The 460,831-nt window shown below is 42.1% G+C and overlaps 1 long non-coding RNA gene across 1 annotated transcript; it reads right to left on the bottom strand.

The window, feature by feature from the left end:
- Positions 1-180,138: 180,138 nt before the first annotated feature.
- LOC117354413 lies at positions 180,139-453,324 on the bottom strand. The gene is made up of 4 exons (XR_004538206.1): positions 453,218-453,324; positions 448,046-448,090; positions 384,903-385,127; positions 180,139-180,366 (listed from the first exon to the last, which is right to left on the bottom strand). It is a non-coding gene; the product is annotated as an uncharacterized LOC117354413 (long non-coding RNA).
- Between the last annotated feature and the right edge of the window lie 7,507 nt (positions 453,325-460,831).

Genomic DNA, 460,831 nt, shown 5'->3' with positions numbered 1-460,831 from the left:
GGAGTAGGCATCACATTTGTCGAGGGGGGGCCCTCTGCCGTTTGACAGGTCTACCTATCCCATCATTTTTTTTAATGGGGCAGATATTTTGCGTGTGTAACACCGCAAAATATCTGTGCCATGGAAAAAAAAATGAATAAAAAAGACAGGCAGGCCTGTCAAAAAACCTGCAGACCTGTCGGTAACTCAGTTACCGACAGGTCTGCAGCAGTGGGGTTTGCCAATCGTAAAACCCAATTCGAAATACCCAAGCAATTGTTAGTGAATCAATCGCTTGACTATTTTGCATGGGGTTTTACTAATTTGCATGGGAGGATCGGGATCGGATCGCTATAGGTATTAGTGAATGGGGTTGGAGGGAAATTTGGTCGCAAAGGGCTCGCAAACCGATCGGTACACGATCGGTTTGCTTAGTGAATCTAGCCCAATGTGAGCAAAATTGATTCATGACCTGAATGTGTAAATACTGGGAAGACTCCTTCTTGATCTAGTGTTAGTTTGAGAGTTGTCATGCATTAATATCTTGCATTATAGTGCGTTAAGCCCAGAACTTAATGCGTTTTAGTAAAAGAGCCCTTTAGGTGCCTAAATGTAGGTGATTAGCTTTCTTGAATATCAGCTCCTGTTCTCCCCCTCCCCAAATTGGTGAGCTTCTTTTAAACCAGGGGTGGGCAATCACAGTCCTCGAGGGCCACAACTCAGCCGGGTTTTCAATATGTACATAATGAATATGCACGAGATTAATTTGCATGGCCTGCTTCCATTGTACTGTAACTTGTGATGGCTCAATTTTATATAGAAATTTGCAAAAGGGGAGCAAATCTAAATCAGCACTGTATTTCCCAATGCCGAAATTGTTTATCGTTAATACCATGCCATTAAGTTGGAGTAAGGTGGATAACACAGCGGCTCTGGGGGATCCTTGAAAAAGCAATTTGTTGCGAAACATGTCGGATCGTAAATCCCAGGAGCATGAGTGATAAGATGAAATTCATCAGAAGATCTAGTTAATAATTGTACAAAACTTCTAAAAAAGTAAATGTATGCATAAAACTTTAAAAAACTGATAAAAAGTACAAAACATATATAGGAGTGTGAAGAGGAGAATGTAGGCCAATGAGGACATCTATACACCGATATCCCCACCGGAAAAAAATTTAAACGGTGGAAGGGGGTGTACCTGAGGCTGCATTCATAAAAATTGGTATTTATTAAAATATTTATTACGATGTGAGTGGTGATGAAAATATATAGAATATACAGGTATTAACGATAAACAATTTTGGCATTGGGGAATACAGTGCTGCTTCCATTGTATGCACATCAATCTCATGCATATTCATTGTGGAAATCTTGAAAACTCAAATGGGTTGTGGCCCTTGAGGACCGTGATTGCTTACCCATGGAGATAGATTAAAAAAGAATTAATTTTCTGATTTGATTTTATCTGATTTTGATATGTTATACTGTCTTAATCTAACTTTCTGTACAAGTGTTGTATACTTGGAAATTATTTTGAAAAATCAATCAATCAATAAAAAAAAACCACACATTAAGTGCATAGGCCCTTATTCTGTTAATGGTGCCTATACTGGCAGGTGCCTCCAGAAATGGCGCTGGCTGCATGTCAGGCCCCATTTTTTAAATCGCAGCTTATATCTAACATACATACCAGTAATGTAGATCAGGGTTTTATAGGCCTATATCATGGATACCTATGTTTGAAAAAATTGCATCTATAGTGATGCCTAAGGTCATTTCCACAACAGAGCATACCTACTTTGACCTTAGATGTTGTTAGTTGCTTTTGCAGATGTGATTACATTATCCTTTTTTGGAGACACCTAAAATTTTAATTGGTTTTAAAAGATGTGGTCAATTACTGTGACAATTAACACCAATTAAAACAAGTTAGAGGGTGGTAGGGCACCTACCACCACCAAACTTATGGTACCTGCTAGAGAATGTGGGCCATAATGTATTTTAGTAAGAAGGCTCCTAATTTCCAAGTTTGGCCAAGCTCAAACGTAAACATAAACATAAAAGTAATTTCTAGACTGCAAAACCATTAAGTTCTATGCGGTTAACAAAAGATTAAATAATAAAGCTACAAATGAATGAAAGAACTTAAAAGTTTGCGGTTAATTACACAAAAATTTGGAGAACAAATAAGTTTTTAATTGTTTCCTAAAATGTAAATAAGAAGAGGAGGATGACAATAGATGTTTGAACTCCTTATCCCAAGTGGTAGCTTGATAGGAATGTGCGCGCTCATGGGTAAAACAATATTTTTTATAATTAATTGTATGAATTGGTGTATTTTATGAAAATAGTTCTGTAACATTTGTTCTGTAACAAATGTAATACATACACTGTAGTTTATAAAATAATATAATTTTTACAAAAAAAAAATTTACAACCTGAAACGGGTGGAAATGTAAAAAGAGAATGAATTTTACGAAGGCACCTGTGTGTCGAAATATAAAACGATTTAGCCAAATACTGTGGGACTTGACCTAGAGAAACTTTATAGTAAATGCAGCCCAATTTAAAGATGATACGTGCCTCTACTGGCAACCACTGCAAATCCCGGTAGAAAAGAATCCCAGTAGAAAAAAATAAGTCTGACCGCAGTATTTTGGATAATTCTTAGTCAAGAAAGATTTTTTTTTAAAATACCTGCAAAATAGACTATATTGCAGTATTCCAACTGACTTAAGGCCAAGAATTGAACCAACATTTTGAATGCTGGAAGATCAAAAAATGCCCTCAATGTACACAATTTCCACAATGTGTTAAACTCTTTTCGTACTAGAGTCCACTTGATTCTTTATAGATAGGTTACAATCAAGGATGTGAGAAAAATATTTGATTCATTTTCAAATAATTTTGGGAAAATTTCAGCCATATTGTTGGTTTGTTACAGAAAGCAATGAATGTGTAAAATTTTATTTAACGTACAGAAATTTTTTTAACATGTTTAAATTAATTTTATGGAGCTTTAATTCTCTATATAAGTCAATTTAGTATGTGCCCTTTGTGCACATTAAATTTTCCAACTCAAGAGACAAAAACAAAGGCACATCCCTATAAAGTTAGCATTCTAGCCTTTCAGGAGGGCCTTAGGCACCTGGGTCAATCAGGCCTTATGCCTCTTCCTGGTGCATCCCACAATGCACTGGGAAGGGGCAGGCCCGCCTCATTTCAACAGGCCTTCCAGACAGATGGTGGGAAGACCCGTCCGTCCAGTCATCATTAAAGGTTAGCGAGGGGGTCCAGGGAGGGTGGGGGGTCTGCGTGTGTATATGTGGAGGGGGGGTCATCGTGATATCTACGGTGGGGGGTTTCTGGCAGGAGGAATTGGGCACCCTCCTGTCGGCGATCTTCAGGGGCAGGTGGGGGTGTTTCAGGCAGATAGATTGGGCATCCCTCCTGCCATGTTCATTTGGGGGGTGGGGGGGACTGGTGGCTGCCACCACAGCCGCTAAACTTATCATAGCAGGGAGATCCCTTGCCACAATAAGCTTAGCGGCTATGTCTACAATAACCCGATTCTCTAACCGGCGTCTGGTTTAATTGATGCTGATGATTGCCAATTAACACTTGCTAATTGATGCTAATTGGGAGGGGCCTTAAGCATCTGAGCCAATCAGGGCCTTAGGCTCCTCCCTCTGTATACCATGTGATGCACAGGGAGGGGCCTAAGATCCTGATTTGCTCAGATGTTAGCCTTAGACCCCTCCCTATGCATCACAAGGGGTGCAGAGTGAGGAGCCTAAGGTCCTGATTGGGAGAGGCCTTAGGTATCTGAGCCAATCAAAGCCTTAGACTCCTCCCTATGTATCACATGTTGCACCAGGGAGGGGAAGGCCGATTATTTTCCACAGGCGGGCCTCGGAGCTAGAAAGACCGTGCTTCCCTTCAGCACCCAATGTCTATCAAAGGTATGGGGGAGTCAGGGGAGCATCCGGTGGCAGGACTGAGTGAGTATCCCTCCTGCCTTTTTTTCTTGGATAGGAAGGGGGGAGGGGAGGGGATGGTGGGAGTCAGTGGCGCTGGAGGTCCAGGACCGGGTGGGATCATGTAGCAAGGGTATTTGGCTAGGCAGGAGGGAGTAGGCATCCCTCTTGCCATTTTTGCTGCCATTGGGGCGGGGGTCTTGATGCCTGTTCATGGAGGAGCCATTGGAGAAGGCCATCAGATCGGGGGGCTTTTTTCTTTTTTTTTCTTTTTTTAATGGTGCAGATTGTGCATGTGTAACACACACATGTGTAACACATAAACAATATCTGTGCCATTAAAAAAAGAAGAACTCCTAACAGCAGTGACAAGAGGCTGCTTCCCCTGTCTCTGCTGTTAGGGCTCTGCGCATGTGTCAATCACTAACTGAGCGATCGATCTATCAGGTTTGCATGTAAACTTGGTAGCGCATCAATCGCTCTTCTGCCATCGGCCAGAGAATTGGCTAACAGCGATCCAGTCGGTATTATTGATTATCTTTAGTGCATTCAGGCCAAAGTGTTCTGCACCATGTTCAGTACATGAATCTAAAAGGGGGCATGGCCGGGGCAGGTCATAGGTGGATCACGGGTCTTCCTGAAAGTTATGCACTTACCAATGGGTCGGCACATAACGTAGCTGGCCTAAATGGGTAGACCTAAAAGTTATGACACACACTGGTTCTAAGCGTGATTCTATAAGGTGCATATAGCTTTTACAGAATTGCACTTAGCTGGCGCTAATTGTTTAGGTGTCATAGAGAATTAGGCCCAAAGTGTGTTGAGAATCCTTGATCTATCCTGTTTCCATCAGTAGTCAATTCAAGACACAAGTACTTGGAATGGCCTCTGCTCTACCTTCTTTCTTGTTTTCACATTTGGCTGCTTCCCAGCTAATCCTGCCTTTGACATCATCACTGACATCAATATCACAGAAAGGTGAAAGCGAAAGCACAAGAATAAAATTTATTTCATAAAATACACTTCAAAAATCTCTTGCTTCCTGTAATCCAAGGGATGTGGAAAATGCAACAGTTTCAACCTGTCCCATCGTCTACTGGGCAGATAATTGTCTAGTACTGGAAATATACCAGCAGTAAAAAAAAAAAAAAAAAAAAGCAAAACAGAAGAAAATAATTTGCTTTGGAGATTTTAATGCAATAACAATTACAACAACACATCATGGTGGATTTCCCAAGTTTGTTGGCACCCTTTACCTTTATTCCTTATAAATGATGCTCAGAAGAAATTAGCCATGGTCAGTTGTGCAGAATGTATGTGAAGTGGACTTGTTAATTTATACTCAACACATGCAAACAGATATTTTTTTTTTTCAGGTAACAAGCATTAATCCTTCTGTGGCCTTGTTTTCAAATAAAATTTCCTACTCAAAGAAATCCCTAGAATATCTTCACTCATATGATCTACATGCTATCAGATGAACCAAAAAGGGGAATTTCCTGTCAGGGGGCAAATCATTAGTAAATGTATCTCCCTCTATTCTTAATAATAAAATGATAAGGACTTCAGCTAAGCCATACTCTAGCAGCCTGTATACAATACACATTCCCTTCTGGGCCCTAGTTTCCCCTTGTTATGAAAATAGGCACAGACAGAAACGTCTGTATATTAGTCTGAAATATAGTTTGGTACAGAATAGAAAAAAAAAGACAGCACTAATATGGAATTCTTATTTCAACTAGATAGTTTTATATTCCTAAATATAATTTAATGCATTTGAATGTGTATTACAAGGCTCCCTCTACAGGATGATTCAATATAAGTCAGTGCCTCCAAATTATTGAACTTTCTAGACAGTCTCATTCACAATGTGAAAGCAAAAAGCTTATTTCTCAAGAGACTCCTCTCTGTTGCTGTTATCAGTGTGGTATTTTTATGCATCACTGAACTGATTTACATTTTAAGTATCTGTTCTAGGTTAGACTACATTCATTCAGGCTGGAGTAATTAAATCAATGAGACCTGGGCACAATACGGTCTCTCTGCTGTGACAAGGTCCACAGTATAAAGAAATGATAGGGTGTCAGCTAATAGGAATTAGAAACAGTTGAATCACAAACAATGCTTTCTTTGGTGGCTGTGGATTATTTAAACAAAGGAAGCTTTAATGATGTTTTCTCAGTGGATTTTTTTTTCTGCTAGGTCTTTTTCTTCTAAATGATGTTAGAGATATTTTGAATGTCTGTCAAAGTGCCTCTAATGCTTGCCAGTGTTTGTTCTGATTGGCCATTAAATAAACAGGATATTGGAAAAATGTTGCCAAACCAATTCTTCTTTTGGTGAAGTGCTTTTAGGAAGATCTAGGAAAGAGATGAATGTCAGATCCATATGTCTGTATGGAAGGAAAGACACAGAGTGGAGGAGAAGTTTAATGGTTAGTGCAGTGGGCTTTGATCCTGGCTTAACTGGGTTCTAAGTCCCTTTGCAGCTCTTTGTGACTTTGGGCAAGTCACTTAATCCTCCATTGCTCTAGGTACAAGAAAACTTAGACTGCAAGCCTCTGGTTGATAGACAAATATCAGAGAATGGTGATTAATGGAATTTGCTTGGAGGAAGGAAAGGTGAATAGTGGAGTGCCTCAAGGATTGGTTCTGGGGCCGATTCTGTTCAATGTGTTTATGAGCGATAATGCTGAAGTGTTAAAAGGAAAGATTTGCCTTATTGCGGATGATACCATGATTTATAACAGAGTGGATTCCCCAGAGGGAGTGGAAAACATGAAAAAGGATCTGCAAAAGTTGGAAAAATGGTCTAATATCTGGCAATTAAAATTCAATGCAAAGAAGTGCAGAGTGATGCATTTGGGGAGTAGAAATCCAAGGGGGATGTATGTGTTGGGAGGCGAGAGGCTGATATTCATGGACAGGGAGAGGAACATTGGGGTGATAGAGTCTGAGGATCTGAAGGTGACAAAGCAGTGTGACAAGGTAGTGGCTGTAGCCAGAAGGATGCAGAAGAAAGGAGGTGTTGATGCCCCTGTACAGGTCATTGGTGAGGCCCCATTTAGAGTTTTGTGTTCAGTTTTAGAGGCCATAACTGGCCAAGGATATAAGAAGACTTGAAACAGTCCAGAGGAAAGTAACTAAAATGGTAAGGGGTCTGCACCAAAAGAATTACGAGAAGAAACTAGAGGAACTCAACATGTACACTCTGGAGGAGAGAAGGGATAGGGGTAATATGATAGGCATTTAAATATTTGAAAGGCATTAATATAGGACCAAATATTTTCGAGAGAAGGGAACTTGGTAAAACTAGAGGACATAAATTGAGGTTGAGGGGTGATAGGCTTAGGAGTAATGTCAGGAAATTCTGTTTTATGACAGGATGGTGGATGCCTGGATTGCCCTCCCATGGGAGGTGGTGGAGAAGAAAACTGACAGAATTTTTAAAAAAGCATGGGATGAACATAGAGGATCTCTAAGTAGAATATGAATAGGCAAATTTTCATGGTCTGAATCCCACAAAGGAGATGATTTGGATAGGCTGGAGTAAACCTCAACGACAACTCCAGTAGTTGGAACCTAAGGACAGTTCTGGGTGGACTTCTAAGGTCTGTGGCCCAGAATTAACAAGCAAGAAGGGAGAGAGGAGATGGCCAGATAGAGGAATCAGGTTCCTAGACCCGGCAATCTTTGTTTGCCACTACTGAGGAGACAAAACGTTACCACCGCGGCAGGCTCTAAAAATGCTAGCGTGGCTTTGTAAAGAAGGGTGTTAGTTCCTTGTCTGAGGTTGCAAGACAAAAATGTAAACATTATGCCAGGCCCTAAAGCAACAACACAGCTACTACTGGGAAAATAGAACAAACTGCATGCTAGTATTCTATAATAGAATCTGGGAGCCTAAATACCATTATGAAATATGTTCCTGCCCTGCATTGATGCACTTACAAGTAGGTGCCCTTTCGTAGAATTGCCCCTCATAGTACATAATGCATGGAGACATGTTTGAGGCCATGTCTGGGGGGTAGGGCCTTAGGAAGTCTGCAACTAGGCCCAAGATTCTGGGTCAAGAGGCACACAATATAATTCAGTTTAAAAATGTATATCCCACTATATTGTCAAAAGACTGTGTGGATTGCAATAAAGTTAAATAGAAGGAAGCAATCCTCCCTAATTTACCTACATAAATTCCATTAACATCTTAAGCAATACCTAATACAACAATATAGTATCTAGAAAACAAGTTAGTATTTGAATTTATTCAATTTCTTTCTTATGGAAAACAAGGTTCGCTCCAGCAGGCAATTCGCTCCAGGCTGACACTGAGCCATACGACAGGAAGTCTGCAGGCAAGCAATAATACAAGAGTGAATCAAAAATTAAAGGCAATTATTAAATTACGTGATAACAGTTACAAAGCTAGTGAAATGCAACATATGTACTTGTACATTGCCTGTTGGATAGTTTGTCCATGCACAATGTAGTCGTGTGGCAATCATGAGGTCAGAAACATGGATGTTCCATTGCAAGATTGCACCATCGAAAAACAACTTGCAGTGGTGTGCTTTCTTTGGGCAGAGGGAGTGAAACCTGTGGAAATTCTCCATTGGATATTGAATCAATGAAAGGTTTTTGAGTAGGTATAAAGGTTTAAAGCAGGAAGAACAAATGTAACTGACGAAGACCATTTGGTTGCCCAACACCATCATGCACACAAGAGCACATTGACAGGTGGATGTCTTCATTAGAGAAAATTGACGGATAATGGTGTCTCACTTGGCTGCAAATTTGGATATCAGCTATGGATCTGCATTTGCCATAATGCATGACTTGGGATACAGGAAAGCCTGTACACGATGGGTTCCCAAACAGCTTATTGATCTGCACAAGCAGCAGTGTGTGGAGGTTGAAACCCAGTTCTTGAGACAGTATGAAGAAGAACCAAGTATTCTGGAGAGAATTGTCACCAGCGACAAGACATGGGTGCATCAATGCAACCCAGAAATCAAAAGGCAAAGCATGATGAAGTAAAGGATGCGGTGCTCACCAGACTTTGGAAGCAGCTATAAAACTTCTCTGCAGGAATGCAGAAGCTAATTGAATGATGCAACAAATGTGTCATCTTGCTTGGGGACTATGTGGAAAAGTGGCACATTCAATTGCTCACAGTTAAGCCATTAAATGTATTTAACCTTTACTTTTTGATTTACCCTCATAGATAATTAATCATTGACACTGACTGCCATAAACATCCCCTGGATTTTTATTTATTTATTGTACGGTATTGTATTTATAGCCTGCTTGCTAACTAAATGGGTACCGATAAAACATTCATAATAGGGCTGAACAATTAATTTGTTAATAACGCAAATAATGTGTTAATTGTTCACGGCATTAAAAAAAATTAATGGGATTAACACAGTCAGATCCACCTTCCTTCCCAGTCATAGCATTCTTCATCTGACTGATGTAACTGCCGGTGCACTCCACTGGAAGTGAAGTCAGGCAGAAGGTGACATCGGAGAAAGGTTGGCTTAGACTCATAGAGCTACCTCTCTGCCATTGCTGCCACTGCCCCCACTTTGGAGAGCTGCCCTTGCCACCACTGCCCTCACTGGAAAGATGCCTTGCTGTCACTGCCCACCCCCCTGGAGAGCCACCCTTGCTACCGCCCTCCCAGGAGATCTCTGTTGCTGCTGCCCACTACAAGCCTCTACCTGCAGTGGCTGCAACGATCCACTATATCCCTCCCTCCCACTCACCCATCCACCTCTCATAGCCTGTTAGCAATGCTAGTGATTAAAGCATTGAGTTCAGCCAGCAAGCTAGCCTTCTTCAATCTCTCATGGTCTCTTCAGTCCCTGCTACACGGAACATTTTAATTGTAATCGATGTACAGCCCTAATTCATAATAAAAGTACAAAAAAGCATGTGACAGTCAACATTCTGGACCAACATTCTGCCATATACATCGTCATTTTCAGCTAGCACAAGCTTGAACAAACAAATATGCTTTCAAACTCTTCTTGAATTCAGAGACTGATGGTAAAAGGTGTAAACAGCCAGGCAGTTTCTTCCATGTAAAGACCCAATAATAGACAAGGCACTGCTCCAGGTATCAAAGTAATGAATTTTCGCTAATCAAGGCAACACTAATTGCCGTGATCCAGCAGATGTAAGAGAATGAGCCGGATCGTAAATCTGTAGGGTTTGTTTAAAATACATAGTAGCAGTACCAGACAAAGTCTTAAAAATAAGCACCAGTAATTTAAATCGTGTTCTACTGTGGATTGTATTGGGAGACAATGTAAAGCTTTCATTGATGCAGTGACCTACTATCAAACATTGCACTGGTTACCTGTGTGATTATGTATCATTTTTAAAACTCTAACTCTGGTGTTCAAGGTCATTTACTATGGGATCCCTTGGTATCTATCACAAACTATGGTGATTTATTGACCACTCAGAGATTTGAGATCTGAAGGTGCGATGCGATTGGCTTTGACAGACTTCTCAAAAATGCACTGAGAACATGAGGACTTCTGCCATTTCTATCATGGGAGTAAAGCTGTGGAACAAATTAACTGGACCACTAAAGGCACTATCTGATATTCAGAAGTTTAAAAAAATTCTTGAAACTACACTATTTTTAGAAGCTTTTCAATAGAAGATGTGTTGTTTAATGCTGGTTTTAGGATCAATTGTACTGTGAGGATCTATTTAATTAAGGATTCCTAAGATGTAATTATTCATTTGTAATTCAAGATGTTTGTATAAGTCTTGTTTATTTTATTCTGTGTATGATGCTTTTGTAATGCCGCCTAGGAATAGGCGGTTGATAAATAAATAAATAAATAAATGCTGTATCAGCTTTGCAGCAAGATATAAACTGTTGCAATAATCTAATTTAGGTGAAAACCAGATTTTGAACCGCATTTGAAAATCAGATTTAGGTAGCATGGTAAATTTTACTCAATACATGTAACTTAGGGGTGTCCAACCTTTTGGCTTCCCTGGGCCACATTGGCTGAAAAAAATGTTTCTGGGGCCGCACAAATGCGCAAACGCTGTAGAAAGACAGAGGAGGGAGCCGGCAAGACGGTAAACACCCGGGGGCAGCAGAGGAAAACACTTCATCACCCTCGACCTGAGCCGCACATAATACTTCACGGGGCTGCATGCGGCCCATGGGCCGCAAGTTGGACACCCCTGATGTAACTGATAGAAATAAGATTGAATAACTTTAGCCTGTAAATTCAACTGTGAATCCAGTATTACTCTAAGTGGCAACACAGAGGACAAATTATTGTCATTAGATAGGAACAGGTTCATAGGAACTTTCACAAGAACATCTACATTCTGGAATGCACTAGACAATGCAAAGTGATGATATATAGTATGTAGCCCAGTGTAATCTCTATCAGGCTGGGGATCCTAACAGTAGTTAATTTGTTGCTGTATGGAAGACCAGGGGTAATGGATTTGGTCCCTTTCTCAATGAACAGTAGAATGCTGAGGCACAAATGGTGGGACATGGCTGCCTGTCATTTGTCAGCTTTACTGATGTTGCCTTTCTTTTCACTGATAGGCCTCTGTTTAGGCCTTTAGTTGTTCCAAATGCTCAGTCTCCTTCACACCTGGTGCTATGCTCACATGGCAATGCTAAACTTCTGAGTGAGTAGCTATCTCTGCAGATCATAATATACACTCCCAGCCTTGCAAAGTCTTGCAGTCCAGACAACAACCTCCATAGCCTATTTCCTGTGGATTGTCTGTCTAGTCCTATGGTATGAGTTTTAACTTAAGTCCTCCATAAGACATCTAATTATAGTGAGATTTGTTATACATATATGGCTCACTAGCACCCTCTTATAGACTCTTGCCTTCTTTTTTCAATGTTTCAATCAATTTAAGATTATTATAAAGATCAAAGTTACAGAGCATATATAAGAAGCATGGATTAATGATACAAAGCCAACACAAATTTAGCCAAGGGAAATCTTGCTTCATCAGTCTGCTACATTTCTTTGAAGGGATGAATAAAGATAAATATATTTAGATAAAGATGAGTCAGTCAATATTGTGTATCTGGATTTTCAATGGCATTTGACAAGGTATCTCAAGAATGACTCCTATTGAAATTAGAAAGTCATGGGATAGGAGTAGGGTTACTAGATGTCCAGGAGAAGCCAGACATGTCCTCTTTTTAGAGGAATGTCCAGGCTCCCAGATGGACTTTTTAAAACCCGGCATTTGTCTGGGTTTTGGAAATCCACGATGAGCTCCAGCTGCATCCGGAGAGCCTCTGAGCATGTGTGGATGATGTCACATCCATCCATGCACGCTCCATGCCCTCCAGACATGGCTCTATTGACTATGCTTCAACCCAATGTTACACTAGAATGCTACTCCATTTCACTTCCTTGTTCAGACTGTTTGGGATGACGGTGTCCCACTGGTAAATGAACTGCTGTCCCTCATAGTAATCTTCGAGATACATAGCCCTCCCCCCCACAAGGTTACATAATCTTCATTAGAACAACCACCTTTAGTTATAAGCTTGCCTTAGTCCCACCCACCCTACACCTTGAGATTTAGTTGAACTACTGAACAAAAGAACAGCTATCCATCTAGAACTGTTCTTTAATGCAATGCCCGGGAGCCAGTGGCAGCCCTGAAGACCTCTGGGGACAGTAGCCTAGTAAGGGGAGGGGGGGCAAGGAGGGCGGTCTGCCCTGGGCATCATGTTGGTGGGGGTGCCGGCACCCCTCCTTCTCTCTGTCCTTTCCGCCTCTTCCCATTCCTCGCCTCGCCACGCACACACACCCTTCCCCCAGTACCTCTAGTTATTCACTGCCGTGAGCATGAACTTCAACATGTTCCAAGCAACCACGTCAGCTCTCCCACTGATGTCACTTCCAGGTGTCATGTATAGGAAATGATGTAAGAGGGAGAGTCGCTGGGTTCGCGAGGAGCATGTTGAAGTTGTTACTTGTGGTGGTGAACAATTAGAGGTATGGGGGGCACACACGTGGCAGGGAGGATAAGTGAAGGAGCAGAGCTGGAGATGAGGGGGAGAGGGGTGCCCCTACCCTTGCCCTGGGTGCCTCTCATCATCGCTACGCCACTGCTTGGGGAGGGCCCTGATCATCATTCTAGCTTTTTTACTGCTACACTCCATTTCTCTACCCAAGCTCATGACAGAAATGGATAGTGAATGGCCTTTCTCGATAAACAAAGAGAATGTATTTAGAAATGCCTTTCTCCATGAGGATATACACAATAAAAAGTGCAAAGTCAGGCTGGTGGGGTAGATGCCATTGACAAACACTGATTAGCGGTGTTGAGGTGTTGAAACTTCTCATGAGAGGATAGTTGGTGGCTCTTCATCAGTGGTCCTGTCTTAAAAATGAATAAAGACCACTGGTCTAGAATATAGGTTTTGAAAATAGCAAATTGGAAGGGTTTGGCAATAAAAATGTCCATTGCCCCTTTATGCCACTTTTTGGATGTTTTTCTTTCTTTTTTTTTTAATTAGCCCTATTGCAAAATTAGGAAAAAGTAGAAAGAAGGGTAATGAAAATGATAAAGGGGATGGAATGATTTTCCGGCTCTTCAGCTTGGAGAAGAATTGTGAAAAATTGCATGAGGGCTTTGCAAGACTGGGAGACATGATAGAAGTCTATAAAATATTGAGTGAAATGAGTAGATGTGAATTGCTTGTTTCCTTTTTCCAAAATTACTTGGTCTGGAGGGGGGGTCATGCAATGAAGCTACTAAGTAGTAAATTTGAATCAAACCTGAGAAAATATTTTTTTCACTCAATGAGTAATTAAATTCTGGAATTCATTGTCAGAGAATCTAGAGAAAGAAGTTAGTTTAGCAGGGTTTAAAAAGGGTTGGATGTTCTCCTAAAAGAAAAGTCCATAAGTCATTATTAAGTTGGACTTGGGGAAAATCCACTGCATATTTCTAGGAAAAGCAGCATAAAATCTGTTGTACTCTTTTGGGATCTTGCCACGTACTTGTGACCTGGATTTGCCACTATTGGAAACAGGATAGAGGGCTTCATGGATCTTCAGTCTGTCCCAGTATTGCAACTCTTATGTTCTTATATTTGCTGTTATACCCATTTTGCTTGTGGCGAGGGTTGACAACCATGATGTGATCTTTTTGGCCCATCTGCCCACAAGTGAAAATGCAACTGTGTTATCAATATACCCCACAATTCCTATCCTACTCTGTCCTTGTTAATCATATCCATCTGTTGAGTACCTGTACCACCTGTTTCTGCTCTTGTAAACTCTGTGACCTGGTTACCATAGCATAAGCACCTTCATCTTTGTTATCTGTAGGGAATGAGTGTTATGTTCCAGAAGAACAGCTAAGTACAGTAAATATGAAATGCAGCTATGTGAGAAGACATTTATCAGATGCAGTAAGTGGCAGTGAGGGCCAGATTCAGTAAGTGGCACCCAAAAATAGACACCAAAAAGATTCACAATAAACTAGTATTCTGCAAAGAATAATGTTGGACGCTGGATTTACGACTGTGACCTGGTGTAATGTTAGTGCCCAGCTTGGGTGCAGATATGTCATTATTCTATCTCATTGTGTTTAATGTCTGGGAACAGCTCTTGATGCACACTCTTCGGTTATCATATTTCACATCTTTTCTACTTTCCAATAAGACCCCTGAAGAAGGAGTGTTTCTCCGAAATACGGACCGTGTTGGGTCCGTTCTCCATGTATATGAGAGCCATCCTTTGAAAAAAACATTTCACTGACTTTTAATAAAAGTTCCTGCACCTTGTACATTTCGCTGGGCTGTTTCTTTTTGGTTTTCCGTGATCTCTTTTCACTGCAGATTTGTTGGATTTTTCTCTGTTTTGTTTTGCATAACACCTCTTGATCCGCCCATACTCTTCCCATAGCTACACCCCTTTTGAGTTGCATTCTATGAAATTTAGACACAGATGTTATAGAATAGTGTCTAGGGCAGATGCATGCGCAAATCTGAATTGATGTCAATTAACTCCAGTTATTGATTGCTGATGTCTCATTGACTAATGAATTCACATGTGCATCTGTCCTAAGTGCTAGGTTTTGGGCAACCTATATAGAGTCCATAGGCAATTATCCTTAGTAAGCCAATTTTTGAGAGAAGAGCCTCATTGTTTTTATTAATGGGACCTACAATATGTTCATGACAAGAGCACAATGTTTACTTTTGTCTTCTATTTGCAACTAAGGCCCCATCACCATCAGATGGAGAGGTGCCGGGGTGCACCAACCACCTTCCTACAAGATAGAAGAAATTTGGGGAAAGCAGTAGTGACCATGTCACGTAGGGACCTACTGTTAACTAGAGGAGATGATTAATGCTGGTCATCCTGCAGGGGATGAAGAGAGAATAGGTTCTCAGGATGTCAGGGTAGAGGAGGCGTCAATGATCACTCTGACATTACCAGGGCCATAGCAAGCTATGTGTGGGCAGTGAAGTTGCACAGGTTGCACGGGAGGCAGGAACTCCAAAATTGTGTTCTTTCCATTACCTTCCTTGCTTGAATGCAAAAGAGTAGATGGAACAGGAGCACTAGGGAGTGTGTCACACTGGGCTTGTTTCCAGCTTGGGATGGTCCTGGATATCACCATTTCCTTACTTCACTATGGCTGACACTATGGATTTGTCAACTGAATGTAACATAAGAACATAAGAATAGCCATAGTGGGTCAGACCAATTGTCCATCTAGCTCAGTATCCTGTCTTCACAGTGGCCAATCCAGGTTACAATACCTACACTCCATGGTACCAATCCAGGGCAAGCAGTGGCTTCTCCCATGTCTGTCTCAATAGCAGACTATTGACTTTTACTATAGATGGATGAGAGGGGAAGGGAAGAGAGAGAGAGGAAACACATGGATTGGGTGAAGAGAACAGATAGAAAACAAGAATTGACAAAGGGACAGAAACATGAAGGAAAGCTCAATCTGAAAGATCAGTGCCAAAGATGGGCATAGAGCAGAAAGTGAAGAAGAAAGGAGAAGAGTAAAGAAATGGCAAATGAACAGGAGGCCCTGGAAACAGAGAGGCAGAATCAGAGACTGGGACCAACATGATCAGCAGATATTCACTGTGACTGAAAATTCATCTTACATAGGAACATAAGAATAGCCATACTGGGTAAAGCAGTATATCAAGCCCCATTCCCTTTTCCCAGTGGAAAGTCTGAACTATACAGTACTGCTCTCTAATTTCTTTCTTACCAAACTTTTAGGAAGTCAATCAAACCTTATCTCTTTGACAAATTTCTCTGACTCCATTTCTACCATGATGTACTTCTAAACATTTCCAGGAAAAATTGATTAATCTTACCATGTTAATGTAATTTTGAAAGTTTTTTTTATAATATCGCTGTCTGTATACAGTCTCTTCCTCTGTAAACTGCTCTGAACTGTTTGTTGTATTGCGGTATATAAAAATAAAGTTATTATTATTATTATTAATTAGCTCTTTTCAAGAATACGTATGCTTTTACATAATCAACCACTTATACACGTGCTGTAAATGGCCCTAAATATGTTATAAATACATTTTAAACTCTTCTTGCTGACCTACAAGTACATTCGCTCTGAAGCCCCCCGATATCTCTCCTCACTCATCTCCCCCTATGCTCCCCCTCCCCCCTCCACTCCTGTACCGTTCTCTTCCACTGCCAAATCCAGACTCCGTTCCTTCTTTCTTGCGGCACAGTATGACTGGAATAGGTTGCCTGAATCAATATGTCGTGCTCCATCCCTAGCAGTGTTCAAATCCAAGCTAATGACCCACTTTTTTGAAACTGTTTTTGACTCTTAACTCCCCCTCACTGCTGTCAGATACCTATACCCACTATAACCTCCCCAACCCTGAAATGTCCTGTCTAAATTAGATTGTAAGCTCTTCTGAGCAGAGACTGTCTATTGTATGTTAAAATGTACAGCGCTGCATACGCCTTTCAGTGCTATAGAAATAATAAATAGTAGTACTGTAGTAGTAGTAATGTATGCAGCAAGACTTATACATATAACCACCCAGAGATGCTACTACGAGTATATTTTGATTGTGTTCATTTTGAACATATTCATCTATCAAATGTCCTTTTTTGTTTGGTGGTGTATAATGTATGTTAAATGTTTTGTAAAGGATCAGTGCTTGCTAACCCCCCACCTCCCCTTTTACAAAACCGTGGAAGCACTTTTTAGCTCAGGCCGGTGCATTGAATGCTCTGCACTGCTCCCAATGCTCATAGGAAGTCTATGAGTGTTGGGAGCAGCGCAGAGCATTCAGCACGCCGGCCTGCACTAAAAACTGGTTTCGCAATTTTGTAAAAAGTGGGGGTGGGGTAAGAGTTTTGTAAAACATGCATAGTTCTAAATGGGCAGATTTACATGTCTGTTTCCCCATCTAGGTGGCCTAAGTAAAGTTATTCTTCTGTTTTGTAATAAAAATGATTTGCTGCACATATTGTTCACTGATCTATTAATAACAATTCTTTATCTAATAATGCTATGAAACAGCAAATTATAATAGTATATCTGGTTTTAAGATTTTTGTAGGTTTTATATAATTTTGCTGTGTAGAAATATCTGAACAGTTTCAGCATTCCCCCCCCCAACATTTTTTAACAAAGAATTGTAACTTCATTGCTCATTAAAGTCAACTTTTAGAAATGAAAAATTACAGTGGTTGGATTTTTCTGGAATGTAGAGCGTCTCCTGTATTTGATGCCTTTTCTCTGCATAGTAATGCGTCTTTTAAAAAAGCCCCGCTGATATATGTTACAAGAAGTGTATCTCTTTCACTGAGACAGAACATTTTAATTTCCCGACACCTTTTAGTGATTGCTTCAATTTCCGAAGATTTTGATAAAATCGTGTGGTTTAAGAGTGCCAGGATTGAATACCCTTCTCCCACAGCAGTTTAATGGAATGCTGTGGTTTCACAACATTTCATTTGACATAACCTAGCTCAAAGGTCTAATAAATGCAGTGTGATAAATGTTGGAGCCATGATTGTAAAAATATACTTGTAATTGGGTTAATATGCCTTAAAATACTATCCATCAGTTATCTTTCTTTTTCCTTTTAAATAGCTTGCACCACATAGCATAGGAAAAAAGGATTTTTTTTTTCCCAAGACTTTTTTTTTTGTTGTTGCCTTTCAAACATAATCCTCAAACATTCTAGGACATCTCTATGATGCTTAAGCCTTTTAAAAGGTCTCACATGTACTCCACACTGTGAGCTGGCACATTTATAAAACTTATTCTAGTGTGTTCAAAAGATGAGACATATAAGGGCCCTTTTACTAATTTGTAATAAGTACTAACACATGCTTACTGCAGGTTATAAAACACTACTGCAGGGCATGCTCAGGTGTCCAGTAGTTATGCATATGCTTCCCACACGCTAAAAAATAGAAATTACTTTTTAGTGCTGGAGGCATGTTCTGTGCTAATTAATTAGCGCTGCTACATTGCCACATGCTAACCAATTAACATGTGGTTGGCGTATAAGCGCATACTGACCACAACACAGGTGGCGGCAAGGGCTCCCACAAATGGGGAAATTTACCTTCTCTTTTACTAAGGTGCGCTAGCCGATTTAGCGTGCGCGCTAAACGCTAACACATCCATTATAGTCTATGGACGCATTAGCATTTAGCGTGCGCCAAATCAATTAGCACGCGCTAAATCAGTTAGCGCATGCTAAATCGGCTAGCACGTTGTAGTAAAAGGACCCCTTAGTGATTGGCCTTTCGTAGAAAAAAATGGAAAATGGAGCCATTTTACCGCAGCACTAAAAGTGGCTTCAGAGTGCAGAAAGAACCCGACACTGGGAATAGTACTGGCCACTTTTTAGCACTGCTTAGTATAAGAGTCCCAAAGAATATACTTACAGTTTAGAAACATAGAAACACAGAACATGATGGCTACAGATGGTCACAAGAAAAAAGTTTTCATTTGTTTTCAGATTTTTCAGACTTTTGCTTAATATTCAGGTTTAATTTCTGGTCTATTTTAGGATTTGTTTTGATGAAAATAATTTTTAATATGCATTAGAACTTCTTAACACATGTAAATTGATTTGTATATTTGCTAATAGATAGGTTATTGTGTGTTAAACTGATTAGTGCACCCTAAGATCTGACTTTACTACACGCTAAGCCCATTTTTACTGCAGCAGTAAAGTAGGCATTTTTCCTTTTCCTTCTTTTTTTTATTTGCAGGTTGTGCACAAAGCTGCAGTAGTGCATTTACCATGGCAGCATCGCTACCACAGCTCTGTAAAAGAGGCTCTAATGTCATTATTATGTCCAGCTCTTCTATACTGCACTGCATTGTATTGTACTCAAAGACTTCATTGTTTTTTCACTGTATGTCCAGCTCTTCTTTATTGTAAACCGCCTCGAACTACCTTGGCTTTGGCGGTATATAAACAATAAATTATTATTATTACTGTTATTAGTGTACTGCAACTGCAAATAATTACTCTCTCCCCCCCCCCCCCCGCCTTTTTATACAAAACCACAAAAGCAGTTTTTAGCGCCAGTTGGCATTCTGAATGATCTGCACTACTCCCAACGCTCATACAGTTCTGGATAATGCTTACCTCAGGGGGTTTGCTTCATAGTCAGCCTACATTGCATATATGTGTTGATAAGAAATATTTGAGAAACATTTAAGACACATTTTGTTATGGTGATGTTAATTTGAATAATCATTGGTTGTATGCTCCACTTTTTTTGTGTTTATCTATGAACTAGTTTTTTAGCCCGTTACATTAACAGGTGCTAGAATAGATGTGTAGATTTAGACATTTCTTTCTTTCTTTCTTTCTCCCTGCCCCCTGTCTGCCTTTTTTTCTTTCTGTCTCTCTCCCCCTGTCTGTCTTTTCTTCTCCCTTACTTTTACCTCCCCTCCATGTTCTGGATAGGCTGTAGGCATCCTTAGAATTGGACATCTTGCGATAATGGAGTTGGTCTAGAGGAAGGATCAAAAACCCACCATACATCATTGACGCACAAACCTACAAAGCTATTTTACCTTATGTTAGGCTATGTCCATACGGAAAATGATGTAATTTTAAAACACCCTATGTCCACTAAGTCTACATTTCCAAATCTGTATGCTATGACTATACTGTAAAAACTGAAATTTATACCTCTATGTAAACCAAGTTTGTTTTTCCCACCAACGTTTGTCCTGCTTATACTGTGAATGTACTCTTATAACCTGTTCTGAGCTCCTTTGGGAGGAAGGGCTAAGTAAATGAATACATAAATAATAAATAGATAAATAAAATGGTATGTGGTTTTCATCATAAGATGTATGGAGACAGGCTTAAAGATATCAATATGTATACTTTAGAGGAAATGCAGGAGGGGAGATATTATAAAGACATTTAAATACCTACGTGGCATAAATGTGCATGAGTTGAGTCTCTTTCATTTGAAAGGAAGCTCTGGAATGAGAGGGTATAAGATGAAGTTAAGAGGTAATAGGCTCCGGAGTTATCTAAGGAAATACTTTTTTATACAGAAAGGGTGGTAGATGTGTGGAACAGTTTCCCAGAAGAAGTGGTGTGTCTGAATTCATGAAGGCATGGTTAGGCATATGGGATCTCTTAGAAAAAGGAAGACATAATGGTTACTGCGGATGGGCAAAGTAGGGGCTAGATTCACTAAACCCCCCTTACCTTTCTGATCTGTGTCCAATCCGATCCGTGGCCGGGCGACAGATTCACAACCAGTCTTCATGTAAATTGATGCAGTCAGAGGCACACTCCACACCGACCACACGGATCACTGAAGAGCGATCCCGATGCATGCGCAGACCGCACAAGCGAGGCCAAAACAAATGGGGGGGGGGAGTTAACAGCAAAGGCCCTGGTGATCCATGAACCCCCTCCCCCCCTCAAAACATGCTGCTGTTCCTGGACTGTTGCTTTCTCATTTGGAAACCTGTCTTGAATTATTCTGGAACTGCATGGAAGGTTTTTAGAATTTTTGCTTAAGACTAACACAGCATGGTTGCTTAAACTAAAGTTGTTTCCCCCTCATGTACAACCCACAAACCGCAGGATCCAGAAATATGTATTCGGACAAAACATCAGCGGAGTGGACTCGCGAGCATGTGGGTTTAACCCGCGGGTTTAAAGCGGGGCTGCACTACGGCATGTTCTGTTCTATTTTGGAGCACCTATTGCCCAGTTCAGCAGGATCAGTATAAATATATATTTTTTTACCGCTTTTCTGGTATGGAGGATGGGTGGGTGTAATGTGCCCTGTCAGTACAGAGAGGCAGGGCGGCAGAGAGGCAGAGACGTGAACGACTGGTCCTCAGAAGCTGCTTCTGTTTGGATCAGCCAGCCCAATCGGTGTCCCTTCGTTGGTTTAGTGGATCACTGCCTTCCTACTTATGCATGCATTTCCCCTCATTTGCATGTGCAAATCGGATCGGGTGTGGACAGGATTGGCCAGAAGGTTAGTGAATCGGGTCGGGGTCGTAAACTGGTCAGGACACGATCGATGGGCTTAGTGAATCTAGCCCTAGATGGGCCATTTGGCCTTTATCTGCCATCATGTTTCTATGTTTCTATATATTTTAATGCATATATGAATATCAATTGAATTGATATATGATTATATATTATGGAATACATGGGCAACAATCGATTTAGAAGTTGTTGTTTTATGCTCTTTTTACAATTGTTTTTATCACTCCTGATGCAGATTTGTAACAAAACATGATTATGCCTGGTTTTATTTTTTGCCGTTCTGTAATTTATCTTCTTATTTATTAACATTTTCTTTGTCACATATACTTTGGAACCAAGTTTTTCTCTGGTTTGTCAGATACACCTTTCCTTATTTTTTTGTGCATTTCCTCTGTTGTTTGCTTTTCCTATATGTATAACTACATGGGTATGAAAGTTGGGGAAAAGAGAGGGCCCTTTTTATTAAGCTGCGTTAGAGGGTTTTTAGCGCATGTCGGCTTGTTAAATGCTCCGATGCTCACAGAATTCCTATGAGCGTCAGAGCACTTACCTTGCTGGCCCGCGCTAAAAACCTCTAGTGCAGTCTGATAGAAGGTGGGGATAATTTTGTATGGTCAATATTTTAATTATGTTCCCTTACTAAAAAAAAAATATTTGTACTCTAAAATTTTTAGGACTCCTCTTACAAAGCAGTGTTAGCGAGTTCCGCACAGCAACCACACCGAAGCCCATAGGGATTTAAAGGGCTTTGATGCAGTTATTGTACCAGCCCGTGCAAATCGCCTTAGTAAAAGGGGGCCTTAGGGCTCCTTTTACAAAGGTGCGCTAGGGCCTTAACGTGTGGAATAGCGCGCGCAAATTTGCAGGCGGTAGATTTTCGGCTAGCACATGCTGGCGCACCTTCGTAAAAGGAGCCCTTAGTGTAGATTTTTGAGGTTCTGTAAATAAAAGTGATAAATAAGATCACAGCTTGCTCCTTTTCCTTTAAGAAAGCAAATATCTAGATCGTTCCATCTATTTTACTGCTATTTAATTATTATATTAAAGTGAACTTTCCAGATATGTTTTCAGAAGGAAAAAGCAAAATACACTGTAAACTTTAATTCACCCTTATTTCCTGACCTTTCACCTCAAACATGACTCCTTAGGTACACTACAAAAAAATACATTTCACCCTGACAGTTCATGTGTTTTCTGCTTCTTTATTATCGCTGGTTATATACCGTTAGTTATAGTTTATATAAGGAATGCACTCTGGTAAATAGCAATTACCCAAATATAAGCAGCTTTAAACCATATAAGTAGCCCTTCCCATCTCCAGATGAAGAATGATTTGAAATGAATTGATACGTTTTGACTGGTGAGTCAAAATAATTCACTTTTTTTTCTACTGTTAACCCAAGTCAATTTTTTCAACCCATATTTGATATCTTATTGTTTATTTTCGGTCAACAGACAGCAATTTTCAAGAACTGCTGTTGATATACAGCTCAGATATCGTACAGGTCACATGTCATTCAAGAAAGGTCAACGATTCATTTAAAGTTTCATCATTCTTCATATAAACAGGCAAATACCATTTCATTCACAGTGCAGGCTTTTGTGTGTGTGATAGGCCTCTGTAGTAACACAATCTATGTAATCTTATTCCCTGCCTAAGAAACAGTGAAATGACATTATTATCATTACCTTATCATATTTCATGGACACACTTCCAGTAAAAAGTAGGGGCATCTAAACAGAATTTCATTTAGAGTCAATTCCAAGGAGTTTTGTAGGCCTCAGACTCCTGCCCTGATCTTTTCTTACTAGTGGGAAAAATGAAATAGTATTTTTATACAATGACACAGAAGTTTCTGTTCAGACTTACCTAATGCAGAAAGCATCAAGAGCAGGGAGTACAGCAAATACTGCACTGATTCACTCTAGTCATAGTAAAATGCATTTTTAACAAAAAAAAAAAAAAGTTTAACTTCATGTAAAACATATGTATACTGTTACAGGTGGGGGTTGTATTTTCTTTTTATGAAAAACAAAGAAAAGTTGGATAGTGATATGTTATTTTTCCATGGAAGGTTCAGCTTAGAATGCTCATATAAGTGATTAAAACATGTACCGATCAATATTTAAACCCAATGGTAAGCAAAGTTTTTTAAAGGCTGGCCTCAGCTTTTAAAAATATACCATATATTCAGCCTAATAGATGGAAAGGCAGTGGCACTAAATATATACAGAAAATATTTATCACCAGCAGCTCTGCATATAGTGGCAAAATTCAGATTCCAAACATAGAGCAGAGTAATTTAATTTAGGACAGCCTTTTTTTTTTTTTTTTTTACTGTCCTAAATTAAAGCTATATACATAGGCCCTGATTTGTAAGTGGTGCTTTCCCATGATGTCCAAGGCGGAACTTACTTAGACCTGGTTTATATGCAGCTAAGTGTTCCAAAGGTGACCAAACTGACCACTGGATGATTCAAGGCATGACTCCCCCTTACTCCCCCAGGGGTCACGACCCCCTCCCACCATCTGAGGAGGGAAAAAATACTAGGCAAGAGAATCCTCCTCAGCTGAGCCAGTTTTGGGGATTCCTGCCGGCTCAGCTGATGAAGATTCCCCCTGCCAGGATCAGCTGAACTGGCAGAGAGATTCCTATCTCCCTCCCTCAAAGGTACTAAACCCATCCCCTTCCACAGAGAGCCCCCACACTACCCCCCCCCCCCGTGTCTTCAGTACAAAAATTATCAGGCGGGATGCCCACTCCCTCCTGCTACTAGGCCCCATCGAACCCCTACACTCTATCCCAAATTGCGGCATCCCCTGAACCTGTTCCACCCCACTTTGACACCCCCTGCTGATTTTTCTACTGAAGGCACAGGTGTGGGGGGATGTCATGAATGTGTGGGGATGTTGGAGGATGTTGTGGGGAGGGATGTAATGCGGGGGCTGTCTGTGGAGAGAGCTGAGGGATCAGTGCCTGTAAGGTAGGGTGGGAGAGAGCAGTGATATAGTAAAGGGGTGGTCTACCCTGGATGCAGTCTTCTAAGGGCATAGCACCCATTCTCCTCTCCAACCACCCACCCCCCCTAGTTCCTCTCCTACCATGCCCGCACACCTGCACCTTGTCTTCCTCCATACCTTTTTTACTTCTCTGGCAAGAGAATGCCTGCATCGGCATTCTCCCTGTAATCACTTCCAGAAGTGATGTCACTTTAGGAAGTGATGTCATAGGGTGAGCCGATACCAACATGGGCATGCTGCTCAAGCCAGAGAAGTTAAAAAGGTACAGGGAAAGGAAAGAGGGTACGCAAATGGCAGAGGGGGCAGGGAAGAGAGTGGAAGAGGGACACCACTTCCCCTGGGCACCGCTCAACCTTACTATGCCACTAGGAGAGGGGAATCTCCCTGCCAATTCAGCTGATCCTGGCAGGGGGAATCCATTTCAGCTGAGCCGGCAGGAATCCCCGAAACCGGCTCAGCTGATGTGGATTCATCTGCCACAATCAGCTGATGGCAAGCTGTTCTGACATGGTAGGACAACTGGGTGCCACATCTGAACAGCTTGCTTTTATGCATTTTTCATGTGGACATCTTTATATTTGGGAATGTCAAAAATAGATAGACGTACAAAAGGGTTAAATGTATAGATAGTTTTGGGGTTTTTTTAGAGTTAGACATGTGGCAGTTTTGAAAATGGACATTTTTATTACTGAATTTCTGGACGCCTTTCTCAAAACATCCAAACTCTGACTTAGACATCCTATCGAAAATGCCCCTCCACATTTATTTTGTGAACCACCTAGAACTTAGGATTGTGTGGTATATCATTTTTTTAAATGAATGAAACAATAAATAAATCAGAATATTCTAAAGTGTAAAAAGCAGTAAACTCACAGAAAAAAAACTCTTTGCACTTGAAAACCTTTATTCAGGTAATGAATATGAAGAGAAATCAAGAAGAAATCAGGTCACCATTTATTATTTATTTATTTAAAAATTTTCTATCCCGCTTATCAACTAAGCGGGTAACAGTCGGTACATAGACAAAAGTCACAAACATTACATATCCATCAATACATTATCAAATAAAGCACTTATTAAAACCACCATCTTATCTTCGAAACAGTAACTAGTTTCTGTTAGCTACTAGTACCCAGACTATCAAGTAAGGAAGAATCTCACAAATAGGGAGGTCTTTAACAATTTCTTGAAAGGTTTAACATCTGTACATACTCTTAGGGCTCCTTTTGCAAAGGTGCGCTAGCATTTTTAGTATACGCACTGGATTAGCACGCGCTATAGCGTGCGCTAACTGAAAAACTACCGCCTGCTCAAGAGGAGGCGGAGGCGGCTAGCGCATGGCATTTTAGTGTGCACTATTCCGCGCATTAAGGCCCTAACGCACCTTTGTAAAAGGAGCCCTTAGTGACCCTTTCATTGAGTTCCAAAGTCTTGGACCCGCCACTGATACAGCAGCTTTACTGGGGTTTATTTTACCATGGCAAGGATGGCTGTTTTCACCATAGATTCTATAACATAATTCCTTTTCTTCTTGTGCACTTTGTCCTTGCATGCCAATCAACCATGGAAATCAACTTCATGTGAACAGCAAAGTTCAAAAGAATTATTTTTTGTTATGTTTAAAAATGATGAGGAACTGATGAGGAGGACGCTCTTTGGGACTTGTTATTTTGATGATGACAGAAAACGTGCAGCAGGAATCCAGAAACATTAAACTGTATTTCTTTTGCATTGTTAATAATTTTATCATTTGTAAGGAGAAAAACTATAATATTCAGCCAGCAGCAGCCAGTATGTTTTTTTAAGAGCTGACCGTCACCAGTTAAATTATATTCTTTTTATAGATGCACATATAGGAGAGATCAAATTAACCAGTGGACCATATAGGCTACTAAAGGGCAACCCAGTCCTGTTTAAATTTCCATTTCGTGGAATCTTGCCTTTTTTATTCACTATACTAGGTTTCATCAATCTTCTACAGTCTCCATGTTGATCACTTAGGAGCAAATGTGCAAATTATACTATTAAATGCTACTGTTTGTCATCATAGGAAGGACATAAAAAAAGAGAAGTGGCTTATTTTTACTTGTCTTAAATGAATTAATGTCGAAGTAAAGTATGTTTTGCATGCTTGCAACACCGTTGTCATAAAGAAAATGAGGAAGACATGAGATTGGGAAACTGCACTATGATTTGATGTCAGAAACTAAGGGCTAGATTCACTACACGATCGGTTTGCGACTCCTTAGCGACCCCGGCCCGATTCACTAACCTCTCCTGCGATCCGCTTCCATTCCGTGCATACAAATGAGGGGAACTGCATGCAAAGTAGGTAGGAACGCGATTCACTAAATAAATTTCCCAATCCAACTGGGCTGGCGGACACCCCAAAAAGCGACTGCTGGGGACCAGTTGAAACATCTTTTCGACTCTCCAGCTCCATTAAAAGCCCTACTCTCTGCCCTGCTCTCTGCCGGCCCTGCTCTCTGCTCTGCTCTCTGCCCCGAATCTCTCCTGCCCTTCCCCACACTGCGAGTCCGTGGTTATAACCCGTGGGTTAAAACCATGGGCTCCCTGCCCAACAAAAAAGTAAAAACAGATAAAAAAAATTTTTAAAAAGGCGCGGCTCAGACATATGCACCCCTGCGTCGATGTTCCCCCCCTGCAATGCCCCCCAATGTGCAGATGCCCCACAAAAGGCAGGAGGGATGCCAACTCCCTCCTGCCATGTTAAACCTCTCTTGGCCTGGCTGGGCCCGGCCCGTCCCACCTCCCTCCCTGTGTCAAAATCTAGTCGGGCCAGCTGGCCGGGCCGGGCCGCACCGGGCACACCTACCAAAAAACAAACTGCAGGAGGGATGCCAACTCCCTCCTGCCACCCCCCACCCCCCCTGATACTGCCTCCCCATTCCAGGCCCCCTTTTCACCCCCCTCCCGTACCTTTAATGGAGCAGGAGGGTTGCTCAACCCCTCCTGCTCCAATGCCTCCCGCAACGACTCTGAGGCCTTAGGCCCCACCCCATCACATCTTGTGATGCATTGGACAGGACCTAAGGCCCTGATTGGCTCAGGCTCCTACCTTGGGAGAGGCCAGGGGCACCTGAGCCAATCAGGGACTTCCTTAGGGCTGAACCTTAGGGATTCCCTGATTGAATAATGCTTTGCCCTAAGGAAGTCCCTGATTGGCTCAGGCGCCCCAGGCCCCTCTCAAGGTAGGAGCCTGAGCCAATTAGGGCCTTAGGCTCCAACCCAAGCATCACATGATGCAATGGGCAGGGCCTAAGGCCTCAGAGTCGTTGCAGGAGGCAATGGAGAAGGAGGGGTTGAGCACCCCTCCTGCTCCGTTAAAGGTATGGGGAGGGGGGAGGGCAGGAGAGATTCAGGGTGAGAATGGGGTGGCAGGAGAGATTCAGGGCAAAAGCAAGAGAGTCGGGGCAGGCAGATTCAGGGCAAAGCTGCTTGGCAAATTTTTTGTGGGGTTCGGGGCACTTGTTGGGAGGGGGTTAATTTTTTAAAAAGCCGGCAGATGCCCTGACAGCTTGTCCAAAGCTTCCCTCTGACGCAGCTTTCTGTTTCCACTAGGGCGCATGGTGGGGTGGGGCAGGGCAGGGGGTCCAGTTTACTTGTGTGCCTAGGGGCCCTCGATGAATTAATCCTGCCCTGCTGACACCAGTGAAGTGGATGGTTCCTTCACAGCAAGCAAGTGGTTTAAAGACTTTATCAAGAAAGTAAATACTAGGGGTTCCCTAGGGGTCTGTGCTGGGACCACTACTTTTTTTTTTAATTAATCTTTATTAATTTTCAAATCAGTAAAAAGTGCAGAACACTATACATCCAGTAGCCATAACAGTAAACACTTATTTTCAGTCAATAAACCACTACTTTTTAACATATTTATCAATGATCTAGAGATGGGAATAACTAGTGAGATAATTAAATTTTCTGATGACACATAGGAGTCCTTTTACTAAGGTGCGCTAGCGTTTTTAGTGCACGCAGGAAATTACCTCTCGCTATGCTTCTAGAACTAACACTAGCTCAATGCTGACATTAAGATCTTGCGCGGGGGGTAATATAGCGCGCGCTATTCCGTGCGTTAAAGCCCTAATGCAGCTTAGTAAATGGAGCCCATAGTTGTTAAATTGCAAGAGGACTGTGAAAAATTGCAAGATGATCTTGTGAGACTGGAAGACTGGGTGTCAAAATTGCAGACGATGCTTAATGTGAGAAGTGCAAAGTGATGCATATGGGAAAGAGGACCTCGAACTATAGCTATGTGATGCTGGGTTCTATGTTAGGAGTCACTGCCCAGGAAAAGGATCTAGGTGTCATTGTTGACGACACATTGAAACCCTCAGTTCAATGTGTAGCTACGGCTAAGAAAGCAAACAGAATGTTAGGAATTAATTTAATTTAATTATTTATATTCCACATAGCCTACAATTCTATGTGGATTACAAATTATTCAGATACTCAAGCATTTTTCCCTATCTGTCCCAGTGGGCTCACATTCTATCTAATGTACCTGGGGCACTGGGGGATTAAGTGACTTGTAAACAAAAAAAAAATATATATATATAGGACCAGAGGGATTAATCTATAAATTCACAAAAATACCTCTCTTGTGCAATCTTCAATAATCTTGAAAAATAGAGACAGTGATAAGTATTCTACTATTATACTTATCTCAGACAATCTTACACTTAGAGAAATTATTTAATTTAATTTAATTTAATTTACAGCAGGAAAAATAAACCTTGCTGAGAAATTTAGAAAATATGTTTCTAAGCATTTAAACTAGAAGGTGGGGGTGGTGTATGTATGAAGGACAATTATAGAGACCACCCCCAGCAAAAGAAAAGATGTGATAGTAGTAAAGATCGCAACATAAACAATATCAGCAACTCATTTCTTAGCATTACAATGGAAAGTGAAACGAAACAAAAATCTATACGAAAAAGGAGATTACCGCTGAAAAATAGCTGGAAAGCGATGACCACAAATGCTCGCAGTCTAAGCAACACAGTTCATGATCTGCAAGGCCTGATGTTAGAGGCAGATCAAGATATTGTTGCTATCACAGAGACGTGGTTTGGTGAATTACATGGATGGGATGCAAACATACCGGGATATAATCTTCTTAGGAAGGACAGAGATGGTCAAAAAGGTGGAGGAGTAGCTCTTTATGTAAAGATCAATAACCAAGCGACCGAAATGCAAGGGACCTAAGGAGAGGAAGAAGCGATATGGATCGCTCTGAAAAGAGAAGATGGAACTTCTATCTACGTGGGTGTAGTCTACAGAAGTCTAACTCAATCGCAGCAATTTGATAAGGATCTGATTGTGGATCTCCAAAAGTTTGGTAGGAAAGAGGAGGTGCTGCTGTTGGGAGATTTCAACCTGCCAGATTCGGACTGGAATGTTCCGTCTGAGGAATTGGAAAGAAGTAGGGAGATTGTGGATGCCTTTCAAGAAGCTCTGCTCAGACAAATGGTGACGGAACCCACGAGGGAAAAAGCGATATTGGATCTGGTCCTCACAAATGGAGAGAGTATCTCTAATGTTCAAGTGGGTGCTCACCTGGGAAGTAACGATCATCAAATGGTTTGGTTTGATATAACAGCTAAAGTGGAGAGCGGCCGCACGATACTTAAAGTCCTAGATTTCAAACATACGGACTTTAATGCATTGGGAGAGTACCTGAAGAAAGAGCTGTTAAGATGGGAGGACATAAGAGAAGTGGAAAGACAGTAGTCTGCGCTGAAAGGAGCGATAAAAATGGTTACGAACCTTTATGTGAAGAAAATAAATAAAAACAAGAGAAAAAGGAAACCAATATGGTTCTTCAAACTAGTGGCGGAGAAAATAAAGGCGAAAGAGTTGGCGTTCGTGAAATATAAAAAACCCACGAAGAGGAGTGCAGAAAGGACTACAGGGTGAAACTGAAAGAAGCCAAGAGAGATACGTCTGGTGAAAGCACAAGCAGAAGAACAAATGCTAAAAATGTAAAAAAGGGAGACAAATTTTTTCAGATATATTAGTGAAAGGAGGTAGATGAAAAATGGAATTGCTAAACTAAAAGATGCTATGTGGAGAGTGATGAGGAAAAAGCAAATGTGCTAAACAAATACTTCAGTTCTGTGTTCATAGAAGAAAATCCTGGCGAAGGACCGAGATTGTCTGGCAAAGATACACGAGAAAATGGAGTAGATTCTGTGCCGTTCACGGAGTAGAGTGTTTATAAGCAACTTGAAAAACTGAAGGTGAACAAAGCGATGGGACCAGACGGGATCTATCCCAAGATACTAAGGGAGCTCAGAGAGGTTCTGGCGAATCCTATTAAAGACTTGTTCAACAAATCTCTGGAGACGGGAGTGATTCCTGGGGATTGGAGGAGAGCGGATGTGGTCCCTATTCATAAAAGTGGTCACAGGGATGAAGCAGGAAACTACGGGCCGGTGAGCCTCACTTCAGTTGTTGGAAAAATAATGGAAGTTTTGCTGAAAGAAAGGATTGTGTACTTCCTTGAATCTAATGGGTTACAGGATCCGAGGCAACATGGCTTTACAAAAGGTAAATCGTGCCAAACGAACCTGATTGAATTTTTTGATTAGGTGACCAGAGAGCTGGATCGAGGACATATGCTAGATGTAATTTACTTATATTTCAGCAAAACCTTTGATACGGTTCCTCATAGGAGGCTGTTGAGCAAATTTGAAGGGCTGAAGTTAGGACCCAAAGTGGTGAACTGGGTTAGAAACTGGCTGTCGGACAGACGCCAGAGGGTGGTGGTTAATGTAAGTCGCTCGGAGGAAGGAAAGGTGAGTAGTGGAGTCCCTCAGGGTTCGGTGCTGGGGCCGATCCAGTTCAATATGTTTGTGAGTGACATTGCTGAAGGGTTAGAAGGAAACGTGTGCCTTTTTGCAGATGATACCAAGATTTGTAACAGAGTAGACACCGAAGAGGGAGTGGAAAATATGAAAAAGGATCTGCAAAAGTTAGAGAAATGGTCTAATGCCTGGCAACTAAAATTCAATGCAAAGAAATGCAGAGTAATGCATTTGGGGATTAATAATCGGAAGGAACCGTATATGCTGGGAGGAGAAAAGCTGATATGCACGGATGGGGAGAGGGACCTTGGGGTGATAGTGTCAGAAGATCTAAAGGTGAAAAAACAGTGTGACAAGGCAGTGGCTGCTGCCAGAAGGATTCTGGGCTGTATTAAGAGAGGCGTAGCCAGTAGAAGGAAGAAGGTGTTGATGCCCCTGTACAGGTCATTGGTAAGGCCCACTTGGAGTATTGTGTTCTGTTTTGGAGACCATATCTGGTAAATGATGTAAGAAGACTTGAAGCGGTCCAGAGGAGGGCGACGAAAATGATAGGAGGCTTGTGCCAGAAGACGTATGAGGAGAGACTGGAAGTCCTGAATATGTATAACCTAGAGGAAAGGAGGGACAGGGGAGATATGTTTCAGACATTCAAATACTTGAAGGGTATTAACGCAGAACAAAATCTTTTCCAGAGAAAGGAAAATAGTAAAACCAGAGGACCTTTTTTTTTTTTTCAGAAGTGATGGAAGAACAACCAGATCATCACCAAAAGCTTTCTGGGTTTTGGCAATGATGTCTGGGGAAGGGGACAATCTTTCACAATATTTCATTGAATCTCTGATTTTAAGCAAGGTAGAAAACAATTTGAATGCAGTGTCATAGTATATGATGGAGGAATCATTGCCGAAACCTGGCCACGGATGGTCCTTTTGCAATAAAACTTCCTTCAGTGATCTGATTGTTCTTCTTTCTTTATTTATATAAATTTAATGATTACAATATCAGATGATACCAGGAAAAAAAGGATTCTTACACAAAATTTAAACAATATTTATACATACAAACAAAATTCCTTTCAGAGGACCTAATTTGAGGTTGAGGGGTGGTAGATTCAAGAGCAATGTTAGGAAATTCTACTTTACGGAAAGGGTGGTGGATGACTGGAATGTGCTCCCAAGAGAGGTGGTGGAGAGGAAAATGGTGACTGAGTTCAAAGGAGCGTGGGATGAACACAGAGGATCTAGAATCAGAAAATAATATCAAATATTGAACTAAGGCCAGTTCTGGGCAGACTTGCACGGTCTGTGTCTCTATATGGCTGTTTGGGGGAGGATGGGCTGGAGAGGGCTTCAATGGCTGGGAGGGTTTAGATGGGATGGGGTAAGTTTTAACGGAGATTTCGGCAGTTGGAACCCAAGCACAGTACCGGGTAGAGCTTTTGATTCTTGCCCAGAAATAGTTAAGAGAAAAAAATTTTAAATTTTAAATTGAATCAGATTGGGAAGACTTGATGGACCATTTGGGTCTTTATCTGCCGTCATCTACTATGTTATGTTATTTTAGGAGCGGCCTCAGATCCCCGTGCGTTGTCAGTAAATTCACTCAATAACTGCACTGGACAGGGAAAGAACCTCATCGACAAAAATGTCAAGAATTCTCATATTATTCATATAAAGAACTTAGCTCTATTAGACAGGGAGTTCTTATTCATTCATAGTTCTTATTGTCTTTGCCTGGTCCTGTCACGTCAAAGTGAAGCTAGCTGGCGTTTCACTGAGTAGCAGTGTCAGGGCAGTGGACTTCTGCATAAAAACACACAATATGCAGCGGTGTCAGAGTAAGAATAATATCAGGATACCTCTCTCTGTACTCCACTTACTCGGTGAAATAGTTAATGCTCAGGTCGGCAAAGATGGCCACCGCTCTGGACTGCTCACATTTATGTACATCTGAAGTATGATGTTCCCATTACGTGGGGCTGCTAAGTGGCTGATTTGCTGTCACCCAGTGATCTGGTGATAATATTAATGTACTGGAATGTCATTTTACTGGGCTTATACTACAAACTTTACTCAAAACTAGGAGGCTGATGAACAACACAATAGGTTGCCATTGGCTAGAACATCTGTATTTTAAATCCCATGAATTCTTTCTGTCTATTTTTAAAGAAAAGTTTTACCAACCAAACTTTATCAATAGAAGGAGCTACAGATATGATCAAAGTAGTTGGCACTGTTGCCTCTTTATTTGATTTCTTAAATAGTTCCAATACATTCATTAATTCTTGGTCAGAAGACCTTTTTGTGATTGATTTTTATCAGGCAAATAGTACACTTGTGATAGTGGGGGGTAGCGAATCTTCCAAACCCCTCAAAACTTCAAGAAGATACCTCTTAAACATTTCTCTAGGTGTTACCAACGTTAGCCTAGGTAAATTGATCAATCTTAAGTTGTTGTATCTAGACTATTTTCAAAATTTTCCATCTTCCTCCTAAGGCTAATATTGTCTTTCATTAAACTTTCTTGTAATTGTCTGGAAGTCTTTATTTCCTGTTCAAGTTTCTGAACAGAGAAATTAGAAGCAGTCACTCTTTAGTATGTTCAAGCAATTCCCCTTCAATTTGCTGAAAATTTGGGCTTGTGGTCTTCACTAGGCCGGCCATAAGATCCTATAATGAATCCAAGGTTACCTCTGAAGGTTTTTCCAGGGAAATTAAAGGTTGAGTAGTGAAATAGTGCTCACCAGACTGTTGTACACCTTGTCACTGTCCCGACTGGCTCAGTCCACCCTCTGACGTTGAAACTGTCCCAGAAGCTTCAATAGGGCTCACACTTGCATGAGCTCCTAATTCCAGACTCTCTGATATACTGCATGCCTCAGGAAAGTGAATAACCCCACCTCCGGGTTTTCCGCTCCCCTTGGAGAACTGGTAGTCTGAGGCTGTGGGGGTTTAGAGTTGTTTCTAGCCCAAGAGGAACCACTATGGTCTCGCTCGTTCCCTGGGTCCTCAGCGGGCTATTCTCCGACGCCAATTAAGCTCCTTGTATCCGCCTGAAGAGCTCATCAATATTGTCAATAACAGGGATCTCAGTGCGCCACGAGGGGCCAGCAGCACTCCGACCTATTCATTTCGGTATTAGGTAAGGAAGAAAAATTAGGGTCCACCGCAAACATGATCAATTTAGAAGAGCAACCCTCTAGAGCGGTCCCTCATCGCGACTAGCCTGACGCCATCTTGGATCCAAAAGGGCAGCGAAAATATTTCTTCACAGAACGTGTAATTAAACCCTGGAATTCGTTGCCAGAAAATGTGGTGAAATCGGTTAGCTTAGCAGGTTTAAAAAAGGTTTGGATAATTTCCTAAAAGAGAAGTCCATCGGCTATTATTGAGATGGCTTTGGGAAATCTGCTGCTTATTCCTAGGATAAGTAGCATAAAATCTATTTTACTACTTGGAATCTAGCAACTCCTGATTGGTGTAGCCTGAATTTAGTACAGGAAGAGACGGTCGGAAAATACCACGGACTAGTGAGTCCGCAATTCATAAATCGCAAATTCACGGGGGAACACTGTATTTGTATACATGACATTGTATAATTTTTCCATAGCCACTTCTGAGTGAGAGCTGTAAACAAGTTGACAATATACAAGTGTCATTATCCTCCCCCCTGCTTTTTACAAAACCATGATAGCGGTTTTTAGCACAGGCTGGCGCACTGAATGTTCTGCACTGCTCCTGACACTCATAGGCGCTATTGCGGTTTTATAAAGGGACGACGACCTACAGTTCAGTAAAACATTTTGTAAAGTATAAGCTATGCTAATACTTGTCATCTACTCTTGTGAACAAACTTATACTTGTTTTCTTTGGATTAATACTATGATGAAGCAAAACTTTTGCAGAATCTTGCCTACCCTTCATCTCTTTTCCTGACCGTAGTAAGCATCCTCACTGCTTTTAGGTGTAGATGCAGGGAGGAGACACATGGAAGAGATCTATAGAAATGTGAATACCGGAAAGATGTTTGTTGATCTTGTCATTCTGCATCTAAGCTATGTAATCGAAATAACCAGAGATATAGTAAAAACAAAAGATAAAGGAACCCTTTTACCCAACTGGAGTAAAAAAAACAACCCAAAAAAACAAACCCTAAGTGCATGCTTACACAGGTCATTTCCATTTTCAAAGATCATTTTTACCACTTAGGTAAAATGAGCATCTTTTTATATTATTTTTAATGAATGGACATATACTAATATTCCCATTAGCATGTGGCTGTTAACACGTAAGCTCCTGTTAGGTGCCATTGACTCAAGTTTGAGTCCTAATGACTTGATGAACATCATCAAGTTTTTGTGGCAGAATACAGAAGTCGATTGCCGGGCCTTTCTTCTGCGCAGCATAAATTCTATGTTGGCTCCGTCGTCACATCAAATGCGATCCTCCAACAACAACACTGCCCATCTGCTGCTGCTGACATCTGAAACCTGTCAACCTTGGGAGGCTCTACTGGTAGTGAAATTACCGATGGCATAGCTTTTAGCTTCTCAGATGCGCGCGAGCCCCAGTGGCATGACAAGCCCATATATCATGATTGGAGGTCTGTTGGTAAAGGTGCATCAATGTAGCTGCACTAACCAATTAGCATAAAGCATGCCTACTCTCTGCCCCACCACCAACCCACCCACAACACTAAAAATATCTCTCTTTTTTTGGTACATGAAAAACACACGCTAATGCCAAAATTATCACAGGACACTTAAGCATACCATGTGGTAAGGCATTTTAAGCTGCAATATACATGTATTACCGGTAGTGCTTAGTAAAAAGATCCTAATATGATTCCTATGAAAACATGAGTAATAGTAGGCACAGGACCATGAAACACTGTCTTCAGTGAATGCAAACAATAAACTTTAAGAAGATTTTGTAAAAAAGAGGCAACATTGATTTTCAAACTAGCACTGTCAGGGACTCAGCTGATAAATTTCAGAATTTTATAGCATATCTTTAAAAAAATGATGTATCCAGGCAAGCAAATTGTCTAAAGCCTCCCTTCTGGCTACAAGTCTTACAGTTGTTGAAGGGCAAAAAATAATACATATGAATACCACTGCTTTGGTTCACTGGTTTAAAACAAATGGCCCCCATTTGACCTTTAAATGGAAGGGTTTCCCTTTATGTAACTAGAGGCAGAATGCATATAGCCGGAGTGGCTACTAGGGCGATTCAACTCTGATTTGTGAGATATTTATTCCTTCCCTTTCTTTTCTGGGACAACTTTTATTGTAACTTTTGGAGGGAAGAGCACAAAAGAGAGAGAGAAAAAAGTCAAATTGATGAAAAGCAATGGAGTCTATAGCAGGCCTGGGTTAAGTTCGCTGCTGGTTGGTTGGTCACCCTGAGGGAAATGATATGTGTGCCACAAAGATGATGAATTGGGTTTGTTTAAGCTATCATTACATTGTACTTTTTTATGGACCTCAGTATTTATAACACTTAGGGTTGATTGAGTAATGTGGCTTGCCTTTGGCATCCCTGCTGGAGTGGTCAGCAGGGGTGACGGACTTTGACAGCAAACATGAAGATATTACTGCTCCAGGACTGGTCCAGGATGTCGTGGTAATTCTTCAGCAATCTGCTGCTTGCTCTAGTGTGTAATACACTGCTGAAAACTTTCCCAAGGAGAGCAGATGCCTACACTCTATGCATGCAGTCATTTGTACATAAAAATATATACTATATATACTTAAAATAAATTTTTGCTGAAGGCAAAGGATTTTTGTTTATGGATATTTTTTTTGTTTTGGAAATGCTTGACTTCTTTTAAGAAAATGTTTTCATAGCATTTGCAGATTTTTTTTTTTTTACATTTCATAATTAGTCTGCCTACTTATTTACAAATAAAAGATATTTTACAAAATGTTTTATTTGTCCCTCCTTCGTAGCTGTGGTCCTCTTCATTCCATGGAACTGTAATATACTGTACTATGTGCATTTTTAATTATCGTTAGACACTATCTTAACTTTTTCCATAATGCCAAATTAAGGGCTACTTTTACAAAGCCGCGTTAGCGGCTTTAGCGCGCGCGACTTTTAATCATGTGCTAACCCCACGCTAGCTGGAAAACTACCGCCTGCTTAAGAGGAGGCAGCAAAGGCTAGTGCGGCCGGCGGTTTAGCGCACGCTATTACGCACATTAAACCACTAATGCGGCTTCATAAAAGGAGCCCTAAAATTTGGGAGAAAAGACAACATATCTTTGCCCCAAAATTGAATCTTCTTCGTTGTATTTCACATTTTTAGAAGAGAGAAAATTCCAAAGGAAACAACAAATTTGCTTCAGTAACAACTTCTGCTAAATGTTTTTTGGGTTTACTGCCCAATTCTATTTAATAGATTTAGGAAACATTCTACAGTGTTTATTATACAGTATAAGGTTATGTATACACACACATTTGTTTTGTAATAAAACTAGCCCTCTTTCTGAAGATGCGGGAAGTACTCAGGCAAAAGTTACAAGAAACTGACTTGCTGGCTTTTTTTGTAGTTTGTGCCCCCCCCAAAAAAAAAATAAAAATAAAAATCTGATTCTAAAATCTCACTGGGATACAAAGTTCTATGTTTCTCTTAGCATGAAGAGGTGCTGTGAAATTGATGTTCATTTCTATCAATGTTTACTTTTTAAACAATGGAAAATTGTATATTATAAGATATCAACTCTTACCTCCCTCATTCTGATTATCGGCTATAAGCTGTGGGGCTCGCAGGGAATTCCCTCTAAGCTCAAATTGCATCCTCCTTGATGCATTAATCTTAGATAATTTCTTGAGGAGTTGAACAGCAAGTACCGATTATGCTTGATCCTCAGGGGGGACTATAAGTGCTGCATCTATGGATTCCCACTTGATGATGAGAGATGCAAAACAGGCATACAAAGATCGAGAAGCAGAAGCAGGTAAGGAAAAAATTAAAATACTAAAAACCACAAAGACCATACTGAGGGGAACACATTATATACTGAAACAATTTTTCTGGCCTTCTTTTTTATTATGGGAAATACTCTACCCCATTTCTTTGAAAAGAGGATCTAAAAAAAAAATTCTAATTTTATATTGCCTGATTAGATTTTGAATACTTTCTGTTTTAGTAGAAAGGGATTTTTTTGTTGTTGTTGTTTAATAGAAAAGGAATTTTTTTGTTTAATGAACTTATTTGTTTACTGTAAGACTTTTGTGTTCTCCAAAGGTAAAATATATTTATCCCCCTCCTTTACAAAGCCACACTAGCATTTTTAGCACTGGCCGCAGTGGTATGACTTCTGATGCTCAAAGGAATTCTAAGAGTGTCAGAGGTCTTACCACCGTGGCCAGTACTAAAAACACTAGCGCAGCTTTATAAAGAAGGGGGTTAATTAGTACTATTTTTGTAATTATGAGGTAGTGTACAAAAGGAATACACTAGAGTTTAAATATCAGACACATAAAATATATTATCCCAGGACAAGCAGGCAGCATATTCTCATTAAGACTTTAGAAAATTTGCGATAGCCTGAACCGCGCGTGTGCGAGTGCTTTTCCGCTCGACGTAGGGCGCGCGGTCCCTCAGTTTCTTAGTTTCCGCGGAGCTAAGAAGATGCTTTTTTCAACAACCGTTGAAATCTCTTTTTTTTCCACTGCCTTCCCGCTCTCGCGGATCTCTGAATTTAGTCATTTTTTGTTTATTTGTTTATTTCTTGTTTATTTTTTTTTATAAAGAAACTAGTAAAAATTATTACTTTTTCCCTTTCGCGGGTTCAGCCTCAGATTTTGACTTTGCTGAGGCCGTGTTTCCTTCAATGTCCAGTCCGCAAACGGGTTTTAAAAAGTGTGAATGTTGTGCTCTCCCCATCTCACTAACCGATCCACATCGCTGGTGTCTCCAGTGCTTGGGACCTGAGCACCATCCAGAGACTTGTTCCTGCTGCTTGTCGCTTCAAAAGAGAGCACTTATGAACTGTCTCATCCAGCAGTGACTCCTTTTCAGCGCCGGTATGGAGGCAGACTTGACATCAATTTTGGCATTGGCAGCACCATCTAAGTCGACATCGCAACTCTCGACATCGGGAGAGCCATATTTGGTGTCACATGCAGTGGGTAAGCTGGCTAAGAAGCCTTCCCCCACCCCTTCGGGTCCTCAGGTTACTGCAGCAGTGAGTCAAATCCTGCCGACGTCAAGGAGACCCAAAAAGTGGTCCGCTCCAGTTTTGGTGAGTGCCTCGACATCAGCTTCCTCATTGCCGGAGCGTAGAGCTGCACCAAAGGTACCGGCCCAAAAGCCAGCGGTACCGGTGCTTACTCTTAATCAGCAGATTAAAGAATTGTAGCAAGAGGAATTAAGGGAGCAATTTCAAATGCTCATGCTGACTCCCATGTCGACATCGACTCCTCCGGTGCTGGTCCGGTCTGAGCCCTCGACACCAGTTGCACCTCAAGTCAAAAAATGCTTTGTCACTCTATGGAAACTTCGTACCATTAAACAATACATCGATTTCTTTTCCTTTTGACTGATGGTTCAATTCCTGATCTTAAGTACCTTAGACTACCGCAATATTATATACTTGGGATCTCTCAAGAAAACCATTAAATGACTGAGAGTCGTCTAAAATGCTGCAGTCCATCTCATTTATGGCCTCAAGAAAGCAGACCATGTAAGCCCATATTACAAGGGTCATTTTAAAGTTTGCTTGCCTTTGCTTCAAAACCATGACAGGTTCATCCCCAACCTATCTGTCTCACCAATTTGAATTCCAAGGCATAACTAATACACGCAGTACCTACTTGTTTGCTTTTCCATCCCTAAAGAGCTGCACCTACAAGAGATACCTCGATAGAACATTATCATTCCAAGCAGGCAAATGGAACAAATGTTTAACCAACTTCATCTCAAACGCACTTTTGTACCAAACTTTTAGGAAGTTAATAAAAACTTGTCTCTTTGACAAATTTCTCTGACCCCACTTCAACCTGATGTTCTTCCAAAACACTTCCAGATAAACCTGACTAAACTTAACATGCCAATGTCGCTGTCTGTATACAGTATCTTCCCTTGTAAACCACTTAGAACTGTTTGTGGTATAGCGGTATATAAAAATAAAGTTATTATTATTATTATTCAAGTCTCCATCGGTGCTGCCACTTCTTGTTAGACAACTGACACTGAACACTCGTCGACACCAATCGTCTTCCACACAAACATCATCTGAAACAATGTCGTTGCGGTCTAATGCCATTGTATCACTCTATGGTATGGATGCACCTCAAATACTAAGTGCAATTCTGGTTGTTGTATCTCAAGAAAGATATAGGCCTGATTTTGCAAAACTGTGATAGCAGTTTCTAGCGTGGGGGATTCGTGCTGAATGGCCCGCGCTGCTCCCGACGCTTATTGAGTTCCTATGAGAGTCGGGAGCAGTGCAGACCATTCAGTGTGGCTCCCCATGCTAGAAACTGCTATTTCAGTTTTGTAAAAGAGGGGGAAAGTGGAATTAGGAAAGGTACAGAGAAAAGTGACAAAAGGAGTGGGAAGATTTTCCTATGAGCAAAGCCTATAATAGCTAGGGCTCTTCAGCTTGGAGAAGAGATGACTCAGGAGTGATATGAAAAAGGTCTATACAATTCTGAGTAGAGTGGAAAGGGTAGATGTGAATCGCTTGTTTACTGTTTCCAAAAATACTAGGATTAGGGTGCAAGCATTGAAGCTACTAAATAGTAAATTTAAAACAAACCATGTCTCTGAGAATCTTCTTTAGTGAATTGATATTCAGTTCAAATACCAGCGTGATCTGTAATAATAATAATAATAGGATCTATGATAGCTTTTAAAACCTGATGAATTAAGTGATTTGAAACTAAAAAATAATCTATTCTTGAAAATGATATATGAGCATTAGAATTAAAAATCCACCATATATCTCTTAAACCACAAGTATTCATAAGATTATCTTGACCTAAAGATTTCAATTATCTACTTGGTTGTTTATCAATAATTGGATCCACTACAACATTGAAGTCTTCAGCTACGATTAAGTTAGACATAGCAAATGAAATAATTACTTGTTGGAGTTGATTTTAAAGAATTCTGCCTGATTTGTATTAAGTACATAAATATTGAAAAGCGTCAGAGTATCATTTCCTGAAGTAATTATAATATAGAGCCACCTACCCATTGGTTCAGTTTGAAAGTCATCAAAATTAGCAGATATCGTCTTATTAGCCAGGATTACCACACCTGCCTTTTTCCCTATCGCTGGAGCAAAAAACAATGTTTGATCTAGCCACCTTCTAGTTTAGCTACTTCTATGTGCTGACAAATGAGTCTCTTGTAAAAAATATGTCAGCTTGTCTTTATCAAAAAGTTAAGTATCTTTTTCTTTTTGATGGGATGACTGAGTCCATTAACATTTAATGAGAAAAATTTTAAAGCCATTTTATTAAAATAAAAAAAATTAGGGGCGCTATTGAGCTAGAGAGCAAGATGGCTGCATAAACTCCTTTCTCCTCTACTGATTCCTAGAACATTGGTACTGAGCAAGTTTCAAACTTTATAATTTGCTAGCGAATTTGACTCTATCTTCAGCTAAGATGTCAATGAACAAATCTGCTAAATCAGAGACCCAGCCGGCACAATCTATTGGGTCAAATAGATCTAAACATGGTCCTCCATCTCCGGAGAAACCGTCGACCAGTAAGTCTGTACATGATTCTTCAGATGCAGTTTTAGATGAGCTCCGCACTCTAAAGGACTTGATAACTTGGACGTTGTGACTTAGACCATGTAAAACATGGTCTAAGTCACAAAAACCCACCTAAACTCACCAGATAAGCACTGCAAACACATAACACAAATCCCCACATACTACCAAAGTGATCACTAACCCCTCTCCCACCCCCATAAAAATTTCATTCACAACTTTAAATTTCAGCCACCTGACCGCCTGGCATAGGAAAGCCTAGTCATCCAGCACATAGGCAGCTTAAGTCGTCTTGGGGGTGGGTTAGGGACCCATAGAGAGAAGGACCCATGCCCATAAGCCCCTGTAATCACTGCATTGATACTTAAACATGTGCACTGCCCTATACACCCCCAAAACCCTTTTTGACTGGCATATAAGTGGCTCCTACAGCCATAAGGGCTATTGGGGTGGTAGATAAGTTGGTCTATGGGATTCTAGAGGTGGGTTGGGGGGCTCACCATCACCTATAAGGGAGCTGTAGTGAGGAGAAGCCATGGCACCCTTTTTGTGAAGTTCACAGTAGTGCCCTGTAAGGTACCCCACTATTTAGGTGGCATGTCTGGGTGTGCAGTCCATCACTTTGCAGACCCCTTCCACATCCAACAGGGCTTGTTCTAGGCGTTTTGGACTTGGACGGAAAGTTGGACGGAAATGTGGTATAAAGATGGACGATTTAGCGGCTTGGACGATCAGATCAGCAGGACGTATAATTAGACGATTTTCAAAAGTGAAAAAAAGTTGGACGTATCTTTCGAAAATGTGTCTTAGGCTCTTTTTAACTTTGGATGACTTGCGAGATGGACACAAATGGACTTAGACGTCCCTTTCGATTATGCCCCTCCACATGTTTAAATATATGCTCATTCAACAGATGATGACATTTTAACTTAGACCTGTAAGTGGCTCGTTATAGAATCTATGCAATCTTTATCAAGACCGTATTGCAGCATATGGCTAGCACTTGGCTATTTGTTTCCTTTATTTGATTGCTGCTAGATTGCTAATGGTGAACTTAACGTACATAATACAATTATTTGTTCTTTTTTTCTTAAATTCTTACTGAATGTAGGATTTCAGACCTACTAGTTTACACTGTTCTTCTTACATATTTTCTGCAATGATACCAGATGACCCTGATCGATTCTTAGTTTTGTTTATTTCACTCTATTTTGACATAACAATGGTTAATGCTGATTTATTTTCTGTTTAGCAGGTTCTATTTCAGAATGATTTCATTTCTTTCTTCTATGCATAATATGCTTACTAGTATGTGTCTAGTTTGATCACAATGTATATTTTAGATGGAAATGTTAAAATCTGATATGATTTTCTCCCCACTAAATTGTGCTTACTTGCTCCTTTCTCATATTGTTCTTTTTTCTTGGGAGAGGAGACTTGTGCACCTCTGTTTTTCTGGTTAGTGGCACCAATCATTTTTCTTGTTTTAATTGGCTGGACTGTTTTAGTCCTTGACACCTTTTGTTCTGGTTTGATTTGTGCTATAGGGTTTTTGTTCTTTTCAGCTTTTTCTTTTTGGGCATATTGCAGTTCCTCCTTTTCATTCTATAACATATTTGATAGCTTTCTTTTCCAGACTTCTTCCTTTGTTTTAACACAACGACTATATGACATTGGTTAAACAATTGCCAATCGCTGTTGTCTCCTGGAATGTTAATGGACTGAACAATCCTATCAAGAGAAAAAAAGTTCTTATCCATTTGAAACAAAAATCACCTGCTATAATAATGTTACAAGAGACACATCTCTCATCCACCTCTTCTTTGACAAAATCTTGTACCTGGATCACCTCGGCAATTGACTCATCTTCCTTGGGCAGAAGAGGTGGTGTATCTGTATTATTTTCCAAATTGATACAACTTAAGATCATTAATCAAGCTATTGACACCAATGATAGATGGATAATAGTACAGGTAGATATACATAATATTACACTTCTTTTGATAAATATCTACGCACCTAATAGTGATTCTCTGGAATTTTTTATAAATTTATACATACAATTCAGACCTTTGAACCTCTACCAATCATTATGGCAGAGGATTTCAATATTCCTTTTGATCTCTACATAGATAAACAATCCAATTCCAAACTATCCCCAAAAAAAATCACATATTTCCTTTCATTCACTCATTACACAATTGCAACTATTAGACTCATGGCGGCTTCAGCATCCTTCGGCCAGAGAATACACATATCACTCCATCCCACATAATAGTTTCTCACACTTAGATTATATCTTTGTATCTCAACAACTGCTAAATTCAGTCACCAATACCTATATATCTCCAATACTTATTTCTGATCACTCAATAGTATCTTGTACTCTCTTATGGAATAATAATCCTACTCCCAAGTCGCCTCTATGGAGAATGCAAATTACACTCCTTGAAGATGAAAAGATAGTTAAACACATTAAGAATTTTATCAAAGATTTTTTTGGAAAATAACAACTCTTCTGACACTGATCCCATAATAACATGGGAAGCCTTTAAAGCCTCCTTGAGAGGCGAATTCATCTCCATTGCTTCACATAAATCTAAATCTGAAAAAGCCTCAATAGCAGCTTTAGAAAATCAAATTTCTGAACAAGAACATAAATACACTGTCACAAAGGATCCTCAACAATATAATATCCTATGAGGGGCATAATCGAAAGGGACGTCTAAGTCTGTTTATGTCCATATCGCAAGTCGTCCAAAGTTAAAAAGAGCCTAAGACACATTTTTGAAAGATACATCCAACTATTTTTTACTTTCAAAAATCGTCTAATTATACGTCCTGCCGATCTGATCGTCCAAGCCACTAAATCGTCTATCTTTATACCACATTTCCGTCCAACTTTCCGTCCAAGTCCAAAACGCCTAGAACAAGCCCTGTTAGACATGGGAGGGGTCTGCAAAGTGATGGACTTCACACCCAGACATGCCACCTAAATAGTGGGGTACCTTCACAAAAAGGGTGCCATGTCTTCTCCTCCCTACAGCTCCCTTATAGGTCATGATGAGACCCCCCAAACCACCTCCAGAATCCCCTAGACCCACTTATCTACAACCCCAATAGCCCTTATGGTGATGACGCGGTGGGCGGAGCTAACTCTCACCGCCGCTGTCTCCCTCACTTCTCCGCTGCTTCCTCTTGCCCTCTGCCTTCTCCTCTGAAAAAAAAAGTTATTGAAATCTACACAGCAACTTTAGGCCCTACAATTAGCTCTGAGGAGCAAACACTTGCCAATGCTGGTGAGAGGCAGGCATAGAGACTATTAACTGACTTACCTTGTTGAAAGTTTGTTTGATAGTGCATGCAAGGGCCTGGTGAAGAGGACTTGGTGTGGACTGTTCTAGTGTTTGGACTTTTTTCTTTTGTGAATTATTTTGTTTTACTGATAATTTGTTCCTGGGTCTGCTTAGACTGTGAAAGCAGCCCAGAGAGAACTGAACTCTGTGGGACTTGCAAAGTCTTGGCTGAATGTTTAGAAGCCAGGGTTGTTTTTTCCTTTTTGCTTTCTGCTGGCAGGATAATGAGGCCTGCTTAATAAACTTACCTGAAAGCCTGAGCTTGTCACCCTTGGAAAAGGTGATCGAAGAAAATTGAACGTATCCTTTAAAAACCAGAACTGTTTGGGAGTTGGGTTTTTTTTTAACTGTTTGAGTTTTGTATTGAACCTGACTTGTGCAGTTTTGGTGTTCTCACCCTGAAGGGCCATTCTCCCTCTAGAGTGGCACGCATATGTTAGTCTAGTCACCCATCCCGGCACTTTAGCTACCCAGTGGAGTCCAGTTGGGCAACAATATGCAGGTCAAGACTATAAAGTTTCAGCTTATGCGAGTGATATATTGCTTCATTTGACGAATCCTGAACTAACTATCCTTCATTTATTACAACTGATAGATCATGTTGGAAAATTTTCTGGATACAAGATAAATTGGAGTAAATCAGAGGTTCTTCCAGTGAATGTTCACTGTATAAAGGGAATATTTGACTCATTTCCGTTCCTTTGGAAGGAAGAGGGGATAAAATACTTAGGAATAATGATTCAAAAGATTGGAGGATACAATGTTGGTAAATGAAAGATCCTTATTGTTGAAGGTCGAAGAAATGTGTGAGCAAAGGAATCCATTACATCTTCCTTGGTGGGGGAGAGTCCAAACTATCAAAATGATGAGCTTGCTTGTAATTTGTTACCAAATGAATATGTTACCAATCTATTTTCAGTTATCTTTTTATAAAAAACTAAATGGGATTCTTTCAAAATTTCTTTGGCTTGGCAAAACTCCTAGAATAGCTTTAGTATCTTTACAAAAGTCTCAATCGATGGGAGGGGTAAATTTTCCAAATTTTTACAGATATCATCAAGCTTTTATTTTGTGTCAGGGTATGTATTGGATACTTCCTGAACTCATGGAGAATCTACCAGATTGGCTGATTCTTGAAAGTCATCTTATGGCCCCACTTCATCTTAACCATGTTTTGAGTATCAAGCTTCCTAGAATTTATAAAAATAATATGATTTTTAATTCAACTTAGACAACACTAAAATTTTTAGATCATTTAACTCCAGTCCCGATACAGAAAACAAAATGTCCATCCCTATGGCTGAATTCCAATGATAGGCATTCCAATCATAGGCAATTCTAAAAACCTATGGAAACATTGGCTAAAGGCAGGCATTCAAACACTTAGGGCTCCTTTTACTAAGCTGCGGTAGCGTTTTTAGCATACGCTGCAGATTAGCACACGCTAACCCCCACACTACACAGAAAAATTAACGCCAGCTCAATGGAAGTGTTAGCATCTAGCGTGCACTAAAACCGCTGGCGCAGCATAGTAAAAGGAGCCCTAAATGATGTAATATGGAACGATAAATTGATGTCTTTACTTCAAATCCAGCAATCATTTAATATTCCAAGAACTCAATGTTATAAATGGTTGCAATTAAAACAAGCCATTCAGAAAGGCATTCTTTAGTAAGTCAGCATAGTCTGTTAGCCATATATTTCCTAGTGGATGTTCAAGGACATCAAACCTCCAAATGGTATAAATTAATATATGAATACCTCTCAAAAAAACTGAGAACAAGCTTAAGAGATATCTGGTGTATGGAAACACAACAAAACAATTCTACTACTCAATGGCCACGGATTTGGACTTGGAGGATGTGTTGCACAGCTTCAGCATCTATGAGACAAACTTTGTTTTTTCTATTAAATATAATATTTTGGACTCCAGTCAGACTTCAAAAACTGGATAACACAAAATTGAATAGATGCTGGCACTGTCATCTTGAAGTGAGGATCATCTTTTATTTTATTGATCTTTGATACTTAATTTCTGGAAATCAGTTTGGGGCAAAATTAATTTTGTTTTAGGTGTGTCTATTCCGTTGTCATATGATGTGATTCTATTTGGGACATTGTTGAAACCTAAAAGTCCAATTGACAAAAATAAAGATAGACTTATAATGACTGGGGTGGCCATACAACTAATCATCAGAAATTGGAAAAATTGGGATAGACTGAATTTTACTTTTTGGTGGGAAACAATTTGTTTATATTACCGTTATGAAAGAATGTTAGCGGAGCAATCTGGGAAAATTAGGAATTTTAAAGAAATTTGGAGTCCATTGGAGTAATTAGTTAAACACCTTAATGATTAGTATTCACCTACCAGATTTGATCTTAGTTCCATATGCATCCAGTAAGGGGGGAAGGGAGGGAGGGGAGGGATGGGTAAATTATTTAAGTAATTTGCAAGTATGTGAGTGCTGTTTATTGAATTTTTGAATGTATATGTGTTGCACTTTTTATATGCTTAATAAAATCAATAAAGATTAAAACAAAAAACAAACCAGAGAAAATATTTATTTACTCAAAGAGTAATTAAATTCTGAAATTCATTGCTGGAGAATGTGGCAAAATCAGTTAGCATAACAGGGTTTAAAAAAGGTTTATATAATTTCCTTAAAGAGAAGTGATGACTTGGGGAAATCCACTGCTTATTTCTAGGAAAAGCAGCATAAAATCTGTTTTATTCCTTTGGATCTAGCTAGGTACTTAGGGCCTGGGTTAGCCACTGTTGGAAACAGGATACTGGACTTAATGGACCTTCGGACTGTCCCAGTATGGCAATTCTTATGTTCTTACCGCAGTTTAGTAAAAGAACCCTAAGTGCGTATTGGACATCTATGAAATGTTCCATAATATGCGATGTTACTCTCATACTAGGGGACTATTAGCTCTCTTCTGGAGGCACACCTAGCCAGTCAGGTTTTCAGGATTGCCACAGTGCATATGCATGAGATAAATTTGCATATATTAGAAACATAGAAGAAACATAGAAAAATGACGGCAGATAAGGGCTATAGCCCATCAAGTCTGCCCACTCCACAGACCCACCCCCTAAGTCTGCTCTAGAACCCCCACTCCAAATGACCCATCCTTACATTCACCCTCTCAGGGATCCCACATGGGCATCCCATTTACCCTTAAAATCTGGCACGCTGTTGGCCTCGATCACCTGTATCGAAGCTTGTTCCAATGTTCAACTACTCTTTCAGTGAAGAAATACTTTCTGGTGTCACCATGAAATTTCCCGCCCCTGAGTTTAAGCAGATGCCCTCTTGTGGCTGAGGGTCCTTGGAGAAGGAAAATATCTTCTTCCACTTCGATATGCCCGGTGATATATTTGAACGTCTCAATCATGTCTCCCCTCTCTCTGCGTTCCTCGAGAGAGTAGAGCCGCAATTTGTTCAGCTTCTCTTCGTATGAGAGATCCTTGAGCCCCGAGACCATCCTGGTGGCCATCCACTGAACCGACTCTGCTCTTAGCACATCTTTACCGTAATGTGGCCTCCAGAATTGCACACAGTATTCCAGATGTGGTCTCACTATGGTTCTGTACAACGGCATGATGACCTCAGGCTTCCGGCTGACGAAACTTCTGTGGATGCAACCCAACATTTGTCTTGCCTTAGATGAAGCCTTCTCCACTGGGGACACATTTAATGAAATGTCTCTCATGCATTTTTACAAGAATAATGTGCTAGGTAAAAATAAGGAGCAGGATCTCAAATAAAGGGAGGAGGTAGCCGAAAGGAAAAAAAATTCTGGCACCCCATCTGGAGCCAGCAAAAGAGTGTTAGCCTTTTGGCGCTGCTTCTGACCACCACAGCTGCTTTTGGAGGCCCATATGAATGTCAAATCTCACGGTGGGGGGAGGGGGGGAGAAGAGGTCCGGAGGTGCTTCACAGGGGGATGGGAGGGAGAAATGGAAAACTGCTGTATAAGGGGATAGGAGGGAAGAATGGAAAGCTGCTCCCATGGGGGGAAGAGGAAAGAGGAAAAAGGAAGAATTGTTGAACATGGGTTGGAGAAGAGGAAGGGAGATGAAACAAAGAGGTAGAAATGAATGAGAGGGATAAATCCTGCATATGGTGAAGGGGAGGGAGACATGCATTGAGAATAGAGAAGGAGAAATGTTGGACATAAGGTGGAGCAAAAAACAAAACACAAACTGCAGATAATGTACAGGATGCAGGCGTTGTTTATTAAACCAATAAAAAAGCAGTGAATATACAACCTTATTACCAACCAAGGGACCCGACACGATCCGTGTTTCGGATAATACGCCTTCCTCAGGGGTCCATGGTGGTTAAGGTATGAAACGAACCGCAAAAAAAATATCAAACAAGTGCCTATGTGAACCGAATGTCAAAAAGCGTGTACTTGGTTGGTAATAAGGTTGTATATTCACTGCTTTTTTATTGGTTTAATAAACAACGCCTGCATCCTGTACATTATCTGCAGTTTGTGTTTTGTTTTTTGCTTGCTGCTTGGTTTACTGCAGACCATGTTGGATTCCTTTTTTGTGCTTTTGGACATAAGGTGGAGGGCAGGAAGAAATAGTGCATGGGGCGAGAGAAAGAAATGTTGCACATGATAATGGAGGGGAGGAAGGGAGAGATGTTGCATGCATGAGGGGGGAGGGGCGTAAAGGATGCTCCCTACATAACGCTGTGGCCCTGTGCTTTTTTTGATGTTGCTCTTATCTGTGATACACTTTGCTCTGCAAAATACCATGTGTTAACAATAAGGCACCTGAGGCAGGCCGTTTGGGCCAAAACACATGCTTGTCGAGCCATCACACAAATAAAACAGAGTTTTGAAATAAACAAGTACACTTGTATCTTTGAACATCTCCACTGTTGTTTCGTTTGTTACTGAGTTGTGGAGACGACTCTCCTGGTTCTTATTGCCATCTGTCATATTTAAACATAAGTTGTAGAGGAGTCTGTTTCGGTTTTGTAAACATAGAAACATAGAGTATGAAGGCAGAAGAGGGCCGGCGGCCCAACAAGTCTGCCTACTCAGGAACCCTCCCTGGGTTATCCATCCTTTAAGCATAACTCTGTAGCACTCCCACCTGTTTGTCCCATCGACTCTTGAAGTCGAGCACGCTACTGGCCTCGACCACCTGGCGTGGAAGGTTATTCCATCGATCAATCGTTCGGTGAAGAAGTATTTCCTGGTGTCACCATGGAATCTTCCCCCCCTTAAGTTTTAGCGGATGCCCTCTTGTCGCCATAGCGTTGTTAGCGTGCGCAGAAATTTAGCGCGCGCTAAACCCGCACTTTGTGGCTAGAACTAACGCCAGCTCAATGCTGGCATTAGCGTCTAGCGCGCGTGGCAATTTAGCACTCGCTAAGCACGCGCCAAAAACCACTATCGCAGCTTAGTAAAAGGAGCCCAAAATATTTTAATGCAAGTCAAGAATTCAAGATTAGGAAACAAAGGTAGAAGGATAAGATGTGGATGAGTGCACTAAACAAATAAAAATACTTGTTCAGTATTTGGTGAGGATCTATGTGTGCACTACACAAATCAAAATACTTTGAACAGTTTGAATATGCACACATTATCCCAGGAATATTTCACACTGCTCCTTCTACCGTTGTCAACCTCTGCTGAGATTTGAATTGACCCCCCCCCCTAACTTTCAATACTTAAATGCACTAAAGTGATTTGATCATATGTGACATATCCGTGTACTTTACCAAGCAAACTCAACACACACAGCGACATATTCTCTCTGCACAATTCATTAAGTTTCTGGGTTTGTGTCCTTAGTTTATCTAACACCTTTGCAGTTACTGAAGAAAAAGAAAACTCAATTAACGTGACTATAATTCTTTTATCTACCTGATACTTCTACACACCAGTAAATGAGCTGGGGTAAAAGATCAAATGAACCAGCTATATGTTCATGAATGTGAATTAGATTCCAGGCAGTACAAAATAATGAACTGGGTGGGGATTCAGGCACCTCTGTCTATGCCTAACGCGAAGCTGCTTCTTTTGATTGTTAAGAGAAACATGACTATAAAACCAGCAATAGCGTATCTAAAGAGTTACAGTTAGAATGGGATTATATTTTGCAAGTATAAAATATTTTTTCTTTATCAAATTTTAGAACATGTTAAAAAAAATTTTTAGTTTTGTTGCTTTTCTAAAGGCCTATTCTATAAAGTGCAGAGAGCGTGGCTTCATGGCAGCATGTATTCCATTAAGGGTATACAGGTAGGTGCGTCCTTTCCAAAATAGGTGTATGGAGATAGGCATGCACTGTCACATTGGCACACGTGCTTGTCCACAATGTGTGCCTTAGAGACACTAATGTGTCCACAATGTGTGGCATAGAGGCACTAATATAATGGCTGCCCACACAGAGCTCCCAATTTTTTAGAACTCTTGACTCCCCTTCTCCGGCAGAAAGAGGAATCATCTTAGAATAAGGAGTGTCTGGGAAAGGCTGCATTGGAGACTTAACAAATTTAATTTCCCAGGAGTAGTAAGTGCCAATAGAGAGTCAGAGCAAGAAGGAGAGAGAGAGAGATTGGATATGCAGAGGAAATACATGTTCCATGCATCCATCATCCTTTCCATAATGAGTTCTTTTTCTCCTTCATCCTATGCATTCTCATTTTAGAGCTTCCTTTCAACTGAAAAAGACTTCCCTCCAGTGCATGTATGTCACAGAGATGTTTGTCTCTGTCAAATCTTCCTTCTCCTACCTTTCTTCCAAAGTATACATCCTTTAAAGAATGGAAAAAGGATCCAAATGAAGAAAATAAGAAGCAACATAAGCACTGGCAAGTTAGATGCAAAGCAGGCAGCCAGCAACTGCACCACAGATCGGGACCATCCACACATAGATCCCGTCAATTGTCGCAGGGCCCTCCAGACAAGTTGGCTGACTTCAAGGCAGATTGACCACAACCTCCTCTGCAGCGCACACCCGATATCTCTCCGATTGATGCGCATCCTCACGAAAAGCCACCAAAAGCACACCATCAGCCACGATCCCCCGAGGATACCACGACGGCCAAGGCAACTCTGTCCCAGCACCAGAAGGATGCAACAGCCGCAGCAGGCAGGTGGGTCAACTCAACCGTTGGATACGGGCCATGTCATCGATCGCAGCCAGCCACACATAAACTCCCCCAACAACTAAGGTGTGAAGTACACCGTCACACAAAACCGGAGAGACCTCGGTGCAGTACAGTAGGTTTCAGGTGGGTCTTGGAGGGCTCACTATACAATATAAGCAGGTTATAGAGACATGTACCTGGGACTTTTATATATGATATTCACCACAGTACTCCCTAGACTACCCCTCTGCTCTTCTCTGTTGGGCTCAGTTGTCTGTGCAGCCGTCTGAGGCTGTAAGAGGGAGTAATGAAAAGTTCTCAGCCCAACTAAGAAGAGAATGATGTGGATATGGTTCAATCAATGATCTGAAACAATGTCAAAACAGAGAATTTTGTTTCTGCAAATTGTCACTTAATGAAATAAGATAACACTCTTTTCAGATACAGTGGCAAAATAATGCTCGGAATTTAGAAAGTTGGTTGGTTGGGCTGAGAAGTTTTCAGTACCCCCTTCGTAATACAAGCTAGAATGTACTGGGGGTGTTGGGAGGGGGTCATCTTTGGGTGTTGGGAGGGGGGTCAGTGACCACTGGGGGAGTAGATGGGGTTATGCCATAATCTCTCCAGTGGTTATCTGGTCAGTTTTGGCACCTTTTTGACTCTTATTCATTTTTAAAATAGGTCTAGCTCCAAATGTCTAAAAAAAATACCTGGATGTTTTGTCAAAGGTTTGAATATGCCTACATAACATCCAAGTCTTAAGCCAACCCTAAGCCCACCCAAAACACCCCCCTTTAAGATTTAGACACATGAAACAACCAGAAAGACGGCTGGAAAGTCAGTTTTGAGAATGCCCACTTGGACATTTTGACTAGTAAGACGTTTATGCTTTCTTTGGGAGTGGCCTAAGAGAGCTGGCCAGTTGGAGTTTTAGGCCACTCCCAATGCATCCCAGAATGCGCTGGGAGGCCTAAGATTCCGGTTGGCCCAGGTGCCTAAGGCCCCTCCTATGGGAGTGACCTTAAGTGTCTGGGCCAATCAGGGCCTTAGGCATCTCCCTGATTCTGGTAGGAGGGACTGGGCATCCCTCCTGCTGGGGAAAGTTTCAAGGGGTGGGTAGGTTTCCGGCAGGAGGGACTGGGCATCCTTCCTGCCAGGGGATGTCTTGGGCAGTAGTGGCAGGAGGAATTGGGCACTCCTCTTTCTGCGGACATTTGAGAGTGGGGTTGTGTGGCTTTGGGGGCTCTGGCAGCATATGTCTTGGGGGAGTGGCAGCAGGAGGAATTGGGAAATCCTTCTGCTGTGGACATTTGGGGGTAGGAGCAGCTTCAAGGGTTCCAGCAGGAGAGACTTGGTATCCCTCCTGCCGGGGGATGTCTCGGGGAGGGGGGGGAGGACGTATTTCCTGCCACGGCTGCTAAACTGATCACGGCAGGGAGATTCCCTTGCTATGATTTAATTTAATTCTTATATACCGCTAATAACCGTGAGGTTTCTAAGCGGTTTACAAAAATGATGCATTAAAAGATATAATAAATAAAAATAAATAAGATAGGTACTTGGAAATTCCCTAACTGTCAGCTCAGTGGCAACGCGATTCTCTAACTGTTGCCTGTGACATGGATGCCGGTTAGAGAATTGTTGTGGTTAGGTGGGCATAGATGTCTTTCCATGAGGACAGACGCAATTTCTGAGACTGCGCATCCTATACAGAATCCAACCCTTTGTCTCCAGTGCATCTAAGTCTTAAAATGTGCTAGAGACTTGTTTCAGATGGGATTAAGGTGGGGATAGTACTTGGTTGTTTTAGTGATAAACATTTTACAAATCTTCCAGGGCACAATTTGGACGTTTTGGACTACACCTGTTTTTAAAATAAATAAGAGCCAAAAAGTTCTAAGATATTCTTGACAATCAGTTGCACAATGTTACCTAATCAGGAAAAGGGATTTGGGGTTGGAAAGGGGAGTGGGTTTTTTTTGTTTGTTTGTTTGTTTTTTGTATTGTTTGGTGTAAAATGATTCTGTACTAGGGTGAAAACGGTTAGAAGAATTACCTAACTACTGTGTTGTTTCTTTGCTTGATTACTGGTTTTTCAATAAAAAGATTTAACATAAAAAAATTTGTAAAGTCCTACTGTTATAAAGGTGCTTGCCCCATTGAGTTTAATGCAAATGAGTGAAATGAAGGTAATAAATGCTTCAGCATGCAAAGAAGGACTTAAAGATTCTGGAGCTGGTTATGAATAAAAATAAAAATGTTTTTTTGTGCACACCCCTATTGGCTATCTTAAGATCATTACATACGTAAATACCGTATTTTCACGCATATAACGTGCACTATACACGATTTTACAAACCGAGCATAACCATGCGCGTTATATGCGTGAGCGCGTTTTACAATTTGTTTTTTTACAATGCTGGTTCCCCCCCCCCCCGATGTCTGATTCATCCCCCAGCACCCCCGCACCATTTGCGGTGGAGAAGCAGCCTACCGTGGGTTCGCGATGCCAGTGAGCCCTGCGCTGCTTCCTCTGCCGCGGTCTCTGGGCTGCTTCCTCAAGGGGCGGGACCATGGCAGAGGAAGCAGTGCAGGGCTCACTGGCATCGCGAACCCATGGTAGGCTGCTTCTCCACCGCAAACGGTGGGGGGGGGGGCTGGGGGATGAATCAGAAATCGGGGGGGGGGCGAGTGGTCCTTCAGGGTGGGGGGACCAGCGGTCCTTTAGGGTGGGGCATCAGGCTTTCAGGGTGGGGCGGGCCTTCAAGGGGGGGGACAGGACTTCAGGGGGGACAGGATTTCAGGGGGGACAGGACTTCAAGGGCAGGACGGCGAAAGGAGAGTCGGGGCGGCAAGCAGCATGCGCGGTATACGCGTGTGCGCGATATATGTCAATTTATTTACATAAATGTTGTTTTCCCGCACGCTATACCCATGTGCGCGTTTTACACGGGTGTGCGTTATATGCGTGAAAATACGGTACAATCATCACTGAACCATGTTCTCCTTACAGAAAAAGCTCAATTTCCTATACTGTTTGCTTCCTTGTGTTTTTGCAGCCCAAATGCATGATTCTGCATTTTATTAGCTGTCAAACTGTAGACTAGGAGTGTCCAGTCTTGGCTCTTGTCAGGTCAGATTTTTGGGATTTCCCACATGAATATACATGAGACCAACTTTATTTTCATACATTGGAAGCAATGCATTCAAATAAATCTCATGCAAATTCATTGGAGAAATCCTGAAAACTCAAATGGATTGCAGCCCTCAAGATCTGACATTGGACAACCCTGCTCTAGACCAGTGTTCTTCAACTGCCGGTTCTTAGACCAGATGCTGGTCCGCAGAAATTTCCTGTACCGATACAGAGTTCTTCAGCCGCCAGTCCGCAGTGCAATCGATGCAGCATTATCTTCGGGCCGGCTCCCTCTTCTTCAGTGCAGCAGTGCACAAAGCAGCGGGCAGCGGGCTCTCTGATGTCGCAACTTCAGGGGGAAGGTTTCCAGATGAGGCACGGGACACATGAGGAGCCGCTGCCTGTGCCTATGTGCACTGCAGCACTGAGGAAGAGGGAGCTTGCCCGAAGATACACCGGGGGTGGCATAAAATGGCCAGGCGGAGCAGGCCAGAAGGTAAGGCACAGCATGGAGGGAGACAACAAAGGGAGGGGGAATGATTTTAGTTTCAAGTTTAGTGATTGAATTGTGTCAATTTTGAGAATTTACATCTGCTGTCTGTATTTTGCACTGTTCAGGAAGAAGTGCATTTGTTTCTTTTTCTCTGGGCAAATATATGACCATACATGTACTGCATGTATGGTCATATATTTGCATGGGGTTATCTGTTTTCTGGTAGGAATTAATGTTGAGAAGCATACAGTGTGCTTTGAGTAGTTTAATTTTGTGGTTAACCATTATCTCCCTCTTTTACTAAGTTGCGCTAGCGTTTTTAGCACGCGCTGCCCCACGCGCTATGCGTAAAAACTAACACCAGTTCAATGGTGACGTTAGCGTCTAACACGCGCGGCAATGCAGCGCGCGCTAAAACGGCTAGTGCAGCTTAGTAAAAGGAGCCCTATATGTTATTAATAAAATTATTTTTTGCGTGTGTGTATGAAAAATGAATGGAAAAATGGTGTTACAATTAGTACTATTATGGGGGTGGGGTCTGGAGCGGAGATTGGGCAGAGATGGGCGTGGCCTTTCCCACAACTTAGCCCACTGTTCTGTTTTGTGGACTGGTGCTGGCCAACAAAATAATTATTTTACTTCTGCCAGTCCACAGGTGTCAAAAGGTTGAAGAACACTGCTCTAGACCATTCCTCAAGCTTCACTATTTATTTATATTTTTTGGTAATTGAAGGTGAGCTGTGTCTAGGTACAGTATTTATTTATTTGTTGGGATTTATTAACCACCTTTATGAAAAGATTCACCCTAGACAATGTGCTGCAGGTACAGTTTAATTCAAATAACATAGATATGATGTTAATGCTGTTCTACAACATAAGAAGACATTTTACTATCCACAGAGGACTTACAATCTAGAGGGGAAAGTCAGGTACCCTTGCTTTTTGGCATTCACAGTGCTGTACAGAGTCACATGATAGGCCCTGCTCAAAAGAGCTTACAATTTAAACAGACAGATGTCATGGATACTGTTAAGGGGAATGGTTAAGGGAAGTGATCAGGCAGAGTACGGTACATGGATTCAAACAGGGATTGGATGGATTCCTGAGGGATAAAGGGATCGTGGGATACTGAGAGAGGTGCTGGGATGTAACACAAGTATAGAAAGCTAACCAGGTAATAAGTATAGAAAGCCAACCAGGTCGTGCATGGGCAAGACCAGAGGGTGAGGACTTTGATGGGAAGATAGGACTTTAATGAGAAACCAAGGTGGAAAGGGGCCCCTTCTGGTAATTCAGACAGGTCGTGACCTGTTTGGGCCGCCGCGGGAGCGGACTGCTGGGCAGGATGGACCTATGGTCTGACCCGGCGGAGGCACTGCTTATGTTCTTATGTTAATCTGCTGGCTGGGTTGGCGGGCAGTGGAGAGTAGGGTTATGGATTGAAGACTATAATGAAAAAGTTGAGTTTCAGTCTTCTTTTAAACAAGGGAAGGGAAGGGGCTTGGCGGACAAACTCGGGTAATTTATTCCAGGCATAGGGGGCGGCTAGATGAAAGGAATGAAGTCTGAAATTGGCAGTGAAGGAGAAGGGTAAAGCTAAGAGCAACTTATCTGAGGAATGGAGTTCCTTGGGAGGTGTATAAGGAGAGAGAAGTGAGGGGAGACATTGAGGGGCAGCCTTTATTACAAAGTATGAGTCTCCTTAGGCCCCTAACAAGGACTTCTTGAAAAGCCATGTTTTTAGACTTTTGAGGAACAGTACAAATACAGTGGTTGCACAAATATTGATAGGAAGTGTGTTCCATACTTTTACAATTTACACTTCTCCCTCCTTATTTGCTGTGATAGGGGATTAACAGAACCGCAAATACAGAAAAAACGCGAATAACTTTTTCATAAGTTATTCGCTGTTTTCTATTAAAAATCATCATGAATATAGTGAAACCGCGAATAACATGGTGGGATACCTGGTCTGTTCCTGAAGGAGCGGCAAAACACGGTGAAGAAAGTGCTGGGAATCAGCAATTTTCTCTGTAAACGCTTGGAATCAACAATTTCTAATTTTGGAGGAGGAGCCAGCAATCTTAAAACCGTGAATAATCGAAACCGCGAATGCTGAAACCGCAAATATGGAGGGAGAAGTGTAGTAGTTAAATGATTTGCTATGAGGTGTCTTGTATTTTATGTCTTTCATAGTTGGGAATGACAGAATCAAGCAGTCAGAGTTTTGATGATTAGCAGATCTACCTAATAGTTCAGTAAATCTGGAGAAACTATTAGGGGCGTCACCATATAGTATTTTCAATGCCAAACAGTACATTTTGAATTCCATTCACTTTTCTATGTAGACAGTGTAGACAGGTAGACAGTGTAGCTCCATAAGCAGTGGTGTGACTTGATCAAATCTTGATTTTGTAATATATGAGTTTCTATGGACTTTCATTTTCAAAATGCAGGGCCTGGATCCCTCCATTAGGAGCTTATCCTTGGTGTGTGCTCCTGCATTACAAGACGTTTTCAACTGAAACACACACAGGAATTCAAAATGAGATCCTCATGCACTGTTGGGTGGCCCATCCAGCTTTAGGACTGACCTTTTTTAAGTGCAGAAGAGTAAGGTGGTAAAGTCAATACCTACCTCTCAGTCAAAGGTTTTATGACACTGGATTCTGGCTTAATTGAGCCTTTATTGCATCTGATGCCAAGCTACAATAATTTAAAATAATTAAAGTGATTATTCAAGAAGTCACTACATATAGAAACTATCATTGTACATACAAGAATTTGATAACAAGCAGTCCATAGTATAGCCACTGATTTCTTGTATTGACTATAGTTTATAAAAATGGACTAGTTCAAAAATTACTTGCCTGTGCTAAATGTTGAATTGTGTAATTAATTTTTTACTCTAACCTCCTCTTTCTCTAAAAGAGAGTGGTTCAATGTGAAGTCAAAGTTCATTGATGAGTGTTCTGCACTTGGTAGGATGATTGTTTATACTAGCCATTGACTTGGCCTGCATTGATCCTTGAAAATGTATCGCACAAATCATTTTGCACTAAACTGCTGAATCAATGAAGAAATCTCCTGGAAAATTTATATTAAAAGTCTCTGTTTGCCTAAATGAGTTCCTTGTGCCCCATATTGAATATTTTGCTGATGAATTGAATGAGTTCAAATTTGAACATCTCAGACCCATTAAAGAATGAATTCTTAAATCAAATTCTGCCATTTATGATTGAAATGAGATTTCCACTGCAATAGACTAGATGCTATATAAATCAATTGTGCATTTTATACTGTACCATAAACAAGATATAACTCTTTTAAATATACAACACATGCCTTAAATCTTTTGATGCATCTTTTTTTTTTTTTTAATCCAGTGTTGATTTTAGTATATTTACACCAGGTATCTAGCCTAGATTCTTAATAGAATAGTCAACGAAGGTTAAGGAAGCAATATTCTTTCAGTTTGTGCTAATAATTTTTCAAGAGTTATACATCTGTGCTAACATCTGGTCTGTTTTGGAATGCTAAAAAAATGTAGGTTAAATCTCTCGGTGAGTCTTCTTATCTATAGAGATTGAGGGGAAAATTTATTAAAGTGGATTACCATTTCGGACTCCTTTTACAAAGGTGCGTTAGGCCTTAACGCATGGAATAGTGTGCGCTAAAATGCCGCGCGTGCTAGCCGCTACCACATCCTCTTGAGCAGACGGTAGTTTTTCGGGTAGCGCGCACTAATTCGGTGCATGTGCTAAAAACACTAGCGCACCTTTGTAAAAGGAGCCGTAAGACTTTCTTTTTTTTTTTTTTTTTTACTATTAACCACAGTTATTAGTAATTATGGGGCTCATTTTCAAAAAAGAAAAATATCCAAGTGGCAGATGGCCATTTTTCTTGTCAAACCCTTCCAATCTGCTATTTTCAAAACTCATTTTTCTAATTGGATTTCTATGGTGGTTGCCTGGAGTACATCTAAGGACTCCTTTTACTAAGCTGCACTAGCGGTTTTAGCGCAAACTTAGCACGTGCTAGACGCTAACGCCTCCATTGAGCTGGCATTAGTTTTCCAGCGTAGCGCAGGGGTTACCGTGCACTAAAAACGCTACCACAACTTAGTAAAAGGAGCCCTAAATCTGAAGGGGGCATGTTATTATAGGGCAGGAGTGTCCAATGTCAGTCCTCGAGGGCCGCAATCCAGTCGGGTTTTCAGGATTTCCCCAATGAATATGCATGAGATCCATTAGCATACAATGAAAGCAGTGTATGCAAATAGACCTCATGTATATTCATTGGGGAAATCCTGAAAATCCGACTGGACTGCGGCCCTCGAGGACCAACATTGGACACCCCTGTTATAGAGGATTACATGATAATTACAATCTTCAGTACAATTTTAGAAGTTTACATACATTATTATTGCATACATTATTTTTAAGAGTTTATGATAATTCATGGAAAGAGTTTGTAACAGAGTAATATCGCGGAGGTTGTTGAAAGATTTTTGGGAAGGTAGTGGAGGCTATATTGCAGGCTATATTGAGGTATGTTTTTTTTTTTTTCAAAATCTGAGGTAATTCGATTCAATCCTAATGGTTGTTCAAATATTTTAGAAAATATCCAGGGCACAATTTGGGCATTTGGGGCTAGACCTTTTTTAACAATGAATAAGTGGCAAAAAGGTACCCAAACTCATTAGATGACCACTGGAGGGATGAAGGCATGACCTCCATTGGTCACAGAACCATCCTACCACCCAAAGATGTAAATAAAACAGTATATACCAGCCTGTATGATAGCTTCAGATATTATGGCCAGTCCTAAAAGAGCAGCAAGCAGGTTCTTGCAGTAGCCTAGTGGGTAGTATAGTTGACCATAGAGTTGGGAACTCAATCTCATATAATACTCTAAGTACTACACTTATAGTGGAATAAGTGAACCTTTCAAAATCCCCCCCCCCAAAAAAAAAAATATCACTGTATCTACATATGGGTGACACCTGCAGGGTGTACACTGGGGTCTAGTACAGGGGTAGGTAATTACAGTCTTCAACAGCCACAGGCAAGTCAGGTTTTTAGGATATCCACAATGAATATGTATGAGATGGATTTGCATGCCCTGCCTCCTTGAGATGCAAATCTATCTCATGCATATTTATTGTGGATATCCTGAAAACCTGACCTGCCCGTGGCTCTCGAGGACCGGAATTGCCTACCCCTGGTCTAGTAGATTGTGGATGGGTTTTGGAGGCTCATCACACACTATAAGGGGGCGGGGGGGGGGGGGTAATGTTGATTTGTGTGCCTGGGCCTTTTTATATGAAGTTCTAGGAGTAACAATAGACAGATGCTGCACAATGCAGGCCCGAATCAACAAGACCACCCAGAAAGCATTTCTAACCATGCGCAATTTAAGAAAAATCAGAAAATTCTTCGACAAAGAGCAATATAGGCTAGTAGTCCAATCCCTAGTACTAGGTCTATTGGATTACTGCAACATACTCTATCTGCCTTGCCCTGCAACAATGATAAAACAACTACAGACAATCCAAAACACTGCACTCAGATTAATCTACGCACTGAGAAAATTTGACCACGTCACCGCGGTCTACCTGGACTCACACTGGTTGCCAATGCAAGCACAAATTCAAATCAAACTATACTGTCTATTAGTCAAAGCAATAAATGCCACAGCCCCCAATTACCTAAACAACTGCCTGTACCAAAATGCCACCACTAGGCATAGAAGAACTAAGACCCCTTTTACCTACCCCCCACTCAAAGGCACCCAGCGCAAGATGATATTTGACAGTCTGCTGGCGACGCATGCAGCGAAACTGGACCACAGTATCTCCAGCCTGCTGATAACAACAAACAACTACAAATATTTTCACAAAGAAATCAAAACCCACCTATTCAAAAAATTTATACAGATGGCTTAACCCCAACCGGACTCCCCTCAACGCAACTCCCCCCTTCACCAGTTCCCTTCTCTTTAGCCTCAAGCATGTCAACTGCTTCCCTAATGGTATATATACTGGATCTGCACTATTTCCTATTTGTACAGCATCTTGTAGCTCTTGAAATATACAGCTCCATTATTCTTGTAACTTCTCCTGGAAATGACCAGAATTCTCTCTGTAATTATCCTGGAAATGTCCAGTTGTCTCTTTTGTAATCCGCCCAGAATTGCAAGGTTGAGGCGGAATAGAAATCAGTAATGTAATGTAAGTTCACTTCAGTTCCCCCTATGGTACCCCACTGCTCTGCTGGGATGTCTGTGTGGCCAGTGTACTGAAAATGCTCATCTCTCCTACATCTCAATGGCTTCTTTTGTGCATTTTTCTTTTAGACATGTTCTTTCTGAAGAGGGTTCAAAAAGATTCATTGAGGATAAGTACATCTGGAATTTTGTGTGTGTTTCCCAAATCGTCTAAACTTGGATTTGGAAATTATATTGAAAATGTCACTCCACATCTCATTGCATAAAATAGGACTTGTTCTAAGATAGCACAAGTTAGTGGTAACATAATATCTTAATGGTAGCCCATGTTGATAACTATGGGCTAGATTCATTAAGCAAACCAATCGTGTACCGATCGTTTTGCGACGCCTTTGCAACCCGATTTCCCTCCAAATCGATTCACTAACTTCTGCAATCCGCTTCCGATCCATGCATGCAAATTAGGGGAAACGGCATGCAAAGTAGTCAGGGATGCGATTCACTAAACAGAGAAAGGAAGACCGATTGGGCTTGCCGATCTGAAGTGAAATGACTGCTGAGGACCAGTCGCTTCACTTCTTACCGACTCTCCTGCCCTTTAAAACCACAGGCTGGCAATGCGCTTTTGCAGAATACATAACAAAAGAATTCTTCCTTTTATATATATTCTGTAAAACGAATTGCCAGCCTGTGGTTTTAACTTCCTCTCCCAGTGCCGATGCCAACCGCACTGATTCCTGCCTCCCCCGCCAATTCTCCCCCGCACTGATGCCCCGCTGAAGAACAAAAGGCAGGAGGGATGCCATCTCCAACCTGCCATCTCAAACCCATCCTGGCCAGGCCGGGCCAGGCCCACTTCCCTCCCTGTAGCTTAAGCTAGGCCGGCCAGCTGGCTTGGCCCAGCCCACCCCCTCCCCGTACCTTTAAAATCATTGGGAACAGAAGGGGTGCTCAGTTCCAACCGCTACTCTAGCCTCCTGTGCAGCAATGACGGCCTTAGGCCATGCCCCAATGCATCTTCTGATGCATGGGGAGGGGCCTAAGGCCCTGATTGGCCGCTTTGGGTGAATCTCTTCATGAAAAAGGCGGTTAATAAATCCCAATAAATAAAATATAACTTAGGTCTGAAAAGGTAAGTAATTTGAGCTAGGCTAAAGGTAGGACAAAATTTTATATATTCAAAGATTAACTCACTCCCTGAATATAAGAAGTGATTTTATAAGGGATGGACAACATTTAAACATTTAAAAAGCTGATCTTCATATTAGCTGTCTGCTAACTTAAGAACATAACATAAGAACATAAGCAGTGCCTCCGCCGGGTCAGACCATAGGTCCATCCTGCCCGGCAGTCCGCTCCCGTGGCGGCCCAAACAGGTCACGACCTGTCTGAATCACCAGAAGGGGCTCCCTTGCCACCTTGGTTTCTCATTGAAGTCCTATCTTCCCATCGAAGTCCTAACCCTCCGGTCTTGCACATGCACGACCTGGTTGAGTTTCCATACTTATTACCTGGTTAGCTTTCTATACTTGTGTTACACCCCAGCTCCTCCCTCAGTATCCCACGATCCCTTTATCCCTCAGGAATCCGTCCAATCCCTGTTTGAATCCCTGTAGCGTACTCTGCCTGATCACTTCCTCCGGTAGCGCATTCCAAGTGTCCACGACCCTTTGGGTGGAAAAAAAACTTCCTTGCATTTCCTATCTCCCTTCAGTTTCTCCGAATGCCCCCTCGTACTTGTTGTCCCCTTCAGTCTGAAGAATCTGTCCCTATCCACCCTCTCTATGCCCCTCATGATCTTGAAGGTCTCTATCATATCTCCCCTGAGCCTCCTTTTTTCCAGAGGGAAGAGCCCCAGCCTATCCAACCTCTCGGCGTATGGGCAGTGTTCCAGCCCTTTTACCAGTTTCGTTGCTCTCCTTTGGACTCTCTCAAGTACCGCCATGTCCTTCTTGAGGTGCGGCGACCAATACTGAATGCAGTATTCCAGATGTGGACGCACCATCGCTCGATACAATGGCATGATGACTTCCCGCGTCCTGGTTGTTATGCCCCTCTTTATGATGCCCAGCATCCTGTTGGCTTTTTTCGAGGCTGCTGCGCACTGTGCAGATGGCTTCAGTGATGCATCCACCAGCACACCCAAGTCTCTCTCAGGTCTGCTGTCTCCCAACAATGCCCCCCCCAATTTGTAGTTGAACAACGGGTTCTTTTTCCCTATATGCATGACATTGCATTTTTCCACGTTAAAGCGCATTTGCCATTTGTTTGCCCAGTCTTCCAGCTTGTCCAGGTCCCTTTGCAGGTCCTCACACTTCTCCCTGGACCTAACTCTGCCGCACAGTTTGGTATCGTCTACAAATTTTATAACCTCGCACTTTGCCTCCTTTTCCAGGTCATTGATAAATATGTTGAAGAGTAACGGCCCCAGCACCGATCCCTGTGGCACACCGCTTGTGACTCCCCGCCAGTCAGAATATTGGCCCTTCACTCCGACCCTCTGCAGTCTACCCGACAACCAGTGCTTGATCCATCTGTGCACATCCCCTCCCACCCCGTGGTTCCACAGCTTCCTAAGCAGCCTTTCATGTGGCACCTTGTCGAAAGCCTTTTGAAAATCGAGGTAAACGATGTCTATGGGTTCCCCATTGTCCACCCGACTGCTTATTCCCTCAAAGAAGTACAGAAGGTTTGTTAGGCACGACCTTCCCTTACAGAATCCGTGCTGGCTTGTTCTCAGTAGGCCATTCCTCTCGATGTGCTCGCAAATGCCATGCTTGATCATAGCTTCCACCATCTTCCCTATAATTGAAGTCAGGTTCACCGGCCTGTAGTTCCTGGGGTCACCCCTCGATCCCTTCTTGAAGATTGGTGTGACATTCGCCAATTTCCAGTCCTCTGGTACCTCACCAGTTTTCAAGGATAGGTTGCAAACATGCTGGATTGTGCCCGCTATTTCTTGTCTTAGTTCCTTCAGAACCCTTGGGTGGATCCCGTCTGGGCCCGGTGATTTACCGCATTTTAACCTGTCTATCTGTTTGAGGACATCCTCCTTACTTACCTCTATGTGCTCCAATTTTTCGGCCTGTTCCCCACTCATGAGCTCTTCTGAGTCCGGTATATTAGATGTGTCTTCGCTCATGAAAACCAACGAGAAGAACGTGTTCAACCTCTCAGCTACCTCTTTATCCTCCTTAATCACTCCCTTCCTATCCCCATCGTCCAACGGCCCCACCTCCTCTCTCGCTGGTCGCTTCTCCTTTACGTAACTGAAGAATGCCTTGAAGTTTTTCGCCTCCCTGGCCAGCCCCTCTTCGTATTCCCCTTTTGCTTTTCTAACCTCTCGGTGGCATTCCTTTTGGCATTTCCTGTGCGCCTGGTGATTTTCCTCCGTTGGGTCCTTTTTCCATCTCCGGAAGGATACTTTTTTGTCATTTATTGCCCTCTTTACTTCAGTTGACATCCAAACCGGGTCCTTTGATCGCTTGTTCTTGAAGCCTTTCCTGAAACTGGGGACGTACATTCTTTGTGCTTCCTGCAGGGTGTCCCTGAATAGGGTCCAGGCGCTTCCCACAGTCTCCATCCTAAAGATGTTTCTGAGCTTCCTCCCCACCATTTCCCTCATAGCAACATAGTTCCCTTTCTTGAAGTTGAGCGCAGTTGTTGCGGTCCTCCTTACTATGGGTGTCCCCCTTTCTAATGTGAATCTGATCGCGTTGTAATCACTGTTGCCTAGTGGTCCTCCCACTTCTACCCCTCTTGCAGGCCCCCCTAATCCGTTTAGGATGAGGTCAAGAGTAGCACCCCCTCGCGTCGGTTCTTTGACTAGTTGCTCCATGAAGCAGTCCCTTACAGCTTCTACAAATCCTGTTTCCCTAGTGCAGTTGGAGTGACCCATACTCCAGTCTATTCCCGGGTAGTTGAAGTCACCCATCACTGTTACGCTTCCAGTCCTGCATTCCTGTCTCAGTTCCGCTTCCAAGTCGTGTCCGACTCCTTCTGGCGTACCAGGTAGGCGATAGTACAGCCCCAGTTTTATGCCTGCACCCTTGTTTCCCGGCAATTTGACCCATAGCGATTCCAGCCCTTCTGCCTTCGTTGCCATATCCATCCCGACCGAGTGGATAGAGTCCTTTATATATAGTGCTATGCCTCCCCCCTTCTTGTGGGTCCTGTCCCTCCTGTAGAGCTTGTACCCCGGCAGCGCCACATCCCATTGATTTTCCTCTGTCCACCAGGTTTCTGCAATTCCAATTATATCTAGGTCCTCCCCCTTGGCCATGACTTCTAGTTCACCCATCTTGGCCATGAGGCTTCTTGCATTTGCGTATAAGCACCGCAGGTCCCGTAGGTCCCGTCGTTTTTCCTCCACCTCTGCATTTACCTGGGCCGCCTTTAACTTCTTCTCTGAGCATCAAGTTGAGGCGTGATTCAGGGGGTAGAAAAGCCATGCTAAGTCAGACTATAAGAACATAAGAATAGCCTTACTGGGTCAGACCAATGGTCCATCTAGCCCAAACCAAAATCCATTGAGCCCAATGGCCAGTCCAAGTTTCAGGTAACTGGCAGATCCAGAGATGAAGAATGGGTCTACAAAGTCTACCATGCTAATAGTATATTATGGACTTTTTCATCCAGGAATTTGTCCAAACCTCTTTTGAATCTCCCTGTCAGTCATTTTTGACCACATTCTCTGCAATTAATTTCACAACTTAATCATGAGCTACATGAAAAAAAAAAACCATTTTATGATTTGTTTTGAATCTGCTGGTCTTTAGTTTTCTAGACTATTCTTTTGATTTTGTGTTGCTTGAAAGATGAAACAACTGTTTCCCATTTAACCATTCTACCTCACTAATAATAATTTTATAAATGTGTTCTGTCATTCATCTTTTCTTCAAGCTGAAAAGCTAGAAACATAAAACATGACTGCAGATAAAGGTCCACTATTTCTTCCTCTCCCACACTTTCTTGAATTCAAACACAGTCTTTGTCTCAATACCAGGAGACTATGGGCTCCTTTTACTAAGCTGCGGTAGTGTTTTTAGCACGCGCTAACCCCCGCGCTATGTGGAAAAACTAACACCAGCTCAATGGAGGCATTAGCGTCTAGCGCATGCGGCATTGTAGCGCGTGCTAAAACCGCTAGCACAGCTTAGTAAAAGGAGCCCTATATATTTCATGCATCTACCACCCTTTCTGTTAAAAAGTATTTCCTTAGATTACTCCTCTAGCCAATCACCTCTTAACTTTATCCCATGCCCTTTCACTCTGGATTTTCCTTTCAATTAAAAGAGACTGACCTCATGCATATTTTTGCCATGTAGGTATTCAAATGTCTTCGTCATATCTCCCCTCTACCGCTTTTTCTCCAAAGTATACATATTGAGATCTTTGAGTCTGACTCCCCATACGCCTTATGACTTGACCACCAATCATTTTAGTAGCCTTCCTCTGGACTGACTCCATCCTGTTTATATCTTTCTGAAAAAGCGATCTCCAGAACTGTGTACAATATTCTAAATGAGGTCTCACCAGAGTCTTAAACAAGGGCATCAATACCTCCTTTTTCTTACTGGCCATTCCTTTCCCTATGCATCCAAACATCCTTCTAGCTTTCATCATCACCTTTTCAATCTGTTTGGCCACCATAAGATCATTACAGTCCAACTCCTCTTTTGTGCACAAAATCTCTTCACACCCTAAACTGTACATTCCCTGTTAGCCTTTTTTCATAAGGGAGGTATCCTATCCCCTTTATCATTTTTGTCATCTTTCTCTGAACCTTTTCAAATGTAATAAATTATTTTGGAGATGAGGTGAACAGAACTGTACACAATATTCAAGATATATATAAACATGTCAGGGACCTATATAGGAAGGTAAAGATATGATGCACAATATCAGTATCAGCATCTTTTTGATGACATATAGAGCTTTCTGGATGCCTGTCAAATTGCATAAGCTAGACCACACTACATCGGCTACTTTTTGGACATATCAGAAGGAGACAGGTATATTTGACCATTTATTGTTTTTTTGTCCTATTGTCACTCCTTCTGGAAATGGATATGGAATTTGATTAAGGAGGTCCTTCAGATACAGTCCTCATTAGTATTATCTTCAATACTCTGGCATGCTGCTGATGGGCAATAAGAACACAGAAACATAGAATTATAATGGCAGATAAAGATCAAATGGCCCATCCAGTCTGCCCTTCCACTGCATCTACTATCTCCTCCTCTTCCGAAGAGATACCACATGCCTGCCCCATGCTTTCTTGAATTCAGATACAGTCTTTGTTTCCACCACCTCTACCAGGAGATCATTCCACAAAACACTGCTTTCCGTTATACTGGCAGTTGCCATACAACCCCTATGGAATCAGGGTTCTAGTCTGAAAGATAACTTCTTGTGATCCTCATTATGTCTGTTGTATGATACAAATATGAAACTAATATTGCAAACCACTCAGGCAAATTTGGCCAATTCACTAGGCTTTTGGAAACCATAAAATGTTTTTAGAAGAGTCCAGCAAGGCTGAGTTTCATATCAGTGCTTGCTTTTACCTTTTTGCTTATTTCTCCTCAAATGTTGATTTCCTATTGAGTGGGGGTTGGAAAGGGAAGGGTTTGTGGTAGGAGGGTCTTCTCATGTATGGATATAACTTTCTTGTGGAGTATTACCCTGAGTATCATTATTGTTGTTATTGTTTTTATAACTAATAAAGCTGGAACAAAAAAAAAAGAACTATTCTTTGATATTCAGAAGAAATTAAGAAATGATTTTGGGAAAGATGTGGCAGGCGATTGGTGATTTGGAACGGTTGATATTGAGTAGATTGGATAAGACTGTGGCAGACCCAGTTAAGATGGAGAATGTGAAAAGAAACTGGGTGAAATACAATCTTGCCAAGTGACAAACAGAGGTCCTAGTATAGACTCTTGGAGGACTCCACTAGTGATTCCTTCCTATATAGATAACTGACTGTTTGGTCCTCCTTTCTTGTTTCTTATCTTTTAGTCAGTTTGCAATTAAATCCCAATGAGAGACTTTTTAAATGCCTTCTGAAAAGTCAAATGTACAGTATCTACTGGCTCACCATTTTGCTCTTGTTTGTTTACACCTTTAAAACTATTCTAATAAGGTGCACATACACTGAATATCTGAGACTAATTTATTACTCAGTAAGCTTATGGGAATCCTGGCCATTATTCTGCCAGGGCCCACAGAAGACATTCACGTGGATCCAGGCTGAATATTTGGCAGGACCTCTATAAAATTATTATTGCCCAAATCCTGATCTACCCTAATTTCCCCTTCCCCCCCCCAACCGCCAGAATATAAAACATCCATCCCAGGCTGTTTCACCTTCCCACTAGCCCAAAGATACAGCAAGGTAGGCTCAGGCCTCACCCCCACCCCTGCTGACCTCGCTTCCCACAGGCCTACCTTAATGAATCCCTGGTAGTCCAGTGATAAATGGGCAGGTTTGCTGCTGCCCATGTTGGAGGCCACTTCAAAATGGATATTTTATGTTCAGGGTGGGGGGTGGGAGTGGGAGAAGGAATTGGGACTAGGGCAGATAAAGCTACTACTCAGAAGCTAACTGGTATAATAGGCCACAACTTGTGTTTATTGCAAAAATGCCACCAGGGAAGATCTAGCTCCCTGAATTCCAGTCAAGTCAAAAGTGACAAAAAGAAAGGGTAGTTTCCATTTTGGAAAAGAAAGGGGAGGGAAACTGCACTCCCAGAAAGCCCGGTCAAGAGCCAGAACATCAAGAACCCAGATAATTAGGAAAGTTTTGGCCCCCAGCTTCAGTGATATAGTAAGGGTGAGTGGCGCCCAGGGCGGTGCCACCCCTCCTTGCCCTCTCCCTGCCACGCGCACGCCCCCTTTCTTTCCCCATACCTTTTTAACTTCTCTGGCATGAGCAGCATGCCCACATCAATGCCTGCCTAGAAAATTGGCATCTGCTGCATGTCAATCACGCATAAGCACCACTTTGAGAATCACGACTTACTGGCACCTAACAAAAATCTTAGGTGCTGGTAATTTAGGCCAGGGTTTTAAAGACCTACATTGTCAGCAGCTAAGTGTGTCAGAGAATCACATCTAGTGGTACCTGGTAATACCTTAACTAAACTCCAGCACCACCTCTAAACATACCTACGTCTGGGTTAAGCGACACTAGGCACTGCTAGCCTCCAGGGATTTAGCCACTGGTACCTGAAGGCATCTAACAGCACCTAGGTTTTTTTTTTAATTGATTTTTAATCAGCTTTTAATGGTATGATCAATTATCATGCCACTTAAAGCTGATTAAAACAATTAAGTTAGGAGCTGGCAGGCACCTAACTTTAGGCAGCCTTTATAGAATTTGGCCCTTACTTTTACATTTTATGTGAGTAAATTTTTTATTTGATTTTCATTATACTTTTTACTTTTACTTAAGTTTCAAAATATGTATTTACAAAGTACTTTTACTTAAGTACTTTGATTTAGTACTTTAAACCAGTGTTCTTCAACTGCCGGTCTGTGGACCAGTGTCAGTCTGCAGACATTTCCTTCCAGTCCGTGCAGGGCTGACGAGATCGGTGAGCAGAAATTTGCTGCCAGTCCATGCAGGGCCAGCGAGATCAGGGGGGCCTGATGAACTCCAACGTTTTGCTTCTCAGCCTCTGACAGTGGCTTCCTCCCAGCAGCTCTCAGTACTTGCCTGCAGCAGTGATTCACTTAGGCAGCCTGGGGGCTTTTGCTGAGTCGCGGCCCGCCTCTGATGATGCAACTTCCTTTTTCCTCAGAGACGGGTGTGACCCATCAAAGGGCCCAAGGCTGCCTAAGAGAATCACTGCGCTGACGCTACTGGCACTGCTGCAGGTAAGTATTGAGAGCTGCTGGGAGGGGAGCGGAGAGAAGGGGAGGAAGCCACTGTTAAAGGCTGGGAAGCTGCTGGACAATGGAAAATAAAGGGAGAGCTGCTACTTGGCCTGGCGGAAGGGAAAAGGAGAGATGATGCTGGGAGGGGAGGAGGGAAAGGGAAGAGAGTTACTGTTGGATAGGAGGAGAAGGGAAGGGAGAAGGGGTATTGCTGGACAGGGCAGGAGGAAAAAAGGAAGGAAACAGCTGGCAGGGAGATTAGAGGAGGGGAAGGAGTCAGGGTGGAATGGAGAGATCACATAAAGGAGAGGGGAGGGACAAAGGAATGAGAAAGTAGAGAGAGATTGATGCTGGCAAGGGGGTCAGCAGAGAAATAAGGAGAGAGGGATAAAGATGCTAGATCTGGTATAGGAGAGATAAAAATGAAGAGAGCAGTGAAGCTGGAATGAATCATGTGAAAAGGGATGCAGGCTGGATGGAAAGGGGAGAAGGGCATAGAAATAAGGCATATACCATATGGAAGGGGGGAGAGGGCAGACAGTGGATGGAAGAGGCAGATGCTGGATTGAAGAGATAGAGAGGGCAGAAGCTGGAAGGAAGAGAGTGAAAAAAAGATGAAAGCAGAAACCAGAGACAACAAAAGGTAGAAAAATAATTTTATTTCTATTTTGTGATTAAAATATATCACATTTGAAATATGTATCCTGCTAGAGCTGGTGTTAGACATAACTGGGGATTGCAAAGCTCAGGTAATGCTTCTTTAGCTTCCAGCTGGCTTAGGGCTCTCTGACCAGGGGGGAGTTGCCCTAGTTGCATTCCCTTAACACTATTCCTGTCATGTGTGACTGCGGTATTCTGTTAGTATGATATTTCTGTGTAGCATTCTGTAATAATTTGGCTTATTCTGTTTTCTTGATAGAAGGGGAAGAGAGATAGGAGTTTTGTTGATCCTTGCTCTGTATTATTTGTATTTATAAAATGACAATTGTACAGAATATTGTTTCTTTTTATACTTTAATAAAATGCATTCAATATAAAATCATAACTATTTGAGACTTGTGCGAATGGGATCAGATGGTTTGTGAGGACCGAGCTCGTGGGAACAGGGCTGAGATGGGGTTTTAATTTCAATATTAGTAGTTTGCCGGTCCACAAAATAATTATTTTATTTCTGCTGGTCCATAAGTGTAAAAAGGTTGAAGAACACTGCATTAAACACTGATAGGAGGAGTGTTCTGGAAGAGTGGAGTTAGGGAAGCCTACAATTCCAGCTGAAAGTTGTGCCCATATTTGGAGAGGACCCAGACTCCCTGAGAGATGGAATACTAAGAAGCAGAGAGGAGTTTACAGTTTAGAGGCCTTTATAGAGAGGAAGGTGAAGACAATGAGGGGAGGAAGGCCCCACTGCATGAGGAAAAGGAAGGAATGCCTGGTCCATGAAACTAGCCTAGAAGCCTGTGGATTGAGGTCCACCAATGGGTAGATATTCAAAACGATTTCCTGGTCATAAAATTGCTTGTCTGGGACCAAGTAATAATATTCAGCAGCATTTCTGAATATTATCTCTTAACAGTAGGGTTGGGGGTGAGCTGGTGGCAAGTATATGGAAGTTTATTTTCATAAGGCTTGAATGTGACAATTGAGCCTAATTTGGATATAGCCAGGCCTCTAACAAAGACTATTATTTTATAGGAGCCGGGAGGCTCCAGACTAACTGACCTGGTATATGACCCACTGAAAGGAATGTCTCCTTTGTTCCTTCTGTTACCATATTTGGACTATGTTTATATTTATTGTTTATTTAAAACCTTGATATACTACCTGGACTGATGAGCAGATCATGGTAGTTTACATAACAAAAATTTAATATGAAAACAGAGACAGAAACTATAATAGTTTAAAAAAGATCCATTCACAACTTACAAGGAGGCAAATGCTGCATACTGGCAGTTCAGCATCAATATATATTATTCAATGTCATTTTAACCCAGGGGTGTCCAATGTCGGTCCTCGAGGGCCGCAATCCATTCGGGTTTTCAGGATTTCCCCACTGAATATGCATTGAAAGCAGTGCAAGCACATAGATCTCATGCATATTCATTGGGGAAATCCTAAAAACCCGACTGGATTGCGGCCCTCGAGGACCGACATTGGACACCCCTGTTTTAACCTCTTTAATTTCTCATTATATTCTATCCGGGCTTCAGAAATGCCATTTGGTCACCAAAACACTTTTCATGGTTGCCAAATATATTTTATGGCTATGGCTTCTTCACCAGCCCTATTATATTCTTTTTTTCTTCATGTGTTTTATATATTGTTTTCTTTTAAAAAGCTATGCGGATCAGGATGGTGTAGACAAGTTTGGAAAGGGGGGACTTTTCTTGAAGCAGCCTAACGGCGAAACATATCGAAATGACAGGTCCCTTCCCGATGAGATAAAAGAATAAAAGAAAAAGATAAAACTAAGATAAGTTTTTAATATTAAGTTATTGATGTTGCACATAGTACTTTAATGGTTTAAAAGAAAACAATATATAAAACACATGAAGAAAAAAGAATATAACGGGGCTGGTGAAGAAGCCATAGCCATAAAATATATTTGGCAACCATGAAAAGTGTTTTGGTGACCAAATGGCATATATGAAGCCCGGATAGAATATAATGAGAAATTAAAGAGGTTAAAATGACATTGAATAATATATATTGATGCTGAATGACTTTCCAATGTCTAATTTTTGATTGTGGGATATACTACATACTGAAAGGTTCAGCATCCACTAGGTGCCTAACATCCTGACTGATCACCATAAGCAATCCTAAAAAAAAGAGTTTTTGTCAGGACTATAATACTACCCTCTTGGGTTTACATGACACCAGTCCTTATTTGGAGTTCCAGTTAAACTAATGGATTTTTTTTTCTACCAACTGTCTTTTACCCCACAAATATCCATAGTGATCCAAAAGGGTTTCCTTATTCTATGTCAACTACTTTCGGTTTGTAGTTTCTTTGATGTTTCTACCATGTATGCACTTCTCTGTGCACTATTTTCCACCGGGATTATTGTAATGCCATTTATGAAGGAATTATTAGTTTGAATCACTAATCTCTTAATTTAACATAACATAGTAACATAGTAACATAGTAGATGACGGCAGATAAAGACCCGAATGGTCCATCCAGTCTGCCCAACCTGATTCAATTTAAATTTTTTAATTTTTTCTTCTTAGCTATTTCTGGGCAAGAATCCAAAGCTTTACCCGGTACTGTGCTTGGGTTCCAACTGCCGAAATCTCTGTTAAGACTTACTCCAGCCCATCTATACCCTCCCAGCCATTGAAGCCCTCCCCAGCCCATCCTCCACCAAACGGCCATATACAGACACAACCGTTCAAGTCTGCCCAGTACTGGCCTTAGTTCAATATTTAATCTTATTTTTTGATTCTAGACTCTTTGTGTTCATCCCACGCTTCTTTGAACTCAGTCACAGTTTTACTCTCCACCACCTCTCTCGGGAGCGCATTCCAGGCATCCACCACCCTCTCCGTAAAGTAGAATTTCCTAACATTGTTCTTGAATCTACCACCCCTCAACCTCAAATTATGTCCTCTGGTTTTACCATTTTCCTTTCTCTGAAAAAGATTTTGTTCTACGTTAATACCCTTCAAGTATTTGAAAGTCTGAATCATATCTCCCCTGTCTCTCCTTTCCTCTAGGGTATACATATTCAGGGCTTCCAGTCTCTCCTCATACGTCTTCTGGCGCAAGCCTCCTATCATTTTCGTCGCCCTCCTCTGGACCGCCTCAAGTCTTCTTACATCCTTCGCCAGATACGGTCTCCAAAACTGAACACAATACTCCAAGTGGGGCCTCACCAATGACCTGTACAGGGGCATCAACACCTTCTTCCTTCTACTGACCACGCCTCTCTTTATACAGCCCAGCATCCTTCTGGCAGCAGCCACTGCCTTGTCACACTGTTTTTTCACCTTTAGATCTTCGAACACTATCACCCCAAGGTCCCTCTCCCCGTCCGTGCATATCAGCTTCTCTCCTCCCAGCATATACGGTTCCTTCCTATTATTAATCCCCAAATGCATTACTCTGCATTTCTTTGCATTGAATTTTAGTTGCCAGATATTAGACCATTCCTCTAACTTTTGCAGATCCTCTTTCATCTTTTCCACTCCCTCTTCGGTGTCTACTCTGTTACAAATCTTGGTATCATCTACAAAAAGGCACACTTTTCCTTCTATCCCTTCAGTAATGTCACTCACAAACATATTGAACAGGATTGGCCCCAGCACTGATCCCTGAGGGACTCCACTACTCACCTTTCCTTCCTTCGAACGACTTCCATTAACCACCACCCTTTGACGTCTGTCCGACAGCCAGTTTCTGACCCAGTTCACCACTTTGGGTCCTAACTTCAGCCCTTCAAGTTTGTTCAACAGCCTCCTATGAGGAACTGTATCAAAGGCTTTGCTTAAATCCATGTAAATTACATCTAGCATATGTCCTCGATCCAACTCTCTGGTCACCCAATCAAAAAATTCAATCAGGTTCGTTTGGCACAATTTACCTTTTGTAAAGCCATGTTGCCTCGGATCCTGTAACCCATTAGATTCAAGGAAGTACACAATCCTTTCTTTCAGCAACACTTCCATTATTTTTCCAACAACTGAAGTGAGGCTCACCGGCCTGTAGTTTCCTGCTTCATCCCTGTGACCACTTTTATGAATAGGGACCACATCCGCTCTCCTCCAATCCCCAGGAATCACTCCCGTCTCCAGAGATTTGTTGAACAAGTCTTTAATAGGACTCGCCAGAACCTCTCTGAGCTCCCTTAGTATCCTGGGATGGATCCCGTCTGGTCCCATCGCTTTGTCCACCTTCAGTTTTTCAAGTTGCTCATAAACACCCTCCTCCGTGAACGGCGTAGAATCAACTCCATTTTCCCGTGTAACTTTGCTAGACAATCTCGGTCCTTCTCCAGGATTTTCTTCTGTGAACACAGAACAGAAGTATTTGTTTAGCACATTCGCTTTCTCCACATCACTTTCCACATATTGGTTCCCAGCATCTTTTAGCCTAGCAATTCCTTTTTTCATCTTCCTCCTTTCACTAATATATCAGAAAAAATTTTTGTCTCCCTTTTTTACATTTTTAGCCATTTGTTCTTCCGCCTGTGCTTTCGCCAGATGTATCTCTCTCTTGGCTTCTTTCAGTTTCACCCTGTAGTCCTTTCTGCTCCCCTCGTCTTGTTTTTTTTTATATTTTACGAATGCCAACTCTTTCGCCTTTATTTTCTCAGCCACTAGGTTGGAGAACCATATCGGCTTTCTTTTTCTCTTGTTTTTATTGATTTTCTTCACATAAAGGTCCGTAGCCATTTTTATCGCTCCTTTCAGCTTAGACCACTGTCTTTCCACTTCTCTTATGTCCTCCCATCCTAACAGCTCTTTCTTCAGGTACTCTCCCATAGCATTAAAGTCCGTACGTTTGAAATCTAGGACTTTAAGTATCGTGCGGCTGCTCTCCACTTTAGCCGTTATATCAAACCAAAACGTTTGATGATAGCTACTACCCAGGTGAGCACCCACTCGAACATTAGAGATACTCTCTCCATTTGTGAGGACCAGATCCAATATCGCTTTTTCCCTTGTGGGTTCCGTCACCATTTGTCTGAGCAGAGCCTCTTGAAAGGCATCCCCAATCTCCCTACTTCTTTCTGATTCCGCAGACGGAACATTCCAGTCCGCATCCGGCAGGTTGAAATCTCCCAACAGCAGAGCCTCCTCTTTCCTTCCAAACTTTTGGATATCCACAATCAGATCCTTATCAATTTGCTGCGATTGAGTCGGAGGTCTGTAGACTACGCCCACGTAGATAGAAGTTCCATCTTCTCTTTTCAGAGCAATCCATATCGCTTCTTCCTCTCCCCAGGTCCCTTGCATTTCGGTCGCTTGGATATTGATCTTTACATAGAGAGCTACTCCTCCACCTTTATGACCATCTCTGTCCTTCCTAAAAAGATTATATCCCGGTATGTTTGCATCCCATCCATGTGATTCACTGAACCATGTCTCTGTGATAGCGACAATATCTAGATCTGCCTCTAACATCAGGGCTTGCAGATCATGAACTTTGTTGCTTAGACTGCGAGCATTTGTGGTCATCGCTTTCCAGCTATTTTTCAGCGATAATCTCCTTTTTCGTATGGATTTTTGTGTCGTTTCACTTTCCGTTGCAATACTAAGAAATGAGTTGCTGATATTGCTTATGTTGCAGCCTTTACTACTATCACATCTTTTCTTTTGCCGGGGGTGGTCTCTATAATTGTCCTTCGTACATACACCACCCCCACCTTCTAGTTTAAATGCCTAGAAAAATATTGTCTAAATTTCTCTGCAAGGTTTCTTTTTCCTGCTGTAGTAATATGTAGCCCATCAGTGCAATATAGCTTCTTGTCCTTCCATGTATTTCCCCATCCTCCTATGTACCTGAAGCCTTCTTGATGACACCAGGCTCTGAGCCATCTATTAAAGTCCTCTGTGTTTTTCACTCTTTGCTCTCCTTTTCCATATGCAGGCAGTATCTCAGAAAAAGCTAAAGTCTTTACAAAAGGTTTCACGCCCTCACCAAGCTCCCGAAAAGCTTTCTGTGCTGCAAGTGTGGAGTTGTTGGCCAGGTCATTTGTTCCCAGATGGATGACAACATCAGTGTTAAAATCCTTAGTTTCTTCCTTCATTATAGTCTGTATTTGCCTGGAACTCCTGGTAGCTGAGGATCCTGGAAGACATTTCACTATTTTGGTCTCCTCGCCCTGTGTTCCAAGGTTAATGACTCTGATGATGAAATCCCCCAACAGTAATAGTTTTCTGTTTTTGGCCTTTTTATTTGTGCTTAGGGTGTGCTTGCTCTCTTGAGTTACCTTCATTGGTTCCAGTCCCACCTCCCTTCTGTTTTCTTGAGTTACCTTCATTGGTTCCAGTCCCACCTCCCTTCTGTTTTCTTGAGTATCGCAGTGCACTAGTGGAGCGAAGGAATTCTGTAGAGGGAATATTAGTGAAGGTGGATGTTTCTGTGTTACATGGAGTGGGGGAGGTCTGGGCTGGGGGAGTGGGGGGTCTAGGCTGGGGGGAGTGGGGGGGTCTGGGATTGGGGGGGTCTGGGTGGAGTGGGGAGGGCTGGGCTGTGTTACATGTCGCAGTCTTCCTGAGCCTACTGTGACCCATTTATTCCTGGGCTGTTTTATTCTTTGAGGTAGAGGTGGTAAGTTGGTATGATTTTGTGGAGTGATGGAAGCTGCTTTAATTTGAAGAGATAGCAACATTTACATAATTCAGCAACACATTTCCTCAGTATAGCAAAGCTATTTGACTATGTGACTCTCCTCCTGATACAGAAACATTAGTTGCCTCTTGATTTTCGAATTCAATTTGATTTTAATTCTGACTTTTATGGCCTTATGTACCAGTTGTCCATCTTATCTTTCTTCCCTGACAATTTCTTATTCAACAGAATATATCCGGAGGTACAATCGTATCTAATCAAAAGTATATGGTTGAAAACGTATTGTTAATAATATGTAGCAGCAGGGATTCATTCATACCACAAAGACAAAAGGAGCTGTTGACAAAATAATAGAACTAAACGGAGAAAAATAAACCTCAATTGTGGGCAGCCGGGACTACACAAGTGCCCTAAGCCGCCCACATCATCACTGGTTTATAAAAAAAACTCCGTACAAGTATAAATAACTTTCATACATATAAATTCTGTGTTTTCAGTCTCTTTCAGTATTTTCAATGTTTTCATTGTAAACCTTCAAATATGTCCTAAGAAGGTAAATAAATCCCAAACTAGCTAAACTATGGCAGTCAGCTCAGCTGTAAGCATACAAAAACGGTTAAGCCGCGTGGCTTGTAAAACCAGAGTATCATATATCTCTAAGAAAAGGTATCACTCATCTGGAGAAGAAAAACGTCTTAGTCCCTTTTGAACGAGCCGGGTGCGTCTCGCAGTCCCAGGTCCATTTTGAGAGAAGCCAGCTTTATTTTTGTTGTTTTGCTAAGAAGCATGGAGTAACCTGAATAATATGGATCCCCTGAAGTAGCCAGTGTTAGGCGAAACAGAAAGCCTTTTCTGTTGGGACTAAGACGTTTTTCTTCTCCAGATGAGTGATACATTTTCTTAGAGATATATGATACTCTGGTTTTACAAGCCACGCGGCTTAACCGTTTTTGTATGCTTACAGCTGAGCTGACTGCCATAGTTTCGCTAGTTTGGGATTTATTTACCTTCTTAGGACATATTTGAAGGTTTACAATGAAAACATTGAAAATACTGAAAGAGATTGAAAACACAGAATTTATATGTATGAAAGTTATTTATACTTGTACGGAGTTTTTTTTATAAACCAGTGATGATGTGGGCGGCTTAGGGCACTTGTGTAGTCCCGGCTGCAGTGGCGTACCTAGGGGGGGGCGGGGGGGGCGGGCCGCCCCGGGTACCAGCCCTAAGGGGGTGTTCCCGGCCTTGCCGTTCAGTCCCCCGCCACCCCCGAAGGACCGCTCGCCCCACTGACCTTCCTGCACCACCTGTGAAGCAGCCCGCAGCAGGATCGCGAAGTCAGCGTCAGCATCCCTGCGCTGCTTCCTGCGCCGCGATCCCGCCCCTCCTCTGACGTCAGAGGAGGGGCGGGACCGTGGCGCAGGAAGCAGCGCAGGGATCGCTGATGCTGACTTCGCGATCCTGCTGCGGCTGTTCATAGGTGGTGCGGGGAGGCCAGGGGGGCGAGCGGTCCTTCGGGGTAGGTCGGGGCATCAGGCCTTCAGGGTGGGGCGGGCGGGCAGGCAAGCAGGCTTTCAAGGGGGAGGGGGTGACAGGCAGGCAGGCAGGCCTTCAAGGGGGGACAGGCCTTCGGGGGGGTGCAGGCCTTCGGGGGGGGGTGTAGGCCTTTGGGGGGGTGCAGACCTTCAAGGGGGTGCAGGCCTTCAAGGGGGGAAAGGCAGGCAGGCCTTCAAGGGGGGGACAGGCCTACAAGGGGGGGGGACAGGCCTACAAGGGGGGGGGACAGGCCTACAAGGGGGGGGGGACAGGCCTTCAAGGGGGGGTGCAGGCCTTCAAGGGGGGTGCAGGCCTTCAAGGGGGAGACAGGCCTTCAAGGGGGGGAAAGGCAGGCAGGCAGGCCTTAAAGGGGGGACAGGCCTACAAGGGGGGGACAGGCCTACAAGGGGGTGGGACAGGCCTTCAAGGGGGGGACAGGCCTTCGGGGGGGTACAGACCTTCAAGGGAGTGCAGGCCTTCGGGGGGGGGTGCAGTCCTTCAAGGGAGTGCAGGCCTTCGGGGGGGGGGGCAGTCCTTCAAGGGGGTGCAGGCCTTCAAGGGGGGGAAAGGCAGGCAGGCAGGCCTTCAAGGGGGGGACAGGCCTACAAGGGGGGAGAAGCTACAAGGGGGTGGTACAAGCCTTCAAGTGGGGGACAGGCCTTCGGGGGGGGGTGCAGACCTTCAAGGGAGTGCAGGCCTTCGAGGGGGGTGGTGCAGGCCTTCAAGGGGGTGCAGGCCTTCAAGGGGGGACAGGCCTTCAAGGGAGGAAAGGCAGGCAGGCAGGCCTTCAAGGGGGGACAGGCCTACAAGGGGGGGGGGAGAAGCTACAAGGGGGTGGGACAGGCCTTCAAGTGGGGGACAGGCCTTCGGGGGGGGGGTGCAGACCTTCAAGGGAGTACAGGCCTTCGAGGGGGGTGGTGCAGGCCTTCAAGGGGGTGCAGGCCTTCAAGGGGGGGCAGGCCTTCAAGGGGGGAAAGGCAGGCAGGCAGGCCTTCAAGGGGGGACAGGCCTACAAGGGGGGGGGAGAAGCTACAAGGGGGTGGGACAGGCCTTCAAGTGGGGGACAGGCCTTCGGGGGGGTGCAGGCCTTCGGGGGGTGCAGACCTTCAAGGGGGGGACAGGCAGGCAGGCCTTCAAGGGGGGGGACAGGCCTACAAGGGGAAGGGACAGGCCTTCAAGGGGGGTGCAGGCCTTCAAGGTGGGACAGGCAGACCTTTAAGGGGGGACAGGCCTTTGGGGGGGGGGACCATGATTTAGAAGTACACGGGGGGAAGGGGGTGTTCAAAGAGACATGCATATGCCAAACTTTGGGGGGGGAAGAAATAATGGGTCTGAAAATAGAGGAGAGGGAGAGAGATGATGGACCATGGGATTTAGGGAGGGAAGGAACAGAAAGGGAGAGAAATTGGACACAAGGGATGGTGTGGAGGAGGGATAGAGATACTGGATAGGAGGGTAATTAGGAAAAGAAACGGAGAGATGGTGGACTCTGGGATGGTGGGGAAGGAGGGAGAGATGCCGGATGAAAGGGTATTAAGAAAAGGTGGATCTGTGGAGGGAGATGAAAAAAAGGAAAGATACCAGACTTCCTGGGAAGGGAAGGGAAATGGAAAGGGAGGACAGAGTTGGCAGATGGATGGTTAGCATGCAGAAAGAAGGAGACCCTGGCAAGCAAGTTATCAGAAGAAAACCAGAGCCTTGGACCAACAAGATTTGAAATATAACCAGACAACAAAAGGTAGAAAAATTAATTTTATTTTCTGTTTTGTGATTATAACATGTCAGATTTGAAATGTGTATCCTGCCAGAGCTGGTGTTGGACTGCAAACGTGAGCTAGGATTTAACAGAAAGAGGAAAAGTCCTTTTTGTTTCTTTATTTTATTTACACCACAGCGCCAGTGTGGTTAGGAGAAGCCAAAGGGGGTGCAAAAGCTATAAAACCCACCAGGAGTTTTGAAAAAAATCACCCAACTGGGCAGGAAAATCGAATTGAAAAACCAATTCAATAGGGCTGAATCGAATCAAAATTGTTTTTTCCTGTATCTGGCAGCATTAGTTTGCGCTACTGTCTTAGACTTTAGGACCTGGGATTGGGGAGAGATGGCATCCTCAGTACTTTATAATGCAAGTGAAACGAGGATTTGGTCAGACTTTTGAAGGGTCTGCAGAAAAAAAATATTGTATAGGCCGGGGACATGAGACAGCAGGAAATGGGAACTTTTCTTCCTTCTATTTTTGTGAATGGAAAGGCTGAGGATGTCAGAGAGGTCAGTTAAAATATGTGGTTTATAAGAAAATATAATAATGTGTTTTATAAAGTTTATAGCATAGCTGGCCTACCCAGTGAGGTGTTCCTAGTGGTGATGGTGGCAGCGTGTCAATGTGTTGAGAGGAAGAGGTGGTCTGGGAAATTCTGCTGAGCAAACTCCGGGCCCATTTCCACCCCCCAGTTAGTCCACTCCACTCAACTGATTCACACACTGAGTGGGTCTTTGGGTGTTGTTTTGGGATCTCTTCCAGTGGTTTATCTCCTTCTGGTCCAAGGAAGGAAACTTTGTTATCCTTAGCATTGACCTACAGAATATGTTTGTAACAGTGCTGCTTGTGTGGCATTAGGCTATGTAGTGATCGAAAGAAAAAAACAGACCTTTGCACATTTTTGCACTATATGGTGGGTGTATGAGGAGATTCACATTTCCTGCACAGCTAAGTCCATGTGAAGTTACCTTGTGCTGTATTTGACATCTAGCAAGGTGTCTGTTTGAAAGGAAAGATCTAAACTTAAAAATGAAGTGGCCAGAAGTTATGGTAAAAGCAGATAGTGTAGCTGGTTTTAAGAAAGATTTGGACAAATTCCTGGAGGAAAAGTCCATAATCTGTTATTAAGATATGGGGGAAGTGTCTGCTTGCCCTGGATCGGTAGCATGGAATGTTGCTACTCTTTGGGTTTTGACCAGGTATTAGTGTCCTGGATTGGCTACCATGAGAATGGGCTACTGGGCATGATGGACCATTGGTCTGACCCAGTTAGGCTATTCTTATGTTATGTTCTCATCTGTAGGGGCCTTTGTTTTCACTTCTTATTTTAATGTATTTTTTTTTCTGGGAACTTATCAGTGTTTTTTATAATGGGAACAAAAATGGAAGAGAATTAATGTGTGTGGAATGGGGGGTAACTAATTTCTTCAGCTAAATAATTCAATCCACTTCAAACAGACATAGGAGAACTTGTGCACCATTCACACACCCTCCAACCAAAAACGTCAAAAGAAAAAAAACTGTTCGACAACCTCCTAGCCATTCGAGCTGCAACACTCGACCCCCAACTCTACAACCAATTGATATCAACCACAGACTGCAAAACCTTCAAAAAGAAATAAAAACCCTTCTATTCAAAAAACACATAAAACCGAACTAACACAATCAGAACTGTCCCAAGCATCACCTGCAACTACTCCATATGTACTTCTAATGTCATGACAATTTAGACATAATTTATGTTATGTTATGTTTGGAATAATGGTTACATATATGAGGTTCAATAAAAGAAAATTTTCACTGCCTGTTTCTATTCTGACCATTTATTCCATTTCATGGTTATTGCAAAAAAAAAAAAAAAAAAAAAAAATTTTTACATGGGGGGAGGGGGGGTGTCAAAAAATGATGGGCCCCGGGTGCCACATACCCTAGGTACGCCACTGCCCGGCTGCCCACAATTGAGGTTTATTTTTCTCCATTTAGTTCTATTATTTTGTCAACAGCTCCTTTTGTCTTTGTGGTATGAATTTCTTATTCATCCATATGGATATTGTGTTCACTCAATGGTCACCATTTATTATCCCCCCCCCCCCCCATAAAGCCCAGCATGAATTGACACAGCATTCAGCCATCTACTATGTGTCCCCCCTTCCTTATGGAATTCTCTACTTTTACCCATACAATCGGAATTAATTTATGCACATTTTAAAGCATGTCTTAAAACATATTTTTCAACAAGCCTTTGCAAAGCCTAGCAGGGAATTTGTGTGACTACAATGTTTGTCTCTGAACAAAGTACTATGAAGTAGTGTTGTTGTTGAGTGACTGTTGCTTCCCTGTCTGTTATTGAAGTTCTTTTCCCTCATTCAGTTAAAGTATGTAAACCACTTTGGCCTACTTGTTTGTAGAATGCTGTAGACATGGGCAGCGGAACGTTGTCCTGTTTGGGAGTGGGGGAGTCCAGGAGCTCTGCTCTGGCCCCAGCGGAATCTTGTGCACCTCTCACGAACTTCCGACTCACCCACCCGGCGCTGTAGTTTTAAATCTTCAGGCAGCCAATGCACAGAGTCAAGGAGGAGACCTACCCCTGGAAGTAGAATGAAGGGTTCTCAAAGTTTTAATTCTTGAGCAATTCTTGGGGAGGTCATGGATCCCATGGCCTCCTCTGTTCTGACGCCTAAGGCTGTAGAGCAAGTTTCCAATAAATGACAAATGATAAATAATGTTTGGATACAATGGTTATCTATAAAATGATGAGTACACTATGAGATATTGTTGCTCATCTTTAAAACTTGTACTCAATAAGTGCTATTGTACTTGCAATCAAAACTTCAACTAATAGCTGAACTTTTTCAACTAATAGCCAATCTGCCAATCAAATCGGGAAGAATTACGGAAGACTAGAAAGTAGCAAATGTTATGCCAATCTTCAAGAAAGGTTCAAGGGGAGATCCGAGAAACTACGGACTGGTGAGTTTGACCTCGGTACCAGGAAAGATGGTAGAGGCACTGACAAAGGACCACATCATTGATCACCTTGATGGACACAATCTGATGAGGACCAGCCAGCACGGCTTCAGCAAAGGAAGATCTTGCTTGACAAACTTGTTGCACTTCTTCAAGGGAGTAAACAGGCAGATAGACAAGGGTGACCCGGTTGACATTGTATATCTGGATTTTCAGAAGGTGTTCAACAAGGTTCTGCATGAACAACTACTTCAAAAAATTGCGAGCCATGGAATCAAGGGTGATATTAAAAACTGGTTGGCGGATAGGAAACAGAGAGTGGGGGTAAATGGACAATACTCGGACAGGGAAAGCGTCATGAGTGGAGTGCTGCAGGGTTCGGTGCTCGGGCCCATGCTCTTCAACATATAAATGACCTGGAAATTGGTACGACGAGTGAGGTGATTAAATTTGCGGATGATACAAAGTTATTCAGAGTAGTGAGGAGACAGAAGGATTGCAAAAACCTACAACGAGACATAAACACACTCGAGGAATGGGCTGCGAAATGGCAAATGAGATTCAACATTGATAAGTGCAAGGTGATGCATGTCGGTAAAAAAAACACATGAATACAGGATGTCCGGTGCGGTACTCGGAGAGACCCCCCCTGAAAGAGACTTGGGAGTACTTGTACACAAGTCGATGAAGCCGTCCGCGCAATGTGTGGCAGCGGCGAAAAGGGTGAACAGAATACTAGGAATGATTAAGAAGGGGATCACAAACAGATCAAAGAAGTTTATCATGCCATTGTACCGGGCCATGATGCGCCTCCACCTGGAATACTGCATCTAACACTGGTCACCGTACATGAAAAAGAACATAGTACTACTTGAAAGGGTCCAGAGAAGAGGGACAAAAATGGTTAAGGGGCTGGAGGTGTTGCCGTACAGTGAGAGGCTAGAGAAACTGGGCCTCTTCTCCCTTGAAAAGAGGAGACTGAGAGGGGACATGATCGAAACATTCAATATAATGAAGGGAATAGACCTAGTAGAAAAAGAGAGATTGTTCACCCTCTCCGAGGTGGAGAGAACGAGAGGGTACTCACTAAAGTTAAAAGGGGATAGATTCCATACAAATGTAAGGAAGTTCTTCACCCAGAGAGTGGTAGAAATCTGGAAAGCTCTTCCAGAGGCTGTTATAGGGAATGCACCCTCCAGGGATTCAAGACAATGTTAGACAAGTTCTGCTGAACCAGAACATACGCAGGTAAGGCTAGACTTAAATAGGGCCCTGGTCTTTAACCTAAGGGCCGCTGCGTGAACGGACTCTGGGCATGATGGACCACTGGTCTGACCTAGTAGTAGCAATTCTTATGTTCTTATGTACTACTGCTTTATGTCATATGAGGCTAGACACAGTATAGCTGCATTCAGAGGCACAATCACAGTGAATATTTTTGAAAGCAACTAAACAATAATATCCTGCCTCATTTCTCCCAAATCACCTGGCTGATGATGTAAGCAGATCAGTAGGTGTAAATAAGGGGGGGGAAAAGGAACAAAGGAATCAGAATGATTTTAGGCATACAAATAAAATTCAGCAGGTATCAAAGTAAAACTCCTGATTAATTACTTTAATGAGAAAAAGGAAAACTAACACCAGCACAGTGAATTATGAATGTAATGAAAAGATTTACTTAGCTTTGTTTAGTAGCAAAAATGCAGACAGCTTCTTTTACATATATGAAAAATCGGAGGAGCCCCACAACCAGGAGTGCATCCACTGATCTCTGAAATAATGATTACTTTGGTCATGGCACACCTTGGTGAGTCTCGGGCAAAGCGGAGCACTCCTGGGTGATGGACTCTCATTTATAGGTTAATTTTATACAAACAGGAGTTCATAGTTCTATCTGGTATAAATAAGAAGCTTTCAGTAATGTACCATTCTGGAAGGTCTTAATTAAAGGTAACCTGATTCTTTCTGCAAATCTCTATTTCTCTACAGCAGGAAAAAAAAGAAAGAACATGTAGAACACCATTTTCATAGAAAAAACAAACATTCTACACCCTAATCAGACAGGCTTTAGACAATATCACTCGACTGAGCATTCGTTAATAGGTATGTCAACGGTTATTCACTACCATCTGGATCACCACAACTCTGTTCTTGTAATATCTCTTGATCTTTCATCAGCATTTGACACCGTGGATCATGACCTTCTCCTTGGCCTGGTTTCGCTTGGATTTTACCAATCGCTCTTCAACAGTTTCATTTAATAATACTATTTCAGAAAACCTCACCACTAATTTTGGAATTCCCCAAGGATCTATTCTTTCACCCCTCTTGTTTAACATCTTTCTCGCTCCCTTGATGACCCTCTGCCAGTCTATAGGATTCAGTGTGTTTGCCTATGCAGACGACATCCAGCTCCTTCATCCTCTTGATCCTGAGAACCCTGCAGAAATTCAATCATCAACGCAAAACTCAGTCAAATTCACCACTGGCTTGATATGAATCGTCTGGCTCTTAATGTCAATAAAACTAACATAATGCTTTTTCCTTGCAAAGAAGGAATTAATCTTTTTGCTCCCATTACATTGGTAGGCATCACTCTCCAAACAGTTACTTCCATTAAGATACTGGGAGTCATTTTCGACCAGAAACTATCTTTTCATGAACATATTAGCAGCGTAGTCAAATCCACATTCTTCAGACTACGACAAATCCGTTCGGTATCAAAGTGGTTAGAACCCAAATCTCTTAATATATTAATCCATTCATTTGTCATTTCTAGAATTGACTACTGTAATGCAGTGGCATACCAATGGGGGGGGTTGGGGGGGGGCGGTGCTCCCCTGGTGCCAGCCCTTAGGGGGTGCTCCAGGCCTTCCCGTTCAGTCCCCCCCCACCCCCGAAGGACCGCTCGCCCCACTGACCTTCCAGCACCACCTATGAAGCAGCCCGCAGCAGGATCGCAACATCAGCGATCCCTGAGCTGCTTGGGCGCTGCTTCCTGCACCGCGGTCCTGCCCCTCCTCTGACGTCAGAGGAGGGGCGGCACAGTGGCGCAGGAAGCAGCGCCTAAGCAGCGCAGGGATTGCTGATGTCGCGATCCTGCTGTGGCTGCTTCATAGGTGGTGCGGGGAGGCCAGGAGGGCGAGCGGTCCTTCGGGGTGGGTCGGGGCATCAGACCTTCAGGGTGGGGCAGGCAGGCAGGCTTTCAAGGGGGAGGGGGGTGACAGGCAGGCAGGCAGGCATTCAAGGGGGGACAGGCCTTCAAGGGGAGGGACAGGCAGGCCTTCGGGGGGTGCAGGCATTCGGAGGGGGGTGCAGACCTTCAAGGGGGGGGAACAGGCCTTCAAGGGGTGGACAGGCAGGCAGGCCTTCAAGGGGGGGACAGGCCTACAAAGGGGGGGACAGGCTTACAAGGGGGTGGGACAGGCCTACAAGGGGGTGGGACAGGCCTTCAAGGGGGGGAACAGGCCTTCAGGGGGGTTGAAGGCCTTCGGGGGGTGCCGACCTTCAAGGGGGTGCAGGCCTTCAAGGGGGGGGCAGGCCTTCAAGGGGGGGAGGACAGGTCTTCAAGGGGGGGACAGGCCTTCGGGGGGGTGCAGACCTTCAAGGGGGTGCAGGCCTTCAAGGGGGGGACAGGCCTTCAAGGGGGGGGGACAGGCAGGCAGGCCTTAAAGGGGGGGGACAGGCCTACAAGGGGGTAGGACAGGCCTTCAAGGGGGGTGCAGGCCTTCAAGGGGGGACAGGCAGACCTTTAAGTGGGGACAGGCCTTTGGGGGGGTCCCTGGTTTAGAAGTACACAGAGGGAAGGGGGTGTTCAAAGAGACGTGCATATGCCAAACTTTGGGGGGAGGGAAGAAATAATGGGTCTGAAAATAGAGGAGAGGGAGAGAGATGATGGACCATGGGATTTAGGGAGGGAAGGAACTGAAAGGGAGAGAAATTGGACACAAGAGATGGTGTGGAGGAGGGATAGAGATACTGGATAGGAGGGTAATTGGGAAAAGAAAGGGAGAGATGGTGGACTCTGGGGTGGTGGGGAAGGAGGGAGAGATGCCGGATGAAAGGGTAGTTAAGAAAAGGTGGATCTGTGGAGGGAGATGAAAAAAAGGAAAGATACCAGACTTCCTGGGGAGGGAAGGGAAATGGAAAGGGAGGACAGAGTTGGCAGATGGATGGTTAGCATGCAGAAAGAAGAAAGAAGGAGACCCTGGCAAGCAAGTTATCGGAAGAAAACCAGAGCCTTGGACCAACAAGATTTGAAATATAACCAGACAACAAAAGGTAGAAAAATTAATTTTGTTTTCTGTTTTGTGATTATAATATGTCAGATTTGAAATGTGTATCCTGCCAGAGCTGGTGTTGGACTGCAAACGTGAGCTAGGATTTAACAGAGAGAGGAAAAGTCCTTTTTGTTTCTTTATTTTATTTACACCACAGCGCCAGTGTGGTTAGGCGAAGCCAAAGGGGGTGAAAAAGCTATAAAACCCACCAGGATTTTTGAAAAAAATCACCCAACTGGGCAGGAAAATTGAATTGAAAAACCAATTCAATAGGCTGAATCGAATCGAAATTTTTTTTCCTGAATCTGGCAGCATTAGTTTGCGCTACTGTCTTAGACTTTAGGACCTGGGATTGGGGAGAGATGGCATCCTCAGTACTTTATAATGCAAGTGAAACGAGGATTTGGTCAGACTTTTGAAGGGTCTGCAGAAAAAAAATATTGTATAGGCCGGGGACATGAGACAGCAGGAAATGGGAACTTTTCTTCCTTCTATTTTTGTGAATGGAAAGGCTGAGGATGTCAGAGAGTTCAGTTAAAATATGTGCTTTATAAGAAAATATAATAATGTGTTTTATAAAGTTTATAGCATAGCTGGCCTACCCAGTGAGGTGTTCCTAGTGGTGGTGGTGACAGCGTGTTAATGTGTTGAGAGGAAGAGGTGGTCTGGGAAATTCTGCTGAGAAAACTCCGGACCCATTTCCACCCCCCAGTTAGTCCACTCCATTCAACTGGTTCACACACTGAGTGGGTCTTTGGGTGTTGTTTTGGGATCTCTTCCAGTGGTTTATCTCCTTCTGGTCCAAGGAAGGAAACTTTGTTATCCTTAGCATTGACCTACAGAATATGTTTGTAACAGCGCTGCTTGTGTGGCATTAGGCTATGTAGTGATCGAAAGAAAAAAACAGACCTTTGCACATTTTTGCACTATATGGTGGGTGTATGAGGAGATTCACATTTCCTGCACAGCTAAGTCCATGTGAAGTTACCTTGTGCTGTATTTGACATCTAGCAAGGTCTCTGTTTGAAAGGAAAGATCTAAACTTAAAAATGAAGTGGCCAGAAGTTATGGTAAAAGCAGATAGTGTAGCTGGTTTTAAGAAAGATTTGGACAAATTCCTGGAGGAAAAGTCCATAATCTGTTATTAAGACATGGGGGAAGTGTCTGCTTGCCCTGGATCGGTAGCATGGAATGTTGCTACTCTTTGGGTTTTGACCAGGTATTAGTGTCCTGGGTTGGCTACCATGAGAATGGGCTACTGGGCATGATGGACCATTGGTCTGACCCAGTTAGGCTATTCTTATGTTATGTTCTCATCTGTAGGGGCCTTTGTTTTCACTTTTTATTTTAATGTATTTTTTTCTGGGAACTTATCAATGTTTTTTTATAATGGAAGAGAATTAATGTGTGTGGGATGAGGGGGTAACTAATTTCTTCAGCTAAATAATTCAATCCACCTCAAACAGACATAGGAGAACTCACGCACCATTCACAAACCCTCCAACCATAAACGTCAAAAGAAAAAAACTGTTCGACAACCTCCTTGCCATTCGAGCTGCAACACTCGACCCCCAACTCTACAACCAATTGACATCGACCACAGACTGAAAACCTTCAAAAAGAAATAAAAACCCTTCAATTCAAAAAATACATAAAACCGAACTAACACAATCAGAACTGTCCCAAGCATCACCTGCAACTACTCCATATGTACTTCTGATGTCATGACAATTCAGACATAATTTATGTTATGTTATGTTATGTTTGGAATATAAGAAAATTTTCACTGCCTGTTTCTATTCTGACCATTTATTCCATTTCATGGTCATTACAAAAAATATTTTTTTACATGGGAGGGGGTGTCAAAAAATGATGGGCCCCGGGTGCCACATACCCTAGGTACGCCACTGCTGTAATGCCTTGTTCACAGGAATTCCCCTGAAAGAAGTTAGATGCTTACAGCTTATTTAAACGTCTCAATTAAACTCATATGGAAAGCAAAGAAATTTGACTATGTCTCACCACTCCTTAAGAAATCTCATTGGCTCCGGGTGGCCCATCTAATAACTTACAAGATCTGCCTACTAAGTCTTAAATCAATACTTTCTAAAACTCCTGCCTTTATTGACCGAGTCTTAATACCCTATACTCCTGTCCAGTCACTTAGATCTAACGACCAGCATCTGCTTGTTGTTCCCTCACTTAAATCCATTAACACTCGGAGGCAATATATTTTTTCAGTCGTTGCTCCGCAACTGTGGAATTCCATCCCAATATACATAAGGGAGGAACATCTTATTGATAATTTTAAAGTTAAAATGCTTTCTTTTTAAAGATGCTTTTGATTGCTAGTTGTTGTTTTTTTAAAGTCATATCACGCTTTTAATTCTACCTAGATTTTTTGCTGTTGTTGTTTCCTTCCCTATTGTGTTATCCATAATCGTCTCATTTACTATCATATATTGTAGTTCTTCCCTCACTTCCCTTTCGGGTCCATTTATGTTTAGTAAATGATCTATGTTACTGGCACTGTCTCCCCGTATTTGGAGATGTATTACTTTTTTAGACTAGTTCATCATTTTGTATTAAGATTAAGCAATTCATCAAATTTTAATAAAACTTGGAAACTTGGTATGAGCTGGAAAAAAATCATTTTCTGAAGCCAAAATGTACTTAAAAAATTGGGAAATAATCCAATCTAAAGAGCACAGACAGGGTTCATAGAGATGCAATAACAGGAGAAGAAGAGAGGTACCGGGACCAGCTGACTGCCTACAGGACGTGCCTCTTGCGGCAAGAAGCATGTCCTGCAGGCAATCAGCCGGTTCCAGTGCCTCTACTTCTCTCCCCGCGTCTTCCCTTCCGGCACCCCCCACTGGCGGCTCAAAGCCTTCACGCATGCACGGACGTCAACGTGATGACATCACGCGCAGATGTGATGCCATCGCATCGACATCCGCGCACTTCTGGATGCCTCTAGCTGCGGCCATTATGTTTAGTGTGCCACAACTCGACAAAGTTTGCGAGGCACTGCGTGAGAGGCATAGTCTAGTAGTGGTTAGTACAGCAACCTGGGGAACTGAGTTCAGTTCCCACTGCAGCTCCTTGTGCCTCAGGGCAAGTCACTTAATCCTCCATCGCCACAGATACAAAATAGATACCTGCATATAATATGTAAACTACTTTGATTGTAACCAAGAAGGGCATACCTTTACTGGCATGCTATAAAACAGTGAGACTTTGAGCAATTTTTATCACAGTCGCCGACTTGGATCGTCGTTTTTAAAAGTTTATTTGAGTTGTTTTCAATGCCATTTTTAAATGGTTTTTGATTATTTTGAGTGGTCTAGAAGTTGTTTTAATTTTATTTATTGTTTTTGAAGTTGCTTGGAGCATCACAGCATGTCAGTGAAGGTCATGTGATTTAACCAATACTTAAAAGCCATAGTTTCACTGACAGTCCATATTATAATGCCCATCTAGGAATACATCTTTGGAGTCAGGAGATCCTGGCAAATCATTTTAGGAGTTCTGCTTTGGCTAAACAGCATTTTAACTCTGAGTAATTATAGTTAGCATTATTACTTGCATTTCTCAACAGAGCAAGCTGCAGTTAATTCAAAATGGCATAAGGTAGATCTGTTATAGTAAGTTTCATGTTTTTGTGGATAGCAACACCACATTATGCCAATAAAGATATAACAGATACATAAAATAATTAGGGCTGCACATTTAATGTGCTTTAATACAATTAACGTGTTAAATATTTTAACCTGAGTTAATAATTTTAACACATTAAACATCAAGCTGCTCACTCTCTCTTTATCCTCCTCTCCCCAGCATAATTTTCTTTCCTACCACTACCCATGGCTCTTCTTCAGCTTTTTTCCCTTGAGCGCGCCTGCTTCAATAGCCTTTCCACTCCTGCATTCCACATTTTCCGGCATCTCATTCCCCCTCTCTCTGGCAGCCTTTTGAACTGGCCTGTATGCAGGCTGCACCTTTCTAGCTGGAGTCCTCCTTCTCTAGCATCCTGCCTTCTCTGACCAAACTTCCTGTTTTCTGCATGTAGAATGCTAGAAAGGGAGTACTCTGGGGAGGGGGAGAGGGAATGAGATACCAGAGAAAACAGGGGGCAGGAGAGGGGTTACCAGAGCGGGCAGACAGCAGGAGTAAAAGCTGAAGGAAAGTCTGGGGCTGCGGTAAGAGAAAAATTGCTGGTTAGAGGAAGGTGGGGCATGGCACAGGTCAGGCGGGGCATGGTCAGGGAGAAGAGTCTCAGACCAAAGCATGGTGCCCAAGGAGGGAAGGGGAAGGGAAGAGAAAAGGAATAAAATAATGCCCATAGAAGGGAGGGGAAGGGAAGAGAGAAGGGATGAGATGGTCCCCATAGAGGGGAGGGGAAGGGTAGAGAGTTGGAGGAGATGATACCTATGGAGAGGAGGTGAAGGGAAGAGATAAGAGGAGAGAATAGATGGTACCTATGGAGAGAAGGGATAGGGAAGGGAGGGGAAGGACAAACATGGTACCCATGGAGAGGAGGGAAAAGAAGAAGAGACTGGAGGAGATGGTGCCCATGGATGAAGAGGAAGAGAATAATGATAATAATAATAATTTATTTCTTGTATACCGCTATACCAAAAGTTTGAAGCGGTTCACAACAAAGGGTAACATACAGCCAATATTTAAAATACAAGATAAACAACTAGTATCTAATATAAGATAAAAACAATCAGTGAAAGGATACATCAGGTAAAAATCAATAAAAGTTAAGACAATAGCTCAATTAGCAAGTAAAAAGCTGTTAAGAATCATAATAGATTTGATAGTAACATGACTAAGAGGAAAACATATCGAACAGGCGTATTTTTAGTGATTTTCTAAAGTCAAGATAGGAAGTAGCCTCAAGTATTAATCTTCCAAGCCATGTATTCAGTTTGGCGGCCTGGAATGATAAAATTCTATCAAAGAACTTCTTGTATTGGCATGATTTAAAAGAAGGATAATTAAATAGGTTTATCCTACGAGTACTTCTGTTGGAACTATTCATGGAAAACTGGGAGGCAAGATAATCAGGTAGCATCCCAAAAACTGCTTTGTAACTAATGCAGGAAAACTTGAACAGAATTCTAGACTCCATTGGCAACCAGTGAAATTTTTGATAGTAAGGGGTAATGTGTTCCCATTTCTTTAGACCAAAAATAAGGCAAACCACAATGTTCTGGATTAGTCGTAGTTTTATGAGTATTTTTTTATAAGCCCCTAAATATATAATATTACAATAATCCAAAATGCTCAAAATGGATGTTTGTACCAATAGACGAAAAGAGATGGAAATCAGATATAAGGAACAAGAAAAAAATGGAAGGAAAGTTGAATGTGAAAGATGTATATAGGGCAAGAAGTAAAGAAGCGAATAAAAGAAAAATAGTGAGTTCAGAGCACAGACCGGGAACAATATGGTTAGAAAAATAAAATCACCAGGCAACAAAGGTAGGAAAAATGATTTTATTTTCAGTTTAGTAACTGAAATATGTGAGTTATGAGAATTTACATCTGCTATATTTTGCACTTTACAGGTAGAAATGTGAAAGGGACACTTTATGTGATTAATTGTGTGATTAAAAATTTTAATCAATATGCAGTCCCCAAAATAATAAATGTTCTCCTACTCTAGTAGCATCAAGTAAACAAGTGAGGAATAAAAATTAAAGGAGACAAAAAAAGACCACAGAACATTCAAGGGCTGAATTTATAAAGGGCGCCTAACTTAGGCCCCCTTTTATGAAGCTGCGTTAGGCTTTTTTATCGCCAGCCGTGGAGGTATTAGCTCCTACGCTCATAGGAATTCTATGAGCACTCGTGCTTTTACTCCTGTGGCCGATGCAAAAAAGCCTAACGTGGCTTTGTAAAAGAGGAGATTAATTGGCAAAATACTCTTAATAAGCTCACTAAGTGCTAAAAAAATAATTTAATTGGATAATAGGCACCTATCTGATTCTACAAAAGATAGGCGTCTTATCACATGGCGCTTAGCGGCACCTAACACCTAAGTAGGCATTTCTATGGGCAGATTGTGAGTTAGGTGCCAGTAAGCGTGATTCTCCCCAAAACATAGGCACCAGAAATGTAGGTCTTTAAAACCCACACCTGCATTTCTGGTGCCTAAAGTTTTATATAGGCGTCAGTAGCTGTGATTCTACAAATGGCGCCTAAGTGCGATTGACCCACGGTCGGCGTCAGTCAATGTGTGATATAACCATAGGTCAATTAAACACTCTTTCCATATCTTTCAGTATAATGTGTATACATAATAAAGGCTCCTGTTTCATATCCATTGCATCGGGAGATATTTTCCAGGAAATCCTTCATGAATCATTTCAAATCAATTTGCTTCAAAGCACTATCCCTTCTCTGATACAGCGTAAGAGAGCCGCCCTTCAGTGACTTTTTTGACAGATAAGTGAATTCTATTTAGAATAAAGTAATCTGTTTTGGAGTTAATGCCACTATTTTGAATTGGGAAAAAAAACCTTTCCTGCAAGTTATATCTACATATTATATTGAAAGATATGATAGGAGTTTTTAATTGACATGTATATCACACAGTCTTTGACTGTTTCACAAGCATAGCTGTGGACAGGAAAGTTCTGAGATTATTCTCTTCATTTTTAATTCGTTGTTTGCTTGGTATCACTGGAGTGGGCAAACAACTATTATTTTTGAATCAATATGTTTGTGTTTCGAGGCCTACTTCTTGACTAATGTGAAGATGACTTGAGAATACCAAAATGAATATGAAGAGAAAGGTGTGTGTGTGTGTGGGGGGGGGGGGGATATGTGAGCCAGGAAGAAATAAATACAAAGAGCTGATTGAAGAAATGAGGTTTGTTTTTCTTCATTGTTTAGATTGTAAGCTCAATCGAGCAGGGACTGTGTACAGCTGGTAGCACTCCAGAAATAATTAATAGTAGCAGGAGCTTAGCTCTGGCTCTGCATTACCTTTGGTGAGTCATTGTACTATAATGCACTTTTTTTATTTTTTTTTTTTACAAGGACCATTTGTCATGAACTTTTTTGTGATTTTGTCCATTTTTGTTTAGTGTAGCTAGCAAATATAGCCTGTACCATCTACCCCAGAACTGGCTAAATGAATGTATTCTTGCTTGGATGAAAGCTACTGTATAAATGCAAATCGTTAGGTGTTTAAATCTATAGCACATAGAACTACCTCAGCAGCATTATTTAAATGAGGCACAGGCATCTCTTTAAACAAGAAATGGCTTTCTTATAATTGCTTTCAATTGACTTAAAGTTAAATTAGTTTATTTTCTAGCTAGAATTCCCAACCATTTTATACATTTATAACACTGGTGTATAATTGGATGAGGGATTTTAATTCATGTTAAGAAATATGGTTGAATTGATATTACTTCATTGATTTCAATAACACTTTGGAAGATCCAAGAACAAAGGCATATTGGTTCTTTAATTAGTAAAGGATTTATTCAATAAGTTATTGGACAAGTTAATTACAGGACTTAATTTTGCTATTGAAAGGTTTACCCTCCATCCCTCCTATATTGGGATGATGGACCATTCCGGTACTGTGAAGGTGATGACCTTGTGATAACCTGTGTGTTCATCAGTCAAATTACTGTCCCCAGTAATGATAATGCCAAAGCTCTGGAACACTGGGGCAGCTAATCTGTATTCAAATTACACTCAACGAAACAGCAAGCACAATTCGAGTAATAACTCACTAGCACTGAGAAGTGAAGGGAGACGCTCAGGCCCCTTCATGCAGATTGGACATTATCATACATTTCTTAGGTGCTGGACAGGTCTGCTTGAGAGGGTTGTTATTGAAAATATCAATCAAAAACTCTGCTGACTTAATGGTCAATTTAAATTAATTAATTGGAAAGGAAAAAAGTTAAGAAGGACAGCACTGATTGCTTAACTTAATGCAGTTGTCAGACAATAAGAACAAGGTAGCCCAAACTAAAATGCATATGTACATATATCTGCTTATAAGTATATACATAAAGGCATGAATATTATGTTTTTATCTTTTCATATGTGTGTGTGTGTGTGTGTATATATATATATATATATATATATATATATATATACTTGTGTAAATCTATCTACCTATAATATATATATATATATATATATATATTCATACATACAGTAAATAGATATAGATATATTTACATGAGTGTATGTATATACAGTATATATATATATATATAGAGAGAGAGATTTTATTAACTACTAGCTGATGCCCCGGCGTTGCACGGGTATTTAATTATAGCAATAACACTGTAAATGGATTCAAATAAAGATACTTTATAGTGGTGAATGAAATTATTTTTTTACAGCTTAATAAAAAGTACAATATTCAAATTATAATGTGAAATATTTGACAAAATGAATACAATACAACTAACGCAAAACGTGATTATAAACAACATTTTTAGTTTCACCTCCAGGAGCAAGAACATATAAATTGTTGGGTGAACCCACCCTTGAGCAAGCAACATAGAGTTGTGGGCCGATAGACCCCCAGAACATATCACCCCAGGTAGTGAGGGATCTGCATACCAAGTTTCGTTCAAATCGGTCAAGCCGTTTTTGAATTACTGTGAGAATGGCAGCTTTTTACATTTTTTCCATTGACATGAATGGGTGAAATCTGATTTTATGTTTGTAGCTCCGCCCACGTGTGCAGGTGGGCCGCGAGACCCCCAGAACATATCACCCCAGGTAGTGAGGGATCTGTATACCAAGTTTCGTTCAAATCGGTCAAGCCGGTTTTGAATTACTGTGAGAATGGCAGCTTTTTACATTTTTTCCATTGACATGAATGGGTGAAATCCGATTTTCTGTTTGTAGCTCCGCCCACGTGTGCAGGTGGGCCGCGAGACCCCCAGAACATATCACCCCAGGTAGTGAGGGATCTGCATACCAAGTTTCGTTCAAATCGGTCAAGCCGTTTTTGCGTGATCGCGGCACATACACACACATACATACACACATACATACCTCCGATTTTATATATATAGATTAGCATATCTTTTTTAACTATACTAATAGTTGGATAAAATGTGGGGATTTCCAAACTGCCTCTCTCTACCCTCCCAAATAAAAACAATACAAAAACAATAAAACAAAGATGAGATGAGTAGTTGATCAAACCCCCTCAAATAATAAAGTACAGCATGATCTTTGAAAAAAATGTTGTAAGCTTGTTACATTTATAATTGAGTAATCATAATTGCTTACTGTACATGTGTGTGTGTGTGTGAATTTCTCAAATATCTTAAGATAGGAGGCACTACTTAAGTAAAAATTAAATTATTATAAGCACCATTTATTTTAGCTTTCAAAAACAAATTTAACTCAGATCGCCTCATCCTGACAGGATATTAACCAAGCCGATAAATGAATTCATTTCTCAATCCCTTCTACCAACAAAAAGGAATTTACAGAATATGTTAAGCAGAACGTTAGTCATAGACAGCTTTTTTTAAAACATGATATGGAAGAAATTCATCTTTTTGTATTTTGTTCAAGTTTATATACATTCAGCTATTACTTCCTTTCACTGAAGTTAATCTAAAGGAATTTTTTTTTAAATGATCAAGTGAAAAGGGTGAGGATTATTATCCAAGACAACCTATAAACTGCTCAGATATGTACAATCTAGACATACTTATTTCTTCTACAAAGTATATAATATAAGGAATGAATGCGTCTTCCGGGCCCACATACTAACAATTAGAACTGTAAAACAAACTTCCTTAACCAGTCTGAAATATTTTAAAGGAATTTCTTTCATTTTGAATTCTATTTCCCAAGACTTATACAATTTTCAGACTTATGCATATTTTCTCAACCAGCCGCAGTAGTGATGCTTTAAAAATGTGTATTCTTTCATTTCAAACAATCCGAAAATAAATCTGCAGTGGTAATCTAGCATGCATTAAAAAGCACGTATATATGGTGGGGCATTAGTAAAGGTGTTTATTCACAGCTTTGAAAATGTAGGTTTATGAATTAAATGCCAAACCTCTAGAAAAGTCCTGCTAAGGAAGCAAATACAGAAAATGCTCACCATTCATACACAGAAGAAACCAAAACAAGAAGCAAACCACAAACAGGAATTTTATATAAATATACATAACATATAAATAACTAAGTATGCAAAAAAAAAAAAATCTAATGACAGAAAAATTTAAAAAAACAAATAAAATATATGCAAGCATAGCTCCATATTTTATTTTTGTATAAGCTCTATTTTATGCTTGAAATATGTTTCTTTATGAAAAATTCTAGCTATAACTACATACAGTAGTATGAAATAATGTTTATTTTTCATTCTGAAAATGACTGCAAAAAGATATTATTTCATTTTTATTATATTTTATAATGTCATAACTCCACTTCACCCAGTTGAATGCTTATGTGCTATATTAAGATCTGTTTCTAAATATTACAACGTGTTTATAATAATTTTCACATCTGTGAATTTACTGACATCAGACCAATACAACATGGCATATTGAAATAAAGCTATAATATCATACGAGAAGAGGATGATGCAGATTTGCTTAGGCAAAATAATGTTTCTAAGCAGTTATTGGCTAGTAAGAAGCGCCGGGAGTGGGAGTACAATGAGGCAACCCTATAAAGCCAAATTAAAATCTGAATAAAATAATAATAACATGTCAAAGAATGATTTGGGTATCTTGTCTCCTACCTCCATAGCTTGAGAAAAGGTTATCATGGGAGATAAAAGCTTGATATTGTACTCTAGAGCACTTTTGCCATGTGATGCTTCAATACAGGTTAGATAAAATTGCTTTATCCACATGCCTTCTTCTTGTTCTATAGGACATAGGCCGGAAGCAACTCAATGCACAAACTGTGCAATTTATACTTTGAGATAGTCACCTATTTATCTCCTTTTATATACATTATCTTATCTATTGAAGTCATTTCAGAATCATCTACATGTGTAAATAGCATCAGTTCTACATGTATAACTAGTGCAGTGGTTAAAGCTACAGCCTCAGTACCCTGAGGATGTGGATTCAAATCCACGCTGTTCATTGTGACCCTGAGCAAGTCACTTAATCCCCCCATTGCCTCTGGTACATTAGATTGTGAGCCCGCCAGGACAGACAGGGAACAATGCTTGAAGTACCTGAATAAATTCATGTATACCGTTCTGAGCTCCCTTGGGAGAACAATATAGAAAATTGAATAAATAAATAAAATACGAGCTTAGATTGCCAAGACACAGATCAAAATTAATCTGTGTATTTCCTATTTTACTAGGGGAATAGGTACCAGTATATTTTTATAAATTTTTCTGTTGGTTTTTTTAACAGCTCCAAGGCATGCATAGGTTTCATAAGTGTGCTTGTTTCAGTCAGGATTTGAAACAAGGAAATAAAGAAGTAGTTTTCCTTAATCCACCATTTTTATTTAGGCCTCAAAAGTTAAAAAAAAAAAAAAAAAAAATCCACCTGAATTGAATTAATGGGCACAACTTCTTTGTATGGTTTACAGAATCTGGGCTACTATGAGGGTCATTTTGTAACAGTTTGCCTAGGTAAAGAGGATAAAATGCATCTATTTTAGCCTATTTGATAAAGACACGTAAGTGTCTATAATGCTGGATGTGTCCTCTTTTTAGAGGACTGTCTGGGTGCCCAGATGGACTTTCCAAAACCTGCCAGTTTGTCCGGGTTTTGGAAAGTCCCGAGCTCCAGCCACATCTAGAGGGTCTCTGAGCATGTGTGGAAGATGTCACACATGCTCGGAGGGCTTCCGGAAGCGGCCCAGAGATCAGAAGTGAAGAGACAAGGCTTTGTGGGGCAGAACAGGGTGGGATAGAGGTGGAAGAAGGTGGGACTGGGAGCGGAATGGGGCAGAGCCATTCGTCCGTGATTTTACTTCACAAAATATGGTAACCTTCCTATGGTGCTTATTTATGAAGCATATGGATGTCTCAAAAGGTTGCAATGGACATCCATTCAGTGGTGTAGTAAAGGGGGGGGTCCACCCTAGGTGCCATGTTGGTAGAGGCGCCTGTACCCCTTCTCATCTCTGCCCTGCCTTTTTCCACTCCTCCCCTCACCACATGCACACCCTCCCCCCATTTCCTTCCCCATACCTCTAGTTGTTCACCACCGCGAGCAACAACTTCAACTTGCTCCTCACAATTGAGCTGCTCTCACTTCCAGGTGCCACGCCTAGGAGTGATGTCAGAGGGAGAGCCGACAGGGTTGGGAGGAGCATGTTGACGTTCTTGTTGCTCACGGCAGTGAACTAGAGGTATGGGGAAGGGAAAGGGATGCATAGCAGGGTGGATTGGTGAGGAAAAAAGGATTGACTTGAATATAAACCGGGGGGGGAGGCAATATTCAAATGCAGTGTCATACTCTGCCAGGCTCTGCTTCCAGCCTCCTCCCTTCATTCTTCCCCCTACCCTATCAGGCTCTGTACCCAGCCCCCCTTTCCTCCCTTCTAGACTGTGCACACTTTTTACCCTCCCTCCCTGCTCTACCAGGCTCTGCATCCAGCTCCTTCCATTACTCCTTCATCTGCCATGCTAGTCTCTGCATCCAGCCCCCTCCCTCCCTCTCCTGCCAGGCTCTGCATCCATCCCCCTCCCTCCCTTGCCAGTCTCTGTTCATCACTGAACCACCAGGGACTTAACAGGTAAGTGGAGAGGGTGGGAGGGAGATAAAAGTTGTTTAAAATCAGCTAGGGCAGGAAATGAAAGGGATCCCTCCTGTCCTGGCCCATTGCTGAACCACCAGAGATTTAAAAGGTACTGCAGGGGGAGGTAGCAGGAGTGAAATAAAAGTTGTTTAAAGTTGGCCGGGGAAGAAGACAGAAGGAATCCCTCCTGTCCCGGCACACAACTGGACCACCAAGGATTTAAAAGATACCGGGGGAAAGGTGATAGGAGGGAGATAAAAAATGTTAAAGTTGGCTGGGGCAGGAGACGGGAGAGATCGCTCCTGTCCCGGCCCACTGCTGGACCTCCAGGCCTTACCGCAGACCCGGCAGAGGACTGCAACAGGTTTGGGAAGGGATGGGTCAGTGTTGATCTGAATATAAACTAAGACCCCTATTTTTGGGCCAATTTTTGGCCCCAAAATCTCAGTTTATATTTGAGTACATACAGTACTATACCTAAATATACTATATAGGGCACTTGCAAGCCCAAAAGATATAGAAGTCGTGTACATTCAAGTATAGAAAGTATATTGCTGTTCTCAGAGAGTTCCCAATGTGCGGTGGCGGCGGCCAAAAAAGTAAATAGGATGCTAGGAATTATTAAAAAAGGGAAGTTAACAAGACCAAGAATGTTATAATGCCCCTGTATCGCTCCATGGTGCAACCTCATCTGGAGTATTGCGTTCAATTCTGGTTTCCTTATTTCAAGTAAGATATAGTGGTGCTAGAAAAGGTTCAAAGAAGAGTGACCAAGATGGTAAAGGGGATGGAACTCCTCTCGTATGAGGAAAGACTAAAATGGTTAGGGCTCTTCAGCTTGGAAAAGAGACAACTGAGGGGTGATATGATTGAAGTCTACAAAATCCTGAGTAGATAGAATGGGTACAAGTGGATCGATTTTTCGCACCATCAAAAATTACAAAGATTAGGGGACACTCAATAAAGTTACAGGGAAATACTTTTAAAACCAATAGGAGGAATTTTTTTTTTTCACTCAGAGAATAGTTAAGCTTTGGAACGCATTGCCAGAAGTTGTGATAAGAGTGGATAGCGTAGCTAGTTTTAAGAAAAGTTTGGACAATTTCCTGGAGGAAAAGTCCTTAGTCTGTTATTGAAAAAGACACGGGGGAAGCCACTGCTTGCCCTGGATCAGTAGCACGGAATGTTGCTACTCCTTGGATTTTTGGCCAGGTACTGGTGACCTGGATTGGCCACCATGAGAACGGGCTACTGGGCTTGATAAACCATTGGTCTGACCCAGTAAGGCTATTCTTATGTTCTTACAAAATAAGAGAGTTAAAGTGAGATTTGAATGTAAATCCCTGTGTTCATAGTCTACTCTACTGCACTAACCACCAGGTTGCCTCTAAACCAGGGATCTCAAAGTCCCTCTTTGAGGGCCGCAATCCAGCCGGGTTTTCAGGATTTCCCCAATGAATATGCATGAGATCTATGTGCATGCACTGCTTTCAATGCATATTCATTGAGGAAATCCTGAAAACCCGAATGGATTGCGGCCCTCAAGGAGGGACTTTGAGATCCCTGCTCTAAACTCTGTTAGGAAATCTGTGTGGCCATTTTCAAAGAATGCTTCCATACGGACGTCCATGTCCCTTGTTACCCCCCGTTCATAAATTGGAAATTCCAGTTTGTAAAATGGATGCTCATTCCGGATGCTTCCAGTGTGTGAATGTTACTCTCATGCATTTTTAAATAGGAAATCCTGAGATTCCTTTTGGGACTTTCTGACTTGGAAGTCACTAACTGACTTGGACTTCTTTTCGTAAATGCTCCTCTACATGTCTTTATAAAATTACCCCAGCAAAGCTATAGAAATCATGGCTAAAATAAAACTATAAACATTTGCACCTGCTCATAAATCCTCACTCTGCCTGTGCTCTCCTAAAACCTATCCCAAAACACACCTATATGTGTGCCATGCAAATAGAAACATAGAAGCATAGAAAAATGAATGCAGATTAAGACCATATGGCCAATCTAGTCTACATATAGATGCCATTTTCTATCTCCGCCTCATCTTTAGAGATCCAATGTACTTGTCCCAAGCTTTCTTGAATGCAGATATACTTTTCAACCTCCACTGGGAGACCATTCCATGCATTCATCATCCTTTCTATGAAAGAGTATTTCTGTATACAGGATTTCTGAAGTTACTTCTTAGTCTTTCACCTATGCCCCCTCATTCTAGAGATTCTTTTCAATCGAAAGAGACTTGCTTCCTGTGCATTTATGCTACATAGGTATTTAAACATTTCTCACAAGAATACTAGTAATAATAACAAAATACTAGAAGCTTAAATCCGAGCGCCATTCTGAGCTAAAGAGTGAACGGAGCAGGAGAGAACGGGAACCTCCCTGATGCAGCCACTGGTTGGTGAAACAAGAGCCTTGCTAGACTTTAACAGGTAGTTCCTTATCTACATTCCATCGTTAAGTTCGCTATAGCAGGAAGATCGATTTGCTGGATTGAACATGAAATGCTAATTGTTGACATCGATGAAGATAAGTGGATTGTGTCTATTGTTCTTTTTCCTTTGTTCTCTGTGCACAGTGGTGGGATTTTTCCCATTTGGAAAAATTACATTTTGAAAGTTTGTAGAGTTTTCTTGCCTATGATACAGAATTAGAACGGCTAAAAAACTCATTGGGTTGCCATCTACATATCATTAGTAGTTGAGGCTTTTTCTCCACTGAATTTAAATGATTTTTCAGGGGGTACCCCCACCACTTGGCTAATAACATTCTTATACTATTTTTTAATTTAAACATTTCTGTCATATATCAATTAGTCTACCTTTCCTCCATAGTATATATATTGAGATCTTTAATTCTGTCCCTATATGCTTTATGATGAAGAGCACCAACATTTTTAGTAGCCTTCCTTTGGTCTGATTCCATCATCTTTTTATTGTTTTGAAGGTACGGTCTCCAGAACTGTAAACAATACTCTAAATAAGGTCTCACCAGAGTCTTATCCAGGGGCATCATTAGTTATTTTTCTTACTGGCCATTCTTCTCCCTATGCACCCAAGCCTCCTTTTAGCTTTCGCTGTAACCTTTTCTACCAGTTTGGCCACCTTAAGATCAACATATACAGTATAATCACATCCAAGTCCCACTCCTCTTTTGTACACAAAAGCTCTTTATCCCTTCAATTGTACTGTTCCCTCAGGTTTTTGCAGCCCAACTGCTTGACCCTGCATTAAATCTTAGCTGTCAAATTTCATACCATTCTTCAGGCTTTGTAAGGTCCTCCTCATGTTATCCACACCATCAAGGATGTCTACCATAATTCAGATTTTGGTGTCGTCCACAAAGAGGCAAACCTTACCAGACAACCCTTCAGTAATATCACTTACAAAAATGTTTAAAAGAACAGGTCCAAGACCTGAATCTTGTGGAACACCAGTACATAACATAATAACATAAGCAATGCCTCTGCTGGGTCAGACCAGAGGTCCATCGCGCCCAGCAGTCCAATCACACAGCGGCCCATCAGGTCCAGGACCTATATAGTAATTCTCTATCTATACCCTTCAATCCCCTTTTCCTTCAGGAAATCATATAATCCCTTCTTGAAACCCAGTAGCGTACTTTGTCCTATCACACTCTTTGGAAGCGCATTCCAGGTGTCCACCACCCTTTGGGTGAAGAAGAACTTCCTAGCATTGGTTCCGAATCTGTCCCCTCTCAATTTTTTCGAATGCCCTCTCGTTCTTGTAGTTTTTGAGAGTTTGAAGAATCTGTCCCTCTCCACTTTCTCTATGCCCTTCATGATCTTGTACGTCTCTATCATGTCCCCTCTAAGCCTCCACTTTTCCAGAGAAAAGAGCCCCAGTTTCTCTAATCTTTCAGCATATGAAAGGGTTTCCATACCTTTTATCAGTCGTATCGCTCTCCTCTGAACTCTCTCGAGTATCTCCATATCCTTCTTAAGGTACGGTGACCAATATTGGAGGCAGTACTCCAGATGTGGGCGCACCATCGCCCGATACAATGGCAGGATAACATCCTTCCTTCTGGTTGTAATACCTTTCTTGATAAAACCTAGCATTCTGTTTGCCTTCTTTGAGGCCACTGCGCACTGTGCTGACGGCTTCATCGTTTTATCTACCAGTACCCCTAAGTCCTTCTCTAGGCTACTTTCTCCCATTACCAGCCCTCCCATTGTATAGTTGTACATCGGGTTTCTGTTTCCTACATGCAAGACTTTACATTTCTCTACATTAAAGTTCATCTGCCATTTATTCGCCCAGTCACCCAGTTTGTTCAGGTCCCTTTGTAAATTTTCACAGTCCTCTTTAGTCCTAACCCTACTAAAAAGTTTTGTGTCATCTGCGAATTATATAACCTCGCACTTCATCCCTGTTTCTAGGTCATTAATAAATACATTTAACAGCAGCAGTCTGAGTACCGACCCCTGCAGAACACCACTCCTACCCTTTGCTTCCTACCCGCCAACCAATTTTTGATCCATCTATGTATATCTCCTTCCACCCCATGGTTCTTCAGTTTCCGTAGTAGGCGTTCATGGGGTACCTTGTCGAAGGCTTTTTGGAAGTCCAAGTATATGATGTCTGTGGGGGTCCCTTCATCCATTTGTTTGTTAATTCCTTTGAAGAAATGCAGTAAGTTCGTTAGGCACGATCTTCCCTTGCAGAAGCCATGTTGGCTTGTTTTCATCAGTTTATTTCTTTCTAGATGCTCTTCGATGCTGTCTTTTATCAGCGCTTCCACCATCTTCCCCGGGACCGAAGTCAGACTTACCGGTCTGTAGTTCCCCGGGTCACCTCTCGATCCCTTTTTAAAGATGGGTGTAACATTTGCTATCTTCCAATCCTCCGGGATCACCCCTGTTTTCAGGGATAGATTACAAACCTGCTGTAGTATTTCCGTTTTTTCTTTTAGTTCTTTCAATACCCTAGGGTGGATTCCGTACGGGCTTGGAGATTTGTCAGTTTTTAATCTATCTATCTGCTTGAGTACGTCTTCGAGGCTTACCTCCATGGATGTTAATTTTTCTGCTTGATCTCCTTTGAAGATTTTTTCAGGTTCCGGCATGTTGGATGTGTCCTCTCTTGTAAATACTGACGAAAAGAACATGTTTAGTCTAACCGCCACTTCTTTTTTCCTCCTTCACCAATCCCTTCCTATCTCCATCATCCAGCGGTCCCACTTCCTCCCTTGTCGGCTGCTTCCCTTTAACATATCTGAAGAACGGTTTGAAATTTTCGTGCTTCCCTGGCTAGCCTCTCTTCATATTCTCTTTTTGCTCTTCTAACCACTCGGTGACATTTTTTTTGATGCTTCCTGTGCTCTTTCCAGTTCTCCCTGGTTTTGTCCTTTTTCCACATCCGGAATTATTTTTTCCTATCTCCATTAATCAGAATGAGCTCCATTTACCAGTACCCTCTATCACCTTCCACTTAACCAGTTCGTTTCTTTGTGGCCTATACTGAGGGAACTCAGTTTATTTATTAGATGCCTATATACGAGAGCTAAAAGTCAAATATCTGCTCGGAATAATAAACTTCTCCTTATAATGACAGGGGTTGCCATGCAGCTTATTTTTTAAAAAAATTGGAAGAACGGGGATAGGTTAAATTATACATTCTGGTGGGAATCCCTCTGTTATATTTTTTAAAATGGAACGTTTCATGGCCGTACAGCAGGGACGTTACAGGAATTTTATGGATGTTTGGGAGCCATTGGCTAAATTTTGTAAGGAATGATAACTGATTTTATTTCATTGACCTATAAACATACACATCCAGGGTGGGTGGGGGGAGGGGGAAGGGAGTTGCATTGGAATTTGATTCAGGGAATTTATAGATAGTTTCTTGAAGGTTTTATTTTATTTGAATATTAGGTGGAGGGTGGGGGAAAATATAATTGTACATTAATGTTTGAAAGTTTATTGTGTTTGTCTTGCAATATTTTATGTATATGAATTACTTGTTGCACAATTGTAGTTTGAAAATTCAATAAAGATATACAAAAAAAAAAAAGATGCCTATATGGAACAGTGTCAAAGCCTTTGCTAAAATCTTTAATACATCACATCTAGTATTCTTCTATCCAACTGTTTGGTCACCCAGTCAAAGAAATTGATCAAATTTTTCTGGCAGCCTGCCTATGATCTGTCTGACTAGGATATACCTTTATTAGTTTTGAATTTGTATACCACCTTTATGTAGTTTATAACCACACTCAAAGTAGTTTACATACAGGCACTTCAAGCATTTTTCCTATCTGTCCTGGTGGGCTCACAATCTATCTAAAATACCTGTGGCAGTGGAGGATTCAGTGATTTGCCCAGGGTCACAAGGAGCAGCATGGGGTTTTAACCCATAAATCAGAGATCAGGAATGGGTGGGAGTTGGGGTGGGAGGGAGGAAATTATAGTCTAAATTAAAGCTGCTTATGCCTATTAGCTCTGTTTTGTACTGATACTATAGCAATTTAAAAATAGCCCCTTGAAATGCTGGCCTATGTATTCTAACAGAGAACAAATAATAACAACAAAAAACAAAAAGTATCCCTAAAACTCCCTTTGTACCCACCTCCCCCTTTTATAAAACTATAGTGTGGTTTTTAGTGCTGGCCATGGCCAGGGCCGGATTTAGATGAAAAGAGGCCCTAGGCTATTCCACTTATGAGGCCCTTTCACCTCCCATTTTTAAGTTTGTAAATTACATAAGAGATAATAAAATACATCATTACTGTGATATATATCAATATGTTAAATGAAACATGTTGTTAGTGGTACTAACCTTTATAAAAAAATGTGACACGGATAATAAATAAAAAAAAGTCGAGAACACTTATTTGGACATTTATTCTCAGCACCATATATAGTACTTGTAACAATAACTAATCAAACATAACACACAACATTGCCCCTTCCTATGTCCATAGTGCCCCCAGTGCATCCTTTCTCACTTCACCCCTCCTCCGATGTCCGCCTGCCTCCCATCCCCCTTCCATTGAACACCCCCCATGCCATCCTGCCTGCCTGCCTTCCATTTAACCCCCCTCCACCCCCCCTCCGATGCCCTGTCCTGACGGATCCACGTTTTGCCTCTCTCTCCGCGGGGCTGGGCTTTGCCCAGCTGTTTCCGGACTGACGTCTTTCCCTCCCCGATCCTCCTCCCAGGGCGAGAAAAAGAAAGGGAGAAGCCGAGTCGGCGCCCCGTTGCAGCCGGAGCCGGTTCCGATCCCGAAGCATAGAATTTCTCCTTTCGGTTCAGTGTTTTAGTGTTCACTGCTTTTAGAATAGTGTAATTTTAATTTTGCTAACAATTTGAATGTAGGCCCCTCTTGACCTTGAGGCCCTAGGCTGAAGCCTAGTTAGCCTATAGGAAAATCCGGCCCTGGCCGTGGTGGTTACAGCTTCAATGCTCACTGCAGTTTAAGTTTCTAGTTGCTGCTAGCACAGTTTTGCACAGTGGAATTAGAAATATGATTGATTCTCATGCTTTTCTTTTTACACTTCTCTAGAATACTATAAAAAGTAGCCACGAAAGCTTTTTCTGACTATGATGAATGGATGGTTAGGTGTTTTTTCCCCCCTCCTGTACAACAGACTTTTTCTTTCGTTGGCTTTCATATGGTATCAGAGTTCAGTGCTTGTTGCTGGGTGCTCTATTCTCTTTTGGGGAGATTTTGTATACGGTATAACTTGTGAAACATCCCTGGGCTCCTAATAGTATGATTGGTGCTAACAAAACAGTGTGATCATTTATGCAACACTCCAATAAATATTACTTCCTCTGTGTTCTAAGAGAACTTATGGCGTCAAAAACAACTTCTGAACTGCAGTAAGTCCTGTGAAAAATACAAGAAATTGCTCTCTTGAAAATAGCTTAAGAAAAGGTATATGTATCTTTGTTGTGTTCACTGTTTAAACAGCTTGAATAGTCCACTAGCGTGTTGTCTTTGTTCAACGGTGCTCCATTTCAGGGGAAGAAAACTCCCTTCTTCAGAAACTTGGCACTAATGGAAAAATTATAGTGAAGACAGGACACCTAAATCAGTTTGCGATATTGCGAGCTCATGACGCTATAATGAGTGAGAGCAAACACCTCGGGTCAACGGCATAAAATCCATTCAATGGGGTGACGTCACAAAGAATGTCTTAACCCAACTTTATCGACTATGCAATGAAAAGCAAAAAACATTGAAGATAAAAATACAAATTGTACAAATTCAAATGGTAGCATGCCACTCAATAAAATCATTAAGACCATCAGGAATGACGGTCTGCAATTAAAAAATCCAGTATTGTTCCCAAAGTTGAAGATGTGCCATTCTGTCCCCATTAAAGTCATATGGCACTCTCTCTATAATGCACCATCAGAGGTCTGTGAAGGTGTGTCCTTTTTAATGCAATGATGTACCATAGGAGAAACAAGAGATTGGGTATTGATTCTGTTGCTATGTTCAATAAGTTTGATTCTTATTGTACGACAAGTACGACCCACATACATCAACCCACATGGGCACTTGATAACATAAACCACCCATGTGGATTTGAAGTTAGTTTTTGTTTTCAAAGTATAATATCTATTGGTATTATGTTGGTACCATGTAGTACATGTGATGGTAGTACTACACATATCGCAAGACCCACATGGACCATGCTGGCCGTTTTGATTACATATTCTTGATTGGGTGGATGCTCATGAATGGACAACATAATTTGCTATGTTCTTTAGTCAGGAATATGCAACACATGGAGGTTCTTGAAACACTGTATGTAGCTGCAAATCCACATGGGTGGTTTACGTTACATTACATTACAATAGAGATTTCTATTCCGCCATTACCTTGCGGTTCAAGGCGGATTACAAAAGATTTATAGTAGGTGTGTTACAAAAGGAGATCATTGGTCATGAATAGTGAAGGTAAATAATAGATCAGGTAGTCTCAGAGAATCAGGAAAAAGATAGGAAGAAGGAAGGTATTCGTGATGTTAAGACTTTTTAGGGATTTCTTGAAGATTATGGTTTTTATTTCTTTTCTGAACAATTTGTAGTCAGTGGTTGTTAGCAGAAGATTGGAGATTTGGTTATCTAGTTTTTCTGCTTGAGTGGCTAGGAGGCCGTCATAAAGTTTTTTCCATTTAACTTCTTTGATTGGAGGGTGTGTGAATGGGGTGTGCATTTTTCTATGTCTGGTTGAGGTAGTATGGATGAGTCGGTTGTTCAGGTAGGTTGGGCTGTCTCCGTTTATAGTTTTAAATAGTATGCAGTAGAATTTGAATAGTATTCTTTCCTGGATTGGGAGCCAGTGTAAGTTGATGAATGCTTCAGTAATGTGGTCGTGTTTCCTTAAAGAGTAGATGAGTCTTAGGGCTGTGTTTTGAATTGTTTGTAATTGTTTGGTCATTTTGGCAGGGCAGGGAAGGTAGAGGATGTTGCAATAATCTAGTATACCTAGGATTAGGGATTGTACTATAGGGGTGTTTCCTTATTTGCACCTGAAGGTTAGGCCTCAATGACATCATCAAACCTGAACCATTATTTGCAAGAAATCATTCCAGCCTGAACCTAGCAAGAAGAGAAAGAATACATCTTTGCTGTTTCTGCCTGATGCATTCTGGGTATGTACCAGAATTGTATTCTAGTCAAGGACGTCCATCTATGCCTTCATTCTCAGCCTGTGTGAATCTTGGGGGAGGAATTGCTCCTGTGTTTCTTATCTAACGAAGGCGCCTCTGTCTCCCAGATTGTACGAGACTCTATACAGAAAGGCTATTCATCTAATTTCTGTTTCTGGATTGGTCCGGAGAGGTCATCTGACTAGATCCAAGTGAAAAGGTGCTAATTATAATTTAGTCTGTGAAAGGATGTGGGTGAACTCGCATCTTATCATAGGTGTTCTCCATGCACTTCTTTTATAATAATTAAGACCTGAAAAGTTACCTCTTGTGGTTAGCTCTCTTCCAGGGAGTGAAGGAACAAGACTTTTATCCAGATCTGGTTTTCATATCACATAAAGGAAAACTTATGCTGCCAACATAAGTTACAGCTTCTCCAGTGGCTGATGAACTCTTGTTCCGGTACCAAAAGAATTCTTATCTTCAGTGCTGAGTAGAAGACGACTTCCCTTTCACCTGATTTTGTGCCAAGGCCTAATTGGATTGTGAGAATACAGAATTCTATTTTCTTATTAGCTGGGGTTAGATAAATGAATCCTATTGTGGTTCGGGATAAGGAGAAGTGAAGCTACCCTTGGTGATAATCTGCAATAGTTGCTGCTAATCAGGAATTATTATTACAAGGAATTATTTAGAGTGTAAGAATTAGTTTTACTTAGTTATCTAGCAAGTGTGTTGTGATAATTATGTACTGAGTTTCATATATGTAATCGGATATTTTGTGAACAATATTTAGTTATTGCTGCTGGCTTTTGAATTATATTTTTCTATTTTCATAATAAAAGTATTTCTCATTAGCCTGGGTCTGGTGTCATGTAAGTAGGCAAAGAAAGCTGAACCTGGATGAGATATTATGGTCTTCCCTAGAATGTAACTGATTAGTGGATCATAAATCTTTCTACAGTACTATGAGCTGGAATTATGTTTATGTTATCAACTGCCCATGTGGGTTGATGTAAGTGGGAGTGGCCTAAGGGATCTGGCCAATTGGAATCTTAGGCCACTCCCAGTGCATCCCAGAATGCACTGTGAGAGGGGCCTATGATTCTGCTTGGACCAGGTGCCTAAGGCCCCTCCTATGTGACGGACCTTAAGTGTCTGGGCTAATCAGGGCCTTAGGCCCCTCTCGCAGTGCATTCTGGGATGCACTGGGAGTGGCAGGCATTCTGGGATGCACTGGGAAAAGGCAGGCCTGCCATTTGAGTGAAGGCAGACCAGCCGGCTGGAGGCAAGAAGGATGCCTTTGGCTGGCCATCAGTATAAGGTGGGGGTTCCGGAAGGGGTGTGCGAGGAGGAATCTGGGGGGTGTCAGGCAGGGGGTAGAGGAAGGGAATCCAAGGTGAGGAGGTTCTGGCAGGAGGGACTGGGCATCCCTCCTGCTGGTGATGTTTGCAGGGGAGGTGGGGGGTTCTGGTAGGAAGGATTGGGCAACCCTCCTGCTGGTGATGTTCAGGGGGGTTCTGGGATTCCGGCAGGATTGACTGGTCATCCCTCCTGCTGGTGATATTCAGAGGGAGTTCCAGCAGGAGGGATTAGGCATCCGTTTGCCGGTAGTCTTCACGGGGGTTGGTTTGCCTCAGCCATGGCTGCTAAATTTCTTATGGCAGGCAGATCCCATGCCATGATAAGTTTAGCGGCCATGTCTGCTTGAAATGTAGACCAGTAAATCCCAGAGAATTCCAAACTTTGAACCACAATATGGAAATCATATTTTAACCAACCTCTCTGATGTAACTTTTTGTGGCAGGATGCAGCACAGAAAAGGCTCTGTTGGACAGAGAACAGCTTTCAGCGCTGCCTCTGCTGCAACCCACTGCAGGGAGATAAATGGAAAGAAGTTCAACTCAGGCATGGAGGGAGGGGGAAGAGAGAATAAGAGAGGGTGCAGTTTCAAGCTGTCAGTATTATTGGGCAGACTTGGACATTTTGCCATGTTCACTCAATGGTAGCTACACCCCGTGCAAATATCCTCACTGAGAGAGGGAGATATTCAGTTGCTAAATCACTCTGGGGCCTTTTTACCTAACATTTTCTTACTATAGCTTAAAATGGTGCGCCTTAGGGCATGCTGAGGCATCCCATGGTACTTTGACATGTGCATGTACTACTTGCTTGCTAAAAAATAAAAATGTATTTTTCTTACGGGGATGGAAATTGGGTGTGTCTGCACTGACCAGTTAGTGCAGCCACACTGTGTATGCTTACTGATTAAACACATGCTTAGTGTGTGAGTCATTACGACCTATGAAATGGGTGGTGGTAAGGGCCTATGTAGTAATGGTTCTATGCTAATGGTAATATTAGCACAGTGTCCTGCTAGCTTTGTCAAGCCGTGACACAGTCAACATAGTGGCCACAGTTTGAGGCATCCGTAAGTGTACCAACGTGTCATATGCATGCGTGATGTCATCACATCGACAATGACGCATGCATGAAGGCCCTCCAGACAGCCCTGAACTGCCAGTGAGGGGTGCTGACAGGGAAGACGTGCAGAGAAGGAGAGGTGCTTGCGCCGGCAGATTGCCTACAGAACGTGCCTCTCGCCGTGAGCAGCACATCTCAAATCTCAGGAGGCACACTAGTGTACCGCAGCACACAGTTTGTGATACACTGCATTAGCACATGGCCATTAATGCAGAAAATAGAAAATCAGCCATTTTCCGGCCAAGGCAAAACGTGGTCTTAGCATATGGGAAAGACCCATGTAAATTTGTGCTACAGCCACATTTTGCTGCAGCTTTGTAAAAGGGCCCCTTTGACAACTGTCTTTTCCATCCTGAGTCACTCCTTTGTAAAACTTTACCCATATCTGAGGATTTTTTTCAAAACTTACTTTTTGTCAATCTATGCTTATAGAAAAAAAAAAAATCTTTCTTAGAATAAATGCCCTTCCTTAATGTTCCTAGCCAATCCGTCTCAGAAAATAGATGTATTTCTCTTCTTTTACCCACCACTGTCATCCATATAGCATGTATTCTTACTGAAGGGACAATTTAATACAAAATTCCCTTAGATACCTATAAAATGGTAAATATAATTTATAAGATGTTCATTTTTTTAAAGAAAACAATTCATCAGGTTTGGCTGAGAGCTGCTTTTGATTCTTGCAGTGATTGTGTTTAATGAATGACACATTCCAGTATAGAACATCCATTTGTATAGAACCTTGATAGGCTCTCTTTACAAAAAGTCTACCACAGGCTTTCCTTGAGCAACTATGTTTACGAAAAGTTATTTAGTCTAATAAGTAATTTTTTTTTAAAGTCTACCAATCGTCAAAGCATCTTTATAAAATCAGCAATTTCTCCAGATTTATAAACCTCTATTTATAAAATTGGATGCAACTATTAAAAGTTATTGAAGCATGCAGTCAATGCCGTTTAGTAAACAGGGGTCAGGGGGGTAATTTAATAATTAAGGTGTCTGTTCATAGGTTTTCATAAATAGCACATTTAGGTAGGTATTCATTTTCCAGCTAGTTAGGGGTTAGTTAAAAGTACACAAAAATCTTCTGTTTCTCAGCAATTTAGAAGCACAGATGCCGTTGCTGGGTTCCTTTTTAGATGAAAACAAATGTACATTCATTTGTGCAGCAGTGGGATTGTCAGGGTGGAAAAAGCATTGATATTTGCATTAAGGGCTCCTTTTACTAAGCTGCGATAGCGTTTTTAGCGCAGGCATGCAGGATTTTAGCGTGCGCTAAACCCGCGCTACACGGCTAGAGCTAGCGCCAGCTCAATGCTGGCATTAAGGTCTAGTGCGCACGGCAGTTCAGCGTGTGCTAAAACCGCTATCGCAGCTTAGTAAAAGGAGTCCTAAGTTTCAAGTTTAATAAAAATTTGATTAATCGCCTGTCATGGATTCTAGGTGATATGCAATATAAAATGGGGGTATACAAAATTAAAAGAAACATAAACAGAACACATGGACAAAGACAGACATACAACTAAACAAGAGGGAGAGAGCTGAACTACAAAAAAATAAAGAAAAGAGACCATAAAAAGAAAAAAAACAAGAGGAAGAGTGAAGAACTCATGGACCAAAAGAGGGGCAAAGGGAACTAACAGTCAGTCCTAGCCTCCATTAGATGGCAAAAATGGTACAAAGAATGGAATAAAGGCAAAATGCAAAGTAGATCTGAAATTGGCAGAAAGCCTGGTTAGTTATCCAGGCACTGACATATCAGTGATGTTTGTGTAATTTCTGGGTTCTCCCTAACTCTGCCCTCAGACCATCTTGGCATTAATTGGAGAGTTCCTTTCTGCCCTTTGCGCTTAAATTAGGGGAATTGTGTAAAGCAATTAAGACATATTTGCCGGTTTTGTGAGCACACTAGGAGTTGGAGGGTTTAAGAGTGCTGTGGCTGTATCAGCGTAATCAGACCAAAGTTAAGCAATGGTTGAGTCAAGGTGATCAATTTATTTTATTATAGTTCGATATCAGTGCAGCTTTTGACTCAGGCAATCATATTTTGCTGATCAACAAATTGAATGAATTGGGTATAGGTGGATCTATACTTACTTGGTTTAATAATTTTTTTAGTAAACAGGAATTATAGCATGCTGAAGCATGGAAACTTTCCTAGGAGCTGGGCTTCTTTCTGTGGTGTGCCACAAGGCTCTTCTATTTCTCCTAAACTTTTTAATATCTGTATGAATACTCTGCAAAAAGTACGTTTGTCAGCCGAAGTTTGTATGTTATCCTATGCTGATTAAATTTTTTTTATTAATTCCATTAAGTTCAAACAAGGAGGACATTTAATCCTCAACGGGCTGAGAGGACCTGCCCAAAAAATGGAAGTAGCGGGACCTTTAGGGAACAGTGACCACAACACGATCCAATTCAAAGTGGAACTAAGTATGCCAAAGGGGAGGAGAACCACTGTAACAACGTTCAACTTCAAGAAAGGGAACTATAATGCCATGAGACACATGGTAAAGAGAAAACTCAAGAACAGCTCTAGAAGGGCACAGACGGTGGACCAAGCCTGGACCTTATTCAAGGACACGGTGAACGAGGCGCAAAGCCGGTATATACCCAGATTTAGAAAAGGGGGCAGAAAGAATCAAGCAAAAGACCCAGCATGGTTAACAAAAGAAGTTAAGAAGGTGGTAGGAGATAAGAAAAAATCCTTCAGGACGTGGAAAAAGGATAAAACTGAGGAAAATTGGAAAAAGCACAGGAAGCACCAAAAAGAATGTCACCGAGTGGTCAGAACAGCAAAGAAAGAGTATGAAGAGAGACTTGCAAAGGAGGCACAGAACTTTAAAACTTTCTTTCGATATGTGAAAGGGAAACAGCCGGCGAGGGAGGAGGTGGGACCCCTAGATGAGGGAGATAGGAAAGGAGTGGTAAAGGAGGAAAAGGAAGTGGCAGACAGATTAAACACATTCTTCTCGTCGGTCTTCACGAAAGAGGACACATCCAAGGTTCCGGAACCAGAAATATTCTTCAAGGGGGATCAAGAGGAAAAATTATCGTGCACGGAGGTAAGCCTCGAAGACGTACTCAAACAGATAGATAGGCTGAAAACTGAACAAATCTCCGGGCCCGAATGGAATTCACCCAAGAATACTAAAAGAACTTAGAGACGAAATAGCGGAGTTATTGCAGTAGATTTGCAACCTATCCCTGAAAACAGGAGTAATACCAGAAGACTGGAGGATAGCGAATGTTACACCTATCTTCAAGAAGGGATCCAGAGGCGACCCGGGGAATTATAGACCGGTCAACTTAACCTCAGTTCTGGGAAAGATGGCCGAATCATTAATCAAGGACAGTATCAGTGAGCACATAGAAAAAAATAAGCTGATGAGAACAAGCCAGCATGGTTTCTGTACTGGAAGATCTTTCCAAACAAACCTGCTGCACTTCTTCGAGGGGATAAGCGAACATTTGGACAAAGGTGACCCCATAGACATAGTATACCTGGACTTCCAGAAAGCCTTCGACAAGGTACCTCATGAGCACCTTCTAAAGAAACTGTGGAACCACGGAGTGGAAGGGGAAATACACAGATGGATCAGAAACTGGCTGGCAAACAGAAAACAGAGGGTAGGAATAAAGGGACACTATTCTGACTGGAAAGGGGTCACAAGTGGCATCCCACAAGGGTCAGTGCTGGGACCACTGCTATTCAATATATTTATTAATGACTTGGAAACAGGGACAAAGTGTGAAGTTGTAAAATTTGCGGATGACACAAAACTCTCCGGTACGGTTAGATCTGTTGAGGAGTGTAAAGAACTCCAAAGGGACCTGAACAAACTGACTGAGTGGACAAATAAATGGCAGATGAACTTCAATGTGGAGAAATGTAAAGTTATGCACATAGGGAAAGGGAACCCGATGTATAATTACACAATGGGGGGGATGACATTGGGAAAAGGCAACCTAGAAAAGGACTTGGGGATTTTGGTGGCTAAAACAATGAAACCGGCAGCATAATGCGCAGCGGCCTCAAAAAAGGCGAACAGAATGTTGGGCATTATCAAAAAAGGTATCACTACCAGAACCAAGGAAGTTATCCTCCCGCTGTACAGGGCAATGGTGCGACTGCATCTGGAATACTGCGTCCAGTACTGGTCGCCGTACCTAAAGAAAGATATGGTGATACTCGAGAGGGTCCAGAGAAGAGCAACAAAAATGATAAAGGGCATGGGAAACCTCTCATATGCTGAGAGGCTGGAGAGGCTAGGGCTCTTTTCCCTGGAAAAGCGGAGACTAAGAGGGGATATGATAGAAACTTATAAGATCATGAAGGGTATGGTGAAGGTAGAGAGAGACAGATTCTTCAGACTGGCGGGGGCAACAAAAACTAGAGGGCACTCAAAAAAATTGAGGGGAGATAGATTTAGAACAAATGCTAGGAAGTTCTTCTTCACCCAGAGGGTGGTGGACACTTGGAATGCGCTTCCAGAGGAGGTGTTTGAGCAGAGTACGATTTTGGGTTTCAAAAAGGGATTGGATGAGTTCCTGAAGGGAAAGGGGATCCAGGGGTATAATGAGCAATAGATCATTACAGGTCATTGACCTAGAGGACTGTCGCGGGAGCGGACTGCTGGGCGTGATGGACCTATGGTCTGACTCGGCAGAGGCAATGCTTATGTTCTTATGACATTTCAGCTAAGATCACTGATTGCATGAAGATAATTGGAGATTGGGCTTCTACTAATAAGTTGAAATTGAATGCAAGTAAGACGAAGGTTCTTTGGTTTCACAATTCACTATCTTTTGTTCTTTCTTTTAGACTCTTCTCTTATCTTACATCTGAAGATCAAATTTCTAATTTATGGAGGAAGATTTTATATATTATGAGGAAACTTAGGCTTTTGAAATCATGCTTTTTTGAACATCATTTTGCACTGTTGGTTCAGATGTTAGTGTTACCTCAACTTGATTACTGTAAACCTTTATCCCCTCTTTTACTAAACTGCGATAGCGGTTATTAGAGCAGGGAGCCATGCTAGAGAATAACACAGGGAAAGAATATGTCCCCGTCACTGCCCCGTCCCCAGATCACTGTCCCCTTCACCGCCTCATCCCTGCCATCCCCTTTACCGCCCCGTCCCTGCCATCCCCTTTACCACCCCGTCCCCTTCACCGCTCCATCCCCGCAGCATCCACCCTTCCCTCTCACCACCTCACCGCCCTTCAGCGGCTTGAGAATCTCCCTCCCTCCCTCTTACCTTCGCGGCGCTTTAGTAAAGAAACTTACTGAAGCCAGCAAAGCCTGCCTGCCTGCAGTCGCGTGTGTGTGGGTGGAAGCTTCTTTTCTGATGCAACCAGAAGAGCCCTCCAAAACTCCCCCAAAGCCTACAGTATCCACCTGTATATCACCCCAATAGCCCTTAAGGCTGCAGGTGGCACCTGCTTGTCCATGGAGAAACATGATGTTACACACCTGTAACAGGTGTTCTTCATGGACACCAGGATACAACAGCCACACATGTGAGTGACATCACAGCTGATGGCGCTGAATCAGCCCTTGTCAAAGAGCTCAGATTGACCTTAAAAGGTTTCTGAGCATGCGCACTAGTCTCCCTCCATAATGTAAACATTCTAACCAGAGAATCCCTTCAGTTATTTTTCAACCGCCACAGCGGTCAGAAGCTGAAACACCCTTGTCTTTGTTATTTTTCTTTATTATTTTGTTCAAAAATGGATAGAGCTCCTAGCCACAGCTCCAGGAACTTCTGTGTCTCCGGTGAAAAGTTCCGGTTCATCATTGCAATGGCTCCACCTGTACCAGGGGTGTGGCTGTCACTATGCCGGACGGACAACTGAGCCATCACAGCGGGATTTGCCCTGACCAATGATGGGTCTCTGGTTTCGAGGAGCAATTCTATTGAGCCTGAAATAATATTTAACGGTGGTTTTAACCCGACCAATAGTAGGTTTTGGGTGTGTTTTAGTAGGCTCACACTTTCCACCATGAATGTAGTAGTTACAGTGGCTTATGTGACTTGCTACTTGTCTCTGTATTTCACTAGCTCACCAACCAGGCTACTTAGGACACCTGTATGTATGTCTACTAGGATTTCCTATACCCAGTGCTGCTGTTCTGGAGACAGGTATGTACTTTTGTATTCTGATTTTTATGGGGTGTGAGGGGGTCAGTGAGTTTTGGGAAAGTGTGTGTGGAGTATTTATTTTATAACAAAAAACATTCCACTGCTCAAAGTATAAGGTGTAAAAAGGGGGAGGATACCAAACAGAAACTCACTTGTGACAGGGAATAAACCTCAGCCAAGTCTGACAAGGTTCCACGTTTTATTCATTGATCCTAAAATACCTCCTCCTTCCTTTTTTATTTATTTAGTATAATGCTTTCTTCCTTTTAATATTGATATTTATGAAATCTTCCCCATTAACCATGGAGGGGCATAATCAAAGGAAACGTCCAAGTCCCCTTTTGGCCTAAGTCCCTAAGCGCAGAAAGTAGGCAGCAGGGAAATGTCCATTCTCAAAAAAAATAGTGTTAGAGACATTTGGAGCATTGAGATTAAGCAATATATTTCTGCATCTCGGCCACGAATTTGGACATGGAGGTTGAAATGTACAGCGTCAGCATCTAAGAGACAAACTTGGATTTTCTTGTTGCATATGATTTTTTGGACCCCCAGTTCGTTTGCAAAAATTAGACAGTTCTAAATCTAATAGATGCTGGCATTGACATTTTGATATAGGGACTTTGGATCATCTGTTATTCTATTGGACATTGATACTTAATTTTTAGAAGTCGATATGGGGCCAAATTAATGTTGTGCTTGGGACATCGTTACTACTGACTTATGAAGCCATAATTTGTGGTACTATATTACATGTTAAACCATCTTGGATCGCAATAAAAGCCGATTTTTCTTAATAATGACGGGAATAGCCATCCAGATGGTAACATGTAACTGGAAGAGTTATGATCGACTTAATTACACTTTCTGGTGGGCACACTTATGTTCTAGTTACAAATATGAAAGAATGAACGCGGAATGTTTGGGATATAGTAACGCATTCAAAATGGTGTGGAGCCCATTGACTGTATTCATTGAGTCATAATAACTGTCATGTATCTTTCCTTTTATCTGATTTCCTTATACATCCAGAGCGGGTGGGTGGGGGGAGGGGAATGTATTATTGTTTGCTATACTTAATTTACCTTTATTATTGAAATTAAATATGTACTTCTACTTTATTAGTTATGGGGAGGAGGAGAAAATGATTGTTTTTGAATTATTTGTGTATTTAAAGTACGTTTTGTGAAATGCTTATGTTTAAATTCATTGTATTGCACTGTTAATATTTGAAAATTAATAAAGATTTATTTAAAAAAAAAAAAAAAAAGTCCAAAATGAGGGTTTTTTTGAGAATGGCCTACCTCTACGTTCAGCAGAGAAAGCAGTGGGAATGGACAATGAGCAATCCACAAGAGCCAGTGGTATGAGTCAAAGCCTTGTTTATTTTAATCCAAGACATACAGTAACATGGAGCCTGGGCCAATTCCGGTTAGCCCAGGTGCCTAAGGCCCCTCCTATGGGAGTGAAGTTTGTTAGGAATAAATGCTGAGAAACTTGGTAGTGTTCACATTGATCTTCAGGGAACTTCTGAAGAATTCAACTGACAGCTAAGTTTTACTTTAGCTTTTTTTTTTTTTTTTTTTTGTAGTGTACACGCTAGTGGGATGTTCTCTTATGAGATATGAAAGTTATTTTATGACTGAAGTTTTTTATGCCTATGAGAGTATTAAGGCATCTTGTCACAATGTTAGTGAAATGTGCTGCATGGGGTTTTTGAGGCTTTTTCTCCTCGGTGTTCTCCCACTTTTGGCATATTAACTTTCAGAATAATTTTGTATTATACTCCAGACCCTACCATATCTTTAGCTATTTTTTTTCTAAAGGCTAAGTCCCTCTTTTACTAAGCCACAATAGGGGTTTTTACCATGGCCCAGGTCGCTAAATGTTCTGACGCACATGGGAATTCCATGAGCGTTAGAGCATTTAGCGCTCTGGACTATGGTAAAAACCTCTATCACAGCTTAGTTTTTTTAAAAAAAGGGGTGGGGGAAGGTATAAATGAAGAAAATGCTATAAAGACTGATATATTTTTATATGTGTCAATCCTGCTTCATAATGCACCATAAGCCTGATGCCAACAGTGAGAATGAAGTATATAAACTGGTCATTCAAATTCTGATTTGTGAAATTGGGCTTTAGAGCTTGAATGTGATCTGGAAAAGGAGACATTTTTCTACATTACATATACATGATTATGGATAACCTCTTTCAGTGCCTGCATTTCAACAGCCTTTGTTCTTGTGCATAAGTGGCATAATCTAAAAGAAAAAAAAAAAAAAAAGCCCTGAGACAATGGTAATGCGTGCTCGAGCAATGATGGATGACAGCTTTTAAACTGCAATAATTTATTGTGGTCAGTTTGTTCCTGATAAATGGTGCTAACAAAAATGATATGGGTGTTTTACGAAAGAACATGAGTACATAAGATGTGCTATACTGAGTCAGATGAAAGGTCCATCAAGCCCAGCACCCTGTCTTCAGCCATGGCAATCCGGGTCACAAGGACCTAGCAGGTTCCCAATGTTAGATCCGGGCAGTCTTGCTCCCTCCCAGCAATCAGTGGGGGCCTCCTCAAATTAATGGGACTAGTAATGGTTTACTGATGTTTTCCCGTAGGAACTTCTCAAAATCTTTATTAAAAATCTGCCTTGACCGCATCTTCTGGCAACAAATTCCGCAGCCTAATTGCACTTTGACTGAATGAAAAAATATTTTCTCTCATTTGTTTTGATTGATATATTTTGTATGGCATGCCCCTTTATCGCAGCACTATTTGAAAGAATAAAATCATTCCCTATTCACTTGTTCACTCCACTAACTCCCATCCCCCCCACTTGCTTTTACAAAGCTGCACATCAACAGCCTCTGAGCCCTTTAAATCCGTATGAGCTTTGGGGCAGTTACCACAGCGGCTCGCGCTAAACAGTTTTGTAAAAGAGACTCTAAGATTTTATAGATTTCTATCATATTTCATCTCAACTTCTCATTCCCAAATTGAAGAGGCCTAAAATTGGCATTCACACATCTGCACTGCTTTCATACCAACCTATCAATAAATAGCCACAAACCAAAATTTGGCAAAAACCAGTCACAGGTATATTAATTAACCCCCTCCTTTACAAAGCCATGCTAGCATTTTTAGCGTTGGCCGTTGCAGTAACAGCTCGAACATTTTATACCTCAGTTACTTGTTTTTCTCATTTCTTTTAATTTTACTTATTATTGCACTTCCCCTTTTATGTATTGATTTCCCTTATATGTCTCTCTAATGTCTCATCCCCTTGCTTACCACAGGCTCTCCCACTCTCAGCGACAACCACCGCCACTGCAGACTCCGCCCACAAATCAGCTCTGGTAGTTTTCACTTTAAAACTGCCACTCTTGCAGCACACACCAAAGGAGCGCGCTTAAGGAGCATATCCTGCTCCTTTATAAGCTCCATCACGTGACTCCTTTATACGCTACTATTCTCCACCATTTCTAAAACCATCATCTTAACCCGGTTCTTTGCAAAAATTTTCAACAACCCAGCCCATCAAACAGCAATTCTTTTACTACACATCCTCTCACTCCTCTTTCTTCTCAACTTTCTTTACCCTTCCTCTTTTCTACACCCACCTCTTTCCTCTTCCACACGCATACCCAATTCTATGGCCTCAATTCCAGTTTCCTGGGGTCATCGTCCCCCACCTCGGGCCTTCCTTGGCATTTGACCCAGATGCCTTACAGCTATTCCAATAGCTCCATCCCACTTTTTACACACAAACTCAACTAACCATTTTATCAATCCAAAAATAGGCCTTCTAAACGTCCGCTCCATCAGAAACAAACATCATCTTATTCATGACCTCATTCTTCAACATAAGCTACATATCCTCTGCATAACAGAGATTTATTTAACTGAAGGCAAAGAGGTATACATTAACCAATCCTGCCACAACAATTACAAATCAAAACTCCACTGCCGCTCAAACAAAAAAGGTGGCGGTCTAGCTGTGATATACCACGCCTCAATCCTACTCAAAATCAACCCCTCTCAAACCTCTAATTTTCATCTGGTTGAAACTCTCCAATTCTCCATTCCAAACAGTGCACCTTAAAACTTCCTCATGACCTACCTACTTCCCCGGTCACCAAAGCCCTACTTACTGCCCTTATGTCTGCCTTATGGACTTTAGTATCTCCCATCCTAACCCCATAATCTTAGGGGACTTAAATATACATTTTGACCAAACGAACCATCCAAACATTTCAGAGCTCCTAACACTAATCTCAGACATCTCTCTAACACCCCTGATTTCTTCCCCCACTCATCTAGTGGGACACACCCTTGATATGATTTTCAGACCAAAAACCATTGCCCATATTTTCCAAAATCAAACAACCCATTCTCTTCCCTGGTTGGACCATGTCCTAATTAATTTACATCTTCATTCTTCTACAGATCCTTCTCCAGCCCTACAACGTTCAGAGATCTTAACAAAATCACAGCCTCCGTTATACAAAATTCTTTTAACCTGGATTTACAAGACTTCACTAATCTTAAAATGGAAGAACAGTCAAACCACTGGAAAGATTCAACACAATCTCTCATCTACTTCATAGCCCCATCCCAAGAAAAATCTTCACACCAACACCCTAAAAAGAAGCCATGGTTCACAGAAAACCTTATCCTTCTTCATTTCCAACTCTGCTCTTCAGAGCACAAATGGCGGCAATCTTGTTCTGCCACTTCCCTCCACCACTATAAAGAACTCGCAACACAATACAAAATTTCTATACAAAAAGCCAAAAAGGATTACTATTCTAAATACATAACCAATGCTCGCAACTCTTATGCATTATATAGCATCCTGCATTTCCTATCCTCATACTCGAAGAAGAACACTCATCCACCACTCAATCAACCATCTGCTACAGAACTGGCAAACTATTTTGACTAAAAAATAAGACATCAGATCAAACTTAGGACATCCAACATCTATAAGGACCCCAGACTCTACAAGCCAAAATAACCATCTATCTTTTAGTACTTTCTCCAACTTCAAACCACCCTCTCTACCTGATCTACTTAAAGTCATTCAATCAATAAACATTTCCAATAATCCAAATGAGACTATCCCACCATCTATTTAAGAAAAATTTTTTAAAATCTTTGGTCTCTTCATTCTTGAAATGATCACAAACAGCCTGTCCACCAATGTTGTCCCAAAAATCTGAAAATCTGTTTTAGGTTTTCCCAAAATAATAAACCAAAATTCAGATGAAACTCAATGCACCAACTACCATCCCATCGCCAATCTGCCTTTCATTGCCAAACTTACCAAAAAAATAGTATTCAACCAGCTATCTGAATTCTTTGAGAAAACCAATGCTCTTCACCCAAACCAAATGGGTTTTTGCCTAAACCACTCCACGGAACTATCTCTCATCGGTCTCACCACCACTATCTACTACTTTCATGGCCATTGTAAATCCGTTCTTCAAATATCTCTCGACTTATCAGCAGCATTTGACATCATCAACCATAACCTTTTCCTCACTCGCCTCAAAAATTGCGGAATCTCAGGTTCTGCTCTTCTCTGGTTTCACCTGCTATTTCGAAGACCGAAATTTCAGTCTATTCCAAAGGAACTTCCTCACTCCAATTATCCAATCCTACAGTGTCCCACAAGGCTCAATTCTTTCCCCTTTACTTTTCAATATCTTCTTGGCCCCCTCTACTGACTCTAGCCCAATCTATCGGATTTACTACTTTTACATATATGGACGACATCCAACTCTTACACCCCATCAATCCCACTAATTCTACCAACATACAGAAAATCAACACAAAACTTGATAAAATCAGTGACTGGCTTCGAACAAATAGATTATCCCTTAACAGCCAAATCCCATGGTCTATTCTTCCCAATCACCTCCCAGAGAACTCCGTTCCTCAGATAAATCACTCTTGACGTTACCCTTCTCCTACACTGCCAATTCTAGACTTCGTTCCTTTCAACTAGCTGCCCCCCCATGTCTGGAATATATTACCCGAGTTTGTCCGTCAAGCCCCTTCCCTTGTTTAAAAGCAGACTGAAAACCCACCTTTTTGATATAACTTTCAATCCTTAACTCTACTCCTCTGCCCTCCAACCCAGCTAGCTTATTAACCGTTCACTTTAACTGTATCCATGACATCCTGTTTGTCTGTCTTGCCTGTTTAGATTGTAAGCTCTTTCGAGTAGGGACTGTTTTCTTACTCTTTGTGACTCTGTATAGTGCTACGTGCATCTGATAGCACTATAGAAATAATTAATAGTAATAGTAGTAATCCAAAATAAAACTGCTAGGAATCATCCTAGATAAAGATCTTACATATCATGACCAAATCAGATCTGTCACAAAAAAAAAATGCTTCTACAAACTTCGTCTCGTTCATTCCTTAACTTCTGTCCTTGAAACCACCTCTGTCGAAACCCTAATTCATTCATTAGTCATCTCTCATCTCAACTACTGCAACTCTTTATATCATGGGATCACACAAAAGGAAACATGTCATCTACAGCTTATCCAAAATACAGCCATTAAACTAATATACAAAGCCAGAAAATATGACCATGTCACTCTTTTTAGAGGACTGTCTGGCGACCGAATGGATTTCCAAAACCCAGTAGTATGTCCGGATTTTGGAAATCCCTGAGCTTGGAGGCCGCAACTGGAAGCCTTTGCATGCACGCATGCGTCTGACATCATTGTGTTGACGTCACCGCATACACGAAGGCTTTCAAATGTGGCCTTTGATCTCAGGGTAAGTTCATGTGGGGGTGGGGCTGGGGGAGGAATGGAACAAAGCCGGAGGCGGAACAAGGTAAGACTGGGGAGGAATGTGGCAGGGCCAGGCGTCTTCTTTTTTCAAAGAGGAAATCTGGTAACCCTATTCCAATGTGTCTGCATGTGGAGAGTGGATGTGACAGTGTGAATCAACACAGCCACATTACCTCATGCTAATTATCATGGGATTAGCACATGAGCACTTAGAGAAAAATTCTGTAAGGGCTGCCTAAACTTAGGTGCTAGCACGAGCCTAGATAGTGTCTGCCAGTGCCTAACTTGTTTTAATCATCTTTAAGTGGTGCGATAAATTGATTGCACCTTTAAAAGCCAATTTAAAAATATTTTTTAAAATCTAGGCACTGCTAGGCACCTTCCGGAACCAATGGCTAACACCCCAGCTTCCAGCAGTGCATGCATAAGTAGACATGTTTAGGGGCAGAGATGGTCATATGTGTCACTAAGTGCCACTAGGCATGATATTTATGACAAACATAGGAGCCAGAAATGTAGGCCTTTAAAACCATGGCCTATATTTCCGGTACCTAAATTTGTCATTAGACATGATTCTCTAAGTGGCGCCTGAATGCAATTGACACATGGCAGATGCCATTTTTCTAGTTGCCTGCCATTTCAGGCGCCACTTATAGAATCAGCCCCTTAGGCCCGGATTCTATAAATGGCACCATGATTGGTAGCAAAAGTGGCACTGATCGTGTGTCAATCACACAATGGCACCGTTTATAGAATTGCGTCTATATCAAAGATAGGCGCCGGAAATGTAGGCCTTGAAAACCCTAGCCTACATTTCTATCGCCTATCTGTGATGAGAATCATGACTACAGAGGCACCTACTGACGCTTAAGAATTCTTCTGGCATTAGTCAAGCCTATTTTACCCTAGACAGAACCTTCATGTTCCAAGCAAATAGACAGCAATCCAGGCTGGGAAACCACATAAATAAAGCCAGACACACCTACAACACATTCCGAAAATCAATTAAAAGTTTCAAGTTCCTTGCTTAATCAGATGACCTCTCTCAGGTATTTATTTATTTTTCTTCCCCTTATAACCCCAATCTATTATGTAACATCTTTCTTCTCTCATGTATTCTTTCCCCATGCTTCTCCAATTCATGATGTAACTTCCTTCTTCTTGTATTTTGTAATTCGATGATTGTCCAGCCTTCTTTCTATGTGAACCGCCTAGAAGTCAGTTTGACTATGGCGGTATAGAAAAATAAAGTTATTATTATTATTCATAGTCGTGGTTCTGGCACCATTTGCAGAGGCACCATCCTTTTTTAAAAATGATATTTTAATTGCTTTTAAATGACATAATCAATTATTGCACTGATTAAAGGCAACTAAACCTATTAAAAATCGTGCCTATTTAGCGGTACCATTTATAGAATTTGGGCTTTACTGTCTACAAAATGAGTGGCGGTAAAGACAACATTAGTGCAAGGCCATTGATTGGGAAAATGGAAAATCAGCCATTTTCTGCTCTGGTAAAAATGGCCTTAGCACACTGGAAAGACCCAAGTAAAGGTGTGTTAAGGTCACATTTTACTGCAGCAAAGTAAAAGGACCCTTTACTAAGGAACCCAGGATCATGTACCTACAGTTACAATTTATTTATTTTTTGCTAAATGCATCTTTTTGCACCTGTTCACATTAAATTTCATTTGCCATGTAAACACTCAGAAGCCCTTTTACAAAGCAGTGCTAAAATGAGGCCTTGACGTGCCCTTACTCAAGCAGTAAAATGGCCAATTTTTAAATCTTTGTATTAGTGGCTATGCACTAATGTTGGCATTTATGTGTGGCTATTAAAAAAGATTATCACCTGAGCCCTTTCTACCACCTATTTTGTAAGTGATAATTTGCTCATGCACTAACCACGTTAATCAGCTAGCACACGACAATGTACAGTAGATGTACAAACTGATTACCACAGACATGCCTACTCTCTGCTTCCAGACATGCCCCCCACCCCCCACCCCCGTGGTAAAAATTAAAGTAATTTTTTACCGCATGGTATGCATGTGCGCTAACTCGGAACTTACCACAGGATGCCTGAGCACACTCCACAGTAAGCCACAGTAAGCCACAGTAAGGTAATCACACACTAATGCTCGCTGCAGGTTGCTACAAGGACCCCTCAGCCCACTAGTCTCAGCAGATCCTCTGGCAACCCCTCACAAGTCCCTTATGATTTAACAATTGCATCATCTGCATACCCAAAATACCATTATATGAAAAAGGTGTAAGCAAATTAATTATATGTCTACCTTTTCACAGTTATTTATATATAAGTTACAAATTACCAGTGCCAGTCAGTAGAGAACTCTGGGTCATTCCAATACTTGCTCTTTTGCACTGAGAAAACTATTTTCTCTTGCCTTTTCTTTCATATCTTTAAGACAATTTCAAGTTCACCTTAAGGCATTCCCTCCTGTCCCATATCATACTCTATTCTTAGAACTTCCTCAAGAGCATCCTCATGAAATGCCTTCTGAAAATCTAGATAAAGCATGCAAATGGCTCCTAAACTGACCCTGGAAGACCCCAAGCCAGTTGGGTTTTTGGGATTATAGTAATGTGTGTCCAATGGTGTAGTAAGAGGGGGTTGGGGTGGGGCAGACCGTCCCAGATGCCATCTTGGTGGGGGCGCTAGCACCTCTCCACCCCCTCCACGCTCACGCCCTCCCTTCCCCACCTGCCCCGTACCTCTTTAAAATCTTCACCAGCGCAAGCAACTACTCGAGCCTGTTGCTTGCTCTGGCCTGGCTTCCTTAAAATCACTTCCCTGGTCGCGGGGCCAGGAAGTGACATCAGAGAGAAAGTCAGCACGAACAGCAGGCCAGAGAAGCTGCTCGTGCTGGTGAAGGTTTAAAGAGGTACAGGGGAGGGAAAGGAGGGTGTGAATGTGGTGGTGGGGGTAAGGAGATTGCGGGGGGGAGGGCAGCGAAGAGGGCACAGGGGTTTGGCGCAGATGTAGCAGGGGGCGTAGAGGAAGGCACAGGGGGGTGCCACCGCCCCGGACGACTCCTACCCTCGCTACACCACTATGAGTGTCCATGAGTTAAATTTGCATTCAATGGAGTCAGTGCAGTGATAGTGTTTGGTTGAAAGCCATTGGCTTCAGTGAGAAGCCAGGCATCAAGTCCAGACTGGAGCCCTGAAATCACAAGTCCTGAATCTAACTATTAGGGATTCCTATTGCATCATGACTAGGACTTCTTTCCCTCTGTTGATGCTGTCTCTATAAATACTAAGGCCTTGCTGGCCTAGCAAGAAGAAAACTTGATCGGGCATGAGAACATAAGAGTTGCCACACTGGAATAGACCAAATGCCCAGTATCCTGTTTCCAACAAGTACCTGTCAAGATCCCAAAGAGTAAAACTGATTTTGTGCTGCTTATCACAGAAATATGCAGTGGATTTTAGGAAATTATCCAAACCAAGTCCTCTGCATCGAAGTGTATGCAGCCCTGCCACTGAGCCACCAGAATAGCTGAAAGCCATTTTAATTTTTTTCTTTTTTTTTTTCTTTTTTACTGTAATTAGAGAAGCAGAAGTCATAGCATAATTGAATGTAAAGTTTAATTCTTTCACAGGGTGCTGGTAAAAGGTTAATTAATTGGTTTAAAGGATTATGCTTCACGTTACATTACTCATTAGAGTACTAAAGAGAATGCCACTGGTTACTGCTGTTACACTGGTAGTTTTGCAAGTGCATTCAATGGGCTATTGTTGTTCTAGATGGTTACTGTAGGTATGACATATCACTCTATTACTATATCAAGTGATTCACTATATCAGGAGGGAGCAGTTTCAAACCTGAGTGTGTAAAATGGCAGATTCATTTTACAGGAAATAAGGAACACTTAGCAGGCATTTATTTATGCCACTTCCCACATACTTAGTTAAGGTGCTGTGAATTGTATTCTTATCTGTTTAATAGAGGTGAATGTGCAGAACATTTATCAGATAGGAATGCAGTACTCGTTGTTACCTCTGGGATTGTAGTGCTTAGCCTGTGGACTGGATAGCTGACTGGAATTGACACAGTATTTCAAAACCTCTTGTGCCTATGCCAGAGCTTCAAATCTTCCTGTGGTGGCTCATGTGGTATGGGATGGGGATTGGGGATCTTAGACTGATTTCAGGGGCCATAAACTGAAGTATTTATATTATTGCTTCTTTCAAGTTCCAGGGAATGTGTGAATAGTTCTGAAAACCTAGTTACTGACTTAGGACGAAGATATATGTGAGAATAGGATCCAAAGCTGTCACATAGAACACTGTCTTAAAAAAAAAAAAAAAAAAAATCTGAAAATGGCCCAAAAAAGCCACAATTTTATTTCCAATTCCGTACACAGTTAGGACTAGATTCAGTTAATAGTGTTCCAAAATTAACGCTGAAAAGTATCTGCATGGAGTGGTACTCTGAGAAGGGCGCCATTTAAAGAATAACATTTAAAGAATAACCAATTTAGCGCACGCTAAAGATTAGTGCACGCTAAATGCTAAGGCATCTATTATATTCTATGAGCGCCTTAGCATTTAACGCATGCTAAACTTTAGCGTGCGATAAATTGATTAGCGCATCTTAATAAAAGGACCTCAAAGAGATGATTTCTGTGCCAAGCTTTGGACATGATTTACACCAACTGAAACCTGGTATAAATCTTGGCATGTAATTTAGCTGCGGATCCCTAGTATTCAGCCCATGCCCTTCCCATGGCCACACACCTTTTTGAGTTGCATGCTAAAAGATTTGCTCGCACATCTTTATAGACTAACATTTAGCAAAATGCATATGCACATCTAAATTGTTGACAATTAAAAGTCAAGAAGAATAGCCATAGCCATACTGGGTCAGATTGATGGGCGACCGAGCCCAGTATTCTGTTTCTATAGTGGTCAATCCAGATCACAAGTACTTGGCAGAAACCCAAATAGTAGTAACATTCCATGTTACCGATCCCAGGGCAAGCAGTGGTTTCCCCCATGTCTGTGAACTTTTCTCTAGGAACTTGTCCAAAACATATCCTCTAAAAACAAGGTCCAAAGCTTAACTATTTGTTGAGTGAAAACATATTTCCTCCTATTTGTTTTACAAGTATTTCTATGTAATTTCATTGAATATCCCTTAGTCTTTATAATTTTTGAAAGAGTAAAAAATCATCAGTTTTACCCATTCTGCACCATTCAGGATTTTGTAGACCTTAATCATATCTCCCCTCATTCCTCTCTTTTCCAAGCTGAAGCATCCTAAACTCTTTAGCTTTACCTCTTATGAGATCCACTTTAACATTTTGATACTATCCAATTTGTAATCTGATCATTTGCTAAATACTAACTTCTGGTGGATGACAGTACTAATGATCCATAAATATGAATGGGAAACTGCCGAATATCCCAACAAACAAAATAATGTAGACAAAATGTGGGCACCATTATCTAACTACTTGCAGTCCTTGTGACCTTCCAGGTTATATCCTAGTATGATTTCTCATTGTTTCCATAATTTTTGTATTACATCTACTTCTCGTTTATCTATTGCTCTAAATGAATAGTGACACATTCTCTGTTTTCTCTTATCTATTATTCAATATTCACTCTCCCTAACATTCCCCCTTTTTATCAAACTGCGCTAGAGGTTTTTTAGCATGGGTCAGCGAGATAAATGCTCCAATGCTCATAAGAATTCTATGAGCGTCAGAGCATTTACTGCACCAGTTTCTGCTAAAAACCTCTAGCACAACTTGATAAAGGGGGCACATTGTTAATTTCAGATTGTTCTGATATGTCATATTTCCACTGCTTATCATGTTCTTATTCATAATTTTTAAATAAAATTTGTTAACATTTTTTTTTTAAAATTGATTGCCCTTCTTTGATCCTTTTCTAATTCCGCTATATCTTTTTGAGATACTGCAAGCAGAATTAAACATAATATGCAAAGTGAGGTCACATCATGGAGCGATACAGGGGCATTATAATATTCTTTGTCTTATTTACCATCCCTTTCCTAACAATTCCTAGCATCCTGTTTGCTTTTTTGGCAACTGTCACACACTGGGTGGAAGCTTTCAGTGTATTATTTGAAAACTTCATCTACCAAAACTCCTTAACAGCAGAATATAACCTTATCCTAGGAGACCTAAACCTCCACCTAGAAGACCCAAAATCCACACCAGCAAAAAACTGTCTAGCATTTCTCAATGCCTTATCCTTCCAAATCCTAGACCCACAAACCACTCATGAAAAAGGACATCAACTAGACATTGCAGCCTTCATGACCCACCAATCAACCACCCCAGTAATTCAAACACCCAATGGAACCTGGTCCCCATCCCTCTGGTCAGACCACTACACTTACAATTTCAGCATTAACTGGACCAAGAACAAAACCACACCTAAATCCCAAAAAACAACATACACCTCACGCAAACATATCGAGCCAACTGTATTCTGGAAAAAAATAGATGAAACACTCCAGGACTGCGACCCAAAAGACTTCATCTCTCACTGGAATTCTCTAGCCACCAACACCCAGGACGAACTAGCCCCACTACAAACCAAAACTAGAACCAGTAGAAGATCAGACCAATGGTTTGACAATGATCTGCTCCAACTTAAAAGACAATGCAGAAGATTAGAAAGAAAATGGAGAAAAACAAACCTAGATCAAACGAAAACCGCCTGGAAAAAAACTAACAAACAATATAAAATCCTACTAAAAGACAAGAGAAAAACTCACTACACAAACCTAATAGGCACAGAAACCCAAGATACCAAAAAACTATTCAAAATATTAAAAGACCTAACGGACACCAAACCCTACACGACCACTAACAACAACCCAACCCCCTCAGCCACCCTTCTAGCAGACTATTTCAAGAACAAAATCACTAACACCAGAGCCACCCTCAACTTTACCCCATCCCACCTAAACGAAATCATAACCCAACCCACGGATAAAGAATCTACTACAGCGGACAGAACATGGTCTCAATTCCCCAACATACAATGGTCCGAATTCAATAAACTCTACAAAAAATACAGCCACGCCTCCTGTGACCTCAACCACTGCCCAGCATATCTCCTTACCACCTCCAGTATAAAATTCCGTACTCTACTTCTGCAATGGATACAAACAACACTCACAGATGGCTTTTTCCCTACTGACTTCAGCGAAATTATCATCACCCCAATTCAAAAAGACCCAAAAGGACCAACAGACCAACCATCCAACTTCAGACCCATTGCCTCTATACCGCTATATGTCAAAATTACAGAAGGCCTAGTAGCCAAACTCCTCACAAACTATCTAGATGACCATAACCTACTCCACCCCATGCAATCAGGATTCAGAACTAACTTCAGCACAGAGACACTCCTGGGCTCCCTTATGGACACAGCCAGACAACACCTCAGCACAGGAAAAAAAATGCTTCTCATACAACTGGACCTAACTGCAGCATTCGACCTAGTTGATCATAACATCCTTCTCCAAATCTTGGATGCAATAGGTATCTCAGATACAGTATATTCTTGGTTTGAAGGCTTCCTAAAATCCAGAACCTACAGAGTAAAATCAAACAAAGAAAAATCAGATCCTTGGTCAAACCCTTGCGGCGTACCACAGGGATCCCCACTATCCCCTACTCTCTTCAACCTATACACTGCCTCTCTCGGGGCATACCTGGATAACCTAGGCATTACCACTTATAGTTATGCGGATGACATCACCATCCTCATACCATATGATCAGCCAAAGACCACCATGACAAACATAATACACCAAACAATAGAAACAGTTACAACCTGGATGAAAGAACACAAACTAAAACTCAACCCAGATAAAACTAAATTCATCCTCCTCGAAAATGACAAAGTCCCAACTATAACCAATTTAGAACTTAACTCAATCAACTATCCAATCCAAACCACCATAAAACTACTAGGAGTGACAATAGACAGATGCTGCACTATGCAACTGCAAATAAATAAAACCATACAGAAATCCTTTGCAATAATGAGAAACCTGAGACAAGTCCGGAAATTCTTTGAAAGATCACAATTCCAGCTCATAGTGCAATCCATAATCCTAGGATTGCTAGACTACTGCAACATCCTCTACCTCCCCTGCCCTGCCACGATGACCAAGCAACTACAAACAATCCAAAACACTGCTCTGAGACTCATCTACTCACTGAGGAAACATGATCATATCACAGAAGCCTACATCAACTCACACTGGCTACCAATCCAAGAAAGAATATTATTTAAATTCTACTGCATGATATTCAAAACCCTAAATGGAAACAGCCCAGCCTACCTAAACAATCGCCTCATCCAAGCAACCTCAACCAGACATAGAAAAACGCACTCCCCTTTCACACCTCCCCCGATCAAGGAAGTAAAACGGTCAAAACAATACGACGGCCTCCTAGCCACTCAAGCTGCAAGAATGGATAACCAAATCTCCAACCTACTGTTAACCACCCCAGACTACAAGATTTTCAGAAAACAAATAAAAACTATACTCTTCAAGAAAGCCCTGAAACAGTCCTAACCACACCCACCCTTAAAACCTCTTACTCTTAACAACACTTTTACCTATCAAATGCTATCTAAAACCCATAATTTCACCATATTCTTACCTCCTAAAGACCTCCACTTCCCTTTGGTAACTCTTTATCCAATGTTTATTACCTTAAAAAATTCTATGTCATCGCTTATTCTACTCCTTTTAATTTGTATGTAATTCCTGTTTTTTAGTTGGAATGTAATCCGCCTTGAACCGCAAGGTAATGGCGGAATAGAAATCACTAATGTAATGTAATGTAATGTAATTATCTATGATGAAACCTAGATCTTTTTCTTAGGTCCTGACTCCTAAGGTGGATCTTAGAATCTGATAAGTATGATTTGGATTATTCTTCCAATGTGTATCATTTTGCATTTGTCCACATTTAATTTCATCTGCCATTTGGATGCCCAGTCTTCTGGAGTGTGGAATGATTGCACTTGTAGTATGTGATGCAGTGGTTAGAGTCACAGCCTCAGCACCCTGAGGTTATGGGTTCAAATCCAATGCTGCTCCTTGTGATCCTGGGCAAGTCACTTAATCCCCCATTGTCCTAGGTACATTAAATAGAGTGTGGGCCATCAAGACAGATAGGGAAAAATGCTTGAGTACCTGAATATAAACCACTTAGAAGGGCATAATCAAAACCAAATGTCTAAGTCCGTTTTGGGCCTAGGGCGCTAGTCACCCAAAGTCAGCAACATCCAAAGTCCATTCTCAAAAAAAATATCCAAAATATTTTTTATCAAAAATCATCTATTTCTACATCCAGCCATTTGATCGTCCAGACCACAAGTATGTCTATCGTTATACTACATTCTCGTCCAAAAAATCATCTAAGTCTCAAACGCCTAGAACAAGACCTTTTGGACATGGGAGGGGCCAACAAAGTGATGGACTGGCCATCCAGACATGGCAACAAAGTAGTGGGGCACCTTCCAGGGCACTGCTGTGAACTTCACAAAAAGGGTGCCAAATAAACATCTCATCACAACTCCCTTGCAGATCATGGTGAGCCCACCAAAACACCCCAACACCTACTATACCAACCTGTCTACAACCCCAATAACCCTTATTGCTGCAGGTGCCATCTATATGGCAGTATAGTAGGAATTTGGTTTTTTTTGGTGGACTCACATTTTCCACCATGAATGAACTGGTTAGGGTGGCTTATGGGCCTGGGTCCTCCTCTCTATGGTTCACTAGCCCCCACTCCCACCCCGACTACTTAAGCCATCTTTGTGCAGCTCTACTAGGCTTTCCTATGCCAGGTCCTGATGTTCTGAAAGTAGGTATATAAGTTCGATTTTTATGGTGGGGAGGGATCTGTGATCACTGGGGTAGTGTGTGGATGGGGTGTACGTTGTGTCTGCACTGGTTACCTGAGGACAGAGTGGTCACAGGTTTGGCGGTGAAATTTATAGGGGTAAAGCCTTGATAAAGCTCAAGCAGCGAAACATGTCGGCGTGATGTTTCCCCTAGCTAAAGACCACAAGTTGAAAGCTAAGTACATACTTAAAAACTTATAAAGAATAGAGTATAGCAAAAGCAAATATTTAATCATATGAGATTACAATTAAATTAAGGGAACCGATGAGGAGCTGGCACATAAAGCTTAGAGCAATGAAATCGAATTGAGCTCTGAGTGGTGGCGCTGAGGGTCCCAAAAAACAGTTAAAAGAGTGAAGGGATGCAATACAGCTGATAGAAAATTGTACTATCAGGTGGAGATATTGTTTGAAAATTAGAGCTCCCTGGAAGTATATAAGTTGTGCATTGGTGGATGCACTGGTTACCTGGCCACTTTGGATACCTTTTGGGCACTTATATTTGTTTTTAGATTGCCTGAGTCACAGTGTATAAATTCCGTCCAGACAGCCTTGTAAAGCTTTCTCTGCAGTACAACTAAATCTAGGTCAGCACATATTCTGCCCACATCCCACCCTAACCACTCGTCCAAAAATGCCTCTTTCTGCTCTGGGTACACAGCAGGTTTCAGAGGCCTAAAAAGTCTCTGGATAAATCTAAAAACCCTTTCAATTATCAGCACTTGGACAACCTGTCTTTTTGATTGCCTAAGTGCCAATTTGGGTGGGTTTTTAGACATATTTCTGTTTCGATTATGAGCCCTTTAGACTATAAGTGGTATAAAAATAAATAATTTTTCACAGTCTTCATGCGCCTTGACAACTTTGAATAATTTTGTGTCATCTACAAATCCCTTTCCCCTTTTATAAAGCCGCATTAGGTTTTTTCATCACTGGCCGCGGCGGTATTAACTCCGACGCTCAGCAGATCAAAGGGACAGCTAAGGAGGCCTCAATTGCCCTTAGTATTGCTAATTTGTATTTGTCCACTGCTTCAGTTGTTTTTGGCAGCATATTTTCTTCATCATAGCACACAGCATACAGATCAGACATTTTTGTTGCATGCGTTTGGTAGCCACCATCCTATGGGACCCCTGAGGAAGACGTGTTGATCGAAATATGGGACCGTGTTGGGTCCCATATTTTGTAAAAAGTGGTTCATTTTACGCAACAGTCTGTATGTTCAAAATAAACTTTGCCTGTATCTTGTACATTTGTCTGCAGTATTTTCTTTGGTTTTGGTTTGTCATTTTTGAGAAAACATTTGTGCAGGATCATCCCTTTCAAGACAATAGTTTTTTTAAAATATATATTAATGATATTTTTCTTCTCTGGAGAGGATGCCTTGATGAGTTGAATGATTTCTTGTTATGACTGAATGCAAGGGACACAAATCTTTCTTTCAAAATGCAGTATAATTACAATGAGATTAATTATTTAGACTTCCATATCAAGAAATGCACTTACCATTTTGCCACTACTGTGTTTAAAAGAAAAACCTATGGAGAGAAATATTTATTTGTATTATGCAAGCTTTCACAATAAGAATCTCAAGAAGAATTTACTACCTTATGTCAGTTCCTGAGATTGAAACAGTTATGCTCAGATCATAATCAGTTCAATAGATAAGCTGCCATTATGTCCTCTAGATTCAAAAGCAGGGGATATGTAATGCTATGTTAATCAGGTTTTCTATTCCGCCTTTACCTATTCAGTTCAAGGTCAGATTTCAGTACAAGAAGTTGGGTCAGTTACTCAGGATATCCAATAAATGCATACAAGAAGGTTTTGCTAAAGCACAGCTAACAAATAGAGAAACTTTATTAAGCACAAATACCGCTAGACCCAACCCTGACTTTGCACTCTGAGATATTCTCATTTGGCAGGTAACATCCAGAAGTCTATTTGCAAACATTGGCATACTCTACAGCGAAAGAAAATTGAAAGAAAAACTGGTTTCTTCAGCATTACTAGAGCTTCATTCTGTACTGGACAGTCCACAGAATTTAGGTCACAAAAAAAGTGGTACATTCAGTGTGTACCAGAGTCCATTTTATTGAACTGGACTCAATAAATAATTCACTATTTTTTTTACTTCTGGCTGATTTTGTTTCATGATTGAAGCCCACTGATCCATCTCTACTATGTTTCTCCTCTTAGGTTAAATAGTTCAAATTATATGTTCAACTCACAGATGGCTGTTGACTTCATTGTTTATGTAACATTACATAAAGAGGAAACGTTTCAATTGAATGTTCCAGATAATTAAGCAATTACTCAGATAAATTCACTAAACTGGAAATCGCCCTCCATTGAGAGGCAAAAGGTATTCCACTGTACATGTACACTTTGCAGCAAGAGAAAAGATGTTAAAGGCAAAGCCTATGGGTGAAGGCCATGAAGCTGCCGTTTTAAGTCTGTTTTACAGACACTTAGGAGCAAATTCTATAAACGGCACTGCTAGACAGCAGTAAGTGCCCTACTGCCGCCTAACTTAATCATTTTAATTGGTTCAATTGGTGCAATAATTAACTGCCCTGATCAGAAACCAATTAAAAGGTCATTAAAAACTAGAAGTGCCCTTGGATGCCTCTAAAAATGGTGCCTTTGTTCCAACTAAAGAGGCACCTAAGGGCGTCTACGCTCACTGTAGGCATGGTTAATGCCAGAAATGGTCTTAGGCACCTCTTTAGACATGATTCTCATGGAAGATAGGCACTGGAAATGTAGGCCTTTAAAACCCTGACCTACATTTCCTGCACCTACCTTCATGTAGACACAATTCTACAAACAGTGCCATTGCGTGACTGACACGTGATAAGCAGCCGTTTTGGAGGTAGATGCCAATAACAAAACCATTTGTAAAATCCGGCCCATAGGTGCCTCTTGGGAGCATTTTCAAAACACAAATATGGCCAAAAATCGGCACTTGGACATTTTTCTCTGCAAATATATAAGGAATGTGCTAAACATGGGCAAATTGTGATTCTACCTCAGTCTACCCAAGCTCAAATCTTGAACACACCTGCACACAGGTCATGTAAACATACATGCCTTGTTGGTAGCACACATACTTTTACAGGTGGAACCCTAGGGTAATTTTCTAAAAGTAAGAAATAAGAAAAAAGATTAACCAAAATTAACAAGGTACTCAAAAAAGGTTAACCAGCCTGGAGATTAGTTACATGAAGGAAAGAATCTCAGAATTGCCACTCCATGGATCATAATGAAATTATCCAACTGCAACATTATCTATCTGAGCGCCACAAAGAAAACCACCAGGAGACTAAAAATGATACAAAACACCGCCATTCGCCTCATCTATGGCCTGAAGAAATGGGAACACATCACCCCGTACTACCACCAACTTCACTGGCTGCAATTCGAATCCAGAGTGCTTTTCAAATTCGCATGCTTCTGCTACAAATCGATAAATGGTCTTTCGCCAAGATACATCACTCCCCACTTTAATCTTTACTGCACCAACAAGAAATCCCTCAGAATTCAGCTGTTCGCCTTCCCTTCGCTAAAGCTTTGTCAACTCAAAAGATGCCTAGATAAAACCCTCGCCTTCCAAGCAGCCAAGATGAACCCATGGCTAGCCCAAATGATACTCGAGGCCCCCACCTACCTCGACTTCAGAAAATCACTCAAAACCTACCTTTTCAGCAAACAAGACCCTTAACCGACCCTTCAGATAATCTCAGGGCCCCTTAACAGGCTCTTCTCCTCCATCAGGATAGGTCCTATCTCCCCCTGCTTCTTCTACCCACTTCCTTCTTCATCTACCAAGTCTGGCCAAATCTGCTGTAAATCCGATAAATTTGTTGGAATTCTTCCCTCTTCATCTGCCAAGTTTGGCTAAATTTGTTGTAAATCCGATAAATTTGTTGTAAATCTACATGTCTATGCGGATCCTAATCTAATTAATGTAAACCGACTAGAACTCGCTGGGTATGGCGGTATATAAGAATAAAAATTATTATTATTATTATTATTAACTAAGGAATTGTGGCAGGAGTATCTTTCATTGATCCAAAACCTTCATATTATTGATGTGTTTGATTAGAACACTTCAAAAAATAATTTAAATAAGATACTACTTTAAAATTATGTTCTTTTTATGTATAAAGATTTTAATTTTTTAGTTTTTTAGTTTTTAATATAAATTAGACGTTTCTTCATTTGCTAAAGCTACACCATTAGCCCGACTTTAAAAACCCTGAAGAAGCCGCTTTGCAGCGGCGAAACGGGTTCCCGTTGGACAAAATTGAAGGGGCTATAGCGACAGTTTAATCTATGCCACTATCTCTTGGGCATAAGCTAAAAGATAAGTGCTTTTGTCTTTTCGAATTACCATATGATTGCTATTTGCATAGACCATTTGCACTTTAAGACTGCTATTTGCACAGAGCATATTTGTACAGAGCATTTGCACTTTAACCAGATAAGGGTGAAGTGTGTTTGCACAACTGAGTTTCTTTACACATGCCGCTTATAAAAATTAATAAGAAAAGTCTAATTTATATTAAAAACTAAAAAACTAAAAAATTAAAATCTTTATACATAAAAAGAACATAATTTTAAAGTAGTAACTTATTTAAATTATTTTTTGTTCTAATCAAACACATCAATAATATGAAGGTTTAGGATCAATGAAAGATACTCCTGCCACAATTCCTTAGTTGGATAATTTCATTATGATCCACGGAGTGGCAATTCTGAGATTCTTTCCTTCATGTAACTAATCTCCAGGCTGGTTAACCTTTTTTGAGTACCTAATTTTCTAAAAGCCCTTTAACATGTTTAGAAAGGCCTTTACATGCAAAAAAAAAAAAAAAAAATCCTTTATAAAATTCCCCCATAATCTTACAAATTCATAAAAAATTTACAACCTTGTGTCTTTCTTACATTTACAATCCTCCATATTTTAAAATTTTACATGTTCTAAGTCACATTTTTTTAAATTAAAATTAGGAAGCACAGTAATCCATTGCTAATCAAATCCAAGTGAAACATTTCTTGTACCCTCTTTCTTTTTGAAGCTGTCATCCAATGCTCTGCAGAGAAAATTTGATGTGAATCATATCCTGGAAGTAGCCATATGCCTAAAATGTTGTATGTTGTCAGAAGTTGTGGTTTGTTTGTATCACTCTCTGACACTTCCAGAGTAGAGAAAACAGCCCAAATAACTAATGCAGGTAGGGTTACCATATTGCTCCATACAATAGAGGACAGATTGAGATATCTGGGTTTTACTTTCATTGAAAACAATGGAAGTAAACCCACATGTCTCAATCCGTCCTCCTTTTTCTGGAGCCATATAGTAACTCTAAATACAGCACCTTAATGCAATAGATTTTCCTACTAAGGTATGCACAAAAAAGAGTACATACCCCTATCAGTTCTATAACTGGGTGCTCTTTGGTACCCCAAAAATTTGGCTAGGAGTCTATTCATAGCATAGTAAATGACAACCTGAACAGTCTATCCAGTCTGCCCAATTCACATGCATTATAAATTCATGATTAAATTGTCTTTTTCTTTGACTGTTAAATTGTAAACTAGGGGCATAGTCATGGGGTGGGCCGGGGTGAGCCTGGGCAGCCCAGTTTGTACTCAGGCCCACCCACCCAGCAACAGAGAACTTTTTACTTTACAGACCACCGAAAGCAGTTCCTACACGTTGCAGGTGGTTGACTTGGAAGCCTTCCCTTTGACATGTTGCATTTTGCATTAGAAGGAAGGTTTCTGGGTCAGCTGCCGGCAGCATGTAGGAACTGCTACTGGCGGCCTTATGAGAAATGCTGTAAGAAGCAATGTTGCATGGGTTGGGGTTGTGGAAAGGGCGGGAAAGAGAGAAGTGAGGGTAGAGCGGGACAAAGAAAACTTTGTGCCCATCCACTTTGGGCTCAGGCCTGCCCACAACTGACTGTCTGGCTATGCTACTGTCGTAAACCACATTGATTTACTATCAAAGACGGTATGGGGCTCATTTTCAGAAAAACTTCTATAAAGTGGCATAAAGGAGCAGATGGATGTTTTTCTGGCCAAATATTCCAAATTGCTATTTTCAAAACCCATTCTGTAGATCAGTGGTTCCCAACCCTGTCCTGGAGGACCACCAGGCCAATCGGGTTTTCAGGCTAGTCCTAATGAATATGCATAAGAGAGATTTGCATATAATGGAAGTGATATGTATGCAAATCTGATCCATGCATATTAATTAGGTCGATCCTGAAAACCCGATTGGCCTGGTGGTCCTCCAGGACAGGGTTGGGAACCACTGCTGTAGATGGATTTCTATGCATCTAAATTTCAAGGGAGCATATTGGAGGTATGTTTGGGTGAGACTAGGGTGGGCTTATGATTTGGACAATTTTCTGCAGTAATGGGACATTGTAGAGTATGTCCAGGGCACAGCTTGAATATTTACATAGTAACATAGTAAATGATGGCTAATAAAGACCATAAGGTCTGCCCATAAGTTATACCCATTAAAAAATGCATGATTAGAATAAATTGTCTCATCTTTGATATTTATGGGCCGTAGACTATAAAGTCTGGCATTGTCCTAGGTTCCATAAGCTGAAGTTGCCATCCAAGCTCACTCCAGCCTATCCAACCATCCCGTTGTTTGCAAGATATCTACCATAACGTCTGGCCAGTAAGATCCTCATGTTCCATATTACTAGAGTTCACATTGATGCCCATCCTACACCGAATCACCGTATATGAGACACAGACCGTGCAGGACTGTCCAATACCAGCCTTAGTTCTTTAATTTACATCCTTCATTTTTTAATTAGAGATCCTCTATTTTTATTCCACACTTTTTTGAATTCCATCACCATTTTCCTCTCCACCACTTCCCTCGGGAGGGCATTCCAGGTATCTACCACCCTCTCCATGAAGAAACATTTCCTTACATTGGTCCTAAGTCTTCCTCCCTGTAACCTCAAATTATGACCTCTAGTTGTACCATTTTTTCTTCTCTGGAAAAGATTTGGTTCTATATTAATGACTTTCAAGTATTTAAACATCTGTATCATATCTCCCCTGTCCCTCCTCTCCTTCAAAATATACTTATTTAGGTCTTCCAGTCTCTTCTTATATTGCTGTTTGTTCAAACCTTTTACCATTTTTGTTGCCTTCCTCTGAACCACTTCAAGTCTTTTTATATCCTTCACCAGATATGGCCTCCAAAACTGAACACAATACTCAGTGTAGCCTCACCAATGACTTATACAGGGGCATCAACACCTCTCTTCTTCTACTAGTTACTCAGGTTTCAGGTCAGGTTTCAGGTTTATTTAAAATTTGATATACCGCCTTATCAAAATTCTAAGCGGTTTTACATACTATATAAAAACAGGTTATAATAAAAATGTACATTAAAAACAAATAGCAAACCAATGCTTCAAATGATCAGACACACTGACAAACATTGACTTACCGATTCAGGATGGAAATGGTTAGAAATACAATATATATGAAAAGAAAGAGAGGAGAAGAGGGGGAAAAAAAACAAAAGGAAGGGGAACAAAATATAAATAGTCTAGAATAATGTACAATAAACTAAAATGATTGTAGAATGGCAAGGAACAGATTTCTAATGCCGTCCTTAAAAGGACTATTATACATCACTTGCGTCTTTAAAAAGAAAAGCCTTCAAGTTACTTTTAAATTTGTCAAGGGATGTAATTTCTCTTATATAATTTGGTGCTGAATTCCAGATGGTAGGGGCCGTAACGGAAAAGATGCTAGCGCGCATAGTGTTAATGTATCTTAAAGAGGGGATGGATAGCAAGTTTTGATTAGATGAATGCAATGTACGATGGGGAGTAAGGGGAATTAATAGCTGTTAATAAAATCAGGTTGGCCGGACATTTTAGTTTTGTAAGTCAGTAACATAATTTTGTAGGTGATTCCATGATCTATTCTATAGGAAGCCAGTCAGCTTTGATCAAAAGAGGTGTAACATGATCATATTTACATGCTTTTGAAATAATTTTTATGGCAGTATTTTGAATGATTTGAAGACGTTTTCTTTCTTTCTTAGTGATTCCTTTGTATAGTGAATTGCTATAATCCAAGCATGAAATGACAAACAAATGAATAAGGATATTTAATGATGATTGATCTAAGAGTGGCAAGAGATCTGATCATTCGAAGATGGTAGAGCCAGGGCCGGATTTAGATGAAAACAGGCCCTAGGCTATTCCACTTATGAGGCCCTTTCACCTACCATTTTTAAGTTTGTAAATTAAATGAGAGATAATAAAATATATCATTACTGTGATATATATCAATATGTTAAATGAAACATGTTGTTATTGGTACTAACCTTTATAAAAAATGTGATACAGATAATAAATAAAAAAAAGTTGAGAACACTTATTTGGACATTTATTCTCAGCACCATATATAGTACTTATAACAATAACTAATCAAACATAACACACAACATTGCCCCTTCTTATGTCCATAGTGCCCCCAGTGCGTCCTTCCTCACCTCACCCCCCACCCTCCGATGCCCACCTGCCTCCCATCCCCTTCCATTGAACACCCCCACATGCCATCCGAACTGACGTCTTTCCCTCACTGATCCTCCTCCCAGGGCGAGAAAAAGAAAGGGAGAAGCCGAGTCGGCGCCCCGTTGTGGCCGGAGCCGGTTCCGATCCCGAAGCGTAGAATTTCTCCTTATTTTCGGTTCAGTGTTTTAGTGTTCACTGTTTTTAGAATAGTGTAATTTTAATTTTGCTAACAATTTGAATGTAGGCCCCTCTTGATCTTGAGTCCCTAGGCTGAAGCCTTGTTAGCCTATAGGAAAATCCGGCCCTGGGTAGAGCTTATTCATGAAAAGAGAGTTTTCCGTTGAAAATAACACCAAGAAGTTTGACAGATGTAACATTCTGAACAGAGACCGATTTTATTGTTTTAGGACAGGAAAGTGTAAGGCCTTTCTTGACTGGAAAAATCATAACTTTAGTTTTGCTGATGTTGAGGGCTAGCATATTTACGCTTACCAGTGGCTGATTTGTTCCAGTTTCAGATTAATGGACGAGATATCTGCAGGGTTGTCCAGATTAACAGGGTGGGTAAGTTGAATATCATCCACGTAGGTGAAGATAGAGAACCCGATGGATTGCCCTAATGTGATAAGTGGAGCGAGGAAGATATTAAATAGCTTAGGGGAGAGGATGGAACCTTGAGGGATCCTAAAGTCATTGGAGAAAGTGTCAGAAGAAGTACCATTAAATTGGATTTTCGAGGACTGATCTTTAAGATATGATTTGAACCAGTCTAACACTTGATCAGTGATCCCTATACAGCCTAGCATCCTTCTGGCTACAGCCACCGCCTTATCATATTATTTAGATGCCTTTAGATCCTCAGACATAATCACCCCAAGGTCCCTCTCTCCATCTGTGCTTATCAGCCTCTCACCTCCCAGCACATACAATTCCTTTGGATTTTTACCCCCCAAATGCATCACTCTACACTTCTTCGCATTGAATTTTAGTTGCCAGATGCTAGACCAATCTTCTGCAGATCTTTTTTCATCTTTTCTACTCCCTCCAGGGTGTCCACTCAGTTACAAATCTTGGTATCATCCGCATAAATGCTAACCTTACCTTCTAACCTTTCAGCAATGTCATTCACAAACATATTGAACAGAGTCGGTCCCAGCACCGATCCTTGAGGCACTCCACTACTCACCTGACCCTCCTCTGAGCGAACTCAATTTACCACTACCCTCTGGCGTATGTCCGTCAACCAGTTTCTAATCCAGTTCATCACTGTGGGCCCTAACTTCAGCCCATGGAGTTTGTTTAAGAGCCTCCTATGAGGAACCATGTCAAAGGCTTTGCTGAAATCTAAGTACAATACATATAGCGCATGTCCTTGATCCTATTTTCACAACCAATAAGTACCTAAAAGGTGCCCAAACTAACTAGATGACCACCGGGGGAATGAAGATATGACCCTACCTTGCTCCCCCAGTGGTCAGGGACCCCTCTCATTCCCCCAGAGATGTGAATGCAACAGTACTTACCTGCCTGTATGACAGCTTCAGATATTATGGCCAGACCTTTAAGAACAGCAAGCAGGTTCCTGGAGTAGCCTGGTGAACAGTGTAGTGAACTATAGAGATGGGGACTCAGACCTATATCCTACTCTAATTATAACACTTATGGCAGAATATGTAAACTTTCCAAACTCCACCCTAATCCCACTGTACCTACATATAGATGACACCTACAGGCATAAGGGCTATTGGTGTAGTATACAGTTGGGTCCAGTAGGTTTTGGAAGGTTCACCATTCAATATAAGGGAGTTATGGTGAGAAGTGTATCTGGGACTTTTATGTGATGTACACTTCAGTACCTCCTAGGGTGCCCCGCTACTCTGCTGAGGTGTCTGTGTGGCCAGTTTACTAAAAATTCTGGCCCCTCCTACATCCCAATAGCTTGTTTTCTGCGATTTTATTTTGGATGTTTTTTTCAAAAATGGTTGAAAAAGATAGATGCACTGAGAACATACACATCTGATAAATGGCCATTTTTGAAACAAAAAGATGGATGTTTTCTTGTTAAAAAAAATGGTCACGTCTGCTGCTACGGTAGATTTTTGTGCATGTTCTATAAAATATCTTAACTCAGATTTAAACATCATATCAAACATGCTCCGCCACATCAAGAACAAAATAAACAAAAAAAAGAGGGAGGTGTTAGGTAAAGGAAGAGAAGGTGAGGTGATAGGCAGAATGAGGAAAGTTCAGGACACAAGAAGGAGAAGAGTAAAGGGAAGAAAAGGTAGTGGAAGTGAGAGAGTGGGGGAAAAGAAAAGATAAGAGGATAGCAGGACAATGGGTAAGGATGTGTAATGAAAAGGACCTGATTCTATAAATGGTGCCTAAAGTGGTAGACGCCTGTAAAAATGGCACCTACCCTATGTCAGTCAAAGTTAGGCACCGTTTATAGAATAGTGTCTATCAGCACCTAACCCAAGTTGAGCACCAGTAGGTGTCAGAAACTTAGACATCAATATATTAGACCAGGGTTTTCTTGGCCTAAAATATCGTTGCATAAGATAGACACCTACCAACACCCAACTCTATCCTCACCCAAACTCTGCCCTTAACCACTCCTATTTTTTAGGTAGATGCCAGTAGGTGTCCTTGGTGTAGACATCTATAAGGTGCTTACCGATATAGGCACCTACTTGAAAATTAATTTTTTTAATTGATTTTTAATGATACTGTTCAATTAACAATAATTGTACTAATTTAAAAAATAAGTTAGGCATCTAGATCGTCGAGAAGTTCCAATCTAGGTACCTAACAGCAGGCGTGTTTTATAGAATCAAGGCCAAGAGTGAGGGGATGTACAAAGGATAAGAGAGTAAGGGAGAGGTACAATTTACAAGGGGAAAGAGGATTGAGATATGATTCTGGTGTTGTTTGTTAGGATCATTGGATCCCACTATCTCCTCTGGGAGTGGGAACTGCTATGATAGGGTTACTAAGGGCTCCTTTTACAAAGGCACGCTAGCGGTTTAACGCACATAATAGTGTGCGCTAAACCACGGGATGCGCTAGCCGCTACCGCCTCCTCTTGAGCAGGTGATAGTTTTTCGCAAGCGCAGGGGTTAGCACATGATGAAAAGTCTCACGCGTTAACCCCGCTACCGCGGCTTATTATAAGGAGCCCTAAGCCTCCCTTGTTTTTTTTATTGGACTTGGAGATGTTAGGTTGGGCTCACCAAGCCTCTCTTTTTGTTCTTGTTAGGGTGGAAGTTGCTATGTTGGTGCTGATGCGCTCTTCATGCTGTTTGGCACATTTACTGAATGCCCTATTGTAAATGTAAATTGTAAATGTCATTGCATGCCATTGAAGTAGTTCACCATCCTATCCTAAAAATCTGACTCTTCTCTATAAGAGAGCCAATACATATTGGCAGGCTAGTCTGGGAGGCTTGAAGTATGCGAGTTCTGTAGATAAATGGAAGGTTGAGGGTACTGGTAAACGTCAGAAAGAGAATACACTATTAGAATAGGTGCAAAGAAGCGGCAGAACAATTGTAACTTCAGATCAGCTGGATATTAGCATTCTTTTGACATGATCACAAAAATATATATTTTTCTCAAACAAGTGTTTCACAATTCCATAACTTGGCATTTCTAGACAGTTGAAAGGTCATAAATTTATTCAACATGACTTGTAGGGGCATTTAAAAAACACAAAAACGCCTCAAAAACCATCTAAATCGGCACATGGACGTTTTACTCAGCAAAACATCCAATTGCAGATTTTCAAAACAAATATTTTAGATGTTTTGTGGGAAGTTCACTCTCCATGATGTCTAAGTCATAAAGGGGCATGTTAGAAGTTTGTTTTGGGTGAGTTTGGGCTGGCTTAGACTTGGATGTTTGTGGCAATAATCAAACTTTTCGCAAGACGTCATGGACAGAATTTAGATTTTCTGACCTAGATCTGTTTAGAAACATCTAAGTGCCAAAAGGGTACTCAAACTAATCAGATGGCCACTGGATACATGAAGGTATGACACCCCCCCCCCCACACACACACACACACTCATCCAGTGGTCACAGATCCCCTCCCACCTCCCCAAATATGTGAATGAAACAGTACATAACTGTGTCTAGAACAGCAGCACCTGATATTGGAAAACCTAACAGAACGCCACACAGGTGTCTATAGTAGCCAGGTGGGTGGGCTAGTGAAACATAGATAGGAGGAGCCAGACCCATAATCCACTCTAGCCAGATTTATGGTGGAAAGTATGAGCCACCAAAACCCTACCATACTGCCATATAGGTACCACCTGCAGCCATAATGGCTATTGGGGTAGTAGATAGATGGATATAGTAAGTTTGGTGGGAGTTTTGGGGGGCTCAGCATAAATTATAAGGAGTATATGGTTAGATGTACAGTATGTGGCACCCTTTATGTGAAATTGACAGCAGGGCCCTCTATGGTGCCCCACTGCTCTGTTGGCATATCTATGTGGCCAGTACAGTAGAATATTTGCCACCCCCACATCTAAATGGTGCTGATTTGGATATTTCTAACTTGGATGTTTTTGTGGTTGAAAATGGTGAATAAGTTAGATGTCCTGGTGGTCTAGACATTTTGGTAGCCAAGATGTCTAAGTAGACGATTTTGGGGGAAAAAATATTTAGATATATATTTGGACATCCCATTTGAAAATTGACATTTCTCCACCTCTGATTTGGAAATGTCCAAATCTGGACTTAGACGTCCTATTAAAAATGGTCCTCCACGTCTTATTGCTAATTTGACTCTCATCTCATCCACATGATCCTCCGAGAATCTTAAGATCTGCATCATAGCATCTTCTTTATGTCCCATCCCTAAAAATCATTAGTACCCGTAGAGCTTCTTCTTTTGCAATGATAGCCCCAACAATATGGAATTTGTTACCATCATATTTAAGGTCTGAACAGAATTTAGATAAATTCAAGGGTGGCCTCAAATGCTTCTTATTTAATAATAATAATAATAATAATAATAATAACTTTATTTTTGTATACCGCCATACCCAGGGAGTTCTAGGCGGTTCACATCAATTAAACAAAACTTAATAAGAGATTACAATAAACTATCTTTACAAGTAAAGAAGGTATTGGAACAAAATTAACAAGAAATTACAATTGATCATGGTTACAATTGATCATAATTACAGGCAATGAGGTGATAAAGATGGGCATGAGAGGGGGGGGAATGAGTAGGTCATTGGAGTTAGTGAGATGGGGGAGATCTAAAAGAGGGGGGAGGGGACCGGGCGAGTTGGGTCGTTTGAGGGAGGGGAGAGAGAAAAGGAAGTGATGGGATTAGGGATATTGAGCGTGGAATAAATGCATTTTGAGTGTTTTTCGGAAATCAAGGTAGGAGTGGGCCTTGAGCAGAATTTGGGCTAGCCAAGTGTTCTGTTTGGCTGCCTGGAAGGCGAAGGTTTTGTCGAAGAACCTTTTGAGGTGACAAAGTTTTAGGGAGGGGAAGGCGAAAAGATTGATTCTGCAGGAGTTCTTTTTGTTGCAGTTCAGGATGAAATGAGGGGTGAGGTAGCTCGGAGATAGCCCAAAGACATTTTTTTAACAGAAGCACGCGAACTTGAATAGGATTCTAGATTCAAGGGGTAGCCAATGTAGTTTGTGGTAAAAAGGGGTGATGTGGTCCCATTTGTTTAAACCAAATATAAGGCGAACGGCGGTGTTCTGGATAAGTTTCAGTCTCCTGATGGTTTTCTTCGTGGAGGCCAGATAAATGATGTTGCAGTAGTCTAGGATGCTGAGAATGGAGGATTGAGTCAACAGGCGGAATTAGGTGTCATCGAAGTATTTTTTTATGGTGCGTAGTTTCCAAAGAACTGAAATGCATTTCCTGACCGTAATATCAGTATGTTTTTCCAGGGATAGATGTTTGTCTAGGGTGACTCCCAATACTTTTAAGGTTTGTTCGATGGGGAAGGCCATACCTTTCACTTGGATTGTGGTGTCTTTGATTTTGTCGTTGGGGGTAGCTAGGAAGAATTTGGTTTTGTCAGGATTTAATTTTAGTCTGTGGGATAGCATCCAGAGTTCTATCTGAGTAAGTGAGCTTGAAAGAGAGGTGAGCAACTCTGGAGTGAAGCTGATTAGTGGGATGACTATTGTAATGTCATCTGCGTAGATGAAGAATTTGAGCTTGAGGTTTTGCAGGAGGTTTCCCAGGGAGGCGAGGTAGATGTTAAACAGGGTGGGGGAGAGGGGGGAGCCCTGTGGGACCCCACAGGCATTATCCCAGCTGTATGAGAGGGAGTCATTCTTGAATACCCTGTATGATCTATTTTTTAGAAATCCGCGGAACCAATTGAGGACTTGGCCAGAGATGCCAATGTAGGCAAGGCAGTCTAGGAGGATGGAGTGGTCTACAAGGTCGAATGCACCGCTAAGATCAAGTTGTACTATCAAGGCACTTGTGCCCTGGCTGAAAAGTGAATGAAGGTGGTCGAGTAGAGCGGCAATGATAGTCTCGGTGCTGTGGTCCTGGCGGAAGCCTGATTGGTTGTCGTTTAAGATACTGAATTTTTCTAGGTATGTGGTGATTTCGGCATTAACTAGCCCTTCAGCTATTTTGGTGAACAGCGGGATGCTTGCGATCGGTCTGTAGTTAGACGGGGTGTTGAGTGGCTCTTTTGTGTTTTTTATAATAGGGGTTATTATTATATGGCCTTGTTCTGCCGGGAAATTTCCTGTGGATAGTGAACTGTTTATCCATGCCAACATATTGGCTTTGAAATGAGTTGGTGCGGTTTTCATGATGTTTGGGGGGCATATGACTGTTAATTGACCTATGGGACTTTTATTGCTCATTTTCCAAACCAAAATTGATTTTTCCTTTTCCCCTTGTTATTATCCTTAATAGTTCTCCCTTTCTTTCAAATTGTATTTCTCCCCACTGTCCTACTGTTTCATGTAAGTAAAGTTATGTCATTAATAGTTTGTTAACTGGACCCATTTTTAAATATTTTTAAAAAATGCTTAGAATTTATGATTAGCATTTTTATCAAATTTGTAATAAACTTGAAAGTTAAAACTGAAACTGAAACTAAACCTGAATAAAACATATGTCATTTTTTCTTGGAAAGGCAACCCTACACCCATAACTCCTGTCAGTGTTACTGGCTCTCTAGTAAACCTCAAACCGACTATTAAGGTTTCAAGTTCAAGTTTCAAGTTTATTGTTTTGATATACCGACCATCGATGAATACCCGACCGGTTTACAATATGAAAGTTGAAAATAAATTATTGTAGAAAAGGAGGAGGGGAGGTGTAGACATTAATTAGACAAGTTACAAGTACGAACATGAGCTTGGGGGTAAAGGGGGAAGGAAAAGTTGATAAATACATCTTTGGAAAACAAAACAAAAAAAAGGGGGGGAGGAAGAGAGGGGGAGGGTATAACATCAGGGAATGGGATCGCTTCTTAAAAGCGGTTCTTATTTAGTTTACTAACTGTTAAAGAAGAAATATTTAAGAGCTATGGTATGCGTCTTTGACTAGAAACGTTTTTAGTTTAATCCTAAATTTGTCTAGAGTTTTCAAAACGAAGTTGAAGCGGCATGGTGTTCCATAGAGTAGGGGTTCTAGGTGTTACCTTGCATCAGCACTTAAACTTTAGGACACACACCTCATGCTTTCATAAACTTTAGATGCTATACTCCATGAGACATCTATTCACTCAGGATGCACTTTGGGTTCTTACCCATACCTACGTTATCATTAAACTGGATTATTGTAACGCTTTTTTAAAAGAACTTCATACTTCTAATTTCTTCCACCTACAACTAATGCAAAATGCTGCAGTTAAAGTCGTCACTAATTCCTGTAAATTTAACCAAGTTATGCCCTTACTGCAGGGGTGTCAAAGTCCCTCCTCGAGGGCTGCAATCCAGTCGGGTTTTCAGGATTTCACCAATGAATATGCACGAGATCTATTAGCATACAATGAAAGCAGTGCATACAAATAGATCTCGTGCATATTCATTGGGAAAATCCTAAAAACCCGACTGGATTGCTGCCCTCGAGGAGGGACTTTGACACCCCTGCCTTACTGCATCAGGAACACTGGTTGCCAGTTACTCATAGTATAAGTTACAAAATTCTCAGTCTTATCTCATAAGATTTACAATTTAAGATAACCAGTATATCTATTTCATTTTATGACTCCATACACTCCTTTTACGTTCTCTTCAGTCATTACAGCAAAACCCTCTTAATAGTCCCCTCTTTTTGTGTCATAGCCCCAGACACTATTTGAAGCAAGAACTTCAGTGTTACAGCCCCCACTCTTTGAAATTCTCTGCCAATTTTCTTGAAAATGAAATCTTCTCAGTCTTTAAAACATCATTAAAGACCTTTATTTAATGATGCATTTCATGATTAATGTATGAGTATGATGACACACAAAAATGTAAGGCAACGCAGCAGTTGTAAAACCAAAAGTCAGTTTATTATATCCAACATCAAGTGGATATAAAAAACTAACTTTTGGTTCAACAACTGCTGCACCTGTTGCTTTTTGTGTTTCTTCGGCTTCTCGCGTAAGGCTTTATCCTTCTTTATTTCTTGCCTAATTCATGTCTACCCAATGCTCTTTATTGAGAAACAGCTAAAAACCCACTGCATTTTTATGACTTAATAGTCATTATTTGAACAGAAGAGATTATTTACTTATGAAGATTTTAAGATTTTACCCCTCCTATTACTGAACCGTGATAGCGGTTATTAGCGCAGGGAGCCATGCTGAATGTTCTGCGCTGCTCCCAACACTCATAAAGTTCCTATGAGCGTCGGGAGCAGCACAGAACATTCCCTGCGGCTCACTGTGCTAATAATCACTATCACAGTTTAGTAAAAAGGGGGGGGAGGTTAGTTTGTCATTTATATTATGTTTGTTCTTAACTGATGTGAACCATTTAGTTCTTTAAAAGGTATAGAAAACTTTTCTAATCTAATCTAAGACTTAAGTTTGTATACCACATCATTTCCCAAAGGAAGCTCGACTCAGTTAACAAATGAATATATGATTAGATAAATAAATAAAATATTATTTCCCTAATTCTAGGTATCCCAATATCAGTGCAGACATAAAATGAGGGGAAAAAATATTGTGAACCATCAACACCTTTAAAATTGTCAGAATGTCTAAATTGCAATTGTTTGTTGATATGTGATTGAATTTTACTCTGACTTTATCTGATTTACACTTTATAGACGATTGCAGTTTCTTTCTATATTTTTACACCGTATTTTAGCTTATTTGTGAACCACTCAAATAGTTTGCTTTTGAGCGGTATATCAAAATAAATAAAACTTGAAACTTGAATTGCCTTCCTAATCTATAAATGAGCCAATGCATATTGGCAGGATAGTCTGGGAGGCTTGAAATATATGAGTTCTGTGTGGATTAATGGAAGGCTGTGAGTACTTCAGAAAGTCAGGAAGCATTAATATGACACCGTTCATTAGAAAAAAATAAAGCATGTTTTAATATAATCAAATTCATAGATGTGTACAAAAGTCAATGCAGTAGTTTACAAAAGAAAAATGGCACTGAAGCAGAAAAATTCATTCCCAGTTGAGCTTCCATCTATATTCTTGATGTAAAATTCATTTGTATATTTTTGTATCATATTGATGTATCAGTAATATGTTATATTGCCTTTGTATGAGCTTTTTGAATAGTCGGACTTGAAATTATAAATTAAATACATATGCATATCATGAATAAAACATGTAAATGAAATACTGCTCTATTATGCAAAATAGCAATTCTTCAAGACATCTTAACAACCCAGGAAGATATTTTTTTATTTGATTTTTTAGCCCAAAGGAGCTCAGAATGGGTTACAAATCAGATACTCAGGCATTTTCATCTGTCCTGGCAGGCTCACAGTCCATCTAATGTACTGGGGGCAATGGAGGATTAACTGACTTGCCTAGGGTCACAAGAAGCAGCATGGGGTTTGAACCCACAACTTCAGGGTGCTGAGGCTGTAGCTTTAACCACTGTGCCACACTCTTTAATTCTTGCTATAAAAATCTGAAGTTTTGGAAGGGTTTCTCAAGACATTGAAATAAACATTGACACCCCCCTCTTTACAAAACCGTAGCACATTTTTTAATGCCGGCAGTGGTGGTAACAGCTCTGATGCTGTTACCGTCGTGGCCAGCGCTGAAAACCGTGCTACGGTTTTATTAAAGGGAGGGAGGTAAATGAGCTGTTGTTGCAAGAAAAACTTCTTGCACAAAGGGTTTATGTCCCTCAGTTTCAGGTCCCTTGAATAGAGAATGACACGGGGACAAATTTTTCCTCATCCCCGCAGGAACTCAATTTATCCGTCCCTGCGGGTTTTGTCGCTATCCCTGTGCCTGCCCCCTTCCTGTAAGCTCTACTTTAACTGTAAAAGCATTGAACACTTATGATTTTTTTTAAGTGTTTGAGGCTTTTGCAGATGAGGACAGAGCTTGCAGGAATTGGGCAGGGACAGGAAAAGAACTTACCGGAATGGGATGGGAAAATGAGTTCCCATGGGGACAGGGAAAAATTTGTCTCCATATCAATCTCTATCCTTGAACAAACAATGAGTCACTAGTCTCTTACAATCTACTTTACCTGTTACCAATAGTTTTTCTTTCAGAAGAAGCAAAACATTCGTCACAAACCATTTTCGGGTACAACATGAAAAGTTGTTCAATCCAGTAATAGAGATTTCTAAAATTAGTATTACAGGTGTTTGAATTTGACCTTGGCATCGTGACACGAATCTTACGATGCGATTTCACCAGCTGGTATGCTAACATGCCTGCAAGGCTGTTTTCAGTCTAATTCTTGCTAATGTCATGCATGGCTAGTTAACCTCCATTTGATCTGTCTTCTGGAGATTTATTCATCAATAAAGGTGTTATTGCTCCTTTGATGATACTAGTTAGTATCATTTATATGAATTGTCTATTGACGTACACATTTAACAAAGGATGTTTATGTGCTGAACAATCACATACTTTATTTATCCAATAAGAAATAATCACAGGATCAATCAAAAAATGATTGAGGAACTGCATTGAGAATTAAAGATGGCATAATGTGCATCTGAGATAGATTTGTGTTAAATTTTATCAAGGCTTTATGGCTTCCAGGGTTTCAGCCCAGATGCTATAAGAAAGTCCATTTTTGTTCTGATTCAGTTTCTCTTTTTCTTATATAAACAGTATATCATTTATCAAGTATTACAAGAATACCATTAGAAGAGATCATTTTATCTTGATGCTCTATAAAGCTATGCCTTTGAAACTCTTCCTTGAAAATATCTAACCAAACCCTTGCTTACTATTCTAAATTAAATGATTATTTAGTTCCACAAAGACCAGGTTCATAAAGTCTGATTACCCACTATAAAACAGGAAATTTAAAAAATGATATTTGAAACAGATGTGTTATTTGTATTATTTTGATTCCACTAAAAAAACAGGTTGTAAAGTGCTTGCTAAAATCATGATACAAAGGATAGCGTAGCTGGTTTTAAGAAAGGTTTGCCATAAAGAATAAGCACAAAAACAGTACATCATCAGGAACAGTAGCAAAATACAGACAACACCTACTAACAAGAACAGGCTAACCTGCTTTTCTCTGCAATGCTTCTTTAATAAACATATTTTTTTAAAAAAGAAAAGGAAAAGAAAGCTTTGGACAATTTCATGGGGGAAAAGTCCATAGTCTATTATTGAGAAAGACATGGGGGAAGCCACTGCTTGTTCTGAATTGGTAGCATGGAATGTTGCTACTCCTTGGGTTTTAGGCAGGTACTAGGGACCTGGATTGGCCACCGTGAGAACAAGCTACTGGGCTTGATGGACCATTAGTCTGACCCACTAAGGCTATTCTTATGTTCCTAAGGTACTTTTCCTTTATGTAAGATACCAGTACACAAATTATATGGGATACATCAGCAGGTTAGAGATGGGGACTGTGAATATATTGATGAAGCTGATGGGTTGTTTCCTACAAGTGTATAGTTGGAGTCTACGTGTGTATGTGCATGAATAACTAGTTGAATGGATGTGGGTAGGGTTATGAGACATCTGGGAAAACCTAGGCATGTCCTCTTTTTAGAGGACTGTCCAGGCTCCCGGACGGACTTTCCAAAACCCAGCAGTTTGTCTGGATTTTAGAAAACCCTGAGCTCCGTCCGCATCTGGAAGGCCTTCAACAAGCATGCGTGGATGACACTACACAAATCTGTGCATGCTGGAAGCCCTCCAGACGCGGCCTGGAGCTCAGGAAAAAGAGATGAGGCTTTGGGGGGGGGGGGCTGAAGGCAGAATAGGGTAGGGCTTGATGCGGAGAGGGGTGGTGTTGGAGGCAGAACAGGGCAGGTTAGAGGCAGAACAAGGTAAGGCCGGGGACAAAATAGGGCGGAGCCATGCATACGGGTTTTTCCAGCATTAAATATGATGACCTTAGATGTGGGTATGTGTAACTTGTAGATATTAAGTGGTCAGATGCATTGTGTTTTAAGTCAGAGATCAGCAAGTGCATGCTTACATTGGTTCTGTAGAAGTGATTAAAGGTGAAATACATGGATAGTTTGGGTTTGCCCATTTGTGTTTATAATAATATAGTAAACTGAAGTGCTGACCGCTGTATTAGCCTAATACTAGAAGGAGTTCCCATACAGGTTGCAAAGCTATGAGAGAAGGCGAGTTCACAAGAAATCTGGGAGTGTAGTTCCTGAATTGACAGGAAGTGAGCTCACTAAGACAAGCAGGCTCAGAGCTCAAGTGAAAGCAATCAAGCACTTGGGAATAATTAAGAATGTTACTGTTATCTCCAGAAAGGAGAAAGAAAACAAAATTTGCAGAGAGTCTGATAAGGGAGTAAATTGAAGAGCTCCAGCCAGCTAACTAGAAGGACTATTTAAGTGGTAAAACCCTTCTGTGGAAAATGGTTGAGGGCAAGTTCCAAAATCTAAAATAAAGTGCTATCCTTAGTTTATGATTAAGAAACTGAATTGTCAATGTTCTGGAGAATATTACAAAGAGCAATGAGATCAATTCAACAACTGGGCCTCTCTATTTAGGGGTCCTGTTAATGCACAGTAGAAGAATATTCTGTATCACTCAATGGTACAACCTCACTTTGAGTATTGTGTTCAGGTCTGGTCTCCTTATCTCAAAAAAGATAGAGTGGCACTAGAAAAGCTTCAAAGAGCGGCCAAGATGATAAAGGGGAAGGAACTTCTCTCGTATGAGGAAAAACTAAAGAGGTTAGTTCCAATTTCCAGATAATTTATAAATAAGTTAAATAGCACCGGTTCCAGTACAGATCCCTGTAGCACACCACTATTTACCCTCCTCCATTAAACTGTGAAATTTGTTGCCAGAGAATGTGGTGAAATCATTTAGCTTAGCGGGTTTAAAAAAGTTTTGGGTAATTTTCTAAAAGAGAAGTCCATAGGACTTATTGAGATGGCTTGGGGAAAATCCATTGCTTATTCCTAGAATAGGCAGCATAAAACCTGTTTTACTACTTGGGATCTAGCTAGGTACTTGGGACCTGTGTTGGACACTGTGGGAAACAGGATACTGGGATTGATGGACTTTTGGTCTGTCCCAGTATGGCAATTCTTATGTTCTTATTTAATCCAACCCTTTGTTTTATTGTCTGATAGCCAATTCTTATTCCACAAATAAATGCCTCCTATCCCATGACTCTTTAATTTTCTCAGGAGCTTCTCATGAGGAACTTTGTCAATAGCTTTCTGGAAATCTAGATACACTACATCAACGGGCTTGCTTTTATCCACATGTTTATTCACACCTTCAAAAAATCAAGCAAATTGGTGAGGCAAGACTTCCCTCGGGTTAACCCATGCTAACTCTGTCTCATTAAATCATGCTTGTCTACATGTTCCACAATTTTATTTTTTAAAATTGTTTCCATTATTTTGCTCGGCACTGAGGTCAGACTTACTGGTCTGTAATTTCTGGGATCTTCCCTGGAACCCTTTTTAAAAATTGGCGTAACATTGGTTACCCTCCAATCTTCAAGTACTATAGATGATTTTAGCGATAGGTTACAGATCACTAACAGCAGATCAGCAATTTCATTTTTGAGTTCTTTCAGTACCCTGGGATGTATACCATCCAGTCCAGGTTATCATTTTTTAATGTGTCGATTTGGCTTAGTACGTCTTCCAGGTTCACCGAGATTTCTATCAACTCCTCCACCTCATCACCTTTGAAAACCATTTCCGGTTCAGGAAGATTTGTTACATCTTCTTCCTTAAAGACCAAAGCATAGAATTCATTCAGTTTCTCCACTATGATCTTATCCTCCCTGAACACACCTTTTACTCCTTGATCATCCAATGGTCCCATGGATTCCCTCAGTTTTTCTGCTTTAGATGTACATAAAAAAATATTACTATGAGTTTTTGCCTCTTTGACAAGTTGTTCTTCATATTCTTATTTAGCTTTCTTTACCAATGCTTTGCATCTAACTTGCCAGTGCTTATGTCTCTTCTTACCAGTGCTTCGGTCTCTTCTTGCTGTGCTTATGTCTTTTTCTATTCTTTAAAAAGATGTTTTCTTGGCTGTAATAGCCTTTTCACTTTGCCTCTTGTTTTCTCTTCCACCTTTTTTAATATGTGGAATATATTCGGTCTGAGCATCCATGATGGTATTTTTAAACAACATCCACACCTAGTTTACACTTCTAACCTTTGCCACAGACCTTTTTAGCTTCTTTTTAACCATTTTCCTCATTTTATCATAGTAACCCTTCTAAAAATTAAATGCCCCTACAGTAGATTTCTTTAGTGACGTCACTCCAGTCATCAGCTCAAATTTGATCATGTTATAATCACTGTGTCCTAGCGGACCCAACACATTTACCTCCCATACTATGTCCTGTATTCCACTAAGAACCACATCTAAAATAGTACCCTCTCTTGTTGGTATCTGGACCAGTTTCTCCAAAAAGCAGTCATTTATGTTCAGATTGTCTTATTTTGTAATCCACTTTGAAACTTGCAGTATATGTGGATTATATGATCGTTTTATTTTGTATTGTATTGTTATAAGCACAGTAACATTTTCAAAATGGTTTTTTCAAAGATCATGTATGCAAATTGTTAAGTGATATAAAGTATAATAATTGCAGGTTAGCATTTTGTGCTAACGAAATATTATACGAGGACGCACAACATATAATATCTTCATATAATGATTCAAAATGTTGTGTGATCGTGGCACTGAGGTACCCCCCTCTTCAAACCCAAAAGAGGGAGTAAAAGCCTCAGACTAATGTAGCAATATAGAACCAAAAGGTACAAATCAAAACTGCTTTTGATACTTTCATTGGCAAAAATCTCCCTCACAGAACAGCTCAGGTTTAGAAAAGGGTAAAATCACCCGGAGGCATGCTAACAAAAGACGACTTGAGCTCCAATGCTGTCACGTCTTCGCCAATCTTCCCAACAAGCGACCTTGTTTCACCAATGTTTGGCTCATCAGGGGCACAAACAATACAGCCTTGAAAAGTTCTTTTTCTCTCCCTTTTTGGGTGCATGCTGGGTTTGAAGAGGGGGCTAACAAAATATTGCCAATTATCCTTTCCCTCCTACATAGATATCAGGAGGAGTTTGTGCCAGGCTGATTGGCTGCAGATAATATTAGAAAAGTCCTAAACTTGATTGCCTGTGTTCATGAACCTTCTCTGTTATTATCTGTCAATGCTGAAAAAGGTTTTGAAGAAATATGGATTAGGTCCAAGGTGGATGATATGGATTAAAGAATTCTATAAGGTATACTTTGGATGTCTCAAGTCAAATGACATGTATTCTGAAGTTCTCTCTCTGATGCATGGAGCCCAACAAATGATGCTGGATAGACCAGTCTTAGGCAGTGTGCTAGTGTGTTTGCTTAACCAGTCTATACCATAATTCTCTTAGGTATAATCTGATAGGTTTGTATTGCACTGTAGCAAGGTTAGTGCTTGCCAGAGTCTGGAAACAGGATGTAGTGAGTGTGTTAGAAATAAGAAATAATGTTCTATATTTCTTATCATCAGCATATAAGTTGTAATCAATACCTTAACTTTTAATAAGATCACAAAGAGGCTCTATGTAGCTATTAAAAAGGAAGGCTGCAATGGCTGAGCCCTGAGGCATTCCTGCTTCATCTGAGACCATTTAGATTCTCTTAGTCAATGTTTCTTCTAAGGTCTGATTTGATGTAAAAACTATAATAACCAATAGAACATAATGCAAAATAAAGTATGATTAAAAGAATAAAGATAAAAGTACATAAATGTGTAAAGATTTTATATATATATATGTCCTTGGATTTCTCTCATATGAGGAAAGACTAAAGAGGTTAGGACTCTTCAGCTCGGAAAAGAGACGGCTGACGGGAGATATGATTGAAGTCTACAAAATCCTGAGTAGTGTAGAAGTGAATTGATTTTTTATTCCAACAAAAATTACAAAGACGTCTTTTGTCTTTAATTTTTATTTATTTCCATGCACATCAAGTGGGGGAGAAGGGGGATATCTCTTTTGTTTATTCCTTGATTGAATGTATAGGAAGGGAGGGGGGTTATTTTTTCTGCATTGTTATTGATTGAATATAAGTGCTTATTTTGATTATTAATGTTTGTATAATTTCCTGCACTTTGTATTAGTCTTGAAAACTTAATAAAGATTAAAAAAAAAAAATTAAAAAGACTATGGAACACACAATGAAGTTACAGGGAAATATTTTTAAAACTAATAAGAGGAAATAATTTTCACTCAAAGAATAGGTAAGCTCTGGAACTCTTTGCCAGAGGATGTGGTAACAGTGGTTAATATAAATGGTTCTTTCCATCATCTGAACTACTGACCCTAACATATTCAAAGATGGGCATTGTATTTTGGGAATAAGCCATGGTATATGAGGGTTTGAGAGAAACCTTTGCCTATTGGTTATATATTGCCACCCGCTGTTTACAGTCACCCTGTTAGAGTGTTCTAGTATATCAACAATGCATTCAACAGCTCCCTTCCTCCAGGATATGAGCCTGCTGCCTAAAGATGCCTTTGGTGCTATCTCTTGCTATTCCTGGCCCAGGCACTTTTACTATATCAGAGGGACTTATTGCACATCTGTATTTTGTGGCACCACAGATGAACATAAGAACAGCCTTACTGGGTCAGACTAAAGGTCCATCAAGGCTGTTCTCACGGTGGCCAATCCAGGTCACTAATACCTGGCTAAAATCCAAGGAGTAGCAACATTCTATGCTATTGATCCAGGGCAAGCAGTGGCTTCCCCCATATCTTTCTTAATACCAGGCTATGGACTTTTCCTCCAGGAAATTGTCCAAATCTTTCTTAAAACAAGTACCTAATAAGTACTTAAGTTTAAGTTAGGCACGATTCTGTCACGAGCACCTAAGTGTGATTGACATGACATAGGTGCCTAACCTTAAGCGCCTCTCTTTTTAGACACCCAGTTACTGAATCTGTCCCCTAATGCTAATTGAAAAATGTATTTTGTCCAATAGAATAGTATAATATTTTCCACTTTTTGTTTTCATTGAATTTGTTAATTTGTAAGTAATGATTGGAATATGTCAGTTTTTAAAATTTACATCTGCTGTCTTTATATTCGCACAATATAAGGAGCCATGCATGTACAGGACTAGCTGCCAAAATCCTCAAAGTCCCTTAACACAGCTTTGTGCTAGCACAAACCAGGTTTTAAGTATCCTTTAAATACACTGGTACCTTGGTTTGCGAGCATAATTTGTTCCAGAAGCATGCTCTTAATCCAAAGCGCTCGTATATCAAAGCAAATTTCCCCATAGGAAATATTAGAAACGCAGACGATTCATTCCACATCCCCAAAACTTTAATAGAAAACACAGTACTGTACGTACTTGTATTGCAAGATCTCACTCGTTTTGAACAGTTCCTACACTGCAAGTGAATTAGGCGCGATGCTTTTATTGCGTTCGGCCGCGCTCAGTGTGAGATGTACATATGTTGTGCGTGCTTCAATTGCAGGTGCATGTATTACGTTCAGCCGCGATCAGTGATGCGATGCACATATATTGTGTGTATTTGACGTGACGCAAGTATAGGTGTGCGTACTGCAAGACAACGCTCGTTTATCGAGTTAAAATTTAAGAAAATGTTTTGCTTGTCTTGCAAAACACTCGTAAACCACATTACTCGCTATCCAAGGTTTGACTGTGCTTAAGTATAATCCTCACAGCAAGCATGAAAAGATTATATGCTGATAATTTCTACTGAAACTATAGTAAATCATAATTGTAGGCATGGCATTTGCTGCCATTGTTGTAAACTGATAAACTCGTTTAAAATGACAGTCTTTCTCTTATGGCTACACCTGCTGCAGACCCTGTCAATTTGCATTTTAGAAAGAGATGTTAAATTAATCTGCAGAATGCTTCCATTTGGAAAAAATCAAAAGCAGGTCATAGCTGAAACATCAGAATAGGAAAATAAATAGAAATCAATTTACATTTCATGTACATTGGTCATTAATGTAAGATATACACATTCACAACCCATTTTGACATCTGCCCCCATTGGCTTCTAATTGTTTGCCATCTACCGTATTTTCACGCATATAACGCGCACGTTATACATGTTTTTACCTACCGCGCATACCCCTCGCGCGTTATACGCGTGAGCACGGTATACAAAATTTTTTTTTACATAGTTCCCACCCCGCCCGACGCCCGATTCACCCCCCCCAGCAGGACCGCTCGTACCCCCACCCCGAACGACCGCTCGCACGCGCTCCCACCCGCACCCGCATCCACGATCGGAGCAAGAGGGAGCCCAAGCCCTCTTGCCCGGCCGACTCCCCAACTCCCCAACAATATCGGGCCAGGAGGGAGCCCAAACCCTCCTGGCCACGGCGACCCCCTACCCCCACCCCGCACTACATTACGGGCAGGAGGGATCCCAGGCCCTCCTGCCCTCGACGCAAACCCCCCTCCCTCCAACAACCGCCCCCCCCCAAGAACCTCCGACCGCCCCCCCAGCCGACCCGCGACCCCCCTGGCCGACCCCCACGACACCCCCACCCCCCTTCCCCGTACCTTTGGTAGTTGGCCGGACAGACGGGAGCCAAACCCGCCTGTCCGGCAGGCAGCCAACGACGGAATGAGGCCGGATTGGCCCATCCGTCCCAAAGCTCCGCCTACTGGTGGGGCCTAAGGCGCGTGGGCCAATCAGAATAGGCCCTGGAGCCTTAGGTCCCACCTGGGGGCGCGGCCTGAGGCACATGGGCCCAACCCGACCCTGTGCCTCAGGCCGCGCCCCCAGGTGGGACCTAAGGCTCCAGGGCCTATTCTGATTGGCCCACACGCCTTAGGCCCCACCAGTAGGCGGAGCTTTGGGACGGAGGGGCCAATCCGGCCTCATTCCATCGTTGGCTGCCTGCCGGACAGGCGGGTTTGGCTCCCGTCTGTCCGGCCAACTACCAAAGGTACAGGGAAGGGGGGTGGGGGTGTCGTGGGGGTCGGCCAGGGGGGTCGCGGGTCAGCTGGGGGGGCGGTCGGAGGTTCTTGGGGGGGGCGGTCGTTGGAGGGAGGGGGGTTTGCGTCGAGGGCAGGAGGGCCTGGGATCCCTCCTGCCCGTAATGTAGTGCGGGGTGGGGGTAGGGGGTCGCCGTGTCCAGGAGGGTTTGGGCTCCCTTCTGGCCCGATATTGTCGGGGAGTCGGCGGTCCTTCGGGGTGGGGGTGCGAGTGGTCCTGCCGGGGGGGGGGATGTATCGGACGTCGGGGGGGGCATCAGGCTTTCAGGATGGGGACAGACCTTCAAGGGGGACAGGCAGATCTTCAAGGGGGGACAGGACTTTCAAGGAGAGTCGGGGTGGCCAGAGGAGAGTCGGGGTGGGCGAAAGGACAGTCGGGCTGCATGCGCGGTATACCCGTGAGCGCGGTATACAAAAGTTTTTGTACATAAAATCGTGGTTTCTGCGCGCTATACCCGTGTGCACGTTTTACACGGGTGCGCGTTATCTGCGTGAAAATACAGTACTCATACATAGAACATAACCCATGTCTATTACAGATAAGTTAGATCACTGGCAGACTTGTCTTTTTGATATTCTACTCACCTTGACTATTCAAAGGATTTTTCAAAACTGGAAGTCTGCAAGGCATTTGAATATTATTTTCTTGTGGACTCTTTTACTGGTACACAAATATGAATGCAAATCTGCAGATTCTAGTAGTATACAATTCTTTGTGTATTGCGTTTTGTCTGATATCAGACAGCGTACTCCTCTCACCATTGACTTTCTATGATTATGATTATATCCTTTCATTGTGTTGTTATTTTCCTCCTTTTAGATTGTAATATATTGTTGTATATTATGGTGGATCCTTTGTAATACTTAGGGGTCCTTTTGCTAAGGCGCGCAGTAAATGCTAACGCGTGCGAACACTTCCATTATATCCTATGGACGCATTAGTGTGTGTTAGCATTTAGCGCATGCTCATTTTTAGCGCATGCTAAAATGGCTACCACACCTTAGGAAAAGAACTACTATGTGAACTCAGAAAAAAATTAAATGAAATTCAACCACTTTATTATTTTATTTACAGCTAGTTTTTTAGCCCGTTACATTAACGGGTGCTAGAATAGATGTGTAGACTTAGGAATTTCTTTCTTTCTTTCATTATGTTTGTCTTTCTCTCGCCCTGCCCCCTTTCTTTCTTTCTGACTCTCTCCCTGCCCCTTGTCTTTCTGTGTGTCTCTCTTTCTTTCTGTCTCTCTCCCTGCCCCCTGTCTTTCTGTTTGTCTCTCTTCCTTTCTGTCTCTCTCCCTGGCCCCTGCCTGTCTGTCTGTCTTTCTTTCTCATGCGCTGAGATGCTTCAGCTCCAGCCCCCTTCTCCCACCTAAGAGGTATGGAAAACTTGTCATATGCCGACAGGCTGGAAAAGCTGGGGCTGTTCTCCCCGGAAAAGCGGAGACTTAGAGGGGACATAATAGAAACTTTTAAGATCCTGAAAGGCATAGATAAGGTAGATAGGGATAGATTCTTCAGACTGTGGGGAACAACAAGTACAAGGGGGCACTCAGAGAAACTGAAAGGGGACAGGTTTAGAACCAATGCCAGGAAGTTCTTCTTCACCCAGAGAGTGGGGACACATGGAACGCACTCCCAGAAGCTGTGATTGAACAGAACACAATACAGGGATTCAAGTGGGTTTGGATAAATTCTTGAAGGAGAAGGGGATTAAGGGGTATAGATAGAAGTAGTGATAGGTTATAGGATGAGTTCAGGGACCACTGACAGGTCATGGACCTGATGGGCCGCCGCGGGTGCGGACTGCTGGGCGCGATGGACCTCTGGTCTGACCCAGCGGAGGCAACTTCTTATGTTCTTATGTACCCTTAAATCACTCCTTTTGCCTCCTGCTAGTCGTTTCCACCCTCCCCAGCCTGAACAACTGCCAATCACAGTCCGGATGCTAAACATCGGTATGCCTGCTTCCCTGTTATTATTTTTGTGCTCTCCTGGTCCTTTGTGTCACACACATATACGGATATCTTTGAACTGTGTAAAAATAGTGTTAGACGAAGTGAGGGCGGGAGGAGGGAGTCGCTGCCGTGGTGGTCGCCACTGGCTCCGTGCCTCCGCATGCGCAGTAGAAGGAGCCAGCGTCGCCGAGGGAGGGCGATGGGAAAACTGTCACTGGCTCCTTCTACTGCACATGCGTGGCACGGAAGCACGTCTGCATAGTTTTCAGTTTTGCTTAATTTTTTTCCAAGGAAAATTGCCTTAGTGCAATTGTCCAAGCCAAATTCATCCTGATGCAATCTGAAAAGCTTTAATCTTGCTGACTAAAGAGAGCATGTGTTACAGGAAAGCAATGTTGATATGTATGAAACTACACACTAAACTAAACTAAGCTAATCAAAATACTTATAGACTACTAGATCCCAAAGATGACCTAAAGTGATTTACATTAAGATCAAAATAACAAGGTATAATAACAGTAACAGTCTACATTAGATATTTCTGAAACAAATAGGTTTTTTCGGAAGGACAAAAGTTGCCATACTGAGACAGACCAAAGGTCCGTCAAGCCCAGAATCCTGTTTCCAACAGTAGCCAACCCAGATCACAAGCACTTGGCGAGTTCCCAAGGAGTAAAACAGATTTAATTCTGGTTATCCTAGGCATAAGTAGTGGATTTCCCCAAGCCATCTTAATAATGATTTAAGGACTTTTGTTTTAGGAAATTATTCAAACCTTTTTCAAACCCTGCTAAGCTAACTGCAATTAATTCCAGAGTTTAATTACACATTGAGTAAAGAAATATTTTCTCCGGTTTGTTTTAAATTTACTACTTAGTAGCTTCATCGCATGCCCCCTAGTCCTAGTATTTTGGAAAGAATAAACAGTGATTCACAAATTTCACATCTACTCATTCCACTCCACTAAGTATTTTATAGACCTATTTTGTAGATATTAAGGGCCTGATTCTGTAGAGGACACCCGGTCTCATCAGTCACTTAAGCGGCTTTTGAGAATCACACATGGGCGTCCTATATAGAATCGCATCTGTCCTAACAGACAGATGCCTAACCCCACCTAACTACCCTGATTCTCTAACCGGTATCCATGTCACAGATGCCGTTTAGAGAATCGCGTTGCTGCTGAGCTGAACAAGGCAAGTGAATGTCCCTGCTGCGATCAGCTGAATGGCAGCAGCAGGGAACCTCTGAACTCCCATATACACTGTCCGTGGCAGAAGGGATGCCTACTCCCTCCTGCCACAAACTGCAAAATAATTCCAGGAGGAGGGATGCCCACTCCTTCCTTCCGGCATGCCTCCCCCCCACAACATTCCCAGCTGGAGGGATGCCCACTCCCTTCTGCCAGCACCACACCAAACCCATGAGCCCCTGAATCCCCCACCCCCCAAAGCCAGCTGTAGCCCCCCCCCCCATAACTTTAAAAGCAAGACTGGTCAAAGGGATGCCTATACCTCTGGCCAGCAGGCACACCTCTTCAGAATGGCAGACTTTCTCCATTCTAGAATGTACCAGGGAAGGGCCTAAAACCCTGATTGGCCCAGGCATATAAGGCTCCTCCTATAGTATAGGCTTTAGGCACCTGGGCCAACTGGAGTCTTAGGCCTCCTTTCCAGTGCATTCTGGGATACACTGGGATACACTGGGACTCTCATTGGCCAGATACCTAAAGCCACTCCCATGGGGATGGGGTTTTGGGGGGTGCGGCAGGAGGTAATGGGCATCCCTCCTGCTGGGGATGTTGTGTAGTGGAGTGTGCTGGAAGGAGGGACTGGGCATCCCTCCTGCAGGGGATTGTTTTCACAGCTTGTGGTAGGAGGGATTCCTTGTGGGCTTGTGGGCATTCCTCCTGCTGGCTGACTTGCAGTGGGATTTGGGGGGGATTCCCTGCCGTGGCTGCTCAGCTGATGCGGAGATTTCCTTGCTGCAATCAGTTTAGTGGCAGCATCTAATTGAAATATAGGCCAGAATTTCAATGGCCTATATGTCAAGCACCTATTGTGACCCTAGGGAGATGCTTAAGCGGAAGTAATAAGCACCTACTGAGTTAGGTGCCTACAGGCAAATTAACTTTTTAAATCTTTTTAAATCTTGTTAGTGCATGCTAAACGCTAAAGAGGCATCTTTAGCATTTATTGTGCATTCAGTGTCATAGGGAGGGTAGGGATCACCCGGAGCAGAGGAGCACTTCTGCACCCCCCACCCCAACACATGTGCACACCCTATTCCCCATTGCCAAAACCGGGACCGCCTGACATCACCCCAATACCAAGCGCACATGGCTTCCAATCATCCCTCCCCCTCCCATAAAATCCTGATGGCCTAGTGGGTTCGGATCAGACCCCCCCCCCCTCCAGCTCGAGAACTGAGACAGACCAAAGGTCCATCAAGCCCAGTATCCTGTTTCCAAGAGTGGCCAACCCCATTTCCAAGTACCTAGCTAGATCCCAAGTTCCTGTTTGATTCACTCATACTTTGGGCCGAGCTGTCATTCCATCGGAAGGAGAGTGAGGACGGAGTTCAAATGAAGTGAGTGAAGACCCTCAGCCTCTGGTATACCGGAGTTATCCGGCCGAGGCTTATTCCCAAGCTCAAGTGTAAGTCAGTGAGTGACTGCAGCTTTCCCTCTGTTGCTGTGGCAAGTAAAAATATGAATTATTCTTTTTGGTGAGCCCTGGTATCGTGTGGTTACCCCCCCTCCCCGACCTGATGAGCTGGCCAGATAGCCCCACGTCACGTGGTGGGTGTGAGACTAGGGCTACATATTGTAAACTGCTTTGGGTGAATCTCTTAATGAAAAGGCAGTTAATAAATCCCAATAAATAAAATAAATATACATGCTTCTAGCAGTTTCAGGGTATCTTACTGGTGGAAAGTCTTGTGCATATTCATTATAATGATCTTGAAACCATGACTGGCTAGGTGTACCTCCAGGAAAGGGTGAAGAAAGCACTGACCTAATGAAGGAGCAGCAGGCTAAGAACCAAAGGAGCCCGGCTCAAATCTTACAATGGCTCTTCTAATCTTCTTGTACTGATGGATTACAAACTATAGCAAAATGACAAATGCCTCAACTATTACCACTTGGAAGGCCTTGCTGTAAAGGGACACACTCCTTTAGTAGGAGTTAAGATGGACCCTGCGTATGGTTTCACAGTGCCATGTACTGTAGATTCAAAGTGATATAGGCAATACAATTTTATCATAGTCTGTTTTGTGATTGAGAAAGGATCCCTGAATTGTATTATTTAACTTGACTGCAGAGCAGGTTCTTCATGGGTGGCATATGCTTAGGGAAGGTGATATTGGAGATATCAGGATTATAAACAATAGGTGGAACATTGTTTATTGTTTATTGTTTATTCAGTTTTTGATTAAACGCTTTTTCGTTTCTACAAAGCGTTGTACAAGATGAAAATAACAATTAAACAAAAATAACAATTAAACATACTTTCCTATAAAAACTACAAGACTACCAACTGTTCAAACTGGGTAAATATTGACCCATAGGCCATAGACACAAGTGGGAAGGGGGAGAAATACAACTGTAATAGAAAATGTGAGGAGCATATAAGGAAAACATTTAGGAACTGGGGAACAGTATAAAAAAGAACACGTAAAAATTGATAGTTAAAATACAATAGTTCAGTTAAAAGCATCTTTAAACAGAAAGCACTTTAAGTTGCTTTTAAAATTTTTTAAGTTTTTTTCCATTTTTAGATATAAAGGAAGAGCATTCCAGATCGTAGGGGCTGTTACAGAAAAAGTGGAGGTGCGACGTGTGCCTATAATTTTTAAAGAAGGAATGAGTTTGGGAACTTGCACTGGGGATCATGGCATTTAAAATTTTAATACAGGGGGAACAGCTCATGCGTGTACTTGATTGGGTCAGAATTCAGGCTCTGTTGAACGCATGAGCAAGCCAGCTGAGTTAGCAGGTGAGGACTCCCACTGAAATAAATCTCTGCCCCTGGAGTGGGGCATTTGGGAATAATTTTGCAGGTACTTGCTGTGGTTAAGACACAGGCACAGTTGAAGGCATGAATGAGTCTGCTAAGTTAGAAGGAGAGAACCTTGCTGGAATAAATATCTGCCTCTACCATGATATGCAGGCATGGGTGCATGGCTAAGGGTGCCTACCCAAAAGGGCATGACCAAAGGTACCTGACCAAAGGTGCATACCTTGCTTTTTTAGAGCCAACTGAAGAGCTGAGAGCTAGGAACTCTGTTCTATTTTGATTGTACAATGGAGAAATGCAAGATTAAAACTGGAAATACACACCCTACTTTGATTAAAGGGCCTATGGACCAACATGTTTGTCAACTCTGTGCAACTCCTTCTTCAGAACAGAGGTTAGTGTCTATCATTGAAACTTCTTTTTCATCACGTGATTGAACATCACCCTCTCAGCCTGCAACTTTATTTGGGAAGTCGGCTGAGTGGAGATATGATTGAAGTCTACAAAATCCTGAGTGGAGTAGAATGGGTACAAGTGGATCGATTTTTCAATCCGTCAAAAATTACAAAGACTAGGGGACACTCAATGAAGTTACAGGGTAATACTTTTAAAACCAATAGGAGGAATTGTTTTTCACTCAGAGAATAGTTAACCTCTGGAACACATTGCCAGAGGTTGTGGTAAGAGCGGATAGCGTAGCTGGTTTTAAGAAAGGTTTGGACAATTTCCTGGAGGAAAAGTCTATAGTTTGAGAAAGACACGGGGGAAGCAACTGCTTACCCTGTATTGGTAGCATGGAATATTGCTACTCCCTGGGTTTTGGCCAGGTGCTAGTGACCTGGATTGGCCACCGTGAGAACGGGCTACTGGGCTTAATGGACCATTGGTCTGACCCAGGAAGGCTGTTCTTATGTTCTTATGCATCACTTGGAATGAAAACAATTTATCCACATATTGATGTTTATGCCTGCTTTGTACCGAAGGAAAAGCAAAAGAGCAAACATTTTGGGCTCCTTTTATCAAGCCGCGCTAGCGGTTTAACGCACGTAATAGCGTGCGTTAAACTGCCGGCCATGCTAGCCGCTACCGCCTCCTCTTGAGCAGGCAGTAGTTGTTGGCCAGCACGGGGGTTAGCACGTGATGAAAAGTCACGGGCATTATCCCCGCTAGCGCGGCTTGATAAAAGGAGCCCCTTGAGTTGAACGCCAAAAGAGAGCAGACACAAACTGACCCTCTTCTCATTGGCGGTAGTAAAGTAGATGGGGTAAGGGGCACCAGTAAGTGGGTCACACAGGGTGCAACTGTAAATCTGTGTAATCCTACATTCAGCCCGTCCTTTTTTAAGACAAAAAAACTAGAAATGAGTTATCATATGGAGATCAACAAAATAATTAGCTTTGCAAAATGTCAATAAAAGTTTGAGGTGCTTTTTTTTTTTTTTTAATTGATACCTGGAAGCAATAAAGCATCTTATTGTAGATCAAATATTTAAATTAAACAGATATTCAAGGCTCAGTTTCTAGCTACTGTACCTAAGGTCTTCATTTTTAAACACTATAAACTATGTACAGTATGTGTTGGGTGAGCTCTGAAACTTCTTCATTCTCTACAAAGTCAGTATAAATACAAGATAACAGCGGTAATGGATTAAATTCACAATGAAAGACTGAAGCAAATAACCTTTTATTCTTTTAAATCAATGAATATTCCAAGACCTTACTAAAAAAAAAAAAAAAAAAAATCAAATCATTTTGCTTTAAATGAAATGAATTAGCATTCTTGTGATTTATGAGAAGAAATCAGCACTAACTAAAGGCCCTTTTTACAAAGCCATGGTAACGAGTCCCAATGTGGCAAATGCAACAAACCCCATAGGGACTGAATGGTTTGCTGTGTGGGAATCACTACCGTGGTTTTGTAAAAGGGCCCTATGTGTGTACCATGTATGAAAATAATCTAAAGCAAAGTCCCATAAATTAAGCCTTGGACCTTTCTGTGTTCTTTGCTGCCATCATGTGCCTGTGTATCAAAATAGCAATTTGAAAGAATAATTTGTGTCAGACTATGAAACTAAGAGGTTTATGTGTCTTTGCTTATAGTAGTGATTTACTGATTTTATGAACGTACTCTTACCTTGAAAGAACTGCACATTTTGTAAATGCTGTATAAATTCATAAGAACATAAGAAGTTGAGTCAGACCAAAGGTCCATCCAGCCCAGTGTCAAAATTGGCCAATCCAGGTTACAGGTACCTGGTAGGATCCCAAAAAGCAGATAGAATCCACACTGATTCCCTCCAAGGATTTTCAGTATTTTTATGAAATCTGCTTTCTTAACAGCAGTTTATAGACTTTCCCTATGGGAACTTGTTCAAATATATATATTTAAACTCAGCTATGCTGCTGTTTTTACTGCACCCTCCAGTAATGAATTCCTTAGCTTCCTTATGTTGAGTGAAAAAAGATTTTCTCTGATTTGTTTTAAATGTGCAACTGAAGAACATGTTTACTAAAGTGTGATCAGTAATCACTGCTTGCCCCTGCAGGGGATAGAAAGGGAGTAGACAATGGGTAGGTTATGGGTATGCACAGAGAGAGCATGGTAAATTACCATTCACTGTCACCACTATAGATAGCATAGGTTGCACTTAACACCTCCTCAGAGATGACATTAAGTGCCCCAAGCTATTGGCAGTCTGTTAATATACTTACTACTGTTAAAAAACAAAAGCACTGATACCAAGGGCTCCTTTTACGAAGCCACGTTAGCGGTTTGATGCGCGTACCGCCTCCTCTTGAGCAGGCAGTAGTTTTTTGGATAGCGCGGGGGTTAGTGCGCGCTAAAAATGTACGTGCGATAAAGCCCCAAGTGTGATTGTATGTGATGATATTAAGGTGAAACACACTGAAATCCTTAGAACCTGGCTATAACACAAGCCCATATTGTAACCGGCAGCCTCAGGGCAAGGTGTCTTGGGCCACCGGTACAAGAAAAATCTCTTGTGAGCCTCTGCGGGCAGCACAAGGAAAATAATATAGCGTTTAGATAAGGACACCACCACACCAGGTAAGTTCTTTTCAAAATAAACTTGAACTTTAATCCTTACAGTCAAAATAAATATCAAGCTTTGTCAGGATGATTCTGTTTAGAACTCAGGCTCAATGTCCATAAGGCAAAACTAAATAAGTTGCCAAAGTCCACAAACTTTTCATAGTTTAAATAATTTTAGTAATCTTAGTAGTTTAGTAATTTTAATTTTGTTATGCAATTACTCTCCCATTGTAGTTATAATTATAAGGTACTTAGCTCCGGTGTGGATTCTTAACCCGGGCCAACTGGGACAAAAAAGAACGACGGAAGATCTCCGTTTCGCTCCCATCAACCATGAAAGAGCTTCATCAGGAAAAGTGCCGAATGCCAACACTGTGAATAAAGCATAACATATCACTGACTATTCTAATCAATTATTATTTTAAACAAATATAATTATAAATGCTCATGCTTAAAAAGGCTCCAAAGGACCACTTCAGGTTATACTACTAAGATTACTAAAATTATTTAAACTATGAAAATTATAGGAGAAGAGAGTGTAAGGGACCGATGATAGCTCACTTTGTAGTTATTTGCCTTGATGCGATTGACGGGCATATAGCTGTGAGCGCTTGAGACCCCAATAACCTCTCTAGACAACCTTTTTTGTTTGCACATGGACTTGTGTTATAGCCAGGTTCTAAGGATTTCAGTGTGTTTCACAAAATTTTGGAGAATTGTTTAATTATGATCTGAAGGTGGCCAAACAGCTTGAAAAGGTGACGGCGAAAGCTGAAAGGATGCTAGGGTGCATAGGGAGAGGTATGGCCAGTAGAAAAAAGGAGGTGTTGATTCCCCTGTATAGGTGAGACCGCATTTAGAATATTGCGTACAATTCTGGAGGCCATACCTTCAAAAAGATCTTAAAAGGATGAAGTTGGTCCAGAGGAAGGCTACTAAAATGGTGCATGGTCTTCATCAAAGGCGTATGGAGACAGACTTAAAGATCTTAATCTGTATACTTTGGTGGAAAGACAGGAGAGGGGAGATATGATACAGGTGTTTAAATACCTACGTGGCGTAAATACGCTTGAGCTGAATCTCTCTCATTTGAAAGGAAGCTCTGGAATGAGAAGGCATAGGATGAAGTTAAGAGGTGATAGGCTCCGGAGTAATCTAAGGAAATACTTTTTTTACAGAAAGGGTGGTAGAAGCGTGGAACAGTCTCTCGGAAGAGGTGGTGGAGACAAAGATTGTGTCTGATTGCAAGAAAGCCTGGGATAGGCACGTGGGATCTCATAGAAAGAGGAAGAGTTAATGGTTACTGTGGATGGGCAGACTGGATGGGCATTTGGCCTTTTTCTGCCATCATGTTTCTCTGTTTCTGTCAATTGTGCTAGCATGATATTGTTGCCCACAGCATCAAAAGCAGCTAAGAAATTCAGTAGTGCTAACATTGAGGTAAATCCCCTGTTGTGTCCCCTGTGAAGATCATAAAAACAAGGATATGGGACCATCTCCATCCTATAACTAAGAGCTGGATTCTCAAAATTCACCGGTAAAATTCATCAGGACAATGTAGTGTCTGTAGTGGGAGCAATTTGACTTTTATAGGTAACTAGCTGATGCCCCGGCGTTGCACGGGTATTTAATTATAGCAATAACAATGTAAATGGATTCAAATAAAGTTACTTTATAGTGGTGAATGAAATTATTTGTTTACAGCTTTATAAAAAGTACAATATTCAAATTATAATGTGAAATATTTGACAAAATGAATATACAATACAACTAACACAAAACTTGATTATAAACAACATTTTTAGTTTCACCTCCAGGAGTAAGAACATATAAATTCTTGGGTGAAGAGACCCCCAGAACATATCACCCCAGGTAGTGAGGGATCTGCATACCAAGTTTCGTTCAAATCGGTCAAGTCGTTTTTGATTTACTGTGAGAATGGCAGCTGTTTACATTTTTTTGAACATATAAATTATTGGGTGAAGAGACCCCCAGAACATATCACCCCAGGTAGTGAGGGATCTGCATACCAAGTTTCATTCAAATCGGTCAAGCCGTTTTTGATTTACTGTGAGAATGGCAGATGTTTACATTTTTTCCATTGATATGAATGGGTGAAATCTGATTTTCTGTTTGTAGCTCCGCCCACGTGTGCAGGTGGGCCTCGAGACCCCCAGAACATATCACCCCAGGTAGTGAGGGATCTGCATACCAAGTTTCGTTCAAATCGGTCAAGCCGTTTTTGATTTACTGTGAGAATGGCAGCTGTTTACATTTTTTCCATTGACATGAATGGGTGAAATCTGATTTTCTGTTTGTAGCTCCGCCCACGTGTGCAGGTGGGCCGCGAGACCCCCAGAACATATCACCCCAGGTAGTGAGGGATCTGCATACCAAGTTTCGTTCAACTCGGTCAAGCCGTTTTTTGAATTACTGTGAGAATGGCAGCTTTTTACTTTTTTTCCATTGACATGAATGGGTGAAATCTGATGTTCTGTTTGTAGCTCCGCCCACGTGTGCAGGTGGGCTGCGAGACCCCTAGAACATATCACCCCAGGTAGTTGGAATTACTGTGAGAATGGCAGCTTTTTACTTTTTTTCCATTGACATGAATGGGTGAAATCTGATGTTCTGTTTGTAGCTCCGCCCATGTGTGCAGGTGGGCCGCGAGACCCCTAGAACATATCACCCCAGGTAGTTGGAATTACTGTGAGAATGGCAGCTTTTTACATTTTTTCCATTGACATGAATGGGTGAAATCTGATTTTCTGTTTGTAGCTCCGCCCACGTGTGCAGGTGGGCCACGAGACCCCCAGAACATATCACCCCAGGTAGTGAGGGATCTGCATACCAAGGTTCGTTCAAATCGGTCAAGCCGTTTTTGAATTACTGTGAGAATGGCAGCTTTTTACATTTTTTTCATTGACATGAATGGGTGAAATCTGATGTTCTGTTTGTAGCTCCGCCCACGTGTGCAGGTGGGCCGCTAGACCCTCAGAACATATCACCCCAGGTAGTGAGGGATCTGCATACCAAGTTTCGTTCAAATCAGTCAAGCCGTTTTTGAATTACTGTGAGAATGGCAGCTTTTAACTTTTTTTCCATTGACATGAATGGGTGAAATCTGATGTTCTGTTTGTAGCTCCGCCCATGTGTGCAGGTGGGCCGCGAGACCCCCAGAACATATCACCCCAGGTAGTAGGAATTACTGTGAGAATGGCAGCTTTTTACATTTTTTCCTTTGACATGAATGGGTGAAATCTGATTTTATGTTTATAGCTCCGCCCACGTGTGCAGGTGGGCCGCGAGACCCCCAGAACATATCATCCCAGGTAGTGAGGGATCTGCATACCAAGTTTCGTTCAAATCGGTCAAGCCGTTTTTGCGTTATCGCGGCACATACACACATACATACACACATACATACCTCCGATTTTATATATATAGATTCTCAGCATAATAACATGCAAATAATATGCATATTATTTGTGTGGAGAATTGCTGGTAAAGGAGGCAGGAACTGTGCCTGATGCTTGCTCAGAAGAATAATTGCTGGTTACAGCTCCTCCCTTCTGTCAAGGCTTCTCTCCCTGTCCAATCAACTGAGTCACAGGTCTCCCCAAGGAGAGAAACAGAAGGGAAACTCCCCACTCCCACAATAACCCCCCACACCTGCTACTGCCTGGTCCCCCCACCACACCATGTTCAAGATCGACAGGAGGGATACCCACACCCTCCTGCCTCGGTCACTGCTGCCTGGACCTCCGAAAACTCCCTGTGTCTAGGCAGGAGGGATGTCCACTCCCTCCCGGCGGCTGGCCGCCAGTGTCCTCCAACAACCCTCTGACAACCCTGATCCCCATTCCTTAACAATGAAGAATGGCTGAAAGGATGCCCACTCCCTCCAGCTGGCAGGCCCACCTCTTCAAGATAATAGGCTTTCCTCCTTCCTGGTGCATCATGGGAGGGACCAGGAAGGAGACAATCAGGGCTTTAGGCCTCTCCAAATGCATCCCATGATGCACCAGGAAGAGGAAAGCCCATCATTTTGAAGAGGTGGGCCTGCCAACTGGAGGCAGTTAGCAACCCTTCGGCCATTCTTCAAAACTAAGGTATGTGGAGTGCGGGGGGAAGGGAGTTTGGGGGGGGGGGGGAGCGGGCATCCCTCCTGCAGGCCCTGTGTTAACTTTTTTCTATTTTGGTGTTGTTTTGTATTGATGAAGCTTTTATGCTGGTTTTTACAAAGCTGTGGTAGAAGTTTTTACCACAGGCCATTGAAGTAAATTTTCTGACGTTCATAGAATTTCTATGAGTGTCGGAGCATTTACCTTACCAGCCCGTGGTAGAAACCTCTACTGCAGTTTTGTAAAAGGAGCCCTTAATAAACTATGGGGCTCATAATCGAAAGAGAAAAACGTCCAAAAACCGACCTAAGTCGGCACTTGGATGAACATTTTTCAAAAACGTCCAAGTGCCGATAATTAAAATGGGTTTTGGACGTATTTCTAAACGACCTAGGCCTTCATAGTGCTGCTGAACGACCAAAGTTAAACGGGGCATTTCGGGAGGTGTGTCAAGGGTGGGAGTTGGGCGGGATGTGGGCCGGCTTAGACTTAGTCGTACAGCATTTATAACCGAAAGATTTACAACAGAGCCTAGACGGAACTTGGACGTTGTGACTTAGACCAGAAAGTAAAGGCTACGACAGCTGAGACTCTGCCAAAAGTTTTTCCATGCAAATGTAGTGCAACGAGGTTAGAGAATCACCTGAACAGTTTAGTTAGCATAGAATATTTTAGAGAATTGCCCGGAGTGCTTGTTTTAATATTAATTACCTCTTTGTACTACCATTTTAATATAGATGACCTTGTTATACTACATTTGCATAGTACAAGCAGAGGCTGCTAGGGAGCACGGAAAAGAGCATGATGAGCCGTTCTGAGAATCGGCTGGTAAAATACTCGGATGCTAAATTGGCTAGGATTGTTTAGCGTCCATCGTTAAATGCACGGTGAGTTTTAAGAGACTGGCCCTAAGTCTGAATCCCAATTGGGGGCACAGATCTAGCAAGTTTCTCTCTTCTAGCCAATCACTGAGCTGAATGCAGAGTATTCATTCTATGTTTTCCAGGAAATGAGATGTTAGATGCTGGCTGGTAGCTTTCGAGTTTGTCCTGGTCAATATTGTTTTTCTTGAGCAGAAGGTGAACCATTGCCCTTTTTAATGCTATCGGTATCCATTTGTTAGAAAAGAAGGAGTTCATTATTGTTATGCCCCTTCTATGAAGCCCTTACTTGCTGCACTATCTTTAATGGGCAGGGGCTAAGGGAGCACGTGATTGATCAAAGGCCTCTCGAGATTTTATCAAGGTTCTGAGCTATCAGGTTACAAGAGTCCCATATGTCTGTAAGGAAAGGGGAAGATTTTATGTTCCTTGTTTTCTGCCAAGAGATTGGCTGTGATTGCATGTAAGTACTGTACTGGGGAAAACTTTTCATTTTGTTAGCAAAATATTCAACAAAATCACTGCAGTTAATTTTGGTTTTTATTTAATTTTTTATGTTACATAGTACAAGCATTTCACTTGATAGGAAAAGCATATGGAAATTTTAATTTTACAAGAGAAAAAAATATATATACCTATTAGTTGACAATACCACAACATATCTACAGGGATAACATAATTGGAAGATGCCTCCCAAATATTGAATCCGTGATCTAAGCAGCAAAAACTTCTTTCTTCTCTCCTGGGTAGCTCTAGTTAAATCTAGAAAAATCCAGATTTTTTTTGTCTCATAAATTCAACATTTTTATAAGGAGAAAACAATCTCAGGACATGTTCACGATCCTGTGGAAATATGAAAAGTGCACAAACCATGAAGGCAACTCTGAGTGCAAACTAAGTAGAACAGATCAGAAGCAATTGCACCCCACTCAAAGCACAATGTAAACGGGAGAATGGACTTCAGAGACCTTTTTAAACTACTTCACCGCTTGGTGGAACAGACAGTATTCGGTCGAATCTCTATCATTAGACCAGCCTACCTATATTGTGATATTTTTAAAGGTTTTTTAAGTGGACAAATCAGTTTAATATTTTAAACGTGCCAGATATAATAAAATTAAATCTATCAGCACTTATCTTAAATACCACTGCATCGCCAGCATTATATGCTCCACGGGGCCTCCATTTCACCCAATAAGGCTTCTTCAGAAGCTTGCTGAAATGCCTTAAACGAAAAGATAAAAGCAGTGTATAAATGACAATAAAGTACTTAATTTAGAGTTCAAAACTGTGCTTAACATAGGTGACAGCAGCGGAACAAAACTTACTTGGCTTCCACAGTCATGTTTAGAAAATGGCACCGATGTGCTTTTATATGGCTAGGTAAAATATGTAACTTTATCGGAGGCACGATTCTGTAACTGGAGCTGTCGCATGATTGACACACGATTGGCAGCTTCCTTAAAAGCGGTCACCGAAAATGGCATCGATTACAGAATCCAGGCCTAAGTGCTATTCTATAAATGGCATCCAAGCACCATTCACAGAATAGTGGCCCATGCAAATGTTTGGGGGGGGAGTGCCAAATTTTTAACCCCCATTTACTGAATCCTATATGCATAAAAGTGTAACACAAGGACATGAGTGTGCATACTTTAATGTGTAGATGTGTTTGGGGACGTGGTGTGGGCAGAGCCATGAAATACATCCATAGTTCATAAAATATGCCTCTACACTTTCACTCCACCTACATACAAGTACATTTACACCTGCTCAGAGGCAGACTTCGTTCCTTTCATCTAGCTGTTCCGTATGCCTGGAATAAACTATTTGTCTCCTAGCATATTTAGGGTCATTCTGCATTCAATGGTATTATCATATTTGGACCATTGTAATCTTGTGCTCTTGGTTTTACCAACAACCCTGTTGAGTACATTACAGGTTGCCCAAAATTCAGTGGTTAGAACACTTTTTCACTTGGAAAGGACTGAACATGTAGAAACAAAAAACAATGTGGAGAAATGATGTTCCTGAGATGGACTTTATTAATATTAAAATAATATTAAAACTTGGCAAACCACATAAAAACCTCTAGGACACAGTCCGCTGAAAAGCTTTGGACCCTGGACCCAACACGGTCCGTGTTTCGACAGAATGCCTTCTTCGGGGGTCCCTGTGAAGTCCTATGGTAAAGATACGTGGATAAAAATGCCAATCGGAAATAAACTGATCCATAAAAGCTGTGTGCAGGGCAGGGGCTCAAAAGGCCAAGTGAAAAGGACTGAATATGTCACAGAATATTATATGAAGCTATACTTAGACTTGCCCCTAGGCCTGCCCCCAGGCCCACCCATTCCTGCCCTGGTTCCGCCCCATCATGCCCACGATCCCGCCCTAGCCCCGCCCCCCGCTGCCTGCTCTCATCAGGAAGGACATCCGCGCATGCGCAGATGCGATGAAATGATGTCACAAGCATGTTCGTGTGACATCATTGCGTCATAACTGTGCTTGCGCGGATGCACTCCTGTCCGAAGGAAAAATTTTCAAAACCTGGACAAAGTGCAGGGTTTTGAAAAACCGTCCGGACCCCAGGACATGTCCTCAAAAGGGAAAATCCAAACATCTGGCAACCCTAGCTAAATTGGTTAAAGTTAGAAGATTGTATATACTTCAGACTGTTTGTGATGGTTTACTTGTGTTTGAATGGTTTAGCTCCTGCAAGTTTGGTTGGTACTATTCAGGCTTATGTTCCTTTATCCAAGTTGCGCTCTGTCCATCATGGTGACTTGTTTGTGCCACCTGAAAGGGAATTGAGACTGAATGTCTCACGCGTAACTATGTTTTCCTGTAGGGGACCCCAGGAATGGAATCTGCTATCCTTATACATTAGAAAGCAATGTAATCTCTTTTTTAAAAAATTCTTTATTAATTTTCAAACTTACAATAAGTGTGACAAATGTTCAAACAAATTAACAATAAATACATCACTTAATAATCATCATTGGTACAAAACATAAACTCTTATCACCCCCCCTTCCCACCCTTTCCTACCATATAATCAAATATCTTATAGAATATGTAATAGTAAAATAACCCCCTCTCCCCCCATTATTATTGAACTTGTAAATTTAAGGGAAACAATTTCATCTAAACAGTACAATATTTTGTTAATGGCTCCCACACATCTTGAAATTTCCTGAAACATCCCCGCTGTATTGCAATAAATCTCTCCATTTTATAAACATGACATAAAGAATTCCACCAGAAATTATAATTGAATCTACTCCAATCTTTCCAATTATACGTAATTTGTTGAATGGCAACACCAGTCATTATGAGTAATAATTTATTATTGTTTGTAGAAATCTGACTTTTTGCTCTCATTGCCATACCAAATAGTACAGTATCATATGATAACGCCACTGGGTTATCTAATAAACAATTAATTTGGTCCCAAATTGATTTCCAGAAATTCATAATAAATGGGCAATAGAATAATAAATGATCTAAAGTCCCTGCTTCTAGATGACAGTGCCAACATTTATTAGACATAGAGCTATCCAATTTTTGTAACCGAACAGGGGTCCATAACGCTCTATGCAACAGAAAAAACCAAGCAATGTAATCTTGATGCGTTTAAGAAGTTATTGAAGAGACATTTATTTTGTAATATGAAATATGGGCATTAAGGCATTTGCTTTTGTGTAAGAGAATGTCGCTTATTTTGTTTGTGTTTTCACATAGAAAAACATAAGAATAGCCTTACTGGGTCAGACCACTGGTCCATCAAGCCTAGTAGCCCAATCTCACAGTGGCCATTCCAGGTCACTAGTACCTGGCCAAAACCCAAGGAGTAGCAATATTCGATGCTACCGATCCAGGGCAAGCAGTGGCTTCCCCCGTGTCTTTCTCAATAACAGACTGTGGACTTTTCCTCCAGGAACTTGTCCAAACCTTTCTTAAAACCAGCTACGCTATCCGCTCTTACCACATCCTCTGGCAACACGTTCCAGAGCTTAACTATTTTATGCATTTTTTATTACGTATGTTTACATTGTGAGCCCCTTTGGGATAAAATAAAACAAAACAAACCAACCTGAGTTTGTCCGCCACACCCTTTCCCTTCCCTTTTTAAAATCAGACTGAAAACCCACTTTTTTGATGTAGACTTCAATCCATAACCCTACTCTCCACTGCCCTAGCCAGCAGATTAGCCATTACCCTAACTTTATCCATGGCATCCTGTTTGTCTTGTTTGTTTAGAATGTAAGCTCCTTTGGGCAGGGACTATCTCTTTCATGACACTACAGCACTGCGTATGTCTGGTACCGCTATCAAAATAAGTAATAGTAGTAGTAGAGGCGATTCTCTATTAATGTATAAAAAGACATAATATGTTGTGTTATTTTTGCTTTGTTTCATATAATGTGCTATACATGTACTTCTTCTTAAACATTTATGCAGGTGAAAATACAAGAAAAAGCAAATCTACGGGTGGGGTGGGGGGTGGAGATCAGGGAAAACCAGGAGGGAGGGGAGAGAATGTAATTGAACTAAGTTTAATTGCAGTGTGGAGTTTATTTGATTACATCATTCACAGATCAATGACCTGATTACACACATTATTCAAGCTGAAGAAGAAAATGTAGCGGAAATGGGAATCTAATAAAGAATGTTAAAGCAATCTAGGCTTCCAGGATCCGTTCAGTTAAATTAGATCTTTAGAATGGCATTGCTGACCCCTGGTGTCACGAAGAGTAATTACATGTGCTTTTAAATGATTTTCTGGACTTCGTTATTGAGAAATTTTAAACTAGTATTCATGCTGCTATTACTTGACATTTTTAAAACATTAAATACTAATGAACCACAATTTATAGATCGTCTATTAATCCCCCATTCCTCAAATCGTTCTTTACGATCTGAAACCCAAGAATTATTAATGGTTCCCTCTTTAAAAATAGTAGGGACAAAACGCCACAATATTTTCTCTGTAGTGGCTCCTCTTACTTGGAATACTCTTCCTCTATATATCAGAAATAATAAAAATTTAAATCAATTTAAAACTAATTTAAAATCATTTCTTTTTAAAATCTCTTTTGACCTCTAAATTCACTTCATTGCAAATTTCTATTTTAGAACTTTCAATCCCTTCCTAAATGTTTCCTCCCTCCCCTCTCAGACCACTTTCTCTCCCTTATGGGAAACAATATTTTTGTAACTTTTAGCCCTCATGTTCATTCCATATGTGTCATAGTATGTTTATATTGTCTTGTGTGTCCAATTCCCTTTCTGTTAAAGTAGTATTAATATATTGTTAATTTTACCCCTTTAATGTTCAATAATATATAATTTAACAATGTTTGTTATATTTTGTTAATCGCTTAGTTTGTAATAAGCGATACATCAAATAAATTAAACTTGAACTTGAAACTATAGAAGTTTAAGATAATAATCTTATCAAATGTTTTTTGATGCTGCCCCTGAGGGGAATTCAGTAAGCAAATAGATTATAAGGTGTATCTGGGGCAGGGCAGGAAAAACTATGTTGGGCCCTAAGCAAAGAAATATTTTGGGCCCCCTCCCCAATTATTATATAAATAGATTTTTAAACATCCACAAATGGGGTCTCACGTGGTTCTGAATGCAGAGTAAAGTTAGGTGCTTGCTGCCTCCTCCTGGCAGACAATTCACAGGGATGAACAGAAAAGACAAATCTCTCTGCAAAATCAGGTTTAGGTTTCAGGTTTCAGGTAGATCTGGTGCCCTCCAGCCCTCTCCCTTTACAAATATACCTCACTCTAAACTGTGCATACTTATATATACTGTGTGTACTTTATATATATGCAATACAACAAAATTAGAGTTAAATGGTTATTCTATAGATAAATATACATATATTAAGAACCATTAAATAACCAAACAGGATTGTAGACTATAGATTAAGGTCATATAGTAATTCACACTATAAATTTTATCTGTGGGGACAAGCCTCAGATAATGGAGTGAATCTTTCCAATTTTTGAATTTCTTCAAGAGAAAGAAACCATCTTCTTTTACTCTTGAAGAAATTCCAAAATTGGAAAGATTCACTCCATAGTCTGAGGCTTGTCCCCACAGATAAAATTTATAGTGTGAATTACTATATGACCTTAATTTATAGTCTACAATCCTGTTTGGTTATTTAATGGTTCTTAATATATGTACTTTATATATATGCCTGATTACAAAACCCTCCAAAGGGAAATAAAGACCCTGCTCTTCAAGAACTTTCTCAAGACAAGTTAACGCCATACCTAAGTATCCCTTATTTTGGACTAAGTCACAGCTTGTAATTAGCACCTGCTCCTGTAATTCTCCTGGAAATGTCCAGTTTACCTCTTTTGTAATCCACCTAGAACTGTGAGGTTAAAGTAGAATAGAAGTCACTAATGTAATATATACAGTATATATATATACACACACACACACTCGCGGTTTAGAGTGAGATATTTTGAAGGATATTCTCAAAACAGGAATGTTAGGGCATCCTGATAGAGAGATTACAGCAAAGGCAAAAATATCAGGTGCCTTTTAAGATGAGAGCAGACTAAAGATGGCAAATTATCCCTGTCATCTTCTAAGGAGCTTGTAGATACAATGAAATGTTGTATATAAATGACAGAAGTCAAAAAAATAAGATGAACGAGTATATAGCAATAAAAGAAGCAATAGATATAATAGATATTTCAGAGATATGATGGAAGGAGGATAAACAATGGGACACTATGAACCTGTTTCTGTAAACAGCACCCTAATCACGGATTCTTAGCGATGCCTAACTAAAATTTGTGCACAATTTAATTTTTTAATGGTTAAATGGTATGGTAATTGACCAAGCCATTTGAAAACCATTAAAAACAAATTTTTAAATTGGTAATTAGTTTGCATGTGGATATCCATAAGTAGAGGCCCAACAATGCCTACCTGAAAAGTAAGTGTGGTTAGGGACGGAGAATAGGCATGGTAGACTTAGGCATCACTAGGTGTCTGAGATAGGTGCTGGTAAATTAATCTAGGTAAAACCTGGCCTAATATACTGGTGCCTACCTCTAGGATGCCTAGCGATGCTTAAGTCTGCTTAGACGCCACTAGGGGTGATTCTATAAAAGGCTCCTTGCAGTTGATTGACAACCCCGTGGAGTGGCACCTACATGTTAAGTGTCACTAGGCGCCGTTTATAGAATCAGGTCCGGTGTTACCATTTTCCAAAGTGAAACATCCAACTTTTGGATGACAAAAAAAAAAACAGGGACAGGAACATCATTTTCAAAAATATGGTCACAGAGATAGCCCTGCAGAGCCTAGTGGTTAATGTAGTAGACTTTACACCAAGTTATCTTTGTTGCAGTCTAATTGTAATTCTCAGCCACAAACTGAATCTTCTGCCTCTTATACATTTGCTTTATCAGATTCTACTACGTGGTATTTCCTCATCTCTTGTTCATCAGTGGGACTCTTTTACAATGCCTAGTTTAACATCCTTTTCAAAGATGGTTGCAACCACTCACCCTACCACCTGTGCTTTGAATCTAGTCCTATATAGCTTGCATTACCACATATATTACCTTGCCATAGTATGGTTCCCCAGGGGTCTGTGCTGGGACCACTGCTTTTTAACATATTTATCAATGATCTAGAGATGGGAATAACTAGTGAGATAATTAAATTTGCTGATGACACAAAGTTGGTCAAAGTTATTAAATTGCAGGAGGATTGTAAAAAGTTACAAAAGGATCTTGTGAGACTGGGAGATTGGGCATTAAAATGGCAGATGACATTTAATGAGACCACGTGCAAATTGATCCATGTGAGAAAAAGGAACCTGAACTATAGCTATGTGATGCTGGGTTCTGTGTTAGGAGTCACTGCCCAGGAAAAGGATCTAAGTGTCATTGTTGAGGATACATTGAAACCCTCAGCTCAATGTGTGGCGGCAGCTAAGAGAGCAAAAAGAATGTTAGGAATTATCAGGAAAGGAATGAAAAACAAAGATTAAAATGTTGTAATGCCTTTGTATATTGCTCTATGGTACGGCTGCACCTCGAATACTGTGTGCAATTCTGGTTGCCATATCTAAAAATAAAAGCAGAATTAGAAAAGGTACAGAGAAAGGCAACAAGAATGATAAAAGGGATGGGATGACTTCCCTATGTGGAAAGATTAAAGCAGCTAGGGCTCTACAGCTTGGAGAAGAGATGGTTTAGAGCGATATGATAGAAATCTATATAATATTAAGTAGTAGATTTAAAACAAACCAGAAAAAAATATTTCTTCACAAAACATGTAATTACACTTTAGAATTTTTTTGCCAGCAAATGTGGTGAAATCAGTTAGCTTAGCAGGGTTTAAAAAAGGTTTCGATAAATTCCTAAAAAGGAAATCAATAGGCCGCTGTTGAGATGGCTTGGGGAAATCCACTGCTTATTTGTTTTATTACTTGAGACGTAAGTTGGCTGCTGTTGGAAAAAGGATACTAGGCTTGATGGACCTTTGCACTGTCCCAATATGGCAATTCTTATGTTCTTAATCAGAGCTGGAACCAGGAGCTAAATCCAAAATTCCAAAGTGTTGACGTATTTCCTAAAAGCCTTCTGGACTCGGTAATCTTTTTATTGCAATATTTTGGGATGGATTTGTTAGTCAACTGGTACTTGTTGCACTCATCTGGCTGTTTATGCTGTGGTTACGTGAAGTTTTCATTTATTTACTTTGCCTTTACAAAGTTAATGATTTGAAGCTTAGAGAAAAATAATGTGTTGATGTTGTCCCAGACGCTGCTGAAGAAATGATAGGCAGAATCTGCACATATTTCAAGGACGTGGCATGTAGTCAGAGAACAGAAGTGATTAGAATTAGAAAAATGGAGCAACTGCTCTAAAGGGAGAGTAGCCAAAGAATGGGAATTATTCAGGAACATTTTAAAGTTCATCTCCACAAGAAAAGCTGCTCTCTTCAAAGGGAAATTATTCTTTGAAGCTGGGCTCCATTCCAGACCTAGCCATAAAGCAGATTCTGTGCATATGAAAGTTGAGAAGGGTTTTTCTTTTAGCTAGCTCTGAATATACTGTCATTCCACCAAAAACCCCTTTCCTTCAGAGCTCTACTGCAAAGGATAGGATCGCTATGGCTCAATTTGCAATGGGCTTGTCTGCAAAAGAAGTAATTTGAGGTTAAGCAATAATCACTGATCAAAGGTGGGGTGTGGAGAAAATCTATGAGATACTTTTACTAAGAACAGCTCAAATAATAGAACCCTTCGGACCTTTTGCCAATAGTGTCCAAACTATAATCCAAATAGGAATTGGTTAACGCTCTTATTCTCCTGGGGGAAATGTTTAAAATAAAAAGACTTTAAATAATGGACATCAGTATGAGCCTTTCAGATTGCACATGAGGAATTATTAGCTCAGGCAGTAACTCATTGGTGACCAGCGCCAGACCTAAGTCTAAATAAGAACTGCCTCAATTCCTATTTGGATTGTACTTTTACTAAGGCCAGGATCCGGGCAGGTCCAACGAATTCAGGAAACAAAAATATGCAGATGGGGGCAATTGGAGGAACTGCACGACTCACATATTTGCGATCAATGTGCATGCGCAGACCGCGCAGACCCGTCCCAGCTGCGACTTAAAAAAAAAACTTTTGCAGCCTGTGGGTTTAATCCGCTTTGGGTTAAACCCACGGGCATGCACAGGCAGTCGGGGCAGGCAGGCATGTTCGGGCCCAACTCTCCTGCTTCCAAGTGGCAGCCTCTTCCCTCCTTCCCTTCAGTGCGAGCCCATGGGTTTAAAACAGGGCAGCACTGAGGCGTGCAGCCTCGCTTTAAACCCGCGGGCTCACACTGGAGGGAAGGCGGCAGAGCCTGGGGGAGCAGAGAGGACATGTCAGGCAGGCAAGCCCAGGAGTGCAGGACCGCGAGAGCCAGGGCAGGCAGATCGAAACAGGCAGATCAGGGCTGCAGGAGGCGTTCGGGGCTGCAGGAGATCAGGGCTGAAAGGGTTTCAAAAGAACAGGAGATTCGGAAAGACGTTTTCGACTGCTCCCCAGCAGTCGCTTCTTCCGTTGATTGGCCAGCCCTGTCAGATGTGAAATTTTGTGTAGTGAATCGCATCGCTGTACAATTTGCATGCGTTTCTCCTCATTTTCATGCACGGATTCGAAGCAGATCGCAGGAGAGGTAAGTGAATCAGGCTGGAGGGAAATTTGCTCGTTAAGGGGTCGCAAATCAATCGGTACTCGATTGGTTTGCTTAGTGAATCTAGGCCTAAGCTATGGTAAGCACTAATGTGTGCTTAAAATGCATTACCATGGGGCATACTAACCAGGTGCTAAAAATAGTTTTTAATTTTAGTGCTGGTGGCAGGTCTGGTGCAGAGAGTAGGCATGCTTTGCGCTAACTGGTTAGTATAGCTACATTAACATGCGCTAATCAATTAGTATGTGCTTAGCATATGAACCATTACCACCTACAAAATAGGTGTTGCCAAGTGCTAATGGCCATGCGCTAATAGAAAAATTAACACATGCCTCATTGCTGCAATAGAAAAATCATCTGTTTCCCAGCAGTGCTAAAAGTAGCCTTAGTGCACAAGAAAAACCTGCCCCTATATGTTGCTAAAAATAGGAGAAACAGAAAATTACTACAAAATAATGGGGGTCTTATTCAGCAGATGGCAGTCAGTATTTTTTTTTTTTTAATTTAACACTAGCTGAATTAGACCTGCATATTCAGTTCTGGCCCCTATCTAAACACTGACAGTAAATGTCCAGGTCTGAGGCAGCCAGTGGGACTTATAAGAACATAAGAATAGCCTTACTGGGTCAGACCAATAGGCCTAGTACCTGGCCAAAACCCAAGGAGTAGCAACATTCCATGCTAATGATCCAGGGCAAGCAGAGGCTTCCCCCAGGTGTTAATAACAGACTATGGACTTTTCCTCCAGAAATTTGTCCAAACCTTTCTTAAACCAGCTATACTATCCGCTCTTACCACAACTTCTGGCAATGCGCTCCAGAACTTTATTCTCTGAGTGAAAAAAATGTCCTCCTATTGGTTTTAAAAGCATTTCCTGTAACTTCATCAAGTGTCCCCTAGTTTTTGTGATTGTTGACAGAGTGAAAAATCGATCCACTTGTACCTGTTCTACTCCACTCAGGATTTTGTAAACTTCAATCATATCTCCCCTCGGTTGTCTCTTTTTCAAGCTGAAGAGCCCTAACCGTTTTAGTCTTTCCTCATACGAGAGGAGTTCCATCCCCTTTATTATCTTGGTCGCTCTTCTTTGAACTTTTTCTAGCACTAAATCTTTCTTGAGATAAGGAGACCAGAATTGAACGCAATACTCCAGATGAGGTTGCACTATGGAGCAATACAGGGGCATTATAACATTCTTAGTCTTGTTAACCATCCCTTTTAAATAATTTCTAGCATCCTGTTTGCTTTTTTGGCCGCCGCCACACATTGGGCAGAAGGTTTCATCTTATTGTATTTGCTAGTGGTAACCAGAGAGCTTCCCAGTTAACGTAAGACAGCTTTTTTTTGCTGTCATTAGTTTACTAGGTACAATAGCTCTGTGGGTATAGCTGCCAAGTTTTCGTAGGGCACAGACAATCCAACTCTGCCCTGACCCAGGACCACCTTGACACTAAGCAGAGAATGAAGAAGAAAAGAAATTAGGGGAAGACCAACAAAAAGTTGAAAAAGGAAACATTAAGGCAGCACCCTTGCTCCAGTTCTTCAGATTTTCCAATCTCAGGTCTGGGTGTGGAACAAAGAAAAAAAAAGAACCCTCCCACAAAAAAACATACTCTGAGTTTGGGGATTAAAAGAGAGGCTAAAGAGAAGTGATATGGAGAGAGGAAGGGGTGAGGTACAGAGGGCAGATTTAAGGGTACAAGATGGGAATGGCTAGGTCAGAAAAGGGAGGAGAAGGACGTGAATTTATAAAAAAAAAATGAGTGGGTGTGTAGAGAACAAAAATTTGTGAAGCAAAGTTTGGGGAAATAAGAAATCAAGTTTCCAAGTTTTTTTTAAATTTTGATATACTGCTTAAAAAGCTGTCTAAATGGTGTACAGAGTCATAATATAAAATTTTTAAAATCATTGGGGAGACATAATTAAGACAAACAGTCTTAAACGCACTGAAACAGGAGGGACAGGGGGAGAAATACAATTCACAATAGGACAGAAAAACAATGAGGGTTAACACAATCGGTGGGGAATATGCTCTTCCTTCTTTTGTATTGGTCTGAGAATAGGGATTACACGGAGAAGGCATGATGGAGCAGAGAGAAGAGAGTGTGTGTGTGTGTAGGGAGTGGGGGGTGGTAGGCAGGTGTCAGATGAAAACAGTTGCTGAGATTCTCTTAGGGGAGGGGCCTTAGGTTCCTGAGCCATTTTGGGCCTTAGGCTTCTTCTAGTGCATCACCGGCATGCACTGTGGTGGCCTAAGGTCCTGATTGGCTTAGGTACAGGGGCAGAGTCAGAGGTGGAGGGTTCTTCAGTTAGGGGGTCTAATCCAAACCTCCCTCTCCCAGCCCACTAGACCACCAGGATTTTGTGGAAGGTTCCATGACGGTCAAAGAATGTTCTTGGAGGTAGAGGGTGGGTTTGAATGCTGATGGAGAAGCATATATTTTGGAGAGAGTCCTACTAGGGAAAGGTTCTTCATGGGTGACACTAAGCTTAGGGACAGGGATATTGGAGATATCAGGATTATAAACAATGGGTAGGCCATGTGTTTGGGAACCTGCAATGGGGATCATGACATTTTAAATTTTAGTACAGGGGGAACAGCTCGTGCATGTACTTGATTGGGTCAGAATTCAGGCTCTGTTGAAGGCACGAGCAAGCCCGCTGAGTTAGCAGGTGAGGACCCCACTGAAATAAATCTCTGCTTCTGGAGTGGGGCATTTGGGAATAGTTTTGCATGATGGCTGAAATGTCAGATCTACCTGACAAGAGACAGCAAGACCCAGAAACCTGCAACAAGTAGGGGGTACTTGGTTTGAAGAAGTTGGGAAACACTGTTATATACAACCAAGACAAACTTGTGAAGAACATTTTGAAATATAGTATAGTAAATATAAAAATATAAGAAAAATAAATTAATGTATATGCCACAAGATGAGAGGGGAGTAACTTTCATAATTGGGAAAAAAGCCATGGAAAATTACTAAAGAAAGCAAAGTGCTTGAAAACCCCAGTCACTAATTATGGTAGACAAATAAGAAAATACCCCTAAAATCTTAGATTATTTAATCTCCAGTGATAAGGGGGAACTGAGGTTTCATCACATAAGGAAGATAATTGCAACAGTTGAAAAAAAAGCATATTTCATGAATTTTAAGGTAAATTGAGCTCCCAACTGAGTAACGTTTGGTTTCTGTAATAAAAACTGTCTCTGTCAGGCCTGGATAGACCATGCAACATCTGGAAATACCCAAAGCTTTATATTACAAAATAATTGATGATGATTTCTGAGAAATCTTCTCAATATTATATCCTGATCCACAGTGTCAGTAAATGCAGCAATTAAAGTAGCTATTTCTTGCCCGGAGTTAAGATCCAAATCCAAATCCAAATTATCAGACAGTTCTAATTAATTTTCATTAGATTCTTGTTTCTTGGCTGAAGTAGTTGGAATAATAAGCCTTAACCAATTTTCACATATCAGTCAGGTTTGACACTTTTTTGAAATCTCTCTCCAACATTAACTTAGCTGAAGTCCTATTCTGTTTAGGAAAGTTAATTAACCTTGCTCTGGTTATATTTTGAACTGGTTCCAGTTTCCTTAGTATCACGGTGTTGACTTTTACGATAGAGGCCTTTAAAGTTTCCAGTTTATTCACCGTTAAACTAATATCTTCCAGTTTGCCAAGTTTCCTCTCATGATTTAGCAAAGATAGTAGCAGATAGCATTTTGCCCTTGCAATTGGTATAGCAATGATGTTTTCAGGCCCTCAATTGTTAACCAACAAGTCTTCATTATGAATATTTGTGGTTTCTAAGTCAATGTAGCAGAAGAACCCAAATTCAGCAATGGCAGTCCATTTGAGCCAAGAGATTCCTTTGATGTTCCTACACATTCCTGTGCTGTTGCATCTGAAGACTTTACTTCCAATTGAGGAGGTAGGGTGGTCAAATTGAAGGGGCACAATCCTTCTCTAACTTATTCTCCACCCATAGTCATAAGCCCCCTCCCCACCCCCAGGGTTCCAGACATTCTCTTTTTCGCCTTCCCCATTGTGGTTAAATGGAAAAAAGAAGCATAAATATCTTGCTCAACTCCTCAGGTGAAGTGTTTTCTAACCAGGTACAGTACCCTATACAAATCTTTTTGCTTCATCTACTCCTAAGCAGGGTATAGCCCCATGGGGGGAAAAAAGCTGATAGGAAATGTCTTAGATACTTTCTTTCCAGCTGTCCTAACATTACTACTACTATTAAATATTTATTTCAATAAACATCCTTCATGTGAAATGGCATGAAGCTCCTGTGTGTTTTCCGAGTAGAAAAGAATATGGTCTTTCTAAATTTTACTGGGCTTTTCCATCTGTGCCAGTGCAACAGCTGTAGCAACTGTGTTTTGCATTTTACCATCCAGCAAGGGCACCTGCTGTGGTAAGAAATAAAAACCCCACAAAGATATAATTTTCTTTAATTACAATAGTTTGTGCTGATGAACTGACAGACATGGGCAATTTTATTTAGAGATTAAACACATCAACTTTGAGATAGGAAAATGAGAGATCCATTGGAGCAGAGACTAAAAAATATGAAGACAAACAGAATGATGAAGCTTATAAATTTCCTTATGATAAAAATTAAGGGACCATTTACTAACAAATTTGAGGTCTTGTTGCAGGTTTCCAGTCTTGATGAATCTTTGTCAGGTAAAAACTGACGTTTCAGCCATCATGTTGTGGCTTTCTTCATGGTATGCTCTGAAGTCTGCAGTGTGGAAATAGTAGATTCACTGACCTGATTGGGAACAGGACAGTCCACCAATTTGAATTTTGGCGGGAAAGTCAGTTGGTCAAGTTTAAAGATTTCTCCCCATGGAGCTGGGTTAGATGTTCTCTCAGGGTTTCCAATGCCAGCTACTAACAGGTACTGCGAGGGGAGGGTAAGTTAAGTGATTTCCTATCTCCTGGAGGGAGGAGAGGGAAAGTTGCTGGATGTGAGGCAGGGTTCTTGTGCTTGCCCAATTTGGGCTCAGGCCTGTCTAAAATTGAGTGTCTGGCAACACTCCTGGTGTACAGGGCTCTACTTACTTGTATGCCAGGATGCCTTGGTATTTAACTCAGATCCTGTCACCATATCAATCTCCTGGGCAGTTAGGTTCATAATCTGTGATAAGTTTAACTGCTCTTGTGATAAGTTTAAATCTTTCAGGAGCTGACCCAGTTTTATGGAATACATTGCTTAGAGGATTGCAATCGTGCGTACATATAGGGCATTTTTTTAAAATTGGTAAAAACACATTTGTTTTCACATGCTTTGTTTGCTCAGTACATAACATGATTATTTTTTTTTCATCAACATGGGACATCTATTAATTGTCAATCCCGCCCTAGCCCCTCCCCCATCCCACCCACAGTTTATTCCATTCATTTTCCATGTACACATAAGAACATAAGAATTGCTGCTGCTGGGTCAGACCAGTGGTCCATCGTGCCCAGCAGTCCGCTCAGGCGGCAGCCCTTAGGTCAAAGACCAGTGCCCTATTTGAGTCTAGCCTTACCTGCGTATGTTCTGGTTCAGCAGGAACTTGTCTAACCTTGTCTTGAATCCCTGGAGGCTGTTTTCCCCTATAACAGCCTCCGGAAGAGCATTCCAGTTTTCCACCACTCTCTGGGTGAAGAAGAACTTCCTTACATTTGTACGGAATCTATCCCCTTTTAGCTTTAGAGAGTGCCCTCTCGTTCTCTCTACCTTGGAGAGGGTGAACAACTTGTCTCAGTCTACCAAGTCTATTCCCTTCATTATCTTGAATGTTTCGTTCATGTCCCCTCTCAGTCTTCTCTTTTCAAGGGAGAATAGGCCCAGTTTCTCTAATCTCTCACTGTACGGCAACTCCTCCAACACCTTAACCATTTTAGTCGCTCTTCTCTGTATCCTTTCGAGTAGTACCATGTCTTTTCTTTGGGGGGGAGGGGGTTTGACAAAAGCACGCTTCTTGAGTGCATGTATTAAAGCTGTGTCTTATGTGTTTCTGGCTGTGGTTTATGATAAAATTTGATATTAAAACCAAATTACAAGATTTACATGAATTATAGCAGTTTTGGGGGAGAAAAGACATGTCTTATGCACGCTTGTCGAAAGCTGACATTGCATCTCCCTACCTTCCCTTTCTTTCCCTTCATCCAAAAGCTCTGGCATGCCTTTGAATGACACACCACTTACGGCGTTGCTTTTCCCGGCACATGTGCACATTTACACTTCTTTCGTGGTGTATTTTGTGCATGTGCCGATCGCTATCACCAGCGACTCATCGTATGAGTAATGGCCCTTTACTCCAACCCTACTGTGTGCATCTTCGGGGTGGTGGGGGCGCTGACCGACCACGATCCCTCTCGACTTGCAGAGGTGGTGAGGGCGCTGATCGGCCGCAAAGCGCATGCATACTCTCAAGCCTCTCCGAAGGCCGGCTCCCACGAAAATGCTACCCCTCTGTCCAAAGCCGCAGTGGCAGTCTCCCTCAAGAGACGCACCAGCGTCGGAAGCCTTGTCTCCGAAGCTGGTGCAGCTCCCGAGAAAAGATGCCACCGCAGCCCCAAACAGAAAAACAACATCTCCATGGGAGCCAGCGCTTCGGTGAGTGGTAGGTGCTGGAAAGTAAGGCTGGGGACTCGCGCATGCGCACTCATGCAGCCACGGAACTACTGATCATGGAAGCACGCAAATAGGAGTGCGCATGCGCGAGTTAGCCTTTTATTATATAGGATTATTTGAACAGAAAAAAAAAAGGGGTTCCATCAAAGAGATTCCACAAGGAAAACAGCAGCACAAACACAAAAGAAACTGTGGAATTGATGATCCTATCAGAAGTAATTGTTGCTTTTTATGGGGACGGGCGGGGATGGAGGTAATTCCTTGCGGGGATGGGTGGGGATGGAGAGGATCCTGGCGGTGGCGGGTGAGGACAGAGAGGATCCTGGCGGGGACGAGCGGGGATGGGTGAGATTTCTGTTCCCGTGCAACTCTCTATTCTGTTTCCTTCCAGAATTTCTCGTTCTGAATCTTTTCTTGTTTGCTATCACCTCTTAACTCATTATGAGGTTGTAGGCCAAATCATCTTCATCTTTTTATTTGATTTAGAAATGGAAAAACCTGTGTTCTTGAAGGATCAATATTTGTGTTTAATATAGTTGTCTTTGGGGGGGGGGGGACACAAAAAAGAATGAAAGAAAAAGTATAAGCAGGTTTCTTGAAGAAAACCACTCATGAATCAGTAAGGAGTTGAACAGATGGCTTATAAGTTCAGATATAAGTAGATAGATGGAATGCACTTTAACTGTTTTCAGTTCAAATAAAGACAAAAGAGCAACTACTTGCTAGCTCTATATGCCTTGAAAAGAAAACAAATTGAAGAACAGGCCACACTCACTTAGACCAGATGCTAAGCAGCAGCTATAAACTTGTGAAAACCGACCCAGAGCTTAACATCAGGATTCTTGAATGTAAGAGGAATCATGCTTTTAAGGGAGATTGATTTCCTTGGCAGATCCTGGCCTCTTTCACTGCTACTCATACCTGTCACCAGACTTTTAGCTTTGTGACCTTGCTGGCGCAGAAATCACACGTGCAAGACTTCCTTTTCCAGCTAAATAAAATCTTTGCCTCAAAGAGGATTTTCAAGGCCAAATCCACACGATTAGGATGTCAGCTTAAGTTATCTCCTTCAGTTTTTGGTTTTATTTGTTTTATTTTACTTTCATTTAGTTCTTTTCTGTCATTTATTTTATCTTTTAAGTTTTTACTTTGATTTATCTTAGTTTCTGCTCCAATACGGGATAATATTCCTGATGTTGTTTGGTGGCGTTAGCCTGTGGAACTCGACCGCTGCTATTTAGGTTTGATTTAATGGAGTGTGTATTTGATATATGTATTTGTATATATTTATTTATACCCCACCTTTCCCAAGGCAAGTCACAGAAAGCACATACAATACAACAAATCAAACATCAAAGAAACTAGAAATCAAGTCCCATATTTCATCTTACAGAAGAGGTGTTTCTTCAACATTTTCTTAAAATTTCTTAAATGTGGTTCTGCCTTCCCTTAAATCCTGTGATCTTGGTCTTTGAAATCTATGATCTTTACCTTGGAGGCCTGCAATTTAAAATGGTCTGTCTCAACGATTTCTCACCTGTTACATTTCTGGGGTTCGGCCCTGGTGAGGGCGGTTGGCTGTGGAGCCCTACGACTTTTCTTCCATTGGCTGCAGCGGGGCTCCAACGTCACCTCGACTCCTTCATTTGCTGATGAGGCTGTCATGCGCCTGGTGGATGTGACTTCAGTGCCTGCCCATGGAAATCTGGAGATGCTGAACGCTAGAACCCCCCCTGAAAATATGCCCCCACCTCAACACCCCAAGCTCAGCTGGACCCCTCTCCCGTATCTATTTCTTGCAGGCCAGGTGGAGGGATGCTTACTCCCTCCATCCAGCAGGCCCGCCTCCACAGAATGGTGGGCTTTCCCCTTCCTGGTGCACTGGGAAGGGGCCTAGGCACCTAAGGCCTCTCCCAAAAGGGTGTATTCTGTGATGCACTGGGAGTGGCCTGAGGGATGTGGCCGCTTTGGCCTAAGGGATCTGGTCAAGCTGAGTCTTAGGCCTCTCCCAGTGCATCCCAGAATGCACTGGGAGGGAGGTTTAAGATTGTGGTTGGCCCAGGAGCCTAAGGCCCCTCCTATGGGAGAGGCTTTAGGCACCTGGGCCAATCAGGGCCTTAGGCCCCTGTCCGGTGCATCCACGGATGCATCAGGAAGGGGTAGGCCCACCATTCTATGCAGGTGGGCCTGCCTGCCAGAGGGAGTAAGCATCCCTCTGGCCATCCTGCAAGAAATTAGTACGGAGGAGGGGTCCTGAAGCGGATGCTGAGCTGATCGAGGCAAGGATATTCCTGAAGCCGATGTGGGCAGCAAGTTCTTCGCTACTCATGCCGAAGTAAAAAAAGTTATGGAGAAGGTGCGAAGGCATGCACATGTGGCAGGGGGAGGAGTGGGAAGGGGGGGCAGAGAGGATGAGGGGTGCCAGCACCATGAGGAAGACTGTGCCTGGGGTGGACTGCCCCCTCACACACCCCTTCCTATGCCACTGATGACAATGCTGCAGCTCATACAGCAGATGCTTTGATCTGACTCCTAAAGTGAAGAAGCCATTGCATGGGAAATGCTTTGTTATCAAACAGGACATTTAACTGCATTTCAGCAAGAGATGGCACACATTAGCTAATCAAATGCAGCTGACGGTATATACCGCCTTCCCCATCAATGGCAATGAACCGTGAACAACCTAGGAGACTACTTTGAAGAAAGTTAACAGTTAAGCAGTTTGTTACACTTTGTTGTTCATGTTGTACACTGTATGCCATAATAAAACCATGGTTTCAATGATCATTTTTTTTTACATCTTCCCTACCAGACACCTGCACTCATCCCTTATCTGGTGGCGACATTAGGAAGTACATGCTACAGATTTTCAAATGTAAATATTAGAGTTCTAGTTTAGGTATATTTTCAAGAAAAAAAAAATAGTTGCCATAACTTATGAATCGACCCTCGGTATTCTGTACCTGGAGAAATGGAGGGGTAAGGCCCAAATTCTGTAACCGGCGCCTAATGTTAGGCACCTATTTCGGAGGTGCCCATCTAGATAGGCGCCTATCTAAATTGAGTAACAAGCTTTTTAATCAGCAATAATTGAAATGTAGGCGCCTATCAAGAAAGAGCGATTCTGCAACAAGGCACCTCTAAAAATTTAGGCGGCCTTCAAAAAATAGGCGCAGTGCACATGTGTTCCCGCTAAGCTGCGCTGGGGTGCGCTGGCGCACAAAATATTACCTCGCAGCGCACAAGTTTCTCGTCACAGCGCACACAGTGTAGAGCACAGTTCTTCAACCGCCGGTCCGCAAACAAAATCTTGCCGGTCCGCGAAGGATTCGGTCCCCGCCGCAACGAAAGGCCGGCGTCAGCTGACTTGCAACTTCCTGTTGCAGTCGCTGTGCCGGGACTCCTGCCTTCGCCGGGACTCCTGCCTTCCACCGCGTTTGCCTCCTGCCTTGTCTCCGCACCTCCAGACCAGCAGCGGCAGCTGTGTATGCTTTTAACTTCGGCACAGAGCTGCCCCTAATCAATAGTTTAGCGCGGTTTCATAAGGCAGCCTCGGGGCCTTTGCTAGGCCGGCCCACATCGCATCATCGAAGCGGGCCGGCTATCAAAGGCCCCGAGGCTGCCTCATGAAACCGCGCTAAACTATTGATTAGGGGCAGCTCTGTGCCGAAGTTAAAAGCATACAGAGCTGCCGCTGCTGGTCTGAACTCTTGGGCCGCTGAAGGAGGGCAAAAAGCAGCTGTCCTGGAGGTTTCCCTTCCTCTCGCCTTTACAGGTTCCTTTTTTCCACCTTTTTTTTTTTCCTTCAAACGGCAACGGGCCCCAGCATCGACATCAATCAAGTAAGTTCCACTGTCAATCAAGCGGTTCTGCTCGGCCAAAGCTTCCCCTGTGACATGAGCCACCCTCAGGGGAAAGAAAGTGACCCACAAAGGTGAGGGGAAGGGGGGCAGATGATGGAAGTTGGGGGGGGGGGAGAGAGAGAGAGAGAGAGAGAAGGGGCAGATGATGGAATGGAGGAGATGAGAGAGAGAGAGAAGGGGACAGATGATGGAAGTGAGAAGAAGGGAGAGAGAGCAGAAGGCAGATGGATGTCAGTTGAGAAGGGAAAGCAGATGCTGAATGGAAGTGGGGAAAGAACACATACTGGATGGAAGGAGGAGATAAATAAAGGGGGAAGAAAATAGTAAGATAATGGAGGGGTGAGGGAAAGGGGTGACAAGCTGTGTGTAGACACAGTGAAAAGAGGGAAACGGGACTAAATAGTAAGAAAGAATTTAATTTAGATGGAGGCAGAAAATAGAGAAGGAAGACCAGAGAAGAAAAGGGAAGAGAGAGCAGAGAATGATCAGATCTGAGTGGAGGAAATGAGAAGAGAGATATGCTAAAAACCATAGGGGGGAGGGAAGGATAGAGATGCCAGACCATGAGGGGAACAGAAGGAAGATGATGGATGCTAGACCAAATTGGGGGGTGGGGGGGGCAGGAGGAGAGATGGCAGGGAAAGACAGACAGTGAATGGAAGGGGCAGATGCTGGACTGAAGAGACAGAGAAGGTTATCATGCTGCTGTACCGGGCCATGGTACGCCCTCACCTGGAGTACTGCGTCCAGCACTGGTACTTTAAGAAGGACACGGTACTACTCGAAAGGATCCAGAGAAGAGCAACTAAAATGGTTAAGGGGCTGGAGGAGTTGCCGTACAGCGAAAGATTAGAGAAACTGGGCCTCTTCTCCCTTGAGCAGAGGAGATTGAGAGGGGACATGATAGAAACATTCAAGGTACTGAAGGGAATAGACTTAGTAGCTAAGGCAGGGAGAACGAGAGGGCACTCTCTAAAGTTGAAAGGGGATAGATTCCATACAAACGTAAGGAAGTTCTGTGGTAGAAAGCAACATATTTATTTGGCTCATAACTTGCTGGCGCCCGATATTTTTAGCTCACAGTGAAAAAAGTTTGCTCACAACACCCGCCCGCTTAGAGGGAACACTGGGTGTGGGCATGGCTTGTTGCAGAATCGCTGCTCTTAAGCGTGCTTAAGCGCTCAGCTAGGCGCCTAACTTTTAGTTGTGCCTAGAGCTGGCCTATTTCTTGGGCTTCTCCAAAATAGGTTCTGCTCAGCCTGATTCATTAAACAGCACCCAATTTTACTTACAGGGCGCTTCTTATAAAATTTGCCCTTAAGTGACTTGCCTAGAGTCACAAGAACTGCAGTGGGAATTGAGATAAGCTCAAGCAAACAATACAAACAGATAGAGAGATTAAAAATCATCCACAAACCAATACAATCTCTCATTAATAACATTCAAAAAATATACAAACCACAATCATTTAAGGCCCAACTCTCTTAGATGTACAATATATCGAGAGAAAGAGACAGAAAGTGCAGAATAAACACTGACATGGGTACAAATTTTTTCCCATCCCCACAGGAACTCATTTTCCTGGCCCGCCACGGAGAGTTCTTTTTCTGCCCCTTTCCTGCAAGCTATGTCCTCATCTGCACAAGCCTCAAACCCTTTAAAATCATAAGTGTTTGAAGCTTGTGTGGTTAAGACAGTGCTTACAGGAATGGGGCAGGGACAAAATTTGCGGGGACGGGGAAATTGAGTTCCTACGGGGACATGGAAAAATTTGGCCCCGTGTCATGCATCCTTTCTTCTGTTGTGACACACCTAACAGACAAGGTTTATGTATGTGACACAGCACTAAAATTCACAGTTGAACAAAGCATAACTAAATATTTCATTGTTTAACTGTAAATTTAGTATGACTTTGCCTATCTCATATCAACACATCAGTCCCATATTTATCACTTGTCATACAACAAAACAGATATATTGAAATTCTAGTGTCACCAATTAACAGAAACAAATAATCCCTAGCCTGACAGATACTGTGAAGCCTCCCAAAAATCTACAAATATGCTACTTAGAGACTATATAGCAAAGAGAATTTATGGACAGCAGACCTATGGCAGTTATTATTGGGGATAGTGGGAAAGCAGAAATAGAGACCAATTAAGGGGATTTCAGGAACCTGACTCTCAAATTTGCTGGTCTTTCTAACCTGCAGGCAACGATGGTTGTAAAGAAAACACAGTCTTTCTGTCTACATCAAACTTTTTGGTGACACATCTCTCACCTCTTGAGGACATACCAACCTGTCCCTATGAATTGGTTGAGAACAACTGTTATAGACACTGCAACTGTTATAGCACTGCAAAAGCAATCATGAATATATCTTCTGAGGGTAAAATAATTTTATCAGTTTTGTAAACCAAACTTTAGATGTTGTTTACAGAAAATAAAATTACCCACAAAAAAAGCTGAGGAAGTAATAATCAAAGCAAAAGAATGACCATACTTTTACTTTGATTACTGATGGAAACCATATAGGTGGAAAATACCTGTGAAGTCTGTACTAATATGGATATATTTTTCTCTCTTTTTTTTAAATGTCAAATTTATTTACTGAAACAATTTTCAAATATAAATAATGACAACATTAGCATAACAAGTGCTGAGTGGAATATGAAGCGATATACAGAAATGATCAGAGAAAAAGCCTCAGAGATTGTATAAGATACCAACACAGTTATTATTTGATTCTCCCTGTTTTTAGCAAGTCTGATTCTGAATCTCAATTTACAAACTTTCCACAAGATGGCACTATTGGAGTGAGAGGAGATCTAATTAAAGCTTTTAGACATATCATTTAGGGATTTCCTAGGTGATCTTTTTTTATGGAAATAGCTACAAAGAAAACAAAGGCATATCCTTTAAAATTAAAGGGTAACAGATTTTAATAACTTCAAAAGGAAAGAATCCATCAAGTATAGCCAACAAAAAGATGTCATATAGCTTCTATATTAAATCAACTCAAAAGCAAATTGCATGCTTTTGCAGTGAAAAGTAAACATGGATGAGATTAATGATGTGGCAGGACATATTTGATATGATATCCAAATCCAGTTTTGGATGTTTTGCAAAAAAAAAAGTCAAAAATCCAGTGTCAAACAAACCCCCTCTTCTACAAAACCACGCTAGCAGTTTTTAGCGCAGAGAACCGCTGCTCCCGACGCTCATTGAGTTCCTATGAGCATCGAAAGCAGTGCAGGCCATTTAGCGCGGCTCTCTGCGCTAAAAACCACTAGCACGGTTTCATAGAAGAGGGGGTTAGTCATTTTCAAGCCATAAAAATCCCTTTTTGATTTTAAAATTGCCCTGTTTTAGACTGTTTTATGCTCAGTGCATCTTTCTTTAAGGGCCATTTTCAAACCAAAATGTCCAAGTGAAAAATACACCAATAAAAAGAAGCCATTGAGATGATCTAGGGGCCTGCAGTCTTACCAGACTGGCCACACAGACATCCCAACAGAGCAGTAGAGCAGCTTAGAGCAGTGTTTTTCAACCTTTTTACACCTATGGACCGGCAGAAATAAAAAAAATTATTCTGTGGACCGGCATCGGTCCGTGGACCGGCTGTTGATGAACACTGGGCTAAGTCATTGGCCAGACCCCGCCTATCTCTACCCAGACCCCGCCCCCCATAATAGTACTAATTGCACCTTGCAACATCAGAGAGAAGGCTTCCGGTTCAGGCGCAGGGTGCCCGTAGGAGCCACTGCCCGTGGCTTTGTGCACTGAATCAGTTAGGAAAAGGGAGCTGGCTCGAAGATAATGCCGCATCAATCGCATCGTGGACCGGCGGTTGAAGAACACTGCTTTGGGCTTGATGCACGTGCTGGCCCTGTGGACCGACAGGAAATTTCTGTGGACCGGCACTGGTCCATGGACCTGTGGTTGAAGAACACTGGCCTAGAGGACACTGCAGTGGACCTCATATTGTATGGTGAGCTCTCCAGGAAAATGTACTGTATCCAACTGTATCACTACAATAGCCCTGATGCCTGCAGGCATCAATTGGCATTTTATGGTATTTGGGGTACCCACACCTTTTATCACAAGTGTACCAGAAAAGGAGAAAATGGGCCTGGGTTCCCTTCTCCAAAGTCTACTACACCAACTATTAGGCTATTCCAGTGTCCTGCTAAGAGGAATGGCCATTATAGTTATAGCCTGGTATGCACTGTCACTTTCACCTCTTAAGAGGCTGGAAGGGGGTCAGTGACCACCGAGGGATTAAAGAATAGGCTATGCTTTTATCCTTTTGGTGGTCATCTAGTCAGTTTAGTCATCTTTTTGGCATTTACTTGTTATCAAAACAGGTTTTGCCCAAAACATCCTATTTTTTGCCCTGGACATTTTTACAGCATTCCATTATTGTAAAAACAAGTCCATATCATAAGTCTTCCCTAGTCCCGTCCAAAACACACCTCCAGCATGCCTTCTTGAGATTTATAAGAACTGCATAGAAATAGGTCTTAAAAATGAGTGCCAAATTAACGATTTGGACATTTCTGAAAAAAAGTCCATCAGTCACTTTGTACCATTTTTGGGATATTTTTATATTTCGAAAATGAGCCCCATATATGCTAAAAAAAGAAGTTCAGATATAGACGGGTCAGTATTAAAAGTGATCTAACGGGTTAGGTAGGCTACTGCCTGGTTAAATCATCTTGTAGGGTTATCCACAGACATTCAGCAGCACTTAACCAGCTAGTTCTGCTGACCATCAGAACTAATTAGGGAATTCTATAAAGTCCTACTAAAGTTGGTATGCCTAGTTCATCTGGGTGACCAGAAGGGTACCCCAGGGTTGACAACCGGTAGAGGACCTTGTGGTGTTGGTGTGAGAGACCAGGGGAGTGAGTGACAGGAGAGTCCTCAGAGAGTGGCCAAGGAGCTGAAAGAAGTCCTCAGAGAGAGACTAGCTGGGAGATCGGAAAGTCCTCAGGGCATGCCTCTGGGATAAGATGACTGGGACTGGGAGAGTCCTCAGTGTGTGCGTCCAGAAAGACACCTGAGTGACCAGAAGGGCCTAGAAGAAGAAGTAGTTGGAGGGCCTAGAAGAAGGAGTAGCAGGGAGGGGCTCAGGTTTGATAACCAGCAGAAGGACTGGCGAAGAGGTATCTAGGACCCATGGGGACACAAGAGTCCATGGAGCGTAGGGACTGGCAGTGGCCCCACAAGGAGAGCCAGAAGAGTGAAAGTCCAAGGCTGGGGCAGTATGGCAAGTGACCAGCGGAGGGACCAATGGTACTGGTGGTGATCGGTAATGGCACCGTAAGAGGAGCCCAGGGAAACAGCCTGATAGACCAGGGTGAGCACTGGCCAAAGATCTGGTGAGCAACCAACAGAGGGACTGGCGGGGCCAGTGGCGACCGGCGGAGAGACCAGCAATGCCACTGGATGCTGCTGGAAGACCCGGAAGGCTAATGAAGGGCTAGGAGAAGTCCGGAAGACCATGGAGTCCAGGGAGGACTCAGAGATGACAAGGAGGAGCTTGGAGGGACCTAGTCAGGAATTTTAAGTGTATGAATGATGTGATGTTTAACTGTTGTTGTGTTTTAATAGAGTCTCAGTGAAGCACAAGGATGACAAGAAGAGGCCTGGGGAGATGTGTGAGATGGGTGTTGACCGCTAGACCCGATCACATGATGACAGCAGGCTTGATTAGGGGTGAATCATAGGCATATTTTGGAGTTAGGCACCTGTTTTTGACTTAGGTGCCATTGTGCACCTAACTTAGGCGCATGCATTTAGGCCAAGAAAACCCTGGCATAAATAGATTGCGCCTAAAAGTTAGGACACCTAATGATGCCTAATGTCGTTTAGGTGGTGCTAAGCATGGTTCAATTCAGTGTGCCTAACTTTTATAGAAACATGTTTAGCGCTGATGGTGGCCAGCGTTCCGCTATTTCGGTGCATAAGAGAAATAGGACTGCATTTCAAACTGCAACATATCAGTACTCAATGCTGATGTAGCGATATAGTGAAACACTGGACACCATCAGTAGGACCGGAGAGAAAAGCTTGCTCTGCTAAGTGATGATGAGATAAGTCCTCTTTGCTCTAAATGTATTTATTATATTTTCGATTGAATAATTTTGTGAACTCTAACACCATTACCAAGTATTAAGTTAAGTGTTTTGCCTGGAGGCTTATTAGCCCATGAAGCTACCTACCCGCTTTAGTCAGGAAGCAGCAGAGAGCTTCTGACGAGCTCTGAGACTTTTTTCCCTCTATGAGTTAGTGATTGCCTTTAGCAGAATAGAATAGTTCCTCTGGAACGTATTGCCAGAGGTTGTGGTAAGAGCGGATCGCGTAGCTGGTTTTAAGAAGGGTTTGGACAATTTCCTGGAGGAAAAGTCCATAGTCTGTTATTGAGAAAGATATGGGGGAAGCCACAGCTTGCCCTGGATCGGTAGCATGGAATGTTGCTACTCCTTGAATTTTGGCCAGGTACTAGTGTCCTGGATTGGCCACCGTGAGAACGGGTTACTGGGCTTGATGGACCCTTGGTCTGACCAGTAAGGCTATTCTTATGTTCTTATTTAACTGTAACTACTCACCAACACTCCTCCTTCCTTCCTTTTTGCGAGTTGTATAACTCCTGTTTAATTTTAATAAAGCCCATTAAAACACACTAGTCCAATATTTAAAATTTCCCTATTTTAGACTGTCAAATGGCAGCTGATATATGGATAAGTGCCCTATATGATTTCAATTGCCATTTCTGTTGCTTTTGACTACGTTGATCTAAATTTGTTATTGAGAAAACTGGAAAATTTAAGAATGAGAGGTACCTTTTTGCAATGGTTTAAATAGTACCTATCTGAACATACTTTTAGAGTGTATGATGGTTGTATGGCATCAGAGGAGGCTCCAATTGGGAGAGGTGTACCTTGAGGATCTGCATTTTCAGCACTACTGCTTAATATATATGTGGCCTCGTTTTGAGCCAGTCAGAGCCTTCGGCTTCTCCCGCTATATCCCAAGATACATTGGGAGGGGGAAGCCTGTCATTTGCAGCATGCAGCCCTGTAGGTAGGGGGAGTGGGCTTCCTTTATGCTATTTTCTCATCTGAAGGTATGGGGGGGCCTGGGGATGTGGGAGGGGGACCCAGGAATGTTGGGGGTTGTTGGAAAGGGGGCATAGATATTAGGGGATGTCAGGGGATGTTAGGGGGAGAGGTGTAGGGCTTCGCAGCTCAGCTGATCCCATCAGCTGAGCCGCCAGGAATCCCCGAAACTGGCTCAACTGATGGGGATTCCTTCTGTCGGGATGAGACAAGGTAGTTGGTGGGTACATCTACAAAACTTGCTTTTGCAGGTTTTTCATATGGATGTTTTTATTTTTGAAAATGGGCCAAAAAGGTAGACGTCCTAAGGACTAAAACATATACCTAGCTCATTTTCAAAAATAAAAGATAGACATTTGACAGCTTTGAAAATGGACATTTTTCCTGCTAGGTTTGTGGACATCTTGCACAAAACGTCCAACCTCAGACTTAAGCACACTTTCTATTATACCCCTCTACAAGTATATTAATAAACCGTTGAGGAAGAAGTCAGAGAGGTGCTTGCCAAGATGGATGTGCACAGAGGACACAGACCTACAGGTGGAGAGATGGTCAGACACCAGGGACACGAACCTGTAGCTAGAGAGGCAAGAGAAGATAGAAAGGACAGTAATTGTCGTGGGGGACTCCATCATCAGACAAGTCAACAGCCACATAGCGGGAGGAAGACAGGATCGGCTGTTGACCTGCCTACCGGGAGCCAAGGTAGAAGATATAGTGAGCCGCATCGACAGGATCATCAAGAGCATGAAAGAGGATACGGCGGTGGTGATCCACATGGGGAGAAACAACGTGAGCAATAGGAACTACAGCAGGGAGGGACTGAAGGACCAGTTCCGGATGCTAGGAGGGAAGCTGAAGACCAGAACGCCAAGGGTAGCATTCTCGGAGATCCTGCTGATGAGAAGAAGCAGATGGAGATGCAAGCAGTCAACGCGTGGATGAGGTATTGGTGTGAGGAAGAAGGATTCCACTTCATGTGCAACTGGAGGATGTTCTGGGGGAAGAGCAAGCTATTCAGGAAGGATGGACTCCACCTCAACGGAGACGGAACGAGGCTACTTGCAAGCAACATCAAGAGAGAAATTGAGAAATTTTTAAACTTGGAAGAAGGGGAAAGCCAACAATCGACCAAGAGTCGATGGTTTAGGAATCGGTATACCCAGAGGATACCGTGCAGGAAGATAGCAGAGAAGATTCATTAGATCATAGGCAAGACAGAAATCCTGATGGTTCGAAAGGGACACAAGAGGGAAGGAAATGCAAGAAAGTGACAGGCCGCAAACTCAAGTGTATGTACACGAATGCAAGGAGCCTAAGAAATAAGATGGGGGAATTGGAAGCTATGGCGCAAAAAGATAACCTTGACATCATTGGCATCACGGAAACATGGTGGAATGAGGAAAATGTCTGGACACTGTGACGGGCATAATCAAAAGGGATGTCTAAGTCCGTTTATGTCCATCTCGCAAGTCGTCCAAAGTTAAAAACAGCCTAAGACACATTTTCGAAAGATACGTCCAACTTTTTTTTACTTTCAAAAATCATCTAATACGTCCTGCCAATCTGATCGTCCAAGCCGCTAAATCGTCCATCTTTATACCACATTTCCGTCCAAATTTTCATCCAAGTCCAAAATGCCTAGAACAAGCCCTGTTGGACATGGGAAGGGTCTGCAAAGTGATGGACTGAACACCCAGACATGGCACCTAAATAGAGGGGTACCTTACAGGGCACTGCTGTGAACTTCACAAAAGGGGTGCCATGGCTTCTCCTCACTACAGCTCCCTTATAGGTGATGGTGAGCCCCACAAACCACCTCAAGAATCCCCTAGACCCACTTATCTACCACCCTAATAGCCCTTATGGCTGCAGGAGTCACTTATATGCCAGTCAAAAAGGGTTTTGGGGGTGTTTAGGGCAGTACACATGTTTAAGTATTAATGCAGTGATTACAGGGGTTTATGGGCATGGGTCCTCTTTTCTATGGGTCCCTAACCCACCTCTAAGATGGCTTAAGCTGCCTCTGGGCTGGACGACTAGGCTTTCCTATGCCAGGCGGCCAAGTGGTGATGGTCTACAGGCTGAAATTTAAAGTTGTGAATATAATTTTTATGGGGGTAGAGGGGTTGGTGATCACTGGTGTAGTGTGTGGGGGGCCTGTGTTATGTATTTGAAGTGCTTATCTGGTGAGTTTAGGTGGGTTTTTGTGACTTAGACCATGTTTTGCATGGTCTAAGTCACAACGTCCAAGTTCCATCTAGGCTTGGTTGTTAAACTTTCGGTTTTACATGCTGTACGACTAAGTCTATGCCAGTCCACGTCCCACCCAACTCCCGCCCTTAACACGCCTCCCGAAATGCCCCGTTTAGCTTTGGACATTGAGCGGCACTATGAAGGCCTAGGTCGTTTAGAAATACGTCCAAAACCCAGTTTTATTGCCGGCACTTGGACGTTTTTAAGAAATATTTGTCCAAGTACTGACTTAGGCCGGTTTTTGGACGTTTTTCTCTTTCGATTATGAGCCCCTGTGCTACCGGGATACAAGCTATACCGCAGAGACAGACTAGGTAAAAAAGGTGGGGGCATTGCCCTATACATCAAAGAGGGAATTGAGTCTACTGGAGAGAACACGATGGAAACAAAAAATAAGGTAGAGTCTCTATGGGCCAAAATTCCGGGAACAAATGGAACAGAAATGAAGATCGGCATCCACTACCGACACCCAGGGCATTCCAAAGAAATTGATGGAGAAATGACAGATGAGATTAAACGCAACTGCAATGGAGACAATGCAGTTATCATGGGTGACTTCAATTATCTGGGGATAGACTGGAACCTAGGCACCTCCGGCTGCGGTATGGAGACCAAGTTCCTGGATGCTGTAGGCAATTGCTTCCTGGAACAACTTGTCAAGGAAATACAAGAAGAAATGCAATTCTGGACTTAATTCTAAATGGACTACGAGGACCGGCGCAAGGTGTAGAAGTAGAAGGGACACTGGGAAGCAGTGATCACAATATGATCCGCTTCAACCTGGACACAGGGGCAAAACATCGATCCAGAACAATGACTATGGCACTAAACTTCCGAAAAGGGAATTACGAAGGGATGAGACTCATAGTGAGGAAGAAGATTAAGAAGAGGATAAACACTATAAAAACGCTAGAGCAAGCAGGGTCCCTTTTTAAGGACACAGTCACCGAGGCACAAAATATATATATACTGTGTATCAACAAGGGATCCAAGAGGAAAAAGAACAAGGCTCACTGTAGGAAGCGATCAGAGACAAGAAAACATCGTTTAAGGAAAGGAAAAGGTCAAAAACGGATAAAAACTGGAAAAAGCACAAACAGCATCAAAGCAGGTGCTATAAGGTGGTAAGAACATAAGAACATAAGCAGTGCCTCTGCTGGGTCAGACCAGAGGTCCATCGTGCCCAGCAGTCCGCTCTCGCGGCGGCCCAACAGGTCCAGTACCTGTGCAGTAATCCTCTATCTATACCCCTTTATCCCCTTTTCCAGTAGGTAATTGTCTAATCCTTTCTTAAACCCCATTACTGTACTCTGCCCTATCACGTCCTCTGGAAGCGCATTCCAGGTGTCCACCACACGTTGGGTAAAGAAGAACTTCCTAGCATTCGTTTTCAATCTGTCCCCTTCTATCTTTTCCGAGTGCCCTCTTGTTCTTTTATTTTTTGAAAGTTTGAAGAATCTGTCTCTCTCTACTTAAGAGGGGCAAAAAGAGACTACGAGGAAAAAATAGCCAAGGAGGCAAAAAACTTCAAGCCGTTCTTTCAATATATTAAGGGGAAATGACCCGCGAAGGAAGCGGTGGGGGCCGTTGAATGACCATGGAATAAAGGGAGTGCTAAAGGAGGACAAAGCCATCATCGACAAACTGAATAAATTTTTTGCGTCTGTATTTACCGAAGAGAATATACACAACATACTGGAAGCCGACAAGCTATACGCAGGAAACGAAGACGGGAAATTGACAGAGTTGACGGTCAGTCCAGAAGAGGTATGCAGGCAGACAGATAGGCTTAAAAACGATAAATCCCCGGGACCGGATTGCATCCATCCGAGGGTAATCAAGGAATTGAAAGTCACTATAGCTGAACTGCTTCAACTAATAACCAATCTGTCGATCAAATCAGGAAGGATTCCGGAAGACTGGAAAGTGGTGAATATTACACCGATCTTCAAGAAAGGTACAAGGGGAGTTTCGGGAAACTACAGACCTGTGAGTCTGACCTCGGTATCGGGAAAGATGGTAGAAGCGCTGATAAAGGACCGCATCATTGATCACCTTGACGGGCACAATCTGATGAGTACCAGCCAGCACGGCTTCAGCAAAAGAAGATCTTGCTTGATGAACTTGTGGGAGTAAACAGGCAGATAAACAAGGGTGACCCGGTCGACATCATATATCTGGATTTTCAGAAGGTGTTAGACAAAGTTCCACATGAATGACTACTTTGAAAAATTGCGAGCCATGGAATTGAGAGTGAAATACTCACATGGATTAAAAGCTGGCAGGCGGATAGGAAACAGACAGTGGGGGTAAATGGACAATGCTCGGACTGAAAAAGTGTCACGAGTGGAGTGCTGCAGGGTTCAGTGATTGGATCCGTGCTCTTCAACATATTTATAAACAACCTGGAAATTGGTACGACGAGTGAGGTGATTAAATTTGCTGACGATACGAAGTTATTCAGAGTAGTGAAGACGCAGGAGGATTGCGAAGACCTGCAATGGAACATAAACACGCTCGAGAAATGGGCCGCAACATGGCAAATGAGGTTTAACGTGGATAAGTGTAAAGTGATGCATGTCGGTAACAAAAATCTTATACACGAATACAGGATGTCCGGCGGAGAGACCCCCCCCCCCCCCAGGAAAGAGACCTGGGAGTACTGGTCGACAAGTCAATGAAGCTGTCTGTGCAATGTGCAGCGGTGGTGAAAAGGGCAAACAGCATGGAATGATTAAGAAGGGGATCACAAACAATTTAGAGAAGGTTATCATGCTGCTGTACCGGGCCATGGTACGCCCTTACCTGGAATACTGCGTCCAGCACTGGTTGCCATACAGTACTACTCGAAAGGGTCCAGGGAAGAGGACTAAAATGGTTAAGGGGCTGGAGGAGTTGCTGTACAGTGAGAGATTAGAGAAAATGGGCCTCCTCTCCCTTGAAAAGAGGAGACTGAGAGGGAACATGATTGAAACATTCAAAATCCTTAAGGGCATAGAGAGAGTAAATAAGGACAGATTCTTCAAACTGAGGGGAGCCACAAGCATAGGGGTCACTCAGAGAAATTGAAAGGGGACAGGTTTAGAACAAATGCTAGAAAATTCTTTTTTACGCAGAGGGTGGTGGACACATGGAACGCGCTTCCGGAGGAAGTGATAGGCCAGAACTCTGTACAGGGGTTCAAGAAGGGTTTGGATAGGTTCCTGGAGGATAAAGGGATAGAGGGGTACAGATAGAACTTGAGGTAGGTTATAAAAGTGGTCAGAAACCACTTCACAGGTCGCAGACCTGATGGGCCGCCGCGGGAGCGGACTGCTGGGCGAGATGGACCTCGGTCTGACCCAGTGGAGGCAACTTCTTATGTTCTTAACACAAATTAAAAAACCGATAATGAGCATAACCCAAGTACTGCTCATTAACACTATCATGAATAATTTAGTACATGAGCCTTCAAAGAAGTTAGTAAGTCAGTTCCAGCAGTGCCAGCACAGCAGAAAACTCATCTATACTTATTACAAGGGAAGTCTCCTAGCGTCAATGAAAAGAGGACCCAAGACAGTTTGCTTAATCAAAGAATAAGAAGATCTATTTTCTAATATAAACACCTTTTGGCTTTGTTTTTTTATGTCTTTCAAGAAAATTGACTAATTTTTTAAATGTATTTCTTCACCTTTCATTGCATAGATTTTGTGTAATTGTGTCTTAAAAGTGTTTCCTTTCACTGTAAATCAATCATATTATACATTAAGTTACCCCCCAATAGAGGGCAGGTCTGCATGGCTCATGTACATAGCCTGTACACAGAAACTGATACTCTTTCTTTCCACAGTAGCTGATTGTAAGAAAAAATGAGAACAGTTTAATATCACATGCTTGGTATTTCTTACATCCCAGCTCCTTGCTCTCTCCTTATGCTTAATCTGGCCTTTCTGAGGCCGACAATGGTAGTCTTTATGGCTGTTGTAGGTGGTGAATTCGAATGAAGCACTGTAGCAACTGGCATAGGGGCCTACCCTATGACGTCTCATTGTCTGCTCCATAATGTCACCCTAATATAGATGCTAATTAACTGCTGTGTCTCATTATTTCTTGAAGCTGGCACATATTCAAAAAAAGCACTGAATTGAAAAGAAGCAGGATGATAATTTCTTAGCGAGGCATATTACACATATTTCTCTCATTTGTATTTTTGAAGAGTATGGCTGGCAGCTTCCTCCCTTTTCTCAGGACATCAGCTCAGCTGGAACTGGAGTTGAGATCTATCACATGAGCTTTTATTTGCAAATATCCAGGGATTTTTCTGCTTTTATATATCCTCTACCAGCTTACCTGGTCAAGTCACTGGATGCATAAAGACAATGAATCCGAGCTGCTTCTAGAACCCTGACCCCATGCAACCTAAATCTGGCCAGTAGGGGAGCAATTTATATAGGCTGGGTAGAAGATTGTATGTGCTTGAGAAAGGGCCATCTAATGGGTGTCTAATATTTTATAGACTGTGCAGAAGACTACTATTTATAAGATAGGCATAAAATACCTTTATCCCCCTCCCCCCCCCAGTACTAGGTAATTGTCAACAAGGCAAGATTAAGGCATAGGCAAACTAGGTGCATGCCTAGAGCCAAAGGGGCTCATAATTGAAAGAGAAAAACATCCAAAAACCGGCCTAAGTCGGCACTTGGATGAACATTGTCAAAATATGTCCAAGTGCCGATAATAAAAACGGGTTTTGGACGTATTTCTAAACGACCTAGACCTTCATAGTGCCGCTGAACGACCATAGCTAAACAGGGCGTTTCAGGAGGAGTGTCGAGGGTGGGAGTTGGGCGGGACGTGGGCTGGCTTAGATTTAGTCATACTGCATGTATAACTGAAAAACCCACCTAAAGTCACCAGATAAGCACTGCAAGCACATTATACAGACCCCCACAAACTACCCCAATGATCACCGACCCCCCCCAACCCGATAATAATCATAATCACACCTTTAAAATTCAGCCTCCAGACCATCATCACCTGGCAGCCTGGCATAGGAAAGCCTAGTCGACCTGCACAGAGGCATCTTAAGCCGTCTTGGGGGTGGGTTAGGGACCCATGGAGAGGAGGCCCCATGCCCATAAGCCCCTGTAATCACTGCATTGATAATGAAACATGTGCACTCTCCTATACACCCCCAAAACCCTTTTATACTGGCATATAAGTGACTCCTGCAGCCATAAGGGCTATTAGGGTGGTAGATAAGTGGGTCTAAGGGATTCTGGAGGTGGTTTGGGGGGCTCACCGTGACCTATAAGGGAGCTGTAGTGAGATGATAACATGGCACCCTTTTTGTGAAGTTCACAGTAGTGCCTTGTAAGGTATCCCACTATTTAGGTGTGATGTCTGGGTGTTCAGTCCATCACTTTGCAGACCCCTCCCACGTCCAACAGGGCTTGTTCTAGGCGTTTTGACTTGGACGAAAATGTGGTATAAAGATGGAAGATTTAGTTCAAGTTCAAGTTTATTGGCATTTGATGAATCGCTTTTTCGATATATTAAGCGATGAACAAAATTATTTTTAAAAAAGGGTAAATTACATAAAGACAAACAAATAACAAAATTATTTAATATAATACAAACATGAATAGGGAGGGAAGGAGGAAAAGTTACAATTTAGTGACTTGGATTATCAGATTGGTAGGATGTATACTTAGTCGATTTTCGAAACAAAAAAAAAATTTGGATGTATTTTTCAAAAATGTGTCCTAAGCTGTTTTTTTACTTTGGACGACTTGCGACTTAGATGAAAACGTACTTAGACATTCCTTTCAATTATGCCCCTCCACATGTTTAGGAGAGGCACCTTCAAGTCACTTACCCCCCCCCCCCACCCCAATTGCCCCATGTACATTAGATAGATTGTGAGCCCGCCGGGACAGACAGGGAAAAATGTTTGAGCACCTGAATAAAAATCATTTAAACCCTTCTGAGCTCCCCTGGGAGAACAGTGTAGAAAACTGAATAAATAAATTAAATAAATAAATGCAATGAGTTTGAAGCCACAGTTTTACCCTGATAAGCCAGCTTCTCTGTAATTTTATATTTTTGCTCTCTTTCTTGTATTTTGTTCACATTATTGTCCTGTTTTATTTTATTTTTACATATTACCATGAATTACAAGCACTAATATTAAGTAAACTATATCACTGTAACATATTTTACCTAGCAAACTAAACTAACTAAACTAAACCTTAGGTTTGTATACCGCACCATCTCCGCAAGCGTAGAGCTCGGCACGGTTTACAGAGCTGGGATAGAAAGGAACTCCAATGAAGGGTTATAGGATAGGTGTAAAAAGGGTATGGAGGGGCTAGGGTACCGGAGAGGGGGGAAGAGTTACATTTTTGAGAAGAGCCAAGTTTTCAGATGTTTATGGAAAAGTTGGAGGGAGCTCGAATTTTGGAGCGGGGATGAAAGGTTATTCCAGAGCTCAGTGGTTCTAAAGGGGAGGGATGTCCCTAGTTTTCCAGCATGGGATATACCTTTTATAGAAGGGAAGGATAGTTTTAATTTTTGGGAGGATCTGGTGGAATTAGGATTTGAGGAATTCCAAAATAGTGGAATAATGGGAGGAAGGATGCCATGTAGGATCTTGAAAGTTAGGAAGGCACATTTAAAGTGGACCCTGGAAATTACTGGAAACCAGTGAAGTTTGGACAGGAGTGGTGAGAAATGGCCAAATTTGCTTTTTGCGTAAATAAGCTTAGCCGCGGCATTCTGAATCTGCTGAAGTCTATGGAGGCTTTTCTTAGCTAGGCTTAAGTAGATAGAGTTGCAATAATCCAATCTGGAGAGAATGGTGGATTGTACAAGGACGGCAAAGTGTTTTTGATGGAAGCAGGATCTCACTTTCCTCAGCATATGAAAGCTAAAAAATCATTTTTTTACCAAGGAGTTGAGGTGGTCATTGAAGGATAGAGAGGAGTCTAAGATGATGCCCAGGACTTTGCTTAAACATTTGTAGACTGTACAGAACTCAGCAGTTCGGTTAATTTATAAATTAAGAAAATCAGATCGAATTACACTGGTTGCCAATCGAAACCAGACTCATGCTTAAGTTATGCTGCTTGGTGTTTAACCTCTCCCTCTCCCCCCCTTTTTTTTTTTTTTTTTTTACTAAGCTGCGTTAGAGATTTCTACCATGGCCTGTAACACTAAATGCTCCGATGCTGCTCCGACAATCATAGAATTCCAATGAGCATCAAAGCAGCATCGAAGCATTTAGCATTGCAGGCCACAATAGAAACTTGCTTGCCAGGGTCTTCTTCTTTCTTCTTTCTCCATTCTAACCATCCATCTGCCATTTCTGTCCTCCCCTTCCATTTCCCTTCCCTCCTCCGGAGGTCTGGCATCTTTCTTTTTTTTCGTCTCCATCCACAGATCCACTTTCTTAACTACCCTTTCATTCAGCATTTCTCCCTCCTTCCCCATCACCCCAGGGTCCACCATCTCTCACTTTCTTTTCCTAACTACCCTCCTATCCAGTATCTCTATCCCCCCCTCCACACCATCCCTTGTGTCCAACTTCTCTTCCTTTCTGTTCCTTCCCTCCCTAAATCCCATTGTCCATCATCTCTCTCCCTCTCCTCTATTTTTAGACCCATTATTTCTTCCCCCCCCCAAAGTCTGGCATATGCACATCTCTTTGAACCCCCTTCCCTCCCTCCGTGTACTTTTAAACCAGGGCCCCCCTCCCCTGAAGGTCTGTCCCACACTGAAAGCCTGCACCTCCCCCCTGAAGGCCTGTACCCCATCCCCGAAGGCCTGTCCCCCCCCCTTGAAGGCCTGCCTGTCCTCCCTGAAAGCCTATGCCACCATCTCTGGCCTGTCCCCCCCCCTTAAAGGCCTGTTCCCCCCTTGAAGGCCTGCACCCCCCCCCTTAAAGGCCTGTTCCCTGTTAAAGGCATGTTCACCCCTTGAAGGCCTGCACCCCCCTAAGGCCTGTCCCACCCCCCGAAGGACTGCCCCCCCAGGCCTGCCTGTCCCCCCTTTGAAGGCCTGCCCCCCCTTTAAAGGCCTGTTCACCCCTTGAAGGCCTGCACCCCCCAAGGCCCGTCCCACCCCTTCAAGGACTGGCACCCCGAAGAACTGCCCCCCCCCCCGAAAGACTGTGCACCCCCCCCCCCCAGGAAGGCCTCCGTGTTCCCTCTGGCCTCCCCGAACTGTTTACCTTACAGCTTCAGCCGAAGATCACAGTTACAGCTCTTTGCACTGCAGTGCTTTGAGCTGTTTCCTCTGCTGCGGTCCAGCCCCTCCTCTGACGTCAGAGGAAACAGCTCAAAGCACTGCAGTGCAAAGAGCTGTAACTGCGATCTTCGGCTGAATCTGTAAGGTAAACGGTTCGGGGAGGCCAGGGGGAACATGGAGGCCTTCCCGGGGGGGGGGGTGCGCAGTCTTTCGGGTAGGGTAGTCCTTCGGGGAGGACAGGAGTGAAGCCGGACGCAGTACTTCCCAACTGACCCTCCCTCCTCACCCTCTAAAACAGGTGCGGCAGTGGCCAGCAAGAGCAGCGCTGCCGCTCCTGCTTTAGGGGGCGAGGGGAGAGGGTCTGAATCGGGAAGCCAATTTTTTTAAAATTTAAATCGATTCGAATCGATTCACCCGAAGTGAATCGGTGAACCTATTCAAATCGTGAATCGGGCAGCACTACTCCTGAGCTGTCTCTTCTCTGTGCTGAATAGCCCTAGCCACTCTAGGCTCTCCTCATAGGGAAGTCATCCCAAACATTGTATCATTTTTGTCACCCTTCTCTGTACCTTTTCTAATTCTGCTATATCTTTTTTGAGATATGATGACCAGAACTGCACACTGTATTCAAGGTGCAGCCATCTCATAGAATGGTACAAGAGTATTATAACATTTTCATCTTTGTTTTCAATTCCTTTCCTTATAATTCCTAACATTCTCTTTGCTCTCTTAGCTGCCGCCACACATTGAGCTGAGAGTTTCAAAGTATCCTGAACAATGACACCTAGATTAGAGAATGACACGGTGAAATAATTGGTCCCCGTCACCGCCCCGTCCCCGTCTCACCATCCTCTGCACCGCCCCGTCACCGCCATTCCCTTCACCGCCCCGTCACCGCCACTGCCACCCCATTCACCGCCCCGTCACCGCCACTGCAACCCCATTCACCGCCCCATCACCGTCACCGCTGCATACATAAAAGCCTCAAACGGGTACGATTTTATAGGAGCTGGTCCTACTAGAAACCTCTAATGTGGCTTAGTAAAAGAGACCCTAAAAGCAAATAATCTCACCTGCATCAGAGCAAATGAAAATTTCAGCATGAGAATGTGTATGCTATTGGAAAGAGTAGCTCAGCCAGACCTCAGCACGGAGCTGGTTTTTTTTTTTTTACACAAACATTCCTTTCCTTACCTCAGCTTGTAACCGACGAAGTTTTCAGGTTTTCAAGAAGCTGCGAAATCCAAATCCTCTGCTCGGCTCCGAAATCACAATCGCTACTGCTGCACTACAAGCCATTAAATATCATGTGCGGCAGTAGCGATTGGTCCCCTACTTTGATCTGACAAATGAGGAGCCAGTATATTGGGGGGCGGAGTCAATGCGGCAACGTGCAAGTTGGATCGAGAGTTGGAGGAGACAGACAACATGGCGGAGAGATCAAACACACGGTCACGAACACGGTGAAACACAGGTAAATAGCGGTTCCTAGAAGGGGGTACATTGGCCTGCGGGGACAAATCTTTTCACCATTTTTGCGGGCGGTGAAAACTTTTGTCCCCGTGTCTGCGGCGATTTGGCTTTGGAGTCTCCATAACCCGCAGCCAAACCGCAGCCACGCCGCGGCTCCCTGCGGGGATCGCTCCCCGTGTCATTCTCTAACCTAGATCCTTTTTCCTGGGCAGTGGCCCCCAACACAGAACCCAGCATCACATAGCTATAGTTCAGGTTCCTCTTTCCCACGTGCATTACTCTGCATTTGCTCACATTAAATGTCATCTGCCATTTTGACGCCCAGTCTCCAAGTCTCACAAGGTCCTCTTGCAATTTTTCACAATCCTCTTGTGATTTAACAATTTTGTGTCATCGGCAAATTTAATTATCTCACCAGTTATTCCCATCTCTAGATCATTGATAAATATGTTAAAAAGCAGCAGTCCCAGCACAGACCTCTGGGGAACCCCACTATTTATGAAATTTCAAACCACTAGACAAATTCCCTTACAGCAAACAAAATTATTCAGAAAGCATATAATCAATTGCTGTATGTGTAAAGTGAACAGAGAGGGTGATGGAGGAAAAGCCTCAGAACCCAGTTGGAGAGGTTCTTTTACTAAGGTGTGCTAATGAATTAGTATCTATTAAGTGCCATACAGCCCATCGGTATACTGTATAGTGGTCTGCACAGCATGTAACACATGCTAATCATTAGTGCACCTTAGTGAAAAGACCCATTAGTCATTATCACTTTAGGTTGTGGAGAGGTTGGGTGTGCCAGATGTGCAGTTATTTTAATTGGATAGTAGGGCCAGCTTAAGGCATGAACCAGCTGAGTCACTGGTGAGAGTGTCAAAGCTCAAGTGTACTTTACACTCAAAAACCCAAAATGAAAGTGAAAAAATAATTCTTGAAGATTCTTCCAACATGAACTATATCACAAAATGTAGAAAAACTACATTTGAAAACACTCTGAAAGGACAATATAAAAATGAAAAATAATAAAGAAAATATAATATTTTTGTGAACAGAGAGTCCTCAGTTTTCACAACTCTCCAAGGGACATTACCCTGCACATAAGAGTTGTTTTTATTCTTATTAATCCATACGGGTTGTTTTTCTGTGATACATCCCAGGACTGCTCTGGCGCACAATTAGTGAGAAAAATCAAACAAATGTCCAAATGAGTGAAAAAATTAAATATATCTCACAAGCTAGTTCACGTGATTATATCTATCATGTGCGTCTACAGGCTGCGTCTATGAGCTGTGACTGTAATAAGCTCACGTGATATCCAGTTCAATATCATTGAAACAGTTCAAAGGCTTTTAAGCAATGCAATAAACAATTTATCTGCTTTGTATACTTATCTTCGGCATATATTTTTCAATCTGCCCATCTTAGTAGCGTGCCAGGTTTGATAACTCAACAGTGCCATTAGGAATGTTCTGTCATTTTCAGTGTCATAGAAAATGTCGACAATATATCCTAAGTCATTGCCAACTGAAAAAGAAGCAGGAAAAAAACCCACATTGTGTGTGTTCATGTGGAATGTAGGGTTCACGTGTAAACTTAGAAATCAATGTGCCGTTTTTCTGAAATAGTATCCCTTCTTTCCACACTATTTCCAAAGAGGGTACACTATTACCAGAAACTGACAAAATGGCCAAATGAAAACAAATTAAAATTAATGTAAACAACACGGAAATGACACAAAACCAAAGTTTTCTGGCTGGCTATCCATAGTGCTAAAAGCTTGCCTCACTGGCTTGCTCTTCATAGGGGTAAGAATACATTCTTTTGCTCACTCAAAAGTTGGCTCAGGGCACCACAACCCTTGAGCCGGCCCTGATAGATAGTTCTGGGAAGTTTCAGACAGGTAATTTGTGAAGGTAAAATACTTTTTACCCATGAGAATCCTTTAGAAAATCAACCTCCACAAGCTTTCAATCTGATAAACTATATGATGGGTTCATGTGTCAACATCATACTACTTCAAAAAGGCAAGTCTGAACATTAGTGGTAGTTGGGTTGACATGTGCATATATTTAGGTATGTTGGAGAATATGCTGGAGGTTATAATCCTAGATTTGTGATCCCAAAAGAAGAACTTTCTAAAGGTTCAGCTGGCTAACTTTGAGTGTTCACAGATTAAACCATTGTTTTTCAATATTTCTCAACTCACAGGAGATAAATTTAGGTGCCCACTGAGTGCAGCATGAGGCCTTGTTTCAAGGAGTTGAACAGCATTACAGGTTTTATCCTGACTATCTCAAGAAGACATTGAATGCTTGAGTGTTTGGAACGCCATTGGTAGATGACTACATCAAAGTGTACGTGTTTAGCTATTAGCAAAGTATATTAAATTTCTATTATTTTCTACAATAAAGTGCAGATATTGAAGGGCCATTTGATAAAATACTGCTAAAGTTTTTGCATAAAATGTCTTTTTAGCATTATTTAATGACAGGAGAATGTTTTCCTATTCTTCTGTGATTGTAACACTGTATTAGTGGGGTTATAAGGAATCTGATTTCACTAGCATTATTTTTGTACTGATTAAGAACATAAGAAGTTGCCACTACTGGGTCAGACCAGAGGTCCATCACGCCCAGCGGTCCGCTCCCGTGGCGGCCCATCAGGTCTGTGACCTGTGAAGTGGTTCCTGACCATTTCTGTAACCTACCTCTACATCTATAGAAACATAGAAACATAGAAGATGACGGCAGAAAAGGGCTATAGCCCATCAAGTCTGCCCACCCTACTGACCCATCCTCTTAAGTCTATACCTAGCGACCGATATTCCAGTTCGACCCTCGTAGGGATCCCACATAGGTATCCCATTTATTCTTAAAGTCCAGCACGCTGCTGACCTCGATCACCTGCGCTGGAAGCTCATTCCAACGGTCAACCACTCTTTCTGTGAAGAAATACTTCCTGATGTCGCTATGAAATTTCCCGCCTCTGAGTTTGAGCAGATGCCCTCTAGTGGCAGAGGGTCCCCTGAGAAAGAAGATATCATCTTCCACCTCGATACGTCCGGTGATGTATTTAAATGTCTCAATCATGTCTTCCCTCTCCCTACGTTCTTCTAGAGTGTAGAGCTGTAGTTTGTTTAGTCTCTCCTCATACGAGAGACCCTTTAGCCCCGAGATCCTCCTGGTGGCCATCCGTTGAACCGATTCGATTCTAAGCACATCTTTACGGTAATGTGGCCTCCAGAATTGTACACAGTATTCCAGATGAGGTCTCACCATGGTTCTGTATAATGGCATTATGACTTCAGGCTTCTTGCTGACAAAGCTTCTACTGATACATCCCATCATCTGCCTTGCTTTAGATGAAGCCTTCTCCACTTGATTGGCAGTTTTCATGTCTGCACTGATGATTACTCCTAGGTCTCGTTCCGCCGAAGTACAAGTTAAAGTTTCTCCATTCAAGGTGTAATTTCTGCATGGATTACCGCTACTGAGGTGCATAACCTTACATTTCCCAGCGTTAAAGCCCAGCTGCCAGGTTGAGGACCATCTTTCCAATGTAAGCAGGTCCTGTGCCATACTATCCTGTAAATTACATTCCCTTACTATATTGCATAGTTTAGTGTCGTCGACGAATAATGTTATTTTACCCTGAAGCCACTGAGTCAGATCCCCTATGAATATGTTGAAAAGGAGTGGGCCCAGGACTGAACCCTGCGGTACTCCGCTGGTCACCTCCAATGTTTTAGAGAGGGTACCGTTAACCATTATCCTTTGAAGCCTTCCACTTAGCCAATCATTGACCCAAGTAATTAGTGTTTCTCCTAACCCCATCAATTTCATTTTGCGCAACAGCCTGTGGTGTGGGACGCTATCAAATGCTTTACTGAAATCCAGGTACACGATGTCCATAGAATCTCTCAAGTCTAGCTTCCTTGTCACCCAGTCAAAGAAGCTGATGAGATTAGATTGGCAGGACCTACCCCCGGTGAATCCATGTTGATTGGGATCCCGTAGATTTCCCTCAGACAGGATCGTGTCTAATTTGCGTTTAATTAAAGTTTCCATGAGTTTACACACTATTGATGTGAGACTCACCGGTCTGTAATTCGCAGCCTCTGCCCTGCAACCCTTTTTGTGCAGAGGAATGACGTTGGCTGTTTTCCAGTCCAAGGGTACTCTCCCCGTGCTTAGGGAGAGATTGAAGAGTGCAGCTAGCGGTATCGCCAGGACATCGCACAACTCTTTGAGCACTCTTGGGTGCAGATTGTCTGGTCCCATGGCTTTATTTACCTTTAGTCTTGACAGTTCGCTGTAAACTTCACCTGGTGTGAACTCAAAATTCTGAAACGGGTCGTCTGCACTTGACTTAGCCTCTAACTGAGGACCATGTCCTGGTGCCTCAATCCCCTCATCCTTTAGGAATCTATCTAAACCTTCCTTGAAACCCTGTAGTGTGCTCTGGCCTATCACAACCTCCGGAAGCGCGTTCCATGTGATTTATTGATCTTTTTCTATAAAACAGATTTCACATATGTTTTCTTATCAATGTATCATTGCTGAGTATAAAACCATAAAACGTATAGCTATAATACAAATAAATTTGCTCAATTAAGCAAAACTTTTAGCAAATTTTAAGAAAAATTGAGCTTTATGTAATCAGTGGCTTCAAGGAACCCCAGAATGGGCTTTAAAATTTTATTTTATGATCAAGCACTCCCCCCCTGAAGGCCTGCAACTCCCCCTGAAGGTCTGCACCCCACCCCTGAAGGCCTGTGCCACCACCCCTGAAGGTCTGTCCCCCCCTTGAAGGCCTGTCCCTCCTTTGAAGGCCTGCACCCCCTCTGAAGGCCTGTCCTCCCTGAAGGCCTGCATCCCACCCCTGAAGGCCTGCACCACCCCCCCTCCCCCAAAGGACTGCGCACCCCCTCTCCATCCCCCCCAGAAGGCCTGCGTGTTCCCCCTGGCCTCCCGTGCACCATTTACCTAATATCAGCAGCCTGCAGAGAAGATTGCCAGTGCTAGCGATCTTTGCAAGCTGCCATAAGTCTTCAGAGCTGTTTCCTCTGCCGTGATCCTGCCTCTGACGTCAGAGGAGGGCAGGACCACGGCCGGTTCTCAGGAGGATAGAGCAGTGCTGCTTGCCTCGGGGGGTGGGGGGGTGGGAACGAATCAAGCGAGTTTCCCTTACTTTCTATGGGGAAACTCGCTTTGATATACGTGCAAGTTGGTTTATGAGCATGCTTCTGTAACGAATTATGCTCATAAACCAAGATTCCACTGTATTGATGTCTGCATAATATCATGGCTGTAGCTGGGAAGTTTATTATCAGCTGTGTACCCAGTGTTCCCTCTAAACTGTGCAGGAGTCTTCCACCTACATTCCTGTCAGGGTTGGTGCTCTTTCAATATCACATTTTCAATAGTGAGGGGTAAACAGGTTCTGCAGGACTCCAGAGGATCTTCTTACATAGAAACATAATGGCAGATAAAGGCCAAATGGCCCATCCTTAGTAACTATCATCTCTTGCTCTCTCTAAGAGATACCACATGCCTATCCCATGCTTTCTTGAATTCAGACACAGTCTTTGTCTCCACCACCTCTTCCAGGAGACTGTTCCATGCACCTACCACCCTTTATGTAAAAAACTATTTCCTTAGGTTACTCCTGAGATTATCACCTCATAATGTCATCCTATGCCCTCTGATTTCAGAGCTTCCTTTCAAATGAAAGAGACTCAACTCAAGCGCATTTATGCCACGTAGGTATTTAAACATCTCTCAAGAAAAAATTATAGTGACAACTAAATCAAAAAAGTTATAAAAATGTCACTCATCAGCCGTGGGCTAACTCTCTAAGATCCAACATTAAATTTGAAAATGGGTGGAGGAAAAACCTTATGAAAACTTTTATCACGCAGCAATCATTAATGATTTACAGCTGGCATTATTATAGTCATTGGCAAAAAAACTCACACCCACAAAACAATGTGTAAAGATCTATAGAGAAAATCCCCCACTACTGTGCACAGTAAATCAACTTTTCATATTTTAAGTATTTTTAAAGTTTTATTTTATAAAGCAAGAAAAGATAGAAGCAAAGATAACAGCTCTGGCGCCATAGAACACTGCTACTACTGGAACCATTCCGGTGTTATGCAAATTTCCTTTCTTCAGCAGTGCTCAAAAACTCCTCACAGCATAGCTTCCAAATCAGTGACAGAGCTGTTGCGTTTTTGAATTTAACGTGAATATGAGAGAAAAGATAGCTCCCTGAATAGGGGCTGTGAGGGCAAAAAGAGTGTGTTATATATCTGGAAAAAAAGCTTTTTAAGCTCTGTCACTGATTTGGAAGCTATGCTAAACTGCATGACTTTAGTATGGAAGTTCAAACCTGGAATGTCTGAAAAGGTTCTTTCTGGAACATGGTCATCTGGAAACTTCAGGAGAAGCTCTGCAAGGGGGATAAACAGAGACCTTCTATAGAAAGGATACAAAGTGTGCTTTGGCTTGGAATGGAAGACTAAGGGGTGGCGGGAGTTTTAACCCTGTCCTGGAAGTACAACTGGCCACTCAGATATACTATGACTATAGTACCACTGTAGCCAAAGCTCATACCCTGGGTCTCCTATGCATACACAAGGAGCTCTGCCATGTTGCAGCTAGGAGTGCTTCTAGGATAGGATAGTACTGAAGCTTCAGAGATCATAGCAACCCAGGACACAGAAGGCGCAATCTAAATATAAAGCTTTGACCTGTAGTTACCTCTTGTTTTTGTAGTCCTGGAGGTATGCAACAAGCTAACTCCACTAATGTCAGCCTGATCCATTGTGACAGGAATGAGATGCTCTGCTTTAGACATGGATTCCTGTGTGGATAGGTGATGCTGCCTTTCGCTTTGATCTTTAGTTTTCTAATGTCCCACCATTTTTACTTTAGGTCCTCTCCATCTCTAATATTATTGTAAACTGCATTGGCCTTCTATCATATTGCCACCCATATCTTTTATATACTTTTTTTTTTATTCCTACATACATATTTAAGAATCATTAATTCTGCATGGAAATGCTGATTCATTGAACACTGCTAGGTCGATATTGAAAATAATTTGACTGGGCAGCAATGTTCCCAGATACGTTTTTTATAACACCGCCCAATTACCTTAAAAAAGCAGTCCACAGTACACAAACCAGGTCACAAGTACCTGGCAGTAGTACTGCCCGATTCACGATTCAAATCGGTTCACCAATTCACTTCGGGTGAATCGATTCAAATCGATTTAAATTTTAAAAAAATCGGCTTCCCGATTCAGACCCTCTCTCCTCGCCCCCTAAAGCAGGAGCGGCAGCGCTGCCCTTGCTGGCCACTGCTGCACCTATTTTAGAGGGCGAGGAGGGAGGGTCAGTCGGGAAGTGCTGCATCCGGCTTCACTCCTGGCCTCCCCGAAGGACTCCCCCTCCCGAAAGACTGCACCCCCCTTGGCTCCCCAAACCGTTTACCTTACAGCTTCAGCCGAAGATTGTGGTTACATCTCTTTGCACTGCAGTGCTTTGAGCTGTTTCCTCTACTGCGGTCCCGCCCCTCCTCTGATGTCAAGCCTTCAAGGGGTGAACAGGCCTTTAATGGGGAACAGGCCTTTAAGGGGGGGACAGGTCTTCAAAGGGGGAACAGGCAGGCCTGGGGGGGCAGTCCTTCAGGGGGTGGGGCAGGCCTTGTGGGGGTGCAGACCTTCAAGGGGGAACAGGCCTTTAAGGGGAGGACAGGCCTTCAGGGATGGGGGTACAGGCCTTCAGGGGGAAGTGCAGGCCTTCAGGGGGTACAGACCTTCAGGGGAGGGGGCCCTGGTGTAGAAGTACACGGAGGGAGGGAAGGGAGGTTCAAAGAGATGAGCATATGCCAGATTTTTGGGGGGAAGAAATAATGGGTCTAAAGATAGAGGAGAGGGAGAGAGATGATGGACAATGGGATTTAGGGAGGAAAGGAACAGAAAGGGAGAGAAGTTGGACTCAAGGGATGGTGTGGAGGGGGGATAGAGATACTGGATAGGAGGGTAGTTGGGAAAAGAAAGGGAGAGATGGTGGACCTTGGGATGATGGGGAAGGAGGGAGAGATGCTGGATGAAAGGGTAATTAAGAAAGTGGATCTGTGGATAGAGACGAAAAAAAAGAAAAATGCCAAAGGGAAGGGAAACGGAAGGGGAGGACAGAAATAGCAGATGAATGGTTAGAATGGAGAAAGAAGAAAGAAGAAGACCCTGGCAAGCAAGTTATCAGAAGACAACCAGAGCCTGGGACCAACAAGATTTGAATAATGACCAGACAACAAAAGGTAGAAAAACTAATTTTATTTTCCATTTTGTAATTGCAATATTTCAGATTTGAAACGTGTATTCTGCCAGAGCTGGTGTTAGACCGCAAACGTGAGCTATGATTTAACAGAGAGAGGAAAAGTCTTTTTTGTTTGTTTATTTTGTTTACACAACAGTGCCAGTTTGGTTAGGAGAAGGCAAAGGGATTGAAGAGGCTATAAAATAAACCCACCAGGATGTTTGAAAAAAACACCCAATTGGGCAGGAAAATCGAATCGATTCGAAAAACCAATTCAGTAGGCTGAATCGAATCTAAATTTTTTTTTGTGAATCGGGCAGCACTACCTTGCAGAAACCCAAATTGTAGGAAAATTCCATGCTACTGACCCCAGTGCAAGTAGTGGCTTCCCCCATATCTATCTCAATATCAGAGTATGAACTTTACCTCCAGGAACTTTTTCAAACCTTTTTTTTTATACTCATCCTCTGCCAATGAGTTCTAGAGCTTAACTATTCATTGAGTAAAAAATATTTCCTCCTATTTATTTTAGTAGTATTACTATGTAGCTTCATTGAGTGTCCTAGTCTTTGTACTTTTAAAACAGTAAAATATCAGTTCACTTTTACCCATCCGACACCACTCAGGATTTTGGAAACATCTATCATATCATAAGAACATAAGAACAAAAGCAGTGCCTCTGCTGGGTAAGACCAGAGGTCCATCATGCCCAGCAGTCCGTTCACGCGGCGGCCCATTAGGTCCAGGACCTGTATACCCTCTATCTATACCCTTCTATACCCTTTTCCTTCAGAAAATTGTCCAATCCCTTCTTGAACTCCAATACCGTACCCTGTCCTATCGCGCCCTCTGGAAGCACATTCCAGGTGTCTACCACCCGTTGGGTGAAGAAGAACTTCATAGCATTGGTTTTGAATCTATCTTCTTTTAATTTTTCTGAATGCCCTCTCGTTCTTGTAGCTTTTGAACGTTTGAAGAATCTGTCCCTCTCTACTCTCTCTATGCCCTTCATGATCTTGTAAGTCTCTATCATATCCCCTCTAAGTCTCCGCTTCTCCAGGGAAAAGAGCCCCAGTTTCTCCAATCTTTCAGCGTATGAAAGGTTTTCCATACCTTTTATCAAACGTGTCGCTCTCTTCTGAACCCTCTTGAGTATCGTCATATCTTTCTTTAGGTACGGCAACCAATATTGGGCGCAGTACTCCAGATGCGGGCACACCATCGCTCGATACAACGGCAGGATAACTTCTTTCGTTCTGGTTGTAATACCCTTCTTGATTATACTTTCTTAGCAGCCGCTGCGCACTGTGTGGACGGCTTCATTGTCTTGTCCACTATTACCCCCAAGTCCCTTTCTTGGGTACTCCCACTCAATGACAGCCCTACCATCGTGTAGCTGTACCTCGGGTTTTTGTTTCCTACTTGCGAGATTTTACATTTTTCTACATTAAACTTCATCTGCCATCTCGTCGCCCACTCATCTTATTTCCAAGCTGAACAGTCCTAATCTTTTTAGCCTTTCCTTATATGAAAGGAGTTCCATCCCCTTTATCATGTCAGTCCCCCTTTTTGAACCTTTTCTAATTCTGCTATTTTTTTTTTTTATATATATGGTGACCAGAATTGCATGTAATACTCAAGGTGAGGTCATATCATTCAGCAATAGAGGCATTATAATATTCTTTATTTTAATTTCCATCCTTTTCCTAATAATTCCTAGTATCCTGTTTGCTTTTTTTTTTTTATGGCTACCACTATATATTGGACCGATTTCAGCATGTCTACAATGATACCTAGATCTTTTTATTGGGTGCTGACTCCTAAGGTGTAGCTATGATTTGGATCATTTTTCTCAATGTGCATCACTTTGCATTTGTCATATTAACCCCTCCCCCACCCCTTTTTTAAATTAAACCGTAGCACAGTTTTTAGCACCATCCATGGCGGCAACAGTTCCAACACTCATAGAATTCCTATGAGCATCAGAGCTTTTACCACCGCGGCTGCTATGGTTTTGTAAAAAAAAAAAAAAAGGGGGAGGGGGTTAAATTTCATCTGCCACTTGGACCCCCAGTCTTCCAATTTCCTAAAGCCTTCTTGCAATTTTTCATTGTTCACATGTTTTTTAACATCTTTGAATAGTTTTGTATCATCTGCAAATTTACGCTGGCTTTTACAAATCTGCGGTAGAGGTAAATGCTCCGATATTCATAAGCGTCGGAGCATTTACCTCGCCGGCCCATGATAGAAACCTCTACCGCTGTTTAGTAAAAGAAGCCCTTAGTCACCTCACTTGTCATTCTGATTTCAAGATCATTTATACATATGTAAAACAGCACTTTTCCCAGTACAGATTTCTATGACACTCTACCATTCAATCTCCTCCTCCGAATTTTTGTATATTCTTTTTTTCTCATGACAAACTGAAGGGTTTTGGTCAGCAGTGTTTTTATGTATCAGGCTGGCATAAAAGATTTATGTCACACAATGCTTTGAAGATAGTTTACTGTTCACATTTATTTCATAATTATGGTTTATACATCTTGTGTTGAACTCAGTTCATCCTTCACTTTAAGCTTTAATTCAGTAGCTTTGTCAGATGAGCTGCTTTTGTTACTCTTTGTGGCTGCTAAGTGCAATTCTGCATTCAGGTCTAAGAGAGCAGAGGAAAGTATTTCAGCTGTGCAGCTGATATAACAGAAAATACATCTGACAAGGATTTGCATTTCAAAGGGAGTATTTGCTTTAGTGAGCAGCCTTTATTATCAATTAATATATCAACCTGAAATGTTCCTTTTTTTTGATAGCTTAGATTCTGAGATTAATTAAAGAAACTGTTTTGAATTGAAAATTCTGCTTTCCAAGTTTATTAAACTTGAACCTTGTGTTCATGAAGGTATCAATTCATCCAGACCTGTATTTTAGAAACGATTTCAACATGAAGTTATTGGTTGACCTTCGTGCACAAAACTGCTACTACTATTAATTATTTCGATAGCGCTGTACAGAGTTACAAAGAAGACAGTCCCTGCTTGAAAGAGCTTACAATCTACAAACTACTGAAATCTTATGTTTAAGAAATGTAAAAGTGCATATAAACACTTCTGATCTGAATCTTGATAAAAAAAATTACAAAAAAAGAAGTATAAGAGTACTGTATATGCAAGGGATCTCAAAGTCCCTCCTTGAGGGCCGCAATCCGGGTTTTCAGGATTTCCCCAATGAATATGCATTGAAAGCAGTGCATGCACATAGGTCTCATGCATATTCATTGGGGAAATCCTGAAAACCCGACTGGATTGTGGCCCTCAAGGAGGGACTTTGAGATCCCTGGTACATACTGTATATGGGGTGATGTTATCAAGGCCTTTGCTGTACCTCAATTTAACCTACAAGTCATCAACCTGCATTATTTTGTACCGCATGTTGCTGACTCCCATGGTAATGGACTAACGCTTCTTGCAAGCCACCTCACAAGCAGTGTTATTGAGTCAGCCCGAGAACATTGGGGTGCCAAGCTGTTGCCCAGCACTTCTGAGCCATCTCTTAAAAGAGCATCATTTATGTATTTAATATGTTTATATCCTGCACATCCAAAGATATTTGCGGGTTATATAAAAACATCCACAATCTTTTTCAAATACACAAAATAAAACATAAATACACTGCCACAGATACAGTATATTTCTTGTGATACAGCACCAAAAGAAACGATATACAATTTATTGTAAATTAATTGCTTCATTCTCATGCCTCCAGTGTATTACTGAAATGCTTCTTGAAAATAATATGTTTTCATGTATGTTCAAAAAATCAGCATTGAGTTTATTTTGCAAACCTGTTCTAGAAGTACATTCCACAGATGCAGACCCACCACCCTAAACATCCTAGCATGTACAGAAGCCTTATATATCTGATTAAAGAAAGAATTTCAAGCAGCTGTCAAGTATGTGACCATAAAAGATGGAGGGGATTATAAGGTATTATTACATTAGCCATCACAGAAGGTAGAATTTGATGTATTGCTTTGAAAACAAGCACAACAGTCTTAAAGTTTATTCTCCAAACTACTGGAAGCCAATGAAGTTCTACTAGAATCAGTGAAAACATGTTCTTATCTAGTAATCCGCCCAAGCACCCGCACTGTCGCATTCTGGGCTACCTGCAATGCTCTTAACCTTGTCTGAGGTAATCCACAAAAAGTAGCATTGCAGTAGTCCAAATGTGAAACCGCAAAACATTGCACTACCTAACAGAAGCTTAAAGGGGGAAACAAATCTCATAGCTTCAATACTAGATCAATCTTAAAGAAAAACAGTCATCATTACTGATGCAACATGATGCTGGAATGACAAAAAGGAGTCTAATAACACCCCTAAACTCTTAACCAGTTGTACTGGAATTTGAGTTCCATTACATGGAAAATTTGCAGGAGCATTTGACATCCCAACCATAGATAACCACAAAGTATTTGTCTTGGGCACATTTAAGTGCAAACAATTCAATGTCAACCAGCTCTCAATAGAAGACAAATAAGTTGACAGTAACCAAAATCCTTGATCATAATCAGTTGGAAACTCCTTAAAAAAACTGCAAGTCACCTGCATACAATTGATATTTAACTCCAAGCCCCATCAACAGCTTACCAATAAGTGTCATAAATAGATTAAACAACATGATTGATAGGGAAGAACCCTGAGGGACTCCATTGGATATAGGAAATAATGTAGATATTTGACTTCCTTTCTCAGTGCAAAAACTATGGTCAGTCAACAATGACTCAAACCATTTGTACACCAACCCAGATATACCTAAAATCTGCAGTCTGTTCAATAGCAGTCTATGATTTACAGAATCAATTGCAGAGGCAACATCAAGTGATATTTACATAAAAAACCATTTTCCTTCATTGAATCCTTTCCAGATCTCATCACAAAGTGATAACAAAAGCAATTCCATGTTATGTCCTAGGCAAAATCTGAATTGATAATCATCTAAACAACTATTCATACTCACAAATTCATTTGACTGATGTAATACCAACTTTTCCAACACCTTAGCAAGAAACTTAAGATTCAAAATTGGACAAAAATATTCCACCCTTGAAACATCTAAAGATGACCCTTTTAAAATCAGACATACTGCTGCACACTTAAATTCATCAGGAACTGAACCAGTGGTGAAGGAACAGTTAACAATCCCTGCCACAGAAGGCGCGCAATCTCATGCTTCAGGGCTTTCAACACTGGAGGAGCACATATATTTAATAGGCAATTAGAATTACTCACTGAATCAATTGCTTGAATCTCATTTTCAGTGCTTACCAGTATAAATTCTGTCCATTTCTCCACAACAACTATTGATTCCTCTACCAAGTTTTGATGTTCAAAATCAATGACTTTGCTAAAACAATAACACTGGTCAACACTCATTTTGGTGCCTCAAATGCTAGACTTGTTTCTGGGTAAATTTGACCTACTGATTCCAAAAATGGCACCAGTTTTCTCCTATCAGCTCTAGTTTTTGAGATATGTGCCATATATCACTCTTTACACTGCTCGCCCATTAAAAAATCTGGATATTTTAATTTAGTGTTTAAATGAATATCATTTAAGCATGAAGGAAACATTAAAAATTAAAAGAAAAGTGTACAACATGAAGATCTACTTATTTCATACCAAAAGCACAAGTTTATGATACAAACTTTCCAGTCATTCGACACACAAGTAGCTCCTTTTGTAAGACTTCTGAGAGTGGGATCTGCCAGGACAATCTCGCATAAGATTCCAACCATAGTCTGCCATCATGTGTGCATCCCATCTTCCTTGGTATCTGGCTTCCATTGTTTTTATGGCTTGGTGAAATCTTTCACCATGCTCTTCGCTTAAGTCACCAAGGTTCTCTGAAAAGCGATCTAATTGTGTAGATAAAGAAGAACACCAGATTCAGCTGGTATGATATAACATTAGCTGAGCTGATGTCACCTACTGGTAAAATTTATTGAATGGTGGTGTGGGTAAAATGGGGGGGGGACAGAGGGTGAGGGGAATATATGAGGTGTTGTCAAGGGTCTGTAGAATAAAGGTTGACAAGGAGGTAAGGTAAGGGTTAATAGACAGAGGTAGTTTGAAGCGATGGGTTGAGGTCCAGTTTTCTATTATATGGATACATTTTTTGACAGCAGTAAGGGTATTGACTAATGCAGCCAAGAGCTTAGAAAGCCTTGGAACTAAGAAATAACTGGGCCGCTGAATCCAAAATCGCTGAAGATCTCATGCATTTGATCGAAGTGTACTAGGTCAAATGTGCTGCTTAGGTTAAATTGGATTATGATTGTGCTGTGACCTTTGCTTAGTAGTTTTTTCCATATGTTACTAGCACTGCAACTACCATCTCAGTGCTGTGATTTTTTTTCTGAATTCCGATTGTGACAGTAGAGGATATTGAAGCCTCGTAAGTAACATTTGAGTTGTTTTGTTACGTATCCCTACATCATTTTGATAAATAGGGGGATGGAAGCTATTGGCTGATGACTGGTCACATCAGAGGGGCTGAGTTTCAAGTTCTTGGGAATGGGCGTTAAGATAATTCCTTCTCCTGATTTGGGGAAAAGGATAGTTTTTAGATGATAGTTGAGCCATTGGGTTATTTTTCCTATGGTTGTTGAGGTGGTTGCTTTGATCAAGTAAGATGGGCAGGTGTCAAGGCTGAAGTATGCTTTGGAGTATTTTAGGAGAAGCCATTTTGTATCTTTGAATGTAATCTCTTCAAAATCATTCCAAGATCTGTCTGCTGGTACTTGTACAGGTGGTTTTGTTGCAGTAGGTCTGGCTGGATTGGTTGGTGGGGGTGGGGGGGGTAGCTGGTCTCGTGTGGATTGAATCTTTAGTTCAGAATAGTTGGCTAGTTCTGGGGCTGTCGGAATACAGGGGTTGTTGCTATTTGTGATCTTGATCGTAGTAGTAAGGCTATCTAATATTGAGTCCTGAAAGTTTTTTGTATATGCAAAGAATCAATATTGAAACTTTCAACTCTTCACTTTACATTCATAACAAAATATTTATTATAATGATAGTGCTCAGAAATGGCTACTAAAGTAGCCCTATGTACTCATTTCTTTCAACATAGTGAAAATAGTACCATTTCCAGTCATCGCACTACTCACATTAATACATCAACAAAGGAGTATAAGCAAATAATAATCATATTGGAGGCCAAAAAAGATTTTTAAAAAGTAGTGACAGTAAAACCCAAACGATTCCAAAAATGTCACTCACCAGCAGTAGTGGGGTTTCAGATCTTTTTACATTGTGCTGCGGGCGTGAGTTTTTTGCCTATGACAAGAAAAGAATGTCAGCTGTGAATCATCAATGATTGCTACATATTTAAAACGTTTGTGAGGCTTTTTCTTCACCTGTTTTTGGATTTCAATGTTGGATCTTAGAGAGGTAGCCCACTGCTGGTGAGTGACATTTTTTGGAATCTTTTAGGCCATAAAAGATGCAATAACTGTGCCTATTGTATGTCCTGCTGGGAAACACAAGAAGTTCCAATCCCTAAGACAAACAGTGTGTATATATTACGGGATAACACCTCTAAACATGTAGTATATTGCATAAGATCTTCTTGTCAGTTATACTATATTGGATGCACACAGTGCTTTTTTTCAGGTATTGAGGGTCTCCATGTTGGTTTATATTGAGCCTCTAATTTAGATGAAAAAGAAAGTTATGCACACACAGTGTGAAGATGAAGATGAAGATATGTGTCTGTGGGCAGAAGGAAATTATTAATGAAGCATATTTCCTGACTGATTTTTATCATAGTCATCCTCAGGGGGCAAGAAAGAATTAAGATTACCGTATTTTCACCCATATACTGCGCACCCGTGTAAAACGCGCACACGGGTATAGCATACGGGGAACACAAATTTATGTTAAAAAAATTTAATATAGCGTGCACACGTGTATACCGCGCATGCTAAAACCTCCTCCCACCTACTCCGAACCGGCATCCTCCCCCCCCCCCTGCTCGCTTACCCGCGTTTTACAACTTTTTTTTTTAATCCGATCCGGCATCCCCCCTGTGAACCGGCATCCTCCCCCCCCCCCGCTCGCATCACCCCCCTCCCCCGCAATCCTACATCCCCCCCCCAGCACCGCAAAACATCTCTTACCCGATTGGACACCGGCACCGGCACTAGCACCAATGCACAGGATGTACCAGTGCTAGTGCCCGAAGATCCTCCCTCGTTGGTTTGGGCTGGGCTGGGCTGGGCGGTGCGGTGCGGGAGAGATCCTCCTTCTTCCAGCGCCGGGCTGGACTAGGCTTTGAGCATTTGTGCATGCTCAAAGCCTTCTGGTCTCGCACTCTCTGAGATTTCGGAGGAAGAAGGAGGATCTCTCCTGCACCGCACCGCCCAGCCCAGCCCAGCCCAAACCAACGAGGGAGGATCTTCGGGCACTGGCACTGGCATATCCTGTGCATTGGTGCTGGTGCCCAATCAGGTAAGAGATGTTTTGCGGTGCTGGGGGGGATGTAGGATCGCGGGGGAGGAGGGGTGACATGAGCGGGGGGGAGGATGCCGGTTCGCAGGGGGGATGCCGATCGGATTGAAAAAAAAAAGTTGTAAAATGCGCTCATACGTATAACGCGCACGGTTTGTAAAATCGTGTATAATGTGCGTGTTATATGCGTGAAAATACGGTAATTGAATCTGAAGACAATGTAATAATAGCGCACATTCAATGTAAATACAGCAATTTTAGCAGGTATGAAACATTAAAGTTTTTTGTAAGAATTTTATTTATCATTAGCTGTGGAGTTTCCTGCTCAAAAAGGTGTTCCTGTTTGAAAGATGTCTACAACTACAGAGGTACTCTGCCTTTTAAAGAAATGTGTGCTCCAGTCTGAGTTTGTAAAAATAATGACTGTCCAATATGAGGGGGGAAATTATCAATGTGGGCTACTGTTAAGACAAGTTATATTACTATTAAGCCAGGTTACTAATAAGTAGGTCTCATTGCATAAAATTGAACCTGCACTAAAATAGCATGAGAAGAGATAAAATAATCTGTCTTAACGGTAGCCTACATTAAGTTTAAGTTTATTAGGATTTTATATACCGCCTATCAAGGTTTTCTAAGCGGTTTTACAATCAGGTACTCCTACCTCTTTAATTGGTTGATTTTATGAAAATGTATTGTACCTGCGGTACAGAGGAAAATAGCATTTAGGTTTTGAAACCTCTACATAAAACCACTGTCACCTCTTCAGGATGGAATTCTGTATATGTTTCAACCATGCTTAATCTACAGCTGTTATTCAGCATTCTCCATCTGCCAGGAAGGGGAAATGCACATCTGCTTACACCATCAAAGTTAAAGCTTCAGCAGGGTCAGCTGGCAGGGGGGGGGGCCATGGACATGTTATTTACTCCTTCCTTTCTACAGATCAAGTGCGTCAATTGCATTGCAGCTCAGTGGCTGCAGTACAGGGACCTGATCCTTAGATATTTCACAGCTGTGGACGCTGGATCCGGAGCTTCTCATCTGCTAAAACAAACCAAAAAAAAACCACCTCGTAATGGTTTGTTTAGAGTTTTAAATAATAATAATATGTTGATTGCACTTGAGAAAATATTATTGAGAGCTGGAACAATAGAACGGTGTAGCAGAACTTATATGGTAACAGGGCAGAAGTATGGCTGAGTGAAGAGTTGCATTCTGGGATTTCCGATTATTTATTTATTAGTTCATGCCTTTCTCAGTTGTAATTCAAGGTGACTTAGATGCAGGTACAGTATTTCCCTGTCCCTGGAAGGCTCACAATTTAACCCCCCCCTCCCCCTTTTACAAAACTATAGTGTGGCATTTAGCGCCAGCCATGGTGGTTACAGCTCTGACTCTCATAGGAATTCTACGAGCGTCGGAGCTGTTACCACTGCAGCCGGTGCTAAAAAATGCACTAAAGTATTGTAAAAGAGAGGGGGGGGGGCGGGTAAGTTTGTACCAGAGGCAATGGAGGGTTATGTGACTTGCCCAATATTACATGGAGCCACATTGGAATTTGAGCTGGGCTTCTGTGAGTTTAAACCAGCATTTTTCAACCGGCGTGCCTCAGCTGCTCCCCGGGTGTGCCACGAGAGTTTTCTGTCACCCCTGCCTTCTCCCAAGGTATCGACCCAGAATTATAAGATTTCTTCTGTAGTTGGTAGCAGCAGTGGTCAGCAGTTCAAATAGTATGCTCATACTAACCCATATATAATTTAGACATAACTTCCCACTTTTGCATAGGTGGGAAACATCAGAGGGCTTGGGTTGGCATGCTGTATTGTTGCCCACTGCTACCACCATTACTGTCCACTGCTGCTGACCAATATGGGAAAAAGATAAGAGGAAAAACAGAAAGGCTAAATTGGACATACATTGTTAATTGCTTAATTATAGTGGGCTCTTCAGTTTGATGTGTGTGTTCCCATGTAGTGGCATAGTAAGAGGGGGCAAGAGGGGCAGTCCACCTCGGGCATTCAAAAAATTGAGACTGATTCAGAACACTGCGGTTCATTTCATCTTTGGATTAAAAAAAATGGGAGCACATTATCCCTTTCTATCAAAAACTTCACTGGCTGCCAGTGGAGTCCAGAGTGCTGTTCAAATTTTCCTGCATTAGTTGCAAAGCAGTTTTCGGGATGCTACCAGATTACCTTGCCTCTCAGTTTTCTTTCAATTGTTCTAATAAGAGTACTCGTAGAATAAATCTATTTAATTACCCTTCTCTAAAATCATGTCAATACAAGAAGTTTTCCGACAGAATTTTATCATTCCAAGCCGCCAAACTGAATACATGGCTTGGAAAACTTATACTTGAGACCACTTCCTATTTTGATTTTAGAAAATCTCTAAAGACACATCTGTTTGACATGTTTACATCTTAGTTGAGCTACTGTTTTAACTTCTTGTTTTTTAACACATGTATTCTTTTATTGATTGTTTTATTATGTATTTCACATATATTGATTGTATGTATTTTTTCTGTTGTGAACTGCTTTGAACTTTTGGTATTGCGGTATACAAAAAAATAAATTATTATTATTATTATTATTATCTTACTCAGGGTGCTGGCAACCCTCCTCCTCTCTCCCTTCCCACTCCTCCCTCTGCCTTTCCCCCATACCTTTATAACTTCAGTGCAAGCAGCCACCAACTTGCAGCCTACGTCGTGCTTCGGCGCTCTCTCTTATGTCACTCCCGGGACCCGCACCTAGGAAGGGATGTCAGAGGGAGAGCGGCTAAGTCGATGCAGGCAGTACGTTGGTGGCTGCTTGTGCCGAAGTTATAAAATAAACGGGGAAGGGGCGCATGCGCCCAGCAGGGGTGGGGTGTGGGGAAGAGGATGGGGGAGGGGTGCTACCATCCCAGGCACAGCTTACCCTCACTGCACCACTGTTCCCATGTTAGCTTCCTAGTCCTCATCACAAATTTTAACCAGATTATTACATAGAGATAATTGTGTGATGTTCAGATTGTGCCCATTTGGTAGGAATTCACTACTTTGTCATTACAAGGTACAGCGCTGTCTATATCTAGTAGCGTTATAGAAATGATTACACTCTTCCCTCCTTATTTGCGGTTTCAGCACCGGTGGTTTTGACTATTTTGGGTTTTTATTGTGCTGGCTCCTGCCCCCAAATTACATCATCCATGGCCAATTTATACAACAAACTCTTACAAATAGATGAAAGTAGGAGAGTTTTTTTTTTTGCAAAAAACCTTCAGATATTATAAGGTTTAATGCATGTTCAGGCTGAAAGACCTCAAGTTCAGGCAGGCAGGCAGGATGGCATGGGGAGGTGTTCAATGGAAGGGGGATGGGAGGCAGGCGGTCATCGGAGGGGGGGGTGAGGTGAGGAAGGACGGACTTGGGGCACTATGGACATAGGAAGAGGCAATGTTGTGTGTTATGTTTGATTAGTTATTGTTACAAGTACTAAATATGGTGCTGAGAATAAATGTCCAAATAAGTGTTCCCGACTTTTTTTTATTTATTATCCGTGTCACATTTTTTATAAAGGTTAGTACCAATAACAACATGTTTCATTTAACATATTGATATAAATCACAGTAATGATGTATTTTATTATCTCTCATGTAATTTACAAACTTAAAAATGGGAGGTGAAAGGGCCTCATAAGTGGAATAGTCTAGGGCCTCTTTTCATCTGGGTCTGGAAATGAACCAGCCCTGATTGCCTTATATGAACTATCACTGGTCTTATTTGCCTTTTTTAAAATCTGAAACGCACTTTTTTGTTGTTGTTGTTTTTTAGTTAACCTAATACTATTTATAGTAGAAATCTATCAGCAAACTATATGAGCAGTGCCGTTAATTGTATTACACAGGTTTACTGTAGAAACTCATAGTACTTAGCATGAATATAAGACTATCTGTTACTTTCCAATACAATCAAAAAATTATTAGCATCGACTTCTCAGCAGCGCCTTACAAGCTAAGTACTATGAGTTTCTACAGTAAAAGTCAGTGTAATACAATTAGCGGCACTGCTCATATAGTTTCCTGATAGATTTCTACTACAAATCGTATTAGGTTAACTCTAAAACAAACAAAAAAAAAAAGAGTGAAGGTTTTTTGAAAAAAAAAAACAACTCTCCTACTTTCATCTATTTGCAAGATTTCATTGTCTTAGACTTTATGCATTAGGGATTAATCAATTTATAGTTTCAAGTTTCAAGTTTAATAGATTTTGATTTTTTTTTAACGCAATATCATATATTTCAATGCGTATTACATGTTTCAATACATAAAAAGAGAGCAGGGTGGACAAAATAAAATAAAATAAGACATTACATACAAATCATTTGTTTTATTACAAATTAGTACAAACTGGTACAAATGGAACTGCCACCAACACCTATTTTTATTTTTTCTGTATAAGTAAATCAAGTAAATGGGTACAAAGAAAGCACGGAATAACCTTGCATACCTGCCATTGCAAAGGGGTGGGCTAAAGCCTCATTTCCGCCTGGCCAAGTGCAACCGCGGCTCATCTCCACCGGGACTCTCGCACGCCTGGCAGCATCCGCCGCCACCCCCCTCGAGCTCCCGTTGCCATGGCTGGGATTGAAGCGCTGCCCAGCCATTGGCTGAGACCATCACGTGAGCTCCGCTGGAATTTGGGGCCGCGGCTCTGAATAGAGGGGAAGGGCCGGGCGCGAGGGGGACCCGGAGGTACGAGCGGCGGCTTGGTGGGGTGGAAGGGATTGGAGAGACGCCAAGGGAGATGGTGGTGGGCTTCTCTCTCTCCCCTGCTCTGTAGACAGGGGCCAGGGATAAGGAGAGACCCGGGAAGGGAGGGGAAGGAGGCAAATAACTTTCTCATGTTATTTGCGGATTTATCATATTCTTGAGGGTTTTTAACAGAAAGCTGCAAACATATAAGAAAGTTATTTGCGGTTTTTCCATATTTGCGGCTATGTTTCACCCATAACCATCGCGAATATGGAGGGAGGAGTGTAGTAATAGTATCAGTAGTACAAGGCAGTAGCGTAGTACCCCTCCCCCACCCTCATTTCTTCCCCTCCCCCTCGCCGCTCCTTCCCTGAGCCCCTCTGCTGGGTGTTTGCCCCCTTTCCTTTCACCGTACCTCTAGTTGTTCACCGCCACGAGTAACAACTTCAACGTGCTCTTTGCGACCCCGGCAGCTCTCCCTCTGATGTCACTTCCTAGGTGCGGCACCCAGAAGTGGCGTCAGCAGGAGAGCTGACGCGGTCACAAGGAACACGAAGTTGCTGCTCGCAGGGGTGGACAGCTAGAGGTATAGGGGGAGGGAAGGGGCACACGCGTGGCAAGGGGAGAAGTGGGAAGAGGCGGAGGGGCAGAGAGGTGCCAGCGCCCCACCAACATGGCGCCCGGGGTGGAACGCCCCCCTCAACCCTCCTCTTACTACACCACTTGTACAGGGTTAGGTCTATAAAAGTGCACCTGGTGGGAGTCTGTTATAAAGGAATTTTGGCCTACAGATCAGATGCAGTGAATCAGTGTGATCACCACCAGCACAGTGGGGGGGGGGGGGGGGATTCACTTTAAATGCATGTTATTTTTGAGGTGTATTGTTGCACTTTTGCCAACCTGTTTTATCCATAGAAATATTCAGCTACACAATGATTAAAAATTTAATTATTGAACTTTAAACAAAATCCCCCTCTTTTACTGAGGCGTGCTAGCCGTTTTAGCGCACACTAAATATTAGCGCGTACTATACGCTAACACGTCCATAGAATATGGGCGCGCCTTAGTAAAAGGACCCCAATATTAATACTTGTTTAATAAATGATAAAATTTATATCCTTTAAAACTGAAAGTGTGCTGCAAGATGAAAAAGAGGTTGAAAATCACTGGTTTAAACAATTAGGCTACTTCTCCATTCCATGATTTATTATTATTATTATTATTATTATTACTACTACTGCCTCTTAGATACTTTAGGGTGGAGGAAATGGTTCTGACAGAATTTCATTAGGTTTTATGGCCCGTTCCAAATATTCTAACAACATTCATCCAACTTGAATCATGTTCAAAAATTCACCAGAACTTCAGTGATTCTACAAGCAACTTTAATCGTTGAAGAGTTTGATGGAAGTGTGCAGCAAATCTGGAACAGGCACAATAAAAGCAGATTTCTTTAGGAAATGGTTGTGAGGCTTAGGGCCCCTTTTACAAAGCCGTGGTAGTGAGTCCCATGCAGCAAATGTGATGAAATCCATTTACCGGTAATTCCTTTGTAAAAGTGGCTCTTAGTGAGGAAATGAAGAAGGAATGCAGAAGACCAAAACAAACAAAAAAGATTAAGAAAGAGATTTTTAGTTTGTTTAACCAATTATAAATGTGGGTTGTTAGTATGTGGACCGATTGAAAATTGTCCTTAAAAATGACACAAAGCAAGTTGTCCTCACTGAGACAAACCCCACTGCTGCTTATTTTTGTACATGTGAACTCTGTGGTAATTATTAAAAATAAAAATTGCACCTGTTTTTTCATTGTACATTGTCCACGGATATGAAATACTCTCTGACATTTATATTCAGTTCTAATGGGGGCGAGTTTTCCATGGAAATTAACATGTGAAGTCTCGTTTTTGTATTGTATATTGAAGGGGGAATTGAAATCACTCTGATTCCACAAATTGAAACAACCTTTAAAAACTGTCTGTATGATTTTTGGCAGGTGCAAAATCTCTTTCCATATATTGAAAAGACAAGTCTGACCACTGTGATCCATGCCATGATAACATCACGACTAGACTACTGCAACGCCCTGTATACTGGTCTAATCAAAAAGAGTTTGCATCAGCTGCAACTAATTCAGAATGCGGCAGCATGACAGAGAAGGCTGCAAGAAGCATGACTACGTCACACCCTTCCTGTACAAACTACACTGGCTACTGTAACCAGTTTTTTTTTAAGTTTAAATTTTAATCCACACACACCCCTTGTGCTGGGGACCTGGTTGCATTTGGAGGTTGTGGGGGTTCAACAAAATAGGGAGCAGCATGGCAGTCTTCTGATCCGGGCCAGCAGGACAGGAGAAGGCATCAGCTGGTCTCCCAATAGCTGTGGCATTTGTTATTGCTGAGTACCGAATGCCAGGAGAGGAGAGAGGAGAAGCTCATGTTGGCGCATGTGTAGGGTTACCAGATTTTTATCCAGAGAAACCCAGACACATGGCCCCACCCCGTTCTGCCCTAGCCATGCCCTGTTCCGTCTCTAGTCCCAACCCACAAAGCCCTGTCTTTGTTTTCCAACCTCGGGCCACATCTGAAGAGTCTCTGAGCATGTGCAGATGCATTTGACATCATCCACGCATGCTCAGAGGCCCTCCAGACGCAGCTGGGAGGTCAGGGCTTTCCAAAACCTGGAGAAACTACCGGGTTTTGAAAAGTCCATCCGGGCTCCCAGACAGTCCTCTAAAAAGAAGACATGACCAGGTTTTCCTGGATGTTTGATAACCTTACACATGAGCGAGGATGCTCATGCATGACAGGCCGGGCCAGGCAGCAGACCTGAAGGGCATGCAGAAGATAGAAAGATAGCCAGAATAAGGCCTGGGGAAAGCATTATACAGCTGAGATGCATCTTTAGAAGAGTATTTCTGTATAGTAACAAAGCAAAGGGTAGGGTTAAATGGCTATTTTTCTTAATGGTGCCCTGATCTCCTCCCATGGCTTCCAGTATCACCTATATGCTGATGACACCTAGATCTACCTCTCTACACCCAAAATTTCACCTAAAGTCCATGAAAAAGTCTCTGCCTGTTTGGCTGACATTGCTGCCTGGATGTACTGCCATCATCTGAAACTAAACGTGTCCAAGACTGAACTCCTCTTCTTTCCTCCTAAACCCTCTGTTCCTCCTCCTCCATTCTGCATCTTGGTAAATAATACTGTTGTCATTCCAGTTTCCTCTGCTCACAGTTTTGGAGTTGTCTTCGATTCTGACCTCTCATTTTCTACGCATATCCAACAAACTGCTAAGGCCTGTGGCGTCTATCTCTACACCATGAAAAAGTATACCAGCCAGCAGAACTGGGACTAAATGGTCTTTATTCGAAAGAGACCCGACACTGTCAGTGTTTCAGCCTACGGCCTGCATCAGGGGTCCTTTTAATTATCTGTCATACGATTCTCCTATAAAAAAAGTTATGCCAATATGAAATACAACCGGTATCCACGTTCAGTATTTCATTTTGGAACAACTTTCTCTATAGGAGAATCATATGACATAGTCTAAGTCTAAGAGATTTGAAAATCAGTCCCACAATAAGTTAAAATAGGTGCATGCCTAGAGTTAAGGAATCAACACTGAGCAAAATCTGTCATTAGTGTAGGAGAAACTGGAAACTTCAATTTTTTGAATAAGAAGGGGAGAAAGAAACAAGTTAAATAATGTAGGGGGTCCTAGTTAGTTAATTAGGTGCCATTGGCTTGTGTTCAAGTCCAAGCGACTTGATGAATTACAGATCTAAAAGAAATTGTTTTTGTGCTAGTCTGGTAAAGTCATCCAGTGTTATGTTTTCAATGTGTCCATCCTCACAAACGTAAAGTGTGAAACAAAAAAGTGAACAAAATTGGCAGAGGGGAGTATTGAATTGAACGTTGGAATAAAAGATATGTTCCACCATTACTTACAATGGAATGAAGATACAGCTTTTTAAAGATAAGTTCTTTAAAAACTTCAGATAGATGCACTGATAAATATGACAGTGAAAAAATTATTTAAAAAATTTTGTTTATAAAAAAAAGTATTACATTATAATGATTGGGGATGTATGAAGAATTGACAGACCGTTGAAGCGCTCTCGCTTAGACTGGTCATATCTGACACCCCATTTCATACTCACTAGAAGTGTAATTCAATGTGTCCAGCCATCTGTTTGCAGGTCGCCCTCTTCACCTGGTTCCTTCGATCTTCCCAAACATGATGTCCTTCGCCAATGATTTTTCTCTTCTGATGGTGTGACCAAAACAAGACAGTTGTAACTTCATCATTTGGGCTACAGGCCGCTATGGTAAAAGCTCTGACGCTCATAGAATTCCCATGAGCGTCAAAGCTTTTACCATAGTGACTTGCAAGAAAGAACACTAATACAGCTTCATAAAAGGGAGCCTTGGTGTTGTTTTTGAAACGAATGCAAGGATGTGTGTCAATTTGTTGAGCACAACTGGTTTCTTTCTACCTAAAATGATCTATCCCATGAACAGGACTGAAAGTATTGGAGTACTGTACCCCCCACGCCCAGTTCCTCCAAGCAGTATGCTCTACCAAAGCAAAGGCCGCTATAAGGTCTAGTAGAACCATAATTGTATCGTTTCTGGTGCCTGTAGTCATTCAGACTTTATTAGTCATACAGATGATATTTTAGTGTTGTGACCAGCCCTTGAAACCTGAATGGTATGGGTGGAAATGATGAGATTCCTCTAAAATACATAAATAAATTAAAAAATAAATGACATCAATAGTGAACTGTTGAAATACTATTTTCTTAGCCATTTCTTTTTTCTTTATAAGTCTTTATTAATTTTCCATTACTAATAAGAAGTGCAACATAATATTCATATCAGTAACAATAACAACTAAGCACTTAAATTTGATCAATAGCAGTGTAACAATATAAGCCCTCCCCCACCCCACAATTACATCAAGGAATCACAATAAAGATATATCCCTACCCTCCCTTCCCCCCCACCCCCCGGATGTGTTTGAATTATACCAGCAAAAAGAAGGATAAAAGAACTATAACAATTGTACAAAAGACGTCAATGGACCCCAAACTAAGTTAAATATCTTAGAATGTCCTAGTATGTCAGCATTCATTTTCTCAAATCTATATCTTAAACATAAGCTCGCCCACCAAATAGAAAAATTAAGTCGATCACAATTTTTCCAATTGCGAGTTATCATCTGCATGACTACCCCAGTCAAATTCAGAAAAAGCCGGCATTTATAGCGGTCCATTTCTGAAATAAATGAAACTGTATAATAGCTGGAAGAGCAGCTGAGCATTTTGAGCTAGGCAGAATAGGAGCAGGTCTAGAGATGATCTTACAGAAGAGAGAATTTTCTCAAGTGTTTAGATGTAAAGGCAGGTTAAACAATTACTAAGAGTGAATGGACCACAAACAGGGAGCTGATCCAAAAAGTCGAATTTATTTAAATATATGGGCGCAAAGAGAATACTGGGGGAGCGTGGTGGTGTCTTACCTTGATGCATGCATTGGTCATCTGGTCAGTTTGGGCACCTTTGAGCACTTAGACCCTTCAAAAACAGATTTAGTTCCAAACTTATAAGTTCTGTCCAGGATGACTTGCAAAATGTTTGATTATCGCAGCAAAACGTCCATGTCTAACTCACCTTTGAAACTGCCCAGAGCCCACCCATAACATGCCTCCACCACTCCCATCTTGTGCTTTGAATGTACAGAAGCTGGAACACCTCGCTAGATGTACAGAAAGATGGTTTTGATTATTGGCACTTGGACGTGCTGATTTAGATGCTTTGTGGATGTCTATGTATTTTGATTATGGTCCCCATTTTCAGCAATGATATCAAAGTCTATTGCCAGAAATGTTCCAATCTTGTCCACTATCCAAAACCCACAATGTATCCATGTGTTCAAATAAAAAAAAAAATCAAAAATTATATATAAAAAATGTGTGTCCAAATCCAGCACTATTCAACTATCCACAACTTCTTCTCTTTTGTTCACAATTTCTTGCTAATTAACTACAATACAATCGGTCTCTCAAATGCAATACTCTTCCTCGACATGACTCGTGTTTCACAAATGCTTTTTTAGGAGGAAGAAGGTTTTCCATTGCAAGAAAAGAAGTAAAAATTTCATAATCTTTAAGAAAAAAAATTAACTGAAAACATAAATATCTAATTATTGCATAGCTCACCCCCGCCTTTTATGAAGTCACGTTAGGTTTTTTTATCTCCAGCTGGGGAGGTAAAAACTCTGATGCTCATAGAATTCCTATGAGCGTCGAAGCAAATACCAACATGGCTGGCAATAAAAAAGCCTAACACGGCTTCATAAAAGGAGGCCTATCTATTTTTGAGAATATGACATAAGATAAATACTATCTAGTCTTGAGAAAAGAAACTCCCTAAACAAAGTGGAAATGGTTTAGGGTAGGTGCAGTGGTGGTTTCATGAAATCTATGCTATCTTCCATTACCAATGAACATAGTTATTACTAGGTTTCACACTGAGCACTGATTTTTTTGTTAAATTTTATTTTTAACCCATTTTAAATAAAGATATTATAGTAAAGATATAATGATAATTTGAAGGGGCTCTTTGGATTATTTTTGTTGATCTTCTTTTATTTATAATCACCATTTGGTTTATTGAAGATCAACTTTTTTGGTTGGATAAACTGCTCATTTTTAGTTTTATGGTAATTGAAATCCCCCATTATTATACCGTTGCCCAATCTGCCAGCTTTCCTAATCTCTGTAAACATTTCTTCATCTATCTGCTCATTCTGTCCTGGGGGACAGTAGTACAGCTCAACCTGTGCATTCCTGCCCTTCACATAAGGAATTTCTATCCATATGGTTTCCACACTACTATCTATGACATGCAAAATGTTTATTTTCTTTGATTTAATTCCCCCCCACCTCCAATTTGATCTACTCTATAATTTGTACCCTGGTAACACAGTGTACCATTGATTGCCTTCCTTCCAACAGCTCTCTGAGATGCCTATTATATCTACCTCTTCATTTATTGCTATATACTCTAACCCTGTTTTCCTAAGATGTGCTATACGTTTTAGCACGCATTTAGCGTGCGCTAAATCTATGCGCGCACTAAATGCTAATGTATCCATAGACTAGCATACAAGCATTAGCGTTTAGCGCATGGTTAGCGTGCGCTAATATTTAGCGTGTGCTAAAACGCTTTGTGCACCTTAGTAAAAGGAGTCCTAACTCTCCCAACTTATTTTATAGATTTCTAGCATTTGTATATAGGCACTTCAAATCATGGTTTTTTTCCTTGCATCTACAGACTTTAGAAGTTGACAGGGATAATTTACATCTTTTACTCTGCTTTCCCCATAAACACCCTGGCTTTCTTTCACCATTATTGAAAGCTCTCTTTTGGTATTCCCTACATACCCTGTTTCAATAGTATCCTTCAAGGACATTCCATACCAAACCATCCACACCTGGGTGACTTGCGGCTCCCCCTCTCCCCTCTCCCCCCTCCTCCCCCTTCCCCCGCAATCTTAGTTTAAAAGCTACTTAATCTCTTTTTAAAATGTTAGTGCCAGCCTGGTTCCATCTTGGTTAAAGTGGAACCATCCTTTCAGAATAGACTCCCCCTTTCCCCAAAAGTTGCCCAGTTCCTAACAAATCTAATTCCCTCATCCCTGCACTATCATCTCAACCACACATTGAGACTTCGGATCTCTGCCCGCCTCTTAGGTTTTGTGCACGGAATGGTGAGCATTTCTGAAAATGCTACCCTGGAGATTCTGGATTTCAGCTTTCTACCTAAAAGCCTAAATTTGTCTTCTAGAACCTCTCTCACACATTTCCCTATGTCCTATGAACATAAGAGTTGTCATACTGGGACAGACCGAAGGTTCATCAAACCCAGCATCCTGTTTCCAACAGTGACCAATCCAGTTTACATGTACCTGGCAAGATCCCAAAAGCCTCTTATCCATCCATCAAAGACTGGCAATTTTGGGGGGTTTTTGTGGCGGGATGGGGGAGCATCAAGGAATAGGATGTTCAGATTAGTGGCATAGGGATAATTTTCTCTCCTTCCCTTCAGATTGGCATTGACTAATGCCTTAATCTCTATTTCTTTATTTTTCACCTATATTTTTCATCCTATACTCTTTCATTTACCTCTCTCCCTCCTGCTCACACCCCTTGTTCCTCACCTTTCCATACACATTCTTCCTCCCCACATCTCCATAATTTCCTCATCCTCTTCTTTTCTTCTTCCTTTATCCCTGCCTCCTTGATTCCCTCTTCCCCAATGTCCTCCTCTTCCTTCCTTCTTTCTTATTTTGGCCCTTCCCACTCATCTTTCCTCCCCACTCATCTCTTAGCAATAGTTCCTCCTCTCACTTCTCTCCTTCCCTCTCCTATGATTTTTTTCTGTCTCTTACCATTAACTTCTCTCTTCTCACTCCTCACTCCCTCCTTTCATATTTCTCTGTCTTTTGCCATCCATGCCCCCAGCACGTTCTCTCTCTCCCCCTTTCCTTTCCTTCCCTCCAGTGGCTTAGTAGAGGTGAGCGGTGCTTAGGGCAGTAGTGACCCTCTCCCGCCCTCTTCTCCCCTCCCTGTCATGCACACACACCCCCTTCCCTTTCCCCATACCTTTTAAACTTCTCTAGCGTGAGCAGCATGCTGCCCACATCAGTGTCATTCGCCCTCTGACATCATTTCCTAGGCGTGGGTCCCAGAAGTGTCATCAGAGAAAGCACCAAAAAGGTATGGGGGAAGGCAAGGGGTGCGCGGAAAGGAGAGGAGCGGGCAGGTGGGTGAGCAGATGAGTGAGCGGTGGACAGAGAGGAGAAGGGGTGCCGTCGCACCCTTAGGAAGACTGCACCCCTCCCTTACTAGGCCACTGCTTCCCTCCTCCTGACATAGTCTTTCTCATCCATCCTTCCTGGATGGATAAGAAAGGCTCTCATACTCTCTCTCACTCTCCAGCACCTTCTGGCACACTTCTCCCTCACTTCTCTCTCCATCTCTAATTTATGCAAGCCATTGGTGTTTGCATGTACCAAGACAGCTGGCTCCTTCCCAGCACTAGCCTATCTAGGTGACGCTTCTGAGGTCTGCCACCTTCACCACAGGCAGCAATCCTCACACTTACCAGCAACCCAGCTATCTACATGCCTAATCATCTAATCACCAATTACAATAGCTTTCCTAACCCTTCCTTTCTGGGCAAAAGCCCCTGGAGACACATCATTTGTGCAAGAGAATATTGCATCCTCTGGTGGGCAGATTCTGGCTACAGAATTATTTAATACCTCGCCAAGATGATGATCTCCTTTTGAATATTGACTCATGTAATATATTTTTTTCACTTTGCACTCATTCATTGCATTAACTAAAACAATTTCCCTGGCTGAAAAAAAAAAGTGAAAAGTGCCTCAGGGCTGATGGCTCATTATGAAAGAATGTGCTGGCTGGAGAACTAACAACAAACATTCGGAGAATAATATTTGGCATGGGACCACTAAAGGCTACCACCTATGTGAAGTTAAGTGCTTTCTCTACTTTTACTCTATACAATGACAGGGAAAACAATCCTTCCTGCTTTTATTATGTGTTCCTAGCTTGGAATTTCTATTATTAGGGATCCAATGTAGAAGTTTTTGATGTGGTTTCTCTTTCTTTTATCTTTCCCATTCCTTTTTTCCTACCTGTCTCATCTACTTCCACACATCTCCTCCCCATATCACCACAAAAGGTTTGTCTATATTAAGTGCTCTACAGAGATACAGGCACGTCTGACTTTGTTAGCTACTCATTTGTCTTCAAATTTTTACTGCTGGTGAATTTATTCTATACAGATTTTCCTGTTTTTTCGACCACTCGCAGTGGCTATGTTTCATGGACTTTGAGATTTGCCAGCCAACAAAATTGGAACAGAGCAACTGGATTGTCCAAGTCAGGGGAAAAGAGGATGGGCATAGGATGAGAAAAGACATGCCTAAAAACTATTTTAACATTTACAATTGTACTTATACTGTATGCTGCTGTGGGGAGGGGGCATGTGGTTCACATTAAAGGTTTGATTTACAACCAAGATAAATGTTTAACTGCCCATTCTTCATACATGACATACTGCAACAGCTGCTGTAGCTGAAACATAGAAACGCCAAAACATAGGACATTACATCTAAAAAGACCATATGGCTTTCTCTCTGTCGCTGCAGCTGAATAAGGAAACCAGTACAAACCAACAAACAACTACTTCTGGAACTTCCTTGCTTCTGTGCTTGAGGACTATGAAAGACTGAGACCAATTATTGTAGACTCTGCCCCTCCCTTTACATTTCTGGAGCTTATGCAGATGCTAGAATAGAGGATAAAGAGGATCAGAGTTTCCATACTGGGACAGACCAAAGATCCATCAAGCACAGTATCCTATTTCCAATAGTGTTCAACCCATGTCATAAGTACCTTGCAAGATCATAAAAGAGTAAATTAGATTGTATGTTGCTTATCCTAGAAATAAGCAGTGGATTTTTTCCAAGTCCATCTTAGTAATGGCTTATGGACTTCTGTTTTGAGAAATTAGCCAAGCCTTTTTTAAACCCTGATAAGCTAACTGCTTTCACCACATTCTCCAGCAATGAATTCTGAAGAAATATTTTCTCCGGTTTGTTTTACATTTATATTACTTTACATTCTGATCTATATTCTGCCAGAGCCCTTATGAGTTCATGGCTGATAACAATCTATTTCTATTACTGGGAAGAAACCCGATTAAACATAACACAATAACAATTATCGCAGGAGAAGCAGTCAGCATATTCTCACAGATGGGCATCATCCACAGAGCTCCTGTACAGACAGTGCAAAAGTATACTGTCACTTTAACTTCTTTAGAAGTCTCAAGAGCACCCGTAGGCTTGCTAGACCATCAGTTATTGGTCTTCCACGAAGCTATGAAGTTGTGCTTTTGAAGTGTCTCCAAATGCGCATTTTTCTGCCTTTTTTCCTGCTTTCCCATCCTTTTTCTTGCATATTTTCTTCATTGTTTTGTTTCCCTAGTTGTTTAATTTGTTTTCCTTAGATTTTTTTTTTCATTTTTTGTGTTTTTGGGACCTTTGGGCTTTGGGACTTCCAGCTCAGTTTCAACAGGGAGCGACAGCTCGGGATCCACATTTAGAAGCGGACATATTGGTCAAGGCACTGGTCAGGATTGTGACAATCCTGCATCCCAAAGTCTTGTCACAGAGGAATATGGGAGGAATTACAAGCCCCGATGCAGAAGGGCTGACCAAGTCAGAGCCCGGGGGTGTAGATCAGCTGACTATCCTATGGACAGTGAAGAAATGGAAGTAGAACAGGAAAGCTGTGACTTCCCTGAGACTGTCCAGAAACCAGGCAGTAAAATTTTACCTCGCTGTTTTCCAGGTGCTGGGAAGCAGAAAGCAGCACAGCAGGGTGCCTTGAGAGCAATTCAAGCAGAGGGAAGGAAACTCACCCCCCTGCAGCTAAAGGGGAGTGGTTTCTTCCCTCAGCTTAAACAGAGGCTCTGTAATGAACTTAGGGAAGCAGCAGGAACGTGGCAGAAAGGACCCAGCAGATTCCCCGGGACAGGAGCAGAGCAGGAGCCAGAATCCCAGCATGAAGCTGAACTAGCTTGAAAGCAGCCAGAGCTACTTGCTGAAAGGGACTGGGACATGAAGGAGGAACAGGTTGGAAATTTGCCTTTATCATACTGTGTGCCTGAGCCTATGATAATTGATGAGGGCTATGCTCCGTGTGTAACTCATGCTGAGCCAATGGAGATTGCTTAGAGCTGTGAGGTTAAGGAGGGGAAGATTTCTGCTCCTTTCTGTTGCTCTGCTGTTCCCTGCACACAAGGTGAAGTTATGACCAAAGTAATATTCATGAAAACTGTCAGCACTTTTCCTGATGTTAGGATCAAATAAGGCACCAGAGCTTATATGTTTTGGGGATATGCAAGCCTGCATATAGTTGAGTGAAACGCTGTATAGAACGACAGCCTGTGTTTGCCTGTGTCAGGTTACAATCCTCCGTGCAGGCTTACAGAGTGCTAATTGCTTCCATAGCAACTAAGGAGAGGCTACGAGTGCTGCCAGCTTCAGAGTCTTAACCCAAACACTGGCTAAAGACTGGTTTATGAATGTTGAGAGAATACAGTCCCCGTTTGTAACAGCCGATGGGGACTAGCTGTACTGCATTAAACTGAAGGAACTTCTCAGTTATGATACTCTGGTGAAGAGGACTGTTAATTCTATGATTTATTTTGATGAAGTCCAGAGCATGCCATATTATGTCTGATTTAAAGAAGTGCCTGTTTTGTATATAAAGTTTATGTCACCGGTGAAACCGGGTTTGCCTGAAGTTGCCAAGGCCAGTGGCCTAATAAAAGCTATGATTTAACACTAAAGCCATTCTGACTGCGGAGGTTTCTGTACCAAGAACACACAATATCTAACCCAGGGAATAAATTAGAGGTATCCTGCTTGAAAGGTGGCCCTACTACAAAGGGGCTCATGCCGGAGTGTCAGTTATAAGTCACTGCCTAGCCACCAAAAACCGCTCGGCCAGAACATAGGTGGTGACAGGGTGCAATGGGACCTAATTTTTTTCCACAGGGCCAGCGAGGCCGGCAGAGATATCGTGGCCACAGAGGGCGGAAAGTAGGATTTCAACCTCAGCTGTATCAAGGACCACAGACCAGATCCCAACAGAGGAATCTTCAGCCATAATTAATATTTCGGGTCAGGGCATCACTAGGAATCAACAAGCCCTTTTGGAATTAGATCTGGGCTTTGTCCCCTTTGTACCTTATGATGCTTTTGAATCCCGCCTGGCCATTTATACATTTTTGCGTGCCTTACATATTAAAGTTTATTTTCTTGACATGACACCTGCTGGAGACTCTTCTTTAATTTCCAGAAAATCTGGATGGTGCCCCCCTCTCCCTCTTCATCCAAATCTAAGTACATTTTTGGATCTGGTACTGCTTGATATGGAAGAGTTGGAGAAATTGAGTCGTCAGCCTGTGGATAATATTTCTTTTGAATTAAGGACAGCTTTAAATGAACTAAGGAATAAACAGACTTTAGTGATATCCAGGGCGGATAAAGGGGGTGCAATAGTAATTCAATCTCGCCAGGCATATCTGGAGGAGGCTGGTAGACAAGTTAATGACCATCACTTCTATAGAAGACTGGTCGAGGATCCAGTTATGGAGCTCAAAGCGGAGATTTCCCAGATCATATCACGAGCTTTTAAAGCCAAAGTCATCAAGACTAAAGAAGCCGCTTATTTAGTTCCTCCTTTTCATGTTACTCCGAGAATTTATTTTTTACCAAAAATTCATAAGAATTTATCTTCTCCCTTGGGACGACAGATCGTAGCAATGAAGAACTCTGTACTGGAGCCATTATCAAAATTTTTGGATCTATTTTTACAGCAGGAAGTCCTTAAAATAAAATCCCATGTTAAGGATAGCACTCGCATGATTAAGATATTGGAAGAGATTCATGATGTTCAGACCGATTGGTTGCTGGTAACCTTAGATGTGAAGGCGTTATACACCATGATTCCAACTCAGGGAGCTTTGGATTTGTTAAAACACCTTTTTGAACAACAATCTTTCTGTAGTAGGATACCTGCCACATTTATGATGGAGTTGGCTACTTTAGTCCTCACTAGGAGTTATTTTTGGTGCAATGAGGCATTTTATCAACAAACCCATGGAATTGCCATGGGGGCCTCTCTTGCCCCAGCCTTAGCCACTCTGTATATGGCAAGGTTAGAGGAACTTTACTTATATCCCACACAATGGTTCCAGGATATAGTGATATGGAAGCTCTATTCGGATGATGTCTTCTGTATTTGGAAATCGGGCATGGATAAAGCTATCTGTTTTCATCACATGGTTAAATCAGTTGGACAACAATATCCAATTTTCTGCAACTGTGAACCAACACACAATATCTTTTTTGGATCTAAAAATTATAAAATTTCAAGGAAAATTACTTACCACCATATTTCGTAAACCCACTGATAAGAACAGTCTCCTTAGATATCACAGTTTTCATCCCCTTAATCTTAAAAACAGTTTACCTCATAGTCAGTTCCTGCAGCTTCGCAGGATTTGTTATTCCCTAGATGAATATAAAAAGCAGGTCCGCTTTTTAAAGGATATGTTTAAACAGAGAGAGGATATTCGCATCAAATAATATATCAAGCATATTTAAGAGCTAGATATGCTCATAAGGATTTACTACTCGAATATAATCAGGAGTCTAGGGATAACAATGCATTGGTTTATGTTCAACAATTTTCCCCCATGGCTTGGGAGATAAGAAATATAATTTTGAAACATTGGCATGTGGTTAGACTAGTATTAGGTACTGATGTGGGTGTTACGATTTTTGCATATAAGCGAGCGAAGAATCTGGATGAACTTATAAAATCTCGCAGGCTTCATGGTGATTGTACCCAAAAAGGCCACTTTACGTGTGGTCAATGCCAATGGTGCGAGTTTGCCATAACTGGGGATAGCTGGGTGCATCCCCAGTCGGGAAAAACTTATTTTGCTAAAACCCGAACTGATTGTAAATCGTCCCATGTCATATATATGATCCAATGCCCATGCCCCAAAATATACATCGGCCATACCATCAGGTCTATGAACATTAGATTAAATGAGCACAAATCCCGGGTTAACACTGGGTCTGAATCAGCCCCTTTAGTTCATTATTGGGCTCTTCTTAAACATAGGATTACTGATCTGAGATGGCGTATTATTGATGTAGTTCAAGTCGGGTGGGAAGGTGGCAATATTGAACACACTTTAAACATTAAGGAACTTCAATGGATGTTTGAGTTAAACTCCATGATTCCTCATGATTTGAATTTAACGAGTGATTGGATGACTGTGGCTGTATGATCTCTATTGGATGAGCATTCCCCGGGTGGGCAGTAATGTGTGAGTGTTGGGTTCACTATTGGTGTGAGTCAGTTGATGTCATAGTGGGTTCCCTTATTTAGTTCCACCCACAACGCCGTGGCCATGTTTTTGCCCCGGTATGAAGATGATGGATTTAGTACTCCTAAGATTTTGAACTGTTCTGGTGAGCTTTCTATTTTGTTTTATGTGCTTCTTACTTAGATTATTAGGAAGATCTAATGAAGGTTTTTGTTTTTATAGTAATCTCTGTCCCCGACCCTGAGGAAGATGTTTGAAACGCGTCGGTGGAGATTGTAATAGAACCTTTCTAAGTTAAGTGGCATTCTCTAAGAAATTTAGAAAGTTTATGAAGCTTTATTTATGAATAAGCATTGTCACTTTATCTCTTATGAAGTTAATGATCATAACACTATAAGATTAGACGTCCTAAGCAAAAAAAAAGTCACCTTATATATGCCCCTATGAGGATGGCTACCACAATGAATACCTATAAAATTCAACAGGTTTAGTGTGGCTCTCTGAGGAGCATGGTGTTGTTGATCTTCGGACCATAATATAGTGGAAACTAATTGAACAGTGAGTCTTTTGATGCCCAGTACTAGGACATATGTCAGTGCTTCTCCTGAGAGAGAGGGCTGAACCCTGGACAAATTTGGTCAATGACTGTACCTCAGCTATAATTTTTTTTTTCTTTATTTATCATTATTCGTTACAATTAAATAACACATATTCATACATATCAACAGAATTTCAGCATATAAAATACACTAAAATAAGTATAAAGAAATTGGTCATCAATGATCTAGTCCACGTTATAATGGTCGCCAGTTCCCAGTCTAGGAAATTAAATCTATTTATTTATACATTACCATCATTGACAGGCATAATTTGTGGCTTTCTTTACTATGTCACACAACAAAGGTTTATCCTTGATAAAATCTTCCAACTGGACTGGATCAAAAAACACATATTTATCACTTCCATACAAGATAAGGCACTTGCATGGAAATTTTTAAAAGAAGGTCGCTCCAACTGCCAAGACCTTCGGCTTTAGCAATAGGAACTGCCTCCTTGCTCAGCTATAATTTTTATATGATCTTCTACTTAAAGCAATTGGTCCAACAACTGGCCACTTTTTTGAACATATTCCTATGAATATCCTTGAGCAGTACCAAGATATTACCCATAACTTGCTAGAAACAAGAAAGCTCATGGCCAGATCAGTGTTCGATGCATTTAATGTCACGTCCCTAGAGCAGAATAGATTCCACTGGTCTATAATTTGTAACTTCTTGAATCCCCAACTTTTGATTTTTGACTATTGGAGTCACTATAATATAACTACCTGATGCATCAAATATACCTGCTTGCAATTCCTCAATTAACCACTCTGCTATAGCAAGTATAAAGAATGATGGAGAGTTATAAAGTAGTTGATTAGGGCAAGAATCTAACATACAATAAAACTTAATATATTTCTTAAACAATTTTTCTACCTTTTAATATGTGGCTTCCTGAAAGAGTCCCAAGCTCTATTCACTGGAATTAATGACTCCTTTATATCCTTATCCAAATTACTGATTTTTGAAGTCTTGCTTTGCATCCACAAGCAGATGTTTGTAGTAACAAGAAACAATTTCTATATTTTGTGTGCTAATACTAGGGTGATTAACTAACACTGCAATCCGTGGTGATAATTGATATTTTGCAAATTCTCATCTTGTTTCTTGCTTCTTAAATGCAGCTGTGTATTATGCAACTTGTGTGTGTGATTCTTTGACATTTTTTAACATTACTTTAATCTGCTCTTGCCCATTGCTTATGGCCATTTTAACTGTATAATACAGTTTGCTTCAATTTAGACCCTCTTTTAGTAAACTTAGGTAGTGGTTTCTACAGCGGACCTGAGTGCTAAATGCTCCGACGCTGCTCCAATGCTCATAGGAAACATTAGGCAGATGTGAAAAAGGAGGTGGGGGTTAATTTATATTTTATTATGGCTAAATTGTATTAATTAATTGAATCTCCCTTGATAAAAATTGTAATGCCTGGTCCTGTAGAATCAAAATTTTCCAAATTTAAAACTAAAAGCTATGGGGCTCATAATAAAAAAACAAAAAAACGTCCAATCAGCACTTGGATGATCAAAAAGCCAGATTGTCCAAGTACCGATGATCAAAGCTGGTTTTAGACGTATCTAAAACCAGCTTAGGCCTTTCCCCTGCCTTTATACGCCTAGTGCGAAAAGAGGCGTTTTTAGAGGAGGGGAAAGGGCGGGAGGTGGGCCGACCTAGACCTAGTCTTACAGCAAGTATTATTAATACCTTTTAACAGGTTACCTAGTCGGAACTTATACGTTTTGACTTAGACCAAGTCAAAACAGGTATCCGCTGAGCTGATCGCGGCTGCCATGATCAGCTCAGTGGCCCCGGCAACCTGTCCCCCCAACACAACGATCCTGGCAGGAGATATGCCTCATCTCCCCTACCGCGATTCTCACCCCGTAATGCTGCGGTTCACGGCACTTCAGGGGATCTCTATCGCAGCAGGAGAGATAGTCAGTCTCTCTTGCCGTGATCCACCCCCCAAACCAATACAGGCAGGAGGGAGCCCAATCCCTCCTGCCCATGATGACCCCCACCCTACCCCTAAGATACGGGCAGGAGGGATCCCAACCCCCCCTGCCCTGGTGACCCCTCCACCCCCTAAGATACGGGCAGGAGGGATCCCAACCCCTCCTGCCCCGGTGACCCCCCACCCCCCTAAGATATAGGCAGGAGGGAGCCCAACCCCTCTTTCCCATGATGCACCCCCCCATGACCGCCCCTGAACCCCCGATCGTCCCCCCTGAACCTGCAACCACGCGACACCCCCTCACTCCTGACATCCCTCATTACTTACAGTTATTTTGCCAGATGGACGGGTCCCAAGCCCAACCGCCTGGCAGGCCCGCCATCACCTTAATGGCAGGCCTTAGGGCCTGATTGGGCCAGGCGCCAAGTTCCCGCCCACAGGAAAGGCCTTAGGCACCTGGGACAACCAGGGCAGGAGGGGTTGGGATTCTTCCTACCTGTATCTTGGGGGGTGGGGGTCATTGTGGGCAGGAGGGGTTGGGCTCCCTCCTGCCGTGATTACGATGGCGATCACCCCTCCCCCTGAATAGCACGAACCACAGCAGGAGAGATTGAGCATTTCTCCTGCTGCAGGTTGTGGCAGTTCGGAGGTGGGGTGATCGCCATCTTGATTGCGGCAGGGAAGATGAGCCATGTCTCCTGCTGCAATCATTGCGTGGGGGGGGGGGGAGATTCTGTAACCGGTGTTGTTTTACAGACGCCTGTTACAGAATCCAGCTGTTAGGTGAAGGACTGGCCCCTCCTTCGCCTAAATGGTCTTGTTTTGGGTGTTTGGGACTTAGGCTGTTTTTTGGTTGCTAATGTGTTATAAGTGTAGACAGCTGAACGTAGAGGTAGGCCATTCTGAAAAAAAAAAAACTCATTTTGGACATTTTTTTTTGAGAATGGATATTTTCCCTGCTTCTACTTTCAGTGTTTAGGGCCTTAGGCCAAAAGGGGACTCAGACTTTTTTTTTTATTATGCCCCTCCACGTATGTTTGAATTTTAACTTTCATTTTTAATTTTGATAAGTTTGAAATTTTATTTTTAACTGTGTATTTTTAAATTATAAATCAGCTAGTTGGGTTTGAAAAATGACCTAATTGGATCAAAAAATGACCTTTGTTTATCTTTTCTTTCCACATACTTGTAGGCCTGTAATTACAGATCAGAGCAGAGAAGAATCACAAACTATTCATTTCGAAATGAATATTTAAAAAATATTATTGAACTATCAATTATATAATTGATGTTGCATTAATCCCAATTTACCCCATTCTTGTACCTAATTAAAATATTTTTACCTGGATTTTTTTAAGTAGGTATAGCTAGTTTTTCATTATCTAGTCTACTGAGCAGCCTCGATTTTACTTTTACTTACCTAGGGCTCCTTTTATGAAACCGAGGTAGAGGGCATAGGCCAGCAAGGTAAATGCTCTAATGCCCATAGGAATGGAATGAGCATCGGAGCATTTCCCTCACTGGCCTGCGGTAAAATCCTCTACTGCAGTTTCATAAAAGCTAGCGTTACTTTCCGAAAAACTAGGCTGCCAACACTATTTCTTTACCATATGTACGAGGGGTGCTGAAAAGTTCTCAACCCAACCAAGAAGAATGATGTGGATATGGTTCAATCAGTGATCTGAAACAATATCAAAACATAGAGTTTTGTTTCTGCAAATTGTCAATTAACGAAATAAGATAACACTCTTTTCAGCTACAGTTGCAAAATAACGCTCAGAATTTAGGAAGTTGGTTGGTTGGACTGAGAACTTTTCAGTACTCCCTCGTACTAGCTGTGTGGGTGCTTGAACACCTCCATGTGATTATGGAAGAGTAAAATGCATTGTGATGAGTAACTCCAATCATTTCGAAATGTACCGTATTTTCACTCATATACCGCGCATCCGTGTAAAACGCGTACACGGGTATAGCGCGCGGGAAACTGTAATTTATGTAAATAAATTTTTATATACCACGCACACCCGTATACCACGCATGCCGCCCCGACTCTCCCGTTGCTGCCTGACTCTCCTTTCGCCCGCTCCGACTCTCCTCTGGCCAGCCCGACTCTCCTCTGGCCAGCCCTACTCTCCTTTAGCCCGCCCCGACTCTCCTCTCCCCCTTGAAGTCCTCTCCAGTCCCCCCTTGAAGTCCTGTCCCCACCCTGAAAGCCTGATGCCTCCCTGACATCCGATTCACCCCCCGAAGGACCGCTCGCACCCCCACCCCGATGGACCGCTCACACACGCACCCGCACCCCCATCCCGAAGGACGCTCGCAGAGAAAGGGCGGGACCGCCAGAAGAGGAAGCAGCGTAGACGCAGGGCTAAGAGAAGGGGCAGGACCGCCAGCAGAGGAAGCAGCAGGATGACGGTAGGCAGCTTCTACATGATTGGGGGGTGGGGATGCTGTGGAGGTGCGAGCGGTCCATCGGGGTGGGGGTGCGGGTGCATGTGCGAGCGCGAGCGGTCCTTCGGGGTGGGGGTGCGAGCAGTCCTGCGGGGTGAATCGGACATCGGGGGGGGAACTATGTAAAAAAAAAGGGGATAACGCGCTCACACGTATAACGCGCAAGGTTATGCACGGTTTGTAAAGAAATCGTGTATAACGCGCACGTTATATGCGTGCAAATACGGTAGTCTCATTTTCCTCCTAGAAAGCCCTAAGGTCCAGCTAATTTCTATATTATTTTCCCTTCAGTTTCTTGCAGATAGAAATTAGATATAATGGAAAATAAAATTCAAAGTTGCATCTTATCCCCCTGGACCATATTATGAATTCACAACTGTATTCTTTTATTGCCCTATTCTAGTGAATTTAGTGCATGTGTAAGAGAAAAGACTGGAAGCACTGGAAAATGACATTCTCCATACACAAAACAGTTGAACTATGGGAGGTAAAAGTGCAAGCTTCCTCACGCTACCCTGTTAATGCACTCCAACCCTTCTATGGACCACCTCTAAGGTTGGGAGGTAATTCATTCTCCACGGCTGTATAATCTCCATCCTCTCCATAGACATTATCAGCAGCAGTGTTTATTAGTGTCAGACTGTGATGTGGTTTTAGGAATCAGAAGAACTAGACTTATAACTAACCCCCTCTTTTACTAAGGCACGCTAGCTGATTTAGCTCGCGCTAATCGATTTAGTGCGCAGTAAAGGTTAGAGTTAGAGAATGACAAGGTGACAAAATTCATCACCGTTCCTGTCCCCGCGGATAACCGCGGGAAATAATCCCATGTCATTTTCTAGTGTCTATTTCAACCTCAGTCCTTCTACACCAGCATTCTTCAAAGCAAAGCTTGTGGGTCAGTGGTTGTGGCCATTCATACTCTGATTCTTCCCTCTCTCTTTAAAGAATGACATGAAGATGGTTTCCCGAGGTTATCCGCGGGGACGGGAACGGTGATGAATTTTGTCACCGTGTCATTCTCTAGTTAGAATAGAATGGGTGCGTTAGAATTCAGCGTGCACTAAATCGGCTAGCGCACCTTAGTAATAGGACCCCTAACTCATTTCACATCGACCACTGAATGGTTTTCAGATAAGAACATAAGAACCGCCATCTCCGGATCAGACCTTCGGTCCATCAAGTCCGGCGATCCGCACACGCGGAGGCCCAGCCAGGTGTACACCTGGCGTAATTTTAGTCACCCATATCCCTCTATGCCTCTCGTAAGGAGATGTGCATCTAGTTTGCTTTTAAATCCTAGAACGGTGGATTCCGCTATAACCTCCTCTGGGAGAGCATTCCAGGTGTCCACCACTCGCTGCCTATTTGTCCTGGACTTGTCCCCCCCTTAGCTTCAGTCCACGTCCTCTTGTCCGTGTCACATTGGACATTGTAAATAATGTATTTTCCTGCTCTATTTTGTCGATTCCTTTCAGTAATAATGAATTCGCTGCTACTGTCCAACATCAAATTTTAAACTGTTAACCTAAATGTGTATCTGTTATTCGCCCTGCTCCTAATATAAGCAGAAAAAGTCTCTTATTGGAATGAGGAATGAGACATTACTAGAGAGGCTAGTGAGAACATAAGAACATAAGAACATAAGAAGTTGCCTCCGCTGAGGCAGACCAGAGGTCCATCTCGCCCAGCGGTCCGCTCCCGCGGCGGCCCATCAGGCCCATTGCCTGAGCAATGGTCCCAGACTATCCCTATAACCTACCGCTACTCTTATCTGTACCCCTCAATTCCTTTATCCTCTAGGAACCTATCCAAACCTTCTTTGAAGCCTTGTAACGTGCTCCGGCCTATCACAGCCTCCGGAAGCGCGTTCCATGTGTCCACCACTCTCTGGGTGAAAAAGAACTTTCTGGCATTTGTTTTAAACCTGTCTCCTTTTAATTTTTCCGAGTGCCCCCTTGTACTTGTGGTTCCCCGTAATCTGAAAAATCTGTCCCTGTCTACTTTTTCTATACCCTTCAGGATCTTGAAGGTTTCTATCATGTCTCCTCTAAGTCTCCGCTTTTCCAGGGAGAACAGCCCCAGCTTTTTCAGTCTGTCAGTATATGAGAGGTTTTCCATACCTCTTATCAGTTTAGTTGCTCTTCTCTGGACTCCCTCAAGTACCGCCATGTCCTTTTTGAGGTACGGCGACCAATATTGGACACAGTACTCCAGATGCGGTCGCACCATTGCACGATATAGTGGCAGGATGACCTCCTTCGTCCTGGTCGTGATACCCTTCTTAATGATACCCAACATTTTGTTTGCTTTTCTTGAGGCTGTGGCGCACTGTGCCGACGCCTTCAAAGACGTGTCCACCATCACTCCCAGGTCTCTTTCAAGGTTACTTACCCCTAGCAGTGATCCTCCCATTTTGTAGCTGAACATCGGGTTCTTTTTCCCTACATGCATGACCTTGCATTTCCCTACATTAAAGTTCATTTGCCATTTTTTGGCCCATTCTTCTAGCGTCGTTAGATCCCTTTGCAGATCTTCGCAGTCTTCCATGGTATCAACCCTGCGGTAGAGTTTGGTGTCATCCGCAAATTTAATAACTTCGCAATTTGTTCCTGCCTCCAGGTCATTAATAAATATATTGAACAGGAGCGGTCCCAGCACCGACCCCTGCGGAACTCCGCTCGTGACCCCATGCCAGTCCGAGTAATGGCCCTTCACTCCAACCCTCTGTTTCCTGTCCGCCAGCCAGTTTTTGATCCATCGGTGGACCTCCCCTTGCACCCCGTGTCTCCACAGCTTTTTAAGCAGTCTTTCGTGCGGTACCTTGTCAAAGGCTTTTTGAAAGTCAAGGTAAATGATGTCAATGGATTCCCCTTTATCCACCTGTCTGTTTACCCCCTCAAAGAAGTACAATAAGTTTGTGAGGCATGACCTACCCTTGCAGAAGCCGTGCTGGCTCGACTTTAGCTGTCCATTGTTTTCTATGTGTTCACAGATACTGTCCTTAATCAGTGCTTCCATCATTTTTCCCGGGACCGAGGTCAAGCTCACCGGCCTGTAGTTCCCCGGGTCCCCCCTTGAACCCTTCTTGAAGATGGGTGTGACATTCGCAATTTTCCAATCCTCCGGGATCTCTCCAGTTTTTAAGGATAGGTTACATATTTGGCGACATGAGGTTTCAAAGGCCTTTAGAGTTTGGTAAAAAAATAGTTGATTTTCCCTGCTTTTCCCACTCTGTAATGTGATGTGGAAGGGCATTTTCAATATGACATCTAAGGGCTCCTTTTATCAAGGCGCGCTAAGGGGGTTAGCGCGTCGGACATTTCATCACGTGCTCACCCCCGCGGCAGCCTAGAATCCTAACGCCTCGTCAATGGAGGCGTTAGGTACTAGCGCGGCAGGCAGTTTAACGCCCGGTATTCCGCGCGTTAAACCGCTACTGCGCCTTTGTAAAAGGACCCCTAAATCTGATGATAGATATTTGGGGAGGGGGGGAAATGTCCAGAGCTCCAGCACAGAAAATGACCATTTCCACACCAGAAAAATGTCTTTGTTTTCCCAAAAATTGTCATTTCCTAGATGCATTTGTCCTCAGCACATCTATCTTTTTGAAACATTTTTTGAAAAAAAAAAAAAAAAGTCCAAATGAAAAATGCACAAAAACCAACCATTGTGACATAGGAGGGGGCCACACAGACGTGCCACCTGAGCAGTGGAACCTTAGGGGGCACTGCAGTAAACTTTACATCAGTGGCGTACCTAGCATATGTGGCCCATCATGTTTTGACACCTCCCTCATCTATATGAAAAACATGATTTTTAGTATCAATCCACACGTCACACAACAAGAATGTATTTAGGAAATGGCAGCATCTTATATACTGTAAAACTAAACAAGCTAGACTAGTACAGATTTATCCCGCACAGTCAATGCTAACAGAAAACTATCAGAGGATGTCATAATGCCGCTCTATAGAGCAATGGTCAGACCACTCTTGGAATACTGTGTCCAACACTGGTTTCCCTACTTAAAGAAGGATATAGCAATACTGGAGAGGGTGCAGAGGAGAGCGACGAAGCTAGTTAAAAATATGGAGAACTTGAGCTACAATGAACGCCTCAGAAAACTGGGATTGTTCATCCTCGAGAAGAGAAGAATGCGCGGGGATCTGATAGAGACTTTTAAAATACTAAAAGGAATCGACAAAATAGAGCAAGAATCAACGTTATTCACGTTGTCAAATGTGACTCGGACAAGAGGTCATGGGCTGAAACTGAAGGGAGACAGGACCAGGACAAATGCCAGAAAATACTATTTCACACAGCGAGTGGTGGGCGCCTGGAACGCACTTCCGGAAGAGGTTGTGGCAGAAACTACCATTTAAGAGCAAGTTGGACGCACATCTTCTTGCAAGACACATTGAGGGATAGGAGTGACCAAGGTCCTCGTCGGGGAACACCTAGCTGATCCTCCGCAGGTGCAGACCACTGGACTAGATGGGCTCATGGTCTGATCCGGTGCGGGCATTTCTTATGTTCTTTTTCTAAAGTGCGCTAACCAATTAGTGCACGCTAAACACTAACGCGTCCATAGACTAACATGCACGTGTTAGCATTTAGCACACGCTAAATCGATTAGCGTGTACTAATCAGTTAGCACACCTTAGTAAAAGAAGGCCTATGTCTTTCATACATACAGTTAAGAACAATAGGCTTGAACAATATTCTTTTACAAGGTGCTATTAATTATTCACCCAAGGTGATGTTGTAGATCACCCTTTATACCTTGTAACTAAGGTGTATCAATCAGTCTATATGGCCCTCAGAGATGCCACCCAGGGATCAATATGATCATATCCCTTGGCTTTACACACCCTATCGTCATCGGGTCAATATCAAATGTGAAAATGATATAAACTTTTTTTTCTCTTTTTGCTTTTTACTTTTACTTATTTTACTCGTGTGTGTTAAACTCTCTTTGCTAATTTTAAAACAATAAATATGGCTAATGAGTTTAAGGTCGATACTTAGCTTCACCGGGATGGTTAGTAGCTGTTAGTAAGGGATACATATGCCAACATGTTTCACCCCTAAAAAGGGGGTTTCTTCAGGGCTACTATCCCTTTTTTACACGGCTGGTGGCCAGCCGTGTAAAATTAACACAAAAGGGATAGTAGCCCTGAAGAAACCCCCTTTTTAGGGGTGAAACATGTTGGCATATGTATCCCTTACCAACAGCTACTAACCATCCCGGTGAAGCTAAGTATCGACCTTAAACTCATTAGCCATATCTATTGTTTTAAAATTAGCAAAGAGAGTTTAACACACACGAGTAAAATAAGTAAAAGTAAAAAGCAAAAAGAGAAAAAAAAGTTTATATCATTTTCACATTTGATATTGACCCGATGCCGATAGGGTGTGTAAAGCCAAGGGATATGATCATATTGATCCCTGGGTGGCATCTCTGAGGGCCATATAGACTGATTGATACACCTTAGTTACAAGGTATAAAGGGTGATCTACAACATCACCTTGGGAGAATGAAGAATGAATATTTCATACATACAGAACACAGAAAACATCTTCGCCCAGTAAGGAATATGTAATCACAAACTACACACACACACACACACACTTTTACAAAACTGTAGCGTGATTTGTAGCACAGGCCATGGTGGTAACAGCTATGATGCTCATAGAATTCCTACGGTTTTGTAAAAGTATGAGGGGAGGGGGTAAAATAGAAATATGTAGACAAAAGTTAAACTGAACCACCAAGAAGCTGGACTCTGCATACAATGCAACACCACAGAAACAGAAACAGTGATGCATGTCCCCTAATATTGTAAAAAATATAAAGATAGCAGATGTAAATTTGAAAAAAACAGAGAAATAACAATCATCACTTTACAAATGAACAAATAACCCCTCACCCTTTTTATGAAGCTGCATTAGGGGTTTTAGTGCAGGCCATGGCGGTAAAAGCTCCAATGCTCAAATGAATTCTATGAGCATCGGAGCTTTTACTGCTATGGCCAGTGATAAAAAACCCCAATGTGACTTCATAACCCACACACACACACACACACACACACACACACACACACCTTTTATGAAACTGCATTTGCCTTTTTTATTACTGGCCTTGGCAGTAAAAGCTCCAGTACTCATAGAATTCCTATGAGCATTGGAGCTAATATTGTTGCAGCTTCATAAAAGGGGGCCAAAAAAGGGAGGGGGGAATAAAACAAAATGGAAAATAAAATAAAATCATTTTATTGGACTAATACATTTTTCAATTAGCTTTCAGAGGCCAGAACCTCTTTTCTTAGGTCAGTAAAGTAAACTGCTGTTACGGTATCCTGTCCTGACCCTAAAAAGGGGGTTTTGGTCTCTGAATTAGTCAAAAATGTATTACAATTAGTCCAATAAAAGGATAACCTTATTTCCATTTTCTATTTATAAATGTTTATCAACACAGCTACAATACTGCTTTATCCTAAAGCAAAAAATTATAATTTTTTTTTCTACCTTTCTCTTCTCTAGTTTCTGCTTTCCTCATCTTCTCTTTACTCCCTTTCCATCCACTGTCTGCCCTCTCTCTGCCCTTTCTATATGGCATCTTCTTTCCTTCTATGCCCCTTCCAGAAACTGTCTTCCACCCCCTTCCATTTCTTCTTCCACCCCCATTAGTTTTGCATCCATCTCCTTCCCTTCCCTCCCCAATGGTCTGGCATTTCACTCTCTCCTTTCCTTTCCTTCCCTCTTCTTCCTTCTCAATTTATTTTCTGCATCTGTCTAGATTAAATTCTTACTACCCAGTCCTCAATTTCCCTTTTCACTGTGTCTACCTACAGCTTGCTACCTCTTTCCCTCACCCCCTCCAGTATTTCACTAACTTTATCCTTTTCCCCCAATCCAGCATGTGCCCTTTTTTCTTTATCCCCCTCCTTCCATCTTGTGCCCTCTTTCTCTACCACTTCTATTCAGCATCTTCTCCGCTCTGTCCACTTTGAACCAGCATTTGTCCCCTCTCTCCACTTTCATTGTCTGCACCCCTCTTTCTCTCCTCCCTACTTCCTTCCTGTATCTTCTCCCCTCTTTCTCTCTATCTTCCCCACTTTCATCCAGCATAGGCTCCTCCTCCCCACTAATATCCAATGTCTGCCCTTTCTCTCTCTCCCTTCACCCCACTTCCATCAGCATCTGCCCCTTTTCTCTCCCTCAACCACCCTTCCATACCAGTCTCCTGCTCCCTTCTCCCTCCCTCCACCCCATTGCCATCCAGTTTCTTGCCCCCTTACCTCCCTACCACTGCTGTATGCTTCTTGAACCAGCAGCAGTGGCTGTAAACTTAAATTCAGTCTTCGTGGGACCTTCCTGCACCTTTTTTCAGCTGTCAGCTCTGCTGACAGGAACAAGGAACAAGGAACAAGGAAGTGATGTCAGAGGGGGTGGACTGGCAGCCACAGGGAGGTGCAGGAATAATAATAATAATAACAGCTTATATACCGCAAAACCGTGAAGTTCTATGCGGTTTACAAAAGATTAAGCAAAGGTACAAATTGACTGACTTCAAGAGGGGAAGAGGAAAGAGAAGTAATTAGACAGGAAATTCATTGTTGAGGAGAAAAGTGATCAAAAGGACAGTAGGTCGCTATTGAGAGGAAAGAGATAAGTGGATCAGTTGTTAAGATGTTTTAGGAACAGGAAGGTCCTGCAATGACTGAGTTTAAAGTTTACTGCCGCTGCTGCTAGTTCAGGAAAGCAGCAGTGGCAGAGTAATTTGGGAGGTTCAAGATCCAGTGTGCCAGCTGTGCATCTCAGCAGCAGCAGCAGCTGTAAACTTAAATTCAGTCATCATGGGACCTTCCTGCACCTTCCCAAGGCTGCCGGCTCAGCTCCGGCACAAGGAAGTGACGTCAGAGGGGATGGACTGGCAGCCGTGGGGAGGTGCAGGAAGGTTCCACAATGACTGATTTTAAAGTTTACTGCTGCTGCTGCTGCTGGTTCATGAAAGCAGCAGCAACACGAAGTTCTATACTCAGTATGCCAGCTGTACACCCCCTTAGAGCATGCACCTGGGGTGGACCGCCCCTCCTGTCCCGCCCTTGGTACACCACTGCTTTACATAAAGGGTCCAAGGTACATATCTCACCATAATCCCCTTACTTTGTATTGTGAGCCCTTTAAAACTCACCCACAACCTATTGTACTCAACTGCATACCTCCCCAATAGCCCTTATGCCTGCAGGTGTCACATATGTCGGTATATTATGTATAAATTGCAGCTATATTCACTCGAAGAACGTAGAGAGAGAGAGGAGACATGATAGAGACATTTAAATATATCACCAGCCGTATTGAGGTGGAGGATGATATCTTCTTTTTTAAAGGTCCCTCGGCCACAAGAGGACATCCGCTGAAAATCAGGGGTGGGAAATTTCATGGCAACACCAGGAAGTTCTTCTTCACCGAAAGGGTGGTCGATCGTTGGAATGAACTTCCACTTCAGGTGATTCAGGCCAGCAGCGTGCCGGATTTTAAAAGAAAATGGGATACACATGTGGGATCTCTAGGGGGGTAAATTCAAGGGGGTAGGGTTGTTGGAGTGGGCAGACTTGATGGGCTGTGGCCCTTTTCTGCCATCATCTTCTATGTTTCTATGTTTCTACATTAGGTTTGGGGTGGGTTTTGAGGGCTCCTACCTTTCACCACAAGTGTACTAGTTAAGAGGGATATGGGTCTGGGTTCTCTTCTCTGCAGTCCACTGCACCGAGCACCAGACTACTCCAGAGACCTGCTTATTGCTTTAATAGGACTGACGATAACATCTGACACTGTTATACAGGCTGGTATGTACTATTTCATTCACATCTTTAGAGGGTGGGAGGCAGTCAGTAACCTCTGTGGAAGAAAGGAAGCCATGCCTTCATGTCTCCAGCACTCATCTGGTCTATGGTCTGTGCCTCATAATTGGCAGGAGAGACAGATTAATGAATAAGTAGAACTTGTGCAGAGTGCCAGATTCAATTCTGACCTTCTTGTTGGGCAGATTGGATGGACTGTGCAGGTTTTATCTACTGACCTTTACTATGTCACTAAGATCATGATCCATAATTGTAAAAACCTGAATTTGCTGCCAGTAAGACAAGTACAATAATAGAAAAAATAGGCAGAATATCTCAAGAGATTGTATTCATGGACCATTCTTAAACAAACTGTCAAAGCACTAATCCCAGAGTTATGTTAAATGATTTTTAAGAGAATTCAGTATTGGGAGACTGCTGAGAGTGAACAAAAGCAGTTTAGCCTGAGACGGTATCTCAAATGTAGTACATATAAAATTAGTACCTAAGTGAGTCTGCTCCGTACATTATGTTTTTGAGCCAATCAGAGCCTTTGGCCCCTTCCACTGCATCTCAACATGCATTGGGATGGGAAAGCCCCATCATTTGCAGTACGTGGCCCTGTAGGCAGGAGGGAATGAACACTCAGGGAGGATAGGGCCATAGTGTAGAGACTGAATAAATTCTTTGCTTTGGTCTTTACGGAAGAAGATGTAAGAAATCTATCTGAACTGGAAATGATTTTCAAGGGTGATGATATGGAAGAACTGAAAGAAATCTTTGTGAATCTGGAAGATGTACTAAGCCAAATCAACAAGTTAAAAAGTGATAAATCACCTAGGCCAGATGGTATACATCCCAGGGTACTAAAAGAACTCAAACATGAAATTGCTGACCTGCTGTTAGAGATTTGTAACCTGTCGCTAAAACTGTCTGTAGTACCTGAAGATTGGAGGGTGGCCAATGTTACGCCGATTTTTTAAAAGGGCTCCAGGAAAGATCCAGGCAATTACAGATCAGTAAGTCTGACTTCAGGGTCAGGCAAAATGGTGAAAACAATTATAAAAAATAAAATTCTGGAACACATAGACAAACATGATTTAATGAGACAGAGTCAGCATGGGTTCAGCCAAGGGAGATCTTGCCTCACCAATTTGCTTGATTTCTTTGAAGGTGTGAATAAACATGGGGCTAAAGGTGAGCCGGTTGATGTAGTGTATCTAGATTTTCAGGAAGCATTTGATAAAGTTCCTTAAGAGAGGCTCCAGAGAAAATTAAAGAGTCATGGGATAGGTCAGGGGTAGGCAATTCCGGTCCACGAGAGTTGGAGCCAGGTCAGGTTTTCAGGATATCCACAATGAATATGTATGAGATGGATTTGCATGCACTGCCTCCTTGAGATGCAAATCTATCTCATGCATATTTATTGTGGATATCCTGAAAACCTGACCTGGCTCTGGCTCTCGAGGACCGGAATTGCCTACCCCTGGGATAGGTGGTAAAGTTCAGTTGTGGATTAGAAATTGATTATTGGATAGAAAGTAGAGGGAAAGGTGAAATGGTGAATTTTTCTCAATGGAGGAGAGTAAGCAGTGGAGTGCCACAGGGGTCTGAACTGAGACCAGTGCTATTTAACTTATTTATAAATGATCTGGAAATTGTAACGATGAGTGAGGTGATTAAATTTGCAGATGACACTAAACTGTTCAAAGTTGTTAAAACGCATGCAGATTATGAAAAATTGCAGGCAGACCTTAGGAAATTGGAAGACTGGGTGTCCAAATGGCAGATGAAATTTAATGTGCAAATTGATGCACATTGGAAGAATAACCCTAATCACAGTTACTGGATGCTAGGGTCTACCTTGGGAGTTAGCACCCAAGAAAAGGATCTTGGTATCATCTTAGACAATATGATGAAACCTTCTGCCCAAAGTGTGGCAGCAGCCAAAAAAGCAAACAGGATGCTAGGAATTATTAAAAAAGTGATGGTTAACAAGACTAAGACTGTAATAATGCCCCTGTATCGCTCCATGGTGCAACCTCACCTGGAGTATTGTGTTCAATTCTGGTCTCCTTATCTCAAGAAAGATATAGCGGCACTAGTAAAGATTTAAAGAGCGACCAAGAAGATAAAGGGGATGGAACTCCTCTCGTATGAGGAAAGACTAAAACAGTTAGGGCTCTTCAGATTGGAAAAGAGATGGCTGAAGGGAGATATGATTGAAGTCTACAAAATCCTGAGTGGAGTATAACGGGTACAAGTGGATCGGTTTTTCACTCCTTCAAAAATTATAAAAACTAGGGGACACTCCATGAAGTTAAAGGGAAATGCTTTTAAAACCAAAAAGAGGATTTTTTTTTTTTTCACTCAGAGAATAGTTAAGCTCTGGAACACATTGCCAGAGGTTGTGGCATGAGCGGATAGCGTAGCTGGTTTTAAGAAAGGTTTGGACAATTTCCTGGAGGAAATGTCCATAGTCTGTCATTGAGAAAGATATGGGGGAAACCACTGCTTGCCCTAGATTGGTACCATGGAATATTGCTACACCTTGGGTTTTGGCCAGGTACTAGTGACCTGGATTGGCCACGGTGAGAGTGGACTACTGGGCTTGATGGACCATTGGTCTGACCCAGTGAGGCTATTCTTATGCTCTTAATATTTGAATATTTATATCTATTTAGGTAAATTGCATAAGAAGTAGTGCTAGATTTGAATGGATAAATTACAGATTTAAAGTTTTGGACCTCATATTTATCAGTCTGACTTTAAATGGATAAGCTGACAAAAATCCACTTAAATATATTTGGATAACTTTATCTAAATCTTGATGCCAGGATACTTTTTAGTAAGCAGAAATATTTATGGTTGTAATGAAGCAAACTTGTATGAACATCTGTCTCATGAGAAATCAAGTAGTGTCCCAACGCTGTCTTAATGGATTTAAATCTCCCTTCAGGCTGTTTTATGAAATTGAAAAGCACATGGAAGACAGTTGGAAGAGTTACTTTTCTAAAAGGTCTTTGAGAACAACTGTTGCAGTATTTATAGTGTCACCACATTTTATATTCCTTATGGGACAGATTCTATTCCGCCTAGTTTCATCCTGTATTATAGCATTGGAGTTCTAAGCGTCCATAATCATCATTCTCATAAATGCATGGCTGTGTCAGAGTACAGTACTCTTCTTGTTGTACAGTTCTTATTCACTTTAATTTATGAATACCCCTTGAAGCTAAATCATGCCAATATTCTTGACATGTGTAATGCTAATTTTCTATGCATTCTTTAAAGTTCATTCCTTGAGACTGACTCTAACAGATCTACCGCTGTTAAATTTCAGACTGAACTGGCAGATCTGCTTTCTCTTTCAGGGAGATTATCCTTTTCTCCCTCGGGGTATTATTTCATAAGAACAGCTCACAGAAAGAAAAGCATACTAAAATGCCGCCTCAAGAGTTTACCAATTAAAACAGCACATGTTGAATAGGTCACACCCTCCTAATTTGGTGGTTCTCAATCCAGGATCAGAGACATTTTAGCCAGCCTGGTTTTCAAGCTATCCACAATTAATACAGTATGTATGGGGTATATATGTGGTTTTGCAAAGTATGTAAACTACATTTCATAGTCGGTTATGGCTAGTTGGAAAACCATTGTTCTAATGCCATTCGGGGAATAATAATCACACACTAATCGTCAGATTCTGTACAGGCTGTGCAAAGTTGGGAATGCAAGTTTGGACATAGATCACAGATCTAAACATAAACTAATTAGCTAATTAGATGATGACAATCAGTCATTAGCATTGACAAGCACTTAAGTGGCAGTAATTAGGAGATAGGGCAGATCTGCACATATTCCCTATTCTATAACATGTGTGACTAAATTTGAAAGCATGCAACTCCAAAGGGCAAATGACCATGGAAGGGGCATGGGCGGCTCAGGGCATTTATAATAATAATAATAATAACAACAACAGTTTATATACCGCAGGACCGTGAAGTTCTATGCGGTTTACAATGATTAAAAATGCTACAAATTGAGTAGAACTAACAAAGTTAAAAATTAGTGACTAACAGTTCTTGAGATAGTTGTTGTGGGAAAGATTGTGCAGATCAGCTACCTAAGTACTTCAGGAACAGATATGTTTTTAGGTGTCTCCTAAATTTCCCATAGTTATTATCACGAATAAGTAACTGTTCTAGATGATGGCTTTTAAATTTACATCCTCTAACCCAGGGGTCCCCAAAGTCCCTCCTTGAGGGCTGAATCCAGTCGGGTTTTCAGGATTTCCCCAATGAATATGCATTGAAAGCAGTGCATGCACATAGATCTCATGCATATTCATTGGGGAAATCCTGAAGACTGGATTGCGGCCCTCAAAGAGGGTCTTTGAGACCCCTGCCTTAATCAGTTAGCACACAGTGATGTAGCTATGCTAACTAATTAGCATAATACACACCTACTTTCTTTCCTCCAGTGCTAAAAAATAAATTCTGTTTTTAGTGGGTGAGAAGCTCATGTCGATTGGGAAACTACCACAAAATGCCTGAGGGCACCCTGCGGTAGTGTTAGTGCTTATCACAGCTTAGTAAAAGGGTCCTTAGGGCCTTAATCTTTAAACAGAGCCTTAACTTAGGCGACGGTAGGCACCCTACCGGTGCCAAGTACAAAATGCCGTTTAAAAGAACTTTTAAAACAAATTTCAAGGCGCCTACCGGTGCCTCAAAAACAGCACCTACACCAGTGTACAGTGCCTAACACCAATGTAGGTGTGGCTAACACCGGATGTGTCATTAGGCACCGTAAAGCACCTCTGTAGGTACAATTCACGTCAAAGGTAGGCACTGGAAATGTAGGCCTACCTTTCCTGAAGGCGCGATTCTATAAAAGGCGCTATTGTGCGAAGGGCACGCAATTGGCGGCCACTTTTAAGGCGGCTACCGACATCGGCACCATAGTTTGTACCTTGGGCAGTGGAGGCTTAAGTGACTTGCCCGGAATCACAAGGAGCTACAACAGGAAAGAAACAAATAAATAAACCTTCAATTATGCAATTAATTCTGATTAAAAATTTTAATTGAAAATGCAGCCCTAGTTTGAATGACTTTCGCCACACATTAAACAAAAGATTTCAATGACACCTAAATCCTTTTCTGTGGTGGTAACTTCTGATACAGAACTTTGCATTCTGTACCTATAATTTGGCTATTTTTCACTATCTGTACCACTTTGCACTTGTCTATGTTAAATTTCATCTGTCTCTGGGAAGCCCAGTCTTCTAACCTCCCATGGTTCTCCTGCAATTATAGCACGCAAGCAATTTAACAAATTTTAATAATATTGTGTCATCTGCAAATTTGTTTATTTCATTCATTATGCCCATACATGAGAAGTGGTCTACAAAAAGGGGAAGTTTGGGCTAATGCTTAGCAGTTGAACTTTAATATGAGGACATGTAGGGCGTTGCATTTGGAGTACAGTATGCAAAAGGACAAAGATAAGAGGCAACAGTATGCAAAAGGACAAAGATAAGAGGCATGAACCAGGAAAGTTACCTTGGGGTGATGGTGTTCACGGATCTCAAGGAGACAAAACAATGTGACAAGGTGGTGGCCAAGGTCAGAAGGATGCTAGATTGCATTGATGGGAGCATAACCAGCAGAAAAAGGAGATAAGGAGGTATTAATGCCCCAGGATAAGTCATTGGTAAAACCGCATTTGGAGTACCGATGAAGATTTTGGTGCTATCGGATCTGTCTATGAAAACTGACACACAGCTGCACCGCTGAGGTCATTAAATGATTCATAACTAGAAAATCTAAGGTGGTTGTTTCTTGATTAAGTTTTGGAAGCCATATTTTGCCAAGAACTTAAACAAGACTTGAATCTTTTCAAAAGAAAGCAATCAAAATGGAAGGACAAACTTGAAGACCTAAATATGTATACCATAGAGCAGTGTTCTTCAACCTGTTGACACCTGGACTGGCGGAAATAAAATAATTATTTTGTGGACCGGCATCAGTCTGCAGACCGGTAGTTGAAGAACACCAGGCTAAGTTGTGGGCCAGACCCCACCCATCTCCTCCCCAGACCCCGCCCCTATTATAGTACTAACTGTAAAACCATTTTTTCATTCATTTTTCATATATACACACACACACAATATAATCGTATTAGCAACACGTAATGGTTAACCACAAAATTAAACTACACAAAGCACACTGTATACTTCTCAATATTCATTCCTACCCGAACACAGAAAACCCCATGCAAATTTGGGACCAAAAACAAAAGTACTAATAAACAAACCCTAAGATGCAAGACTCTGCATGCAGAGGAAATGAAACAAATACATTTCTTCCTGAACAGACAGCAAATGTAAATCAATCACTAAATTAAAAAATAAAATCATTCCCCCTACCGTTGTTGTCTCCCTCCCTCCATGCTGTGCCTTGCCTTCTGGACTGCTCCCGCTTGGCCGTTTTATGCTGCCCCTGGTGTTATCTTCGGGCCGGCTTCCTCAGTGCTGCAGTGCACAAAGTTGTGAGCAGTGGCTCTTCAAGCGTCCCGCGCCTCATCTGGAAGCCTTCCTTCTGACATTGCGATGTTGCGACATCAGAGAGAAGGCTTCCGGTTCAGGCACAGGAAGCGCATAGGAGCCTCTGCCCACAGCTTTGTGCACTGCAGCACTGAGGAAAAGGGAGCCGGCCCGAAAACAATGCTGCGTCGATCGCACTGTGGACCGGCAGCCGATGCACATGCTGGCGCTGTGGACCGGCAGAAAATTCTGCGGACCAGTGGTTGAAGAACACTGCCATAGAGGAGAGGAGAAACAGGGGAAATATCTTTATCATTTACTGTGTCACTATGTGTTGCTCAAGTCATGCCATAGACTTAAACAGAGGCCTAATGGTCTCAACTTTGTTCTCTGTTCCTTTTCAAATAATCCCTGATATTCGATTTGCTTTTTTAGCTGCCCCAGCACAGTTGGATGGTAGAAGGATACTAGGTTTAATAGAGAGAGGTATGGCCAGTAGTGAAAAGGAGGTATAGAATATTGTGTACAGTTCTGGAGGCCGCACCTTCAAAAAGATATAAAAAGAATAGAGTCGGTCCAGAGGAAGGCTATTAAAATGGTGTGTGGTCTTCATGATAAGGCAAATGGGGACAGACTTAAAGATCTCAATCTGTATACTTTGGAGGAAAGGCGGGAGAGGGAAGATATGATAGAGATGTTTAAATACCTATGTAATGTAAATGCGCATGAGTCGAGTCTCTTTCAATTGAAAGGAAACTCTGCAATGAGAGGGCATAGGATGAAGTTAAGAGGTGATAGGCTCTGGAGTAATCTAAGGAAATACTTTTTTACAGAAAGGGTGGTAGATTTGTGGAATAGTCTCCTGATAGAGGTGGTGGAGACAGAAACTGTGCCTGAGTTCAAAAGGGCCTGGAATAGGCACGTGGGATTTCTTGGAGAGAAAAAGAGATAATGGTTACTACGGATGGGCAGACTAGATGAGCCATTTGGCCTTTATCAGCCATCATGTTTCTATTAGGTTGAAAATTTCTATACAATTTCCATAATGATTTTTTAAAGTGCTGACGCCTACAACAGAACTCAGCATTCTGAGCCTGTAGTTACCTTTGTGCATCATTTTGCCCTTGTTCACATTGAATTTGTTCTGCCATTTAGATACCCCATTTCACAAGACTCTCTGCAGTCCCTCACAATTCTGTACTGATTTAACAACTTTGAATAATTATATACTACAAATCAGATTTCCATGCTAATTGCTCCAGGGGTCATTACTGGGACCTGTCCTGTTTAATATATTCAAGGGGGAAGAATTAGACTATCAAATTCACTTATGTGGGTTCCAGCAGATAAGCGTCTTAAGCAGGTCCCGGCTAGATATTCGCTGAAGCCCATATAAGCACCATCAGCTAGCTCCTGGCTGATCATTCCTCGATATTCAATGTCAATGCTCAGATGCGGTCCAAAATTGAATACCTGGATCTAATTTAATCAGTGATTAAAAGAATGATGACTGCCATGAGCTAAATATAGGGGGGGGAGGGGAAATCATCCATAAAGGATTTCCATTAAAGGACGTAATTGTTGAAGTGTGTGGCGCAGGGGTTACAGCTACAGCCTCAGCACCTTGAGATTGTGGGTTCAAAACCCTTGCTGTTCCTTGTGACCCTGGATAAGTCACTTAATTCTCTACTACTTAAAGGAATTGAAGGTTGAAATCGGAGAGTTATTGCACAAACTTGCAAACCTGACAATCAGAACTGGACAGATACCGGACGACTGGAGGATAGCGAACGTCACGCCAATTTTCAAAAAAGGATCGAGAGGGGAACCGGGCAACTATAGGCCTGTGAGTCTTACGTCGGTCCCCGGCAAGATGGTTGAAGCACTGATCAAGGATAGCATAGTCCGGCACTTGGACGCACACGACTTGATGAAACCCAGTCAACATGGATTCAGGAAAGGGAAATCATGTTTGACGAATTTACTCCAATTTTTTGAGACCGTAAACGAGCAAATTGATAGTGGGAAGCCTGTGGACATAATATACTTGGACTTCCAGAAAGCGTTCGACAAAGTTCCACACGAAAGACTTCTCAGGAAACTACAAAGCCATGGCATAGAGGGAGATATACAAAGATGGATAGGCAAATGGCTGGAAAACCGAAAGCAGAGAGTGGGCATAAATGGGAAGTTCTCCGACTGGGAGAAAGTGACTAGTGGTGTACCCCAGGGCTCGGTACTTGGGCCGATCCTTTTTAATATTTATATCAATGACCTGGAGGAAGGAACATCCAGTGAGATCATCAAGTTTGCAGACGATACAAAACTATGCCGGGCAATCAGATCGCAGGAGGATAGAGAGAAACTCCAGAGCGACTTGTGTCGGTTAGAAACATGGGCGGAGAAATGGCAGATGAAGTTCAATGTGGAGAAATGCAAGGTAATGCATTTAGGCAATAAGAATAAGGAATACGAGTATACAATGTCAGGTGCAACTCTGGGGAAGAGTGAACAAGAAAGGGACCTGGGTGTACTGATAGATAAGACCCTGAAGCCGTCGGCACAATGCGCGGCAGCGGCAAAGAAGGCAAATAGAATGTTGGGCATGATAAAGAAAGGAATCTCGAGTAGATCGGAGAAAGTTATAATGCCGCTTTATAGGGCAATGGTCAGACCACACTTGGAATACTGCGTCCAACATTGGTCTCCCTACCTAAAGAAGGATATAAAACTGCTGGAGAGGGTGCAGAGACGAGCAACAAAACTGGTGAAGGGTATGGAGAGACTGGAATATGAGGATAGACTTATAACACTGGGATTGTTCTCCCTTGAGAAAAGGAGAATGCGTGGGGATATGATCGAGACCTTCAAAATACTGAAAGGAATCGACAAAATAGAGCAGAGAAGATTATTTACACTGTCCAATTTGACACGGACTAGAGGACATGGAATGAAGCTGAGGGGGGACAGGTTCAGGACTAATATCAGGAAGTTCTGCTTCACTCAGAGAGTGGTTGACACCTGGAATGCCCTCCCAGAGGAGATTATTGCGGAATCGACCGTCCTAGGCTTCAAGAGCAAACTAGATGCATATCTCCTTAAGAGAGGCATATAAAGATATGGTGGACTATAAATTACGCCAGGTGTACACCTGGCGGGGCCTCCGCGTGTGCGGATCGCCGGACTTGATGGACCGAAGGTCTGATCCGGTGATGGCAGTTCTTATGTTCTTATGTTCTTATGTTCTTATGTTCTTACCCCAAGTATATTAGATAGAGTATGAGCCCACTGGGGCAGATAGGGACAAATGCTTGAGTACCTGAATATAAACCATTAGCAATATATATAAAGATTAGCAATATATATATAAAGATTAGCAATATTGAGGTCTATGGTGGTCTCACTGTTGTACCCCTGATGGAGTTGTTTTGAAATATGGCCATATCAGATAGTTGACCTATTTATTTAATAGACTTTATCCACATTTTGGGTTGTGTTCTTCTGATCTGCTGGTGTGTACTGGTCTTTTGTGGATTCCACCTCTTTTGTTCATTGCGTCTTAAATGATTCCAACTTAGGCACATCCAGTTGAAAACCACAGACAAATCACATGATCATATTCATCAGATCAGGGGTAGGCAATTCCGCTCCTCGAGAGCCACAGGCAGGTCAGGTTTTCAGCCTATTGTGGTATTCAGTCAATGCCTGCTAGGTCTGTCCCCAGAGCAGGGCACAGCTTAAGAGTAGACACTCCACAAACAGCTCAATTTAAACCTCAAACTGAACATTTTGATGACTTTCCTTCTTTGGCCCTTAGAGGGATCAGGAGAGCAGATTTGCAGGTTTCCCAACCCCCACACAGCTCTAGTTTAGCTCCCAGCAGTCACCTGCAGGTTGGAAGCAGAAACAGCCAGAAAACCTTTTCACCTGAGGGTTTGGGGCGTGGCTGCAGGCTATTACACCAGAGAGCTGAACAGCTAGAGAGGCAGAAGGGAAAGGAGCAGCAGCAGGAAAGGCAGTAAGACTCAGGGTTTAGAGCTCTGAATGGCAGAGAACAGCTGGAAAGTATGGAGCTCACTGAGGCTGGTTTGCAGTCACCCAACTTCATGCCTCAAGATTTCCAGGACATGGAGCTGGAGCCATATGCTGAGCCATGGAATGGAGGTTTGCTGGACTGGAGGCTAGAAATTCAGATTGCCTAAATGCTTAACTAAGCTGATTCAATTATTTTTGGTAACCCTGAAGAAGGTGTGGTGCTTGGAGGCACCTCTAAGAAAGAACTGTTTTGAATTTTGGGGTTCTTTTCTTTCCCCTGGGTGGGGGAAGGGCTGTTACCAGGAAGTGGGGAATGCTCTGCGTTTTCTGTGGTGGGTTTGAGGGCCTATGATTGGTGAATTACGACCACACAAAACACATTCCCTGGCCAGCACATCAGCTGCTGGGGCCTAGTGCCGTAGCACTAGCACAGGCTGAGGATATCAGCCCAAAAGTCTGGGTTTTTTTTTTTTTTTTTTTTTTTTGAAACTTTGAAAATTTGGACTATTAATCGGCTGGAGAGCCAGCAGCAGCTTTGGGAAAGCTTGAATTATATGTTTTTGAATTTTATTGACTGACATTAGCCCAGAGACTGTTTAGCAGTGTATTTTGTTTGTTTTGGGACTATATTTTATATCTGGAACATCCTGACAAGATTGTGGTTTTTTTCAATGTGGAACTGATTGAACCTGACACAAGCAAGCTGGTTTGAATGTTTTGTTCTGAAGAATAAACCTAGTTATTGCTTGATATAATACCTACCTGGTGTGGTGGTGGTCACTTCTGCTAACCTTTTTTTTTTTTTCTTTCATTGTGATGTCCGTAGCAGTTCACAAAAGTTTCTCTTGCTACCGGTGCCCTAGGACCCATTGCCCTGAGGCTGCCGGTGACAAAGTCCACAATGAATATGTATGAGGTGGATTTGCATGCACTACCTCCTTGAGATGTAAATCTATCTCATGCATATTTATTGTGGATATCCTGAAAACCTGGCTTGACTGTGGCTCTCGAGGACTGGAATTGCCTACCCCTGCATTAGATCATGCCTATCCACACTGCTTCATGTGTTTAATCCCTGATGTTCCACCTCTGCTCCAATTAACAAATTATAATTTACAGTCTTCACTCTTCATATTTTTCTTAAAGTGTCTATAACATAACAGTGTAATTTTCCCAGTTTGTGTGATTTTCCTACACAGTGAGCCTCTATTTTGTGTTTTTTCAAGCAACATGTATGCACATTTGAAATAAGAACATAAGAAGTTGCCTCCGCTGAGGCAGACCATAGGTCCATCCTGCCCAGCGGTCCTCTCCCGCGGCGGCCCATCAGGCCCATTGCCTGATTTGTGGTCTATACCTATCTATACCCTTCAATCCCTTTTTCTTCTAGGAATCTATCCAAACCTTCTTTGAAACCATTTAATGTTTTCTTGTCTACAACAGCCTCTGGAAGCGCATTCCATGTATCCACCACCCTCTGAGTGAAAAAGAACTTCCTAGCGTTTGTTCTAAAACTGTCCCCTTTCAATTTCTCCGAGTGCCCCCTTGTACTTGTGGTGCCCCATAATTTGAAAAATCTGTCCCTGTCTACTTTTTCTATGCCCTTCAGGATCTTGAAGGTTTCTATCATGTCTCCTCTAAGTCTCCGCTTTTCCAGGGAGAAAAGTCCCAACTGCTTCAATCTGTCGGTATATGGGAGATTTTCCATTCCCTTTATCAGTTTAGTTGCTCTTCTCTGTACTCCCTCAAGTACTGCCATGTCCTTCTTGAGGTACGGCGACCAGTACTGGACACAGTACTCCACATGCGGCCGCACCATTGCACGATACAGCGGCATGATGACTTCCTTCGTCCTGGTCGTAATACCCTTCTTAATGATACCCAACATTCTGTTTGCTTTCTTTGAGGCTGTGGCGCACTGCGCCGATGCCTTCAGTGTTGTGTCTACCATCACTCCCAGGTCTCTCTCCAGGTTACTGACCCCTAGTGGTGTTCCCCCCATTTTGTATGTGAACATCGGGTTCTTTTTCCCCACGTGCATGACCTTGCATTTCCCTATGTTGAAGCTCATTTGCCATTTTTTGGCCCACTTTTCCAGCTGCGTTAGATCCTTTTGGAGATCTTCGCAGTCTTCCCTGTTTTGAGCCCTGCTGTATAGTTTGGTGTCATCTGCAAATTTAATGACCTCACACTTGGTTCCCACCTCTAGGTCGTTTATGTAGATATTGAACAGGAGCGGTCCTAGCACCGACCCCTGCGGAACTCCGCTCGTGACCCCTTTCCAGTCTGAGTAATGGCCCTTTACTCCAACCCTCTGCTTCCTGTTTGCCAGCCAGTTTTTGATCCATCGGTGGACCTCCCCTTGCACCCCGTGGTTCCATATCTTCTTAAGCAGTCTCTCGTGTGGTACCTTGTCGAAGGCTTTTTGGAAGTCAAGGTAAATGATGTCTATAGATTCCCCTTTATCCACCTGGCTGTTCACCCCCTCAAAGAAGTACAATAAGTTTGTGAGGCATGACCTGCCCTTGCAGAAGCCATGTTGACTTGGTTTTAGCTGCCCATTTTTTTCGGTGTGTTCACAGATGCTGTCTTTAATCAGTGCCTCCATCATCTTTCCCGGGACTGAGGTCAGGCTCACCGGCCTGTAGTTTCCTGGGTCGCCCCTTGAGCCCTTCTTGAAGATGGGCGTAACATTTGCTATTTTCCAATCCTCTGGGATCTCTCCGGTTTTTAAGGATAGGTTGTCGAAGTGGCTCCGCTATTTCGTTTTTTAGTTCCTTGAGCACCCTTGGGTGAATGCCGTCCGGACCTGGCGATTTGTCGCTCTTTAGTCTGTCTATCTGCCTGAGTACATCTTCTTGGCTTGCCTCTAAATTGACCAGCTTATCATCTTGGTCTCCTATTGCGATCTCCTCGGGTTCCGGAATGTTGGTTGTATTCTCCATCGTGAAGACTGACATGAAGAACTCATTTAACCTGTCAGCTATTTCTTTCTCTTCTTTTACTACTCCCTTTCTGTCTCCATCATCCAATGGTCCCACTTCTTCTCTTGCCGGTTGCTTCCCCTTGACGTATCTGAAGAACGACTTGAAGTTTGTTGCTTCCTCTGCCAGTCTCTCTTCGTATTCTCTTTTTGCATTTCTAACCACTCGGTGACACTCCTTCTGGTGTTCTTTGTGCACCAGAAGGAGTGTCAAGCATTCCCACATCTAGTTTCTGAATGGGACATCTGATAATGTTGATCACATAGGCTGAAGCACAAACTGTGAAATGTTTTTATCTGTAAATTTTCTATCAAAGTGTTGTGGAATTCATTTGCCAGAGAATTTGGTGAAAGCAGATACATTAGCAGGGTTTTTAAAAAGTTTGGATAAATTTCCTAAAAAAGAAGTTCATAAGCTATGATTAAGATAAACTTGGGAAAATCCACTGCTTATTCCTAGGATAAGCAGCATGAAATCTTTGGTTCTTCAAGATCTTGTCAAGTACTTGTGATCTGGATTGGCCACTGTTAGAAACAGGATACCAGGCTTGACTGGCCTTTGGTTCATTCCAGTATGTTCTTATGTTCTGGAATCTAAATTGTACTGGGTTTGTTTTTTGGTTTTTTTTAGCAAATCTCACATCTGTCACATTTATAATGCCCCACTGGATCCCTGCCATTCCTCGATGTGAAAACTATTTTATTTACAGTTGGCAAAGCAGAAAGGCACAAATACTTTGTAAGATTTCTTGATTGAGTATAAGCCTCTGTCAAGCTCCCTTCCCTCCCGCCAAACAACTTTATATAATGACAAAACATGCCAATTTTGCTGGACAACTGAGAGAATATCCATGCACAGGTGACAGTTTATTTAGATTCTAGTTTGGGTATAAGGAACAATGTAAGTACTTTTTACTACTTCATAAGGACGTCCCTCTTCTAAATGTTTTGCAGCCAATTTATAAGCCTGAATGTCAAAAATTGAGAATCAGGCAGACTGTTTTTCAAAGCGAGAATGAATTGCTAGAATAAATAAAAATATATATGTATCAGTAGCTTGTTTTTTTTGTGTTTTTTTTTAAACACTACAATAAAAATACAGTGGTACCTTGGATTACGAGCATAATCCGTTCCAGGAGCATGCTCGTAATCCAAAATGCTCGTTTATCAAAACAAAGTTCCCCATAGAAAATAGTGGCAACAGCAACGATTCGTTATAGAACCCGGGGTCTATACCTGTCGGGTGCCGGGTGCTGCAGCGCCGTCTCCTCCATCTGCCTCCTCCATCAGTCATCTGAAGAAGAACCCCACAGTGCCGCTTCAGGGGGGCGATGCCAGCTGCCGGAGAACCCCGCCATGCCGCTTCAGAGAGATGCCTCCTCCATCCGCCGGCTAGCCCTCCACGTCGGATGCCCCCCCGCATGCTGGAGAGCCCCCACCTGAGCCCACGCAGCCGAGCGCTGCCCCACCCGCACGCCATGCACAACGCCGATGATTGACGCTGTGCGCGTCACACGCTACGCGCAGGCGGGACAGCACTTAGCCACGCAGGCCCAGACAGAGGTCCTCCAACCTGCGGAAGGCACCCGATGTAGAAGGCTGGCCGGAAGACGGAAGAGGAATCCCCCAAAGCGGCGCTTCCTGGACTGTAAGTGCTCGTTGATCGGGGCAGTGTTCGGTTTGCAAGTCAAAAGTTTGCTAAGTATTTTGCTTGTCTTGCAAAACACTGGCAAACCGGGTTACTCGCAAACCGAGGTACCACTGTAATTTCATTTTATTCCATCTATTAAAAATGTATAGACCACCTTAATGACAAACCAATAAGAATAACAATGGAGAGTTCAGGTCATAGATCCCTTACAACATCTGCACTGAATAAACAGATGTTGCTTCAATAACTGTTTTAAACTGACTCAAATTTGATTGACATTGAAGTCCTGTTGGCAACTATTCCAAGCCATGAGGCCTGCTACAGAGTAACTTCGTTTATGAGTACGTTCAAGACGTGCCTCCTGAATCACCAACTGACATGCAGTTTCAGAACAGACAGACCTCCTTGGTACATACCACTAAATATAGTCCTTCGAATATTGACATGATTGCTGATACAAACGTTTATACACTGTCATCAGCAATTTAAATTGAACCCTATCAGCAATAGTTAACTAGTACAACTTTTAGTAAAAAGGAGTAATATATTCATATTTGTCAAATCAAGTTTCAAGTTTATTATTATATTTGATGAATCGCTTATTAGAATTACTAAGCGATGTACAAAATCAAAATATAAAACACAGCAGAATTTTGTATTACCTGTAATGATCGTATTGATGAACCAGGCAGCCCTGCATGAATCAGGGCTTGATCTTGGGGAATGCTTGAATTCTCTTCCATTATATCCAAGGGCTGAAAAATCTTTCAAAAACTTTAAGGCTCAATTAAAGACTCATTACTTTAAAATGGCATTTGAAATAAACCATTTATGTTTCCTTTTTTCCTCTCTCTTTCTCTTTCTAATTCAGTTTTTCTTTTCCCCTTTACCTTTAGCTGTTTTACTTTTTTATCCTTCCCTCTAATATATTGTAAATCTTTCCCTCCTTTTTTCTTATCCAAACTGTGTCAGTTTTGTTATGGTCAATTTACCCTGTTTGTACTTATTGATTTTAGAATTTTTTATTTTTTTACTGTAAATCGCTTTGGTTTAACATTTTTGTTAATAATTCTGTTATATCAAATAAAGTAACTGCAACTGTATAGGGAAGGCTGAGTGGGAAGTTTGTTTTTTTTGGTTTTTTTATTTCTTTTGGGTAGAGGTGCTGTAGAGGGGATCACTGCCACAGGTGTTCATATCATTCCATTTGCACTGGAACCCTTATTACATGTTTTGACAGATAATGCGGCTACACACACCATCAACCAAAGCCCATGTGGTAAGTTTCAGTTCTGTTCACGTAAATGCAGCGGTGATGCTGGTCACAGTCTTTACTTGTGCTACACTTCAAGTTTTGCACCTAAGGTGTGCTTAGTGCAAAAACTTACCGCATTTTTTTTAAAAAAGACCATTAGTTGTTTAAATAGTTGATACTGGTAGAATGACTGTTCTTTAAAATAGAGCAGATATGTGGATGAGATCTGGCATAAATTGTCCGATTCCACTAAATATGTTCGATATATTTAAGCAAAAATTCATAATACTTTAAGCCTTTGAGAAGGCTTCTCATAGGTTCATTTAACAGTTCAATATTAGGACCAATGTCAAAATTTGCTGGCTGAGTCTGAGATTTCTAGCACCTACCTAACAAGTTTTCCTCAGACTTTCAGGGCAGTTCTATAGCCCAAGCACATATATATATTTATTGTGGGTCTGATTCTATACGTACAGTAGCGCTTAAGAAATCATCTCCAATTATAATGGCATTTAGCACAATTCTATAAAAGGCATATACTGAATCACACTTACCTCCTCTTTTACTAAGGTGCGCTAACCGATTAGTATGCGTTAATCAATTTAGCACACGCTAAACGCTAATGCATGCATAGACCAACATGCATGGGTTAGCATTTAGCACATTAGCGGACTGCTGAGCAGGATGGACCACTGGTCTGACCCAGCAGCAGCAATTCTTATGTTCTTATGACAAAAGAGCTTAGTAATTGTGTTACATACAGAATTAGATTGTTTCTGAAATGTCCAATATACATATACACATACAAATCATTTACCTTAGTCTATCATTTGACTTACTCAACAATTAAGAATACAATAACCTATATCCAATCATTATACTTATTTATATCATTAACCTCTATAAATACACATACTAAACCTTTTAGTTGTTATTTAAATGCATCATTTAAACTTCCTTTGTATATGCTGCCTAATCTTATCATATATGAACTATGAAGTAGTGCACTATATTCACCATATTATTATCTCTCAAACCTCCACCCCACCCCCCAGATTAGTCCACAATTAGTTAAAGTATTCTGAGAAAAGTAAGGTCTTCATTCCTTTCTTTAACTTTTTGCTATTTTTTTTTCTAGTTTTAATTCCTTTGGAAGGGAATTCCACCCCATTGGAGCCATCACTGACAACATTCTTTTCCTGCACTTTTGTATTTAATGTCTTTGAACAATGATATTTCTATTAAGTATTTTTATGTATGGTTGTGTAGTGTGGTTGCTGAGTAATGCGGTAAAGGTCAAATGGCCCATCTAATTGCATCAGCTAGGACTTGAACCCAGGTCAGTTGCATGGAAGGTAGCTATGCTCACCCCTATACCACCAATGCAGGTGAATTGTTGACACACAAAGATGAATGAGTTTGTGTCAACATGTTGTTGCACTTCATCCTACTTTAAATAGGGAGCCAGTGTAATTCTTTCAGAATTGGGATGGTACTTGTATGTTCTTACATTTTCCCAGCTCTCTGCTCTCTCACTCATCTTGTCATCTCCCCTTTGATCTCATCCACATGGCTCACCAATTTCAGAATCCCCTCCCTCTCTCCACTGGTCAGGCTACAACTCCCTGTCCCTTTCTTTCCATCCCTTTTCTTATCCCAGATCTCATCCCTCCTGCCCTCCCATGGGTCCATCTCTCCTCCTCTATCCCCATGGTCCATCATTTTGCTCCCTCTCTTTTCTGTTTTTTCTTCTTCCCTCCCCCCTTGATGCTGAACAATGAAATGGAGGGAAAAAAGAGAGATGCTGCATCTCTCTTCCTTCCATCCACAGACCTAAAATTTCTCCCTACCTCCCTTCCATCCCCAGATCCAACTTCTCTCCCTTTCTCTTCCCAACTGCCCCCCACCCCATCTCTCCCCATGCCTGCTGCTGGTGCACCATTTCTCCCTCTCTCTTCCCAACAGTTCTCCCTTCAAGTATCTCTTTCCCTCTTCCTCCACACAACTCCAGGTCCAACTACTCTCCCTTCAGACCATTGCCCACCATCTCTCTCTCTGTCTTCTGTTTTTGGCCCCATAAACTCTTCCCCCATGCCCAATCTGGCACTTCTTTTAATACCCTCCCCTAAATCTCAAGAGGACATGTTAGAGGACCATTGTGGTTGGGACTAGGGCCGGCTTATGACCTGAACGTTTTTCTGCCATTATCAAACATATATGTCTAGGGCACAATTTGGACATTTAGGGCTAGACCTGTTTTAATAATGAATAAGTGACAAAAAGGTGGCCAAAATGACCACTGGAGAGATGTAAACATGAACTCTCCACACTCTCCCAGTGGTCACTGACCCCCCCCCCTCCCACCTCTTCCAAAGATATGAATAAAACAATACATACCTGCCTGTATGATAGCTCCAGATGTTATGGCCAGTCCCAGTAGAGCAGCAAGCAGGTTCCTGGAGTAGCCTAGAGGGTGGTGTAGTTAACCATAGAAATGGGGACTCAAGCCTATATCCCACGCTAACTACTACACTTGTGGTGGAAGGTGTGTGCTCACAATACCCAACAAAAATCTTCTGTAACTACATATACACTAGGTGACACCTGCAGGCATAAGGGCTATTGGTGTGGTGAACAGTTGAATCCAGTAGGTTTTAGAGGGCTCTCTATGCACTATAAGGGGGTTATGGTGAGATGCGTACCTGGGCCTTTTTATATAATGTTTACTACAGTGCCCCACTGCTCTACTGGGATGTTTGCATGGCCAGTCTACTAAAAATACCTTAAAAATAAAAAATATATAAAAATTAAAAAAATAATAAAAATAAAACTACTGGCCCCTCCTATATCCCAATGGTTTGTTTTGTGTGTTTTTCTTTTGGATGTGGTTTGTGTGTGGGGGGGGGGTTCCAAAAATGGTTCAAAAGATAGATGTATATCTGAAAAATGGCCATTAAAAAAAAAAAAGAATAAGATGTTTCGCAGTTTTGACATGATTGGTACTGGATTTTTGTGTGTGTTCCGCAAACGTCTAAACTCTGATTTAGACGTCATATTGAAATGCCCCTCCACAAGGCCATTTTCATTGTTCCTATGTTTACATCAGATCAATTTGAACTCAAGTGGATTACAAGCCAATTAAGGGTAATCAGAATAAGGTAAACTTGTTTTCATTTGGCATTTTGGGCTACTACACTAGCCATGCTAGTTTGCACTGCTGCAGCTTATACAGCATTTATTCAGACAACTTTAGAAAAGATGTTGAGCCAGACAAGGACTCTGAGTTTCAATTATTTATTGTAACCCACCTTGAATGATTTTGAATCACAGTAGGCAGCATATAAACTATTACTATCATCTATAATAATAAAATGCTAAGCGCGCATGCGCATTCTGACCGCGTGTTCCCTGAGATCTGATCTGTCAGGCTGTGGCCGGTAGGAATGCGCATGCGCGCTTACCACGCATCTCTCTCTCGCAGTGGGCTTGAACACTTGCAATTACCTGACAAAGTTATTTTTTAGCTAAAAGCCGCCGCCGCGGCTCCTCTCTCGAACCGCACCAGGCGGAGATCGAGATAAGAGCCGCAGCGTCGGCTTTGAACTAAAAAATGAACTTTGTCATCCGGAGCCGGCAAATAGGACATCGGGAAAGCTACAGCTTTCCTGCCCCTATCTTCACATCTGTAAAGGAAGAGTATCTTTTACTTTCGGCCACACCTCTGTTTCTTTTCTACTCCCCAGCTTTCAAGCCCCCTCTCTCACACTTAAGATATATTTACAGAGCTGAGGGGGAGGCGCGAGGCTGTGGCGGCCTTCCTCCCCCGGCTCTCCCACGGTGCAGCTGAGCGCTGTCGGCCGGCGATCATGTTTTCAGACAGAAAAGGAAGGATCGGGCTGTGATTGGTGGTGGTGCCAGTGTTTTTCCTCTCCATGCCGCTGCAGTACTTCCTCCAAACCGGGCTACTATGGTGCTCACCGGGGGTTGGCCGGAGCGTCACCAGGTATCCAGAGGGCTAGGGTATACCGAGAGTAAAGACAGACTGGGAGGGGTTGTCTCCGTAAATTGTATAAGCAAGTGTTTGAAGTCGCAGTTATTGAAAAGTTGTATTGTTCTCTGTGGGGGAATTGGATAAGGGACAGATCAGAATATTTCGCCTTTTTCAGGATATGGTGACAGGGTGCTATAAGAGAATTTTTGCACCTTTCCTGCCAAGTTAAATAGATTGCTGTCCCAAGGGCCCTACTTGCCTTCCTGCCTGCCAGCCACTAGGCCTGCCTGCCCTATGCCCTGTCCCAGCCTACCACTAGACCACCAGAGGGGGTACAGGGTACAGAGTCTGGCAGGTTGGGGGGACAAGGTGCAGAGCTTGGCAAGGAGTGTGGGATTGGGCGCAAAGCCTGGCAGGGAGAATTTGGTTCAGAATGTTTTTTTGCTGCACAGTGAAGTGGGGTGGGAGGGAAATGCTGCTGCACAGGGAAATGGAGGGGGAGGGGATGCTGATGTGGCTACTGCACAGGGAAGTGGAGGGGGAGAGAAATGCTGCTGCATAGAGGGCAGGGAGAGAGACTGATAGAAAGAAAGACAGATAGTGGGAGGGAGGGAGACAGAAAGAAAAGAAGAAAGAGACAGAAAGAAAGAAAGACAGCGGCAGAGAGAAACAGAAAGAAAGACAGACAGACATATATTCTAGCACACGTTAATGTAACGGGCTTAAAGACTAGTTAAATAAACATGTGGAGGGGCATTTTTTTTTAAAAAAAAACCATCCACACCAGAATGGGAAACAAAACAAAAAGGCAAGCAAGATGTCCAAAAGTTCAACCAACAGGACTGTTTATGTTAGGTGTATTTCAGCATGTTCTAAATAAAGAATTATAAAAAAAAAAAAAAAAGTTTCAACATCAAAGTCACAGAATTGAAGATTTTAAGATTCCAACTTTACAAGTTTATTTAAAATTTGATAAAATCGCTTTATCAAATTTCCAAAGCAAAGCACAATTAAAATTAGATAAACAATTTATTAGGAAAACACTGACTTACTTCAGACGAGAGTAAAATAATGGGAGGAACCACAATCAATATAGGAAAGAGAACGAAGAAGGGATAAGACATAAGGGAATTACATTGACGATGCCTTGCCTGTGTCAAAACTGAACCTGGGAAGATAATTACTCCCAAAACATCAGAATGGGAACATCCTGCTTATAATGTTTAAAAAAAAACCTATCCATCTCATTGCCATTTTTGTACAGGAAAATGGGATTTCCTGTTTGAACATATGTGAAAAGGAAGCTCTTGTGCAGAGAACACCCTTTTACCAAACTGAAACATCCTAAATGTGAATGATAAAATGCAGATACAAAAATATCTGTCTGGTATTACTTGTTCAAAAAAAATGGCTACCCAGACATCCCTGCAGAGCAGAAGGGCAGCCTAGAGGTCAGTGCAGTGGATTTTAAACAGGACAAACCCAGATCCTTGAAGACCCACGTCTACACCCCGGATGGAATCCCAAAGACATCACCTAATATACCAAGTGGAATCTCAATAAAGCTTGCATGCCACCGCAAATATAACCCCTACCACGTTCTCTGACAACAAGGGGTAGGAGCGTAGGAAGATCGCTCCTGCCCCAAAAGCCCTCTAGACCACCAGGTAAGGCCGGGACACTGGGGGAAAGGCTAAACTATGGGTGTGTTTTCTTTTTTCCCCCTCCCAAAAAAAATCACGAATATGTGAAATCGCGATTGATGAAACCACGAATGGGGAGGGGGAAGTATATTTCGATTTTTTTTCCTTTTGACTGCTGGTTCAATCCCTGATCTTAAGTACCTTAGACTACTGCAATATTATACTTGGGATCTCTCTAGAAAACTATCAAACGACTGAGAGTCATCCAAAATGCTGCAGTCAGTCTCATTTATGGCCTCAAGAGATCAGACCATGTAAATCCATATTACAAAAATATACACTGGCTGCCTGTGGAAGCAAGGGTCATTTTTAAGTTTGCTTGCCTTTGCTTCAAAACCATGACAGATTCATCCTCAACCTATCAGCGGAGGCAACTTCTTATGTTCTTACCAATTCGAATTCCCAGGCACAACTAATACACGCAGTACCTACTTGTTTGCTTTTCCATCCCTAAAGAGCTGCACCTACAAGAGATACCTCAATAGAACACAATCATTCCAAGCAGGCAAATGGAACAAATATTTAACCAACTTCATCTCAATGCACTTTCGTACCAAAACGTTTAGGAAGTTAATAAAAACTTATCTCTTTGACAAATTTCTCTGACCCCACTTCAACCTGATGCACCTAAACCTGATGTACTTCCAAAACACTTCCAGATAAACCTGACTAAACTTAACATACCAATGTAATTTTGAAAGTTCTCTGTAATTTTGCTATCTATATACAGTCTCTTCCCTTGTAAACCGCTTAGAACTGTTTGTGGTATGGCGGTATATAAAAATAAAGTTATTATTATTACTATTAACACTATAACATTTCTGGCACTGCTAGAGATTGCATCCTTCCGTTTGAAAAATTGCAAGGTCATCTTCATTAGTGACTCAGCAGGTTGGAGAGTTTGTCATTTTCTACAATAAAGACTGAATGGTTTAGTTTTTCCCTAGTGATACTAAGTTGGGAATGTTCTTTAGTTGGTGACATGCTCGTTGTTTTGCCATTCATGATTCAAGAGTCTTTGGCTTATCTGCCCTTTTCCTTCTACCTTTGTAGCTGTGGTTTGATTTAGGCTTAAAAGGTTCTGGGAAAGGAAAGGGCATTAAAAGGCCACGTCCATAATGCATCCTTTTGCATGGAAGGGTTTCCCAGCAACGTGGGCATTGTGAAAGGTTTCCCCTTCTGTTTCTTTAAATAGATTTCAGGTATCCCTGTGCCCTACCTTTTAAAAATACAGCACACAGCTGTCAGGGAGAAGGTGGGTGGTCACTGAATGCTATTGAAAATATGAATTACATTTAAGTAAGTAAAGGTCAGGCAACATTTGAAAACACAGAAGACACTCTGGGGTATTCTAATATAGGGGGGGGATTCTATATAATATCTTCTTCTTTTTTTTTTTGCAAACTATACACATCCTGCTGTAAGCGATCATTTTTGGCACAAGGACATCCATGCATTGTATGATAGACACCATATGAATCAATACAGCATAGAACTAAAAATCTTTAGATATCCAGAGTGAGCATACAGTAAATCTTTGTTGATTGATAATATAGAATATCCAGTGGTTTCAATTATTAGAATTTTGGGGTTATTTTCTGATGCTCATCTCTCATTAGTATCCCATATTACCCAGTTGATAGATAAAATCTTTTGGGTTATTCTGGAAATTGAGGAGGATTAGGAAGTATTTTGATCACTATGAATTTCGCATATTAGTTCAATCTCTCTTTTTTTCATTAATTTATTATTGTAATATTACTTTCTTGGATAGACTGGAACCTAGGCACCTCCGGCTGCAGTAGGGAGACCAAGTTCCTGGATGCTATAGGCAATTGCTTCCTGGAACAACTTGTCAAGGAAAATATGAGAGGAAATGCAATTCTGGACTTAATTCTAAATGGATTACGAGGACCGGCGCAAGGTATAGAAGTAGAAGGGACACTGGGAAGCAGTGATCACAATATGATCTGCTTCAACCCGGACACAGGAGCAAAACATCGATCCAGAACGACGGCCACGACACTGAACTTCCGAAAAGGGAATTACGAAAGGATGAGCCTCGTGGGGAAGAAGATTAAGAAGAGGATAAAATGCTAGAGCAAGTGTGTTCCCTTTTTAAGGACACAGTCACCAAGGCGCAAAATCTATATATACTGCGTATCAACAAGGGATCCAAGAGGGAAAAAAATAAGGAACCGGCGTGGCTCACTGTAGCGGTGAAGGAAGCGATTAGAGACAAGAAGACTTCATTTAAGGAATGAAAAAGATCAAAAACGGACAAAAACTGGAAAAAGCACAAACAATATCAAAGCAGGTGCCATAAGGTGGTAAGAGGGGCCAAAAGAGACTATGAGGAAAAAAATAGCCAAGGAGGCAAAAAACTTCAAGCCATTCTTTCAATATATTAAGGGGAAATGACCCGCGAAAGAAGCGATGGGACCGTTGGATGACCATGGAATAAAGGGAGTGCTAAAGGAGGACAAAGCCATCACTGACAAACTGAACACTATTTTTGTGTCTGTATTTACCGAAGAGGATATACACAACATACTGGAAGCCAACAGGCTATACGCAGGAAACGAAGATGGAAAACTGTCAGGGTTGACGGTCAGTCTAGAAAAGGGGAAGATTGATAGGCTTAAATGATAAATCTCCGAGACCGGATGGCATCTCTCCGAGAGTAATCAAGGAACTGAAAGGGGCTATAGCTAAACTGTTTCAACTAATAGCCAATCTGTCGATCAAATCTGGAAGGATTCCAGAAAACTGGAAAGTGGCAAATGTTACGCCGATCTTCAAGAACGGTTCGAGGGGAGATCGGGAAACTACAGAACGGTGAGTCTGACCTCGCTACCAGGAAAGATGGTAGAGGCGTTGATAAAAGACCACATCATTGATCACCTTGACTGACACAATCTGATGAGGACCAGCCAGCACGGCTTCAGCAAAGAAAGATCTTGCTTGACAAATTGCTGCACTTTTTCAAGGGAGTAAATAGGCAGACAGACAAGGGTGACCCGGTCGACATTGTACAGTTCTCCCCTCCGATATTCGTGGGGGTTCTGTTCCAGGAACCCCCACGAATCTTGAAAAACCGTAAATACAGTTTTTAGCAGGGGGGAGACGGGAGAGGGCAGCCGGAGAGGCAGGAGAGAAATCACAGCTCCTGATTGGTGAGGCCTGACTTTAATGCAGGAAGAAGCGGTCTGAGCATACCGCGAGGGATTTCTTTCACTCGACAGCACTCCGGCTGCTTTCTCCTGCCTCTCCGGCTGCCCTCTCCTGCCCAGTCATTCTCGGTCAGAAAATACTGCGAATGACCATGAATCACCAACCATAAATGACCGGGGGAGCACTGTATATCTGGATTTTCAGAAGGCATTCGACAAGGTTCCTTATGAATGATTACTTCAAAAAATTGCGAGCCATTGAATCAAGAGTGAAATATTCACGTGGATTAAAAACTGGCTGGCAGATAGGAAGCAGATAGTGGGGGTAAATGGACAATGCTCGAACTGAAAAAGTATCACTAGTGGAGTTCCGCAGAGTTCAGTTCTTGGACCCGTGCTCTTCAACATATTTATAAACGACGTGGAAATTGGTACGACGAGTGAAGTTATTCAGAGTAGTTAAGACGCAGGAGGATTGCGAAGACCTGCAACGTGACATAAACACGCTCGAGAAATGGGCCGCAACATGGCAAATGAGGTTTAACGTGGATAAGTGTAAGGTGATGCATGTTGGTAAGTTTCAAGTTTATTAAATGTTATATACGCAATATCAAAAGCTTCAAAGCGTATAACATTTTAAAAATGGAGGGCAGAACAAAACTCTTTTACATAGTTACAGTCAAATTCTATCCATTCTAATACATAACTGGTATGGAAGGTGAAGGGAATGAATTACAAATTTTTAAAGAGAGAAAGAAAACATCTATACAATAATCTAGTTTAGATCTAAGAAGTTTAGTGATTTTATAAAATTGTGTTGTCAATTTTTCAAAAGTGTCCTTAAACAAAAAACTTTTTAAGGAACGCTTGAATTTGTCTAAAGAAGATTCATTACAAATATAAATAAGTAGATTTTTCCAAAGCTGGGGTGCTATAACTGAGAAAATGGTAGATCTTCTAGTTCCTATTATCTTTAATGAAGGGATAGTCAATAGCTGTTGTGTTGATCTTAATGCCCTGGATGGAGAATACGGTATTAAGAAACGATGTAAAAAAGTTGGAGCATGAGTTTGCTGTATTTTAAAAGTCAACAGTAAAATTTTGAAGGTTATTCTATGTGTGATTGGTAGCCAATGAGCTGCTTGTAGAAGTGGTGTAAAATGATCGTATTTTTTTGAGTTAGTGATAATTTTTATTGCTGTGTTTTGTATTATCTGTAACCTTCTTATTTCTTTTTGTGTTATGCCCTCATATAAAGAGTTACAATAATCCAGTCTTGAAATGATTAATGAATGTATTAAAATGTTAAGGGCCTCGGGCTTTAAGACTTTTGATAAGGATCTAATCAGATGTAATTTATAAACACTTTTTAACCACTGAACTAATCTGGTCATGATAGGTAAGTTCCTGATCTAATGTTACTCCCAATATTTTTATTGTGGTTACTTTTTGAAGAGGGGTATTGTCTAAGAGAATCTGTGATGAAAGTGTAAAATCATTTTTCCATGGGAAAAACATTACGGAAGATTTGGTTGCGTTCAATGCCAACATATTATCTTTAGCCATTGGCTTATTTGTTTTAGTTTGTTGTTTATGGTTGTTATCTCATTGAGATCTTCTGTATTTAAGGGATACAGGAGCTGAATATCATCTGCATATGCATAGGAGGAGAATCCTATAGATAGACTGAGGGTTAAGAGAGGTGAAAGAAAGATATTAAATAGAAGTGGGGAGAGAATTGAACCTTGGGGAATCCCGTATGAACTGGTGAACGTATTAGATGATGAGCTATTAAAAATAACTTTAGCTGATCGATCTTGAAAGTATGATTTGAACCAGTTTAGTACTTGGTCAGAGATTCCAATTTATACATGAATACAGGATGTCCAGTGCAGTACTTGGAGAAACCCCCCAGGAAAAAGACTTGGGAGTACTGGTCTACAAGTCAATGAAGCCGTCTGCGCAATGCGCAGTGGCAGCGAAAAGGGTGAACAGAATGCTAGGAATGATTAAGAAGGGGATCATGAACAGATCAGAGAAGTTTATCATGCCACTGTCCTTGGCCATGGTACGCACTCATCTGGAATACTGGGTCCAGTATTACTGCGACAAAGTGCTACTCGAAAGGGACCAGAGAAGAGCGACTAAAATGGTTAAGGAGCTGGAGGAATTGCCATACAGTGAAAGATTAGAGAAATTGGGCCTCTTCTCCCTTGAAAAGAGGAGGCTGGGAGGGGACATGATCGAAACATTCAAGATAATGAAGGGAATAGACTTAGTAGATAAAGACAGGCTGGTCACCCTCTCCAAGGTAGAGAGAACAAGAAGGCACTCTCTAAAGTTAAAAGGGGATAGATTCCGTACAAACGTAAGGAGCTTCTTCTTCACCCAGAGAGTGGTAGAAAACTGGAACGCTCTTCCGGAGGTTGTTATAGGAGAAAACATCCTTCAGGGATTCAAGACAGTTAGACAAGTTCCTGCTGAACCAGAACGTACGCAGGTAAGGCTAGTCTCAGTTAGAGCACTGGTCTTTGACCTAAGGGCCGCTGCGTGAGCGGACTGTTGGGCACGATGGACCACTGGTCTGACCCAGCAGCGGCAATTCTTATGTTAAATTACAAACTCTGCAAAATAAAATTGTTAAGCTTATATTTGGATTGAAAAAAAGAAGATTGAATCATACTACATATGGTAAAACTGCACTGGTTCCAGCTGAAGCCAGAATTCAGTTTACATTTTTTTTGCAAGATGTTCAAAATACGCCAAGGAGATGTTCCTACTTACAATATATGCCTCCATTATTATATTATTTGGAAAGTAAATCTGATGGTTTGAGACAACAATCCTTTATTCAATTTCCAAAAGAAAGAGGGGTAAAATATTCCAGAGTATTTACTTTGACATGGGCATATCAGGCATCCAAACTTTGGAGAACCTTACCAGATCAAATTGGTTTGATAAATTACAAGTTTTAAGAAATCTTTGAAAACATATTTGTTTACGGTATATGTATTGAATAAGATATATGTTCTGTTATTTTAATTCTTATTCTTTGATATTGTTTTTCTTATTTATGTAAACCATTATGAACTTCTCAAGGTATTAATGGTACACAAATAAAATTTATATTGTATGTGGAAATATAAAATTATCCCAATAATAATTAACAAAGCGAGTAATTCTCTATAGGTTGCTGAAAATTAGGTGCAGGGAAGTTAGCATTAAGGGCCTGATTCTGTATGGGATGTCAGTCTCAGCCGCCACCTAAGCAGCGACTGAGAATCGCACACTATAGAAACATAGAATAAGACGGCAGAAGAGGGCCGGTGGCCCAACAAGTCTGCCCACTCGAGAACCCTCCCTCCCTGGTGTACCCATTCTTTATGCATAACTGTAGCACTCCCACCTGTTTGTCCCATCGACTTTTGAAGTCGAGCACGCTACTAGCCTCGACCACATGGCGTGGAAGTTTATTCCATCGACCAATCACCCGTTCGGTGAAGAAGTATTTCCTGGTGTCACCATGAAATCTTCCCCCTTAAGTTTTAGCGGATGCTATCTTGTTGCCGTGGGGCCCATAAGAAAAAATAATTCTTCCTCCACTTCAATGCGACCCGTAATGTATTTCAATGTTTCTATCATGTCCCCTCTTTCTCTGCGCTCCTCGAGAGAATATAGGTGCAGTCTGGTTAGACCAGTGGTCTCAAACTCAAACCATTTACAGGGCCACATTTTGGATTTGTAGGTACTTGGAGGGCCTCAGAAAAAAAATAGTTAATGTCTTATTAAAGAAATGACAATTTTGCATGAGGTAAAACTCTTTATTTTATTTTATTTAATTTCCCAGTAGCTCAGAATGGGTTACAAGGTTTATAGTTTATAAATCTTTCCTTTTGGCTAAGTCCTAATAATAATATTGTAATTTATAGCTAGAGACATAGGATCAAGAAACTTTTATTTTGCTTTTGTGATTATGATAAACATACTGAGAGCCTCAAAATAGTACCTGGCGGGCTGCATGTGGCCCCTGGGCTGAGAGTTTGAGAACACTGGGTTAGACGTTCTTCATATGTGATGTCTATGGTGTCCTATACAGAATCACATCTGTTCTAATAGACAGACACCTAACCCTGCCTAACCACCCCGATTCTCTAACCAGTTCCTGTGTCACTGGTGCTGGTTAGAGAACTGCATTGCCACTGAGCTGATCACGGCAAGGGAATCTCCCTGCTGCAATCAACAGAGTAGCAGCTGCAGTGACTGCAGTAGAAACCCCCGACACTATCTGCGGCAGAAGAGATGCCCAATTACTCCTGCTGCCACCCCCAACCAACACTGCCCATGGCAGGAAGGATGCTCAATTCCTCTTGCTTCCACTCCCAAACCCCCACCCGACACAGTCCATGGCAGGAAGAATGCCCAATTCCTCCTGATGCCACCCCCAAACCACCAACAGACACTGTCTGCGACAGGAGGATGTCCTATTCCTCCTGCTGCCATCCCCAATCCCCCACCTGATAGCGTCTGAGGCAGGAAGGATGCCCAATTCCTCCTGCTGCAGACAGTGTTGGGTGAAGGTTTGGGGTGGCAGCAGGAGGAATTGGGTATCCTCCTGTCGCAGACAGTATCAGGTGGGGATTCGGAAGTGGTGGCAGGAGGAATTGGGCATCCCTCCATCAAAAATTACAAAGATTATGGGACACTCAATGAAGTTACAGGGAATACCTTTAAAACCAATAGGAGGAAATATTTTTTCACTCAGAGAATAGTTAAGCTCTAGAACACATTGCCAGAGAATGTGGTAAGAGTGGTTACCGTAGCTGATTTTAAAAAAGGTTTGGAGGAAAAGTTCATAGTCTGCTGAAATAGAAATGAGGGAAGCCACTTTTTGCCCTGGTTCGGTAGCATGGAATGTTACTAAACTAAACCTTAAGTTTATATACCGCATCATCTCCACAATCATAGAGCTCGGCACGGTTTACAGGAGCTTAGTAAAAAGAAGGAACTCCATAGTAAGGGTTACAGGAGCTTAGCTTAAAGAAGGATTAAAGGAACTTAGAATAAAGAGGGAACACCGTAGTAAGGGTTAAAGGAGGAATATAGAGGGAAGAAAGAGTTACATTTTTGAGAATAGCCAAGTTTTCAGATGTTTTTGGAATATTTGGAAGGAGCCCAGATTACAAAGTGGAGCAGTAAGGCTATTCCAAAGCTTTGTGATTCTGAAGGAGAGAGATGTCCCTAATTTTCCCGCACAGATGACGCCTTTTAACAAGGGGAAGGATAGTTTAAAATTTTGGGTGGATCTGGTGGTAACAGGGCTCAAGGAGTTCCAGGATAAAAGAATAAGGGGAGGAAGGATGCCATGTAGGATCTTAAAAGTTAGGCAGGTGCATTTAAAAGTGAACCCTGAAAATTAGTGGAAGCCAGTGAAGTTTGGACAGAAGCGGGTTGAATTTACTTTTTGCGAAGATTAGCTTAGCCGTAGTGTTCTGAATCCGCTGAAGTCTTTGAAGGCTTTTCTTGGTTAGACTTAAATAGATGGAGTTACAATAGTCCAGTCTAGAAAGGATGAGAGATTATATAAGTTGTTGGTGGAAGCAGGATCTCACTTTCCTCAGCATGTGAAGACTAAAAAAGCATTTTTTTACCAAGGAGTTAAGGTGGTCATTAAAGGAGAGTGTAGAGTGTAGAGTCAATGTTGATGCCCAAAACTTTGTTTGAGAACTCAAGCTGCAGTGTGGAGCCAGAAGGCAGTGAAATGAGGGTGGGTAGCTGCTCCGATTATGGGCTGAGCCAAAGTAGTTTTGTTTTGGACTCGTACAGTGAGGGCCCAGGATTGGAGATTTGTTATACATGCTGTTATGTTCTCAGAGAGATTAGTAAGGTTTGAGTCGGTCTCAAGGAGGACAAGGATGTCATCAGCATATGTGTAAAGTGTTTCAAGGGGAGATAGATGGAAGAGTTTCAGGGAAGACATGTAGATGTTGAAAAGAATAGGGGATAGAGGTGATCCCTGCAGGACTCCACATATCGGTTTCCAAGGAAAGGATGAGGTGCCGTTCATGTTAACAGTGTAAGAGCGGAATCATAAGAATTTCGAGAACCAGTCTAAAACTGTGGAGTCAGTGCCTGTCTCAGAGAGTTGGTAAATTAGAATATCGTGGTGGACATCAAAAACTGCAGAAAGGTTGAATTGTAGAAGGACAGCAAACTTATTACAAGAATGTAGTTGCTTGAACCTTTGAAAATAATGAGGCCAGTAGGGATTTGGTGCTGAAGCTGGGTCTGAAGCCATATTGGTAAGATAAGAGAATCTCTCTAAATAAGATGAGAGTTGGGTAGATATGATGGCACTCTAGCATTTTGGTGAGGAGAGGAATATTTGCTATAGACGATAGCTAGATGGTGAGGAAGGGTCTAGATCGGCTTTTTTCAGTAATGGGGTCAAGGCAATACGTCCCATTTCTGTGGAAAATAGGCCCGATAGTAAGGCAGAGTTTATAAGTCTGGTGAGGGATGAGATGGCCTGCGTGGGAATTTTCTCGTATAGGGAAAGGGTCCAGGGAACAACAGTTGCAGGATTTCAGTTTGAAGCAAAGTTTAGAGATCTAGGATTCGGATAAGTGCTCAAAGGCAGTCCAGGATCTGTCAGCTGGGATAGGGATTGAGTCGGCTGGAATAGGGTTGGAGTCGGTGGGCACCAATGAATTGTAAGAGACTGCTGGTGGTTAGTTGCTACTATCTGGTGGTTAGTTGCTACTATCTGGGCTTTTACCAGATACTTGTAACCTGGATTGGCCACTGTTGTAAACATGAAATTGAACTAGAGGGACCATTGGCCTGACCCAGTATGGCTATTCTTATTGTTATGACACATGCACTAGTTGTCACAGCTGGCCACTCTACCACCCACCTCTGTCATGCCCAGGGAAATTGGAAGACTGGGCGTCCAAGTGACAGATGAAATTTTAATGTGGAGAAATGCAAAGTGATGCACATTGGAAAGAATAACCTGAATCACAGTTACTGGATGCTAGGGTCCACCTTGGGGGTTAGCACCCAAGAAAAGGATCTGGGTGTCATCAGAGACAATACGATGAAACCTCCTGCTCAATGTGTGAAGGCGACCAAAAAAGCAAACAGGATGCTAGGAATTATTTAAAAATGGATGGTTAACAAGACTAAGAATGTTATAATGCCCCTGTATTACTCCATGGTGCAACCTCAACTGGAGTATTGTGTTGAATTCTGGTCTCCTTATCTCAAGAAAGATATAGCAGCACTAGAAAAGGTTCAAAGAAGAGCGATCAAGATGATAAAGGGGATAGGACTCCTCTCGTATGAGGAAAGACTAAAAAGGTTAGGGCTCTTCATTTTGGAAAAGAGACAACTGAGGAGAGATATGATTGAAGTCTTCAAAATCCTGAGTGGAGTACAATGGGTACAAGTAGATCGATGAAGTTTAATACATTTTTCTTGGAAGGCAAAACAAGAGTACATGTCAGTGTATAGATGCACAGCTCTCATCAAGGAATAATTTCATTCTTGGAAGGACAATAGCATATAAATTCCCCTGAATAAAATGTGTGTCAAAGGGAACTGGGAATCAAGACTGCCCAGCTGAAAGAAATAACAGCCCCAGAAGCAACTGCAAAGCTGCTAACAAAGTTCACGATGGATTATGCACTATATCTTCCTGTATCAATTGAATTAAATCTATCCTGATGTGGCATCTGGGTTCTGTGATTCACATTCAGAAGAGGAGGCAACATGGATGAACATGAGAAAGGTTAGAAACAATTTGATTTTCAAAACTATTTAACTGACCAGGAATGGATCCTGGCCAGTTAACCAACATTTTAGTGCCTAACTGCAGATATTCAGCAGGAGATAACTGGTTACCCCCCCCCCCCCCCACACGCACACACACACATACACGAAATATCTGTGGGTAGCGGCTAGCTGTTAACTGGCTACATTACATTACTCCGATTGGCCATTTTCGTTTTGACGCAATGGTGGTTGAATGTTATTAAGAGGGAGTGGGAACCTTGATAAAGCCCATCGATTCACACGGGCGAAACATGTCGGTGTAAAGAAAAAAAAAAACCCCTGCACAGCGTCTTACTAAAAGCTAAGTACTTTTAGTATTTACACTTAGTTATTTAAAAATATTTAAAAAATTGATCGTGCTGGTTCCAATGACGAGTGGGAGCGTAAAGCCCTGCACAATGAAAATTTTTGAGTGCGTGGTGGCCCGCTGAGGACCAGTGAACATAAAGCTTTAATTCTAGCTGAATGAAGTCTAGCAAAGCTGATTGATAACTTCTCTCAGCTGAGTTTGGCAAGAGAGGATTGGCATCCCTTCTGCAGGGGATTTTAGGGGGGTACTGGAAGGAGGAAGTTGGTATTCCTTCTGCCAGGGATTATTTTGGGGTTTGCAGCAGGAGGGATTGTGCATTCCTTCAGGGGTTCTGGCAGGAGGGAGTGAGCATCCCTCCTGCCTTGTACAGTGAGTGGGGGGTTCAAGGGTGGCAGTGGGAAGGAGTGGGCATCCATCCTGCCAGCTGACTTGCGGTGGGGTTCGAGAGTTCCCTGCCACTCAGCTGATCACGGCATGGAGATTTCCTTGCTGCAATTAGCTCAGCGGCAACGCGATTCTCTAAACGGCGCCTGTGACATGGACGCTGGTTAGAGAATTGGGGTGGTTAGACAGGGTTGGTCATCTGTCCATTAGGACAGACACCGTTCTGTATAGGACATCTATGTGTGGTTCTCAAAAGCTGCTTAGGTGGCTGCCGAGGCCGGGCATCCTATACAGAATCAGGCCCTATATGTGTTATGATCACTGTTATCAAGTGGCCTCTGCACCACTGGTATTGGGGAGGATCTTAATTTAGCACTTAACCCTAGGTTAGACAATAATGGGGCCAGAACATATGCATGTTTGCTAAGTCATTTTAGAAACATACACATATATTTTCTTACAATGTTACAGAACTCGCTATCCTTTGCTAGTATTGCTTTTATAGTAGGGTCAAAAAATACTGGGGAATTGTGTAGATGATCCCTCCTAAACCTTCTAATGGAGCACAAAATGAAACAAGTACTCTTCTGAAATCTAGATATTCTGGGGAGAAAATGTAGATCCTGAAGTCCATTTTTCAGGAAATAGAAGTGCATTCCTCTTCTGAAATTGGAAATGCACATATATTTTTTGGCTTTACCCTAGTCCCATCCCAAACAGCTCAGACCACACCACCTTACTATATGCATGATTTTGAGATTTAGGTGTGTTTATCCTGTCTTTATGCAATCAGAATTTAGGCATGTATGCAATAGATACATCAAAATGGCAGATAACATTTAATGTGAGCAAGTGCGAAGTGAAAGAGGAACCTGAACTATAGCTACGTGATGCTGTGTTCTATGTTAGGAGTCACTGCCCAGGAAAAGGATCTAGATGTCATTGTTGGTGAAAACTTTAATCTAATCTAATCCTTAGGTTTGTATAGAAACATAGAAACATAGAAAGATGACGGCAGAAAAGGGCCAAGGCCCATCAAGTCTGCCCACTCTATAGAACCTCCCCTTAAGATTAGCCAATGTTTTGCCCTGACCCACGTAGTGATCCCACATGGGCGTCCCATTTATTCTTAAAATCTGGCACGCTGCTGGCCTCGATTACCTGTAATGGAAGCTTGTTCCATTGATCAATCACTCGCTCCGTGAAGAAATACTTCCTGGTGTCGCCGTGAAATTTCCCGCCCTTGAGTTTGAGCGGGTGCCCCCTTGTGGTTGAGGGGCCTCTGAGAAGGAAAATGTTATCTTCCACTTCTATACGTCCGGTGACATATTTAAACATCTTAATCATGTCTCCCCTCTCCCTGCGTTCCTCGAGAGTGTAGAGCTGCAAATTGTTTAGTCTTGCTTCGTATGAGAGACCTTTAAGCCCTGAGACCATTCTGGTGGCCATCCTTTGGACCGACTCAACCCTCTGCACGTCTTTGCAGTAATGTGGCTTCCAGAATTGCACGCAGTATTCTAGATGAGATCTCACCCTGGTCCTGTACAGTGGCATTATGACAGGCTTTCTGCTGACGAAACTTCTACGGATGCAACCCAGCATCTGCCTTGCCCTTGAGGAAGCCTTCTCCACCTGATTGGCAGATTTCATGTCTGCACTAATGATTACTCCTAAATCTCGTTCCGCTGAAGTCCTGGTCAAGGTCTCCCCGTTTAAGGTATAAGTTCTGCACGGGTTTCTGCTACCTAGGTGCATGACCTTACACTTCCCAGCATTGAAGTCCAGCTGCCAGGTTGAGGACCAGCATTCCAATGTACGCAAGTCCCGCGCCATACTATCTTGTAAATTGCTCTCGCTTACCATATTACATAGTTTGGCGGCGTCGGCGAATAATGTTACTTTACCTTGAAGCCCTTGAGTCAGATCTCCTATGAATATGTTGAAGAGGAGCAGACCCAAGACCGAGCCCTGCGGCACCCCGCTGGTCACCTCCGATGTCTCAGAGAAAGTACCGTTAACCATCACCCTCTGAAGTCTGCCACTCAGCCAATCATTGACCCATGCCGTTAGAGTCTCTCCTAACCCCATCGATTTCATCTTGTTTAACAGTCTGCCATGTGGGACGCTGTCAAAAGCTTTACTGAAGTCTAGGTACACTATGTCCAGTGAATCTCCTTCGTCCAGTCTTTTTGTTACCCAGTCAAAGAAGCTGATGAGGTTTGATTGGCAGGACCTACCCTTGGTGAATCCATGTTGATTGGGGTCCCGTAGATTCCCTTCGTCCAAGACTGTGTCCAATTGGCGTTTGATCAGTGTTTCCATAAGTTTACATACTATCGATGTCAGACTCACCGGTCTGTAATTTGCAGCCTCTGTCCTGCAACCCTTTTTGTGCAGAGGAACGAAGTTAGCTGTTTTCCAGTCCAAGGGGACTGTTCCTGTACTCAGTGAGAGATTGAATAGCTCGGCCAACGGTTCTGCAAGGACATCACCTATCTCCATGAGCACTCTGGGGTGCAGATTGTCCGGTCCCATGGCTTTGTCCACCTTGAGTTTTGTTAGCTCAAAGTAAACCTCGCTGGGTGTGAATTTAAAATTCCGAAACGGCATCATCTCCACGTTCGTAGAGCTCGACGCGGTTTACAGTAGGAGAAATAGGAAGGAACTACAACAGAGGGTTAGAGGTAGAAGTGTGGAGAAAATTTAGAGGACTTGGGATGCCAAGATATAAGAGTTTCCTTGATTCCTAAGTTGGAGGGAGACTTACATTTTTTGAGAAAAGCCAGGTTTTCAGATGTTTGCGGAAAACTTGGAGAGAGCTCAAGTTCCGAAGAGGGGAGGTAAGGTTGTTCCAGAGCTCAGTGATTTTGAAGTAGAGGGAGGGACCTAGCTTTCCTGTGTGGGAAATGCCTTTTAGCGAGGGGAAGGATAGTTTTAATTTGTGGGAGGATCTGATGGTATTAGGGTTTGAGGAATTCCAAGAAAGAGGGATAAAGGGAGGGAGGATACCATATAGGATTTTGAAAGTTAAACAGGCGCATTTATAGTGGACCCTGGCGATTATCGGAAGCCAGTGGAGCTTGGCCAGGAGCGGGGAGACATGGTCAAATTTACTTTTAGCAAAGATGAGCTTGGCCGCGGCATTCTGAATCCGTTGGAGTCTGTGGAGGTTTTTCTTAGTTAGGCTTAAGTATATAGAGTGCAATAGTCCAATCTGGAGAGGATGATGGATTGGACAAGGAGGGTAAAATGTTTTTGATGGAAGCATGTGAAGGCTGAAAAAGCATTTTTTTACCAAGGATTGGAGGTGGTCATTGAAGGACAATGTGGAATCAATGATGATGCCCAACACCTTGCTCGAGAACTCAAGCTGCAGAGAGGAGCCAGAGGGTAGTAGGATTGAGGTGGGTAGGTGATCTAGTTTTGGACCGAGCCAAAGAAGTCTTGTTTTGGACTCATTCAATTTCATTTGCACAGTGTGGGCCCAGGATTGTAGGTTCATTATACAAGAGGATATGTTCTTAGACAGGTCGGTGAGGTTCGAATCGGTCTCGAGGAGAACGAGGATGTCTTCTGCATAAGTGTAAATTGTTTCAAGGGGGGATAGGTGGAGGAGTTTTAGGGAGGACATATAGATGTTGAAAAGGATAGGGGATAGTGGAGAGCCTTGCGGGACTCCACAATTCGGTTTCCAGGGGGAGGATGAGGTGCCATTCATGTTAACAATGTAAGAACGAGAGCGGAGGAATTTAGAGAACCAACCTAGGACTGTGGAGTTGACACCTATCTCAGAGAGTTAGTAAACAAGAATATCATGGTGAACAACGTCGAAAGCAGCGGAAAGGTCAAATTGTAGGAGGATGGCGAACTTGTTTCGAGAGTGAAGTTGTTGAACCCTTGAAATCAGGGAAGACAGTAGGGATTCGGTGCTGAAGTTAGGACGAAAGCCATATTGATAGGGTAAAAGAATAGTGAATCTCTCTAAGTATGATGAGAGTTGGGAAGAAATGATGGATTCTAGCATCTTGGTTAGGAGAGGGATATTTGCAATTGGGCGATAGCTGGATGGTATGGAAGGGTCAAGGTCAGATTTTTTCAGTAGTGGGGTCAAGAACTGTCGCAGAATGGGACCTGGGTGTAATCATTAGTGAAGATATGAAAACTACCAATCAAGTGGAGAGAGCTTCAGCCAAGTCTAGACAAATGCTGAGTTGCATCCAAAGAAGTTTAGTTATAATGCAGTTGTACAGGTCCATGGTGAGACCTCATCTGGAGTACGGTGTTCAGTTTTGGAGGCCACATTGACATAAGAACATAAGAAGTGCCTCCGCTGGGTCAGACCAGGGGTCCATCGCACCAAGCAGTCTGTTCCCGCGGCGGCCTATCAGGTCCATGACCTGTAAGTGATCCTTTGTCTAAAACCTTTCAATCCCCATTTTTCTTCTATCTATACCCTTTCATAATCCTATCTCTACCTCTATCTATACCCCTCGATCCCCGTATCCTTCAGGAACTTGTTCAATCCCTTCTTGAAATCCCTTAATGTACTCTGTCCTATCGCATCCTCCGGAAGCGCATTCCAGATGTCTACCACCCTCTGAGTGAAGAAAAATTTCCTAGCATTGGTTCTAAACCTGTCCCCTTTCAATTTCTCTGAGTGCCCCCTTGTTCTTGTATTTCCCAATAGGCTGAAGAATCTGTCCCTTTCCACCTTCTCTATGCCCTTCATGATCTTGTAAGTCTCTATCATGTCTCCTCTGAGTCTCCGCTTCTCCAGGGAGAAGAGCCCCAGCCTTTCTAGCCTGTCTGCGTATGAAAGGTTTTCCATACCTTTTATCATTTTTGTCGCTCTTCTCTGAACCCTCTCAAGTATCTCCATGTTGTTCTTTAGGTACAGCAACCAATATTGGACACAGTATTCCAGGTGCGGGCACACCATTTCACGATACAGCAGCATGATGACTTCCTTCGTTCTGGTTATAATACCCTTCTTAATAATACCCATTATCAAAAGATGTGAAGAGAATGGAATCGGTTCAGCGAATGGCCACTAAGATGGTCTCAGGACTCGAGGATCTCCCAATTAAAGAACATCTAAGCAGGCTGCAGTTATATTCTCTCAAAGAACGCAGAGAGAGGGGAGACATGATAGAGACATTCAAATATCTTACAGGGCGTAATGAGGTGGAAGAAATCTTTTTCCCTACGGGTCCCACAGCAACAAGAGGGCATCCGCTCAAACTCAAGGGTGGGAGACTTCATGGTGACATCAGAAAATACTTCTTCACCGAAAGGGTGGTTGATCACTGGAATGGTCTTCCACGTCAGGTAGTTGAGGCCAGTAATGTGCTCGACTTCAAGGGACGATGGGATAAACATGTGGGTTCGCTCCGGGGAAATGCTTAGGGGAGGGTTCTTTTAGAGGGAGGGTTCTTTGTGTGGGCAGACTTGTTGGGCCGACAGCCCTTTTCTGCCGTCATACTCTGTTTCTATGTAAATCCTCGGCTCAATATGCAGCAACGAGCAAATAGAATGTTAGGAATTATAAGGAAAGTAATGGAAAACAACGATGAAAATGTTATAATGCCCTTGTATCGCTCTATGGTACAGCTGTAACTTGAATACTGTGTGCAGTAGAAAAGGTACAGAGAAGGTTGACGAAAATAATAAAAGGTTTGGGATGACTTCCCTATGAGGAGAGGCTAAAGCAGCTAGGACTCTTCAGCTTGGAGAAGAGTTGGTTCAGGGGAGATATGATAGAGATCTATAAAATACTGAGTGGAGTGGAATGGAAAGGGTAGATGTGAATCACTTGTTCACTCTTTCCCAAAATACTAGAACTCGGAGGCATGCAATGAAGCTCCTAAGATTTAAAATAAACTGGAAAAAATATTCCTTCACACAACATGTAATTAAACTCTGGTATTTGTCACCAGAGAATGTGGTAAAAGAAGTTAGCTTAGCGGGGTTTTAAAAAGGCTTGGATAATTTCCTAAAAGAGATGTCCATAACCCATTTTTGAGATGGCTTGGGGAAATCCACTGCTTATTCCTAGGATAAGAACATAAAATCTGTTTTACTACTTGGAATCTAGCTAGGTACTTGGAACCTGAGTTGGCCACTGTTGGAAACAGGATACTGGGCTTGATGGATCTTCGGTCTGTCCCAGTATGGCAATTCTTATGCATGTCTAAAATGTATATAGGGCTTCTAAAATAAGCACTGAGAGTTGATTTTGAGCTGGCGACTGTCAGCATTTTTTGTCTGTTGCTGGCTTTATGCCTGGATATTCAATGCTAGGCCATGTCTGGGTACCAGCATTGAATATCCAGTTGCATGCTGCCAGCTAATACTTATGCGGTTAAATGCAATATATCAGCGAATAGCCCTGCACAAGTGATTTAACTGGCCAGGAGCCTTTGCTGGCAGTTTCAATAACTTTGAATATCAACCTCATAGTCTAAGAATATGAGTCTCAGTATTTGAGGAAAAAAAAGGCAAAAAGGCCTCAGAACTTTACCCTGAAAATATAATTCCTTGGCAGTATTTCTTATCAATGGATCCTAAAAATTCTTCCTTAAAATATTTTTTTTATTCTAAGTAATCACTTTTATTAATGCTTTAAACATATTTATCTAAAAAGCAGGATTCTCAAGACCCACAAGGTTCATGTTTCACAATATTCATCAGTGCCTTCTGCTTTCCACAGAATATTCCATCATCTCTATAAATAAGTTCAAAAATTAGCTATAACCTATTATCCTAACAAACTCAATCATACATCATATACCCATTCATCATGTACTCACTCTTCACTACACTAGCAAGAACATCTGTTACACTTTAAATTATTCATCAACCAAAGGCCCCATTGTAAATTATCTCACACATTTTTCACACATATTTTATGTCTTGTAACTTGAACTCAACCATCCTTTTTTGCCAACTTCAATATTTCTTCAAACATTCCACCACCATTCTGGCAAAGCTATAAGCAGAAAATGCACTTAACTGAAGGAAATATTCTTCCCACTTTTAAACTGTTGATTAAAAGGTTGGGATAATAAGTCTTTAATAAGCGTAAACATAAACATAATTTGTGATCTGCTTTCATCTTCCTATATACCACCAGCAAAAGTACACTACAACTGAAGCCAAGATTATACAGTAAACACTTGCCAAACCCTCAGCCATTCAAACATATCAAACTCAATCTGAAAAACTGAACAATCCAAAAGGTATGATTTTCAGTAAAATCACTAAAGGCTCCTTTTATCAAGCAGTGGTGGATCTTTTTACCATGGGCCAATGAGATAAATGCTGCTATGTTCATAGGAATTGAATGAACATTGGAGCATTTACCTTTCTGGCCCAGGGTAAAAAGCTCTACTGCTGCTTGATAAAAGGAGCCCTAAATTTCAAAAACTCATTCCCTAAAGAACAAGTCTATTCACAACCCATTCTTAATAAGCTTACTTGCCAGCTCTGTTTCATTCCATTCTATTGATTCCACACAGCATGTTTTTAAAGGAAGGTAGGGACCCAAACTGGATATTCCTGATATTCAACCAATGTGTAACTCTGTATATGCAAAACTCAGGGTCTCTTCTATCAAACTGCGCTAGCAGTATGTAGCGTGATGAGCCACGCTGAATGGCCCGTGCTGCTCCTGATGCTCGTAGAGTTCCTATGAGCGTCAGGAGCAGCTCGGACCATTCAGCGTGGCTCTCTGCGCTAAAAACTGCTAGTGCAGTTTGATAGAAGAAGACCTCAATAATGTTAGATTTATAAGTTGATAGAAATATTAAACATCTTAAACTTTAAGGGGTAAATTCTATAAAGGATGTCTACATTGAGACGTCATTTAGATGTCCAGCTGAGCGCGATTCTATAATGCCACTCAGCAAGTCTAGACGCGTCTAAATAGTTAGGCATCCTTTATAGAATAGGATCTAGATAATTAGACGTCCTTTAGAGAATCGCCTTTTAGGCGTCCTATAGACGTCTACTAAAAGTGCAAGACTTATCATTTTAAAAAGATTACGTTTTTCTGGGCATAACTCAGCCACTGCTTCCATCATACATTCTTTGATGATATTGCCAATGAAGAATGGTTTTCCTCTTTTAGCCAACACATAAGCAACCTTGTAGCTTGCCAAGGTTAAGGCTTCATTTTCTGAGTTTGCTTTCGTCAATAAGTCTTGCTGAGAACACAGACAATGACATAATGATTCAGATTTATCTGAATGCTCCTTTTCTTTAAATTGTGAAAACGTTGAAGCATGTTTTGCTTCATAGGGCTAGATTCACTCACCGATCTTGTTTGCGATCATGTACTGACCCGATTTTCCTCCAACCCGATTCACTAACCTCGTAGCTAATCATCCTCCGATCCGCGCATGTAAATGAGGGGAAACGGCATGTAAAGTAGGAAGGCAGCGATTCACTAACCAAAATCAGGAACATCGATTGGGCTGGCCGATCAACAAAGAAGTGACTGCTGGGGACCAGTCGCTCACTTCTCTGCTGCCCTGCCTCTCTGGACTGACAGCGCTCACCCTCCATACTAGAAAAGTGGTGTATACAGTGAGAAGATAGGCTACTAATCTTTTCATAAACAAATGACCTCGCAACAATCCAATTGCTGTTATAATTTAGGTTTATTAGCAATAAGCAAAAGGCAGCTTACATGAAACAACAAAAGTACAGCACATTGGGCTAAAAGGATAACATGCATACAAAGTGTCCAGCTTCTGTTCATGGATCTGTTCTCCCTCTCTCCTCCCCCTGCCTCTCCGGGCTATGCCATCCAGAATGCCACTTATATACTTTTAGTTCAGTAACCTAGGGTACCACCTAGTTACAGATTACATACTCACTTTCCATTGTCACATGCATCATTTCTATTGGCTATATGGTCTATACACTTATCATGGAGTCATATTGAAGCATGACATCAACTAGTATCAAAACTGACCTTTCTATTTCCCTGACACTGCATTTTTAATACTAAGACAATAATTGCTGAGAACAGGCCTCCTCTGTCCTGAGCTTGATTGTATTTCTGTCAATAGTTCTGATAATTCTTTGGTAGGACATTTTATCCTGTACTGTTCCTTGAGTTTATCCAATGATGTCACAGTCAGCAACTCTCTGCCAGTTACTAGAGTAAAGGTGAATCTCTTATAGAGCATATTGTCTCCTGCTGACATGGAGAAAAATGATTGTCCAGAGGCTTGAATTCATAAGCACAATGTCTTACTTAGAAGTATAACTTTCTTTTTTGGAATCTCAGGGGTTTTCACCTACATTTTCATGCAGATCTTATTCCTGATTCTTCCTTCGCCTACATTTTCATGCAGGTCTTACTCCTGATTCTTCCTCAATGGGGGAACTGGGCAATAGGTGCTTCAAATAGAAGCAAACCTGCTTTCTGCCGCCCTGCTGCCCTTTGAGCCCGTGGTTTTAACATGCGTGTTAAAGTGGGGCTGCACTATGGCATGTTCTGTTCTGTTCAAGAACATGCTGCAGTGAAGCCCCACTTTAAAAGCGTGGATTAAAACCACAGGCTCGCAAAGGCAGCATCAAAACTGCACTGTGCTCCTATTGCTGCTGTGTGGATTCACTAAACGATACTGTGAGCATTGGAGGAGATGGAGGATCGGGTGCAAGACCCCGTATCTGAGACTGAGCATGCATGCATAAGAACATAAGAATTGCCGCTGCTGGGTCAGACCAGTGGTCCATCATGCCCAGCAGTCCACTCCGGTGGCGGTCCTTGGGTAAAGGACCAAAGCTATAACTGAGTCTAGCCTTACCTGAGTACGTTCTGGTCTAGCAGAAACTTGTCTAACTTTGTCTTGAATCCCTGGAGGGTGTTTCCCCTATGACGGCCTCTGGAAGAGCGTTCCAGTTTTCCACCGCTCTCTGGGTGAAAAAGAACTTCCTTACGTTTGTACGGAATCTATCCCCTTTTAACTTTAAAGAGTGCCCTCTTGTTCTCCCAACCTTGGAGAGGGTGAATAATCTGTCTTTATCTACTAAGTCTATTTCCTTCATTATCTTGAATGTTTCAATCATGTCCCCATCAGTCTCCTCTTTTCAAGGGAGAAGAGGCCCAGTTTCGCTAATCTCTCGCTGTACGACAACTCCTCCAGCCCCTTAACCATTTTAGTTGTTCTTCTCTGGACCCTTTCGAGCAGGACCGTGTCCTTCTTCAAGTACGGCGACCAGTGCTGGATGCAGTATTCCAGGTGGGGGTCATACCATGGCCCGGTACAGCGGCATGATATCCTTCTCTAATCTGTTCATGATCCCCTTCTTAATCATTCCAAGCATTCTGTTCGCCATTTTCGCTGCCGCCGTGCATTACACAGACAGCTTCATCGACTAGTCGACCAGAACTCCCTAAAGCTGTGCAAAAGAGCATCTGCAAGCGCAGGTTCCTGTCTCAAATGTCGAAGATCAGAGCTTGCCTCGCTGTACGAGCGCCCCCCCCCCACGAACCGGCACCTTCCCCCCCCTGCGATCCGGCACCCCCCCGCCGCCATCGGGCACCCCCCCTCCCATCGCCATCGGCACACACCCCCGCCGCAACCTGAGATCCCCCAACCCACCCGAACCCTCTTCTTACTTCCAGTGTAGCCTCCGCATTGGCATCGGCATCGGCACTAGCATGTGCTGTGCGTTGGTGCCGGTGCCCGAAAATCTGCTTCCTGTGCCGGGCCTTGAGCATGCGCATGCTCAAGGCCCGGCACAGGAAGAAGATTTTCGGGTACCGGCACCAACGCACAGGACATGCTGATGCCGGTGCCAATGCGGAGGCTACACTGGAAGTAAGAAGAGGGTTCGGGTGGGTTGGGGGATCTCAGGTTGCGGCGGGGGGGGGTGCCGATGGTGACGGGAGGGGGGGTGCCAGATGGCGGCAGGGGGGTGCCGGATCGCAGGGGGGGGAAGGTGCCGGTTCGTGGGGGGGGCGCTCGTACAGCGAGGCAAGCTCGGTTTACGAGGCACCAAATTTGCGAATGTTTTGCTCGTCTTGCAAAACACTCGCAAACCGGTGCACTCGTAAACCGAGGTACCACTGTATATGGACTTAGTACTTTGTGCTGAGTCGCGCACCCCCCAATCATTTTGAAAAGTTGGCTCCTATGCTCTCCAATACCATTTTTTCAGAAATATACCTTATTTATCTCACTAAGAACAGGACCGAAGGAGAACTTCACATACCACCAACAAACACACAGTCCCACCCTTGACCCAGTCTAGCTAGCACAGAAATATTCATCAAAATGTTGAAAGTTTTCAAGTTTTGTACCTCTAATTTTATTATCATCTGTTTTTGCTTGCTCTTGGCCTTCTCTTTCTCGTATCTCTACCTTCTCTTTTTATTTTTTAAAGCTTATTTTCATATCATCTTTTTGTTTCGTGGGTATTTTTCTTCTCTTTCCTCCAAGTGTATATTTTTCTCTCTTTTTTACATGTGGAGCTTATAATCGAAACTTAAACACATGTAAAAACCTGCCCAAGTCGGCACTTGGACAACCTAAAAGACAGGTCATCCAAGTGTCGATAATGAAACCGAATTTCTGAACCTATCTAAGGACTTTTTAGGCCTCTGAATTGTGCCATGCACCCAGAAATAAAAGGAGCGTATCTGGAGGAGTGATTAGGGCATGGGCGGTATGTAGGCTGACCTAGACTTGGTCGTCCTGCAGCAATAATCGAATGCTTCACGTGACTTCCTGGAAGAAACTTATACATTTTAGTTAGATGATGTAAAAGCAGGTATAAGTGCCAAAAAGGTATCCAAAGTGGCCAGATAACCACTGCAGAGACAACGTAAAGACCCACACACAGTCCCCCCAATGATCACTGACCCCCTCATAACCCCACAAAGATCAGAACAAAAAGTACATACCTGTCTCTGGAACATCAGCACCTGTTATAGAAAAGCCTAGTAGAGCTGCATACAGGTATTTTAAGTAGCCTAGGGGGGAGGAGGGCTAGTGAACCACAGAGAGGAGGACCAAGGCACATAAGCCACTCTAACCATTACATTCAAGGTGGAAAATGTGAGCCCACCAAAAAATAAAACCCAAACCCTACTGTACTGTCATATAGGTGCCACCTGAAGCCATAAGGGCTATAGTGGGTATAGTAGTTTTGTGGGGCTCACCATATACTTACTATAAGGGAGTTCTGGTGAGATGTTTATGTGGCACCCTTTTTGTGAAGTTCACAGTAGTGCCCTGTAAAATGTCCCACTGCTCTGTTGCCATGTCTGGGCGACCAGTCCATCATAATGCTGGTCCCTCCCATGTCCAAATGGTCTTGTTCTGGGCGTTTGGGACTTAGACAAATTTTTGGTCGAAAATGTGATATAAAGGTAGACATACTGGTGGCCTGGACGTCCAGATAGACAACTTTCAGAAAAAAGAAATTCTAGACATATTTTTCAAGAATGGACATTTTACCACTGCTGATTTTGGGTGTCTAGTGCCATGCATCCGAATCGAACTTAGGGCTAGATTCACAAAGCAAACCGATCATGTACCGACCGCTTAGCGACCAAATTCCCCTCCGACCCAATTCACATACCTCTCTGCCGACCATCCTCCGATCCACGCATGCAAATGAGGGGAGGGACATTAAAAAGTAGGGAAGGCAGCGATTCACAACACAATCAATCCTATCCGACTGGGCTGGCCGATCAACTCCAAATGCGACTGCTGGGGACCAGTCGTTTAGTGGTTTCCAACTGCATATCCTGCTCTCTGCTCCAACTTTCTTACCCTGGCACAGTCTATTGGATTCACAATCTTTGCCTATGCAGATGACATTCAGCTACTTCACCCTATTAACACCTCAAACATCTCTGAAATAAACATTATTAACAATAAACTGGATGCAATAAACGACTGGCTGTACACAAATAAACTCTCCCTCAATATTGACAAATCCTGCGGTCTCCTACTCCCAATCAACAACAGTGAGACCCTATCTGGTAACATTTTTATCAAATCCATTCCCATAAAAATGGAATCAAAAATAAAATTACTAGGAGTTACCATCGACAAAGATCTCACTTTCCATGATCACATCAGCTCGGTTGCAAAAATTTGCTTTTTTAAACTTCGCCTTATTCACTCTCTAACTTCGATTCTAGAGACAGATGCAATCAAAACCCTAATTCATTCTTTAGTTATTTCTCACCTTGATTACTGTAACTCTCTTTGTAACGGACTCCCCCAAAAATAAATACGACGCTTACAACTAATTCAAAACACAGCAATAAAACTCATCTATAAAACCGGCAAATTTGACCATGTTACCCCTCTTTTGAAGGAAGCACACTGGCTCTCTATTACACACCGTATCACTTATAAAACCATTCTGCTCACCTTTAAAATCAGACTCTCTCACCTGCCTTTATCTCTCGATAAGCTCCTCATCCCACAACGCTCAATACGTCTACTAAGGTCAGCAGATCAGAAACTTTTGTTTATTCCATCCATAAAAGATTTCTTTTACACTAGGAAAATAAACTTCGCAGTAGTAGCTCCAACTTTGTGCAATGCTCTGCCACAGCCACTCCGATCCGAACATCAACTTGATAAATTTAAGATAAGCCTGAAGACCTTATTTAGCGATGCCTTTTCCTGTGTTTAGCTTTTCCTTTCCTTTTTTTTTTTTTCCTTCTTTTTCTTCTTTTCACTCTTTATTTATTTCTTCTTTTCTTATTCAGCCAACCGCTTTTATAAAGCGATCCCGCCCCATATGTTTTACCCTCTTCCCTCTCTCTCCTTTCTTCTTCTAACATGTAACTCTCCCCCCAATCCTACCTACTTTCCCTCACCTTCAAGTCTGTCTAGTTAATGTCCTTGGTGTGCACTTTTATTATTATTTTTTTAAAGTATTTATCTCTTTTTTAAAAAATTTTTTATTGTAAACCGGCCAGATACTTGTCGATGGTCGGTACATTAAAAGTCAATAAACTTGAACTCAAGCACAAATCTCCTGCTTTCTGCCCCGAAGTCCTACTGCCCCGAATCTCCCCAAAGCCCTGCACTGCTTCGAATCTCCTGCTCTCTGCCCTGAAGTCCTGCTGCCTTGTACTGCCCTTCCCTGCCCTGCGAGCCCATGGCTCGCAGGGATCAAAACTACTAAAAAAGTAAAAATAAAAAAAAAAGATTGCTGCTCCGATGGGCATTCACAGACCATCTATAGATGGTCTGCGCATGCGTGCAGATCACACATGCACGATCCATGCAGGCAGATGGGGGCATTCCTCCGATCGCCCCATCTGCATATTTTACTTTCGGGAATTTGTCAGACCTGCCCAGGTTGGCCCGGATTAGGCCTGATCGGGTAGGTTAGTGAATCCGGTCTTTAGACTTGATTTTGCCCCGCCACTTATCCAAAGCTCCCATCCTTCTCTCCCTTCTAGTCTCACTCCTTTCTTCCACCATAGAGGCAAGTACAGTATATTGCAGGCAATGCAGTGATATATATGGCAAGCATTTTCTTGCCATTTCATTAATGTCTTCTTCTTCCTCTCATCTTCTTATTATGCTTTTCCCTCACTTCAATTCAGTTTGACTTTTTGGGTAAGATGCTTAGGGGTTCATTTCTTTCTTTCTTTTGCCTTTATAAATATATATTTCACATAAATGACATACAAAGAAATCATAATTTGCATCAAAAGAAGAAGCTAACTGAAAAAATATGTTGTATTTTTCGCTCTATAAGACACACCTACTTGTAGAGGAGCAAAAACCAAGGGAAAAAATTGGGTTCAGAATTTTTTTCTTGTTGTTTCCTCATCTACACATAGGTGCGTCTGGTGGTATGAGGACGCTTTTGGGACTAGGGGGGATGCAGAGATGCAAGGTGTTGTGTATGAGGATGCTTTAGGGACATGTGGGTGATGCAGGAGTGTGCATCAGGACAGAGTTTGAGCACAGGAAATGCAGGAGTTTGTGGCTCTGGAGCTGAGAATCCCAAGACAGTGAAGGGCTTCCTGCAGCCTTTGTTACTTGCTGCTGGCTTCCCTCCATAAAGAAGGTCCCTGTGCTTCAGGGCCTCAGACCTACCCCCCTTTCCTCTCATGCGCTATGAGCACCATGACACTCCCCCCCCCTTCCCCCACTGGGCCCAGTGGAGCAGCCCATCCCCCTTGCTGCTGCGGAGCCTGGTGTCCCGGCCATGCTCCGGGGAGGGGAAGGCTGTGGTGTCCCTGTCACTCACTGTTGTAGTATCAGCAGACCTTCTTCTTACCTCCGTCCTGACTGTATGCCATGGAGCTGATAGAGGAGTGATGAGTCGGTGGCAGAGAGCGGGAGCGCGTGGGGAGAGGGGTTGGGTCCAGGCTCTAGGAGCAACCTTAACCTACGGCAGGGGGTGGAGCTATGCTCCAGCAGCAAGGCCAGGGGAGGCGTGAGCCATGGGGGTGGGGCTACCAGGAAGCTAAACGTCCAAGGGGGTGCCCCTCTGCATCAAGAAAGGAGGCAACTGTCCAACGAGGGAGGGGCAAGGAGCACGGAAAGCTTCTGCTGATCCACACTGGACCACCAGCATTTACAAAAAGGTACCAGGGGGCGGGGGTGAGGTGTTTAAAAAATTGTATTCACTCCATAAGATGCACCCATTTTTCCACCCACTTTTTTGGGGGAAAAAGTGTGTCATATGGAGTGAAAAATGCGATACATTAAATTTTGAAATCAGTAATTGAACCCCACCTCCATCTACAAGTTTCAAGTTTATTAAAAATTTGATTTGATCACTTATCAGATTTCTAAGCGATGTACAATAGCTTAAAATTGGGGTTAATATATGTAGCATATTTGAACACAACACAAACACGAGATGGACAAACGCACAGAGCAAGGGAAAGAGAGAAAAGAATTATAGCTCTCCCTACCGATTCAAGGTTTTCCCACTCACGAATTCGGTTATTCGCAATTTTTTTGCCCCTTGTTTTTTAATGCAGAAACGCTGCCCCGGAAATCCCCCAGACCTTACCTGATGGTTTAGCGGCAACGCAGGAAAGGAGCAATCTTCCTACGCTCCTGCCCCATGCAGAGCCGTCATCAAAATGGCTGCCATGAGTTCCCGTTGTATTCTCGAGACTACAACAGGAACTCATGGCTGCCATTTTGCTGACGGCTCTTCACGGGGCAAGAGCGTAGGAAGATTGCTTCTACCCCACATCACCGCTAGACCACCATGTAAGGTCAGGGATGCAGGAAGGAGGCAGGGGTGGGTCAAAGCCAGCCTAAAAAATTATTTGCGATTTTCCCTATTTGCGGGCCGGCTCTGACCCTAGCCCCCATGAATATTGAGGGTCTGCTGTACAATAGTTACAGGACAGAAGAACATGGAAGGTGAAAACACTAAGGGGGGCTGTCAATATAGGGGGCAAGAAAAGAATATGAATTTAGGATGGTCTAGAGATTGGGAAAAGATAAAATTGCAAAGAGATCCTTTAAAAGGGCCTTAGGCTTCAAAAGCGTCTTTAAATAAACTTTTTAGGCTTCCTTTAAATCTATCTAAGGATGTTTCCTCTCTCAGGTAAGCTGGTGGGAGTTCCAAAGTTGTGGGGCTATGACATTTCTAAATAAATATAACTATATCCACTTATATTACCCCTCAACAGATGCTTCTTTTTCAATCAGTAATCTTTCAAGATGGATAGAATCAAAGTACCATAAATATATCTCATATAATTCAGTGCACTCAAGTGACTTTTGTAAAACAGGTCATTATCTATAAATTTCTAGAATTAAAACTACAGATATGCCAACAGAGGAGACAGGAAGGAGAAGTAATACCAAATGTCAAACTGGTTCTTCCTTCTGTCTCTATGTCAGGAAGGAGCTCTTGAAGCGTTATCACTGAGTAAGTACTGTGATTTTATACTGTCATGTACTCTCATGACTGTAGAGTCTGGATTACACTGGACAGCATCAGGTTCTTGCTCTAACATAAAACATCAAGTTATCAAGTGTTTGCAGAAAGTTGGAGATTACTTTACAACTTGGCATGCATAACAGTCTGGAATGGATACTTCAATCATGAGACAGCAACAGAAAAAAAATACCATGCTAATAATAAAAGCAGAGGAAGCAGGGAAAAGAAATCTGAGAACATTGATACGTTAAATACAGTGCTAGCATGAGAAAGCTGCAAATTCCTTTGCATCATTAAAAAATTAGATTCATGTCATGAATTTGATTTTGATTTGTTCTGCTTTGGTATCCTAAGGGTAGATGATCTTCCACATACCCTTAACACTGTAGCACACAGTTCATAAATACATGGTGGAGGCTTATCAGTTGGGTGTCGCTGGTTCCCTCTGGTCCTCCTTAACTGGCCCTGTTCTGTGCTTTTATATCTCCGAGTTCCTCTTTCCCTTGCTCCATCCCTCTGGTGTCACTTCCCCCCTTGGGCAGGATTAAGGTGACTCTGACACAATGAGAGAATTTTTTCCTCCAGTTTTCCTGTAAATGTGTGATTCACATCAGTATTTTAACTTTGATAAAACACCACTTGTATTGAAGCAATACAAATTATTTAAAACCTAGCCCTTCCTCCAAATAACAGTGGTGGAGGCAGAGTTGGTTGTATGAGAATGATACCTACATAATGCAGCACATAATGTGACAATCCATCTATATAGTCCAATCTGATTTTTGTGGTATATCATAGTGATAGATCTTGAATATTGTTGCAGCAGAAATAGTTATGGCATATGTTGATAGTTATTCTTCTTAATTAATAAAATTGCATTGTTTATAAGTTCAAATACGCAACGTCTACTCAGACCTGCAACCTCGGACCCACAAGCTTTACTTTTATTTCTAGCATCCCCTCCTGATGAAGAACACAAAACTCGAGCCGGAGGGTAGATAGTCCTCGAGTTGCAGAGCATTTCCCTATAGATTTTAAATTCACCTTCCAAATTGCCGCCAGCATTATGACTTCAACTGACCGCCCCACACAGATAAGTTTGTTTTTGATTTATTTGGATGTATTATTATTTATGCATGCACTATGCGGTATATACATTTTAAAATAAATAAATAAATGGCAGTCGGGACAATAAAGTGGCGATGATGGTCCCAGTGGCAACTTTAGTATAGTTTTTACTATTCCACGAGGTTGTGGGTCTGAGCACTTTATATCATCATCAGACAAGTCGACAACCACATAGTGGGAGGAAGAAAGGTTCGGCTGGTGACATGCCTACCATGAGCCAAGGAAGAAGATGCAGTGAGCCGCATCAACAGCGTGGAAGGGTGAGATACGGCGGTGGTGATCCACGTGGGGACAAACAATGCGAGCAACAGGAACTAAAGCAGGGAAACACTGAAGGACTAATTCCGGATGCTGGGAAGAAAGCTGAAGACCAGAACGTTGAGGGTAGCATTCTCAGAGATCTTGCCAGTACCCAGGGCCGAAGGGAAGAGGCAGACGGAGCTGCAAGCAGTCAACGCATGGCTGAGGCGCTGGTGTGAGGAAGAAGGATTCCAGTTTGTGCGCAACTGGATGACATTCTGTGGAAAGAGCAAGCTATACAGGAAGGATGGTCTCCACCTCAGCGGAGACGGAACGAGGCCTCTTGCAAGCAACATCAAGTGAGAAATTGAGAAGTTTTTATACTAGGAAGAAGGGAAAAGCCAGAGTCAACCATGAGTCGATAGTTCAGGAAACGGTATACCCAGAGGATACCATGCAGGAAGATTGCAGGGAAGACTCACCGGATCGATAGGGACATAAGAGGGAAGGAAATGCAAGAAAGTAACAGGCCGCAAACTCAAGTGTATGTACACGAACGCAAGGAGCCTAAGGAATAAGATGGGGGAATTGGAAGCAATGGCACAAAAAGATAACCTTGACATCATAGGCATCACGGAAACATGGTGGAACGAGGAAAACGTCTGGGACACTGTGCTACCGGGATACAAGCTATACCACAGAGACAGAGTAGGACAAAAAGGAGGGGGTATTGCCCTATGCATCAAAGAGAGAATCGAGTCTACCGGACAGAACAAGCCGGAAACGAAAAATAAGGTAGAGTCTCTATGGGCCAAAATACCAGGAACAAATGGAACGGAAATGAAGATCGGCATCTACTACCGACCCCCAGGACAGTCCGAAGAAACTAATGGGGAAATGATGAACGAGATTAAATGCAACTGCAAGGGAGGCAATGCAGTTATCATGGGTGACTTCAATTATCCAGGGATAGATTAGAACCTAGGCACCTCCAGCTGTAGTAGGGAGACCAAGTTCCTGGATGCTGTAGGCGATTGCTTCCTGGAACAACTTGTCAAGGAAAATACTAGAGGAAATGCAATTCTGGACTTAATTCTAAATGGACTACGAGAACCAGCAGAAGGTGTAGAAGTAGAAGGGATGCTGGGAATCACAATATGATCCACTTCAACCTGGACACAGGAGCAAAACATCGAACCAGAACGATGGCCACAGCACTGAACTTCCAAAAAGGAAATTACGAAGGGATGAGAATCATAGTGGGGAAGAAGATTAAGAAGAGGATAAGCACTGTAAAAACGCTAGAGCAACCATGGTCCCTTTTTAAAGACATGGTCACAGAGGCGCAAAATCTATATAATACCGCGTATCAACAAGGGATCCAAGAGGAAAAAGAACAAGGAACTGGCGTGGCTCACTGTAGCAGTGAAGGAAGCGATCAGAGACAAGAAGACTTCATTTAAGGAATGGAAAAGGTCAAAAATGGACAAAAACTGGAAAAAGCATAAACAACATTAAAGCAGGTGCCATAAGGTGGTAAGAGGGGCAAAAAGAGACTACGAGGAAAAAAACCAAGGAGGCAAAAAACTTCAAGCCATTCTTTCGATATATTTTAGAGGAAACAAACCCGCGAAGGAAGCGGTGGGGCCGTTGAATGACCATGGAATAAAGGGAGTGATAAAAAAGGACAAAGCCATCGCCGACAAACTGAACACATTTTTTTGTGTCTGTATTTACTGAAGAGGATAAACTCAACATGGCAAATGAGGTTTAACGTGGATAAGTGTAAGGTGATGCATGTCGGTAACAAAAATCTTATACACGAATACAAGATGTCCGGTGCAGTACTCGGAGAGACCCCCCAGGAAAGAGACTTGAGAGTACTGGTCGACAAGTCAATGAAGCTGTCCACGCAATGCGCAGCGCGGCAAAAAGGGCAAACAGAATGCTAGGAATGATTAAGAAGGGGATCAAAACAGATCGGAGAAGGTTATCATACTGCTGTACCATGGTACACCCCCACCTGGTATACTGCATCCAGCACTGGTCGTCGTACACGAAGAAGGGTATTTGTATTACTCAAAAGGGTCCAGAGAAGAGCGACTAAAATGGTGAAGGAGCTGGAGGAGTTGCCATACAGTGAGAGATTAGAGAAACTGGGCCTCTTCTCCTGAAAAGAGGAGACATGATCGAAACATTCAAGATAATGAAGGGAATAGACTTAGTAGATAAAGACAGATTGTTCACCCTCTCCAAGGTAGAGAGAACGAGAGGGCACTCTCTGAAGTTAAAAGGGGATAGATTCCGTACAAATGTATGTAAGTTCTTTTTCACCCAGAGAGTGGTAGAAATCTGGAATGCTCTTCTGGGTGCTGTTATTGGGGAAAACACCCTCCATGGATTCAAGGCAAAGTTAGACAAGTTTCTGATGAACCAGAAAGTACTCAGGTAAGGCTAGAATCAATTAGGGCACTGGTCTTTGACCTAAGGGCCGTCGTGGGAGATCCAAAAATTAATAGTTGAAAGGGGATAGATTCCGTACGAACATAAGGAAGTTCTTCACCCAAAGAGTGGTGGAAAACTGGAACGCTCTTCCGGAGTCTGTCATAGGGGAAAACACCCTCCAGGGATTCAAGACAAAGTTAGACAAGTTCCTGCTGAACAAGGACGTACGCTGGTAGGGTTAGTCTCAGTTAGGGCGCTAGTCTTTGACTAGAGGGCCGCCGCATGAGCGGACTGTTGGGCACAATGGACCACTGGTCTGACACATCAGTGGCAATTATGTTAGTTGAGTTGATTATTAGTATTGCCATGAGTGATATTGTATCTCCCTGGATTTCATATATAGATAGTTATTCTTCAAAATTTCATGTAACATAAAACATAAGAATTGCTGCTGCTGGGTCAGACCAGTGGTCCATCCTGCCCAGCAGTCCGCTCACGCGGCGGCCCTCTAGTCAAAGACCAGCACCCTAACTGAGACTAGCCCTACCAGCGTACGTCCTTGTTCAGCAGGAACTTGTCTAACTTTGTCTTGAATCCCTGGAGGGTGTTTTCCCCTATGACAGACTCCGGAAGAGTGTTCCAGTTTTCCTCCACTCTCTGGGTGAAAAAGAACTTCTTTATGTTCGTACGGAATCTATCCCCTTTCAACTATTAATTTTTGGATCACAGTATATGCACCTTCCTTTCCTTCCTTCTAACGCGTTTATTTTCCGCAATGTGAAAGAAAAGAGTACAGTACATAGAATCTTCACCGATCCTTTAATGCAGTGAGAGAGTGACGGAGATGTTAAAAATAAAACTAAAGGGATGTGTGTTAACCTTGATACAGCTACGGTGAAACACGCATGTCGGTGAAGTGAACCCCCCCTCCCCCGATCCGCCACAAGTTAAATCTGAGCCACTCTAACCCCCTCTTCTACGAAACTGCAATAGCAGATTCTAGCGCAGAGAGCCGTGCTGAATGGCCGTGCTGCTCCCGATGCTCATTGAGTTCCTACGAGTGTCAGGAACAGCGTGGGCCATTCAGCACAGCTCCCCATGCTAGAAGAGGGGTTAAATATATTTACAGTTTAAAAGTTCAATGGTTATATAAGAACTTTAAATATGAATTAAAGGATCGGTGAAGATTCTGTGTACTCTTCACTTTCACTTCACAGAAAATAAACGCATTTGTAAGGAAGGAAAGAAGGTACATATGAGATCCAAAAATTAGTATTGTATGGTATTAAATTAAATTTTGATGTTAAAACTGAACCATACTGAGAGCATTGAGTAGACTGCTGTTAGAAATTGGATAATTATTCTTCACCATCTTAGAATAAATGCATATATGCATGTTTCCGTTCAGCACTTATTAAAATGAGTAGTAAAAATAATTAACGCTGGCTTTTACAAAACCATGGTAGAGGTTTCTACCAAGGGCCAGCAAGGTAAATACTCCTACGCTCATAGAATTCCTATGAGAGTTGGAGCATTTACCTCACCGGCCCGCGGTAGAAACCTCTACCTTGGCTTTGTAAAAGGAGCCCTAAGAATTTACTTTTACTGCTGCTTAGTTAGATCATTTCTTTCTCTTTGTTTTTTGTTTTCACTGTTTCTGGACTCTGTTCTTTAATATCTGAAATAGACTATTGCACTAACAGATCTTTTTCATTGCCAGCAGCTGCTGGGCCCATAAAAGAAAGCAATTTATATTTCATCTAGCTTTAGTGAACATATGGATAATATCATAGGGCTCTGTTAGGCAATAGTTATTATTTTATTACATTACATTAGTGATTTCTATTCCGCCAATACCTTGCAGTTCAAGGCGGATTACAAAAGAAGTTATCTGGCCATATCCAGAGGAATTGAAGAGTAGAGCAAGTTGCTTCAGAGAATTGGGATAATTCTTGCGGTGTTAGTTTGTCTTCAAGGATGTCTTGAATAGGATGGTTTTTATTTCTTTTCTAAACGATCTGGAGTCTGGAGTCTTTATCAGTAAATTGGAGAGTCGGTAGTCTAATTTTGCTGCTTATGTGGCTAGAAGGCCATCGTACAGTTTTTTTTCGTTTGACGTCTCTGATTGGAGGATGCGTGAACGGTTTGTGAGTTCTCCTGTGTCTGGTTGATGGAGTTTGGATTAGGCGGTTGTTTAGGTACGCTGGGCTATCTCCCTTTATGGTTTTAAATAGTAGGCAGTATAATTTAAATTCCTCTTTTTAAAACTTCATTGATTTGATTAGTAAAAGAAAGTTTCCCTTGAAGAAAAACAATCAGGTGGGTCAATATTTAAACATCACAGGTGGTGGGGATTTGGTTTGGGTTTTGTTTTTTACAACATCCATGGTGTTTAAAGATAATCCAAGACAAGCCAAAATATATCACAGAATGATTCCACAGGCAAACAGGGAAAGCCAAACAAGACGCAAAACCGTGGAGTCAATGATCTTGATAGCAGAGTTTATTAATATAAATCTTCACCCAAAAAAATGGTGTAGATCAATTGATAAAAACAACGTGTTTCATAGTGTACGTTTTGTGGTGTGGACCTGACACAGTCCATGTTTAGGTTGTAAACAACTTTCTTCTGGGGCCCGATATGTTGTTTCCACAAAATGAGATATGCAGAAAGACATCCAAAAAACTGTGGGATAAAAGACAGAGCTCTGTGAACCTGAGAGAAGCTTGCAAGTGTAGGCAAACTCCACAGTTTTGCTTCTTATTTAAAGAGAATTCCTATATTCATCATTGTATACAAATTATGAGTAGTGCTAAATATACAAATAAGGTCAATTCTTCAACTGGGCACCTCCATTTAGGTGTCCCCAATGAGGTTGTTGAGAGCCTGGTGGGTAATGGCATCTGAGTGCCCAGATTCTGTTATTCTGTAAAATACCAGCATAAGTGTGGCATAGTGCTTAACGCTACGGCCCAAGGGCCACATGCAGCCCCGAACTATGTTCGGGGCAAGAGGAGAAGAGGGAGCCCAAGCCTTCTTGCCCCGGTGGCACCCTGACTCTCCGACTATGTTCAGGGCAAGAGGGAGCCCAAGCCCTCTTGCCCCGTGATCTACAAACTCCCTCTCCCCCCCCCCCCCCGTCGAGTCCGATGGGGCCAGGAAGGAGCCCAAGCCCTTCTGGCCCGGCAATCTCCAACCCCCCTCCCCCCCCACAATCCAGCCAGGAGGGAGCCGAAGCCCTCCTGGCCCGGCGCCACCCCCTAACCCCCACCCCCCACTAAAATACGGGCAGGAGGGATCCCAAGCTCTCCTACCTTCGACACAACCCTCCCACGACCGCCCCCCCTGAACCCCTGATTGCCCCCCCCGCCGACCTGCGACCCCCCCCACCGACCCCATGACCCCCCCACCCCTCCTCCCCATACCTTAAAATTGTTGGTCGGACAGAATGGCTGGCCCTAGGGCCTGATTGACCCAGGCAGCTCAAACCCCGCCCACAGGTGGGGCTTGAGGCGCCTGGGCCAACCGGAATTGGCCTAAGACAATTGGGCCGATTCCGATTGGCCCAGGTGCCTCAAGCCCCACCTGTGGGTGAGGTTTGAGCCACCTGGGTCAATCAGGCCCTAAGGCCAGCCATTCCATAGATGGCTGGCCTGTCGGATGGACGGGCATGGTATCCATCCATCCAACCAACAATTTTAAGGTACGGAGGGGTGGGGTCGGTGGGGGGTCGTGGGTCGGCGGGGAGGAGCGATCGGGAGTTTGGGGGGCTGGTCGTGGGGGGATTGCGTCAAGGCCAGGAGGGCCTGGGATCCCTCCTGCCCGTATTTTAGTGTGGGGGGGTGGGGGTTAGGGGGTGTAGCTGGGCCAGGAGGGCTTGGGCTCCCTCCTGGCCCCATCAGACTCGGTGGAGAGCGGTAGAGGGTTTGGGGATCTCGGAGCAAGAGAGCTTGGGCTCTCTCTTGCCCCAAATGTAGTCGGGGGTTCGGGCTACTGGCGGGGCAAGAGGGCTGGGGCTCCCTCTTGCCCCAAACATAGTCGAGAAGCCGCCGGGGCAAGAGGACTTGGGCTCCCTCTTGTCCCGAACCTAATTGGGGGTTTGGGGGTGCCGCGGGGCAGGAGGGCTTCGGCTCCCTCCTGCCCTGATCATTGTGTGTGGGGGAGAAGGGTGGATCGCGGCAGGGGAGATGAGCCATCTCTCCTGCCGCGATCATTGCTGTAAGGGGTAGGCAGGTTGCTGGGGCCACTGAGCTGATCGCTGCAGCTACGATCAGCTCAGCGGCCCCTCTTCGACACTTATACCTGTTTTGACTTGGTCTAAGTCAAAACGACTAGGCAACCTGCCTAAAGTTTTGGTTATACCTGCTGCACGCCTAGGTCTAGGTCGGCCTACCTCCTGCACACCGCCCGCCCGTTCTTCTCCTCTAAAAACGCCTCTATTCTCTCTGTGCATTTAGAGGCAGGGGAAAGGCCTAAGCTGGTTTTAGATACGTCTAAAACCAGCTTTGATTATGGGTACTTGGACGATCAGGCTTTTTGAATGTCCAAGTTCCCATTTAGGCCACTTTTTAGACTTTTTTTTTTTTATTATTATGAGCCCCATTAAATCTAGATCCATAGACCTGCCCCAAGGCCCACTTAGTTCCACCCATCCCTGCCCCGTTATGCCCATACTATGCCCCGCCCCCTCAACCTGCTTCTTGGTCTTAAGGACATTCACGCATGCGAAGATGCCCCTCCCGAGGAAATCTGCTTTTCAAAACCCGGACAAAGTGACGGGTTTTGAAAAGCCGCCTAGATGCCCGGACATGTCCATGTAAATCCGGACGTCTGGTAACCCTAGCTATGGTTAAGATGAGTTTTGTTACCACAAGTCATGCTACTTTAGCACAGCATCAAATTGCATAAAATAACCCACCCCAATGGCAGCTCAACCTGATAACTACCCCCTTGAATATCTGTGTTCTCTGAATCATGTCCAGGAGCACACAAGAATCACATTTGCTCTGCATGGATGGTGCCAAGGTAACCAAGCAGGATTTTCTGCAGCACTATAACAGCTGCCATCATACAGATATGTGTTTTTAAAATTATTGTTCTCTGATGCATTCACTTCTTGGCATATTCCACAGAGAGTACAGAACAAAGGATGAATCAATCAAAATATAAAGCAAGGCCCTGATTTATTAAGCATTTTCCTGTAGACACAGAATAGGAGGAAAAACATCCATAAATCTGGCCCTATTTCTGATCATTAATTGTTTACATGTTCTAAAATAAAATTCTGCTATGTCTGTATTTTGAAATCTCAAAATATGGCAATTTCATTCCAAGTACCTAAAACAAGGCATGACTAGTATATTGTAGGCAATATAGCAGTATGTATAGAGAACATTTTCTTACCATTTCATTTTTTTAAGGAGTGTGAGGGAAGCCATAGGTCTTTGTCACTTCTCCTTAAGAATTTTTCCTCACCATGTCAGAACCAGTCCAGCCATAGGAGGGGTGGAGCCAGGGAGACAGGAACCAGGAGATATAAAACCTCAGGACAGAGCCAGGTTAAGGAGGCCCAGAAGGAAGCAGCAATGTCCAACTGCATATGCCTTCACCACATATTTGTGAACTACAGCCACGACAAGTAGGCCAAGTTCAATTTGGGACTTTACAACTTGATATCTTTGACCCGGCCAGACGCAGACTGGCTCATATTAACTGCTAAGACTGCGCTAGGAACTTGGACCAGAACCCAGCAATGTATGTTGGTTTGTTGAAAGATGGTAATGCACACCATGGGCCTGCAGAAGCAGGCCTCGAAAGGACATTTTAAGGACTAACATTATATTTACTTCCCTTTAACCACCTGTAAATGGAATAGAATCCCAACCTGAAGCCTTCAATAAATATTATTTTGTGCACCTTAATCCACTGTGTGACCCAGTCCCGCCCTTGTTCATGTTACCAAAAGGAGGATTCGGGGATTTTTTTTGTGCCATTTTTCTTTTAATTCCATTTTGTTTCCAAGTTCTAGTGTATTCTATTTGTTTAAAATTCTGGCTGCCACCCCTGCCACCTTCCCTACTAAGGAGCCCTTCTACTAAAATATGTTCAGTTTTGGGCTTAATGTGATATAACGCAGAATTTTAAGGGATGGCAAGCCTAAAACTAATGTTGCTTCAAGAAGAGCTTTTCCCACTGTTCATATGTTAACACTCAGATTAACATATGGCATCTGTTCCTGGTTAACATGGAAGCATTTACTGCCTCCTATTTAAGAGGCATGAGGTGGTTCGATGCTTACTCTAAGTCATTTAGTAAGTGTAATGTGCTAGCACTTCTATGCCCTCTGACCATGTCATGCTGCCACAACAGAAAAATTCAGTATTGTGCAGTTGTGAAAACAGGCAAACTACCACCAAACCCCTCAATGTGGTAGTTTGGTAGCTTGTTTCTGCATGTTAACACAAATTAACCCCAGGATTCTATATAGGGCACCCAAAATTGGGCATGGATCCCAGATTGGTGCCCGCCCCCACCAAAAAATGAATACATTTGCTCCCATTATTTAATTATTGGAGTTAACAAACACTTAATTGCCACTAATTCTGATTTGGATGCTGATCTGGCTGTGTACTGTTCTGTAACTGAGTGTCTAAATTGGATATCATGCAATTCAAAAAGGGGTGTGGCCATGGGAAGGGCATGGGCAGGTCAGGGACATTCATAAATGATGCACACAGTGTTATAGAATAGTGGGTATCTGCACCCAAAATGCACGCTAGGATTTGCACCAAGTTTCAGCTGGCTTAAGTCCTTGCACGCAAACTTGAGCACGACATCCAGTGCTCAACACCATTCTATAAATAGAGTTCATCTAGGTGTATCCTTCATGGAATAAAGGGCATCTCTCCTGCCCCGGGTTCCGGCAGTTCAGGTAGAGGAGTGAAGGCATCGCGGTAGGGGAGATGAGGCATCTCTCCTGCCGTGATGCTTGCGGTGGGTAGGTTGCCGGGCCGCTGAACTGATGGCGCCAGCGGCCATCAGCTCAGCGGCCCCTTTTTCGGCACTTAGACCTGGTTTGACTAGGCAACCTGTAAATGTTTTGGTTATACCTGTTGTACGCCTAGGTGTAGGTCGGCCCACCTCCCGCCCACTGCCCGCCCTTTCCCCTCCTCTACACACATCTCTTTTCTCTCTGTGCGTCTAGAGGCAGGGGAAAGGCCTAAGCTGTTTTTAGACACGTCTAAAAACCAGCTTTGGTTATGGGTACTTGGAAAATGAGGCATTTTGATCGTCCAAGTAGCCATTTAGGACACTTTTTAGATTTCTTTTTTTATTACTATTATGAACCCCTAATTAAATAGAAACAAGGAATCAATCTGCATGCACCCTTTACTCTTAATAATATGTCTATTGAGATTGTATCATCTTTAAAAATACTTGGTATCACTATCGACAATAACCTCTCCTACCATGATCATCTAAATAATACTATTAAATCATGCTTTTATAGACTACGCCTAATCCGGTCAATCTCAAAATTTTTAGAACCAAAATCGCTAAATATCTTACTACATTCTTTGGTTATCTCTAAACTTGATTATTGTAATCCTCTACTGTTAAATATTACACTAAAAGAAAAGAAACGTTTACAAATTATACAAAACACTGCCGTTAAGCTTATTCATAAAGGAAAAAAATACGATCATGTTACTCCCTTTTTGATTAAATCACACTGGCTACCCATTAATCACCGGATTACTTATAAAATCCTATTATTAACATTTAAAACTCTCGACACTAATGAACCTCAATTTATAAATAAACTACTTATTCCATACAATACCTTACGTCCTTTACGTTCAAATAACCATAAACTTTTAACTATTCCCTCTTTAAAAATGATTGGAACCCGCCGTCAGGATATGTTCTCAGTATCAGCGCCTCAACTTTGGAACTCTTTACCTTTACATTTAAGAGAAATAAATAACTTAAACGATTTTAAAAAGAATTTAAAATGCTTTTTTTTTTTTAAGTTCAGTATGTTTTATTGAAAATTTTGCATAACATAAGAATAAAACAATACTAATACACAACAAGAGATCTAGACAAAATTTCAAGGATGCTTTTAACGTTTAGCTTTAGAATTAATTATGAGCTCCTCTTACATGTAATTATTATTTTTTTTTTTTTTACATCATTTATTAACTTTTAGCCTATTATATAATAATTAAGAAAAATTTTCAATTGAACTTTTACTTTATAACATTTATCCTTTTTTTTTAAATATATATTATTACTTAATGTATAAATAGTTAATTTTTATAATATTTTATGTTATTTACTATGTTAGTAAATTTTAGTATAAATTTGTTAATTTTATAATATTTCATGTTACCTACTATTTTAGTATTATGTTTATTCATACACTGTACTTCGCTTAGATATAATTTTAATTAAGCGATTAATCAAATATAAATAAAACTTGAAACTTGAAACTTGATAATAGATATAATATTAAACATTAATTATTTTGGTAGGGAGGTTGGGACAAAGCCGGTGATGTCACGAGGAGCAAGAGATGATTGGTTTTCTTTCTCTTGAAGAAACCCCATTATGGGGTGATCTGCTCCATAAATCTGAGGCTTGTCCCTATAAATAAAATTCAATAAAACACTAATTGGGGACATAGTCTACTGTCCATTTTGACTTTTCTAAATGGAATTAGATGATCAGACTCAAAAATGTAATCAATTCTTGAAAATGATTTATGAACATGTGAGCAGTAAGAAAAAATTGCATTTCTTATTTTTTTCAACTAGAGTTCGATTGGATTGCAAGGATGCTTTCTGAAATAATTCCTAATGACTGTTGCACACTTAGGAAAGGAGTAGACTGAGCTATAAAGAGGGCTGAGATTTCTTCAATGTCCTTCAAAGCTTGGTGTGAATTCTATGTATGCACAGATCCAAAGTGCATCTTAACAGGGGAACTGTGAATAGGTTTCTAAGAACTACTGCAGTGTACCAGGAATGAAGAAGAAAATAACAATGACATCTTCACATGCCGGCAGGACTCTAAATAAAGCTGTAATTCCCAAAAAAGCAAACCTCAATTTGTGGTTGAAACTTGAAAGCTTCTATTTTTGCACAATGAAATCCATAAAAATATTTTATTTTGTTAAATGGGAGATACTTGAAGATGGTGAGATATTTGGTTTGACACTATGGATTGTGAATCTTGTGAGAGTTGAAGCAGGGAAGCTAATTTAAGGGGCATTTAATAAGTATGACATTTCCATGTGTTTTTCAAATTATGCCTAATACAGCAGCCTGGATACTTAACTGATGATTCAGACAACTCGCAAGATCGTTCAGCGCTGCTAAATAAGTAATGGTGTGCTAGTACAGTCAAACCTCGATTTGCAAGTAACGTGGTTTGCGAGTGTTTTGCAATACGAGCAAAACACTCAGCAAACTTTTGTCTCGCAAACCGAGCGCCGCCCCAATAAACGAGCACTTACAGCTGCAGGCAGTGCCACTTCAAGAAGATGCCTCTTCCGTCCGCCAGCCAGCCTTCCGCACCAAGTGCCTTCTGCACAACGTTGGAGAACTCCCGAGCCCACATAGCCGAGTGCCGTCCCACATGCGCATTATGTATAATCATGCACAATGTCAATCATCGACATTGTGCGCGTTTATACATAATTTAATTTAATTTAATTCTTATATATCGTTAATAACCGTGAGGTTTCTAAGCGGTTTACAATACAGAATACATTGAAGATAGAATAAAATTAAAATTATTAAAAGATAGGTACTTGGAAATTCCCTAACTGTCCAGAAGGCTCACAATCTAGCTAAAGTACCTGAGGAATAATTAATGAATAGTAAACAAATATAATGTAAAAGACAGAAATAGAGTTAGAGACAAGAATATAAATATTCTAACAAGAATTCAGTAAGTATATTAAATTAGGAATTAAATAGTAAAGATAGAAATAAAAATAAAAATGATACAGATACAGATACAAAATAAAAAATATATATAAGATAAATAAATTCCAATCAGCCAATATGATCTAATGAGAATGATCATAAAGATTTCATAACAATGATTAAAATGGTAAAGATAAAAATAAAGCAGAGATAAAGACAAGAATCAACATCCCAATATGAAATTAGTGAATAAATTAAATTAGGATTAAAAAACAAATAAATGTATAAAAATTAAATAAGTTCCAGTCAGGCACTAGGACATGTCATGAAGTGAATGCTAATATGCTGCTTGAGTCCAGAAGTGTTACGCTCAGCCACCAAACAGTATTTCAGCCATAAGGATGTATCAAAGAGTGTCAATGCAGGCTAGATATTTGGCTCAGATGACCTCTGCAACAGCCAGACCATCACCACTTTCATCTCGATGCATCGGCTGTTTAAACGGCCTCTGCCAACTGCCACCATCATCGGGTCCAACGGCTGCTTCTAACGATCTTCCAAAGGGTCCCTCCAACACACCAGCGACTTTCCAGGCAGGCCAAACCGCTCCTTCAGCTGTACATCCTGGGATCTCCCTGGGGCCGTCCTCTCCTCAGAAGCACCGCCCCTGATCTCACCTCGACGCGCCGTCCTCCTCCCCACCATTACGGCTTCAAAGCAGAGAAGCGGGAGAAACGCGGCTATCGGCACGCAGATGACAAAGGAGCCAAAATCGGACAATTCACTCCCTCAAAGAAGGACGAGGACCCAGTCCAGCATCTCCCAGTCGCAATCAATGAACACGCTGAGCAACAACAAGAAGCCACCTCAAACCACTGAACCGGACAAACTGACAAACCAGAAAATCAAATAAGTGAGTCAAAAATAAACTTAAACAGCAGTGGAGGTCTCGGATGAAAGAAACAGAGATCAAAACAAAAACAGTAGATTCTAAAATCAAAATAAAAAACCAAATAAGGCAAAATACAAACAAAAACAAAAATAGGGTGAGGGAGACAGCCCAGTTGATGACCTATCTGGCTGCTACCTTGTTAGAATAATGCACATGTGGGATGGCGCTCATCTAGATGGGTTCTCCAACGTGGTGCAGAAGGCACGATGGTTGCACGTGGCTGGCCACCTACAAACTGCAGCACCCGGCACCTGAAAGGTACACATCCCTGGGCCACCCCTTGCCAGTTCCTCAGAACCTTTTGGGTTGTGTAAAGAATTGTCAGCGTTGCTATTATGGCCTATGGGGAAAGTTGCTTTGATATACGAATACCTTGGATTACGAGCATGCTTCTGGAACGAATTATGCTTGTAAACCAAGGTACCACTGTATGTCAGGAGAAAGTCATTTCAGGGAAATTTTCTTATCATTTATAAAACTGAAATAAGTAGATTGAATGGTATGATTTTTATTTCCAGAAAACAGGCTAAGCACATTAGCAATTATACCAATAGAGACTGCATATGTTTCAAATACTGGAGAAAAAATACCTCAGATGTCTTGCTCTAACAAGTCCCAACTTCTTGAGACTGAATATATTATATATATGAGTTTCTCCAGTCATTGGTCAACCCCCCTCCCCCCCCAACACATTTAAAATATACTATTCTATTGCAGTCTTCAAAAAAATTGCAAAAATGTGTCTTCATAGTTTCTCATAGACACAATCCCACATCATTCACAACTTACAACCATAATGGTTGGAAAAAAAAAGCAAAATCCAGCTGTATTCTTTATCTCACATTCACAAAAATCCTAGCAGTGGCCTTGTTTCACCTCTAACTTTATCGAGGACTGCGACATTAACTCTCCATCAATAGGCTTCGCCAAACACACAATTCTTAACCCTTTCTAAAGGATGGTACCAAACAGCTCAAAGCACATAAGAAAAATTTTGTGTTTGGCTTTGCTAGTAAGATTTATATTCCTCCTTATAACTTTAGTGTGACTATGATTTTTATTTCACCACTAAATGTAACAACTCATTTGGAAAGGTAAGTATGTCAGGAAGGGTGTTTCTGATAGACATATTCTTTTAGTAGGGATTAGATGTATCTGTGGTACAGATTTGGAGATTCTTTGGCACATTTGCATGCAGTTATCACAGATTGCTCTTATAACCTTTGTGATACAAGTTTGTGGAATATCTTCGTTTTGTTACTTCATTTATCCTCAGATTCTATAAATGGTTTATGTCAGTGATGACAATAGTAAATGGAGAAAGAGCAGAAAAACCAATTCAATTGTAAAAACTGCTCTTTTACTGCTAGAGAGAGGATCAAGAGTCACTTATACCCATATAAACCATCAAGTGGAGAAAAAGACGTCATTAATGCTCACAGGGAGCAAACATCATACTACAAACGCCAAACTAACGCAGTGTTGGTTAGTACAGCAGTCCACACCAGTCATAGGTCGAAAAAAACTCCATTTGTGGGGGTAGTATTCTAATTCTCACATAAAGCAGGAAGCAGAGTAATCAGTTCAAAAGGGCAATAGGAAACAATCCACAAAAACAAAAGAAATGGCCGCTTATCTCAAGCTGTTCATGGAAATTCGGATTGTATCCTGAAAATAGCCCCACTTGAAATAAATCAAATCCCAACGGGAGTACCCTGTTTCGCCAGTCGCATCATCAGGGGAAGGCAAGAAGAACAATCCCCCTGTTCTGGCAATATCGCAAAATAACGATGGCCAGTGTCCAGTTTGATCTCTTGATTTATATAGTTCCATTAAACTAGAGAGCACTGGTAGAATGATCATGTCTAATAGTGTGAGTTGGTTGAAACCAATAACATTGGGAGCATGGTATTGTAAACCATCGGCAAAGTTCTCAAAAAGAAAGAAGGCCATTTTGGATAATTAAATTCCCTAATGTTCAGACACCAGCTTTTGCCCAAGATAACCACATCAAAGTAGCATTCTCAATTGAATCATAAGGAGGCCCACTGTGACACTCCTATTTTCATTGAGAAACTATTATCTAGAAGACTCAGATCTAGCATTGTGGATCTAATAACTATTATTATACAGATGTGCAGGACTGTGCCAAGAGGATGAGTCAGTAGTTGGGGGATATACCATATTGCATTCCACCATGATTCCTGAAGGTTCTCTAGCAGCAGTCTCAAATTCGCAACCCATGGGCCGCATGCTGCCCTCCAGGTACTTTTTTGCGGCCTGCAGTCTATATTTGATCTCACCTACTGCCGCCGATCACCCTTGCCAGCGTCAGCTGACTTCCTGCCTTCTGCTGGCTCTATGCTGCCGGGACTCCTCTTCTTCTCACCCCCGGACCAGCAGCAGCAGCAGCTCAGTGTGATTTTGGCTTAGTCACACAGCTGCCACTAGCTTTAGTTTAGCTTTAGCCGCGGTTTCATCAGGCAGCCGCGGGGCTTTTGCTAGGCCGGCCCACTTCGATAATGTGAGGCGGGCCAGCCTAGCAAAAGCCCCGAGGCTGCCTGATGAAACCATGGCTAAAGCTAAACTAAAGCTAGTGGTACCTGTGTGACTAAGACAAAAGTATATAGGGAGCTGCCGCTAGGCTACAGAAAGGAGAAGTATTGCTGGACATGGAGGGAGCCAAAAGGAGAAGAGGTGCTGCTGGACAGGGGGAGGAGGGAAGGGAGAAGGAGTACTGCTAGACAGGGAGAGCGGGGAAGGGAGAAGGGGTACTGCTGGACAGGGGGGAGGTAAAAGGAAGGGAGAAGTGGTGCTGCTGGACCTGGCAGAAAGGGAGGGAAAGGAAAGGTTCTACACACTGGAGGGGAGGGTGAGATGGTGCATGGGGAGAAAGCATGTTGGATTGGGTAGGGTGGGAAAGAGGGATGCCACTTGAGGGAAGAGACAAGGACAGAGAGAAAAAGCGTGCAGGAGGCAGAAAGTGATTGACATGGAGAGGGTGAGATGGATGGGGAGGACAGAAAGGAGGGAAGGAGAAATGTTACACTGGGGAAAGGGGGAGAGGGCTGAGACTGAAAAGATGGACTCATGGAGGAAGGGAAAGAGAGAGATGTTGGTTGGGGGAGGGAAGAAGGACCAGAGGAGAAGCATGCAGGAGGAAGACATAAAAAAATGTTGGACTGGTAGAAAGGAGGGAGAAATGTTGGACTGGGAGGGAGGCCAGAAAAGAGGAAAGGAGATGGACTGCAGGGGGCAGAAAGAAGGAAGGGAAAGAGAAATGTTACACGGGGGAGGGGAAGGAGAGACATGTCAGACTATGGAAATAGGGAGGGAAGGTAAGACATGGAAAAGTAGATATTGAGAAGAAAGCAGAAAAATTGAATAAGTTAATGCCAAAGATGGATGCAAACTTAATCAGCAAAATAACACAGGGTGACTATGTGAAAACAAAGGAGAATAGAAACGGTATACAAAAAGCATACCACCAAATAATACCATGGTTTAAAGTAATAGGAGACACATTATATGAAGTATTAAAGATGGATGCAAGGCAGAAAGTGAAGACGAAGAGAAAACCAGTCAATAGACAAGAAGGTCCTGGAAACATAGTTAAAAGCACAGAAAAATAAAGTCACCAGACAACAAAGGTAGGGAAAATGATTTTATCTATATATATAAAATCGGAGGTATGTATGTGTGTATGTATGTGTGTGTGTATGTGCCGCGATCACGCAAAAACGGCTTGACCGATTTGAACGAAACTTGGTATGCAGATCCCTCACTACCTGGGATGATATGTTCTGGGGGTCTCGCGGCCCACCTGCACACGTGGGCGGAGCTACAAACATAAAATCAGATTTCACCCATTCATGTCAATGTAAAAAGCTGCCATTCTCACAGTAATTCAAAAACAGCTTGACCGATTTGAACAAAAATTGGTATGCAGATCCCTCACTACCTGTGGTGATATGTTCTGGGGGTCTCGCGGCCCACCTGCACACGTGGGCAGAGCTACAAACAGAAAATCGGATTTCACCCATTCATGTCAATGGAAAAAATGTAAAACGCTGCCATTCTCACAGTAATTCAAAAACAGCTTGACCGATTTGAACGAAACTTGGTATGCAGATCCCTCACTACCTGGGGTGATATGTTCTGGGTGTCTCCCGGCCTCCCTGCACACGTGGGCGGAGCTACAAACAGAAAATCAGATTTCACCCGTTCATGTCAATGGAAAAAATGTAAAAAGCTGCCATTCTCACAGTAATTCACAAACGGCTTGACCGATTTGAACGAAACTTGGTATGCAGATCCCTCACTACCTGGGGTGATATGTTCTGGGGGTCTCGCGGCCCTCCTGCACAAGTGGGCAGAGCTACAAACAGAAAATCAGATTTCACCCATTCATGTCAATGGAAAAAATGTAAAAAGCTGCCATTCTCACTCTGACCAATTTGGACGAAACTTGGTATGCAGATCCCTCACTACCTGGGGTGATATGTTCTGGGGGTCTTACGGCCCACAACTCTATTTTGCTTGCTCAAGGGTGGGTTCACCCAAGAATTTATATGTTCTTGCTCCAGGAGGTGAAACTAAAATTGTTGTTTATAATCACGTTTTCCGTTAGTTGTATTGTATTCATTTTGTCAAATATTTCACTTTATAATTTGAATATTAAGCTGTAAAAAAATACTTTCATTCACCACTATAAAGTATCTTTATTTGAATCCATTTACAGTGTTATTGCTATAATTAAATACCCGTGCAACGCCGGGGCATCAGCTAGTTTTCAATATAATTGAAATGTGTCAGTTTTGAGAAAGGAAAGATGTTAAACTTTAACTGTGAGAAAAAATAGTTAATGTCTTATTAAAGAAATGACAATTTTGCATGAGGTAAAAACTCTTTATAGTTTACAAATCTTTCCTTTAACAGTTAAAGGAAAGATTAATAAACTATAAAGAGTTTTACCTCATGCAAAATTGTCATTTCTTTAATAAGACATTAACTATTTTTTCTTTTCTGCGGCCCTCCAAGTACCTACAAATCCAAAATGTGGCCCTGAAAAAGGTTTCAGTTTGAGCCCACTGTTCTATAGCATCTGATGGAGGAGCTCGCCAGGAGAGACTTTGATGAACAATACAAGCAGTATGGAATCTATGAAAGTGAGGAAAATTGACACCCTTATTCTTAGAACCTTGCAAAGTACAAAGAGTAATGCTCAGGCATTTGCCTTTCCAAAGGTATTTTGTCAGAAGTCTATCCACTTCCTTGTAGAAACCAGAAGAAAAATATATCAGAATCACATTCATGGCATACATAATTATAGGAGCTATTCACATCTTAATTGCTTCCATGTGACCCCACAAGTATATATATAAAGTGGTGATCATTGTTGACACAGATCCCCAACAGAAATTATTCACCGTACACAATAGTATCAAAGATATTAGATAATAAAAATATTCCCAGTTATTTAAAACCTTTATTTTGCCACTGAAAAGGAAAATCTGCCATACATGCCTTATTACAATATTTGTTCAATGGTAAGAACTCTGATTTAGACCAATCCATTTTATACCCTGACCAAGTGCCAGTTCCATCTATGAGAAGAAGTAACACAGGAGTAACCTCAGGCCTGGTAATACACAGGAGGACATATCTGGGTAAACAGAGGGCTTACATTCTAAATCAGGGATGCCCAACCTGCGGCCTGAGGGCCGCATGCGGCCCCGTGAAGTATCTTGTGTGGCCCCGGTCGAGGGCGATGCAGTGTTTTCCTCTGCTGCCCCCAGGTGTTTACCATCTTGCTGGCTCCCTCCTCTTTCTTGCTGCAGCGTTTGCATGTTTGTGTGGCCCCAGAAACAGTTTTTTTGGCCAATGCGGCCCAGGGAAGCCAAAAGGTTGGACACCCCTGTTCTAAATGATCCACCAAAACACCCTTTAGTGCTCATTTTCAAATCAGATGGACATTTTAAATGCCTAAAAAAAATAAAGTCCATCTGTTAAAAAAAAATCCAAATCTTGATTTTGGAAGGTCTGAATGTGGACGCTTCACGCTGCTGCTTGTTCAAATAGCAAGCCCACAGTTCCCAATATACCGACTTTCTCTCAACTGTTATGCTGGAATTGATAACTTTCTTCTGAGAATGATAATGTTAATTATGTTCATCAGAACTAGGATATATTTTGTACTCCTATGGCCTGAGCAGCTTCCTGTACAAACCCAGATTCAAAGGTTCAATGCGCATAATCAGTATTAGATGACGGGCAGATTCTACTAAAGACTAGAACCCAGTTCATGCATAGCCAGATTCAGCTGCACTGTCTGAGTTGTATATTAAAACATGAGAGGAGCGTGTCTACTAGTAATCTGCTTTCATTTTTAAATGAAATGTCTCATTTTGTAAATGAAAAGGAAGAAAAGCAAATGGCATTTCATTCATTTCTAAAAAAAAAAAGTCCTTTAATCTTTCCTGCCTGTTGAACTATCCCTTCCCCCAGCGTCTTGCCCTATTTGTGGTATCTAAAAGTGTAGGAGCAGTCATGAGTCATTCCTGCCATGCAAGAAGAGGGGGGAAGAGTATTTTTACAAACATTATTTGCTTGATTTAGGAGTCCCTTTTACAAAAGAACATTAAGCGCTTAGGGGGAATTTCTATAAAGCCTCACTACTTACAAAGTTATATTTTCCCTCTGTCAATTTTTGTGTAATATGTTGTTCCCTCACTTTCTGCATTTTGCAATTCTCTGATTGTCCAACATTATTCCTTGGGTTGCATACATGAGACCTAAATTACATACTTAAGATTCATATTTTCCTTATAACTATTTCTTATTAATATGTTGTACCCTCTCTACTTGCATTCTGTAATTCGCTTTATTCTATAATCCGCTTTATTCTGTAACTCGCTTTATTCTGTAATTCGCTTTATTCTGCAATTCGCCTTATTGTCCAGCTCTATTCTAAAATTCACAGATTCTCCAGCTTTATTCCTTGGGTTGCATACAAGAGATCTATACTATATACCCAAGATTCATATTTTCCTTTTATCTATTTCTTAAGTAATAAGTTGCACCCTCACTTCTTGCATTCTGTAATTCGCCAATTGTCCAGCCTTCTTTGATGTGAACTGCCCGGGTTGGGCCCATGTGCCTAAGGCCCCGCCCACAGGAGGGGACTAAGGTTTCCGGGTCTATTCTGATTCGCCCAGGCGCCTCAGGCCCCACCTGTGGGCGGGGTTTCTGTCACCTGGGCCAATCCGGCCCCATTCTGGACCCGGCAGGCCAGCTGTACGGGCGGGCTTGGCACCCATCTGTCTGGCCAACCTGAAAGGTACGAGGAAGGGGGCTGGGGGGGGTCATGGGGTCAGCCGGGGGGGGTCGCGGGTCGGTGGGGGGGCGATCGGGGGTTCTGGGGGGCAGTCATTGGGGGGAGAGGGGTTGAGTCGAGGGCAGGAGGGCCTGGGATCCCTCCTGCCCGTATTGTAGTGGAGATGGGGGGTAGGGGGTCGCCGGGGCCAGGAGGGCTTGGGCTCCCTCCTGGCCCAATCCAGTCGGGGGAGTCGCCGGGGCCAGGAGAGCTTGGGCTCTCTCCTGGCCCGTTCCTTTCGGAGGGGGGTCGCCGGGGCCAGGAGGGCTTGGGCTCCCTCCTGGCCTGCTCGTACTCGGCGGGGGGGGAGAAACGATCGCCGGGGCAAGAGGGATTGAGCTCCCTCTTGCCCCGATATCATTGGGGCTGCCACGGGGCAGGAGGGCTTGAGCTCCCTCTTGCCCCGATGTTGTCGGGAGATGGGGGTTGCGGTTCGACGGGGCAGGAGGGCTTGGGCACCCTCCTGCCTGGATCGTTGTGGGGGGGGGATTCTGTAACCGGTGTTGTTTTTGACAGAATCCAGCTTTTAGGCGAAGGACTGGCTCCTCCTTCGCCTAAAAGCCCTTCTGTTGGACGTTTAGGGCTTAGGCGTTTTTTTGGTTCATTATGGCCAAAAAGTGTAGACGTCATGGGGATGTACTTGTAGACGTAGTGGTGATCTGGGTGTTTAGTAGAGGCAGGCCATAATCAAAACAAGGACGGTTGTTTTGGTTATGGACACTTTCCCTGCTTCTGCTTTGAACGTTTAAGGACTTAGGCCAAAAGGGGACGTAGACGGTTTTTTTGATTATGCCCCTCCACCTATCTAACTTTATTTCATTTATTTATCTAACTTTATTTCATTTATTCCATTCTTCTTCCAATCATAAATCTACTGTATAAAATTTGTCAATTCAATTCAATGATTCATGATAGGGGATTCTAAAAAAGTCTACATCCCAAGATGACACTCAAAACGCACCCAATACTGACCTTATATATTTATTAAAACATATTACAAATATTTCAACTGTTCTCAATTCATTTAGTTCATTGAATTCATTGCTATTCCTTTAACTATTTGAGGTATTAAATTCAGCAAAACTTGTTCTAAAGTGCTTGTTTTAAAGTGCTTGTTTGAAATATTTTATTAAAAGTGCTCTTGTGCTATAAATACTAAGTTCATGTTTGAATTCATTTTCAATTCCTTGTAAACTTCATCATAATTTTCAAAAAGTACTTAGCTCAACATTGCTCTTTTAGGAACCACAGGCGTTGCTTTGTCATTTATCTGTCTTCTGACGACAAGGCCTGTGTTTCGCGGGAAAAACTTGAGACCCGCTGAATCAGGGATATATCTTAAGCAACGCTTATCTGAAAGTGTATAAGCCTGTGTGGGTTCCGATCTGCTCCATAAATCTGAGGCTTGTCCCTATATATAAAATTCAATAAAACACTAATTGGGACATAGTCTACTGTCTATTTTGACTTTTCTAAATGGTTTTGTGTATGTATATTTAATTAATAGATAACCATTTAATCTTTTTGGTCTTTTGTTGTGATCATCTAATTCAACAGGTTATAAAAGCCAGTATAGACCTGATCCTTTTGACAGATCATGCTGGAATTTGGATAGAGTTTTAGTTTACTGAAAAAGATTCTAATAGATTTGTTTGGAGATTTAATAATACATTGTTTGCAGATTCAAACTTTCTCGAAGAAATTCAAATAAAAATGGATGAGTATTTTCAACTCAATTCCTCGGAGGAAATCTCTTTGGAAACTATTTGGGATGCTTTCAAAGCTACAATGAGAGGGCAAATAATTTCATATTTGGCGCTTATTAGGAAGCAACTAAAATTGGAATTTTTTAATTTGGAACAAATTATTTTGATTTTAGAGTCACAATTGACCTCAAAATGGGAACAAAATACTTTGCAGGGCCTGTTGAAAGTTAAATATAAATATAATGAGATTTCCTCACAATTGGCTAGGAAAGATTTGTTTTCTCAGCAAGCTCTGAATTATGGAAACTCGAATAAAGCGAGAAGATTATTGGCCAACTATCTTAAAGCTAAAAAAACAGAAAAGTAAAGATTGTGGCCGTTAAAGATGAGAATGGTAAAATTCATACTCAAATTGGAAATATTTTAAAACAATTTTTGGAATATTACAAGGCTTTATATTTCTCTGAGCTTTATTCAAATAAAAGAAATTGAGGGTTTAGAATTTTTAAAATTAATTCATGAGCCAACAATTCCCGAGAATATAAAAGGAAATTTTGAAGTGCCTGTATCACTTAAGGACTTTCAGGCAGTGTTGAAGTCACTCAGAGTTGGATCCACTCTGGGTAGTGTGCAAGGCTGCCCTGTGAACATCTAAAAGCTAAGTTACTCAGCATTTCATATTCTGCTCTTTTAACTGGTTTTCAGCATTATATCTGCTTAATTTCTCTTCTCCTCCCTGTTTCTTACTAAAAAAATATAAAAAAGCACAAAAAAATAAATCCTTCTCTTTCCTCTGTTAAATCTTATTTCCTCTTCCTGCATTTTTGTTTAAAATACTGTGTTTTAGGTGGTATAGAGCCTATATTTCTGGTGCCTGTGGCTCAGGGTGACTAAAGTAGGGAAAATCCTGTTATAAATCCTGTGTTTTAGGGTAGCACTGATAGAACCTGCATTTTTAATTAAAATACTGTGTTTTAGGTGGTATAGAGCCTATATTTCTGGTGCCTGTGGCTCAGGGTGACTAAAGTAGGGAAAATCCTGTTATAAATCCTGTGTTTTAGGGTAGCACTGATAGAACCTGCATTTTTAATTAAAATACTGTGTTTTAGGTGGTATAGAGCCTATATTTCTGGTGCCTGTGGCTCAGGGTGACTAAAGTAGGGAAAATCCTGTTATAAATCCTGTGTTTTAGGGTAGCACTGATAGAACCTGCATTTTTGTTTAAAATACTGTGTTTTAGGTGGTATAGAGCCTATATTTCTGGTGCCTGTGGCTCAGGGTGACTAAAGTAGGGAAAATCCTGTTATAAATCTTGTGTTTTAGGGTAGCACTGATAGAACCTGCATTTTTGTTTAAAATACTGTGTTTTAGGTGGTATAGAACCTATATTTCTGGTGCCTGTGGCTCAGGGTGACTAAAGTAGGGAAAATCCTGTTATAAATCCTGTGTTTTAGGGTAGCACAGATAGAACCTGCATTTTTGATTAAAATACTGTGTTTTAGGTGGTATAGAGCCTATATTTCTGTCTTACTAGTATTCAGCCATTGTTTTCTGCTGATTAGGTGGAGAAGGGAGGGGCTCTGTTTTACTTCTAAGGTTAATTGCATTATCTTTGGGACATTGCTGTGCAAGGCTGCCCTGTGAACATCTAAAAGCTAAGTTACTCAGCATTTCATATTCTGCTCTTTTAACTGGTTTTCAGCATTATATCTACTTAATTTCTCTTCTCCCTGTTTCTTACTAAAAAAATTAAAAAAAGCACAAAAAAATAAATCCTTCTCTTTCCTCTGTTAAATCTTATTTCCTCTTCCTGCATTTTTGTTTAAAATACTGTGTTTTAGGTGGTATAGAGCCTATATTTCTGGTGCCTGTGGCTCAGGGTGACTAAAGTAGGGAAAATCCTGTTATAAATCCTGTGTTTTAGGGTAGCACTGATAGAACCTGCATTTTTGTTTAAAATACTGTGTTTTAGGTGGTATAGAGCCTATATTTCTGCCTAACTAGTAGTCCCACCAACCCCAGAGACCACTATTCATATATAGAGACCCATATAATCAGGACTACTCAAATCAAGTCACTTCACAACCAATCAAGATGACGTTTATTCTATGCAATCACTGTGGTGCTTTAATTACAAGACATACTATTTGGAGGCTTAAGGCTTGCCCCATCTGTCTTCAACTTGCCAGTATTAAGGAGGAGCTCTGCAAACTTAAACAGGAATTGAATACAATTAAAGCAGCTTCCATCACTCCACAAAATCATACCAACTTACCACCTCTACCTCAAAGAATAAAACAGCCCAGGAATAAATGGGTCACAGTAGGCTCAGGAAGACTGCGACATTTAACACAGAAACATCCACCTTCACTAATATTACCTCTACAGAATTCCTTCGCTCCACTAGTGCACTGCGATACTCAGGAAAACAGAAGGGAGGTGGGACTGGAACCAATGAAGGTAACTCAAGAGAACAAGCGCACCCTAAGTACAAATAAAAAAGCCAAAAACAGAAAACTATTACTGTTGGGGGATTCCATCATCAGAGGCATTAACCTAGGAACACAGGGCGAGGAGATCAAAATAGTGAAATGTCTTCCAGGATCCTCAGCTACCAGGAGTTCCAGGCAAATACTGACTATAATTAAGGAAGAAACTAAGGATTTTAACACTGATGTTGTTATCTATCTGGGAACAAATGACCTGGCCAACAACTCCACACTTGCAGCACAGAAAGCTTTTCGGGAGCTTGGTGAGGGCGTGAAACCTTTTGTAAAGACTTTAGCTTTTTCTGAAATACTGCCTGCATATGGAAAAGGAGAGCAAAGAGTGAAAAACACAGAGGACTTTAATAGATGGCTCAGAGCCTGGTATCATCAAGAATGCTTCAGGTACATAGGAGGATGGGGAAATACATGGAAGGACAAGAAGCTATATTGCACTGATGGGCTACATATTACTACAGCAGGAAAAAGAAACTTTGCAGAGAAATTTAGACAATATTTTTCTAGGCATTTAAACTAGAAGGTGGGGGTGGTGTATGTACGAAGGACAATTATAGAGACCACCCCCGGCAAAAGAAAAGATGTGATAGTAGTAAAGGCTGCAACATAAGCAATATCAGCAACTCATTTCTTAATATTGCAACGGAAAGTGAAACGACACAAAAATCCATACGAAAAAGGAGATTATCGCTGAAAAATAGCTGGAAAGCGATGACCACAAATGATCGCAGTCTAAGCAACAAAGTTCATGATCTGCAAGCCCTGATATTAGAGGCAGATCTAGATATTGTTGCTATCACAGAGACATGGTTCAGTGAATCACATGGATGGGATGCAAACATACCGGGATATAATCTTTTTAGGAAGGACAGAGATGGTCATAAAGGTGGAGGAGTAGCTCTCTATGTAAAGATCAATATCCAAGCGATCGAAATGCAAGGGACCTGGGGAGAGGAAGAAGCGATAAGGATTGCTCTGAAAAGAGAAGATGGAACTTCTATCTACGTGGGTGTAGTCTACAGACCTCCGACTCAATCGCAGCAAATTAATAAGGATCTGATTGTGGATATCCAAAAGTTTGGAAGGAAAGAGGAGGTTCTGCTGTTGGGAGATTTCAACCTGCCGGATGCGAACTGGAATGTTCCGTCTGCAGAATCGGAAAGAAGTAGGGAGATTATGGATGCCTTTCAAGAGGCTCTGCTCAGACAAATGGTGACGGAACCCACAAGGGAAAAAGCGATATTGGATCTGGTCCTCACAAATGGAGAGAGTATCTCTAATGTTCAAGTGGGTGCTCACCTGGGTAGTAGCGATCATCAAACAGTTTGGTTTGATATAACGGCTAAAGTGGAGAGCGGCCGCACGATACTTAAAGTCCTAGATTTCAAACGTACGGACTTTAATGCAATGGGAAAGTACCTGAAGAAAGAGCTGTTAGGATGGGAGGACATAAGAGAAGTGGAAAGACAGTGGTCTAAGCTGAAAGGAGCGATAAAAATGGCTACGGACCTTTATGTGAAGAAAATCAATAAAAACAAGAGAAAAAGGAAGCCGATATGGTTCTCCAACCTAGTGGCTGAGAAAATAAAGGCGAAAGAGTTGGCGTTCATGAAATATAAAAAAACCTAAGAAGAGGAGAGCAGAAAGGACTACAGGGTGAAACTGAAAGAAGCCAAGAGAGAGATACGTTTGGCGAAGGCACAGGCGGAAGAACAAATGGCTAAAAATGTAAAAAAGGGAGATAAAAATTTTTTCAGATATATTAGTGAAAGGAGGAAGATAAAAAATGGAATTGCTAGGCTAAAAGATGCTGGGAACAAATATGTGGAGAGTGATGAGGAGAAAGCAAATGTGCTAAACAAATACTACTGTTCTGTGTTCACAGAAGAAAATCCTGGAGAAGGACCGAGATTGTCTGGCAAAGTTACACGAGAAAATGGAGTAGATTCTGCACCGTTCACGGAGGAGGGTGTTTATGAGCAACTTGAAAAACTGAAGGTGGACAAAGCGATGGGACCAGACGGGATCCATCCCAGGATACTAAGGGAGCTCAGAGAGGTTCTGGCGAGTCCTATTAAAGACTTGTTCAACAAATCTCTGGAGACGGGAGTGATTCCTGGGGATTGGAGGAGAGTGGATGTGGTCCCTATTCATAAAAGTGGTCACAGGGATGAAGCAGGAAACTACAGGCTGGTGAGCCTCACTTCAGTTGTTGGAAAAATAATGGAAGTGTTGCTGAAAGAAAGGATAGTGTATTTCCTTGGATCTAATGGGTTACAGGATCCGAGGCAACATGGCTTTACAAAAGGTAAATCTTGCCAAACGAACCTGATTGAATTTTTTGATTGGGTGACCAGAGAGCTGGATCAAGGACATATGCTAGATGTAATTTACTTGGATTTCAGCAAAGCCTTTGATACATTTCATCATAGGAGGCTGTTGAACAAACTTGAAGGGCTGAAGTTAGGACCCAAAGTGGTGAACTGGGTCAGAAACTGGCTGTCGGACAGACGCCAGAGGGTGGTGGTTAATGGAAGTCGCTCGAAGGAAGGAAAGGTGACTAGTGGAGTCCCTCAGGGTTCGGTGCTGGGGCCAATCCTGTTCAATATGTATGTAAGTGACATTGCTGAAGGGTTAGAAGGAAAAGTGTGCCTTTTTGCAGATGATACCAAGATTTGTAACAGAGTAGACACCGAAGAGGGAGTGGAAAATATGAAAAAGGATCTGCAAAAGTTAGAGGAATGGTCTAATGCCTGGCAACTAAAATTCAATGCAAAGAAATGCAGAGTAATGCATTTGGGGATTAATAATAGGAAGGAACCGTATATGCTGGGAGGAGAGAAGCTGATATGCACGGACGGGGAGAGGGACCTTGGGGTGATAGTGTCCGAAGATCTAAAGGCGAAAAAACAGTGTGACAAGGCAGTGGCTGCTGCCAGAAGGATTCTGGGCTGTATAAAGAGAGGCGTAGTCAGTAGAAGGAAGAAGGTGTTGATGCCCCTGTACAGGTCATTGGTGAGGCCCCACTTGGAGTATTGTGTTCAGTTTTGGAGACCGTATCTGGCGAAAGACGTAAGAAGACTTGAGGCGGTCCAGAGGAGGGCGACGAAAATGATAGGAGGCTTGCGCCAGAAGACGTATGAGGAGAGACTGGAAGCCCTGAATATGTATACCCTAGAGGAAAGGAGAGACAGGGGAGATATGATTCAGACGTTCAAATACTTAAAGGGTATTAACATAGAACAAAATCTTTTCCAGAGAAAGGAAAATGGTAAAACCAGAGGACATAATTTGAGGTTGAGGGGTGGTAGATTCAGGGGCAATGTTAGGAAATTCTACTTTACGGAGAGGGTAGTGGATGCCTGGAATGCGCTCCCGAGAGAGGTGGTGGAGAGTAAAACTGTGACTGAGTTCAAAGAAGCGTGGGATGAACACAGAAGATTTAGAATCAGAAAATAATATTAAATATTGAACTAGGCCAGTTACTGGGCAGACTTGCATGGTCTGTGTCTGTGTATGGCCGTTTGGTGGAGGATGGGCAGGGGAGGGCTTCAATGGCTGGGAGGGTGTAGATGGGCTGGAGTAAGTCTTAACAGAGATTTTGGCAGTTGGAACCCAAGCAAAGTACCGGGTAAAGCTTTGGATTCTTACCCAAAAATTGCTAAGAAGAAAAAAAAAAAAATTTTAAATTGAATCAGGTTGGGCAGACTGGATGGACCATTCGGGTCTTTATCTGCTGTCATCTACTATGTTACTATGTTACTATGGATTCAATGTGAAGTTTTTCAAATCATTTCAAATTACACTTTTGCCTCTTCTTCTAAATTTATATCAATCACAACTAACTAAAGGTTGTATTTCAGGTACTATGGCGGAATCTTTAACTATTGTTTTGCCAAAGCCAAATAAAGATCCCATTTTGGTTTCAAACTACAGGCCTATTTCTTTAATTAATGTGGATGGAAAACATCTGGCTAAGCTATTGGCTATAAGATTAGCCAAGGCTCTCCCTTGTATGATAGATATGCACCAAACAGGTTTCGTTGGTCAAAGACATCCTTCAAATAATACTAGATTGGCATTTCATATGCTAAGTTTATCAAAAACAATGCATGATCCGGCTTTCTCTGTCTCTTTCATGTATCGAGCGATGGATTGGTTTGGTATAGGATCCAGATTTATACAAATGATTCAAACATTGTATAATTTCCCTTCTGCTAGATGATATATTAATAATACTTTTTCAGAATGTTTTTTACTGGAGAGGGGAGTTAGACAAGGATGTCCCTTATCTCCCTTGCTTTTTTTATATTGTTCTGGAGCCCTTGTTGGCTATACAGCAGGCAAGGGAGATACAGGTGATTCCTTATGCATGTTGGGAATATAAGATCTCTGCTTATGCAGATGATATCTTGCTTCATTTGAAGAATCCTGAATATGCCATTACACATTTACTGGAATTGATTGATAGATTTGGTAAATTTTCTGGATACAAAATAAATTGGAGCAAATCGGAGGTTCTTCCGTTAAATGTGCATTGTGCAAAAGGACTATTTGATCCATTCCCATTCCTTTGGAAGAGGGTATAAAATATTTAGGTATCATGATTCAAAAAACATTGGAAGTCACGATGACAGTGAATGAAAAATCTTTATTGCTGAAAGTCAAAGAAATGTGTGAGCATTGAAACCCTTTACATCTCTCTTGGTGGGGGAGAGTCCATACTGTCAAGACGATGATTTTGCCTGTAGTTTGCTACCAAATGAGTATGTTGCTAGTTTATTTTCAGGGGTCCTTTTATAAGAAATTGAATGGAATTCTCACTAAATTTATTTGGCTGGGTAAAACTGCTAGAAAAGCTTTAGTAACTTTGCAAAAACCAGTTGTGGCAGGTGGGGTAAATTTTCCAAATTTCTATAGAAACCATCAAGCTTTTATTATGCAGCAGGGTATATATTGGATCCTACCTGAAGTCTTGGAGCATCTTCCAGACTGGCTGATTTTAGAATGGCAACTTATGTCCCCATTATGGTTAAGCCATATTTTGAGTATCAAGTTGCCCCGAATCTACAAGGACAATAGTATTCTTTTGGCCACCTGGAAAACCTTATAATTTATTGATAATTTAACTTCTATTTCAGTACAACAATCCACGTGTCAATCCTTATGGTTGAACTCTAAGATCCAAATTGGCGAGCCTAAAATCCTCTGGAAACATTGGTTGCAGGCAGGCATGCGTACTTTAGATCAGTGTTCTTCAACCACCGGTCCATGGACCAGTGCCGGTTCACAGAAATTTCCTGCTGGTCCACAGGGCCAGCACGTGCATCAGGCCCAAAACAGTGTTCTTCAACCGCCGTCCATGGTGCGATCAATGAGGCGTTATCTTTGAACCAGCTTCCTCTTCCTAACTGATTCAGTGCACAAAGCCACGGGCAGTGTCTCCTACAGGCATCCTGCGCCTGAACCGGAAGCCTTCTCTCTGACGTTGCAACGTCAGAGGGAAGGCTTCCAGATGAGGCAAGGGACATGCAAGGTGCAATTAGTACTATTATGGGGGCGGGGTCTGGGGTAAACATTGGATAGAAATGGGCAGGGTCTGGCCCACGACTTAACCCAGTGTTCTTCATCCGCTGGTCCATGGACCAATGCCGGTCCACAGAATAATTTTTTTTATTTCTGCTGGTCCATAGGTGTAAAAAGGTTGAAAAACACTGCTTTAGATGATGTGTTATCAAATGGGAAAATGCTTGATTTTTCACAACTGCAACAATCATTTGGTATTACAAAGTCTCAAGCATATAAATGGTTGCAGTTGAAGCAGGCCATTCAGAAGGGGTTCCCTGATTGGAGAAATTTAAAAAATCAGTATAGCTTGCCGGGCCTTTGCTTCCAGACAGATATGCTAGGGCATCAGGCAGCCAAGTGGTATAAATTAATATCTGAATATTTGAATAAGAAACCAAAAACTAGTCTAAAAGACGTTTGTAGCATTGCGATAAAGCAGAAGATTTCTGCTACTCAATGGCAACGGATTTGGTGTGGAGGATGAGATGTATAGCGTCAGCATCTATGAGCCAAATCTGTTGGGTTTTTTTTTGTTCCACAGATCTTTTTGGACCCCAGTTAGTTTGCAGAGGTTAGATAGTTCTAAATCTAATAGATGCTGGCACTGTCATCTTGAAATAGGGACACTAGATCATCTGTTGTTCTATTGTTCTTTGATACTCAATTTTTGGAAGTCAATATGGGGACATATCAATGACATACTGGAATCATCGATTCCATTAACCTATGATGCAGTCATCTGTAGGACACTATTGCATATTAAATCCCCATTGGACCAGAATAAATGCCAGCTTTTTATTTTCATGACCAGGATTGCCATGCACATTGAGAGGGGACATGAAAGAAACATTCAAGGTACTGAAGGGAATAGACTTACTAGATAAGGAAAGGTTGTTCAGCCTCTCCAAGGTAGGGAGAACGAGAGGGCACTCTCTAAAACTGAAAGGGGATAGATTCCATACGAACGTAAGGAAATTCTTCTTCACCCTTCTTCCGGAGTCTGTCATAGGGGAAAACACCCTCCAGGGATTCAAGACAAAGTTAGACAAGTTCCTGCTGAACCAGAACGTATGCAGGTAGGGCTAGTCTCAGGGTGCTGGTCTTTGACCAGAGGGCCGCCGCATAAGCAGACTGCTGGACACAATGGACCACTGGTCTGGCCCAGAAGCGGCAATTCTTATGTTCTTATGCAAATGGTTACCCACAATTGGAAAAATTGGGATCGGCTTAGTTTTACCTTTTGGAGGGCAAATTTATTTTTGTATTATAAGTATGAGAAAATGAACACTGACATTTTGGCGCATAATAATTTATTCAGTTTAGTTTGGGGTTCATTAATGACTTTTGTTTCTTCGGTATAGTTGTCTTTTACCTTTAATTTCCTTTAGATTTATACATACATCCAGGGAAGAGTGTGTGGGAGGGGTTATCTCCTTTGTTTTATTCCTTGATTGAATGTACTGGAAGGGAAGGGGGGTAATTCATTTTGTATTGTTACTGATGGATAGTAAGTGCTGATTCTGATTATTAATGTATGTATAATTTTATGCACTTTGTATTAGCCTTGAAAATTTAATTAATTAATTAATTAATTTTATTTATTTAGATTTTTATCCCGTCCTCCCTGTAGCTCAGAACGGCCTACAAGCAAACATTCATAGTGGAGTACATTTGGACATTACAAATTACATTAGTTTAAATACAAGGACTATACAGCAATTTAAGTACAGGCTAAGAATGGACTATACATTTAAGTAGAAGTTTAGAATGGAGAAGAGAGGGTAGAGGGGAGGGGGGTTTAAAGGGGTGAGGCATAGACTGTGGTTGAATTTTAGTTGAAGAGGAGGGTCTTTACCGCTTTCCAGAAGGTCATCAATGAGTTCTGAATCTGATTTGTGGGGGGAGTTGGTTCCAGATTTGGGGGATGAAGTGGCTATAGGAGCATTTCCGGGTGGTTTCTGACAGGAGGGACTTTCCTGGGGTGATCTTAGGCATTTCTCCATTTCTGAGCAGAGGGGGCGGATGGGGGTGTACAGGGTTAGCTTGGATTTTATGTAGGTAGGGGTGATAGCTTAAATTTTTTTATGCGCTATTACTAGGGCCTTGAATGCGCAGCATTGGTTAATTGGAAGCCAGTGTTCAGCGCGGAGGGCTAGAGAGATGGGATCGTGGTAGTTGAGGTTGTGTAGGAGGCGGATTGCTGCATTTTGTACCTGCTGGAGGCGCTTGAGATCTTTTTTGGCTACTCCATTAAATAGGGAGTTGCAGTAATCCATCCTGGAGAGGACATAGGCGTAGAGGAGTTGGGCTAGATCAGGTGTGGAGATGTAGGGTTTGATCCTTCTCAGTTGGCAGAAGTAGTCAAAGGAGGTAGAGACTACTTGAGATATGTGGGTGGACAGGGACAGTTGGCTATCTAATGTTACTCCTAGGCTGTGTACTTGATCAGCTGCAGTTAGTAAGGTGGAGTCGCATGGTATTTTTTTTCCTGATCCATAAAAGTTCAGTCTTGGAGGCGTTCAGCTGTAGTTTGTTGTTTGTCATCCAGGTTTTCATGACAGAGAGGCAGTGTTGAAGATTGGCGATTTGGAATGATCGGTTTTCACCTAGTGGGAGGAGCAGCTGGATGTCATCTGCGTAAGAGTGGATTTTAACGTTGTACTTCTGGGCTATATCAATGACGGGTCTGATGTAGAGGTTAAATAGGAGGGGGGACAGAAGGGCACCTTGGGGAACGCCATATTTGATAGGCTTGGGGTTAGATTTGTGCATCTCTAGTAGGACTGTTTGGGTTCTTTGGTGAAGGAAGGATGTGAACCACTGGAGGGCAGAGTCCTTGATTCCAAAGTCATAGAGTCTGGATAAGAGGAGGTGGTGGTCGACAGTGTCAAAGGCAGCGCTGAGGTCAAGTAGGACTAGTAGGGCATCGCTGCCTTTGTCGAGTATTGACCATCTGTCATCAATGATATCCAGGAGTACTGACTCTGTGCTGTGGCCTGTTTGGAAGCCAGATTGAGAAGGGGACAGGGCAGCTTGTTCTTCAATGAAAGGGTGTAATTGGCGGAGCACTATTCATTCTAGGAGTTTGGAGACAAATGGGAGGTTGGAGACTGGGCGGTAGTTGCTGGGATCATTAGATTGAGGGTGGGTTTTTTGAGAGTGGGTTTGATAATAGCCGACTTCCAGCTGAGAGGTACTGTCCCTGTGGAGAGGGAGGAGTTAATTATGGGGAGGATAGATTCCGCCATGGCGTCTTCTGTGGACAGTAGGAGGCTGGATGGGCAGGGGTCGGGGATGGTGCTGGAGGGCTTGAGTTCTCTCAGGGTTTCAAGAACCTCAGCATGGGTAGCCATATGAAGTTGGGGAAGAGTGGTAGAGGATGGGGTACTTGGATTAGGCTGGGGGTGTGCTGGATGGGGGTTGGTGTTGGTGTCAAGATTATTGCGGATGGTTTGTACTTTGGACTGGAAGAAGTCCAAGAGAGTCTCACTATCAAGTTCTGTTGGGTTGTTGTGGCTTTTTCCTTGGGCGTTGGTGAAGAGTTGGTTTGTGAGGGCGAACAATTGTTTGGATCTAGCTGGGGCTATCTGTAGGATGTGAGAGTAGTAGGCTTTCTTTGTTTCTAGGATGGCAGCTTTGTAGGTGATAGATATGTTTTCCCAGTGGGCTTTGGTTTCTGAATTTGGGTGTTTGATCCAGTTTCTTTCTGCTTTCCTCAGTGATCTTTTTATGGATCTGAGGTCACTGGTGTACCAGGGAGCAGGTGTTTTGTTGGTAGTTATTCGTGTTGTTTTTGTCTGTGTGAGGCTGTTATAGAGGGATTGGATGTTGGAGTGCCACGTGGAGGCTGCTAGGTCGATGGAGTGGGGATGTTGGGTGCAGGTTTTGTTTAGATTGCGAATGCCTGTGGCCATTACTGAAGGGTTGACTGAATTAGGGAGTTGGCATCGGGTGGGTGGGATAGGGTCTTTTCGCGGAGCTGGGGTAGTTTTGAGTGGGAGTTGGAATTCAATGAGGTGGTGGTCTGACCATGGGACAGGTATAGTAGTGCAGATTGTTTGTTGAGGCTCTGCAGTCGGGTCTCTAAGGGTGAAGATTAAGTCTAAGATGTTGCCTGCTGAGTGAGTAGGGGTAGTTACAGCTTGGTGAAATCCCAGGTCGGTGAGGGAGGAGAGGAAGCTGTCACTTTGTCCTGAGGTGTTGGAGTAGTCTGGAAAGTTGAAGTCTTCCAGGATGGTCACGTGTTTGTGGGAGATGGATAGTTCGGTGATGAAATCGAAGAGGAACTCTAGCGTTTCTGCTGGGGAGTTGGGGGCTCTGTAAAGTAGTATGAGGGTGATTTTGTGTTTGTGGCCTATGGTGAAAGCAAGAAATGCAATTGTTTGCAGCATTATGAACTATTTTTAATGTGCTTCTTTTTTTTAACCCATGAAAATAAGTGGTAGGCCTTCATGCAGTCATTTCACCATATGTTGCGATGATTGCTTAGACCAGGAGTGCGCAAAAGGTCGGTCACGATCGACCAGTAGATCGCGAAGGCAATGTGATTCGATCACGTATCCCATCCCGGGCTCCATGATAGACTTGCATTGCCTTCGCATTCTACCTGCTTTCCGTCACAGTAAACAGAAGTGCCGGGCCGACCAGCTCCCCCCCCCCCCTCGATGTCAATTCTGATGTCGGAGAGGAATTTCCGGGCCAGCCAATCGCTGTCTGGCTGGCCCATAACTTCTCCTACATCAATTGTCCGCTCTCAAATGTCAGCGCACATTTGTCTCACGCGCTTATGACTGTGAACCAGCACCATGGTGGTGGCACTCCTCCCCCGCCCTCTTCTCTGCCCCCCACTCCCACACGCTCCTTCCCGCCCCCTCCTGCTACACGCATGCCACTTCCCTTCCTCCGTACCTCGGTAACGTTCCTGGTGCAAGCAGCAACCCCCTAGCTGCTGTCGTTCCAGCGTCGGCTCTTCCTCTAACGTCGCTTCCTAAGCGTGGGTCCAGGAAGTGACAGAGGAAGAGCCGATGCTGGCATAACAGCAGGTTGGGGATTGCTGCTTGCACCATGGACATTACAGAGGTATGAGGGAAGTGGCGCACACACAACAGGGGAGGGGGGGGCAGAGGACGAATGCCTGTGCCCTCAGCAAGACGGTGCCCGGGGTTTTTACTATACCACTGACCACGGCTACTTCAAAATGGAACCAAACCAAAGAAGGGCCCAAATATTCCACAGTCATAAAATGGAAGTCCAGACACAAAAGAAGAAAAGATACTTTGGGAACCAATGATCTTGACAAGGCGTTTATTAAAATAAGTCAAATTAAAAAAAAAACAATCTCCACTTCATGAATAACTGACATAAGGTGTAACGCGGACCCAACATATAATTCTTCATGCTTCTTACCCCACTAGGACCCCTGAAGAAGGCTTTTTAGCAGAAACATGGACCATGTTGGGTTTGCGTTATACCATATGTCAGTTATTCATGAAATGGAGATTATTAAAATAAGTCAAATAAAATAAAATAAAACAATCTCCGTTTCATGAATAACTGACATATGGTATAACGCAAACCCAACAAGGTCCATGTTTCTGCTAAAAAGCCTTCTTCAGGGGTCCTAGTGGGGTAAGAAGCATGAAGAATTATGTGTTGGGTCCGTGTTACACCTTATGTCAGTTATTCATGAAGTGGAGATTGTTGGGTTTTTTTTTATTTGACTTATTTTAATAAACACCTTGTCAAGATCATTGGTTTCCATAGTCTCTTTTCTTCTTTTGTGCTTCAAACTGGAAAAATAAAACTAAAATCTTAAAACTATGGGCAGGTACTGCCTCTATAGATTCACTGTTCAGTTTGCAGACTGGATTCTTTCTTCTTATGAAAGCTCTTCCAGATGGCAATTGTTTAAACACTTTTGCTATTCATGTCAAATTTTGCTTAAAATGCTTTTTGCAGTCATTTTCTACTTATAGTTCACCTCACTGCTATCTCTCAAGTCAGGTGCCTTTCAATAAAGGGCAGTGTGCCAGTTTACGTTTCCTGAGAGCTTTGCTAAAATGGAAACTGAGAACATGGATGGCTGACTCCATGCAGCTTAGAAGGAAGATTGGCACTGAATATCAGCACTCTGCCCCCTGAATGCCTCTGATTCTTCCCAAAGATAAGCAGATACATTTTAACTGGATAATGAGCTGCCTCGTTAAAATTTTACTAATCAGAGGGCCTGAATTTCTAGAGAAAATGATTTATGTGGTCAGTTCTAAAGTTAACTGCATAAATCATTTTGAACATCAGCCCCCACAGGGAACGAAAACTGGGCCAGCAAAAAATAAAGCAAGAGTAAGTGATAGACCCAGGGGAAGAAGTGATAATTCTAAGAGATGTGTCTGTTCAAGATTAAGGTAGCTCCTCTATCCCTGGATAGTGATAATCAGCCTGAAAACTTTTAAATCAGTTGGGCTAACTGCCACTATGCCACTATGTACAAAATTAACTTGAGAGTAAACCACAATATAAAATAATTCAAATTCAATTATCTATTAAATACAATAAATAAAATACTTGGGAAGTAAAAGACTTTGATCTTAAAAATGAAACTTGAAAAACTTGAAAACATGAAAGTAATGCTGAAGGTTACAGGAAGATGTTCAGCTGAACATTATGGCCTAGATTCTGTAAAGGACGTCTAACTATTTAGGTGTGTCTAGACTCGCTGAGCGGCGGGTGACCCGCCAAAAGCACGTCTGACTTTGGTGCACCGACACTCCCACGCCAACAATCGTGTGCAGGATGTATGCGCACCGCCGCTCCTGCCACTTTCAAGCTGTACAGTTAGCGCTGTGAGGGTATGTGTGTGTGGAAACCCCCACTTCATGTACAAGTCCTCGTTCTCCCGTGGGGGTGGGTGGGAAGGGCCCACTGCACTGAAAAACTCCCGACCACCGAAAACTGAAAGGAAAACGGGAGTTTTCAGTGTACTTGGGGGGATTCCCCCCAAGCCCCCCCCCATGGGAGCACCAGTACTTGTACATGTACTGGGAGGGTTCCCCCCATGCTCCCCTCACAGCACTATCAGTAAGGCTTTAAAGTGGCGAGAGCGGTGGCATGCATACGTCCTGTGTGCAATTGTCGGTGTGGCTTCGTCGGAGTGCTTTTGTCCTGTGCTCAATTGTTACGGTACAAAGCAGCACTGAGAGTGATTCTCTATTGTGCGTCAAAGCATTATAGAATCGCGCTCAGCTGACCACACCTAAAGTTAGACGTCCTTTACAGAATCTAGGCCTGTGTATGTAGAGAAACAGATTCTCGCTACCGCTAAATCAGCCATTGAGTCAACCCAACAGTTTTGAGCTGGTAAATCACAGCAAACTAATCCTATTTTCAATCACGGTATCTTTTTTTTTTCCTATTTAAATATGCAGTAGCTGCAAAGTTTTTAGACGTTGAGACAAGTTTCTATTTAACACCCTGCTCTCGAGCACAAAAACCAGCGTTTGTAGATGAAATACAGAACACTATAACCAAAGGGCGATTGTGACCTTTTCAAGTGTTCATGCTGCACATTGCCGTTACGCAGAACTATTGCCCGCTCGTACAGTAATGTAAGGACAGAAGATTCAAATGAGCTGAAAAGCATCACGAATGCGCAGGGATCAAAATCATGTTTATGCATACAGGGCTACATACGCTTGTAATTGGTCCCATAAAATACAGACTAGCATAAATGCATATGAGATGAAATGATGGTGTGCATAGGGTGGAATTTAGGTGGAGTGCGGGCACAGTTCACATATACCCCCAGATCCTATATATGGCGCTCAAAACTGAGCACATAAATATGGGTGCATGCCCAATTTGCATGTGCAATTTACTTGAGTAATGAGACAATTAGGCCCATATTCTATAAACGGTGCCGAAGTTATGAGCCTAGATTGGCGCACTTAGCCAATCTAGGCACCTAACTTAATTTTTTTTTTAATTGGTTTAATCAGTGCTGATAACTGAAAACACCATTAAAAAAAAAAAAAAAACCTGTGAAAAAATTAATTTGCCAGTAGGCACCTAGAACTTCCAGGTAGGTGTATACACTGAGGTACCTGCTGGCATCTACCGCAAGTTGTTGTGGTTAGGGACAGATTCAGGACAGATTTGGGGCAGAGTTTGAGCATGGATTGACTTTAGGCCTCCTGTGCTCTCTCCGACTGTCACTCACAGTCTTCACCCAGACAACTGTAAACGCTCCATGCACAGATTAAGTTAATACAGTAAAACCTTGGTTTGTGAGCATAATTCGTTCCAGAAGCATGCTTGTAATCCAAAGCACTCATATATCAAAGCAAATTTCCCCATAGGAAATAATGGAAACTTGGACGATTCATTCCACAACCCAAAAACTTTAATACAAAATACTATACGTACTTGTATTGCAAGACCTCGCTCATTTAGAACAGTCACTACACTCCTGCGGCGTCAGAGAGAGAAGAACCATCTGCTCAGTTGTGATGTGTATACTGTATGTACTTGTATTGCAAGACATTGCTTGTATATCAGATCAAAATTTAATAAAATGTTTTGCTTGTCTTGCAAAACACTTGCAAACCAAGTTACTTGCAATCCAAGGTTTTACTGTACTTATTTTATGTAACACACACACACACGCACACACCCTACTACCTGTATTCAGGAATCCCTATCCATAACTTTAACTGTAATCGCAGGCTGTTTACTTACTTGGGTTTTCTTATTAATTTACCATAGAAACATAGAAACATAGAAAATGACGGCAGAAAATGGCCACGACCCATCTAGTCTGCCCACACTAATGGCCCACCCCCTAACTACCTCTATGAAGAAATCCCACATGCCAATCCCATCTTTTCTTAAAATCTGGCACGCTGCTGGCCTCAATTACCTGTTGTGGAAAATTATTTCAACAGTCAACCACCCTTTCGGTGAAGAAATATTTTCTGGTGTCACCATGAAATTTCCCACCATGACTATATCTGACTCTGATCTTGTCTTGCTCCTAGGCTGTTTGTATTTGTACCCTTATCGCTATGTACGGTCTTTAGTTAATGTTTGTCACCCGCATCAAATTTTATGGTGTATCATGGTATACAAATAAAATTTTATGTTATGTTCATTTAGGCATAGAAACCTCTGGCCTAAATGGCAGTACGCCTAAGGATTCAATGTCTACCTGTGCTTAAGAACGCTTAGGTGCTCCTAGACACAAATCTATAAATGGCGTCTAGTGGTTGATTGACAACCACGCCGAATGACACCCAGGAGTTAGATACTGTTTACAGAATCAGGGCCTTAGTGCCAATAATAATAACAATCACTTATTGGCGCTAAATGGCAACAAATTTGGATTTGAATGTATATCTTCTGGAGCGTTATTCTATAAAGATGTGCATGCAAATATTTTAGCTTGCAAGTGAAAAGGGTGGGTCGGGGCATTCACTAAAGATGCGCACAGTATTATAGAATTTTGGGAGATCCGTGCCTAATTTATGCATCGAGATTTGCACCAGGTTTCAGCTCTCAAAGTTGGATTCCCACGCTCCATGTTATTTCCTAAAAGAGACGTCCATAGGCCATTATTGAGATTGCTTGGGGAAATCCACTGCTTGTTCCTAGGATAAGCAGCATAACATCTGTTTTACTGCTTGGGATCTAGCTAGGGTCTTGGGTTGGCCACTGTTGGGAACAGGATGCAGGACTCGATGGACCTTTAGTCTGTGCCAGTGTGGCAATTCCTATGTTCTTACCATTTGTAAAATATGGGCCCAAATGTTTCAAAATTTTCAGAAGCTAAAATGTTTTTCTTTTCTTGCACGCCTTAAAATACTTTCAAATTATTATTTTTTTCTTGCATATTTTACTCAGACAGCAATCATATACCCTACAACCTTTCTTTCTCAGTTGCAATTTCCAAGTCTCAGTAATTTCAACATTAAAACATTTGAGCATTCACTCTGAATTACTCACTTGTGCAATTTTCTATTTATCAAATCTTTCTTAAAAATCAAAATGTCTCTCATGCAGATCATGGGAGACTTCAACTTTCCGGGGATAAACTGGAATTTGGGAACGTCAAACTGCAGCAGGGAGATAAAATTCCTGGAAATGATGGGAGATGGCTTCATGGAACAAATGGTAGGAGAACCGACAAGAGGAAATGCAGTCCTGGACTTGGTCATAAATGGTTTTTTGGGAAGAGCAAATGATGTAAAAGTTAAGGCCCCGCTAGGGACAAGTGATCATAATATAATCTATTTTTCCATTAGCATCGGAAAGGGGAAACCAATCAAGAATAAAGCCACGACCTTTAACTTCAAAAAAGGAAACTATGACAGCATGAGATCCATGGTTAGAAAACGGCTCAAGAAGAACAAAGCGGAAAACCAAACAGTTGATCAAGCATGGTCTCTGCTGAAAAACACCATCACAGAAGCACAGAATCTTCACATACCGAAGATATCTAAAGGAAGGCGAAAGAAGAACAAAGGAGAACCAGCGTGGTTATCAAAAGAGGTGAAAGATGCAGTGAGGGAGAAGAGGAATTCGTTTAAAAAATGGAAACGAGAAAAAACATCAGAGGCCTGGAACTGTCACAAAATCGACCAGAAAAAGTGTCATAAGGTGGTAAGAGACGCCAAAAAAATCTATGAAGAAAAGATAGCACAGGAAACCAAAAACTTCAAGCCCTTTTTTAGATATATAAAAGGTAAGAAACCAGCAAGAGAGGCAGTGGGCCCTCTCGACGACCAAGGAAAGAAAGGGTCAATTAAGGAAGATAAACAGGTGGCCGATAGGTTAAATTCATTCTTTGCCTCTGTCTTCACTAAAGAGGACATTTCAACAGTGCCAGACACAGGAAAGATATTCACCGGAGGCATAGATGAAAGCCTCACAACAGTAAATGTGACATTGGACATGATATACTCTCAGATTGATAAACCGAAAAGCGACAAATCCCCTGGACTGGATGGAATTCACCCGAGAGTATTAAAGGAACTTAAGGTCGAAATTGGTGAATTGCTACAATCTGTAGCTAATATGTCAATTAGAACCAGCCAAATACCAGAAGACTGGAGGATAGCAAATGTTATCCCAATTTTCAAAAAAGGTTCAAGAGGTGATCCGGGAAACTATCGACCTGTGAGCCTCACTTCGGTTCCAGGGAAGATAATCGAAACACTAATTAAAGACAACATTGTACAACATTTGGAGAATCACAACCTAATAAGGGCTAGTCAACACGGCTTTAGGAAAGGGAAGTCATGTTTGACAAATTTACTACAATTCTTTGAGAAAGTGAACAAACAAGTGGATAATGGAAATTCAGTGGACATAGTTTACTTGGACTTCCAGAAAGCGTTTGACAAGGTTCCACATGCAAGGCTTATGAAGAAACTATTAAGCCATGGTATAGGAGGTGAAGTGCATAGATGGATCGACAAGTGGTTGGAGAACAGAATGCAGAGGGTTAACATAAACGGGAAATTTTCGGAATGGGAGAGGGTGACTAGCGGCGTGCCCCAGGGCTCAGTTCTTGGGCCTATCTTGTTCAATATTTTTATAAACGATCTAGAAGATGAAACAACTTGCAATATAATAAAGTTTGCAGCCGATACAAAACTATCTCGCGCGGTTGACTCTCAAAGCGACTGTGAGGAACTCCAGGAGGATTTGAACAAGCTAGAAGCATGGGCAATAAAGTGGCAGATGAATTTTAACATAAACAAATGCAAGGTGATGCATCTAGGGAAAAAAAACAAAGAACACGAGTATAAGATGTTGGGGGCGACATTAGCAAATTGCGAACAAGAAAGGGATTTGGGGGTACTGATTGACAGAACCCTAAAGCCTTCAGCTCAATGCGCGACAGCGGCGAAGAAAGCTAATAGGATGTTGGGTATGATTAAGAAGGGGATCACGAGTAGATCGGAAGAAGTAATAATGCCACTTTATAGAGCAATGGTCAGGCCGCAATTGGAATACTGTGTACAACATTGGTCTCCATACTTCAAGAAGGATATAATTCTACTGGAAAGGGTACAGAGGAGAGCTACGAAACTTGTCAAGGGATTGGAGAAATTGAGCTACAAAGAGCGCCTTAGGAAATTGGGATTGTTTACCCTCGAGCAGAGAAGACTGAGAGGGGATTTAATAGAGACTTTTAAAATAGTAAAGGGATTTGATAAAATCGACCAAGAAGAAGCATTACTAACTTTTTCAGATGTGACACGGACAAGAGGTCATAGACTGAAACTGAGTGGCAGCAGGTTCAGGACAGATATCAGGAAGTACTTTTTTACACAGCGCGTGGTGGGAATTTGGAATGCTCTCCCGGAGGATGTTGTGACAGAGATTACTGTTCTGGGATTCAAGCGCAAGTTGGATGCACACCTTCTTGCAAATCATATTGAGGGCTATGATATATCTGGGTCTCCATTCGGCAGGACCTAAAGGGGCCGCCGCGTATGCGGATCACCGGACTGGATGGACCACGGTCTGATCCGGTGAAGGCTTTTCTTATGTTCTTATGACATATGAGGTTGTTATATGTGGAACGTTATTTCATATTACGCCCCCCATGGACTGCTATAAATGTTGGCTTTTCCTAATTATGACCGGGATAGCCATGCAAATGATTACTCTCAATTGGAAGACTTGAGCGAGCTTAACTTATGCTTAACTTATAAGTATGAGAAAATGAATGCTGACTTGCTGGGGCATAATAAGATATTCAAATTGGTTTGGGGGTCCATTGACGTCTTTTGTAGATTTGTTAGAGTTAACCTTTATCTTTATTTTCCATTGTATTGCACCCACATAGCTCGGGGGAGGGAGCGGGAGGGGGGTAAATATTTTGTTTTGGTATTATTCCTGATGGTAATGATGGATGGGGGAGGGAATTTGTATCTTTTGTATAGATTTTGATTGTTTATAAGTTCTTATTTGATTATTATTATTATTTGTATGTAAATTGTATTGCACTTTTGTTGGCATTAAAAACTAAATAAAGTTTAAAATAAAACAAATTTCTCACTTTCTAATCCATTTTTGCAATTGTAGATCAAGTCAAAGACTCTTCTGCTTGTGTTTTCTCTACCAATTACACCCAAAATTGAGCAAATAACATGGATAGAGTGTAAGCTGTGCAGAAGTCTTCCATGTTTATCTCGCTCGTCCAGACAAGCAGAGGCACTATAGGCAGCGAGAGAATATTTCTTGGTCTAGTTCGTACTTTCCCCTCCTCTCCTCCTCTGTAAACAGACCTCCACCCTGCTGCTCAGACCATGGCCAACTAACATCTCTGATTCCTAATACCTCCTCTCTACCATAAAATCTTGTCGTTACAAGAAGTTCCTTAAGAGAACCCTCTCGTTTCAGGCCGCTAAACTGAATGTATGACTTGGAAAAATTATGTTAGAGGTTTCTTCTTATTCTGATTTTAGAAAACTGTTAAAGACACAACTATTTGATAGGTTGGTATCTTAATGCATTCTGTTTTAACTTTTAGTAAGTTCTTTTTCATTCATAATTTGATGTATTTTATCTGCATTGTATGTATTAGTTCTATTTATTGTGAACCGCCTAGGACCTTTTTGGTTTGGTGATATATAAGAATAAATTATTACTATTATTATTGATGATATCATGAGGTTGCTCTCCTCCAAATCCTCCCGAGTTGCCTGACTCTGAGCAACCTTGAGTCAATGGGTGGCTAATTAGAAATCTGGTACACACTGGCTAGCAATACATTGCTACCCATGGAGGGGCTAATCTCTGGCATTGTTGGTCCAGCATAAATGTCTTGAGTCTGGATTTCCAAGAAGCTCTGGATCAATGACTGATAAACATCCGCGGTAGGTGTTGAGGTTGGTGGAGGCAATCACACCCTTCTTTTCCTCATCAGCATGTTCTTAGAAGTGAAACTCAGGTAATAACAGAAGAAAAATCACACTTTTAGTGGCATTTGAGGATGGACTGTTCCGTCAGGTTAGTTTACACTCACTAAATGTTCTTTACTTAAGTAAATAGCTCTAAAAATTGCCCCCCACTAAACATTTATTTATTTCAGATTTTATATAATTCTTTTATCCGGAATACTTTACAGAGGTGATAGAATAGGGAAAATGAAGGAAAGGAGGAAACTAGATAGCAGAGAGTTAACAGATGGGTTTTAAACAACAGGATCTGAAAATATATTTGTTCCTGAAATGCGGAGAAAGGAGAAAGAAGAAATGGAATCCTGAGGTTACTTTTCTTGATGCAGGAAAGAATTACAGTATTAAAACCAGAGGACAGAATCCTACAAGTATATAATTTAAGTTTTCCAAATCCTTGAAGCACCAGAGTCAAGAAATTTTCACCAGGAGAGAAGCTCTTTTAGACAAAGATTCGAGCAAGTAATTAAGGTGTTCATTTCCAATAGAAAACAATGCTTCAAAAATGGCAAGTGGACATTTTGCCTGCTAAAACACCTAAATCACAATTTTTGAAGGGGCAGAATTGGGACATTTTTCACTTAGTGTGTACAAATACCAAGAGGGCATGTTGAAGGCATGTTTTGGGCAGGACTTGAGTGGGCTTACAATCTGGATGATTTTCTGTGATAATGAAACATTAATAAAGGTCCACGGCAGAAAAGTACATTTTTATCTAGACCTGTTTCACAACTAACCCTCCCTTTTACAATACCGTAGTGTGGTTTTTAGTGCCGGCCGCGATGGTAACAGCTCCAACGCTCATAGAATTCCTATAAGTGCCGGAGCTGTTACCGCCGTGGCCAGTGCTAAAAACTGTGCTACGTTTTTGTAAAAAATGGAGTAAGTCTTGATAAAGGTGCTCTAACTGATCGGTTAACAACTAAAGGGATGAAATCATGACATCCCCCCTTAATCCACTAGTAGTCACTGACCTCCTCCCACCCCCCAAAGATGCAACATTGACAATAGATACTAGGCTCTATGGCAGCTCCAAATATTATGGCCATTCCTTAAGAAAGCAGCAAAACAAATGGATGGAGTAGCTTTGTGGTCAATGCAGTGGACAGTAAACAATTGGACCCAGTTTCAGTGGCCCATTTTAACACTTTCATTTCAATACAAATATGTGAGCCCTCCTGGAATACTGAAATACCTCCTGTACCTAAATATATAAGAGACTTGCAAGCCTAGGAGCTATTGTAGTGGTGGACCTTTAGGTACAGTAGGTTTTCTCTACACTGCTGGGATATCTGTGTGGCTAGTTCATCAGGAATGCTGTGCTATGTTAGTCAGGTTTTCTGTTCCACCTTTACCTATTCAGTTCTAGGCCAGATTACATTACAAGAGGTTGGGTCAGTTACCCAGGAAGTTACAATGGACAGCTTGACATGGACATTTCAGTACAGGTGGACAGACAGATGTCTCTATGGCTTGATTTTCCAAGATTTTCCCTAGGACTTTTTTTTTTAATGGTACATACAGATGGATGTATTTAGCCTGAAAATATCTAGCTCAAAGCCATAATCAAACCATAAATGTAGACATTTTCCTGGTTCAATTATGGCTATGAAATAGACATTTTTGTAGATATCTTTAGCACAATGTCCCAATTTGGACATCAAATCAAAAATGCCCATCCATACTTTCTTTTTTTAATTATAAACACAGAAGAGATAGATCATAGTGAATCAAGTCTATCTAATTACTCACGCATGCACACACATTAAGGACTCCATTTTATCAAACTGCAGTAGAGATTTTTATTATGGGCCAGCAAGGTAAATGCTCCAATATTCATAGAACTGAATGAGCATCGGAGCATTTGCCTCACCAGCTTGCGGTAAAAAGCTCTACTGCGGTTTGTAAAATACTTTGGGGCCCCTTTTATTAATCTGTGCATAATTTGGTCTCGGAGGATGAAATGTACGGTGTCAGCATCTATGAGACAAACTTGGTTTTTTCTGTTGCATAGAGCGTTGTGGACCCCTGTTAGGTTACAAAAATTAGATAGTTCTTTGTCTAATAGATGTTGGCATTGTCATTTGGAAGCAGGAACTTTAGATCATTTACTGTTTCATTGCCCATTTATTATGAATTTTTGGAAATCAATTTGGGACCAAATTAATAATTTGTTAGATAATCCGGTGGCATTATCCTATGATACTGTGATATTTGGCATGGAAATGAGAGCAAAAAGTCAGATTTCTGCGAATAATAATAAGTTATTACTTATAATGACTGGTGTTGCCATTCAGCAAATCACATATAATTGGAAGGATTGGAGAAGATTAAATTACAACTTTTGATGGAACTCTCTATGCCATATCTATAAAATGGAAAGATTTATTGCATTACTAAAGGGTTATTTCAAGAAATTTCAGGATGTATGGAAACCATTAACAAAATATTGCACAGAGTAGTTAGATTTGTTTTCCTTAATTTTATTAGTATTAACTGCGTAGGGAGGGGATATTTTATTAATACATATTATATTAGATGGTAGGGAGGGAGGGAAGGGGGAGTGATAAGATCTTAAGTAATGTGCAAATGATAGTCTGTAAGTGATATATGTATTGTTAATGTGATTGAATCTATGTAACACTTAATGTAATTTTAAAAATGAATAAAGAACATTAAAAAAAAAAATCTGTGCATAAATTTGTGAACTCCACCCCAATCATTTTCATTGTATTTTAGAGAAATAAGTAAGGCTTTTTAAAATCCAGTATATAACAGCTTCAATTAAGAGCTCTCGCTATATCATACCTTACAACCCTTCCTTCTGTATTACCGTTACCTCTACCTAATCTCTTCAAAGAGTTCCCCCCCCCCCCACTTCATTGCCTGTAACTTTGTCAAAATTTTGTAAATCCGTGTGTTATCACGGACCTTAATTAATGAATGTGAACCGCCTAGAACTTTACGGGTATGGCGGTATACAAGAATAAATTATTATTATTATTACCATGTAGCCATGCCCACACCTAATGTGCATAGCGCCTATTTTTTTAAGGCCGCCTAAACTTTTAGAGGTGCCTTGTTGCTGAATCGCTCTTTCTTGATAGGCACCTACGTTTCAATTATTGCTGATTAAAAAGCTTGATTGAGCTTGTTACTCAATTTAGATAAGTGCCTATCCAGATGGGCGCCTCCGAAATAGGTGCCTAACATTAGGCGCCGGTTACAGAATTTGGGCCTTAATCCTCCATTGCCCTGGATACATTAGGCTGTATACAAGTCCCTTTCCTTTGATTCTAATTCTCATTACTGACATTGTTAACCAAGTCTGGTCATGCATGACTCATTTGCTGAAAATTTACTTCATTTTAAAATTCCATAAGATGGAGCTATAGGTTATTGGCCAGGAAGAAGAGTGACTTGGAATATCAGAAACGATATTTATTCCAGCCTTGCTGAACCTGCCTCATTGGAGCACAAAAAGATCATGAATGAGATCGCATTTAACATCATTCAGAATTCAAAGTTGATGTGAGCAAGACAAACATTCAGAGTTAGAAAGATGGATATCTGAAAGCTGTTTGCTGATTTACGATTTTATAATACCCCCCGATCCCACTATCTACCACTTACAAAATAAAAAACATTATCAGCTTAATTTCAATTATTCTTCCATCATTATCCTTGGTGAGATGTGGCAGTAATAAAAATGTAGTTTTATACTCCCTTAAGAAACCCAATCAATTACAGAAACTCTTCTATGGTGAGCTTCTTTAACTAAGAATATGTTTTGTGCAGCTCTGCCTCATACCACTAGGGGTCACTAGTGTATAACCTCTTGTACATCACAGTTGTTGATTGTGGCTGCCTGCTATTTACATTTACTATTAAATCCCAACACTTCTGAAACACTTTTTCTGCATTACGTCCTCATCATTCTGCTTGCATTGTGGGAAGATGACTTCTATTTCACACACTCAGTGAGGCAAGAGTTTAAAAATAGATATGTTCAGCTTGGTCTAGAACATTTATTTATTTATTTATTGACTCTACCTTGTATAAAATGGTACAATTATTTTTATATATGATTGTGAGGAGCACCTTTCATACAAGTGTATTGCAAATTTGTATATAATAGGTTGGTGAGAATATGCTTTCTGCTACAATTGCAGGAAGAACATTCTGTACCATTGCTCCAGAAAGCTGTCAAACAAATCTGAATAGCAGAAAGTCTGTTCTGAGAAAGTGGCCAAATAACACTGAAGCTTAAGCTTTTGAACAGAAATATAAAACTCTTGAGTTTGGGAGGAGCCATGTTCCTTCCTCTCTAGAGATGTTCCAGCATGTAAAAAGCCAGGAGGTAGGTTATCTCATTTTGGTGAACCACAGACGCCGTGAGTTCCTGCTCCACTGGTAAGGAGAAGGAGAAACAAGCACAGGAGTTTCTAGTCTGCTCCAAAGTGGTCATCTGTGCAACTGAGAGGAAATAAGCCTGTTCCCAAAAAGACTGAATGGATCAGGGATTGTCACTCCTGATCCATAGCTGTCCCCTAAGGCACAGAGTGCCACAAAAGAGGAGGGATAGTTTTTTTGTTGTTTTTTTTGGTGGGGGGGGATATCTGATGCTGGTTCCTGCAAGAAAAGTCAAGAGTGAAGCAATATCCAGAACATAAGCCCTGATACACAGAAAGTTTCCTTGTAGTCTTACTTGCAAGCAAACTCTGCTACTGATGTACAGAAGGGTTCTCTGTGGCTGCTACCGATCATTGTAACAGCCACTGAGAATCCTATGTTAATGCATTACAAGGAGCTCATTAGTATTCTAATGAGCACTCCATGTAATGCACAGGAAGGAAATGTGTTGTTTCCCATGCAAACTTTACTGGCAGGGTCTGAGTTGTCATAGTCTTACATTCCTGTCAGTGCCTGAGCACTGATTGGCTCAGGCACTGACAGAAAAGTAAGGCTATGACAGAAAACCCTGCCAGTAAAGACCCCCAATACTCAATTTTAAAAAAAAAAAAATCCCTCCTCCCAATTCCCCATCCATTCCCCTCCTGCTGAGCTCTTCAAGACACACACATACCCCAACAAACCCCCTTATCCCCCCTCCGTACTTTAAAAATTGGCAGGAGGAATGTCCACTCACTCCTGTCTGAGGAAGGGATGCCCAACACTCTCCCAACAAGTGTATGAAGATGAAAGTGAGGTCAATCAACTCTTAACAAATCCAAAACTTCACCTCACTCTACAAGAAGAGGAAATAAGTGATTCTCTTGCTAAATCTCAAGTCTGAGATAGCTACCTCTGATATGTTGTAAATTTTACATTAAAAGTGTTCCATCATCTTCTAATCTTTTCAGAAGTAAGACAAACCAATAACATCAGGTAATTCATTCCTTTATTTTTATTTTTCTTCCTTGTTGCAGAGATACTAACATGTCCCCGACGGGACCCGTTTCGCCCAAATAGGGCTTTTTCAAGGGTTCACGGTGGGCGCTCTTTTTCCAGCGTCCTCACAGTTCAGGTGCTAGATCTGCCGGCAGATATTAATTTATATCACTTAGAGGCCTGATGTCCTAGGAAATCTTTCTGGAAGCATAGGCCCGGCAAACTATACTGATCCTTTAAATTTCGCCAATCATGGAACCCCTTCTGAACAGCCTGCTTCAACTGCAACCATTTATAAACTTAACACTTTACTATGCCAAATGATTGTTGCAGTTGTGAAAAATCAAGCATTCTCCCTTTTGATATCACATCATCTAAACTATGTACACCTGCCTGCATGATCTTAAACTCGCCAATTTGAATCTTGGAATTCAACCATATAGATTGACATGTGGATTGTTGTATTGGTATAGATGTTAGATTATCAATAAATTTTAATGTTTTCCATGTATCACATAGAACACTATTGTCCCTATAAAGCCTTGGCATCTTAATACTCAAAATATTATATAATCACAATGGGGACATGAGTTGCCATTCTAAATAAAGCCAATCCAGAAGATGCTCCAAGACTTCAGGAAGGATCCAATACATACCCTAACGCAGAATAAAAGCTTGCTGGTATCTATAAAAATTTGGAAAATTTACCCCACCCACCGCAGTTGGTTTTTATAAAGATACTAAAGCAATTCTAGCAGTTTTACCCAGCCAAATAAATTTAGTAAGAATACCATTTAATTTTTTATAGAAGGGCCCTTGAAAATAAACCGGCAGCATACTCATTTGATAGCAAACTACAGGCCAAATCATCATCTTTAAAGTTTGGGCTCTCCCCCACCAAGAAAGATGTCATGGGTTCCAATGCTCACACATTTCTTTGGCTTTCAGCAATAAAGACTTTTCATTTACTGTCATTGTGTCTTCCAACATTCTTTGAATCATAATACCCAAATATTTTGTTCCCTCTTCCTTCCAAAGGAAAGGGAATGGATCAAATAATCCTTTTGCACAATGTATGTTTAACGGAAGAATCTCCAAATTACTCCAATTTATTTTGTATCCAGATAATTTACCAAACCTATCTATCAATTCCAGTAAATGAGGAACGGTGGACTCGGGATTCCTCAAATGAAGCAAGATATCTATTGTCAAACCCGTCTGCTGCAGACCTGTTGGTGACTGTGTTACCAATAGGTCTGTCTAGGTTTTTTTCTTTTTTTTTAATGGCACTGATATTTTGCATGTATTACATATGCAAAATATCTTGCCAATTAGAAAAAAAATGACCCCGCCTCCCCCGATAAACATGCTCCCCCAAAGAAAAAGGCAAGAGGAATGCCCACTCCCTCCTGCCATCGGCCTGCTCCCAGACAAAAAAAAACACAACAAAAAACGGCAGGAGGTATGTCAAGAAACCCAGCAGGAGGGATTCCCACCCCCTCCTGCCACCGACCCCGGACCCCCGCTTCTCGACCCCAACCCCCTCCCCTTCTCCCTCCCCTTACCTCAAAATGTTGGGAGCAGGAGGAGTGCTCAGTCTCTCCTGCTCCGTAGGCCTCCTGGATGCGATGGGCCTTAGGCCCTGCCCTGGTGCATCATATGATACATGGGGAAAGGCCTAAGGCTCTGATTGGCTCAGGCACCTCGGGCTCCTCCCTTGGTAGGGGCCTGGGTGCCTGAGCCAATCAGGGACTTCCTTAGGGTTGAGCCTAAGGAAGTCCCTGATTAGCACAACGTTTATTGTGATTATAAATGTTGCATTAGTGCGATCATTAATCACTGTGTGGATATGTCTTAAAGATATCATGATGTGAAAATTACTCTATTAGCATGTAATAAAACATATAAAGAGCATTTAGAGTACTGGAAAAACCTGAGAAAGGAAAAGTTCCATGAATTGTGAAAGTTATGGTTGTTTGAACTGTGAAGAGTTCAGAATGGCAAAAGGTTAAAAGGTGCTTGCTTGCCATTCACTCAAGTGTTTACTGGTCTTGACTAGAGGTCTGCAAGGGAACGGGGATCACGGGAATCCTAAGGGGACCCCCCCCCGACCCAGGGGATCCCCTCTGGCCCACGGGACTCCCATGGGGATGGAAGCAGAGTTTGACTTACTGAGGCCTACCTAAATTCTGACGCAGCTGAGAGACCAGTCCGGCGCCGTGGCAGAAACAGCCATGCTGAGCAGTGAGCTCAGCACACACACAGCTGAAAGCCTTGCTGATTGGTCCTGCGGCGCGGCGGGAACAGCAAGCAAGGCTCCCAGCTGTTTACGTGCTGAGCTCACTGCCCAGCATGTACACATCTAAGAGTCTTGCTTTGCTGATTGGTTAGCAAGGCTAGAGTGGGAAGACATAGGATATATTTAGTGATCCACCCTGAAGGCCCTGATACTGGCTAGACTCAAACTCGAAGAGGGTGACCCTAGGAGGCAGAAGACATGAAATTGAGCAATTTTTTTTTTTTTTCAGACCCGAGCTGAGGACGGAGCAGCAGTGAGCACAGCAGGCAGGAGGAAGTGCTTATCAACTTTCCTTCTCTTTGTCTCATGCTCTAATTCTCCCAGGTAATTAAGTTAAACATAAAAGAAACTGTGGAATTGATGATCCTGATGAAATCTTTTACTGTGTTTTATATTTTCATATTGGGTTTTATTTTTAAATTCATCTGCACCTTTTTCAAATAAAGATTTCATCAGGATCATCAATTCCACAGTTTCTTTTGTGTTTGCACTGCTGTTTTCCTAGTGGAATCTCTGGTGGAACCCTTTTTTTTGTTTTCTGCTCAAGTAATTAACTTATATTCCCCCTTTTTACTAAGGTATGCTAGCTGATGTAGTGCGCGCTAAATGCTGACGTGTTCATTATATTCTATGGACGCGTTAGCATTTAGCACACGTTAAATCGGCTAGCACGCCTTAGTAAAAAAAGGGGGAATATAAATTAATTACCTGAACAGAAAACAAAAAAAGGGGTTCCACCAAAGAGATTCCACAAGGAAAATAGCAGCGCAAACACAAAAGAAACTGTGGAACTGATGATCCTGTCAGAAGTAATTGCTGCTTTTTATAGGGACGGGCAGGGATGGAGGGGATTCCTCGCGGGGACGGGTGGGGACGGAAAGGATCCTGGCGGGGACGGGTGGGATTTCTGTCCCCGTGCAACTCTCTAGTCTGGACTAGCTGATATGATGCCAGAACCAAGGTGGGCTTAAAAGAAAGTGGTTACCTAGAAGAAAAGATTTCTTTTTGGTTTTGTGGAAATAAGAAAACCATTGAATCAGTGCAGAGTGAACTAAAGCTGTTTGTGTACTTGAACTCAAGTGTTTGGGAAGGTCCAGTTTTTCTGCTATTATTATTTTTTAAACTATGGCAAAGCAAGGATTTGCTCAAATAAAAGTACTGGTTTTGGAAAAAGTGGTTGGAACTTTAAAACTTCTTAACCTATAGAGTACTATATTCTCTGTCACTTGCAAACATCAGCTTGGTTTGGGCAAAATAGGCTGGTTTCCTACTACCTAGTTCTACTCTCGGTCACACCACCAATCCAATCCAATCCTTAGGTTTATATACCAAATCATCCCAAGTATTGGGGCTCAACTCAGTGTACATTATTGGTGTAAAGGGGGAAAACAACAGATACAGAAGAGAAGTCCAAATTAATTGGCCCACCACGATACTAAATAAAATCAAGTTTTATATTCATCTAGATCCTGTTGGAAAGGATAGGTTTTCAGGGATTTCCTAAACAGATGAAGAGAGATAAGTGATCTAATCTGCAACTCTATTTCAAAGACTCCAGCGGATTCAGAATACCGCTGCTAAGCTTATCTTCGCAAAAAGCAAATTCGACCACGTCTCACTTCTTTTATCCAAGCTCCACTGGCTTCCGATTATCTCCAGAGTCCACTTCAAATGTGCCTGCCTCACTTTCAAGATCCTACACGCTATTCTCCCTCCCTTCATTCCTCTTTCTTGGAACTCCTCTAACCCCAATTCTGCTAGATCCACCCAAAAACTGAAACTTTCCTTTCCCTCTCTAAAAGGCGTTTCACTTGTAGGAAAACTAGGTTCTTCCCTCCCTTCCAGAATCGCTCAGCTCTGGAACAACCTTACCTCCCCTCTTAGGAATCTGAGCTCCCTCCTACTCTTCCGTAAACATCTGAAAACCTGGTTATTCTCAAAAATGTAACTCCTCCTCCCTCTCTGGTTATTCTAGTCCTCTAAATTTTCTCTTCATTTTGCCTCTTCCCTCCACTGGAGTTCCTTTCTACCCTAACTCTTGTTAACCGTGTCGAGCTTTATGAATGTAGAGATGATGCGGTATACAAACCTAAGATTTAGATTAGATTAGATTAGATAATCTCGTAAGGAAATTTGTTCCAAATAGTCGCAAAAATGTAAACAAAAGATCGAGAGAGGTATTCCATAGCTTTAACACCCTTAACAGAAGGGAATGAGAGTTTAAATGTTTGAGACAATCTTGATCTTGTAGGTCATAAGGAATTAAACGAGATAGCTACTAACGATGTAAAAATACCAGGTATAATTTTAAAAACTATACTAGCACACTTAAATTTAATTCTAAGATGAACTGGCAACCAATGAAGTGCTTTCAACAAAGGGGAGGCATGTTCAAACTTCTTTTTTCCCAAAGATCAATTTGGCCGCCATATTTTGGACTAATTGCAACATTTTTCAATTACCCTCGCTCAAACAGATGTATAAAGAGTTGCAATGGTCCAGCTGAGCTAATATTATCGCCTGCACTAATGTAGCAAAGTGATGCTGACAGAAGAAATGTCGAACCCATCTCAACATAAGAAGATTGAAAAAAACATTTTCTAACTAAGTTGTTAACTTGAAATTGTAAAGAAAGTGAGCAATCAAGCATAAAGCCATCACATGAGCGCTTTCCCTTACCGTTTTTATCCCTCCTCAGCCTCAAGGCAATCCACTTCTATTTAGTAAATTGTCATGCTTTTCTGATCTATTACAGTATGTGTTCCCACTTGAAATGTTATTTAAAGCTCCATGTCCGGGTGTAGGCCCTGCTGAGCAAACCTGTACCAGAGAATGCAAAGAAATAGGCAGGTGATGATAAGGTCTGCTGATAAAAAGAACAGTTTGATGAGATAGCAAGCAAACTAACAAGAATATCCTCAAGGAATTCTGGACAGGTGGAAAATAGGACAATGGAAGAGCATGCACATTTCGCGAGGACTGTAACAAATATGACAATCTGCTGTCCCTCAAAGGCTTTTCTATATGAAATGAAGGCATATCCTACCAAGGGAAGTAGACAATTTAAATCTCCTAAGAATTATCCTAGCAGAAATGTTTATCCTGGATCACTGAACTACAGACTAAGTCAGAAAGCAGAAATTCAGGCTTTCCTGGCTAGAAGAAACCTGAGCATGACATGTAATTCTATCCCCTTCCCCTTTTTACAAAACTGAAGCGCAGTTTTTAGCGTCGGCTACGGCGGTAACAGCTCCAATGCTCATAGAATTCCTATGAGCGTCAGAGCTGTTACCCCCGCAGCCAGCACTAAAAACCACGCTACGGTTTTGTAATAGGGAGGATATGTTTCTTCTCTATTTTTCATCAACTGCAATCATTTGAATCTTTTTTTAAGTGATCTAAAATATCTCTGTCATACAGACATTTATTTGTCTTTGACTATTTTCTCTGTCTTGTATTGATATTACTGAATAACATGCTGCAAGTCCCATAATGATCCATAGTACATGGGATCTTAAGGGTCTAAATGGATCAGGAAACAAAAAAAATTGGTTAAATGAGCAGCTCCGAAGGCACAGTTTGGGCAACATAACTGCAAACTTCCGAATAGCAGAGATTTGCCTCCCATTTTCACTTAATAAAGTGCAGCTTTATAAACATGTAAAGGCCTTTTATACAGCTACCATGAGGTTATGTGCGTAAGAGTACGCATGGTGATAAAATAACAGGTACTGTACTTTCATGCAATACCCATGTAGAAGTATTCTGAAGCAGAGACTGGGCAGCGTGTGGGTGAAGTCACAAAATACAGACATTCTTATAACATACTAGTCTTTAAGCCCGTTACATTAATGGGTGCTAGAATAGATGTGTGTGTCTTTCTTTCTTTCTCTTTCTCCCCTTTGCCGCTGTCTGTCTATTTTTATTTGTTTCTCTCTCCTTGGACGCTGTCTGTTTTTCTGTGGCCCCGTTCTGTTTCCCTGACTGTTTTTCCATGGCCCCCTTCTGTATTCCCCCCCCCCCCCCAGCAAAGCTGTCTGCCTCCCAGCAAACCCCTCCCTCCAAAGCAACCCTCTTTCCCTCTTCCTGACTGTTTGCAAAGCTGTCTGCCCCCCAGCACACCCCTCCCTCCAAAGCAACCATTTTTCCCTCTGTGGGTTTGCTAGCAAAGGGAGCTTGAGCATACCGGCCATGTAGAGCACCATGCTGAGCCAAATGGTACATAAGCGGCCCAGCCATACGTCAGCCAGCCAGCCCTCGAAGGGTGACACCTGGTAAGTGACACTCATGAAGAAGCGCAGTGCTTGGTTGGCCTGGGCGCCCTCCCAGCTATGCAGGAAAAGAACCAGCCCGGCAGTGACATCGTAGAAGGTAACTCTCTCCAGGAGCTCACTGAGGAGCATTGTGGCGCAAGCTATCCGCCGGTCCTCGAACACCGAGGCGGGGGCCCTCGGCCAGAGTGAGCTAATCAGCAGGTCTGCTCACTGTTCGCAATGGCAGGAGGGTACCCGGTCCTCCCGAAGGGGGGTACCGGGAAGACTGACTGCGAGGTCCTCAGTTACCGCGCTGCAAGAGACCTATTGTTCGCCATGGTGGGAGGGGATCTGGTCCTCCCGAAGGGGGGTACCGGGAAGACTGACTGCAAGGTCCTCAGTTACCGCGCTGCCGGAGACCTGCTCTCACGCTCAGATGTGTGACGTGGTAAGCGCGCATGCGCATTCTTGTGGCCACATCCTGACAGATCAGATCTCGGGGAACACGGCTTAAGAGTGCGCATGCGTGCTTAGCATTTTATTATTATAGATGCACAGCCAATGCAGATTGTCCATGCTTACATTTATACCAGCTCCGATTTCTGTGGTACTGTGTTGTCCTAGTATTTTATAAGGACATTGGAACAATGATTTTACATAAAGCTTTAGATGAGAATTGAAAAATTCAGCTGGAAAGTACATTGCTTGTCTGATATTTTTCCAAGGGATTTGCCAAACATGGAGCTTCTTGTGACACATGTACATTTAAGGATGTGTAGCGCTGCAGATGAATTTGTTACTATGTCCAGCAATTTTCAAAAGCTGCACTTGAGGAACATATTAAATGACAGCAGTCTAACTAACAGTTACATGTATTATCAATTCATATTAAATCCAACAATGAATGCTAAATAATGTATTTGATAGTCTTATTTTGTCATTTCTGGGACATAGATCATAGAAGTCCACCTGGCACTGTCCCTAGGTTCCAATAATGTTCTGTTGTGGATTAGGAATTGGTTATTGCACAGAAAACAGGGTTAAATGGTCATTTTTCTCAGTGGAGGAGGGTAAATAGTGGCATGTCACAGGGATCCATACTGGGACTAGTGTTGGTTAACATATTTATAAATGATCTGGAAATTGGAAAGACATGTGAGGTGATTCAATTTCCAGCTGACACTAAACTATTCAAAGTTGTTAAAACACATGCTGACTGTGAGAAATTGCAGAAAGACCTTAGCAAATTGGAAAACTGGGCATCCAAATGGCAGATGAAATTTAAGGTGGGCAAATGCAAAGGATAATTTAAATTGTAGTTACCAGGTGCCAGGGTCCATGTTGGGAGTCAGCACCCATAAAAATGATATAGGTGTCATCATAAACAATACATTGAAACCTTTCTCCTGATGTTCAGCAGCAGCCATAAAAACAAACAGGATGCTAGGAATTATTAGGAAAGGGATGGTAAATAAGACCAAAAATATTATAATGCCTCTGTGCAACCTTACCTTGAGTATTGCACATAGTTTTGGTTGCCGTCTATCAATAAAGATATAGCAGAATTAGAAAAGGTTCAAAGAAAAGCAAGCAAGATGATAAAGGGGATGGAGCTCCCTTCGTATGAGGAAAGGCTAAAGAAGTTAAGGCTCTTCAGCTTGGAAAGGAGATGGCTAAAGGGAGATATGATTGAGGTCTACTAAATCCTGTGAAACAATTTTTTACTCTATCAAAAATTACAAAGACTAGGGGACATTCAATGAAGTTACCTGGAAATACTTTTTAAACCAATAGGAGGAAATATTTTTTCACTCAAAGAAAAGTTAAGTTCTGGAACTCGTTGCATGGGTTGTGGTAATAGGGGGTTAATGTAGCTGGGTTTAAAAAAGGTTTGAACAAGTTTCTGGGGGGGAGACAGACCTTCCCATTTCCTTGTCCCCTTGAGGATAGCAAAGTATCTTTATCACTACAGATCTAGGCTATTTAGATCCTGGTGTCAGCCTAGAAAGTACTCTATTAACTCTTTCAGGTCCCAAATGTTTCACAAGCTTGATGTTAAGAATGCATGGTAAGTACTTTTCCAAGTAAAAGAGCATGTCTTTCCAGCAGACCCCACACTCTGAAATCATTTCAGCATTTTTGGTTAAGTAAATCCTCCAGACAGGCATGCAGACCCAGAAGGCTCCTTTTACAAAGCTGCAATAGCGTTTTTAGGGCACGCAGAATTTTAGCGCGCACTAAACCCACACTATGTAGCTAGAACTAAAGCCAGCTCAATGCTGGCATTAGTGTCTAGCGCACGCGGCAATTTAGCGTGCACTAAAACCGCTAGCGCAGCTTTATAAAAGGAAGCCCTGAATTGCCTTCTTATGATCGTTGAACCAGTCCAGGTTGTGTCGTATCCAGGTAAGTGAAAGTGATATTTCAGTCACATATCTTCAGTGTGTCTAAAACGGAGGTGCCTAATTATATAGAATTGCTCCCACATGTGGTTATTATTATTATTCAAAACATAATAAACATAGTAACATAGTAGATGACGGCAGATAAAGACCCGAATGGTCCATCCAGTCTGCCCAACCTGATTCAATTTAAATTTTTACATTTTTTCTTCTTAGCTATTTCTGGGCAAGAATCCAAAGCTTTACCCGGTACTGTGCTTGGGTTCCAACTGCCGAAATCTCTGTTAAGACTTACTCCAGCCCATCTAAACCCTCCCAGCCACTGAAGCCCTCTCCAGCCTATCCTCCCCCAAACGGCCATATACAGACACAGACCGTGCAAGTCTGCCCAGTACTGGCCTTAGTTCAATATTTAATATTAATTTCTGATTCTAAATCCTCTGTGTTCATCCCACGCTTCTTTGAACTCAGTCACAGTTTTACTCTCCACCACCTCTCTCGGGAGCGCATTCCAGGCATCCACTACCCTCTCCGTAAAGTAGAATTTCCTAACATTGCCCCTGAATCTACCACCCCTCAACCTCAAATTATGTCCTCTGGTTTTACCATTTTCCTTTCTCTGGAAAAGATTTTGTTCTACGTTAATACCCTTCAAGTATTTGAATGTCTGAATCATATCTCCCCTGTCTCTCCTTTCCTAGAGTATACATATTCAGGGCTTCCAGTCTCTCCTCATACGTCTTCTGGCGCAAGCCTCCTATCATTTTCGATAAAACACATATCCCTGATTATGCATAGGTCACTTATATTTGGAGGTGTGGATATCAGATTTGTCAATTAAGTGCTAACAATCAATTATTAGAATTAACAAGCATGCAGATCTGCCCTATGCCTTATTCTATAACATGTGTACCTATATTTCACTGTGTGCAACTCCAAAGGGGGCATGACCATGGGATGGACATGGGTGGCTCAGGGGTGGTCCCAGGAATTAGAAGTAATATTATAGAATGCCTGCATTTCTGTGCCTAACTGCCATTAATTGGGCATCAACATTTATATCAGCCTTTGGCAACCATAAGTGCTTGTGCCCAAAGTTAGGTAGATAGGGCCTGATTCTTTAACGGCACCTAATTCGGTAGGTGCCTGGGAAAATAGCACCTACCGTATGTCATTCAAAGTTAGGCACCATTTGTAGAACCACACCTAGCGGTAGCTAAATCAAGTTATGTGCCAATAAGCATCTACAACATAGACACCAGTATATTAGTCCAGGGTCTTCTTGGCCTAAAATACTGGCACCTATGGTTGGTGCCTACCAGCACCTAAGTCAAGCTACACCCAAACTCCATCCCTATCCCTATCCTTACTGGTGCCTACTTTTTTGGGTAGGCACCAGTAAGCACTTCAGTGTAGATGCCTACATCCAAATTGTAGGCGCCTACCAAATAGGCGCCTACTAACAAATTAATTTTTAAAAATTGGTTCCAGCATCAGTTAACCAATTTAAAACAAAATTAACTTAGGCACCTACATCGATAAGGCATTCCAATCTAGACATCTACCAGTAGGCGCTATTCATAGAATCAGGGCCAAAATACACACTAGGCTAGTATTCTGTGGTGCCTTGTGCAGATTGCCATTTTAGAAAATACTAGCTTAATGTGGATAATCCTAACATTTAACTGTGAGCGCCATTAATTGAATTCCCCTCATAATGATAAAATAAGACAATGCAAGATACAACAACTAAATCTAAGCAAAAGGATAAATATCATCCACAAATTGCAAGCAATCATTATCAAATAGAAAGACTCTTAAGACCCCCATCTGCTAGGAAAAAGTAATGTGTAAATATACCTTGATTACTTACCTAAAAAAAAAAATAAAACAGTTTTTCACTTTGGATTTTTTTTTTTTTCAGAAATGGTCATAAAAGATATACACACCAAGGTTGAAAATATCTAGAAAATTTATTTTTCAAAAAAAATTGACATTGGCAGTTTTGAAAATGACCATTTACTCTAATTGATTTTTGGACATACAATAAAACCTTGGTTTACGAGCATAATTCATTCTGAAAACATGCTTGTAATCCAAAACACTCGTATATCAAAGCAAATTTCTCCATAAGAAATAATGGAAACTCAAACGATTCATTCCACAAACCAAAAACTTTAATACAAAATACTAAACATACTTCTATTGCAAGACCTCGTTCGTTTAGAACAGTCACTACACTCCCGTAGCGTCAGAGAGAGAAGAACTATTGGCTCAGTTGTGATGATGTGATGTGTGTATACTGTATGTACTTGTATTACAAGACCTTGCTGGTATATCAAATTAAAATTTAATCAAATATTTTGCTTGTTTTGCAAAATACTTGCAAACCAAGTTACTTGCAATCCAAAGTTTTACTGTACTTCAAAAACGTCCAAACTCAGACTTAGACGTCATATCAAAAATGTCCCTCCACATCGAAGGAAATATCCAACAGGCATAGAAAAGAAAATCTTTATTAAGAACTGAATTCTATAAATGGTGCCAACTAAAAAAAAAATGCACTAAACACTGCCTTGGGTAAATCACTTCATAAAGGCAGGTAATAAATCTCAATAAATAGATAACAAATATATAATTGGCACTCAAAGTTAGGCACTGTTTATAGAATAATGCTTGGTGCTTGGAATCACACCAAACTTTAGGTGTGAGAATTTACACTAACTAAACCCTTGTGTAAATCCTCGCACCTAAGTTAAGAGTGGATTCACATAAATTACAAGAAAGCCCCTGTTCACCTGATTCTGGGCAGATCCTCGACCTAAAAATACATGCATTAATTTTAACCGATGCAAATTAGTGCCAATAATTGATTATTAGCACCTAACTATCGGTGCTAATTATTTATTATAGAACTAGCTTTTTAGCCCGTTACATTAACGGGTGCTAGAATAGATGTGTAGACTTAGGCATTTCTTTCTTTATTTCTTTATGTCTGTCTTTATGGTTATCTTTCTTTCTCTCTCCCTGCTCCCTTTCTTTCTTTATTTCTGTCTCTCTCCCTTCCTTTTACGTTTATTTCTGTCTCTCTCCCTTCCTTTTACCTCCCCCTGTCCAGCAGCACCCATTCCTTGCTCCACCTGTCCAGCGGTAGCCCTTCTCCCTTCCTTTTAATCCCCCCTGTCCAGCAGTAGCCCTTCTCCCTTCCTTTTAACTCCCCCCTGTCCATCAGCACCCCTTCCCTGCTCCCCCTGACCTGCAATAGCCGTTCTCCCTTCCTTTTTCTTCCCCCCATCCAGCAGTACCCCCTTCTCTGCTCCCTCTGTCCAGCAGCACCCCTTCTTCCTTCCCTGATCCCCCTGTCCAGCATCCGCTAGGCCGGGCAGCCTCGGGGCTTTTGCTAGGCCAGCTCGGATCGCATTATTGAAGTGGGCTGGCCTAGCAAATGGCCCATGGCTGCTTGTTGAAACCGCAGCTGCTGCCACTGCTGATCCGGGGGTGAGAAGAAGAGGCATCCCGACAGCGGTAGCTAGTCAGAAGGCTAGTCAGAAGGAAGTGAATCTGCGTCGGAGATCGGGGCAGGAAATCAGTTGAAGCCAGCATTGGAGATTGAGGCAGAAAATCAGCTGAGGCAGACACGGCACCACGGATCACGGTGCACATGCACACTAAGTGCACACTAAGGGTTTTATTATAGCAGATTAAATTGCACACGGAAATTGGGTGCATGTCCAAATTTCCACACACAATTTATAGAATTAGGCCTTAATTGCTTGTATGGACATGCGCGGATTTCATCCTGCTCGATGCAATTTAGAGGAGGCTTTTCAAAATCCAGACAAAAGTGCCAGGTTTTGAAAAGTCGTCTGAAACCCCGGACATGTTCTCAAAAAGGAGGACAAGTCCAGGGAAATCCGGACGTCTGGTAGCCCTATCTGAATCCATGGTTGAGACGCTCTATTGGATGACTGCGTATGCAGGCTGAAAGCTATACAACGAAGCCTGTGGCACAATCCAGAAATCTGCTCCTGTGCTCTTCTTTATTAACAAAGCCTGACGAACTTTTGTGTTAGATGATTAAAAGTCAGCCCTTTTTAATTAAATACCTGATATGCTTAATATAAATCAAAGTTCTGTTTCATGGAGAGCAGCTACATGTTGCATTTCTGTTCTTTTTTTTTTTAAGTATTTTCAACATATTACATCCATTTAAACATAATAAGATATGGATTTCACAGAAAATTATACACCATCCAAAAAAATAATTTTAACCATAAGGTAAATATCCATCTAACCCACAATTGAAGGAAGACATCTCTTGCAATTTAAATACATATCAAAAAAGGAAATCAAAATAGGCATAGAAGGAGAAGAATAACTTTCCCCCCTTCATATTTCTGTTCTTTTGCTAACATAGAAACATGACAGCAGATAAAGGCCAAATGGCCCATCTAGTCTGCCCATCCACAGTAACCATTATCCCTTTCTCTCTCTGAGAGATCCCACGTGCCTATCCCAGGCCCTCTTGAATTCAGAATTCAGTTATTCTTTCTTACTTGGTCTGTCTTGGGAACCCAATTTATGGAAAGTGGTCTCTATTTTTCTGTTGCTTTTTCCTGGACAAAGGATGGGACAACTGCACTCTTATCTTCATACATTTAAAGGCACATTAGGATGGGTGTTGAGATGTCTGTCTCATGTTCATGTAAATTCTCGCTGCTCTCCTGGAGCAGCATCTTTTGTTACTGTTCAGGCCCCCTGTAGATCCTTTGCTGTGACATCTGCAAAATTACATAGAAAGAGGAAAGAAAAAAATGTGAGGAGAGATAACTGAAATCACTCTATAACCATCTGTGGCAATATAATACAGATTTATTATTTAGAAAGCAAATGTATCACCCACAAATAGCATGTAGAAAAAGAACAATGTGTTAGGCCGACAAAAATGTTAACCAAGTTAAAAGAAAACCATCCAAGTTATTTTCCATGGCTAAATCACTGGCATAAAACTGGTACAATTTTTTGCACTGGAACTAACTTGACATAAGACATTGATTAACAAACTTCTTTATATATTAAGGAGTAAAGATTAAAATATTATAGTTAAATATGATGAGCATGTTAGTGATATTTATGTGATCCTACTTGCCTGAATAATTTTTTAAAAACTATATTAATTGCAGAAGTAGAACATCTGATGTGTTCTTGTTCTTATTTCTACTTGCCTGAATAATTTTGAGGATTGCTTCAACTCCGCCCTCAGACTTCCCCATCACAATCGAGATGTTGTTTTGATGGTCTGCCAATTTACACAATTTATGGTAGTACTTTGCTTAGCCATCCAAAGACAGAAAACTGTTTTTGAGCTGAATTTCTATACTATTCAGGTTTCCATCCCATTTGAACTTTCCTCCTCCAATTGTCCTACTAATAAGGAAACCCCTCCTAATTCTGGAAAGTACTGGGTAGCTTGCCACAAGAGGTCTCTATACTCCATAGCCGTTAGATCTGTAGGGGTCCCTAGACAACAGGCATTCTAATCCAGGAGAATTCAGTCACAAGCATCATAACCACACATCCCATAATAAAGCCCTTGATACCATTTTGATATGTAGTTATCATGATAGGACTGAGGATACATGGGCGCTCATTTTCAAAAGTGAAAAATGTCTCAAAAGCAGCACAGGGTAACAAATAATGTATGTTTTTCATGGGAAAACATCCAAGTCATGATTTTCAAAAAAATTTGAGACTGTTTTTCCCACAATTGGACGTGTTGGGACCATATTTTGGATTGAATTCAGGTGGGACAATAATTTGAACAATTTTCAAGAATAACTGAACAAGATAAAAAAAAGTCTAGGCCAAAAACTTGGACATTTTTATCTGGACCTATTTCAATCATGACTAAGGGGCTCATTTTCAAAAAAGATATGCTGTCTTACTGACATCTAAACCAGCACTTGGACGACTTACTAGTCAAAACATCCAAGTGGACATTTTCAAAACTGACTTTCTAGATGTCTTTCTGGTTGTTTGCCTCCAGTGCATCTAAATCTTAAGGGGGCAAGTTAGAGGTATGTTTTGGGCAGAATTAGGTAGGCTTAGCACTTGGATGTTTTAACAGCAATAATTAAACATTTTACAAAATGGCCATGACACAATTTGGACATTTTGGAACAGACCTGTTTTTTAAACAAATAAAAGCCAAAAAGTACCCAAACTGACCAGATAACCATGAGAGGGATGAAAATATGATACACATACACACTTCCCCAGTGGTCACTGACTCCCCTCCCATCCCCCATTAATCTGCATGAAAAGTATATATCTGTCTCTGACAGCTGCAGATATTATGGCTAACCCTAGCAGAGCAGCAAGCAAGTCTTTGAAGTAGCCTGATGGGCAGTGCAGTGGACCGCAGAGAAGGGGAACTAGGCCCATATACCACCCTAACTAATACACTTGTGGTGGGAAAGTGTGAGTCCACCACAAACCCACTGTAAGGCACCCACACTGCTCCTTATGACCATGGGCAAGTCATTTAATCCCCCCCTTTGCCCCAAGTACATCAGATAGATTGTGAGCCCACTGGGACAGATAGCGAAAAATTCTTGAGTACCTGAATAAATTCATGTAAACCATTCTGAGCTCCCTTGGGAGAACAGTATAGAAAATTGAATAAATATAGGTGACACCTGCAGGCATAAGGGCTATTGGGGTGGTAGGCAGGTGGGTACAGTAGGTTTCCGGGAGTTTTGGAGAGCTCACCATATAGGGCTCCTTTTACAAAGGTACGCTAGCGTTTTTAGCGCACGTACCGGATTAGCGCCCGTTATATAAACATAGAAGATGACGGCAGATAAGGGCCATAGCCCATCAGGTCTGCCCACTCTACTGACCCACCCCCAAGTCTACTATCCTAGGGATCCCACTCCTGGTGCAGGTTCCCTTGGCTTAACCCTCTAAGGGATCCCACATGGGCATCCCATTTGCTCTTAAATTCTTGCACGCTGTTTGCCTTAATCACCTGCACCGGGAGCTCATTCCAAGGATCAACCACTCTCTCGGTGAAGAAATATTTCCTGGTGTCGCCATGAAATTTCCCGCCCCTGAGTTTGAGCGGATGCCCTCTTGTGGCTGAGGGTCTACCTGAAAAACTACTGCCTGCTCAAGAGGAGGCAGTAGCGGCTAGTGCGCAGCATTTTAGCACGCGCTATTCTGCGCGTTAAGGCCCAGACGCACCTTTGTAAAAGGAGCCCATAATGTACGGGGGTTCTGGTGAGAAGTATATGTTCACAGCAGTGCCTCCTAAGGTGTCCCATTGCTCTGCTGGCACATCTGTTTGACCAGCTCATTAAAAAGGTTGGCCTCTCCTACATTCAAAAGGCTTGTTTTGGCCATTTTTAATTTGGCCCAGGCTCAAAGTGAATTCAGATTGCTGAGTCATGCTTTTAAAATATTATATGGACTTATTCCATCCAATGTCTTTGGGAGCCCTTATAGTAAACTCCAATAAAAAGTGGCCTTAGCACACCCTTATATGGGTTTTTCACTTGCGCTAAAGGTCATTTTTACCACAGCTGGAAAACAGCTAATTTTTTCTAAAATAGTCATGGGCTAATGTCATTAGTGCATGATCATTAAAGAAAATCTTACTATGGCAGCACTCACTGACACCTATTTTGCTGGCATGCAGTAATGTAGTTGCACTAATTAACAAAGGAATGTCCACTCTCTGCCCCCTGACATTTCCCCTCTAACAAAAAAATGTAAAAAAATTATTAGCACCTGGATTAGCACACACTGATTTGGAATGTAACGCAGAATGTCTAAGCAGAGCCTAGCAGAACCATCTTAAGCTGTGGGCACTTACCACATCTTAATTAAAGGGATCCTTTTTAATTCACTGTAAAATTAAACATTGCTTTAGCTGTTTGCAGGACAAGTATAAACTTCAGTTTCCTGCTGTTCTGTCTCTACGTTTGTCATCTACTTTAATAAATTATTTCTGCAGTACCTAGTTTATGGGATTATTTGACAACTGAAATCCAAATTCAGCAGAATTATTTGAGATCTCGGAGGCTTTTAAAATCCAGTTATTTCAGAATATTTTTATTTTATAAATTTTGATCGCAGTATTTTCTGTAACATTTTTTTAGAGTCAATCTAATTAGTTTCCTCTTGAATTGTAATAACATGGTGATGATTAATAGGGCAGGAAGGCACCTATCTTTTTACATATTTTACAAAAACACATAGGTGCCAGTTAGAGGCATTTTCAAAACATTAAGATGTTTAAAAAATGGCATAAATCAGCACTTGGATGTCCTATCCACCAGGACATCCAAATGCTGATTTTCAAAAATCTCTTTCTGCATGCCTGCATGAGACGTCCCAGTCTCTGTGTGTCCAAAACAAAAAGTGGGCATGTTGGAGGCGTGCTACGGGCAGGTTTTGAGCATGCTTAGACTTGGGCATCTTCTGGTAAAAATCAAACCTTTCTCAAGACATCCTGGAATGATGATCTGAGCGAGACCTGTTTTAAAAGTGTCTAAGTGCCAAAAAGATACCTAAACTGACCAGATGGCCACTGGAGGAATTAGATTATATACTCCCCAGTGGTCACTAACTGACCCTTCCAGTCTGCCCATCTGCAGTAACCATTATCTCTTCCTCTCTCTAAGAGATCCCACATGCCTATCCCACACTTTCTTGAATTCAGAATAAGTCTCTGTCTCCACCACCTCTTCTGGGAGACTCTTCCAGGCATTTACCACCAAACTACTAATCTCAACCTCACCTCCCCCCCTACCCTTCCCCCCCTCTTCCACGGTTATTGTTCGCACCCCCCCCCCCCCCATGCAACAATTATCGGATCATTTTGTAATGACCACTGGTTTATACCATACACTTGATAACTAATTCTCTGTACCCTCATTGCATAAATACAGTCCTTATCTCCTGTAAACTACTCTGAACTGTTTTCTGATACTCTGTAACTTTGCTGTATATGTACAGTCTCTTCTCCTGTAAACCGCTCTGAACTGTTTTGTGGTATTGCGGTATACAAAAATAAAGTTATTATTATTATTATTTCTGTAAAAAAGTATTTCCTTAGATTACTCCTGAGCCTATCACCTCTTAACTTCATCCTATACCCTCTCATTCCAGAGCTTCCTTTCAAATGAAAGAGATTCGACTCATGTGCATTTATGCCACGTAGGTATTTAAATGTCTCTCTAGAAAATTAATAATAATAACAATAAACAAATCAAAAATCCAATCAAAATTAGACTGAATAGTGGACGGAATAGGAGGGAACTCCCTGAAGAAACCATTCATTGGTGAAACAAGAGCCTTGTTGGATTTGGACACTGGTTTCCTACCTTCACTCTAATGCCAAGCAAGCAGGAAGATTACTGCAGTGGATCACGATCCTGGCGTTATTAGCAGCTGTAAAGATAAGTGAAACCTTTCCTTAGGTTCTTTTTCCTGTTCCCTGTGCACAGTGGTGGGATATGTCCCCATTTTGAAAGATTGCATTTTGAAAAATAGTGGAGTTGTTTGTCTATGATACAGAATAAGAACGGCTGAAAAACTCATTGGGTTGCCGTCTGCATATTAAACAAAGTTGAGGCTTTTTCTCCACTGAAATGAAATGATTTTTCAGTGAGCATTTCCACCACTCGGCTAATAACATTTTTGATTGGATTTTTGATTTAAATGTCTCTATCATACCTCCCCTCTCATGCCTTTCCTTCAAAGTATGCAGATTGAGATCTTTAAGTCTGTCACCATACATCTTATGAGAAAAACCACACACCATTTTTGTAGCCTTCATCTGGACCGACTCCACCCTTTTTATATCTTTTTGAAGGTGCGGCCTCCAGAATTGTACACAATATTCTAAATGAGATCTCACCAGAATCTTATACAGGGGCATCAATACCTCCTTTTCCCTACTGGTCATACCTTTCCCTATGCACCCTAGTATCCTTCTAGCTTTCACTGTGACCTTTTCAATCTGTTTGGCCACCTTAAGATCATCACATACAATCATACCCAAGTCCCACTCTTCTGTCTTGCATATATGTTCTTCACTCCATAAACTGTACCGTTCCTTCGGGTTTTTGCAGCCCGAATGCATGACTTTGTATTTCTTTGCATAAAATTTTAGCTACCAAATTTCAGACCATTCTTCAAGCTTTACTAGGTCTTTCTTCATGTTATTCATGCCATCTGGGGGGTCTACTCTACTGCAGATTTTGCGAAGATGTAAATCTTACCCAACAGTCCTTCAGCAATATCGCTATAAAAATGTTTAAAAGAACAGGCCCAAGAACAGAACTTCTGGTAACATCCCTTTCTTCAGAGCGATCTCCAGTGACCACTACCCTCTGTCGCCTTCCACGCAACCAGTTCCTGATCCTGCCTGTCGTTTTGGGACCCATCCCAAGGGCACTCAGTTTATTTATTAGATACCTATGTGGAACACTGTCAAAGGCTTTGCTAAAATCTAAATACACCACATCAAGTGCACTTCCTCTATCCAATTCTCTGGTCACACAGTCAAAGAAATTGATCCGATTTGTCTGACAAGACCTACCTCTAGTTAATCCATGTTGCCTCCGGTCCTGTAATCCACAGGATTCCAGAAACTTCACCATTCTCTTTTTAAAACGCTTCCATTAATTTGCTTACCATAGAAATCAGACTTACCGGCCTGAAATTCCCTACTTCTTCCTTACTCCCACTTTTGTGGAGAGGGACCACATCTGCCCTTTTCCAGGCCTCTGGTACCACTCCCGACTCTAGAGACACATTGAAAAGGTCAGTCAGCGGAGCTACCAGAACTACCCTAAGTTCCTTCAGCACCCTCGGATGTACACCATTCAGCCCCATCGCTTTGCCTACTTTATCATTTAGCAAGCTCCTCAGTAACACAACCCTCTGAAAATTGATCAGAATTTACCACTCCTCCATCCCTATTCGCATTTGTCTTCTGTGATCACGCTCCCGGTGCTTCGGCCATGAACACAGAACAGAAATATTTGTTAAGCAATTCAGCCTTTTCTTTGTCAACTTCTACATATTTCTCCCCTTCACCTTTGCATCTCACAAAGCCACATTTGCACTTCTTCCTATCACTAATATATCTAAAAAATGTCTTGTCTTCCCATTTTACCATGTCAGCTATTTTTTGTTCTATGTGCATTTTTGCTTTCATGAATACTCAATCAGCCTCTCAATTTTTCCAGATATTTATGCTTGTCTTCCTCTTTCTGTGATCTTTTGTAGCTTATGAAAGTTAACCTCTTATTTCTTACCTTCTCGGCTATTACTTTGGAGAACCAAAATGGTCTTTTTTTCCTCTTACTTTTACTTACACTTGCCTCACTAAAAGGTCTGAACCATTACAATAATTCCTTTCAGTTTTTCCCACTCCATTTCTACTCCTTCCAGACATTCCCAACCAGATATTTCCTTGATGTAATCCCCCATCTGAACAAAGTTAGTTTTTTTAAAGTCTAGAACCTATACTTTTGAATGAACCCTCTCTATACCCATCTTAATATTAAACCGTATCATGCAGTGGTCACTGGATACCAGATGATTACCCACTGTAACGTCGGAAATACTTACCCCGTTTGTAAGCACTAAGGGGTCCTTTTATCAAGCTGCGCTAGTGGGGTTAGCGTGTTGGACATTTCATCATGTGCTAACCCCCGCAGCCGGCTAAAAAACTAATGCCTGCTCAATGCAGGCGTTAGCGCCTAGCGTGGCAGGCGGTTTAATGCATGGTATTACGCACGTTAAACCCCTACCGCAGCTTGATAAAAGGACCCCTAAGTCCACTATGACCGCATCCCACATGTGTTCCATTACCAAGTGCTGGAACAGTTCTCTTTGTAGAGAATCCAGGATCTCCCTACTTCTAGAAGACCCTGCAATAGGAATACCCCAATCAACATCTGGCATGTTAAAATCACCTATTAAAATATATTCTGAATGTCTACTATTAAATCTCTGCCCACTTCTTCTGTCTATGAAGGAGGCCTGTATATCACACCAATATTTACCATTCCCTCTTTCCAAATTCATCCACAGTGCCTCTTCCTTGGCCTGCAGATTCAGCAATTGTGTGGCTTTAATATGATCTTTAACATATAATAATGCTACTCCTCCTCATTTTCTTCCTATCCTATCTTTCCTGAACAGATTATAGCCCAGTATAACTACATCCCAGTCATGAGTCTCTATGAACCATGGTTCAGTGATCAACACTATATCTAACTCATCTTCTTCCATCACAGCTTCTAGATCTAGAATCTTGTTTCCCATATTTCAAGCATTAGTATATACTGCTTCTAGACATTGCCCCCTTTTCCTATCCATGTAGAGGTATTCAGTGATTTAATTACCTGAGGGATTATACTCACCCGAGGGCTTTGATCACCCTGCCCCATCGCTTAGTTTAAAGCTCTCTTCAGTAGATTAGCCAGCCTGCTGCCAAAGACATGTTTTCCCTTCTTTGATAGATGCATACCATCCCTGCTCAGCAGCCCTTGGAAAATCATCATATTGTCCAGGAAGCTAAAATGCTCTCAATGACACTATTCATGTAGCCAAACATTCATCTTACCCTAGCCTTAAACCTCAATATCGGAGGATGGACGAGTATATCACCTGTGAACCTGACCACTTCACCTTCTCTATCAGAGCCATGAAGTCACTTTCGATACGTTCGCAGGGGTATCTGGCAGTATCATTACAGTTCTGTCCCCGCCCATATCCAAATGATCTAGATCTAGATGTTTTGAACTTGTACGTTTTTGTGGTTGAAAATGGCAAACAGAGTTGAACATCCTAAGGTTGGTGGCCAATATGCCTATGAAGGCAATTTTTTAAAATTTTTGACACCTAGCGATTTTGCTGGTTTCAAAAATGGTCGTTTGTCTGCCTCCGACTTTGAAAATCTTGTGGGAAACATCCAAAGTCGGACTTAGATGTCCTATCAAAAATTCCTCCATGTGCTTTTATAACATGAAAGCACAATTCCTGCAGAAATCATGCCATTATTGAAGGGTACGAACATTATGAAATACAGTACCTATGTAGAATCACTGCTCTACCCATAGTCCGCCCAAACTCCACCTCTGAGCACACCCGATATACAATCACCTTCCAGCTTGCATAGTACATTCCTTTTAAGCATAACCTAATTTTGTACGATCTCATTTTAAATTGAAAATCAGTGTTTTACATGCAAAAATGAGTTTATAAAGTTACCCTCCACATGGTTTTTGAAAGAGAAATATTTTTGTGTCTTAGTTTCTTTCCTTCCTTTGCACTGTAATTGCTGATTTAGTGTAGGGAATGTTTTTCCGCTGTTGCCTTTGTTGTATGGCCTTTGACTGACAGTGTGTATATACTCAGTCATTTATGAGTTCTAAAATTTAGTACATGTTTTATATATCCCTGTGGTACGTGGATGACTTGAGCAGATGTTTCTATTCGTAGACATTCTCTTCCCTCCTACCATTGAGAAGAAAATGTCATTGCTGGAGTTTGAAAATAGGTTTCCTAAGAGCAGAGACAAAATTATTTGGAAGAGTCATGAAGTGTTTAACCAGGTTTCAGAAGCAGATGGTGTAATGAACCAGAATTATTATACCAATAAAAAAAAACATGTAGCACTAAATAATATACTATAATGATATACATTCTCAGGGATCAACATGACATCGAGAAACCGAATCTACAACTCCATCTCTCAACATTCCAGCTGCTTTCTCTGTATTTTACCAGCTGAATAATTGCCTATGGAAAGCCTCATTCACTTTCTTGTTTTATATTCTCAGAAGCACCCCTGTCTAAGCAAAGACTTCAGCAAGACTGTGAATGGAAGAGAAGTGTCGAAAGCAACTCTGGTACAGAACTTAAGAAAAATGTTACAGAAGCAAATATTTGGGCCTAATATTCAGCTGGCAGCAATCAGCATTTTCCTGATCACCACAGGCACTAAACCCTGACATTCAAAGGCCATTGAATTTCAACAACATGAAATGAAACAAAGGGCTCCTTTTACGAAGGTGCGCTAGCGTTTTTAGCGCGTGCTATAATGCAGCGCACGCTAACCCCGCGCTACACGGAAAATACTAATGCCAGCACTATGAAGGTGTTAGCGTCTAGCGTGCGCGGCATTGTAGCGTGCGCTAAAACCACTAGCGCACTTTTGTAAAAGGAGCCCTAAAAGTATCAAGAAAAGAGTGGAATAACTTGTAAGTTTCATGGCTCTACATCATTCTCTTCTTGGTTGGGCTGAGAATTTTTCAGGGGCCCCTCGTAGCTGGTTAAGTACAATATTCAGCACTTAAAGATAGAGCCTTTTCTATTCTTATTTATTTATATTCTACACTATTCTCAAAATAGATTCTAGGTGGATAACAACAATTAAAAAAAATATTGTGTCCATACAAAATTATTCATTTAACAATCATTAAAAATAAAAAGGTTTTAACAATTTTCTAAAGATGTAATTAGAAGAAACTTCTTAGTGCAGTTCAAAGATCATTCCAAAGCTTTGTTCCTATAAACACAAAATATTTGTTCAAAGATTTGAAATGACCATATGAAGTTATAGACAAGCCTCAATGACTTATAGGGAAGCCTCAATTACTTTATACCGAGAGGTAGCTCTATTTATTGGGAAAGTGATATACTTCATTAAACCGTCTGGTCCCATTCCCTACAACAATTTATATATATAAAGTATAACCAATTTTAAATTTGCTTTGTTATCAATCTTCAACCAACATAATTGATTCAGAAGGTCTTTTTTTTTTTTACTCTAAAAATCAAATGCACAGCTGTATTTTGAAGCAATTGCAACCTATTTTTTAAATTTGTTGTAACACCACAATATAAAGAATTACAGTAATCCAACTGAGGCAGTACGATAGCTCTTATCACCATTTGAAAACTCTCTAAAGATAAAACACAACGTACTGACTGTAATTGGCGCAAACGAAAAAAGACTCTACCAATCCATTAATTTGATTGTCAAATGTCAAACCATAATCCAAAATAATTCCCAAACCCTAGATTTTTCTTCTATCTTAAGAATTACTCCAGGACTCAGTACTCCTCTCCCCTCCATAAAATCTTCAGCAGCAAATGTGCCACTACAACTTTAAAATAAAATAAACACAACCGGTAAGACCAGCCAGCAAAACTTAACCCTGTACATGCGCCGTAACGGTGATGTCATCCCTGCACCGATTAGATGATATCACATGTCCGCGGCACACCCCCAATCTGGCAATACAACCACTGGAACTCTCTCGGGCCCCTGCTGGAGGTCTACATCAATTCCGGTGGCCCAAACTAGGAAGGGAACAGGCCTCCGGAGCAATTTTCCAAGCTCCGGGGCCTTCCTCCTACTTCGGCCCATCATGCATGCATGCATGATAAAAGTGACATTATCACTCCCGTGCGTGATGTCAGATGCACATGCAGCACCTACCCACCAGGCCTTAATGCCTGGATGCGGCTCCTCTCTTCCCCGCAGCAACGAGAAGCAACACAGGGGAAGAAAATGAAACAGGCCTAAATAAAAAACAGAACTGCTGAACCCCGACATCCATAATGCTGCCTAAACTTCTGGCAGCAAGCACAGGACCCAGGACCCGCCACACAAACTCCCGGCACCACAAACAGGGCCTAGAATCAGCCCACAGGTACTAAAAAATTTTAACCTTGGTGACATTAGGATTTGGACATTCTGCAGGGATATCAAATTTTTAACAAAACATCCAGGACATTATTTAGACGTTTGAAGCTAGACCTGTTTTAAAAATGAATAAGGGTCAAAAAGAGCAGATGACCAAAACAGAGCAGATGACCACTGGAGAGATTAAGGCATGATCGTCCCTTACTCCCCCAGTGGTCACCAACCCCCCTCCCATCACCCAAAGATGTTTAAAAAAAAACCCCAGTATATTCCAGCCTGTTTTACAGATGGTCACACAGATGGTTTCAGATGGTCACACAGACAGTAGAATAGAGGGACACTCTAGGGGGTACTGCAGTGAATGTCACATTTAAAAGTCCCAGGTACATGTCACTATGACCTGCTTATATTATATAGTGAACCCTCCAAAACCCACTCAAAACCTACTGTACCTACATAAAGATGACACCTGCAGCCATAAGGGCTATTGTTGTGGTGTACAGGTGGGTACAGTAAGCCTTGGGTGGGTTTTAGAAGGCTCATCATACAATATAAGCAGGTTATAGGAACTTTTAATTGTGACATTCACTGCAGTACCCCCTAGAGCAGAGTTGTCAAATGTCGGTCCTTGAGGGCCGCAATCCAGTCGGGTTTTCAGGATTTTCCCAATGAATATGCATGAGATCTATTTGCATGCACTACTTTCATTGTAAGCTAATAGATCTCATGAATATTCATTGGGGAAATCCTGAAAACCCGACTGGATTGCAGCCCTCGAGGAAGGAAGGGAGATGATTGGACCGCAGTGAGTGGGAGGGGGGGGTTGCTGGACTGCGCAAAGAGTGCTGAAGGGAGTGGAGGAGGGGTGGAGAGGAACAGATGCTGAAGGGCAATAGGGAAGAGAGAGGGGGATAAGAAGGAAATGGGGAAGAGAGAATGGGGAGAAGACGCTGGAAGAGAAGAAGACAAGGATGCCAGACTATAGGGGAAGTGGAGGGAAGAAGATTACATTACATTACATTACATTAGTGATTTCTATTCCGCCTGTGTCTTGCGGTTCTAGGCGGATTACAAATTATAAGAGATCTGGACATTACCGAGAGAATTGCAAAACAAAGATTATTCAGAGAAATTACATAACAGATTATCTAGAGATATTACTTAATAGATTATCTAGGGAAATTGCATAACCGTGATTCATGCACTTTACATGGTGTGGTAGAGGATTCAATTATAAGAATTACATTCAATTATAGGAATTACATTCAATTATGAGAATTATATTTAAGAGAATCAAGTGATAACAGGATGTAGTGGAGAATATCAGTATATGCGGGTTGCAGACGAGAAATTACCTAACAGTGAAGATGGGTGCCAGACCAATGGGGGAGTAGAGGAGGGAAAGATGGAAGGGAGAGGCACAGTAACAGAGCATATTGAAGAGGCAGAGAGAAGGCAGACAGTGGATGGAAGGAATTAAATGAGGAGAAGATGAGGAAAGCAGAAACCAGACAACAAAGGTAGAAAAAAAATTATATTTATTTTCTTTTTTTTTTTTTTTGCTTTAGGATAAAGTAGTATATTAGTTGTGTTGATAAACATTTATAAACAAAGCCCTGCCAGCTGAACATCTTTTTCTTTAGTTCGGCAGCCAGAACTTTGATTTATAAAATGACAATAGTACAAAATATTGTTTCTTTTTATACTTTAATAAAATAAGTTCAGTATAAAACTTTGAGGCTTGTGTGGATGGGATCAGATAGTTTGCAGGGATGGGGCGGGGACTGGGACTAAGCTCATGGGGACGGGACGGGGACTAAGCTCACGGGGATGGGATGGGGATGGGAATCGAGCTTGTGGGATGGGACGGGGAATTCAAATAAATATTACTAAATTTCTACGTGTAGATAATACTCTAAGCGGTTTTTGAAGACAGCTTTAGATTCAGTATGCAAAACTACACTAGTAGTTTGTAAAGTTTGAAAAAATAAAAATCTACTCTTAACATTGACATGCCCTAGCACTAGGAATAATAATGACAGTATAGTAGCTGATCTCAAGTGATCTGTACAAATCAGGGGCTTTACGAACCCATTAAGCTTTTTAACATCCAACTTCTCTATACCCATTAATTTTGAAAAATATACCTTTTTTCTTTTATTTGAAGTAAGAACATAAGAACATAAGCAATGCCTCTGCTGAGTCAGACCTGAGGTCCATCTTGCCCAGCAGTCCGCTCATGCGGCGGCCCAACAGGTCCAGGACCTGAGCAGTAATCCTCTATTCATACCCTTCCATTCCCTTTTCCAGCAGGAAAATGTCCAATCCTCTCTTAAATCCCAGTACTGTATTCTGCCCTATAACGTCCTCTGGAAGCGCATTCCAAGTGTCCACCACACGTTGGGTAAAGAAGAACTTCCTGGCATTTGTATTGAATCTGTCCCCTTTCAACTTTTCCGAATGGCCTCTTGTTCTTTTATTTTTTGAAAGTTTGAAGAATCTGTCCCTCTCTACTCTCTCTATGCCCCTCATGATCTTTTATAAGTCTCTATCATATCCCCTCTAAGTCTCCTCTTCTCCAGGGAAAAGAGACCCAGTTTCTCCAATCTCTCAGCGTATGAAAGGTTTTCCATCCCTTTTATCAGATGTGTCGCTCTTCTCTGAACTCTCTCGAGTAACACCATATCCTTCTTAAGGTATGGCGACCAAAACTGGACACAGTATTCCAGGTGTGGGCACACCATCGCCCGATACAGCGGCAGGATAACTTCTTTCGTCCTGGTTGTAATACCCTTCTTGATTATACCTAGCATTCTATTCGCTCTCTTAGCAGCCGCTGCGCACTGTGCCGTCGGCTTCATTGACCTGTCCACCATTACCCCCAAGTCCCTTTCTTGGGTACTCTCATTCAATAACATCCTTCCCATCGTATAGTTGTACCTCGGGTTTCTGCTTCCCACATGCAATACTTTACATTTCTCAACATTGAACTTCATTTGCCATTTTGTCGCCCATTCCCCTAGTTTGTTCAAGTCCCTTTGCAATTCCTCACAGTCCTCTTTAGTCCGAGCTCCCCTAAATAGTTTGGTGTCATCTGCAAATTTTATTATCTCACACTTCGTCCCTGTTTCTAGATCATTTATGAATATATTAAATAATAGCGGCCCGATCACCGAGCCCTGCGGAACACCACTCGTGACCCTCCTCCAGTCAGAGTAGTGGCCCTTCAACCCTACCCTTTGTTTCCTACCTGCCAACCAGTTTCTGATCCATCTATGTACGTCTCCGTCCACCCCATGGTTCTTCAGTTTCCGGAGTAATCGTTCATGAGGCACCTTGTCAAAGGCTTTTTGGAAATCAAGGTATATGATGTCTATGGGGTCACCTCTGTCCATCTGTTTGTTAATTCCTTTGAAGAAGTGTAGTAAGTTGGTTAGGCACGATCTCCCCCTGCAGAAACCATGTTGGCTGGTTATCAGAAGTTTGTTTCTTTCCAAGTGATCATCGATGTTTTCTTTTATCAGTGCTTCCGCCATTTTTCCGGGAACCGAGGTCAGACTCACCGGTCTGTAGTTTCCCGGGTCACCTCTTGATCCCTTTTTAAAGATGGGCGTGATGTTGGCCGTCTTCCAATCCTCCGGGATCATGCCTGTTTTCAGGGATAGATTGCATATTTGCTGAAGTAGTTCTGCTATCTCCTCCTTTAGTTCCTTCAGAACTCTTGGATGGATTCCGTCCGGACCTGGAGATTTGTCAATTTTTAGTTTATCTATTTGCCTGCGCACATCTTCAAGGCTCACTTCCATGAATGTTAATTTTTCTGCTTGATTTCCATTGAAGAATTGCTCAGGTTCCGGTATGTTGGTTGTGTCTTCGTTCGTAAATACAGACGAAAAGAACATGTTCAGTCTTTCCGCGACTTCTTTCTCCTCCTTCACTACTCCCTTCCTGACTCCATCATTCAGCGGTCCCACCTCCTCCCTAGCTGGCTGTTTCCCTTTAACATATCTGAAGAACGGTTTGAAATTTCGAGTCTCCCTGGCTAACTTCTCTTCATACTCTCTTTTGGCTTTTCGAACCACACGGTGACATTCTTTTTGATACTTCCTGTGCTCTATCCAGTTTCCTTCAGTTTTGTCCTTTTTCCATCTCCTGAATGAATATTTCTTATTACTTATCGCTTCCTTCACTATTTTAGTCATCCATATCGGGTCCTTTATTCGACTCTTTTTGCTCCCCTTTCTGAATCTGGGGATGTACAGATTTTGCGCCTCGCTCACCGTGTCCTTGAAAAAAGACCAGGCATGTTCTACCATCCTCCATTTCTTGGAAGTGTTCCTAAGTTTCTTCCTTACCATTTTCCTCATTGCTTCATAGTTTCCTTTTCTGAAGTTGAAAGTTGTCGCCATGGTTCTCTTTCCTTTTGATATTCCTGCTTCAACCTTGAACTTGATCATGTTATGGGCACTGTTTCCCAACGGTCCCACTATTTCCACTTCCTTTGCAGGTCCCATTAACCCATTTAGGATTAGATCCAAAGTGGCATTTTCTCTCGTCGGTTCTCTAACGAGCTGCTCCATGAAGCAATCTTGTGTAGCCTCCAGGAATTCTGTTTCCCTAGCGCATTTTGAGTTTCCAAGACTCCAGTCTATCCCGGGGTAGTTGAAGTCTCCCATAATAACTGTGCAACCGTTTTTGCATTCTTGTTTCATCTTGGCTTCCATTTCCTTATCGATATCTCCAGTTTGCCCGGGTGGACGATAGTATAGGCCCATTTTTATTTCATGTCCCTTTCTACCTGGTATTTTAACCCATAGCGATTCCAGCTTGTTGGTCGTCTCCGCTGTGTCTATTCTTGTCGATTGTATGGTTTCTTTTATGTATAGGGCTATTCCACCTCCTTTCTGTCCTGACCTGTCCTGGCGATAGAGCTTAAATCCCGGCAGTGCTGTATCCCATTTGCTTTCCTCATTCCACCATGTTTCAGAGATTCCAATGATGTCTAAGTCTTCTGCATTGGCCACGGCTTCTAATTTTTTATTGCTGATCTTCAGTTCATCTTATGTTCTTCAAATGGTGACTTTTCCACAACTGGGGTAGGCACTGACTGGTCCATCTTCTCATTTAATTAATCACGCCCCTCCCCCTCCCCTCTACCCAGTCTCTGTTATAGAATACGCCCAAAGCATGCACAAGTTAGGCAGAGATATTTAGGCCTGATTTTCCTTGGCCTAAACGGGTGCACCTAAGTTACGGTATACACTGGTGCATAGTGCAATTCTATAAGGTATACATACCTCATATAGAATCATGCTATATATAGAATATGGCCTTCAATGTGTAAAGGCCCAGGTAATGTGAACTTTGTGACTGACTGTTGCCTTTGGACATTTCAGCAAATAAATATCTATTTGCCGACATCCTAGATAAAACGGGGCTCAGTTCATTACAAGCATAGAATTTTCGGAAACATGTGATAAAAAATTTCACGTAACGAATATATAAAAACAAACTTCTATACTAAGGGGATGTTTTACTAAGGCGCGCTTGCCGAATTAGCCTGCGCTGTATGCTAACGCATCCATGGGCGTGTTAGCATTTAGCACGTGCTAAATCAGCTAGCGCGCCTTAGTAAAAGGACCCTTAAGTATGTTCTGTTATATTAATCAGTTTTTGTGTTCTGCCTTTACCTATTCAGTTCAAGGTCGGATTACAACTGAAGTCAATGGTGATCTTGCAGGGTTTGTTGTTTCGGAAAAAGATGCTGCATGTTTAGTTTGCAGCTCCTCTTGCCATGCTTGCTGTGCAGTATTGCTAAACTGATCTTAAAGGGAAAAAAAAAAAACCCAACAAAAGTTAAGACACTGACAGATGGCTTGACGATTGCATGGTATTTATTTACATGAAGGCAACTGTGATTCATTATCCTGTTTATAGCTCCAACCTGGTGGGCATCCAGATTTGCTTCTAAGAAATATTGTGGAGCTGCAATCTACACTAAGAACAAACAAGCATTATGGGGGAAAAAATATAACTTTTTGAGCATTATTCTGTTGATTTGTTGATTCATACTTGCAGCCTAATTTACTAAAGTTTTCACCCAGGAAGGAGTGGCCTAGTGGATTGGAGCTACAGTCTCAGCACCTTGAGGTTGTAAGTTCAAGGAAGCCTCACTCTGCTCCTTGTGACTCTTCTCAATCTCAGACCTGACAGTCTCATAGAGGAGAACAGCAGAGAGCACTGGACCTATTGGGCCCTCTGGAATTTTCCTAGGAAGGGTGCCACCACCTGGTATTACTGGATGTGGTGTTGGCACTATCTGCCTCTGTCTCCATCTCCTGTTCTGTGCCATTCTTCACTTCCTCGTCCAGTTCCAGATAAAAGAAGTAGCTGAGAAAAATAGTCGTGGAATCCAAGCAAGCACTGGAACAGGACATAATCACTAGTGATAAAAAGAGATGAGAAAGCCAGAAATCAACTGAGTCTATGGCAGGGGTAGGCAATTCTGGTCCTCAAGAGCCGGAGCCAGGTCAGGTTTTCAGGATATCCACAATAAATATGCATGAGATAGATTTGCATCTCAAGGAGGCAGTGCATGCAAATCCATCTCATTCATATTCATGATGGAGATCCTGAAAACCTGACCTGGCTCTAGCTCTTAAGGAGCAGAATTGCCTACCCCCTGGTCTATGGCAATGCATCAGGAATTAAACCAGGGGTCTCAAGTCCCTCCTTGAGGGCCGCAATCCAATCGGGTTTTCAGGATTTCCCCAATGAATATGCATGAGATTTATTTGCATGCACTGCTTTCCATGCATATTCATTGGGGAAATCCTGAAAACCCGACTGGATTGCAGCTCTCAAGGAGGAACTTTGAGATCCCTGACTTAAACTGATCAGACTTAATGGTCTTTATCTGCCATCACACTCTATTCTGTGCTTCGATGTTTCTTACATTGTACACAAAATATGCACTTAGCCCTACAAAATTTCAAAACATCAAGCCTCCTGCATGATAAATCCAAGAGCGGAGAAGCATTCAACAAGATATTGTTATTAATAAAATGAAGTGATCTGTGCAGTTGTTTTGGATCATTAGACAAGCCTTCATTGAGTATTTAATCATGTTATATAAAGCACCAAAGCTCTAAATCTAATAGATGCTGGCACTGTCATCTTGAAGCTGGGACATTAGATCATTTGTTATTCTACTGTCCATTGATTTTGGCTTTTTGGAAATCAATATGGGGTCAAATAAATAATTTGTTAGAAAATCCAGTGGCATTATCCTATGACACCGTATTGTTTGGCATGTCAATGAGGGCTAAAAGCCAAATATCCTCTAATAACAACAGGCTTCTACTCAGTATGACAGGGGTTGCCATACAACAGATTACGAATAACTGGAAAAATTGGAAGAGGCTGAATTACAGCTTTTGGTGGAACTCTTTATGTCACATATTCAAAATGGAAAGGATAATTGCTATGCAGCAGGGAAATTTTAAAAAATTTCAGGTTATTTGGGAGCCATTAACAAGATACTGTAAAGATTAAAATTACTGTATAGAATAAATATTATTTTTTTCCCTTTGGTTCATACATGTCCAGGGTGGGATGGGGATATGGGAATGTGTTATGATTTCTTTTGCTTATGAATAACTGTTGGATATAAGGAAGGGGGGTTATTTAATGCAAGTTAAAATTTGATGATATATTAAGTGTTATTAAAGTATAAATGATTGTATTATATGTAACACTTTAAAAATGAATAAAGATTAATTATATGTTATACAAAGCAGACTAGTTGTATTTATTCTCTGTTTCCTCTTTTTTCCTTTATTTCTCTTCAAAATGTTTTGGGATTTTAATTGGATTTCCATAATTTTTAAACATGACAGAAAGGTGACATATAAACCCATTTTAAATAAATAGTAGGTAGAAATCAGATCAGTCAGGCTTGGAAAGCTGTAGAGTCAACCTTTTCAGCTCAGTTCATAGGGGAAAGGTGTCCCGGTTTGTGCACAATGACAGTACCTAATGGCCAGACTCAGGCCCTGATGTTCTAAACTTACTGTGCCTGTAATGATAGATGCTAAACCAGATCTAATCGGATGAGTGTTGAAGTGCACATAATGGTTCTGCGTGTTATTTTTCCGTGCTTCGTATCATCCTCCGATAATGCTATGTAAATATAGTACAATGAGTCATTAATATTAAAATGAGCACTCTGGGTGATGCACATAATGAGTCGCTGACTTAAACGTTCCAAAATTACCAGCCGGTCTGGAGATGCTGGTAGTGTGTTAAAAGCGCGCCCCCTTCATATTTGCAGCTACCAGAACCTGGAATGACCTTCCAGCACCCTTAAGAACAGAACTTAATTACACTTCCCCCTCCATAATCGCGGTTTTGTGGTCTGCGGTTTCGGTTATTCACGTTTTTTTCAATCGAAGGCCCCGACCCCAAATTTACATCACAGGAAATCGCTGCTCCCAGCTGCACTTTCTTCACTGGAACAGGTCAGGTTATTCGCGGTTTTGTGTCTTTTGGGGGGTTGGGGGGTTTACAGAAAAACCACGAATAACATATGAAAAGTTATTTGCATTTTTTCTCTATTCACTGCCTTGCTGTTCCCCTATCACCGCGAATGCGGAGGGGGAAGTGTACCTCACCTGCAGAAAGCTACTTAAAACTTATCCATTTGTTAAATACCTATCTGTTCAGTAACTTTGCTTCTTGGAGTTTTTCTCACTTTTTATTGAATTATTGTATTATTATTCCCTCTTCCTTCCTTCATCTATTATGATAATTGTTTGTTCATTCCTTTTCATAGATACTGCAGTTAGACCGTGAGCCCATTGGGACACAGAGGGAAATTACTTAAAGTACCCGATTAGATTTTTGGCTATTGTATAAGTTTAGTTTTTATTGGTTTTGTTGTAAATTGCTTCAAAGCCAGTGTGATGATTTAGCACAGTGGTCTCAAACTCGTGGCCCACCAGGTACTATTTTGTGGCCCGCGGTCTGTACTAGTGCTGCCCACTCTTTGCAGTGTCCTCCGGCTTCCCCCCTAGCCTCCAGCTCTTACCTTCGGATAATTACCACAGCCTACAGAGAGGATTGCCAGTGCTGTAGCGATCCTTGCAGGCTGCCATCGTCCTCAGCATCACGTTCCCTCTGCTGCGATCCTGCCCCTGATGTTAGAGGAGGGGCAGGGCCGTGACAGAGGGAACGTGCTGCGGAGTGCGATGGCAGCCTGCAAGGAATGTTACAGCACTGGCGACCCTCTCTGCAGGCTGCGGTAATTAGCTGAAACTAAGACCGGGAGGCCAGGGGGGAAGCTGGAGGATGCTGCAAAGAAGGGGGGAACATGCAAGCCTTCGGGGGGGGTGACGAGATTTATAAACTATAAAGAGTTTTACCTCATGCAAAATTGTCATTTCTGTAATAAGACATTAACTTTTATTTCTACAGCCCTCCAAGTACCTACAAATCTAAAATGTGGCCCTGTAAAGGGTTTGAGTTTGAGACCACTGATTTAGCAGTATATAAACTCTGCATTAAATTAAATTAAAAGTGTACACTGGCAGGTCTGGTCTAGAGAGTTGCGTGGGGACAGAAATCCCACCCGTCCCCACCCGTCCCCGCCAAAGTCCCACCCGTCCCCACCCATTCCCCGCGAGGAATCCCCTACGTCCCCGCCCGTCCCCGCGAGGAATCCCCTACGTCCCCGCCCGTCCCTATAAACTACAGAAATAGTTATTTCATTTAATTATGCCACTGAATTAAAGGCTCTAGTAGAAACCCATTTAAAAATAAGCAAAAAGACTTTATTAATTTGGAAATATTAATTGGGAAGAATACATACTTTGTAAATGGGTTTCTACCAGAGCCTCTAATGTTTATAAATTTTTATCAACACAACTAATATACTACTTTATCCTGAAGCAAAAAAAAAAATAGAATTCTTTTCCTACCTTTGTTGCCTGGTTTCTGCTTTCCTCATGTTCTCATTCAATTCCTTCCATCCACTGTCTCTCTTCTCTCTGGCGTCTTCCATTTGCTCTGTTACTGTGCCTCTCCCTTTCTCCCCCCCCCCCCTCCCAAATTGGTCTGGCACCCATCTTCTTCCCTCCACTCCCCACATAGTCTGGCATCTCTGTCTTCTTCCCTGCCAGCGTCTTCTCCCCACTCTCTCTTCCCCATTTCCTTTCAGCATCCTTCTCCCCCTTCTGCCTTCCACATGTGCTTTCAGTGTCCTTCTCCACCCCTTTGTCTTCCCCATGTGCTTTCAGCGTCCTTCTTCCCCCTCTGTCTTCAGCATCCTTTTCCCCCCTCCCATCTTCCCCATGTCCTTTCAGCGTCCTTCTCCACCCCTTTGTCTTCCCCAGTGCTTTCAGCGGCCTTCTCCCCCCTCAGTTTTACCCATTTCCCTTAAGCGTCTTTTCTTCTCCATTCCACCTTTCCTCCCTTTCTCCCTCCCTGCCCCTTACCTTTGTGGCGCTTCCCCACCCAACCGACAACAGAACAAGCCCGGTCGGACAAACCACCCTGCCCTGTAGCCGCGAATCTAAATTACCTTCTTACAGCAGCTGGAGAATTGAAGCTGCTGTAAGAAGGTAATTTAGATTCGTGGCTACAGGGCAAGGAGGTTTGTCGGCCAGGCCTGTTGTCGGTCGGTCGGGGGAAGCGCCACAAAGGTAAGGGGATCTGACCGGCTGTGTACACTCCTCCCCATGGCTGCAACCGGGGCGGACCGCCCTCCCCTTTTGGTATGCCATTGCCTTCTCCATACCTGCCCTGCCGCACTCAGCCGACCGGAAGTCTTCCCGATGTCAGCGCTGACATCGGAGGAAGGGAGGGCTTTGCTTAAGCCCTCCCTCCGATGTCAGCGCTGACATTGGGAAGACTTCCGTTCGGCTGTGTGCTGCGGCAGGGCAGGTAAGGAGAAGGAGACTAGCCTCGCGGCTCAAGTGCCATCCAACCCCGCAGGAACCCCATGACCCTCGGAGGCGTCCCCACGGGATCCCCGCGACCATAGGGGGCGTCCCCACAGGATCCCCGTGACCCTAGGGGGCATTCCCACGAGATCCCCGTGACCCAAAGGGGGAACCCGCGGGATCCCCGCGGGTCCCGCAGCATTCCCGTCGTCCCCGTTCCCGTGCAGCTCTCTAGTCTGGTCTGCAGAAAGTACGATAAATTAAGATACATTTATCATACTTGATAGATGGTGCCATATACACGCATGTTTCATGCACATTTCTTCTAGGCATGCCTCATGCATGTGTGTTAAAAGCATATGCCAGCAGGTCTGGGACTGCCAATTGCATGATTTCAAACAAATACAGGGGCAGCATATATGTCCCTCAGAAGCAGGGTAGAAAACCATATTTGTATTTCCATGGTTTGCTGGTAGTTCTCTGCCCCTCCCTTCCACCTGTGGCATTGATGGACACTTATGATGTACGCCCATAATACACTATAATAAGGTATGTCTATGTTTCACACTCATGTGTGCCTATGACAACTGGAAAATCTGGCAACCCTAGATTTGGGTATTTCTAAAAGTTATGCGTATTGTTATAGAATATGCTCAATCTGTGCTCGACTTAGGTGCAGGCATTTAGGCCTGGTTTTAGCTGGTCTAAATGGGTACACATAAAAATTATGCGATACATAGATGCTAAACACGATTGTGTAAAAGGTACGCACACTTTGTAGAATCATGCTAAGCAACGTTCCAGTCGATGCCAATTTTTTAGGTGCCATATGTAGAATCAGGCCCTATCTGAGTTTCAGAGGGAGTCATGGTCTGTGTTCCCTAGCCCAAGACAGTCCTTGTAATAACTAGGTTAAAAAATGGGAACGGGTGGAGAAGTATGATATATAGGGGATATATATGAAGAAACGGAGCTGAAGAAATAATGAAGAAGAAAAGAGCAAGGATATAATGTAATGTACTTTAAATGGAATATGCAGTATATCATTAATAAGAACATAAGAACATAATTCATTGCTGTCGACAGAAATGAAACACAAAATGGAAAAGAAAAGCCAGTGAATAATTTAGATTCTATGTTCAAAAAGTGAGTAAAACATATGCTTAATTAAGCAAATCCTGCAGCTGTGTCAGCCATATGTGCATTTTTTTTGGCTAACTGGACAATTTTATTAGTGAATGTTTACTGCTGAAATTTGAAATTGTCGGGATAATTTATAAGGTGGCATAAACATCAGTGTTTTAGTTATTTACACATTTAGGCCCGGATTCTGTTTAGGATGCCCGGGAGGGGCGTCCTATACAGAATCGGGCCTACGTCCGCCTAAAATAAACCCGATCCTGTAACCGATGTCCATGTTACAGACACCGGTTACAGAACCGGTTTAGTGTAGATGTGGCCACTACACTTATCGTGTAGATATCAGAACCAGCTGCACTGGAAAGAAAATTCAGGATTGGAAGTATGCCCTGGGTGACACGGTCCTTGCTTCTTCTGCCCACCCACTACGCTACAGCCAAGGAGAGGAAACAATTAATGTAGATCAGTTTTGGTACTCCTATCACCCTTGTATCCTCTATGGCTGCACTACAAGTTCAGCCCTTGGTACAGCCCTACCAGGACTCTATCTCAAACCAGCTTGAGGTAAATTCAAGGCAGCAATAGAATTCTGTAAAGTGCAATTGTGCAGAATTCCCCCATGAGTAATAATAATAATAATAAAAATAAATAATTTTTATTCTTATATACCGCCATGCCCATCGAGTTCTAGGCGGTTCACAACAATTACATTAGGATCCGCATTGACATGCCGATTTACAAACAATGTATTGGATTTACAACACCTTCCGCCGAACATGGCTGAAGAAGCGGAAGAGGGAAGGAGAGCAGGGGGAAAGCGGTCAATAGGGCCGAACGGGCTGATTTACCAGAATTTATTGGATTTACAACAACTTTAGCCGAGCTTGGCTTATGAGGAAGGAGGCGGAAGTCAGCGATCAATAAAGGGGGGAGAAGGGTCGAACGTGTGGCCGGGTGATTCCGGGGAGGGGGCGTTACGGGGCTTGTATGTTGAATAGATAAGTTTTGAGTGTTTTTCTGAAGTCGAGGTAAGTGGGAGCCTCAAGAATCATTTGGGCGATCCATGGGTTCATCTTGGCTGCTTGGAAGGCGAAGGTTTTGTCTAGGAATCTTTTAAGATGACAGAGCTTTAGCGAGGGGTAGGCGAACAGTTGAATTCTGCGGGATTTCCTGTTGGTGCAGTAAAGGTTAAAGAGGGGATTGATGTATCTTGGCGAGAGACCATTTACCGATTTGTAGCAGAAGCATGCGAATTTGAAGAGCACTCTGGATTCGAAAGGTAGCCAGTGAAGTTGGTAGTAGAAAGGGGTGATATGTTCCCATTTCTTTAGGCCGTAGATGAGGCGAACGGCGGTGTTTTGGATCATTTTTAGTCTTCTGGTAGTTTTCTTCGTGGAGTTCAGGTAAATAATATTACAGTAGTCTAGAATGCTGAGAATGGAGGATTGCACTAGAAGGCGGAACGAGGAGTCATTGAAGTATTTTTTGATAGTGCGGAGTTTCCAGAGTACCGCGAAGCATTTCCTGACGCTGAGGTCGGTGTGAGTTTCTAAGGATAAATGTCTGTCCAGCGTAACACCCAGGATTTTTACTGTGTTTTCAAGGGGGAAAGGCCTTCCTTTCAGTAGGATTGTGGTGTCCTTGATTTTGTCATTTGGGGAGGCCAGAAAAAATTTTGTTTTGTCAGAATTTAGTTTCAGCCTGAATGCTAGCATCCAGAGCTCAATCTGGTTGAGTATGTTTGTAATGTAATCGAGTGTTTCAGGAGTGAGGCTGGTAAAAGGGATAGCTAATGTGATATCATCAGCATAGATGAAAAATTTGAGCTTGATGGTGTGTAGAAGGTTACCTAGGGAGGCTAGGTAGATATTGAACAGGGTGGGGGATAGAGGGGAGCCCTGCGGTACACTGCAGGTGTTTTCCCAGCTGTATGAGAAAGCGTTGTTCTGGTGTACTTTGTAGGATCTGTTTTTTAGGAACCCCTGAAACCAATTGAGGACCTGATCAGAGATACCAATGTGTGACAGACATTCAAGGAGAATGGTGTGGTCGACCAGGTCGAAGGCACTGCTTAGGTCTAGTTGTATAATCAATGCACTAGAGCCCTGACTAAAGAGTGTGTGGAGATGGTCAAGAAGGGTGGCTAAGATGGTTTCGGTGCTGTGTTCCGTGCGAAAGCTAGATTGATAGTCGCTTAGGATGTTGAATTTTTCTAGGTATGTGGAGAGTTCTACCTTTACTACCCCTTCTGCTATTTTGGTGAATAGGGGGTTGCTTGCTATCGGTCTGTAGTTGGAAGGTGTGTTTGGCGATTCTTTTGCGTTTTTTAAGATGGGGGTAATCATGATATGACCTTGCTCTGGTGGGAAGATTCCTGTGGCTAGTAGGGAGTTAACCCATGTCATCATGTTTGATTTGAAGTGGCTCGGGGCTGCTTTCATGATGTTTGGTGGGCATGTGTCTAATTTGCAGAAGGAGTGGTTGTATTTATTATAGTAGGTATTAAAGGTTTTCCAGTCAATTGTTGAGAATTGTTTCCAGCTAAGGTTTGTTCTGGATCCTGGGTCTGGTTTAATTATACCCGGGACTGAGTTAGGTGTATTAGAGTCTGGGAGGATGGGGAACTGTTCGAGGGAATTGGTCCTGGTAGGTAAAGTTGATCTTAATCTTTGGATCTTGTTGTTGAAGAAGTCTGCAAGGGAGTTGGCAGTAAGTGTATGATTGTCTAGGAAATCAACAGAACGGGACTGGTAGATAAACACTTTGGGCCTGATTCTGTATAGGATGCCTGGTCTCAGCAGCCGCCTAAGCGGCTTTTGAGAATCTCACATGAGCATCCTATACAGAATTGCATCTGTCCTAACACACAGACCCCTAACTTCGCCTAACCACCCTGATTCTCTAACTGGTGTCCATGTCACAGGCTCCATTTAGAGAATCACATTGCCACTGAATTGACTTTGGAAAGGGAATTTCCCTGACACAATCAGCTGAGCAGCAGTGACAGGGAACCACTGAACCCCACCACAAATTAGCTTTCAGAAGGGATGCCCACTCCATCCTGCCACCACCCCCAAACTCACACACACACACACACACACACATACACACTTTCCGCAGCACGAGGGATGCCCAATCCCTCCTGCCATAAACCCCAAAACAATCCCCAGAAGGAGGGATGCCCACTCCCTCCTGCTGGAACCCCCCAAACACATGACCCCCCCTCTAAAACCCTGACCCCCCCCCCAAAGCTCACATGGATCCCCCGTACCTTTATAAGCAAGACCGGCCTGAGGGATTCATACCCCATCGGCTGATATACCTGCCTCTTCAGAATGTTGGGTCTTCCCGGTGCATCCTGGGATGCACCAGGGAGGGGTCTAAGTGCTGGAGTTTGATCAGAGGTGGAGGGGCCTGTGTGGAAGGGAAGGTCTTGTTAGGGAGTTCTATTTTAGAGAGGTGATCTGGATCAGAGGGGTCAGGTTCGGTGTGGGAGATCATGTTCAAGAGGGTAGAGATTGGGGGGGGGGGTGCTTTGAAAGTCACAGCTGGGAGCATCGAGCCTTGACTTGGCAGGCAGCCTAAGCATTAACTACTAGAATAATACTTCTTCTGGGATAAGTTTGCGGGCAGCTCATATTCATTTACAATAATAATCAGCAACCTGTGGCACTGTTATAATGCAGGTTGCATTAGTAAATCAAGATGCAGAAGAAATTCATCTTTTACCACATATTGATAACTTCCTACACACACACAGAGTTACCTGGTAGCTATCCAACTATTTGAATAAAGTTAAGACAGTAAAAAGCCTGTCCTGGCTTGCAATTTTTCAGAATCCTCTTGCGGTTTAACAACTTTGTATCATCAGCAAATTTAATTGTCTCACTAGTTATTCCCATCACTAGATCATTGACGAATATGTTAAAAAGCAACAGTCCCAGCACAGACCCCTGGGGAACCCCACTATTTACTCTCCAAACAAACCCCTAAGGAATTTAAGAACCTTTCTATCCCAAGGATTGCTCCAGGTACATATAAACTCACAAACGGCTGGGTTTGCTTTAAGAAGTTTGCTCACATATAACAGAGGGGTCCTTATATTAAGGCACGCTAGCCATTTTAGCATGCGCTAAATATTAGCACGCTAAACGCTAATGCATCCATAGACTATAATGGATGCGTTAGCATTTAGCACGTGCTAATATTTAGCGCACGCTAAAATGGCTAGCGCGCCTTAGTAAAAGGACCCCAGTGTTTGGTAGGAGGAGGTTTTTTATGCCAATGAGGTATCTCCATTTTTATTGCTTGCCTGCATGCTAAATATGCTAGCGGTACGGTTGAATCTGAGGCTTTTTCCTCCTTCTTAAAACAAACCCAGTCACTTGTGAGTTTATATGTATCTGGAGCAATCCTTGGGATAGGAAGGTTCTTAAATTCCATAGGGGTTTGCTTGGAGAGTTGATCATTTGGTTCCCCTGGGTTTGTGAGTTGTAGTTTGGAACCGCACTATTTACCCTTCTCCGTCGAGAATATTTACAGTTTAAACCTACTCTCTGTTTTCTTTCTTTCAGCCAGTTCTTAATTCATAATAGGACATTACCTCCTAGACCATGAATTTCTAATTTCCTCAGAAGTCTTTTTGAGGTACTTTGTCAAATGCATTTTATATGCAAAAGATGTTAGAATGGATAGTTGCCAGGATAATAGCCTTGATGGTGTTAAGGTACACAAGTTGCAAACTTGTACTAATTCATTCATCTTTTTTATGTCTTAGCTATTGCTAAATGAGAGAAAGTGAAATTTTATTGATTCAGGGAATGGAGTTCAACTTGTCACTATTCCCTATCAAGCTCAAGAACTAGAGCTAACTTTAGACAAAGCAGATATTTGTCTAAGGTGACATATTGCTGGGACTCAAGAGAGGCGGCTGTTTCAGGTTTTCTATTTGAGGATTACAACTTGGCCAGCCAGGACAGGCTCAAGTCAAGCATATGGGTTGACTGTTGCTTGGCTCGCTCGCCTAATATGATGAGATAATCTCAGATTCAGCCAGGAAAATTTCTAAGGATCTTGTGACAGAAAGTAACAGTGCTCTGATATACAAAATCCAACAGTGTCATTTCCTATTAGAAAATCTACGGTAATCTTGAGAAAAGGAAAGAGATTTTCCTTGAGTCCAACAGAGATTGAGAAGGAGCACTGTGGGCTAGCAGGGAATGAGAAAGGCCTACTGGAATCCATGGGAGGGAAAGGTTTGATGAAAGCTCCATGGAAACTTAAGTATAATGAGAAATTACTACTGAGAGTGACATATAAAAACCTGGAGGGGCTCAAGTGTGGTAAGAATTTTGGTATAATTCCCTTGGATCAGACACTTCTTTTTAATTAAATTAGGAAGACAAAGTCAAATTTTGCCTAAACTACTAAAAAGCCTTTAGTTTATTCTTAAAATAATCTCATTAGAAGAAACTTCTGTGGGCTACTGAAAGAGTAAACTGATGGTTAGTACAGTGGTCCAAGAACCAAGGGAACCAGGTTCAATTTCCACAACAGCTTCTTTTGACACTGGGCAAATCACTTAACTCTCCATTGCTCCAGGTACAAAATAAGTACTTGTATATAATATGTAAAACACTTTGCTTGTAACCACAGAAAGGCAGTATATTGAATCCCATCCCTTTTCCATGACCTGTAAGTGATCCTTTGTCTAAAACCCTTTAATCCCCATTTTTTTCTTCTATCTATACCCTTTTATGATCCTATCTCTACCTCTATCTATATCCCTCAATCCCCATATCCATCAGGAACTTGTCCAATCCCTCTTTGAATCCCCTTAATGTACTCTGTCCTATCACATCCTCCGGAAGCGCATTCCAAGTGTCCACCACCCTCTGGGTGAAGAAAAATTTCCTAGCATTGGTTCTAAGCCTGTCCCCTTTCAATTTCTCCGAGTGCCCCCTTCTTCTGTAAATGTTTCACCTTTCAAAGGTGAAAACGTCTTGATATCAATGCTTGAATCCATAGATCCTGCTGTGCCTTCCAAAGCTATATTCAATGCTTTTGACATTGGTTTTGCAGGATCACCAGGCCACACAGATACTAGTTCATTGTTTATTTTAGGCCCTCTTTTACTAAACTGCAGTAGAGGTTCCTACTGAAGCCCGGGGCGCTAAATGTTTCGATGCTGCAACGATGCTTATAGAATTCTATGAGCATCGGAGCAGTGTCAGAGCATTTAGCGCTCTGGGCCATGGTAGAAACCTCTACAGCAGCTTAGTAAAATGGGGTGGAGGGTGGGGAGTTAAAAATTATACTCCTGGTTTCCATAGGGATTCTCTTAACCACTACTGAGGCTATAAACTGCAACCCTGCAGAAAATTTAGGGTCAGGGCCGCCATCAGGGCAGTACTACCAGTCCTGCATTCAGGGGCCCGGAGCTGACAGGGGCCCCGAGCTCCCCCAGGGTCGCAAGCATAGTCTCCTCTCCTTCTCCTTACCTGCCCTGCCGCAGCACACAGCTGACCGGAAGTCTTCCCGATGTCAGCGCTGACGTCGGAGGGAGGGCTTAAGCAAAGCCCTCCCTTCCTTCGACGTCAGCGCTGACATCGGGAAGACTTCCGGTCGGCTGCTTGCGGCAGGGCTGGTAGAGAAAAGGCAGTCGTGTACCGAAGGGGGGGGGGTGGTCCGCCCCGGTGCAGCCATGGGGGGGAGTGTGCACAGCCGGTCAGGTCCCCTTAGCCTTGTGGCACTTCCCCCGACCGACCGACAACAGGCCTGGCCGACAAACCTCCCTGCCCTGTAGCAGCGAATCTAAATTACCTTCTTACAGCAGCTTCAATACTCCAGCTGCTGTAAGAAGGTAATTTAGATTCGCGGCTACAGGGCAGGGAGGTTTGTCCGACCGGGCCTGTTCTGTTGTCGGTCGGGTAGGGAAGCGCCACAAAGGTAAGGGGCAGGGAGGGAGAAAGGGAGGAAAGGTGGAGTGGAGAAGAAAAGACGCTTAAGGGAAATGAGTAAAACTGAGGGAGGAGAAGGCCGCTGAAAGCACTGGGGAAGACAAAGGGGTGGAGAAGGACGCTGAAAGGACATGGGGAAGACAGGAGGGGGGGGAGAAGGACGCTGACAGGATATGGGGAAGATGGGGAGGAGAAGGACGCTGAAAGGAAATGGGGAAAAGAGAGTGGGGAGAAGATGCTGGCAGGGAAGAAGACAGAGATGCCAGACTATGGGGGGAGCGGAGGGAAGAAGATGGGTGCCAGACCAATTAGGGAGGGGGGAGAAAGGGAGAGGCACAGTAACAGAGCAAATGGAAGACGCAGAAAGAAGAGAGACAGTGGATGGAAGGAATTAAATGAAAACATGAGGAAAGCAGAAACCAGGCAACAAAGGTAGGAAAAAAATTCTTTTTTTTTTTTTTGCTTCAGGATAAAGTAGTATATTAGTTGTGTTGATAAAAATTTATAAACATTAGAGGCTCTGGTAGAAACCCGTTTACAAAGTATGTATTCTTCCCAATTAATATTTCCAAATTAATAAAGTCTTTTTGCTTATTTTTAAATGGGTTTCTACTAGAGCCTTTAATTCAGTAGCATAATTAAATGAAATAACTGTTTCTGTAGTTTATAGGGACGGGCGGGGACGTAGGGGATTCCTCGCGGGGACGGGCGGGGATGGAGGGGATTCCTCGCGGGGACGGGTGGGGACGGAGGGATTCCTCGCGGGGACGGGTGGAGTCCTCAAGGGGACGGCTGGGGACGGGTGGGACTTTGGCAGGGACGGGTGGGATTTCTGTCCCCGCGCAATTTAAACATGCACCTTTCTTCCTCCATCCCATGCACCTTTTTTCCTCCATCCCATAACACACACAGCCTGGTGGTGATGATTATCAGATTGATTCATGAATATATAATGATGTTATGAGTGTGCACCTCTTCCTTCCCATCCTCCTTAGCATGTCACATACAGCATGTTACATTACACAAAGTCTGTGTAATGTAACATGCTGTATGTGAAATGCTGAGGAGGATGGGAAGGAAGAGGTGCACACTCATAACATCATTATATATTCATCCATAGCTGCTTGTTAATGATGTGCTCATATGCACTTATTTATCATCAGCTGTGGATGTGTAAGAACAGGCTGAGATGGATGGATGGGAAGGAAGGAAGGTGCACATATCAACATATCGTACATTTTTAACATGCATGATGCAGCTATAGGCAAGCTGAGGAGGATGGGATCATACAGATGTGTATGTTCACATATACGGTCAGATGTGTATGTTCAGATATGTGCTCAGATGTGTATGTTTAGATATGTGCTCGGTCAGATATGTAAGGGCTAGCAGACACATGAATTATTTTGTCAGATCAATCAGTTCTGATCAATTAAATAATCGATTGTAAATAATTTTGTACATTTTTATTAATCCATTTGATCAATATCGATCGGAATTCTTTTTCTGTTCGATGGTATCCGATTAGAGCAGCTAATCCTGCAACAGAGACCTCTAGTGCAATTGTGATCTACTTCTGGGCTACAAAGGTCAAAAGAAATCCTTAACTGAGATTTTACATTCAAAAGTGAATTATAGCTACTAGCACTATTATTTATTATGCAGATGTTTGTTAGTTTGTTATTAGTTCAGTATTAGACATATGTTAGTTTAGAATAGATAGGTATAGATTAGTTTAGTTTAGGTTAGGTTAGGGCCCTGCTGAAAGAGTCTACCTTGACGTGGTTGCAGGCTTACAAATCTTTTGGTCAAAGAGTGCGGCGACAGAGAAAAGTATGTGTGTATTCGGCCCATGGAAGAAGGGGGGGTCGGGGGGAAGGGGTGCGTGGGGGGCCCAATAGGATTGCTCAGTAAGGGGCCCAGAAATTTCTGATGGCGGCCCTGTTTAGGGTTGTTGGGTTTTATGGAAGCATCTTTCACATTAGCCCCATTTCCAGTTGTTAAGGTAATAGTGGATCAGGGAAATATCAAAGGAATGAAAATCCAGAGCTATATAGGTTTGTGCAAGGAACTCATTTTTTTCTTCCATGTATACATCTAACTTACAGTACAGTTAAAGGAATAAGACATTATTGTTGAGGAAAATTAATCACACCAGATGGCATATGGCTAAGAATTTTAAGCCAGAGGCATTATCACGGCATCCCCTTTTTAAGTTCATAATGTTCACAGACAATAGCAAAAGTTTTGCTAAGCTCTTCATTTTGAAAAAGAATAATTCCTGAAAAAGTAGTCTTTTAAAAACACATTCTTTGTATATTGTAATCTGAAATAATTATTTTAAGGCCCTTCCTTATTCATTGCATAAAATTGTAGTTAACCCTTGCTTCCCAAAGCTTTTGAATGTTTTGCATTGACTGCACTGAATTCGCCACAGCTGATTACCCTAAGAATGCAGTGACCTTCTTAGCTCCTGCTGTGTGTGTGTGGGGGGGGGGGGGGTGAGGTTATAGTGTGGGGAACAAAAATTGGGGCTTGGAGGGAATATGTAATGCTAATGAGACGTGTTATAGATGTTAGCTGCAGTTACAGAAGCAAAACAAATTACTCTTGGTTGATGGACATGGTCTCATCCACAACAGGAAGGAAATGGCACATTTTGATAATGAAAGCTTCTATTTAGAAATAGAAACCACATCTGGTTTGCAAGTAGAAGAGAATTTCTGAGTAATCAAAATTACAATTTATGAAACTAAATAGGGGCAACCCAAAACATTCTGTTATGGTCACCAAGAAAGAATATCTTGCATTTTGTATTTTAATGCTGTGTCACTAATTGAAGTTTGCACTGAGTATTATATTTTCTTTGTCAATAGTAGCTGATGTAGTCCCCCACTACCAGAATGTTAATATCTGAGAAGAATTTAATTTTATGCTTTTCATATTTCAACTGATTTTATCTCATATCAGTAATTCTGAATCTGAACAATGGGAACACACTGTCAAGATTGCTTTTAGTGTTGTGCAATCTGTATGTCTATGTATACATCAACCTCATTCTTAAACCCACTGTACACAAATATTCAACATATGCAGATCTAAGGGCCTTTACTTGATCCTCATCCTTCTTAACCTATCTGCTGCCTTTTATGCTGTTAATCACAGCCTACTCCTTGATACGCTGTCCTCACTTGGATTCTGCGAATCTGTCCTCTCCTAGTTTGCCTACTACCTTACCCATCACACCTTTAGTGTATGTGTTGGTGGATCCTCTTCTGCTATTACCCCGCTAGCGGTTGGTTTTTCCCAGGATTCTCTTAGGACCTATTCTCTTCTCTCTCTGATCTCCTCCCGTGGCTTCCAGTATCACCTATATGCTGATGACTCCCAGATTTCTTCTTCTTTGTGACTCCGTACAGCACTGTGTACTAGTGCTGCCCGATTCACGATTTGAATCGATTCACCGATTCACTTCGGGTGAATCAATTCGAATCGATCTGTTTGAAGAAAAAAATGAACTCAGTGATTCAGAGACCCGTTCAGGCTTTCCCTCTGCTGCCGGAGTCCTTCTTCTAATGTAACTTCCGGTTTTGGATTCTGTAAGCACTGTTATAGCGGGCCGCCTATAAAATGGCCGCTGATCATGTATCAATCATGCAGTGGTACTGTTTACAGAATCACGGCTTTCATCAAAGATAGGCACCAGAAATGTAGGCCTGAGTTTTATAGGCCTACATATCTGGTGCCCGGTGCCTACCTTTGATGAAAATTGCATCTACAGAGGCATCTTAGAACACCTAAGGTCTTTTCTGGTGTTAATCACCCCTATTTCAACCTTAGGTGTTCTATGACACATCCATAGACACAAATAAGGCCCTCTTTTTCTAAGCAGCAGTAGAGGTTTTAACTGCAGCCTGGGGCGCTAAATGCTCTGATTCTGCTCCAATGCTTATAGGAATTCTATGAGCATTGGAGCAGCATCGGAGCATTTAGCATTCTGGGCCATGGTAGAAACCTCTACCACAGTTTAATAAAAGGGGGGTAAGTTGGATGCCTAACTTAAGGCTCCATTTATAGAATATGGCCCTAAGAGCCTACAAAATAATGTAGCATCTGTAATGTAAGCCAGGGTTTTTCTGGCCTACAATACTGGCTCCTACCTGCACCTAATTTAGATGCCTAATAGAGAAGGACATGGGGGACAGATTTTTCCCCATTCCCACAGGAACTCATTTTCCCGGCCCATCCTGTCGAGTTCTTTACCTGTCCCTGCACCATTCCTGCAATATGCCATCCTCATCTGCACAAGCTTCAAACACTTTAAAATCATAAGTGTTCGAGGCTTGTACGGTTAAGGCAGAGCTTACAGGAATGGGCCAGAGACAGCGACAAAACTTGCAGGGACGGGATGAGGAAATTGAGTTCCTGTGGGGACGGGGACAAATTTGTCCACATGTCATTTTCTAGTGCCTGACTCAAGCCATAGCTATACTCTGCCCCTAACCACACCTACTTTTCAGTTAGATGTCATTAGGCGCAGCTTGATGCCTGGGTTTTTTACTTCACCAAGAGTCTAGTGACGCCTAACTGAAATTCATGTGGAATTGAGCTTTAATGGCATATTCAACTAAAACACCAATTAAGCTCAATTTTTTAAAAAAATGAACTTCCAAGTGAATTTCTGTTATACATTGCTAGACGCAGTGTCTAGCGGCGTCTAACTTAGGCACCATTTATAGAATCTGGCCCTAAGGGCTCAAAGGGTAATCCTGTACAAGTGACTACCATTTACTATGTGTGGAAAAAAGGGTGCATCCTATGGATCGAATACCCAAATTCCTTCCCCTCGTTACCTTGCAGGACCGCCGCCCGCCCCTCGCCCGCCGCCACTGGTTGCTCACTGCTGCCGAAAGTAGAAAGGAAAGGCCAGGCGGGTACAGTGATTGCACGCCGCCAGCCCAGAAGCCTTATCCCCGATGTCAATTCTGACGTCAGCGAGAAGGTCCAGGCCAGCCATTGGCTAGCCCAGATCTTCTTGCCAACGTCAGGATTGATGTCTGGGCCAGCGGCGTGCAATCGCTGCACCTGTCTAGCCCTTCCAGGTGCCGTGCTGCTGATCCAGGAGTCCACGGTTCCGGATGCCGCGCTGCTGAGCAAGAAGTCCACCCCACCCCCTCCCCCGCTGCTGCTGCTTCAGCGACGTGTCCTCACAGCAGCAGCAGCAGGAGGTAATTAAATCCAGCAGGCAAGCAGGCAGGCTTGGGGGGGCGGAAGAGGACAGAGGCTGGAAGGCAGTGAGGGGAACAAGAGGGAGGGAGAAAGGGACAATTGAGCCTGAGGAAGGAAGGAAAGAAAGAAATCACCAGACAATGGGGGAGGGGGGAGGAAAAGGACAAAGGCTGGAAGGCATTGAGGGGGGACATAGGAAGGAGGGAGGGAGGAAGGGACAATTGTTGGGCCTGAGGAACGAAAGAAATAAATCGCCAAATAATAAAGGTAGGAAAAATGATTTTATTTTCAATTTAGTGATCAAAATGTGTCAGTTTTGAGAATTTATATTGGCTGTCTATATTTTGCACTATATTTGTCTATTTTTCTATAGTTGTTACTGAGGTGACATTGCATGTTTTAAAAAGTCATCTGCCTTGACATCTGTGCCCTGTCTCTGCCTTCCCTGTGCCCTGTACCTGTCTGCCCTGTCCCAGCCTACCACTAGACCACCAGAGGGAGGACATGGTACAGAGCCTGGCAGGGAAAGGGGACAGGGTGCAGAGCCTGGCAGGGAGAATTTGGTTCAGAATGTTTTTTTCTTGTTTTCCTCCTCTAAATCTAGGGTGTGTCTTATGGTCAGGTGCGTCTTATGGAACAAAAAATTCAGTATACACTTGGGACATCTAATCCAGTGGTCTCAAACTCGTGGCCCAGGGGCCACATGCAGCCCACCATCCACTATTTTGAGGCCCTTGGTATGTTTATCATAATCACAAAAGTAAAATAAAAGTTTCTTGATCATATGTCTCTCTAGCTATAAATTACAATATTATTATTAAGACATTAACTATTTTTTCTGAGGCCCTCCAAGTATCTACAAATCCAAAATGTGTCCCTGCCAAGGGTTTGAGTTTGAGACCATTGATCTAAACTGAAGTGCCAATTTATGGAGTTCCCACTGTCGTACCTAAATGTAAGTGCTATTTGCGTGCTAAAGTTCTAAAATGCCAGCACTTAACTGTGTGCCATATCTATGCTTCACTAAGACCCCATCCCTGTATATTTACACAGCGGCATAGTAAGGGGGAGGCGGGGGGTAGTCCAACCCAGTCACCGTCTTGGTGGGGGTGCTGGCACTCGTCCTCCTCTCTGCCCCCCCCCCCCCGCTCTCCCCCCACCACGCGCATGCACCCGTTCCCTCATACCTCTTTCATTTTTCCGGCGTGAGCAGCATTACGAACTTGCTGTCACATTGGTGTCGGCTCTCTCTGACATCACTTCCAGGTCCCGCGCCGAGGAAGTGACGTCAGAGGGAAAGCTGACGGAACACAGGCAGCGAGTTCGAGACGCTGCACGTGCTGGGAAAATTAAAGAGGTATGGGGGAAAGAGAAAGGGGCATGCGTGCAGGGGGCGGGGGGGGCAGCAAAGATGATGGGGAGGCGCTACCACCCCGGGTGCCACTTACCCTCACTACGACACTGTTTGCACTCCTGCAAGCTAATCACCATCAAAGAAATGCGCATAATTACAAAATAGTACTTATGCAACATATTAGCATTTTCACAAGCATGTGCATACATATGTCTCAAATATATGAACATAAGAAGTGCCATCTCCCGAACAGACCCTAGGTCTATCAAGTCTGGCGATCCGCACACGCGGAGGCCCCGCCAGGTGTGCCCTGGCATACTATTAGTCCCCATATCACTCTAAGCTTCTCATAAGAGATGTGCATCTAGCTTACCCTTAAACCCTGGAATGGTGGATTCCGCAATAACCTCCTCTGGGAGAGCATTCCAGGTGTCCACCACTCGTCGTGTAAAGCAGAACTTCCTGATATCTGTCCTGAACCTGCCCCCCTTAGCTTCAGTCCATGTCTTCTTGTCCGTGTCACATTGGACATTGTAAATAATTTTTTATCATGCTCTATTTGGTCGATTCCTTTCAGTATCTTGAAAGTCTCGATCATATCCCCTCACAGTCTCCTCTTCTCAAGGGAGAACAATCCCAGTCTCTTAAGTCGTTCCTCATATTCCAAGTTCTCCATGCCCTTTATTAGCTTCATTGCCTGGAATAGGCACGTGGGATCTCTCAGAGAGAGAAAGCGATAATGGTTACTGCGGATGGGCAGACTAGATGGGCCATTTGGCCATTATAATAATAATAACTTTATTCTTCTATACCGTCATCACCAGCAGTTCTAGGCAGTTTACACAAAAGAAAAACTGGACAATCAGCGAAAGTACAATCGCACAGTGAATACACTAATTACAATCTTTTTTTTTTAAAAAAACCTCCTAATTTAGGTAATGAATTTGTCAAACAAAGTGATATTAACTAATTTTTGGAAAGAACAGTAAGACAAAGCTTGATGGATACATTCACCTAACCAAGATTGCAGTTTGCTTGCTTGAAATGCCAATGTCTTATCTAAAAAAGTCTTATATCGGCAAGCTTTTACCTTGGGGTTGGTAAATAAATGAAATCTAGTTTCCCTCTAAGGTCTGTGTAATTCAAAGTGGGGGAAAGATAAGTTGGAGACAATCCCGATACCAATTTAATTTAAGTGCAAGCAAATTTAAATAATACTCTTGCTTCTATAGGTAGCCAATGCAATAGTCGATAGTACGGGCTAACTTGATTGTTCTTATTTAAGCCTAAGATCAAACGGACAGCTGTATTTTGGATTATCCTGTCTTCTTAAGATTTTCTTGTAACATCCTAAGGAGATGATATTATAATAACCCAAGATGGACAAAATTAATGACTGTACCAGTAATCTAAATGATACTGGATCAAAATATTTTTTGATGATCCACAATTTCCTTAAGACATCATGTTTCTATATTTCTATATTATAATGCAAAAAATGGTTCTTTTATAATTGTGCAGCTGAATATGTGGCTATGAGTAGGTGTGCCAACAACTGGGGCAGCATAACGCCTTTTTGCTGGCGGATGGGGCAAATCTGGTCCCCCAGTTCCACTCCCAGTTGCTCTCCGATGTGGTAAAATCAGCTTAGCAGGGTTTAAAAAAGGCTTGGATAATTTCCTAAAAGAGAAGTCCATGGGCCATTATTGAGATGGCTTGGGGAAATCCACTGCTTATTCCTAGGATAAACAGCATAGAATGTGTTTTGCTACTTGGAATCTTGCTAGGTACATGGGTCCTCCTGGGTTGGCCACTACTGGAAAGAGGATACTGGGTTTGATGGACCTTCGGTTTGGCCCAGTATGACAATTCTTAAGTTCTTATCTGAGCCAGGTATAGGACAATTGAGCCATTGTGACATCACTGATGAAGCTGGCTCATAAGCATTGGTGGAATGCAGCTTTATGACATCACAATCTGAGCTCTGGAATGTTGTTACTATTTAGGTTTCTGCCAGGTACTTAGGACCTGGGTTTGCCACTACTGGAAACAGGATACTGGGCTTGATGGACCTTCGGTCTGTCCCAGTATGGCAATTCTTAAGTTCTAATGATGCAGATGGCCAGAGCTGGTCAAGGACAAGCAAAGCAGTGTATAAACCAGCTCCTGTTGCTTTGCAGATAAGAGAAGATATCAGCCAGCAGGAAAATTTGGGTGGGTCCAGGGCTCGTGTGGACCTCCCTGTTCTAACACTTATGACCAGTAAGATGGTACGTAAATGTTTATTATTCTTAAATATCATTTTATATTTTTTTAAGTTTGAAAGTTCAGAATTTAACCAAATAATATATTAGGAAAAAAAAAAATCTTAACATGAAAACAAATTCCAAAATAGAAATATTTAACAAATATTCTCAAAAAATTTCCAGCTGGAGGAAAATGGCAAGCCCATTGCTACCCTACTGCTGTACATCTGAACTGACCATCTTCTGGAAGAGGGAGAACTAACTTCCTTTTCAACATATAACTGTGCCAATTTTCAAATGGTGCTATACAATTACCTGCAGCTGATAAATGTATAAGGGACAATGCTATAAATTGTCTAGGTTCCTCAATGCTTTGCACTTAACACTAATTCTATAATGTCAAGATTCTGTTATAGAATACCAGCTTATATCAAGCATTGGCATGCCCATGTTGTGGCATACTGTCTTATGCAATGGTAGTCTTAAAATGGCACACTTGGTGTACCAAATGAGATGAGTAATTTACGGTATTCTATAAACTACAAGTGTAACTGGGAATCAAGCCCATGCTCCACCCAGTGGCATAGTAAGGGGAGAGGGGCCGGAGCCACCCTGGGCACCATGTTGGTGGGGATAACGGCACCCTTCTGCTCTCCGCCAAACCCGCTACTTCCCATTCCTCCCCTCCACAGGCGCGCCCCGCTTCCCTTCCCCCCATACTTCTAGTTGAAGTTGTTGTTCACGGCGGTCAATGTGCTCCCCCACTAACGTCACTTTTGAGTGCCGAGCATAGAAAGTGAAATCACAGGGAGAGCCGGCGGGGTTGCGAAGAGCATGTTGTTGACCACTGCGAGCAACAGCTTCAACTAGGGGTCTCAATGTCCCTCCTTGAGGGCCGCAATCCAGTCGGGTTTTCAGGATTTCCCCAATGAATATGCATGAGATCTATGTGCATGCACTGCTTTCAATGCATATTCATTGGGGAAATCCTGAAAACCCGACTGGATTGCGGCCCTCAAAGAGGGACATCGAGATCCCTGAACTAGAGGTATGGGGGAAGGGAAGGGGGAGCGTGCATGGCAGGGGGAGCGTGCATGGCATGCGGGATCGGGGAAGGAGTGGGGGGCGGAGATGAGGGTGGGGGAGGGGCATCCTCACCACCCTCTTCTCTTGCAGTTAGTCTCTATGGTACTTTGGCACCTAGGCTAGACATGGGCAACTCTGGTTTTCGAGGGTCGGAATCCAGTTGGGTTTTCAGGATTTCCCCAATGATTATGCATTGAAAGCAGATCTCATGCAAATTCATTGGGGAACTCCTGCAAACCCGACTGGATTCTGGTCCTCGAGGACCAGAGTTGCCCATGTCTGACTAGACCCTAATTCTATAAACTGCGCCTAAAACATAGGCACTGAGAAACATGGCACAGAGTTCATGTCAGTCCTAAGTTAGGTACCATTTATAGAATCATGCTTAGAGGTGTCTAAAGTGGACATAGGCACAAGTAGGCATCTGAACCTTAGGTGCGCCCTAGTTATGGCTGGGTTATCTTGGCCTAAATATCAACACCTAAGTCCAAAACAGGCACCCACATTAAAGAATGACACGGGGACAAATTTGTCTCTGCCCCCGCAGGAACTCAATTTCCCCGTCCCCATGAGTTTTGGCACTATCCCTCTGTCCCTGTCCCATTCCTGTAAGTTCTGCCTTAACCGCACGAGCCTCAAACATGTATGATTTTAAAGTGATTGAGGCTTGTACAGATGAGGACGGAGCTTGCAGGAATGGAGCAGAGACAGGAAAAGAACTCACGGGGACAGGATGGGAAAATAAGTTCCCGCGGGGACGGGGAAAAATTTGTTTCCCGTATCATTCTCTAGCCCACATGTCCACGATCTGCCTTTAACCATGCCTACTTTCTGGTAGGCACCTACTGAGTTAGGCTCCTATCATCCAATTAATTTTAAGGCAATTATGTTGTGCTAATTGCTTGTTATCGGCGGCAATTATGCTTTTTAAGTAATTAAGCTAGGCGCCTATATCAGCTAGGCACGCCGATCTAGGCATCTAACTTTAGGCGTCTTTTATAGAACCCGGGCCCTGATGCACCTGAAAATTGAATTAATGGAGCCTTTGATATGTGTCAGCGATACCTACCTCTAGGCACTAGTTTATAGAATTGCCCTGATAATTCCTCCAGGCATCAGCTTTCAAAGGGCTAGATTCACAAAGCAAACCGATCGTGTACTGATTGGTTTGCGACCCCTTAGCGACCCCGGCCTGATTCACTTACCTCTCTGCTGACCAGCCTCCGATCCGCGCATGCAAATGAGGGCAACGGCATGCAAAGTAGGCAGGGACGCAATTCACTAAACAAAACCCTGCAACACCGACTGGACTGGCCAATCAAAAAAAAAAGCGACTGCTGAGGACCAGTCGCTGAAACCCTTTCCGGCTGCCCTGCCTTCTGCCGCCCTGCTCCCTGCCTGCCATCCCCTATCCGGCAGCCCCGAACGTACTGCCTGCCTGCCCCGAACGCCCCTGCCTTCCTGCCCCAAGCACGCTGCCTGACTGCCTGCCTCCCTTCCCTGCACTGCAAGCCCGTGGTTTTAACTCGCGGGCTTAAGCGGGTTAAAACCATGGGCTCCAATAAAACGATTGCCTATATTTTTTTAAAATCTATGCCGGTCCTGAGGTCCAGCGCATGTGCTGGGATCGCTATAGAGTGATATGGGAAGGCAGATGGGGGCGTTCCTTCGATTGCCCCCATCTGCATATTGGGGCTTCGTGAATTCATCGTTCCCGATCGGGCAGGTTCGTGAATCTTGCCCAAAGACGCCATGCAGATAGCACCATTGAAAATGCTTTCACACTATTTGTATGGTAAAGGGGACGGAATGTGATACAGTGCTTTTTCTGTACAGTTCATACAATCAAAGCAATTTACATATTTTAAACAGGTACTTATTTTGAACCTAAGGCAATGAAGTGTTAAGTGACTTGCCCAGAGTCAAAGGGAGTGGGAATTGAACTTATAACCTCAGGTGCTGAGGTAACTGCTCTAACCACTAGGCTATTCTTCCACTTAGGAAGATGGGTGATGGTCCTTTTTTATAGAGCTAGAGCACATAATAATACCCAGACGTTCAGGAATAATGGGGACTGGGGCAGGGCCATTATGAGCTATGTGTGGACAGTGTGGCCTCACAGGGTACAAGAGAGGCGGGGCTCCAAAATGATGTCCTGTCCATTGCCTTGTCTGCTTGGCTGTGATGCAGTGGGTGAGATATGTGTTCTAAGGTGGGAGGACGGGTTGCATTTCTGGCTCTGGACACCTTTGGCTGGGGGAGCAGAATCAATGAATGAAAACTTGTGAATAGGCATTTCTTCTTTATTTATACTTGGAGTTAAATTACTACATAATTCCCAGGAAATCTGGTCAATAATGAACACTGATTATTTTTTTTTTTCTTTAATCCATGACTCATTATAGTAGTTTAAAAAAATATTTTAGCCTTACTAGGACTTCCTTTTTCATGGTTAAGTTTTTTTTTTAATGTAGAGATTGATAAGCAGGTTTGTATTAGCTCGGTACGATAGTAAAATTGTTCTTCGGATTCACTGAGTTTTGTCCTGTTTGCATCTGTTTTTAAAAAAAAAAAAAAAATCTGGCTTCACCCACTGCTATAAATATTCATTTAAGAGGCCATTAGCTCCGGTGTCCAAAAACTAAATAAATAAATAAGGAACGAAGGCAGTAGTGTTGAAAAGGGCTGTGACAAGCCAAACAAGATTCAGAGTACGCCCCCACCATGAAATTCATTTCACATGTTGCCCATTGTATGAATGCACTTTCTATGCTTTTTGCACAAAAGCAGACTGTACAGACAGTTCTGGCTCAACAGAAAGCAGTGCAACGTGATCATTCACAGGCTGGTTTCAGTGGGCAAAGTCCATATGGCCTGCTGTTCATTTATGGATATGTTGATGGCTTCATAGGGCAGCACAATGCAGTAGAAGGTCACAGGCTCATGTTGTAGCTGGGAGACATGACCTTCTTCTCTTGCACCAAAGTGGAATGCATGAGATTTGTATAGGAAGATGAAGGGTAAAAAATTCCAGCCTTCAATACGCACCAACATCTTGGGAAACCAGCGATCACCTCGAAAACAGACAATGTCAGTTGCCTGCTTAAACCTTTAGCCGTATTCAAGTTAGAGTGAAAGATGTTTGGGGGGGGGGGGGTTCCAATGACCTCTGAATGCTTCAGTGATTCTGTCTTAGCAAATGAAGATTCCAAAGTTCTGCTTTAAAATATGACCTCGGTGACATACAAGAAGAGCTTCTAGTGAGCCTCGTTTCCTTTGATACTTTGGAACACTCTGTGCTCCCTGCCACTATGCAAGTAGAGCAGTAAATACTGAGTGCCAGAAATGCAGTATTCAAAATCTCTCAGGTCCAGTAATAAGATAGCACAATGTTAAAAGCATACAGGATTCAAAACATGTGATTCCTAAGATTAAAAGTTCTTTGAATGTGGTCTGAATTGCTGAGGAATTGATGGGAGACACAGGACTCTCCAGGACATGGTTCCAAAGTTCCATATAAAAAACTGAATTTTGGGAGCTCTGTTTTCCATAAAAGTAATTTCAAAATTTCAGAAAATATTAAAGGAAGATAAGCTTGAGGGTGGAGTGGAAGGGTAGCTTAGTGGTTCGTGTAGCAAGGCTTGATTCTGGTGAACCAGATTTGTTTCACACTGTATCTCCCTGTGATCCTGAGCAAATCACCCATTGCTCCAGGTACAAAACCTAGACCAGGGGTGCCCAACACGTCGATCGCGATCGACCGGTCGATCGGGAAGGCAACGCCAGTCGATCTCGTGTTGCCGTTCCAATCGGCTGGCCGATCAGCCTTCCTCTCCCCAAGGTTCCCCACCGGAATCTCCCCAAGGTTCCCCACGCACACTCATTCTTGCTGCGCCCTTCCTGCCCGACTGCCAGAACCCGTCTTCCAACTGGGGGATGAAGTCACTTCCTTTGGGAGAAGGCGGGAGGGAGGTCTAGGGAAGTCACGACCCTTGAGAGCTGAGCGCCGGCTGCCCCTGGCGGAATTGACAAGCCAGACTGGAGAAAGGCGGTCGGGAGCAGGAGGTGCTCTGCCCAAAAATGCCGGAGCTGCTGCTGCTGCTCTGACGTCTTGAGCCTGAAAATGTGAAGTTGTGTCCTGCTAAAAAGAGACTGGAACGGCTCTCATGGAAGATTGGCTTTTTTTCTTTTCATTTCTTCGGCCCTGGGGATCCAGAGATTTGGGCCTGCAGAAGCCTAACGCTGACCAGCATTCCTCTCCCCGACATCAATTCTTACATCGGAGAGGAAGTTCTGGGCCAGCCAATCGCTGCCTGGCTGGCCCGGAACTTCCTCTCCGATGTAAGAATTGAAGGGGAGCAGAATGCTGGTCAGTGCAAGGCTTCTGCATGCAGAGCTTGGGGGGCGGTGACTTGGAGGCCTGTTCCCCGGTGGCGACGGCAAACCTAGTGGCTTGGGGGAGGGCAGGGAAAAAGAAACAAAGGGGGCAAGCAGGGAGACAGAAAGAAAGTGGGCATGGAGAGAGAGAGAGAAAGAAAGAACAGGAGGCAGGGAGAAAGAAAGAAAAAGTTGGGGGAGAGAATGAGGTATGGAAGAGAGAAAGCATATAGGAGGCTGAAAGAAGGAGTGGGCTGAAATTAGAAAATGTCAGAAGAAGTGCAGCCAGAGTGAAGTGAGAAGAAGTCAGAAGAAGAAAGTGCAACCAGAGACTCATGAAATCATCAAACAAAAGTAGGAAAAATGATTTTATTCAATTTAGTGATCAAAATGTGTCTGTTTTGAGAATTTATATCTGCTGTCTATATTTTGCACTATGGCTCCCTTTTACTAAACCACAATAGCGGTTTTTAGCGCAGGGAGCCTATGAGCATCGAGAGCAGCGTGGGGCATTCAGCGCAACTCCCTGCGCTAAAAACTGCTATGTGGTTTAGTAAAAAGGGAGGGGCTATATTTGTCTATTTTTGTATGGTTGTTATTGAGATGACATTGCATAGAGTCATCTGCCTTGACCTCTTTGAAAAAAACCCGGAATATGAATGATAATTAACATTTTCTCTGCCTTTCAGTGTGCTTTGTGGGGGTTTTAAAATTTTTTTATTGTTGGTAGATCATTTTGACTTGGTCATTTTAAAAGTAGCTCGCAAGCCCAAAAAGTGTGGGCACCCCTGACCTAGACTGTGAGCCCTCTTGGGACAGCTACCTGCATATAATGTGTACACTGCATATGCCTAGTAGTAGTACTATAGAAAAGATTAGTAGTAGTACTAAGACTTGTAGAAGCAAATTAATAATAGGAATAGGACAGAGTATATTATTCTGCCAGTACTATTAGGAAAGATAGAGAAGAGATGCCAAATATCAAACAATTTGTTGCTGGAGAATATGGTGAAAGCAGTTAGTTTAGCAGGGTTTAAAAACAGGTTTGGATAACTTCCTAAAAGAGAAGTCCATAAGCCATTATTAATATGGACTTCAGAAAATCCACTGCCTATTCCTGTTTTATTCCCCGTTAACTGGCATCTGTCTTGATTGATTAGATTGTGCGCTCATTCAGCAGGGGTTGTCTCCTTTGTGACTCTGGACAGCACTGCGTACATCTCGTAGCACTCTAAAAATAATTAATAGTGGTGGTAGTAGTACTTGTGACCTGGGTTGACCACTGTCGAAAACAGGATGCAGGGTTTGATGGACCTTCAGTCTGTCCTCGTATGGCAACTCTTATGTTCTTACATAATTCAATTTTCTTTTCATGTTGTTTGTTTTTCAATATTTTTATTTTTTTATCCCATTTTGTATCCTTCTTCTATCTTAATCAGACAACTATAATGGACATTCTAACACCCCAGTTGCTTGAGAAACTGAAGTGAAACTTCTTCTGTAGTGAAACTCATGACCAGCAACAATCAATAATCAGACTACTGTTGAGACCGGAGTGCATAAGCTTCATGACATGACCAAATCTCTCTAGCTCAGACATGGGCAACTCCGGTCCTCAAGGGCCGGAATCCAATCGGATTTTCAGGATTCTCCCAATGAATATGCATGAGATCTATTTGCATGCACTTTTCAATGCATATTCATTGGGGAAATCCTGAAAACCCGATTGGATACTGGCCCTTGAGGACCGGAGTTGCCCATGTCTGCTCTAGCTCAGCTATGCAATAAACAAAGTATTTAACACTGCATTAGATGTGACAACATATAGGTCATTTTTTTAATACAACTATGCAGAAATTGTAATGGGGAGCTATCATGTTTTCCCTAATTTCCAGGAATTTGATTATCACACTCCCATATGGATCCTGTCCATTGTAAATCCCCTAGATCAGTGGTTCCCAACCCTGTCCTGGAGGACCCCCAGGCCAGTCGGGTTTTCAGGATAGCCCTAATGAATATGCATAGAACAGACTCTCATGCATATTCATTAGGGTGTTATCCTGAAAACCCGACTGGCCTGGGGGTCCTCCAGGACAGGGTTGGGAACCACTGCCCTAGATTATAGATAGTATATGGGAATACGATTGTAGGGAGATGATCTCTAATTATAATTATGTTGTGACTTATAGACTGTAGCAAGGGTTGAAACCTTCACAATTGATATTACTACTCACAAGTGTCAAACTTTTGCTAACTCAGTTCTTTTCTGTGTGCACACTTAAAAAAAAGATTGAATGCCCACAGGTCCTCTGTAAAAATATGATTAAATTATATAATACATGTACCCTACTCATTCTGTGTTTTTTTCCCCAGTGCAATTCTCAACCAGTCCAATATTCAGAGGGGAGATTTGGCGGCTCACTTTCAAAAGACAAAAATGTCCAAATCACTATTTTTGAAACCCATATTTTAGATGCTTTTCTATGCAATTCGTCTACAGTGCGGCTAAATTTCATGAGGACATGTTGGGGCTTGGTTTAGGCGGGACTAGGGCGGGCTTATGAGTCAGATGTTTTTCTGCAATAATGGAACATTGTAGAAAACATCCAGGGTAAACACGATATTTTAGGCTAGACCTGTTTCAATAACAAATAAGTGCCAAGAAAGTAACCAAACTGACCACTGGAGGGATTAAGGCACATGATCCATCCTTACTCCCCCAGTGGTCCCCAACTCCCTCCCAGCACCCAAAGATGTGAAAGAAACAGTACATCAAACACCCAAGGCACTACTCCAATATTTTTTCCAGGACACTGTATGGATCGTCCGTAAATCTGAAAAAAAGCAAGTAAAAATCAAGGCTGATGTGTGGACTTTGGAAGTGGCACAGCCCCTGAGGAAACTGTAAAGTGAAACGGTGGGGCAGCTGTAGGGCAAAAGATAAATGTTCTTCTTTGATAAATTATAAACACGCTATCATTTTCAAGCCTGCCAGTAATAATTCAATATCAGGTTTTGTAAATGCCAAAGAAAGACTGATGATGAACACATCACCCCTGTGAGGGCATAAAAAAAATATTGGAGTAGTGCCTTGGGTGGTTGAGGTCTTGTGGTGAAATCAGATAGATTCTAAACAAGTTGGTTCTCTGGGAGTTTATAACTGAGTTCTTTTTTTAACAAACCACAGTTTTCCTTTTTTGGAATGGAGAAACAGTACATACCAACCTGTATGAGAGCTTCCGATGTTATAGCCAGTCCTATTAGAGCAGCAAGCAGGTTCCTGGAGTAGCCTAGTGGTTGATGCAGTGGACTACAGAGATGGACAGCCAGGCCTATATACCCATATCTACCTAGTACACTTCTGGTAAAAGGTGTGAGCCCTCCAAAACCCACCCAAAATTTAACATATCTACATAAAGATGACACCTGCATGCATAAGGGCTATTGTTGTGGTATACAAGTGAGTACAGTATGTTTTGGGTGGGTTTTAGGGGGCTAACCATACAATATATGAGTTGTGGTGAGATGTGTACTTGAGACCTTTTATGTGAAGTTCACTGCAGTGCCCCCCAGGGTCCACATTGTTCTGCTGGGATGCCTGTGTGCCCAGTCTACTAAAAATGCCAGGGAGGGTGTGGCACAGTGGTTGAAGCTGCAGCTTCAGCACCCTGAGGTTGTGGATTCAAACCCATGCTGCTCCTTGTGACCCTGGGCAAGTCACGTACGGTAATCCCCCCATTGCCTCAAGTACATTAGATAGATTGTGAGCCCACCAGGACAGATAGAAAAATGCTTTAGTGCCTGAATAATTTCATGTAAACCATTCTGAGCTCCCTTAGGAAAACAGTATTAAAAAATTAATCCCAATGGCTTGTTTGTGTGCATTTTTTTTTTTTTTGACTATTTTTTTGAGAATGGTCGAAAAGATAGGCACTCTAAGCTCAAAAACCTCTCCAAAATTATCATTTTCAAAACAAAAAGACATTTTTTCTGGTCTGAAATGGTCATTTTCTTTACTATATTTTTGGATGTTTTCCCAAAATGTTCACAATTGGATTTACAATATATACAACTGGGAAGAATTTCAAAAAAAGGTTTGTTCCCAAAAATTCTGGATAGGCAAACAACTAGTAAAGGAACAAGCTACTTTAAATACCTTTTTAAATGAGTAAAGGTGCTCAGAATCCAAGATGGAAAAAAAACTTCAATTTGGGGTACAAACCCCTAAAAGGCGTTTTTTATAGAATCAATCATTGCACTCAAAATGGTGCAATGATTGATTCTATAAAAAACGCCTTTTAGGGGTTTGTACCCCAAATTGAAGTTTTTTTTCCATCTTGGATTCTGAGCACCTTTACTCGTTTAAAAAGGTATTTAAAGTAGCTTGTTCCTTTACTAGTTGTTTGCCTATCCACAATTGGATTTAGACATCTTATTGAAAATGCACCTGTCTTTTAGCGTCTCACTGTTTAATGCAGATAAGTAAAGACAAGTAACTTACTGGATGCAGAAGGTTGAAATCAGATTTCTGCCTAGGCAGAATGAGTCCATTTGAACTATTTCAGTTCAAAAACCACTGACAGGAAGAGCTGCTAAGGTTGCTGCAAGACCTCCATTGCAGCAAATGCAGATGAACGCTGAGTTTGATGACTATTGAAACAGTAAAAAGATAATGGGCTTGCAAGAGTTGAAAGGTACAAAGGAGGCTTGTGTGATCTTACTTTGTATACTGGGAGCCAAGAAGGAGATTTTCTCCCTGGAGGGAGGAATGCAGTGACTACCCTATCAATTAGGGACTCTGGACTGGACCAAGAGGGTCAAAAGTAAAACCTGGCTGAAGTATAAGCAAAGCAGTTCTCAAGGTCACATGCAACATTAAAACCTATGAGTGTAAAGGTTAAAAGACCAAACGCAGGAAATAGCTAACCTTAGCTGTCGGCAGTGGCGCAACAAGGGTAGGAGGCACCCCCATGCTCCTTCCATGCCACCCCCTCCCCTGCTCCATCTTCGCCCCCCCACACCACACTCGCACCCTCCTTTACCACTCCCAATACCTCTTCAAATCTTTGCCAGCGTGAGTAGCTTCTCCGGCCTGCTGCTCGTACCTGTATAGGCTTTCCCTCTGATGCCACTTCCTGGTTCCGCAACCCGGAAGTGATTTCAGAGGGAGCACGGCTGGTGCGAGCAGCAGGCCAGAGTAGTTGTTCATGCTAGCAAAGATTTAAAGAGGTATTGGGATAGGGAAGGGAGGGTGTGAGGGTGGTGTGGGGGAATGGAGAGGTGTCAGCACCCCCACCAAGATGGTGCACGAGGCAGTCCGCCCCCTCCCCCCCAACCCCACTACTATGCCAATGGCTGTCAGTACAAATTAGAGGTAAATAAGCACAAACAGAGGTGGTAAGAGAACAACCAGTTCCATTATCTACATTGAGGAAAGTATTCTGGAAAATATTTTTAAGTCATTGGATGCTGTAAAATTAAGCAATGTAAACAAATATATTTTCCTACAGTTCATCATAACATATAAATAAATGTATTAGTAATGGGCAGATTACATGGGCCAATTGGCCTTTATCTAACATCATGTTTCTATGGCCCTCTTTTACTAAGGTGTGCTAATCGATTTAGCATGTGTTAAACGCTAATACGGGCATGTTAGTCTATGAACACGTTAGCGTTTAGCGCACGCTAATTCGATTAGCGTGCGCTAATCAGTTAGCGTACCTTAGTAAAAGAGGGGATATGTATTTTGTGGCTGAGGGCAACAGCAGAACATAGTAACATAGTAAATGATGGCAGATAAAGACCCGAGTGGTCTTTAACCCAGTCTGCCCAACCATTCGTGCTCCATAAATTAATTTAGTTTAAATGGTCCTTTTTCTTAGATATTTCTGTGCCAAACCTAGAGCCCTGCCCCAGTGGGGTACCTAGCATATGTGACACCCGGGGTCCATCATTTTTTGACACCCCCCCCATCTGTACGAAAAACATGATTTTTAGTAACAAGCCACGTCACAAATGAGTACCTAGGAAAAGGCAGCATCTTACATACTGCAGTGAGCAGTATAACATCAATACACCCATTATAAAACTAAACAAGCCAGACTAGTACAGATCAATCCTGCAGTCAATCCTAACAAAAAACCATGTATTTCGAACATACAGAACACAGAAAACACCTTCGCCTAGTATGGAATATGTAATCACAAACTAACCCCTCCCTCTTTTACAAAACTGTAGTGTGGATTTTAGTCATGGTGGTAACAGCTCTGACGCTCATAGAATTCTGAGCATCAGAGCTGCTACCACCACGGCTGGTGCTAAAAAACACTCCACAGTTTTGTAAAAGGGGGGATAAAATAGAAATACAGAGACAAAGGTTAAATTGAACCAGTAAGAAGCTGGACTCTGCATACAGTGCACCACAGAAACAGTGACACATGTCTCCTAAAGCAATAAATAAATAGAAAATTTTTTTCTACCTTTTTCTTCTGTGGTTTCTGCTTTCCTCATCTTCTTGTAACTCTCTTTCTTCCATCCACTGTCTGCCGTCTCTCTTCCCCTATATGGCATCTTCTCTCCTTCTATGTCCCTTCCAGAAACTGTATGCCTCCCCCTTCCATCTCTCCTTTCACCCCCATTGGTCTGGCATCTCTCTCCTCTCCTTCCCTCTCCCACACCTCTCCTCTGCAATCCCTTTCCCTTTTTTCCCTCATTTTCTTTTTCAGTTTATTTTCTGCATCTGTCTAGATTACGTTCTTACTACCCTCTCATCAATGTCCTTTTTTACTGTCTACCTAAAGTTTGCCACCTCTTTCCCTCACCCCTCCAGTGTTTCCCTAACTCAATCCTTTTCTCCCCATCATGTGCCCTCCTTTTATTTATCCCCTCCTTCCATCATGTACCCTTTTTCTCCAGCCCTTCCATCTAGTACCTTCTCTCTTTGTCTACTTCCATTAAGCATTTGTTACCTTTTTTCTCTCCTTCCATTTCCTTCCTGCATTTGCTCCCTTATCTCTCCCATCTGCACTTCCATCCAGCATAGGCTACCCACTACCATCCAATGTCTGCCCTTTCTCTCGCCATCCACCCCTCTTCAATCAGCATCTGCCCCCTTTCTTTCCCTCCAATATCCTTCCCCCTTATGTCTCTCCCCTTTCTCTGTACATCAATTCTATCAGCACCACCTTTCCATACCACCCTGCCCCCTTTCTTTCCCTCCACCACTCTTCCATTCCAGCAATCTTGCTCCTTTCTCTCCCTTCATTCAGCAAGGTCCCACGATGACTGTAGCTGCCGGCTACCAGTCCACCCCACTCCGACGTACTTGCTCTGGAGTGGACTCAGCAGCCGCATGCTGGAAGGTCCCGCAATGACTCATCTGCTGGCTCTGCTCCGGAAGAAGTAAGTTACTTCGGAGGGGGTGGACCCGGCAGATGCAGGGAGTTGTGGCAAAGTCCCGCAATGACTGCGTCTGCCGGGTCTACCCCTTCCGACGTAACATACTTCTTCCGGAGCAGAGCCGGCAGATGAGTCATCACGGGACCTTCTACACCTCAGCGCAGCTGCCGACTCTGCTGCAGAAAAAGTAAGTCAGAGGTAACGTGACCATTTATTTTTTTCATCAAAAGGGGACATCTATTAATTGACTGTGTATCCTTTCTTTCATTTCTTTCTTTCTGCACTCAGGCCCAACAATTGTCCCTTTCTATTCCCTCCCTCCTTCCTTCCCATGTCCTTAGTGCCCCCAGTGCCTCCTCCCCGTGTCCATAGTGCCCCCAGTGCCTCCTTCCTGTGTCCATTGTGCCCCCAGTGCCTCCTTCCTGTGTCCATGGTGCCCCCAGTGCCTCCTTCCCGTGTCCTTAGTGCCCCCAGTGCCTCCTTCCTGTGTCCATGGTGCCCCCAATGTCTCCTTCCTGTGTCCTTAGTGCCCCCAGTGCCTCCTTCCTGTGTCCATAGTGCCCCCAGTGCCTCCTTCCTGTGTCCATAGTGCCCCCAGTGCCTCCTTCCTGTGTCCATAGTGCCCCCCAGTGCCCTGTCTTGTGTCCTTAGTGCCCCCAGTGCCTCCTTCCCATGTCCATAGTGCCCCCAGTGCCTCCTTCCTGTGTCCATGGTGCCCCCAGTGCCTCCTTTCTGCGTCCATAGTGCCCCCAGTGCCTCCTTCCCGTGTCCTTAGTGCCCCCAGTGCCTCCTTATGTCCCCCCCACTGCCTTCCAGATTTTCTCCACCCCCAAAGCCAGCTTGCCTGTCTGCCTACCTATCTCCCTCCCTTCCTGCTGCGCTAAAGCCAGCCAGCTTGCCTGCCTACATCCTGCACTACCTACCACAGAAAAAAGAAAAAAGCGCCTCTCCCCTTACTTTCTCCCAATCCGTGCCTGCAATCTTACCTCCACCCGCTGACAAGAAGTCTTTCCGACTTCAATTCCGACGTCGGAGAGGACGTTCCAGGCTAGCCAATCACTGCCTGGCTGGCCAGGAACGTCCTCTCCGATGTCGGAATTGACGTCGGAAAGACTTCTTATCGGCGAGGGAGGTAGGATTGTAGCGGCGCGGCCGGGGGAATGGAAGGGCTGGAGGACCAGGTCGGTTGTGCACCCCCCCAAGCCGTGCACCCGGGGTGGATTTCCCCCCCCTTGGTACGCCACTGCCCTGCCCAGTAGTGTGCTCAGGTTCCATCTACATCAAAGCTCACTTCAAGGCCATCTTAACCATCCCAGCCATCGAAACCCTCCCCAGCCCGTCCTCAACTGAATAGTCCATATACAGGACACAGGCCGTGCAAGCCTGCCCAGTACTGGCCTTAGTTCCTTCAATGTATACCCATTATTTTCTGATTAGAGATCCTCTGTGTTTATCCATGGGAGCGCATTCCACGCATCAACTACCCTCTCTATAAAGAAGAATTTCCTAACATTACTCTTGAATCTACCAACCCCTCAACCTCAGATTATGCCCTCTGGTTTTACCATTTTCCTTTCTCTGGAATAGATTTTGTTCTACGTTAATACCTTTGAAGTATTTGAACTTCTGAATATCTCCCTCCTTTCCTCTAGGGTGTACATATTCAGGGCTTGCAGTCTCTCCTCATACGTCTTCTGGCACAAACCTCTTATCTCATTTTAAAAACAGGCGTCTTAATTATAGATTGTGTAAAAGGGTCAATTGTTTGTTCCAGTTGACCCTTCAGAGTCTTCAGGAAATGTCTTTTTATTTACTCTGCCAAGCTCCCTGCTGGTTCCACTCAGAAAAGCAGGCAAAATACAGTATACGAGAAAATCAAAATGCACCATAAACCTGTCAACTAAAGAACTGTTGCTGGAGCGAACAAGGGTTTTGCAACGCTCTTACTTTCCCTCCCTCCCCCGCCCCCCCCCCCTCTCTCTTATCAGGCACCACTATGCCAGACATCTGTTTTCTCCTCTACCATTCAGGTCTTCTTTTCACAGAAAGCTTTAAGGTGTTTAACATTAAACTGATTTTCAGCAGTTGCTTCCATCTAGGCAGGATCACTGAAAATACATGTATAGAAGTTATTTAACGTTGAAAGTCTCCCAGTATTGGCTGGATCCATTTTCAGAACCCTTAAATCTATCACTTGGTGGTGTAGCATAACATAACATAGGGGTCCTTTTACTAAGGCACGTTAGCCGTTACGGTCTATGGACGCATTAGCGTTTAGCGCACCCTAAAACAGCTAGCGCGCCTTAGTAAAAGGACCCCACAGATTCTTACATACCGCAACTACCTCGCGGTTCTGTGCGGGTCATAAATCAAGAAATACTAACCAACATAGTATGATCACAGCAAATTAGTCAAAATATTTGCCAAATAAATATGTTTTCCAACATTTTTCTGAAAGCCAAATAGGAACTGGAAAATGATATGCGAGTGCTGACTTGTTTCTTCCACATAGCCGCCTGGTATGCTAATATTGTACCAAAGAATCATCTATAAATACATCACCTTACTAATGGAATAATAATAATAATAACTTTATTCTTATATACCGCCATACCCAGCGAGTTCTAGGCGGTTTACATCAAAGTCAAAGAATCGTACTTTGCGTAAATGTTTTCTGTTTACAAATTTGAAATGGTCAAAAAGATAATTGGGCATCTTCTGTCCTTCAAGGGAATGTCCCAGAATGATTAAGAGAACCCTAGATACTGTATATTTATCTATTAGAAAGTCATAAGTTTTGGTTCGTTTTACTACATGATTCGGCATCCATTCACTCTGATTTTGACACCCAAGCAAATTAATGCAAAAGCTGTTCATTGAAACTTTATTTTTATATACCGCCATACCACAAATAGTTCTAAGTGGTTTACAAGGGAAGAGACTGTATACAGACAGTGACATTACAGAGAACTTTCGAAATTACATTGGCATGTTAAGTTTAGTCAGGTTTATCTGGAAGTGTTTTGGAAGCACATCAGGTTGAAGTGGGGTCAGAGAAATTTGTCAAAGAGATAAGTTTTTATTGACTTCCTAAACATTTGTTTGAGATGAACATAGCCACTCCTGTACCTTCAGAATACAGCAAACATTTTAACGAATATTCCCAGCCTTAAAATGTTGATTTCTTTACTTCAGTGTCTCCCTATATGCTCAGAGACTGAGAGGAACCAGGAGAGGAGAGGTAGAAGAGAAATGTAATGTCAAGTGGAAGAAAGGAATGTCTACTGGAGATGCATGAGCCAGTAAATCTGTATACGTGACAAGGTACTGTCTTTCTAGCTAGAACAAGAGAAAATATTCCTTGGCAGGCCACTGCCATAATATCACTTGCCAACATAAATTGTTCAAACCTGAGTTCAATACCATTCACCAATTGCATAAGTAAGAACTGAAGGGCACAATTTTAATACACGCAGGGTGAATATTGCTTCTTGGTAATATAATTCTCAAATATTGCACAGCAAACAAAAGGCAAAGATCATTGTTGCAGTTGTCTGGGTCTCGTTGCGTCGTGGTAGGCAAAGATTTTTTTAAGAACTATATATGTGTTCACTTATACTATATGAGACAATGCAGTAAATGTGTACACAGATGGAAAAACTAAATATCTGAGAGAGGAGCATCAAACTAGAGGGTGAGTCAATGCAAGTGGAAATTTGTTTCACTCAACAGAAGCTGTGTTGGTTCACAGATGAATTGACAGAAGTGTTTTATTAGCTAACACAGTCACATCCCTGGTCCAGCATTATGTAAATATTTATCTCTGATACTCAAAGCAATCATGAATTACAACCAAAATTTCAAGGAGAGAAGAATGAAAAGATGTGGAGGGGCATTTTCAAAACATACATCTATGTCCAATTTGGACGTATGTCGCTAGACGTCCAAAGTCAGCAGTAAGAAAATGACTATTTTCGAAAGGCAAACTACCATATGTCTAGAATTTCTTTTTTTCTTTTTTTTTAAATCATTGATCTGGACGTCCAGGCCATTGGGACGCCCAGACTGACAAGACGTTTATCTTTATACCAAATTTTTGACGAAAATTTTCTCCAAGTCCCAATTGCCCAGAACAAAACCATTTGGACATGGGAGGGGCCAGTCCTGTAATGGACTGGCCACCCAGACATGGCAACAGAGCAGAGGGGCACTTTAGAGGGCACTGCTGTTAACTTCATATAAAGGGTGCCAGATAAACATCTCACCAGAACTCCCATATAGGTTATGGTGGCCCCCCCCCAAAAAAAAACTGTAAAAGTGGTCTCAAACTCGCGGCCCACGGATCACATGCGTCCCGCCAGGTACTATTTTGAAGCCCTCGGTATGTTTATCATAATCACAAAAGTAAAATAAAACAGTTTCTTGATCATATGTCTCTTTAGCTATAAATTACAATATTATTATTAAGACTTAGCCAAAAGGAAAGATTTATAAACTATAGAGTTTTATCTCATGTAAAATTGTAATTTCTTTAATAAGACATTAACTATTTTTTCTAAGGCCCTCCAAGTACCTACAAATCCAAAATGTGGCCCTGCAAAGGGTTTGAGTTTGAGACCACTGAACTATACAAACCTGTCTACAACCCCAAAAGCCCTTATGGCTGCAGATGGTACCTATAGACCAGTAGAATAGGGTTTGGGGAGGGTTTGATGGGCTCATATTTTCCACCATGAATGTGGTAGTTAGATTGGCTTATGGGACTTACTACTCATTTCTATGGTTCACTAGCCCACCTAGGACACGAGCACAGGAGAAAATTCCTTCTCACAATGGAGAAATGAAGAAAAAACTACGAAGACGACCTCTGTGTTCTACAATTTTATTTACTTAAAGACTCGACACTTAGTAAAATCTGGTAACCATACCTAAAGGCCAACTCCATATAGAATGTGATGCTCTTTCCTTTCAGAGTTCAGTCTTCTTCTTGAAAGACAGAAGATGAAGGACCCAGACAAACCCCAATCCTCCTCTCCTAGGAGTTTTCTCCTTTTACTTTGCTTTCATACCTAGAAAAGGCTTTGGCCTGCTGACTACTGGTGTGTGCAAAAGGCCCTTTCCTTCTAAAGCTAGGGCTTTAAATAACCTAAGGAACCTACCTAATTCCTTGTCTGAGAACATACCAAGGATACCCAACCAAAATAAATCTTTTTTAGCTATCCCCTTATGTTGCTTTCACAATAGTTCCACTCTTGAAAAGGCATGAAAAAGAAAACTCACCTCATGCGGAAAAGACTTTACTGACACTTGGGTTGCATATGTAATACTGTATATGAAGTGTAGCCCCTGTGTTGAGGGAGGGCTTTTGTCCTTCTTTATCTAACCTTCTAGAGAAGTTTCTTTCCTAAAGAAAAAAAATCCTGAGATATTAGGAGAGGTTCCTGGGGGATCAATATGGTCTAGGGACAGGAAATGAATTATCCATTGCTATGATTTGCTTTTCAACAGATCTCCAAAAAGACTTCAAGGAGAATGGGGAGTAAAGAGAGACTTAAAAGAGTCTGCCTAAAGAAAGGACTGGTGACTGTGTGTGGTATGTCCAGTAGACAAATAAGAAGACAGCAGAGAAATAGATGCTTTTCTGTCAAGGGTAACTGAAGTCTACAGAGGAGCAGAAAGGGCTGGTGTAGAGGCCTAGCAGTGGCTTAGAATAAGTTATTAAGATATGGAGAAACAAGGAGTGTAATTTGAGCTTTCCTATTTGGTTTTATATCCATTTAAAGGCCCTATTCTGTAGAAGAACCCCTTTTGCTTTGAACAATTATTCAGACTGAAAATTGAAACTATTCAATCTTGGTTTGAAAGAGGAGGTTTATTCTTGGTTTGCTTCTTATTTACATGGGCTTTCTTTCATTGTTCAGGAATTATCCATAGAGAAAATAATGAAGAAAGAGGTGCCTCAGGGTTCTGCACTGTCTTCAATGTTGCTTAACATATATATGATTATTTTGGGGAAATTATTTTGTTACTTAGGAGTAGAATACCGCCTTTATGATTTTGTCATCTTGATCTTTTTCCCCATAGGGGATTTCCAGGAAACAGAGATAAATTTGAATAGCTATATGCATGAAATAACGGTGTGGATGGGGCAGCATGGCCTACAGCTAAATATGAAAAAACTGAGGAAAATATAGCCAAGGAGGCAAACTTCAAGCCATTTTTTTTTATATATTAAGGGGAAACGACCCACGAAGGAAATGGTGGGGCCGTTGGATGACCATGGAATAAAGGGAGTGCTAAAGGAGGACAAAGCCATCGCCGACAAACTAAGCACATTTTTTGTGTCTGTATTTACCGAAGAGGATATACACAGCATACCGGAAGCAAACAGGCTATACACAGGAAATAAAGATGGGAAACTGACAGGGTTGACGGTCAGTCTAGTAGAGGTATGCAGGCAGATTGATAGGCTTAAAATCGATAAATCCCCAGGACTAGATGGCATCCATCCAAGGGTAATCAAGGAACTGAAAGGGCCTATAGCTGAACTGCTGCAACTGTCGATCAAATTGGGAAGGATCAAGAAAGGTACGAGGGGAGATCCGGGAAACTACAGACCGATGAGTCTGACCTTGGAACCAGGAAAGATGGTAGAGGCGCTGGTAAAGGACCGCATCATTGATCACCTAGATGGACACAATCTGATGAGGACCAGCCAGCACAGCTTCAGCAAAGGAAGATCTTGCTTGACGAACTTGCTGCACTTCTTCAAGGGAGTAAACAGGCAGATAGAAAAGGCAAACAGAACAATATCCAACAATACAAAATTTTAACCATTAAGAAAACCCTTCCCAACCAATAAAGTCCCAAACTATAGCTCCACCCCCAAAAAAATACACTGAAGGTGACCATAAGGTCTCAAGCGCTCCATAGGCCCGTACTCTTGTGGCCCCTAGGCTGCTTCACAAATGTCCCTCACTCGAAAGAAAGAGAAGAAAGAATAAATAAATAAATACTAATAGACCCCACATTATCCGATTCTGGGAAAAGGAATGCTGCACACCCTCCGATCTAAGCCAGAGTATTCAATATGAGGCTACGTCCTCGAGGAGGTACAAACAAGCATACATTGTAAAATGCAGTAAACAAATAATCCATCTTCCCAACAAACTTTCCTTAATACAGAATTCCTTAAATCTAAAACAAATAACCACAGAGTTAGTGAATAGTGCCCACAAACAATTGTGTTTTAACAAGTTCTTGAAAGACATACAATCTTTGCATAATCTCATTATACCTGGAATTGAATTCCAGAGAGTCTTACCGGCAATTGAGAAAACAGATATTCTAGATTTTACATAGCGAATCCCATTTTCTTTTAAACTGAGCAACATCCCTCCCTCGGATCTCAAACATCTTGCAGGTTGACAGACTTCCCACAAGTTTTGAAAGCAAGTAGGAGAAGAGGAGTACAATATTTGATGAACAACTGACAGAGCTTTATAGCAAATTCTCTGCTGAACAGGTAACCAGTGTAGAGCTTGTAAGATCGGAGTAATATGGGCAATCCTAAGAATAACCATTATCAATCTAGCCGCTGAATTAAGAACATAAGAATTTCCACTGCTGGGTCAGACCAGTGGTCCATCGTGCCTAGCAGTCCGCTCACGTGGCGGCCATTAAGTCAAAGACCAGTGCCCTGAGTCTAGCCTTATCTGCGTACGTTCTGGTTCAGCAGAAACTTGTCTAACTTTGTCTTGAATCCCTGAAGGGTGTTTTCCCCTATAACAGCCTGCGGAAGAGCGCTCCAGTTTTCCACCACTCTCTGGGTGAAGAAGAACTTCCTTATGTTTGTACGGAATCTATCCCCTTTTAACTTTAGAGAGTGCCCTCTCGTTCTCCCTACCTTGGAGAGGGTGAACAACCTGTCTTTATCTATTAAGTCTATTCCCTTCATTATCTTAAATATTTCAATCAGTCTCCTCTTTTCAATCAGTCTCCTCTTTTCAAGGGAGAAGAGGTCCAGTTTCTCTAATCACTCATTGTACTGCAACTCCTCCAGTCCCTTAACCATTTTAGTCACACTTCTCTGGACCCTCTCGAATAATACCGTGTCCTTCTTCATGTACGGTGACCAGTGCTGGATGCAGTATTCCAGGTGGGGGCGTACCATGGCCCGGTACATCGGCATGATAACCTTCTCCGATCTGTTCGTGATCCCCTTCTTAATCATTCCTAGCATTCTGTTCGCCCTTTTCACCGCCACCACGCATTGTGTGGACAGTTTCATTGACTTGTCAACCAGTACTCCCAAGTCTCTTTCCTGGGGGGTCTCTCCGAGTACCGCACCAGACATCCTGTATTCGTGTATAAGATTTTTGTTACCGACATGTATCACCTTACACTTATCCACGTTAAACCTCATTTGCCATGTCACGGCCCATTTCTCGAGCGTGTTTATGTCACACTGCAGGTCTTCACAATCCTTCTGCATCCTCACTTCGCTGAATAACTTCGTATCGTCTGCAAATTTAATCACCTCGCTCATCGTACCAATTTCCAGGTCGTTTATAAATATGTTAAAGAGCACGCGTCCAAGCACCGAAGCCTGTGGCACTCCACCTGTGACGCTTTTCCAGTCCTAGTATTGTCCATTTACCCCCATTCTCTGTTTCCTATCCGCCAACCAGTTTTTAATCCACGTGACTATTTCACCCTCGATTCCATGGCTCACAATTTTTCAAAGTAGTCATTCATGTGGGACCTTGTCAAACGCCTTCTGAAAATCCAGATATACAATGTCGACCGGGACATTTGTGAAGCAGCCTAGGGGCCACAAGAGTACGGGCCTTTGGAGCACTTGAGACTTTATGGTCACTTTCAGTGTATTTTCTTGGGGGGTGGGGCTATAGTTTGGGACTTTATTGGTTGGAAAGGGTTTTCTTAATGTTTAAAATTTTGTATTGTTGGATATTGTTCTGGTTGCCTTTTCTATCTGCCTGTTTACTCCCTTGAAGAAGTGCAGCAAGTTCGTCAAGCAAGACCTTCCTTTGCTGAAGCTGTGCTGGCTGGTCCTCTTCAGATTGTGTCCGTCTAGGTGATCAATGATGCGGTCCTTTACCAGCGCCTCTACCATCTTTCCTGGTTCCGAGGTCAGACTCATCGGTCTGTAGTTTCCCAGATCTCCCCTCGTACCTTTCTTGATCCTTCTCAATTTGATCAACAGATTGGCTATTAGTTGCAGCAGTTCAGCTATAGCCCCTTTCAGTTCCTTGATTACCCTTGGATGGATGTCATCTAGTCCTGGGGATTTATCGATTTTAAGTCTATCAATCTGCCTGCATACCTCTGGTTGCCTTTTCGTACGCACTGCTTCGCCTTGAATCCACAATAAAATAGATTTAAACATACTGTTTGTGCTTGAAATTGTGGATGTAAATGTTTTGTACATCGCTTAGATTTAAGCGATTCATAAAATTTTTAAAGAAATTGTCTTTTTAATCTTGAATAAACAGTACGCTTGAGAACATGAGAAAAAAGAGCTTCCACAGAATTAAAACCTTCCAACTTTGTCTTTCCACCAACCAGTATGGCTCCAAGAGTCAGGGCTGAAGTGCATTGCCTACTCTACAAACCCTGTGCCCTGCCCAAATGGTAGCCCAGTGTTGCACATAACAGTTTTCTCTATGGTTGGCATCACAGTAAACTAGTTTGTTATGACAACCTTTTGCTCTTTATATTTTTTATCCATACTGAATGCAGTCATTTAGATATAAACAGAGCAATGAATCCATAAAGCATCTACACATTTGACCACATCAACAAATCCATTAAACTGTCTGCTTCCTGCATACTAAGAGCAGCAGCTGCAAAATCAAAACAGCCTCGACCCGGTTTAACACCTGTAGTCACAGCACAAATACAGAGTTTGTTACCATAAACTGTAATGGACACCATGCCCCTAATCCTGCTTCTCATGTGTACTAGCAACAATACCCAGAATAACTACAAATGATTTTACTAAGATGTCACCTTCACTTATTCTAGATGCTATCAAGCAAACGTGCAAATGAACAATCTTTTCTGTGGAGGAGATAAATTGTATTTACAGACCTATTGGCCGACTGAAAACCTGAGGATACTTTGAACCTGTGGTCAAAGAACACACAGAGCAAATGAATTTAAAGCTTCGGTGAAATGTATTTAAAGGGCTCCTTTTACAAAGGTGCGCTAGGGCCTTAATGCGCGGAAAAGCGCGCACTAGCCGCTAGCGCCTCCTCGTGAGCAGGCAGTAGTTTTTCGGGTAGCGTGCGCTATAACGTGCGCTAATCCAATGCGTGCGTTAAAAACACTTTATAAAAGGAGCCCTAAGTCTATCTCTGCATGTCATTATAATAAGTAAAGCCAATGCAAGAGTATTGGGAACGCTAGACAAATCTACAACCTGACCCTTCCCTCCCTCTTCATTAAGCTTTCAGGCCCCAAAATCCAACTCCTCCTCCCCCTAATAATTTTATATCATTTATCATAATGATCTCAAAACCATGTCGTCCCCCCCAACAAAAAATGCATAATTATGACAGATTGCTAGAATGCCGACACACCGTTTGGAAGAGCTGTTTTTGATCAAGTAGGCGATGCAGGATTAATACACCTGACGCAGCCCTTGCATGAACGAAACATGGCTATGTCGGGTTAACTGTCTCATACTGGAAGCTTCGAACTATTTTTAAAAACTTTGACTTGGGGTTCCTTTTACTAAGCTGCAATAGCTGTTTTAGCGCGCGCAGAATTGCCATACATGCTAGACGCCAACGCCAGCACTGAGCTGGCCGTTAGTTCTAGCCGCCTAGCGCGGGTTTAGCGCGTGCTAAAATTCTGCGGGCGCTAAAAACGCTATCGCAGCTTAGTAAAAGGAGCCCTTAGTTTCTTTCAGTCTGATAGTTCAGTCTCTAATTCTGTCTGCTCTTGACTATCGCAACATTTTTTACTTGGCATCTTACAAGAAAATCTTAAATCGTATTCGAGTAATACAGAGCACGGCAGTGCGCCTAATTTTTGGCCTAAAAAAAATATGACCATATCAGTCCTTTTTATCAGCAGTTACATTGGTTGCCATTATAAGCACAAATTCTCTTCAAATTTGGCTGCATTTGCTTCAAAGCTCTTTTTGGTCTGGCTCCAGGATACCTATCCTCCCAATTTAAATTATACAAACCATCTAAAAATACCTGTAACGACTGTATGTTCATGTATCCATCTGTAAAGGCTTGTCGCTACAAGAGATTTTTAAACAAGACTTTAGCTTTCCAGTTAGGAAAAATGAACTCTTAGTTAAGTCCTTTGGTTCTACAAATGCATTCATATTATGGGATCCTTTTACGAAGCTGCGTTAAGGCATTAACGCGTGGAAGAGCGCGTGCTACATTGCCACGCGCGCTAGACACTAACGCCAGCATTGAGCTGGCATTAGTTCTAGCCGCATAGCGCGTGGTATAGGATGCGGTAATATCCTGCGTGCGCTAAAAACGCTAGCGTACCTTAGTAAAAGGAGCCCTTTGTCTTGAAAGTTCTTGAAAACATATTTGTTTGATAAGTTTGTAACACGATTATTGTGGTCAACCTTGTTTATATATGTTTCTCTGACTGTACAGTTGATTGTGAACAGCCTGGAAATTTATGGTTAGGCAGTATACAAGAATAAAGTTGTTATGATTATTATTATTTACTTCTGGTGATCTGCTTCTGTGTTAGTACCAAAAATGCATAATTGGACATCATATTGTAAATATTAAAATTTGCTTTGCAGTTATACAGTACAATATGTAGGTGTGTAATAAGTGTGATCCCAGCATTTATTCATTTTATTATGGGGTCCTTTTACTTAGGTATTTATATGCTGCCTATCGAGGTTATCTCAGTGGTTTACAATCCAGCACTCCTCCCAACTTGTAAAGCACCCATATCTATTGCCATTCCCTCTTTACACCAAGTTTCCAATTTTATTTAAAATGTTCTATCCCACAAATACAGTACCTTGAAGAAGTTCATAGATAGAATAGTATATAATACATTAAAAACATCAAGTACGAGATTACAACTTGTTCAATACATATTCCTTAAACAGATGGGTTTTCAAGGCCTTTTAAAGCTCTTATATAGTCACTCATTAAACTAATCTGGTCTGGCACCTAAATAAAAAAATATCAATATCAATACTCTGAAAACTTCTGCTATGAAAAATTGGTAAAACCCTCCCTTTAAACCCAATGCAGGGATGACGGTTGCACCAAAGTTTCCAAAAATTAAATAAAGGGGTTTCAGTACGGGCTCAATTATCCCTACGAGTGACCAAAAGCTCCAGGCAGGAATTCATAGGTGACTAGCACCAGACCCGAAGGTCTAGATAAACCCTGCCCCATACATCATGATTACCCTTATTTAAAACATTTAATTGATAATGCTAAATAAATATGTATAAAGTGCAAACGTGCATCCAAACAGGGAATAAAAGAAGGGGAAAATATATCTGAAAACCCCACAAAGATCAATGTAAAAAAGTTATCAAAAAATGATTTGGTGTTGAAAAAAAGACCTCAAGTTTGTAGATCAAAGGACTCAGGCACTGCACACTGCAAATAAAATCAATGTAAAAAGCTTATCCTTCCGGCTTCCTGATGTAGCATAGCGAAACACAGACTGGGTTGGAGCCGTAAACTAACCTTTTCAGATAAGTGGTCTATTGTTAAACAGCCTTTGTAGAGCCATAACATTTGCCACTCCAGTAGAAGCAAGAATCCTTGCTCCATGCAATGTGTTATGATTAAAATTCAAGCACCTTTCCAGCGACATTGTACCGCTGCTGTGGTGCCTTGTTGAAGAGCTTATGAGCACATTTAAATGTTTAAAAGCCTTTAAATGTTATGATGATGATATTATTTGAGAAACTTGCCCAATATTGATGAGAGGGGGGTCTTTTGTGTTTTGTTCTACATTCATCTTTGGTATTAACCCCTAACATTCAACTTTCTTACATTTTTCTACTTCTCAAAATCTACTTTTCCGTGTCTTCCCTTCCCATCTATCCATGTGTATCATCTTCTCTCTCTTTCTTCTCCCCTATTTCCATCTATTCTATAAGTAGCATTTCTTCTATCTCTCTTCCCTGCCACACCCATTGCTGTGCATCATCTCCTCCCTCTCTTTTCCCCCTTCCCCTCCATCCCTGTGCACCATCTTCTCCCTCTCTCTCCAATGATCTGACATCAGTCTTCCCCCTTACACCCTCATATGGTCTGGCATCTTTCTCCTCTCCCATAGTCTTGCATCTGTCTCCTTCTCTCCCTCTTCCCATGGTCTAACATCTCTCTCCTTTCTTTCCTGCAGTCTGGTATCTCTTTCTTCTCTCCTTCCTTTATCTAGTCTGGCATGGCATCTCTCTTTTTCCTTCCAGTGGTCTGACAACTCTGTCCTTTCATCACCCTTCTGCAGAATCTGACATCTCTCACTTCTTTGAGTCATCTCTCCCAGTGTAATCTTTTTCCTTCCCTCCTCTCCACCACTATCATGTCTAACAATTCTCCTTCTTCTTCCTTTCCCCCATGTATACCATCTCCATTTCCCTACCACTCCATGCACTTATGTACAACAATTTTCTTTTTTTTCTTCCCTCCCCCACTGGCAGCACTCCTCTTTCTCTCACTTCACAGCACCCCATCCATGCATCATCTGTCCTTACTAACCTCCTCCCAGCCTGTGCAACCTCTGTCCTTCCCTGTCTCCCCTCAGCCCGTGCAGCATCTGTCCTTCCCAACCCCTTCCCAGCCTAAGTAGCATCTGTTCTTCCCTGCCTTCCCACCTGCCCTCCCATGCCATATCTCTCCCTTTCCAACTATCCTATCCTCCTATTCCATACATCTCCTTCTACACTACCCCCATGTCCACCATCTCTGCCTTTTTCTTTCCCCACACCTGCTCCCCCCCCCCCCCAGGTCGCTATTATTTTAAATGTTATGGCAGCCACGGCGCTATATCCGTCAGAGGAGACTTCTGCTATCAGCCTGCCCCAGAACTCTTCCTACAGCAGTCGCCTGCCTAGGCGGGAACAGGAAGTCACTGCTGCAGGAAGAGTTCCAGGGCAGGCTGACGGCAGAAGTCTCATCTGGTGGACGCTGTGCCACGGCTGCCAGAACATTTAAAATAATAGTGACGGGGGTGGGGGGTAGCAGGAGTGGGGAAGTCTGGAGCTGCAGGGCCGGCATTAGAGGGAGTGAGAGCTGATGGTGCCGCAGGGTCATGCTGGGGGGAGGGAGGGAGGAAGGAAGGAAGAGAAACCAAAGCATCACAAATTTGGGGAGAGGCCACGGCCCCTGTGCCCCCCCCCCATTCCGACACCTATGCTATGACCAGTCCTAGTAAAGCAGCAAGCAGGTCTCTGCAGTAGCCTGGTGGGCAATGCAATGGACCGCAAAGAAGGGGAGCCAGGCCTATATGCCGCCCTAACTAGTACACGTGTAGTGAAAAGCATGAGCCCACCAGAACCCACCAAAAATCCACTGTACTGCCATATATGAGGTGGTAGCTAGGTGGGTACAGTAGGTTTGGGGGGAATTTTGGAGGGTTCACCATATAATTATGCAGGTTATGATGAGATGTGTGCCTGGCACCCTTAATGTAAAGTTCTCAGCAGTGCCCTTTAGGGTGCCCCACTGCTCTACTGGCATGTCTGTATGGCCAGTCCATTAAAAATGCTGATCCCTCCTACATGCAAATGGCTTATTTTGAATGTTTTTAATTTAGACCTTTTTTCTCTAATGGCAAAAATATTAGACATCTAGCTGGACAGAATGTCTAGAAGGAACATTTTCAAGAGAAAAAAAAAGTTAGATAGCTTGCAGGTTTGAAAATGGCCATTTCCTCCACCTGAAATTTAGACATCTTGCGGGAAATGTCCAAAGTTGGACTTAAACAAAAGAAGCAAAGAGAAAAAAAACTTGCCTTATTATGACAAAGCAAGCAAAATAAAAAAGGCAGGAGAGATGTCCTAATCAAACCAATAAAACAGCTTTATTAATTAAAACATCCCAACAAGTATCCGAGTTTCGGCGTTAGCAATGCCTTCATCAGGGGACACTTAAAACATAATGTAACAAATATGGTAAAATCAGAAATGAAAACACAATAAAATCCATATATGCTTGCATATCATGTGCCCCTTAATTCACTGTTTGGTTTTGCATTTGCACTCTATTTTAGTGCTTTTGCTCCTTTATACATGCATTTCTAGCCCTTTTCTTCAAAAAAGTGTTCGTCTTTTTGTTTAATTCTTAGCTTAACTATAATTGCACCATTACGTTTTTATACTTGGTATTTTAATGTGCTTATGTATTTATGTTGTTACACCTGATATTTTATTGTGTTTTTATTTCTGATGTTACCATATTTGTTACATTATGTTTTTAGTGTCCCCTGATGAAAACATTGCTAACACCGAAACTGGGATCCTTGTTGGGACGTTTTAATTAATAAAACTGTTTTATTGGTTTGATAAGGACATCTGCCTTGCCTTTTTTCTTTTTCAAAGTTGGACTTAGACATCCTATCGAAAATGGACTTCCACATAACTTAAAAAGTAAAAAGTAAAAAATATTATCTATGTAAAAGGGAATCATAGCAACACAGACAGCAGATGACAGCAAATAAAACTTGCACAGTCCATTCTTTTTGCCCAACAAGATAACCTCACAGCATATGATAAGATATAATCTACTTGATCTTGACCTATCCATGACATTTTTGTGGCATAGACCATAGAACTCTATCCGACACTGGTCCTATTTCCCAGCCTTTGTGGTTGCTGTCTAGGCATTGCTACATTTTGTTTTGATTCCATTCTCTTTCCATGTAGGAATCATTTGTGTTTATCCCATGCATTCTTGAATTCCATTACCATTTTTGACTCCACTATCTGCCATGAAAAAAGCATTTCCTGATGTTATTTCTAAATCAACCCCCCTGCAAACTCAATGCATATTCTCTAATTCTACCATTTCACCATCTCTGAAAAAGATTTTTTGCATACTAATACCTTTCAAGTATTTAAGCGTTTGTATCATATTACCCCATCCCTTCTTTCCTCTAGGACAGGGATGCCCAAGTCTGGTCCTTGAGATCTACTGGCAGGCCATGTTTTCAGGATATCCACAATGAATATGCATGAGAGATATTTGCCTGAACTGCCTTCTTGGTATGCAAATCTCTCTCATGCATGTTCATTGTGGATATCCTGAAAACCTAGCCTGCCAGTAGATCTTGAGGACCGGATTTGGGCAGCCCTGCTCTAGGGTATACATATTCAGATCATCAAATCCCTTGTCATATATCTCTTGGCACAAACACCTTACCATTTTTGTCGCTCTTCTCTGAACCACTTCGAGTCTTTCAAATTAGGAATAATGTAGCTGTCAATATAGAGAATGTGGCATGTAGACAGTACACAACAGAGCATTAGATAACCAGTCAGTGCATCCATCCATTCTTTCAGCCTGAGGCATCTGAGTCACTGAGCAAATGACCAACTCAATAAACTATTTCAAGCAGCTATAAAGATCAATTAACAGGACCAGTAATTTATAAATAGACATAAAATGCAGCTTCTGAGTCAACACTGGTTGAACTATGAGGACACATTATACTAATTGTGCTCGTGCATTGAATGGTAGTCGTCAATACCAACATAATATTCTGGCTTCACAGTTAAAATGTCAAGGACAGAATTTCAAATTGTTTGATTTCTATAGGGAATGACACAAAAAGTCCATATGGGGGATTGACATCTCAGATTGCTGTGAGGTCAAATATAAGGTTCTATAGAGATCCATGCTCTCTCCTTTACAATCTCTGGCACGTGTTAAAAGGAAGGCAGGATTTAAATGCTAGATGTATGTGAATGATATGCAGATCTGCTGAGATCACGGTGTCAGGCACCAGGAGTGTCTAGACAAACTAAGTATGTGCCTGGATGAGATTCAAAGGTGGGTGAGTCATATTAAATACTCAGTTCTTCCAAAACATAATTACTTTGGATAAACTAAGCCCTCAAATTCATTCCAGTGTAGATAAGAATTCCCCAATTAGTATGAACACGGAAATCTAAATACTATGAGGAATTTCAGACACTTTACTGACTGTAGTTTTATGTAACTGCTATTGTCAAAGCTTCTTCTTTCTAGTTTTGATTCTGTTAGAAATATTGCAGCCACACAATCAGATTACTGCAATTCTTTATGTATAGGTCTGTAAAAGAAACTACCATATCTGCTTCTACTAATTCAGAACCCTGCTTATTATTAGGGCTGAAGTAGCCAGTGTTGTTTTGGTTTTATGTTGAATGTTTAGGTGCACCCCCTACTCCCCTTTCATATTTTAGTACTAATTTATAACTAATTTATAATTTTAGTGCTAATTTATAACTACTTAACATACATCATTATTTAAACATTGTTTTGTTGTACACTCCTCTTTGATTGTTGCAGTTGTCTGCGTCTTGGCATGTCTAGGTAGTGTGGCGGGGCCAGGAGTAAGCCTAGCGCTGGCAACCCGGCTCCCGCCCCAGGCGTAGGACAGAGCGCTCCCAGGAGGACTCCCACTGGATAATCAGTAGAATAATTATTTGACTGCTTTCTGGGTAAAGTTCAGCTTTTATCTTTATTACTCCCAGTTCAAAGCACTGGCTGAGTGGACTTAAAACAAATCATACATTCCCAAGGCTTCTTCCTTATAATACAGTCCAGCCTGCTGCTCAGGCAAAAAGCCAAAAATAAACCAAAACGTTTTCTCTTTAGTTTTACTGCTTTTGTCTGCAGACACTTCAGGAAGCTTTTATACCTGACCCACCTGAAGTCCAATGCCCCCACTACCCTTATGCTCCTGGGTAGGGGCTAGGGAACTTTATATAACCCAACCTTTTATGACTGGTGTAAGTCCCCTCCCAAAAGTTCCCTGCTTCAGGGTTACGTGATGTCAGGTCTCTGAGTTCCGTTCAAGCTTCTCGGGGAAAGTTAATTATGGTTCTCACCTCCTTCCCTTTATTTACCAGGTCTCTCTCTCAGGCTCTAATTGATTCATTCACACATGCTTACAGTTCTGCCTAAGGGAGAAAGAACGCTACACAAAATACATTCCCTTCCATTCCCCTCCCCCATTCATACCTTATTGACTGTGATTCTACAGGAGATCCCAGGCTGCTAGATTGCACTCCATTTCACTGCTTCCAGATAGCTCTCCCTCTAATTCCATTAGGGACTCTCCGCTTTCTGAGACCGGGTAAGAACTCCCTTCAGGGACAGCTAATGGCCAGCTCTGCCCTGGAAGTCTTTCTCCTCCTTTGAACTTCTGCTTAGGAGCCAGAAGTCTGTTAGCTCGGGAGGGTTGTAAGACAGCCTGTGCTTTAGCTCTGGTCTGAGACAGAGAACTCCTAGCAGGCTCCTTCCTGCTCAGCACGGCACTTCTTGTTCTAGCAGTTCCTGAATTCCCTCCTGAATTTTCTCCTGCATTCCTCCCTGCCTTCTCTGTATTCTCTGTCTTCTCTCGAGTGTTCCCAGCTGTGCTGATTTTATGCTGCAGGCTTGTTCCCACTCTCCCTCTGGGTTCATCCTGCCTGTCAGCCCCACCCCTCTCATTAACCCTGCCTGTGCTGGTTTTCTTTACTAGAGGTTTTGTTGGAGCACTGCCCAAGGTGTTATAAAAGGGATTATAGTGCCCTAAACCAGATGTTATGGTTTCTGCCCTTCTCTCTCTGCCTTGCCCTGCCTGTTGGCTCTTGGTGATAGGAACAGGGTTACTGGGCAGCTTCCTGGGCTTAGGAACAGGGGCAGCCCTTTGCAAGGCAGGGTTTAAAACCGGGTTTAAACTGCTGACAGGCGCTTCCCTGTCACAGTAGGTAGAACTAACATTTCAGTCATCATGCTGTGGCTTTCTTCAGGGTATGCTGTGACTAACAGACTTCCTGTCAGAATTTAAAATTGTGTCCAATGGACTTTCCCGCCACAATTAAAATTTGCATACCAACAAACTATCCCGCCAATTTAAAATTTGTGACCAATCAACTTTTCTGCCAAAATTCAAATTCAGGACCAATGGCCTTTCCTACCTCAATCACCTCATTCCCCAGCCAATCAAGTTAAAAGTCCCACTATGTATAAAGACAAACTGCAGACTTTACAGCATACCCTGAAGAAAGCCACAGCATGATGGTTGAAACATCGGTTCTACTTATCCAGACATGACAAGACCTGGACAACTGCAACAATCATGACGCCAGCTGTGGAAGCCTAAAAGAACTCCTCTCTTCTTTCATTTCAATTCTATTATAATTTTAATTGTAAATCAATTTAATTGTAAATCACTTTGATATTTTTATGCCATTTGTATTTAGGACTCACTGTTAAGTTATGAATCTAAAATATAAGATCAAAAGGATCATAGAAACACAGAAACACAGAAAATATGGCCTATCCACATACCTACTACTAAGCTCTACCACTTCTTTCTCTTCCTCAGACATCTTCTGTGCTTCTTCTATGGTTTTTTAAATTCAGATATAGTTCTCACATCCAATACCTACACTGTTCTTAGAGAACTGGTTGTAGACAGAAGCCACTCTGTAAGCAGCTAATCAAAAGGGATGATTAAACATTTCTTTTTTATTATTTGTAGAATTCCAAACATATACAAAGCATAATGTTGTACAGAAATAACAGCCATTGATTATCCAAACCTTATCAAAGCAATATATTCAAAAGGAATATAATATCCAATAATGCAGTGGCAAAATTAGTCCACAAAATAAAGGGGCATGGCCATCACAAACACGTGAGGCCAACCATCCCCATTAAAAATAGCATAAAGTAAACAGCAGGACCAGGGCCGGCATTAGGGGGGAGCAAAGAGGGCAGCTACCCCGGGCCCCATGACTTCAAGAGGCCCTCTTGCCTTCTGTTTTGGGTCCTCACCTGATGGCAACAACAGCACCTGCGGGCCGCAGTGGTCTTCAGCTTTCTCTCTGTTTCCCCGATGCAGCAACAGGTCAGATGACACCAAACTGTTCAAAGTTGTTGAAACGCATGTGAATTGTGAAGAATTGCAGGCAGACCTTAGGAAATTGGAAGACTGGGCGTCCAAATGGCAGATGAAATTTAATGTGGACAAATGCAAAGTGATGCACTTTGGGAAGAATAATCTCAATCACTGTTACTGGATGCTAGGGATGCTTGGAGGTTAGCACCCAAGAAAAGGATCTGAGTGTCATTGTAGACAATACAATGAAACCTTCTGCCCAATGTGTGGCAGCGGCCAAAAAAGCAAACAGGATGCTAGGAATTATTTAAAAAGGGATGGTTAACAAGACTAAGAATGTCATAATGCCCCTGTATCGCTTCCAGGTGCGATCTCACCTGGAGTATTGCGTTCAATTCTGGTCTCCTTATCTCAAGAAATATATAGTGGCACTGGAAAAGGTTCAAAGAAGAGTGACCAAGATGGTAAAGGGGATGGAACTCCTCTCGTATGAGGAAAGACTAAAACAGTTAGGGCTCTTCAGCTTGGAAAAGAGACAGCTAAGGGAAGATATGATTGAAGTCTACAAAATCCTGAGTGGAGTAGAACGGGTACAAGTGGATCAATTTTTCACTCCGTCAAAAATTACAAAGACTAGGGGACACTTGATGAAGTTACAGGGAAATACTTTTAAAACCAATAGGAGGAAAATTTTTTCACTCAGAGAATAGTTAAGCTCTGAAATGCATTGCCAGAGGATGTGGTAAGAGCAGATAGCATAGCTGGTTTTAAGAAAGGTTTGGATAAGTTCCTGGAGGAAAAGTCCATAGGCTGTTATTGAGAAAGACATGGGGTAAGCCACTGCTTGCCCTGTATTGGTAGCATGGAATATTGCTACACTTTGGGTTTTGGCCAGGTACTAGTGATCTGGATTGGCCACCGTGAGAACGGGCTACTGGGCTTGATGGACCATTGGTCTGATAGTAAGGCTATTCATATGTTCTTAACTTAGCAGATTTGGCCTTCTTACATCCAGCCACACCAATATATGAAGATGAGTGTTCCAAAGAAAAGCAAAACCTACCACTTTCATGATGAATGGGAAATGGGCGTGTTGTCTAATTTGTAACACCCCAGTACCCTTGCCCAAAAGGGTAATCTGGAACGTCATTATAAGGCTCTGCATAGGAATAAGTTTGATACTGATTTTCCACCCAAAAGTGAAATTCGTAAACTCAAGCTCAAAGAACTTAAATCGAAATTGGCTACTCAGCAACAATTGATGGCGAAGCCAAGGTCACATTTGGTCAATGCAACCATGGCATCCTTCAAGGTCAGCAACCTGATCGCAAACCTTTCACTGAAGGGGAATTTATAAAAGATTGTTTTCTTGAAGCAGCTGACAATCTTTTTGAAGGATTTAAAAATAAAAAAGAGATCATGGCTGCTATTCAAGATGTACAATTGTCAAGAAACAGTCATGTGGCGAATAGAACAATGTGTGGAGACAAAACTGAACAATTGTTGGAGGATGTTTCAAATTGTGTTGCTTTCTCACTCCAACTTGATGAATCTAGACATATGAGACATAATCCAGTTACTAGACTTTATCCGGATGGTTTTTGAAGACTTCAGTGTTAAAGAAAACTTATTTGGAATGATTTCTTTAAAAAGGGAGAACTACTAGTCAGGAAATATTCAGTTCTTTCCATTCTTTTATGACAAAGTATAATCTTCCATTGCATAGACTTGTTTCCATCACTACTAATGGAGCAAAAGCAATGACAGGTGAGGTAAAGGGTTTCATTTTCATAGCCCTCTGTAGACAGCATGACGACATTCCAGATTTCCTTTCTTACCACTGCATCATTCACCAGCAAGTTTTGGCAAGCAAGAGACTCAATACAAAGACATCACTTTCAAAATTATAAATTCAGTTCATGGAAGATCACTTCAAAGACGGCTTTTCAATCTTATTCTTGATGAAGGGGCAGCGGAAATCATTTTGCACACAGATGTAAGGTGGCTAAGTAGGCACAAATTTCTGCAAAGATTTTGTGATTTGCTGAATGAAATAAGTTTTTTGAAGGAGAGGGGAGATGACCGAGCAGATTTGGAAGATGAGGAGTGGTTATGTGATCTGGCATTTCTCGCTGACTTTACAGGCGATCTAAGTGATATGAACCTTGAACTTACAAGGTAAAAACAAATGAATTGGCGAGAAGATGAGTACAGTTTCATCCTACAAGAGCAAATTTGAGCTAATGATGACTGACCTTACAAACAACATTTTTGGATCATTTTCCTAATATGCAGGACCATCTGGGATAATAGCCAAATCTTATTTTTCAGAACGAGAAGTATGACAGAAATCTGTTCTGTTATCAGGAATTCGAAAACAGATTTTGTGACTTCCAAAAAATTAAAACAGTTGTGGAGTACTTGTCATACCCATTCAAAGTAGATGTGGACATTAAAGAAACTACAGCTGCTATCAGTAAAAATTACTCATTGAACAAGCCATCTCTTGAAAATGAAATATTAACTCTTAAAAATGAAATTTTTCTCTAGACCCATGCTAAGCAAGAATTGTTTTGGAAGCTAGTGCCTAGAGACAAATTTCCCAACTTGAGAAGATGCAGTGAAGCTGTACACTCCTGTTTCGGTTCAACTTATTTGTGTGAATCTGCGTTTTCCCATCTGAAAATGACAGAGTGCACAACATTCCAACATGACAGATGAACATCTCCAGGATTCCCTGAGACTGGTCCTCATGCAATATTCACCCAACTTCAAAAAGCTGGTGGATGAAATGCAGGCTCAGACGTCTCACTAATGAGCAAGAACGAAATATTAAAGATTGTGCAAGATCAACCTGGATCAATACTCAACCTAAATTTAACACAAATTACTCAATAAAAAGTTAAAGAAAGTTATTAAGACAGTTAAAGAAAGTTATTACTCAATAAAACTTTAAGAAAAAATGTACTTTCCATTTCCCCTTGCAGTTCTTACTGGATCTTTGTCTCTCTGTTTTGTTTATGCTTAACAGCTGATCACATCCAAGTAAATGACAGAAGGTTCATTAAAAATGGGCGTGGGGGGGAATCCTCCAACTTTATTGGGTTAAAATTTAATCTGAAACTAATTGGTGGTAGATCACTGGCACTTTTGGCCAGAAAAAGTAGATCACAACCTGTTCGAAGCTGGACATGCCTTCACTAGGCTACTCCAGGAACCTGCTTGCAGCTCTAATAAGACTGGCCATAGCATCTGAAGCTGTCATACAGACAGATATGTACTGTTTAATTCACATCTTGGGGGGGGGAATCAGTGACTACTGGGGCAGTGGTGGGGAGGTCATGCCTTCATGCCTCCAGTGGGCTCATCTGGTCTGTTTGAGCACATTTTTATTCTTATTCACTGTTAAAATAGGTCTAGCTCCAAGCATCCCAATTGTGCCCTGAAAGTTTTTTTAAATGTTAGATTATTACAGAAAAACATCCAAATCATAAGCCCGCCCTAGCTCCACCCAAACCACACCCCCTTCAGATTTAGACGCACCACAGACAACCACCATAGAAATCTGTCTACAAAATGGTTTTTAAAAATAGTGAATTGGAAGGTTTGGTGAGAAAAACATCCATCTGCTCCTTATGCTACTTTTTAGACGTTTTTCTTTTTTAAAAATGAGCCCCATATATGGAATTAGAAAAGGTACAGAAAAAGGCAACAAAAATGATAAAGGGGATAGGACGACTTCCATATGAGGAAAGGCTAAAGTGGCTATGGCTGCTCAGCCTGGAGAAGAGATGACTCAGGGGAAATATGATAGAAATCTATAAAATACTGAGTGGAGTAGAACGAGTAGACATGAATCGCTTGTTTACTCAAACCAAAAATACTAGCACTAGGGGATATGCAATGAAGCTACTAGATAGTAAATTTAAAACAAACTGGAA

Source organism: Geotrypetes seraphini, chromosome 1, assembly GCF_902459505.1.
Source record: "Geotrypetes seraphini chromosome 1, aGeoSer1.1, whole genome shotgun sequence".
NCBI lineage: Eukaryota > Metazoa > Chordata > Amphibia > Gymnophiona > Dermophiidae > Geotrypetes > Geotrypetes seraphini.
The sequence above is the reverse complement of the archived record's forward strand: the minus strand, read 5'-3'. Positions and strand labels throughout refer to the sequence as shown.